The sequence below is a fragment of the Podarcis melisellensis genome, assembly GCF_964234715.1.
Source record: "Podarcis melisellensis genome assembly, chromosome: 4".
Taxonomy (NCBI): Eukaryota; Metazoa; Chordata; class Lepidosauria; order Squamata; family Lacertidae; genus Podarcis; species Podarcis melisellensis.
Genome location: NC_138531.1, coordinates 76485234 through 77061949, shown reverse-complemented (window position 1 = coordinate 77061949; position 576716 = coordinate 76485234). Strand labels below are relative to the sequence as shown.

General features: G+C 40.8%; 2 protein-coding genes and 3 long non-coding RNA genes across 8 annotated transcripts; 1 reads left to right on the top strand and 4 right to left on the bottom strand.

Annotated features, from left to right (window-relative positions):
• Positions 1-158759: 158759 nt before the first annotated feature.
• LOC309369007 lies at positions 158760-161215 on the bottom strand. The gene is made up of 3 exons (XR_014168003.1): positions 161047-161215; positions 160098-160238; positions 158760-159574 (listed from the first exon to the last, which is right to left on the bottom strand). It is a non-coding gene; the product is annotated as an uncharacterized lncRNA (long non-coding RNA).
• Positions 161216-194724: 33509 nt separating this feature from the next.
• On the top strand, positions 194725-536418 carry NBEA (neurobeachin). 3 transcript variants are annotated; one of them, XM_081909292.1, is made up of 58 exons: positions 194725-195939; positions 221727-221958; positions 223841-223941; positions 224164-224259; positions 224771-224892; positions 230456-230582; positions 232374-232493; positions 234359-234505; positions 237778-237975; positions 239468-239601; positions 254639-254747; positions 255968-256120; positions 257365-257533; positions 258820-258899; positions 259024-259086; positions 259184-259281; positions 260110-260202; positions 261022-261130; positions 261225-261306; positions 262365-262488; positions 262830-263022; positions 264169-265185; positions 271255-271472; positions 272291-272444; positions 279976-280156; positions 281604-281734; positions 282421-282528; positions 283926-284094; positions 286943-287038; positions 298332-298770; positions 302969-303123; positions 304817-304943; positions 312064-312191; positions 319590-319651; positions 330191-330255; positions 335563-335671; positions 340146-340312; positions 363064-363188; positions 378683-378826; positions 397225-397361; positions 448056-448173; positions 450195-450297; positions 453244-453359; positions 460195-460307; positions 471993-472133; positions 477978-478097; positions 484611-484763; positions 490673-490840; positions 512713-512775; positions 513098-513187; positions 515013-515205; positions 517469-517540; positions 519654-519809; positions 519896-520066; positions 529900-530001; positions 531586-531782; positions 532301-532452; positions 534611-536418. In XM_081909292.1, exons 1-58 carry the CDS (start codon positions 195577-195579, stop codon positions 534699-534701), a joined length of 8964 nt encoding a protein of 2987 aa, XP_081765418.1. In that variant the 5' UTR covers positions 194725-195576; the 3' UTR covers positions 534702-536418. The 3 variants fall into 3 exon arrangements, with proteins under 3 accessions (XP_081765418.1, XP_081765419.1, XP_081765417.1); XM_081909293.1 differs by lacking the exon at positions 512713-512775 and having other exon boundaries at positions 194728-195939; XM_081909291.1 differs by lacking the exons at positions 194725-195939; positions 221727-221958; positions 223841-223941; ... (20 more) ...; positions 272291-272444; positions 512713-512775 and adding an exon at positions 309626-309679 and having other exon boundaries at positions 279956-280156.
• MAB21L1 (mab-21 like 1) lies at positions 399612-403198 on the bottom strand. The gene has a single exon (XM_081908672.1). It carries the CDS (start codon positions 400900-400902, stop codon positions 399823-399825), a length of 1080 nt encoding a protein of 359 aa, XP_081764798.1. The 5' UTR covers positions 400903-403198; the 3' UTR covers positions 399612-399822.
• LOC309369009 lies at positions 517795-529978 on the bottom strand. The gene is made up of 3 exons (XR_014168005.1): positions 529876-529978; positions 529043-529072; positions 517795-518950 (listed from the first exon to the last, which is right to left on the bottom strand). It is a non-coding gene; the product is annotated as an uncharacterized lncRNA (long non-coding RNA).
• A 34279-nt stretch (positions 536419-570697) lies between the features above and the next one.
• Positions 570698-572177, bottom strand: LOC309368995. Of its 2 annotated transcripts, none has more exons than XR_014167981.1 (2): positions 571755-572177; positions 570698-571009 (listed from the first exon to the last, which is right to left on the bottom strand). It is a non-coding gene; the product is annotated as an uncharacterized lncRNA (long non-coding RNA). The 2 variants fall into 2 exon arrangements; XR_014167982.1 differs by having other exon boundaries at positions 572003-572177.
• Positions 572178-576716: the final 4539 nt, after the last annotated feature.

The following is a 576716-nucleotide window of genomic DNA, read 5'->3' as shown; positions in this document are numbered from 1 at the left end:
GGAAGTGAGAGCTGGACCACAAAGGCTGATCGCTGAAGAATTGATGCTTTTGAATTATGGTGCTGGAGGAGACTCCTGAGAGTCCCATGGACTGCAAGAAGATCAAACCTATCCATTCTTAAGGAAATCAGCCCTGAGTGCTCACTGGAAGGACAGATCCTGAAGCTGAGGCTCCAATACTTTGGTCACCTCATGAGAAGAGAAGACTCCCTGGAAAAGACCCTGATGTTGGGAAAGATGGAGGGCACAAGGAGAAGGGGACAACAAAGGACGAGATGGTTGGACAATGTTCTCGAAGCTACCAGCATGAGTTTGACCAAACTGCGGGAGGCAGTGGAAGACAGGAATGCCTGGCATGCTCTGGTCCATGGGGTCACGAAGAGTCGGACACGACTAAACGACTAAACAACAACAACAACAAGAACACCTTAGGTGTTCCCGTAAAACGGTAGCGTATAAAGTGGCTCAAATCAGCTTTATGAATAACTGGACCATCATAATGTAAAATCAAAGGCAACATAAAAATTCAAACTGGGGAGAAAACAAGAAGAAATCGTTGAAATATTAGGAAATGCTTTACAGAAATAAGGAATAGAGCCTGTTATATATGGGAAATTCTCTCTCTCTCCCTCTCTGTCACACATCCTAGCAGTAACTTCCATGTCATGCCATGCAAGAACTATGGCACTACATTGCGCCACAACGTCAGTGACAGATGCTGGTGCCATCATGGGTTGGAGTGGACCTTCAGGGCTACCATAACGAACTTAAACTCTCTCAACCAGTCCTCACAGTTGTGGCAACATAGCATCTCTTGAGACCAGGCTTAAAAATCATCCCCCCAACTCAGCTTTGGCCATTAGAAGTCTGATCTCCGTATTACTCCACAGAAAGTCTTTGAGGATGAGAAAACTGGCCTCTCAGGCATTAAAGATCAGGTAGTCCTAAGTGCAAATCCTATGATATTTGGATTCATCTTAAATAGGATGTTTGTGCCATTATGTTTATTGCTGGATAAGCTACCATGGCTTGATGCATTAGTGAGGCAATTCTTAGTAATGTTATGACCTGATGCCATGGAGTAATAGCTCTTTGGAGTTATTTAATTAAAGTGTACTTTAGAAAGCTCCTTTAAAAGGATATTGCATATTTCTACTGTTAACAGAGAGAAAATAAGATGAGTTGGAACGGTCAAAACCTGCCTATAGTGCAAAGATCTGGACAGCTTCCCTCTACTGTTGTGGGAATAAAGACAACAACAACAATAATAATATTTCTACCCCGCCCATCTGGCTGGGTTTCCCCAGCCACTCTGGGTGGTTGGGGCAGGGGTTTGGTGGGACAGAACTGTTGTGTGAATGTTTCCACTGTGACCACCTGCTTGAATTTTATTGCATGCTGCCAATTTTTGTTGCATTCATGTAAGGCTCGCTGACACATCGTGGTAAAAGTTGATGAAAAAGGGGCACATGGCTTCCCTCAAAGAACCATGAGAACTGTTGCTTGTTAAGACTACAGTTAAGACTACAGTGGGACTACAGTTTCCAGGATTCCTTGGGTGAAGCCATGACTATAAAAGGGGTATGGATTTGCTTTAGATGTATGGTGTAGATTTGATCCATCTTTTAACTACAGTGTTACCTCGGGTTACATACGCTTCAGGTTACATACTCTTCAGGTTACAGACGCCGCTAACCCAGAAATAGTACCTCGGGTTAAGAACTTTGCTTCAGGATGAGAACAGAAATTGTGCAGTGGCATCGCAGCAGCAGCAGGAGGCCCCATTAGCTAAAGTGGTGCTTCAGGTTAAGAATAGTTTCAGGTTAAGAACGGACCACCGGAATGAATTAAGTACTTAACCGGAGGTACCACTGTACTGTATTGGCCCAAATATAAGCCGCACCCGAATATAAGCAGCACCTTTAAAATTCAAGAAGAAGAAAAACGACAATACCCGAATATAAGTCACTCTCTTAAAATTCTGCAGGCACTCACACCCCTTCCGTTTTGCTGCATGTCTGTTTCAGCAGCGATGCCGTAAAAGCCAATTTTTGTAAGGTCATGAATTTAAGCTGCACTTTAACTTTTCATGGTAGGAATTTGGAAAAAAAGTGAGGCTTTTATTAAGGCCAATATGGTATTCTCCCTTCCGCTGCATCAGGGTGGCCAGACAGAGAAGAGGACTGAGCTTTTGCACCTTCAATGGTGGTATAGTACAGTGGTACCTCAGGTTAAGTACTTAATTCGTTCCGGAGGTCCGTACTTAACCTGAAACTGTTCTTAACCTGAAGCACCACTTTAGCTAATGGGGCCTCCCGCTGCTGCCGCACTGCAGGAGCCCGATTTCTGTTCTCATCCTGAAGCAAAGTTCTTAACCTGAGGTAATATTTCTGGGTTAGCGGAGTCTGTAACCTGAAGCGTCTGTAACCTGAAGTGTATGTAACCTGAGGTACCACTGTAAATGAAATCTTAGCAGGTGTAGCTTGTCAAGCCACAATTAAAGGTGCAGGAGCTCTCCTCACATGCAGCCACTCTACATAAAAAAATATCTTCTCCACTCTTCCGATTGGTATCTCATTGGCAAATTACACATTTGCTCTCTTGGTTTTCTGTTGCACATCCTGCTGAAATAAATGAGGCTTGTGGTAGCAGAGATCTTTGGCTTCACCACCAAGGGCTTTATAACGTTCTCTTTGTAATCTTTTCCAATGTTCTTTAGATTAGTAAGGCCTTATCTTGTTCCTTCTGTTCCCTTGGGCTCCCATTAATGCTGCAGCTGTAATTGGTGCTCCAAGGTCATATTTCATTGTTTTAAAGAAGGGAGGAAATAACTAAGCCACTCATATTTCCTTGTGCTTAATCCAGAGTGACAGCTACAGCTGGCCACAGAGCAATATGGTTGTACTTGAGTGCCTCTGGGTTCATAGAGGAGGCACCAGACTTCCCTTTCCAGCTTCTCCTCCTCTTCTCCTCAGGATGAATATCTCTTTTCTGTTTGGTTGAAAGCGATGTGATGAAGGCATCACATGGTGCCACTGTCCTTCTGACCCATTATCACCTATGCTGAAATAAATTTTCCAAACCTCTTTACTAGAGGGCCAAACCACATGGGATGGGAAGTGCTAGAATTTCCTCCCTGCCCCTGTGAAAAACAAAATGGGGTGGGCTGATATCGGGAGTAAAGAATTGGAGGGGGGTTGTATAAACCTTTCCCCTTCCGCTGTTTGTCCTCTTAAAATCCTTCCTAGTTTCTCTCCCACCCACTGAGGACAAGATACAAAGACTTAATGGGGAGTCGAAAGCAGCTTCAGGGACTAGGTGGGCAAGGCGCAACCTGATCTAGATGGGGGATCATGCTCAACCTGATGGAGCAAGTTGTACTTTGGAGGTACTCTTGGGTCCATCAATGTTTCTGGAGGCACAAGTAAATTCCATGGCACAGAGTGCCTTCTACTAGCTGGCTGCCAGCTGTGATTCCATCTGAACTGGGATGCAGTTGGTTGTTGTTGTTGTTGTTGTTGTTTAGTTGTGTCCGACTCTTTGTGACCCCATGGACCAGAGCACGCCAGGCGCTTCTGTCTTCCACTGCCTCCCGCAGTTTGGTCAAACTCATGCTGGTAGCTTTGAGAACATTGTCCAACCATCTCGTCCTTTGTCGTCCCCTTCTCCTTGTGCCCTCCATCTTTCCCAACATCAGGGTCTTTTCCAGGGAGTCTTCTCTTCTCATGAGGAGACCAAACTATTGGAGCCTCAGCTTCACAATCTGTCCTTCCAGTGAGCACTCAGGGCTGATTTCCTCAAGAATGGATAGGTTTGATCTTCTTGCAGTCCATGGGACTCTCAGGAGTCTCCTCCAGCACCATAATTCAAAAGTGGGTGGGGCTGTGGTCTAAACCACTGAGCCTCTTGGGCTTGCCGATCAGAAGGTCGGCAGTTTGAATCACTGCGATGGGGTGAGCTCCCACTGCTCTGTTCCAGCTCCTGCCAACCTAGCAGTTCAAAACACACCAGTGCAAATAGATAAATAAGTACTGCTGTGGCGGGAAGGTAAACAGTGTTTCTGTGCACTCTGGTTTCCATCACGGCGTTCTGTTGCACCAGAAGTGGTTTAGACATGTTGGTCCCATGACCTGGAAAGCTGTCTGTGGACAAACACCGCCTCCCTTGGCCTGAAAAACGAGATGAGTGCTGCACCCCATGGCCGCCTTTGACTGGACTTAACTGTCCAGGGGTCCTTTATTTTTACCTTTACCCATCTGAACTGGGATAGACTAGCATCTGTTGTCTATGCTCTGGTAAGCTCTAAGGTCACAGCCACACCAAACATTTAAAGCCCTCTTGTGCCACTTTAAAATGCCTTCCCTCCTGAGAACTTTAGTTTCTTAAATGTGCTGATATCACAGGCATTCAGTTCACATCACCTTTTACAGTTCCCAGGGAGTGTTACAGCAGCATAAGAGTGCTTTAAATGCAGTGTGTGTTTAGAGCCGACGTTAGATTGCTATTAGGTTACGTCTGAAGATGACGTGGAAGCTGCAAAGAGCACAGGATGAGATAGTCATACAGTCATACTGGGATTAGGCAGTCTGAATAGAGATTTTCAGTTCTGGATTGCTCGCAGTGGCTACAAACTTGTTTACAAGCCCAATTAAAATGCTGGTTTTGGCTAATAAAGCCTTTCATGCTTTAGCACCCTGGTAGTTCCAAGAACCACCAATTTTCTATCCAGAACAGGAACAAATACCAGAAGTACCACCAAAATCGGGCCACTAGTGTCAGGGCCATCTTAAGCATATTGGTGCCGTGGTTCAAAGATCCCTCCAGTGCCCCCCCCATTTCCCAGAGTTGCTCTCTTCCCGTGGAGGCTTGGGAAGGAAGCTGCACACCCTGTCAGACTTGCGTTCGACCAAACGACTCCTCCGGTTGGGCCTTCCAACGTGATTAACGACCTGAGCCTTTGATAAGGCTCCAGGCACATTATGCAGAGTATCCAGCAGCATGCGGAAGGACGAGATAGTATGAGCTACATCGCAGAGAGTTTTATTCCTAACTACGCAGACAGAAAAGAAATAAACATGCTCTCTCTGTGAAAGCAGAGAGCAACTGAAAAACAAAGGAACAGGAAACCAGTAACATCACATCCGTCTCCTGTCTTCCATGAGACTTCCAACAGCCTGGAATGTCTCTGGAATGTAAACAGAGTCTTGTGACTCCAAGAGCACTGCACAGTGGCAACACAAATAAACCAACACACACACACGTCCGCCATATGGTGACGGGGCGCAGCTGGCAGGCGTGCAGGAGGGAAAGGGGAGGCCGCCGGCAAAGGCGCGCAGCTCCCCCACTCACTGGGGCACCCCTGAGAGGCCAGCGCCCTGGCGCAATGTGCCAGTAAGCCCAATAGGAAAGACAGCTCTGACTAGTGTTGTCCAAATGCCCACGAAAATAATTTCATCTTTGCCTGGTACAAAAAACATAACAGTGTCGGGTCAGCACTCAATATTCAGGGAGCAGCACACTGCCTTGCTGCTATCCTACAAACATTTGGAGCACACAGAAAACCTTAGGGTCCAGATGTAGCAGGACTCCTGAACCTTTAGTAATAAATTAGATAACTTACAATTTACTGCCCTTTCATGACACCCAGCTGCCTGAAGTGGCTGCCTCACTCTGCCTAACAGTAAGGATAGACCTGAGGAGGACACTGTAAATCCACTGCAAACTAATATGTTAAAAGAAAAAGGACTTCAAGCCACTCACCAGATATCCATGCCTCTGCCACAATCACTGCCTAGACGTTAAGAACTTAGATGGTGTTTAAATGTTTGAAATAAAAACAAAAAACCCCAGAAATGTGAGGGGCCAGTCTGAGGTGGAAGAAAGTGGTACTTTCTCTCACATTTGGTATTTTATTTATGCATTTTCAGATTATATTTTACATACATTCATCATTTTATCATAATCTTATATAGACTTCCAAACCTATCCTTCCCTAACATCCTATTTCATACTCTTTATTTTGCTACATCTCCTTTATTTTACCAGAAAGGGGTACTTCCTCATTTATCATTTCATGTGTTCCAGGTCTAGCATGGAAATCAGATTCCAGGGAATTAAAGAAAGACGTGATGTTTGCATTGCATTTGCTATGTAGAAATGTGTGTGTCTAGATGTGTCGCTCTATATTATATTGCCATGATTTTAGGCCATTGTAAATGGCCCTGAAATCTGGCAGGAAGAAGGGTGGCACATAAACATTTCTAATAAAGAAATAAGTTAATGGTATTTGCAATAGTAGTAATTAACCACCAAGCTCACTAGGTGCTGTACAGAGTATATTTAAAAATTAGAAAAAACTGGAACTTGGAAAATCCATTTTAAAAAGTTCAACATGCCTCAAAAGGAACCAATTCCAGTACACGGTTGTCCTTTTGCAAAGCAAACTAGTTTGGTTCATGTGCAGTTCACAGTTCAATTCAAGTTCATCCAAATGAGCCTTAGCTATTTTTATTCAGCATTCAGCATGTTACAAGCTGCTGTGTTGAAGTATAAAATATACATAAGAAGACCAAGAAAACATCAAAACACAGAGACAGTGGAATGTGAATTGTTTATGATATTTAAGTGTAAAGGCTTAAGCGTAAACATGTGGTCCAGAGAATCATGTGGTACATTCCTTGCTTGACCCCATGCCACTATAAAAAATTGTCAAGACAAATTCATAGAGACAAATTCAAGACAAATTCTTGTAGTAAGGTTAAAGCTTACTCGGAAATGATATATAATGAATTGAAAAGGATGTTTAAAATTATGTTTGTGGGGAAAAAACCAGGAAGCTTTTCTTTTGGCAATTATAGGGACAGAACTACCTAAACTGTATAGAAACTTATTCATGGATGCTACTACAGTGCCAAGAATGTCACTTGCCCCAAAATGGAAAAAAGCAGAAGTCCCAGCAAAGGAATAATGGATACAAAAACATACAGAATATGCAGAAATGGTGAAATGTACCAGAAGAATAAGAAATCAAGATAACAAACTTTTTAAATAAAAGAATGGAAATAGTTTTTTGAATATTTACAGATAAATTGTAAATAGATGAGAACATTGGCAGGATTATTGTAATAACCTGCAGTTTTATAAGAGTATATATTTAAAGTAGATGAATTAAGTTAATTTGGATATGCAGAAGATATTAAAAATAAAATTAAGGAACTGCAGAAAGAGGGGGAAGGAAGTCACGTTTCGAAATGTTAAAATGATTGTAAAATTAGTGAAATGTAGAAACCTGAAGAGCATATTTTTTTAAAAAAAATATATATATATTAAAAAAGACAAATTGATGGAGGGCAAGGCTATAAATGGCTATTAGTCATATTCTTGCTCTGCTGTCAGAGGCAGCATGCCTTGGAATTCCAGTTTCTGGCAATCACAAATAGGGAAAGTGCTATTGTGTTCAGGTCCTGCTTGTGGGTTTATATGGGCATGATGCAGACCAGGTGGGGCCTGATCCTTATGTTCTTAGACTGCCAATGAGGGTGGAGTCATGCTTTAAGAATGCACAGCTCGTCCAGCATCCTGTTCTCACACTGGCCACCCAGATGCCCATGGAAGCCCGCAAGCATTGGACCTGAGCACAAGAGCACTCTTGCACCTTCAGGTTCTAGCAACTGGTACCCATAAGCATTCTGCTTTGGACTGTGAAGACAGACCACAGCCATCAAGGTTAGTAGTCACTGACAGCTTTGAATCTGTCCTCCATGAATTTGTCTAATCCTCTTCTAAAGCCATCTACGTTGGTGTCCACCACTGCCTCTTAGGGGAGTGAATCCCATAGTTCAGCTGTTCTCCCATATTCATGAAACCTCCCTCTGCAGTAGGTTGCCCAGTGTCAGGGACTGGGCAGAGGAGGAATGGTGGAGATCGCCTCCCCAGCCTGACCCTTCCAGGAAGGAGGAAGAGGAAGGCAGTTTAGATTACAACAGGGGTTTGCAGGAGGTCACAGCTCAGAGGCAGATGTGTGGGACCCTGGCAGAGACACATGCCCAACTGGCATGTTCCCTCCCTCCTGGTTGGTTGTTCGGGAACTGCAAAAGCTTTCTCCAGCCCGAACATCACAGCGACTGATGGCAAAAGGCATTAGCACGCTTAGGGATTCTGCAGAGCATTTGCAGTTTGCTTAACAGTACTCAGTAGCACAGCATTTTGGCTAATCTACACTTGGAGCATTTTTGCCTCAGTTCCTTTCTCTTTCTCATCAGACAGCAAAGAGAAAAAACAAAGGACAATAGTTCCACTTCACGGAACACAGTAACATAAACATCCTGTCTCTGTCACTTCCCACACTGTGGAATGAAAGCATACACTATCATGTGATAGACAACAATCTCATGACTGCAAACACGGAGCAAGAATCCTAACATCCCCCCCCCCGATTCATGAACCGTGTTGTAGTCATCAGTGTAACAGCAACAACCATACAGATGTCATACACATAGTATACCCCTGTATCACCCGTTCCACCCTTGGAACTACCTGCAACTGGATTGGCCTTGGGCCTTAGCATCTTGCACTTCTGACTAGTCTTGGCATCATAGCTCTCCTGGCTATCAAGAGGTTTCACACCTCGCTTTGTTGGGACTCGAACCCTAGCCTCGTTCCTCTCTGAGGAATCAGTGTTGGCACACACGGCCTTTGGACATGGTTTAGCTTCCTTCTCCAAGAAAACAGTATCTACCCTTACAGCCTTTGGGCGTGGTTTTCCGTCCTTTGAGGACAAACCCTGTACCCCTTTCAAGACTTTGGGTTCCAAGACCTGTTTTGAGCCACTAGCCACAGCTAAATCTGCAACAGCTGTGTTAGCAAACTCCTGAGCATACCTGGTGGTAGCTGCCTCAGATCTGCACATCAGGTGCATGTCCTTCACTGTATCACTGGAACTCACCTCACTTTCAGCAACAGCAGTAGACTCAATGGGACTGCAAACACAGAGCAAGAATCCTAACGGGGGAAAGTTGGGAAATAATGGGAGAGGAGGAGGAGGAGGAGGAGGAGGAGGAAGCAGCGGGGGGGGGGCAACAGCTGATGGACACAGTGTCTTTAGAAAGCATTCCAGATCCCTTCTCTCTAAGAACCAGCGAGCCTTGAAAGTAGGAGAGTAAAGAGCTCAAAGACAGAGGGCACGTAGCAGCACCCGTAGAAGTGATGAATGAGGAAGTGGGAGAGATGGGGTTTGTGTGTGGAGATTCACTCAGAACAACACCATTATCCAAGAGGCTGGATACTATAACCTCTCTCTGTAAATACTGAATAATAAGAGGAGGGTAAGAAACATTCCTTTGTCTTTGTACATTCCTGGGCAACCAACCGGGAGACATTGACAGCTTCCTGACACCCAGATGGAAAAGAGCACAGAACTCCTTTATGTTAAATAGTTGTGTGGCTTGTCATGCAAGCTGTACCTGCTGAACTTTCTTCTTCTACACAACTGTTAAAAGTCCAGCAGCCCTGTCCTATCTTTCCTCTGTCCAGTTTCCTCTATGTGCAAAGCTATTTTCTTTGTGCTTGCCAAACGTGAACATTTCATCAGGGAGAAGGATTCTAGACCAGCCTGTGATTTCACACGGTACCATTCCTAAGAAGATAATTACGCGCCAAATGATGCTGGCGAGGAGAACGACCTGAAGAAAAGCCTGGTTAAAAATTAAGCAGGGTAGAATTGGACCTGCCCACCCTTTTCATAGAGATTAAATGTTTCTCAGAGCTGGGGAAATGTTTCTCACATTCTTTCAAGGATTACTGAAACAAAAGTTGAACCACATCTTACCACTGAAAAAAATGCACTTAATGCCCAACAACACTAGAGCAGGAGCTTACAGAATGAGATATGGGTCTCTTGCTAGCTGAAAATATTATATATTGGCCTGAGGATGGTTTGTCAGGTCTTTAGCACTGGAATATACCAGTTGAAACCAGTTGTGTTTTTCATACATGTCTCTTCCGAATTTTAATTTTAATTTTAAATTAAATGACTTTGCTTGTTGTTTGGATGGGGGTTGTCTGCTCTCTCTCTCTCTCTCTCTCTCTCTCTCTCTCTCTCTCTCTCTCTCTCTCCCTCCCTCTCTCTCTCTCTCTCTCTCTCTCTCTCTCTCTCTCTCTCTCTCTCTCTCTCTCTCTGTGTGTTTCCTGTGTTTTATTTACTGATGTATGTATGTTTGTTTTGCCTGGCTCTTTTAGGTGTGGCAGGGAGGTTGAGCTTCACCAGTTTTACCTCTGTGGAATGCATGCAACAGTTTCTTAGATTTTCGTTTTTATAAAACAAGGAACACAAAAACATTTTGTTCATGCCTCTTGAGTCTACCCACACTGGCATTGGCCAGAACCCTGCTAGGTACCAGAATAGTTTACAATTCATGAGCTGGTATGAAGTTTCATTTGACCTTCATAAAAGAGTTGCTGTTACAGCGTGATCTATTTATTTTTTATTTAATGAGGGTAGAGTGTTTTGTCTTAACGTGTTTTGTCTCCGTTTGCACCTATCAGGTAACCTAGAAGGAAGGGAGAGAGAACTGATAGAACATGAATGTCCTAAATTTACTGTTGAGAAGGAGCAAATCTCCTTCGTCTCAGCTGAGCCACTGTCTTTAAAGAACTATTGAGAGGCTAGCCATATGGATGGTTATTTTATTTTGCCCCATAGAGTGCTTTGTATTCTTGTCATTTATCAGAGAAACAGTTCATCATTGCATTTCAGTGGAAGTTGGTGGCTTTTTTTTTTGCCATAAAATCTGGAGCTTTTATCACACATATTATCAGCTAGTCTCATTCTTGGCATTTTGGTGGTGTGGTTGAGTAATGCTTAGGTGATAAATGCCTCTCCATATTCAACTTTGAAGCAAACTGATGAATTTCAAGCCAACACAATGTTTTCTAGGGGGGGGGGGAGAAAGAAAATTCTGGGGGCTGTGAATTACACAGACATCTGTTGGATAGACACAGCCAAATGTGTCATCCACCAGGGCTGTGATCCTCAAGCCACTTACTCCAGAGCAACCCCACTGCAATCTGCAGTTTACTCCAGATGAAGTGCTCTGAGGAGCAAAGCTCAAGTGCCTGGTAACAGAGAAAGCAACCTAATAATCGAGAATACAAAGAACAAAATCACACTGCAATGCAACGAATGACAAGATGGGAATAATAATGAGGTTTAGTACCAATAAACACAGATTACTGAAATTTATTAGAGCCACTGAAGCTTGGAGGATTTTTCTCAGATACAACTATAAAGTCTTCAGCGTGGAAAATGTATTGCGGGAGGGGCAGGGGGAGAAAAACTCCCAACTAATGCATCTTCACAGCCACAACATATAATAACCTTCAGGCCATTGTGTAGGATTTAGTTCAGGCATTTGTTTAAATGGGTGATTTTCAGAGAAGATATTAACCTATTTTGTCATGCCACATAATGCCTAAGAAGACAAGTTCATAATCTTGCAATGGAAGATATATCAATCTTCCAATTCCCATATTAAAATAAGTCAATGAGGATCATTAACCACATTTCCAGACAGCAAAGCTTAGATAACACCATAAGAAGAGCCTGCTGGATCCGGCCAATGGCCCATCATGTCCAGCATCCTGTTCCCACAGTGGCCACCAAGATGCCTGCAGGAAACCCTAAAGCAGGAAACCCTGAAGCAGGCATCCCCAAACTTGGCCCTCCAGCTGTTTTGGGACTACAACTCTCATCATCCCTAGCTAACAAGACCAGTGGTCAGGGATGATGGGAATTGTAGTCCCCAAACAGCTGGAGGGCTGAGTTTGGGGGTGCCTGCCCTGAAGCAAGACCCAGGCACAAGATGCCCTCCCTCCAGCAGTGGGTATTCAGAAGCATTACTGCCTCCCACCATGGAAAAGTGTTCCAAAAAGTCATTGATTAATGTTACATTACACAAAATTTCACTGCTCTTTTGCTCATGCAGTACAATTATACTCATGCAGTACAATTTGCTCATGCAGTACAATTATACATAGAATCATATAACAGAAAAGTTGGGAGGGATTCCAGGGGTCGTCTGGTCCAACCCTCTACAATGCAGGAATCACAACTAAAGAATCCCTGACAGATGGCCATCCAAATCTCAAATTTAATATATTTCTCCATCCCTATATAATTTCCTTGTAATCCCTCATTCCTTCAGGGTGTCTTCATTGAATCAAACAGCTTAATTTATTTATCACGTTTGCAGCATTTCTCTGAATGCCCTTTCAGCATTTGTAGAACCCAGCTCTAAAACACTCTATGCTCCAAGTGAATCCAATGTAGTGCCTTCTGGATGTTTTAGACTATAATTCCCATCAGCCCCATCCTATTGCAAATGATGTGTCACTGGTACCAAACAGAGGGTTATAATTAACAGTCTTGAAATTTGAAAGGTAGTTCAGTGATGTCATCAAAAAGGGGATGAGTGTTATATTTTTACAATTTGGTTAACTTATTTTCACAAGGTTACCCAGTATAAAAAGTGTTTCCCCCCCAGGAATGCAACTGTTCTCTAACAGAAGTATTTCAAGGCAATAAAGGTAAAGGTAAAGGAACCCCTGACCATTAGGTCCAGTTGCAGACATCTTGCTTTATTGGCCGAGGGAGCCGGCGCACAGCTTCCGGGTCATGTGGCCAGCATGACTAAGCCGCTTCTGGCAAACCAGAGCAGCGCACGGAAACGCCGTTTACCTTCCTGCTGGAGCGGTGCCTGTTTATCTATTTGCACTTTGACGTGCTTTCAAACTGCTAGGTTGGCAGGAGCTGGGACTGAACAACGGGAGCTCACCTGGTCGCAGGGATTCGAACCACCAACCTTCTGATCGGCAAGCCCTAGGCTCAGTAATAACTGAGTCTGATTCTCTTTGTCTGGGATTGAACAGAGACAGCTAAACAACAACTTTACTTTACATACTTTGCATACATTTCAGCATAATTCAAACTGTTGCAGACTACTTTTTTTTTGCATTTTGCGGTTATTTAGCTGCCACTGTTTGCATCCCCCTGCCAAGCATATTGTGCGTATATTGTGCTTCGGGTTTAGACAAACCACGGCTTATGCCACAGCAGTACAGTAGCAGCTGGACTAGAGAAAGTTCAAAATCTTCTTACTAAGGATCACAGCAGGTAACCACCTTGGTTTGTGGGAAATATGCTGTTGTTTTTACAGAGTCTACAGGCAAATAAGCACAGGCTTCTCTACCACCAAAGCAGTTTGCTTCCAATCTAAATTGTGATGGTAGGAAAGACGACAGAGTGCAGAGCAAGGAAGGAGAGTAACAGGAGTAGGAGGATAATAAATATGAGCGAACCAAGTTCCAGGTACTTGGGCTTGCTTCTATGACACCCTTTCTAAATATTTTTGGCTGCTTCTACGAAGCTTGGCATTCATAATAGGAGGGAAGCTCAGGGAGCATTTACTTTGCAAGTGATCTGCAAAGTATCTGTGAGATAGAAGCGAAAAGCAGCTAAAGGGAAAGGAACCCGCTTATGCATTCTGCCTGATTCCTTTCCGCTGCCAGACCCAGCATCGTGCCAAGACAAACACAATGTGCTCTGCTTGGCAGCACAATGCTGGATTTGACGAGGGAGAAAAGGGGATATAGATTTCCTTTGTTGTTTTAAGTATTAGATTCAGTTCCCAAAAGCAGGAATGCTGGGTCTTGAGCCTTGCTGAACCTCATAGGCCTGCTGGCCTTTCCCATAAAGGCATAGCCGCGATAACTTTGCGGTGAAGTAATGAGATCCACAAAGCTGCACATTTGATATTTCACTATGCGTAAAACCAAGAACATGGTTCCCTAAGGGCAGGGAACCTTTGGCCCACCAGATGTTCTGGGCTGCAATTTCCATGATCCCTAGCTGTGGCTAACAGGGGTTGCAGTCAAACAGTATCTGGACTGCCAAAAGTTGTCCACTCTTGTTGTATACCTACCACCACCAACCCAACGAACAACACTTTGATCTTGCCTGGATTAAATTTCACTCAGGATATTAAATCTACACTCTCTTGATCCATTAATGCTTGGTGACAGAGTCTTTGGAGAAGGAAGAAAGCCTGTATGCATTTAATTTTAGAACAGATGGTTCGTACCAGTTTTTAAGCACAAGGAGAGGGTAGAATGATGCTATTAATACACACTATATTGTTCAAGTGGATGAAGTCAGTGACCCTAATCACACTTGCCAGGAAATAGGCTTGACTGAAATCAATAGGGCTTGCTATGTGTTTTTGGAATTGAAGAGCTAATAATGCAACTATTGAAGTAAACTAAAGCGGCAAAGAATGAAATTCTTCGCTTGCTAAATTCTGTTATTAATTACCTCTTGCATAGCTCTTTCAGCCATGCTCTCAATCCCTAGCACCTAGCTTTGTTTCCAACCCAGCACCTAAAAAGTCTAAGTGAAACATACAGATTTGCCTTGTACAGTGGTAAGTACTTAACTAGTTCCGGAGGTCTGTTCTTAACCTGAAACTGTTCTTAACCTGAAGACCACTTTAGCTAATGGGGCCTCCTGCTGATGCCGTGCCGCCGGAGCACGATTTCTGTTCTCATCCTGAAGCAAAGTTCTTAACCCGAGGTACTATTTCTGGGTTAGCGGAGTCTGTAACCTGAAGTGTATGTAACCTGAAGCATAGGTACCACTGTACTGAATGGACCCATTGGTCTGTCTAACAGATGTTTTCCAGGATCTTTCCTTATTTCTCATCACTTAGTGTCAGGGGTGCCAACTTGTGGGGGCCCAGGTAAGCTCCACCCCACATAATCGATCACATGACACAGTGCCCACACACCAATTGAATGGGAATGCCCATCAACTTTGTGGGGGCATGGCCTCCTCAAATATTTTATTGTTGGGTCTGAAGCCCCCACGGCCCCTCGGAGTTGGTTCCTATGCCTGGTGTGCTGCTCTTTAACTGGATATCCCAGGGTCCCCAGTCTGTTTGATTTACCAAAAACAAGAGTGGTTTCCTGCTTTTCACAGTACAATACTTTAAAAAGCTATATCTTGAGCCACCAACTCATTTTTAGCAGGGGCAAATTGAGAAAGGGCTGGAGGTCAGCTCTGCCTACTGAGCCACAAGAAGCCGTCTTAAACCAGGACAGACTACTTTGCTGATCTAGGCTCACTTTGCCTCTTGTCTACTTTGACTGACGGTGTCTCTGCAAGGTGTTGGACAGAGGTCTTTTCTCTCTTTTTTTTAAAAAAATATTTTTTATTAGTTTTCACAAACATAACAAAACACACAAGACAAAAACAACCAAACAAGACAAACTAACACATAATGTGACTTCCCCGAACCTCCCCTTCACTGCATCCTTAGTTTTAAAATATCATTTTTTAACAATCCTTCATTCAAATTCAAAACTATTTTTCCTTAAATTTTCTCATATTTCAAATTTAGCAGCTATAATTCTGTATTTCATACCCTTTGACATTTTAACATTCCAAAATTTTACAATTGTTCTTAAGATATATTTTAAACTTTCTCCAGTCCTCTTCCACCGTCTCTCTCCTCTGGTCACGGATTCTGCCGGTCATCTCTGCCAGTCCCATAAATTCTGTCACCTTGGTTTGCCATTCTTCCAGAGTAGGTAATTCTTGAGTCTTCCAATACTTTGCCAGTAGAATTCTTGCCGCCGTGGTTGCATACATGAAGAATGTTCTATCTTCCCTTAGTATCGTTTGGCCGACCATGCCCAAGAGAAAAGCCTCCGGTTTCTTAACAAATGTCCGCTTAAGAATTTTCTTAATTTCATTATAGATCATCTCCCAGTAGGCCTTAATCTTCGGGCAGGTCCACCAAAGGTGATAAAAAGTTCCTTCACATTCATTGCATTTCCAGCAATTATTATTGGGCAAATGATATATCCTTGCTAGTCTGGTTGGGGTCATGTACCACCTATAGATCATTTTCATTATGTTCTCCTTTAAGGCACTACATGCCGTAAATTTAATACCTGTGGTCCATAACCATTCCCAGTCTGCAAACATGATATCATGACCAATGTCTTGTGCCCATTTAATCATTGCTGATTTTACTGTTTCATCCTGTGTATTCCATTTCAGCAGCAAACTATACATTCTAGACAAATTCTTAGTATTGGGCTCCAATAATTCTGTTTCTAACTTTGACCTCTCCTTCTGAAATCCTACTTTCCTGTCTTGCTTAAACGTCTCATTGATCTGCTGGTAATGTAACCAATCTCGAACTTTGGGTTTTAATTTCTCCATACTCTGTAATTTAATCTTTTCACCATCGTATTCTAAAATTTCACCATATTTTGGCCAATCTGAATCCATATTAAGTTTTTTTACCGCCTTGGCTTCCAGGGGTGACAACCACCTGGGGGTTTTATTCTCCAGCAAGTCTTTATAGCGGTTCCATACGTTGAACAGTGCTTTCCTAACAATGTGGTTTTTAAAACCTCTATGCACCTTTACCTTGTCATACCATAAATATGCATGCCAGCCGAAGCTGTTATCATACCCTTCTAAATCTAAGATGTCTGTATTCTCAAGAAGTAGCCACTGTTTCAGCCAGCAAAAAGCTGCTGCCTCATAGTAAAGTCTTAAGTCCGGCAGGGCAAAGCCCCCTCTTTCCTTTGCATCAGTTAAAATTTTAAACTTGATTCTGGGCTTTTTGCCCTGCCAGACGAAATTAGATATGTCTTTCTGCCACTTCTTGAAACAGTCCATCTTATCCAAAATTTGCAGTGTCTGGAACAAAAACAACAGTCTCGGCAACACATTCATCTTAATAACAGCAATTCGGCCTAACAAGGAAAGTCTCAACCTAGTCCATATGTCAAGATCTTTCTTCACTTCCAACCAACATTTCTCATAGTTATCTTTAAATAAATTCACATTTTTAGATGTTAAATTCACCCCCAGGTAGTTAACTTTTTTTGTTATTTCCAAACCAGTTTCCCTTTGAAAGTTCTCTTTTTCCCCCAACGTCAGATTTTTCCCCAGCACCTTTGTTTTTTGCTTATTCAGTTTAAAACCTGCCACTTGACCAAATTCTTCAATAAGTTCTAAAACTCTTTTTGTACTGGCTTCAGGTTTTTGCAAAGTCAGGACTAAATCGTCTGCAAATGCCCTCAGCTTATAATGCTTAGTTCCCAATCGTATTCCTTCTACCTGCTGGTCCCTTCTTACCATGTTCAACAGTACTTCCAGGGCTGATATAAACAATAGAGGGGACATTGGGCATCCCTGTCGTGTCCCTTTTTCTATTGGAATTTCGTCCATAACCATACCGTTCACAATTAATTTAGCTCTTTGTTCAGAATATATAGCACCTATACCGTTTTCAAAGTTTTGGCCTACCCCCATCCCTTGGAGATTCCTCTTCATAAAACTCCAACAAATATTGTCAAAGGCTTTCTCCGCGTCCACAAAAATCAAAACTGCTTTTCTGTTTATGTCAGTCTCCAACAATTCCAAAATGTCTATAATGTTCCTCACGTTGTCTGACATATGTCTCCCTGGGAGAAAGCCTGTTTGATCTCTGTGAATCTCCTCTTGCAACACTTTTTTGAATCTTTTTGCTAGGATATCTGCAAAAATTTTATAATCCACATTTAAAAGTGATATAGGGCGGTAGTTCTTAACTTGATGTTTCTCAATTTCTGTCTTCGGTATAAGTGAGATGAATGCTTCTTTCCACGATTCGGGAGCCTTTTTCCCCTCCAAGATTTGGTTGCAGACTTCTTTCAATGGTTGTATCAGCCATTCCTTCAATGCTTTATAATATCTTGCAGTCAGCCCATCTGGTCCTGGTGATTTCCCCAATTGCATGTTTTGAATGGCACCCTCTATTTCTTGGTCTGTAATTTTCTCATTTAAGATCCTCCTGTTCTTTTCCGAGATCTTTGATAGACCATATTTTTTGATAAAATCTTCAATTTCTTGTTCCTTCTTTGGCCCTTGAGCATATAACTTCTTGAAAAAACTTTGAAAACAATTACTACGGTAATCTCATTTGGCTTATTTATGAATTTACCTTCTACTTCAAGTGATGTCACTGTGTTCAGCTTTTGTCTCTTTTTCAATTGCCATGACAGGAGCTTCCCACATTTATCTGCTGATTCAAAAGTTTTTTGCCTCATTTGTTTTATTTTCCATTCTATCTCCTCATTCACCAATTCCATATATTGAGTCTGGTAATACTTTATTTCCCTTAAAATCTCTTGGGATTTAGGTTTAGACCTCAGTTTCTTTTCTCCTTCCTTTATTTGTTTCCAAATTTTCTCTTTCTTCGCATTCTGTTGTTTCCTCTTTATGGAGTTTTGCTGAATCAGGAAACCTCGCATCACGGCCTTGCTTGCGTCCCATATTGTTCTTCTTTCAACATCTGATCTTAAATTTATCTCGAAATAGTCTTTCAATGTCTTTTGGGCCTTTTTATAAATTATTTCATCTTTAAACAGGGTGTCATTCATTCTCCATCTGAAGGTTCCAGCAGTTGTCAGTTTCATTTCCATCTTTACTGCATTGTGGTCTGAACAGGTTTTCGGGCAAATTTCTATTTTCTTAACCCTTGGTGCCAGATTGCTAGAGATCCATATTTGGTCAATCCTAGTCCATGTCATATTTGCTTCAGAGAAGAAGGTCCCCTCTCTTTCCAGAGGGTTCCTTGTTCTCCAGATATCAATCAAGTCCATGGTGTCGGTCAGTTCAAAAAAGGTCTTCGGCAGTCTCCCATTGTTTGATATTATTTGCCTTTGTGCTTTATCCATATTTGTGGAGACTACTCCATTCAAGTCGCCCATCAATATTATTTTTAAGTCCATGAAGTCCATTAAAGTCTCATGCAACTTCTTAAAAAACTCGGCCTTCCCCTCATTAGGTGCATAAACTCCTACAATCAAAATTCTTTCTCCATACATTTGAATTTCCACTGCCAGGAATCTTCCTTGTTCATCTTTGAAAATCAATTTAGGTTCCAATTTTTCTTTAGCATAAATCACCACACCTCTTTTCTTAACTTTGTCTGAAGAAATGAATTCCGATCCTAATCTTTTATTTATCAAAAGTTTCCTATTTATCCTGGCGATGTGGGTTTCTTGCAAACATATTATATCCAAATTTTCTTTTTTTAAAATATGAAACACCTGTCTCCTTTTTCGAGGGTGGTTCAGACCATTACAGTTCCAGCTCACAAGTTGCAGAGACATTTTTGTTATTGGGCTGCTTTCCCACCGACTGCTCCAAGTTCTTTTTCCTCGTCTGTAGGTACTGGGGGTAATCCAAATGGAAGATTTGCTACATCCGTTATTTCTCTCTCACTTGCAGTTCCTTTTTCAAAGTCCTCAAAATTTCTCTCCAAAAACTGATCTTTATCTTGGGTTGTTTTGATCTTGATTTTCTTCCCTTTGAAGTTGAAAGACAGTCCTTGAGGGTATTCCCACCTAAATGGGATATCATGTTTTTTCAGCAAATCCGTTAGAGTCTTAAATTGGGACCTCACCTCTAGAAAGTACTTAGGAATATCCTTGAAGATCTGTATCTGGGAATTCTTTACAATCAGAGCCTTCTGGTAATGTAGATTCAATATTTTATCCCTTTCTTCCTTGGATCTTAAACTGATTAAACAATCCCTTGGTTTCTTGCCTTGTTTTCTGCCAATCCTGAAGGCCGAAGTAATTACAAATTCATCTTCTTCCCCTTCTAATTCATCAGTCCAAAATTCTTGAAACTTGTCTGTAAGAAATTCTCCCAGGTTGCCTTCTTCCTCCTCTGGTACAGATCTCAGTTTCAGATTTTTATTTTTCCTCTCTAGTTCCATAAAGGCCAAAGCTGCGTCATGTTCATGGACTTTCTTTGCAATGGGTACAAATTTTCCCTTAGTGTCCTCAGCCGTGCACCTTGCGCTCTCGGCTATTTTCCTCGTTTCTGTGCTTTCTTGCACAAGGCGATTTATAGAATCTGTGTTACTTGCTATTGCTGTTGTGTTCAGGTCTAGTCTTGTTGTTAACTCTGTCAACTTCTTAGAGTTATCTGTCAATTTCTTGGAATTCTCTGTAGACTGCTTAGTTAATGCTTCTAAAGATTTGTTTATTCTGAGCAGTGCTTGTGTCATAGAATCCATTGATGCTGTTGTTCCTTTTTCCTGTGCAGCTGCAGCTCCTGATGTGGAGCCTCTTCTTTGAGTCTGCTTTTGAGCCTGTTTTGTTTTGCTTCTTGTTGCTATTTCCTCCAGTGGAGTACTCATAACTCAAGGTCGTTCACACAGGAAAATTACAAGTGGAAAATCCCACTTCTCTGTTTCTGGCACAATGCAACTGTCTCTCTCTTTTAGTCCTCTAGAGGGTGAAATTGTATCCAAACATTGGCAACAGCAGTAACCATCCAAAAAACAGGGAAAAAGTAACCAATGCAAAGTTCCATAAATCAAAGTCCAGCCAAAGCCCTGTTTGTTACAATCCAAAATACTGTAAATTCCACCCACTTTGGTCCGTTAAATTATATCCGTTAAGTTTAACCTTTGTATCCAGCAACTTTTCTGACAGTTCGCTTCCAGGCGCTAGTCTCTCCGGCAGCCTGAGCAGAGGTTTCAGCAGCGGAGAGCTTCAATTCTAGTCCCTTTCCCTCTGGCAGATTGAGTTATTTTTCTTTCCTCTTTCCCCCCCCTTTTCCTGCCTATGGGGGGGGGAGAAATCTTCAATGTCAAAAGTTCGATTAAGTTTTAAAATAGATATTTCCTTTAAGAATAGCTTGGTTTTTTCCTTTGCTTAAACGATCATGCAGTTCCGGAGGGCTGACTTCCTTAATTTTGCCTCTCCGTTTTCAGCCGAATTTTCTTAAAAAAACTTTAAAAGTCCCGTTCACTTTACTTTGTAGATCTTACTCACGGGTATTGTTGCCAATCAGTTGTTTCAGGAAGGAATCGGCGCTCTCCGTCAATGGCGACGCGGCTTCACTCCGTAAGCTGGGTTGCGATCCTCAGCACCGCGCTCACACCCGGTGCCGTTCCGAAGCCTTTAAAAAGGCTCCTTCGCGATACCGGGGGGCGCAAAGGTGCCCACCGAATCTCCTTGTTCACAGGCTTCAGCGCCTGTGATTTTAGGGGTCCCCCGCTCGCCGTAGCGGGTCAGACCCAAGCTTACGGAGCAGTCCTGCCTCGGAGCTCGAAGCAAGGACCGCCATTAGACGCTGGCGCCGACCGGAAGTCCCTCCAGAGGTCTTTTTTCTCATCAACTGCTACCATGATCCTTTTAACTGGACATGCCTGAGAATGTCCATGGGGCCTTCCATGTGTAGGGACAGGGGAAGTAATTAAATTAAAATTGCTTTTAAAAGCAAACCTACCTAGTTTGCACTTTCTGAAACAATGCAAGAACCAAAGTATAGCCATCTTTGGAAATTCACACTTCTCTGAATTTTGCAGTGAAGTTTTCTTCCCAAGTAGTGTGTACAAAAATGCATCTATTAGAGTAAATGTGCATATAAATGCATATATTAGTCAAAATAACTTCCAAAAGTGCACTGTATTTGGGTAAACTGCATTGTAAATATGCATCATATTAGGAAAGATTGCACAGAAACAAAATTATATCAGGAGAAATTTGCACTAAAATGCTGATGAGGACTTGCAAACTGCTATGGAAATCTGGAGAACTTAATTGAGAAAATGAGAAACCAAGAGAAGCTGAAACTGATAGATTCACCCATACAATGCAATGTGCCATGGCATCATTTCCAAGGTATTCCAGGGGGGTGTGGTTGGTGTGAATCTGTAGAAGGAGCCTTATATCACTCTGAACAACAGTAGGCTTATTATTATTATTATTATTATTATTATTATTATTATTATTATTATATAAAAGGGGTGGGGAAGGAAACTCTTTTAAGGTTAAGTCTACTATGGGTAAGGCTTAGTTGAATACCACCCTATGGAATTTTGTCCCTATCCACCCAACAAAAGATTGAAAGAGAATATATATTTTTTAATGCTTTGGCTGTGCTCTAATCTAAACTGGCCTTCTGGTAATGATCATCATCTAACACACAAATCTTAATACATAACCCAAACATAGCCATTTCTAGACTGAAAGGACTATTTCGGACTATTTCTTTCTAATTGAAACTAATCCAGGTTGAAAATTGTCTGTTTGACTAGCAGTGTTGCAAATTACTGTGTCACATGGTTCAGTTGGGCTGCCAGGATTTGGATTTAACAGATGTGATCCCATGGTACACTAATGCATCCCCTGCTCCCTTAAGCCTTGATTAAAGTTTTGCATTCCGGCTGGAAGAAGAAGAAAAAAAACCCTTAATTCACACAGCAAATGAAGACATTCTCTTCTGTGTGCCATTTTGTTGCAGAGAACAAGAAAGGAGTCTTCCAAAAGAGGCAAAACCCATAGCCAAACAGTAGAAATCTTACTGATGAAATGTAATACAGTAAGCCTGCAATTTACATAGGAGTTAAGTTCCGGGTTCACGCCTAAAGCCCATATTACATATAGTCAAAATCCATTGGGTTCAATGGTGGGTGGGATGGCCAAAGTCATTTCCGCCTAGAACCCTGCTCCCTTGCCAACACTTTGATTTTTAAAAAGTATTTTTTGTCCCATGCATAGAGCTGAATGTGCACAAGTTAAGTGCATGTAAGTTGCAGGCTTACTGTAGTTAACTGGGTGTACGCATAGGGGTTTAATGTTCAGGATCCTGTTCAAACCAATAAGATCCTTGAATTTATTCTGCATTATGTCAAATAATTTCCTGAACCTCTAGAATGAGAGGGCAAACCCTAATGCTGTTCACGCTGTCTGCCAACAATATTGTAAACAAACCTCCTTGTTTACTAAGATGCTTGTTGAAGGCCCTTCTGGTATTCCAACCATCTCAAAGGTGGTTGGCTGATACCACAGATCAGGCCTTTGTGTTTGTGACACCCCGACTGCAGAATAAAATACCTAGAGAGAGCCAGTGTGGTTAAGAGCGGTGGACTTGTAATCTGGTGAACCAGGTTTGCATCTCCGCTCCTCCACATGGAGCTGCTGGGTGACCTTGGGCTAGTCACACTTCTCTGAAGTCTCTCAGCCCCACTCACCTCACAGAGTGTTTGTTGTGGGTGAGGACGGGAAAGGAGATTGTTAGCCGCTTTGAGACTCCTTCGGGTAGTGATAAAGTGGGATATCAAATCCAAACTCTTCTTCTTCACCTGGCAGAGCCAGGTTGGGATCTAGTAGGCTACGTGTGAAGCATGCCAGAATCTGGTGCCTCAGAGATGAGGAACTAGCAGAATCTGGAATCCACTGAATGTGAGCTGGCCACTGGACAAAACATGGTTTTACTGGGTGGTTGAGAATTTTGTTTCACAAATGTGCAATAATTATGTCTGCATGGATTTGTATTGTGATGTTCTTACACCTAGGGCAAAACTGCCGCACCCAATGCAGTGAGAGCTCAATGAAGCTTTTTTTAAAGAGGAATTCTCTGCCAATCCTTTCCATTGCGCATCCTGAAAAACTCATGAGAGTCAGCTGCACTGAATACATTTTGTGAAGCTTTCCTAAGAAGGAAAAAGAGATTGTCTTGTGCTGCAAGTTTATCCACCATACATTTGCAATGGGTTTCCCTCAGCCCCACAAGCTAGTACACAAATGTGATGTGTACTCTAGCATTCTGAAGTCAGGCAATTCATGCTAAAATCAGATATTCAGCTTTCAGTGATAATCTTTCTTTCAATGGGTTGATAGATACATAAGTGTATTGAGAATGAGATGCTACATTTTGAGCCTTTATGGCCATAGGGGATGCTGGAAATGGAAAATATGGCCTCAGGGCATTGCATTAAAACCTTCAAATACATCCATTTGATTATTACAATGGGATGGAGTGTTAAGTCACTCTCAGTTCATGTTGCCTGATGCATAAATTCTTTGACCGATTTGAGCATGGCAACATAGTAGAACCGCAGCCACGCCTGTTCCTGGACTGCTGCAGGCAGCAATTCAGAGATAGGGAAGAAGAAAGCTGTCATGCACATAAGTCTAGGCTAGAAGTTCATGACCTTTACCACCTTCTCCTCTCTCATGATAAGCAATACAAAGGAATAGTGTGTGGTAAAATATCCTGTAAGGAAAAGCTGTGGAATATCAGTGCCATCTCCACAGAACCCTCACCAGTAACAAAAGGTGCTTCCATTTGGCTCAGATGACTATGCAGGAACAGGTATCTCTAAATTTCTAAAATGAGAGATGTCTATCCAGAGACTATGCCATCTTTCCTGAAATACAACAGGCTGTGGTTACAGTCCTTTGCGATGAAAAGCACTCTGCATATATTTAGGGGCACTTTCTTATTATTTCATTTATTCCACAGCAAACCCTTGGTATTAGAACACTTTGGAGAAGTGTCACAAGTAGGGCTGGGTGATATCTGGTTTTCAACATCACGATATGTCACCAGCTAAATATCACAATATCATGATATATCATGATATAGATCTGCTGTGAGGGCAGAGGGTCCCCTAATACCTCCCTGCAGTGGTGGAGGGTGAGCTGTGCTTCCCTGAAGCAGCTGAGGGCCTTGCTGGGTCTCCCCGCAACTGAGCTACCCCCTGGGAAGTCTCCATTTTTGTTCACTGGTATCTTGCCTTGTTGAAACAATTATCACAATGCTATTTCAACGATATGGCGATTTACTGCCCAGCCCTAGTCACAAGTGAAGCCTGGTGTGTTTCCACACCTGCTGATCCAGAAGAGGACCCACGACTCAATGACTCCTAAGTTTGCTCAGGAGCCTTTGTTGATGGACTTTGTTAAAAGTCCCAGTAAACAATGTCTATTGGATCACATCTATCTACATGCCTGTTGAAACTCTTGAAGAACTCTGAAAAATTGGTGAGACAGAAGACAGGACTTAACTTTGCAGAAGCCATGCTGGTTCTTCATTAAGAAGTCTTAGTCTTCTACATGCATGGTAATTTTATATTTACTAATGCTTTCCACCAAGTTACATTGGGACCTGCCTTGGGCTGGAATGGCTGCTAAATTAATGGGGAGTTTTAAGAGTTGGGGGTAAGGCATGCTGTGTAGTCACCCCTCTGTTAAAAGTACTCCCTTGCATGAGCATGGTGATAGAGAGTACTGCCAGCTGCTGTCCCCATTTCCTCTGCAGATGGTGATGGCATTGCTCCTATGCACTGCTTCTCTCCACATGCACACATTAGAGAACACTTTTAACATGTGAATTACTTCCCCCTAATTTTTTTGTTACCTGTTTTGCCCCACCTGTTGGGGGGGGGAAGCTGAACATATGGAAGGATTTGGGCTGCGGCCCCAACATCCTATGGCCCCAATATCCTTGCATTGACTCAGCAGGCTGAACAGAGCTTCCATGCTTACACTTAGGGTGGGATAAATCCATCAGTTTTGGTTTTTCAGCCCCTCAGTTTTTCCAGGCTTAAATCCAGTTCTTCCCATTTCTACTTCAGTTCTGATTTATTTGAAGTCCTGAAAAATTTCTCAACATTTTGGTGTGAACTTCATCTAACATTTTGTATGTAATTTTGCCTAATGTAGTGGGTTTTTTTTTTGCATGCTATTTTCTCAAATATATTCATGTGGTGAACATTTCCTCTTAATATATGCATTTTTATACATATTAGTTTATTGGAAAACTGTGCTGCAAAATTCAGCTTGAATTTCAAGGCTAGCCGCATTTCAGTTCATCTGGGAACTGCAAATCAGGTAGGTTTGTGTTAAAATGTGAACCAAATCAAATTCCTGCTGCCCCACCCCCATCCCTACTTCCTTGTGGGCTCTGTTCAGACCTTTGAATTAATATACGGAGGCTGGTGCCTCTGCATGCAGTCATTTTACTCACATTCTGTGAACAGGGCTTACGTGTATAATAAATAAATAAATAAATAAATAAATAAATAAATAAATAAATAAGGACTTTCAACTTTTATAAATACAATTTTTGGAAGTGTCACATTTCCTGTACTTCTTGCTCAATATTGTGACTAGAAACGTGTTAAAACGTCTACAGGTAGAAAGCAGAAAAGGGAAATATTATACTCAACAGATCTAATTCATTCCAATTGTAAATCAACCCATCTCTTACAACAAAACTTTTCAGCTCCTAATAGGGAAATCTATAGCCCACAGCTGTCAATTAAGATGCTTGTTTATGGCCGATAAGCACAGAGATGCCTCCCGGCTGAGAATGATCTCCAAAGGGTAAGTGCCATTATACCACCATATTTTTTATAAGGCTCATTTTATGAGCAATGTCTAGTGACTCCATTGAAAAACTTCATTAACATCATGACATTCATTTCAGTTCTTTAATGTTCATTCAATCATTCACAGGGATCATACTCGTTTTGCAAAACAGCTCTTTTTTGAAGGTCCCATACAGATTTGCTTATAATTATATTTATGAATAGTATAACACATTTACCCACATAGTGGCCAAATGTAATGCAATACACTAAAATCAGCAATAAAACAAGAACACCCACATTTAATGATTCTGGAGCTATTAGTGATAACTTCCTCTTGAAGTTAATGTTCATACTGGTTCAGAAAACAATTACATGTATGAAGTCAACCAATGGCCTTCCCCAGGGGTGAAGAAACTGTGCCCCCCACATATGGTGTTGGATTACAATGCCTACCACCACGACTTTTGGCCACACTCAGTGGAGCTGATAAGAGTTGCAGTCCGACATATGGAGGACCACAGGTTCCCCACCCCTGGCCTACCTAAAATGAAGTATCTTTTCCTGAACATCTACAGTGTTGGATTAAGTCAAGCCACTCTTAGGAAGAAGTTCAATTGTTTAGGGGGCATTGTGGAAAAACTCTGGCTCCAAAGCTTCTACTCCAAAGCTACATAGAATGAGAAGTTCTGACAAGAAGTGTCCCCAAGAGAGAACCTCCCATACCCCACAAATGAGTTCGAATATCCAGAGTCCCCCCCCTTTTCAGTGTTTTACTTTCCCCTCTGAACTCCCTCATCCCGGGGGAAAATCCTGCCCATATTTATAGATATTGTGTGTATGAGGTTTGTGCCTGTTCAGAGTACCTAGTCCAGAAGTAGAACTCCATTTGTATAGTGGCATTTTAACAGGTGTGAAAGTTCTGTGATGGCACCACCCCTTTTTGACTTTTCTGTGCTGGTCTTAGTTTCAGCCCCATCTACCATGAAGATGCTTGATGCTTTTCAATGGAGAGGGGTTTGAGAGATTAATGGACACTTTCAACTACTTTAAACTATATCAGCTGCAAGAACCAGAACAGCGCTGCTCTGTGTCATTAACAAATTTGATTATATTTTTTCAGGGTTTGAACATGTATTGCACATGATGCTCTCACTGTGAACCATCAGGGGCCACCCATTTGGATACATCCTATTATGACATGATTAATTTCCCAGCAATTAGGGAGTGCAGTTTTTTTTACTCCTTTACCTTTAATGCTTATCCTCTAAACCTTACTCATCCTCCATCTATCACCTCTTCAACTCACAGAATATCTCTGGTGTACCAGGATCATGCCTATTAAAAACTCATGCAACAAATAATAACAAATTTCATTATGACGCCACTACACTTTTTCAATGCCACACTTTTTCTGCTGACAATGTGTTGTGGGAAACACTGGAAAATCAACTTTTTAATAAAGCCATTCTATGGATATCTATAATACTAATAAGAAATAAGCCTCACTGAGTTAAAGGAGCTAACGCCCAAGTAAGTCTGTATTGGATTTTTGCCTAAACATTCCTTGATTGTGTTCTGAGTCTCCTCTCTCTCAGCCGTGCTGTTAGCTTGTCTTTAAGTATTTCTCCCCTGACTTTGCCATGCATGATACCCAAAGGTAACATCTCTGGGCCAGCTGATCATGATGTTCTTGCTCTGTCTGTTTCAGCTGATATGATTATCATGCTTGGTGGATTATTTGCTGTTCCCTTTCAAGTCCTGATAAATGGCTGGAGGTTGTCACAAGGTTTCATTTGCATCACCTTGATGTTTCCACATTGACTCTCAGACCAATGCACCCAGGCTTTAAATCAATGATGTCTTTCCCCACCTCTGGCAGTTTATATTGCTGCTGTCACGAAGGATGATAAGCAAGCAGAGTTCTTCAAACTCATTCCTCCTTGTCCATTCAGTTCTGCACTTCACACCTGCACAAGGCTCTATCGTGGTACGTTTCCTGCTTCTACAGGATCACGTAGTCTGATTCTGCCAAGGTCAATCCAAAAATGCCTGACTTAAATACAAGATAACTACAGCCGGCTCCTGAGCTTTGAGCTAAGCAATATAAGTGAGCTGGATTTCTGGATGTTTGTTCACAATACAGCAGTTCCCAAACCCTGAAGAACAACACAAATAACCCATTTTCCAAATCAGAATCATGATTTGGAAGCTTAGATAACCTTCTTGGGGCCCTAATTAGCCTCTTACCTTCTGACTGACAGAAAGTCTGATATAAATTTCCTGGGTCAGGCCAGTCTCATTCACCTCCACCTCCAGTTGGCCTGTAATCTGTCCGCTTCTCAGTCAAGACTCTGTTGACCGGATACCTAACCTCCTTGATCTTTCCATTTCTGCCTCCATTTACTCTCTTGCCCTTGCCTGTGCTCTTTTGCTGCTCTCTAGGCTGTGTCTCTGATGATTGCTTATCTCTCGTTCGCTTGCTGAGCACAGCGATGCTCCTTAAAACTGATAAATGGAAGTCAACGAGAAGCCATCGTCTCTGATCATTTCCAGCTTCCTTCCTTTGAACTAACTAAAGCCATGGGATGCTTTGGTGTGTCTCGGTGCCATTTTCAATGCCCTTCACAACCAAATTCTTTCCTTCCTGGATGTAGCTATCCTAACATGTTGGTATGTTGCTGCTATATTGGCCCAAGTGAAAATGCTTCTGTGTAACCAGATTCAATGTGTGTCCCTCATTCTCTCTCTCTCTCTCTCTCTCTCTCTCTCTCTCTCTCTCTCTCTCTCTTTCTAGTACATTGTTTGGTTTTGAGTCAGACCATAAAAGATTCAGGTTTATGTTAATGAAATCAAGGGAAGAATGTCAAATCCTTTAGGGAAAGGATTCCATTACTTGCATCTACTCAGGAATTACATTATTACTAAATTGGGCATTTTTCTGGTTTTCTTTGAGATTCACTACTGTGCTGAACCCATATTAATTAAAGGAATATTAACTGCCTGCAAACACCAGGTGACGATATGCCTAGAACCACAATAAGCCAAGATTCTGGCGTATATGCTTACTATATGTTTGCACAGATGTTTGTCATCTCTTCAGACTTTATGAATGTGTGGTGGGTATGGTTCAAAGACTTATTTTCAGAAGACTTCTTCAGGTGTTAAAGTGAACATGTGGAACATGACAGTCTGAAGTGAGGAGGATTTGGTATTCAAAGGCACACCACACATTTTACAACCCCAGTTATTCATGATGCGGGAAGTAGGGATGGGAAGGGGGGGGGGATTCAATTCAGTTTGCATTTAAAGGCAGACTGACCTAATCCACACTTTCTGAAACAATATGCAAATAGAAAGCCAGCTATCTTTCATAATTTGCACTTCTCTGAATTTTGCAATGCAATTCTCCAGATAATGCATACAAAAATACAAATGCTGGGGTAAAATCTGCATCTAAATGCTTACATTATTGGAAATAGCATGCAAAGATAGGAAATTGCTTTGCAAAAATGTGTATGCATTAGACAAAGCTGCATAGAAAAGTGGGCGTATTCTTGAGAAATTTGCACCAAAATGCTGATGGGTTTCCACGAGGGCTTCATTTAAAAAACAACAACAACAAACCAGCATGGAAATGCAGAGAACTGAACTTAAAGGAAAATGAAAAACCCAGAGAAACCAAAATTGAAATATTAGATCATCCCTAATGGAAAGCCATAGAAATGGTGATGGAAAGGGAGGAATTAGAGTACTTGTTCCCACTGTCCTCATGTGCTTATTTTAATGCCCAAGGAGGGCTTTCCTGTGTGCATCATGATCACACAGGATCACAGGCAAGGACCTTAAGGTCAAATAAAATGTGGTGTGGGATTTATGGGATTGTGTCTCCTGAGTTTTAAAATTTAAAGCAGATATGAAGATGGAGTATGGATGGAAGCACGGGGGGGGGGGCTTCTCATTTTACCACAATGCAGCTTTCCTGCACCCAAAAGCTCTATTCGCCCTTTTGGGGAGAAATACAGCCACAGTACAAGTAGCTGCATTATTTTTCAGCAGGAAGCTGAATATGGCAGCTCCAGAGTAGATTTAGATAAGGAATATGGAATGGGGAAAATGGTTAAATATCCCCTCCTCCAGCTATGAATACTTGAAGAATATGAGCTACGGTTCCCAGAGGGACTGATTGTTAAACCACTCAGAAAACTAGCTCTGTGAGTACTCTCCTAACAACTCTCAGCACCCTTAAGATACAACAGTTCCCAGGATTTTTGGGGGGTGGGGAGGAGCTACGATGGGTTTGTGACATGATACTGCTTCAAATGTATAGTGCAGATGGGACCTAGATTTGTTATCTACAACAGCCTGGTGCTGGTGTGGGTAATATCCTCCTGTTGGTTTCAAGGAGGGGAGGGGTTAAAATGAACAAGAACTTCTGAGGCAGAAAGAAAGGACCCCAGTGACCCCACCCCAAATCTCCCTCTGGGGCCAGGGCAACCTGGGGGGGGGGCTTTGGGAGTGGTGGATTGTTTGCCCCTTCACTCCCTCTGCCACTCAGGATAGCTTTGCCCATTCTTTCACAAAATCCCTTCAGCAAATAAATGTGCCTCAAAAATAGTTACCATTCAATTCACCCTCACACTTTGAAGACAGTTACTCGAGAGAGAGAAAGAATGCCTAATGACATAGCAAAATGAACATGACAAAGAAGCAGGAGAACATCTCACTCAATTATGGATGATGCATATGTTTCATCTCCCAAAATCTGGAAAACAAATTAAATTCCATAGCAGATAAAAACATCTGAGCTTAAAATACGGAGAGAACAAATTACACAGAACAAAAAATACTAGTCTGGATCTCTTTTGACTACATTTTGGAGTTCTCACATTGGCAAGTTCCATGAGCTTAACAGAATAGATGTACCTTGGCTTTGATGGAAGTAGAGAAGGAATGGTTCTTCAGGCTGCATCCTAAGGGCTGCAAGAAGCAAGAGTAGTGGCACAACTTCATGGCTCAATTCCTTAGCAGTAAAGAAGAATGGTGTTATGAGCTGCAGGGGGGATGCTGGGGTGGCTGGGAGGAAGTAGGCTGTATGTGAAATCCTTCTAACCCCTAGATCCAGCAAGTGTTATAATATAAGCCAGACTAGCTTCCTGTGTTGAGGTGATAGCCTGGGTGATGGGCCATTACGAGAACAAAGGAAAGGGGGCTCTTGGCAAGATAAAAAATGGGTGGGGCGCCTCCCTTAACTCAGAGATTGTGAGAAGGACAAAGTCTGAATTTAGAGTTGAAAGTGGCAGTGGTATGACCTAGAAGGAAAGAAACAAGCTGGAGAGAGAGTCAGGGCAATGTTTGATTTCTGTTGGAATCCAAGGATGCGTCTGTGGGAGAAACAAGACCCATTTGGGGTGCTGATGCTGTGAACCCCTCCATCATAGGCTTAGGTTGTATATAAGTGCAAATAAACCATTTGTCATAAAGACACCACAGTCTCTGCTGTGCCTCATTGCAAGAGGAAACGCGAACCCTGCGTAAGCATCTGGAACCCCTGGAATCTCACCCTGCTAGATAAATTGGGGTGGCAGCAATACGTTGGAAGCAAGTTGCTTTTCTCCTACATGCCAATTTAGCTGCCCTGGCACAAACTGCTGGCCATGACAGACTTTAGTCATGGAAGCTCTGGTACATTCATGAAACAGACAAAAATCTATCACATACATTTTTGTATTCACTGTAGCTATACTTGCTGGCGTTACTGTTATGTAGAAAGTTCAAATGTGTCCTATTGTCCTCTGATGGAACTCCAGCAGATTTTGTAATATATATATTTACAACTGTAAACATCAGTTGACCCCAAAGGCCTGCTTAGCTCCAAAGTCAGGAGAACCTTCTCAATAAATCAGGCTTCAAGTCCTGATCTTCCTCTGGGTAAAAATAGCAAAATAAAAGAAGCCTGTCTCACCACATCAACTTTTTTTGATTAAAAGAAAAAGCTCTGATGAAGATTTGTAATAATCTAAAAGGAATTTCATACATCACTGAAGACAAGGCAAAGTGAAAATAAAATAGATTAGGGTTATATATCTTTTTAATAATGTCAGTCAAAAGTGTTCCAGTCTGTAGTCTGATCACATCATGGATGAGGCCAGATTTAACACTTCACTTCACTGAATAGCAATTTCCAAGCTAAAAGAAATCCTCGTAAAAGCAGATACTGAATCTTAAAGCTTTCTGTCAACAATAAAAGCACAACAGACAAATAACACATCTTGATAAAAGCCAGTGCTGAGTTCATGACTTTTTTTTTACCCCCTTTTCAATGATTTTTCAAAAGCCAAAACTACTTGCAAGGGGCTGGGTGTGGGAGGAGAGGGGGACGCATCTAATCTGATGCTTCTTCACGCAATACAGTCACACATGATTAACTAGCTGCGGCAGACTGTGGATGAGGATTCACATTCACACGGGCATCTGAATGCAGCTCCTACTGAAAGTCATGCAGTGCACCTGGACAAATAGCTATATGCATTGAGACATCCATCCAAGCACAGACCTATCCATGTTGCATTACTTCAATAAGACATGCATTCCGACGTGCATCACATTCTGTCCCAAATAGGCATGCCTAACTATGCAAGATAAGAGCTGGGTCAGGGCAAAAGCCTTGCCATGTGACATTGACAGACAATGATTCATATTACCATATGGTTACCAGACGTCCCCATTTCCCAGGGACAGTCTCCGAATTTACGAATCTGTCCCGACTGCCTAGTGGTGCTCCGGGGCCAGGAAAACCCCGGAGCCGATGCAGGGAGAAGGAGGAGAGGAGAAGGAGAAGGAAGAGAGAGAAAGAGGAAGGAGAAAAAAGAGGGGAGCCCCGACTGCCGTAGCTGAGGAAGAGAGATAGGAAAGCACCAGGAGGGCAAGGACATGTGGCTGAGCCCAGGCTCGACCTGAGCCTACCAGTGGTGTAGTGTGGGGGGTGCAGGGGGGGCGGACCGCACCGGGCGCAACATCTGGGGGGGGCGCGCTCGCACTCACAGCTCTCTGCCCCTACTAATATCCACGGGTTAGGGGGCGCAAATTACTTGCCTTGCCCCGGGTGCTGACAACCCACGCTACGCCACTGGAGCCTACTCCACGGTGGCTAGTGCTCCAAGAGAACAGGCCGGGGCCCAGAGGAAGGCCGCACAACCACAGAAGAGAAGATATTACTTCTTAATTATTATTTTTAAATAACTTTTTTAAATAACTTTTTTTTTAAAAAAAAGTGTCCCTGGATTCTTTGGAAAAAAATCTGGTAACCTTATATTATCATAGTATTGTAGAGTTGGAAGGGACCCCGAGGGTCACTGAGTCCGACCCCCTGCAATGCAGGAACCTCAGCTACAGCATCCAGGACAGCTGGCCATCCAACCTCTGCTTAGAAACCTCCAAGGAAGGAGACTCTGCAGCCTCCCAAGGGAGACTGTTCCACTGATGAACAGCTCTTACTCTCAGAAAGTTTTTCCGTATGTTTATGTTCATGCAGAAAGATGGGGGTATCTGTTCAGTGCTTCCACATTACTACTCTTTCCCCATTCAGATTGAAGGTCATGAGAGGGTTTTGTCTGCCATCTATGGTAGAATGCCATAGGAAAATCCAATTGCCTACATAGAATCATAACGTCAGTGTTTAATTACATGATCCCAGATTGGCAGGATGCATGTCGTGAAAGGAACCCTTTTTAATTTAAAAGGGGGGAAATGCTGAAGCTGCTTCATTTTGGGGTGGATGAGCTATGGGCAGGCATGAAAAGAAAATATGGGAAAGAGTGGAAGGTAAGGTGGTTTGGTGAACATTCTCCCCTGCAGGTAACTTTCACAGTGAAAATCAAGCCTCATTAAATTCAGCGCAGCACAAGATAAAGCAGCTGCATGGTTCTTGATAGCAGGATATCATGAAAAGAGAAATATTTTAAAGGAAAGTTAAAGGAGCTTTTAGTAGACTGAAGTCCTTAGATGGAGTGGTGTTCATTGCTCATGTATTGAGGGAAGAAAAGCCCGTGAAATGCTAGATGAGGTGTGAAGGGCTGTCAAATGGAAGAAAAAGTCAAGGCGTTCATAAAATGGGAAATAATTCCATCAAAGATCAAGAGCTCTGTGTGCACGACTAGCAGCTCCTCGTTTACTTCACTGGAGGAAGCAGCTCCTCTGCATGCACATCCCATCTGTATGTTGAGCTCGATCTCCTCTACAAATTGAAAGTGGAATCACTAGATCAGAGCAAACTTCTAAAATAACGATCCATTTCCAATCTGTTTGTACACTTTGAAGGCCTCCCACATCACAGTATATGTCCTGTTGTACTGTATAGCTTGAGCAACAGCAACAAAGGTAATCAATCAGTTAAAAATAGACTCCCTTCAAAAGTCACTTCTCCATGCATTTATTGGTGTGTGGGTGGGGGAGCAGCAACACAAGGCATGGTGTCCCCAATGCCCCAGTCTCCATCAGCTCCACCCCAGAGTGAAAAGTCTGTGTACAGAGTGAAAACCTACATACATAGGTTTGGCCGTGGGATCGGAAGCAATGATTGCACAGGGTTTCTGATCAGCCCGTGAAATGCTAGGTGATGTGTGAAGGGCAGTCAAATGGAAGATATAATCCTATGGGGGAAATATGGTATTTTCCCATGCATAAGATGATATTTTTTCCTTATAAATAATAGGCAAAAATTGTGGGTCGTCTTATACATGGATAGCAGAGGGGGGACGGGCGATTGGTGGCAGCAGACAGCAGGAGATTGGCAGCGGCAATTTGGCGTGTGATTGGTTGCTGCGGCAAAGCCTGCTGATGATTGGCTGTGGCTGTGGCTGTAGCAATTGGGTAGTGAATTTAAGGCAGTGGTGTGCAATTTGCAGTGGCAGGCTGTAGAGTGATTGGCGGCAGTGCTTCCCCAAAAGCTGAACAGCTCTGAGCAATCTCCCCCCAAAACAGCTCAACAACTCTGGGCAATTCCCCCCCCATTCTTTTGCTGCAGTCCCAAAAAATAGGGGTTGTCTTATACATGGGGGCATGTTATACACGGAAAAATACAGTAGATCCAATGCACTCAACATTATCAAAGCTTTCATTTGCAGTGGCCAAAATGTCTGCAGGTTGTTAAAGCTTTCCGTGGTTTAATTCAGAGGTCAGCAACCTAAGGCCCATGGGCCACAAGCGGCCCATGGGGGTCGTTTAAGCGGCCCATGGACCCCCGCCACCCTCTTGGGGACCACCGCCGCCCACTTGGTCGGCTCCCATGCGCCGTGCTAAACGGGCGAGGAGCAGAACGGGGACCGCCTTCCGCAACGCTGGCTGGCTTCCCATTGGCTGCAGCAAGCTCCTGCAGCCAATTGGAAATTGCACATGTTTCCTCTGTGCCAGAAGACGCACCGGAAATAGCGTTTGTGCACGCACACACACACTCCAGCCCACCGTGGCATCTGCAGGACCGTGAGCCGGCCCAAGCCACAAAAACTTTGACGACCCCTGGTTTAATTTCTGCATCTGGCTAAGCGTTTTCCAACAAACCAATTCTAACCCATTGCATTTTGGAGACTCTTCCTGTCTGCACACTTTGGCTAGAATCCTCAGGCCTCTGTGCTCTGAGGAGCTCTGTTTGCTGCAGTAAGATTACTCACATGGAACGCATTAAAGAATTGCAGTTGGAGTCCAATTACCCCATCTATATTAATTGTTCCTGGCTGGAGAGAGAGAATTGCAAAGGGAAACAAATAAGAGTTTCAGATGCTAAATGCTAAACAGACAAGGACTGAATTAGGTATAAAAATAGCAGCCGCACTTGGTTTCTCATGTGTCTCACCTGTTCCCATGTGGTGGGGAGGCCAATTTTTAACATCATAGAATAGAATTGTGGAGTCGGAAGGGACCTCAGGAGTCACCTAGTCCAACCCCCTGCAATGCAGGGATCTCAACCAGATCGTAAATGACAGATGGCATTCCCCATGGGCTGGAGGAATCATTCTTCTAACCTGGCTGATGTCCAGCACCTGAACCAGGCAATGGACCATAGCCAGGTAATGCAGGGGTCTCAAAGGGGGCGGGAAAGATTTATATACCCTTGTCCTCTTTCCTTTTCATGCTCAGGTAAACACATGCACTGCTTTATAGGTGAAAAGGATCAGTGGGGCTTTACCTGTCACCGCATGCCACATGCCACGTGACCCAGATATTAGGGGTGCGCATTGGCTCAGTGTGTTGGTTGAATAATGAAGCAATGCCACCCCCCTCCTGGGTTAAAGTTTGATGTTAATAACTCCCAAGTCAGATCAGGGCCCCCACAATTTTTTGCATTGCTCTGTCACACAGTTAATGCATTTTTCTGTACCATATAATTCTCTCCCTCTTTCTCTTTTCTCCCCACTATGTGTGTGTCCAAAATGTTATCCAAGGTTGTCCAAAAGGCTGCCTGAGATGCATAGGACAATTCAGACCCAGGAAGAGGGACTGATTGCTAAACCACTCTGTGCTTTAACAGAAAAATATATTCAGAAGCATGGGACAATTCTGATTGTTGTTGTTGTTGTTAAAGCATAGTGTGTTTTAGCAATCAGGCCCTCTCCCTGGGGAATTTTGTGAGGGGAATGGAATCCCCCTAACAACTCCCAACACCTTTAACAAATTACAGCTCCCAGAATGCTCTGGGGGAAGCCATGATGATTCAAAATGGTATCGTAGCACTTTAAATGTATGGTGTGGATGTGACCTGTTAGCTATGTCCATTCACTTCCATGAGTGAATACTCTGAACAGGACTAGCATTGGGTGCTACAAATGTTGAGAGATGCTAGCTCATAGCTCATAGCTCATAGCTCATGTGTGTGTGTTGGGGGTGTGGAGGTTAAGCCATGGATCAAAAGCAATGAAGATGGTTTGGAGTTTCTAAGCAGTACAGAACATCCCTCCCCCCTCCCTCAAATATTCAACATGCTGCAATATTTCTTCACCCTCAGTCCTTGCTCCTCGCTGTTCTCCCTTAATGGTTAGGCTACTATGCGCCTTCAGCATCTGAGCGCACATGAGGTCCCCAACTGAGCATACAAATTAGGTCCCCAAATGCATGGAGGCAATTTAGGGGCGCAGAACCCTTTTGAGACTAAAATAAGTTACCTTTTTAAAAGGCAATGTTTCAGAAAACAACAGGTTTTTTATACAGTGGAACCTTGGGTCACCAACACATCGGCTTACAAACACTTTGGGTTACAGACTCCACTAACCTGGAAGTAGTACCTCGGGTTAAGAACTTTACCTCAGGATGAGAACAGAAATTGTGCGGTGGCAGCAGGGGAAGCGGGAGGCCCCATTAGCTAAAGTGGTACCTCAGGTTAAGAACGGTTTCAGGTTTAGAATGGACCTCCAGAACGAATTAAGTTCGTAACCAGAGGTACCACTGTACAGCCACAGCTATGAATTGCTTATTGTAGAAGGAAAAACAACACATGTTTCTAGTGAATGCTTAAGAAAGCAACTCCAGAAAGTAGCCCACAGCCTGTGACTCCAAATGAGTCCACCCCCCCACCCCGCCCGCTGTTTCTGCTGCTTGCAGCTGGCCAAAGGCACCAATAGCAATACAGGGATGCAATTCTTTTTCCCTAGAACGTCATTACAAAGCGTCCCCATTGCCCATCAGTCTCCAATTCTTTAAGCGTCTATTGGACATGAAAGGTAACAGACAAATGACAACACACCTGGGGAAAGAAGGAGCTTGGAGGATGGTATGCTCTTTTAGAAGAATAAAACATGAATTAGACAGCACCATCAGGATTGCTGCAGGCCCACTGGGGTCTGGCCGATAACTGTGGTGTTTGTGAATTTTAACAATACATTGAATTTCAATGTTTACCTTTTGCTGGAGGTGTCTAACAAAGCCAAATACAGCTAAAGGGAAAGAGGGGGAGAGGAGAAGGATTCCCCCCCCCCCTCACTATTGCCGCAAATCTAACAAACTGCTTCTTCAGAGCATCGCACTGCCCTGCTAGAGGCGCGTTATCTATTATGCAAGAGCTCGCAGCTGTTTAAAGCCCATCGGTGCATCAGTAACTTGCTTGACTTTTTATACTGAAGTCACGTTGGTGAGGGAGAGAAGAAAGTTTCAAAATCTCAGCATTTCAAAGGAACCATCCCAAACTGTAACACATCTCTCGAGATTTCTTTGGGATCCTGACTGGAGGGCTTAAAACTGATTATGCCCCAATCTAATTTCAGATTTACGATAACTGTATATTTATTTGCATTTATTTCTTTAATAAACCCACACCTTTCAGAGCAAGGCAGCTTACAATGATTTTTTTAAAAAAACTAAATAAATTATTTCAATACTTAAAAGAAAAGATGAACGGACATACAGTGGTACCTCGGGTTACATATGCTTCAGGTTACATACGCTTCAGGTTACAGACTCCGCTAACCCAGAAATATTACCTCAGGTTAAGAACTTTGCTTCAGGATGAGAACAGAAATCGTGCTCCGGCGGCGCGGCGGCAGCGGGAGGCCCCATTAGCTAAAGTGGTGCTTCAGGTTAAGAACAGTTTCAGGTTAAGAACGGACCTGTGGAACGAATAAAGTACTTAACCTGAGGTACCACTGTACAGTGTCATCTGCATGCATGATAACATAAGTAAAAATGATAGACCACTGCCTCCATGGAATTTACAATAAATTTTTCAGCAATGTGAGGAGACCACAGCCATGGAAATAGGGAGGCAAAGAGACAGTGGGGAGGAGTGCAGAATGCTAAAGCAAATGTGATCAGGTAAATCAGGTGTAAGGAACCTCTGGCCTGTGGGCAATTCTTGGCCTAGCAGGGGGTCCAAGTTGAAATTCAAGGCCATTTCCCCCCCAAACCACACCCACCTGTCAATCAGCTGACATCACTCATGACATCACCTGGTGTGCAGGAGGATGGGGTTGAACCCTGCATGTTCCTGTTCCCTGCTCAGTACAGCATGGTTCCATGCAGGAATGGGTTTGTATTGGAATCTCCTACTAAACGAAGGAACCCCCGTTTTGTTTTAGCACTGCCTTGCAAGGTGCTTTGAAGGCCCGAGCTTGCTACTAACATCATTGTGGCATCACAGTGATACGGATCTGGTCTTGTGGAGCCAAACAGATTCCTTCCCCCGAATGAAATGGTTGCTGAGGGACAGCAGAACTTCATGTGTCATCATTGTCTGTGAGCATTGTCTGTGAGCACAGGAGAATCTGAAGAAAAATGATAGCAGTGAAGAGAGTGGGGAACGAGTCAGAGCCCATTAAGAATATAAACATGACAGCAGCAAGACTGGATGTCTGAAATATTAATAATAATACTAGCCGTGAACTAATATTGGCTAACAAAGCAAATGGCTGGACTGGGGAACCTTGAGGTGCTACCCTAGCACACCCAACCCCTTAAATCAGAACAATCTAGTCATTCCCTTAGAATAACTTAGTCAAATTGGATCATCTTAAAGGATGGTCCTGGTTGCGGGTGGGCCCACAACACAGTCCCCCCCCTCCCTGGCATGGGGAGAGTGATGCCCTTTATGCCAGGGTGGCACCACGATCACCCCAGGCCTCAATCGCGATTGAGTGGGGTGATTGTGGGGTTATATTAGTGGCAGCACGACGTGTGCTGAGCACCTGCTTTGCGCTGCTGAACACCCGCCCACCCTCCCTTTTGTTTTAGGTGCCCTCTGGCCTTGCTTTGGACTTTGGTTGGTCGCCTGTCTTGGGCCGGGTAGGAATTTTTCCATTTGGCAGACTGGCACTGGCCACTTGGTTTTCACTTACCTCTTAGCAATCGTCACAACTTTGTAAGGTTTGGCTGTTAGGCATTGACTTATTGAAGTCAGCCATTGCCTGCCCCTCCATGTTCAAGGGTATTCCATTAAAGGAATCCAGGGCCTGGATCCTGTCTGAAGTCGTCTTGAGGGGCGAGGGCCATGCCAGGCCTCTGGGAACACCGAGGAGAGCTGCAGGTGGGTTCCCCCAATGCAGCTCTCTCATTGGTGGTTTACCCTTTCTGACTCCCTGCAAGGTGGGCAGGAGTCAGTTAGAGTTTATTGCCAATGCCTAAGCCAATACCGCTCACATTTGCTGTAATCAAGAAAGTTGTGGCCTAAATTTTGCCCATTAACCTTGAACCAAAATCTGTGTCTGTGTGAATTTATTTCTTCTAGGGGGCTGGCTTGGGGCCCTTGAAACGCAACAGACTATTCTGTAATGTCTCTGTACCCATCAATCTTTCAGCTGGGGATTCCCAAACTGTTGCCCATGCACCATCAATAGTCAGTGGGCATTATTCAGGTGGTCCATTGCATGTTCACATTAGATATTCATTTTGGTTTTTAATTGCATTTTCATTGTAGTACCATTCAAATCCTATGGCATTCAAATCAGAGTACAATAAAATAGACTATATAAGAAATAAAAGAAGCAATTAAAAATACAATTAAAAATCATATAGTATCTAGCACAGCACATTACAACTGCTACAAGTAGAAATTTCATTAAGTGGTCTGCCAAGATCCTCAGCAATTTTCAAACGGGGTGGGGTGGGGGCAAGTTTGGAAACATCTGCTTTAGACCAGTTGTGAAAATCAAAGTCATCTGTATAATATGGTTGATTTTGTTTTGTTTTTTCACAATAAAAAACCCTAATATTTCTCCTTCAACATGAATTTCTAAGTGTACTGGATGAGATCTGGCGGTCCAGAGATAACTAGCACATAATGGTTTTAAAAGGCTCCGGCAGTGGGTTGTCCTGAGAGAAGTGTGAAGAATGCGAAGATGGGATTTGTCAGTGAGGAATATTTGGAAATGTTTCTGTAGTGGATGAAATCCAAGATGGCCCTTGTGGTCTCTTCTAACTCTATGATTCTATGATTCTATGATTCCTTCACAAACCTGCCACTGTCTGGGTGGCATCAGGCCTGGTTGACAACCCTTAGGCCGATCAGAAGTTGCCTTATACAGATTCACAACATTTGTCCATCTGATTCAATTTTGTCTTCACTGACTGGCTCTCCAGGATTTCATTCAGGAGCCTCTTGCAGCCCCACCTTCCTCTGCCCATGAATGTGATTCGGCATCCAAGCTTGAACATATTCCACTGATCTTGTCCCAATTGCACTGGCTGCCAGTGAGTTTCCAGGCCCAATTTAAAGTCCTTGTTTTGACCTATAAAGCCTTAAATGGCTCAGGACCATAATACCTCAAGGACTGCCTCTGCCCATATGAACTTACCTGGACCCTGAGATCATCCTCTGAGGCCCTTCTTTGTGTGTCACCTCCATCCACGAGAGGTTTGAGGGTGACAATGGCACAAAAACGTGGTTACAAAGCACAGATCCTCATGGATCCTCGGGATTTTTGCATTGGGTCACCCCAAATTCACCATCAGATCACATGTTTGTGGCCACAGCATGAACCACAAAAATCATACATCTACTGTTTCGTTCAGAATATTTTCCCCCCTTGTTTTCCTCCTCTAAAAACTAGGTGCATCCTATGGAGCAAAAAATACGCTATCTTTAGGTGCCAGGCAAAAACATTCCTCTTCAACCAGGCCTATAAACTTTTAAATGTGTTTGTAGGAGCAGGTGGGGGGAAGAGGGTTATTGGTTTGTTCTTGTTTTGATTGTTTATTTTGTGGGGTTTTATCTTGCATTTTATGTTGTGAACCACCCTGAGATCTACGGATGAAGGCTGGTGTTCAAATTTAATAATAAATAAATACCTAGAGTGTGCCAGGGATTGAACCTGGATCCTTCTGCACACAGAGCATGCGCTATATACCACTGAGCTATGGTCATTCTCCTAATCTTTTGAGTTTCTCAAATGCATATTGAGGATCGCTTTCCCATTTGGTGGTGAGCTCTGGCTCACACCTTGTATCAAAACCTGTGTAAGATCTGACCAGACAGGAGGCACGGTATTAACTTCCTCCGTGAGAGGGCTTGACTGCAGCTGACAACAGTTCTACACCCGTGAAGGTGGGACAGCTTGCCTGCTTCGTGAATCCACCTCCTGCTGTTTGCATACGATTTTGCACTCTGCTGAAGGTGGCAATGCAGATAATATCTAATACATGAATAGGAAAGAATAAATGGCAGTTTCAGACACTCCGGCAAAGTGTCAACAACATTTACATAAAATATAGGAGTCTGGCTATACATGGGCAATTCAGGGTGTCACCAAAAATCAACATCTACTGACAGCAAGACCCTTTAGATGGCCACCTGCTGACAACGACTGCTGACATTTTTCTGCAATGCACCCTTGTTTTGTATCCCAGACCTGCATGATTTGGAAGGAATGCAAAGCAACCGTTATAAGAACAGTGCTAACTTGTGTTAGAAGCACTCTAGTTTTTCGGAACCACCCCGTTAGGAGATTAAAGGAGAGAGGTACAAAACCCCTCCATTTAGTCACTGACTTACGCAGAACACAACTCCCCATGTTTCTGACCTCTGACAATGCCAGATGGGGCTGATGGGAACTATAGTCCAAAACCTCTGAAGGGCACCAACTTGGGAAACGCCTGATGTAAGCTCTCTTGCTTAACAGCAGGGGCTGCAAAATCTTGCAAGGAGCAAAAACTTGTCACATCTGCAGCCATACCGTATTTTTCCATGTATAAGACTAGGTCCTCCCCCCCCCAAAAAATGTCAAAAATCAGTGGGCATCTTATACACTGTTAGTGCTGAGGGTGGACTGGCGATTGGTTGTTGCCCAAAAAATAGAGGGTGTTTTATAGACAGAAAAATACGGTGTGTGTGTGTGTGTGTGTATTCTACCTGTAGGAAATAGAGGCACATTCTGGTGCTACAGTGGCATGTGTGGTTCTGGAGAGCTTTCACGCTGCAGCAGAAGCCTTGGCAACGCTGGCATGGGAACTCTCCGCACCAGGCATTGCTATGGTATTCTGGCCAATGCGACAGCTACAATGCTGCAATATGGGGCATCCATTGCCAGTGTTCTCCAAATGATGCTCATTCTGTTCTGTACCTCCTAAACACCTGCTCCCTCTTTAAAAACAACACTCTCTGCTGGCCAAGGCAGTGATCTATAGCACACATGCTTGGGGTTGCCATAACCACGAGTGCCAGAACCACTAGATGTAATTGCAATGCACTTTAGGGATATAGGTGAATTTTTTTATATTGTTGCTCACCCTTTTCTCGGAAGCTGAACCCTGCCCCATTACTCTTGGTCTTTTCCCTCCTGGCCTTGTCCAAGTTATTTTCAGCATCAAGTTCTACAGCAGCTGAGCCATTTAGGATTTTCATTTTCCATTAAGGAACTATTTTTCAATCTATCTACTGTGATAGAAAATGAAATTTCTAAGTGACCAGCCACCAGAGAAGTAGAATAGAAGAAGCAATATCTGGGATGAAAGACTTTTTAAAAGACCGTTCTTCTGGGATTTTTCTTTTCTTTTCCTCTTCAGCATTTCTTTTTTAAGCCTGGCTGCTTTTAGTCTCCAGCTCAGTTTTCTCTCTCTTCCTTTTTAGTAACCAAGTCGTCGTGATCTTTCCATTTCTGCATGAAAGAGCCGTTTGGAACATATTAAATTACCTTGATAGATGACTGCTAATAATGAAAATGAAGGTTTCTGAATTACTTGAAAAGGTGACAAATTCACATAAGGTTAGTGAAATGAGCTTTGGATCTCACAAAAACAGAGCAAATTTTAAAAAATGACCAGAAGTTACCTATCCATCACTTTTAAGGGGTTTTAACTTGCAGAGCCCTGGAGATCATAAAAAATTAACATAGCAGCAACAGATATAAGGAGCTGCCTTATAGCTAGTGACTGGCCCATGGCCCCGTGTGATCTGTTCTCCTGACTAAGTAGTTTTACTCACTCTGCTTCCTGCAAGACACTTTAAGAGAGAAGCAGGAAACATTTGGATTCAAACTCCCATCAGCTTGAACAAGCATTGCCAGTGGTCCGGGGAGATGTGAACTGTAGTCTAGCAACATTGAGAAAGCTGCAGCCTCCAAGGCCTGCTTTTAGAAGAGATCTCAGAGATTGAATCTGGTTGGCTTTCACACCATGAATCATATAGATGACAGCAGAGATTCAGGAGGTGCACTCTGCTCCAAACCTGAAATGCCTGCTGAATACTTTGTTGTGCTCATGTGGGCAATTAAGAAAACATATTTCCATAATAGTTAATTGATTGGCTTCTGATTCTGTTTTTTTTTAATTATTACCTATAGAAATTGTTGTGTTCCACTTTATATGGCTGTACATAAACCATAGAATTGAAGTTCGAAGGGGCCACGAGGATCATCTAGCCTAATAAATAATAATAATAATAATAATAATAATAATAATAATAATAATAATAATAAATTTATTATTTATATCCCGCCTATCTGGCCGGGCTTCCCAGCCACTCTGAGTGGCTTCCAACAGGATATTAAAAACACAATAAAACATCAAACATTAAAAACTTCCCTAAACAGGGCTGCCTTCAGATGTCTTCTAAAAGTTAGATAGTTGTTTATTTCCTTGACATCTGAAGGGAGGGCGTTCTACAGGGCAGGCGTCACTACCGAGAAGGCCCTCTGCCTTGTTCTCTGTAACTTCACTTCTTGCAGTGAGGGAACTGCCAGAAGGCCCTCGGCACTGGATCTCAGTGTCCGGGCAGAATGATGGGGTTGGTGGCACTTCTTCAGGTATACTGGGCCGAGGCTGTTTAGGGTTTTAAAGGTCAGCAGCAACACTTTGAATTTTGCTGGGAGCCAATGTAGGTCTTTCAGGATCGGTGTTATATGGTCCCAGCGGCCACTCCCAGTCACCAGTCTAGCTGATGCATTCTGGATTAATTGCAGTTTCCAGGTCACCTTCAAAGGTAGCCCCACCTAGAATGCATTGCCGTGGTCCAAGTGGGAGATAACTAGAGCATACACCACTCTGGCGAGACAGTCTGTGGGCAGGTAGGGTCTTTTGCCTGATGTGGGACTAGAACTCAAGACCCTGAGATTAAGGGTCTTGTGCTCTACCAAGCGATATTTGTATCAATCAGTCAATTTAGCTAAATTCTGGGTAGGGTGGCCACTTAGACATCACCCCAAAAGAGAGAATTAAAATGGATCACAGGATTGCATTAAATGTGTATGTTCTAATTTAGATGTGTTGGTGCACATTTAGGGAGGAAAATGGCTATAATTTAAATGGACCTACATCTCACTATAGGGGGGATACCCTGCTGTCCAGCTGCTAGCTGTTGATGGACACCTTCAAGTCTCCTCGCTCTCTAGACATGGACTGGCCAGCCCTTCCAGTAGAGGACTCCTTCAAATTAGCCTTTGATAGCCCTTCAAACAGAGGACACTTTTTTAAAAGAGAGGACCAGTAGGACACATGGTCATGCAGGCTATGAGCTGCACCACAATAGCCTCCTTTCCCCAGAACTGGAGGCTAACTCCCATATAGCACAGTAGTGTTCACAATTGATGGGGCTTTCCAGAACAGCTTCACTTAAGAAAATAGTATTTTGAAGATTTTACTCTGCCTTTCAATCAAATGACCCTAAGTCAAATCAGTAAGGTCTCCCCACCACCTTTTGCAGCCTACAGTTCGAACTCACAGTGCGCTGGATTCATTTTCCTGTTAACATATTGCCAACAAATTTGTTTACTAGCAGTACTATCCACCAGGAACACCTCCTGCATGAGATACACATCAATACATTAATCTGTGCAATGGAAAATTGATCTCTGGTGCATTTCAGTGGGTCTTGCGTAGAAATCTTTGGTGAGTTGTACACTGAGTCATAGTAAGTTTCCTGAATAGAAAAAAAGGAATAGAAAATAGAAAAAAGGAAACCAGCATGCATATATATATATATATATATATATTTCAAAAGGAGAAAACATGCTTTTAGTATTGTTTTTTTAGAAATTATGTTTTAGTGCATTATAATGGGAACGGTTCTGCTGCTGATTTACATCTATGTCTTTTTTTTCAGGAGGTGTGTATTTATAATCACACACCTTTACAATCCCTGTAATGATAATTATGTTTATTTTTCCCCAGGCTTTTGCAATCAACATCTGATTAGGGCAAAGTGTCGAGCCATACTTCCCGTGCTGTCTGCCTACTGTTACCCAAGTATTAAAACACAGTTACAAAACAAAAACTTGTGAAAAATAAATGCCAACATTAAAATTGTCTTATATGTCTGCAGGATTTGCAAGTTTGTTTTAATATTGCTGGGTTGCCTGCAAAAATTGGCTAAATTGAGAGAGCCTAATGACTGTAATAGGGACGCGGGTGGCACTGTGGGTAAAACCTCAGCGCCTAGAACTTGCCGATCGTCAGGTCGGCGGTTCGAATCCCTGTGGTGGGGTGCGCTCCCGTTGCTCGGTCCCAGCGCCTGCCAACCTAGCAGTTCAAAAGCACCCCCGGGTGCAAGTAGATAAATAGGGACCGCTTACTAGCGGGAAGGTAAACGGTGTCTCTGTGCGCTGCGCTGGCTCGCCAGATGCAGCTTGTCATGCTGGCCACGTGACCCGGAAGTGTCTGCGGACAGTGCTGACCCCCAGCCTCTTAAGCGAGATGGGCGCACAACCCCAGAGTCGGACATGACTGGCCCGTACGGGCAGGGGTACCTTTACCTTTGAATGACTGTAATGCGATGGTTGTGCTTTCACTCCCACTTCTTTTGGGCAAAGTAAACACAATTAAATGAAACAGAAAAAAATGTTTAATATTAATGGAACTCCTTTAAATACCCCACTCCTAAGGGTGAAGCAATATAGATATCTACTCAAGAGGTACAGCATTTATTTTCAAGAGACAGTCCTTATTTTAAGGACACATATGAATGGACATAGAATCAGAGGACAGAACGTTACCTTCCTCTCTTTTCCCCTGGAGCCCCTCATGTGCCCTCAAAAATCTGCCCTGGAGGGCTGGAAGATCCTCTGGAGCAGATTTTGAAGCACTATGGTGGGGGGATACAGGGTTAAGTATAATTAGTTTAATCTACACTGAAATGGTGAATGGCTAACTGTGTATTAGTGAAAGGGTTTAACTGGAAGATTCCTTTGAAAAGCAAGAAGACCTCTCTCTGAGTTTTCGTTGGTTGATAATTAACTGATTGCTGTTTCCTGCTAGCTAACACATGAGGGATTAACTTTAGATCATATGCCAAAGGTATTGAGCTACAAAATCGACATCTTGGAAGGGTGCTGGCTGGAGTCTTTTGTTCTTTCACACTCTATGGAGTAAAGATTCCCCTGAAGAGAGATAAAAGAGCTGCAGGGGAAATGGAGGCTGTAGGAAGAAAGGGACCTTTGCTTATAGGTCTGTTTGGATTTGTCTTTGTGCTCAGACTCCATGGAAGGAGGATGTTAATGAAGCTCCCCAGGTAAATAGCTCCAAGCTAAAGGGGCTGGAATACAGGCAGTGAAGCCTGTGTGTGCATATGAGCTATGTTTGTCAGCTCTGATTGTAAGTTAGTTACATTAGTGGCCAAAATTGTGCAAACCTTTTGGAAAAAGTATTTCTGAGGTTTGATGGCTCATAACACCACTTTACTTGGAGTAATGCAATAATAATAATAATAATAATAATAATAATAATAATAATAATAATAATAATAATTTATTATTATTTATACCCCACCCATCTGGCCGGACCTCCCCAGCCACTCTGGGTGGCTTCCAACAAAATATTAAAATACAGTAATGCATCAAACATTAAAAGCTTCCCTAAACAGGGCTGCCTTTAGATGTCTTCTAAAAATCTGGTAGTTGTTGTTCTCTTTGACATCTGGTGGGAGGGCATTCCACAGGGTGGGTGCCACTACCAAGAAGGCCCGCTGCCTGGTTCCCTGTAACTTGGCTTTTTAGCACTGAGGGAACCGCCAGAAGGCCCTTGGCGCTGGACCTCAGTGTCCGGGTAGAACGGTGGGGGTGGATACGCTCCTTCAGATATACTGGACCGAGGTCTATATATCAATGGAAAGATAATTTAGTGAAGAATGTAATGCAACAATGTTTGTTAAATTATCTGTATTATATCAAAAGTTATAGCCAAATAACCAGAAAAAGGAATCATAACTTGCTTAGGTTGATATGCAGTAACTTTCCTTCATTTGAATGTAGCCAATGAGCATGAGTATTTAGAGAGCCAATCAGGAGTTATGAGCCATCAAACCTCGGAAATACACTTTTTCCAAAAGGTTTCCACAATTTTGGCCAGTAGTGTATTTCTAAGATGCTGAGCCTGTGCTGGACAGCACAAGATATTGCATGGATGTTTTGGATGTATCTTTCATGCTTCTGTTGTGGTTTTGAAGAAAGTTCTGCATGTAAAGTTCTGAATAATATCTAATGGGTCTGGACAATGCTTTATTTCCAAAAGGAGCCAGTTTTCATACATCCAGTCGCTTCAAACTGTGCAATTTTTAATATCTACAATATGAAGGGAGGAAGAGAGAAATATGAAGCCCTGTCATGTGCGCAGAGGTCTGCTCACACAACACTGGATTCCACCCACTGGATCTTGGGTTTCATAAGAACATGACATAAAAACATAAGAAGATGCCTGTGGGAAACTTGCTAGCAGGACCTGAGCACAAGGATACTCTTCCCTCCAGCTGTTTCCAGATACTGGTATTCAGAAGCATGATTGCCTCTGGCCATGGCCATTGATATCCTTCTCTTCCATGAATTTGTCCAGTCTTCTTTAAAACCATCCAAGTTGGTGGCCATGACTGGCACCTGGGGGCGTGAGTTCCATAGTTTAACTATGCACTGGGTGAAGAAGTACCAGCAGTGGTTGGGAGACCCGGGCTTATTTTATTTTATTAATTGTATATACTAGCCCCTTCCTGGATCACTGCCTTGCCATGGCAAAGGGGCTTGAATAACTCAGAGAAGCTACAAGCTATGCCATGCAGGGCCACCCAAGATGGACAGGTCATAGTGGAGAGTTTTGACCAAACATGATCCACCTGGAGCAGGAACCGGCAAGCCACTCCAATATCCCTGCCAAGAAAACTCAATGGACAAAGACAACAGGCATGCCTGGCATGCTCTGGTCCACGGGGTCACGAAGAGTCGGACACGACTAAACGACTAAACAACAACAACATATACCAGCCTTCATCACAAGATCTTGGAGCGGTTCAGAGACTAACCTGACCTTTCATCATTGCCATCACTGTGGCATACCAGGCAGGCGAGGGAGAAGGGTGAGGTGGTAACTTGATTGGTGCAGTGCAAATGCATAACCTCAGGGCAGCCTGGAATAAAAAGTAAGTAAAAAATATATATATGAAAAGCGAGAGACTTAAAAAAGAAAAGATTGCCTGGTGCCAGCAATTCCACTACTTCATCAAAATAAGTTGGAAGCTGGAACTTACATTATATTGCAGCTGGTCAAAACTTGATTCATGCTTTCAATAACTGCGGTAAAATCATTTTATTTTTCTATTTTAAAACGGTTCCAAGGATGTGTACAAAAAGAAACCCTCCTTTTAAAACAATTGCTACTTAAGAAATGTAGTTTTGTACACCCAGCAATAAAACCATGGTCAAAGCAACAGAGACAATAAACAGGAAAAAAATAAAATAACATCCTTTCAAAGCTCAGGAGAAACTACATTTTCACAGCTCTTAAAGATTAGCCATGTACGGCTGTGTACATGTGTAGCCTTTGAAACTCACAGGGGTAGTTTTTCACAGTGTGTTTTCATTCATAGCTGTTCACAACTGTACACACCTTTGCGCCATAGCATCATCGAAAGCAGCAGCTACTGTCCATGTTGCCTGTACGGACAGGTGAGCATCTTTGCAAACTAGTGTGCCGTAGTGTTCTCTCTTCCTCTACCCTCAATTAGTGTTTTCATCCTCAAGTAGTGTTTTCACACTTTTGCTGTTGAAAGAGAGGAGTTGGGAACTGGTGTGGTGGTATGCAGATGTACAGAGGATATATACCGTATTTTTCGCTCTATAAGACGCATCAGACCATAAGACGCACCTAATTTTTGGAGGAGGAAAACAAGAAAAAAAATATTCTGAATCTCAGAAGCCAGAACAACAAGAGGGATCGCTGCTCAGCGAAAGCAGTGATCCCTCTTGCTGTTTTGGCTTCTGGGATAGCTGCGCAGCCTGCATTCGCTCCATAAGACGCACACACATTTCCCCCTACTATTTAGGAGGGAAAAAGTGAGTCTTCTAGAGCAAAAAATACGGTATAATGGCATACTGCGGCAGCTAAGTTACTGCACTGCTTCCTCTATTTTGCCTGTTTAATTCATAGACAGGTTAAACATGGTGAGGGCTGACTCAGCACTGCCATATCCATAGGTATCCTTCTGCTGTGCTGAAAAAGAATTCCACAAACCAGTGGCTATATCCAGAATCACTGTTCACTGTGTCTGTTTGCGGACCACTTTGGCAGCGTTGGACGTCATAAAACAAAGCTTTACAGCTTGTTTTCACTAGATAGGAATCTGACCCATTGCTTCTTTCAGAGACTTTGCATAGTCTACAAAGACTTTCAGAGACTTATAAGACTTATGTTTATTTGGTTCTATGTTTTCAAGAGAATCCATCAAGAGTGCATATTTTGTGACTTTCAGAGATTTATAAGATTTCTGTTTATTTGGTTTTGCAGAGAGTGCATATTTCATATATTTCATACTGTTTAATGTTCTGTATAGATTATATAAAGAGTTTATATAATCGCATTGTTGTACTTGGTCATCGTGTTGCCTTGGATATTACAGATATCCATAGGTATTCCTTGATTGGCAGTGACCTGAGAAAGCGCTCTCTGTGAATGCAGGTGTGAGGCAAGTGCTTGAGAAGGGCATTCTCAGCACAAAACAGATGGTAAACTTGCCAACAGAATGCACTTTAGATTGATGGAGATTGTGGGAGAAGGATGGCATGGGGATGCTGCTGTGTCTCTAGCACCCCAAAAAGGCACCCAAATCCAACACGGAGTGCATATTGTCATGAAGGCGGTACACACAATAAGTCTCATCTATGTGTCATCGGGGAGGAAATTCCCTAGCCAGGGTGCCACCACAGAAAAGGCTCTGATCCAAGTTGCTACACACCTAACTTTTGAAGATAATGGCACCTGCAGGCAGGCTTTGGTACAGGGATCCAACAAATGGTGAACTTCATATAATCATAGAATTGTGGAGTTGGAGGGGACCCTGAGGATCATCTCGTTCAACTCCCTGCAATGCAGGAATCTCAACTAAAGTTTATATGGGAGCAAATTAGAATTGGGCTGAAACCTCTCCTCCAATTTCTTCAAAGCTGTCTTTCCCTGCAAAAGAGGCCTCTGTTTTTTCTGCATTTCTCACAGGGCACCTTAGCATTTCTTCATATATAATTTTTGAGGGGGGGGGGGTTTAAGGTAGCATTAAGTCTTCACTCCTAACCATGTATACTATGAAAGAACTCCCCTTCAGTTCAATGGAACTGACTCACAGTTAAGTGGAATTAAGAATGCAGACGTAATCTGATTCCTGCCAGGAAATTTAAAAACCAGTGGAATGCATTGTTCTTTTCACATAGAAAGAAGTGGTGTCTTTGGCTACCTGTAAACTTGATCTGTGCTCCTCTGTTGAGGTCTGAGCATTTCAAGCTGTCGGTACCAAGTCATGTTTGCTACAAACATGAATCAAAACACAAATTTGCTGAGCGTTGCGTTTCAGCAGATGTACACCTCCTGCCATTTTTGTTATAAAATATACATTGATGAATAAAATATTTTATTAGAATTCCTATAAAAATGTTTAATATACCCACAGTAATTCATATAATCCAGGTTGCAAAGATCAAAATATAAAAAGGGTACTAAACTGTCTTTCCTTGATGCCTGAGCGAAGGAAACAGTATGTGATTAATACTGAACTGTAAAATCAAAATAACGAGCTGAAATCCGAGCCCATCCACCTGGGTGTAAGTCCCATTGAATGCAATGAGACTTACTTCTGAGTAGACATGGTTAGATTGCAGCCATAGATGGCTTTGTGATAGCCTGTTAGCCACTTCATTAACTTTGTCTTTAAGGTGCCACCTAACTCTGTGTTTCGCTGCAACAGACTTACGGGACCAAATTTCCCTCTGAAAATTCATTAACTTTGAAAGGGAACACAAAGGGATGCTAACCGATTAGTAATGACTTGTTGATGGCTGGGATCTGCACGTCTAATGTGCACTACAATGTGCATTCAAATTGTGTACATTTCCACAATAGCAGATGACCAAATGGAAGCAAGGCTCTCCCCTCCAAAAAAATAAACCAATTGCAGTAGAACTACATTTCTTCATGTTTAGAGAAAAGAAAAGTAAGAGGTAACATGATAGAAGTTTGTCAAATTACACAAGTTTTTCTCACTCTGCCATAACATTACAACTTGGGGGTATCCCGTGAAACTGAAGGTTGGAAGATTCAGGACATATGAAAGAAAGTACTTCTTCATGCAGCACATAGTTAAACTATGGAACTTGCTCACACAAAAGGTGGTGAGAGCCACCAGTTTGGATGACTCTAAAAGAGGATTGAATAATTCAATGGGGAGAAGGTTATCAATGACTGCTAGCCATGAGACTGTCTCAAGGCAAATCTAAAAAAAAAAAAAAAGTAGTATAAACACCAACAACTGGGAAACACTGGCCTGAGAGCGCTCCAGTTGGAGAACAGCCTTTAGCAAAGGTGTCATGGGCTTTGAAGACACTTGAACTCAGAACACAAGGGAGAAATGTGCTAAGAGGCACAGGTCAAATCTGTATCCAGGGCAGCTGTTTACCAGCTCCATCTGGTACGTAGGCTGAGACCCTATCTGCCTGCAGACTGTCTCGCCAGAGTGGTACATGCTCTGGTTATCTCCCGCTTGGACTACTGCAATGCACTCTACGTGGGGCTACCTTTGAAGGTGACCCGGAAACTACAACTAATCCAGAATGCGGCAGCTAGACTGGTGACTGGGAGCGGCCGCCGAGACCATATAACACCGGTCTTGAAAGACCTACATTGGCTCCCAGTACGTTTCCGAGCACAATTCAAAGTGTTGGTGCTGACCTTTAAAGCCCTAAACGGCCTCTGTCCAGTATACCTGAAGGAGCGTCTCCTCCCCCATCGTTCTGCCCGGACACTGAGGTCCAGCTCCGAGGGCCTTTTGGCGGTTCCCTCACTGCAAGAGGCCAAGTTACAGGGAACCAGGCAGAGGGCCTTCTCGGTAGTGGCGCCCGCCCTGTGGAACGCCCTCCCATCAGATGTCAAAGCGATAAACATCTACCTGACATTCAGAAGACATTTGAAGGCAGCCCTGTTCAGGGAAGTTTTTAATATGTGACATTTCAGTGTATCTTTTATCTTTGTTGGAAGCTGCCCAAAGTGGCTGGGGAGACCCAGCCAGATGGGCGGGGTACAAATAATAAATTATTATTATTATAAATTATTATAAGAGGAAGGCACGCTTGGCAAATTCACATCATGATCAACTCCTACCCAGAAACGAATGTCCCCACTGTGGAAGGACGTGTGGATCCAGAATTGGCCTCCTCAGTCACTTATGGACTCATTGTTAAAACCGTGTCTATGGAAGACAATCTTATTCGGCTATGAGTGATCACCTAAGAGAAACGAAGAAGAAAGAAGCTCTGCCTCCACAGTTGCTGGAAACCACAGGAAGAGAGAGTGCTCCAGTGCTGGGGTCCTGCTTGCGGTTTTGCCACAGGCACCTGGTTGGTCACTGTGACAACAGGATGCCAAACTAGAGGGGCCGTGATTGGCCCGATTTAGCAGGTTCTTCTTATGTTCTTAATGGAAAATGCTGGAATAAAATGTGAAGGAGTGTTAGAATGGAAGAAGGCATGTTTATACAGCTTTACATCCCACCCTTGATCATTTATTTGCTGTTTTCTCTCACCTTTGATAATTTTCAAATGCCATTTTTAATCTCATTCATGGATGGAGAAAGGGATCGCATAACTAGGGATTTTAAAATAGAAATCTTTAAAATGGGACAACTTGTGGCCCCTGCCGGAGGTGGGAGGGCTTAAATTGCAACGCAATAAAGCTCTTGTATTTGAGTGCTTTAAGTGTTTATCTAACAATCCAGCACTTCTGATAGCTGTATAAATGACAGGGCTGCTCTTTCTAATCACTCTTGTAAACAGAACATTGACTGACCTTTTAATTGGCTGAATTTCCACGTGTCTTGCCATTGCCTTAAACCAGCTGTTTATTTTTAGTATACATGAGGTTATAAAAAGGTGGCAAAACACCCTAATCTACTGCAGGAGCCAACTTTTCTGCTGTGGCAGGAATTAACAAGCTAATTACTGTGGTATTGGTGTGGTACAAATGCCTTGTATGCCAAAATATCTCAGTCTGATTGTAGAGGCCCTGGGAGTGACTACTTGAAAGGCTTTGCAACCAGTAAGTTCCTGCACCTGGGATGGGGAACCTCAGGCCCATGGGCCCAATGGGACATTCTAGGCCTCTCTAACTAGCCCTCAGGAGCCCAGGCAACACTTCCTCCTGAACCACACCATTCGCCAGCCTTCCTTCACTGCTTTCTTTTGTGTTCTTGCCTGGCTGGAATGTGTTATTGAATAATATTTATTGCTTGCCTGGACTGAAGTCAGAATGGGATGTGCCAGAGCATGCAAACCTGCTGTGCAAAGGTAAAATTGCTCTGCTCACTTCTGCAACTGGTCCCCCCCACCCACTCCTGGCATGTGGCCCCCAGAAGGTTGCCCAGAAGAGAATGTGGCCCTCAAGTTGAAAAAGACTCTCCACCCTTGGCCTACATGGACAGCTTCATGACAATATCTGCCTCGTGTGCATGCATGAGCTTTAGTACTATTTGGAGAGACAGGAGTAGAGAGCTGGTGGATTCCTTCCATTACATTTTGTCAGACTGGAAAGTCTCAGCCATCAGTAGAGTCACTCACCTTGCTTGATTAACACCAAGCCAGCCCTAAAGCAAGAAATGTCAAAAATATGACATGGGCATGAGGACCTGCAACACAACATTGTAATTGGAATACTCTTGCCGTCTTCCAGAAGACAATCCATTCCCCTTCTTCTCAGTCTTTTGACCCACCCCCAAATCTCAGCACTCAGAAACTACCAACTATGTTCAGTCCCCATTGGACTGTTTTGAGGTCCATCCCCCACATTAGGGTTTCCTCCTTAATATTTTTTGAAGTTTTGCAAACCCTGGGGTTCCCTCTAGTCCTCTTTTTTGTACCTGATTGGTGTTGTTTTGGAAAGTGGCACTCAGAAAATGAGTTTACTATTAGTAGGCTGGTGTAGCCAATCTGATATTGGACATCAGCTCTCATTGTCTCCACCAGTGGCAATGCTGGGTGAGACTGATGGGAACTGGAGTCCAACATCTGGAGGGGAACCATGTTGAGCAACCCTAGGATGTAGGATACGGAAGCACACACATGTTAGCAGGCCTGTGGACTTCTCCAACAGTACCAGGAGGTTGGACAATGGTCTTAGTGACATACATGTCATGGTTGCTTATAATGAAAGAAAGAAAAATTTGGGGAAGAATTCAGACTATTTCCCAGTGAAAGTGCCACAGGAGGGCTACAGTTCATTCCTCATCTAGTACTTGTTACAGATGGTAGTAAAGAACCTTTTTCCATCATATCAGTGACGAAAGATATTGCCCTCCAACACAATGGGTTTGCATCAGTTTTTATAGTGTAAGATGAGAGTACTACAATGGCATATTTATCCAAGATGTCTTTACATCTCAATTCCAAATAAATCCAGTTTGGAGCAAGATGCACTTAATTCAGCTGAACTTTTTCTGAAGCAAGGGCACATGAGATAATAGAAGATGGCAGCCTAGCATGTCCCATCCTACAAGTATCTGCAGCTGTGATAACACAGAGAGCATCTTGCGCCCTGAGAGGTACCCTAAATCGGACAGTCCATCTTCCTCTGCTCCTGTCAGCTGCAATCCTATTATAGCAGCTTACTTCGTCTTCATCCTGCTACAGCCCCTCTTCTTATTCCTGTGGGCAATACATCTTTGTGGATTTCCATTACCACAAAGATGTTTGTGGCCAGTGCAACAAGATCGACGCACATTGTTTTTCAGGCACATAGGCTTGGATCATCTCATAATATGTGACATTGCACCAGCATGACTTAGACCTCATCCTTTACATGTGCTTGGCCAGTGCAGATTCTAACAGGGCTGGACCACTGAACTCCTAAATTTAGGCATTAGTATTATTTAAGCATCAGTTAGAATTGCAGATCAAAAGGGCATGTAGGCATCTCCTGCGCTAAAAGGTACACAGCAGGTACCCACTCAGATGATACAATAATAGTATCTGTGAACATCCAGTAGTGATAAGCTTGTGCATATTACTCTACCTGATTGCTGTAAAAATGTCTCCAAGAAAATTTAACAAAAATGAATTTGTTTCTCTTTTTGATAAATCTTGGAAGTATATTCTTCGGTTTACTGGCAGAAAGAGCCCAGCATTGCTCAGGAAATCTAGGAAAACCTAGGTGGTGGCTGTTTGTGCATAGGCAAAGGTGAAGATGGATAGCAGAGACCAATTTTCAGATGCAGAGACTAATTTTAAAAATCCAACTCACTTTTCTGTGCTTCTGTCATTGGAACACATCCTTACCAGTTGAAGCATCTCATATTCTTGATGATTGGCATATTACTATATAGCAGAGAACAAGCGAGGCTTCCACTTAAATGGTGACGCTAATCAAACTGAACCCATGAAGGCAGGTTCTTGCTATTACCTTGAAGCAATGCAGTTAATGCTAGGCTACCTGCTGTTGTTCTTGGTCATTATCTGTATATATGTAAATACTCCTTTCGTTCTACAAGCGTCAATGCATCCTTGTTACTGTTGGAAACACCTTCTCCAATCCAAGGCTGGAGCAAGCGTGTGATATGGGAACACCTCCTGCATATAGAGGTGGGGGAAAGGGGCTCACAGTAGGAGTTATTAATGCCTGAGTAATTGTGCTTGGTCACTGAAAACTGATTTGTTGAAGAAAGTAGTTGTCTTCTACTAAAGGTGCTACTCTTTGTAGAATCCACCTTTTAGGATCTGCTTACAGATGGTGACAGGGGTCCTCTGCATACCAGTTGGTGTGGAGCCCTCTGGCATGCCAAGGGAAGCTGCAGCAAAGCAAGGTAGCAGTAACATAAAAGAAGTCTGCTGGATCAAACCTATCTAGTCCAGCATCCTGTTTTCACATCAGACAACCAAATGCCTGAGGGAAACCAGCAAACAGGACCCAGGTGCAAGAGTCCTAAAGGATCTTCACTGGCTCTCAGTGTGTTTCCGAGCATAATAATAATAATAATAATAATAATAATAATAATAATAATAATTTATTATTTGTACCCCGCCCATCTGGCTGGGTTTTCCCAGCCACTCTGGGCGGCTTCCAACAAAGATGAAAAATACACTAAAATGTCACATATTAAAAACTTCCCTGAACAGGGGTGCCTTCAGATGTCTTCTGAATGTCAGGTAGTTGTTTATCGCTTTGACATCTGATGGGAGGGCATTCCACAGGGCGGGCGCTACTACTGAGAAGGCCCTCTGCCTGGTTCCCTGTAACTTGGCCTCTTGCAGTGAGGGAACCGCCAGAAGGCCCTCAGAGCTGGACCTCAGTGTCCGGGCAGAACGATGAGGGAGGAGACATTCCTTCAGATATACTGGACCGAGGCCGTTTAGGGCTTTAAAGGTCAGCACCAACACTTTGAATTGTGCTCGGAAACGTACTGGGAGCCAATGTAGGTCTTTCAAGACCGGTGTTATATGGTCTCGGCGGCCGCTCCCAGTCACCAGTCTAGCTGCCGCACTCTGGATTACTTGTAGTTTCCAGGTCACCTTCAAAGGTAGCCCCATGTAGAGCGCATTGCATTCAAAGTGTTGGTGCTGTCCTTGGCCCAGTGTACCTGAAGGAGTGTCTCCACCCCCATCATTCAGCCCGGACACTGAGGTCCTCCTCTGAGGGTCTTCTGCTGATTCCCCCACTGCAAGAAGCGAAGTTACAGGGAACCAGGCAGAAGGCCTTCTTGGTAGTGGCGCCCACCCTGTGGAATGTCCTCCCTTCAGATGTCAATGAGATAAAGAACTACATAACTTTTAGAAGACATCTGAAGGCAGCCCTGTACTGGGAGGTTTTTAAATTTTCATATTTTACTATGCTTTATATATGCTGTCAGAGGGATGCGGGTGGCGCTGTGGGTTAAACCAAGGAGCCTAGGACTTGCCAATCAGAAGGTCAGCTGTTTGAATCCCTGCGACGGTGTGAGCTCCCGTTGCTGGGTCCCTGCTCCTGCCAACCTAGCAGTTCGAAAGCACGGCAAAGTGCAAGTAGATAAATAGGTACAGCTCTGGCGGGAAGGTAAACGGTGTTTCCGTGCGCTGCTCTGGTTCGCCAGAAGTGGCTTAATCATGCTGGCCACATAACCCGGAAGCTGTATGCCGGCTCCATTGGCCAATAAAGCGAGGTGAGTGCCACAACCCCAGAATCGGCCACGACTGGACCTAATGGTCAGGGGTCCCTTTACATTTATATATGCTGTCAGCGACTGGAATTCATGAACAGAAGCAAGAATGAGCTATTATGGCTAGTAGGTTATCTGAGGAGAATGAGATGGCAGGGAGGTGTGGCTCCATTGCCAAGGGGCCATAGATATTTCCTCCCTCCCTAAGATGTCCAGATGTGTCAGGGATGTGTGATCAAGAATGGAGCTCCTGTTGGGCTTGTTCTCAAGCCCACCCCAGCTATCCTGTTGTAATTCAGGAATAGTCTTCAGAATAGCGTGGGCCCTTTGCCCTTTTGAAAACATGAAGCCATTTTGCAAAAGAAGCAACATGATTTCTTTCCCTGCCCATCTGCAGCATTTGGTAGGCAGCCCAAAGGAGTCACCTTACCTGGAGAATGAGGCACAGGCTTTTAATATTGGCATGATTGCTCTATTTGACTTTCTGTGCTGCTTTGCGCGATCTTGTTAATTGTGTGTACATAAGCTTAATAATGCATTAGCATCGTCACATCTTTACGAGTAACATGATAGATATGTTTACACAAACAATGTAAGTTGCCTTCTGCTCCCTTGACAGCCCCAACCTTAATTAATGCTATTATTGAACTTTATTAACAGTGCCAGCCCTGAGGCAATCCCCCTACCCTCCGTTATGGAATTTGCAACTCAACTGAATACCCAAAATATCATTTTTCTAGCAAGACCGTGGCTCCTTTTGCTGGCCACCTTTTTGCTCTGAGAGTTGTCACTTTGCTCTGTAAATGTTGCATTCAGCTGCAGCAAAAATTCTGATATTTAAAACATTTTTACATAGATGAAGGTTGTTGTCTCCTAGCAGGAAGGCACCTGCTCTGGTATATCTGTAATGACCAAAAGCAAGTTATAAATATTTGTGTTTCAATAAATATTTGTATTTTCTTTTTTAAAAATTACATATAATTCTATGCTATTTTATTTTTTAAATACACATATTTATAACCTGCTTTTGGTCAATACAGATATACCAGAGCAGGGTGCAGAAGATAAAATAAGAGAAACCAAGAATAAAATAAGCATCAGTGCATACTAAAAATGAGCTGTCAGAGAAACAAAGCAGTTTAAAATGACAGAGCAGAACTCAGAGCACCTGCCCTCTCTGCAACAGATGATGGGAGGTTTATAATTCAGCAGGAACCAGTTTGGTGTAGTGGTTAGAGTGTTGGACTGTGACCTGGGAGGCCAGGGTTCAAATCCTGACTTGGTCACAAAACTCTTACTGGGTAACCTTGAAGCCACTCACTGCCTCTCAGCCTGCCCTACCCTACAGGGTTTCTGTGGGAATTAAATGAGGAGGGGGGAGAATCTTGAGCTCCTTGGAGAAAAAGGTGACATATAAATGCTACCAACCAATAAAGAAATACATTACACCTTCACTATATCAGAGAAGTATTCGGGATGCAAGGCAGGTAATCTGGGGTGAGGGAGGGAGAGAGAATGGAAAGGAGGGAGACAAAAATACTCTCTCCCTCCTTGCACTGGAAATCCTCTTTTATTTTCAGATTGGACCTGAAATCCACCAGAAAGCAATGGATTCTGACACTCTTCTAGGAATGCTTCTCTGCACCAGAAGCCATGGCTAGGAACGCCCCAGATTCTGACAAGGGCAATCCTCTGCCAAATGTAGGTCACATACGAATTCCAAAAAAAGAAGTATTATATATATAGAGAGATACTTTGTAATGTTAGAACTGGATTTTATGAAACTCATGTACCCTAGAGGCATCTCTTGAAATATGCACTTTCATCACTCCTGCTATCTGCTTGAGACATAATCGGGAACAGTGAGGTGTGAGGTGCAAAGGGGATTTCAGCACAGATGATCCTGCCTCTGTCAAATGATTTATTTTGTGGGATTGTGTTCTTGGGTGCATTAAGTTCTCCATATGAGGGAAGATATGTGTTTAACAGGACTGAAGCGAACAGCGAGCTCCATTATAGCAGCTATTAGGAAAAGCGTATTCATGTCTCTTCATGTGTTCAGCCCAATTCACACCCTTATTTCAGCATGGAGTCATGATCTAGGTACGACCATGTCAAATTCGAACCTTTTTCCTTCTTATTTTTTTCTAAAAATACATACACTATGTAAAAATTGGGCTGCGTGCTAATGTTGGCTGAAACCAGGGGGAAAAGTGGACCAAGACAGCAGATAAAAATGATAGATGTGCTCTTAGGTGATGAACTCTGGCCTCTCTTAGCAACCTTTTCTCCATTTAATAAAGAAGAATGAGCTGCTGGCATTGTTTGCAAATGCAGTCTGAAGAACTTTGCCTATAATATCTCCCTCTCCTTATCCAATGCATATATTTGTATGGTGCCGCTAAGATATTTATTTCCACTCTCGCCTGTTTAAATGTTTGCGCTTCTGTTTTGATAAGAGTCTTTAATAGTGGGAGAGCTCAACATTTTTCGTGAGTGTTTCTTTTGCTTCATTATGAGGCTTCATTGGATTTCATGTTTTCTTAGTCTGGGCAGTGTGTACTTTTTCTCTCCTTTCATTTGTCTTTAAAGCTCCATGCTCCATTTCAATTATTTCTCCTGCATTAGCGATTCCTAAACTAGGGATAAATTAATACAGCCTGATCATTCTTTTCTTTTTTAAAAAAAGTCAATCCAAACTTCAGTTGTGTCAATGCAATTACTTTATGTCAATAACAATGTGTGTTCTGTTCTCAATTCAGCTACATCTTACATTAAAGGCTGTCTTCATATAGCTGCCTTTCAGGGATTCAGAATTCAGGCTTCTGCAATACAAACAAACAATTATATTTTGTTCCAGATCAGGGCAATGAAGGTTTGGAACACATGGACAAGTGGTTCAATTTGAAATGAATTACATTTTAAATGTCTGTTCATTTATCTAGTTACATCCAGGGCTGTAGCTAGGAGGTGGTGAGGAAAGCCCCTGGTTAGGGGCACAGGTGAGGGAGGGGCCCTCACAAAATCAGCTAAAAATTCTGTCCATAAATATGGAGGGCAAGCCAAGGGCTGGGCTGCCAGTTGTTCTTCCCTGCCTGCCTTGGGGAGGAGGTGGGGCTGCTCCATAGAACAGCATCTGCCAGGACCCCCACAGACCGAAGCTGAGCTTGTGGCTGCCCGGTCATCCCCTGGAAAGCGGGAGCACCAGTTCTATCTAGGCCAAGTTTGGCCACGCTGCCAGGTCTACTGGAGCCTCCCAGTCTACCAGCTTTGGAAGGCGATGGCTCTGCGGTCTGTCTACACAACTGGAGATGCCTGTCCTGCCGCGTGGAGGACCTCCTGCTGCCTGGCGTACTTGCGATGTCCAAGGTGCCCCTGGCCTACCTGCTGGGGGAGGGAAAAGCACCAAGTCTACCTGCCGGAGGGGCTGAACCCGCCACCGGCTGCCGGATCTACTTCGGAGGAAGACCTAATTTGTCCATGGCTAGGGGGCACAATCTGGATGGTTCTGCCAGGGGTGCAAGATACCTAGTTATGGCTCTGGTTACATCATCTCACCCCTTCAGAATTCTTTTAGGTACCCAAACTCTTGAAAAACAAATAATAAAAATGGTTTATTTCAGTGGTAGGGAATCTCCACCCCGTGGGCCAGTCTTGGCCAACCAGGCTCTTTTCCCCAAACCATGCCCACCTGCCCATCATGTGATATCACTGGGGATGTCAGCTGATGGGTGGGAGGGTGTGGTTTAATCCTGCATAGGCTGTGCTGCCCTGTTACCAGCAGGGAACAGGATCACACAGCCTAGGAAGAAAGACTTACTCTCTGCTCATGAGTGGAGATTAAAGCCCCTTACTGTCTCTTTTTAAGCAGGTGAGGGAGGAGTACCACTGCTGCTGCCCACCTGCTTAAAGAAGAAGCAGAACAAAGCACCCTTTGAAACAGCCTCCCTCCTCCTATAGAGGAGGGGAGAGGCTGGTTCAAAGGGAGATATGCTGCTTTAAGTCACCTGCTGTGCTTCCAATGGAAGGTGGGTGTGGAGCAAGACTCCGTGAGGGGTGTTGCATGACCTGAAGAGAATCCCAAGAGCCTAGGCTGGATCTAGACACATCAAAGAGGCGTTTCAGCTCAAAGTGTTGTAAATTTAAACAAGGGAAACAGGTAGAGAAAAACGGGACTCCACATCACCATCTGGTGGCATGGTGTTATTTCACATATACAGCGCATATCAATTGCTTTTTCTTTACCAGTCTAGCTGAGTCCCTAGAGACCTAGAGAGGCACAGTCTGTCCTGGGGCCTGAGATTCACCACCTGTTATGGAGTTTAACAGAGAAATATATCCATTCACACACACCTCCCCTGTACTGCCACATTCCTAGACTCTGATCTATTCTGGAGCCCTCTAGATGTTGTTGTTACTGCAACTCAGCACCAGCCAACATGACCAACGGTCAAGGATGATGGAAGTTGTAGTTCAGCCACATTCAGCCACAGATTAGTCATACCTGCTCTGCTCCTTACTCTCAAACTAGGTGGATGCAATTTTGCACAAACAAAAGGAATTGCAATCTAGGAGTGATTGTCTGCATGTACAGAGTGAAAGGACGATGTTTTTACCTGGACACCTGGCTCTTTAGCAATAGTGTTGCATGCCACCCCAATCTCTGAGCGGTGTGAGATTGCAGGGGTTCCAAGCACTTACCAGGGTTCAGTTTCCTCAGAATGAGAGACAGCGGAATTATATATGGTTTATTTACACACATATATACAGCCTGAGCCTATGATGGAAGGACTTACAGCATTAACACACCAAGAAGCTACTGCTTCTCCCACAGTCATAGCCTTGGATCCCAGCAGAGATAGGCTCTGTCTCTCTACTGCCCAAACTGCTTCCTGCTTCTACCTTCTAGCTCACAAACCTCAACTTTGACCTTCGTCTTTTTAACTACCAGACAGTTGAGAGAGGCTTCTTTCATTACCTTAACGACTCATACTTTGAGCCCATTATGGCCCTTGCCTGGCTAATTCAGCAACTGAATTCCTGCTGGATCCACAAATTGGAAGGTTACTCAGACACACAGCCTTCCCTGCCCCCCAAAACTCACAACAACATCATCTTGGATGATGAGATTATGAAACATCTGGCAAAGGTCATTTTTGTGATTAGCAACTTGTCAGTCGGTTCTGGAAGGAGCGGGGACTGTAAGTTAAGAGTGAAGATAAAAATCTACCATGCAGTTACCTCACATCCTTTGAAAACTGTGAAACTGATGCCAATTTAATTAACTCTAAGGCTCCAGCCTTCACTGCCTAAGACATTTTTGCTATGTTATATAATGGCAGGCACAGAAGTTTGGGAAAGGTATCCAATTATTGTCTTCAGGAGACTAGGTTCTTTAGGTTGGTATGCTGGCTGCATACAGCAAAGGTGTGAAACCTTCAGCCTGCAGGCCAAATTTGGCTTGCCATGGGTCCCAGTATGGTCCATGAGGCTGTTTGTCCCAAACCACAGCCATCTGCCCCACACCTGAAGTCCTATGTGTGAGGTCATAGGTGGCTGGATCAGCAGGGATCTCAGTCACACAGCTGATCCCTGTGGAAAGAACTCACTGCACACAGCTCCTGCGTGGTGTGCATCCAAGTTTCCTGCAGGGAACTTGATTGCTCCGTTGATCCCTGCAGACAGCAGGATTGAATGGGTAGTGAGTTCAGTTCTGCTTTTGGCAGGCAAAGCCTCTTGAGCTCAGCAACCAGCCAGCTGCCAGGAGCCTGGGAAGCACTGTGACATTGACAGGTAGGTGAGCCAACTCACTTGTCAATCATCTGATCCCATAATGACATTGGGCATTTGGCAGGTGTGTGCCATCCCACCTACCTGTCAGAATTGACCCATGGTAGGTGGGGACTAATTGGAATCTGACCTGCTGGGTCAAATAGGTTCCCCCCACTTCTGTTATACCTAAAGTGTTTCCTGTAAATCTAAAGTGGTGCTCTGTGGTCCAGTTGAGCTTGTGTAGTGTTCAGGAACGCAGAGAATTTCCCTGATACAAAAAGACTGGACGCTTTGCAATGAGGAAAATGATGACAAAATGCACTGGGACGTGCCAGATATTGCTTACTTTGGCACAGCATCATCTAACCTCCCTGCAAACAAATCAGAATTATTTTGTTTGTTTCTTTATTGCATTTTTATCCCTTCCTTCCTCCCAAATGCTCACTGCCTAATCTCTCTGCATAGACAAAATCAAGATGAATGCTCCAGAAGCAGGTTACATGGAAGCCCCCTCCCTGCCTGTGTTGGAGATACCCTCTTCCTTTGTTTTATCCTCTTCCACTAATTGAATTTCCTCCAGGACAAAGTCTGTCTTTGCACCGCACATTATGGAAGCATGCTGCGTATATGTTTATTGCAGATTTAAATTTGAGGCATAGCATCCTTCTCTCTTTCTTCTCCCTCTTTACAGCTACCTTGAGCAGAGGCACTGGGGGAAATCTTAAAGAGAAAGAGGCCCTGCTCTTTGATGTAGATGTGCTTCTATTTCCAAAGATGGGGGGAGCGAAGAGTTAATTAATTTGGGCCATCCAGTTATTCAGATTGCTCCCTCATTGCTTTTATATTCACATTTGCATTAGGTGCTGTTGAATGAAGATGTAAATGAATATATTTTCCTAATAAAGCATCGTGGAGGCAGATGTTTGCCCTTAGGAGCTATGCAGAAAGCAGAAGGGAGCAACAAATAAGCAAATAAAATACACTGAATACCATGGAAACCAGAAATAATAATAAAAAACCACCTTTACACTAGCAAGCATTTACTCCCTTCCTCCCCCATCTTTTTCAGGGCATAGAATGGTACATAACAGTTTTCCACGATTGAGATAGAACAGTAACCGAATAGTTAAGGGCAAAACTCATTTGAAAACAAAGCTTTGGGGAAAAACCAAAGAGGGCAGATCAGAAGCCACAGGATGCTGTGAACCTCCCTTTCTGCAGGCAGGCAATGGGATTTGAACCCTGGTCTCCTAGGTCCTCTGACCTCACTGGCTCTCACCACAGCTTCCAGGCAATAAGAAAACAAAAGCCACAGTTCCATTCACTCCATAATGGTTCAGGCAGCACATGCGCAGATGAATTTTGCGAATTCAGTGTGGGGAAGGAAATCATTGGGTGAAGACTTTCCTACCCCCCTGCTCTGTTGTCAACAGCAGTAGAAGAAAGCAACTTGGAAACACAATGGAGGGAGGAATGACCTTACGGAGTTTCAAGCTGTTAACATGAACATGCCCATTGTTCTTTACTATTATGAGCTTAAAGATGGAAATAGAAATGAAGAGCAATTACATTGCTTTTCCATGTTGAGTGTTTTTCTATGTGCATGTGTTGAATATTACATTGCAAATGCTGCTTCTCTTTCTCCATTTTCCTTTTCTTGTGTTTGTTGGGAGCGGGTTTTCTTATGTGAAGGGTATCATTTATGAAAGGGGGGGGGGGAATTAGCTTTTGCGTTTCAAACTATCTCTTCCATGGAAAGGTCTGGGGAAATTGGCAAATATTTATTTAGAAAAATCACCTGAGACTATCAAAGTCTTTAAAGATGTTAATTTATGCACTTCTAAAGCACTCCATTAAGTTCAGGCTCATAATGTTTTCCTACGACAAGAGCAGCTAACCATCTGTTGACATCATCTCTTGCCAGCAGTCCTGGGTTCACAGTCAATTCTGGTGTGATTGAAATTTCTTAAATACTGTATGTTGCTTTTTCTTTTTCTTTTACCCTCTTCCTTCAAAAGTGGGAATTATTTTTTGATCAGTCACTCTGGTTAACTTTGGGGCTGCAATTCCTCAAATTGCCTACATGAGAAGCTAACAGAACAATTCCAGTTGGCTATAGCTTCATCTGAATGTATGGAGCATATGCAGTCAACAATGTGCCCTTCAGATATTGTGGACTAGAACTCACATCACCCCTGACAATTGGTTATATTGGGCAGTGTGGTATAGTGGTTAGAGTGTTGGGAGACCAGAGTTCAAATCCCCACTTTGCCATGAATCTCACAGGGGTGACCTTGGACCAGTTACTGCCTCTCGGGCTAACCTACAGGGCTAACCTACAGGGTTGATGTGGGGATTACATGAGGAGGGGATAGCCCATTTCCTTGGTGAAAGTTTGCATTCTGAAGGCGTAATCCACCAGCTAGTTCTACTGCACAATAAACCATTCAATGTGCAGTTTCCATTCATTTCAGTAAGTTATATGGAGGAGAGCTTTCCAGTGGAATGTTTCACAAGGCTGCAATCCTAAGCATGTTTACTAGGAAGGAAGTCCTACTGACTTCAGAAAGACTTGCTGTGAATGAAAAAGACATTTGGGGATCAGCAAAGTTCATAACCACCCAACGGAAATCCCAAAGCAGAGAGAACAATCAGGAAGGAGGGCTCTGGCAGGGTCCTTGAGTCTCCCTGCCTCCTCCCCAAAGCCAGGCAAGGACCCAACCAGAGCCTCACGCCTCCGTCCCAAAGCCTGGCTTAAGATGATGCTATGAGGGCTGCAGGGAGGGTGTCAAATGGCCTCACACAGGGCAGCATATTACCAAGGACTGCTCCTGATCAGAGGATCACAGTGACAGAGGCAGAGCATAAGGAATCAGATGGCCTTTTTGTTACTCTAGGCCCAAGCTGTTTGGAGCTGTGTGAATTAGCATAAGAACCTTGACACTAGTTTGGTAGTTAGCTGATAACTAGTACAACTCTCTCAGGAGAGAGTAACATGTTGCCAGTAACTGATCAGCCTGGCACTGCATTCTGCACTAGCTGCAGATACCAGGTTAGCTCCACACAAAGCATGATAGATCGATCCATCTATCTCTGTGGGTTTTTTAAAATTTATTTTTGCATTGCACTGATAGAGGTATTTATTAAATGGGGATCTAGATGGAAGAATATTGACCATGTGATGAGCCAGAAAGACAAAAGGATTTCAGCAGCTGGCGAATGCAAAATGTGTTATCCTACATTGCTCCTGCAGCTGCTGGTTGCATCAATGATTCATGGAAATTTGACCAGCTGATGGTTTCTGCCACAATCAGCTCCAATGCTGGACACATGTAAAGTGCGGATATTGGGGGACTCTTCCCTCTGTTTGTTTTCAAACTCTTTGGCTCACTGATTTCTTCATAGAAACCAAGCAGGAAAATATGAAATCCCTTGCACTAAGAATCTAACATGTATCCCGACTCTAGGAATAAAGCAATGGGAACAGGAGAGGCTCTCCTCTCTGCAATTTGATGGTAAATAAACGATGTCACTTTTAAAGTTGTGACAGCTAGAATTGTTTGCACATTAGGAGCAATTTGCAGTTGCATAATTGCACTTCGTAATGCAAATCAACATGCCCAACAATGCAGTGCTAAAGTGATCAGTGGTGCAGTTTGGCAATTTCAGACCCTGTATTTAATGCTCTTATCATCAGAACAATCCCTCTTTAGATGGTAATGTGTGCTCCTACACTTCCTTTGAAATACGGGGGCAGGGAGCTCTGGGCTTCTCTCTCATAATCCTGTCCTGAAAGCACCAAAGTGAAGGTGATAGCCGCTGAAAGTGTTGCGAAAGCAACTGTTAAGAAAATGTTTAGGTGTCTGCACAATTATATCCCTGGGTCTCCATTCGGATAAGGGCATGCAATGATTCCCCTCCCCTTTCGTTTTTTTACTGCATTTGCTGTTATGAAAAACTTATTGGTTCGGTGGTTCATTAAAATCACAGTTGTTCCCATCATTATTTCATTCTTTTTCATTATTCCCATTGATTTCCATTTCCCATCGCTTTCCATGAGAGACTCTAAATTTTTTCTGCTATCTGTAACTTCAGTATTTCCAATGGACATGAAATTTTTAAACATTCTTCTCTTCCTCCAAAGGAGCAGACCTATCAAATTTCAAACAGAAGAGTCTGTAAAAGGCGCAAAGACAGAGATTCATAGAGATCTGACTAATACTAACTAATACCTCTCAGTTATATAATGCAAATGATTATGCCCAAACAAACAGGAATGGTAGGGAAGGACAGTGTGCAATGGATTGAAAACATTTAATTGTAAAAGGAACAATTTAGAGAAACCTAAAAAAAAAAAAAAAGCACAACCCAACAGGAACCTGCAAAGGGATGATCTTCCAAGGAGGAAGAACTCAGTTGGGTAAGGCAGCAGCCTTCATCTCAGTCTTTTATATTTTCATAATTGCCTCCTCCTTCCCATCATGACTGATGGGTTCTGTGTACAGTGGTACCTCAGGTTACAGACGCTTCAGGTTACAGATGCTTCAGGTAACAGACTCCGCTAACCCAGAAATAGTACCTCAGGTTAAGAACTTTGCTTCAGGATGAGAACAGAAATCACGCGGCAACAGTGGGAGGCCCCATTACCTAATGTGGCACCTCAGGTTAAGAACAGTTTCAGGTTAAGAACAGACCGCCAAAATGAATTAAGTTCTTAACCCGAGGTGCCACTGTAGAAAGAAGAAACACCAGAATGCTGGATGCTGTTTGCTAAAATTGGTTTCAGTTGTAGATCTGTTTAGACTACAGTCCTGCACATATTTACAGGGGTGTAAAAGCCCACTGAATTCCATGGGACTTCCTTCTAAGTAGAAAAGCACAGGGTAATTTCCCTTTGCCTTCTCTTCCTCCCCTCTTTAGCTAATCTATTGTGGGTTGGGGGAGGGGATGGAAGCAAAAATGGCACCATGTCAGAACTCTGCCTTCAATTTGTCTCTGATGAAATGGGCCCAACTCATGTTCATTTTCTATTCATACTGTATACTCTGAATAGTCATTGTTATTTCCTCTTTGGCATTGTTATTTTCCCCTTTTGCAATTATCCATGGACCTATCAGAGGAAAGTGATGGAGCACTAGCATGGCAATGCGATAAATAATTCAGACGCGAAGTATGGAGAATGAATTATTCACTCCATTTAATTATATGCCCTTCCAACCATGGACTGCTGCATGTTGAGCAGAATTGGAAGTCCATAAGGTAGGCAGGCTCCAGACAGTTGGCTTGCGCCTTTTCTTTTGTGGTGGAGTGGGAAACCCAGACCTGACTAGTCGCTATCATGATCCCACACTGCTGAAGGCTAGCAATAATGGAATTAATTTAAGGGAAAGGTATTGCTTCACAGATAATGCCATAGAACATTTTCTGCACACACAGAGATTTGATATTCCAACTTCCTCTCAAGATGCTTTCTGTTGATTGCACACTGTGTTATTTCTAAGGTAAAATCTAGAGATTAGATCAAGTTGTGTTTTGCTTATCTAAACAGATTCTCACACACCAGTGAACAAGCCTTATGAGTTGCTGCTCAACTGTAGCTGCTCATATCATCAGCCTAAATGTTTCAGCATCAGCTGTGTTGCTATGTTTCAGAAGTAGCCCTGTCAAGCTTGTACCTAGGGCTGGAAAGATCTGTCAGTTCCGACTCTCTCAGTTTCTCATCTTTCCAATCTTAAATCCAGTTCTCTACCTTTCTGCAGAATTTCTCTCTCTCTCTCTCTCTCTCTCTCTCTCTCTCTCTCTCTCTCTCTCTCTTTTTAATCCTCATGAAAATTCTGCAGCATTTTAGTGTTTCTCCTAATGAACACATTTTGTATGCTGTTTTGACTAATATATGCATTTTTGCAAGCATTTTCCACAATATAATGCATTTTTGAACGTTCCTTTTAGCAACCTGTTCATTTTTATGCATACCTTAGCTTAATATACACCTCTTTTTTTTGTAAACAGTGGTTGGAGAACTACATCACAAAATTCAGATAAGTGTGAATTTTGACAGAAAGGTGTGCCTTGGTTCTCAAATTGTTTCAGAAAGTGCACATTTGATAGATTTTGGCTTTAAATGAGAACTGAATCTAATCCACACACACCCCGACCCTAGCTGGAACTGATGAAGGCTTCTTCTTCTCAAATTTCAGCAACCGGCAAATGCAAATGAGAAGGCATGGTCAGTTGTCAATAACAGGTAGGTTTTCATGTAATCCAAGATCCAGGAATGAAGAAAGTGCTTTCCCCCCTCCCCTTCAGAACAGGGAAGTGGGGAGAAAGAAGGACAGATATATTTATTGGCACTGCATTGAGATTCCTGGAAGGCAGATTTATAGGGCAGGGCCCCCCAAAAAAGAGCCCCAAGAATTCTACATCTCTGTAATATTTGGAGAGCACAATCTCATCTACCCAAAAACACGTTCCATTCACTTCAGTGGTGTTCAGCCCCAAGTTGCAAGATATAGCAGTGCAACCTAAGGAGATACTGACAGTTTTAAATATTGAGTGGGGCACATCTTCCAGGCTCTGCCCTATTTGCAAAATATTGGCTGTAGATTTATCCACTTTGGAATGCCCTGTACTACTTTTTCCATTGCTGCAGTTAAAACGGAGCCTCGGGATTGTGCTGTAACACCCTGTTTATCAGCAAAGCTCATTTAGCAGATCAGGAGGCCCGAAGCTCAAGAAGCAGGGAACGAAAAACTGCAGAGCGTGTTCTGATCCCCAGCTACCCAGAGTTGCATATTTTGCAACAAATGCTACAAGCAAAGAGCATTTCAAGCCATGGAACGCCCTGCTGTCTGGCTTTGTCACTTCTCTTAAAATATTTTAGAGATATTTAAGGCGTATGTTTCTGCATCAAGTAAATTACAAAAGCTATTAAACCAAATTGAATGCGCCTGACTTTTTAATTTTTTTTTTTTAAATACAAATTTACAAAACAGTAATGTGTTTGCCAGGCAGGCAAGGGGATCTGATTTTGCTGCAGTGAGCTGCATCCTAGAAATGTGAGATGAAAGCATTGCAGTAGAAGTCTTGGGGGTGAGATGGGAATGTCTGTGTGACCCATGAACAAGCCTCAACAGGTCAACACAGGGAACAGAATCCTGTCTCTTGGGCCAAACAAAATTAATTCTACAGTCCTGGATTTTCTCAGCAATAGATTGTGAATAATTCTGGTTAGGCAATACATTAAAAGGTAACAGACCCCTGGACGGTTAAGTCCAGTCAAAGGTGACTATGGGGTTGTGGCGCTCATCCTTCTTTCAGGCTGAGGGAGCCGGCATTTGTCCACAGACAGCTTTCTGGGTCATGTGGCCAGCATGACTAAACTGCTTCTGGTGCAATGGAACACCGTGACGGAAGCCTGAGTGCATGGAAACACAGTTTACCTTCCTGCCAGAGTGGTACTTATTTATCTACTTGCACTGGCGTGCTTTTGAACTGCTAGGTTGGCAGGAGCTGAGACAGAGCAACGGGAGCTCACCCTGTGGATTCAAACCGCCAACCTTCTGATCAGCAAGCCCAAGAGGCTCAGTGGCTTAGACCACAGCGCCACCCGCTCCTGCAAGGCAATACATAGTATTGTAGGAACATAGGAAGCTGCTTTTTGCTGAGCCAAACCATTTGGCCATCCAGCTCAGCATTGCCTATTCTCACCAATAGCAACTCCAGGCAGGGGACATTCCCTGCACTACTTTGGAGAAGTTGGGGGTTGTACCTGGGGGATGATCTTCCACTGAGCTACAGCCATTCTGTTTTACTGACTATATTCTCAAAAATGTAAGACAACCAAACCATTATAAAAAGTCCTCTGGGGTTACCTTTAGTTGAATAAACAAATCGTTGAGTATACCTTGAAAACTTCATCAGAGCTATTCTCACTGAGTCTGCCTCAAACACTACAAAAAAAGCAACACCGCAATCGTATCCTATCAGACCAAACCCTGGGGCCTATTATACATTTGCATAACCTGTTCTGGGCCATATTCAAAGCTAACAAGACTCTCCAGTCCAAGCATTCATGTCACTTTATTCCTGGTTACACAGGGACATACCCTCCAAGTGTCCCGATTTCCCAGGGACAGTCCTGGAAATATGAAAGCCATCCCAACTTCAGATTTGATCCCGGAATGTCCCTATTTCCCCTGCCAGTGCTGCTGCCTCCAAGCTCGTGGAGGAAGATGAGCCAGCACTTGTCCCAAGCGGCAGCAAGAGAGCATCCTGTGGCCTCTCTGTGCCCTCTGCTGCTGGTCTCCTCCCTTGGGCAGCTTGTAGCATCTGCTGGGGAGTGAGTGAGGAGGAGGAGAGGCTGCTAGCATTAGGCCCAGCCCCTTGTGATGTGTTGGTTCTGGGGCACAGGCGCCAACTTGGGCCCCACACTGTGGCTGCCCAGTGTGCCCTGCCCCATAATGTCATGGCCGTGTGGCATGATGTCATGACTCAATGTCATGGCAGTACAGTAGCTGGTGAATGCCAAAGGGACGTGCGGGGCAAAGTTCTTCACCCCGCACGTCCCTGGTGGAGATCCCCAGCGCACCTCCTGGAAAGGTGCTCTGACAAACCTCAAAGGGATGTGTGGGGTGAAGACAGCCTCACCGTATGATGAAGCAATGCAAGAGGAAGCAGTAGTTTTGGATCACGTTACTATGCAAAGCACACATGAATGCAAGATCCATTTAAAGGAATACAAGATCCAGTCAAAGTAGATGTGACCTGCTCACAATTAGCAACTGCTGGTGATGAATAAGAATAGTGAGATGAATAGTGTAATCAAAGACTTCAAGAACAATTACCTTCTGTAATGAGCTAGCCACTCCCAGTGTCTACTGGATGAGAGTTTCATAGTGCCAAGTTTGCAAATTATTTCCAACTCAGCTGCTTCATACTGCAGCCTCCCTTTGAAACTTTCTGAAGGCTGGCAGCTCACAGAGGAAGTAGCATTGCAGACCCTCCAAGTGTCCCTATTTTCCAGGGACGTTCCTGATTTAGAGAAGCCGTCCCAGTTTCTGATTTGATCCCAGAATGTCCCAATTTTCCTTAGGATGTCCTTATTTTCATCGGAGAAATGTTAGAAGGTATGGAGTTATCCAGCCCCAAGCTGTCTATAGACCACAGAGCCACCCGCGTCCCACACAGCTGCACTGCTGTACTGACAGAATTCTCACATCAAATTTTGATCACTGCCTAGAAACCCTTATTTTGCCAGTAGTTGTTGACATGGGCTTTAATGAGGCAGAAAAGCCATGATAACTTTTGCACCTCCGCTCAGAAGTTTGCAAACCAATGAAGAATCACTTTCCTCAACACGCCTAAATAATGTACACCAGTACTTTATACGCCTCTTTAAAAACTTGGGAGAGAGTGGTAAACTAAGTGCATTTGTTTTCAGCATACTTAATTTGCTGTACCTGCAGCCATTTTTATCAGATCCGTTTGAAGTTTGCAGATATCAGGTAAATCATGCACACAGCTTTTCAATTTATTAATTCAATGGGTGTCATTTTATAAACAATAGAATTTTAAGGCTTATAAGGTGTGTTTTTTTAGTTCACACCCCACTTTTTATCTTAACATAATAGCCAAAACAGTTTGTATTGTGGGGGGGGGGGGACCACAGCATCAAAAACCACAGTAGTCAAACAATACATCACAATATGTTTACTCCTTTGAGAATGATATCAGGTGTGGGTACTCACCATTCAACTAAGTGTAGGGTGGAATCTAGACACATAAAAATGCTGTGAAAATGCTTTTTTTTAATGTTTAAATATATATATATTGAATTTGCCATAAGCTCACCATTGCCATCTAGTTTCACATTTGTATAATGCACTTAAAACGCACTTAAAATGTTATATTTGCAGCTGCTTAGGTGCAACTTCTAGAACAGAGAACCCCAAACTAAGGCCCATGGGCCGGATAAGGCCTGAGGGACTCATTTATCCAGCCCGCGGCAACCCGCTGCCACCCCCTGCTCTTACTGACGCTGCGCTGCTGCCCACTTCTGGCTCAGAGGAGCACTGGAAATAGCTTATGTGCATGCGCAAGCATTATTTGCGCATGTGCAAGCGTTATTTCCGGTGCACATCCGGGTCGGAGGAGGCCCTTGCACATGCACACAAGCTATTTCTGATGCTCCTCTAATTCGGAAGTCGCCGGAAATAGCGTGTGCACACGCGTATAGGCACACGCTTCCCCTTCCTCTGGCCCGCCGCATGATCAGCACTGGAGACACCGGCCCAAGGAATGGTAAGTTTGCTGACCCCTGTTCTAGAAGGTCAAGCCAGGCATTGTGTCTTAAATGGTGAATGAGACATTTTATGTGTCAGTGGTAAGCAGATCTTAGCTGTGTGGCCAATATGGCAGAGTAGGCTGACCTACACAGGAATGCTACAGAAAGCAACAGAAGGATAAAGTGCAAAGGCAACACATCTTCCTCTTTGGTGGAAATTTTTATACTGTGAAGCATTATGGCAACTTTATCAAAATGTCTAAATGTCGGTGATGAGCAGGGCTTTTTTTCAGCCAGAACTCACCAGAACTCAGTTCTGGAATCTCTCAAATGGGCACCATTGCCATTATAAGAGAACAAGAGAGGTGTTCATGGTGAGTTCTGGCACCTCTTTTCCTAGAAAAATAACACTGGCTGATGAGCTTTACAATAACAACATAAAAATTACTGTCTGTTGCTATGTAACCCATCCAGAAGATTAATTATTAGAGCAGCAATAAAGTTACAAAGGAAAAGGTGTTTCATTAGTGAATCACACGGTCCACATGACATGCCTTCAGATCAGGATATGAGCAAATTCTTGCAGGTTTCAAGGAATTCACTAGATGAAACACTTAGTTTGTGTTTTTATCCGAACTGTTAGGAGGAGAAAGCTGCATTCCAAACCCTGTCCTTTTCAACTTCATGGCAAGGTACCTCTCTGGCTGAGTGACTGATTTTAAATACTGTATTATTTGTTTATGTACTACATTTACATGCTACTTTTCCTCCAAGTAACTCCGGGCAGCATAGATGGTCATTCCCTCAAAGCAACCCTGTAAGGTAGGTGAGGCCTGTTCCATAGTTGCCGCCTGAGGCAAGATGGGAACATGCTGCCCTGCACACACACCACAATGCACCTGCCTGTCCCCTCCTTGCGGCCTCTACCAAAGACTCACTTACTCGTGTCGTATGGGTTCTGGCAAGATCCTGTGAGAGCCCTGCAAAATTACGCAGAGGCTCTCACAAGATCTTGCTAGAATCCGGAAGCTGCTACACCCACTTTTCCTCATTTCTCCGGCAGCTGCAGTGGTGTGTCCATGGAGGCACCCTTTGGATTTTGCCACCTGAGGTAGCTGCCTCAGTCTGCCTCTTTGAGGAGTTGGCACTGCAAAGAGAAAGTGACTGGCCCAAAGTCATCCATTGAGCTTCATGTCTGAGTAGGATATTGAACCCTGGTCATCAAGGTCCAAGTCAGACACTAACCACACAGGCTAATAGGACCCTGGCACACTTTATTAGTGAGATTGTAAGGCTGTAGGCAGGCATTATGAGTCTCGGTGCTTTCTTTTGCCCCCCGCCCCGTCTTTTTTTGTTGGGACTTTGATATAGGACAAGAACTATGGTTTAGCTCCTGAGTTGCCTTTCTCTAAGTGGAAGGTCTCCTTCCATTTGTTAGGAGGCCTTTGATACAGCAGAGGCTCCCACTGGCAGAAGAGGTTGGGAATATTCACCTCTTCCCTCACTCCTCTCTGCCCTCACATCACCCCAAACCAGCAAAGTCCATGGTGGTGGTGATTAAAATTTGTCAGTCACTTTATACAAAAGAAAAAAGGATCAAGATGACTCAACAAGGTGACACTGATTCGGGATCAGAGGAACTATAGTTCAAAACATGAAGGATGTCTGTGTGTGTCTTCCAAGTTTGTTTGTTTATCTCATCCACCTATCAGTTGTGTCTTATGAAGCTTCTCAAAGCAATGCCACAATACCATAAAAAATTATCTAAAGCAACTGCATCTATGAAAGCAGTTTAAAAACACTGTGTATATTTTTAAAAATCCGGTTAAAACCATTACAGATATGATTACAAGAGATTGTCCTACATGGTTCAGAGCTGTCCCCACAACCTTTCTAGGGAAGTGGATGGGGGTTTCAGGGAAGGGGGGCTGGCAAAAAGTGCCCTCTCCCTTCCATCACTGGGCACATCCAATGAATGGTGCTCTGCTCAACAAGCCTTATGAAGAACAGAGTTGGGTAGGTTTAGTTGGGTATGTTTACCTTGGAAAAAGAGGAGACTGAGAGGAGATATGATAGCCATCTTCAAATATCTAAAGGGCTATTACATGGAAGATGGAGCAAGCTTGTTTTCTCCAGAAGAACTTTCTAATGGTAAGAGCTATTATAGACAGTGGAACAGACTCCCTTGGAAGGTTGTGGACTCTTCTTCCTTGGAGGTTTTTAAGCAGAGTTTGGATGGCCATCTGTCATGGATGCTTTAATTGAGATTCCTGCATTGCAGTGCAATGACCCTGGAGGGGGTGCCTTCCAAATCTACAATTTTATTATTATGGGTGTTCTAGGAAACTTCCTTTGCTTTGGGAGATATTGTATGGCCTGGCAGAGTGGCAATAATTATATATGTTAATTATGCCTAATATGTATTTAAAAGCTATTGAACGTTGGCATAAATAACCACCACCGATCAATTGTATCTGACAGCAAGCCTTGATTAGATTAACTATATGTTATTTCTGCCAGTCAGTGCAAACATCCACTTGATATTCCAATCCAGCTAAGGTCTGTGCATTTTAAGCCTTCTATAACCTTGTTTCTTGCTGCAGATAAAAAAGTAATACTTGCATGAGATGTGGAAAAGAAAATCAGAACTGTACAGACAGAGCCCAGTCAAAAGTGGTGGTCGACTCTTTGGAGGGTGGGGTGGGGAGCAGAGGGTTTGGTGCCCTCACTGATCATCTGTTTGGGACTGAACATGTCCTGTATTGGCCACTATATAGTGCAGAGGTGGATACTCTATGGCCCTCCAGACGTTTTGGGACTTTAGCTCCCTTAGGCCCAACCAAGATGCTTTGGTAGAGCCAATCTTGTGACTTCATTGTCAGCTTTCCCCCACTGCCCTACTAAGTGGAAGCAGCTTTGTTTTCTGGGGGGGGGGGAGGCCAACATCCGCCCCTCTATGCCATCCACTCTTGCATTGATGGGGAGAGGGCCACAAATTAGAACCACATAGAATGGGGGGCTCAGCATTTTGCTGCATCAGTGCCCAACACAGCACAGTGGTACCTCTGGTTCCGGAGGCCCATTCACAACCTGAAAAGAACGCAACCCGCGTCTGTGCACGCGCGGGTCGCGATTCGCCGCTTCTGCGCATGACATCATTTTGCGCATCTGCACATGCACGAGTGGCGAAACCCAGAAGTAACCTGTTCCGGCACTTCCGGGTCGCCGCAGGACGCCACCTGAAAACGCAACATGATGTATGAGTGTATACATGTGTATAACAGGCCTGGGGCTTTTATCACCTTTGAACTTTTAGTTACACAGTGCTACTTCTGTCATGATATGCTCTCCAGGCTCCCCCAGATGCTTTGAACTTTCAACTCCTGTCATCCATTGGTGGCTGCCTGTGGCTGATGGAGGTCACCAAGTTTGCAAATGCTGGTAAGAAAAAGTTTACTTCATCAAAATCTTGCCAGAGATCCGGAAACTTTTCATTCCTTTTATTTTCTCTGACAACACTAGAGGAGTTTTGGCATTATTCATGCTTTCACAGGAGCACCTTTGTTCTTTACAAATCATCTGTTGCACAAAAGTGGAGGCTGTTTGTTTTCAATTATTCATCACAGCATACATGCTTTACGTTTCACTGTTAAATAGAACTAACAAAGCTGCACTAATTCTACTGCAAAAGAAACTTGAGAGGCAATGCCTTTCAGGTGTCTCTCATTGTGGGGGGCATCTTGCATTGCTTTTTGTTTCACAAAGTCTTCTCTCAATGCCTGGAAATGCCCATTTCATTGTAACTTTCAACCACCTGAGATTTCAATGCCGAACTGATATCTCTTTACAGAAGGGTAGCTCCACACTTCACATGACAAACACAATTGCTGTGCTGGTTGTTTCCACAGCAGAATCACAAAGTTCTCTCCGAGTGTTGTGAATTTGTATGTGTGGTGGATGTGAGACACCATGTGATCTGGCCCAGATCTGAGCAGGAAGGTCTGAAGAGGGATTGTGAGAACAACCAGTAGATTGTGCCTCCAATTATCCCTCTGATGGGGAACACGGCTCACGTCTGTACTGCACATTTATAGCAGTATCATACCACTTCAGGAGGTAAGACAGGGGGGGGAAACCCTGGACTTCCTTGTAAGTAGGGGTCCTGGAACTGAATTTTGACTAATTCCTAGCAGGTCCACTCCAGGTGTTATCCAGGACTAAGATATGGTGTAGTGGTTAAGAGCGGTAGTCTCGTAATCTGGGGAACCGGGTTCGTGTCTCTGCTCCTCCACCTGCAGCTGCTGGGTGACCTTGGGCCAGTCACACTTCTTTGAAGTCTCTCAGCCCCACTCACCTCACAGAGTGTTTGTTGTGAGGGAGGAAGGGAAAGGAGAATGTTAGCCGCTTTGAGACTCCTTAAAGGGAGTGAAAGGCGGGATATCAAATCCAAACTCTTCTTCTTCTTCTTCTAAGACGACAGAGTATATCCCAGAAGATGAAATCAGACATGGTTTGGCCTGGTCATATGCATTCATGGAAAAACTGGTGCTTATTCTCCCTGTATAAAAGGATGCTTTTCATTAGGTGGTCATCCATTGACTCAGATGTCACAGGAACCATTGTGAAGTCGCTCTGCGACCTGGGTCATTGGAATGCACATCACCTCGTTTTCTTTAAGTGCATCCCAAGCGACTGTTTGTTATGAATCAGTGCTAAAATCACTCAGCTTATCCAGCCCTTTGGAACTGAAGTTATTCTAAGAGATAAGTGATAACATGTTAGATAGAAAGCTTCCACATAGTCTGTATCTCCAGATCAAACAGTATTATGAAAGCAGGATATTAAGTCGTTCTGTCTAGATCTTTAACTTCGTTCACAGGAGTAAGTGTGAACAGATCATTTATCCTCTAAAACGTACACAGTATTGACACTAAAAGATAATAACTACTGCACAGTCGAAGAAAAAATGGGACAAGTATCTGATGTGGATGAATGTGTTTATGTGCAAAGAGGGTGTATTTCTCCTCTACTGGTGTTCTCACTAGCAAAAATGATATTTAATTTAGGGAGCTAAGAAATCTCTCTGATGAAAGGGCAGGGAAAAAGATAAACAGTCGTACACTTCTGTTGACTCTGCTGAGTAATTAAAACAGAGAGAATATTGTCCTCATGATCAGCCTTGAGATAATGGGAAATACTAACATTTAAGTTAATCAATCTATTATACCAACAATACCAAAACTTCAGACACATACTCACAGATAAATAATGGCTATTTCAACATTGTGAATAATGGCATTTATTTTTATTAAGCCTATTTCTCCCTGAGAAATACACATCTTTAAAGTGCATGTGGGGGCTCACAGTTTGCTATGACTCTTACATTTATAAACATTGCTCCATATAGAAAGGAGAAGCCAAGAACAGACCGGGTCAAAGGTCCATCTAATATACCATCTTAATTCCCACAGTGGCTGGGTAGATGCTTCCAGCTAGAACTCTTCTCCCTGACATCTAGTTTCCGGGGTGGATGATACTTTTTTTGTATTTGAGAAGCCCTACAAAATCTTGTGAAGCCCACAAGCAAAGCGGAATGTGAAGATCAGACAGGAGGTTTACCATCTAGACCTTCCTTGCAGAAAATATGTGGTTGCAACTCAGCTCAAAAAGCATTATTCAAGAGCTTCAATTGTGTACCTGAAACCCATTGTATTCAGTGGAACTTATAAGCATCTACATTTCTCTAAATTGCCTTGGAATTAACTCAGAGTCGTTAACAATCACTTGTACAGTTATTCACATATCACATCCAATTCGTACTGCCTGTGTACCTGTGTGTGCAATATGTGAACTGTACAAGTCGACAAGTGTATAATCTTTCATACACGCACTTAGGCAGGAAGAACCAGCTGCACAAATATAAGATGGGTAACACCTGGCTTGCCAGTAGTACATGTAAAACGGATCTAGTGGGTCTTAGTAGACCACAAGCTTAGCATGAGTCAACAGTGAGATGAAGCAGCAAAAAAGCTAATGCTATTCTAGGCTGCATCAACAGAAGTATAGTGTCCCGATCAAGGGAAATAATGGTACTGCTCTATTCCGGCTTGGTTAGAACACACTTAGAATACTGTGTCCAGTTCTGGGTGCCATAATTTAAGAAGAATATTGACAAGCTGGACTGTGTGCAGAGGAGGATGACCAAGAAGATGAAGGGTCTGGAAACCAAAACTTATGATGAATGGTTGAAGGAATTGGGTATGTTTAGCCTGGATAAGAGGAGTGGAGATAGGATAGCCTTCTAAAGGTCTGTCATGTAAAGGATGGAGCAAGCTTGTTTTCTCCTGTTCTGGAGGCTAGGACCCAATCCAATAGACCCAAACCATGTTACAAGAAAGGAGATGCTGGCTAAACTTCAGGAAGAACTTTCTGACACTAAGAGCTGTTTGACAATGGAACAGGTTCCTATGAAAGGTGGCAGACTCTCCTTTCTGGGAGGATTTTAAGCAGAGGTTGAATGGCCACCTGCCAAGTATGATCTAGTTGAGATTCCTGCATGGAAGGGTTGGACTAGATGACCCTCAGAACCCTTCCAACTCTACCATTCTATGATTCCCACAAGCCCTGAGGATACATCAAACCTCCCTGCACTTTGTCCCCCTTAGATACTTCCTGACACACTGTTTATCAACGCGATAAAGAGACTATAAACTGATTTCAGGTAGTGTGCCTGGCATTTCCGTGGTGTCTGAATTTGGCCCTTATCAGCCGTGCTCCTGAAAGCTCATTTCTTTCTTTCTTTCTGAGCTACAAACCAAGAGCTAGCTAATCTCTTTAACAACAATACCATCTCTAAACCCCTGATAATGAAATAGAAGCGGTTAACTTCGACAGGTTTTACAGCCTATTCCATTTCTTTTCCAGAGAAACTTTTAAAAGAAGAAACTGCAAGAAAGCAGGGCTGTAATATTGCTATTCTCCTTGTTTTGAGGAACATCTTTATATGCGCAATAAAAACTGGCATCAACCTCTAGGGAATTGTTCAGCTAAAAGCTTCCTACCCCTTCTACCTTATTATAAAGTAATAACGTCCGTCCCCCCCCCCCCCCGGCCAAGAATGAAAAAGAAGTTTTCATAATCCGCTGCAAACTAGTTCCCTTCAAATCCTTTCTGTTCATTCTGGGACGGCATTATGTGATGGGTACTGTATATTGTTCTTTCTGAAATTTCCTTACTCAGCAAAGGGTATTACCATTGCTAGATTAGCTTAATTTCTTAATTACTTTGTGTCTTAAGCTCTGTTTCTGTGAGGGCAATCTTATTGCTTTTGTTCATGCGAGATAAAGCTTTCAAGCCCCCCTTGCTTTTAGCTAAGTGTATGATTTCATAGGGCTTCCCCCCCCCTCTTTTTTTTTTTTTGTTTAAACAGAAGCTCAAAAACAGAGCTAAATTCTAAGGTTTCAATATAATCATGCAAATTCTGACTTCAGGAAAGCTGATTTTCTGTGTTTGATCTGAGCATTTCACTTCCTGCCACTGAATACCCACTGAGCACAGCAACTTCTCTCTGGTGGCACCCAGATTACAGAACTCCCTCTTCTCTGAGACCCAACCGGCCCTCTCATTAATTGAATTTGAAGGATTGTTGCTTCTTCTTCTGCTCTTTCAGGCAGTTCCCTGTCCCCCTTATTTTTATGTCCCAACCCTATTTGGTGAAGTTTTGATTCTGTTTCTTCTTTTATGTTGTTGTGGTGTTGGTGGAGGTGATTGTATTGTAGGCTGCTTTAGCTCATGCTGGATTGGCCTTGATGTTCATGATGTCGGTCTGTGGTCCATATGCAACCCTAAAGATGAGATAAAAATATTCTAAGTTCCATGTAATGGTTGACGCACATTCCCCAGTGTCAGCAGGGCCTGATGGGAGTTGTAGTCCAAAAATATCTGAAGGGTACAAGACTGGAGAAGGGTGCCCTGGGGTGATCTCCACCTGGGAAGTGCTGTGGACATGCTGGGAGGACTAGTACCCTGTGCATAAAACTTTCTCGTTTTCTTTTCTTCCCCAAATGGCAACCTCTATGTCCTAAGAAATTTTTACATAGCAGTCTTTGCTACTTAAGTGCAAGAGCGCTTAGCTAATGCTTACAAAAGACATCTTGTAAAAACACTGGAACATACATTTTACATTTGGTCCCTCTGGGCTTTTATTTCTCTCTGACTTTTAGAAAGGCCCGGTGTGTCTCTGCGAAGGGCATAGCCAGTATTTTCTAGAACAAAGGAGAGGAATCATTTTGCTCTCACCAAACTATAAGGCGCTCAGGCAGCAAATTACAAATGTCTGAGCCGGCACTGTTATTTAGATGTACATACTGGATGTTCTATTCATCCATCATTGCTAACTCATGGCAGGGAGTTATATATAACATACTTTCTCTATCACCTCCCACCTTCTGCTCGGAATTGCCAAAGTGAAAAGCCTTGATAGCTCTTTTCTCTCCCCCGTACTCTAACTAGATAACAATGTGAACGCCATTGATTTTTCTTCTTCTAGGGTTCTTATTGATTTTTTTTTCTGGCTAGGAAAGGTTACAGGTGGGTTAGTTTTTAGAAAATGCATAAGTTGGAAAGTGACGCAGCGATCCATTTTGGAGTGACTCCATTAGGTAGCCCCTAGCACTTGACTAGCGATTGCATAATGCACACACTCCAGGTAGCCCATGTTCACTAACAGCAGATTGGGGGGTAAACTCGTGTCTAGACTGCACCACTTCAGACTGCAGATGGGGATGAATGAATACTCCATACCAAAAAAAAAGCATAGCAAAATAGATGTCAGGAAGAAGGGTTCTATCATTAGAGTTGTATGAGATTAAAAGGAACAGTACTCAAACCTTCCACTTCTCCTCTGCAAGGTCATCCCTTCTGAAAGTGCTTTGCAATAGAAAATGGTCTCTTGGACTCTCATTGCAATCAGCTTTAGGTTAATGTGTAGTTTGGCGCTCTATGCAATGATAAATGCTCCGAATATGCAGTGTCGCCTTTTGATGAGGTGGAAATACCCTCAGAAATGCCAGAGACAAGGGGGAAGGGGGTGTTTAGTTTGTCTTTTTTTTCAATACGTAACTGAAAATGCTGTTTTGTGCAGTTATAAAACTATTTTTTAAAAGAACCTTAATAAATATATTTTAAAAGAAAAAAAGAAGTGATAAAGACAGCAGAGGTAGCTTTTCCCAAATGTGTTCCTTTTTGCACCTTTCCTTCTATTCTTCCAGCTGTTTCCTCTCCTCACCCTTTGTCCCCACCCCTGCACCAACTGTCCTTGAAGCTTTGCAGTCGTTAAGAGTCGTCAACAGGCTCATCACAGCTATCTGCCAATCACCCATTCCCACCACCCTTCTGAGTAATACCCCTCCCCACCTTCTCACTATATAGAAGGGTCTGGAAACTTCTGTTTCAGTGTATCTGAAGAAGTGTGCATGCACACGAAAGCTCATACCAAGAACTGACTTAGTTGGTCTTTAAGGTGCTACTGGAAGGAATTTTGTTTTGTTTTGACTATGGCAGACCAACACGGCTACCTATCTGTATCTGTCCTTGAAGCTGACATTTAAAGCTAGTTTCCAGCTCCACCCCTTATCTACCTTGATTGGCACTACCTAGGCTTCCTTCACCCACATAACGGGTGTCTGTGAACTCATGGCTCTCTAATGTGGCAGTGAAGTAGATATCAGCATATTTTCAGATGTCTGCATACAACCATCTAGGAGTTGAATTCAACTAGGCTTGTCACACCATCACACCTGAGATGATTGAGGTGGTAGGTTAGTCAGCAAGCCTCAATTCTTGAGCTAATTATCTCACCAAGTTTATATGGAAGAAGGTGATTCTTGAGGTCTGCTTAGTCCTCATTGTCATTTGAACCAAGGCCTATTTATATGGCCAACACAAGCACTTGGACCTCTCAGGTCCCAGAATTTTCCCCACGTCTCCTCTGAATGTGCCCCAGACAGCTGGTAACCAATATTATAACTTCCCACAAGCTCCACAATTTAGAATCATTGCAGGGCATTGTGGGAAATTTAAGTGGCACCTCAGCTGAATCCAAATGCTGCTGCTGGCACCACCGTCAAGAAAACCTGTCATATCCTACTGAAGTAGAAGGGTGCCACAAGAAGCACTTTGCTGGACACCCCTCAGGCTGCAGCTAAGGTGGTTATGTGTTCTACTTCAAAGACAACTGTCCTGTATTTGAAGGGCTGTCCAGTCCATGTCTGCTTTAAAGATAATGAACCTCAAGAAAGGACAGCAGGAAGGGCACTGAAGCTGCGCATTAACAATTGGCAACTGGACTGTAGGCTGAGCAGGAACACAGCCTCACCGGTCTTAGTCTCCCTGGCTATTTATTTATTTAACTTGCATTCCATTTTTTATTCCAACAGAAATCTCTAACAGATTTCCATATCCCCAAAGAGCTGTGGTGAGTTGTATTTCTATAGAATTTTAAAAGTATGGTTCAGTGGTCATCTGCTGGTATACTGTTATTTTAACTGTATTTGATATTTATTATAATTTTCTTGTCTCCTTTTCCAAATACTGCTCTTGTTGTTATCTTGTAATGAATATTGTAGAGCATTACGTGAACCACTTAAGAGATCACTTTTGATGAAGTGGTATATAAATCTTGTGAATTAATTAATGGTGTCTATTTTAGACTGGGGGAGGGGAGGTATCCTGCACACCACTCTGATATTTTATAATGGGAACAGTTTGTAAATATTTTAAAAGAAATAAATGAATGTCGAAATAACAATAACTTCCACATTTGCATTTATACCTAATAATTAACATATGCAAATAGTATGCATATATGTATATTTTGCTCCCTTTTTGGGTGATGTGTCTTTTCCAGCAATGATGATGTGGCTATCTTGCCTGGAGCTGAACCTGCCTAGGTATCTGTGACTGAATTGCTTCAAATTAACCTGTTCTTGTCATTGCCTCTCCCTTTCATATATCCCCTTCCTTGTCATAATGGCATTCGCAATTACTTCTCCTCCTCCTTCCAAATCACCATGTGGAGTTAGAACACTATTTCAATAAAACCATGCATAGCAATAATAATAGCAAAAATGGGTTGCTTTAGCAAAGTACCAGGCAGGGCTCTTTTAAAAGCAGAGTAGGAGTTTTCAGAGTAGCAGAGCTTTGCATTCTCACCAACACCACTGCTAGGAGGACTATTAAAAAAAAAATCAATGCTAGAGAACAAGAGTGAAATGGGGGCAGTCTTCAAAGAGCCCTTAATTACTGAGAACATGTGCAGCTCTGACATGTTGCATGACCCACGGAAAGTACTGGCTGGGAACTGTTGCTGTTCACAGTTGTCTTTAAAATGTGTATCAAAGAGCCCTTGGTTGCTTTATTTGCATGCACAAGGCAGCTGGGTTAAATTATTTCATATAGCTGCCTAGGTAACCAATCCAGTTATGCCCAGCATTAAGCAAAGGCATCACAGCAAGATGAATAATCTGCCTGTGAAGATTGCCTCAGAGTAGATTCTAGCCGTTCAACTATGCGCACCATGGAGACTGCCCTCCTCTCGGTCGAAACCCGGACCTGGTTAAGAACATTCAACTATTGGCTTTGCTTAAATTTAAACCCATCCGGACTACTACCTCTAGCAGCACGAGATGCTCATAGAAGTCGGTGGTCCAGAGTAGTGCATCAAAAACTACTTACATGTGGCCTCCAAGCACAGCATCTCCTGAAAATGGGTCTCCCCAAGGCAAAAATCTTTATTGAATAATCTGGCCTATATTAAGAAATTTAGTGCTTGGTACGCTTATCTGCCCCCCTTCCACTTTGATTTTCGGGCACCTTATTTGTCTACCTTAACCATTCCAAAACTCAGGTGGGCCTTTACTGGCCAGACTAAATATGTTACCCTCAGCTGTTCTTGAAGGTAGATATCAAAAAATAGCATTCGAGAACCGGCTCTGCCCCTGTGGAGCTGGCTACGTAGAGACTGTGTCACACGTTCTCTTGTCTTGCTCTCTATATAAAGATCTCAGGGACGAGACCATCACGCCGCTCCTATCTGCCATCCCGGGCCGCTCTTGTGAAGCCAAATTGTTCTCACTCCTAGCTGACCAGAACAGCTCGACAACAGAGAAGGTTGCCAAATTTATCGAGAGAGCAATGAGACTGAGAGCTGCTATCTGAATGACATCAGTGTCGTCACCCAGATTCCTCGCCTAGGATCTTATTATTATTATTATTACGTTTTATTATTATTATTTTATTACCTCTGCCATGTTTTATTTTTGTCGGTGTTTGTCCTTTGATGCTATGGCCTGTCGGCTATGCAAATAAAGTCTATTCATTCATTGCCTCAGAGTTCAAAGCAACAGTTGGGCTGAAGTCTTAAGCATGTTTTCTAAGTTCCAGTGAACCAAGTGGGATTTATCTTGGTTCTGAGTAAACAAAGTATACATTATTAGGTACATTTCATAGAATCATAGAATTGTAGAGTCAGAAGGGACCATGAGGGTCATCTAGTCCAACCCCCTGCAATGCAGGAATCTTTTGCCCAACGTGGGGCTGGAACCCACAACCCTGAGATTAAGACTCTCATGTGTCACCAACAGAGTTAGATCACAAGTAGATCAAGGGGACTTAAGTTGGTCATCATGACTAACCTAAACATTATTTCTTTTAGTTTGATGTTTAAATGGGGCACAAATCCCAACATTTTATTTATTTATAAACATTTCTAGTCCACTTTGGAGGGCATATCCCATACAAAGTGGCTTACATATTGCAGAAGCAAAATTCAACTAAACAATTTAAATGACAGCAATAAGAAATTACTGAAAAAACACAGACCAGTTAAAAAGAAACAAAGCAAAAGAATGGACTCCGGCAGCTAAAAAAGCTATACATTCCAAAATAGCTGTCTAATTTAATCCCCAAGAACTGGAAAAAAATAGTTTTCTAGTATCGCTGGGGAGAATAATTCCTGGTATGATGTGTAATTTCTTTCCTAGCTCTGTATATTTTGCACAAAGATTTAGCCTTGGAAACTTTCAGCTTAATCTACTTTCCATTTAGTTACTGTGAAAATATTATAGACACCCAGGAGATAACTTTAGGCATGGATGTGTCTGTATAAGTTTTCTATTGAGCCTCAGATGTGCTGATCTCCAATCACCCAAATGAAAGTCTGGGTGAACTGTAGAGCCAGGACAAGTGAGAAATAATAGCCTGCATGGAAGAACATTGTAAAAAACAAACCCGCATAGTATGAAGGACAGGGGTGGGAGGAAGAGATACTATTTCATACACTTGCAGCAATTCTATTAGCACTTACAGTAATGCAGCACAGAAAGTTCTTGTGTGGACATGCCCCATGGAATCCTGATTCAGTCTGAGAGACTTTCATAGAATCTTAGAATTGTATCCCAGATGGGATCCCGATAGTAATCTAGTCCAACCTCTTGCAATGCAGGAATCTCAACTAGATAATGCATAACAGATGGCCACCCAACCTCTGCTTTAAAACTTCCAAGGAAGGAGAGTCCACCACCTTCCAAGGGAGCCCATTCCACTGTCAAACAGCTCCAGAGCAGGAGAAAACCAGCTTGCTCCATCTTCCATGTGACAGCCTTTTTGATATTGAAGATGGCTATCATATCTCCCTCTCAGCCTCCTCTTATCCAGGTGAAACACACCCAACTCCCTCAACCAATGAGAACAGCAACAATGTACATGAAGTATGGTCAATATGGTTTAGTTTGTGCTGGTGGTGGTCTTATCCCACCTTTCTATAGCTCTGCTTTTACAGCATTTTACAGCTCCTCAGCCATGCCTTGCATGGGTCCCAAATCTCTAACCATTGCTTGGTGTACTGAGCCCTGTAGATTTTGCAAATGAAAAAGTTAACCAAAAAGGGCACAACATGTGATTCAAAGGATGGTTGAATCCAGACTATTAGTTGAACTTTGTTCCTGCTGAAATCACTGGGATTTCACTTGCTCATTACTAACTTGTCCCATTAATTTCAATGGGTTCAACTAACCATGTCTACTCAGATATAAGTTCTATTGAATACAGTGGGGCTTACTTCCAGGTAAGTGAGGTTAGGCCTCAGTCAGGATCCAAGCCCATGCTTCTATTTGTTACTAGCAGCCTTGTAACCTGGCATTCTAAGACACCCCCCCAAAAGAAAAAAACCAGTGCACTTTTGAAAGGTCTAGTCCGCCATCTTGACTCTCAATACCATCCAGTTGTACCTAAACACAGACAACAACCTGCTTCTTGATTTCAGGAACCATGATGGTCATGGTTTCTTAAAAGCACAGCGAACCCGCAAGCAGCTTTCCTGAATATATAGGACTTTTATCCTCTGTGTCTGTTCTGCTGTTATTTGGAACAAATTAATCTACCTGCATTTATTTGAATTTCCCTGACCTCACATGAGTGGCCATTTATTACGTGAGGAAATATCTCGGAACTGTGATGTCATATAATTTGTTTGTATATGACATGTTGCTGGAAACGGGAATTGTGGGGGTGCTCAGGGCTGTTATTTTGGTCTCCTGAGTTATAAGCTCCTGCCTGTGCCCATTACAGGTGATCCTAAAGTCTAACACCCTAAAAGGCAGGTGGGATTGGGTGTGTGAGTAATGTAAAGTAAAGTAAAAAAAACTACAAAAGTTTATATTTGCAGGATACTGGTGAGAAGTTTTACCCCGATGAAGAATTTTAAATTTTCAGAATGAATTAAGCACAGGACAACATTTTGGCACTTTGAGAACATTATCCTCAAGCCTGATGGCGATGGCAAAACAAAGTTTGCCTGGCATTGAAATTCAGCTTAGCTCGGGCTTCCTTCCGAGCTGATCTAATCACTGCTGGCCAAGCTCCTTTCTTCCACTGGCTGTTCGGTGGTAGGTCGTGACAGGCAGTTGAACTGCCTGTGGTCATTGTCACTGCTTTCTTTATTTTGCAATTTACTCCCCGACTCTTTAATTTATTTTGTCCCAATTATAATCAAAAGTTTCCTTCTCTATGACAGAGGGATGGCTTGCCAGACAACACAAAAACAGCCCACTAACAAAGTCAACTCCTCTTTCCTCATTAGTCCCTAATTTGCCATGCCACAGTTAGTTGGCAGCCATCACTTTGCCCTCTCAAACTGCTAGGGCTCACATAGTTGGCAGTAACTGGAAGGCAAAAGATCTCACAGCAACCCTTGTCAGGGGAAATTAATGGTGAAGTACAGGCTGGGTAATCCCAGATGTATTCTCGATATTCTGACCTGTCACTATCTTTTGCCTATTAACTCGCTGTGTTGTACATTATTGAGCCGCTTTTTAAAACCTGTTAAGCAGCAGGTCTGTACCTTTGTCAACACTGCTAAACAACTCTGCACAAAGTGCCTGGGCTCCTCTTTTTGATAGAATCATAGAACTGGAAGGATACCCAAGGGTCATCTAATCCAACCCCCGGTAATGCAGGGATCTCAGCTAGATCACACATGACCAATGGCCATCCAACCTCTGCTTAAAAACCTCCCAAAAAAGGGACATCCCACCACCTCTGTTCCACTGTCGAACAGCTGTCAGAGGTGCATATGGAGCCAAAATGGAACTAGCCAGGTACAGCAGGCTTTGAGCAATTCCAAGTTTTCAGAAGTAAAACAAATCTTTAGAAGAATAAATCCTAAGAGGGGGTCTGAAAAACAACCTAACGATGACTAAAGCCTGCCATGGAATACTGATGACTGCTGGGTGCAGCGAGGAAAACTAAGTAAATGGAATGGAGTATTCTGCAATAGAGCATGGCAAAGTGAGTGGAACAGTGAACCAGAGCACTCCTGTATGTTTTGTTAGAACCTGGGATGGAAATATGAATACAGTGGTACCTCGCAAGACGAATGCCTGGCAAGACGAAAAACGCACAAGACGAAAGGGTTTTTCGTTTTTTGCGTTGCTTCGCAAGACGATTTTCCCTATGGGCTTGCTTCGCAAGACGGAAACGTCTTGCGAGTTTGCTTCCTTTTTCTTAAAGCCGTTAATACCCAGTGAATCCGCGCTCTGCAAGACGAAAAAATCGCAAGACGACACAACTCGCGGAACGAATTAATTTCGTCTTGCGAGGCACTACTGTATAGAAATGTGGAGAGTTCAACACACTAAAGAAAAATTAGAAGGAACACTAAAGGTAAAGGTAAAGGTACCCCTGCCCGTACGGGCCAGTCGTGTCCGACTCTAGGGTTGTGCGCCCATCTCACTTAAGAGGCCGGGGGCCAGCGCTGTCCGAAGACACTTCCGGGTCACGTGGCCAGCGTGATGAAGCTGCTCTGGCGAGCCAGCACCAGCGAAGCACACGGAAACGCCATTACCTTCCCGCTATAAAGCGGTACCTATTTATCTACTTGCAGTTAGGGGTGCTTTTGAACTGCTAGGTGGGAGGTGCTGGAACTCAGAACTACCAGCAAGTAAGTTGGCTGCCTTTTATGGACAGGTAGTTTCATGACAGGTAGAATTCAGTGGTGGGAAATGCTGCTGAATATTGCCCCTCCTTAATGGAGAGAAGAAACCTTTCCCTTTCCATTTATTTGTTCAGCTCTTACCAAACAGCAAATGAAGTGTGTGTCCATTTCATAAATACTTTCCTCTCACAGTTTCCATACATACCACGAAGCACATTCAACTCCTTTGGGTGGCTTCCCCTCCAATCTTCGAGAAATGGTGAAAATGGATTCTTGTTCTTCTGTTAATGCATCACCTAATTTATTGCTAGTGGGAAAAAGCAGAAGGTTGGCAGGTCTGCATTCTGCTCTGAGAGCTAAAAGCAAACTACTGTCTGCAAGATAAATGCCAAGAGATGAGGTGAGCATCAAGTGATCCACTTGAAATTCAACACTCACAGTTACTTGTGTTTTTGTTCTCCAAAAATGCCTTTTGTTTGTGGAAGACACACTCTAAGTGCCCTGAGCTCTAAACATTTCCCTGGTCTCAAAATCCGCCCCCCTCACTTTTCTATAAGAATAATGTCACACAACAGACAAGATTCTGCTTCATTTGAGTATTAGTTCATTGACTTCCTGTCTCGTAAACATATTTATTACGTACCACAAGTCTCTCAAGCAACTCAAACTGCAGTTATTTTATTTATTTACAGCATTTATTTCCTGCCCTTTTACATAAATTGTCTAATTCTCTTTAAAAGCCATCTATGTCATCCCTGCCTCCTGTGGAAGTGAGTCACATAGAAGTCACACACATAACTATGTACTGCATGAAGAAGCACATTCTTATATCTGTCCTGAATCTGCAAACATTCAGTTTCATTGGATGTCCATGACTTCAAATGTTTTTAGAGAGGGAGAAATCACCTTTCTCTACCCACTTTCTCCACAACATGCAGACTTTTATGCACTTCTCTTGTGTTGCTTCTTATTTGCCCCAAATGTTGTAACCCTTCCTCACGGGAGTTCCCCCATCCCCTTGATTGTTTTGGATGCCCTTTTCTGAACCTTTCCAAACTCTACAATATCCCTTGGGATACTGGTGCCAACTCTGGGGGCCCTGGGACCACTCTGCAGTGCCTTGGACGTGACTTCTGGGTGCCTTGGAAGTAGCGTCTTAGGCCTCACAGGGCCTCCAACGCCACTTCTGGTTCCTCGTGAGACCCCATCTGAGACGCCCCATGGGGCCTTGGAAGTAGCGTCCTAGGCCCCATGAGGTCTTGGACACAGAGTCCTAGGCCTTGCAGGGCCTTGAAAGCCATGGTGTCCTAGGCCTCACAGGGTCTCCAATGCCACTTCCGATTTCTTGCAAGGAACCGGAAGTGATGTTACAGGTTCCTCACAAAGTCCTCGAGACCCCGTCTGAGGCCTCACGGGGCCTTGGAATCGGCGTCCTAGGCCTCGCAGGACCTTTGACACCACTTCTGGAGGCCACGTAATGTGACATCATGACGTGACAATATGTCGGTGCCGCTGGGCACCCATGATCTGGGGCCCAAGTTGGCACCCCTGCCTTTGGAGGTGAGGCAACTAGAATTATGCAGTGTTCCAAATGCAGTCACAGCACAGATTTGTATAATGGTATAATGTACAAGAACATTATTGTGTAGCTGCATTATTTTATAATGGCATTCAATAGATGAGGTAGGGGATTCAGAATCAGAAGGGAAATTGCCCTTAGGACCAGACTCAGTAGCACTTCCACAAGTTGAAGCTATGGTGCCCCTTCAACCTGAGGAGACACTTTTTGGTGAAGGTGGGACTTGCAAGTGGGACCGACCCTCCACACTATATAGGGCTCAGGCTACTGTTGACTGCTGCTGAAGCAACGCCACAGCTCTCCTTTCACATACAAGTCTTGCCTGCCTTACCATGTTTGCAGTAGGACCTGCAGGTCCTTAAAGAACAAATCCACTTTCAATTGTGGAAGATCAGCTAAAAGCTATCTGAGAAGCAAAGCTGGGTCTGTCCTGTCTGCTAGAAATATGGAGCTATTAACTTTTGATTAAAAAAAGAAAATTGCAAGTTGCTCTTTTGCAATTTCCTAATTGCTCACACATAGAGCCAGTTTCTTTTAAATAATAATCTTCAGCTGAGCATCTCACTTTTTGTGGAGATTAGCTCCAAGAAGACGTAAAGGAATATAGTTGCACCCACGATGCTTCACTACATGATGCTGATTATTTTGAATGCCCACTTATTTATATTAAAACCTCTCAAGGAATAAGTAGCAGAAACGAGTATGAGGAGCTGCTGAAAGTAGGGCACAGTGAGAAGGAGGAAAATGGAAACTAAAGCCATATGAACAAGTTAGAGAACATGTTTATGACTGGTTGCATTACTTTCAGGTTAATGAAATGTTTTTTAAAAGACATTAAAGAAAGGGGTTATGTAGAAAAAGATTCAAAGTTCCAGACAGAAGTGATAAATAATGATTGTAAAATTTTGTCAAAAATGTACAAAATATTGTTGGAATGGAATACGAAAGATGAGGAAGTTAAATCGGTAATGGTACAATGGGCCAAAGATTTTGGTTACAATATACAGTTTGAGGATTGGGAAAAACTGTGGAAGGAGAACTTAAGATTCACTGCTTGTATGGCACTAAAAGAAAATGTTATGAAAATGTTTTACATCGGGTTAGCCCCAGATCATTCCCATGTCAAATTGGGCCCTCTCCAAAGCTAGATCAGGCTAGATTTGGATAAGGGAGTGTGCACAGCCCAATTTCAGACTCCCACAATCCCTGGCTATTGATCATGCCAGCTGAAGCTGATAGGAGTTGTAGTCCACCACATCTGGAGGTCATTGTGTTGTTTATCCTGAGCTGAACCATCTTCATGTAGTGAGGGAAGGAGTCAGTGCCTTTAACAAAGCATATGACTTTGATCTGACTGTGCAAAATGGCGTTGTGCCAGTTTGCTTGTCTCCTTCCACAGCTAAGAGCAGAGTCAGTGCCTTATAATTAAAACTATTGATCAGTATGTTCACATTGTATATAGCGCCTATTATTGCTTAACTGTTTTACCCATTTTATTCACATTTCACTGCCACGTTTTCATCGCCTGCTTAAATTTCGGCACAGAGCTCTGTTCTGTTGCCACATTAGCCCAAGAAAATGAGAAAAGCCATAAGTACATAGGCCTGGAGATGCAGCAGGAGCAATATTTATAGCCATTGCATTTTAAAGCACTAGAAGGAACCATGAGTATTGATTTACATTTTCCTCATGCATATTAGATATATATGTGGTGGGATCTCTGTTCAAATGCCCAGATGGCTTCTGCTTCTTTTCTGAAGGCAGGTAATGAGGGTGAGTTAGGAAAAAATATTAGGGTTAATGACTGACCTTTAGGAAAAAAATGTCAAATGCTTGCGATGGAAATGTTCTTGAGAATGAAAATGATTTCTCTTAGGGATATGGTGACCTTTTGGTAAACTGGGTTATTTTAAAAAGTTTCATTCTGTAAATTCATCTATCACTTACTCTTGCAGAAATATATTTCTAAATGTTGCAGGGTTTTCTAAGGACCTTTAGTCTTACAGTTCCATAACCTTTAACCTCCTAGAATTGTTCTAAGGAGGTTCTCCATTTTCTTCAGGAGAGCCTGCAGACATGGGCAACTGCAATCGCACCCGCAACCACCTTCATCTGCATGGCTTCTCTGACTGCTTTTTTCACAAAACTAGCCTCACACGCTCTGAGCTTTTGGTCCCTGTCATCAAGGCTGTGGACATCTTTGGAACGCCCAAGAACAAAGGTTTTCCAGATTAAAAGGTGGAACTCTCTAGCTGAGGAACCCATTTGGCTCTGTGGTCAGATCCTTATCAAGAGCTGCCTTGTGATCCAAATTTACCAGATGTACAGATCCACCCATCTGTTAGTCACCTGACATCACAAATGACCTCAGGTGATGTGGTGCCTTGAAGTCCCAAAACTGGGATTTCAAAGCGTGTAGCAGGCAGCAAGGCAAGTTGCCCTGGCTTCGTTTCAGCAGCTGTTCCACTACAAACCCCAGCAATAAGAAAGCATGCTTGTTTTCCTGCAGTAAGGTTTATTTTCTGTAAAGTTATGATGATGATGTGTCGAGCAAGATTGAGTGCTTGTTGTTAAAGGATGAAATAAAGAGATAAAGAGATCTTGGGAGGGGGATCTCCCCCACGTTACCCTTTACTCTTTTAAACCACCGACTAGGCCCACAATATACCGGCTATTTTTCTCCTTTTTCTTGAGTATTTGATGGCAACAGATGCAAACAGCCTCATGGGACCAGAACACTGCTGTGCACACTGCACTTAGCTGGCTGCTCCCTAGGCTGTAACTCAGGCCTAATTTCTGATCTTCCCAATGTGCGCAGCACAGCGTGAGGCCTATTCAGGGTTTCTGGGAAGGAAAATCAACCCAGCAACCAGTAAAAAAAGAAAAGCCAAGTGCTTTCCACAATTAGTTTCCAATCATTTAGTTAGCCCCTTATATAGCAACCAGTTAAAATGTTTTCCCGTGATTGTCCATCAGGAAGGAAAATCTAAAGGCCAGGAACAAGACTAGATTTAATTTTGGGGAAAACAAGCTCCACGCTAGCATACCCTCCAACATTCCTCCGATGAAAATAGGAACGTCTCATTCCATAATGATAATTTTACTATTTATACACCACGCAACTTACTGGGTTGCCCCAGTCATTCTGGGCAGCTTCCAACATATATAATAACATAATGAAACATTTAACATTAAAAAAACCCTTCCCTATACAGGAATGCCTTCAGACGGCTCGGGGGGGTCAGATAACTCCATACCCTCCAAAATTTCTCCAATGAAAATAGGGACATCCTAAGGGAAAGTGGGACATTCCAGGATCAAATCAGAAACCGGGATGGCTTCTCTAAATCAGGGACATCCCTGGAAAATAGGGACACTTGGAGGGTCTGCACTAGTTTTTAATTTTTTTGTTATAGCATAATCTGTTTTGTTTGTTTATACCTTTTGATGTGTGAGTGGGGGCTATGAATAAAGCTCGGAGAATTCATGGGATTCATTTCTTATGGGCAAAGGGGTAGATACAAAAATAGTATTAAGAAGGATAACTAGTTAACTCTCACGGTGCTCTGATTTGCTTAACACCACACATGCTCACAAATGTATGACCATCCCAACTCACAGGACATGGGGCTGGTACAAAGGATGCTCAATTTGGGTATCAGCTAAGGTTTAGAAACTTGGCTGGATGAACCTGGTAATTATGAACTTTGGTGCCATCCTGAGAGTTCGATTTCTTGGAATAATGAATTCTGGCACCATTGTGCAATGGGACGGTATACAAAGCCAACTGGGAGATACAGCTTCCTCTCTGCATATCTGGCCACTCCAGGGAAGGCCCAAGACATTTTGGCGCCTGAGGTAGACCCCAAAATATTATTTATACATACATACATACATACATACATACCCCTCCCATCTGTCTGGGTTTCCCAAGCACTCTGGGTGGCTTCCAACAAAAGATTAAAAATACATTAAAACATCAGTCATTAAAAACTTCCCTAAACAGATGTCTTCTAATGGCACCCCCCTCCCCACCAGAGAAGATCTACATCAGGATTAAGGGGAAAGAGATCCTGCCACCTGAGGTGGTCACCTTACTTTGCTTCCTCACTGGGCTGACCCTGGTCCAATCCAACCCAGCTATACGTCTGCCACATTATTATTTTTTAAAAAAATGTTCTGCCTTATTTTGATTGATTTGACATTGTACAAAAGAATAAAAGGCATTACCCTTTAATTAGCTGGGATTATGTTATTCACAGTGGGAAAATCCTACCATGTTTTACATTTCTAAGACTGTCTAAATTGGGGACTTGTCAACTGACATATTATCCAGATGAATGGCAGGGATAGCATACATTATACATTTCATGGAACCGTTCTATGTTAACAGATAAGACAAAAGCTTTTGATCTTCACAGAGCTCTTCATACCAAAGAAATATATCTGCCTGTGTGTTTTGCCCAGTAGATCTTGCTGCATGGAGATAAAAAATTATTCCTACTTTCTAAGCAATTTGCAGTTCAACTTCAACCCTCTTCAGCTTGTACTGCTGTAAATTGCAAATGTTCTGCATATTTTTCCAGGACATCGTTCTTAAAAAGAAGCTGAAACGTCTGCTGTGGCAATCATTTGTCCTCAGTAGCCATCTGAATTGCTTTGCTGTCCCCATATGAGAACCTGAAAGCAGAACACAATGAAATGCATTGAGTATAAAATACAATATACACAAGGCCTATTAAATTCTACAACGCTTTGTCACGTGCTAGGAAGCCTTTGGTACCCTCATTTTTTTGGGGGGGCAGCTAAAAGAATCAGCCACAGGTTCAATGGTATCAAAAATACAGGTAGAGAAATAACCAGCCAAGGAATTATTCCCTTTGTGTGTGACATTCAAACAGCTGCAGAGACTATGTTAATTGGAATTCCGTCATTATCGCACACAGCACGTTTCTTCCTACTAATGCTTTTATAATGTACAGTCACATTTCTGGGTCTTTCCAGAGCAATTGCAAGGTCAGCTCCAGCGCCATAAATATCCCACATCAGTACTCCCATGCGTAAGACCAGGAGACTTTCTGAGAATGCCATGTAAACAATGGTAATCCAAAATGGGGGGGGGGGGGAGGCAGACGCTTCGTACAGCTGGTACTCTCTGTGTCCAGAGTCAAGGAGCAAGAGGTTCAAAGTGTGTTTCAGCTGCATCAATTTTCACACCATTCTCAGAAAATGAATACCATGTGACAACACATTCAAGAGCCCTCCCCGCCGCAGAACTGCAGAGCTCTTAATGCATATTCTCTGAAAGCAGAACTGGAAATTATGCAAGACATGGAACTGCTGTTTGACCCGTGTCTCTTTCTTCCTCTGCCCACTAATGTCTAGTGTAACACAACATAAGAAGTGATATATTGCTACTCTGCAGAGAGTAATTTAGACCAGGGATGGCCAGTTTCTGTATTCTGCCAGCATAGTAGCCAACTCCTAGGGGCCGAGTCAGTATTTGCCCCCCCCTAAAATATTGGAGGGGGCTGGGGGGGGGCAAAGTTGATGGGCATTGCCATTCAAATACAGTGTCTCTGCACCACATCATGTGATCAATTATGCTGGGTAGGGCTTACTTGGGTCCTCCCAATATTTTATTCAGGTTGGCACCCCTGTCTGACGTGACACTAAATGTATCCCTGAATTACTGATCCAGGGGCCAGTAATGCATTTTCTTACACAACTCTTACTGCTTAAGTATCTTATATGCTGTATAATAGGGGTATCCATGTATTTCCAAATAAATGACGCATTTGACATGAAAAGGCCCATTCTGCTCAAGTTTCATTTGTTCCAAAATGAGTACAGAGAGGACCAAATACGTACAAGTGACACTGCTATATGGGACTCACATTCATGCCTGCTCATGCCATTCTGGGCCAGCAGCAAAGCTAGGTTCTCTAGCCATTCATGGATAGTCTCTTGTTTATTTACCTAGCCACTCATATTTGGAAAGAGGAAATGAACTTCTTCACACAGTTCATAGTTAAACTATGGAACTCTCTCCCACAGGGGGCAGTGATGACCCCTAACCTAAGGTAAAGGTAAAGGGACCCCTGACCATTAGGTCCAGTCGTGGCCGACTCTTGCCTTGCGGAGCTCATCTCGCTTTACTAGCTGAGGGAGCCAGCGTACAGCTTCCGGGTCATGTGGCCAGCATGACTAAGCTGCTTCTGGCGAACCAGAGCAGCGCACGGAAACTTACCTTACCGCCAGAGCGGTACCTATTTATCTACTTGCACCTGACATGCTTTCGAACTGCTAGGTGGGCAGGAGCAGGGACTGAGCAACGGGAGCTCACCCCGTCGCGGGGATTCAAACCGCCAACCTTCTGATCGGCAAGTCCTAGGCTCTGTGGTTTAACCCACATTACCACCCGCATGGTTTTAAAAGATGATTAGATAAATTCCTGGAGGAGAGAGCTATTGGTGGCTTTAGCCACTATAGTTGTGCTCTGCCCCCCCCCCCCCCAGTTAGAGGCAGTAATGCTTCCGACTACCAGTTGCTGCAAACCACAGAGAGGAGAGTGGCCTTGTGCTGGAATCCTGCTTGGTGATTTCCCATATGCATCTGGTTGGCCCCTGCGAGAACAGGATGCTGGACTAGATGGGTCGTTGGCCTGATCCAGCAGGCCAAGGAGGAAATGAACTACTCCAAAGAGGTCAAAGTTTTGCATAAAAATTTGCATATGCTGATGTATATTTGTAGATGCACTTTTAGAAAGAATTACTGTTATTTAAATAGAAATACAACACATCACACTTTAGTGGGAAAGACTTGTGACCTGTGCGCCTTCTCGGTTTGAGATAGTAACCGGTGTTGTCACTCCTTTGTCTGCTTGACTTGAAATGGGACAGCCTTCAAACAGAGGAACTGTCCTCTGTGTTCTTGCCACCCTAGACATACAGAGTTCCTGAGACATGTTTCTAAGCTAGGTGTGTCAGAATGACTGTTCCATCATATTTAAAAAATGTGGGTCTTTCACCATTTCCAAGAGAGAAAGAGAGAGAGAGAGAGCACATTTGAAGTCTACATGTGCTCTTTCAGATCTGTTATTTCCCAACTCTGAGCTCTTGACTTTGAAATTTAAGTAGCAATTTTAATTTATATTTTCCAGTTGTAATTACATACAGAAGCTTAACCAAAGTCACATGAAATCATTGCTTTCAGTTCTACCAGTGCTGAATTTGGCTCCAGGACTCTTTGAATAATAATGTCAATGCATAATGCAGACTTATTTTCTCTGTTTTTCTTCCTCAATTTTCTGTGGCTCTGATATATTTGTCTGCCAGCTTCATTGTGCACAGTTGAATACCTAATCGTGGCTAATATGCTTTTAATCGCTATCCTCTATCAGAGATGTTCTTTTAAACCAAAGTATATGAAATGTAAAATTATACATTAAGCAATTTTTAATATTGTTTAAAATTGGGGGGGAGAGATTAATCACTTTCAGGCATGCAATAGAGCTATTTTCTTACTATGTTTTTTAAAGGAACACATTGTCTTCTTAATTCTCACTAGGTAAACCAAATTTAGTGTTTGCCTTCACCAGAGAAGGGAATGTGCATCTGTTTCCACCTATGATTGTGATAATCCAGAACTTGTGGGATAAATCAGCCTCATATAACCGACATGTTTCACACTAATTAATGCATGGATGGGACCATAGGGTAAGCTGTAGTGCCAGGCTTAAGCTAAGCCACTCTCCCTCACCTTGGAAGGACTACCACTCTTTGTTCTCCGACTTTCTACCCCACTTCCATCATGTGAACCTGACCAGTAAGGATGTCAAAGCTGGATGCTCCAAGCTTAGACCACATGGCTTTAGCAAGCCATATTGTGTTTATATAGAAATAATTTAGAAACTCTTATCATTTTTGAAACTAGGTTGTACTACCTGTCTTGTCTTGCTGCTATATGGAAAAAACACATAAATCTGACCTCTGAAGAGTTTGTAAGTAAACCATTTATAACTGACCAAACATATGGTCTCTGTCTATGCGAAATGGGTAACTTTGGATGCAACTTAGAAGGGGCTGTTTTAAAGGTCGGCAGCCTATATTTCCATGCTTTACTGCTGCATGTTTTGTGATTTTAAATCTCTGCTGAGGTTCTCTCACCAAAGTGTACTTGCCCCAAACCTGGATCCAAGCATTCAGGGAATTCTTCTTTTATTCTACCATATCAGAATTGTCCTCTTTAAAACCCAATATCTATACTATTAAAACCAACAGAACTTTGTATCAGAAAGCAGCAGTTCCTGAGCAGCCAGAATATCAGGAGCTGCTCTTCAGGATTATTTTGCTTATCTGCATCTATTTTCTCATCACTACAACAGCAGTGCCTCCCTTATCCAAACAGGGCTTTGAGTGAGTGCACGGTGTCAGGTAGCTTGTATGCGTGGGACGATGTCTGCTTGAGAGATACTGGCTCTCTCCCGTGTGGTATATGGGAATAAGTGATATATCATTATCCCCTGTGGCCTATTTTCATATCTCTCCCCTCTTTTGGTAGGTGATGGGCTGAGCCCTAGTGAGAACAAACAAGGGCAGGAGATGTGCTTATTAATCTCATGCAAGAAAGGAGGGGCAGATTGTCTTATTAGTTCCCCCTGGTGAGTTCAGGGCAGAGATGGGAATGTGATGGCACATTGATGTGGAGTTTCTGCTTGTGAATCGGATGTTTAAGTCATAAATTGTCTTTTGATATGTGTGGGTAGTGTCTTATCACTAGGTGGCACTGAACTTATGTCTGGGTGAAGCCTGAAGTTTCCTCTTACTGTTTTGTTTTTGTCTAAGGGAGACAATAAGATTCTGCTCTAGCTTCCTGACTGGCATGTTCTTCTCCATTCCCCCAGTCCAGCCAGACTTTCCCTTGAAGCTCTAAGAAAACTGTCGCTTCAGGAGTGAAGCTTCTCAAACTGGGTGTTTCTGTGAGAGCTATTCCAGGCTCATGGCCAGATCCTGATCCAGAATCCCTGCAGCGACTTCCTGGCTTGCCATCTCCTCTGCTCCTGTAGCACTTGGGGTGATACTTGTTGGTTTCTGCTTTCTTCTCTGTGCAGCGAAGTGCTTGTCACGAGACAGGTTGTTTACATTCCACAGTAAATGCACTGTTGGGTTTCTCACGGGAAAGGAGACTGGATGTGACGTACACTGGTTTCCTGTTTTTCACTGTTCTTTGCAGTTTCAGTTTGTGTTTCTCTCCGTGCTTTAGAGGAGAGAGGATGCCTTTCTCTGCTCCGGCAGAAGCAAGATGTTTTTCTGTAATATATCAGCTTTGAAATGTAAATAAAGCAATATAGAGCATGTTGGCACGTACTTTTCATCATTCCGCTGTGCACTGGACACTGCTTATCTCCAACATTTGGTTACGGGCCCAGAGAAACGCAGTGTTTTGAGAATGGACTCCAGAAGTCGGGCTCCTGGCAAAGAAACGGGAGTGCCGGCAGAGGATCGGAACAGCGGCAGAGGGACGGATCGCACGGTATCTGCTCTGCGCGTCAAAATGATTGATGTGAGGTATGTGCTACTGCTCCGGGCAGCCTGCCAGATTCTAATTAATGGCTTTATGGCTGGACTTTGAACTTTTATAGCCAGTTTTGCCGAGGCACAGGCAAATGGCTAAAAGCAACACTTTCCTATGCTGGGGGAAATCGAAAGTAACTTTTAGAAATGCTATTGGAGTAAAGCAGCTGCAGAGAGTAGTGACGCAGCGGAATTAAGGCAGCATAGACAAAGCACTTGAGAACTTTCGCTTATGAACTTGCCTTTGGAATGAGGTTTCAAGCAGCTGCAGATAAGCAAGTGGCTCAGGCTCACAAGCAGAGGCTGTTTTGAATTTGCCTTTGGATTAAAGCAGCTTGATTTACAGCAGCAGAGATGATGCAGGAGGCTAATGCCAGAGTCATGATGGCTAGCTGCAGAAGGCTGGATGAGGCAGGTGGGGAATTTGATACCACTGATCAGCCAAATGCTCAACTCACAGTAGCCTGTGATACTGCCATGATTCAGAATGAAGCAGATCGCCGGGGTGCTGGCTGCATGGGCAAGTGGGAGACTTCACAGACGTCATCCCATAGTGCAGTGGAACCACCAGATGGCGCCAAAGCTTTGAAGGCAGTGAAATGCTACTCGTGTGGACGTCTAGGCCATATGAAGAGGGAATGCAAATATCCCAAGGCCAAGACAGAGCAGCGCAGCGAAAGCTCATCGTGTGGAAAAGGCCGAGGCAAAGGCAAAGGTCCGGTGTCCAGGACAACGCAGCACAAGGCAATGGTCTCACGCTTCACTCCAAAGGTTGCAGAGGTCCAGAAGACGTCTAGATCTTTCTTCGTTGTTGATTCAGCGGCAACGCATCACATGTGCAACGATAAGCGACTGTTCGTGTCTTTTACACCGCAGGAAGGTGCGATTCACCAGGCGGATGACCACACAATTCCCAGTAAAGGCTACGGAACTGTTGTTCTTCACAGTTTGGACTTATCGATACAGAATGTGCTTTATGTGCCGGACGCCAAACATAATCTGCTCAGTGTTGGACAGCTGAATGAGCGGAACATTGACGTTTCCTTCAAGAACAAAAGGTGCATCATCACAAAGAAAAATGATTATGTATTGTATGCTAAATATGTTGATCGTTTGTATGTTTTGTATTATGATGATGTTGTGCAGGATGACACTTGTTGCATTGCAGGTACTAACAAAAGTTTGCATGCAGAATGTATTCACGATTTTCATCGAAAATTTGGTCATTTGCATTTTGAGGCAGTATCAAAAATGCCTGCCTTGGTTGAAGGTATGACTATTAAACCCTGCAGGTACCACATGAAGTGCAAGGCATGCGCAGCAAACAAGGTGAAAATGGCTGCGAAAGGTAAGGTGTCTAGTAGGCAAGCTACAGAACCATACCAAGTTATGCATGCTGATTTGGTTGGACCACTAGCGCCCTCTTTGGGTGGAAATAGGTACTTCATGGTTCTCCTTGATGCATTTTCCAGGTATATTTTTGTGTACAATCTCAAGCAGAAATCAGAGGCTTTTCCTAGGTTCAAGGAATTCTGTGCTTGGTTGGAAAATGTGCATGGTAAGAAGATAAAGATTCTTTTCACTGACCGGGGGGGAGAATTCACTTCTCGGCAGTTTGAAGCTTTTCTGGCTGAGAAAGGAATTCAACACGATTTGTCTAGTCCTCGCTCGCCATGGCAGAATGGACTTGCGGAACGGGCAAATCAGACATTGCTTCAAGGGTTAAAAACCTTGCTGCATGATGCCAACCTTCCAGAGAGTTATTGGGCTGAATCTCTCTCGTGTTTTGTTTACAGTTACAATCGCAGGTTATCTTCAGCGATTGGTTGTACCCCCTATGAGAAGATGTTTGGCAAGAAGCCATACATCAAACACATGAAAATTTTTGGTTCTGACATGTGGGTTCACTCACCACAAAACTCCAAGTTAGACAAGCGTGGATTGCATGGTATCTTTCTAGGTTATCAGAAAGGGTCTTACAGAATAATGATGACTGACTCTAAGACAATTAAGCTCACAAGAAGTGTTGAGTACAATGCCAAGTGGGGGGAGAATGTGGGAATTTTCCAATGTTATCCTGATGACAGTGATGAGACTGAGGATAGTCAACAGCAAAAGCAGCTGCAACAACCCATACCCACTGATGAAGGTTCTGATTCTGAGTCTGAAACTGAATCGGGTGATTCAGAGGATTTCAAGAGTGCGAAAGCCTCTATGCGACCCTCTGAAAGCTCTGATCAAGAATTGGAGGAACCATTGTTCACAATAGGTCACTTTTCTCCTAAGAAGGAAGAGGAAAGTGTTGAAGACTTAAGGCTAATTCGCAGGTCACAGAGAGCCACAAAAGGCAGACCTCCAAAGAGATTTGCTGATGAGTTTGCTAAGATAGCAGTAACAGCTGTTAAAAGCTCCAAGAAGGTATTTGAACCTTCAAGTTTCCAAGAAATCCAGGATTTGGATTCAAAGGAAGCTGAGCCATGGTTAAATGCCATGAAGGCTGAGCTTGATTCCTTGGAAAGGAACAAAACATGGGAGCTAGTTCCAGTAGTTCCAGGAATGAAACTGCTTGGAAGCAAATGGGTCTTCAAAGCGAAGACTGATCAAAATGGCAAGATAGTCAGACACAAAGCCAGAATGGTAGCCAGAGGTTTTGCAGAGGTACCAGGTGAAGACTATCACGAGACCTACTCACCCACAGTGAGGTATGAGAGCATTAGGCTTATGCTCAAGCTAGCTGCAGAAGAAAATCTACACATTAGTCACCATGATGTGAATACAGCTTTTCTGTACGGATCTCTAAATGAATCACTTTATATGCTTCCACCTGATGGCGTACAGGTAAAACAGGGATTTGTTTGTGCTCTGAAAAAGTCCCTTTATGGTCTCAAACAAAGTGCACGGTGTTGGCACACAAAACTCACTGAAGTATTGTTTTCTCTAGGTTTTCAGCAAGGGAAAGCTGATCCATGTGTATTTGTCAAAGAGGAGGGGCAAAAGAAACTGTATTGTTTGTTTTATGTTGATGATCTTTTATTCTTTTGGAAAGATGTCACAATGTACAATAACGCCCTAGCTCAACTGAAAGAGCACTTTGACATGAAAGATCTTGGTGAGGTAAACAACTACCTATCTCTGGAAATAGAGAGAGATCAAGATGGTAACATTCTAGTACACCAGTCACGGAAAATTGCTGATGTGTTAAGCAAACTAAACCTGATGGATGCTAACCCTGTGGACACACCGATGATAACAGGTTATCAGGTAGATGACACTGAAGAAGCATTTTCTGACACTACACTGTACAGAAGTGTGCTAGGCAAGCTAAACTTCATTGCCAGATGTTCAAGACCAGACATTGCCGTTAGCTGTAATTTGCTAAGCAGACAAGTCAACAATCCTACTGTTAAGGATTGGAAAGCTCTGAAATGCATAGCGCGGTACTTGAAAGGCACTATGCATTACAGACTGAGATTTAACAATCAGAAGTCTGGTGGTCTTGAGATATTTGCAGATGCAAGTTTTGGAAGTGTCACTACAGACAGGAAAAGTACGTCTGGAGTTTGCTACATGTACAATCAGGGTCTATTTGATTGGTCATGCAAGAAGCAAACAACAGTTAGCTTAAGTACTTGTGAAGCTGAACTGAATGCACTGTCTTATTCACTTAAAGATTGTGAATGGTTGTTACAATTGTGCAAAGACATGAAAATTCCTGTCAAATGTCCAATCCAGGTTTACCAGGACAACAAAGCATGTTTGGCTTTGCTGAATTCTGAAGGTTGTAAGCAAAGCACAAAGCACTTGCAATTGAAGTTGCAACATGCTAGGGAACGTATTCAGAAGGGACTCGTAACGGTGTCCTATATGCCAGGTAATGAAATTCCTGCTGATGTATTGTCCAAGATTGTATCAAGGGATCAACACTGTACCTATGTGCAGAAGTTGGGTTTGTACTGATATTGTACGAACATGCTGCCCAGAGATGTTCACAGAAAGGGGGAGGATGTTGGTTTCTGCTTTCTTCTCTGTGCAGCGAAGTGCTTGTCACGAGACAGGTTGTTTACATTCCACAGTAAATGCACTGTTGGGTTTCTCACGGGAAAGGAGACTGGATGTGACGTACACTGGTTTCCTGTTTTTCACTGTTCTTTGCAGTTTCAGTTTGTGTTTCTCTCCGTGCTTTAGAGGAGAGAGGATGCCTTTCTCTGCTCCGGCAGAAGCAAGATGTTTTTCTGTAATATATCAGCTTTGAAATGTAAATAAAGCAATATAGAGCATGTTGGCACGTACTTTTCATCATTCCGCTGTGCACTGGACACTGCTTATCTCCAACAATACTAACTGAAAGTTTTAATCTGTGGGGTGAAAACTACAGCACTGGGGGAAGGCCTCTAGGGCTTTAAACCATATGCTTTTGGGGCTGGGAAGAAGAGGTCTTGAACTCTGGGCAAAGCCTTTAGATGTTTTTATTTCATTTATGTAGACATTTCTATCCTGCTTTTCTAGTATCTCTGTGTTACTACTCCAAACTTGATGTGCACTGGCCATAAGCCGGCAAGACGTTCTGCTAAGCATCTTAGGAAGAACTAATATGAGAGGACCGATATGTGGTATGGGGAAGTCAGAGACAACAGTGCAGCAGTTCATGCAAACATAAACCCGGGTTTTAACAAAGGAGATGGAGGAGAATGGGTAGACTTTTGCAACACTCTGCAGAGAAAAGGAATACGACAGCAACTGATTGAATACAGGGAGGAGCAAAGGAGAAGAAGGCATTAAAGACCAAATTGAGAGTGAGAGCCCAGTCAACTGATGTTGCCCGTGGAAAGATAGGTAGCCCAATCTTGGACACACAAGCTCTTTTTTATGCTTCATAATTCTACAGGATATTGTAATTATTAATTATTATTATTATTATTATTATTATTATTATTATTATTATTATTATTTATTTGTACCCCGCCCATCTGGCTGGGCTTCCCCAGCCACTCTGGGCGGCTTCCAACAAAGTTTAAAATGTACTATAGTGTAAAGCGTTGCCAGAACACAATGCAGCTGCATCTGAATCCTGGGTAGAGTAGACTCGGAAAAGTACAGACCTAGGCATTCATGTAACAATCAAAGAAAAAATACTAATAAGGAAAAATGTGCATTGCTCATCAAGTTCTTAAGAAGCGCTTACTGCAAAGAAATCCATAATGAAAAATATAAGCTAATACCATGCGTGAGTGCTGTTAGGAAGATATTCTCATTTGTAAAATGGCACGTAGGCACATACGGTGTTACAGCATGCTATAAATTAAGATGTTTTGAATAGAAACTCTGGACTGCCTGAGCTTTGGTTCCCCGTCTTCCAATTTAAGGCCATTAGCAATGACTGTACTAAAGGGCTATTGAATGACTACCTTTTGTCTGCTTGATTACTTGCTAATGGCCAAGGATTATTGTTTGATATTTTCTTACTGGAAGCTGGTAGCAGGAGACGTTTCCTTAGTGATCAATCTACCTCTGGCGCAGGGTCTGCGTTCTCTGTGTACGAGATAAAGAGACAGATGGAGAGCAGCAGTCTGTGTGAAATTTGAATTTTCCTGATCTCTGGATAATGCAATCAGGGAGAAAAATCCATCTGAATAGTATTGTTGCCCAACTTTGGGCATACTGAAGTGCATTGTTTTGTGGACATGTTTTTGTTTTATTTTGTTTTGTTGAGTTTTGTTTTGTTTTTACGCACGTGGTGATGTTTAGCTGGATGCCATCTATCACCACTCCAACTTCTGTGCATGAGGGGCAGGTGGGGCCTGGCACAACACAGACATATTGATTTTATTTTTTTTAACCTGCTGTTTTGTGCCAGTGTGGTATACTGAAAAACTTATATTTCAAAAATGGGGTGGGAATTGGCCATTTGCACAGGTAAACAAATACCTGTGTGCATTCCATGCAATGGATCTCAGGTTTCCAGAACTCAGGGAGGGTGGACAACACATGCATGTTTTAAAACAACAACAACAACAACCCACTCCCCACTATTTTGTGCACGTCTGGTATCCCAACTTGTATCTCAAAAATAAATTAAAATTGGTTATGTACACAGGCAGACAAACAGCTGCACACATGCCTACAATGGACGTCCGATTTCCAGAACTCAGGGTGGGGAGGGGCTAATTTGAGGAGAGGGGGCAGCAACACACCACAGAGATACATCCCATCAAGCATCTCTCACTAGTATGAATGGGCAGCACTGAGGGTAGCTTCAGCTGAAAGTGCCCATGTGTAGACCAATGTGCACAAAAGAAGACATGGAAGAATTGGATCTGTGCCACCCATGTGTGATTTAACACTCTTGTGTGTACACAGATGCTGTTTGAATCCGGGCACAGAAGGACTCGAAGAACTGGGAGTCCTAGCTGGAGTTAGAGAAAACTTGGATACAGTCTGGGTTCTGATTGTTGCTTTAGGGGGGATCTAATGAAGGGTTAGTGGTATTTCTTACTGCTTTAGAAGTCTCATTGCTTCCCATATACCCAGCTTTATGAAGACATCCAGCCTGGTAGTTTCAGTGTTTCTCAAACTTGGGTCCCCAGATGTTGTTGGACTACAACTCCCATCATCCCTGACCATTGGTCCTGCTAGCTAGGGATGATGGGAGTTGTAATAAAAAAATAGCTGGGGACCCAAGTTTGAGAAGCATAAATAACCTGTGACAACAACAAAAGCCAGTTCCTCCTGAAGGCTATATAAGGCTTGCAAGCATACAAGTGAGGGCAAAGGCGATATGGCTGTGATGAAAGTTGAGAAGAATTCAGTGGTGCAAAGCTTTTGCTAATTACTTCTCTCATACTTATTTTAAATGCTAGAGATGATTTTTGCAGTGGTAGGAGTGAGTACAAAGGCAGAACTCACACACCCTAGCAATATGTTATTCAGTTTAGCTGAAAGCGGGGTGGGGGGGTGACTCATGGGTGTTTTAATAGATTTTTAAAAATCACAAGTCACCAAGGCAGTCTGTTGTCATATGCTGGCAGATTTGATTTGGTACATAAAAGCAGTACGCTTTTTATAATGAATACTGGAGGTGGTGGTGGGGGATATATATACTTGCAGTGCTCACAAGTATCAGAAATGAATACAATATGAAAGGAAAGTGCTAAACGGATTCTCAAGTACGCATTCTGAAAATGAACATAGACATTTTTATATAGTTTGTGCGTAGCCTCTCTTTCTTTCATATAAGGAAGGTGCTGCTTCATTCAAATGTCTCTTTAAAAGCAGACCACCGTGTCCATTTCTATATCTCAGGGCTAACATAAAAATCCTAACTGTAGATGTAGAAATCCAGTGTAAATTACTCCAGCGTAAGTTATCCTTGTTCAAAACTCTGTTCAGGAGGAACTGGAGGAATGTTACTTATGCCAGCCATGTTCCATAGATTATTAGGTCACATGACTAGGCTGAAATAGGTTTGGAATAGGCATAAATCTCTCCTTGCCATCCCACCCACCCATTTTTGAGGTACTTAGGCTGGTGTAAACCACACTGGTTTAAGTTACACTGCCTGAGCCCCACCAGAGCTGGATGAGGGCCTTATGTTGCCATATCTCCAGCTCAGGCAGGGTAAGGGCCTTATCCTGATTTAGTTGTGACTGAACCCTGGTTGATCTGGAACAGCGTAAGATCTACCAAACCTAGACTCTCTGATCCTGGCAGATCTTTGATTTCTATTGTGCTGTGAATTGTTCACCCAGAACCCTCCTGCAATCTGTCCACATAATTCAGAGCACAGCATGCCACAGAGAGCAGGTGGGTTGCAGGTGTTTGTGGAGCAAGGGGTTGGTTCCAGTTCTGTCCTGCTACCTGCCTAGACTTGGATGGTTGCATCACAAGCACTCAGATTATATTGTGCTTGCGGCAGTGAATTCTCCAGTACTGATTGGCTGAGCTGATGTAGTGTCATGGTATGTTCACAAACCTTACAGTGCTCAGGGAAAAGAGTTTTCAGAATATTTGCAATCCAACTTTTGTTGGGAAAAGGGAAGGTGTCATTTTTTCCTGCTAAAAACAAACATTTCAAAGGGCAGATCCTTCTCTGTGTATGCAAGATCAGCTCTCCAAGGCGTGCAGCTGCTAATCAACAGCTGATAATAGAAGAACAATTAGATATTTTACTGTTTGCTTTGACAAGTCATTTACTAACATTCCAAACTGAATGCGAACAGCAGTTTGGAATGGAAATTTCCCCCCTCCCAAGTCATTTCCAATTGTGATCCTATAAAGGTCTGACGAGTAGGTGTACATTGGTATTACCTTCTAATTTCATGGTGCTTGGTTGAACATAAGGCTATAATTCAATAGTGGGTTTCCCCCTGATGTTCTAAGGAGCAGGAGCAAAGCTCATTTACATTCGTAGTATTCAAAAACAGTCACGTAATATTTATAAGAAAAAGGATTTTGCAGACACCTACTCATTAGGTTATTTAAAGTCTGTCACGCTGTAGGAGAAGAGTTAATCCATGAGATGTAGGAAGAAAGGGATTACTGTGCCTGAGATCTCAAAGGGCAAAGATTACCAAGGACAAACATGCTCACAGCCAGCTCCCTTGCAAGGAGCAATCAATTGTATATAATATTGAACAGCATGTCTGTCTATTTCATACACACCCTCCCACCTATCTCTATATATAGCTAGACCCAGTGCTTTTAAAAATGAAAATAATTGTACATGTGTACATACACAAAAAGGAAGGTACGCTAAACAGTGTGAAACCAATTATACAAACATTTGCCAACAACCTATGGCTCATCAGCTCAAACATTTAAATAATTACGTTGCAACTTGATTGCATCTTAATCTATTTTCCTTATAACAGTATTTAGAACAAAGAAAACTCCAGTGTTTCCTTGTACTCTGCCAGTGTGTTGTACCCGCCAAAGGCCACATTTACACCATGCAGTGAAAGAACTATGATGCCACTTTAAACAGAGTTTAAGAGTTCCTTGGGAAGAGGGATTGATTGTTAAACCACTCTGGAAATAGCAGTTCTGGGAAGGGAACAGAGGTCCCCCAACAAATCCCAGGCAGTGCAATCACCATGCTCCCCTACCAACGATCTGTTTGATGATTTGTACACCTTCATGTAAAGAGGGGATCCGGCCAAAGACCCCTTGTGGTGATCACACAGGGTCCCCGGACGTTTAACGGTCTATTGATCCCTGTGCCACCACGGTGCTCTCTTCCCCCACTGCCACCAACCAGTTACTCTCTGGTAAAAGTCCAGACAGTTGTTAAAAGTGAACAAAAAAACCCACAGATTTATTTTACAGACATTAACAAGTTTATGGTTTCTCCAATAATATTCCTATCAGTATCTTAACTTTAGTTTCTTTACCAGCATATACCTTCCTAATACCTTCTGAATGATTATCTCAACTGTTTGACTGACTCCTCTTAACAAATTCTCTCACTTTCTCACACCAGACTAGCCCAACCCACAGACCTATCTGTCTCTTCTAACTCCAAACTGTCTTCTCCACCCTAACTCTAACTCCCCCCAAAAAACCTCTGTGCTTAAACCTTATCATGGTTAACTCCGCCCCCTTGGTTCCCATTGGTTAGTCCTTTTACAATTAGTTAACCCTTTCCCTATGAACCCAGTATGATGTCACACACCTAGGAGGGCAAATGCCACACCCCTCAAAAAGGACAGGAAGTTGGAAAGGCAAGTGCATACCCTCCAACATTTCGCTGATGAAAATAGGGATGTCCTATTCCATAATAATATTTTTTCTATCTATACTCTGCCCATCTGACAGGGTTGCCCCAGTCATTCTGGGCGGCTTCCGAAATATATAAAACACAATAAAACATTAAACATTTTTTTAAAAAACCTTCCCTATACAGGGCTGCCTTCAGATGGCTTGGGGTTGGATAACTCCACCAGGCATAGGCAAACTCGGCCCTCCAGATGTTTTGGGACTACAACTCCCATCATCCCTAGCTAAGGGATGATGGGAGTTGTATGCCTGCTCCATACCCTTCAACATTTCTCTGTTGAAAATAGGGAAACCTAAGGAAAAGTGAGACTTTCCAGGATCAAATCAGAAACCAGGACAGCTTCTGTAATTAAATTTAATATATTTTCAACTAATTTATGAGTAGTTTAAGTGATTTACTAGTTTCAGCTGCTTCCCCACTCAGAGATCTAAGTGGAATTTGTGCATGCATAAGCCCCACTGAGTTCAACTAAACCCCATACCTGCCAGTACCCATTTCCCACCCCAACTTTCACAAACAATGATATAAAAATAATTGTGAAGGGAGGAAAAACAGTGGTCACCTCTGTCCCACCAGCCCAGCAGTTCAAGTTAAAGGTAGTTCATTTGGGGCTAGAATCAACTCTACTTCCTATTAAAGGTAAAGGGACTCCTGACCATTAGGTCCAGTCGTGACCGATTCTGGGGTTGCGGCGCTCATCTCGCTTTATTGGCCGAGGGAGCCGGCGTACAGCTTCTGGGTCACATGGCCAGCCTGACTAAGCCGCTTCTGGTGAACCAGAGCAGCGCATGGAAACGCCGTTTACCTTCCCGCCGGAGCGGTACCTATTTATCTACTTGCACTTTGACATGCTTTCAAACTGCTAGGTTGGCAGGAGCAGGGACCAAGTGATGGGAGCTCACCCCATCGCGGGGATTCGAACCGCTGACCTTCCGATCGGCAAGTCTTAGGCTCTGTGGTTTAACCCACAGTGCCACCTGTGTCCCCCCTACTTCCTATTATCCCTGTGCAAAATGTTGGTCTGGGCAACAAGATAGGGGCCTGCTTGGGCTGCTTGTAACCCACCCTCCTTCCAGTTGCTTTATCTTGTGAAAGGGATGGGAACAATTCAGTGGTTGTTGACACCTTTTTAAAGAATTCATTAAAAAAAACCAAGGGTATGAAATTAATAAAACAGATGTCCCAAACACAGGCCACAACCATTTTTAAGATGCTTATCAATCACTATCCTTTATTTTGTCAAATGTCAAAATAATTTCCATTTTTAACTGGTGCAAAAAAAAAAAAACAACCCATGAATTTTCGCTTGCACAGATCAAGACATTTGTCAGTGCCTGAAAACTTTGAGGACTTTAAAAATCAATAATGCCATTACGTTATGGGTACGCTTATTATATGGCAGTAGCAATTCATCAGAACTACAGGATGGGTTTTTTTACGGGAAGGATGTGCTTTCCCCATTCTAGACCTTTATACAAACATATCGCAGCAACCAAGAAAGAAATTGAATCAATAAACATTTATGTTTTGGGTGCAATCTCTAGATGTGCGTTCCAGCTTTATTGTTTCTCGATGTTATTTTTTTTTGAAGGAAAGGAAGTACTGCAGACAGTATTCTAAAACAGCAGAAGATATCAAGCTGAATAAAATAAAGTGCAAAACAGTTCTTTTCTTTGTCACGCTGTAATAATTATCACTTCCAAAGGGTTGGCAGTTGATAGTCCCACACATTTGTAAGGAAGGAAGAGTGAAAGCCGGCTGGCTCCTAGCTGCAGGCTGCATCTTACAGCCGGCTAGCATGATAAGCAGGCCTTGAGAGGACATAGATGTATTATCATCTCATAGTCCCTGGCAAGAGTTGCCAGGCATTGTTTTTACATTTCTTTTCAATTTTACAAATGGAGTTTACAGCCACGGCAAAACTGTTCCTTACTATTGCCAACACTCCACTGTTTTGATGTTAAACGTTTTCCCCCTCCCTTTGTGCTTGATACAGGAATTTCAGGAAAGCTCAAAAAACTGAGGGGGGAAAACCACCTTCAGGAAAGCAGCATGGCAGCACAAACACCACACTATGTGCAAACTAGGATATTGTTTTGTGCCACCGCAATCTCCAACTGGTGCGAGATTCCAGGTTCTTACCCAGGGTTCGTGTTACCCAGAGACTGTGCTGTATTTATGACATATGGTTTATTTACACAAATGCCTGAGCCTACGATGGAGGGCTTCACAGCATTAACCATAGCCGCAGCCTTGGTTTCAAACAGAAATCAAACATTGCTCTAGCTCTCTCTGTTCCCAGCTTGCTGCATTGCCTCTAGCTCACATCGCTCCATTTTCCACTTTGGCCTTTTGTCTTTCTAACCACCCACATGTTGAGGGAGGGGGCCCCAACCCATTTGCCATCTCACACAGAACCCTTTTCTTTCTTCCCCTTAATGGCCCATCACCCAGGCTATCACCTCACCAGGAAGCTAGGTTGGCTAATCCAAGAATTAGAAGCAGGACCAAGCATTCAGCCTTAACGCCCCTCAACGCATAACAATATTTTCTTTGCTCTTAATAAATAGCAAGCCACAGGTTGGGTTTGGACGAACACTTACTGGGCTGCAAATCCTCTATGCCATCAAGATCTGTGGGTTTTTCATGTGGGAAGTGCACATCTGATGCCAGCTTGAAGCCTTATTTATTTTTAGTCTATTGAATTGCTTGTGGCTATTGTTGAATAGATTTTTTTTTTTTGTATTTAAAAAAAGACTACTGAGAAAATATTAAATAATGCTACAAAGAAGCCCCCCAAAAGCGTTGAAAGAAAATGAGATGCCATCTACTTGACAGACTGCCTTGCTATGACATTATTAAATGGAAAATAGTTATGAAACCTTACTCGTTTCCTTTGCTTTCTTCTTTTGAATGCCTTTCTCTTCTGAGTCAGTTACTGACATAGAGATAATTACAAGGTTCAGGCGGGGGGTAGAGTTTTTTAAAAGTTGGTTACATAACTTTTAAGATTTTAAATCCCCTTTTGTTGCTTTGAATGGCTTTCACATTTTGTTGTATATTAGGCCAAGATCTAGGTGTTCTTCTGGAAAACTGTTTCCCCCCCCCCACCCCTCACTGTACTTCTGACTCAGAATGCTCTGGAGATTCAGAACAGATAAAAGAAAGTACTTCTTCATGCAGTGCATCACTGAACTATGGAACTCACTTCCTCAGGAGAGCCACCAACCCAAACAGCTTCAAAAGAGGATTAGGGAAATTCATGGAAGAGAGGGTCTACTGATGGCTAGTAGCCATGGTAGCCATGCCCTGCCTCCATAGTCAGGGGCAGTAATGCTTGTGAATACCTGTTGCTTGAAACCACAGGAGGGGAGAGTGCTCTTGTGTTTGGGTCCTGTTTATGAGTTTCCCACAGGTATCTGGGTGGCCACTGGGAGAATAGGACGCTGGACTAGAAGGGCCGTTGGACTGATCTAGCAGGTTCTTCATATTTTCTGAGGTTCATGCAAGGTTTGCATCCAAACATTCCCTTGTTCAGCAGGAAGAGTCTTTTCTTGTCCAGAGGATGCTTCAGTCCTTTGTTTCTCCCATCTGAAATCTTGGAAAGCTGTCCATAGTCAGTGTAGCCCAGCCTTCCCCGAACTGGTGTCCTCTAGAGGTTGTTGGACCAGAGTTCCCGTCAGGGGTGATGGGAGTTGTAGTCCGAAGTATCTGGAGGGTAACAGCTTCAGGAAGGGTAGTATTGGCAATACAGAGATAGATGGATCAATTGTTGTATTATAAGACAACTTCCTCTGCTCTGTCTTAATACAGCACCATCATTTGCTTATAGAAGAGCAAAAGAAAAGAAAATTCCTGTCTCACAGAAATGTTGATCTAAGTTACTGGTTTCACTCAATCACTATGTTCTATCCAACATTCAGGTGAAAGTCTCAAGGTAAACAATGAGGCTAAGCAGTTTTCACCGTATAAGCATCCTAGATTGATAGAGTTGTTAACTAGCCAGGAAATAAACTGGTCCAACTGCTTTCTTCATCTTTGTCAGGCAAGTTGCCATGATTTTGTGTGTGTATAAGCCAGCAATGTGGACTCTTCTCTGAATTTTGTTGAGTACTGTTTGGTTTAACATTATGGACATAATTTTTACTCAGGGCCAGCCCTGCCAAATAGGCAAACTGAGATGGCTGCCTCTGGCATCCGAGGCAGGGCAGCCCTCTTGCCTATTCATCCTAACCCTCCTGACCATTGTCATCATCCTGAGCTGACCCCCCTTTAGCAGTGATGTAACACTTGCTGCTGACATAGGTTGGCTGAACGCCACACCTAGTGACTTTCTCCCAATACGTCACAGGGAAGTTGGAAAGGCTCTTGACTGGCTAGCGGGTGGATCCCTGACCACACACTCCAGCAGGCATTGTGCTTTTGTTCATGCATTGCTCTGTTCAACTGGCACATCCTGGCGCAGCCATTGTGTTGCAGGATTTGCCCGAGTGGGCTGTGGAGCTGAGAGCAAGCAGTGGTGAGCTGCTGAGGACAAAGGCTTATGTGTCACATAGCCTGGCCTGTACCTTCTAAACTAGCCAGCTGCCTTTGGGTATGGTGGAAAACACGTGCCCCATCACTACTGTTGGAGTAAAAAGCACGTCAGAGTGCAAGTAGATAAATAGGTACTGCTCCAGCGGGAAGGTAAACGGCGTTTCCCTGCGCTGCTCTGGTTCACCAGAAGCGGTTTAGTCATGCTGGCCGCATGACCCGGAAGCTGTACGCCGGCTCCCTCGGTCAATAAAGCAAGATGAGCACCGCAACCCCAGAGTCAGCCACGACTGGACCTAATGGTCAGGGGCCCCTTTACCCTTTACCTTACAGGACTATGCAAGCGCTCACCACTTCCCACAGAGTTCTGTAGAGCAGAAGAAGGCAGACTGAATGCTAGTAGGGAAAGATGATGATATGGGGGTTTGCTATAGTTCAGTTGATAGAGCACATGCCCTGCGTGCAGAAGGTCCCAGATTCAGTCTCTGGCATCTCCAGCCAACAAGCCCAGGTGACACCTGCCAGTGTCCTGACTCCGTAGAAGACAGCTTTGCGTATGTCCTTTGGGAATTGCTCATAGCCCACTTCTGTCCTTATATTTTAATAGGATTGTTTTTATGTGCATTTTAGTTATGGATATTTAATGTTTCTGCAACTGGTTTTTATGCTTTGCAAACTGCTTAGAAGCCAGTTTAATTAATTAATAGTAGTCAGGGTGAGCCACAGAAGCAAACAGAAACCTGCTGCTGTTAGCCCTGCTCCTGCTGAGGTTCATAAGATCCCACCCATTTGCACGTCCCAAGCCCCACTCTCTGTCCTGCCCAGACCCCAGAAACTCTTGAGTCACTGATCAGCTGTGGACCATATGTAAGCTATGTGGAAGTCCTTCACTGGGGAGCAGCATAAAATAGAAAACAAACAATGACTGGCTGATACAGAGTTAACAGAGTTGTATACCTGGAGATGTACCAGATGGATGTTCTCTCAACCTCAAAGGAAACAGCCAGAGATGAGTAGATGGCAGAACAAGAAGCTTCAATTAAAGATTGTGGATTCTGGCCATATGGTGCTCACCTGGAGAATCATATGTACTTTGTGAACCCTGTGGGTGAATTTAGCCATATCTCTGGGGAAGAACCATGTGCTTAACCTCCACAATGATCTTCACACTGAGAATGAAATCATGAAGGCCCTGGGATAGATAGGAGGAATGTGTGAAAAAAGGCATAGAAAGAGGGAGGCTAGCTTCTGAATGCAATAATGGGAATCAAAGCAGATACTGGTGTTAGTTTGTTAATTATTTGGTTAGTTGAATGCACTGCCTCTGCCCCATCAGCCTGCTCTCACACTTCTTTGGAGAGAGCCCTGCTACCATCTGAGGTGTGCTAGATGGGCAGGACCTTCTTTATAGGGACATCATTGTGATAGAACTCCTTGCCATGAGAGATCAAGTGAGTCCTCTCAGAACTCAAGTAAGTGCCTTTCAGTACTCTTTGCTGCCTCCAGAAGCCATTTTCTACCCAGTAGGCATGTATTTTTGAAAGAAAAGGTAGGGTTGATTTGATTCTACTTATCATCAACACAAGTCTCAAAACATGTACAGTCCATAAAAATATGAATGAGGAACAATTCTGTGACTTACTTGCATCTTTCAGTCCTTTCGAGTGCACACTCCTTTCAAATGTACTGCTCATTGCATAGAACTGAGGTTAAAGGTCTTTAAAAAGTCTCAAAACAAAGACGATATAATCCATTGTCTCCTGACTTACTAGGCTTCCAGATGTGTGTTGCCTCACAGGTCTCTGGTAGGATGTAACAAGAGGTCTATGAATCAGCAGCCCAAAGCTAATGTTCAATGAGGAGCTTGTGTGCTATGTAATGGTTGCAGAATCCTGCCATGCCACTGAAACTCCATCCATGTGTTGGGAACAGCTGCAAGGCTTTGATCTGTATCTGATAATGGAAACAAATGAGGGCATTTTCAAAAAATGAGATCCAGCCTTTCCCTTTACCTGTGCATTCTAAAGCCACATTCACTCCATACATTTAAAGCGCTATGAAGAGTCGTGGCTTCCCCCAAAGAATCCTGCACTTTGTTAAGGATGCTGAGAGTTTTTAGGAGGCCCTTATTCCCCTCACAAGGGACGCGGGTGGCCCTGTGGTCTAAACCACAGAGCCTAGGGCTTGCCAATCAGAAGGTCAGTGGTTTGAATCCCCGCGACGGGGTGAGCTCCTGTTGCTCTGTCCCAGCTAATGCCCATCTAACAGTTTGAAAGCACGTCAAGTGCAAGTAGATAAATAGGTACCGCTCCGGCGGGAAGGTAAATGCCGTTTCTGTGCGCTGCTCTGGTTCGCCAGAAGCAGCTTAGTCATGCTGGCTACATGACCCGGAAGCTGTATGCCAGCTCCCTCGGCCAATAAAGCAAGATGAGAGCCGCAACCCCAGAGTCGGTCACAATGGGACCTAATGGTCAGGGGTCCCTTTACCTATTCCCCTCACAGCGCTGCAATTTCCAGAGTGGTTTACCAGTCAATCCCTCTTCACAGGGAACTCTGGGAATTGCAACTCTGGGAGGAGAATAGGGGTTGTCTAACAATTCCCAGCACCCTTACCAAACCACAGCTCCCAGAATCCTTTGGGGGAGTATAGCACTGTAAATGCACACTGAGATTGTGGCCTAAAATGGAATAGTCTCTTATGCACCATATATGTATAGCTGCTGCCTCTATTCAGCTTTCAAGAAATCCAGTGTTTTTCCTCCTGCCACAACTGCTAGCCACTAAAGCCAAGTCATTATGCTCCAAGTAGCCACTTCATTAAGCAATATTGAAAACAGTTTCAGCAGGAGCTTAATAAATCTCTCCCCAAGCTGCAATACTGCAAGGAGAGAAGAAAGCACTTAATGGTATCGGTAGTTCATCCTGGCTATATAAATAAGCATGCTTCCAGTGTTAGCTAATGTCCAGTTTATAAAGGAAGGATTGGACCTCACCCAAAGGAGATTCCGTCTGTAAGCCATGGGGGGAAATGGCTTGGCAAGAAGGCTAAATTCAAGACAGAAAAGCAATCTGAGCTTATGGTGCTCTGGAGAGTTTGCCTGCTAACAAAAGGGCTGTACGTCTGAATTACTTTGAGCCCGAAAAGCAGAGCACTTAAAAATATATATAATTCATGGAAGACCCTAAAAACTGCAGAACGCCATATTTTTATTAATCCTGCCGCTCAGTATTTATATCAAAGTGGAATAGTTATAGAAAAATATTAATGCAGGAGGGCACCCTATAAAATCGATATTTACATTCTTATTGCTCTTCAGTATGTCATAACAGGGAAATGATGTCAGGAAACTACATAATAAGAAAGTGATCTGAAAGTACACAATAAAAAAAAAATCTTATTATACACTTTGGGGAATGGAAATAGCTCTGCAAATGAAACTGTCAAGTCTTTGGATATGGGTGGGAAAACTGTGGCAGCACAAAGGCAGCAAAATATGCCAGTGAGTTCAATAATCTAGCGGAGATTTGCATTCCCAGGATCAGAAGCCCCTGACTGTGAAACAGTTCTGTGACTTGTAATACGCCCAACTTACGGGACTATTTGAATGTACACTGGTCATGATAAGAAGACAGGGGAAAATCTAAGTTGTGCTGGAGAGAAAAATAATAAACTACTGTGGTGTAGTGGTTGGGATGTCAGACTAGGAACTGGGAGACCAGGGTTCAAATCCCCATTTGGCCCTAAAGTTCCAAGAGTGATTTTGGGCCAGTCACTGACTCTTAGCCTAACCTGCCTCATAGGGTTGCTGTGGGGATTAAATGAGGAAGGAGGAATCATGTATACCTTTTTGAACTCCTTGGAGAAAAGGGTGCAAAGCAAAACACAGGCATCCTTTTAAATTTGCACCTTTCTGAATTTTGCAATGCCATTCACCAGTCAAGTAACGTGTACAAAATGCATATACTGGTGTAACGTGTGCATATACATGCATTATATAAGGGAAATGGCTTGCAAAAATGTGCATGTTGCTCAAAACTGCATACAAAATGTGTTCCTTGGGAGAAATTCTCAATAATGTGTTTATGAATATTCGGGAAGATTGTTTTCACTAAAATTTGCTAATTGTCACAGAAATGTGGAAAACTGAATTGAAGGTTGGAAAAAGGAGAAAGGGAGAAAACTGAAATTGACACGATGTTCACTAAGTTGCAATTGGCTGATCTCCACAACTTGGCATGGAAACCACCATTCTAGATAAACTCGTGCAATTCAAATCTGCTCCAAGCCAGAAGAAAAGCCATTTTAATATGTGTAAACAAATTATACTTCAAAACTAAAATTAGGGTTGCCCAGCAACAGTTCTAATTGCCAAACTCAGTATAAAGCCTTAATAATCAGGCTTTTATTTAGGGAATAAAAAGGAATTCCTTTGCAAGTGAAAGCCCTCAAAGAATCTGTCAAGCATTAACAGGATATAAAACGGCTTTCTGGATTTGTTACTGTTGCTAACCCCTTCACACCAGCATTCATTAAGGGAGGAAACACTGGCATATAGAGTATTATTTTGAATTTATATTTTATGGTTTAGTATTATTTTTATTTTGAACTACATAAGTAGGGGGACACCGTAGTCTTTTCAGCGCTTTGGGCCTCTAAATGTCTTAATCTGGCCCTGGGCAAGAGGGCATACCTAGTTGATTGGCCGAAGGTCTTCACAAAAGCACTCCATTCACAACGTTGTGTGGCAGCTCTCATGTCAATGAACCTAAACTATATTAGGTCTGTTTAATTTATTGACTTCTTGGTTAGCTCGGTTTCCCCTCACTACTGATGCTGTACATCAGTACTAAGAACACAGACAGTGAGAAGGTTTGCTGAGGGCAGGAAGAGTCCTTAGGCCTGGTCCTGATGAAAAGAAACGATTGATGTGCAGACATTTGATTTTGCTATCATTAATACTTCACATGTATTGGAGGCCCGGAAGCAAGGGAGAAACTGCATCTTTGCCTGGCTTTCCCTAGTCTTGATAAATGAGGGTCTGGATTTTCCTTTCTTTCCCGGGGCCTCTTGATCTCCTCTTGTGTTATTCCAGTCCTTAAAAGTTGGGCAGAGATGGAAGTGGAATTCATGCAGGCCTGATCTTTCTGCCTCCAATGCATAGCTGTCAACTTTTCCCTTTTCTTGCGAGGAATCCTATTCGGAATAAGGGAATTTCCCTTTAAAAAAGGGAAACGTTGACAGCTATGCTCCAATAACAATTCAGCTGGGTTCCACTCAGGCATTGTCTTTCTGGTGCTCTCCCTGCAGAGCTACTACTGGCCTCTCTCCCTTCTCTTGCTGATTGAGGCCATTACTTCTTTATGGCCACATGCTGGAAGAGAGGTCATCTCACACATCAGTATTAAATGAAATTAATTATCTGCCTTGCTGGGTCTGTAAGCTCGCTGCCGTTATGTCCCTCGCAATAACAACCTGGCGGATTCTGTAGCAGGGCAAGGATGGAGGTCATCATGCCATTGCAGCCCCCTCTGCTGCACTTCCCGCTTTGTTGTGTAATGACCTGATGCGAGAAAAAGCAGTGACCTTTGGGGATGCATCGCATAACACAAGTTCATGTTATCATCTGTCGTTATCATCAAAATAATGTACTGTGTGAAGTTGTCCTAGGATGTTATATACACAGTTATATGGACAGAGTGGATCTTACACACTGTGGAAACTATTGCTGAACAAAGGTCGTCATTTACCACTTATCACAGTGGCCATACAGATGTGCAACATCCAATAAGTCCCCACAGATCTCTTAAGCAGGGACTTGAAAAGCAGGACATGGTGCTGTAAGCCAAGGGTAGGGTATCTATGGCCCTCTGGTCATTGTTTGATTACATCTCACATCATCCTTCATTCTTGGCCATGCTGGTTGAAGCTGGTGGGCATCCAACAACATCTGGAGGTTCTGCAGCTCTGCCTTACACTCTACACCAGTTTCCCTCAACCTGGTACCCTCCAGATGTTGTAGACCACAACTCCCACCATTACCAAACATTGGCCATGCTGTCTGGTGTTGATGTGAGCTTTCATATAAAATATTTGAGGGCTCAAGTTTGGGGAAGGCTGCTGAACACTACTATGTTGTACTACAGGCTTGCTCTGCAGATAACCAAGAAGTTACAAAGGGATCAGGTGACACAAGCAGCCAATGGGGCTCCATCAGACACTATGAATCTGCAGTCTCTGACATAGGTTTCCTCAGTTTTAGGTGGCCAAATTTGATGCAGCCACCAAAATCTGATGCATACCACCCCTCCAGCACTTGATTTGAAATCTAGTGTAGTAGAGTAATGATAACGTCTACCTCTCCTAGGGGATGTGTTGAACTGTAAGCTGTAAACTTTGTCCTGTACATCAGGTGTTAACTTAATTAAGTTAATTTAAGCTCTTCAAATACTTCTAGTCAAATAGTACATAACCACCTTGAGTTTCTCCTGGCACTTCTGTCTACACACCCATTTCGACTGATCTCTTGATTCATGTAGAATCTCCAGGCATTCTTATTAGTGGTTCGATCCTGTACAGAAGGTGATATCTATAGGATTTTGAATTTATTATCTCAAGCTGCACAAAAAAGACTTCAATAATTGTGGGTTAAGATACCGAACTTTGCAAAACATACAAGGAGGAGAGAAAGCAAAATAAACAGGTAACATTACTACTTTAAGGATGGAAAGCAAAAGTGGGAAACCTTTGGTCCTCCAGATGTTATTTATTTACTTATTTGTTTATTTTATATTTCTCTCCCCCCCCCCCCAGTGCAGGACCCAATGAGGCTTGCAGAATGAATTAAAACAGAAACAACTAAAAACACACAATAAATATAAATATTAAAACATAACCCTATTGAAAGCACTGAAAGAAAAGTACAGCACCCACCCTCAGGAGATCCAGCCACAACAGCTAGTCAGTAGCCAAAGGCCTGTACAACAAAAAAGTCATTGCTTGCTGGTAAAAGGAAAGCAGAAGGGGGGGGGGTCAGACTAGCTTCCTCTATTCAGCCCTAGCAGGCATGGCCAGTGGCCAGGGATGATGGGTGTTGTAGTCCAGCAACATCTTAAGGGCCAAAGGTCCCCATCACCTGGTTCATAAGGTATTTACACAGTCTTGACACTAAGCCTAATACTAGTCACTGTAACCAAGACAGCATAACAAAATATGACTCATCATGCCCCCAGACTGGATGTACTGACTTACAGCAGTTTGCTGTACACCTGACAGTGGATGAACCACAGGTCAGAGTTTAGCTCTTTAATTTTTTTTAGAAGGCTACAGGCATAAATTGGCTAAAATCTCTGGCATCTCCAGTTGGGGAGAAAAGTCCCCTCTGAAACACGGAAGAATAAGACAGCTTCCTGTGTTCCAAGCCACCTTCTCACCTCCATAACAAACAATGCACCCCTCCCTTAATAAACAATCATCCATCACTGAATCCATTCAGTTTTGTTAGCTGTGTGGGAAAACAGGGCGCAAAAACTGATTGAAGTTATCAGGCAGCATCCTGGTGAACTTGAAGATCCTGGCTGTCGATTCAACATTTCTATGACTCCAAACATTGATGCAGCCCCTGCTTTTCCTGCCCCACCCCTGCCTTGGTCCTTTCAGATATATCCCTTTCACCTACTGAAACAAGCCGGATTGTAATTTTGCGCTCCCTCCAGTAGGTATGGGAGTTGTAGGACTAGATGGTACAATCGAGTCCATTACACCCATAAGCATATAATCTCAGGAAATAAAGAATATATGTATTCAATTTTGCATTTAGCAGAATCAATGCAGGTTTTCTTCAAGAGTATCATTTGGCGACACATTTCAAGCTCCAGAGAAAGATAATACTTTAAAAACAGCCTCTCATTCTCGAGTCAATGAAAACCTTGCAGCAATTTAGATTTAAGGACAAGGTTAACTCATCCATTGAAATGGGATTTAAAAGTGCTTATCTTTGGCTGCACCACACTCTTAGTGAACGGTTAGGAAAAAAATACTATTCCTGGGGATAGATATTATCAGATTTCCCAAATGTTTGTTGTAAATCCTATAACACGCCATAAGCGCCTGATGTTTATGTAGTCTAATTTATTGTCATTAATTTTCAAAGGAAGGCAGTGGTGCTTCCCACTCATTTACAGAAATGGCTTCATTTGAGGAGCTATTATTTTATGCCCCTTTTCCATTACTGTTGTAGCTGCTGCTGTTGTTGCTGCTTTGCTTTCTATCCCCTGATAACAGCCTGTTTCTGTAAGATGACCAAAATCCATCTTCTTTCGTTAACTAGTCTTGCCTAGTTATTCATTTTTTTAGGAATCTTGGCAGAATGGGAATAAATCTTCTGACAGCCAGCTGCTCCAGATAAACCAGGAAGGGGAGAGCATTCTTTCCAAAAGCCCTGTATCTTGCAACTTGGGTATCTTAAGGTATGCAAAGCACTCACAGCCATAAAGTGTCCCTGTTTCTATCTTCCCCTTCAACATGGGGAAATAGATCTTGGCTCAACAACATGCTTTACCCCTTGTGTGGGATAATGGGATATGTATAATGGGATATGTATGGAAGTTGCAGGAAGGAGTCCACACATGCACAACTGTAACAACAAAACTGTTATGTTACTACCATCCAAACACATAACTCACTTACTGGTGATTATTTTCAAACATGAAGCACAACTAATAGTAACTGGCGACACACAGGTCATGTCATGTAATGAGAGCAAGACAAGCAGGACTCTCCATCACCCATAGGCACTGGCTCCTAGGGGCTGAAGCACTTTCACCCCCATGTTTTTTTTTTTTTAGGGGCTGGGGCCCCTCAATATTCAGAGTGCATTTGGCTCTGCCCCCTGGCTCTTTGCAACGTCATGTGTGCATCATCGGGACATTGTGTGGCATCAGGACATTGTGTTGCGCCCCCTCAATCATCCTGAGAAGCTGGTACTTCTGCCATCACCCATCCAACCAGGGCTGAAAGCTTGCAGTTTGCCTATGCCTTTGTCACTGGAACACCAGGTGGTGTTGTAGGGTGGAAATGCTTATCTGACCCCCGGCAGGTGAGCTGCTGCTACACACTGTGAGGTGGAGAGGTAAGGTGGCAGGGAGTGCAAGTGTGCCAAGAGGAGGGCAAGATTGGCTCCCCTGGTGCATTTGCATCACACCAACCTGGCTGCCACCTCATCCCTCCCCCTAAGCAGCAGCAACTCACTTCCCAGGAGGTCAGCTTAAGTGCCTCCACCCTGCCACACTCTCCACTACAGTCGTACCTTGGTTCTCAAATGCCTTGCGACTCAAACACTTTGGCTCCCAAATGCCACAAATCCAGAAGTGAGTGTTCTGGTTTGAAAACCATCTTTCGAACCCGAACATCCGACACGACTTCTGATTGAGTGCAGGAAGCTCCAGCCGTCAATCGGAAGCCGCACCTTGGTTTTTGAACGTTTTCGGAAGTCGAACGAACTTCCAGAATGGATTCTGTTTGAGAACCAAGGTACAACTGTACTGCTGGACATCAATAAGTGTGATAGAGCAGTGTCTCAATATCCTCCTTGATCTCTCCTTGCCCTCCCCCTCTCTCACTCATGAGCACACACGCACTGCTGGTAGGATACATTAAACAGTGGTCCTGGATGAAGTGGGCTGGCAGGTGGTAAATTAATGCGAGGAACACAGTTACCAAATGGACAGACTCTTTATGCAGGTAGCTGCATGGGATAAAGGGGGCTGGACAAAATGACAGAGTAATCTATAGTCTCATTATGGTGAAGTAATTTATGCTTTGGTAACCTCAAGACTGGACTACTGCAACATGAGTTATGTGAAGATGCCTTTGGGAATTGTTTGGAATCTTTCATCACTGCAGAATAGTGTTGACAGGATCAAGGAGAATAGATTCTTACCACACCAATTCTGTTACAGCTACACTGACTGACTGCCTACTTCCAAGCACAATTCAAAGTGCTGGTTTTGAACTGTAAATCTCTTTATAGTTCAGGACCCCAGTACCCCCTGGAATGCCCTTCCTGAAATGAATCTACCTAGATCTCAGATTTCCACCTGATGTCCTTCTCCGGGTCCTTGTTTTGAGGGAGGCTCAGAGGATGATGACAAACGAAAGGACCAACAGTTTTCATGAATTAGGACGGCAATGCTTTTTCTGTTATTGTCCTGCCGCTGCTGCCTACTGCTGTTATGAGAAGCGGAGAGTATATATTTTTATGAATTGCACGTGTTTCTGTATGAATGTGTTGTTAGGATATTTCCGTTCCACCTTAAAAAGGGGACAGGCTGTTGTGAGTCACAGCCTACGTATTTCCTGCTCACAGGAAGTTTCTGTTTGTCTATTGCTTTCGTTTCTCTCTGTGTGCCTGAGACATCAACACAGGCAGTCATGTTTTCTTTGTTCTGACCAACGCTGAATAAAGTTGTAAATAATGCTCTCCTGCGTGCATCTTTCACTGTGCGAATTCTGCTGATAGAGCGTGCATCAGCTCTGGAATGTGGCAAGCTATTTCTGGAGCTCGTGTCGCTAACTGGATGATACTGCGTGTCTACGGGAGATCGATGGATCGTCCGGAATCGACGTAGGGTCATGATGGCCTTTGTCTCCCTGGCAGTATCCCAACATGTGTCAGTATGATAATGCATTTGTGCTTATGTTTTAAATATGCTGTAAGTTGCTTGGAGGCCTCTGTGTAACAAATGACTAACAAGTCTAATAAACCACCATTGTCATACTGATGAGGCAGGCAGCAGAAAGCACAGCTCATGTACCAAGAGCCACAGTTGGAACGACACTCATCAATGTGGCCCTCCAAACATCTGTATCGGACTCTCAGGGATCTTCCCCTCCCCCACCCCAGTCTCCTCAGGCCATGCTCTTCAATGACCCTTCTCTTCACCATTGCAAGAGTTTTTCCCTGGCTAGCATATGTTCTTTGGCTCAGATAATGCCTTTCGCTTGCCTGGGTGAAAGATACAGAGGTGTGTGTCTGCATGTGTGTAGAAAACTAGCTGTACAAAGATAAAATGGGGCTGCAGAATTCTTATGTTTTATTCTTTGTTGAGGGGAATGCATAGGATTGGCAATTACATACATTACACAGGCAACAGCCTTTGTGTAACAGCCACCAGAATCACAGGGCCCTAGAATTCCTCTGTCCAACTGCAGTCCTAAGCACACTTCCTAGCGAGTGATTCCTGTTGATCTCCATGGAGCATACTTCTGAATAAACACACTTAGGAGCGCACTGTGACGCTTCAAAAGTGCTGCTACATTTTTGATAGCCAAGAGATGCTACAAGTTCTCACAGAAAAGTGTGGAATTAAATTCCTGCTGTGGTGGATGTCTTTGTTAAAGATTGATTTCTGTTTCATTCTGTTATGCTTAATTTAAGGCAGAGAAGCCGCTTCAGAGTAAACGAACAGAAGGTATTTTATTTAAGCACAGTAATATCCGTGCAATCAGGAAACCACCAGTAGTTGGGACTTTTGTTCTGATTAAGATGCGTCCTTGATTAAAGGGCTCAGTCCGACTCCTACTGAAATCAATGGGAGACTTTTCATTGATTGAAATGAGTGTTGGATTAGTCTCTCAGAGAGGTTACCCTTTCCTACAGAAAATGGCTCTTCACTTGCTTTATACTTCTCTCACAGACAGCCTGTGTGTTTGCCTTCAAAGCAGTTTCCTAGGGGCATATCCTTGCTATCTTGCAAGGGGTTGCAGACATAGGATTTGTGAGAATGTTGGGCATTTGTTCTGAACACCTGCAATGCACATTTTAAAGTATTAAAGGAAACAGTCCAAATTTATATCTGGATATAAGTTACAATCAGAAAATAAATAAACATTTTGTCCCCAACACTAAAATACATGTATACCTGTTTAATTCACTTAGACTAAACACTTACCTGGGCATGGCTCACTGAATTCAATGAGATTTACTTCTCCAAGTTAGAATGCATGGTGCTATTGGTTAATTGTATTGCCTTGGCCAACACAATTAACAATACAGTATGCAAATTTTCAGTGGGTTGGATCCAGGCTAAGTTAATTGGGCTGCAGTCCTGTTGTGAAAAGTTAGCCATGACTAAGTCCCATTGATTTCAGCTAACTTAGTCTGAATCCAACCAAAAGAAAGAGAAAACTTCATAAAAAGAGGCAGATGTTTTTCAAAACTGGAGCCATAAATTTAAACAGGTTACTTTATATTGCCACAATAATTTTTTATTTGCTCTTTGTGATGTTATGCCACGTGCTCATTTTTGTTCAGGTTTTTTCCTTAGTTTTGTTTATTTATTCATTGTGTATATAGTGCCATCCTTGCACTTTTTCCTGTACTTTTAAATTGTTTGGTGGTTTTACTGATTTTTTTTAAAATGTATCATTGTTTCTTCCTGTCTTGTGTATGATTTATGGGCAGCGGGGATACAAGTACTTTGAAAATAAAGGAACAAATAAATAATTCAGAATGACATGATTATGTATTATAATTTCTGAGGACTGTATTCAGTTCTTAGATTATGGCTCCTGAATCTGCCCAACACTGACTGTGTTACAAGTTCAGCAAGATGCAATTGTGCCAGAGAAGGATAATGGCACTAGATTTCCAAGAAATTGCTTGATTCAACCAATTGGAAAGGAGCAATCTTGAAGAGCCTTTGAAAAGACCTTAATAGGCATATTAAGCCAGCATCTCTGTTCAGAGGTAGCAAAGGCAACCATTTTCTTCCTAGGAGGAAAAAAAAAAAAAGCACCAGCGGCTTTGAAGGGGTTTTGTGAGTGCCACTTGCAGGTGGTCTAATTAGTCAGGATTGTCCACTCAATTAAGCTCTTGTAGAATATCGCTGGGGCATTCGACTTAAATCCCTTCTCTAGAAAGCACACCAGTCAAGCAGGATTCCTAGTTATGGGCATGCTGAGTAAAGCTTTAACTCACAATCTCAAAGTACTTTGCTGGCACCAGTACTGCCTGCTCACTTGCTTTCAGATGGCAGAGTTCTAGGACAAGGGAAATGTGCTAAGTACATTAAGGGAACACAGGAAGGAAGAAGAACCGACAGGATCAGGCCAATGGCCCATCTAATCCAGCATCCTGTTGTCACAATGGTTGACCAGAGGTCTGTCAGAACCTGTGACTCTCCCCTCCTGTTGTTTCCAGCAACCGGTATTCTGAAATATACTGCCTCCAGCCCTGGAGACAGCCATTACGACTAGTAGCCATTGATCACTTTGTCCTCCATGAATATGTCTAATCATTCTCTTTCAAAGTCATCCAAGTTGGTACCTTTCACTGCCTATCACTGAATTCCACAGTTGAAGTATGTGTTGTGTGAAGAACTACTTCTTCTTTTCTGTCCCAAACCCTCCACCATCCCACGTGTCACGAGAGAGGGACAAATATTTTTCTCTATGTACTTTCTCCACGCAAGACAGAATTTTAGTGGCTGGAGCTTATCATGTGGATGAGAACAGCAAAAACTAAAAAATGCAGTAGCCTCGGATTTATTTTATGCTCTGACTTTCTCCATGCCGTGCATAATTCTATACACTTCTATCAAGTTGCCACTTACTTGCCTTTGCTCTAAAATGAAAAGCCTCCAACTTTTCTGCATAAGGGAGGTTATGAAAGGAGTCCAATATAACCAGGAGTGAGGGGAAGGCAGTAATAATGTTGTATCCCTCCTATTTCTAGCTTCCCCTCATCTGAGCTGGAAGACTAAGGACAGCGCTGGCACAAGACATTTCACTGCCTGAAATGAAGCAGCAAATGGCATGTACACACGCCAAGGCTAGGACCCAAAGCTAGCCAAGTCCTACCTCTATCCTGACAGTAAAAATATAATAACAATAAACAAAACAACTGACCAGTTCCTGCCCTTTTATGAAACCCAAAATTAGTTACCTGAGGTAGACGCCTCCCTTTGCCTAATAGTTGGGCTGGCCCTGAGCACTGGTAATTGGGGAAAAGATGCGTGACTGGGAGATTCTCTGGATTCTGCTGTCAATTTACCTATTTTCTACATATGCTAACTATATTCTTTCAGAAGGTGAGGAAATCATAAATACTTTTATAGAGGATAACCGCCACTGATCTCAGTAGGACTCACTTCTGAGTAAATATATAGGAGTGCATTATGTGAAGTAAATAATAATAATAATAATAATAATAATAATAATATGCCCCCCACCTGACTGGGTTGCCCCAGCCACTCTGCTTCCAGCAAAGGGGCTTCTTCTTCTCTTATTGCCATTACAACTTTGTCAGGTGATGAAGAGGAAGAAGGTTGAGATGAATAAGCTCTGTCAGGGACAAGGTGGAGCTACACAGGGAATGAATGTTAAATATACCAGCATTTCATTTCAGCACAGTTCCTGAGGTACATCATTTAAACAAACAACACTTCCCAGCTTCCAGCCTAAAATGGGTTCCAGAGAATTTAATCAGCCATGGGGGAAAATCCATTGACTTCTGTCAACTCTGTCTCTCAGGGGTTTCAATTTTTTCCTAATATGCATTGTTTGAAACTTGGTGGATGGCTGTGCCAGTGTTTATTTCCACTCTGATACACATCAGGAAGCTGTGAGGAATTGTTTGTTTTTTCCCCAATATGTAAAAAAATAAATACAGAGTGGGGGGGAGCTGTGTACACACCTTATATTTCAAGCACATGGCCTCCCCCTGCAAGAATCTTGGGAACTGTAGTTTGTTAAGTAGTAGACTACAGTTCCCAGGATTCTCTGGGGGAAGCCATGTGTTTTAAATGAATGGTGTGTGCACAGCCTGGAATAAACATTTTCACATTATAAAAAGCACACAGAACTGGCACACTTGCATATACAAAAATGTAATATGGAAATCAGAAAATGTATACGGATAATGTAACTTTCAAGCATTAATGACAGTTAAAACCTCAGTTCCACTTGCAGAGCATATATTCTCTAATCTGCAGTGAATGAACGAAAGGCTGATACAGAATCCAGTCTAAACTGACAGCATTTGCCTCTTGACTTTTTCATCTGCAGAGAACCTACAGTTTTCATTGTCAGGTAAGACTCTCTCCAATGAGGGTGTTTAGGGCAGTAGCAATGTTTTCCTAAATGAATATTCAAGTTTGAATATTCAAGTATGCTGGAAAGACCTAAGTAGCAGGGGACTGGGGAAGTGAAATCACTCATGTTTTTTTTTCTTTTTGTGATAACCCAAGGCCACTATTGCTGGTTGCCTTTTATAGTGCCAGATCTAGAATGCACTAATTTCAAAGCTGAACATGAAGACTGCTGTCCTATCACACAGGAGTGTTCTGGTTATATTTGGTCTTTTCTCTCCCCCCCCCCCCCGGCCTAATATGCATCATATGCATTATCAACCCTAATTTTCCCCAGGAATTTATTTACTGTTCTCACCATCTCCTGCTGTCTCTTTTTATTTTCCATCTGTGACATCCATCTGGCCATGGCTAATAAAACCAAGACATATGGGAGGCTACAAAAAGGTGGCACCACTAAATAACCCTGAGACTTTCAGTGAATTTCAGAATACTTTTCAACAGCAATCTTCACAGGCCTTGTTCACGCATTGCCTCTGTAGCTGTAAAACCCAGTTTTGTCTAACTCAGCCCCAATTTACTTATGGTTGCCAACAGGCCAGAGGAAAATAGCATGGTCCTCTTTTCTTCTTTTAACACTAGCGTGAGGTGTAGAAATCAACAGATGAAGCTTCTCATATCCTGGAGAGAGGCACTGTCCCTTATATCCCCACCATCTTTGTGGGAATAACAGTTAATAGTCCCCCATTGCTTGCATGCACAGCTCATGCTCACCACGAGCTATGTGTTTACACCCAGGTTTATGCAACTCCCTTCCAGTTGAGGTCCAACAATAGGGATGCAAACCCAAATTATTGGGCTTTTAAACTTTTGGGTGATCTTAAACTTTTGGAGCTGTTTCTGCTGCTTTATCCATCGTGTTGGCATACATCCACGTTTTCCCTGACATTTTGCCAGGTTGGCAAAAGTCCCCCCGACGTCATTTTTACACCAGAAAGCCAGGACATGTCAGGAATTTTCCTGACATATGGCAGGGCTATCCAACAGGCCCTGTTCCCTGCTGAACTTCTGGTACCTACTGAAAACTTTAAAAACAACCCAGTGGTATATAAATTGTATAGCTGATAGATAGCTGATAGATAGATAGATAGATAGATAGATAGATAGATAGATGATAGATAGATAGATAGATAGATAGATAGATAGATAGATAGATAGCTGATAGATAGATAGCTGATAGATGATAGATAGATAGATATAGATAGATAGATGATAGATAGATAGATAGATAGATGATAGATGATAGATAGATAGATAGATGATAGATAGATAGATATAGATGATAGATATAGATAGATAGATAGATGATAGATAGATAGATATAGATAGATAGATAGATGATAGATAGATATAGATAGATAGATAGATAGATAGATAGATAGATAGATGATAGATAGATAGATAGATAGATAGATAGATAGATAGATAGATAGATAGATGATAGATAGATGATAGATAGATTAGATAGATGATAGATAGATAATAGATGATAGATAGATAGATAGATAGATAGATAGATAGATAGATGATAGATAGATAGATAGATAGATAGATAGATGATAGATAGATGATAGATAGAGATAGATGATAGATAGATAGATATAGATAGATGATAGATAGATAGATAGATAGATGATAGATAGATAGATAGATATAGATATAGATAGATAGATAGATAGATAGATAGATGATAGATAGATAGATAGATAGATAGATAGATAGATGATAGATGATAGATAGATGATAGATAGATGATAGATGATAGATAGATGATAGATGATAGATAGATAGATAGATAGATAGATAGATAGATAGATAGATAGATAGATATAGATAGATAGATAGATAGATAGATAGATAGATAGATAGATGATAGATAGATGATAGATTGATAGATGATAGATAGATAGATAGATGATATAGATAGATAGATAGATAGATAGATAGATAGATAGATAGATAGATGATAGATGATGATAGATAGATAGAAAGAATAACGCATCTGGGCCTTGATGTATCAAGGAAAGAAAAAAACTTACCTCAGCAACTGACTTCAGTCCCACTGGGCCCTTCTGGACCTCGTGGGTCCCAATATTTTCCCAACCATGGTGGGTGCTGATGCCAAGCCTGCCAAGGTGGTGCACAAAAGGGAAGTCAGAAGGTCCTGCTGAATTACCTTGGCACCATCTAGACACCCTGCTATATGAGATTGTTTTGTGGCAATCTTTTGTAGGCTGCTTTGAGAGAAGTGTGAGACTATAAAGTGGGTCATAAATATTCTAAACAAAAAAATGTCGTTATGAGCATGTATCTCAAGGGACTTTTAAAAAAAGAAACATAACACATGAATGTGACAAATGAAGTGTTGGACACACATGTCATGGACACACATGTTGTCGTGAAAGTACATTCATTAAAAAAAAATTGGGACTGACACCAGCTTCCTCCTGAGTGTGCTCTCCACGGCAAATGTGGATTGAATTTTTTGCTGCATAATATGTGAAATGAACCTTTAGAAGGAAGAAAAATGAAATTCAGTTTCCTCCAGTGCTGTTGTTTGGTTCTTAGCAACCAGCTAAGAATTTCCGTATTGAAGATGGACAGGCAGATGCAGAGGGTGGTCCATAAACATGATCTGGTAATGTTACTTGTCATATAGTGCTCGTGTTCATGCTCAACCACAGCCAAGAGGTTCCTATAAAATCAAAGAATTGTAGAATCAGAAGGGATCCTGAGGGTCATCTAGTCCAACCCCCTGAAATGCAGGAATCTTTTCCCCAATGTAGGGCTTGAAGTTTCATGCTCTGCTAACTGAGCTATCCCAGTTATTGACACCAAGCTGAAGCTACAAAATGCAAAGCTCCATCATGGCAATTAAATGCAGGCATCTTCCTAAGACTCACATGTGCAATATTAAAATGATCCAATTACCACTAAGTGGCTTAAAAACTCATAGTATGTGAATGGTATGAAGGGAATTGTTATCTGAATATTCACAACTTCCATTTCTAGCTCCATTCATTTTTAATGTGCTTTAAAGCATCTAATTGCCTCTTCATAGAAAAAAACACTTTTATTGCCATTTACTCTGTGGTAGCCATTTGCCATAATGGTGGGCATCAGTTTATGCTTTTACTAAATAGGATAGTTGCTGGTTCATTTATTTTATTTATTACATTTGTATTCCATCCTCCTTCCAAGGAGCTTAGAGCCGTGCAAGGCGTGGCATACATTAAAGTTTAACCAAGAGAGCATGGTCCTCCCCAGCGAATGAGCAAGCTTCATGGCTGAGCAGGACTTTGACCTGGTGCTCTCCACACACAAGAAAAACATGCTTACCATCAACTGCTTTGATGAGACAAGAGTTAGCAATTTGACTCCCATTTTCCCATGCTAGCTGGGCCCATCCTCTCATGCCTTCCAACATTTTTCCGATGAAAATAGGCATGCCCTAAGGGAAAAAACAGGACATTCTGGGATCAAATCAGATACCAGAACAGCTTTTTAAAGTCGAGTTCTGTCCCTGGAACATAGGGACACATGGAGGGTCTGTCCCCTGGGATTTGATTAGGCTCCTCTTTTTATTATGTTCATTTTGATGGTGCTCAGTTTGTTTGACTTATACCTGCCAGCTAAGGTTTAACTTCACACCTCTGATGAAATGGGCTAGAGTTCAGAAAAGCTTATGCCATAATACACTTAGAAGTCTTTGAGGAAGGGATTTAGCATTGTACTCTTCTAATCTTTCCATCGGCTCAAGCATTTCTGCTAGCCAGTTGGAACAATCCCCTCTCTCTTCCTCCCCACCCTGCACATTTCTGGGGTTTCTCCTGACCCTTCAGAGGAGATAAGGGGGAAGCATGACAGGCGCACACAGGTTAGGAGAGAGGGAGAAGCTGTTGCGCTAGCACTGGCTTCCACTAGCTCACTGGGTTGGCTGCATCTGGGCCTAAAGCTGCTCAAGGCTCTTGGGTTGTTTTGACTAAATGTTGCAGTGGCGGTCCTTGTGGCAGGTCCTGTTGATCCAAGATTGATTTCTTCAGTCGCCAAGGCAAATGTAATCCAGGTCACCTAAAGGCACTTGGCTTGCCACTTTATTTCATGAAGATGAATGGTTGCCAACTATATGTACATGTTAATATAAGTGGTACATAAACTGTCCAAACAAAAATGTTGGCGATGACTAAGGATTGCCAAATACCAAAGCGAAGCCGTGCCAGAAAAAGCATGGGAAGAAAACAGAAGGTGGGGAAAAAACACGCCCGTTCAAACACAGGAAAGTACCAATTCCAGTGAGCCTTTTAAACAAAATATTTGGGAACACTGTGTGCTCAGTCTTCACACACCGCAAAATAACTTGATTTTTTAATATTTAAAAAATTGATTTTCCTGTTACAAATACACAGTGTAATACTTGCAGAAAAAATGTTTACATGGTTCACTCTCTGTAGAATTTCCTTCAAATAAAAGGGGAATAACCCCTCTACTTCCCCAAGTATAAAGTAACGTATTCCATACTTTACTTCTTGTACTTTATAAAGGTGCTGAATTACAATATTTATTCTGACTTCCCTTCTGTAGATTGTCTCTGTAGGTCAGTCCATTAACTGTCCATGTGTCGACACCATCAGCACCCTTTGTATATTAAATAAACTAACACCAAGCATTGACAAATTTGCCAGAGTCTGTTTTTTGAGTCGTTTTAAACACCAAGTACATTTTTGCAATAATGCTGTATACCAGACCCTTTTCAGTTTTACAGAGCTGTACAATAGTTTACCATGCTGTTGCCAAGTAGAAAGGTGGGTAAGTCTTTGTGTTTCATCTAGGAAAAGTGGGAACAAAGCAGGCTTGGGATCACATTCCATGTTTTCATAGAACTGTAGAGCTGGAAAGGACTAGCAGAGTCATCTAGTCCAACGCCTTGCAATGCAGGAATCTTTTTGCCCAACATGAGACTCGAACCCACAACCCTGAGATTAAGACTCTCATGCTGTATTGACTGAGCTATCATGTTATCATCCCTATTTCTTTAAAAACCTGAAAACAACTTGATTTTAACAGATTTTAGGAGACTGAGAAGACTGTGCGATAAACACCAGAAAGGAGGAGGGGGAAAGACAGGAATGTAACAGATTATATGTACACAAAGGAAATGTTCCAGTTGCTAGCAGGACTGCTGATGACTCTGGAATTCTTCCAAAGCTTTGGTACTCCTGTGAGTCATTTCTGATTTGTCTACCTAATGTCCCTATTAAAGCGGGTGTATAATTGGAGCTTGGTTAGACTAGGAACTACTCTCTTTGGGCTATTATTTCAATGAATTTCTTTCCCCCAAAAGGAAATAATTCATGCTGAACAGATAACTCAAAGACACTGATGGCAGCAAAGATAGTGAAAAGTGTGTGTGTTTCTCATGAAAAAGAACAGAGATGGAAAATGTAGCTCGCCATTCTTCCAAGACCTAAAAGCTGAGCTGGGAGGGAGCTTCTCCAATGTGATTAAAGGTGGCACTGGCATTCTGCAAAAGAGATGAGAAGGCAGCATGATGGACAGCAGCCAACAACAGCACGTGAACCTCCTAACTAGACACACCAGTAGCACGGTTTTCATAAAGAAGGATTTCAAGCCTGATATTTTGGAGCCACTTTCTCCTGAACAGGGCAGCAAAGGTGATGGCAACATGATGCACAGATTATAGCCCTGTGTGCAAAGGGATGGATTTACAAGGCTTCTCCCCACCCCACCCTGGCTCTTTTACTAGGCAGCAGATTCTTTTGTTGTTTCTATATGGTCTGGGTTAATCTCTGTCTCTCTCACACAATTTATTTTGTGGAAAGGGAATGTGCTGGATGGAGACCGGAGGGATAAGAGAGATTTATAAAGGAGCTATTTTCTTTGAGTTGCTGGCTTTTAACATTCCTGCTCCTGTGTGTTTAATAGTAGCCTCTCACAATTCGCAGGGGAGATTTTCTTCCTCACTTACCTCCCATGTCGGGGCAGGAAGAACCCAAAAGCACAAAGCAAAAATATAGCTGGGAAATTAGGTCTGTGCTGCCAGGTTTAACTCCGAGAGGGTGAGGAAGGCTGCTGTTTTCCATAACATATGCAGAGGGTGCATTTCTTCCCTTACTATGTCATTAGCAAGTCTGTAAGGCATTAGGACGCTCAAGGTCTATTCAGCCTGATTTTGCTGAAGTCACTATCAGTAATTTGCGATGGAAGAGCTTAAGGTTATGAATGGTTTTTGTTGGCCTTAGTCCCCACCCCCACCCCTTCCCATTAGAGAGCCAGGAATGGAATAACATTGGCTTTAGAACAATAGAAGTGGGAAAGCTATTTGGCCTCTAGCATATCACTCTCAAACACATGGCACAAGCCACTGTCATGCTCGTCTACAAATCCATGGCAGCTTATCAACATCTTTTGCAATTGGGTTATATTACCATAAAACAAGTCATTACTGGCATTCAAAACCTTTGTGGATACCTCGGTTCCTGGTCTCGGGTTCAAGATCTGGGGCCAACACAAATAGGGGAATTTGCACTCAGAGCTTCTTTTCTTTTTTTTTGTCTTTGCAACAGTACTTGCCAGTCTGCATGTAGCAACACCTCTTTTCTTGGCAGCCCATGGCAGCCATTTTGTGCAGGTACCCTCAACACTTCTATCAATATATGAACATTGCCACCTCTTTCTTTTTCCAAAGTAAGAGAGAAAGAAGAAGGGGGTGGGGGAGGGAAACAGCAGCAGCACTGATTGCACTGAACTCGTTCTCGGACTAAACTTGACAAGGTGCAAAATGGAAGAAAAAACCAATACAAAAATTGGTAAAAGTACATAAACTGGCACCATATTATTTATAGCACCTTCCTCCTTCTTTTGGAAAAAAGAGAAATCCTTTAAAAAAAATCACTGTTGTGATTTTAAATTGCTGGACTAGTTCATGTACTGTTGGCAGACTCATGTATTTGTCAATCATATTGTTTGCCCTCTTACCCATCCTTTACCAAGAACAGCATCACTTCATAATTGTAATATTAAACTTTTGCCAGGATCTTTTCTTGAAACCATGTTATTACCCGCCAGCTGTGGGGAGTACCAATGCTAAGGTGCCTTTCAGCCCTTCCCACCCGACACTAATCTAGCTGTAGGCCCTCATTACCACATGCTGAATCCAACTTTTGGCATGCCACCGTATAACCTACATCCAGGGCAGTTTGCCTCTGTGTGCCAAATGTTGGATTTATTTAGCACATGGAGCAGCTGAACTTGACTTCAGCTGAGAGCTGATGCAAGTGAGGCTATTGCTGCAGCTATGCACAGAAGCACCATATCCAATAGAAACAGTGGCGTAGCGTGGGGGGTGCAGGGGGGCCGGCCGCACCAGGCACAACATCTGGGGAGGGGCGCGCTTGCACTTGCAGCTCTCTGCCCCTACTAAAATCCACGGGTTAGGGGGCGCAAATTACTTGCCTTGCCCCGGGTGCTGACAACCCACGCTACGTCACTGAATAGAAACCCAAGTCTGGGAACTGAACAGATTAAAAGCAGCAGTGGGGAGGTGCAGTTCGACCTGCTTTGCCACTGGGCAGGAGGGGAGGTTTTGGAAAGGATCTCCCCCCCCCCCCGCGCCTAGTAGTGTGCTAGGGCTTAGCACCAGCTTTTTCTGAAGGGGGGAACCCTTGTGCAGTCTGCCCAGAGGCCCGTTCTTAACTCGAAATTAATTTGTTCCAGAGGTCCGTTCTTAACCCGAAATTGTTCTTAACCCGAAGCACGCTTTCACTAATGGGGCCTCCCACTGCCACCGCGCCACCGGCACACAATTTCCGTTCTCATCCTGGGACACAGTTCACAACCCAAAGTACTACTTCCAGGTTAGCAGAATTTGTAACCCGAAGTGTCTGTAACCTGAAGTGTTTGTAACCCGAGATACCACTGTATTTATATTCTTAACTTCTCAGTGCACAAACACAATATACACTTGCCTGCCTGGGCAAGCCTTCACTGTGGGAAGACCAGAATAAGATGTGAGCTTGGCAGGGCATCAGGATTTCTGACACATTTTCTCTCTCTTCCTAGTAAGGTGACTTGTAAAAGGGAAGGAGCATGGTTGCCTCAGAAGCTGAAGAAATACTTGTGATTTGAAGTGTTTTGGAGTTAACCACAAACCTTAATTTGGCTTTGAGTCAAAAAGTTTCTAACAGGCAACAGAGTCTAAGGAAAGCAACAAAGATGGCTGTGTCAAAATAAAATGTGGACTTCTATAATACACAGCTTGGGCCATGCAACAAAAAGTCATGTTGGGGGTGATGGGGGGATTCTGTCCTTTGCAAAGACAAAATGAATTGACCTACTCCTTACTTCTTGAACCAGTGAGACGGTCAGAAAGCACAACAACCCACTGGATTTCACACTTACCCAACTATCACAACACTTCCAACAGTTTAATCACAACAAATGATGTGTTTGCCTTTTCATTTTGAAACAACACATGTTTAAAAATACATGTTTTGAGAGGAAAAAATATGTTGAAAATAATACTCAAACCCATATTTCTTAAAGTATTTAAATGTGACTTTTGTGTCGGTTTCTCTTTTAAAGATAATTCACAGGCTGGTGCAAAAATGAGATGAGGTGACTTATGGGTGAACAATCGCAAAGGTGACACAGACTAGAAATAGACTGATTCATCCATCTGTGTGCCGTGGTGGGAGGGGGGAAGCATAGCAAGAGAACTGGGGGCGGGCACACCCACCCCACCAAAGTCCTGATGCATTTCTGTTCAATCAATCAATTCAATTTACAATGGTACCTCGGGTTAAGTACTTAATTCATTCTGGAGGTCTGTTCTTAACCTGAAACTGTTCTTAACCTGAAGCACCACTTTAGCTAATGGGGCCTCCTGCTGCCACTGCACCGCTGCCGCACAATTTCTGCTCTCATCCTGAAGCAAAGTTCTTAACCTGAGGTACTATTTCTGGGTTAGCTGAGTCTGTAACCTGAAGCGTATGTGTCAGAGCTGCCTCTAGGTCCCAGCTCACAGAGGACCAACGCCAGCCGGTGGTAAAGTGCAAAAGTCTTTATTGAAGTTCAGTTTCCATTTACAAGCCGCAGCGTGCAGCTCTACGTCTAGAACCTAGACCGGCGAAGCTCCGTCTGAGTCTCCGCCCCCTGTACACCAGTTTAAGACTCTAGCCTTACTCCACCTCTTCCGTTGTTCTTTCCTCCTCTGGGTCCTTCTGCCCCCCGGGGTCTCCTCCTTTCTGGACTCTTCTGACGCTGCCCCCCCTGACTCCTGTCCCTCCTTTCGGCGGGCTTTAGGACCTGGTTCCCTATCCGGGCTACCTGCTGTGCCGCTGGCCTGTACATTTGAACTTGGCGCGCGCGCCCAGCCTCCAACCTTCCTCTCGACCGTTTCCGTGCTCTCCGATGGAGGCGTGGTCAATCCTGACTCATCTCCTCTCGCTGGTGGTGAGCAGCCTGATCCCAATACCCGGGACTCCTCCCCCCCCCCACTGCGCTCTGGTGGGGAAGCTGGTCCTGATTTCCAACTGCTGCTCTCTGAGTCCCCTCTGGCCCCTTCTTCCTGGGGTGTCCCCCTAGGCACCCCCCTTGCCCTGGCCATAGGCGCCCCCTTCTGTGAATCTTCTGATTCGCTGGAGAGACTCAGGGAATCCCTCGGACCACTGTCATCGCCTACGCTCCCCTCGGATTCCTCCCCCTCGTTCTCCATTTCCTCCCTCTCCTGTGCCTCTGCTCCTGAGCCCCTGACAGTATGCAACCCGAAGTACCACTGTATTGTCTATAGCCAAAAGCTTTCACAATGCATTGCAGACCTTCCAAGGCAATGTGTGCAAACCATCCACATATCTGACAGTTTATGGTTTTCAGAGGCAGGAGTTCCTCCATTCTTCTAGTGCACCTAGGATTCTTTTTGGGGCACCTCCTCATACCCTCACCTAGGAGACATACAGTCTGCATGCATAATATCCACTTTGCTATTATAGGGATTGACGTTAACAAAGGAGAAATCCCAAAGCAATTTGTCTTACATTTCTTTCTTTTATGGTTCTACTGAGAACAGAAAGTATGAAAACAATTTCTGCCACCAAAGATCCAGGATTTATTCACTCAATATCTTGGGTTTTATAGGTTATATTCATCCTAAAAGCTATGTGACTTTGCTCCATTTCTAGCCATAGATTCATGTGGGACAGACATTTAAATAACAGACCCCACTGGAACATATTCTATGTTGCCATGTTTTGGATATAGGGCTGCTTTAGTACCAGCTTCCTATATTTTATTTGTTGCAATTTATTTTACTATTTATTGGTTCCATTTTTAAATCATCCTTTACCAGCTAAGATGAAGGTTTGCTTGTTTACCTGTTATACATTAAAACTACAATGTTACAATATATATATACAAAACGCTACATAAGACAACTAAAGACAACAGCAGAGATCTTCATTATCTTGAACCTTGACAAAATAATCACTTTCCCTCAAGAGTCCAGTTGTACCTCCAAGAAGAGAGAATTCCATAAGCAGGGTGCCACTGCAGAGAAGGCCCCGTACCATGACACTAGCCTGTGGGGTTGCAACAAATCCCAGTCCTGCTGATTTTAGGACCCAGACCTGCTGACAGTCTGAGAGCCACTCCTGAAAATATCTGGGTCCCATATTTTGACAGCAGCTCCTTGAACTGGGTCAGGCAACTTATGTAAAGGCAGCATAGCTCCTTCAGAATTGTTTTATGACTTTGCAAAGATGAACCAGTCGAAACTCCAGGGGCCACATTCTGTACTAGTTGGGGTCTCCAGATCTTTGAGGGTAGTCCTATGTAGTGTCCATTGCAATGTGTGATTCTGTGGCAAGGCTATATTGAACCAGGAACAGGTGTAGCTGCAGAACCAGCTGGAAGTAGAGAGTCCACACCCCCTCATGAGACCTTGGCATCAAGTGACAGAGCAGGATCTAAGACCTCCCTTGAATTTCAGGAGGAGCATGACTCCATTGAGAGCAGGCCATTCCCTCGAGTCCCAGGCTTGAGAATCACCCACCAACAGCATCTCTATCTTGTCAGGACTCCCTTTCAGTTTATTGACCTCCATCCTGCCCATTACTATCCCCAGGCACTGATTCAGCACCTTCACAGCCTCACCTTATTCAGATAGTAGAAGCATATTTTGCCTGTTGAACTTCCCCATTCCGGATTATAAGGATCAGGGTATGTTCTTGGCTACAGCTTATATTTAGTGACGGAAGTGCTTAACCACATGTCCTGGTTTGGATAACACGCCAAGTTAAACCTTCGTGCAGCACAACAAAGCATTAAAGAGGGCTGGGGGGTGGGGATCAGGGTTGCTGCAAGCTGCTGCCTGGCAGCCTGCGTGTTTGTGAGGTATTGTATGGGCTTACTGTGTTGTTTGAACCAGCTGCTTCTGTGTCTTTTGCACTGCAGTGTGATGATCCTGGGAAGTTAGAAACTTTGCAGCAGGGCCAGATTTAGGTTTGATGAGGCCCTAAGCTACAGAAGGTAATGGGCCCTTTATATGTCCAGCTGTCCTTTGTCAGCAACAAATTGTCGCTGTTTTCTGTGTTGAATATATGCTATTTGGTAATTTGTGGACCTAAAGGTAAAGTTAAAGGACCCCTGACAGACGCAAACGACTCTGGGGTTGCGGCACTCATCTCGCTTTACTGGCCGAGGGAGCCGGCATTTGTCCGCAGACAGTTTTTCCGGGTTGTGTGGCCAGCATGACTAAGCCACTTCTGGCAAAACCAGAGCAGCGCACGGAAACACCGTTTACCTTCCCGCCAGAGCGGTACCTATTTATCTACTTGCACTTTTTGGCTTGCTTTCAAACTGCTAGGTTGGCAGGAGCAGGGGCCGAGCAAGGGGAGCGCCCCCTGTCGTGGGGATTTCAACCGCCGACCTAATTTATGGACCTAATAGGCCATGCAACCAGCCCATGCAGAATGTAGGCACCCTATATATAGAAATGAGCAAACCAGTGATATTTTAGGGAGCAGGCTAGCAAGTGGGGCCTATTACTTACAACACAAAACACTGTTGCTGTATGTAGGTTTTATTTTATTTCTTTTTTATCTTATATTTTGGAAATGTACATCCATTTTTTTTCCTTTAAGTTTTTTTGGGGGACCCCAAGAGAGTGGGGCCTTAAGCTGTAGCTTCTTTAGCTTATCAGTAAATCCAGCACTGAGTGGTGGACAGTGGGGTGGGGTGCTGCCACTCAGTCCTCCAGTCAGTTGTGTCATTGCTGCTTACTGGTAGGTCGAGAGGAGGTAGCAGCAAGTTTGGGGGGACTGATGCACAAGGAGAGCCAACCCAGCACCCCTGCTGATGCATTTGCACCATGCCAAAATTTCCCCTTCTTATCTACCTCCCCATAAACAGCAACACAACTAGCTGAAGGTCAGGTGGAGCAACAGCACACCACTGGGAGCATGAAAGGTTATGCATGTGTGAAACTATCTAGACCAGGGGTTGTCAACCTGGTCCCTACCGCCCACTAGTGGGCGTTTTAGGATTCTAGGTGGGCAGTAGAGGGTTCTATGGCACAAGCTGAATCCTCCTTCCATCGAGCACTGGTGAGCGCTAAGGAAATGTTACCATCAAGAAAGATGCATTAGTGGGCGGTAGGTATAAAAAGGTTGACTACCCCTGGTCTAGACTCTGACATGAGTTTCAGAGGACCTGCTTGTAGCTCCAGCCTTCAGACGCTTCAGACTGGCAGGAACAGGACATTCTCAGTAGTGGCCCATATTTGTGAAAGTCCCCCCAATGGATCTATAGCTGGCACCACCCATTATGGCTTTTAATGGGTCTTGAAACTCCATTTGTGTCAAGTTCCTCTTAGCCAAGATGCAAAGACAGAAACACAGAATTATAGAGTTGGAAGGGGCCACAAGGGTCATCTAGTCCAACCCCCTGCAATGCAGGAATATTTTGCCTAACTTGGGGCTCAAACCCACAACCCTGAGATAAAGCATCTCCTGCTTTACTGACTGAGCTATGCTGGGCTGAATTTCTCACTATTGTATGGTTATATCACTGCCTGTTTCAAAATACTTTTCAGTTTTATGTGAATGGGCTGGACTGGGACCTATTTTTGACCTCAGCTTTGTTGAGAAGGAATATTGTAGTTTTATGTTCATATAAGCCATCCTTGAGAGGGCTTTGCCCAGAAAGGCAGCCTTTACATTAAACAAACAAACAACTATATTATTTCTGCCCAATATCTCTAATACATTATTGAAGATTCACCTGCCCTACAATATCTATTACCTGGGATACATTAACAGCTCTTCCCCACAAACAGAATTTGTATGCTTGTTGACATCTGTTATACGGCAACATATAAAAACACTGTACAAATGCTATGACATTTCATCTATTAAATTACAGTTTAAATAAACATTTGTCATAGCTCAGGTGTTTGTTTTTAAATTTATAGACTTCACTTTGGAGCTGCCACATAAAAATCTGCATGCATGGAAAGCTCGGGGTGGAGCCTTCATTCATAACATTTCTTTGCCTCCCACCAGGAGTTCTCTTTCTTTCCACTGCCTCCCATGAATGCCTGGAATTGGGATGGAGCTCACAACACAGTCCTGGGTGTGAACAGGTGTCAGCCATGTCAGTGGCTCTTTTGCTCCCTTCAGATCATTTTATTCAAGAATGAGGAAGTTGAGCTCTTACCCTTTTGTAAGCCAAGTGTAATATTTATTCTTCTCAAATCTGCTGGCTATAATTGCCACCATATTTGGGAGCTCTGAATGGAGTCTTCACTCGGTTCAGTGATGTCTAAGGTAGAAATAAGTAACAAGAATTGGAAATCGTGAAAACTGAAGGTTTTCATTGTTTCAGCAAAATAACAATACCAACAACAATCAATAAATAGTGTGAAAGTTTTAATGGCTGTGGTCCTGAGAACACAGGCCTTCCAGAGTCAGTGGGTTTTCAAATTGTGATTTCTGTGCCTTAAACAGTTCCAGTTTGTTAGCAGAAGGGAAACAGTTTCATTTAATTCTTGTTTGCATATTTGTTTAATGTTACATGTGCAAGGGAGAGAGAAAATTAATCCCCAGATCTGCCTCCTCCTCTTGGCAATTTTCCTAAGAATATAGGCAAGTTAGTATGAAGAATGGCAGCATAAGGTATTCAAAAGTCTTTATGTGTGTACATAGTTACTCCATTTATGTCTGAAAAGGTTGTAATCCTCAAACATTTGCAGGATATTATTATCAGGTTGATCCAAATTATCTAATAATGACGCCCATGTTTTGTGTCTTTTGGTACCTGCCTTCATCATTTATCATCATTTACAGGTGGGGAACCTGTACTTCCAACAGCCAGCTTGGCCAATGTCAGGGACTGTGCTGAGGAGGGCTGCACTGAGGAAGAATGGTGAGAGCCACCCCCTTCCCCTGATCCTGATCATGATCCTGAATCTTCACAGGAGGAGGAGGACAGAATAGATTTGGAACAGTGGTTTGCAGAGGGGCATACTGTAGTTCAGAAGGCAGAAGCTGGGAAATACTGGATGGGGAACAGCTAGCAGAAGAAACTCTAGAAGAGTTTAACAGATTCACAGTCACTGGATAGCATTCACCCCACTTCTCCAAAGTCACCAAGAGCTCAAAAAGTGTCAGAATAGAAAGCACAGAGGGTACGAGCTCAGATTACATGATGTAGATTAATAGGGATGGAGGGGGAAGTGTCCCTTAATTGGGACCACTGCCATTTCTAAGAGATGTGTTCTTTGTTCTCACGCTGTGGTTATTAAAGGTTCTAACTGGTAAGATGTTCCTTTCATTTGATCTTCTTATCTACTGCCACTGGGGGGGGAGCCGATTCCATAGCTGTCAAGTTTTCCCTTTTTTAAAGGGAAATTCCCTTATTCTGAATAGGATTCCTCACAAGAAAAGGGAAAAGTTGGCAGCTATGCAATTCCCCGAAGCCTGACAGACAGGAATGATGAGACGCCCCAACAACTTCTGGAGGGCCACAAGTCCTGACTGCACCCCCCCCCCACCCATTCTAACCACTTCACCTCATTGGCTGTGTGTGAGTGACAACTGTTTGACTCATGCTTGTATTCCAGACAGTAGACTCTGTAAGGTCAGGCAAAGTGATCAAGGGGACGATAGCCAATGAAAAAAGAAAACATCTCACAACATTTTCATGAATGTAAAACCTATAACGGCCAATTTGATTTAGAAGATCGTAAGTCACCCTTGCAACATGTGAGAGGTGTGCAGATGGAGTGACAAGGACACGACAGAAAGGGTGATGCTAAGAAGGGTGACCCGACAATGCTTCCCTGCACAATTTAATTGGATGAGGGGGATCGCTAAGTAGAATTGGCTCATTTTTCATACATAATCAAGCAGTGTATGGTCTTGTGTGAATCAGTCCAAGAGAACAAGGAAGATGTTGTATGATGGATACTGTAGTCTTCTGCATGCAATCTACAACTTACTGTTGACCTTGTTATCCCAACTGAAAACAAAAGTCCATCTTGAAGAAGGAAAGAATAATATGCCAAAGTATGGGGGAAAGCATTTTTCCATGATTAAAAAGGCACTTCTTTGATATATCAGGAAATAAAATGTCACAAGCTCTTGTAGAATAGCCCTCCTGTGAAGTTTGGATGTTCATATGGAAAATTAGCTTAGGTATGACTGAGTTGTCAGCATTTCAAAATCCCATGCTGAACATGTTCAGTGAATTTATGACCATGATGATACTGAATGTTATGAATGTTCATAACTGGCCTGATCCCAAAGCTTATTGAGGATGGAAAGAATCTGGTCTGCTGCAATGGATTTTACTCAGCCCAGTACAAACATCGAATGAAAGGTATCTTGTGCATAAATGTATGTAAAGCAGTCCAATGGAAGCGCTGGATTTGGGCTACATCTGCTGGTGAGGCAATGGATGTGCTGGACTATTGTCTTGACTCAGTAATGGACTGGATGAGAGCCCGTAAACTGAAGCCCAATCCAGATAAGACTGAGGCATTATTAGTGGGCAGTTCCCTAGACCGGATGGATGGGAGGTTGCTGCTCTTGGTGGGGTTACACTCCCTGTGAAGGAGTAGGTGCATAGCTTGGGGATACTCCTCGATCCTCTGTTGTCACTTGATGCTCAGATGGTCTCAGCTGGTCAGAGTGCCTTCCATCAGCTTCAGCTGGCGTCCAAGCTGCACCCCTATCTGGACAGGGTAAGCCTAACTACTGTTGTCTATACTCTGGTAACCTATAGGTTAGATTATTGCAACACATTATACATAAGGCTGCTTCTGAAAACGGTTCAGAAACTTCAGCTAGGGGCAAGACAGTTTGAGCATATTACATGGATCCTGGCCCGACTGCACTGACTGCTATTTAGTTTCTGGGCCTAATTCAAATGGCTCAGGACCGCAATGCTGCAAGGACCACCTCTCTTCATATGAACCTACCCGGAGCCTGAGATCATCCTCTGATTCCCTTCTTCGTGTGACTCCTCCACAAGAGGTCTGGAGGATGGCAACACCAGAAGGGCCTTTTCTGCAGTGGCTCCCTGTTTGTGGAACACTCTCCCCAGGAAAGTTCAGCTCATTATACACCATTAGGCACCAGGCAAAAAATGTTCCTCTTCATCCAGGCCTTTGACGTCCAAAGCACCTTTAAATGTGTTGTGGGAGGGGGAATTATTGCTTTCCTTTAGTTCTTATTTTTATTATGTATTTCGTGTTTTGTTGTGTTGTAGTTTTATGTTGTGAACTGCCCTGAGATTTACAAATGAAGGGCAGTATACAAATTTAATAAATAAGTCTGTTGCACAACCAGAACAGCAGTGCTGTGTAAAACCCAAGGTCCACAGCTCAGCGGCAGAACAGCTGTTTTGCATGTTGAAGATCCCAGATGACATTTACAGGTAGAGCTGCCTGAAAACTTGGGAAACTACTATCAGATGGTGTACCGAGAGAGATGGATTGATTATCTGACTTGATATGAGGCAGCTTCCTATGTTCCTAAATGCACTCTGCATATAGCAGAGGAACTCCGCGGATAATAATATGTGTTCCACATATTTCAGGACTAAGTCTCAACACTAAAAGTAGGTTTCTTGGCTGTGTCTCTCGGTCCTGGGGCTTATCCCGGTCTTTAATTAAGACCTGCTATTGAGACTATATTGCAATGGTTCACTCACTGCAGATCTTAAAAAGCAAAAAAAGCACAACACATGAGAATGAGGCACAAAATAATTCCCTCAGCTGGCAGCAAGTTAGTGAGTCATTACACAATCATCTCCATTTCATGCAAGCCAGGTTTATACCTGTATTCCTAACCCTCCTGATTTCATCACCAGAGGTTTTACCGTATTACTCATAAGGTTATCAAAATATGTGTGAATTGGCTCTTGGTGTGCATTTTAGTATCTCCCTTAGCAGCTGCAATCCATGTTCTCGTAGTCAGCTGAAGGTTTTAGAAATCAGAAAGCAATAATAAATATGATTGCTCAATAGGCCAGTATTTGAGCTTCTGTTTCATGATTTTCAGAAAATGTCGATGTGCACACTTTCTCATAGGGAAGGATATGGAAGTGGCACTTTATTCACCCATGCAAGGAGACAGCTGGAGCACCAGCATGCAAGGCAAAGGCAGCAAGTTCAATAAATGGCAAAACTGGAAGCACTGAAAGACAAACTATTAAGGCACTGTAATATCTTTGTATTGGCTGGAAAACCTGAAAAGATAAGGCTATCAAAGGTCACTAGGTTTATGACTATACATTTCCTCCAGTATCATACGTAGCAGAGACAGGTTTAGGAGACTGTCTTGCCTGTACTGGGCGCTGAGCCAAGAGTGTGCCACAAGGGGTGCTGCAACAATGACTAAAAACGGAAAGTGACAAGTGAGGGGTCACAGAAATTAGGCATCACAGAGGGCACCACTGAAATGTCAAAGTCCAAAGTCCTCCACTACACGTAGCATGGCACTGAATACCACTTGCCAGGAGGAAACAGCAGTAGAGGGCTTTTTTGCTAGTGACCTGCATGTGGGCTTCCCCTAGGTTGGTCACTATGGGAAACAGGATGCAGGTCTAGATAAGGCCTAGATCCAGCAGAGCTCTTCTTATGGGCAGGTGGCTGTGGAAGAAAGGAAGCAGACTTATACAAGATCATTTATTGCATTTATAGCCCAACGTTTCCTCCAAGGTGCTCTAGGAGGAATACATAGTTCTTTCTCCCCATCCTCATTTAATCCCCACAACAAGCCGGTGAGGTAGGTGAGGCTGAGAGGCAGTTACGCACTGAGCTTCATGGCCTAGTGGGGATTTGAACCCTGGTCTCTCAGGTCCTAATTCAACACTCTAACCACTTCACCACACTGGCCTAGTATTGTCTTCCCAATAGCCCTTCTAAGAAGTTACCATGCACACCAAGATGTGTATGGGGAATGTCCCCCACTGGCTGTGGGGGAAATTTAGCCCATGCTGAATTTCAGCTCTACCACACCCAGCCATAGGCATGCGCAGGATTTAGTTTCTAGCCTGCCACTCACCCACCTGTAGAGTAGTTTGTGGTAGAATCCCTGCCAAAGGCCACATCCTGTACCTGCTGATGGACACAGATATTGAACTGCTTATAAGGAACATAGGAAGCTGCCTTATAATGAGTCGGGCCATTGGTCCATCTGGCTCAGTACTGAAGGAAACATCTCTTCAGGGCTTCAGGCAGAGAATCTTCCCCAGCCCTACCTGGAGATGCTGGGGATTGAACCTGGGACCTTCTGCATGCAAGGCAGATGCTCTACCACTGAGCTACAGCCCTTCCCAGAGTTCCCAGAGTTCCCTTTTCTATAAAGATACTTGGCCTTTCTGAAAAATTAGGACAGCCTTCGCCAGAATGATGTTCACTGTGACACAGCATAGGGATCCTAAACTATTCAGGAATTTTTAAATATGGAGACTTCATTTGAGCAAAAGGGAATATGTTATTTATGAATTAAATAAGAGCAAAGGAAATAGAATCCAGAAAACGATAATGCAACTCCCACTGTGCCGTCTGCTTGTCAATTTTGCATGAGGGAGTGCGGAATTGCCAGTCAAAAATGACTGAGCGAGGAGATCATTCAACATTAGCAAGAAAATGACCTGTTTGTCTCTTTCTATCGCTATGTATTCTAGAGAATCCTCCCACAGGCATCTGTCTGTTTGAAACTCCACCCACATGCTGATAGATGTCCCATGGAATTGGCAAGTCTCCTTGAAGGCAAAGTAATTTAAAAATAAATAAATAATAATGTTACACCCACAAGAAACTCTGCCTGGAATATAAAGATGAATGAGGGCCTCGGCAGTTCATGAAAAAGGCAAAAGGAAATCAGTGTGTTTAATAAAAACAATGCCCCTTTGCAGGTGAAATATTCTTTTTTTGAAAGCAGGGGTTGGAGACACAAAGTTTCTCTGAGCAGTTTACATCGTGAAATCGTGTCCTCCCTAAAAGAGGGCACGTGTTGCGGTGAGACCTGGAGACCAATCCCCTGTGTTGTGGGTGGGTAAGATTGGTCAGCCACAACACTCGATTGGTAGGTCCCTCGCTGTTGGGTTCAATCTGGCCAATGGGGCACAGTCCAAACGGATCGAGGGACCTATATATACCCATGCACGTGACCCAGAGCTTCCTCTTTCGGCTCGTGCATTCGGAACACCCGCCCACTTCTCCCTATTTTTAGTGAATTGTGCTTTGACCTTGCTATGCCGTCGTGTGTCATCTGTCGTTGGGACAGGGGCACGGCAGGAATTTTCCCCACTTGGCTGATTGGCTGTTGCCATTTGGGTTTCGCCTGCCGCGTAGCAAATCGTCACAACTTGTAAGGTTGCAGATAGGCTCTGGTTCAGGTGATAGGGATGAGGGAACGCTCTCGCCATCCCTATGTTAAGGGTATTCCATTAAAGAAATCCAGGGACTCAAATGGTTTGGTCAACCCCTGAGAGGGCCTTGTGCCCATGCCTGAGTCCAGGGGTAGCGGACATAGTCTGTTCCCGGCTTTCGACTTATCCAGGAGTTCACCCTTGGCTGACCTATGCTGGTGCCCTGGGTCAGTGCTGCCTGCAAGAGTGCAGGGAGCTAGTTGAACCAGAGCCTATGCAACCACTCACTTTCTGTAATCAATAAAGTTGTGGCCTAAATTCTGCCAAAAACCAAACTAAAATTTGAGTCAAGTGTGAACAACGAAAACAGTCTAAAAAGTTTCACTTCCTTGAGATTGGTAGGCCTCATCAGGGAGATTGTATCAGCAGCTCCTGGCTGAATAGAAGTGGCTGAGCTGTTGTTGAGAGCAGTGGGAAGAGATTAGTAGACCAAAGTCCTCCTCTCCCTAGTCTTGCTGCTGCTGCTGCTGCTGCTGCTGCTCTCTCCGGCGAAGCTGGAAGTTGAAGATTCAGGACAGATAAAACAAAAGACTTCTTCATGCAGCACATAGTTAAATTTATGGCACTTGCTCCCACAGGAAGCAGTAATGGCCACCAACCTAGATGGCTTTAAAAGAGGATTGGATAATTTCATGGAGGAGAGAGCAATTAGACATGATGACTATGCTCTGCCTCCAGTTGGAGGCAACAATGCTTCTGAATACCAGCTGCTGGAAAAGCCAGAGGAGAGGAGAGTTTTCTTGTGGTCAAATTCTGCTTGCTGGTTTCCCACAGGCATCTGAGTGGCCACTGTGAGAACAGGGTGCTGGACGAGATGGGACATTGGCCTGATCCAGCAGGTTCTTCGTGTGTGCGTGTGTGTGTGTGTGTCTCCCCTCATCCCACCTGCCGCACATCCCACCCAGGAAGCATGTTACTGTATGCACACCAGGCTCACAAAACTCAAAGTGTCCAAGAGGGGACTGGACTTATTTTTGCCCAGGAAGATGAGGCAGTTGATGAACATAAACACCATGTTTAAAACCCATTCCTTCCCTATGGAATCCTGGGACGTACGTTTACCCAGAGGTCTACCTTGAGAAATATGACGATGAACACAGACAGAAGCTAGCATTATAAGGTGGAGCACTCACTTTACAAGCACGGAGTTCCCCTTTCCTCTGCTCCCGAAGAAGAGGAACTGGCTGGAGAGCTTCCAGGATAAATGTGCCATAAAATGTGAGGTTGTCTGTCTGGTGCTACTGCCTAATATTGCCTAACATCTTGCCTTTAGAACATGTTATATCTGTGGTCCTGCTGGTGCATTTGAACCAGTACGATTTCCATTTGTTTGTTTGTTTGTTTAATTTATTTATAGCTCATCTCATCAAGGTGCTTTTCAAAAGGCAGATATATGGAGGAAGGTTAGAAACTCTGTAGCCTTCAAGTGCTACCAATCATCCTACTCCCATTTAGCTGTGAGCGTTGGCTCTCACCAAATTTCTGCTAGTATGTTTTAAGTTCTAGGGACATCAGTGGGGCCATAGCTCCATAGCCTATGCCTTGATGGCCAAAATCGGAGCTTCATGGCTGATGCTTCTGGTTGTGTGCCATGATTGGCTGCAGAGCTATTAAGAACCCTATTCTCCATTACAGCTGTGGGACAGAGACAGAGGAGGTGAGGCCAGTTGCCTGCAGCTGTTATGTGTGGAAGTGTGTTAACTTAATGTTTGCATCTTACACTGAGGATATTGTAGCAACAAAAGGATACAGCTACAGCGGCGTTTCTTTTTATTCTAACATGACACTTTTCCATAATAAAGGGATTTTAGAAAAGATCCTTTCTTGCCCAGCAAGTACAGGATCACGGTTAAGTTTTGTCCATGGGAAAATATCTCTGTTAGCCAAATAATGTGGTTGTCATTTGAGATCTGTAGCTAAGTAACGTTCCATTTCTTCACAATGAAGTGGAGAGGTTAAGAAAAAGCAGCTTGTGAAAATCGCCAGCTTGCCCTTGCGAAATGAGCCCACATTACATTATGGCAGCTATTCACATATGTTCCCTGCAGCAGTCAGTGAAGTTTTGTGTCATGCTGTGAACATGATGGTTTCTGTAACTGGACCACCCAGCATCCTGTTCACTGAACTGACCCCTTTCCAAGTCTCATTTAACTCAAAGGGATTTAGCTCTTTTCGTTACACAATAGAGGAAGCTGCTGGTCCTGGCACACTTTCAAAGCGGAAATCTGAATAAAAGTGAAGATCTGCTATTTGAATGGCAGGTTTTGAATGATTCTTTGGAAAGCTGATTGTTCAAATGTCGGATTTTGGAAGTTTCAGGGTGGGTGAGAACATCTATTCTCTCATTCAGATCATCATAGCTGAGTCCAAAGTTGTTTTTCATGGAACAACTAAGAATGAATATCCCAGTCAGCTACACCTTCTAGTTAATGCTAAGAAGATTTCCATTGTTTTACACCTGCTGATGAGTTTTTTGCACTGTGTCCACAGTTTGCAGGTGCTAGAACGAAGAACTGATGAAATGACCTTGAAAAGCATAGGAGAGTAGCAGCAGGAGAAACCGACAAGCAGAAACAGACCTAGACGGTTTGGAAAGGAGCCAGCTCTGAATTTCAGTGCCTCCAAAGTCCACTAAAGCCTGAGTATCCAGATGGATTTAGCAACCCAAAAACAGATCCAATTTAAAAAAGAAAGAAAGAAAAGACAGATGGCCAAGATATGCTTTGAAGAGTAACCTTGTTTTCAGAGCATTTTAAGCTGCCCTGCCAAATTATTTACACACAGAGAGACACACCAAGTACTCAAAGGCATCTCTTTGAAACTTCCCCTCTAAATGCTTTGTTCAAGGTCACCTAATTTGGTTGTTTTAACCGATGCCCGGTCCCAGCTTCAGCTTTCCCAAGAATCCATTTGTGCATCCGTAATTGTTCATGTTATCTCTGGCAGACTAACAGGACTTCAGTTAAAAGCAAACATAGCATCGGCAGGTGTGCTGCTTAGAATTGCAGCCACTTCAGAATGTTATCAATAGGAGGGCAAAACTGGATGATCATGTGCTTTCGGAAACAGAAAAGGGAAAAGCCGCAAAAAATAAAAAGTCTCTGCCTGTCAATGGAAACGAGGGTGTACAGTGGAAGCATATCTTGTCTTCTTTTTTTCTAATTCAAAGCAAATATAATGACATTCGAAACAGATTCAGCCAGCTGGATTTAAATCAGCTTAATTAATGCCCCTAAAAGCCTGTTATCAAATATTGTTTCCCCCTAGGAGGATGCAGACTGGTGTGCATGTGTGTATCTATTTATACATATGTGTATGCATATGTATTAATACATTGCAATACAATACAATACAATAAGGGATGCAGGTGGCACTGTGGTCTAAACCACAGAGCCTAGGGCTTGCCGATCAGAAGGTTGGTGGTTCAAATCCCCGCAACGGGATGAGCTCCCGTTGCTCGGTCCCTGCTCCTGCCAACCTAGCAGTTCAAAGCACATCAAAGTGCAAGTAGATAAATAGGTACCGCTCTGGCAGGAAGGTAAACGGCATTTCCATGTGCTGCTCTGGTTCCCAGAAGCGGCTTAGTCATGCTGGCCACATGACCGGCTCCCTCAGGCAATAAAGCAAGATAAGCGCCGCAACCCCAGAGTCATCCGTGACTGGACCTAATGGTCAGGGGTCCCTTTACCTACAATACAATATATGAATGAATGAATAAATGAATGGAAGAGAGGGCTATTGATGGATACTAGACTATGCTTTACTTCCACAGTTGAAGGAAGCAGTGCTTCTGAATACCACTTCACAGGAGAGGAGAGTGATTTTGTGCTTGAAACCTGCTTGCAGGTTTCTCTCAGGCATCTGGCTGGCCACTGTGAGAAAAAGATGCTGAACTAGATGAGCTATTGGCCTGATCCAGCAGGCTCTTCCTATGTTCTAACTTAAGGCGTAATTCTTTTATTTCAATGTGTCTACTCTAAACATGACTCATTCTGGATCCAACCCTCTGTGTTCATGTCCTCCTGTTCCAACCATCCCACTCTGCTCCACACTCCCACCCAGTTGGCAATCTCTCTCTCCCTCTCCCCCCCTCTCCCTCCCTCTCTCTCTCTCTCTCTCTCTCTCTCTCTCTCTCTCTCTCTCTCTCACACACACACACACACACACACACAGACACACACACAAACATTCCATGAAATTCATTTATTATTATAGAACAGTTTGGGTTCTTTTCTGCCCCTTCATGGTTTTCTTTTTGCAGTTTTTGTTTTTTTGCATCCTGAAAACCTCAAGGTTATGCTGAGTCAGCTGGCAACTCTTTATTGTGTCTGGCTCCAGCTCTGGGAGCATGGGAAGACTTAGATTGGTCTTAAAATATATTATGATGGCCCCTAGATTTAGGATATAATCTTGTACACCAGGGGCAGTCAATGTTACATACTCCAGATATTACTGACCAGTGCTTTTTTTCCTAAACAAATGCTCATTTTGACTCAAGAAAATCACCAGGAAAGGGACTGAAACCGCCATTGGAGGTGGTAACAACGAAACTGACCAATCACCACGCTAGATTCCGACTCCTACTTCACTCATTAAACGCTTGCTTCCTTCTGAGACTCAGGAAACGTGACAGGAAATGAGGCCGCCATTGGGGGTAGCAATGGAACTGACAGTTCACCATGCTAAAGAAGAAACTTTTTTTTGAAAAAAGGTTTCTTCTCCCATTAGATTCACAAAATGTTTAGGGGTATGCGTACCCCTGCATCCCCCCAGAAAAAAGCACTGCTGCTAACTAAGATTCCCATCAACCCTAGCATTAGAGTCGGGTGCCAGGGTCAGGTCAGTAATAAAACTCACAAGGCGCCAGCGAAGTTAACTCTTTATTCCATGAAACAAAACAGCTCAGGCCTAAGGAGCCCAGTAACTCTTGCCAGTACATCTTGTCCCAATGAGGCAGTTGCGAGGATGGAACCCCACCTTCCCACAACTATATTCCTTCTCCCTCAAGTCCTTCCCAAGCAACCTGAGGCTCCTGCGTTTTGTCTCTCTTTGCTCTGCCCTCTTCATTCCTCTTTGTGTTCTGGGAGACCAAAGGGGAGGGGAGCTGGTGACAGCAGGAGGGGGAGACCTCCTGGCTTCTTCAGCAACCTGCCTGATCTCTGCCTCTTGGCCCCACTCCTCTCCAGCCTCCACTTTTCCTCTGCCTCTGGACTGCTCTCTGCCACAGCCTCTCCTTGCTCACTAAACCCTGTTACATCTTCAGCTTCTGACACCTCGTCCTCCCAGTTTGCTCCCTCTCCTCCCACTGACCACTCATCATCATCCCACCACCAATCCCCTGGGTCTGAGCGTTCTTCCCCTCAGGGTTCCCTTGGGGGTTCCCCAGCTGGTGCCTCCTTTGTACCCAGCCAGTCCATGAAACCTAGGGATGATTGGAATAGAATTTCATAATATATGGAGGGCACTACATTGGCTACCCCTGCTATGCATATGCATAGTTATTTGGGAATAAGCTCCATTTAACCAGTGGGTCTTCTGAGTGGGTGTTAGATCTTTTCCCTACACTAACAGAAATATAATCTGCATCTTAATCTCATTGAATGTTGGCACTCTTATTAACTTTTTGCAAAGATCGCTGGCAGACCAATAACTAATTTTATTTTAAAATGCATGGATTAGTCCATTTAATCATTCACGTATTTTAATGAAAAAAGCACGTTTGACTCCCTCTATGACACGAATGATAAGAATTAAAATAATTTCAATTACTTTATTGTCAAAGGCCCGCAGTTAAATGAGCTCTACTCTAGTGTGCACATACGCCCAAATCCTCTGCATTTTCTTTCTTTCTTTTTTTATATTTCTATTAATTTTTTTATTTGCAAATTTAACAAAGGGGTAAGAAAAAGGGGAAGGGGATTAAAAATGAACAGGAAAGAAAATGAATGGAAGAAAAAGAAAGAATAATAATAACACCACCATCGGCTCACATTAAGGATGCAATAACAATCAGTGCATCCATCTTGGGTTAAACATAAAGGTTAATAAAAGCCCTCCAGGTGTCCTAATAGAAACCCACATGAAGTGGATTTCTGGAAGAAATATGTTCAAATGTATCCAAGGCATTGAGTTCCTCAGGCCATTGTGTGATAGATGACAGGTGTTTATCATTCCAGGCTGAAAGTATAAGTCTCTTAGTGGCCATAGGGGCTTGCAAAATCCACCTTTTTAGCCTGGCATTAAACCCCATACTGTGGGAATATAGTTTAAAAGATGATGAGTGTCTGCAAATATCAAGGATTTCACCAATGCAAATTTCTTAAGGACAGCCACTTCAGACCAAAAAGAATGCAGTATATCACTGGACTAGCCCTCATCATGTAGCTCCATTAGGCATATTCAGCATTACACCTGCCAAGTAAAAACTAGGACACCCCAAAAGTTTTTCAATTGACCACACATAAGGTAAAAGTTAAAAGGTAAAGGATCCCTTTACCATCAAGTCCAGTCAAAGGCAACTATGGGGTTGTGGTGCTCATCTTGCTTTCAGACCAAGCGTTTGTCCACAGACAGCTTTCTGGGTCATGTGGCCAGCATGTCTAAACTGCTTCTGGTTCACGGAGGACCATGACAAGAGCCAGAGCACACGGAAACGACATTTAAAAGGTAAAGGTAAAGGGACCCCTGACCGTTAGATCCAGTCGCAGACAACCCTGGGGTTGCGGCGCTCATCTCGCTTTACTGGCCGAGGAACCAGCGTACACCTTCTGGGTCATGTGGTCAGCATGACTAAGCCGCTTCTGGCGAACCAGAGCAGCGCACAGAAACGCTGTTTACCTTCCCGCCAGAGCAGTACCTATTTATCTACTTGCACGGCATGCTTTTGAACTGCTAGTTTGGCAGGAGCAGGGACCGAGCAACAGGAGCTCACGCCATCACAGGGATTCGAACCACCGACCTTTTGATCGGCAAGCCCTAGGCTCTGTGGTTTACCCCACAGTGCCACCCGCGTCCCTTAAATGACATTTACCTTCCCACTATTTATCTTCTTGCACTGATATGCTTTTGAACTGCTAGATTGGCAGGAACTGGGGCAGAGCAATGGGAGCTCAACCCATAGTGGGGATTTGAACCACTGACCTGATCGGCAGACCCAAGAGGCTCAGTGGTTTAGACCACAGCGCCACCCACTTCCCGGACTTATGGCAGCCCTAATGTCCAGAATCTATCTGCAATGGACAGTGCCTTTCTATACAGATCTTGTGGAGTCCACTATACCCATGATATTAATTTCTGCTGGATCAGTCCCAATTTCAATCCTAAAGATAAAGATTCTAAGGCAAATTTTGTTTAGGCTGTGTAATACTTCTAATTCCCTATTCAACAACTCTCTAAGTTCCTCAAAGGTCCATTAAGCATTTATATACAACAGTTATGGGTTTGACTTTCTGTAAGGATACAATAATTTCCTCCGACAATATAGGAGATGCTGAAGCACTCAAAGCAGATGGTCCATAAATAAACACCAACAAATGTTGTAACTGAAGATATTGCCGTTCGGCACGTGGACTCTCCTTCCTTGGAGGTTTTTAAACAGTGACTGCGTGGCCATCTGTCCTGTATGGTGTAGTTGAGATTCCTGCATTGCAGGAGGTCGGACTAGATGATCCTCGGGTTCCCCTCCAACTCTACAATTCTATGTGCCATGAGAATTAGGAATGGGGGGGAAAACGAAAGCATCTTTTGCAAGGGAAGAAAGCTTTGTGAAATTGGAGGACAGATCTCAGCATAACACTAGCCAAGAGATATTTCTGGGGTGGGAATACATAAACTGGTTAGCTGGATGAGGGGGTTTTTTGATGGAGAAATAGCTGAAACCCTGATATCTGCCCATATCTTAAAACATGTGCCTTGGATAGTATGTCACTATTTATCATTCCAGACTGGAAACAGTAAGACTGAGTATAGCCAGAGATAATAGACTTCTTGCATGTGCTGAAAAGTCTCCCCACCCCCAATGTCTTCCTTTGTGCCTTCTGAAAAAGGTCCTAGAGGTTGCTCGCTCTTTTTGTTGCATTGTGCAAAACAAGCATTGTGCTTCCACCTACTTCTCTCCTCATAGTTGTTTTAGTCATGAAAGTGGGATTCTATATCTAGTCAGTCTCCATGGCAACTTTATTTCTTATTAAATGGGAAAGGAAATGACATAATTAACTTACATGACCTCTTTACTTTGCAGAGGAGTTCAGTTGAATCTTTGGTAGTTGTGTTGCATGCTCAAAGATGCGCTTCTCTATTGATAGATATGTTTTCCCCCCATTATCGGAGGCTCTTTAGGTGAAAAAAATGGTAGCGGCCCTCTGGAAGCAGGGAAAAGGTGTATTGAATGAGAATGCCAGGCATTCATCTGCCCTTTTCAATGATCTCTTTGGAGCATTTCTCAACAGTCTCTCTCACACACATATATAAACTACTTTACCTTGGCTCTGCGGGAATGCCCATTATATTCATCGTGTTTGGTTTATAGAGGTCTAAATGGTAGGCTTCCAGCAATGATATGTGATGTGAAACAGTTGTGCTCCTTGAATGTGTAGAGAATTAGGGGACTGATTGCACTCAACCGATAAACTAAGGCACAAATCTCTGTGTCTTTGAAAAACATAGGACACGGTTTTCCTGCCCAAGTCAGACTCAAAGAAATTGCAACAGTAAAAGCCAATTTAAAAACAGCCCTATATGAATCCATCAGTATGTGCAATATTCCCCCACTGCATCTCCCCTGATTTTAGAGATTATAGGAGTGACGAATTATTGAGCATGTGCCTATAGGGATCTGTATGAATATGCAACGTTTTGGCATTACGTCAAATGTGATCCTCCTTCCCTTCCATGCACTGAAGTGACTCATTCAGTTTTCCACTCTCTGTGACTACAAAATAGAAGCAGGGAAGCATATGGAGGAGAGAGGGTCACAGAGGTGGTGCCACAGTTAGCCTAAATATGAAATCTCACTGCAGGTGACTCTCTCCCTCTCTCTCTCTCTCTCTCTCTCTCTCTCTCTCTCTCTCTCTCTCTCTCTCCACACACACACACACCTCCTCTTCTACAGCTCTTCCTTTAAACCTCCTTCAGCCATTTATCAAAGACACAACCTTCTCCAGAACCTACCTGCCTCTGACACATATTCCCCTTCATTCCTTCTGATGCCCCTTCTTGCTCCTCTGTAGCACTGCAAATGCCCCTTTAACCCAACCACTTCCACCTGTCTCCTCCTGAGTTCCTCCACCTCTCCAGATTTCTTCCTCCTCCAGCACTGGCAGACTACAATTGTCACACACCTACCTCTGTCCCCCCCCCAATATTCCCTCTCAGTCCTCCAAATGTCCCCTTTACTCCCAGACAGTTCCATCTGCCTCCTCCCCAAATCCTCCTCTTTCCCTCCCGTCAGTCACCTGTTTTCTGAGAGCCACCTCCCTCCGCCGCTGCCTTTGCAACATTGGAAAGAGGCCAATGAAAACAGACTGATGATTGGCTGGTTAAAAGTAAATTCACATTTCAAAGGACAATGTTTTTAAGCCATGTTTAATAGAAGGCAGGTATGATTCCTGCCAAACCTCTACAGTCTTGTGCTGTTGTGGGTGGGATTCCTACAGAGAATCTCATGCTCCACCCTGTAAAATGATTGTATTTCCTTCCTGATCCTTGCTATCCCAGTATGGATAGTGTAAACTACATGGCTATTGTGTAAAGGTCATCTAAGTCCTGAATTTGCGAGTGGTGGGAAGAATGCAAGGAGGCTTCAGATCAGGTCCCATTCAAAGCAGGGCAGGGCCAGAGATCAATAGTGTTTGAGGTCATGGGATAGGTGCCCCACGATGTAACACAGCCTCTGCCATGAACAGGATTAAGCTTTTGCAACACAGCAAATACCATTTTTAAAAAAGGGGGGGGAGAGTTTGCAGTGGGTTATGAAAAGCTTAACCTTGCATATGCCAGCTCAGCCGCACACAATGAGCTGACACATTCAGGAATTTGGTGTGATTACCATGAGCCTGGCAGTCATGTGACTTGGCCCTGACGAGGCTCAGTAACGTAGACTGAGATGCAAAATGTGCTTGCAGTCAAGCACTTATGTAATAACCCCCAGCATCAGTGCCACTCAGCCTGGGAACGTTTAGCTCACATTATCTTCAAACCAATCTAGATATGGGAACTAGTGCTGTAATCCTGTGCATGCTGACATTGTGTGTATGGCGGGGGAGGGACCATTGAACAAAATGGGACGTAACCTCTGAATAAACTCATATAAGATCAGGCCACAAAAGTATCCTTTACAGAAAGATCATCTATTTGTTCTGAAGGTAGAGACAACTACCAATTTTATGTCTTTTTTTTGAGATACTAATAAGTGGGGGAAATGTTCTAACTCATTCTTCTATTAAATGCTAGAGATACTAGCAAACCTATACTTCTGGGGTTCAGATACAAATCTAGGGGCTTATAATGAGGGGGGTATAGGATTAAATAAAAGTTTCCATCCAAACAGGTTCCCACCCAGTCTCCCAATTCCCAAGCTCCCCCCTTCACAGTTGAGCCATAATAACATCTAATAAATAGATCCTTTCCTAGCATCTATTCACATCCCAACATGAAAGACCCCACTGTTCTGCCTCATGGGAAATACAGGCTATGAATTCTTGACTCCAAGACACACACAGACACACACACACACACACACACACACACAGTGGTCTCACTCAGTAATTGACAGGAGCATCAACTGACCTAGTTTCCAGATGTGAGGTTGGATTTTATTATGATGATTTTCCCTTAGGACTTCAGTCAATTAGTTCCCAAATCAGCCTGGTGTGTCATTCTTGAACGTGTTACTGGAATCAGTCAGAAACAAATGCTTGAAAGGTACATATGTGTGAGAGCGCCATGCATTAAAAAAAGAATTTTTTTAAAAATGGTGATTGACATGGCAGCATTAGACAAGTGACTCACAGTTGTCTACTCCTATGGATCCTTATTCACTTTCTAAATGGCACTTATCCTTAGGTAAGTGCATTTGGGATTGCAGTTTGAGTACTTAATGTACATGCCGGCATTACATAATTATTTCTAATCTGCTTGAAGTTTTTCTTCCACACAGCAGAAGTATCCATCCACATTTTGGATCCCATCCTTCCTCCAAGGGTGTCAGGAATCCATAATGGTGTTATCGATCCCATTTTAGGTAAGTTAGGTAAGAGATAATGGCAATCCAAGGCCATCTGCTTACCTTCATTCCTTGTTGAACCCAGACCGTCTTATTTATTTATTATTTATTAGATTCCTGTACTGGCCATCATCCATTTCTATACTGGCTTTCATCCAAGGATCACAGGGAAGTTTACATATAAAAACACAAATATATATACAATAGTAGCAAATAATAATGCCCCACATATCATTATTAGTTACTAAATTTTAGGTTTGGCACTCTCCATAACATCCCATTGACTCCAAACTGCAGGCTTCCAAGCAATTTCTCTGACGATGAAGTTATGACACCTTTATGCTTCTCACATTTTTTGTTTATACCAGTTATAAATTTAGAGACACACATCTCAGCATATTTTGCTTGGAAGAAAATATTTCCTTTATGTGTGTGTTTTTAAATCCCATCCTAATGACTTCTCTCGCTCCTGAATCCTTGCTGGTTGTTAAATGGGATAAACCAGCTTGAGCTGTATAGTAATAGTGGCACAATGCTTTATGATGCTGTACATGAATAATTAGCAGTCAATGAAGGGGGAAAGATTCCCGGTGCCAGAACAATGACTCAGCAGGTTGAGGAACACGCAGTTTCAGAATTTGACACCTGTGTGATATCTAGTTAGGCTGTACACTGTAATTACACCAATGGCAAGTTCCTCCATAAGGAGATCAAGCATGCAAGACCAAAATAGCTTCGCTTTCTCTCGGGAATAACCCAAAACAAGAGAGCTCTTCCAAGTAAATCTAGTCTAAAGCAAGGGCCAGCATGGGACACCAAAGAGTATTTCTAGCTGGGAAACACCAAAAACAGAGTGATCAAAGCCAACTCTCCAGTGCTTTATTTTATTTATGTATGTTAGAAGATGGATGTCATACTTCGAGGCAGATGCTTAGAACTGCTGTAGCTTAAAGTTTAAGATCAAGAAATGCCTGGGTCAAATGTTTCCTCTGCCAGGTGGCCTTAGGCAAGCCACTCACTCTCACCCTGCCATCTGCAACATTTTAGCAGTGTTGGGAAAGGGTACATAAGATGCTGCCTTATATTAGTCCATCTAGCTCAGCCTTGTCTACTCTAACCAGCAACTGCTCTCAATCGCCTACCTAGAGATACCAGAGATTGAAGCTTGAATGCCTTCTATGCAAAGCAATTTGTTTTTTTGCTATTTCATTGTATTTTATTATATTGGTATTATTGTTGACTGTCCTGAGCACCATTTGACAGCAAGGCGGGATACAACTCTAGCTAATGATAATAATATATAATAAACCTATACTCAAAACACTGTGTTAACAATCCGATTGCAATTTTGGTCACTTTCTTGTATTGCATAGTACATATCAGTATTAATCTAAGAATTCTGGGAACTTCTGCTTCGCTGCAATTTTAAAGTTAACATTGTGATAACTGAGTTGCTTCAGTTTGCATTTTGGTTATTGACGTTGAAACTGTTCATGCCTTAACCTGCCACATTAAAAATGAAGGTCTGGGGCCATTGAACATATCATTAATCTACTGTGCTTTATGAGGAATGATAGAAAAATTCAGTGGACAAACTGTGGCAGAAGCTGAATTCATTTAGCATACAAGTAGATCTATCTTTGTGCAGGTAACAGTTGTGCTTATTTTGTTTTGATCAATACTATATATGTATAAAGCAGCTGTGTGTGTGTGTGTGTGTGTGTGTGTGTGTGTGTGTGTGTTCTTAAATGGACCTTTTTTGCCCTGGTGAACCAGGAGAGGAACATTTAAGGATTAAATAAGCTTTAATGTTGTCTTTACTCAGGAGCTGAATAGTTGCTGATTAGCCCTGACTAAATTCTACCTTATTTACAGTCCTATATAATATCTTTGTTACTAAGGAACCATTACTATATTATTTGGAATATGGAAAGTTCTGCAGTGCACATTTCTCTTATAAAAGCAGCCTTTTGCTTGGCTTAAGCTTCCTTAAGATACAAGTACTTAAACTACCTGGGGGAAATATCAAATAAATAACTCCAGGGACAACCCAGCCCTGCCCTGTGTGTGCAGAGACCACAGGACCAAAGCCTGTAGACTACCAAATAGGCATCCAAGGACATCTGCAGAGCATGCAAGGTGTTCACTGCCACCATCCAACAATTGTGCCAATCTGTGCCCAGCCAGACATCCAGCAACCCAAGCCCTTGTACGGCTACTTCTAGAAGTTTACTGTGTAGAAGGGAAGAGGCACTACCTTACTGATGGCTTGCAACTGATAAAACGTTTTTATTATGTATTTTGTGTTTCTAGCTTGTGTTTTTATGCTGTGGACCACCCTGAGACATTTGGATGAAGGGCAGTATCCAAATTTAATAAATTCATATGTACTGGATGAATGATGAAAGGGTTAGGGAAGTGGCCCAATGTGTGATATCTCCAGTATCCACCACAGCCAGAAACCAATAGCATTGGTTGTTGGGTCTTTCATGGACTGACTCATCAGTCACCTGCAGTATCTTGAATGGTTAATGGCTCTGTCTTGCTCTTCCTGTGTTGCCCATTAGCAATGAGGGTCTAGCAGTTGTCTCTCCACACCCCATCCCAGCCACTGCAAGGGCAGCTCCACACCCTGCTTTGCATGAATCAGTAGGACTGTGACCATGGAAGTGTACTGGTGCCCATGCTCAAAATACAGGACGATCTGAGGTATCCTGATCCTCTAACTTCTTTCCTAGCTGCTTTGAGGAGGCTATGGCAGGGTGGGTGGGTGTGGACTGGGGAAATCTGGTGTACATGTGTCAGAAGGTGGTACTTCATTAAGGTAAAGGTAAAGGTACCCCTGCCCGTACGGGCCAGTCTTGACAGACTCTGGGGTTGTGCGCCCATCTCACTTAAGAGGCCAGGGGCCAGCGCTGTCCGGAGACACTTCCGGGTCACATGGCCAGTGTGACATTGCTGCTCTGGCGAGCCAGAGCTGCACACGGAAACGCCGTTTACCTTCCCGCTGCTAAGCGGTCCCTATTTATCTACTTGCACCCGGAGGTGCTTTCGAACTGCTAGGTTGGCAGGCGCTGGGACCGAGCAGCGGGAGCGCACCCCGCAGCAGGGATTCGAACCGCCGACCTTTCGATCAGCAAGTCCTAGGTGCTGAGGCTTTAACCCACAGCGCCACCTGTGTCCCAAGGTACTTCATTAATTACTGTATAAATAATATAAAGTGTGCTTTACTCCTACAAACACATAATCTGAGATGTGAAACCTGTGGCCCTCCAAATGTTTCATCATCCTCCCTGAGCATTGGCTGTGCCAGTTGGCGCTGATGGGAGCTGGAGAGATCCAGCTTCCCCATTCCTGATTTAAAGAATGCCTTAAAGACAAGACAAATGGAAGGGGCCACCAGGGGGCGCATTGGAAGATGGCCAACAATAACATCTCTCTGACCCACACGAGGTAATTAAGAAGCTGTTATGGGAGTATGCAGCCTCCAAGGGAATGGGGGCGACTGCCTTGCCAGCTGTGTCCATAATTCACCCCCGAATCGAAAGAAGGGGGTGAGGACACTTGGCACGAAGCCCTCAGGTGATGTCGGCTCTCCCTGACGCTGTCTCTAATCGCGCACTGGTTCGCATTAGCATGAAATATACAATTGGAAATATATAATTGGAAAGAAGCTAATGCACATACATCAAGTGAAGATCGGGAGTAAAGACTGCTGATTAATGGGATCTCTGCGAGCGGAGCGACGGGCTGGACAAATAAATCAAGTGAAGAATCATCATTAAAAGACTGGTATATTGGAGTGAAACGGAAAGGGGGGAGGAAAAAACTTTTCTTATTTTGTCTTATGTGAGTACCAATAACCCTCCCCTCCAGAGAGAAGAATCGTTGCTAATTACTAATCACAAGCAGGAGCCAAGAACTGTGTGGAAATGAATTACTGATCAAAGAGAGGACTGGTGGAAACATCAGGGAATGGAAAGAAAGTTTTATGACGCAGTTAAAAATGGACTTTCATTAAGACAGGCTTGCCCATAGGAGGATGAGGGGGAGGAGGACCAGGGTCATCGGAATGTGAATGTATGGTTATCGGAATGTGATCTTGACCTGGCAGGTCCCCTTGAGATATAGATTGGCAAGCCTGTGGATCAACGGACAGACTGTGGGAATGTTTTTTATGGAGGTGTGGAAATGGCGTCTGTCCTTTATGGGATATGACTATTGGAGAGTGTAAAACCCACACAGAATATGTTTGTTTGCAACCCACTTGTGAAGAGAGATCACAAAGAAAGGAATATATGATAACAACAAGAAGATGAGGAAAATAACAAAGAGACTATCTGGATAGAACTGATAGAACTGTTTAATTAAAGCAGCAGCAGCAAGAGTGAAGTTTGGATCCCTTTCTGAGCTTGAAGTATGGGTACCCCCAACAAAAATTTTAAAAAATTTGGCTGTATAATTTGGAACTAATGTGATTTGGAATTAATGTTATTTGATTGGCCTGTTAATAAAAAATATATTTAAAAAAAGACAAGACAAATGACTTACTCTAAAAAAACAAAACAATTCCCTATTCAGCGACTTCCATGCCAAAGCAACAGGCCTTCCTCCTCCCTGCAATGAGCCTTGTTGATGTGGGAAAATGTTCTCAGCTAGTGTCTGGTTCAGTAAATCTTAAGCAATTGTGTACACATACATCAAGGCAATGTCTTTTTGGTAAATACTGAAAATTTAGATTTGGATTAAGCAGTGAGCTGCTATGAGTATTACAACCTAATATTTGCTTGCTGCTGCTCTTTTTTTGAAATGCAGGTACCTGAGTGGAAAGCCAAGTACCTACTATTATCGGCATGGACCTGAAAAGAGCTCTCTTCTCTGCTTATTAGACAAAAATGTCACACTTGTATCTCAACCACAAGAAAGGATCACTGTTAATGAAAGTGTGGCAGGGACTTGGCAGCAGGTTAGTTGTTTTCCCTGAGGTTTTGAGCTACACATCCCATGTCAGGTGTCTTGCACTGACATTTACAACATAAGCTCTTCTAGACAGGTGAAGACTCGTGATTTCAAACCCACTGGGGCCAATTCATATTGCCATTTTGTGACAGACATTTTTCAAACCAGGGTCTGAAATCTGGGCAGGGATTTCAGTGATGTTTTCAAGAGTGTCATCCTAGAGATCACACACTGTTAGTTATAGCAATAAATAAACAGCAAGGAAGGATACAAATGCCGCACCTCCTACTGCTGCTTACCTTCTGAGGCCCCATCACTCATCCTATTTCTGTTTCTGCTCTTTGCCTGTGTTTCAATATGCTCTGAACTGCAATGGTTCAGTGATATACTGGTGGCTGGATGGTCTTTCCCTTTAAATGGGGAAAAATGAACTGATGGGTTTCCTGGTCCCTTCTATTGACTGAGAACGTTGACCTCACCTGGAAAAAGGTAATTCACATTCATGTTCTGGGGCTTGTGATGGGAAATGGTGAGAGCCAATCTCATATATAATCCTATTGTTCATTGATTGGCATTGTTTAAAACAAGTATCACACAATTAGTTCCCATCTGTTGTTGTGAAATAACAGTTATTAAGGAATAACAGGTTTCATTGAGGTGAGGCTTTATGCATGACATACATGCAAAACTGGTCTATCTAGAAGATTAGTGTAATTCATATATTCAAGATCTGAGAGATACTAAGCAGTCTGCTGTATAGTCAAAGGCTTCAGTTCCATACCCACTTAGGAACTTATAAACCCCATTGAATAAAACAGGATTTGTTCACATGTAACTGATGGCAGGGGGACACAGGTGGCGCTGTGGGTTAAAGCCTCAGCGCCTAGGACTTGCTGATCGAAAGGTCGGCGGTTCGAATCCCTGCGGCGGGGTGCGCTCCCGCTGCTCGGTCCCAGCGCCTGCCAACCTAGCAGTTCGAAAGCACCTCTGGGTGCAAGTAGATAAATAGGGACCGCTTACCAGCGGGAAGGTAAACGGCGTTTCCGTGTGCAGCTCTGGCTCGCCAGAGCAGCGATGTCACACTGGCCATGTGACCCGGAAGTGTCTCCGGACAGCGCTGGCCCCTGGCCTCTTAAGTGAGATGGGCGCACAACCCCAGAGTCTGTCAAGACTGGCCCGTACGGGCAGGGGTACCTTTACCTTTACCTTTAACTGATGGCAGGACTGCATCTAAAGTAAAACAAATGGACTTTGTTAAAGCCAGTCTATAGACATTCAAGCTTACCCAAGACTTACTTTTGAGCACGTAGATGTTGAAACAGGGGCTCTAATTCTGGATTTCTTCTTTTAAGCAAAAGTTTGGACTAGTTGGCCTATGAGCCCCTTCCAAATGTATGACTCTGCCATTGTGCTGTAATTTATCTTATTTCAGTCTATAGTCAAAATATATATTCTGCCATTACAGAATACCAAAATAAAACAAGTAAGGAATCTGCTGGTGCACTAGTACTGACTGCAGATACTTGAGCAAAATTAAGGAATTGTTCACTTTTCAAATGTTCATGGCACACAAAAATCAGAATATGATTATCACACACAAAAATCAGAATATGTTTATCGCACTAACGAACATACCTTCTCTTCTCTAATTTCAAGTTATTTTCCTCCATATTAAAGTAAAGGATGTACCATTGGAATATTAAACAAACAACAGCAGGAACTCTACAGAGCCTTTCCCTTGTATTTTAAAAAAAGAGTTTACGAGGTATCATTTTAATAGTGTAACCCATTCTTTACATAGAGTTGCCAGGTTTGGACCCAGAAGCCTTGGGGATGGATTTAAAACAAGCATATGCAAACTCGGCCCTCCAGATGTTTTGAGACTACAATTCCCAACATCCCTGACCACTGGTCCTGTTAGCTAGGGATGATGGGAGTTGTAGTCCCACAACATCAGGAGGGCCAAGTTTGCCTATGCCCGATTTAAAAGCTCTGCAGCAATGAGGCAACAGTGGTACGTCCTGTCTCAATAGTTTTACTCAACAGTTCAGCAGCTTTCCCACAAACTAGTCTTGCTTTCTACAGCTGGAAATAGACAAAGATTGGAGAGAGCTGTTCATTGACTGATTTTCAGTGGGAGACACTGAATATCGATTTTGCCATCTCAGACCCCTTTGAGCTACAAGGAGCACTTTGGGGTCTTGATCTGGCAACTCTATTATCACATCAGAGGGAAAGAGACCAAAGTCAAGCTGAGGTTTTGACTGGCAGCAAGCAGGTTGTGCGACTTTAATCAGAAGCAAAGGCGTTCTCCACCAAAACTTGTTATCATCACTGGATATCATGAAACTTGTGAAGTAATAATAAGGGAGTGCCTTGGACCAGCCGCACTATATGTTTTCCTAATCACTGAGCAACTACACTTGTCCCTTAGAAATTTGGGGTTAGAAGGAAGGTCTTTGGAGTATGTGGCTGTCAAACAAGGTTTTTTAAAAAGCCCATACCTCTCCTTTCAGAAAGTAGGTTGTCTCTCTGAACATGGGTAAAAGGCAACTTGCAAACAGTGTCTGTTAAGAAAGGAGAAGGGAGCAAATTAGTGGTGATAGCTCCTGAGTGGCATCTCTAATACAGCCTTTAATGAGGAAAAATAAAGGGGAGAGGTAAAGGCCATAAGAGATTAATACAGATCTCCTAAATCTTTGCTTAAATGAAAGCAAAGGAGCCAACTCCTAGGGGCCGAGGTCCCTTCGCCCCCCTAAAATATTTGAGGGGGCTGCTCCCCCAGGTTTGATGGGTATTGCCATTCAAATGGTGTGTGCACACTGTGTCATGCCCCCCCCCCAACATTTTATTCAAGTTAGCAGCCCTGACCAAAAGATTGTTTTCACAGATGCTATTTGAATTTTCTATGGCAATCCCGGGTTCTTGTGGCTCTTGTGACTGTGTAACACAGGGGTAGGTAACCTAAGGCCTGTAGGCTGGATGCGGCCCAATCGTCTTCTCAATCTGGCCCACGGACGGTCCGGGAATCAGTGTGTTTTTACATGAGTAGAATGTGTCCTTTTATTTAAAATGCATCTCAGGGTTATTTGTGGGGCATAGGAATTCATTCTTTTTCCCCCTTCAAAATATAGTCCAGCCCACCACATGGTCAGAGGGACGGTTAGACCGGCCCATGGCTTAAAAAAATTTGCTGACCCCTGGTCTAATACTTGCTTCTTAAACAGGAGGTTGAAATATAGAAATTTAGCAGGTAGATATTCTGTTGCCATGCGGCTGCATTGTTGAGGAAAGAATATCTGTTTGATTTCTTTATGTCAGCTTGCTGTTTAAGGCATAAGAGCAGGCCCATTAAAAATGCTAGCAAAATGTAGTGATCCCACATCAAAAGAAGGCAGCTCAGGACACAATTGTGCTACAGGTTTAAGGTAGCTTCAAACCAGTTGAACTGTCATGACTTTCCCAAAGTATTGTGTAGAAACATAGCTCTGTGGTGTTGCTGAAAGTTCATTATTAGAGGTCATTGCTCCCACTGTGGAACTGTGGGCTCTTTGGCTCTTTGGGTTAGCCTGGCTTGAAAGCAAAAGTATGGTATATTCAATTCCTTGAATATCAAACTTAGATTTTGCTTCAACTCCAGTTATGGATGATGCATTTGTTTTGCATTTCAGTGCTTACCTACCTAATTTACACTTCCTGAAGGAAACCAAAGACTAACATTTCAAAACTCACACTTTTTCTCATTTTGTGATAAAAGTCTTCAAACAAAAATGTGTATAATTTTTTTAAAAAAATGAGGAAAGTGCACCCCACATGTATGTTTTAGTGAAAATGACCTACTAAGAAATGCAAATTAGGGGATTTTTTATTAGGAGAAATTGTGTAATAAACTGCATATATAATAAATTTTCACACGTCGTTTTTAAAACAAATATCACAAACTGATGCAAAATGAACTTAACTCAAAGTTGGATATATGAGAAACTAAGAGAAATTAATACTGACAGATTTGTCTTTTATGACTCCCAAACCATAAATTAACACATTCTAAAATGAGAGAATGCTGAAGTGAGAACTTTCCAACCAATGGTCTGCCCCTTTCAGGAAGTCAACTGCGAAGAACTGTCTTCATTGTGAATCCCTATCTCTCTATCTTGCTCTCTCTTTGATGCACCTCCTCCAATATCATTTGAAATAACTGTATTCCATAGCTTCACCATATATTAGTTTACACAGTAATCTTGTTGCTTCAAACAGATTTGATCATTCCTTCCTGCCTCTCACCCTCTTTGATGCTCTCTCATACAGTGAGCCCGGATTATAGGCTGATGCCAAATGAATTTGGTATGCATTAGGAATCTCAGTGAAGGACCCTTAGAATTAATTAATTAATTAATTAATTCCGGCCACCCTGTCTCTCGCTCTCCATTTGTTTCTTGCCAGTTTTATGTTACCTCGCTTTAACTCAGGCATAGGAAAACTCCAGATGTTTTGGGACTACAACTCCCATCATCCCTAGCTAACAGGACCAGTGGTCAGGGATGATGGGAATTGTAGTCTCAAAACATCAGGAGGGCCGAGTTTGCCTATGCCTGCTTTAACTCCTTTCCTCGCTGCCCCCTTTCTAGCTTTCTGACTGTACCTCACTGTAGACCAGCTTCCCTGGGAAATTAGCAGATTTGTGTACAAAACAGGGCAGCTTTCTTATCTGGAATAATGCTTTAAAAATAAACTGTAAAGTCCAACTGGATGTTGATAGAGAGCTGTAGCTCACATGCTAAACTGTTCGCTGAAAATCACAATTAATCCTCGATGATGGATGCTTGTCAGGATAAGGCATTGTCTGAGTTGTGCTCACGCCATAAAAAATGATTGACTCCAGTCTTTCTGAGTTGTCTATGTGACACATTTAATGAGAATGCTGGCATTTTTACAGAGGTTCCCCCCCAAGAGAAATATAGATATTATCTTGGAAGTAAATGGTAGTTTATCAAGCAAACCAATAAACAAATGAAAAGGCCAATACTGCATGAGGTTGTTGTTTTTTTAAAAAAAACAACCCAATAAAGCATAAAAAACCCCAACAACCAATAAAACATTAAAACAAAAATTAATGGTGTTAGTTGCTTTGGAAATTCCTAGTCCAGACTCAGCCATGACTTAAATAGTGGTATAAATCTACCCATAGAATATAGCATATCGTTGCAGGAAACTGATTATGCATAGCTGAGAAGTCACATTATACTCCTTGCACACAGTGGGAACTTCTATCCAGTCTTTATCTAACCCTAGGATACCTGACTCCTGCCACACTGTTCTTTTTCAAGCTTGTCATAATTCAACTTAACCAAGACAATCCATTGTAAATACTTCTGCTTGTATTGCACTTCCAATCATGTCTTCTGGCGGGATGGGGGAGTCAAGCCAACAACAACAACAACGTTGATAACACACCCATCTGGCTGAGTTTCCCCAGCTACCCTGGGTGGCTTACAGCATACAGTGGTACCTGGGGTTAAGTACTTAATTCATTCCGGAGGTCCGTTCTTAACCTGAAGCACCACTTTAGCTAATGGGGCCTCCTGCTGCCACCGCGCCACCGGAGCATGATTTCTGTTCTCATACTGAAGCAAAGTTCTTAACCTGAGGTACTATTTCTGGGTTAGTGGAGTCTGTAACCTGAAGCGTCTGTAACCTGAGGTACCACTGTATATAAAACACAATAAAACATCAAACATAAAAAATCCTATTCCTTGATTTTTCCACAGCCCATTCCATCAAGCACAAGTGACTTGTTCTGGTATTCAAAAGGGTTTCCCTTGCCCAACTGTTTTCTTGAAGTGGACACCCACTTTTTCTAGATTTCTTTTGCAATCCTCACATCAAATACTTAGATCATGGTTCAAACGTAATGGATTTCACAGATTTCTGCAATGCGAAATGAAATATCAGTACTTGTAAAAGAAAATTAATGTCCCAGTTAGGCTGGGATTGCTTTTTAAAATATGTATAGTGGTACCTAGGGTTAAGTACTTAATTCGTTCCAGAGGTCTGTACTTAACCTGAAACTGTTCTTAACCTGAAGCACCACTTTAGCTAATGGGGCCTCCTGCTGCTGCCGTGCCACCGGAGCAGGATTTCTGTTCTCATCCTGAAGCAAAGTTCTTAACCCGAGGTAATATTTCTGGGTTAGCAGAATCTGTAACCTGAAGCGTATGTAACCTGAAGCGTATGTAACCCAAGGTACCACTGTATAGTGATTTTTTTTTTTAAGCTGTAGTCAAAAGCTTGTCCATCTAAGCAAACAAGCCCTTTCTGATTACTCTACCCTTGGTTGAAGAGGCTACCATGAAGGGGAAAATGCTCGGCAAGTCATGTTTATATATCTCCTACTTTAAAGGGTCCATTTACTGTGACATCTTCCCACATCATGTGCTACAAGGCTAAGTGGCTCAAGCCTTTGCATTTGTTTTTGGTCCAACTTGTATCTTTGGTTCTAATTTTAGACTGGAAATTCCTCTGCAAAACAGGCTACATTCTGGTGAAAAGACACAAAGGACTAGACACAAAGGAAGACAAGGTCCCTGTTTGTTGTAATAGTTGCATGGCATGGTTACACATGTAGCAGCAGAAAAGAGGAGCTTGGAAGAATTGGGTCACTAGAGATTGTAAAGGGGAGATTATATTGAGTGTGTTTGTTTTTTAATGCTCCCTTGAGGGGGTTTTTCTTTAAAAGACGAATCTCTTGCAAAGGAGGAAACTAGCACAGCAAGGGACATCTTTCACCTGATATACAAGTTTTCTTACTTGCAAGTAGTGGGTTTTTTAAATGCATAGGAGCATTAAAAATAGCATCCACCACCTGAAGTCAAGGAGCCCACTATATGACCTCAGAATTATGCCAACCCATTTTGTTGCTAGTGGAGACCAGGTCACAAGCTTGCAAGACGCAGTAAGTGCACCTGCTGGAATTTCCTCTTCAGCTCAAATCTTAGGCATTGGAGCTGTGCCATTGTATCTGATCACCCTTGTGGCAAGCCTACAGCAGTTTTCTATGATCACTTTTCTAGTCTAGCTTCCTAGCAATAAATACAGGCATATATTGGAACATAGACATGTGACCAATATTAGAACTGCCAGCATTTTGCTGGCCTGGCACCTGTGTCTTTGACATCTGGAAATTGGGCAAATATTTTTAGTCACTTTATTTTCACACCAAGAAAAGTATTGCCTTTTAAATGACTACATACCCAAGTGCCGGTAATGGCACAGGAGAAGAGCTTGGGGAGGGGGACTTGGTGACCCTGGAATAGATTGTGAGCCAGTAACTTAACATCTTAATTTAGGAATGTGATTTAGCTGCCATCTAGTCAACAAAATGGTTAAGGCTAGTTGCCTAGCCAAAATGTTAAATTGCTTTATTAAAGTGTGAAAATATGTATTTATTATCTTCTTCCAAGTCTAAGATACTTTGTTGTTGTTTAGTTGTTTAGTCGTGTCTGACTCTTCGTGACCCCATGGACCAGAGCACACCAGGCACTCCTTTCTTCCACCGCCTCCCACAGTTTGGTCAGGCTCATGTTTGTAGTTTCGAGAAAACTGTCCAGCCATCTTGTCCTCTGTCGTCCCCTTCTCCTTGTGCCCACAATCTTTCCCAACATCAGGGTCTTTTCCAGGGAGTCTTCTCTTCTCATGAGGTGGCCAAAGTATTGGAGCCTCAACTTCACAATCTGTCCTTCCAGTGAGCACTCAGGGCTGATTTCCTTAAGAATGGATGTTATGGTTCAGAATTTATCTGGTTAAATTCCCCTGGTGTGTGTCACCTGCTAACATCAGCTTACAGCTGGGCGGAGACAGAAGCTGGGCGGGACAATCCCTGTATTGTTCAGTTCCCCTGTGATCCTGAGGGGAGAAAGACGTTCTCTCTGTGTATCTGAGAGAGAGTAATGGCGGCCAAGAGTGATGGACTTTAATGCTGTAATGTTTGAATAAAGAGCTGTAAATAGACGGAGCTGTCTATGTGTGCTTACAAGAAGCAAGACTGCTTTACACGCTGTGTTCAACTCTGCTAAGCCGTGACCTGAAGGGAGCAACAGTGGCGCAGCTGTGAAGAAGTGTGCCGGACCCGTTATAAACCGCTGTAGGTGATTGATGCGGATCGTAAAGCTGTCCCCGGTCGCGGCCCCATCGATCAAGGGAAGATCGATATCTCCGAACAGGTTATGGGGTCAGAAAACGCTCGTAAAGCAGTCGGTGTGAGCCTCAGGAATGCTTTGAAGTCAGCGGTCTGCGGCTGAGGAGCGGAACGGGAGCTGACTGGGTGCCGGAGAGCAGATGATTCATTGCCTGCTTCCGAGAGGCAGTAAGAGCTTCTGATACACAAAGAGCTAAAAAGCAGCTAAGAGCTGAAGGCTGAGACGCAGCTGAAATATCGTTTCTCCACGAAAGGGAAGGCCGGAGGAAGCTGGTACGGAGTAAGTACAGCTTGGGGCACCTTGGGAGAACGGGAGAAGATGGCTGAAAGCATCACTGAGGCCTCATTTGGAGGGCGTAACGACAGCGTGGGCTGCCTGGAATTTGCTGAAGGGCTTGTGTGAGGCGTCAGCGAAAGGCCAGAGTCCTGAGGAAAGCCCTGGAAAGGCTGAAGGATGCCCAGAAAGCCCAATGGGGGCTGAGACAGTGTTGGGGAGCTGTTGTAATGCTTCTACACGTCTGTGTGATGGACTGAGTCCTGGAGAGCCTGGACTGGCAGGCCCTGTTCCCGATGTCTTAGCCTCTAGGAGCGCTAGTGAGCAGATCGGGGGGGGCGAAGAGTTCCAAAGGCGAGTTTAAAAGGCTTTCCCTTTGTGCTGAAGCAGAGAGGAGCTTCAGGGGGGGCCAAGCTGGTGGAAGGCACGGTTCCAGAAGGAGGAAGGCCAGGCCAGCTGGGAGGAGCCCCGGGCAGTGTTTTTCCACTGGAGTTCAACGTCGGCGTGGCAGTTGCCCCCACCGGAGCAGAGAGCCAAGGCAGGATGTTTGCAAAGATTTTTCCCATGGGAATCAGGCAGGTTTCCATGGCAACAGGCCTGGGAAGACAGGCAGGCGTGGAACTGAGCCAGGTGGTCGTGGTAAACAACAGGAAGAGTCTTATCAGGTTTCTGCAAATATGGCAGTGTTTGAAGACGGCGGAGTGGAAAATTTCCAGCTCAGCCTTGTAATAGACTCTGCAGCTAACCGCAACATGGTTCCAGAGACCCCTGCAGTCGAGAGGTGGAATTGCACAGCAGTTCCGAAAGGACAAACTATTAAGTTCGCGAATGGACAGAAAACTAGAGTTCACAAATGTGCTAATGTCTATCTTTCTGTTTTACAGGAGACGGTGGATTTTTGTATTGTTCCAGAGATTCATCACTGTTTGCTATCTGTGCCTTATTTGTTGAATAAGGGGTTCAAAGTTTGCTTTGAAAATGATGTCTGCACAATCTCCAGAGAGGGGAGGTTACTGGCCAAAGTGCGGAAGGGACAGAATGATCTTTTCATTCTTAAAACGTCTCTTGGAGGTGAGGGGATGGTTGAGAAAGCACAAGCGTTGCGTGCTACAGTTCCCAACCAACGTGCTACAATTCCCGCTCATCATGTTACATGTGCATGCGTATGGCATCAGAGAACAATTCATGGGTCGGTAGAGGACTTGCAGACTCTGCCCGAGGTTGCCACGGGGTGTAGGATTCAAAATTGTGGAAGTGCCATTGATTGTGACACTTGCAAGCAGGCAAAGGTGAGAGGGTGCAGTTACCCAAAGGTGGAACGTGTGGCCACAAAACCTTTTGAGTTGGTACACATAGATTTGGCCGGTCCTGTCAAGGAACCAAGTCTGGGGGGGGCCAGATTTCTCCTAACTTTTTTGGATAATTTCTCGCAGAGTTCCTGGGCTCACGGTCTCAAATCCAGGGAGGATGCAGCACAGCTGATCAAGAGCTGGATTGAGGGGGTGGAACAGAGGTTCTCCACCAGGGTTCAAGCGATCATCAGTGACAGAAATGCTGAGTACACTGGTTCTGCGTTGCAGAAGTTCTTGGAGAAGAGAGGGATACGCCACACAGTTAATTCACCCCAGCAAGGGGGGGGCAGAGCTGAGGAGTGGAGCTCTGGTTAAGGCTGCACAGGTGATGCTGAAAGAAGCCAGGTTGCCTCCTGAGTTTTGGGTGGAGGCTACTAGGGCTGTGTCATTCACCTGGAATCGTGTCTACAACTCACTGGTAGGTGACACACCGTTTTCTTTGTTAAATGGCCGCAAACCCCAGGTTCACTTTCTGCGGACTTTTGGGACTCCTGCGCTTGTCGCTTTGCCTAAGGCTTTGCAAGGGCCAGATGGAGCCAAAGTCCAGAAAATGATCTTCTGTGGGTATGAGCCAGATGCCCGTGCATGGCGTTTTGCTTACCCATCAGGTGATCAGAGTAAGGTGCTGATCAGTAAACACGCTGAGTTCTTAGAGGAGGGTGTAAAGTCAAAGACTCCTGTCAGGCGTGATGTTCTCTCAGAATGTCTCTCTGACCCAGAAGACAGTTCTGATGAGGCAGAGGAAGAAGGGGCTGAGGCTGCTGATGACGACCAGGTCACTGACCAGGGTCAAGAGCAGGATGTGGCATCTCCACAAGTTGTTATGAGACTGCCCAAGAGTGCGCCTAGTTCTCCTGTGAGTGTAATGGAGAGGATTCGAAGACGCTTTAAGTCAGAGAGTGAATCCCATGATGCAGAGGATACACCTGCTGATCAAAGTGAGTCAGGGGGAACACCTGAGTTTGTGCCTAGGAGGTCCAGTCGCACAACGAAAGGTATCCCACCAGAGAGGTATCAGGCCACAGGTGCGTGGGTAAGTTTCGCACAGTGCGATTCTGAGAGCTGTGAGGTGGTTCCACAAATGCCAAACAGGTTTGCCAAGGGAGGGCACAAGGCATTGGGGAAGGGATCGATCTCACAAGGTGTTACTGAAGATGTTGCACAGGTATCACGCAGGGACACAAGGGGGGGTGTTATGGTTCAGAATTTATCTGGTTAAATTCCCCTGGTGTGTGTCACCTGCTAACGTCAGCTTACAGCTGGGCGGAGACAGAAGCTGGGCGGGACAATCCCTGTATTGTTCAGTTCCCCTGTGATCCTGAGGGGAGAAAGACGTTCTCTCTGTGTATCTGAGAGAGAGTAATGGCGGCCAAGAGTGATGGACTTTAATGCTGTAATGTTTGAATAAAGAGCTGTAAATAGACGGAGCTGTCTATGTGTGCTTACAAGAAGCAAGACTGCTTTACACGCTGTGTTCAACTCTGCTAAGCCGTGACCTGAAGGGAGCAACAGTGGCGCAGCTGTGAAGAAGTGTGCCGGACCCGTTATAAACCGCTGTAGGTGATTGATGCGGATCGTAAAGCTGTCCCCGGTCGCGGCCCCATCGATCAAGGGAAGATCGACATCTCCGAACAATGGATACGTTTGATCTTCTTGCAGTCCATGGGACTCTCAAGGGTCTCCTCCAGCACCATAATTCAAAAGCATCAATTCTTTGGCGATCAGCCTTCTTGATGGTCCAGCTCTCACTTCCATACATCACTACTGGGAAAACCATGGCTTTAACTATACGGACCTTTGTTGGCAAGGTGATGTCTCTGCTTTTTAAGATGCTGTCTAGGTTTGCCATCGCCTTTCTCCCAAGGAGCAGGCGTCTTTTAATTTTGTGACTGCTGTCACCATCTGCAGTGATCATGGAGCCCAAGAAAGTAAAATCTCTTACTGCCTCCATTTCTTCCCCTTCTATTTGCCAGGAGGTGATGGGACCAGTGGCCATGATCTTTGTTTTTTTGATTTTGAGCTTCAGACCATATTTTGCGCTTTCCTCTTTCACCCTCATTAAAAGGTTCTTTAATTCCTCCTCACTAAGATACTTAAAGATGAAGAAATCATTTTTGCACACTTTTATATGCATTGTTTTTTTCACTGTTCCTCCATGTGGTGTGTGTGCAAGATATTCCCAATGGATTGTGCCCTTTGTCAGTCAACATCTCTGTGCCAGAGAACATCATAATCTTTCACCATCTTCCTTTTCTGCTTCCCCTTTGCAGTCTGTACTTCTTTCCACCCCCTTAACAAACTGTTCTAATTCAGTTTACAAACAGAACGTTGGCAGCCTACCAACAAAAATAATTCCCAAGCATTATTAAACAGAGACATCCTCTAGTTAGCAAACACAACAGGTAATTTGTGACATTGCTTTTTTCTTCATGTTCAGATGCACAGTTTCAAGCAAGCTCTCCCTCACCATTCTTAATCTTCTGTTTTGGAGGTGTTTCCACTGAAGTCAAAATTGTTAAGCATACATCTTGGGATAAGTGTTTTTAAAAAACACGTAACATTCCATACCAATGGAAAGCTGACAGCATCACTTAATAGCTTGCTGGGGAAGGAGGAGAGCGCTTCCATCTTGCCAAAGTGGTTACAAAAATATGCATTAAGTGGTATAGTACAGCAGAGAAAGAGAGAGAGAGAGAGAGAGAGAGAGAGAGAGAGAGAGAGAAGGTGACAGGCAAAACCTATAATGAAACAACCTTATTTGCACTTTTTCAAACAACATATGAACCAAAACACAGCTGTCTTTAAAAATTTGTGTTTCTTTGAATTTTGTAATGCAGTTCTCCAACCAAATAATGTGTACAAAAATATCTAAATCAGATCAGACGACGTTTGTAGGTTTGCAAGAAGTTTTGTGAGGAGTATTATTGGAATTATTGCAAAAATGGATAAGGGGGAGGATGATTAATTAAGATATTTAAAAGTAATATAAATTTAAGAAATGCATAAGAAGTGGTTAAAAGGGTGGATCATCAGAGGTGCTGATGGAAGTCCAAAATGACTGTATAAGTGACAAAGTTTTGTGGTACGTATTATAACTTATATGTTAAAATTAATAAAAAAAATTTAAAAACCAAAATATCTAAATCATGGAGAAGTTTGTGCATAAAATTCACACAATGGTGAAAATCTCATATAAAAAGCACTATATCAGGGGAAATTGCTTGGGGGGGGATGTGCATATCAGGCAAAATTACATTTTAAAAATGTGCATATTAAGAGAAATCTGTTCTAAGAAGCTGACAAATTTCCATGAGGATTTGAAAAATGGCAAATCGTTGCCAAAGTGTGAAAACTGTAGAATGGGGGGGGGGGGGAGAGAAATGAGAATCCAAAAATTGACAGAATTTTCCATCCCTGATTGCAGGTGACATAAGGAGGAAGGTTGTTGTTTCCACATATAGTTCACTTGTCCAGAAGCAAATAATTTTTGGCAGAAGTTTAAGGAGGTAATTGAAAAGATAACTGAGAAAAGGCTTCTACTAGGTCCATTAATAATCCTATCTGTCGGGGCTGAGCTACAGACAGCTGTCCAAGATGAGCTGGGAGCCAAGAACCAGGAATTGAGCTAGGGCTGAGGAACAAGCCAGAGGAAGAAGACATGGAGAAAAACAAGAGCCAGCACCATACAGCAAGAGATATGGGCAAATGCAAAGATAAAAACCAAAGAACAATATCAGAAGTTGGGCATGAAAAGCAAGGAACACACCAGACCCTGGAAGATCTTGCATCTCAGGCAAGGTTCCAGTCCAGACAGGAAATCATTCATCACCCTTCCTGTTAGAAGTGTCCACTCACCAACCTGAGTGGGCAGGGCCACACCAGAGCCTGACCATTCTTCATTGCCAACATAATGCTCTAAGCAGGATAGCTACATATAAAACCTAAGGTTTCTAGTTCTAGCCAAAGTAGCTCCTGATTTTATCTCATACTAAAACTGTATCTGTTAAATATTGTGAACTAATTCTGCATGCAAATGGGAAAATAAATTTTCTATGTCTTCATGCCAAAAATAATATTAGAATAAAAAAATGAAAGCAACAATGCAACAACTTCGTTTAGAATTGCGCAGCATTTATTCAATGCAGCTTACAAATCCTTTGTGTGCTTATTGGAAAAAATACCATAAAAATATTAGATAAAATATTATAGCCATTGTTATCTGGTGTAATTATTATTGAAATATATATCACCAAATAATCATCAAAGGTACATTTTTTAAAAAGAGAGAGAGAGAGAGAGAGAAAACAATAGGCATGGCAAAAGCAGAAAGAAATTATTGCACAGCTTCTTCTTAAAATGACAGAACTCAACCTAGGGTAAGGGTTCATAAAAAACAACAACCCAGTAGGAAGAACAAAGTTAGGCAAGGCGAGGTGAACTGACTGGCAGGGATTTGGGTGGGGGGGATGTGATATTCAGTTTGTTTTGATGACCTACTCTTGGATATATTCAAGACAATACCATAAAACAATGATGAAGATGAAGATGATGTAGAAGAAGACATAACAGCCAAATGAAGCTTTGGAAGCACACTAATAACAAACAAAAGCACCTAAGTCTATCAAAAGCCTGAGGAAAAAAGAGAAGTCTGGAGCCTAAAAGATGTCAATGAAGGCACCAGATGAACCTCACTGGGGAGTGCATTCCACATTTGGGAGCCACAACTGAAAAGCCCCTCTGAGTTTTCAAGCTTTACTGCAGGTGAAAACAGTCTTAAATACTTAAATGTTACTAAATAACAAATATATATACTGTACAAAAAAAAACAACTTGCAGTGGCTCAGTTCCATAAAGTACTTCTCCCTCTGGTCTCAGAGAGAACCTAAGCAACTTTAACGGCTTTTACTGCTAAAATCAAAAAAGTGTCTCTCGCCTTCCTCTGCATGCTGGCAGCTTGTGTCTGAGTGTTGCACACAGTCTCATTTACACACACACACACACACACACAGAGAGAGAGAGAGAGAGAGAGAGAGAGAGAGAGAGAGAGAGAGAGAGAGAGGGAGGTGCAGGTACTCAGATTTCAGATCTCCTGTTGAGTCACAAGATCTAAAGCTTATGATGCAATCACAAGACCGCCTACCACAGCAAGTAAAATAAACCCAGTTCTGTCCCGATATTTAAAAAACCCCATAATGCACTTAAACACAGCATTTTATGTTCATCAAATGTATAACATACACCCTATCAACTGCCTCCCTTAATAAAAACAAAATAAAAACCAGGCAACCACATCAGCCACCACTGTGCTCTTTGAGGGTGCATGTTCAATGTAGGACAGACTGAGCCATTGCAAGCACAAATTAAAGAAGAGCAAACTGTCTCTCATGTACTGTGGATTTTTTTTAGGGGGTGTGTGGATATTTACTGAGACCTTTCATGGGCCCCATAGAAGGTTATGGTTGGCACACCGATGCCCATGGGTGCCACAATGGTGACTCTTCTGAACTTCCAAAAGCCACTTATATTGTAACATTGGAAAGAGACCAGCTAAAGCCCCACATCTACTTCTGCATTCTGTGGATTTCATGAAGGGTTTTAACTTTTCTCTGGCTTCTTTCTCATTTCCCCAGGTGATCATCTGCAGTAGAAACCTCAAAAAAATCTCCTGACGTGCACACACAGGCCACAGTTTTATAATGTAAATATGCATGCACTATCAGAGTACCTTTCAGGATGAGGCTCCTTAATTTGTGCAAAGTCATTCAGATCACCATCTTCAGTACTCATATCCAAGCACAGTTTCTTGCTATCTGATGGCCTCTGAAAAGCAAAATCAAGATACCGCAGCTAATTTCAAAACTGTTTTGTGCCTAGAAACTCTGTCTTGCTGTTTGCAATCTGAAAGATAGGTCCTGAAGGAATAGCAGTTTGGAAACCTGGTTTGGTTTAATTTTTCTAATGCTGTTGTCAAAAGTAGGTTCAGCTAGGCCAGGCATGCAGTCCAGGGACATACAATGTGGAAATTAGAGTGTGGGTTGAAATGCATTGTTAGTCTTACTAAAGCACCCATATTAAAGAAAACTTTACGTGTGTTTAATATGTCCATCCTCAAATTAGATGCTGTTTAATTATGATTGATTTAACAGACATGTTATTTAGCCAATATTGATATGGTATGGAATCCAATCCTGTGGTTCACTACGGGAGATGGATGGCTACCAAGGGCAGAGTTAGGTCCACGACCTTTCTCCTTAATGGACTAGATAGGGTCAGCTACAGGGGTTGAATTATAATGATCTGAATTAGCAACTCTTGCATTTGCACATAAAATGTGTTGGGCAAAAGAGTTCTACAATGCACAGGGTAGGACTAGATGATCCTTGTGGGTCCTTCCAACTCTGCAATTCTATGAGAGTATGCTTCTAGGCAATTTATAATCACAGTCCTGCAGTTTCTCAAAAACAAGGAAGTCCTAAAAAGAATGTAAGAATAGCACTACTGGAACAAAATGGTGGTCCATCTAGTCCACTGCTCTGTTCTCACTGTGACCAACCAGATGCTTATGGGGAGCCTGCAAGAAGGACCTGAGCACAACAGCATCCTCCCATTTCCAACAACTGGTAGTCAAAAGCATATTGCCTTCAACAGTGGAGGACGAACCTATCCATCAGGGTTGGTAGCCATTGATAGCTTGATTCTCCATGAATTGGTCTAATCCTCTTTTAAAGCCATCTAGGTTAGTGGCCAGGGATGCGGGTGGCGCTGTGGGTTAAACCACAGAGCTTAGGGCTTGCTGATCAGAAGGTCGGCAGTTCGAATCCCCGTCACGGGGTGAACTCCTGTTGCTCAGTCTCTGCTCCTGCCAACCTAGCAGTTCGAAAGCACATCAAAGTTCAAGTAGATAAATAGATACTGCTCCGGTGGGAAGGTAAATGGTGTTTCCGTGCACTGCTCTGGTTTGCCAGAAGCGGCTTAGTCATGCTGGCCACATGACCTGGAAGCTGTACACTGGCTCCCTCGGCTAGTAAAGCGAGATGAGCGCTGCAACCCCAGTCGGCTACGACTGGACCTAATGGTCAGGGGTCCCTTTACCTTTTAGGTTAGTGGCCAATAGTTGTTGGTGGCCAAGTTTCTGTTAATACAAACTACACACTATATGATGTTTCAATGTAGTTATAATTTTATAGTAATTATTGGGGGAAGGGGATGGCTAAAGCAAGCACACGACTTTATTTTGCATTGTCTCCTGCTTCCTGTTTCTGTAGCTAAATTTAAACAATGCACTTGCTTATAAAGAAGGCTAGTTTGATTATTTTAAGAAGCTGAAGTTTTTTTCATAGCAATTGTAACTTTATTTTCCAAAATACTGGGATAATGTTGGAGAGAATGTTTCAGAATTCTGTATATTATATTATTCAGTATATGTATTACATTTGCAACCCATTATTTCTATACTGACTTACTGATATGTTACTATAAACATGACTCAATTTACCTTTGAGCAGAGATTGATTCAGTCCAGACGTACCTCAGTTTATTAAGAAAAGATATTTATGAGCTCCATGCCTACTCCTTTCCTCTCCCTTATTGGTGTGCCATGACTAAAGACTTCTGGGTTTCATTAACCATTGTTTCCTGTTAACCAGGAAACTATGGTTATTAGGTTCAGAACAAACCAGGATTGTTTCAAATTCACTAACCATTATTCCTCAGTTCACACAAAATGGGGAACTATGCTTAATTAACCCAGGAAGTATTCAGCGGTGAAGCACTGAGAAATGAGGAGGGTTGGAGTAGTGAACAGGGGCATATGGTTTATGCATATCTCATTTGAATAATCCAATACAGATAACATCAACACAGGCCTCTGTATCAGTTTTTTTTGTTTAGCTCACAGTGCTAAACAAATGTGTGACAATAGTAGTTGCAGTTGAAGACTGTAATTGCCTTATGACAGTTGGAGGTGAATCATTGTTCGATTTTAATTAAGTTGTATGAAACTTACCACCACGTTGAGTGGGATGAGGCTGCTTCATCTAAGACCTGAATAAGGAACCTGTGGCTCTCCAGATGTTGCTGAGAGAGGTCACATCCACACCACACATTTGACACACATTTATACCACTTTAGCAGTCATGAAGAATCCTGGGAATGGACGTTTCTTAAGGGTGCTGGGAATTGTAGCTCTGTGAGGTCAGCACCCTTAATGAATTCAGTTTCCAGGATACTCTGTGACTATAAAAATGGTGCTTTAAATGTATGATGTGACTGTGACTAGCAAGGACTATAGCCTAGGAAAAGGTCTGTGAAGGCTGCTGAGGCACCACTGCAGATTCTGCTTCAACTCTAAGCAGAAGATCCTTATTAGCAGTTTGGCAGCAAACTGGTGGTGTTGTAAAATCCCTAGAAGAGAAGGGCCTGATATATTAGAGAACATGTCCAGGCCTACTGTTGAACTGGCAGCCACAGAAGCCTGCTGTATCCTGACTTGTAATTTAAACCCACTTCTTATGCATAACCACCTCGGGGGCTACAAGCTTCCGTGCTGCTCCCATTAAACCAGCTGTTGTTGTTAGCATTTGTCAGGGTGATTGCTGGAACCCACCAGAGTTAGTAGAGTGGTTGCTAACACCGGTGCCTTCAGCATTTGCTTCCAATCCTAATTGCACAGGCACGCTACTGATTCATACATCATTACACAAGGAACAATGGAATACGTGTCCTGTGGAACTTCACCCAAGAGACCCATGTGCAACCAACGCTGAATATTTAGAAGGAATGCAGATTTTTTTCTCAACAGAAAACCATTTTATGTATCTGTTGCCCTGTGGTTCTGTTTGAAGGGTGGGTAGCTTTGATTCTGAATTGTGGCTTTTCAGCTTATTTTCAAATGGTAACCGCAATAAATTGTGGGTTGCAGTGTATGTGCTATTTCAAGCCCCATTGAGCTACAGTTTGTCTTAGTAAATGTAAATAAATAAATTGGACCCTTCCTGGAATGCAAGCAAGCTTCTCTAAGCATAAGCACATTTCCTGATTGTTTGACCATGTTTTCCTTTGCTAAGAAAATTGTATTTGTATATATGCCCAGTTCTTGACTTGTCCCCATGAACTTAAACTAATGCTGTGTAAAAACCTCTCCTCCAGTTTCACAAAAGACTTCTTCTCCATTAAATTGGCTTCATTTTTATCCTTCATTCCCAGGGAACTTTCACATTTCTACAGAGTTTTGGTGGATGTAGGGTTGAGTTTTGCTTTATCTTTGTGAAATAGCAGTGGGTGGTGTGTGTAGCACACTGCAGCCTCCCTGGCTGCACTGTGCTTCATGATCTGAAAAAGCCCCATAAGGTGTTACCTCAAGACATCCTTCCTGGAGCTTTAGTTGAAGCTCAGAAAGCTGGGGATGCTGGCTACTGAGCACCTGAGATTGATGTACTCACTGTTATTGTTTGTAAAGAAAGTTGTTCCTTTTAACTTTTTGCACTGCTTTCTTTAAAAAGGAAAAGACTTCTATTTTTTTTTAAGGAACAGCTGTCAGGTGCACAGTATGTTTCCTAGTTTCCTATGCTTATGATAAATGTTACCTGAGGAATTTTACACACACACTTACTTTATTTGTATGCCTCCTTTACATAGTTAAAACCATGCTGGGGCAACCCAGTCAGATTGGTGGCATATCAATAATAAAATTGTTGTTGTTATGCTCAAGGCAGTTTACAACATGAAAAAATACATAATTACAAATACAGTCAGCTCACAAGTTACAAGCTTGTGCACATGGAGCTTCACATGCTTGGCAAAAAAAATAAAAAGGGGAACAGAAAGGGGGCAGGCATCCATTGAAAAAAATACTTTGCCAATCCCACCCATCGTTGAACCCCATGTGTTTGCAGTTTTGGCTCTAGGAGCAATCCTCACAACATAACCCCTGCATAAACTCTGGGCATAAACTGTGCATAAACTGTATAACAAAAGTAGTCATAAACAATAAATAAAACACATCAATAGGTACACAACCAAATTGAAACAATTTCCATATAAATCACAGTAAGATCTAAATATAAATATACAAAAATTACTATCAATAACAATACCAACAAACTCCTAATAATACCCCAATCCACTTTTCCAGGAAATGTGAGCTCCCAGGAAGGCTGCAAGAGTGGATTTGCAGAATTCAAACATTGGCCAGCTTGATATAAGGTTAATGCAACAAAACCCGGCATCCCACCCATGCTTTTTTTTCTCTCCCAAAATGTTCTCTCCCTTATATACTTTTAAAATGCAATTCCATTTCTCATCGATTGATGGAGAACGGTAGAAAAAAACGAGGGGGAAATTTTCAGCACAGCACTAACTTGAACATTTCTGTGGGATATGCACAGTTTGCACTTGCCTTTATCCTGTTGCCATAGAGCTGCCTTTATCCTGTTGCCTTGCTGCCTACCAACTAAAAACTATTTTACCAGTAGAACTACTGGTTGGTATCAGTTGATCATCCGTGCCCATGCTTTTATCTGTTCTTGATTTAGGACCAGTAGCTGTAGGATGAACTACCAAATCAAACACTAGTCTGGGTGATATGCTAGAGGCCAAAATGTGACACAATCGGCTATAAATCTGACTGTGGAAGGCTATTACATACTGTGAGTGAAGATGGAACAAGAGGGGCCAAAACAGCGTAATATTGTTGTTATTACTGTAGCTTGTCTCTCTCCCCCGGTTCTTTGTGCTGAACATTCAAAGAGGAACAGAATGTCCATTTTGCCTCATTGAGACAGCAAAGCATTGTTGTTTACTTTCAAGTATATGCATCCATCAGTTGTAACAATCTTTTATGAACAGAACCTAGCAAAAACCCGACTAAACAAGAATAATGTTCTATTTTATTAATGAAAAATAATTTGTGGTTGCTGCAATTTATTCTTCACCCACCACAGCAATACTCAGGATATTAAAGACACTGTATAAGTGTTCACAGCAGCAGGATATCATTTTGGTTCAGGCAGTCCTTATAATTCAGTTTTTGTCATCACTTTCACTAAATTACTGATATAATAAAATAAAAGCATAGGAAATTATTCATTCAAAACATTTCACCATCACCTACAGATATATATTTTTTTACTACACAGACAGGGGACAAAAGAAAATGGTAAAAGTAAGGGAAGCAACATAATTTGTTCTTTTGGATTCTGTCTAATAATGGTGTTGCCAAGTTGGAGTCTTAAAAAAAAGAATTTCTGCACATTGTGAGACTTTTTGATTACAGATAATAACTACTCTAGTAGTTATGTTCTTACTTGCCTTAAACGCTTTTGCTGCAGTGCATTATGTTGGTGATATAACGTTGCATATCTCAGAAATGATAGTGGATTTCTACCAAGGCTGAAAAAGCCTATAATCTCACTTAAAAGTTTGAAGCCTTTGAAATTACCTCAGCTATGCAGAAAATATTTGATGAGCACAACAAGCTCCAATGAGGAAGTGGTAGTCTTGGGACTAACTGAGAATTGCTTTCCCCTCAGGACTAGGAAAACCATTGAATCAAAGAGACCACTAAAAAAAGCCCACCTTAAAAACAAAACAAAACCTGTTGTCTGGTTTTTGTGTCAGCAACAGAAAGAATGCTAGCAATTAACCCAGAAGCTCCACACAGACTCAGCTCCTATGAGGATCACTTTTTTCTCTTTTTTTTTTAGAAATCAGAAGGTAAAAGCAAATGTATGCCTCTCCAAAAAATGTGGGATAAAAGGAAGCACACTGCTTTTTTCAATGAGTGCCTAGGCAAAGTTTACTGATGACCAAGTTGTGGGCTATGTATAGATATGTTCACTTCAGTTGGTTAACCCAAAGCAGGGCCGTCACTGCAAATGTTTCAAAGCTGAAAAATTGCTTCCTTAGAGAGGTTTGGAACTTGTGGAGAGCATAACAAGAACTGGATCAGATCAAAGGCCTATCCTGTTCTCACAGTAGCCAACCAGATGACTTTGGAAATCCTGCAAGCAGCACACAAGGACAATAGTACTCTTCCCATTTGGGAGTCCTAGCAAGTGGTATTCAGAGGCTTATGGCCTCTGTGGAAGCGGAACATGACCATCATAACCATTTATAGCCTTATACTCTATGGATTTGTCCAAACCACTTTTAAAGTTGGGGGAACCTTACTATATCTCACAACAGTGAATTCCACAGCTTAATTATGCAATGTGTAAAGAGAGTTGTTAGGAGACCCTTAACAAACTACAGTCCCCAGGACTCTTGGGGGTGGGCATGACTATTAAATTGGAATAAGGGTACTTTTTCTCGAAGCTACCAGCATGAGTTTGACCAAACTGCGGAAGGCAGTGGAAGACAGAAGTGCCTGGCGTGCTCTGGTCCATGGGGGTCACAAAGAGTCGGACACGACTAAATGACGAAACAACAACAAGGGTACTTTAAATGCATGGTGTGGATGTGACCCTAGTCTATCCTGAATCTTGCAACATTCAGGTTCATTGGAAGGGATACAACACTTATCTGTTTTGAGAGGTTTTTGATTGCTGTTATTCCTTTAGTTTTCTGCTCTTTTTGATTAATTATTTGGTGTTTTATAGGTTATTTAACTTATATGCAGAATTCATCATGCGAAAGGCTGAACTGGATGAATCCCAAACCGAAATTAAGATTGCCGGAAGAAATATCAACAACCTCAGATATGCAGATAACACAACCTTGATGGCAGAAAGTGAGGAGGAGTTAAAGAACCTTTTAATGAAGGTGAAAGAGGAGAGCACAAAATATGGTCTGAAGCTCAACATAAAAAAAATAAACTAAGATCATGGCCACTGGTCCCATCACCTCCTGGCAAATAGAAGGGGAAGAAATGGAGGGAGTGAGAGATTTTACTTTCTTGGGCTCCATGATCACTGCAGATGGTGACAGCAGTCACAAAATTAAAAGACACCTGCTTCTTGGGAGAAAAGCAATGACAAACATTGACAGCATCTTAAAAAGCAGAGACATCACCTTGCCGACAAAGGTCCATATAGTTAAAGCTATAGTTTTCCCAGTGAGAGCTGGACCATAAAGAAGGCTGGTCGCTGAAGAATTGATGCTTTTGAATTATGGTGCTGGAGGAGACTCTTGAGAATCCCACGGACTGCAAGAAGATCAAACCTATCCATTCTTAAGGAAATCAGCCATGAGTGCTCATTGGAAGGACAGATCATGGCCACATCATGAGAAAAGAAGACTCCCTGGAAAAGACCCTGATGCTGGGAAAGATTGAGGGCACAAGGAGAAGGGGATGACAGAGGACCAGATGGTTGGACAGTTTTCTCGAAGCTACCAACATGAGTTTGACCAAACTGTGGGAGGCAGTGGAAGATAGGAGTGCCTGGTGTGCTCTGGTCCATGGGGTCACAAAGAGTCAGACACGACTAAACGATGAAACAACAACAACACATTAAACACACCACTTTGAACTGCTCCAGGAAACATACAGGAAGCCAGTTTCAACATCCAAGAAATTCATTTAGGAAGGAAGATCCCTGTTAATAATCTGGCTGCTGTCTCCTGATGCAGTTGAACTTTTCTAATCACTTTTTATAGGCATTCCCACATATAATGCATCTAACCTTGATTTGTCCAGTACATGGACAACTGTGACAAGATTGTATTTATTTAGGAGGGGTGTACAAGGTATAAGGTGCTCCAAGCTTCATGTGCCCATAGGCACCCACAAGCAAGGATAACTCTAAAGCATTTCCAAGCTACAAATCCTTAAGGAGAAGTGAAGCCCTATTCAGAACAGGTAGACTACCAAGTCCATGGTCAGCTGCACTGCTTACCATCAGCATCTTTGGAGTTTATTAGCCCATACACTCCAGACAGGTGTAAAATAGCATGCGAGGTAAGAGAAATGGCACAAGGCAGAGAAGATGTACCCTTAGAACCACATTCTGTAGTAGCCCTACCAGATAGGGCTGGAACTATCAGAGTACAGCGCCCTCCACTAGGCAATGATTAATCCAAAAAAATCATAGTTTTCTGTAAATATTGACACAAATTGGATCTAAATTGTTTAAACGTAAACTGGAGCTAGTTCTGCAAAAATAGCAAGGTCTTTGATTTGATTTTAAAAGACACAAGAGATTATGTTCTTAAGCATAAAACAAAGAAGATATGTTACACTATGGCATGTGCTCCCACAAGAGGTAATAAACTCAAGTGGCTTTAAAAGTCAGTGACCACCCAAGTCGGATGGGTGTTAAAAGAGGATTAGATAAATTCATGGAGGACAAGGCTGTCAATGGGTACTGCCCATGATGGCTAAGTTCTATCTCCACTGTTGGGGGACATCTTTGAATACCAGTTGCTGGAAGTGCGCTGGGGAGTTGGGGAGTGCGCTGTTGAGCTCAGGTTTGGCTTGCAGGCTTCCCCTGAGCATCTGGTTGGCCAACGTGAGAAAGGGAGTCTAGACTAAGGTTACCAGATTTTTTTCAATGAATCTGGGGACACTTTTCAACTTCAGTAGGAATGATAGGATTTTGTTAGGGGACTGATTTGTAAATCCGGGGACTGTCCCTGGGAAATGGGGACGTCTGGTAACTTTATTCTAGACCAGATGGGCCTTTAGCCTAATTCAGCAGGTTCTTCTGGTGTTCTTTTACTGGTTTAATTCTATCTGTTATTTATTCCATAGTAATAGTAAGATTAGCAAACCTGCACAAACATTATTAACTTACACTTTTCCATTGCTCTGGTTGCTACATCTCAGAAGGGTAGTATAGAGCTGGAAAATAATCAGAATTCTGGAACATCTTCACTATGAAGTACAATGACAACATTTTGTGCCAATAGATACATCAAAGATAAACTTTTCCCAACCCTTTTAATGCAGGCAAGGATTTCCAATATTGGAAAAGCATGACCTCTCAGTCTCTGTCCTACAAGCAAGTTGGAGCCATATGAATCCAAATGACTGCATGTTTACAATACATAGGCTGTCAATTTGGAAATGAGTTCTGTACTTGAAGCACATTTAGTAGGAAGCAAGTTCCAATAAACTCAGTGTTAACCAATTTAGCATAGTTTCTGAGTTAACAGGTATAGAATAGTGTACATGCCAGTTAGCATGACTTATCGTGGAGAAAAGAGATTGAAAAAATGTGAACAAGTCATTATTTAGGTTTGTTGTATGTGTCTGGAAATCTGCCTTTACCCTGCCTCTTTGGACTTATTTGCAGGCTTGGCAGAATCAATGTCAATGAAGCTCTGGGCAGCTCATTTGCAGGCTGAGCAGCAGAATGTTCATTCTTGAAGCAAGAATAGGAACTTATACAGAAAATGGAGGTGTGGTTATTTTTGACATGTTATGAATTTGACACACTGCTGCGTTGAAGGGGTCCCTAAGATGGTAAGTAAAAGCTGCTGATGGTCTGGCCACTAGCCTAGAATGTCTGGGCACATTTATGCTTTTTTTTATATTTACAACCTTCTCATTTCATTCACAGTCCTGCTTCTCCTTTGCTTATATGCCTCAAAAGTAGGTAACTCCAAAGTATGCAATTATCCAAGAGCTTTCCTAAAGCCCTTTAGGTTAAATGAATTGACTACATTTATATGGCTATAGTGGAGAGGGTGGGGGTACATTACCACCAAAGCTAATTTATTTCAAGGCTATTCAGTGTTGTTCTGATGCCTTTTGTCATCCACTAGCCATTCTTTATTCATTTATTTAATGTTTGATGTTCTATTATGCTTTTATATGTGTTGGAAGCCACCCAGAATAACTGAGGCAACCCAATCAGATGAGCAGGGTATAATTATAATAATAATTAATCTGTAAAGCTAAAGCCCCCCCCCCCCCCATTAACCTTTCATTGAAGGTAAGGTGAGCCAGTCTTGTAGTAGTTGCATCTTTTTTCTTTACCTCTACAGGATTTGTTGCAGACATAAAAATAATACCCTTATGATTTGAGTATGAGTTTGTATGCAATAAATGTGCACCTAAAAAAACCATCCCTCATTGCACACACTATTGAAATGTGCTGCGCATGCCTATGCTGTCCCTGCACAATGTAACACCTGGAAATAGATGCAAATTGTGTTTTGATAGTGGATTTGGGGTGGACTTTAGACTATAACCTACAAATATCTGTATTTCTATGACCCAGAAATGAAGATGTGGGGAACAATTGGCCCTCTGGATGTTACTGAACCATAACTCTCATTAGCCTCAGCAAGCAAGACCAATGGCCAGGGCTGATGGGAGTTGTAGTTCAGCAACATCCAGAGTTCCCAATGTTCCCCACACCTGCAGCACGAGAAAACACTAGTTTGTTTTGTGTGGGTTTTTATTAATGCTGGAGCCAATAGAGACGAATGACAACACTACCATACAGTATTGAGAATCCACCAGGATCCATGCCTCAGTTGCATATGGCAGTGCCACAATGGATACGTGACTTTTACGCGGCTGCCCACAAGAGTCAATTGATATGTGGGGAATCCTATGCTTAAAAAAATGTAGAATAATGGCTCGGACCTTGGCGGCACCATGGATTGGGAGGACCGTGGTTTTGGAGGGAAGCCGTGCCAGCCAAAACCCACGACGATGTTTTACAGTACAGTCCTCACAGACAGGGATGAGAGCTGTCATTCGATGGTAGGTTTGGGGAGCCTCTACGTAAAACCAAACGCATCCTTCTCCACAAACGCTTTTTTTCGCGGCTGCAGCAGAAGCCCGCGCTTTTTGGCAGGCGGTGGGTTCCCAGAGGCAGCAGGCGCCGGCGCGCGCGGTGTGCGGAGAGGCGCGAACGACACCTGCCCATCCACCCGGCCCGCGGTCCTTGCGAGGGACCCGCCGCGGACTCCTTGTGCCCGCGGGTCTCGTCGCCTTTTGCTGTGTGCATTGCGGGGAGAAGAAGACTAGGACTGGGTGTCTGTGGCGGGCGGAGGAAGCAAAAAAACAAAACAAAACCCCGCGCGCTGTGCAATCAAATCCCCTCACAGTCGCAACAACAGCCCCGGTCTTGCCGCTGCCGCCGCCCTCTCCTTCTCCTCCCAAGACCCAGAAGGTGGACGGCCGCGACTGAGAGAAGTCTGGGCCAAGCTCCGCGCCTCCTCTCCCGGCGTCTCCCGGGCGAGAGTGAGCGAAGGAGGAGCGGGGCGAGCGAGCAGGGGCTGCTGCTGCTGCTGAGGGAGCTCGGCCACTCCCCCCACGGGCTCCGCAGCGCAGGCGCCCTGGCGGCTACCGCAGGCAGGGGGCGGCAACATGGCGGAGTGAGCGGCGGCGGCGACGGCGTTTTCCGGCTCCACAACAACAGCGGGGGCTGCGGGGCGAGCTTCCCGCTCTCCTCCGCGCTGTCCCCCCTCCTCCAGCCCACCGCCGCCGCCCCGAAGCCTCTCCCGGCGGCCCACAGCGCGCAAGCCCCCGGTCTCGGCCGCTTTTGTGGCGCCGTGAGGGGAGAAGCGGCGGAGGAGCGGCTTCGGCTAACGGGGCAGCGGCGCCCATAATAATCCCTCATTATAGAGGCGGGAGCGGCTCCTGGGACGGCCCTTCGGCGGCGGCGGCGGCGGCTCCGGTCCGCTCCCTGCGGCCCCGCCGGGCGCTGCTGCTGCTGTTGCTGCGGTTGTGCCGCTGCGGTGGATGCGCAGCTTCTCGGCCAGGGCGGCGGCGGCGGCAGGTAGTGTTGGCAGCGGCCGGGGCTAGATGGCGAGCGAGAAGCCGGGGTCGGGGCCGGAGCCGCAGCCGGCGGGGCTCATCCCTGTCGGGGCCAGCAGCAGCGGCGGAGGAGTTGGAGGCGCCGCGGGAGCAGTAGCAGCAGCAGCACCGCCACCAGCACCGACGACGACGACGACGACGGGAGGAGGAGGTGGCGGAGGTGGCTCGGCGGCTGCGGCCGTGATGGGGGAGCTGCGGGCGTCGGGCTCCGGCTCCGTGGTGCTTCCCGCCGGCATGATCAACCCGTCCGTGCCCATCCGCAACATCCGCATGAAATTCGCCGTCTTGATCGGACTCATCCAAGTCGGCGAGGTCAGCAACCGGGACATCGTGGAGACCGTGCTGAACCTGGTAAGGGGTGCGGGGGTCCCTGCCGCAGCTCCTGTGTAGGAAGAGCTCTGGGGACGGGGCTGCCTCTCTTGTCTCCCTCCGCCCCCCAAAAAAACAGAGAAAGCGGATCCCTCAGGCGCCCCCTCCCCCCCACAACATGCAGGATCCTAACTACTCTGGTGTCCTCTAAGTGCTCCTTCGTGCTCTGTCCCACTCCCTCCCCCTCCTTTTTTTTTGGGTCCAGGTGCCTGTTCTCTTCCTGATCTGCCTTCCCTCTCCATCCTCTTCCCCAACATGGAAACTGAAGGGAGGGGCTTTCTTCATGAGCTACTTTGTCATTTAATCTGGGAGGTCTCCCTTTATCTTTCGCTGGTCCTTGGAGAGCTAGCTCCCTTTAGCCATATGCTTCTACTCTGCCCTCCTTAACAAGCTCCTGCCCACTTTCCTACTCTTGGCATCCCTGGTGCCTCCTCCTGACAGGTTTCTCATATCCACCTATTGACACTTCCCAAGGCCTGAGGCAGATAAATCCCACACCTCCGGAAGTAATACCTTTTCTTTACTGTTAATTAGTGATGACTTCTCTTCCAACACAGATCTTTTTTTGGGGGGTAGCAACGGAGACTTCCTTCCTCCTGCCAGCTTTTGTACCATGCTCCCTTCAAATTACATTTCCACCTTGTGCTTATGACCTGTACTCACTCTCTGTCCAACTCCTGGCCCTTTTTAGTTCACTTTCTTGTTTTGTTGTTGAGTAGGAGAGTGTATGGAATACTGCTCTGTCACATAGGCCCATACAGTTCTAACCCGTGCTTCTTCAAATGCTTGATCTGAAAAAGTGGATTTAATTGTATTAATTATTCTCAACTTTAGGTGCTCTCAGATAGTCTTGTGACTTCAGTCTGTTGCCAAGCAGAGGGATTTGATAGTACATCTATTTTTAATTGTATAAGATTAAAGAATAGCCCCAGATGGCGTCTTTCCTCTGTTGCTGAAATGTGTGAATGATTTAACCCTATTACCTTGCAGCCCATTGGGTTTGACATGTTGAAGAGAGGTTTTGTCTCTTACAATCTGTTGATTGGGTGAGCCTCTACTACTTTGTTACACCAGGTAGCTTCATTGTCACCTTTATTGTTTGAAATAGCTTTCTTGCCTGCTGTCTGTCTAAATGGTGCTGATCTCCACACACAAACACACATACCACCCCTGTGCTGCTCCCAATACATGGAAAAAACATTTCATGTTAGTTAAATTAGCTCATAGTCACTTTGTAGTGCAAGCATTAATTGCAGAGTTGTATGGCAAGGTTTTAGCTCTACCTATGTTAGAGGTTTAGAAATCTACACAAGAGAGAGCGAGGAAACTGGGTATAGAAATGAATCACTTTAATTATGAGAGATTTGACGCCTCTCCTGAATGCAAGATTTGCTGCAGCAAAGCTCATGGAACAGTTGAATGGAAACATCCTGTTCTGGATATAAAATGAGGAGGAGAGCTGCTACATGGCAGATACCTTAAAATGCTTTTGTAACAAAGTTTTAACCATCCTATGCTAACCTGTAGGCAAAAGCAGGACCTGTGATATAGTTACATTGGTCACTTTGAAGTATTATGTCATTTTTTTGGTCTAATAAATATTTACCACTGGCCCAGCCTAACAGAATAGTAGAACCTCTGCAAATGTTTAGAGATTGGCTGTTACAACATTTGAGCAATAAATGCACAAGAGTTACAGCTCTGTTCGAGATATGAGGGGGCTAAGTAAATAATGATAAACATGAATGGTTCCTCAGAATTCATATCCATTTCTCAGCTTTCAAAGCTATCCTTTTTAATAAAACACCTGTTTTTTTTCAGTTGCTGTAACTTGGTATTTTTAAAGTAATTGTTAATTTATTTCCACGTAGCAATGGAATAAGGTAATACAGAAAAATAGTTCATTGAGCAGTTTCAAGGAGATCTTGCCCTGAAGGCAAGGTGCTTAATCCTTTTCTTTTGTTGTTTTCATCCTTTGTTTTGGCAATTAAACCCCTGAGAACCTGTTGATGTGTCAAGAAATGCTTTATATGTTCATAACCCAGTTACTAGTTTTTTTGGGAGAGTGTCTTCTGTCACTGCTTATAAATATGTAGCAATCAGAGGATGCATTTCGAGTAAAGGGGAAAGTTCAGAAGTTGTTTTGATAGCAGTGCATTTTATACTAGAATTACTTCCTGCAAATGTCAAGATGGGACAGGAAAGAAAATTGAGACAACATTGTGTAGTTTCCCTTTTGGTACAGTCAATACCTGTGAAGAACACAGCTTCAGGTGTGATATAAAGAATCATAAATTATTTGCAAGGAAATACGTTCTGGTTTGAAAACTAGAAAACAGAATTATAATGGTCTATTTCCAGCAGCAGGAAAAGGTTATTGCTGGTGTGTTATTAATTCAGTTTTCATGCAGTTAACATAAAACTAATTTCTTTAATATTTACTTAGAGGAAGCAGGCAAGATAGGCAGAAGCTTGAGAATGGGAAAGACTGGTGGTCAGGCTAAGTGGGTTTTCTGTAGTTGTAATGTGAATGACTGAATCATTATCTTATGTGACTGCTTTCTGAGTGATTAAAAGATACTCCTCTGTGTTTGTTTATCTGACAATTGCATATTCATTTATTTTATTGGTTGCATAGTGGTAATTCTGAAGTACTCTGTCTGAAGAGTTATTCCTTCCAGTAGCACCTTAAAGACCAACTAAGTTAGTTCTTGGTATGAGCTTTCGTGTGCATGCACACTTCTTCAGATACGAAGAAGTGTGCATGCACACGAAAGCTCATACCAAGAACTAACTTAGTTGGTCTTTAAGGTGCTACTGGAAGGAATTGTTTTTGTTTTGACTATGGCAGACCAACACGGCTACCTATCTGTAACTGAAGAGTTATTGTTGGAATTGATAATGGACTTCCAAAAAAAATTGTATCACATTAATACCTGATAAATAGTTCTCACAATTCATTTTATATGAAAAAATGACTACCTAATTATGTGCTGGAAACAATGTAATGGAATTTGAGAGCAATGTTTATGAACTGTCTGATTGTAATGACAGAGGATATGAAAGTTAAAAGACTCAAATTAACACCTTCATACCAAACACTTCCAAGTTTCACTGAAGTCAGTACAAGTGTGCTTTCAGTAATAACCTAAACTGTAGCTGCCATATGAGTTTAAAGCTGCCCCCAAAGCTTTAAATTTGTATTGCATTGCATTTTCTGCTAAGTGCCTGAACTATATTTGAGGATTTATGTAAAAGATGCATCTTATGTGTGATAGCGAAGAGCTGAAAAGAGTGCAATAGTAGAGATTAATATTTAAATATGAAAATGTGTCCTGCATTGTTTAACATTAAACCTAGGCGTGTGTGTGTGTATGTATATATACACACATAATAACATAATAACATTTTTGTTATTTTGTGTTCAGTTATACTAAATTATGAATACAGTGGTACCTCTAGTTACCAACTTAATTCGTTTTGGAGGTCTGTTCTTAACCTGAAACTGTTCTTAACTAGAGGTGTGCTTTCGCTAATGGGGCCTCTTGCTCCCGCTGCGCCGCCAGCACACGATTTCCGTTCTCATCCTGGGACAAAGTTCTCAGCTCAAGGTAACTCTTCCAGGTTAGCAGAGTTGGTAACCTGAAGCGTTTGTAACCTGAGGCGTTTGTAACTCGAAGTACCACTATACTGTACTTGTATTGTAAATTAGTGGTTTTTTTGCAAAGGGTTTGATCCTGTCCCGCTCACTGCTTCCTTTAATGTAGGAAAACCATTTAAATGTGTGTGTACTTGATGGTGCTATAAGTGTATTGGGCCATTGAAAGTAGGCGTTTCTTCCTGTTACTAATGAAATTAGTACTCACATTTAAAAGTGCGAATAAGCAATTAGATATTTGTGTAGAATTATGTAATTGAGGTTCTTGCGCTAAAGAAGTGCTGTGCTCATAGGTTTCTACAGGATTGGGTAATGTTTGTAGAATTTGGTTAGATTTTGGTCAAGTGCAGAACATCACAGATCAAGCTTCATCTTCCCATTACCAAGAAACTTCCAGTGTTAATGTTTGTGCATGCAGAGCTGATTTAAATAATGCTGTCCACAGCCACAGCAGCATCAGACCCGTGTTATCTGTGGAAATCACTTAGGAAAAGTAAAATCTTAATTTTTGATCAAATATTGAACTTTATTATTTTTATTTCATGAGGTTTATACTTGTTTGCCAAAATACTGATTTGGCATTATTGATTTATTGTTTACGTTTTTAATCTTATTGTATTATATTGCATTGATTTATTTAAAAGAATTTATAAAGGGTTTTAGTGGAAAATCCCTAAGTGGTGTACAGAGAGCAATATAAAACAATTACTGCATTGATTTTCAAATAAAATCAGAAAATTTTAATGCAGATATACACAATTTGTTTACTTGTCAGGATAGTCTTGCTGAAACAAAAGTTGTAGCAGTCATCTAAAACAGGTGGTTTCTGTTCTATTGTAATGCTTTTCTGGAAAAGTTTCTTTCAAGGGAGGTGTTTAAATAACAACAGGGCTTATCCTTTTTCTTTGCCCATGTCATGCCCAGGTTTGAAGGAAATGGGACAGAAACTTCTAATTGTTACTGTAAACTTTCGGTTATGTTTGGCTTTAAAGCAAAGGTTTATCATGAACCCAACAACTGGCTTCGAAATCAGAACACTCAGTGGTGTCCAGGTTGAAGTGAATATTATTGCCTGGTCTTATGGTTATATCAATTAAAGGTAAAGGGGAGGGATCAGATTTCTATGGGCCTAAGAATGTTAAGGTGAAATTCCAGTCTGAGCGTGAGGAAAATATAGAAGTTAGTTAAACCATTGACCTTCAGAACTAACAACCAAAATGATAAACAGCTGTCTAAGTAGGACTGATAGTGAGAGAGTGGTGCGGCATTTTACCTACTCACATGAATCCAGTCTCATGTGAAAAACAGATGCACTAAATCTAGAAAAAGGTTACATCATAGTTGGAATCCTAGAACAGTGGTTTATGTTTAGTTGCAACTAACCAGATTTGCACCAAATGACCAAGTTCCTCTTTCTTACTCTCTCCATGCTGTTACACTAATATTCGGAGAAAGCAGCACCCTCCACCCTTCCTGCAAGAAGCTAGAATAGCTACTAGAAAAACATGTCCACGTGTATCTTCCAGATCTCAAAACCTTTCCATCACTTCCTGGAAGAAGATTCATGTGAGAAGGGTAAACAACAAGCGTGAGAGAGGATTACAGATAAATGAAGTAGTAGCAGAAGGGACACCTACATAGCAGATAATTATTTTGGGAGGGGAACTTTGATAAATGTTATTTATCCCTTCTTCCAAGTGCTCAGCATGGTGAGAGACTTCCTCCCTTAAGTTCTCTGTGCATTGCATATGTCAACATGTTTGGAACCTAGATATCAGACCAGCTCTTCATGAAACTGATCACACAATTCAGCAGGAAAGTCCTGCCACATGTCCCACCACCCTGAGTTGCAGAGGGTGATGAAGTACCAGTGAATAGGTTATAGAATGCACTGTTCCCATGAGACCCAGCAAACAACTTCCCTTGTATACAATCATGTAACAACTTCCCTGTATACAATCATGTAACAGCTTTCTGTATACAATCATGTAACAGCTTTCTGGTACTGTGTCTGGCTGTTGATGTTTTTGTTGCTGCTATTTCGTTTTTAAATGGTTGATTGTGAACCTCTCTGTGGACCCTATTTAGGATAGAACTGAAGGTGTGCATCCCATAATAAGCTGGGTTCACTCCCCAGTGATACAGAGTCCTGCATCCAAAATGAATATGGGCTGGAAGCAGTTCCATGTTGTCTCATAGAGGAGACTACTTGGAGGTGTGCGTGTCTAATTAGGGGTGTCTCAAAGCTTATTGTAGGGTGCCCAGCTTAGTTTCTCCTTAATTTCCCTTTATGTTGGTCATTATTGCCATGGGGATGCAATGCTTGATGGTGTCTTGTGCATATCACTTCCTGTTTGGTTGCAGGATGGCCTCTCTGCTTCTTAGAACCTAGAGATAAGGCCTTGGAAACCACAGGGGTCTCCTGAAGAATCCACATGGACTATGACTACAAATACTGTAGCACACCCAGAAAATCATTTTTGTCAATAGATAATTTATTGTTAGTGAGGGGCTGTCAGGTTTTTTCCAGCATGGATAGCACTCTTTTTTCAGAGTAACATATGATTTCTCTTCATATTATTGACACCTTTTTTCTAGTTTGATCAAAGAAAGTTGCTGCTCTGTGCCCCAAAAGATTCAGAATACTTCACATCATATAAACTTCTAAATAATCAAAACTTACATGTATTCTTAGTAGTATGTTTTAAAAATATGACCTTTTTATTTAATAAGTATTTAATAAGTATTTAATGAGTATTCAGTGACTTCAGTTTTGTACTATATATTAAGATTTCATTTTTTAAGTACCTCTTCCACAAACAGCCACTTTCTATGCTGTATTTGACCGAGAACTGAACTATAGAGCATGAATAAGAAGTGACAAAGCCTGTATAACTTACTGAGGACGTATGAACAAGACATGAATTCCATTTGACAGTCTCTTCAAAAGTAGCTTGAAATGTTCAGTTTCTTCTAAAAATGAAACCAAAGTAGTTTTCAAAACTGACAATTCATAGTAAAGATAGATTAAGATGTGTTTAAAAGTCAACAAAACATATTTGAGGCAATGCAGAAAATATGTTCACAATGGAGAAAGCTTGTTAATGCACTTGTAGGAGCAGGAACACTTGTACACATCAGCATGTGCAGTTAAATGTCCTGTTTTAAAAATAAAAAATGATTTTGGGATGGTTTGTGATCCATTGGTAGTAAATTACTTCTGTGTAATGGATTAGTTTCTACTGGATAGCATTTCACATGTTTATGCTTCACAGTTATGAAGTAACATATCCTGTTAAGTAACAGGCTACGGCTTTATTTAAATAGGAGAGTGGTGAAACAAGGACAGAGAGTGTTTGAAATTTCAAATTAGGTTTTTCATAGATTTTCTTGGATATGATGGAGTTTATAAATTTGGAGACTAAAGATCATCTGTATAGTCTCCCTTCCAAAAAAGTTAAGAACTGCTTAAATTGTCTAATTATTGTTATTATTTTAGTAATATTTAGTAGGGGAGCTTGTGTAGTATAATTAGAATGTTGGGCTAGAACTGGGAAAATCTAGTTAAAATCTTCATCTAGCCATGAAGCACATTGAGGAACAATGTATACCACCTTGAGCTCTTAGGACAGGGAAGTGGAACCTCTTGTCTATAGGTCAGTCGTGACCTGCCAGTAGGTCCAATTTGGCCTGTGAGGCCATTTCCCCCAAACCATCAACTGATATCACCCATGATGCAACCAAATGATTGGAGTTAAATGCTGCATTTGCTTTGTATGCCTATTCCCAGTATGGAACTGGTGCATGCAGCCAAAGCAACATGATTTAACCCCTTACTCATCAGCTGATGAGCCAGGGTTTTAAAATAGAAATGACAGGTGATTTACAAGCGGGCAGCCCTATATAATAATTATGCCAGATAGTGAACAGATGGTTTAAGGGTTATGCTGGAAAACTATATTGTCAACAGCTGGCTTGTAAACAATGCATTTGGAGCTTGCTCCTCTAGTAATGAGTGCAACACATCTTACTTCCAAGTAAGTGTGCATTGAATTGCAGCATTAATTTTTAAGCAGCCAGAAATTGTGCTGTGTGTGTGTTGTTTTAAGTGTGTTGCGTTTTAATGCCAGGGAGCCTTATGTGATAGAAATGGATACCTGTCTAAGAGTTCATGAATAAAAAAAAGTTAATTCTCTTATCTTTGATGAAGTGTGCATTAACCTGGAAGCAGATAAACACTCCTTATTTCTTGAAGTTAGAATCATAGAACTGTAAAGTTGGAAGAGGAAACCCAAGGGTCATCTAGTCCAAAACCCCCTGCAATGCAGGAAGCACAGCTAAAGAAACCCTAACAGACGACCATCCAACCTCTATTTAAAAACCTCCAAAGAAGGTGAATCAATCACCTGTAGTAGTCCATTCTACTGTTGGAACAGCTCTTACCATCAGAAAGGTCTTCCTAATGTTTAGTCGGAATCTCCTTTCTTGTAAATTGCACCCATTTTTCTTGTAATTTGAATCTATTGGTTTGGGATCCTGAGTTTTTTAATATATATATACTATGCAGGCATTTATTACTCCATTCCTCAACACAAAGTTTTGTAATGTCTTCCACTACAAAAGTATAGAACAGTAAGTTAAAGTTCAAAACAATGTTTTTAAATAAAAGGTTGCAAATGCCAAGTTGGAATATAATTTCTTTCAGCAGGAATATCATCAAAGGCTTTTATTGAAACATTTTCCCATAGGCCCTTAGATTAGTGCTATTTGCTTTATAATTACTGGTGTTTGTTACAAAAATAACACATAAAAATAGATTGGTAGATAACAGAGTTTAGTTGAGAGAATTTTGGAGCCTGTTAGTACTTTGACAAAAGTCCACAGCTGGAAAATCAGAAGAAAGAAAGGTGTCTAGAGCAAGTCTCACATCTGCCTGTCTTTGTTAAACTTATACAGGGGAATAACTGTTTCCCCTTATTTACAGTGTCCTAATGAAGAGTTAAGCGGACTCCCTTGGCCTTGACACTTGAACAAAATACATAGTCAGATATTATATAATTATGTTAGAATCAGATATCCTTGATTAAATGATATATTTATGGTTGTTTTAATATATGTGAAGATCATTAATATTTTCTGTTAGGCTGTAACCTTATTCGTTTAATTGTATCTTTGCTGCTGGTTTCTCCTCTGATTTTAACTTCTTCATTGTAGTTGTATTGTTTTGATTTAAGTTTAAATATTGTCTCAAATGTTTCTACATTGTTAACAGCATTAAGTAGTTTTTATAAAGGCATTTTACCCTTGGCTTCCTAGAAATGCTAAAAGTCATTCCTCAAATCTGTCTCTCTCCCTTTTCAGGATAACTCCCCAACCTTTAACATACATGTACTCTACATTTTATCCATCCATTCACAAGCCAGTGCACACATCCCTCTCATGATGCTACCTGTTCTTCAGGGACACCCTACCTTCCTTCCAATCTCCTCTATTTATATAGAAACATATACACAGAGGCAGAGCTCCCTCACCTATCTCTCTTGCTTCCAAGCAATCCAAAGACCTGCCATCCAGTTGGAAGGGAGGTGGGTGTGGGGGTGTGCATGCAGTATTGGTCTAGCAAGCAACATGAGTACATGGAGGAGCAGTGCAGGCAGACAATTTAAATCCTTTTTCTGAGGGGAGGGAGAGAAATAGCTTGTTGGGCACTAGAGGTTGTTAATATGGTTTCACATCTCCAGGTGTTCAATCTGTGCTGAATTTTGTTCCTGCTATGTTTTTGGTTTAATGTGCTGAGTTTTGTTTTAATGGTCTTTTTATGCTCAGTTTTTATTGCACATGTTTTAATTTTAAAACCTTGAGGATGTTTTTAGGACTGAAAGGCTGGGTTCATAGGAACATGGGGGCTGCCTTATACATAAGACAATTGCTCTAAGTCAGTATTGTTCATACTGAGTGACAGCAGCTCTCCAGGATTTCAGAGTTCTTGCCCATTGTTGAGAAGCTGGAACCTAGGACCTTCTGCATTCAAATCAGATGCTCTAATCCTAATCTACAGCATTTCTCTTAAAATGTATAAATGTTTTAAATATAGTAAATAAAAATGTAAGATGTTTGTGAAGCATTGCAGAATAGGGGTGCTGTTCAAACAAAAACCTTAAAGCTCCACTGGCAAGGGCAGACCTTACAAAACATTGTATTGTTTCTAGCATGTTTTTTTTTAAATCCAGATTTGTAGGCAGATAAATTCTTGAATGAATATAGTTTTGCTATATCAGTTGGCACTCTTAATATTCTGACAGATGGGCATGAATGTTTCATCCAGAGAACCATGCCATCAGATAGAGTGAGGGCATGATCTCCAACTAAAAACTAAAACAGCTGTCTGACCAAACCTTCTGATTATATAGTTAAAGAATTGTGCCATGGTTAATCCATCTTTGAGCTGGATTAAATTCTGAAATAAATAAAAAAATCTACAAGAATATTTGTGATTTTTAACAATGCACTTAGTACATTTCCTGTAAAAGCCAGTGGGAAAGGTTTCATTGATTTTAAGGGCTCCAGTTGAGACCCCATTTCTTTAGTCTTTCCCACTGTGGTCATATAACTATCCTGTTGTTGCAGGAGAGGGAAATAAAGTGAACCAGCTGGAGAAGATTTTATCTGTGGCATATTTTGGGTAGAGCTGTAAGGCAGTAGAGGAAAGGAGTGCTGGAGGAAGAAGTATGAGAGAAACACTTCAAGGAAGCAAGAACAGAAAATAAAAACTGCTTTTGTTTGTTTTTCAGTGTGCAAAATGAAAATAGTTAGAAATTTAAGCGAAATAATAGAGAAGGGGAAGGGTTATTTATAATATGTTCTTTGGCATGTTGGCTACCATTGATTTTAAGCATTAACAAAAATGTGGTAGTTGTTACTTTAAATTGTAAAAATTTTGGCCAGAACCCTGCTGAAACTTACCGCTTTGTCAAGTGTAACTTAGGTTGAGAAAATAAAAACCTTTCGTTTGCTTACTACAACATTTATGGATTCAAGTTGGAACTTCTGTTTTATCCTTTTTCTTGGAGTGCCACAACTTGCAGCTACATATCTAACACTGGATAGGTTTTGTAACTTTAAATGTATTTTCATTATTTCATAGATAGAGAAAAATTACAAGATTTCAGAATGTGACCATAAGAAGCAAAATACATTCATAAATATAGAACTTAAAGAGATTAGTAATAATTATTATGATACAAAACAGTAAAGAAAAAATATTAATGACTGGATTGGATGCAGAGATTGTTAGATTGCTATTACCTGACTGATTTTGGCATATAGAAATATGGGACATAGAAGTGAATATGTAAGAGGCAAGGTCTTCAAAGGTAGAAAAAAAGAGACATGCAGTTGTACATTGACATGAAATCTGTTATTGCAGAAATTTCTCAATAAATTTATATCTAGTGTGCTCCATAGTTTAAATCATACTAGATCTGAGAAGTTTCCCTTAAAGTCATATTTTTCTGCTATATGAATTTATCTGCTTGATTCCAGTCTTTAAAAAAAGTTAGTCTTACAGCAGGATAATATAGTTTGGTAAAAACTGTTTGAATACAGCTGAGGCATTAATACTTTTCAGTTTCACAGTGCTCCTCAGTACAAATGGTTTGGGATAAGAGTACTTGCATTTTCACATATAAATCTGCTTGTCTCATATATTAGGTCAGGCTATTTGTCTGTCTAGCCTAGTACTGTCTGTTCAGACTAGTAACAGCTCTCCATGTTCTTAGGTAAAGGTTTTTCCCATCACTTGATACCTACTACTTTTAACTGGAGATACTGCATTTAAAAACTTAATGAATTAATTGGATATTTCATACAAATAAATGAGAAGGATAAAATATTTTTCCTGAATAAAATTGCATTTTTATATGTGCTCAGTCTGTAGTCCTGTACATACTTGGCTATAAGTTCCATTGAACTCTATGCAATTTTGTTCTGAGTAAATTTCATACATAATATGCTTCATATTCTTAAAGTAGCAAAACAAATTTAGGCTAGGTGCAAAAATATTTTTTTACCTATTTCAGTTATTCTCAAAAGCATTTTCTTCCTGGGGAAAAATTGTTTTCATTGTTGCTTCAAAATTCAGGCAAAGCTTACATCTGTAGGTTGGATTGTGTTGCTGAAGGCCCCATTGAGAACTCTAAACTGGAACTCTTGAGTCCATTTTTATGTTTAGAACTCTAGAGTAGTGGTTCTCAAACCTTTTCTGCCATGGACCATTTGAAAATTGCGGGGGATCTCAGTGGAACACTTAATGATTTCCCTGCCCATTGTAGCAGTGGCAATGTGCTGTGCTAGATGCTGTATGAATGTTAATTTTATTTTTCTGCATTTAATTCATATACATTGTATTTTTTGTATTACCGTTTGAATTCCATATTCCAACTGTAATACAATAAAATACAACATAAGAAGCAATAAAAATGCAATAAAAACAAAATTATGGGAGGTCAAATGCTTATGAGTAACTAGCCCACAAACAGGATGTGCATGCAATAGCATTCTGCTGTTCATAATCTACAGTAGGTGGTATTCAGAGGCATACTGTCTGTGATTTAATTTATTTAATAATATTTCTAACCTACTCATAATAATGAATCTCAGAATGCTGGAGGTAATGGAGCCATTATGACTAGTAGCCGTTCATATCCTCTATGAATTTATCCTTCATGAATTTGTCTAATCTCCTTTTGAAGCCATCCAAATCTTTTGATAGCAAGTATGCTGTGTATTTTTTTTTTCATTTGTCTTTCCTGAATCTTGCAACGTTCAGTTTCCTTGGATGTTTCATTAGATGACCATTGGTTCTAATAGTACAAGGAGAGAAAAACTTCCCTCAGTCTCTCCAGCTCCTTTACAGTATGCATAATATAACACAGCTTTATCATATCTCCCCTCACCCACTTTTTATTGTAAACTAAAAAGCTCTAAATGTTGGCAAATTTCCTCCCAGCACTTTTGGACACTTTTTCTAGCTCCTCAATATCCTTATTAGAAACCAACAAGTGAGTGTGTAATGCAAATGACACCTATGCCAGTACAGATATGATTTTTCAATCAACTAAAAATTTTCAGTTTTTAATAACCTCCCTCTCCCACTATAAAGTTTTTCCGTAGTTTTGCAATAGAGTAGCGGTGATCCCAACTAGAAATAATATGGTTCAGTTTTTTCAAACTTTCTTGCAGCGTTGCTAGTTATGATTTTTTGTGTACTAGACATTCTACTGTAATCTGAATAACATGCTTACTTATGTGTTGCAAGCTTCCAGAGAACTTGCACTTAACCTTCATTGACTGCAGAAAGGAATAAACTGTAAAAAAAGTGGATAAACGATTTACCATTATAGGATGTTTGAAGAAGCAGTAATCATCACTTGTAACTCTTTGTTCACATGTAATACTAAATTATGGTTTAGCTCTACCTGCATGAGCTAGAATAATACCCTGTTCCCAGCTTACCAGAGGTGGTTTTTGCAGCATGACATGGCTGACAGGGCAGAAGTAGTTGGGTTCAAGATCCTTTGGTATATAGCTTGGAGCATTTTGTGTGACAACGACAGAGACTGCCTGGGGAGCTGGGAGCCACTCAGTTTCATCGTGGGGCTCCCAGACATCGTGGGGCTCTGGAGGTGGACTGGAGTGAAGACTCCTGACGTCTGGTCCACCCTGGAGCATAAAAGGCAGGCTCATCCAGCCTCCCTATGTCAGTCTAGTTCTTATTCAATATTGTTGTGTTTTCATACTATTTGAATGCCTAAATCGAGTGCATAGCTATTGACAACAGCCAGTCACTAGAATTAGGGCTGGGGATGAATTTCATCCATAAGAGGATGATTGTGGGGTTTTGCCTACCTCATAGCAAGTGTCACAATTTTTCTATGACATCTAAGATATTGGGATTAATCTTTAGTATAGAGGAACAGGGTAAGGGTACGCTGCTTTATTCAAGCAGGGATACCCATAAGGGATCTTGGAGAGCAGTGCTTTCTCCCCAGAAGCCCAGTTGGGGGCTGATGGGCCCATGATGCCCTCTACCAGTGACTGGATGAGGTCTCCTGGAAGCAGTTGGTGCCATGGGGGACTTCAACAGTGGTCACCCCCAACTGTTGAATGACAGCTCATCTACCATCAGGTGGTTTGGTTTGATCGTGTGGATACATACCAAATTCCTATGCTAAACCTGTTGCCTTGTAATCAGTAAAGTTGTGTGACCTAATTTAATCCAACACCAGTTTGTGTTAGTCCTTATTTACTGCCTGCTTCCCTACTCCACTGGCACTTGGAATTGTTGTCGTTTAGTCGTGTCCAACTCTTCGTGACCCCATGGACCAGAGCACGCCAGCCACTCCTGTCTTCCACTGCCTCCTGCAGTTTGGTCAGACTCATGTTAGTAGCTTCAAGAGGCACTTGGATACACAAGTCCTATTTGTTCCACATGCTTTCTTCCTCCGCTGCTACTCCCACATAGCTAGAAGAAAGATGTCTGTGACATTTAGTGCCACTTTCAGAGAATCCTAGCTTGCTCTGCACAAACCAGAGGTGGTTTACAACAAACTTTGGTTAGATAAATTAGTCAGCTTCATAACTTGTGGTTTGAGGTGGACTGGTTTTGAAACAGGCCAGAGATTGTTTTAAACTACATTCACTGTTTCTTAAAGGTAAAGGTAAAGGTACCCCTGCCCATACGGGCCAGTCTTGCCAGACTCTAGGGTTGTGCGCTCATCTCACTCTATAGGTCGGGAGCCAGCGCTGTTTGCAGACACTTCCGGGTCACGTGGCCAGCGTGACAAGCTGCATCTGGCGAGCCAGCGCAGTACACGGAACGCCGTTTACCTTCCCGCTGGTAAGCAGTCCCTATTTATCTACTTGCACCCGGGGGTGCTTTCAAACTGCTAGGTTGGGAGGCACTGGGACCGAACAACGGGAGCGCACCCCGCCGCGGGGATTCGAACCGCCGACCATGCGATCGGCAAGTCCTAGGCGCTGAGGTTTTACCCACAGCGCCACCCGTGTCCCTCACTGTTTCTTACTTATTTATAAATCAGGATTCTGTGAAAGCAAAACAAAAGCTGTGAAAGTCCCTATTATTGACTGCATGGGGCAGGGGTCTTTACTTTGGCTTCTTCCTGCTTGTGTCTGCACTAAGAGGCTGTAATTTAGTCAGTGATACATGAGAGGCATGCCAGTGTATTCCTTTACTGAGGTGACTGATAAGTTAGTACATTTATACTAAAAGTTAAAAATATAAATATTTGAACTATATTAGTTTTGTGGTGCTATTTTCAAATCTGCATATTAGAAAATTCCCCAAACTGTTTTAAACTATAAATATGCAAAACTAATGAGTACCATGATGTAGTTTTAATTTTTTTTTTTTACTTTGTTGAGAGACCTTATTTACATATTACATGCAACTTGGTGAAAAGAGAGCAAAAACAAAATGGCAGAATATTGAAAAAAATTACCTCTAGTTTATATTAAATGAAGAATAATTCAAATCTCTAGTTTGCCAAATTTTGGTGGTAATTTATGTCTTATATTACATATGTGTAATATGTATTGTCTTTTACTTTTTTAAAGCGATTGTGCTAATTAAACCTCAGGGTATTTTGAGCATCATTAATGGTTGCATGGGTGTCCTTGATAAATTCCCATTTGGATAATTATATTGTCTACATAAACTCCTCCTCTAGTTTTTAGCTGATGTAGGAATCTTCCTTTATTCTCTTTAATGAAGTGTGGACTGCATATTGTTTAAAGTAGTTGTTGAATTCCTGTTGCAATTGTGGAGTGTATTTAGTCAGTCTAGATTAGATTTGGGCTATCAACTTTGTCAGTCCACAGTGAACAAAAACTTAAGCAACACAAGGTATTATTGTTAACCTTTGCATTCTGAGCTTGATCATGTGATTTAAGCACATAAGTAGGATCAGAGATAGTCTAGCCACATAAAATCCTGATTGTGATGTTTAAAAACTTGAAGTATTTTGTTAATATTATATATTATATTAGTATTTTCATTTTATTTTTGAGGTCTGGAAACATGCACTTGGTCTTTAATATGGTTAGTGTATTTTTGAAGCATTTAGGATTCATAATACAGTGAACTGACAAAACAGCTTCTGTTCATGAGCTTCAGTTTGTTACATATGAAAGTTTTTGAGACCACATTCCTAAGCATGCATTAACTTAATGTTAAAACAGAAGAAATCCATGTGATAATGTCATGTTAATACTATTTAGTAAGGACTACATCTGATTAGCAGCCTCTGGTGCTTTTCAGACTCTCTTGTAAACCATAGCTAAAGTTACCTGAGCAGCAGAAGTTGATGAGCATTTGTATCAAGATTTCCTGATTTAATCAGAAATAAGAGTAGTATTAAGCAGTAAATCACTGTTAGATTTCTATTATATTTCTTCAGTTTGACCTGAGTTCCAAGGAAGGTATTGATATAAAATTGATACAGTAAAAAAATTAAACAGATTTTTATCGTTTAAAAAAAAATTGTGTGTTTCCTTTGAAAAATCTGATTTAAAATAAAACATGAATTGAATGTAAACATGTAACTGTCTATATGTGGTTATATGATGAGTGTAGATTTCTTTAAAGGACTTATAACAGTTTCAGTGACAGTCATGCAGGCCAGTGCAGGGTGGGGGCAGCTAGGTGCACTTGCCCCAGGCCTCAGAGGGCTAAGCTGGCTGGGGGGCCCTGCCAGGGACCAGCTGGTTTGAGTTTATGACAGTTATAAACTGTTTGAGTTCATAACTTTATTCTAACAAGACTCCTGCACCGAGCCTTAGACATGCTCTGCACATGCCTGCAGTGATGTATGCATTATTGTGGGTGTCCATATACATATAATATGTCTCACTTTGTTCAAGAGGACTTTTCCAAATAAGTGCGCAGAGGATTCTGCAGCCTTAGTTTTTAAGTAAGTGATCTTGGAAATGTACAGACAAAGGATTTTACTATTGCAGAATATAGGCAGTATGCTTCCAGCATTTCCCCTGTGCCCCTAAATCTGCTTTAGAGGGTCCTCCAACCCTCTAGTGCAGAAGTTCTCAACCTGTGGGTCCCCAGATGTTGGACTACAACTCCCATCATCCCTGAGCTCTGGCCTTGCTCACTTGGGGTGATGGGAGTTGTAGTTCAACAAGATCTGGGGACCCACAGGTTGAGAAAGGCTGCCCTAGTGGGTGGATGCAGAGTGGGTAAGAATCATGGAAATGGTTTCTCTTCTTTTGCTGTCAGAAGCCTTGCCATCTGCTGAGCAACACCATTGGATATAACTCAAACAGAAAGGTAATCTTTCAATAAAACTAAATAAATTAAAATAATAAATTATTAAAAATCATTATGTTTATGTCTTCTCCCGTCTTCCAAAAACCTTGGGGTGGCATTACATAGTTTTCTTGTCACCCACTGTGTTCTCACAGTGGTTTAGGAATGTGAACTTGGGTCTCCCCAGTAGGGCATTTTGGTCACTGCAGCACACCAGCTCTAGTTAAACTCTTCTTTTTTTCTAATTAAATTCTTTAGAGTTGTTTAAAATAATAATCTCAGTTAGTCAGGTGTTCTTCCTATATATTGTAACATACCGTTTAACATTGTAGCACTGTTGATAGCCTGGTTCTGAGGGTTTGATTCTAAAAGTAAGACCAAACATAAATACCTCATCCCAGTCAGCCAGTTCTGAAGGAGATGTGGAGAAGTAACCCTACTTTCTTTCACGCTCACCACCACCACCACCATCAAGGCTTTAGGACTGCTGGTTTGATGGAAATGTACACTCCTAGTGCATGATTTCTAGTAACCTTATGCTTTTCTTCTATGGTAATTTGCCTTGTCACTTGATTATCCACAGCTCTTATACTGCAAACATTTCTAGCTGCACTTTGCAGACCAAATTATTTCCAGTATTCAGACCCCTGGAACATTAGTGCCTTTATGGCTAAGGTTACAGTAAAGAGCAGCCAAAGAAACCACAGGGTGACTGATCATTTTAAACTGAACCACTTATGGTGAGTTAGTTAATCTGGAGACTATGGTAGTTGGGGAAACCACTGTTTTAATGAACAGCAGGGTTAAAAACTTGAATCTCAACTCTTCATAATTCAACTTTCTAAACTAACTTTTGTTAATCTGTTATTCATGAACCCAATGTAAGAAATACTACTTTCAGCCATTTATCTGAATTCAACAGAGGGAAGAGGATAATAAAATATGATGGGTTGTATGAAATTCATTTATTTATTTGTAATCCCCTTAATATCCCACCCTTCTCAAAGGAGCCCAGGATGACAAACACAACATAAAGATTGCACCCCCCTCAAAACAATATCATTATCTCAGACAATGATTTTGCAGTTTGCAGGAACATTATCTTTCAGACAGTAAATGCTGGAGTAAACAGGAATGTTTTTAATTCTTGATGAAAGTCAATAATGATGATTTGAGGGTGATTTGTTATTCTTCTTCCACCCTTCCACCCCCGCATCTTATCCAAAGCATTGGCAAACACTTTAGAACAGCATGAAGGTCTGTAGGAAAAAGAGGAATTTGTTCATTGATGGAAGGCTCCATTGGATCAAAGAGTGTTCCATCAGTTGAGGGGCAGTAATTGAATACACCGCTATATTTTTATAAAAGAAGGTGTAAATAGATATTGACAATGGATGTTTGTCCTTAGCTGGAATGTTTATCATAGATCTTCTCTGTCATTCCCCACAACTGAAAATTGGGCAGCTGAACATTACACAGGGTACAGAGATAGCCATGGAGATGATCCAAAAAGTGGAAGGCCCATAGCAGCACAAAATGAAGAAATGGTGGCTAATGTGGAGTTCATTGTCATGAAAGATTGCTGAGTTTCTGTTTGAAAATTTGTCATGGATTGGTGGTTTCATTAAAACTTGATCAGCTGCACACAGAGATAGAGAGATCATATATCTGTCCCAAGCAGGTTTTGTTTCATCAAACAAATTGGTTTGGGACAGAAAACTACTTTGAGCTTCTTCTACCATCAAGTGGTATAGAAATTTTATGAAATAAATTATGAAATAAAAATAATTCAAAATCTGCCTTAAAAACAAAGTACTTATGAGGGTAGTTCCTTCCTTCCACTTTTAAAATGGTGTAAGCTGCTTAGAGTGGTTACCTCACCTGCCATGAGGAAAAAAGACATTTTACCTTTTAAAATGCTTCCAGGAATTGAATGCATATCATAACATTCAGTCCCTTTCTTGAGAATTATACGGAAAAAAAGATGGCTACCCATCTTATATTTTCTTTTCCGTATCATGTCCTTGTACAGTGCAGCCACATGGTCACTTCAGTCCATTGATTATGCTTAAACTGCAAATCAGTCTGCTATGTATGGTTCTAGAGGAGCAAAATGAGAAGATTTGCTCCAAAATGTAGAGCAAGCAAGAATCCTTCCCAACTCTAGCTGCGTATTGGGCCCTCCATTCTCTTATAATAGATATTGCATCGTAATGAAAGAATTACTGTTTGGAATTTTTCTATTCCATTTTTCTTTTTATTTCAGAAACATGCCACATGTTTGAAATTCTAAATGTATGAACTTTACACTTTTACTCCAGTGCAGTAAGGATTGCCTTTAGACTAGAAAGCTAATATAAATGGATTTGTGTAAATGTATAATTATTGGTTTATTGATAACTGGATTTGCCTTACATATAATACGCAATCCTAAAATCCTCCTATTACTTGTAGTAATAGTTCCTGTTAGTTCCTTAATATCATCTGATCTCAGACATCTCAGGAGAGTTGCATCAGCATGCCGAGGGATTTCAAACATTATTTGTTTAAACAAAAGAGTAAACCCAGACAGGTTTTCATGTTTCCATATTTCTATTTATATAGTTGAATATCATTTACACTGAACTTTTGCTTGCCTTATTCTGCAAGGGACTACAGAGGAAAAAAGTCTTAAGCTTTGTCTGTTCAACCGTGCTGCTACAAAAATAGGCTTGATGTGCACCGGGTAATGTTTATCCACTATTCTGTGGTAATTTTGATAATTGATATCAACATTACAAAAGCAGAAATTCCCCTGTGTAGGTACTGCCTGCAATACCATAAGTAAGACTTCCATATTCGTAGTGATTTGTATTCTTGAGTTCTGACTTAAATCTGCTTGGTGTTTATAGGTCAAATAATATACACTGAACTTTAAAAATTAAATTATCCATCTTACGTCTGTTTTAAGAGTTTATTTTTTAAAATGCATTTTCTGTTCTTCTATAGACAGTTGAAATATTAATAGCCAGGAATTTAGTAGTGTTCATAAGTAACATTTACTTAGACTGTACAGACTCCAAAGTTAATTCTTTATCTGTCCAGAAGGCAACTATACTAAAGAAATTGTGTAATAGGTTCTTTTTAAAACCCAAATTCTACTTTATTTAAAAAGATTTATATTCTCTGACATCTAGGTTAGTGAGCAATTGATCAATATCAAGAGTTTAAACAATGTATCAAACACCAGCAACATAGTTAAAACAGCAGAAGACTGAAACCAAACAGATTTTATAAAGGTCCAGAAAATTAAGTAGTGATTGTCTGAGACTGTGGTGGCATAAGAAGAGGCTCCAAGTGAGGTTTCTGAGGTAGAGCATTCTGATGGTGTGCCACAACTCCGAAGGCCCTTTCACCTGTGACCAGGTAGTAGGTATCTAACATTGGAGTGCAGCAGCACTAGGGTCTCTGATGAAGACCTTGATGCATAGGATTTTGAATCGTTTTTAATAGTAAGCACTTAAGTTATGTTTCAAGCAGCAGCTGGTGACGGTGCTTCAGAGATAGCATTCTACAGGGTTGGCTCCTGTTTGCCACATAGCTTCTGTGTTCTGATCTAGCGTACATTTTTGAGAGGCAGACCTGTATATAACACACACGTGACTTTATATGGGATTGTGCTGTTGCCTTTTCTTCATTCAACCTTTCCTTGGTTAAAATTGTGCAAAGTCTTCCCTTTGTGTTAGGCCCTTTTCACATGTTTTATGCCCCTATGCTGTCACATATGCTCTTGTATTCTTGAAGTTCAAAAAGTGAGTCGCCTGAGACGTGGCAGATCTGTTCCCTGCTATATAAATGATGTTATGTGACCCTTGTGCAGCTAACAACCCATTAAACAATTAAAACACAGTTGAACAAAAACAACACAATACAGTATAGCTCAGCAAACACTTCTCAGGAACTGCAAAGATAACTAACTACATAATCACATTCAAAACTGACCTTCCCTTTGATAAGAGTCATATCTTTGCTGCCTGGTAGATTAAACTGGATTCAGTTTGTTCACTCCCATCTAGTCCATCACGGCCTACAAATACTGCTTCTGAGCATTTGTAGTCTCCCTAGGAGCAAATAAAAACGAGAAAGTGGGATGCAGCACAGACTGTCTTTAGCATTCATGTGACTATTCAGCCCAAATCACCTCCAATGGCTTTATGTAGATGTTGATGGCATTCAAAACAGGAAGGAAAATAGTGGAATTTCATAGGCTAAATGTGGTGGAGTAGGATAGCTGTCTCCCAGCAGGACCTTCTGGGCCTTACTTTCCAAGAATGACCAGAGCCTTCAAAGCTTGGCATTTTCCAGTCCTGTTCCAGCAAAGTATCCCAAGAGACAAAGCTGATACGTTTCTGGCTAGAAGGGAGAAGTTTACTAACTAAGTTCTAAGTTCATTAAGAGTTATGCATTTTGTAGAAAGTCCATGACTGGTAAAAAGAGAAGTATTTTCCAAATTATGCAGAGGTCCAATTAGCCTGACTGCTCTATTTATTTCCACACCTGCCCCTTCTCCATTCAGTACTTACCTTTATCAATCATCCCCTTTCTCCAGTTAAGCTCAGGATGCAGATATGAAACCCATAAATATTATGTGTTCTGAGTACTCCACTCTGGCAGGTAGAGAGATTACCTGTTTTGAATGGGTTGATCTTCTCTAGAAGGAACAGTTTCATAGTTGGCCGTGCTCATAGATCCAGGATTATCACTGGAAGCTTAGGCAGCCATGGTGGTCAGGAGTGCTGCATTCTCTATATTAGACTGTTGAAACCTGCTCCAAATGGATGTGCCCTGAAAGCCTCATCTGGTCCAAAATGCAGTGGTCAGGTTACTGGTTCAGATTCAGTTTAGAACTCATATTACCCATGGTTTAAAACAGTTGCAGTAGTACCCTCACAACACCCCTATGAGGTAAAGTCAGACTGAGATAATGGCTAAGTCAAATATGTTAAAGGCACGCAGCTAATTAAGTAAAGATCTTGTTAGTACTAATTATTACTCTTGTAAGTTTTGGCATTTAACATGAATGGTCTTGCTAAATTATGAAGGTCTGTCAAATTTCCATGTGCAGTGGTTTCAGTATATTAAATATGTGGTGCATACAGTCAAAAATAAATTGTCTGGGTAATATGAAAAATACATTTTGTTCCTCTATAGTTTAAGAAAGAGAAGGCTATTAGGAACTGTTGTTGAATATTGAAACATGACTGCTTATGAGGGTGCTAGAGATCCTTTAGTTTGGGCTTCATATGTGTAATATTAAAGCTTCTGTTGACAATCCTAGTTACAGGTAGTGAACAAATTTGAGAGCTTTTATATACTAACACAAACCATGTCACCATATTTTAGTAAATATTTGGCATCCATCTGTCTTGAGAGTGAAGTGTGCCCACAGGGGTGAAGTCAGACCACAACATTTGCAGCACTTAAGTGACCTACCTGGAGGGCAAGCCTGGGCAGTGTATGGAGGTTCTGGACTGCCCCTATGACATGACCCCCCTCTTGGCCTTACCGATGTGGTCCAAAAAAAGAAAAAGAAAAGCAATACGTTTGGCAGCAGCTTGGCTGCAGGAGTTTTCAGAAGGAGGCATACAAGGTGTCATAGAACCGTCTTAGCAATTCCACTCTAGATTTGTGTAGGGCAGGCATGGCCAAACTTGGCCCTCCAGCTGTTTTGGGACTACAATTCTCATCATGCCTGACCACTGGTCCTGTTAGCTAGGGATGGTGGCAGTTGTAGTCCCAAAACAACTGGAGGGCCAAGCTTGGCCATGCCTGGTGTAGGGTATACTCATTAGCCTTTTCTTCTCCCAAAGCTATCCCACAAGGCAGCAGAGGTTTAGGACCAGAGTTTTCCTTTCCTAGATGGGCTCCTTTCCCAGGTTGACAAGCCCCATCTACCCCTCACTTCCCTATACAGCAGGTGGAGAAACCGCCTTCTTGACTGTTGGACCCACTACTCATCTCATCCCCTAAATCTGCTGGAGTCTGTCAGAGAGTTGAATGCAGGGTGGGGTACCAAAGGTGTACAAACTACCCCAGGATGACGTTCCTCCACCAGTGGTATTACCACTCCCCCCAGCACCCTGTACACCCCAGATGTTTGAATAGTCCTGTAAATAATAAAATAAGATGGAGTTAATTCTGCTTAAGAGCAGAGCATACATGCAATGAGAAGTCAAAACAAGATTAGCAAGTGATGCCTTTCACTTAAAGTTTTGATTCTTTTAAAGGTCAGTAACATGGTGTGATGCCTTTATTTTGGAGCAGGAAGCTTTCTCCAAGAATCAACCACTTACTGAGATTGTGCCATGAATTACCTCAGACGTAAATTTCTCAACTCAGAATCCACAATTCATTTATCCCAGAGCAGTTTTGAAGGACACCTCTAAAGGAGTTTAATGCCTGCTGAGAAATAAACAATTTGTAAATTGATTATGCTTTCTGACATTGTTCTGTCTGTTAGAGGTAGAATGCTGGGTTTGATGGATTACCAATCTAAAGCAGTAAAAAAAAATATTTTTAAATTTGTGTTATACAGTTGAAAATAGCCTTTAATGAACTAAAATGGGCTACTTCTACATTATATGTACACATGGGTTTGTTTTTATGTTAGCAATGTGTCGGCCAGAGATTTACCTTATCAAAATATGTTGTATACATTATTAGACATACTTTTAAAATTTATTTCATACAGCCATTGGGTATGTTAATGAAAACTATATTTTGCATATTTATTTTTCCATGAGAATGCAGTTTCAATGAACCCTTGTTCTTTTGAACACACACTTTTGCTTATTGGTTTCTTGCCTGGAATCTCTACATCAGAGCTTTCCAAATTGGTGACACACTTTTTAGACATGCATCATTTCGCAATACAGTAATTCAGTTTTACTGGGAAACTGAAGGTTAAACTAACCCCTTTCCAGCCCCGGGAGGAGTGCGGGGAGCGTTCATAAGACACACCTACATACTTCAGCTGACACATTAATGTGTCATGACACGCAGTTTGGAAAACTCTTCTCTACGTGTTTGTGTTATTGTGTGTTTTCCCATGAATTTTGAACCCTAAAGCTGTTGGCTTGGGAACCTCTACCTCTACAGGTTGACTCAAACATTACTACAGGCTTTACATAAATTTAGTATTTAGCATTTCATGGAGGTTGGGGTATATGTTCACTTGCAAGATTCGGGTCTCTGGGTTGTATCCAATGCTAGTCCTACTCAGAGTAGAATCATAGATGTTAACGAACATGACTAACTTAGGTCCATGAATTTCAATGGGTTTACCCTTTCAACTATAGCCATGTATACCTACCTAAGAGATTGTCAGTGTTTGTATTTATGAATACATATGTGTGAGCCATCCTGAAGAATTAGCAAGTTGCAGAATAATTAATTGTACTTAGTAATTATTTTTTACTTATGATGTAAAGCAAGTTGGAGTTTCCATAGATCAAGTTGGGTCTGATTTCAAACTAGAAATTGTTTGATCATTATATTCTCTAATTAAAGAACTGTTGAACAAAATTATATGACTTTATAAGGTTACTGATTCAGAAGACTTAATAGTTACCAGAAATGTTTATAAATCAGACACTTCATGTTTCATCAACAATAAAAATAAAATAGTAAGATTTAAAGCAGAAGATGAATTTATTACACTAGATAGAGAAGAACAATTTTTTTATTGTGTTTGAGCTGTTATAGAAACTGCTAATGCTTATAATTTACTGTCTGCTAATAGATATTTGAATTACTACAGTTATCTAAGCTCAATGTTTACAGATAATTTTGTTGTCTTCCCTCCCTCACTGTTTATAATAGCTCTATTAGAGTGACATATATAAGGAAACAATTCCTTTTTTCTGATATGACAGATTTAATGCTTAGTAAAACTGAATTATTTTGTTTGGTGTGGTAGATTTTATGAGTGTCTTGGACTATTTTTTCTATAATTCTGGAAAATCTATGTGTGGCATTAATTTTTTTAACACCAATATAATGTTTTGCTAGATGGTGCCTGATATGCCACTTATTTCCTTAAGTTTGGTTTTCATATTTCTGGATTAATAACTGTGTAAAATTGTATGTTTGTTGACTTCCATTGACCAAAACTCTTTACTGTTATTCACACTGTATTTTAGAATGCTTCTTTGAATGTTTCCAATTACTGTGAGGGGCTTGTCCAAGGATGATCCAAGTGATGCATTAAACAATACTGTCGGATGCAATAATTCTCTTCCTTCAGGAGAAGGAGTCTTCCTCCATTGAATGAACCTTTCCTGTGATGGCGGAAACTCCTTCCGTAAAAGAAATGGAAATACTGGATATGAATGACAGTTTTTTGCCATTTAATAGCATAAAAAATTCTGCCATCTGACAGAGCTGCCACAGCTCAGTTTCCTGATAGGGATGGCCCTAAGTATGTCTGATTCTCATCAGAATACTAAATGTTTATGGAAGACAATCTTACTTGGCTACGAGTGATCGCCAAAGAAGAAGACTAACACAACAAAGTGAAAACTGTCATCATGTTCTGGCTGCTTCTCCGCTTGCCTTTTCAGAATGCCAGCAGAAAAAGGAAACACGATAGCCCTAGCAAAGTAGACCAATTTGTATAGGTCACAAAGTGTTTAGTAAGCATTAAGAGTGATTTTGGTAGTGTGCCTGAATCTTCTTGAAAACTGCTTAGTAAGTAAATAAACATTTTCTCTTTTTCTGTGTGTTTGTTTTCAGCTGGTTGGTGGAGAATTCGATCTAGAGATGAACTTTATAATCCAAGATGCAGAAAGTATAACATGCATGTCAGAACTTTTAGAACACTGTGATGTAACATGTCAAGCAGAAATTTGGAGTATGTTCACCGCCATCCTCCGTAAAAGTGTCCGCAATTTACAGACCAGCACAGAAGTTGGTTTAATTGAGCAAGTGCTACTGAAGATGAGTACTGTGGATGACATGATCGCAGGTATAAACCACCAAATTGATGAGTAGAATTGAAATATTTCTGAACACTGTGGATGTAGTGCTGAATCTCAGATATCATCTGAATTCGTGGGGGGGGGGGGAGTATAGTAATTTTGTAACAAAGGCACATATTACCCTAGTTAGTCAGTGAGCAAACTACCATGAAAGTGGGACCCTACTCAACTCAATTGCAGCTTTTTGTACCTTTTACCAGGAAATTAGTGAAGAATTCATATTTCTTAATTGAAGTAATGCAGATTTGACCGGGGCTGGGATATTGAATTGGGACTTGTGTCTGTCACTAATGAATATAACAAAATCCTAATAAACCATTTTATTTCTCTATCTGCACTTCCTCTGGTTAATGGAGGCAATAAAAAAGTGACCTGGTTTACAAATCACATTAAACCACAGTTTAAAACACACTGCAATGCTGGAGTACACTGCTCTAAAGTTCCTGTACCTATTTCCCCTCCCTCACCTGTGCTGGTACCACACTCGGAACACAATAAGATGAAGTCTGACTTGTCATGTCATTTGAACCTGGGATAGTTCTTTGTGTCTGCAAACAAACCATGAGCAGTAACCAAGGTTTGTTCCTGCAGTGTGCAGTTGAATGGCCAGCACGGTGGTACCTTGGTTTAAGAACAGCCCTGTTTATGAACTAACTATATGAACTCTGCAAAACTGGAAGTAGTGTTCCCATTAGCAAACTTTACCTCCGTCTACAATTGGAAGCCGAACGGTAACAGGGCACTGGCGGCGGGAGGCCTGATTAGGGAAAGCGCGCCTTGGTTTAAGCACAGCTTTGGCTTAAGAACAGGCTTCTGGAACGGATTAAGTTCGTAAACTGAGGTACCACTGTAGTATCTTTTGTGGCTAATAAAAAATAGCAACTACATGTTGAATTTTCCCTTTCCCACACAATTATGTGAAGTAGACTAAATTGTGGTATGATGGTTCATGTTCCCTACAAACCCTGGGTCATGTGGCCAGCATGACTAAACCGCTTCTGGCGCAATGGAACACCCTGAAGGAAACCAGAGTGCACGGAAACGCCATTTGCTTTCCCGCAGCAGCGGTACCTATTTATGTACTTGCACTGGCATGCTTTTGAACTGCTAGGTTGGCAGGAGCTGGGACAGAGCAATGGGAGCTCACCCTGTTGCGGGGATCCAAACAGCTGACCTTCTGATTGGCAAGCCCAAAAGGCTCAGTGGTTTAGACCACAGTGCAACCCACATCTCTTGAAATATAGACTTGGAGGATCTGTATTGGAGGGTCTATATTAGTAGTCACAGGAAAGGAAGGATAAATAATCTTCCAGCTTGATATACAGTGGAAACTCGGGTTACAGACGTTTCAGGTTATGCGTTTTCAGGCTGTGCACTGCGCTGAACCAGGAAGTACTGGAGCGGGTTACTTCCAGGTTTCACTTCTCGCGCATGCACAAAAGCACTGAATCGTGACCCGCGTGTGCGCAGACGTGGGCTGCATGTTGCGAACACTGCAGGTTGTGAACGTGCCTCCTGCACGGATCACATTCGCAACCCGAGGTTCCACTGTATCTTCTGTTTCTTAGGGGGCAATAGGAATAAAGTTTTATAAACAAATAGCTTTTTGACCTGAGATGCCCCCAAATAGTGAACAACATATTGAAATAGAAACCAGATAAGAGAACATTCTAACAAATGTGTTGGTTTGTTACTTTTAGTCATTTAAAAGCAGGATCATTTTATTAATAGCATGTAATGGTAGTAGGAGTTTTATAGCTGGAGGCAGTATTAAGGGTTGGGGAAGCTAGCATTCAGAAAGTTTAATTTTAAAATCCAGCTTGAACAACATTTGAACAAATTCTAGTGTACTTTTATTTTTCTTTGAAGATCTTCTCGTAGACATGTTGGGGGTACTTGCCAGCTACAGCATCACTGTCAAGGAGTTGAAACTTTTGTTCAGCATGCTTCGTGGTGAAAATGGAATATGGGTAAGCTGTATCTGGTGCAATGATGTTTATGATTTATTTTATTTGTCCATAGATTTGTGTGAAATTAAAAGTTTGTCTCTGTTTTAAATATTGTTTTTGCTAACTGCTTGCAGAATTATTTTCTAGTCTTGTTAGGAAACTTGCAAATAGCGAATGCATTGCAAAGATAATTGTTATCAGGTGGTTGTATTTTACAGTTCCACAATTGTGTTTTTTTGACAGCCTAGACATGCAGTCAAGCTCTTGTCAGTCCTTAATCAGATGCCACAAAGACATGGTCCTGACACTTTTTTCAACTTCCCAGGCTGCAGTGCTGCAGTAAGTTTTAAACAATATCTATCTTTCCTAAATGAAAATTAAAAGTTTAAAATTCATAAGAAATAAGAAATGAAATCCTTATCTATTGGGTGAATGTATTTTGCAGTCTTTGAGGAAATATAGTTGGTAAATATTCTACATATAATAGTGCTATTTTTCTGTACTATAACACTTGGAATAAAGATTCCTTTTAATATACTTTACCCAGTAAAATAGTTTGCATTAGGAACTACTGTGGGCTCCACTCCTCTATTACGCCATGCCATTGTTTGGTATGTTCTTAGTATATTTTTTTTTAAAAAGAGGTGAAGAAGAGTAAACCCTGACTACAATTGTTGACCAATTGGTTTTTAAGTCCTGTTGTCGCCTCTAACTCATTATTCTAGTATTAAGGTATGTGATGGTGTGATATGCAGATTTGCTCGTAGTGAGATTAGAAATAGTTTTATTGCCTAAAAATGTAATTTAGCATTCTGGCACAATACATGTTATTGTTTTACTTTTTTTATAGGCAATTGCATTGCCTCCTATTGCCAAGTGGCCTTATCAAAATGGGTTTACGCTTAACACTTGGTTTCGCATGGATCCATTGAACAATATTAATGTAGATAAGGATAAACCGTATCTCTATTGGTAAGTAAAATCTATGTATTCTGATCCTATTTTTGAAATGAAAAAATTATTGAGTTCATTTTTAATATTTATTGAAGTGATTTGTTACTTAGATCAGCAATAGCCAATAGGCAGAATGGAGGCTGGACCTTGGTTGCACATAATTTTATATGATTTTTATTGAATTTGCAGCATTTTCATTAAGCTAATATAAATTGTTGTCCCGTGCTGCATTCATAATGAAAATAAACATGTTATCAAAAGTTGAGAGATGTAGATATTTTGATACTTCATTCCTGTTCCAGGCCTGTGATACCCTTCATACTTTTCACCTCTGCAGGAATCAAATTCTGTATCAAAATACATTTATGGCTTCTAGATTTCTGTCTTGAATTAGCATTCAGTACATTAGCATCTATTTGTATGGTGAAGTATAGGTTTTAAGAGTGTCATGTACTTGAAAGAAAAACCTGAATGATTAATGAGACTAAAATTTTGTCCATCTGAATTTCTACCTGAACTTTTTAAAGGCCCATTTTGCAAGATTTTATAAAATAACAATCTTAGATTACAAAAAAGTAAATGTGTTGTTGAAAAACACTTTATTGAATATGTGTATATGCTGCATAGATTTGCATGCCAGGAATTGGATCTTAGAAGTAGCCTCTGGCTCCCTGAGAAATGTGCATGCAACTCATAGTTTTTACAGTTTAATATGTGAAGTAGCCTTGGCAAAGAGCAATTTGGTGCCAGTTATTTTAAGGATCAGAAGTCTTCTTTTTCTAAAAAAATATATGTGGCTGTTGTCACCTATAGGATTTCCAAACTGTGATTCAGTCAAGTGCCTTGCAAGACTCTGAGGACAAAGTTGTTGGACTTCATAGTGTCTTATATACAGTACCACTATCACAGCAAATCTAGTAGAGGTGTCCATTGCTGCATTTGGTCCAATGTTATGAGATAATTTCATTTAAACTATCCTGTCTGATCATGTGGATAGGATACTAGGATACTTGATCCAACCACATGCCCTCTGGGCTACTTCCCTTCCTGACTGATGTAAGCTAGCTGGAGTGGTGTGGTTGAGTAGGTCCAGGGTGTTGTGAATACATTATTCTGTGATGTGGGGGTAGCAGCCACCCTTAAAGAGGCAGTGGTGTGGCTGCTACTTAAAAAGCCCACATTGGACCCATTGGTATGAAATAACTACCAAGCATTTTCCAATATTGTGTTTGCGGGAGGAGGTTGTAGAAAGAGTGGTAGCAGAAAAAACTGCAGGTGTTCCTGATAGATAATGATTAGCTGGATCCCCTTCAGTCTAGGTTTAGGCCTAGTTTTAAGATTGGCATTGGTTGCCCTGATGGATGACTTGTATCAGGAGATAGACAGGGGGAATTGCTACAGTGACCTTGCTACTCTTACCATTGACCACAGTATTCTTCATAATTGACTGAGCGTGATGATCATTGTACTATAGTGCTTCCTTTCCTATCTGCATACTCAAGTCCACACAGTAACATTGGAGGAGCATTCTTTGAGCTCCTGGCGCTTATTCTGTGGGGTTGCTCAGGGCACCTTTATGTCCCAAGAGTTATTTAACATCTATATGAAGCCATTTGGAGTGATCATTAGGAGTTTTGCAGCATGGTGCCATAGGTATACTGATGAAACACAGTTCTGTTTCTCCATAACATTTGAATCAGGTGTGGCTGTGAAATTCCTGGACTGGTGCCTTAATGCAGTGGTGGACCGGATGAAGCCCAATATACTGAGTTTGAACTTTTGGAGGATGGTGGCTCTGTTACAGTGTATGTGTCTGAACCCACTCGTGTGTCCAGCACTTATGTGAATTCATACACATACTACCAAGAAGTTTTTGATGTTTTGCTAGAGTTACGAAGTGCCTGTGTTATGAATATGTGTTTACCTGATGCCCACAATAAGTTTTCACACAAAAGCAATTTTAAAAATTGGTTTATTACATGAAATGTGAGTGATAGAATATATAAATGCTGCTTCAGATAGCAAAATTATTATTTAAGCAGGCAGCAAATCCTACAGTACTTACACACCTTGATCTAAAGAGTGACAGCATCCCTAACCATTCTCAAAATCTGTGTCCTGAAGTGGAGCATAGTGTCAGGCTGGTCCTCGGGAGCACTATTGATGCTGAGGGGATTTACCAATTTTAAGGCAAGACAGTTCAATCCAGAAATCTGGGTTAGTTAGTACATGGCATTTTTCCTACATGGGTGTAATGGGGGGGGCATAAACCCGTGCACACATTTTCAAAAATTACTCTAGCTTTCCAGTATAAAATACACATAATTTTCATGTGGCTTTATACATGGAAAATGTTGTATATGAAGAAATCCTTGGGATAAGCTTGGTGCATTTTGCTTCATTTTTGGTGCTGCTTATTTTGACATGTAGGAATTCTTCACAAGTTGACAATTGATTTAATTAGAGATTTTGCTGCATATCCTGGAGTGAGATTGTTCAAATCTCTGGAAATAAATCAAAGCAGAATGTCAAGTTTTCTGCAGCATATTTCGAGGTGAACGGAGGACATGTTTCTGCTCCCATTCAAATGAGCAAAATCTAACATGAAGGAATATTCCTCCAAACCTCAATTTGTATGTGATCAGAGGTGGCAGAACTTGATATTTAAATGGTTAGTTGGAGCTGCAACTGATATAAACTTAGTGATTTTTTAAAATGTTACATTCTTTTATCATTAATTACTTAATGTGATGACTATGACCCAGCCAACTTTAGTTCCTGGCCACCTGGAGAAGGAGACCTGGCCACAACAGTTTACCCCTCTCTTGTATTTTCCCATTCCCTCATTGAAGTACTTGCTACTACCAGATTATTTACAGGTAGTCCCTTATCGAAAAGCCTCCAAGGGGTCTCTGAAGGCTCCTTAGGTAGGAAATTAAAGCTCCAAATGCTAGAAGGTTTAGAACCTGAGACTATAGGAACATAAGATTTGCCCTGCAGAATCAGGCCAGTGACCCAGTTAGTACAGCATCCTATTCTCACACTGGCCAACCAGATGCCTCTGGGAATCTGTCAAGCAGGATCTAAGCACATGAGCATTCCCATAAGCAAATGGTGTTTGGAAGCATTGCTGTCTCCAGCTGTGGAGGTTTAAACAATGAGTTTACTAAGATGAAGAAATACAGAGTTTTAAAAGAGAGGAATCAGTTATAGAAAACTGGTATTTTGGGGTTTGGAGAAAAATTGTCAAAACAAGGTAGATTAAAACACATTCACTTTCCTTGGATTAAATCTCATATAGGTATATAAATTCAATAAACAACAACAACAACAGTCCCTAAAAACAACCCTTCTTTCTCATCATGCTGACTCCTGCATTTATCTACTTGCCTTCTGTCTGTTTGTCTTTTTTAGACCTCCCTTTTCAGTCACATGCTTCTCCCTGCAAGCAAGTTTAGAGCTTTTAAGTTTCCTGACCCCAGAGAGAGATGCTTTATGAGCATTAGGGAATACACTGGAACTCCAAGTTAACTCTATACACCCTAAATAAGCACGAAGAAATATGGATTCCCAATTTATACAGGTGTCCCACCACATATGTGGGGTTGTGTTCTGGGATTGAAAACACATAAATTGGGGAGCATGCCACTTTAATAGTGAGGGCGCGCAGGGAGGAGAAGGGGGAGAGAGACGTCCATCACCAGGATTGTTGCCCCTCCACTTGGGGCTGCTGCCTCTAGCATTCCCTTCAGTCACTTCTAGGTAGTGGCCCTGAGTAACTTCTGAGTAGCAGTAGTTCACTTTCTTTCTTTCCTTCTCCCCTTCCCATTTTGACCCAGCTGCTCCTGTTGCCCTCGGCCTCCCCTATCGGCTCAGCTACTCACACTTTCCCACCACCCCCTTTCTCCTCCATCCTCTGGCCCTGCCTGGTTTGGAGACGGATTTGTTCCTCTCCCACTGGCTTGGGCTGACATGGCTAGTTGGGTAGTCAGTCACTCATTCACTCATTCTCTAGGGTGCCCCTGAGGGGTGCTTCGGGGCACAGTGGGCAGGTGCTGATCCCATGTGCTCTGGTCTCCTCCCCCTGCCTGCATATCTCTTTTGCCTGAGGTTGAGTGGCCTGGCAGTGGTGGTGGTGGCTCAGGACTTGCACAGTGCATGGGCGATCGCACATGGGTGGTGGCGGCTCTGACTGCTTTCACCTATTGTTTGGTGCCACAGCTGGGTGTGCACCGACACGTGCCCCAAAGTGCCCCAATGAGTGGGGATCTGAGCCACAGGTAGGAGTGGCCAATCTATTTCCCAGCGCTGCACATATACGTGGTTGCATATGGGTCAAACACAAGTAAGTGAGGGGATGCCTGTATACAAGCGGTAAAGTGCAACTCTTTCGCAATTTGCTACAAATTAACAGTTTAAGCTTATGAAGACCGTGAAGTTTTGAAGATGTTTGGAAATCGTCAGAGGATCTGTCAGTTCCCCTGAACAGATTTTGGTGGTGCATAGGATGCTGCTGGTGGGAAGTAAGAGCCATTCCGTCACGGCAGACCCTGTGGTCATAGAGTCATAGAATTCTAGAACTGGAAGGCACCCCAAAGCTCATCCAGTTTAACCTCATGTAATCCAGGAATCTCAATTAAAGCACCCGTGGTAACTGTTTAGTAAAGCTCTCTTGTATATATTTCTTTATTATACTGCGCTAAATGTTTAATGTAAATGACAAGAGCAACAAAAAGCACCACATAGAAACAAGAGGATTATCTTTTAGTGATTATAAACAAGAAAAGTAGGCAGATGAGCTCTTGCTTTTCTACTTCTGGTGCCTTTGATTATGGAAAGGTAGAAATAATAGCCAATGTTAAATTTGATAATCTGAATTAACACCATTCAATAGAACAGCTGTTTAGAATTTTAACTGAATGGTAATGGTAACAGACACAACAAAGTAAGGTTGAAAAGGCTTTAAACAAATTTGTCCACACAGACTTGAAAAAAAATATTTGTAACAAAGCAAATATTATGGATTCAGAACACACAGAGTAACAAATCTACCCTCTTTTGTGAAGGACCTGACTACTTCTTGTTTTGCCAAATTATCAAATTGTTGGAACAAGGTCATGCACGTTCAAATCCCTCCTCTGCCATGAACTGATGAGATAGTAGCAAAAAAGTCCTTAAAACTTAGCTTCGCTTCCTGATCTGTAAAAGGGGATGTCAGTGATGTATGTCAGAGCTGGTGCAAAGACAAGCATAGCAAAGTGTTTAAAATGTTTATTAAGTTAGAAGATGCCCGAAGCATTTGAAAAGATGTCATACCGCATTGTGCAGATAGTGGCAGAAGGCCAGTCAACTATTTTCCATTATTCTAGATTCCAGGATTTGATCATTGTAAATAACTAAAGCAACAATCAACCATTTGAAAGACTTTTCTGTGTTTCTGTGGAGTGGAGTGCGTGCTTATTATAATGCATGAATGGTCAGTTATAACTCTTAACCTTTTATCTAAATTAAGCATGTTGTGGTTTTGCTAGATCAAGGTAATTTTCTCATATTTTCTTTAAAAAACATGCTCTTATTTCAGTTTTCGCACTAGCAAAGGCGTTGGGTATTCTGCTCATTTTGTTGGCAACTGCTTAATAGTCACATCATTGAAGTCAAAAGGCAAAGGTTTTCAACACTGTGTGAAGTATGATTTTCAGCCACGAAAGGTAAGCACAAAATGCTTATATAATGAATGGCAAGGAATAGTCAGATACCCCTGCAATCAGTTTAATTTCATATAATTGTGGTTAAACTCATAAAAGTAACCTCAAGAACAGCTAATTTGTTCTAATTATTAATTTTATTTTGAACTAATCTGGAAATGAAGCACTTCAGCAAATCAGTTGCACAATGTATGTAACAGGTTGTCAAAACAGACATTCCACATAATAAAATTTCTATGCATTTGTTTTGGTCCTTTTTATAAGAGTTTCCTCTGCTTTCAATGTAAAAAGAAAATGGATTGGAGCAGACTATTTTCAATAAAATAAAAAGCAAAGTCTGTAAATCCTATCTCATTCGGTTTAAGAAAGCTTGCTACAATCACAAATGTAGTGTGAATTGATAGTCAGGTTACCTGGTTACCATTGTTTGCAAGCATAAGGACTTGCCATAACATCCTTCAACAAATGCTGCTGCTGCTTTAATTTCTGGAAGGCCTTCATTTCAAGGTGTTTTTCACCTTGACCTTCAGCACAGCTGGGAAGACATTTAACCTTAATTCTAGCTGTTCTACAAGTAGGGAACTATAGATACTAGTATTCCTTCCTTCCAACTTGAATGCATAATAGTGGTCTGGGTGTCTGTTGTATGCCTATATTTGCTGTTCAGTGACATTTCCAGTCTTCAAAAGAATGCAGGTAAAAAGTATTTAAAGGTGACATGTAACAGGATTACCGGCGTTCCATTGCTATTAGGATTATATTCTAATCTACTTGAAAATGCCAAAAATAAATAGAATATAAAGCATATCATGAGGTTTAAATGAAATGCAGTATTTATTTTTCCCCAATAAAAAGATCTAAATTCCAAACAAATTAGCTTCCCTTTATAAACCCAGTAATTCAGCCACCATTCAGTGTACCTCTTATAGAACTGCCTCTTATGGAAGAAAACAGTATGGCAATGCTTAACTTAAAATAGCAACTTATTGATTACAAAACATGTTCTTAAATAAACTAAGAGCTAAAGAGTTTTTGTGAACATGGAATGTGCATTGCCAGGCCCCACAATATTTGACTGACCTTTATTATGGGTTGTTGGGGTCCAGCCCCTTTTCTTACTGTTTTGACTTAAAATAAATAAGATCTGCATGCAAAGTAAATGCTTATAAGGCTCCAAGCACAACCAGTATTTTTACATATATTGTTATGAGTCCTACTGATTTAAGTAGATTGGGGATGCCTTACTCCCAAGTATTGGGAAATTGGAAAAGAAAATCACCAGTGGTTAGGAGCATATATAAAGCTTATAATGCAAAAATACATACACATGAGGAAAGTTTTTCATATATGAGGCCAATTGTTACAGTAGCTAGGGTTCAAGTTTCTCTTTAAACAGACCAATTTAGGTGATTTAGTAGTAGTAGTCATAAATTAGCAGTCAGGTAGTTCATATAAAAAACAATTTTTGGAACTGCTGAACTGTTTGCCTTTTCTCATGGGGAACCTCTAACTAAACGTGTAGTCTAGAACCTGAAGTCTGTGAATTCTCAGTTTAGATTGTGTTTGTAGGTCGTTTGTGTTTATATATTTATTAATTTTTAATTTCTATGATAACTATAACTATAGCTAAAGATTTCAGTGTAACTGGAAACTTGTTTATTACAGGACAATTGCAGTTCTCTTGTTTTTTTTAAAGAAAGCACTAATCTAATGTATTAGAATTAAAAGTGTGATATTTAAAAAATTGCAAGATTGTTGATTCATGTTAATGGTGTGTTTTCCATTTCTTTCTAGTGGTACATGATTAGCATTGTACACATCTACAATCGCTGGAGAAACAGTGAAATTCGCTGTTATGTTAATGGTCAGCTTGTATCCTATGGTGACATGGCTTGGCATGTGAACACAAATGATGTATGTTTCTTCCCTTTATACTATACCTGAATATATGCACAATACAATTCATAAATATATTTCTTTCCAGAAACTGCTATGAGAGGAATAAGAGACAATGATTATTCCTCAGTCCAGGGTTCTCTCATTCTTCAAACAACTTACTTCAATTGAGTAAAGCCTTTTGGAGGCTCAGATTTCAATAGAATAGCAACACTGGAGAGAGGAAATTAAATGCTTTGTCTGGCACCATTTTTGCAGCCTAATTGCTATTTGCCACCCTTGTGTAAATGTACAAGGATCTGCATCTTTTTTCAACAGTGCAAAGGAAAATATTTGATTGTTCCCTTGGTGGAAAATGTCGCAGGGACAGAAGGATTAAATACCCTTTCCTCACAATTATGGGTAGGGGCTGCAGCTGCTGCTGCTGCTGCTGCTGCTGAGATTTAGATGCCCCTCTGTAGAAGTGAAAGACCTGTTAGAATAGACTGCTATCACAGGCTGATGGATCCAATTGGTTTGCAGATAACTCTGGAGACTTTTCCAGCTAGCAAGTCTGGATACTTTGTCAAAACCCTAATCAATCTGTGAAACATGAAAATGACTTGGGAAGTTGGCACAGATGCCCTCTGAACACCTTCTCCGACTGTGCCTTGCCCAAGCCTTAATGTGGCCATACACCGGAGATGCAATGAAACAAGTTGGAAGATAGCTGAAATGCAAATGGAGGAAGACGCCAGACACATACAGTCGAACACAAGTGTGTGTGCACATTGCTAAACTTACTTCGTGGCAGTGAAGAACAGTTACTCTCTGCCACCATTGGAACCTTAGTGTCTTGTCCAGCAAAGCTTATGAGTCCTTTTATTTTCTTGTCCTAAGAAGGTGGCGAAACCCTCACTACCCTACTGTAATTTATTTGCAAGACATTTTGAGGACAATCCTGCTTATTATCCACAGGATCTTAGACTCTGCTATTGTAACAGGTGATGCTGGTTTTCAGAGCACTGTCAGGTCAGGTGTTAATGGACAAGTTCCAGTTGATAAAACTAGAGGACATGGACAAGGTGCTTGAATGGGTGTTGGTGAACACTTGCATTATTGACCTTTGCCGCTCATGGCTGATAATGTCTAGCTGGGACAGGACTGTTGGCTGAGCCCTGAAGGTAATTAATACTTTTCTGAGAGAGGTGCAGTGGTCCTAGACTGTCTGAAAAGTATCAGTGAGGCCACTCCTTAAGAAACTCTTCTTGAACTCAGAATACTTGAATGAACAGCTATTGGCTGGTTGAAATTGCCCCTTCCTTTGCAAAGTACTTGAATGGGTGGGCAATGACCAACTCCAGGCACTCTGGAATAAGACTAATTGTCTAGATCCATTTCAGTGAGGGGTCACACCCAGTATTGACACGTGATACCACTTTGGTTTCCATGTATGATGACTGATGTCTGGAGAGGCATAGTGGGATTGTGTTGTTCTTGATCTCTTGGTAGCTTTTTATACCACTGAACATGATATTCTAAGCAGAGGATTCAAATTGGATGCACTGTTTGCAGTGCTTTTGCTCCACTTGGATGGCCATCTCCATAAAGTGATGCTTGGGAAATGAAGTTTTGCCCCACAGAGCCTCTAATGTGGGGCTCTTTGTTCTTATCCCCCATGCTCATGGAAATGCTGAGTGAGGTTATCTGGAGTCTGGGATATGTTATCAATATGCAGTGAGGATTGATTCATTGTTTGTTGAAAAAATAATACAATGCATATATGTGGGGGAACGAAAAGCTTTTACATGGCTGATTCTTAAAACATTGTATCATTTTGGCTTTGCCTGTCTTAAACTGCATTTTATTGTTCATTTTTCTAAATATTTACATTTTTAATACAGAGCTATGATAAATGTTTTCTGGGATCATCTGAAACTGCTGATGCAAATAGAGTGTTTTGTGGTCAACTTGGAGCAGTCTATGTATTCACCGAAGCTCTCAACCCAGCACAGATATTTGCAATACATCAGTTAGGACCAGGATATAAGGTAGTAGTTGTCATAATTTCAATTTAGAAAACAACTGCTAAAGTAAATGTACAATGCAATTGTATAGCTGCCTTAATGTTGTTTGAAATCCTTTTAATTCTCTTAAATTATAACTATGGCTTTATGTAAATGTTTGTGTGTGTGTGTGCACATTGATATCCAATCAATGCACCAAGCTAAATCAAATAGATATAAAGCAGAGCAGCAGAATAATGATAAAAAATATTGGGAGGTTAAGTGAAATTATATATACATCTGTATTGGTTTATTATGGTTCTAATCCTGCGTCTCCATTTGCCTGCTCAGGGTGGGTAAAAAAAATCATGAATGAACAAAACAATTATAAGCACATCAATACCCACAAACACAAGAATCAGCAAATGGACATTAGCACAAATAATGTAGTAATTGGCTATTCTGAAATGGGTAAGATTACTAATGGCTTTAGGTAACATTGTATCAGGCTTTTAATGTATCTTGAATACTTTTGCCAAATGTTTTGTCTTTGGCTGTCAAATGATTGCAAAAAATAATAACTGCAGCGTGTGATACTAACAAAGTTGGTAGTTGACTGCAGGAGAGAAATATTTTGTATATTGCACTGTCAAGTGACCAGAAAATGAAGTTCTGAATCAGCATACGTCTTACTGTAATAACTTTTGATCTTCAAAGTCTCGAATCCCTTGAATAGTTCAACTTGTTTTACACACTCAGATGAGCTTTGGATTTGTTCTTTTCTAGCAATCCTCCTTGCTTCCTGGCAAACTGTTTTGGAACCTGAAAGGGGTTTCAAAAATAGTTTGTCAAATGGCATGGAGTGTTAGCTATTCAAAGATTAAAAAGTAATAAATCACACTGGGCACCTGCAAGGCATTGGTCAGCTTAAAATAATCTCTAGATCCCAGCCAAATACATATATATTTAAAGTATAGCGCCTCCAGCTCTTTCAGAACTTTGCACAGTTTTTAGCAAATAGAGCTTGCTGTGTGTTCCATTTTGCTTAAATAGAAAATAAATGTATCAATCAAAAGATACTGGCAGAATCTTCAATTTAGGATGGTATTAAATTCCCCAAGTATAAAAAAAACAAGTTCATGTATTTTAATTTAACTTTCTAATACTTTATGTGCATGGTTGTTGTTTTTCTTTTAAGTGTGTGCTATATTTCTTGGGCTAAGCAATCCAGTTATGCTATGGAGGCGTGTGAAATATACAATTGACATCATAGCCTAAAGACGAGGGGTGGGAAACCCGAGTCCTCCGAAAGTTGTTGGCCCCCAGTTCCTATCAACCCCAGCCAGCATGGCTAATGGTGAGGTTTTATGGAAGTTGTACTCCAGCAACTTCTGTGGGCCACAGTTCCCTATCCCTGATTATACACATTCAGTCCAGAAGTAGAGAAGGAAATTCCAGGGAACCTCTGCATACATGTTCCTTGGAGTATTATGCATCTGCAAATTTTATTACAGTACTTGTGCAATTCTTCTAAATTAGAATGGGTTTAATAACAATTACATTTAAAACAACAACAATGAGTAAACTGCAAAGTTAAATCGTGCATTTAAATGGGTTCTTTCAGTACTGTGGTTAAATATTGTTTAAGGAGGAAACAAGTTCAGGAAGCAATTAATTCAGTGGCTGGTGATGTGATTCTGAGAGCCAGAAGCTGTTTGGCTTTCCTTTTTTTAAATAAAACAACAAGTAAGATATTAACAAAAATTAAAGGCAAAATTCTGAAATCAGCTGCCCATGTTCCTGGGAGTAAGCCAGTGGAATTTACATTGGAGTGGACATGTTTAGAATTGACTTGGGGTGTGCAGGCGGAGGAGAGGAGAGGCACAGGTTGAAATCCTTGTGTTGACTGGGTGGTTACTTAACACTGCATTGAATAAAAGCTTAGCTTTAAAAGAACCAAACCAAATCCACCAGTAAATTTAAAATATTTTGACTGTGCTACAAAGAGAATAATTTAGTTCTTTATAAAGGAAAATTACAAACTTGGTGGATTAGGAAAATGCTGTGGACATAGTGTATCTTGATTTCAGTAAGGCTTTTTCTATCTCGTGATATTCTCATGAGAAAGCTGGTAAAATGTGGGTTGAACGAGGTAACTTTTAAGTGGATTTGTAGCTGGTTGATTGACCCAAAGAGTTCTCATTAATGGTTCCTCGTAATTGTGGAAAAAAGTGACAAGTGGGGTGCCGCAGGGTTCTGTCCTGGGCCTGTTATTGTTCAATGTCCTTATAAATGACTTGGATGAAGGAATTGAGGGGATGCCCATCAAATTTGCAGATGACACCAAACTGGGAGGGGTAGCTAATGCTGCAGAAGACAGAATCAGAATTCAAAATGACCTTAACAGTTTGGAGAACCGGATGCACTAATATAGGATGGGGAACACCTAGCTTACTAGCAGTACATGTGAAAAGGATCTAGAGGTCTTGGTGGACCGCAAGCTTAACATGAGTCAACAGTGTGATGCAGCAGCAAAAAAATAATAATTAAAAAAAATGCTAATGCTATTCTAGGTTGTATCAACAGAAGTATAGTGTCCAGAGCAAGGGAAGTAATAGTATCACTCTGATCTGCCTTAGTAAGACCACACTTGGATTACTGTGTCCAGTTCTGGCCACCACAATTTAAGAAGGTTGTTGACAAGCTGGAACGGTGTAGAGGAGGGCAGCCAAGATCATCAAGGGTCTGGAAACTAAGACTTAAGAGGAGCGCTTGAAGGAGCTGAGTATGTTTAGCCTGGAAAAGAGGAGACTGAAAGGAGATATGATAGTCATATTCAAATATCTCAAGGGCTGTCACATGGAAGACGAAGCATGCTTGTTTTCTCCTGCTCTGGAGAGTAGGACTCAAATCAAAGGCTTCAAGTTGCAATAAAGGAGATTCTGACTGAACTTTTGGAAAAAACTTTCTGACAGTAAGAGCTGTTCAGCAGTGGAACAGATTCCCGCTAGAGGTGGTGGAATCTCCTTCCTTTGAGGTTTTTAAACAGAGGTTGGATGCCCTTCTGTTATGGATACTTTAGCTGAGATTCCTGCGTTGCAGGGGGTTGGACTAGATGACCCTTGGTGTTCCTTCCAACTCTAAGATTCTATTATTCTATGTAATAAATATTGAACTGGAATATGTATGATTTATTCTGATTTAGTGATTGAAACATGATGACTGAGAATATCATTACTGCTTTTTCTCCCACATTATGCAAGAACTGTAATTATGACAATAATTTTCTATTTTAAAATTAATCCTTTCATCCCCAGAGTACTTTCAAATTTAAATCTGAGAGTGATATCCATCTTGCTGAGCACCACAAGCAGGTTCTATATGATGGGAAACTTGCAAGCAGTATTGCCTTCACTTACAACGCTAAGGCTACTGATGCTCAGTTATGCCTTGAATCCTCACCAAAGGAAAATCCTTCCATTTTTGTACACTCCCCACATGCTCTTATGCTTCAGGTTTGTGTAAATCGATTGTTTCCATGTTTAATTAATACCCCATTAACTGGTAAAGACTGCCAAGTTTTAAGTAAACATTTTCTGTGAACTGTTTGTACAGTTTGGTTTCTCTTTCGGTTTAACCCTCATAACCTCTGAATAGATTGTCCTAGATTTTGCAGTCATATCCTGAACACAGTATGGTAGAGGCAAGGGGGCCATATTTCAGTGGCAGAGCATGATTGAAATAATATTTTAAATAAAAAGTGTCAGCTCTGCATATATGTTTCAGTATAAAGCTTTTGCTGTTATATTCTAGTGAAGTAACACACAATGTGATACTTCATTGGTGTGAAACCATGTAATCTTGCATTACCGTATTTACTCGAGTCTAATGCGCCATCAAATCTAATGTAAACCTCAATTTTCAGAACCTTGAAACCAAAAAAAGTATTTGCTGGTGAATGTAAATGTGCCATCAAATCTAATGCACACCTTAATTTTCACAACGTAATTTGGCCAAAAAAAGGTGAGCACTGGATTCAAGTAAATACAGTATATAACCAGACAAAACCATGTATCTCAAATACTTTAGTGACCATGTGTTAGGTTCTCAAATAGCAAGGATCAGATCACCACCAACCTCCTTTGTGTCATTTCAAGTTTGTATGAAGAGGTATGAGGTATATAACTTTTATAAAATAAATAAATAAAATGTTATGAAATAAACGGCTTTCAGTGTAGCCTTAATGTGGTGCAGATCCTGGTTTCCATTAAGCATTTGCTGTTAGACAATTTCTTGTTTTTAAATTAGTAAATATTACTAATGTTACTATGATTGGATTACATACATGTTTTATTAAATCTGAATAATTATTCATTGAATATATTTTTTGCTATTAACTAATGTTGTAATGTTGTTCATAAAATGATAATCTTAATTATGTATTTTGAATGAAATATATACCGGTATATATGTGTGTGTGTGTGTCTCAAAGGACACAGTAAACATAATATATGATTAAATCTCTCCCCTTTAAATACAGTCATACCTTGGGTTGCAAACGCTGCGGGTTGCACGTTTTTGTGTTGCAGACCGCACCAAACCCGGAAGTACCGGAACAGGTTACTTCCGGGTTTTGGTGCTTGTGTATGTGTATGACATCACGCACATGTGCAGAAGTGCTGAATCACGTCACGTGCGTGCGCAGACGCAGCGCTGCAGGTTGTGAATGCTGCGGGTTGCAAACGTGTCTCCCGCACTGATCACGTTTCCAACCCGAGGTATGACTGTAAATTGAACATAAGTTTCTTCCAGGCAGCCTCTTTACTGAGTATTCATCCTGATTTGTTTGTGAATAGGTTAGATGCCAATCATACAAATGTTATTTGTGGGGAGGAGGTAATGTGTGAATCAACATATTATCATATATAAAAATAGTGGTATTAGTGCTATAGTGACATGAAGATTAGTTTCAAATGTGACTGAGTTTTCTTTCCTTTTTTAATGTAGGATGTGAAAGCAATTGTGACGCATTCGATCCACAGTGCAATTCATTCAATAGGAGGAATCCAAGTTCTTTTCCCCCTCTTTGCTCAGTTAGACAATCGGCAGTTACATGATAGTCAAGTGGAAACAACAGTCTGGTAAGTTTAATTTGTTATCAACAAAGCCTATAATCTCAAAATGAGGTAATTTTTGCATTATATCTAATGAATGTGCTGGAATCTCTCTTCCCACTCTACCATGTTTCTTCCAACTCTGTTTCCCCATATAATTTATACTGTGATCTGTGAGGAGCAATTTGTCACCATAAAATCTAAAGAAAGGGTTGGAGTGAGGGGAAGAGCGTGAAGTTTAAAGAAATTTTTATCAACCTATATGTATATGGGCTATATTTTTTTTAAATCTGTACAAATCCTTCTGATATCTCCAGAATTGTGAATAATTTAATCTTCAGACATTGCCTATTTTGCTCTGTAAATGCCAACATCTGTCACTAAATGGTGGATAGAAGATTTGTTCTTGCCAGGGCATAGCGTGGTTTTTAAGAACTACTGGTGAATGCAAAAATGGAGTACTTGTTTTGTGCATTTGTCATATTGGCTACTAAATATTTTCTCAAGAATTGTGAATAAAATTTGTTGATCTCATAAGTAGCACTCAGCTGACTTGTTAATTAGTGTTTAATGTAGTAACACCAACATTTGCTAAGTTTGATATTTTACCACAGTATTAACACCAGCAAGTTTATTGCTCAGTACTCCTCAGAATAGTTAAATAGAATTCCAGCTGAGCCTTGGTGTGCATAAAGATTCTCAAAGTCAAACAAATGGGTATTGATAGTAGTAGAATTGCCTCCCTTTGTAGTATTTTGGATTGTAAAAATGGTGTCCATCATTTTTAAAAGCCAAAGGAAGTTTAGCGAGGTTTGCTAAATGTTCCATTTCTGTTGTCTAGTTTGAACTTGCAGGAAGTAAATACTCACATGTACTTGGATGATGATAAAAAAGTACAAAAGGATAGAGGAAAATGCCACTCTAGTCCAATAGTTCACTTGAGCATCTACTACCAATAATCTTTCCCAGAAAATGAAAGAGCGGAGATCTGGTTTAAAGTCTGAAGCCTCCAGCTCTTTCTTCCATTTCATTATAGCTTTGATTTATTGGGAAGAAGAGATTCTGGTTGATTCTGTTTTGTCTCCCATTAGTCGAACATGGATCGGCTTGAAGGAAGGTGGCTGCTAAGCCACCCACTTCCATGCCTGACAGATCATTACAACTGTTCCTTTCATCTCTTCATATTTATTGACGTTGGAGAGAGAGAACCAATACTGGCAAATCTCTCCATTCAGTTATGAAGTACCTAATGCTGATACTTTCACAGAATGAGATACCGTCAAAGTTGGTATCTCTCTTCCCTCAAGAGAACAGTGTGAAAAGAGAAGGTGTCTTATTCAGTCTGCTGCTACTGCTTCAGTGAGCTGAGTAAAAGCATTGCCAAGGTGTGAAGCAAAAAGCATAGAAACCTGAACCTTTAGGAGAAAAGACTAAATATATGGAGCAATTGACTCTGCTTTCCTTTCTCCGGGGTGATTTGCTTTAAAAAGTTTGCTTTGCAATAGTCAGGCATTTGAAAGTATTCACAAAATGTATGGATATTTTCGAGATCAACTTAACCTTACGTTATCTGCACTCAGGGCACCAACGCTTTTGACTGTATATGTAAATGGATGATATGGATACCTGTTTGAGAGATTTCTACACCAAATACATTCATTTAATTAGGAGTGCTTTTGAAATGCTCCATAACAAAAGTGCTTTTAGGAGATTGTGTGCTATAACCATAGAACTGAAGAAACAGATTATCCTTTGAAATAGTAAAAGAAGTTAGAGATGTGAATTTTTCCTTCCAAAATTATTGAAAATATATTAATAAGAGAAGTGGGAGACAGAATGGTGCAGAACTGCTAAGGAAACTATTAGTATTTATGTTATAAATAGTAAATAGGATTTATGTTATAAACTAGAGTATTTATGTTATAAATAGTACAATCCTGAGAACATTTATTCAAAAGTTCTACCATGTTCAGTGGGGTGTACTCATTAGTAAGTATGAAAGCATTCAGACTTTTATATAGACAAGATCTTTAGCTACTGCAAAAAATTAGTTCAGTGGACCCTGACATGGTGTGCTATCTCATGATCCTGCATCCCCTATTTTTTTTTCAATCTCTTTATGGTCCTCTGAATTCTTGATTGTGCTCACTCTTTCCTGTTTGAGGCATTCCTTGATAACTTTGGCAGATCTGTTAAGACAGTTGAAATCTTCTTCCCTTTACAGTAATTTCCACCCATGGGTTCTAGCCGTACCCTCTGGAACAAGAGAGAACAACTCTGTTCCATCTTTTGTGTGACAGCTCTTCAGATATTTGCAGACTTCTGTACCTTTAATATTCTGCTGTCCTGGTGAAACATACCCAACTCCTTAAACCATTGGTTTCTAGACCTCTCATTGTTGGTGTAATTTAGAAAAATGGGTGAAATTGCACTAAGTGCTCTGGCCATGTCTTGAGGAGCTCATCTCTTACGTCTGGCTTCCGTTTAGAGAAAGCTGCGTTTGGTGGTTAGAAACAGTCCAAAGCTCATTTTTATTTTCACAGCCTTTCCTAGCATGATTACTTTGCTCAGATTCCAAATCACTGAGGTATTTTTAATTGTGATTTGGATGCTGTGCTCCTGTCAATGCAGCCTTAGTTTGCATTCATTTTTAAGCATCTGCTTCATATTCCTGACTTGTGACAATTATGATCAACTAGGACACCTAGATACTTCCACATTCACTGATGCCAAACTTGATCTTCCCCACTACCTTTTACCTTTACCTCCCCATCATACATTTGTGCCTTTGATTCTTGATATCAAAATGCAGGACTTTACATTTTTCTTTGTTGAATTTCACCTTACGTGTCCACCTTATATGTCCATACCCTCTTGATTCTTTCTTTTATGGTGTTTGTATCATTTGTAGCTTTGTATCATTTGCAGATTTGATAAGGTTCCCATTGGCTTCTTTGTAGAAATAATTTTTAAAGATGTTGAACAGCACAGGGCCTAAGGCAGATTATTGTGGCACTCCACTTGATATTTCCATCTAGGATGATGCTGAACTATTAATACACAGTTGTTGTATACAGCTGTTCAACTAGTTGACTGTTCACCCAGCAGTAGTAGTATCTCGCTTGGGTTTACCAGTTTGTCAGCAAGGGACATGGGAACGTTTGTCAAATTCTTTGCGGACATAGTGATATACTATGTTTGTGATGTTCCCATGATCTAGAAATTCTATTTTAAAAATAAATGGTTGGTTTGATGTCATGTGAAAATTCCATATTATTTTTGAAGCTATTCATAGGCCAATTGCTCAGTAATTTGGAATTAATAGAAAAACATTAGATTTTGATAAAGGTAGTATCTCAAGGTTTTAGGTTGATACTGATTTTTTAAGTTCATTTCAGTCTGTTTGGTGGCCGGGTTTTAAACTATGCTAGATTTGAAATATTTACGCTTTGAATGGCACTATTTTTCTATTGGTTCTAAGGGATGCAGGTGGCACTGTGGACTAAACCACTGAGCCTCTTGGGCTTGCCGATCAGAAGGTCAGTGGTTTGCGTCCCCGCGACGGGGTGAGCTCTGTCCCAGCTTCTGCCAACTTAGCAGTTCGAAAGCACGTCAAAGTGCAAGTAGATAAATAAGTACCGCTCTGGCGGGAAGGTAGACGGTGTTTCTGTTTGCTGCTCTGGTTCGCCAGAAGCGGCTTAAAAAGTACACCTATGCAAGTAGCTAAATAGGTACCACTGTGGCAGGAAGGTAAACGGCGTTTCCGTGCATTCTGGGTTCTGTCACGGTGTTCCGTTGCGCCAGAAGCGGTTTAGTCATGCTGGCCACATGACCCGGAAATCTGTCTGTGGACAAATGCCAGCTCCCTCGGCCTGAAGCGAGATGAGTGCCGCAACCCCATAGTCAACTTTGACTGGACTTAACTATTCAGGGGTCCTTTACCTTTTTACCTTTACTTATTGGTTCTTCTGAATCTGTCAGTGGTTTTTGATTCAATAACTAGTAGTATCATTCTCCACTGTCTGTCTGGGATTTGGGGGCACTGTTATGGTGGACTAAACATACTTCAAATATAGGTTCCAAAAACTGCTGCTTGACATCAAGATCTCTGGCTTTATGGCATGACACAGGGTTTCTTTGGGAGATAGATATTTTTAAAATATCTGCATGAAACTTCTCAAGTAGATTATCTGGACATTTGGAGTCTGATGTGATCAGTATGCTGATATTACCCAACTGTTTCTTTCCTTTCCATCTCAGACTAGAGAAGCCATGAAAGCTATGAACTGGTGTTTGAAATCGTTGATATACTGGCCACTTCCTGTCACATAAGCCTGTGTACTCTCATTGATCATTTAGAGATCATCTGCCGTTTCATTGGCAGCCGCAAATGATAGGGGCCTCTTATTTGCTGCTTCTAGTCTTTGGAATTATTTGTTCAAGGAGATCCACTAGGCCACTGACCTAGGGGTTTCTAATTGTTTGATTAATCTCAGAGCTAAAAGGGTTAGGCAGCATTTGCAGTTTATAGGAGAGGATTAGCAAATTAGCTGATGATTAGGTTGTTTTCCAAGTATGGGTAAACAGCTTTAACTAAAATAAATCCTAGTTTCCTAGCCTTCAAATATGTATCACTTCAGAGAAGGCAGCTAAGGGGGGGTGGGGCTTGGAACATTTTAAAATTCAAATTCTGAGAGGAAATGGGGGGGGGTCATTAAATTGCTTTTCCAAATGATCCATTTTTGATTAATAATAGATTACCAGTGTTGGAATCTTTACTAGGCGACATACAGTGTTTTGACATTTGCTATTTATGTATGAGTCTGAGATATCAAATATATCTAATACCAACTTAGTATTAATTTATTTGGAATGTTGCTGTAGTTTTTCAGGTCTTGAATAATTGTTATTTTACTTCTCTGAGTGCTGGTGGGATGATGATTTACTAATTTATATACCACTTAATACCAAAAAAGAGTTCCAGCTAAGGTTATAATCCTAATCCCATTTACTTCAGAGTAAGGCCATCATATTAAATAAGGTTTACTTCTGAGTGTATTGCATTATTAGTCATGCTGAAATCAGTCATGCTGATTTTAATGGGTTTATACTGACTATGAGTAATGTTGTGTATCACCCCAAAAGGGACGCGGGTGGCGCTGTGGGTTAAACCACAGAATTTAGGGCTTGCCGATCAGAAGGTCGGCGGTTCGAATCCCCGTGACGGGGTGAGCTCCCATTGCTCAGTCCCTGCTCCTGCCAACCTAGCAGTTTGAAAGCATGTGAAAGTGCAAGTAGATAAATAGGTACCACTCCGGCGGGAAGGTAAATGGTGTTTCCGTGCACTGCTGCCCACATGACCCGGAAGCTGTACGCCGGCTCCGTCGGCCAGTAAAGCGAGATGAGTGCTGCAACCCCAGAGTCGGTCACGACTGGACCTAATGCTCAGGGGTCCCTTTACCTTTACCTAATGTTGTATATCACCCCAAATTTGTAGGGGAAAAATAAGAACAAAAGATGCCCTCAATGTATTATTATCATGGTCAAGTTGCAAGGAGCACCACATTGCAAAAGCAGATAGATGCCAGTTTGTGCTACATTGGAACTCAGTGTTTATCACTAATGTTTTGTAACGGAATCATTGCTGTATACTAGAATCATAACTACTGTATAATCAGTCTATTGGTCTTAACAAAGTGCATCAGAAGAACTGCTGATTAAAATCCAGAATTTCTTCAACTAGATATTTTATTCATACTATTTGGCGTATTTTCCAATATGTTGTTTACATGTAGTATAGACTGCGATCAGATTTCAAAATCACTTTCTTACCATAGAGTTGGATTTATGTAACAGAAATGTAATGTCAAAGGTTGTCTCCCTAAACTATTATTATTTTGTTGTCCTAATTAACTAGGAGTCTATTGCAGTCAGGGACAGCTCCATAGGTAGAACATGGCAGTAGATTTAGGACTTCATTAAAGAGTAAGTAGTTAGTTAGTTAGTTGTTATGGTTACTGTGACATTTGCAAGTTCTGCCTCAGGTACCAAAAGATCCTTGTTAAGCCCTGGGCAGAACTGTTCCTAGTTCTGAATTTTTGTTTTTGTAATGAGCTAGCAAATTAGTAAGGACCACTTTATGCTGCTTTTTTAAAAAAACAATGTAACATTGGTGAGTGCTGTAAGAATTCATCTTGAACTGTGTCCAAATTGTTATTTTCCCCAATAACTGTTCCTGCCAAAGAAGGTTAAATATACTTTTTGTTGACAACTAAACAGTATAATTTGTAACAACACTTGTTGTGAGTCGAGGACTCTTCCAGGAAGCAGAATGAGGCGTGGAGGCTGTCGTGGCCGCTTGAATGTGGCTAAACCCTGCCCCCAGGCCAAGCCTATTGGCTGGCCCGCTGCAGGGCGGGGTGGCAGCCGGGGAGATGATGCAGGGGGCCGAACATGCCCCCCCCTGCCAACGCGGGAATGGTTCCCACTCACAACGCCTCCCCTCTGGGAAGAGGAGAGGCTTTCTTACCCAAGGAAAAATGTGAACATACTCTTCTTCTTCTCTTTTTTGACAATCACTCGTAGCCGAGTAAGATTGTCTTCCATAAACACGGTTTTAACAATGAGTCCATAAGTGACTGTGGAGACCAATTCTGGATCCACACGTCCTTCCACAGTGGGGACATTGGTTTCCGGGCGGGAGTTGATCACAGTGTGGATTTGCCAAGCGTGCCTTCCTCTTAGCACGTTTCTCCCTTGCATCCTGAGTTCTAGTGTCTTCAAAGTCCGTGACACCTTTGGTAAAGGCAGTTATCCAACTGGAGCGCTCGCAGGCCAGTGTTTCTCAGTTGTCAGTGTTTATACTACATTTATGGCTACGCTCACAAGGGCCAACTCACCATGACAAGGTGATGATCCAGTAAGTGGGTGTGAACATACCTCTTTGAAACACATACCTCTTTGAAAATATGGAGGATTTTGCAAATCGATATGCTTGTAGACATTCTGTCCTATATTTCATACTGACTTAGCAGACTGATAGTGATTTTAGTAAAACTCCAATCTTGCAATGGCAGTCCATTTTGGAATCAGCAGTTGTGTGTTAGTTGCCTAGATAAAATCATTGATGGAATGTGCCTCTAAAATTGAGTATTCCATTCCAGCCCCTCTTCTGTCATTCTTGCAACATCCCTACCCACTCAAAGCCCCTCCTATGTTCTCCATTTCATCTCTACTACCCTACCAGCAATTATAGAGACAGTATACATCTGAATAACAGCTGCTGGGAAGAAGCAGCACTTGATCACTCTTGTCAGCATGCACTGCTTGTAAACTTTCAGGAGGCATTTGCTGGGCAACATTGAAAGGAGAATGTTGAACTGATGGAGACTAGGGACTTGCCCAGTGACTTAACTAAGTACAAGGTAAATATGATACTTGAAACACTGTCACACTATGTCACTGTTGACAAGTGAGCCTTCTTTGCTAGTCCCTTGCTTTCCAAGCAAAATTACCTTTACAGAGAACATAAGAACTTATGGCAGAGACTAACAAGTGATAGAGGTCTCCTCCTTTCAGGCATAGATAGTCCTAGACAAACTCAGGAGCATCAATGTTTAAGTGAGTCCTCCAAGACTTCTCCTGTTGTCAGTAGGGATGGGTGAATCTATCCATTTTGGTTTATCTCAGTTTCTCATTTTTCCAAGCTTAAGTTCAGTTCTTCTCATTCCCACACCAGTTTGCGATTTTAAAAAGAAGAAAAAACCTCATGAAAAATAACCAGCTTTACAGTGCAAATCTCTCCTAATATACACATTTTTCTGTGCAATTTTGCAAATACTCCAATTTTTCCAAACAAATTTATCCTAATATTTTCACTTAATATATCTATTTTTATGCACACTTCACCTTTGCAAATACCTTTTTGTACACATTCCTTGACTGAAGAACTGTATCACAGAATTGAGACGCAGGCGAATTTTGAAGGATGGCTGTGTTTTGGTTCCTGTACTTATTGTTTTGGAAAGTGCAAATTGGGTAGGTTCTCCTTGAAATGTGAACTGAATGGAATTTCTTCCCATTCCCTAGTTATCAGTAGTCCTTCCTGTTGCCTGTCTTTGCCACGGCAGAAGGTCAAGTTTGCTTTGTAGGGCACTGAAAGGGAGAATTTCAATTTTTCTTCAAATTGTGCAAGTACTTGGACAATCCAACTAATTACTGGACAAACTGTGGGGTGGGCTGTGGTGATGGTTTGCCTATCATAATTATTGATAAATTTGTATATCGACCATTGTTTTGCTCATATACAGATATACTATTGTGTTCTAGATAGGACATGGTATAGAGGAGATATAGGATTGGGCTGAAGTATCCTTTATATTTGCCTTTGTATCTAGGGGAATTGGAAATAGGAAACAATGGAGAGAAATTTTGTATGGCAGTGCACAGAATTTTGCAAGTTTAATGTGAACCCTGCAGCAGTCCGATGCAGTTTAGTTTCTGGTAAGTTAAATTCTGTTTGGAAAAAAAATATGTTCATCTTGGAAGATGACTTTCTTACAAATGTTCCTCCTCTGTTCAATATTTCAAAAGCTATTCATGGAATAAATTAGGTATTGAAATCATGAAAGCTATTTTGCTTGGAATGGCCAACATAGTAAGTATTAAGTTGTGCTGGGAGCCATTTTAGGATTCAAGAGCGGAGTATAAATACTTGTAAGAAAATTAGTAGGATTTTATATAGTGCAATTTGTTTTGATGCATGGCTCTCCTAGAACACTAGTCAGACCCTACTTTACTAGTGTTTTGCAGAAAGTTTCACTTACTAGTAAGTACTAGGATACCTTTAGTGTCACTCAGGAGAAACCATTTTCTTCAAGCATTATAAAGTACATATATCCAGGAACAAGTCCTAGACAGAGGGCCAACCTCAGTTGTAAAGCACCTGCTATGTGAAGGAGCTTGGGTCCAACCCCAGTATTTCCAGGCAGGGCTTGGAAACACTTATTTCTGAAATCCCGGAAAGCTGCTGGCAGCCTAGAGTAGTCATTATTAAACTAGATGGACCAGTGCGCCATTCACTTCCACTCAGCCTAACCTACCTCACAGGGTTGCTGTGGGGATTACTTGAGGAAGGTAAGAGCCATATACACCACCTTGAGCTCTTTAGAGGAAAAGGTGGGCTATCAGTGCAACAAATAAATAAATATAATGTAAATAAACATAAAGACACCTGTTTTCAGGGGGGCGGAGGCCATGTAACTTGAAGACATATTGGACAATTATTAATAGCCACTTAGGATTTATGATGAAGCCTTTGAGGTGTTTTGTTGTTTTTTGTAAAAAGCTGTAATAGGCAATTAGGATTCATAATAAATGCTTTGCTTAAAAAAAACAAACTCAGAAACTTTTCCACAATAAAACAGGCAGTTGTCTGAATGGAACCAATGATTATAAGGCAGCTTATAGGAGCAGTTTACCCAACAGAATGGAGGCATGAGAGCAGCCTCCCAGTCCTGCTTCTGCTTTTTGGGTTAAAGTGGAGGCAAAGTCAGGTCTGTGCTTCCACTGGTGTTTCTGAAGAGTTGTGGCCTCATTGTTGGATTATCATCCTTAGATGGTTTCAGGTGTTACTTGCTTTTGCTTTTCATTTCTTTGTAGAACTCCTCCCCTTCCCCCCAGTTCTCATCTATTGTTTTTTATAAACAGATCTTTACTCTGTTCAGCGCTAAATGGTAATGAATCTGAACTAAAGTTGAATATGAATTGATATTATTTTATTAGGGGTCCTTGGAGATGGAAAAATAATACTATATGCTTCATTTTGACATATTTCAGATAAATCAATTAGGTCTGAAGGGCACTTCACTTTTATTTTGGTATATCAAGATGTTAAGGTTTTCCAGGTTTTTAAAAAATGACAGTTTAATATAAACTGTACAAATATAAGGAGAGAAATATGAAGAAAAAATTAATTTGATAACAATTACTAAAAGAAAAATAAATAAAAGAGAAGAGAAGCAATCTTTAGCTTTAAACCAGAGAAAAAAGTGAACATGTCATTCCTGAGAGAGAGAGAGAGATGGAGATGGATATAGATATATATGCCAATTCTTTACAAACTTATTCTCAAACATTATATTTTCTCCAGTGTGGGTATAATTTTATTTATAACAGTAGTATTCCAAACTCTAACAAAAATCAGTAAGGAAGAAGAACCATTTCTCCCCAATAATAATAATAATAATAATAATAATAATAATAATAATAATTTATTATTTATACCCCGCCCATCTGGCTGGGCCTCCCCAGCCACTCTGGGCGGCTTCCATAAAAACCAAAAATACAGTAAAATCACACGCTAAAAACTTCCCTGAACAGGGCTGCCTTAAGATGTCTTCTGAATGTCAGGTAGTTGTTTATCGCTTTGACATCTGCTGGAAGGGCGTTCCACAGGGTGGGTGCCACTACCGAGAAGGCCCTCTGCCTGGTTCCCTGTAGCTTTGCTTCTCGCAATACTTGGCTTTTGACATTTTTGCTGGGATCAAAAGAATAGAAACCATTTCAAGGTCCACATTTTCATCACCTCCCTTCAAGTAATATAAAAGTATATTTACTGGATCCATTGGTAACACATAACCTGTTATTTGTTTGCTGTATCTCAATATTTGAATATTATGACATTTCGATAGAATATGGAGGTAGATTGCATGTGCCATCTCCCAATCTTCAGCAAAGTTGTTTCTGATTTTGACGGTGTAGGAGAAAATCTCTATGTGATGTAAAGCTATAAAATTATTAATACATATGTACATAAATATTTCCTCTGTTTTATAACAGCTTTTGATATTTCGTGCAATGCATAAATAACTTATGAAATTCACTCTGACTTTTTTTAAAAAGATGAGTCATTGATGTTAGATTCTTCAATCAGCCACTATTAGTTCTGACAAAAAAAACAGTATATTTGGAGTACCCTATGCGGGAGATGAATAGGGTATGCTCTGTACCAGAATGGGCAGGACTAGAATGCACCTTAGTCAGATCCATCAAGACAATTCTCTGCCTTCACTTTAATTTGTGTTTCTCAGCCTTAAATGTTTGTTTTACAGGACTGCTTATTGATTAAGGAAATTTTAATTGATTCTGTTGAGTTAGTCCATTAGTTTGATTTACAAGTTTTCATGAACTTGTATACGTGAATGTTATTAAGCGGTGCTGCACCTGTACACAGAGGTTTTATTGTTGACCGTTGTAGCTTTTAAAGAACATATAAACTGGCTCACAACAGAGTTACACTTGATTTAGCATCCCAACAATAGAAAGCCAGATACATCCGAGATTATTCCTTCTCTGTCCATCCTCAAGGCACCATGTTCAAAGAGTTGCATGCCCTTGTCGGGTTTCTCTCCTTCTATTCCATGAAACTGAGGGTTCCCTTCTTCACCAGCATCTGCAAAGAGTTCGTTCAATGCTGGGTGCCCATCCTGCTTTTGCTGCCTTGCACATCTCCTTTAGCCATCAACAATGCAGACTGAGCTGGCATAAGGTGCCAGTGACCTGACTGTAAATTAGTCTGCTGATGAGATTGCCAGTTAGACACTTCTGCTGTGTCTAGAAGTGATACTGATTGGGCTGGTACGAAACACCTCTGACCACTTTGCTTCTGATGGCTGTTTCAGGCTTTTCACATTGCAAAAAGGCAGGTGCCACAAATGTGCCTACATGTGCATATGTATTTAACACTGACTCATGGGTTGATAAAAGTGTACCGTAATTCCTGATTAATTGAGTACAAAATTCAGTCAATCAGATTGATCAATTAGCATTGCAGTCTTATTAGCTACTAATACTTGTTCTTATGGATTATGTTTCTGTACACAGTTTGGGATTCCACATTTATGGTAGAGAATGCAGTAAACAAATTAATGCTCTTATGACGACAAAAAATTACATAGCCAATTCGTGTCTTGTTTTTAAATCTTGTGTAGATAATGAAATAGGTTGGTGCAGTTTTATGTGTAGCAGAGATGTATTGATTAAGGTGATTTTGAGAATGTCATAGCAACAAATATGATTATGATATAAAGGATTGACATAGTTGGGAATGTATTATTAGTTTGCACAATTAAATGTGTTGTAAACTGCCTGGAGACCACAGTTAGATAAGTGGTATAAAAGTATAACAATTGAGTAAAATATTAGGGGCTCCCCTTCTCCTTGCCCCACTCACCAAGCCTTCTGCCATTTCCTCATATTAAGCCCTTGGAGCTTACTCTTCCCACCACATAAACTACTAAGCCTGTTTTTCACCCCACCCCATTTCTGAAGCCTCTTTTCTCTTCTAATCTGCAGCACCACTTTGCACTCCTATTTTCACTTTTACTCCTTGTCCACGGTGACCTTCATCTCCCTACTCTCATGAATCATAATGACTAATCACCCTTTTCACCCTCACTTCCTTCCCCCCTTCCACTCTCCTCCATAGTTTTCTCAATTCTTCTTTGCACACAGATCACCCCCCCGCATTTCCATGCTCCCCCCTTTTCTCCTGTTCTGCAGCACAACCCCATGCTGATATATGTTAGAAGAATCTTATGAGCAAGGCTGTCAATTAACTTCTTCAGTTAGAGAAAGTTCAGTTCAGTTTATGGATATGGTACATATATGGGCATTTGCTTGTTAATAAAGTATTTCTTCTAAATTACTGTTGAATCTGGGACTTCATGTTGAAGAAAACACATGGTACCAAGAATGAAATACGTTGGGGCAAGGTACAATGGAACATCTGAGAGTTCCACATACTTTCTCTCTCTCACATGAAGCAGCTGAAGAATGGAAGAGGGATATTTTTTCAGTGCCCCTCAGTTTGAGTAAAGTGGGGGTGGATTGACATTGAATTGAAAATGGTGGTTTTTAAAATGGCAGAGGTTTGAGCAAAGCAGGGCTGTGGGACAGTGAGGGGTTGATTTTAAAAAAGAAAGAAAAAGAAAACCTGTTTTAACAATGAGAAATAGCAGAGAATGGGACAATGCAGGTGCTAATGCATATCACCTTTCCCAATTCCTATCTCTCTGCGCTCAGGTGTTTTAAACTGCCACTTCCCCCTGCTCCTTCTACACAAACCTCTGCCATTCATTTTTCAACCAGAAACCACTGGATTTGTTTAATTTCCTCAGACGTTTCCATTTTTACTCACGGAGCAGGGCTTTGTAGCCCACAGTGCTCTCTCAAAAGCTGATGTTGATGGTCAGTGGAGCCCATTTGCAATAGTGGAGCATGTGGTGCAGAGGGAGAGTTGACAGAAATCCCATACACACCACTCTGTGACGAAAGTGCACTTCTGCTTGTGCAAGGGAAAGATAATTTGTTATAATAATATGATTAACCTTTAAAACACGGCATTTCTTCAGAATATTCATAAAAGTAACCTTGTCTTTAGTCCAAATGTACTAGCATCGCACAAAGAATGGGAAAATAGGAATTGAAACTATCCATCAATTTTATTTATTTGTTTGCTGTATGGTGATTGGGATTTGCATTGGTCAGTTAAGAGCTTGTATCTCATTGTTGCTTTAGCAAACACCTGAATGAGATGAGATCTGGTGCACTATTGACTCATGCTTGATTTTTTGCTTTACCTAGTCAGCCTTTGAATTACTGAGTATATTTATGCTGGTGTGGCTCTTGTGTAACAACTATGTGGCATTACTTCTGTCAGTAGCTTTTGTATCATTATAAATGAGGTGTAGGTCAGTATAATTGGGTTGTGTTTTAATTGTCTGCTGTTGCAACTACTCAATATTTGGTTTTGAGAATTGAGGAAAGTATCTTAAACATAGAATTATAGAGTTGGAAGGGACCCTTAGGATCATCTAGTCCAACCCCCCACAATGCAGGAATATTCAGCCTTCCCTTACAGGGATCAAACCTGCAACCTTGGTCTTATTAGCACCATGGTCTAACCAACTGAGCTATCCAGCTCACATAGCATGCTCGATTTAGATAATTAAAGAAGTATTATTGGGTAATATCAAACTAAATCATATTTGCAGTAGACCTATTTGAATCAATAGACTTTAAGTGTTTTCTGAGTATGACTAACATTGGATATACCTGTTGTTTCCTGTAGCAAACTGATCATTTTATCATATTAGTATTTATTCATTTATTAAGAAATTTGCTAAATACATGCTCATTTAAAGGGAGTCTTAATTTTATTAAAATATCTTGCCTTTCTGTGAATAAAATCCCTCAGTGTAGCTTACCACATTCATTAAAACAATGAAATGTCACATTTATTTTAAAATAACAGTTGACTTTGTCATTACGTGAACTATCTAGATCTAGAACATGATTTGCCCAAACTGTATTTTGCCTTCAAACCAGAACTGAAATCTCACTTCAAAGTGTGGTTTCCAATTTGAGTTTTGGAAAATTTGGATATGACCGTAAACTATGGTCTACCTCAACCAGAAATTGGAGCAGATGAGGGAGGAGAATGCAAATCATTGCATGTAAACATAGCCAGAGAGTACTTGGAAGCTGACAGATTTTCCTTCATCTTTATGACAGGCCTTCAGTTTCTCCTTTCCTACCTATAAGGATGGTACTGATTTTTATTTGACATCATTTGAGTTGTCAAGCCTTGATTATCATTAGAATGTGTCAGTACTAGTCGTGATATTGCACAGTGTTGTCTTACACTCATAAGTAGGACTCTTCCATATCCAAAAGAAAAGCATTTAGACAATCACATTTTGTTTGTTTGAATGTCCTGCAAGATGATGCACTTGAGCAGAGTCCTGTCAACTCAAGTCCTATCAAGGCTTCCTTCTGATTATCTATAATTTGTTAATCATGTAAACCTCAGATGGTCCTTGACAAATAAGGGATTGACCCAGATGAGCTCTGTGTTTTGAGCATGATTGTAATGTGTCAGTATTTAAAAATATTCAGAAGAATGTAATTTGCAAGTGGTTTTTTCTGCTTATAGGACTTAACAACACTAAAAACTAAATCTGGAACACTTTCAGTCTAATTTGTACCTGTACTTTATATGCAGTGCTACCCTCTTGGCTTTCTTGGTGGAACTTCTTAAGAGTTCAGTTGCCATGCAAGAACAAATGCTGGGTGGAAAAGGATTCCTAGTTATTGGCTATCTCCTTGAAAAGGTAAGTTGTATTAATATTATTTTAATAATATTTTACGCAGAACAGATTGAAATTAAATAAATGTGCCACAAAGTCCACCATAAATGTTGTATGCAAATGATTTCATATTGGACTGGTAAATATTGAGCACATTTAGTCACTTGGCCATCAGCTTACTGAAGACTTGAACTCCAAGTTGGCGTCTTGTTACATGTGGTTTAGATCTCTTTATGCTGATGGTATTTTGTGTCTTGTGAGAATATTGCTGCTAAAAAACCCCTCAAATTCATCTGTGAGGAACTAACATGGTTTTGTTTAAAATCTCAGTGTAAACACATCCTCAGTTGCACAAACTCAGATAACTCTCATTTTTTTAAAATCTGCTTTTAGGGAAGACTCTATTTTACTCTCTTTACTAAACTTGAAATGATGTGCTGGTTGTGCTAAGTGCTACCAGACTTTTTTTTTCTGTTGTTGCTAGGTACTTTTTTAAAAAAAAATCCATCCCATTGGTCTCAAAATAAGGGCAGCTCTAGGGCTGGCATACATTTTTGCCTCTTCTGAGGATGTTTCAGGGGAGATGGGGAACTGCAGATACAAGACCTCCCCTGATCCATCCCTACATATCTGTTTTACATCAATCAGCTGCCTCTGAGGCAGTGAAAGTGGAGCAGTGATAGTGGTGAAATTTTATATTGCTGCATTGAAGAAACCCTTAGTGGCAGACCTCCTTCTCCGCCTTTGAGAGGGAGGTCTACGAGCGGAAAAGGAAGGCATCGTCCAATGGCCTCTCATCTGTCCTCAGGTGCCAGGGATTGCTATTTCATCCATTTCTTATGAATTGCTGGTCTAGAGGCACTGCATATTCAGAGAAATACTTTTGGGTCTACTTGGTGCCAGCATTCTGAGTGGTTTAGTTGGTATTTGGTTGGTTTTATTTTGCTATGTTTTGTGCTTAAATATTGTTGAATGATGAGTTACTGGTTTTAATTTCAGTAGTTTGCATATATTTGTCTAGCTGATGTGTTTCAGTGTAGGTAACATATGAAGCTCTCAGTATCTTTCAGCACAGATACAGAAGTGAATATGAACTGAAAACCTGAATTATATCATAGCTGTCAACTTTTCCCTTTCCTTGTGAGGAATCCTATTCGGAATAAGGGGATTTCCCTAAAAAAAGGGCAACGTTGACAGCTATGAATTATATTAATTACATTATTTAATTATTGTAATTTCTTCAGTCATCCAGAGTTCATATAACAAGAGCTGTACTGGAACAGTTTTTATCTTTTGCAAAATATTTGGATGGCCTCTCACATGGAGCACCTTTATTAAAGCAATTATGTGATCATATCCTTTTCAACCCTGCTATTTGGATACATACTCCTGCAAAGGTCAGTGAATAATGTGTTGTATAAAGTCCTTATTTACACTGTTGATTCATCAGTATAAGCATCACCAGTGTTAAAATAATCAAATGGGCTTCCACTGTGGCTCAATCTACGTAGAAAAAACAACAACAAAACTTATGTTTTGCAAAGTGTAATCCACCCTGATAATTTTATCAAAATGTGAAATATAAATTCATTAACAAACACACACTCCCTATATGAGAGAGATTATTCTATAATATGTAGTATAAAATCAGTAGCATATTAGTAACTTGGACTTGTCTTTTTCTCATATAGAAATTTCAAAATTTCAAGACTACTTCTGAATAGTATAGGAAAATGAAAATCTATAAATTCATTGCCCAAGATACCCTGAAGACTAAAATCCTTTTATTGTCTGAGCTTGTTTAGAGAGGGGCAGAGCTGCACATGACTACCCTACCCCTCGTATCCCCGTGTGTGTCAACTCCACCACTAATCTTTTCCACATTGAAGGTAACATCTGAAGCAGGATTCTTCATGTGTTTGGCTGAGAACACTTAAATTCCTCTTCACAATTAGGAACCCTGACACAGGACTCTTATTTGCTTGGAGGATTATAAGCATGCTCAGCCAGGCTTGCAAAATATCTCCCATCAAGCCTTTCCACTCAGTACAGCTCTCTCATTGGACAACAAGCCAAAGTACACCTCTGATGCAGTGTAGTGTGTCAAACTTTCACATTTCTCACTTAGAAATTCTCAAAATAAGGAAGGAAAGAGCTGCTGTTTGAGCCAGATTTCTTAAGTTTAAAAATGTGAAAAGTAGCATGTAAAATAAATAAATACAGATGAGGGCTCTGAGGTTTTTTTTTAAATTGTCAGCATAATTATACATAAGTTAGCAGAATTTTGGCTGGATTTATTAGTGATTTAGGTTTTTTTTAATGAAAGCAAGATCTGTGATACTTGCTAGGAAGAATATATATATAAAAACAACCAACCTCTTTCCCTTCCCATTCTGTATTTGTTTTATCTTGTGAATTGCTACCATGCTTGTGTACTCATTACTTTAGGTTGAGCTACAATCTGCAAAAGGTAACTTTTATAATCAATTATTTTATATATTACACTTCTGAATTTCCCTAATGACTTATGGCCATATAAATAGAAAAATGAAATGAATTGATACATGATTTATTTACAGTGTAATTAAAATTAGAAAATAAATTTATTTATTCCGTGTGTCCTTTTTATAATATTCTTCAGGTTCAGCTCTCGCTGTATACATACTTGTCTGCTGAATTCATTGGCACTGCTACAATCTACACTACGATACGTAGAGTAGGAACAGTATTACAGTTAATGCACACACTGAAATACTACTACTGGGTGGTTAATCCTGCGGATAGCAGTGGCATTACTCCTAAAGGTTTGGGTAAGCATAATGAACTTAGAAACGGTAGGGGTCTGTAAATAATTGTGTCAATATGCTCATTTACACTGCTAAAATAGTTTTCTTATGAGTTGAACTCTGTAACTTCGTAGTAAGAAGCCTATTTTAAACTGATGTTCTCTTTTTGATTGATTGCGTAGGAAGCTTTTAATTAGCAGCACAAGTACAATTTGAATAAAGGGAGGTTTGGACATTTGTAATATGTGAAGTATTGTTTTGTGACATATGGTTTCTAAAGCTAATTTGGAGTGCATTAAATTATGAGAAGAAACTAAAACAGCAGGAACAGATTTAAGATGCAGATTTTAAATACCAGTACAGTATTATGGTGAATTGGTTGCTAGCAAGTTAAAACATTTAAAGGAATCCCCCTTGTTTAAGGAATATTAACACCACACATTTTAGATATGCTGTAGTATTATTTTGAAATGTTAATTTCATGCACAGTACAATGTTAAATTTGTTGAAGATTCCTAAATAGTTCTCCTGTGGTCTCTACTCAGTTCTTATCTTTCTTGAACTGTTATCCCCTTCAGTACAGCTTATTATTCTATCTTTCTTGTCTCCCCCTATGACCATAGGTCTCTGTTCTGCTGTCCTTGGCTGGCTCTCTAATTACTCTTCCATTATTTCCATTGGGGAAAAGTTTTTCTTATCTCCAGTTGTATCCCTCAGAGATCTTTCCACACTATCCCATAGTTTTGATTATGTGGTGACTTCCCTTAAATCCTTACTTATACACTTCGGGTTTGTCTTCTTATCCTTAGCTTCAGAGCCTTGGTGGGGACACCCCTATTAATTATTTGCTTTTATATCCTGATGCATAATAGAATCATAGTTTGAAGGAACCATGCCAACCTTTCCAACAAAGGAGGGACAACCAGCTCTCGAAGTGATCTGTTTCCACTTTTGAGCAGTTCTTGCCACTAGGGCATTTCTTCTAATGTTTAGCTAAAATTTGATGTCCTACAATTTAAAGCCATTGGTTTCAATCCTGCCATTTAGAGCAACAGAGAGAAACTAAGAGAGAGAAACTAAGTGTATGCATTTCTGAAGTGGATTTTCCAGGTAACCCACGCTCACATCACTCTCCTCTCTCTGTTGTCTCCTTTAGGTCAAATTGTAGATTGTAATCCCTTTAGGGCTGCAATGTGTCCTAATGCATGAAGTTTTAAAAAGTGCAAATCAATGGCAGTACATAAAAAATGCTGAGGTCACTTAAAATTGTTGTGTATGTTGCATTTGAGCTGCTCTTTCATGTTTTTCAGAAGGTCCTCGGCCATCACAGAAGGAAATCATATCACTGCGTGCATTCATGCTTTTATTTTTGAAACAGCTGATTTTGAAGGTAACATTTTAAAGTATTATTGGGCATAGCAAATGACAATAAACATCTGGTGTTAAAACTTCATTGATGCTGAAATCTTAAATTGGTCAAATTGTAACAAAGATCAATTAAATCATTTCTGTAGGATCGAGGTGTCAAAGAAGATGAACTACAAAGTATATTAAATTATTTGCTAACAATGCATGAGGTAAGCTTGTAATAGTTAAAAATACAGATCTCTTAACTTGTGTTTTGTGTTAACTTCACAGAAATAGTATTTCTCTAATAACTTATGTGTTATTTAGGATGAAAACATACATGATGTACTTCAGCTGCTAGTGGCATTAATGTCGGAACATCCGGCATCTATGATACCTGCCTTTGATCAACGAAATGGGATACGGTAAAATTAAAAACAATAATATTCTCTCATTTTCCTTAGAAATGAAATTTGTAATATTCTATGTCTTCAAATAGATTTAATGCATCATAGCAATTGATTAGTATGCATGACATATAATTCAGAATTTACCAATGTATAATAGTTCAAAATGAAACAATATAATATATTTTCTATTTAAAAGTTTATGTCTGATATGCTGTACAGGTGGTTCATTCAGTTTTTACAGGTAGAAATTACAGTAGTCAGTGATATCCCTGCAGTAAAAAATATATAACAAACACCAAGTGAAAGAAGTGTGCATGGCATACTTTATTGTAGAAACGTGTGCAAATAAAAGATGCTTATGTAAAAATGTATGGCATGCCAAAGGTTTTCATAGTAAACTGAACCACTGTGATTGATTTGCATGAGGTTAAGGTGTCCTGCTTGCCAGTGCTGACCCAGTACCAGTACCCCATAATTGAGGAATGCCCACATGCAGCTGGATGAAAGCTGCTGCCTACAGTACCCCTGTTGGCAATAGCCAGTAGAAAATTTGTCAGTTGGGCTATCAAGGGGGTAAGGTAGGGCTGTGCAAGCAATGAGTCTGGTTCATACCTCTTTGCTGTACCAGCTTGGGATCTTGGATGGCAAATAAATATTTTCTTTTTGCTCTAGCCACCCATTTCAACACAAGCAGCAGGGTTTGGTGACTTCACTCTGATCCGTTAAGCTCTACCAGTGCTGGCCAGGGGCTTAGATTGCCTTCGTAGTCTTGATTTACTTGTACCTCCCCCAAAAAGGAATTGTTTTTCTGAGTGACTGCTTTTGTCTGATTTTATCTTGCAGAGTGATTTATAAATTATTGGCCTCAAAAAGCGAGAGCATCTGGGTGCAGGCACTGAAGGTGCTAGGATATTTTCTCAAACACCTGGGTCATAAGTAAGTGCACTGATTCAATTACAAATATGTTCTTCAGGATGTGAGGGCGATCTGGCTGCGACATCTGTCACCCCATTGATCGCCAGGGTTGATTCGGCTGATCTGGCTGGCTAGGCGGGTGTCCCCTTCCTCCCTCACCGCTCCATGTGCGTCCCTCCCGAAGCTGAGCGCTCGGTGGAAGAGGACGACCATCCCAGATAGAAGGAGTGTACCGTTCTTCGGTCAAGGGTATACGATAGCTGCGCTCCCCTGCTAGAACCTCCAAACAAGCACAAATATGTTCTTCAGACAACTAAACAAAAGAGTCTGAGATACAAAATTTTCCATTCAAAACTGACATTTTTTTACCCTTAAAAAGTATTGTATTAAAAAGTTTTGTCATTTATTTTTTCTTTAGCTCTTTTTATTTAATTTATGTATTTTATTCATCTTCCTCACTCTTCCAGAGTGTAGAAGTTGTGGCATACTTTGATAGCAATCTATTTTATCCTGTCAAAAGCCATGTGAGGTAGTAAAATGTGAGAATTTCAAATCCAGAGAACCTACACAGTGCGCAACTAGTTTGTCAAACTGAGACTTGCTGAATTCATTTTTGTTTTGGAACAAAAGTATATTTTATATTACAATAGATGCAATGGAAATTTCTTTAAACCAATCTCAAATGAAAACCTCTTGTTCGTTTTTGAACAAATTTTGATGGGCACAAATCTTTCTTTCAACAAATTTTTAAAATTTAAATACAATAATTTGTTATCTCTATTAAACAGATCAACAACCAATTTTTCTCTTGGTAAATTCCATATTTATGTCTTTCTCTAGGCGAAAAGTTGAAATCATGCATACTCACAGTCTGTTCACACTTCTTGGAGAGAGATTGATGTTGCATACGAATACTGTGACCATTACAACTTACAACACCCTTTATGAGGTACACATTACTCTAGTGCTATCAAATTCATTTGTAAATGATTTGGTGTAAAACTGCTGGTCAGAGAAGGAAATGTAACAATCTTGTATTGTAGATTTTGACAGAACAAGTGTGTACACAAGTCGTTCATAAACCACACCCGGAGCCTGATTCTACAGTGAAAATTCAGAATCCAAGTAAGAATATTTTGATATTGAGACATTGTTGTATTTTTTTTAAGTCAATCATATCTTAACATAGGAACATTTTCATTAAGTCCTTTGGATGAATGCTTGATTATAGGCAATTGACAGCCTACAGGTTGTTATCAAACTACTTGAGGAATGCTGTTTCAGAGTTTCCTCTGTCCAGAGTGTATGAATAATGTAAGGATTACTCCTCTGTTGTGTTCTACTCTTTCTTTACTCCTTTAATTCTCATGTTACTATTTTTTGAACTCCCCCTGCCTTCCAATTTTTTGTCCTCCACAATCACAAGCCGAACATTGATAGGAAAGAAAACTGTGATAAGCTTGGGGAAAGAAGTTTCCTGATGTGATCCATCCTTTCCATCCCCTCCTTTTGAAAAGGGGATGGTGTTCATAATATATTGGGCTCTTGGCAGAAGCAACTGCTGGTTATGACTTTAAAGAAGCTCAGGTTTTTAGTATTTTTGAATTAAGTATAGTATGCTAGTTAGAATTTATTTTGGAAGAGGTAGCTAAAATGGTAAATGCTCCCTTTCTGTCTATTTCAATATATCAGTCTATAAGGTTATATATTTTAGGATGCGGGTGGCGCTGTGGTCTAAACCACAGAGCCTAGGGTTTGCCGATCAGAAGGTCGGCGGTTAGAATCCCCACGACGGGGCGAGCTCCCGTTGCTCGGTCCCTGCTCCTGCCAACCTAGCAGTTTGAAAGCTCATCAAAGTGCAAGTAGATAAATAGGTACCACTCTGGCGGAAGGGTAAACAGTGTTTCTGTGCGCTGCTCTGGTTCACCAGAAGGTGCTTAGTCATGCTGGCCACATGACCCGGAAGCTGTACGCCGGCTCCCTCGGCCAATAAAGCGAGATGAGTGCTGCAACCCCAGAGTTGTCCGCGACTGGACCTAACAGTCGGGGGTCCATTTACCTTTATATTTTAGGAAACAACCACATTTGCACAGTTTTATAGAAGCTAAAACAATTTAGTCTCATTCATTGACTTTGTTTCTTAATTATTCAAAAATATAATTCATGCATTTTCTCTTTTAAAGTGATTCTCAAGGTTGTGGCAACTTTATTAAAGAATTCAACTCCAAGTGCAGAACTAATGGAAGTTCGTCGTTTGTTTTTATCAGATATGATAAAACTTTTCAGTAACAGCCGTGAAAATAGGAGGTATGCCAGTAATATTTATTCTCTTTTGTTTGTGAAGCTCATCAAGGTTATTTTCATCTGGGTGGAGGGGTGTTCAGCTATAGTTGTGTAAATTCAGCTTTATGTAACCTCTTAAAAAAATCCAGAAAGAATAATTACAAATCTCAGCATATTTTCCATGGATGTGTAATGTGATGCTGAGAGGCAAACAAAACTTAATTAAAAGAAATACAAGTTGTAATATTTTAGAATGGAATGCTTTGAATGACTATTTCAAATGAAATATTCAGGCTTTCCTTTCATCTGTAACAAATGGAAAAGTTCAAATGCCATGTGATCATATTGTAACTATTTTATTTTAGATGTTTACTTCAGTGTTCGGTGTGGCAGGACTGGATGTTCTCTCTGGGATATATCAACCCAAAGAACTCTGAAGAACAGAAAATTACTGAAATGGTGTACAACATCTTCCGCATTCTTTTGTACCATGCAATAAAGTATGAGTGGGGAGGATGGAGGGTCTGGGTTGATACTCTTTCCATAGCCCATTCCAAGGTAAGAGTCAGTTTCGGAAGTTCAGTTTAGCTGCTTTCATAGTAGCCAACATGCCATAGATAGAATTTAGTGCCATCTTGTGGATAGTATGAAATATGACCAGTTACCACTGCCTTAGATTATTTTCACTATAGCTCTTCCATCAGCTGCATCTGTGCAATTAAAAATAGCAATATACAATTATAGACTTTAACATATCACATAGATCTGCTTGCTATAATTTGGTACCTTAACTCAAAATTCAATATCTTAACACAGTGTATATGAACACTCACAGAAATGTTGGTAAATAATATTATTATATTACTAGCTAAATAAAGGAGAAATAATGATAATTGAGTATAATACAAAAATCCTCTAAATTGTGGAAATTTGAAATTTTCTTTGCGTTATTCAATAAAATATTGAATAAAAATATATGTTTAAGATACCTTGCTGTTGTTTCCCTTCCTTAGTTCTTATGCAGTGAACCAATTTTGCAAGTAATGTAGATTCCTAGATTTTATCAATCTTTTCATTGATAGTTGGTATAATCAGTGCATCATGGCTGCATCCAATGCTGTCATTCCACTCGTGGATCAGGCTTGTGGATCAGTTGTTCAGTATAACTCCCCCTTCCTCTTTCTTCCCCTGTAGCTCCCCATGGACCCTCAAAATCTGTCCAGATGGTTGAGGGACCCCTAGGAGGAGATTTGGGGAGTTCAGGGGAAGGTGATAGGAAGGGGAAGTCCCATTGTGCAAGTAGAGCTCAGAGCATAATGTTGGATACAGGCCATTACTTTTACAGATAGGAAAAGTTTTTCCCACTGAGATATAAAACTTATGTAAGTAATGTAGTCTACTTATAATTGTTTTCATAAAGATTATTCATATTATATGTCAATTTTATTTAAATGCTAAGTATCTTATCACTTTTTTCCTCCACTTACATTTAAATTTTTACTTTATCTGTTTTTCTGAGTTCTTGGTGACATTTGCCCCTAATAGTTCCATTTCCCCCCTTTGTTAATAACCTGCTAAGGGCCCATACTCTGTTCTGTTTCACTCAAGGAACACAGTGGCTTGATAGTGTTCCAACAGTTTTAATGTTAGTTAAACGTATAAGTATTGACTTTTCTCCTAAAATTGTAATTTGTTTGTATTAAGGTCACCTATGAAGCTCACAAAGAGTACCTAGCAAAAATGTACGAGGAATATCAAAGACAAGAAGAGGAGAATATAAAGAAGGGGAAAAAGGGGAATGTTAGCACTATCTCAGGCCTTTCAGCTCAGACAACAGGAGCAAAAGGTGGAATAGAAATTCGTGAAATTGAAGATCTTTCACAAAGCCAAAGCCCAGAAAGTGAAACGGACTACCCTGTTGGTACAGATACTAGGGATTTACTTATTGCAACAAAAGTATCTGATGATGTGCTTGGAAGCGCAGATAGACCAGGGGGTGGTGTGCATGTAGAGGTTCACGATCTATTAGTTGATATAAAAGCAGAAAAGGTAGAAGCCACAGAAGTAAAGCTGGACGATATGGATTTATCACCAGAGACTTTGGTAACCAGAGAGAATGGTGCCCTTGTGGAAGTAGAATCCTTATTGGACAATGTATATAGTGCTGCAGTTGAAAAACTTCAGAACAATGTTCACGGAAGTGTAGGCATAATTAAGAAAAGTGAAGAGAAGGACAATGGTCCCTTGATAACACTCGCTGATGAGAAAGATGAACCTTCTAACAATACCTCATTTCTTTTTGATAAAATACCCAGCCAAGAGGAGAAATTGCTCCCTGAACTGTCCAGCAATCACATTACTATTGCAAATATGCAAGAGACTCAGATGCACCTTGGTGTGAATGATGACCTTGGACTCCTCGCTCACATGACTGGTAGTGCTGACATAGCATGTAGCTCGAGCATAATAGAAGATAAAGAATTCAAGATTCATACCTCTGTGGATGCAATGGGCACAATTTCTGAGAGAGACCTGGCTTCATCATCCAAAGGATTAGAATATGCAGAAATGGTTGCTACAACTCTTGAGACTGAGTCTTCTAGTGGTAAAACTGTACCAAATGTAGATGCAGGGAGTATTATATCAGATACGGAAAGATCTGATGATGGGAAAGAAGTGGGGAAGGAAATAAGAAAAATCCAAACCACCACTACAACCCAAGTAAGTTTTTTGGTACAATGACAATGTTACTATATTATTAAATTTATTAATCAAGTGTGTCTCTATATTTTAGGTATATCAATTATAAAAGAGAAGTAAATGCCTAGATAACCTCACTCAGCAGTTTCATGTAGATACGAATTGGTGTAGAGCATGACTGTTCATCTCCGAGTCTTGGGTTTGAGTCCTATATTGGGCGAAAGTTTCCTGCCTTGCAGGGGGTTGGACTAAATGACCTTCATGGTTCTTTCTAACTACAATTCTAGGAAATAAACGAGTCAAGGACAGAGGATACTAGAATGAAATGAGATGGAAACATGCAGACCTCCATAGTGCAAATGCCATGGAGAGGAGCAAACCTTCTGGAACTGGCATTGCAAATAGCAGTGAAACTACTGTAACACTCTGCCATGACTCCCAAGCAATCAACTAGAGTGTGCTTTCTCTTAAACGTTATATTCCCAGAATTTTACAACTGAAGAAGACTTTATTGACTTTGTTTCACTCTCACTCTTTGGCATTTATTTAAAATAATAAATAAAGCTGTCGCCATGTAGCATTCGAGAAACATTTTTATCTAGACATTACTCAGTACTGTTTCAGTAAGAAATATACCAAGCATGCTTCCACAGAGAATAGCAAATTTTCTAACTGTGAAGGATCTAAGTCTAGATCAGAATAACAGTAAACAGTACCCAGGAATAAACCATAAAGTTTATTCTTTAAGCAGAGGCTTGACAACCATATGTCAGGAGTGCTCTGATGGTGTTTCCTGCTTGGCAGGGGGTTGGACTCGATGACCCTTGTGGTCTCTTCCAACTCTATGATTCTAAGTGAGCACTGTGCAGATAATCACAGAAATTCATTCTGAATCCCTTTGGGAATTAGACTGAAAGGAAGGAGGAACATGGGGGTTTAAGATAGTTAAAGGTAAAGGTAAAGGTACCCCTGCCCGTACGGGCCAGTCGTGTCCGACTCTAGGGTTGTGTGCCCATCTCACTTAAGAGGCCGGGGGCCAGCGCTGTCCGGAGACACTTCCAGGTCACGTGGCCAGCGTGATGAAGCTGCTCTGGCGAGCCAGCACCAGCACAGCACACGGAAACACCGTTTACCTTCCCGCTATAAAGTGGTACCTATTTATCTACTTGCACATAGGGGTGCTTTCGAACTGCTAGGTGGGCAGGAGCTGGGACCGAAAGACGGGAGCTCACCCCACCGCGGGGATTTGAACCGCCGACCATGCGATCGGCAAGTCCTAGGCACTGAGGTTTTACTCACAGCGCCACCCGCGTCCTTTAGGATAGTTACCCAGTCATAAAAAAAGACACTATGCACAATTCCAGAAGATGTTCTGGCTAGGTCAGTATAATGATCAATGTACTGCAGATGTGGGGCTGAGGGAAAGTAGTTTGCTGCAGACCTCTTGGTGATTTCATGATAGAAAGTCACATTGGGTCCACCTATTAAAAACAAAACATTGTAGTAGCTGGGTCTCTTAGGCACTACAATGCCTTTTTGCAGACTAGAGAATGGTATGCTGATTCTTCTCACCCTGCCTAATGATTCTCTAAATGACACCAATTTTGATGATAGCCAGTCCGAAATTCAAGATATGCCACCTGGGCACAAATACATTGCACCATCGCTTGCAATGGGATGCTGTTAGGAAGAGCAACACCACTCCTTTCCAACTGAAAATAGTTCAAGTGCACTCTCCACATGCAGTGCTTTTACCCATGACTCCCAGGATTTTTTCCCTTCTGTCTGACAAGTGAGAACCTCACACATGGAGAATAAATAAGAGTCTCTTCATTACAATTCTTTCTCCTATTTGAGATTCGAGATGCTTTGAGATGGACTTGAATAAAACTTTACAGAATGGATGCATACGCCTCTGCTAAGGCAGCCTTTTGGAGGCAGGTGCTCCAGAATGTGCTTTCAGGGTTGCAGATAGCCATGATATACCCTTTCTGGGCCCAGCATTTGCATGTCCCACCTGAGAGCTTATTCACAGCCCTTGGGCTTACCTGTAAAAAGTATATTTCTTTGAGTAGAAAGGTGGTCTCGGGCCTCACTTCTCTCTTTGAATGCCTAGTCTAAGTGGCTCTGTTTCCAAGTTGCCTTCAGCATCCAAAGAAGTCCTGTTGGTGCTATCTGTTGCTGGTGTGTGTTTTTTATCGTGCTTGTGTTGAGTGTGAGTGTTTGCAGCTTAGACAGTTGTGCTGGTTGGGAATAAAATGTTCTAAACACATTCTGGAGCACATGCCTCCTCAAGGCCACCTCAGCAAAGGCGTATGTGTCCATCATGTAAAGTTTTGTTCAAATCGGACAGAGCAGATTTTCATTCAAAGAAAAATATCTTTCACAGATTAAGCCTGTGTTTCTTTTCAGTGCAAAGGTATGTAGAAACCTTGACCCTGCCAGCTGTGTTATAGAGGATAAAAGGCTGCTCTTTTGTAATTGCCCTCTTTCATTTTTCCTTGATAGTCTTTCTTCCAGCAAATGTGGGGAGATTTTAGCCCTCCAGACATTTTTGGACTTCAACTCCCAGCATCTCCAACATGGCTAATGTTCAGAGATGGTGGGAATTGTAGGCTAGCCACATCAGTCGGGCCACAGATTCTCTACGCCTGAATTACATGTATATTGCAAGGAATAGTCAGTAGATCTTATTACAGTTTTATTACAGAGGTGTGTATGGCTTAGAGAGATTTGTATGGATATTTGCATGGCGTGGAGAAAGTGAATAAGGATCCCCCCCCCCCCCGTTTCTCATAATAAGAGAACTTGGGGCCATCCAGTGAAGCTCAAAGTTGGAAGATTCAGGGCAGTCAAATGAAATTGCTTCTTCACGCAGCACATTGTTAAGCTACGGAGTTCACTCCGACTGGATGTAGTGATGCCTGCCAACTTAGATGACTTTAAAAGGGGAGTAAACAAATTCATGGAGGATACTACTACCAGCCACAATGGCTGTATTCTATCTCCACTGCCCGAGAGAGCATTCCTCTGTATATCAGTTGCTGGCAGCTGCAATTTGAGGAGAATTCTCTTGCACTCAGGTTCTGCGTACAGGCTTCCCATTGGCATCTGTTTGGTCATAGGATGCTGGACTAGAGAGGCATTTGGTTCGATCATGGCAGGCTCTTATATTCTTATGAGAAGTTAAAGGAGTTATACTAGGAGTAATATTGTGAGCAATGGTTTCCATTTATTTTGCACATCAAAATCATTTCTTCTTGTAGAAGAAACAACTGTCCTTACATTACAAAGGCAAATACTTTTCATGAGAAGTTAATCCCATTTTAAAACAGTACTGAGGAGCTGGACTTTGGTTAATTATAACTGAATGTTCTTAAATGCAAACTAATTAATTTATTTGTTGCATTTAGACTGTATACATGTAAAACTTCATATATCCTTATGCTGATCCAGTATCTTATTCAGTCACTTTGGAGGTCGTGATCAGAAGTGTTTTCAGTAGTCTAGCACTAGAAAGTAATTCTGCTAATTAGTTTTTGCTGGCCGTTGAATATTTGCCTAGTAATTATCCTTGACACTTCATTTTCTTCCTTTCTTTACCAAGCAAACTGAACTATGACCTTGAGAATAAAACATTATACAGTGAAGGCTGATATATAATCCAGAAATCTACGTTAGCAATATTGAATCAATCAACATCAACAAAATAGCTATTTGAATACCTACAGAATGTGGTTCAAAACCACATAGTTGGAACTATGCTTATTGACTACAAAACACTGATTTGTCAAGGAACAAAAGTGATTCCTGTTTGTTAATGATCAAGCAAAATGCTGTGGCAGCTTTTTGGCCATCTCCCAAATTAGGTCTAATCCATCAAAAACAATTTAAAGTATGCGGCTTCATGTGTTCCATTTTAATTGTTTTAATAGGGTATTATTTGTTATGAAATAAAGACTTTAAAAATGGAAGTCATCTCATAGTAAATGGCACTCAGAGCTTTACAGAGTTCTGCCAATCCTGTGTTTATCTGCTTGCAGTTCAAGGAGTTATTTCAGAAAGAGAATGTTGACATCTATCTCTACAGCAGCACGATTCCCTGTCAGTGAATGAAACCTGGGCCATTGCCTTGAGACCTGGAAACAACCCTAGATCACACAATAGATTTGTTTTACATGCAAGCTGTCTTGACCTTCTTTGCAATGCTACAACTTGCAACCACTCTTATTAAAAAAACATATTTGTGATTGCCCTGTTCACATTTGTCTACATCAGTGCACACTTAGAGACAATTGGGACTGCTCATGAATAGAATAAAATTCAGTATGTTGTAATCCCAAGTAAAATTCTACATTAGAAAAGAAACTATGTAGGGCATAGGCTTGGTTTTCTCTTATGTCAGGTGTATGTCTTTCTTTTCCTGCATTCAAGCAGCTATACTTTGTGTACCATTCTATTTTATTTATTAAATTTCCAACCCACCCTTCATCCCAAAAAAGCTCAGCATGGCAGTCCCCAAAGTGGTAAGACAATAAAATAAAAATATACTTACAGTATCTAAAAACCGTGTAAAATTGTCACTAGTCAACACCAGCTGGAAACTACCTAGCAATGGCACCACCAGCATGGTCTCCCCTGCTGATTGTAGGGCCCAAGATGGTGGTTATTAGGGAAGGTGCTTTTTTAAGTACTACCCAAGTCATATAAGACTTTGTATGCTACTACTAACAGTTTGAGTTGGGCACATCAGCTCCTAGCCAGTGCAGCGCTTTCAGGAGCAGTGACACATAGTCACATCAGGCTACCCCACTTCCCAACCTAGTGGCCACATTCTGCACTATCTGCAGCCTCTGGGCCGTCCTCAAGGGTGACCTTGCATTACAGTAGACAAGGCAGTTGAACATTTGTGGTGTTCAAGTAGTAAGTACCATTGTTTACATAGTCAAAAGTGCAGCATGCATCCACAAGAGGGGAGGTTCAGTAGATTCAGGGTAAACCCCCAAGTTTGCAGAAGTATCAAATAACTTTAGAAGTAACATTGCTGATGGGTGCATATCTGGACGACTTTGTCAAGTTATGGATGTCCCATTTTAAGGAAGCTGTCGACAAACTAGAGGGCAACAGGATAATGAGGGCATTGGAAACCAAGTTGCACAGAAGTGGTTGAAAGATGTTAAGTCCGGATAATAGTAAATGAAGAGGACACATGATACATGTTTTCAAGTAGCTGAAGGGTTGTCATGTAGAAGATGGTGCAAACATCTGCTAGGAGCACTTTAGCTACAAGATTCCTGCGTTGAGCAGGGCTTGGACTAGATGCCTTCCAACTCTAGCATTCTTTGATTCCAAAGCAGTGCTGTGGGGCTGGGTGGAATTCACATACATATTTTCTTAACACAGACAGGATGAAAATAGCTACTGGGTTGGATTTAGATCAAGAAAAAGATCATAGCAGGGAAGAGTCAAACACATTTTCTCTAGCACCACTAGAGGATCCTCCTGGCTGCTTTTAAACCAACCAACCAAACGGCACATAATCAGCTTTTGAATAGCTTTCTAGCAAGCTCACATGATACAACCTGTGTGTTTTGTATCACTTCCTGTCAGGATAATGGTCTTCCACTTAAAGAGTGAGAAAACTTAACTAATGTTTTGTTTACTGCAAAATGTAATTATAATATTTAATAAAGTCAAACTTAGTGCTGATATTTACTTACCTACTTACTTAAAGCATTTTAATGCTGCTCTTCAACTAAAAAAGGCTCCTAGAGCAGCTTAGAAATTTCATGGATAAGAAGGTCAGGCCTCACAAAATACAAAGAATGTGGCAGGAAGGAGAGAGTAAGCAAACTGGCTCTAGTTCTTAGAGACAAAATGCATGCTTTTACCTACAAAGGGCTTCATAGGCGGTATTAAAACAGGACAAAACTGTTTAAGTAAGGATGGCTAGAGACTCATTTATACTGCTTTCATTGTTTTATTTAATTATTAAGAAAGATCACATTAAATACGTGTGTTTTAGTTCCCATGTGTGACCAGTGCCAGAATTTGCATTGAATATTTTAAATATATTTACTGCTTCTTTAGGCTGTGCAAGGTCGATCTATTACACAACAGGATAGAGACTTGCGTGTTGATTTGGGATTTCGGGGAATGCCCATGACAGAAGAACAGAGGCGACAATTCAGTCCCGGTCCACGAACAACAATGTTTCGTATTCCAGAATTTAAATGGTCCCCAATGCACCAGAGGCTACTTACTGATTTGCTTTTTGCTTTAGAAACTGATGTGCATGTTTGGAGAAGGTAAGGGGCCACGGATTATTTTGTATCATTATTTCACTAGTATAATAATAAAACTATTGTTGCCTGTTAATTACACTAGGCAGTTAAGCTTACTGCTGTGGAAGTTGTTAATGTATTCCTTTACCTAGCTACTTGAATGAGTAGCATGCTTCCTGCTCTTCATAAAGTAAATTTTCTGTTTGACATTTACAACACACATTCAGCATGGTTAGTAATATAGCTTCAAGAATGTTGGGGCTCAAGGTGACATTCCTGGTTCTCCTGCTCCTGTGAGGAAGGTTGGCTGAGAGAAAGAGAGCGATTAGCCCAAGTGCATTGTAAGGTCAAGTGGAGATTTGAGCCATTGTCTCCAAGGTCTTAATCCACTTAATATCCTTCCACCTTACCCCACATTCTTGAAAAGAAGATGTAGAAAATAACTAACTGGGATACAGAGGAGAGAAATACTCTTTTCCCTTAGGCCTTGAAGCGTATTAGGTTTCTTGTTAATAGTCCTGTGTAGCAGCTTATAGAATAGCCAATTTAAGCTACATACACTCTTATATCGGGGTCAGGGAATAAGCTGCATGGAACTTTGTGGGGCTTCCATAAGCTGGAAGAAAGTTTGGTTCATTTTGTTTCCATTGGTAGGTGTGTCATTAATGTATCATATGTGTTGGCAGACAGCTTATTAAAAAGAAAGTTGGATGGTAGCATTTCAAAACTTATTTGCAAAGCTACCTTTTAAAAATAGCTTTCATTGTGATTTCTTGCTGTTATGTTGGTTTTGATCTTTGCATTAGAAATCTAACACATTTTTCCTCAATTATTTTTTGTAGCCATTCCACAAAGTCTGTCATGGATTTTGTCAATAGCAATGAGAATATTATTTTTGTACATAACACTATCCACCTCATTTCCCAAATGGTAGACAATATTATCATTGCTTGTGGAGGAATTCTACCATTGTTGTCTGCAGCAACATCCCCAACTGTAAGTACAATATTTCCATCTAGTGGGTATGTTGAAAATTGCATGCCAAGAACAATGTGTCAGATGCTTTGTTTTTGGAAGTTTCCCTTAAAAGAAGAAAATGTGCATTAAAAAAAAAGTTTAGAAAGTGAATTCTAATCAAACATGTTCTTAACCAATTTATATAGGTGATGCTGTATTAAAGGAATGATTTATTTTTGAAACAGTACAGTTTTCAAATGCTCTGGGAAAACTAAAAGCCACAATTGCTAGAAAGTTATACCAATAGCTAAACTACTTTTCACCTAGCTTATCCCATTTAGAATCTTTATAGAATGATTTTCTAAAATATCTCAATGGAGGTACTAAACATTTTCAAGAGAAATATGTCTTTAATTTGGGAGCATATTCCATTTAGGAGAGACAAAGTATGCACACCCTTTTGTTGCAGGTGGTATATGTGGAATTCTTTTGTTGGAGACAGTACAAACAAGCACAGTCCAAATTCCTTGACCACTTCTTCCTTGTGGCACTAACACTGTAAAATACCTTCTTTAGAATTATTGCTGGAATCTTACATCAGTTTTACAAAGATAAGTTCCAAAGAGGCCTATTAGATGTGTACAATGGCTTGCACACATCCAATGGTACTTCTCGTCTTCCCTTCATTTTATCTCCAAAACATCACAATATATTTTAAAGAGTGTCTGAAACTGCCCCATGTTTCAAGGATACTTTTGAGAGCAGGAAAGAGAACTCAAAGGAGAGACTTCTGAAGGAGGCCCACTGCACACATGGAGCCAAGCACTTAACTCTGGATCTCAGTCACAGCTTTACTTATATTATGCATAAAATGCTTACTTATTTAATAAAATGTACACACAACTGAATTGTAATGAAACCTCTAAGCTGTTTACAATTATTAAATATAAATATGAATAAATAAAACAGGTCACCCTTCTATAAGCAACACATTGTGATACAGAATTAAGTTTTGATCGGTGTTTTTTCTCTTGATCTTCCCCTAACTTCCCACTTAGCCCAGTGTTCAACACCGGGTCCCTAGATGTTGTTGGACTACAACTCCCATCAGCCCTGACAGATGACTAAGCTGGCCGTGTTTGATGGGTGCTGTAGTCCAGCAACATCTGAGCACCCAAGGTTGAAGAACAGGGAAGTGGGAAGGGGACTGTAGAGTTCTGGGGTTATAGAATGGGAGGTGGCGCTCACATTTTCTGTATTAACCTCCTACTTGAAAAATTCCCAGGAGAATGAGGAGCAGGCTGGATTAGAACCTTGATGCATTTGATGATGATAATTAACCTGCAGGAAATTGCTTAAATGAATGAATATTAAAAAGAGAGAGAAAAGATACCTCACTAGCAGCCTGGGGTGATGTAGTCCACTATTCCACATGTCTTACTAGCCTCTTGGCATTTCATGTGCACAGGTATCACTTATGGATGCGCTCAGTTCTTGGAACACTTCATAAAAAGAATCTGGTGTTTCCAATAAAGTGCAGATTCTTTCCTGGTCAGTAGAAGAGAGAAATCCTCTGGATCTTTAAGCTGCCCTGGCTTTTTTTTTTTTTGCAGTAAGAATGCAAAGTTTGGTGTAAGATAGATTTCCTAGTTAAAAAACAATGAGACCACAACAGTCATGAATAGACTGTACAAATTGGCAAACAGGAGGAGTTTGTTTGAGGTCATACATGAAACATTTACAGCATAAATTACAGCACAAATACAGTGTACTGCCTTTAGGTTTTGATAGGAATGTGAGAATAGAACAGGTTTCTCTTTGGAAACAGCAACTTAGATTCAAAGTACTACTTTGGGCACCCCCAGTGGGATCTGAGACTTTCGTTTGAACAGCATATGTCTTTTACCTATTCCAAGCTGTAAGCTGCTTTTGAAAAACTTTTCTGAGTTTCAAAAGTGGTTTTCCAAATATAAGTCTAGAGCTCCATTTAGCACACAAAACTGCTATTTGGATCGGGGCTCTTGAAATTTAATTTAAAATGTAGAAATGTTTTAATATGTACACAGCCGCTATTTTGGTAATGCATGTTAGATAACCATGTTGCTTTCTCAGCCAAATGACTGACAAGGCACACTTCACAGTACTGCAGCTGATCTGTGAATACTCTTTGGAAAATGATTGATGGCATGGAGCCATTCAGCAGTTGCTTAGAACTATTTTGCAGCTGAGAATGGTGAATGTAAATATAAAACCATAAAAAATACCAGCAGATCACAAGATCCTTGCATCTGGCAAATCTTTGGGTTTCAAAATGTCTTAGAGGCACCAAGCGCTTCATTTTACTTTGATGGAGGGGTTGCCTTTGAAGGTAGGGAGTGGGTGGTGCTGTGGTCTAAACTACTGAGCCTCTTTGGATTACTTATCAGAACATTGGCGGTTCGAATCCCCACAACGGAGTGAGCTCCCATTGTTCTGTCCCAGCTGCTGCCAACCTAGCAGTTCGAAAGCACGCCAGTACAAGTAGGTAAATAGGTACCGGTGCGGCGGGAAGGTACACGGCGTTTCTGTGTGCTTTGGCTTCCGTCACAGTGTTCTGTTGTGCCAGAAGTGGTTTAGTCATGCTGGCCACATGACCCAGAAGGCTGTCTGTGGACAAACACCAGCTTCCTCAGCCTGAAAGCAAGATGAATGCCACAACCCCGTAGTTGCCTTTGACTGGACTTAACTGTCATGGGGTCTTTGTCTTTACCTTCGCCTTTACCTGTCTTTAAAGAATTAAAAGTTTACAAATAGAAAGCCAGGCTCCCCCCCCCCTCAATTTTGGTAATTCTGACTTCTAGCTTTTACTAAGAAAAACGTATTTATTCTTTGTATATTTATTGTTTTTCATCTATTTGTGTATATTGAACTGCATAAGTCAAATGATATCTAATTTTAAGTTTGAACTTCAGAGTTTGTTTTCAAGAGGTTGCTTTTAAAAATTAAAACATTCAAATTGTAAAGTAAAATACATGATTTTAGAGTATTAGTTTCTATTTTGCATTGTATTTTTTAATTTGACTGTAACATTTCTTTTTCTTTTTGTTGTGATCTGTTGTCTGCTTTGTCTGTTGCATGTCAAGGGTTCTAAGGTTAGTATTACTGCTACAAGTTTCAGTTCATAGCTTTTACAATTTATTTTATTTCTTATGCATTTTTCAGTTATCCAGCCTTTGATAGAATGAAGTAAATAATATCTGCATTATGAAATTGTTCATAACACTGTAAATATATTGATCTTCAGTCGGAAATGCCATCTTCACAACATATCACAGGGCACCACATGAAATACTTTGATTCAGATGCATCAAAATGTGGGAGGACATACCATCCACTTTGTATTATTGTGCTTTCACCTACATGATCTGTGTTTAGTGGGTGTGTAGTGGATCAAGGGACTTACCGGTAATAAATATGCTGTTGTTACAGGAAAATACTCATTCAAGATAATTTTTACTGCAGGCCTAATTTTTATTGGATAAATATCAATGAAAAACCTAAACAAATTGGTTATTTTTTAACTGTTATTTATGCTTGGATTGTTAGCACTTACATAGTAAAAGATTTGTTTTGAGTATTTACATTGTTTTATGAAATAGGCAATGTTAGCATAGAGTAGACCTTAAAAGAGGGGATGACAAAGTGTTATCTCCTCCCCAAATTATCTATTTTTGCAGGAAAGAGTTTGGACGGTACAAAATTTTGTGCTGGGTAGAAGGAAGATATTATCATCACAAACATGGCCAGTCCAAAGCTCTGTATCCACAGTCCAGCTCTATTTGTGAATTTGGTCTCATATAAATAAATAGAATTCATTCGCACAGGCCATATTTTTATGTATTGTGGTGGTTGTTTAGTGTACCGTAGATTCCGGTGTATAAGATGACTTTTTAACCCCAGAAAAGAGGTTTAAAAGTTGGGGGTAGTCTTATACACCGGGTATGGGCGGCGGGCTCTGCGCCTGGAGAAAGCTGCCTGGCGTGGAACCTGCCCACTGCTTCTTCAGAAGCAGCAGCAGCCGGTGGCAGGCTCCGCTCTGCGCTGGGCGGCTTTCTCCCGGCATGGAGCTGCCCAGCGTATTAGGCGACTGGGCTTATAAGACGAACTCCCAAATTGCAGCTGCCAACTTGGGGGGTCGTCTAATATGGCCAGTCGCCTAATACGCCAGAATCTACGGTATTTATATTCCGGCTTTCTCCCAAGTTGGATCTCCCTTGTTGTTGGATTACAACATTTTAAAACAACTTTATAAAATACAAAGTACAGTCAAACCTCGGTTCTCGAACGGCTCCATTGCTGAACATTTCGGCTCTCGAATGCCAAAACCTAGAAGTAAGCGTTCTGGTTTTCGAATATTTTTCAGAACTCGAAACGACTTTCGATGTGCGTTTCTCTTTTTCCCCCATTGAAATTGCTGACAGCCCTTTGATTTTCGGTTTTCGAACATTTCGGAAGTTGAAGGATCATCCGGAATGGATTACGTTCAAAAACCGAATATTTATAAAAATAAGCTTGTTAAAAGCAACGGAGGCTGTGGGGCAAGCAGACGAAGAATAGAAACTATGGCTGGGTGCTTGATCTGGCACCTGGATCAAGTTTATATGTTAAATATCATGAGGGACAAGATGGAGATCTGAGGGACCCCGCATGTCAGTGACTATGGGGTTGAACCCAGCATCACTTTCTGAACTTGTCCCTCCAAGAGCGATCAGAGCCACTGTAAAGCAGTGGCCCGAGGTCTCATCTCACAGGCGGTGCAGAAGGATACCACAAATCCTAAGCCTTGCAGGACTACCAAAAAATAGAAGAAACCCATAAGTGAAGGGGGAAGCCTAAAACAATCTATTCAGAGCTGAGGATGCCCAGTGAACATTAAATGCTGACTGATTGATAGGGGCGGAGAAGTGGAAATCTCAGGAGGAAGTGGCTTCAAATCTGGACAGGCTCACCATTACAACATTTTGTTGCCCCACTGGTGCACTAACAAAAGTGCATCCTGTTGGAAGTTTTGTAATGTAAGTGAACAATATCTGCATCCAGATGTGCATTTAGGATTCTCTGTATTTTACTGTCCCTTCTTTACAATAGAATGCTGTATGGCCTTCTTGTAAGACAATGCAGTCATCACAAGAACTGAAGTGTTTTCCCACCAATTTACACTAAATATAAAGCATTTGCTTTATTTTTCGCTCAGTAGTGGTGCCACATCGTTAATTATGATGGTTTGTGTTGTGCCACAACATTGTCATGTTCTCTTTGCGACCCCTGATTGGCTGGGATGCACTCATGCAGTTTAGGGGAGGGGTGAAAACAAGAGCTGTGAAAAGGAATGAAAAAGGTACAGTTAGGCAGGTGTTTGAAGGGATTTCACATTCCTAAATTTTAAAGAGAAAAATAATTCTAGTTTGCATGTGAAATCTGTTTGGTGAAATAATTACTTAACCAGACAATAAGGGGAGCACGTCCTAAAATCGTTGACTTCTCTCTCCTAACTTTTAATGAGAGCAAAATCATATGCCAACATATTTGTCAGATTCTCTGTGAAAATGGACCTTCCTATTGAGTTTACATTCTTAAAAACTAACTGCAATTTGTAATTGTGGAACACAATGAGTTTAAATATAAATCAGAGCAAATTTCTTTGGACTTGTTTATAATAGCCTTGGTGTTCTATAGTCCTCCACATATGACTGGGTATAATCTTCAAAATAACTGCTTTGGGTGTAGAATAGCACTATTAATTATGCTTTTCTGGGATATTTCCAACATAACAGTTGACACTTATACCACTTTTGGAAGTGATCCTGTGATATTGTGGACATGGAAAAGGATGGATTTTCCAGTTACAGTCTTGTAAACAGGATTTAGTCGCAAGATTGCCCTTGGATTGCTAAATAATTTAATTGTAACTTTTGCGTATACATGCACTCATAGGAACAATCTGACAAGTCATTGCATGAAATAAATGTGTGTGTATGTGTGTGTGATTTATTTCATTGCATGAAATAAATGTGTGTGTATGTGTGACTTCATGTGTGTGTGCGGGGATTGATTTCACCCCCAGAGGCGCACTCCGTTTTCTCTCGAGACAGACGGATGCCAACAACAACATATATTTAATTTTGTAGGGCTAACAAATAGGACACCCTGCAGTAAATCCCACTTAGTAAAAAATAATAATCACCCTAGTGTAAAATTCCAATATGTATTGGAATAGTTTTTATTTTTTTTTATCACTTGTTTGCTGCCGTGTGTTCATTTGGAAGGAAGGGATATAAATTTAATAAACAAACAAAATATTAGATTGTATAATCAGTTGTGACTTTACTCACCTCATGACAGTGTCTTGGCAATCGTATTTGTTTCTCCTCGTACTCCAAGAATAAATTAAATTATGCTTTATGTCCACTTTTCAAAGAATGCTTTCCCAAGTGTACCTCAAAGATAGAACAAGATTATATTTTGCGTGGGCTATGCATCTTCTCTTAATTCCCCAACGATGCAGGAAAGATATAGCACAGTGTTTCCCAAACGTTTTTGGGCAACGGCACACCTGTTTACTGAAAAAAAATCTCGCGGCACACCACCATTAAAGCCCCGCCCCGTGACGTCAGCGCGCAGCGTCACGCCGGGAGGGACGCACAAAAGTGAAAGTTTTTTCCCTCCCCCTTGCTGGGGAACCTCCAAGCTTTGGGGGTGGGAGGAGGCAGCAGAGCGAGGGACTGAGGGACGGCGGCAACTGAGGCGGCGGCGGCTGAGGCAGAGCTGGGAAGGGGGTTTCCAGGGGACACGGCAGCTCCTCGAAAGGCTTCTCTCAGCTGCGCTCAATCCGCCTCGGAGAGGATTTCCCCTCCGGTCCCATGCGTTCGTTTGGGGCATCGCTCCGGCTGCTCCCTCTCCCGCCGCGCAGGAGCGATGCCTCTCTCTGGCTCTCCCTCCGCGCAGGCTGAGGGAGGGAGGGAGGGGCGCGTGTGACCCGTCTCTGCTGGGAGACCAAACCCAGCGAGGCAGAGTCACGCGGAGGCGCCCAGGCAGCGCTGCCGGCTGCGAGGAGGAGCGCCAGGCAGCAGCAGGAGGCGCGGCCTCTCCTCGCCGCCGCCGCCCCGCCTCTCGCCGCCCGACTCGCCCGCCTCCCTCCAGGCATCTCGCGGCACACGAGGCAACGTCTCACGGCACACTCGTGTGCCGCGGAACACCGGTTGGGAAACACTGATATAGCAGCTCTACGAGTCCTCCTTGTCCTGTGCTTCTGTTTCTTAATATGGACAATTTACAGATAGACAAGATTGAGAACTCTTTCTGCATTGTCTCACACACTCATAGTGCTTTGGCTCATATGAGTAGCATTAGTTTACTTACCAGTATAGGAACTTTGTATTACCTAATATGGCATGCAAATGTGAATCCATCTCTTCTCATGCCCATTTCTATACTGTTTGTGTTCAGTTTAATCGGAGATTGTTTTGGTATATTTCATGCGTTCAAATGTGTGATAGATTTAGGAGTCTAATGTAATGATTTTCTTTTAAAGACTGAATTGGAGAACATTGAAGTAACTCAGGGTATGTCAGCAGAGACAGCAGTGACTTTCCTCAGCCGCCTGATGGCTATGGTTGATGTACTAGTATTTGCCAGCTCGCTAAATTTTAGTGAAATTGAAGCTGAAAAAAACATGTCTTCTGGAGGCTTAATGCGACAGTGCCTAAGGCTTGGTAAGTTTGCATGGAACAGCTCAGTGCATTAAATAATTACTTACAGATCAACGAAATGAGGCTGCAGTAAAAAAGAAAAAAAGAAAAAGAAAAAAGCCAAAGCTGACCTGCTTTTGATACTTTGGGTTCCAAAGATCTAGAAGTCTGTGCAGTTGAGAATATCTGCTTATTCTCTTCAACACCACCATTAGTTTTTATTATGCCAATTAGCAAAATTTTTGAACATATGTTCATTTGCTCTGTAGAACTGTTCGTAGCTTCTGCCTTTAAAAAATTTCTGTATTTTGTTGTGTTTGAAGAAAATTTCATCCAGCCCAGGTTAAGATAACAAGTATTTCTCTACGTAGCAGAACTGTTCAAACTATAGCAAGAGCGCTTTATGTTATTATACATAGTATTCTTAAAAGTTGTACATTTTCCACATATACTAAAAAAGCCAACATGATTGCTGCAAAAGGAAGATAATGTGCTACATGCTGTGAGACATAAAAAGCGGAACTTGTTAGTTTGAAGGAGCCTTGGTTATGGTGCATGACAAGCATACTGGCATGCTAATGGATTCCTCATTCTATTCCTCTGTTGATGACTATATTTAGCTCACCATTCTCCTTAAAATGTTTTATTTGGACTCCTTCCCATATACACAATCAAGATTAAAATTACAATCCTCTTCTGACTATCTCTTCTGTCAGTTTCATGCATGCTTATATGAAACTGCCTAATATTGTTAGGTCATCAGTAACCCTAGGCAACGTTGTGTACTCTAGCTGTGGGCCTCTCCAAATCAGAGATGATTTCAAGCCCTGTAACTTCTCTCATTTTCACTAATAATTGCGGCAACTTCAGACCTTCTGCATGCATTGTATATGCTTCAGCACTAAACCGTGTCCTCTCATCTATAGCCAATCACTTGATGGTCTTCTATCATTTTACCTCTGTGCTTTCTGTCATCCATTCCTTATGCCTCAAATGGCATAGTTCTCTATTTGCCGGGCATCCTCCTTCTTCAGAATCGCCTTATCAGGACTACTCTAGCTTCACTTTGTATGCTGCTCCTCTTTCATCTGACCCTCCTCAATCAATTCAGATACTAGTCCTCAACCACTTTCCCATCTCCATCAATTACAAATTGCAAAAGCATAAGGAGGGTTCATTTAAATGTGTTCCCTACTATGCTGTGTATATTGTTGCTGCTCGTTTAGTGTTCAACAGTCGTATCTTATCTGAATAATATTAAATACACATGATTAAGAGATTAGTATATTTAACTCTGCCTCAGTTTTAGCATTAGTGCATAGAGATGCTGTTGTAAAATCCAGCGTTTATGTCATGAAAGGGTAACATATTATGGCAGATCTCAGGCACTAGGATACAATATTTTTTTCATTGTTGCTTTAAGAATTTCATTAAGATTGGTATTCCAATGCTATTTCTTAAACCTTTTTAGTTTGCTGTGTTGCTGTGCGAAACTGTTTGGAATGTCGACAGAGACAGAGAGAAAGGGTAAATAAATCTTCACTAATCAGCAGTAAAACTCAGGAGACTCTTCAGGGTATAAGTGCAACTACTACCGCTAAGGTAAACTATTAAAATAATATATACCATTGCATAAAATGAATGAATTGGAAATAATTACAATGTGTCATATAATATTTTAAATTGGTTATGATGATTTGTCACTTTGGTAAAACAGAAGTTACTCCCTTCTATAAATCCAGAGGGGGCAGTCTTTACAACAGAAAAGCACTTCTTCCTGGTCAGGAGACAAGAACAGTCTTCTGATTTTCCCAGGGGAAAGTTCTGCTTAGCCTTATTACCATGGCTGTTCTGAACTATTATATGGGCCTAGTTTTTTCTCCCTTGGAGTCTGTAAGCAGGGTATTAGTGGAGATGATAAAGTGGTAGAGAAAGTTAAAGATCTTATATGAAGTTTTCTTTTTAAGTTAAAATCTTCACTGTTCTTTGTAGTCTCTACTTGTATTGGTGTGTTTGTTTAAGCAGATTTCATTTGAGTAACCTTATACAAAGCAGGTGAATCACTTATACAGTGGAGCTTTGAGAAGTGTACCTGGAATGTGAGAAACTTTAAAGGTTTTTTGACATTAAAGGTCCCTTTCTGTGTTTTAGAGAACTTCATAAAGCTTACAATACCATATTTTATCTATGAAACAAGATGATACATACAAAGACATACACACATGTAGGAACAGCTGAGTATTTTGAGCTTGAACCTTTCTGAAACTATATAACTATTGTGTGTTTAGACTCCCCTGGAAAATGTTCCTGGTAACCTATCACCTATTAAAGATCCTGATAGACTTCTTCAGGATGTAGATATTAATCGTCTGCGAGCAGTTGTATTTCGTGATGTGGTGAGTACTATCATTGGCAGCTTTTCTTAAAGGATTTCTTGCCTCTGTAATGTCCATGGGAGAGAAAGAAGGGTATTTGTAAATCTACGCTATACATCCTTTTTTCTTAAAATAGTAATTATGCATGTATATGTGGAACATCTTTCTTTAATAAATTATTTTTATACTGGGAGCTCTTATCTAATCCCCTAAGTAAAGATGACTTCATCCTCTTTTTGAAATTTAACATCCTTGGTGACTTGATCAGATTTAGCAAGATCAAGAACCTTGCATGGACAGGTTATTTTTGGAATTGTAAGAGACTCTTTTATCTTAAAAAAGTACTTTATTCAGTAAAAGGTATTCCCTTGAATTGTTAAACTATACCATGGAGCTGATTTAAAGTTTAAAACTTAAGCTGAGCTAAAAGTTGTACCTTGAAAATTTTGGGCTTAAAATTACGTATTGAGGATGAGGAAAGGTTCAGGGGAAAATAGTTGGGAAAGGGTTTTTTTGCAGGCAGGGGCTCACTGCTTTGAAGCAGTTCCACTCTCTCTTTAATTTGCTGCTCCAAGCACTGGCGGAGCTCCTCTTGGTGGCCACCATGATGTAGTGTTGTTCTGAGGGAATATTGTTGAAGGGAAAAAAATGGTGGCAAGCAGCTTCCAAGATGGGCTCAGCTTCCAAGATGCCTAAACCTTCACTGGTAACGTGATAAGCCAGTGAATTGCCCGCTCCCGGTTTCCAAAACAGCTCTTCCAAATTCGCAGCTTGTGAATTGGGGTCATTTTTAATCAGGCCTAAAACAAAACCTCCATTAGAAACTACTGTAGAAACCACATTTATGTATACACGCTTCCTGCTGAGATGTGTATGTCTCTTTATTTCTTTATTATGAATGCCTGTTGGTATATATCTTTATATCTCTGTATATCTAGTCACAAATTCCCAGTGAGATGAAAATGTGAAATCGTCCTTAGGCAATTATAGTTCTTTGTGGGGGCAACAGCTCACGGGGGCTGAGCACTTTTGTCCCCCCCTATTTTTTTGAGAGAGGGTCACCCCCCACATGTCCTCCAAAATAGGGTGGAGTAGAGCAAGTGTGGAACCAAGCGCGGTGCTGCTTCAATGGACTCCTCCTCCTCCTCCTGCCACGGAGGGGAAGGAGATTCGAAGCAGCCTCATGGCAGTGGCAGGAGAAGTAAGAGCCGCCGACCACTGAAGCCACATTGCCACTGAATTCGGTTCTGCCCCTGGCACCTCCCAACTTCCTGACATCGCGTCAGACCCCCAATTTCCCTTGCAAGCTAGTGCCTCTGGTTCTTTGGCAATACAGTTTTCAGTCTAGAAACATTGGTTAAGTGTGACAGGACATGTTGAGTATTTTTATCATGTATTTTAATTGTATTTTTCTACAGGATGATAGCAAGCAGGCTCAGTTTTTAGCTTTGGCTGTTGTTTACTTCATTTCTGTGTTGATGGTCTCCAAGTATCGGGACATACTCGAACCTCAACGAGAAACTGCAAGGTCTGGAATCCAGGCAGGTAGAAATATCAGGCAGGAAATAAATTCACCAACAAGTACAGGTACCACTGTTTTTCTGTTTATGCTGCATAATTTTTTAGACAATGGATACTTGACAATAGAAAAAAAAGTTCAAATGATATCTATTAACCTTATTCAGTTTCTGACTGTTCTTGTTTTCTTAACTTAAAGAATATTTTGGGAATATTTTTGCTTTCTCGGTCTGGTTTGTCATTCCTAGCATTGGTTGGCCATTGTCTTAGACTATAGGAGACAGGCTGTCAAAAGTTCTGTTATCTTCCGATATGGTACCTCTCTGTAGTATACATTTCATCAATTGCTCCTTTGCAATGGAGCTAGAGACAAATATTTTTTTAAAATGTTAATTTAATTTATATTTAACTTGTCATGTGGTTTTAATTAAGCTCACGAGTGATGTGATTTTTCTCAGTTCCCTCCTCACTTTGTGCCACATTAGTGGCTGGGTATTTTTGTATGAAAGGCACCATAGCTAAGCAGTGCAGAAGATCAATTCCCGGCTCACCACTTAAAAAAAGGAAAAAAAAGGATAGTGTAGCAGGCTATGGGAAGTACCCCTGCCTAAAACCAGGAGAGTTTCTGCCTGTTCGGCTAGACAATACTGGACTGGGTGGACAGATAATCCCACCTGATTTAAGGCATTTTATGTGCACTGATGATTAATGTGAGACTTACCCATCCCTTTTTACCAGTGATGGAAAATTGGAGTGCATCAGTGCATTTATGTTGAATGGATTTTGAAAGGAAGACCAACATTTGATGGCAGCGGTGTCCAACTTTGTGTAGCAAAGTCCTTAGTTTTAATTCAGTACTAGCTCAAAAAAGCTTTTAAAGAAGTGAAGTATCTTCATGGTCCTCTGTCTTTCTTTGGTAGTCTGTGCCCTATAAGATGAGATTGGGTCAAACTATCCTAGGAGTGACTTTCAGTTTTTTGGAGGAGAAACAGTGTCTATGTATCTATATCTACATAGCTATCTACAGTTTCTACCATCTATCTATCTCTATCTATCTATCTATCTATCTATCTATCTATCTATCTATCATCTATTAACTACATATAAGGTTTACTTTAACTTTGTTTACTTTTGTGCATTCATTTTTTCAGTTTTGCATTACTTCCAAAGAGAATCCTCTTCAGAGTGCATGTCTTGTAAAATATTCAATATACCGAAAACAGCTTCTATATGTCATAAAATGGTTTTTTTTTTAATTAATCTTTTTAAAGTAAGGCCAATACAGGTGCATACTTAGTTTCTCTATGGTCTAAAATGCTTCTTAAAAGTTATTTATTGCTTTGGCCAATCTGGGGAATCCTGCTTTTTATGATTGAGTAGACAAGCCTATGAAATCTCATGTCTAATAATTAGCTTTTATTCCTGTTTAGCTCCTTAGGTATTTGCAGTTCCTCATTTTAACACATTTATTTTGCACAGACAAAATTAGTAGTTAACATGGTTATCATTTTGCCAAGTTAAACTAATACTTCGGCTGGATTTTTATCAGTTGAAGAAGCTGTCAGGAGTTTTCATTTATCAGTTGAAGAAGCTGTCATTGAGATTGCTTCTGCATCGCATACCATATTAATCTGAGAATCATGAGCCATATTCAGTTACTCAGTTCCATAAGCAGAATCCAGAGCCTCCACTAGTTCAGCAGAGCCTTCTTTCCTTTACTACTCCCCGCATGCCCTCTGTGCCTCCCCCAAATTTGCTTTGCGGTGTTGGGAGAACCCCCAGCAGAACACACAGTGAAATTGTTCCATAGGGCAAGCAGAAATGCTTGTGCTGATGGAGTGATCTCCTTAACACTACATTGAATCCCACTCCATGTTTTTTAAGTTCCACTGCATTGGTTCATGGTTGTGCCATATGTATCCATATGCTTTCTTCTTCCAAATGAAAGTTGTTTAGAACTCAGTATTACACACATGCACACACGCACGCACACCCACCCATCCACCCACACAAACCTGTTCCTATATATTTATTTTCAGGTGTATTTTTTGGCTTACTAATCTTTGATACTGTTTACATCATGAAGACCTTGTATCTTAAAGTAAAATTAGTAAAATATTCATATAAAACCAAATTTGATGCTGTTATCTTTATTCAAAGCAAACCCATGTTATTAACTGTTATAGGTTAGTTTACTGGGTACTCTAAAATATTCCTGCATTATAGCATTTTGCTATAAACATGTTCTTAAGTGTACACCCTAATTTTTAGGGTTCTTCCCTGTTTCTAGAAGTATTCTGATAGTTCGAGTAAATTTCTTTGATTAAATCTGCACAAATTTATTTCTTAATAAAAGATTATTGGGGAGGGGCATGGTTCACTTGTGTTAGATGACACACATATGTTGTAGGAGACACCATTCTAGAAAGTACATTCCCTCATGTGTGAGGAAGAAGAAAGAATGCCTAAAATGGTGCCATGCCATCTGCAGTATTTGTATTTGAAACTTGTATTTTGAAAAATCCAAACACTTTAATTTATTATGATATTTTAATTGATAGATCTGACCAATTAATCAACTAAATAATGTAGCCATGCTGATTTTGTGTTTATATTTTGTATGTTTCCCCATTTGTGTATTATGCCGTGATGCTGGAGTAGGAAACTGCTGGTTTCACTATTCTGGCCATGCCTGTCTTGTCTATGTATACCTGTCTTTTCTATAAATGTTGTTTTTATGATGCGTTATTTAAAGGTATGTTCTTTTCCTATCTCTTGATTTCTCTCTGAGAAACACGTCGTTAGTGCCATGTTTGCATGTTTCAGTGAGATAGGACTTGTGTCATGGATCCACAGTGGACCAAGCCACAGGCGATAAGCAGCTGGCTCACAATTGACTCCATGATTTTCTCCACAGTTGTGGTCATACCATCTATCCCACACCCAAGTTTGAACCATGGATTCCTTGCCAAGTTAATTCCTGAGCAGAGCTTTACCCACTCATTTTACAAAGGTAATATTAACACAACCTCCTAACTTGTTTGGGTGTACTTGTTTCATTTCATGTAATTCAAAATCTAACTATAACATAGCTGTTTGGTAAATAAGAATACGCTTTGGGTTACACACAGATAAAATTTCCTGCAAGGATACAATGAAAATCCTCTGCCCAGCTATGTCTAGATTTTGAGGTACCTTGTTAATGGAGGGAGTTGCTGTAGATTATAAAAGTATAATTCTGCACAATGATATATACAAGGCACAAGGTATTTTCATTAAATTCCTTTTCTTCTTATTTAGCAATATGTTTTAAACCTTTGAAAAATAATACTAAAAAAGATAATGAAGATATCTAACACCATATTCTTGAAGTACTATGTTTTAATATTGTTTAGCTGTGCATTTATTTCAGTCTTTAATATAGACATTTTTATTTTGGATTATAGCATCTAGTTGTTTTAATCCCAATGAGGAGGACTATGCGACCGGAGATAGCAGTAAGAGCTAAACTTCTGATATCACCAGGGGGAGCAGTCACACACTAACTAACTAACTAACTAACTAACTAACTGCACACACAACCATCTTGCTCTCTTACAGCAGGAAATGACATTACTCACAACTTGTTTCTTCTGTATATCACACTATATTTAGCTTCCACCACCTGATTAGGCAGCATGGTGCACCTATGTAACAGCACAGTTCTCCCCTTTGAACATGTACAATACTTAGTGCATTTTAGTTGTTGTTGATGATGATGATGATTATTATTAAATGTGTATATCACTCTTCATCCAAAGATCACGGGGCGGTTCACAACAAAAAATGAGAACACAAAATAATGCTAAAACAAAAACAAACCTTAAGCTCTGCAATATACCAGGGAGCCAAACGGACTCCAGGAAGTGGGAGAGGGCACTCAGGGGCAATTGTTTCAACAGCCTTAGCCATTCTGATATTCCAGAGTTTGGCTAGGGCTTTGACAAGAGAACCAGTTCTGTCAGCCGGAAAGTCCCCCAGAGCTGTCTGGAAACTCACTGGATCCATTAGCCTCTGAGGGTGGAGCATTTTAATAGGTTCCCTGCCGCTGCAGAGGGGGGAAAGGTGCTGAAAGCCTAAATCTCAACAGGAAGTGATCTGACCATGACAAGAGAAAAGGCCTGCAAGACAGAGAGCAGGTACTCCAAGACTCACAGCAAAGATGGTTTACTTTTTTAATTTAAGAGACTCTCTGCTGTCAACTGAAAAGCCCCAGTTTAAACCTTTCTAGAAGCTAAACTCAAAAAATAAACAGTGAGAAAGAGATGACAAATTAATACAAGAAATTATTACTCCTGCAAAGGCTTATATTGACTCTGTATCTGACATCATAACAGAAAAGGTCAAAGACTAAGATGAGATGAAGTTGACCCACAAGCTAGGAAGCAGCAGCAGCTCTCTGCACCTATGCAAGAGATAGAAATACTCATTTATAGAGGGAAATCAGGCTGCAATACATATCTAGTAGCAAGGGGCAAAGGAAAGGGAGAGGTGTTTGGGTAAGAACTTTTGTGTGATAGAGTCTTCTAGACATGAGCTTTACTGACAAAGGTGTTTAGCATGGGAATGCTTTAACACAGTTGTTGCAGACCATCTAGACTGCCAGTAGCTCTGATCAGTCTGTTTAAGAGATCCTTCAACCAACTAAAGACCCAGTCTCACTTAAAATCAGAGAGGATATTGTTCAAGGGAAAGTGTTCCTGTCTTCAAGGTTCAGCATTCTATCTAGAAAGTTCTGGAGGTCCTGCAAGTAGACCAAGTCCAGTCACAGGAAGTACTGTGCACTTTTTAAAAATTGGATACCATTTCAGGAACTTCCAGAACCTTGTGTTTTTATTTTAAAAAAATTGGCCAGTAGGTTACATTTCAGGTCATTAATTCATTTCGGTAGACAAGCTTATGGATAGTCTACAATTATTAAGATGATAGTGTTTCAATTAGATCCCAACAGGCAAATATTGCCATAGATATGTGAGGCACTCTAGATTGCGAGCATGCTACCCTGAGAACTATGTCAAATTGCAGTGCCTGAGAAATGGTGTAGTTCGGTGCTGAATCAAATATTTTACATGCAGAAGGACATAGCTTCAATCCCTTAATCCCTTTATCCTTTCAGATAAAAGGAGCTCAGGTAGCTGGGAAAGACATAAGTCAGAGACATTAGAGAGTGGTTGATGGACAGAATACGAAGATGTTGGCAGACCAGTATGATCTGCTGTAAAGCAGGTCCTTATTTTAATAAATTTGTTTCCCTTCCCTATAATCACTTTTGGATATTGACAAATAAGGTTTTCCAGCAAAAAGTCTACAAGTGGGGTATGTGAAGTACCCTAATCTGGTGGGATCACAATTAAAACATTTGCAAATCACCATTTTGTATATGATTTAGAGATCTAGATAGAAAGTATTTTCCTTTTTCCATAGCAGTGTGTGCAGAAAATTTCGTGTGTGTGGTTCGGAAAAAAAGATAGTGAAAAATAACTGTTCCAAGAGGCCATTCAATAGAATGTCTGCTGGTCTTTCAAATATTTGGGGCTGTAAGCACTGAAGTGAGCACCTTGAATTGGGTTCAGAAACATGCAAGCAACTGTTTTAGAACAAGAGTTATATATATATGAGTTCTAAAGGCAACTCCAGCCAGTTGCCTTTGAACCAGTTCTGAGTCATTTTCAAGAATAGCCCCACATAGAGCACATTGCAATAATCCAATCTGGAAGTTACCAGAGCATGGAGTACTGTGGCCAAATCATCTCTGCCCAAAGGGTGGCGTACCTGACAATAGTCTGAAGTGCCTCTGTAATGCTTTCCTCCTACCTCTGCAGGTAAGAATGATCCCACTAAATGAAAACTTCAGAAGTGAAGGTATGATCATTCTGACCAAGAAGACCATAGCAGTTGTTGGAAATGAACTATATTTAGTTAAACAGCCACGGCACTGGAGATTATTTCTCTGTTCCTGAATACGCTTCAATAATTATTGAAGAAATAAAAAAAATAGGACTTGCAAAAAGCTCTGTACAGCGCTTCCCAAGCTTATCACAATCGCCTGGTTGTTGAGTGTTTCAGAAACACTGCACAAAGGACTTTGCAATCACTATTAGTCAGCAAAGCACTGCCCCATATGTAATGTGAAATGTAGGCCAAGTGAGTGTGACTTGCCTGAAACAGGTCTATGGGCGAAATGGAGGTCCAGATTTGCCCTGGGACCAGAGGTCAAATAACAATCTGATGGATTTACCTACCTTTCTAGGATACAAAAACAAGAACATTAACAGAAGGAATGTTTCCAAATTGATACCATCTATTTACAATATTCCAAGTTTAGTAAGAGATTATTTGGAGACCAGCATTGCAGTACTTCATCCGTATGAAACAATAAAGTTTTGGATCTAAATTAGCTAATGCAGTGTTTCACAAAGTTGGGTGCCTGCATTATTAAAAATGGTGGGACTTGGTAGACCACTTAAGTTTTTGCTTTGCTTTGCTCTCTGTTGTAGAACAAATACTTGGTTCACTTTTGGATTAGATATGAAGAAAAATACAATAACATGTGCCTGCATCCTCATCAAAACCAGTGCCATATTATCAAAATCACAGGCCCTAGACTGAGGGCTGAGTTGAGATAATCTTGACAGTTCCACATTCTATCCATGTACTTATGAATAGAGCATACAGACAGCTAGCGGCCCATGTAGAACAGTTTGAGGACATCTGACCTAATGGATTACTACTAAGTGTAAGCAGCTACATTAGATAATGAATTAAGTAGTGTGTAGAATCTTAGATTAGATGGCTGATCATGGATAATCAAAGTCAGTAAAGGCTGGTCTTGCTGCTTTTGGGAATTGTTCGTTCTTAAATGAGGGCAGCTTTCCATTACCCTTAATGGAGACAGCAGTTAGATCCCTTTTAGAAGCATTTGTATCAATAAATATCCCAGGTAGTGAACAAAAACCCAAGAGTAAAACATGTCAAACCACCAAATATATTCCAAAATTAAGGATAAATCTCAGGCATTAAACAGCAGCAAAATCATTTATACCATTGATTTGCAGCAGATTTGCTACATATCCAGCTGCACATATTGGCATTATTTTATCTCCCATGCTGTGATTTTATGATGTGGTTACTGTATAAGTGCAGCTATTCTTGGATGACTCATCATTTTTCAGCAGTGCCAGTCTGACTTCTTTGCTACTTTGGGGACAGAAATTACTTTAGCAGCCTTGCTGGACATTGCATGCCTAGGAATTAATTTAGAAGATTTGACCCCATTGATCTTCATGGACTTCTTAGTGGCTTTCCACACGGTAGCCTGCCAACTTCTGCTACTTCTGCTGCAGTATTTGGTAGGAATATGAAGGACAGCACTTGTTAAAATCTTTTTTGATAGACCCTTACAAGAGTTGTTAGTTTCATTGGCAGAAAAATGCTTTGGGTCTGGATTTCCTAATTATCAGTCATTGGCTACCACTGGATTAACCATTATTCTTGCATGGGTAAAAGCTAAGCAAAGCTAAGTCAATAAGGTTTATTGTTGCTAAATTAGGAATTTGCACTGGTTCCAGAATGAGTTTCTGTGCTATTTAATTTCATTTTAACCTAGTTGACTGTAACTTTAATAATAGCCAATGCTGCACCTGCTGCTACAACTTTTTTGCTACTACTACTAATTTTATTTACCTGAAAGTTACTCCAATTGGACACACTGGAACTTTCTTCCAGAAAAAAATATGTTTAGGATTGGCCTGCCGGAGTGCCAACAGTGGTCCTTCTGTGATGGTATGACCTTAACAGCAGAAGTGTGAGTCAGGCTAATTCCCTGTTCTAGTTATAAGGCTAATAGTAATGTACTATCAAAACCCTCATTAAATGTTTGCCATTATCATTCTTCTATTGTTGTATTGTCATTGTGAATGTTCTGGTGAATTTGATGTTAATTTCACTTAGAATTTGTTTTTGTGTGTGATGATTGAAATAAACTCATCCTTGTAATCTTGCACTCCCATCCTTTGGTCAATGCTCATAACTCCTTAATAAGACGTATAAATTTTACAGAAGATTCTAAGGAAAGCTTTAATTGAAAATGTATTTTAAGTGACTAAACTATAAAAGTTTGCAATTGCTATTGCAACTTTACTATTTTTGCGTGGTAAGGAATAGGGATGCATATCTTACTACTCACCCCCAAAACAGTGATGCCTTGCATGCATTCCGGTTGAGGCTTGGAAAGCCTTAAACTTTATTTATTTGATTTGAGTTCTCAGAGCAATTTTGGAGTGAGCTCACAAAGGAACATTCACTGTTGCTTCTGCCTTTTCGTGCCCAAGGCCTAAATACTTGCTTTGGGGCAGAGGAAGGAGGAAGGCACTTTTGTGTCCTACAAGTGCATATTTTCCTACCAGACTGAACTACCTCTACTAGAAACATGCTACAAATATCATTTCCACCAGGGATAAAACTCTTGGATGGACTTTTTGTTCAGTAGGCTTGAGAAGAACCCTTCCAGGATTCTCTCCTTAACAGTAATTCCAGCAGGAAAAGACATTCTTGTTGGGACCTAGAGGATGCTTACCACCTCCTGCCAATGATTAAGATAATTCCTGGTCATTGGGATAAAGAAAATGGGAGGCAGCTCATAGGATCAAGGTGAACATGGCCCTGCTTGAAGCAGTCTGGGAGTAGGGCTGTTCTTATCTTAATTCGGGCTGCAAGCATTCAAGCTGGGCTATGACCCTGTCTTCTGCTGGCATAGATTTTCTGGGGAGGCCAGATTGATGCTGGGGCACTTATTGATATAACAGGGGTCACATCCTGAAGAGCAGGGACAAGGCAAGGTGGTAGTTTAGTCAAGTCTTCTGTTGCAGTCCTACCCAATAGTCCAATAATCAAGTTGAATCCAGTGGTCAATGCTGCCAGATCTCAACTAGAGTGGCAGGGTGGATGACAGCTTGTCATTAGAAAGCTCACAGAAGCCAGTGCTCTCTAGGACTTGAGAAGAGTTGTCTTTTGAGGGGCCATTGCCCTATTCTGTAATTGCTGGCTCCTATAGAAATGATGGATGGAGGCTCATAACATTATACAGGAGGCAGCAACGAAAACCATCCCAATGAAAAGGAAATGCAAGAAAGCTAAGTGGCTGTCCAACGAGGCCTTACAAATAGCGGGGGAGAGAAGGCAAGCAAAATGCGAGGGAGATAGTGAAAGATATAGGAAATTGAATGCAGATTTCCAAAAAATAGCAAGGAGAGACAAGAAGGCCTTCGTAAACGAGCAATGCAAAGAAATAGAGGAAAACAATAGAATGGGAAAAACCAGAGATCTGTTCAAGAAAATTGGAGATATGAAAGGAACATTTCGTACAAAGATTACCATAATAAAAGACAAAAGTGGTAAGGACCTAACAGAAGCAGAAGACATCAAGAAGAGGTGGCAAGAATACACAGAGGAATTATACCAGAAAGATATGGATGTCTTGTACACCCCAGGTAGTGTGGTTGCTGACCTTGAGCCAGACATCCTTCAGAGTGAAGTCAAATGGGCCTTAGAAAGCACTGCTAATAACAAGGCCAGTGGAAAGTGATGATATTCCAGCTGAACTATTTAAAATTTCAAAAGATGATGCTGTTAAGGTGCTACACTCAATATGCCAGCAAGTTTGGAAAACTCAGCAGTGGCCAGAGGATTGGAGAAGATCAGTCTACATCCCAATCCCAAAGAAGGGCAGTGCCAAAGAATGCTCCAACTACCTCACAATTGCACTCATTTCACACGCTAGCAAGGTTATGCTTAAAATTCTACAAGGCAGGCTCAAGCAGTATGTGGACCGAGAACTCCCAGAAGTGCAAGCTGGATTTCGAAGGGGCAGAGGAACCAGAGACCAAATTGCAAACATGTGCTGGATTATGGAGAAAGCTAGAGAGTTCCACAAAGACATCTACTTCTGCTTCATTGACTATGCAAAAGCCTTTGACTGTGTCGACCACAGCAAACTATGGCATGTTCTTAAAGAAATGGGAGTGCCTGATCACCTCATCTGTCTCCTGAGAAATCTCTATGTGGGACAAGAAGCTACAGTTAGAACTGGATATGGAACAACTGATTGGTTCAAAATTGGGAAAGGAGTCCGACAAGGGTGTATACTGTCTCCCTGCTTATTTAATTTATATGCAGAATTCATCATGCGAAAGGCTGGGCTGGATGAATCCCAAGCCGGAATTAAGATTGCTGGAAGAAATATCAACAACCTCAGATATGCAGATGACACAACCTTGATGGCAGAAAGTGAGGAGGAATTAAGGAACCTTTTAATGAGGGTGAAAGAGGAGAGCGCAAAATATGGTCTGAAGCTCAACATCAAAAAAACGAAGATCATGGCCACTGGGCCCATCACCTCCTGGCAAATAGAAGGGGAAGAAATTGAGGCAGTGAGAGATTTTACTTTCTTGGGTTCCATGATCTCCGCAGATAGTGATAACAGTCACGAAATTAAAAGACGCCTACTTCTTGGGAAGAAAGCAATGACAAACCTAGACAGCATCTTAAAAAGCAGAGACATCACCTACCAACAAAGGTCCGTATAGTTAAAGCTATGGTTTTCCCAGTAGTGATGTATGGAAGTGAGAGCTGGACCATAAAGAAGGCTGATCGCCAAAAGATTGTTGCTTTTGAATTATGGTGTTGGAGGAGACTCTTGAGAGTCCCATGGACTGCAAGAAGATCAAACGTATCCATTCTGAAGGAAATCAATCCTGAGTGCTCACTGGAAGGACAGATCGTGAAGCTGAGGCTCCAATACTTTGGCCACCTCATGAGAAGAGAAGACTCCCTGGAAAAGATCCTGATGTTGGGAAAGATTGAGGGCACAAGGAGAAGGGGACGACAGAGGACAAGATGGTTGGATAGTGTTCTCGAAGCTACCAGCATGAGTTTGACCAAACTGCGGGAGGCAGTGGAAGACAGAAGTGCCTGGCGTGCTCTGGTCCATGGGGTCACAAAGAGTCGGACACGACTAAACAGCTAAACAACAACAATAGCAATGATGTGGTGAGCAATGAATTGGACAGGCGTTATATGAGCTTGAGGAGTCCAATAAGGCCACATTCTTTGGCCTGCGTGGTCCGGGACTAGGGGAAATGGCTTTCCAGACGATAACTCTACCTCATCCGAGTCTACTGCTGAGCCAGACAAAGGATTGAAGCCTGTTTTTATTTTCTTTCATAGAGAAGGTTAGCTTCCAGCTTGGGATAAAATACTTACCGTATGTGTTGAATAAATCATTGAAATGATAGCTTCGTATCAACTCTTTTGAATTTATTCTTGTAGGCAAAAATAGATAAGCATGTTTCAAAAATCTCAGCAAATCAAGGCATGCTAAGGAAAGTACATAGGGAGCTATCTCATACTGAATCAGAACCTTAGTCCATCGATCCCAATAATGCCCACACTGACTGGCAGGGTGTCTCCAGGGTTTCAAGCAGGCATCCCCAACCCTACCTGCAGATGCCAGGTATTGAAACTTGTGTTCTCTGCATGCAAAGCAGATGCTCTAGCACTGAGCCACAGCCCTTCCCCAAAAGGATGAGGTCATCTCAGAAACCAATTTACATAACTAACGCATTATTTTTTTGCTTTGGTGTAATAAATGAACTCTGCAATTACAGTGAAAAATGGTAGGAAAGAGGCATCTGGCACCCAACTGTTTTCTTCCAGACAAGGTTAAAATTACCAGGTTTAGCATTTCTCCTTCCTTTGTCTGCTGCTATGTCTTAATGCTACAGTAAACTGATGAGGATCGTTGAAAGCTTTGACAGCAGGTTTATAAATTATAACCTAAACACATGTAATTGGTTATCATTTTTGCTGCTGCCCCTCTTTAGTTTTCCTTCTACCTAAGTAGGTGTAAAAAGTGATAAAACTCAAAGATCAGAGGCACACAGTTTTATGAAATAGAGAAAATTGGTGTTTAATGATGAAATCTTAACAGAAAGGGGGGGGAATGTTATTTCTGAAATACAAAATATGGTTGCTCTGGCATCCTGAGAAAGGTGAGAGGAGTGCCTGTGTGTGGCATGAGTACCTCTTCCATTATGTGATTGTTTAGTCTGCTCAGGTGTTGCCTGTTAGCACTCATGCAGAGGTTCCAGTCTCTGTGGCAGCATACACCATTGCTTCACTACAATAGGATAAAGACTTGGGAAGATGGAGTTGCTATGTTCCATATCCTTTGACTTTTGAAGAAGATCAGAATTGGCCAGGGGAATGGGGGGGGGGATGAGTGAATTTAAAAGGGTCAAAACATAGTAGCAAGTCCCTCTCTCCCTTTCCACAGCTGTTTTAGGCTACTTGAAAAGTACCCAGGTGAAATATCTCATGCAATTACCCTACCTATACTCTGTTGCCAGAGATCTCCCCTTAAAATCATTTTGAGAGTACTCTATTGCAGTGTTTCCCAACCTTGGGCCTCCAGCTGTTTTTGGACTACAACTCCCATTATCCCTAGCTAGCAAGACCAGTGGTCAGGGATGATGGGAATTGTAGTTCAAAAACAGCTGGAGGCCCAAGGTTGGGAAACACTGCTCTATTGGAGTTATGAAGGTTAGTTGTTTAATTGGTTGCACTTTGTTTGCTCCAATTTGCTTAATTTGAGTTCTCTCTCCCTTTCTTCTTCAGACTTTTTAATGTAAATATTTATTTATAGGCCTTTGCAACAATGTAGTGTTATGATAGAGCAACTTTTCATAACTTTTTCCTAAGCTTGACTGGGGATTTCTGATATTTTGAAAAATTGTCGACATAAAACAATTGTTCTTAGTAGGATCAAATGCGACGTAGTACAGTGGTTAAAGAGTGTGATGTGAAACCCTTAATGTAAATTTCACTTCGGCAATGCACCTTCTAGTTGGCCATCAGCAAGCGGCTTTTCTCTTGAGTGCAGTCTCCTGTCTACAGCATGAAGATGATAATATTGGCCTACCCGGACACGACTAAACAACAACAACAGCAGGCCTGTTGCAAGGATTACTAAAATAATATATGTGCAGCTCTTTAATCTCACAGAGAAAGTACTATATCTATGATGCTCCTGTTAATAAATATGTATAGAGACAGCCTTTCACAAAATTGTCATAAATAAAATGGCCAGCAGTTTAGAAAGTAAATTATGATAATAGTTATTATTAATTTAAAAATGTACATTGAAGTTGTTTACATATTACAATAATGGGCTGTATAGCACTGAAGAGTGGAAAAACCATTCATTCAGCCACAAATGTTACTGCTTGACTTTGATCCAGTTAAAATATCTTAGCCTCACAGGGTTGTTGTGAGGATGAGGAGAAACACCATGTATGCCACACTGAGCTCTTTGGAGGGAGGGAGGATAGAAATTCAGTGAATTAAGCTGAAATGTTAGGTACTGAAGATGTTTGTCACTTTCAGGAAATAGGGCACTTTGATTATGTTTGATTTTAAGCATTCTTAAAACTAAATGTCACTGAAATCAAATAAGTAATATTTACATTTGTGATATTTAGCTCTTAGTTTACATATAATCTACTTAGCAAACTATTTGGCTCATAATTTAGGCTGTCCTCAGTTATGGAGCGTCCTCATATCTTTGATTTCCTTGTGCAGCTGTGGGTAGGATGGTAGGAAGCCATTTGGAATGTTTGGTATTCTTGAATCAGGAGAGAATCTATATTTTTCACATAATTATGTAAAAAAATAGTTTGTCTTTTACCATATGCTCAAAAAATGAAAATATAACAGTAGAGAATAATATCCCTAAGATCTGGAATTCCTGTTTCTGGAATGCTATAGATCATTTGAATTGGGAAATTGTTCAGTGGCTTCTTTTTGAAAGAGGAAGCAAGTACGCAGATTGTAGCTACCTGGACTCATTTATTCAGAGGTCAGAACTGTGTGTGCCAGGTAGGTGGCCTATCTTAAAACCCCATAACTACCTTGTTGCTCTCAAGTGTGGTGGAGGACAGTAACCTGTTACTAGTGTAAAACGAAGATTTAACTCTCATTCCAGTCAGCTTCTCTATGTAGGAATGTGACACACCATCCTGTCTTTTACCTGAGGTACCAAAATGTCTTAGGCTGGCTCTGGAGTTCAGTTTCATAACATGTTCATCACGGTGTGCCTCTTAGGTGTGCCTCTACCAGCACACCTAGAGTTTTGTCCTCTATTGATAAAAGATTATTGATACAGGAATGCTAATTTTCAAGCTTAGTTTTTTAAAAATAATTTTGTTTTGCAGAGACTCCTGCTGTATTTCCAGATAATATAAAAGAAAAAGAAACTCCGACGCCAGTTGAAGATATTCAGCTGGAAAGCTCCATTCCTCATACCGATTCTGGAATTGGAGAGGAGCAAATGCCCAGTATCTTGAACGGGACAGACTTAGAAACAAGCACAGGTCCTGATGCCATGAGTGAACTATTGTCTACTTTGTCTTCTGAGGTGAAGAAATCTCAGGAAAGTTTAACAGAAAGCCCCAGTGAAATTCTGAAACCTGCATCCTCAATATCAAGTATCAGCCAAAGCAAGGGCATCAATGTCAAGGAAATATTAAAAAGTCTGGTGGCAGCCCCTGTTGAAATTGCAGAATGTGGGCCTGATCCTATTCCGTACCCTGATCCTGCACTAAAGAGAGAAGCTCAGCCTATTCTCCCAATGCAGTATCACTCCTTTGACAGGTATATGGCATGATTGATTCACTTACTATGGTATATTCATATTGGCACTTGAACGTATATATTGTCTGTAATATGCTGATAAAGACTGTGCAGTGAAAATACAGCTGGTTTACATCTATGTGCACTGCCTTACTATAAACAGCCCTATTGTTTATGGGAAAGGTATCTGGATTGAATTGTGTCTTTTAACAGCTAAGTCTAATTAGTAGTCAATGAACATATCTACTTTATAAAGCCATAACTTTCCTCAACATAAAACAAAGCTTTTCATCCTGAAATACAAAAGTGAAAGAAAAGAGCCCAAAAATACCAAGTCTTCACAGTGTCAGCCGCTTAATTTTTTCATAGTTGACTTTGAGACCATTTGCATCAGGCAGTCTTTCAATCAGAACCTTATTCACTGGACCCTTACCACTTCACATGCGTCTGTTTTTTGTAACGAGAAGGGGAGAAGGTGTAATTAAAACATGCATCTCCCAGAGTGGCTGGGGAAACACAGTCATTTGGGTGGGGTACAAATAATAAAATGAGTAATATTATTATCATTTATAAACTTAAGGAAGTATACAGGAAACACTTGTTAAAATAGTCATAATGCACTTGGAGAGAATTCATTATGCATGTTGATCTGTATTTGCAAATCATGTGTTTTCTTTTTAAAGTTCATTGCTGTAGTTCCTACTATGTATGGTATTGCCCAGTTCACACATCATGCTAAACCATAGTGGGTAACCTCTAATGTGTTCCACCATCCCCTGTTCAACAAACCAGGACTGAGCACATAGTTTCATAAACTTGTTTGACTCAGTTAACTAGAAACAGAACAAACTAGAGTGTCCCTAATTTGGTCATAATGGTAAACTGCAGTTTCCTCAAAACTGAAAGTGGAAGCTTTCAGTCTCCACATGTGTGATAGAGGAAATGAAGTTTGCTCACTATAGTTCCTACAATGCTAAAAAAGGGGGGTTGACATGACCATCTGTGTTGGTTTAATAAGAAATATGCTAAACTTATTTTTCCAAAACTACGCATGCAGCTACTGGCCACGGGCTTATTCAAGCCCCTTTGATATCACTAGAGAGTCTTAACAATCTCATTATTAGCATTCTAAACCTCTATCTCTGCAGGATATTCAAATCATCGCAGGGATTTTTTTTTAGTGCATTAAAGTATCTAAATGCCAGGTGTTTTTCCCTCCAGTTGCTTAGTTTAATAATAAAGTGTAAAAAATAATAATGTTTAAATCTCCAAAATCGCACAGAAATTAAGTGCTCATAATCATACAGAAGTTACAACGAAAGGAATATGTTGAAGAAAGAGAAGTGGTAGAATCTTAACAGTGCTGTCCTATGAAACATTATGAACATTATAATTCATTTTAAAGTACACAGAATTGGAAATGTAGAAGCAGAGAAACATGTTTCAGCGTATATTACGGAATAGGTCTTCTGTGTAGTTAATGTATTCAGCAGTTCAAGTACTATCGAATGTAAATGATGAGGTGATATTGATGAAAGGAGGGATTGAGGTCTCGGGGGGCGCTGATGACGGATTGAACAGAAGCGCCCTTGCACTGCACGTAACTCAAGTCTGTCGTCTTCACTACTCAAAGCCATAATGGAAGGTGGCAGTCTGAAATGAGTTGCCACGGCAAAGAGTATTATTTTTGAAATGCTTTCACACAAATCACTAGGCCCTGCATACAACTTAGTTTCATGCTTTAATGTCATCAGGAGGCACAAATTGGTGTGTCTAATTGTTTGCCACCTGCCAGCAAAATGAGCTGCCAGCTAGCCAGACGGGTTTGATTGTCCGTCAGCCATTCAATAGATTGAGAGTGACAACATCAAAAATTTCACTTCAAACTCTGAAGCTTTGAGCAGCTTTTCAGAGACCTCTTCCCCACAAGTGCTTCTGGACAACTGCATTTTTCAATCAGTTTCAATATATTGTTGCCTTCTGCCTCATCTGTCTTAAGGTAGCTGTAATTACATTATGAGCTATATAAACAGATTTCTCTGGCCCTGGAGTCTGGACTCATCTTAAAATCACATCAAAATAATGTGTGGACCATATTTGTAGAAGCACAGGTTGCTCTAGACTGTTCTAGAGTAAACATAACGAATTCTCTTTTTATATTTTTCTCTACATTATTAACAAATATGCATATCCTACATATTGTCACAGTTACTATTTTTTTTAAAACTTAGTGAGTTTACATACTTTTGTAAACCAAGAAATCTTTAATAAATAATACATTTAAAAAATCTTTTTTTTAGTCTTCCACAGAGAAGAGGTCTGGTATATTACTCAGCATTGGCTATGTCTCGCTTGAAAGCATTCTGTTGTTAAAGTAACCTTTATAAAAATAATACAGAGATTGCAGATGTAAAAATATACTTGTAGATCATGATTTAAAAGTATGTACACCAGTGTGTTGTTGTTTCTTCCATAAACCCAGCACCAACAATTTTTAAACTACAGCGAATTTAAGAAGCAGATTGCCTAAAAGAGAACATAGCAACATGGAGCATGTGTTATTTGGAAGCAGCTTCCCTTCCACCCATTTTTCCACTAAACCTCCAAAGTGTTGTTTAAAACTACAGGGATTTATTAACAGGAGAAGCAGGGGGAGAAACTGTTCATGGTGTGCATCTTAGTCTCTAACTTCTATAACGGCTTTTTTTTGGGGGGGGGAGATGTTCATTCACAATTTAACTGGGAACTTCATGTAACTTTCACACATCTAATGTAAAAGCCAACTGCATTCAGAGTACTTTAAAAATGCATTAATTCTGAAAATATTTGTGTTTTATTCAAGGTTTTCATTGCTCAAAATACTAAATCTTTTGTTCTACATATATTCGTGACCACATATGTAATGAGTAAGCATATGAACTGTTTGCCTTGGCCATTTAGCAATAGCATTTTAAACTCTAAAGAATTCACTAGCCTGCCTGAACATCTAAATAGGGTCTTTGGATTGTGGCCTTTGTGTGTTCAGGCTCTTGAAAGTATCATTTGCTCTAAAAGTGTGCTTTTTGTTATATCTAAAAAAATTAAACGGCTCAGTTTAAATACTACTTCTAATCTTAAATTTCTCTTTGCTGTATTTTGATTGTTATTTTATACTTTGAAACTGAAACATGCACAGTAGGATGTTCTGCCTGTTGCACAAATTCTTGTATATTTTTTTAGCTTTATGTTATACTGCACAGTTATCCTGAAACCTTTTATTTTGTCACTGATTTATAGTTAATCTAGTTCTCTTATTAACTAGTGAAAATGAATCATCACTTGTGTGTGTATGTGTTGTGTGATATTGAATATATTAAGATAAATGATGTGTCCTCACAGGAAAAGGGGTTGAACCTGGAGTCAGAAATTGTAGCGACTTTACCAGGGAGTGGCGACCTTTGGCCCAGGGTCCGAATGCAGCCCTCCAGAGTCCTCTATCTAGTCCTTGGACTTTCCCTAGGTTACATCCTCTTCATGGGCCACATGCCTCATGATCCATGGCTGCCTCAAATGCTTTTTCCTGGCTGGAAGAATCCTTTGAAATTTGATGTCTCTTATTTGCCTAGTTGGTGGATAGATAGCTATGGATTTGGGTGGTTTCTGGCATATGTGTGCCTGGAATGTAACCTACTGTACACATCCATTGCTCTGGCTACTTTTGCTCCCAGAAAGTTGCCACAAGAGAATATATCCCTTAGGCTGAAAAGCATCCCCCACCCTTGCTCTATAACAGGGCAGTCCAACTTTCCATACCAAGTGGCCTGCGAGAGTACTTTGACACAGAACCTCCTGGCCACACACTTCATTGTGGGGTGAGGAGCACAGCAAAAATTTGGAAAACCCCTCCAGCCTTCACACAGCTTTCCCAAAGCTGGGGAAGCTCTAACTTGACTTTGGGAAGGAGGCCGGAGAAGTCTAGGACCCTATCAGGGGACCTCAAAAGCCCAGTTCCTTGCTTACCAAGCTTTGTAAAATGGGTGTGAGGACTGGAGGGGGCACCAAATATTGTTGAGGGCCGCCAAAAAAGGCCTTGGGGACCAAAAAAGGCCTTGGGCCGTGTGTTTGACTACTCTGTTCTAGAACATAAACATTAATTGGCCCTTTTCCATAAAGGGGGTTGAGGGGGATACAGTTGTCACAGTAACCTTTTCTGATTTTGTGTTTATTTCTTCCTCCACAGGAGTGTTGTAGTGCCAGTGAAAAAACCTCCTCCTGGAAGCCTAGCTGTGACCACAGTTGGAACTGCCACAGCTGGAGGTGGACTCCCACCCAGTAGTACACCTAATATATTTGCTGCTACAGGAGCTACACCAAAAAGTATGATTAATACAACAGGTATTGCCCTTAGATATTTTTGTGAATCTTGTATTTTTCTTTCTGCTCGTTTTTGTTGGTATAATTTTGGTATCTTTTTTGTGTTTGAAGTATTTCTGTAGTAAGTGCCTCTAAGCATTCTCACTCTCTAACCCTGCTCTGGCACAAGATTATCTCCAGCTGAACCATTTTGATAAGCAAACATACTGCATTTTACATTGGATCCATCTGATCTCCCAAAATTTTCTGTGCAATTTGGTCAATTGTAGAAAAAGGACAAAAATATTGTGGCTCACTGGAAACATTTAATTGTATTATAGTGTGTCAGTTGCCTGCAAATTTCTCTAAGAAGCCTCAGAGTCCTTGACTTTTTATTGATTTAGTGTAAGTTGTCTTGTGCTTGAATCTACCTGAGTAGGCATTCATTAAAAAAATATGGGGGAGTTAATTGCTACCATTTCTCTCATTTCCCATTTGAAATATTTACTGGAATAACTATTCTGAAAATGTTGTTGTATGGGGTTTTCAGATGTTTAATAACATAATTGTTAATCAAGGGCCCTGTACACGTATTTCAGTATAACTGTGGATGATTGCTTGCTCTATGCTAGCTGCATTTGGGTAAATTATATCCTTTTCCTTCATGTCTTTTCATTTACCCTGTATGTATTATATGTCAGTTGCAAACATATGCCAACAATAATGTCCATAGTAATTTTAGCCTGTTCTAGGCAGCTTTTCTCAGTACATCCAGATGCTGCCCAGCTTATAATATTTCCTAGGGGGGTTTCTTTCAACCAGCACATAGCACTGAACAATTTACTGCAGAGTGAAGATTTCACTTTAGTCATTTAGGATGCAGTTCAAGTCACACTTTCCTGGTAGCAAGTCGTGTTGCTGTTGATTACAGCAGAATTTAAATTGCGTTAACATGCAAAGGATTGTACTGTTTGAGACATTTTCTGTCCCCCAATTCCCCTCTTCTGCTTAAAGTAGTTTTGTATGATACTGAAAATGTTTTGTAGGTTGTTTTTTTTTAAATGAGAAATCAGATTGTATTGCTGAGTTAGAGTAGTGAATTGTCATATGGGGATGACAATAGTTTAGACCTGGATTTTTAATTTTAGTATTTAAATCATGATGAATGTTTAAACAACAGGAATCGGTTTGGAAAATAGTATTTGAAGGTGAATATTTTTGAGCCATGTATGTAACCCTTTCCTGTCATTTGAATTGTAGACTCTTGTAGATTAAGTTATCCTTACTAGCTCCTCCTCAGTACAATAATTTGATATTGAGTCACCCTTCCCCCATGGCAGTCATTACATTGTTATGGGAGGAATTTGAAATAGTTTAAATATATATAGCAGGATGTTAACCTCAGGATGTGAAAGGGAATAGATTTAATCATAAGAAACTTTTTTGAGTACTTTCTGGTTGAGTACATTCAGATGGATCCAGATTTTAATCCCACTGAAATTTTGACTAGTTTAAGAGCCATTGATTTCAGTGTGACTAAATCACGATTAATGTAGGTTAGTTCCCAGCACCTTACATTGGGGGAAGCTTTTCTGCTTAATTTTTGTCTCATGAGCTATTTGCAAAAGAATAATAAGTCAATCGTTCCTGAGTTACGATGTTCCGAAAATATGTTTATTTACTGTGAAGTTGATGCATTGTTTTTCAGACTGAATGTACTCTATTTTGGGGATAGGTGCAGTGGATTCTGGATCGTCATCATCATCGTCGTCCTCTAGTTTTGTGAATGGTGCTACCAGTAAGAACCTACCTGCTGTTCAGACAGTTGCACCAATGCCAGAGGATTCAGCTGAAAACATGAGGTATAGTTTATAAATTATTCTAGGAGGTGGACCGGTTGGCAGTTTCTAGTGGACCACCTAGAACCTTCTCGTTACAGGGATTCTTGAACAGAGTTCTGGGCTAGGTAGATCTTTGTTTCATCCAGCTAAATGTCCTATATGCCCTTAAGCAGAAATATAGACTCACAATCAAGATAGAATAGCTATACATTTACCAGTCGAGAACCTTTGATTTGCATTTTTTAAATTTGGCATTTTAAAGGATATTGAACTCTTAACATTATAAAATAACAAGTTAGACCATGCATAACGGAAACCAGCCTACTCCTTTTTCTCAGACAACTAGATTTGCCTTCATATATTTTCATGGAAAACTGGTATATAAATTTAGAAATAAATAAGGTAAAAATGAAGCGTATAAAATATTCTGTGGAAATTGGGAGTTTATGTTTGTGCTTATCAGTGCAAAGGAGGTGACTAGCAGATTCCAGTTTGGCCAAATCTGCTCCATATTGTCTTGGAGACAAAAAATAGGTGGAAATAAAGTAGGTTAATATTATCTTCAAATGTAAGCTGGTTGTCATAAATATCGGTTGTTATTGAGAGCAGGACAAGAGGCAATGGACTTAGGTCACAGGAGGGTTAAATATTTATGATGATCTTCCTGACAATTTAAAATGGATCGTGTTGCCTAGAAAAAAATATAGATGGGTAATTGTAATCAGAGAGTACAATTTCTCAATTGTACATTTCTCAATATAGAGAATCCTGCCTTGGTGTACAGAGGGCTGGACTACATGACCCTTTCTTAGGAGCTCTGTAACTGTATCATAGATTGCACTGTATCATAGAAAAGAATGTATTTCCCCCCCTTTCCCAATAAATCCTAACTGGCTGATTTCAGAGGGGATTTAATGCAAATGGTACAAAGTGATTGATATATTTTGCATCTTTTTTTAGGTTTACTGAATGTGAGAAAAGGGTTACTGCAGGGCAGATGGCCAGCTTCCATTGAAATATAATACAGTGTGTAAAACTATGTTTGTTACAAGCTGCTCTTCTGTGTCTTGATAGCCAATCAAATTTTATAAAGCCTATCCATCTTAGTCAAATAACTGTAAAAAAATATATGAAAGGATTATGTGCCTAATTTTCTCCCTGCTCACTGATCAATCTAGAAAAAAGCCATTTATTAGCAAGTCAAAGATTGTGTTACAGGCTTTTTGATAGTCCATTTGGAATGTCGTCTTCTGGCTGGCTCGCTTGGATATTAAAATAGCTATATTGCTTAGGGAATAGTCTATTGATTCCCACTTTGTGATTGTTGAACTGTATTTATTTAAGCATTAATTTCAGAAGTGTGTTTCCTCTGTGATTAAAAATGCTAATAAGTAGAAGTTTCCCCATGTCCTTACATTTTCTTCTATTTCACCATTCAAAATGTCATTGGATTTTACATAAAACATGGTTTTCCATAAGTATATATTAAGACAACCTTATTTTTTTAAAGATTTCCCTCTTCCTATGGCCTTTAAACTGCACAGTTGCATTTAGTTTAAATAGCAAAATAATCAATTTCTAATTCTCAATTGCTAAACCCCTTTTCTATGTCTCCAGAGATATGTGTTGTATGGGCTAAAAACCTTCTTCCCTACGTGATAAGTTGTATGTAATTCTCATATTTTTTATTTTTGTTAATGCCATTTTTAGATTGAGAACAGCACACACAAACCAAGAAAAAAACCAATCAGCAATCAGCATAATTCTTTATCTTTCCCCTTCTGCATTGTTTTGTGACACTTCTGGTAAAAATGACATTGCTTTTGTGAGCAAGTTACAATGAAAAATAAAATGCTTCTTCGGGAAGATAAAATTCCAGTAATGGCCAGTTTTATATATATGCTTTAAATTTGTTCCCAAGGAAAAATTCCAATAATCACAAAGAATACAAGCTTTATATCTCTTTACTCAGTTGGATATCCCATGAAGGGCCGGCTTAGGACATTTTGCCACTTGAAGCAAAACAGAAAATGGGGCTGCCCCCACCTCATCCTCCACCACCATCCCCTCTGCCTCCTCTGCTGCTGAGGTAGCGAGCAGTCTGCTCCTGGGGGCAGATCTGTCTCCAGCCTACGCCATGAGGCAACTGCCTCTCCGAGGCTAATTGGTGGGGTGGCCCTGATTCCATGTATATCTTTCCATGTGTTTTTATAACAACTGAGTGAGCATTATTGGGTGGGTGGGGGGCAACTTTAGGGTAGGTTTTGATAGCTGTATCAGAATAAATGCTCAGTGGAACTATGTTGGAGAAAATATACTCTTGGTCCAAGGTGGTTAGGGGGCCCTAGTTTACTTCCCAAAATAGGGCCCCTGCTCCCCCCAAAATGAATGCTTGAAATAAAGTACCACAAAATAAGTCTTGTGACTACCAAAAATGCTCCATGTGTGTGTAGTTTTGCAACTCAGCAAAACTCCTGCAAAACATTTATCAACCTTGATAAACAAAAATAAAATACTCTGAGCACCTGCAGTTCCACATTTTAAATTCACCTTTTTCATCCTTGTTTTGCTCATTTCCTGCCTTGACCCAGTCACTAACTCTCAGCCTACTCTTCTCCACCTGATTGTTGTTAAGAGACAGAAGGAGGTCTAAAATGGATGTGAAAGGGAACTCACATCAAATGTTTGTTTCTTTAACCAGAGTAATATGTCTTTGTACTAGAAAGCAAAATATTTTTCTCTGGGACCTCACCCCTTCAGATTAGTATAACTCCAAGGCTTCAATCTGGCTTAAATATTGTGTGTAAACCCCACTTGTGTCCAGTTGAGCTTATTCCCAGGTTGGATTGATTCCTAAGAGGAGTTAGTTTAGGCCTGTAGCCACTGGAGCTGGGCCTCCATTTAACTTTTTTTTTTTTAGTTTTACAGGTTTACCTTTACAGGCAAAATGTTTAGGAAAAACATGCATTCTGTGTTTTCCCTAATTGCACAGTAAAAAATAAATAAAACCTGCTTCCATTTTCCTAATGGCAAAACCATTGTGAATAGCTAACAGGATTTAAAAATGTAATAGAATAAATTTAATTCTGTTAAATAATAATTTAATTGTGTTAAAAGTATGATTTGATTTTAAACCCCTCCTTTATAAATTGACTTTGAACATAGTAAGCTGCTTATAAGTTATGTTTTATTTGCAGCAGTACTGACCCCTTCACTATGAACCTTTCGACCCTAACCTCACAAAAAAGCCAAGGCTGAAATCTTGTACCCACCTCGCTTGGAGTAAGCACCATTGAATACAAAGAGATTTGCTTCTCAATAGATGTGTATGCCATTTTATTGTAAGTTCACTATACACTGAATTCTTCATGAGAGCCTGGATGTAAGCGCCTGCATAGCGTCTTTGCAAAGTTTTCACATTATGAAGTTACAAAATGTAGGTCTTTAGAACTGTGGAGATCCCAAGGCCTTGAAAATGAGGCAGAAACAGGAAAGAAAAGTACAGGGAAGGGGAGGGGAAAACAGCAGGTCTTAGGATCCCATGGATTCCAATAACCTGGTGCCAAAACTACTCCCATGTTAATCACAGCCCTGACTTCACTGATTTACTAAAAGGTCTGAAAGGCAGAAGCAGTGGGGCTGGCTTATCTCTCAGATAATTTCTGAGAATTGTTTTTGCACAATTTGCTTCATAATGCTCTTTTCTAGGAGGGCTATAAAACAGAGTTGCAGGCATGAGCATGCAGGCATTTCTCCATTATAATCCAGCAATGCCTTAGCCGTTTTAAAGATTTTTCTTGTAAGGATGACTATTGCTAAGCAGTGGAATAACTGAGTCCTGTAGGATGATAAAAAGATAGATAATGCTTATATTTAAGAGACTGTTCTCATATTAATATGCTCTTTCTGATATGGCATTGCAGTACAGTCATACCTCTGGATGAGAACGGAATGCGTTCCAGAGCCCTGTTCGCATCCTGAAGCGAATGTAACACGCGCCTGCGCGCCTGCGCGGGTCGCGTTTTGCTGCTTCTGCGCATGCACGCGACTTCATTTTGAGCGTCTGCGCATGTGCAAGTGGCGAAACCCAGAAGTAACACGTTCCGTTACTTCCAGTAACACTGATTGCAACCCGAAAACGCTCAACTTGAAGCGTATTCATCCCAAGGTATCCCGAGGTAGTGGAAGAGAGATGGCTTGAGCCTGTCTCTTGCTATAGGTAGAACTGCCTTGAGATCTATGGGTATAGGGAATAATAATAATAATAATAATAATAATAATAATAATAATAATATAGATAGCCTATGGTGTGGATTGGTCTTCTCATTTGAATTCTCAACTGCACTGGGACCTGGCTCAGTACTGAGTTTAGTCCTATGTTCTACTAATAGAACTGCCTACTAACAGAGACTAAGTAACTATAGGATATACAAGTTCTGGGCTTATTTTTACAAGGCCTCAAACCTGGAGAGACTGCAGTTACATGGCTCACCACATGGGGTAATGGTCAGAAGTTCCTGATAACATCTTGATAGCTTTGCGTCCCAAACCAGTCTTCCTGAACCATCTACTGTGGTTGCCACATGGATTACACCCCCCCCCCTCGGGTGGAATGCAGTCTGGCCTTTGGTAGATACAATGCTCTCACATCTATTTCTGATTCTTAAATATGCAATAGTTGTTTTATTTTGTTTTTATGTTAGGGTTTCACAAATGCACCAAAAACTATCCAGTTGTGATGAGCTCCTATATTCAAGGTAAAAATAAATTTCCAGTCCCAAAAAAAAGCATGTGAAATCTTGGCCACTGGGGATCCAGGACAGTTCAGATATTAACAGAACAACATTATATAGTTTTTGAACTGTCTAGGCCAGTCCTGGGTGGTTTTGCAAACTTGTGGTTCTGCAAAGATGACCAGAGAGCCTGTCAGCTCCAACTACAAATGTGCATCATCTGTAGTTCTGCTTTAGCTGTCTTAAGCATACATAATTTCTGTGACCTGCTACATCATAAAAACAAGTCAAATGGCTTTGCATTTATAGTAGATAGCTTATGGGAAGTGGTGCAACTAGTTAACTTTAGACTCTCAACTTAACAGTGTTATTGGGACCCCTTTAGATGCTCATGTTGACACTTGGTCTGTTTGCCATCATTGTCTCCTCATCTGTTGCTCTCTAGCCAGGCATTTGGAGCCTCACCTTCAGCCACAAAATTCAGCCCTCTCTGCACCACTGTTAATAGGTAGTGGTAATTTAAAGTTGCTTCCCTTTTTATTGGGTTAAAAGCATACAGGATGTACCTAGCAGTGGCTATTTTGCCATTATTAATAAATTATTTCCATTTAATAGTTATTTAAACAGACAATATAATGAAAAGAAGCCCAAATATATCCGTCTCCAAGTTGGTTAACATTATCTATTTAAAGAAGCAGTTCATGCCATGTTTTATTAACCTTATGAATGATTGTATTCATTTTGTTATACTATATATATTTGTAATCTGCCTAGAACACATGGAAAAGAGGAAATAAACTTTAAAATTAATGAAATGGTGTTTTCCTTAACTACTCTTTGCTTCTCCCTCTTTAGTGTTTGGTAATATTTGTACAATTCATAGCAATCGAGTGGGTAGAGACAATACAGTATGGGGAAGGCCTGTAGCTCAGAAGAAGAGCATGTCCTTTGTATGCAGGTGTTCCCAGGGTCAAACCCTGGTATATCCATATAAGGCTGGAAATGACCCCTGCCTGAAATCCCAGAGAGCTACTGCCTTTCAGTGTAGACAAAACTGAGCTAGATGGACTGATTTGGTATAAGGCACTTTCTACATTCCTTCCTAAGGAATGTAGCCAGTGTGGTGTAGTGGTTAAGAGCGGTGGACTCGTAATCTGGGGAACCGGGTTCAATTCCCCGCTCCTGCACATGCAGCTGCTGGGTGTCCTTGGGCTAGTCACACTTTTCTGAAGTCTCTCAGCCCCACTCACCTCACAAAGTGTTTGTTGTGGGGGAGGAAGGGAAAGGAGAAAGTTAGCTGCTTTGAGACTCCTTAGGGTAGTGATAAAGCGGGATATCAAATCCAAACTCTTCTTCTTCTAAGTTCATATGTCTTACAAAAATAAAGTACTTTTTGGCTGTGATTTGCAAGGACATCAGACTAGAAAATGAGACTAGGAACTGGACATACAATGTATACACTGCATAAATAAAGCAATAATTGATGACCCAATGTTTGAAAGGTTATTTGAATGGGACAGGTGTAATAGCTTTGTCATGTCACTTGTAAAGAATGCAAAATTAAGTTAATTTGTACATTAGAAACTCTGGGATTTTAACATTTGAACAAGTTAATAAACCATCGCAAACTCTTCTTTAAAAATAGCACTGCCTGAGGTGGTGGTGTTGATGTTTAAAAAGAAACCTGATTGACAAGTTGAAATGGTCAATGTCTGATATGTTTGTGTCTGGCACAAGATGCAAAATGCTGGCCATGGCTAGGTTTTTGGGTCTATTGACGTAAAACAAAAATACCTCTGATGGGGATGGTCTACATGCACTTTCCCAATCTGGTACTGTACTGCTTTACTTTAGCATAAATAACCAACTTAACTGCACACTCCTGAGCACATGCTAAAGAAAAGCCCAGCATTTAGTCAAGTGGCCTAAGAAAATCAAGGCTGCAATCCTGAGTATAACTTAACATGAAATGGGTGCAACTGAACTTGGGAGGACTAATTTCAAAGAAATCATGACTAAGGTTTTTCCAAATAAAGTTTAGCACTCACACACAAAATGGATTAAACTTTAAATTGCTTATATGGTATAAATGCATCAGTATGAAGGGCAGACATATCCATATATTATCTCTTTTGAGGAAAACAAAAAATGATAAATTCTGATTTATTTAGTATATATAACATATTATGATGCAGGAGGTTTTGTCACTTTGGTGATACCTGTGTTGCTGTATTAGCTTAAACTATTTTAATTACTGTGGGTGATATCTAGCTAAGTAATACTTAGTGTAGACCCATTGATTTTAACTGTGGATATGTACATCCCTCAAATTCTGGGAAGCATCAATAAGTTGTGTGATATCTTGCGTTGCTTGTATTTCTAGACACAATGTACTTTGTTTTCAACAGCATCACTGCAAAGCTTGAGAGAGCTTTGGAAAAAGTGGCCCCACTCCTTCGGGAAATCTTTGTGGATTTTGCCCCTTTCCTGTCTCGTACTCTGCTGGGCAGTCACGGACAAGAGCTTCTAATAGAAGGTAATACTTTATCATTATTGTTAATTCTTTTAAAGAAGTAGAGCTTGCAATTATGACATCTTGACCAATTTTTCAGTTCCAACATAATTCATATATGCTATCTGGTGTTGATGCATTGGCCATCTTCACATGTAACACTGAGCCAAACTGTGGCTTAGTGCAAACTTGTTGGCTTCCAAAGAGGAGATTGCAGCTGCTTTGTTCTACTCTGTCCTTGGAAGCTAGACCAAGGTTCAGCTTTGTGTGTTGTCCCAACTAGGATCGTGGTTAAACGCTCCTCTCACTAACCACTACCTGTAGCCACCATTCCTCTGTACCCAAATGGGCCATGACAGTCAATCACACCAGTTCAGAGCCTATGCTTGTATATGTGAAATTTTTATTCCTCCCCCATCCATCACTTTACACATTTTACCACCCATTCTCTCATTTTTCACAGGGACTGGAAAAAAGTTAGCCAGTTACACTTGAGAATTCATTGCCACCAGGCAGTTAATGAAGTAACTGAGTATCTGCTCATCTTTGCTAATTATCTCAGTTAACTTTTATACAGAGATATATTGAAATAGGCCTTCTCGAGCACTTGCAGCAGAAGCTGATAATGTAAAAGAAATCCATAAATTAATTTTTATTATAAATTTCACAGCAGGGATATATTTTTTCAATTGCATACAGTACTAGTTCTGTCATAAGCAGAAACAACGTGGATTCTGCTTACTGTGTGCATTCTCTATAGCTCAATGGAATTTGATGCATATGCTCTGCAGGGCTTTTCATTGTGTTACTTGATGCTGACATAAGAGATGTGTGCTGAAATGGCATACCTGAATGTGGCTTTTCAGCCTCTGTACTCTCTAGAATACTGAATGCTTCCTATACAAAAAATCTTGTTTAGTTAAATATACCTGAAGAGGTGCCGCATTACATAAGTATGCCTGCAGTCAGGTTCAGGGAATGATTGAATGTGAATGATGAAAGGTTAAAGAGATGCTCACAATAGACATTAACATGCTTGCCTTCCAGTGGAGGCAGTGCTCAGGGTCTTGACAATTTCCATGCTATTTGGCAGAAGATACTGTTTGACAAGAGAGATTGGGGCGGGAGAAAGAAGCGCTACACAGGAGGAACTAAGCAGCAGCTGTTACCACAGGATTTGGAGGGGTCATTTTGGTCGCAGCACAATCTGCTTCAAGCATTGTCCCATGTCCAGTTAGAGACAGAAAAATCTTTATCTGCAGTGCATAGTAGCAGATCTCAACAATCCATTGTAGTGCAGTTGCATCTGATACTTGAATAAACAGATATATCTAAAATTTGAAAGATAATGTGTCTTTTTATTTATGTCTTATAATTTGTATCTTTTTATTTTAAATCAGCAGGTTATTCTGAACTTCAATATCTTGTTTGTAAGGTAGTGTCCATCATAGCAAGAAATTGTGGTCTCAGACTAATACAGTGGTACCTCGGGTTACAGACGCTTCAGGTTACAGACTCCGCTAACCCGGAAGTAGTACCTCGGGTTAAGAACTTTACTTCAGGATGAGAACAGAAATCGTGCTCCAGCAGCGCGGCAGCAGCAGGAGGTCCCATTAGCTAAAGTGGTACCTCAAGTTAAGAACAGTTTCAGGTTAAGAACAGAGCTCCGGAACGAATTAACCTCTTAACCAGAGGTACCACTGTACGAGGAAACTTATAAGGTCAGACATTTTTTGGGGGGGGATCACCAGAATAACCCCCTTACTGGTGATTAATTGGAACACATTCTGTTCTCTCTACAGTAGGGTGGCTGGTACCCATTGGGGCAGGTAGGGCAGAAGGCATAGAGCCCAACAGTATGTGGAGCTAGGTTCAATAACAGGCAGAGCCACTTATTCTAGTTTACTCCCTATCTTGACTCCAAGCCATTATGATTTAAAAGGTCACATCCCATAAACAAAAGCCTGATATATTTCTAAAACAAGATTACCTCAAGGAGGAACATAACGCTTGTATCTCCTCAGTGTTCTTGACTAACATGGAGGAGAGGCAGGAGAGTGGAGCATAAGAGGCAATGATGTAAACTAGCTGAGATTGGAGCAGTTGGCCCTGAAAGTGCCAAGGAGGTCAAGCAGTGACCTGGATTTCTAGGTGACTCAGTATAGTGGGCTGTACTACATGGTATATTAAGAACAAGCAAATAAGACTTGCTTCCTGAAGAGATGGTTTACCTGGGGCTAGGGAAAGGAAAGGATATTTTAAAGAAAAAAGGTAGTATGTTAAGCACTTAGAGGTAAGAGAATGATCAGGCAATATGAGATTCAGGAGCTAATAAAGGCAAGGTTCCCTCAATCTATTCCACATTTGGACTTGAGTGCCAAGCACAACATGGGTGGGTACAGGGGTGCCAACTTGAATAAAATATTGGGGAGGCCCAGGCAAGTCCCGCCCAAAAACTACCAGTCATGGTACACACATACCATTTGAATGGCAGTGTCCATCAACGGGGGGGAGGGCTGGCCCTCTCACATATTTTATTGAGGGGGGCAAGGGACCTCAGCCCCAGGAGTTGACTCCTGTGGTTGGATACCTGTAGAGTTTCTTGTGCTGCAAAGGTGGAGGATCTTCAAATAGCTGTTGATAAGGTTACCTTTGGGACACTCCCAACTGGAAAGGACACATGTATCTTGCCAGGGTAATTAATGACCAGATAGAAGTGTATGCTCATGTTGGCAGTTGGCAAATAGATCAGGTATAGTTAGACATTACCATATATCTGTTAGTATTTCACGCCTCCAATGCTGCAGAAGAGATTGGTGTAAATCACATGCCTGTCTGGGAAGAGTGTGGGAACGGAAGACAGTTATCTCTTCTGCTTTATTAGCTATTGTACTGTACTTTTGCTTTTACTTCTGTCTGTTCTTCTCTCGGAGCTGGAAAGGATGCCATGAATCCTTTGTTTGTACATAGTGTGTAAATCAATACGTAGATTAGCTCTACGATGTCTCATGCTTCTTGCCGTGTTATGCTAAAAGATTAGTGTGCATATATCATTAGATATATGTCACTGAAGCTCACTGGAGAAGAAGGGAAATGCCTTGTCCAGAACTAAGCACACTCAGAGTTCGAGGGCTGCAGGGGCAACCCAGGGTGTTTTTCAACAATATCCAGCACTCTGGGCTCCTCTGAGTCAATAGTGAATTTATCTCATGTTAGGGAGGGTAGCCAATCTGTGTCAAGGTTTGCTTCCTTCGTGCTTTTGCAAAGGCCAGAGCTGGTAGGGCAAAACTTCTGGAGTCAAGGGGCTGAGCACTTTGGTAACAGAAAGCTCTTCAGATGCCACATTGCATAAAAAAAGCAGCATTGGAGAGCAGCATTCCCCCCTCCCCAGTTCAGAGTTAATACAGGTCATTCTTCCATTAGCAGGCAATTTTATTTATGTATTACAGTGGTACCTCAGCTTAAGAACTTAATTCGTTCTGGAGGTCCGTCCTTAACTTGAAACTGTTCTTAACCTGAGGTACCACTTTAGCTAATGGGGCCTCCCGCTGCTGCAGCGCAATTTCTGTTCTCATCCTGAAGCAAAGTTTTTAACCCGAGGTACTATTTCTGGGTTAGCAAAGTCTGTAACCTGAAGCGTATGTAACCTGAAGCGTCTGAAACCCGAGGTACCACTGTACTGTTAGTTTGTATCTCATTTTTGAGGATACAGATCCTTCCCAAGTGATCTATAATGAACATTTAAATGACCTATTTTTAAATAAAAAAATATATTAAAATATTTAATAGTAATCAAGGCAAGGTCCTTCCCATAACTAGGCAGCTGGTGGGTATAGTTCGGACTTTTCTCTTCCTTGCTTTGGCAGAAACTAAACGGGCAGAAGTGAGAAGAGTTCAGACTGGAATAGGAAGCACCATACACACGAAAGCTTCTACCCAGAACAAACTTAGTTGGTCTCTAAGGTGCTACAGGACAATTTTTTAATTTTTTAATTTATTTCGTCTGCGTCAGACCAACACGGCTACCTACCTGAATCTGGGCCTTGCAGTGTAGTAGATCATGCTAATTGTGGGTGCTTTGACTGTAATGCCTTCTGCTTAGCTCTTTTTGTCAGATGTCTAATAGTTGATGTGGTTTGCAGGTGATAAGTGTCCCATTAATCTTTTTGATCCTCCAGCTCTTGAGCATGAGAAAAGCTGATCAATTACAGCAATTGTCTCTTTAAATGAGATTTTTACATCTACTTCTTATTTTATTAATTAACTGTCTGCTTGTAAATCTGATAGAGTAGAATGCTAGCAGCTTCCTACAGCTTGTCCTGTCTTGCTGTACAATAAGATGGGGTTGTTAGCAAAATGGGCACAAAAGCACATTTATCCATTACCTGCAATAAATATACGTATTATTTTGTAGAAACAGTTTTATCTTCAGTGGCTTTTCATTCACGCCTTTTTAAATCAGTTTCCTTCTTCACCATACCTATTGAACCTAGAGCTAAAAGCAATGATTTTTACTAAAGGAACATAATTCATTTTCAAAAAAATACACGTTTGTCATCCTATCATTGTTAGTTTAGCTTTTAAGCTCATTCATATAGGGCTTGTATGAAGCAAAGTGAACATTACTTTCCACCCAGCCTTTTCCTATAAGGAGACCTATAGCACTTCTATTTGAAAGGGTTTTTTAAGCTCTGGTTTATTAGATATTCATTCATATATATATATATATATATATATATATATATATATATATATATACACACACACACACACACACACACACACACACACACACTCCTGTACACTATTTAGAAAATTTAAAAATATTAAGCATTTTATAAATACATTTAAATAAAAAAGATGAATTTAGAGCTTTTGCGTAACTGCCTTGGCACACATTTAGACATGAGCTTTAGGGACTTGTAACGTTCTCAAAAGCAGAGACATCACCTTGCCAACAAAGGTCAGTATAGTTAAAGCTATGGTTTTCCCAGTAGTGAAGTATGGAAGTGAGAGCTGGACCATAAAGAAGGCTGATCGCCGAAGAATTGATGCTTTTGAATTATGGTGCTCTTGAGAGTCCCATGGACTGCAAGATGATCAAACGTATCCATTCTTAAGGAAATTAGCCCTGAGTGCTCACTGGAAGGACAGATCGTGAAGCTGAGGCTCCAATACTTTGGCCACCTCATGAGGAGAGAGGACTCCCTGGAAAAGACCCTGATGTTGGGAAAGATGGAGGGCACAAGGAGAAGGGGACGACTGAGGACGAGATGGCTGGACAGTGTTCTCGAAGCTACAAACATGAGTCTGACCAAACTGTGGGAGGCAGTGAAAGACAGAAGTGCCTGGCGTGCTCTAGTCCATGGGGTCACGAAGAGTCGGACACGACTAAACGACTAAACAACAACAACAACCTCATCAGAAAAGAGGCAATCAGTGCAAACACCCCACAGTTCTTCTTCTGGCATAATTGCCCCATCCTACCATCCCGGTACTCAACCAGCCTTCAAGCCCTAGAATTACACCTTTGCACAGTTAGGAGAAACCCCATAGGGAACCTAAACCAAAAACATTGGGATTAGTCAAGGACTGGAAAGGCCTCCAAAATCCTTGGCTAATTTTGACAGCTACAGCTGTTGAAATTGCTTGCGGGTAGGAGTTTGCCACCCACCAAGGACCATCTTTCCCCAAGAGTCCTCTAGCAGGGTGGATGCTTTCCCCCATCACCAGCAGTTTTCATCTGTGCGGACTATTTATGTCAAATGCTTTGTGTGGCTGTCATAAGATAGCCAGGACTCTGGGAGGCTTTCAAGCGATCCCTGACTTTCAAATAAGAGGGAAGGTCAAATTTGTATTGACTCATAAATGAACCGAGCCATTTCCTGATTTTCTTTTTCGGGGCATGGCTCAGCTTATTTCCAAGCCAATCTGATGCAGGCTAGTTACATTAAGAAATAGATCTTCATTCTCTCTGACTACTTGAAATATATCATGCGGCCTTCTGTTTACTATAAATACGGATTTTTTAATTTATTTATGGATGGAGAATGTAGAATGTAATGATGGGAACATATCCTAACCAGTGTATGTTAATTTCTGTCATCTATTAAAAGGGCTCGACATGTTACAATTAACAAACTCATATTTTTTTTGTTCACATAATGAAATTTTGGAGATACTGCACATGGCTAAGAACTTGAAATGTTTAAGATGTCTAATCCAGGAAATTCTATGGCACTGTACGTTTTTCCTACAAAGCAGGACTCATTAGCTAGAATGCTGAAATTTGGAGCCTCTGCTTACTAAAACAGTCCAAAAATTGTACATTTTAAAAACAAACGTTGGACTGCATCATTTATCTCTTACTAGAGGCCAACACGTCAGCACAAAGTCAGCGATGTATTGGGGTGAAATAGTAAGTGTTAGCAAAAATGGGTGGAGCAACTGATAAGCCTCTCCCCTTAGTATAGTATGCTACATTTTAGCCACCCCAAAGCATCCCACACTCCTACATCTGCATTCAAGCAAGTGAGAGGCACTACCACAGTTCAAGAATATATCAGCCAGGCAAAAGCATTCAAGGAGGACTGTGAAGGGCATGGCATAGGCATGGCCTGGATATCCTCTTTCAACGTATGGGTCAGAAGAGCCCCATCCCTGTTATATACCAATCCACATACACTAATCCCATGTGAGTTAGAAAGCTGAAACTTGCTAGACGTGGCAAGATACTCTGATTACTCAGTAAGAGTTAAAATGAGATATTTATCTCTACTGCAAGGGGGCATGGGCCCAATATCTTGCCACCAAAGAAGCTTCCATTTGGGAGCTTTTAGATAGACCAACACAACTGATCATTAGAAATAACTTGAAGTGTGACACTACAAGCAAAATGAGAGTGGGATGAGAATGTTGGTCTGTGGGAGTTCAGTTGCTTCCTGTAACCCCGGATCAGCATTGGGTGGGGGGTTGGAGGCTCCTGCAGCACCCAGGAATATTCATTCATTCTCTCTCTCTCTCTCTCTCTCTCTCTCTCTCTCTCTCTCTCTCTCTCTCTCTCATATGCCACATAAGACTATTTCTAGTGTGTTTTTATCTAGACAACAAAAATGTAATTAAAATGCATTGCACTGCAAAACAGGGTACATACTCATAACAATAAACTGTTTTTAGTCTTCTGGATATGTGGGAGATAATAGAGGTCTGTAATCCTATGCATACTTCCTTAGGAGTAAGCACATTTGAACTTAATAGCACTTACTTCTGAGTAAGCATTAATATGATTGGGTCACAAATGAATACTGATTTAGATTGTTGCTACAAATTATTTACTAGATTGCTCCATATTGAAGGGGGTGGGGAAACAAGTTTTATTATTTATATTTATAGACTGAACCTTTGTTTTCACCTTTGTTACAGGCCTCGTTTGCATGAAGTCTAGCACCTCAGTGGTTGAGCTTGTTATGCTTCTTTGTTCACAGGTAAGATTATTCATGGCTTTAGCAATATAATACTTGTTCTGTTGACAGCGCCATCATACCAAAATGCAGTGTAATGTTTATCATCGTAACATTTTTGAAGAGGAAGACCCTTATTTTTCTTGCATCAGTACCCATACAAGCATTCACACTCCCGCTGAAGCACACAGCTTTAAAAATACATTCTAATATTTCATTATAAAGCTTAATTAAAATTGCATTAGTAACTGGATAAATGGATTGGCCGGTAACTCCAATCTTAAATACTAATGGATGGTTCAGCATTAAATAAAAATCTTGCAAATGGACAGCTTATTTTGCTTGTTCTAGTATATTTCTCTTTGGAAGTATTGCTTGTGCAGTCTACTTTGCAAGCCATTTAGTGTTTGGTGCTATATTTGAAATGCCATTGATAAAATAATATGAGATACAGTAGGCTACTGAATCCTGGATGCAGGGAAATATAACTGGGTATCTTTTAAATGGACTAGAATCCAGGAACCATAGGGTGGGGAAGGGGTTAGCACACTTCAAGGCATATTTCTGAGGCCGGGTAAAAAAGGAAATTCAAAAAAGACATTGGGATGTGAGATTTTGTTTTTAGTTCTAATTGGACAATAAATACGGATTTTAACATTAAAGTACTGGAAGATAAACTGTCCTTTTATCTCCTACTAATTCAATAAGCATATTCATTTCTCCCCCATATATTACTTAAATCTCTCTCTTTCTATGATCAGTACATGTATTCCAAAGTACAAAATTCACGTATAAAGTTATTTTTGTGAATATAATCAATTGACATTAATTGTATACTTCCTTCTGATTTTTTAGATAGTCTTAGCTCTGTCTCCTTTTACATCAGTTCTGTGCCTATGAATGATTCAAATGTTTTAGCAATATTCAGAGTTGAAAGTTAATGCCAATTACGCCTAGTTTTAGGTATTTCACCCTCTTACCTGCTCTTTGCTTGTTGATTGGTAGCACTTTCCTTTGGGTTCTATCAGGAAACAACTGAGCCTTTTGTTGTTGTTGTTGTTGTGAGCAGAGTGGATTTGTGGTAAAGAAAAGACATCCGTAGCAGGACTTCTCACCAATGGTTGAGCTTCAAAACGTCTCCTTCAGAGAACTTGGAAAATTTGTTACCTAAAGTTTAAGTCCTTAATTCATGGGAAATAGCAAAATATTCTTTTAGTCCCCCGAGTTCTCTAATAAGCAGTTCATAGGCAGATTCTTGAGCGAGAGAATAACTCCCAGTGCCTTCTTACGTTCTCTTTGTTTTAACTGCATTTCACAAGGATAAAGTGGAATGCAGCATTAGGGTCTAGTGTGTTTTGATGGCCTCATCATCTAATCATAGGTTTAACATTACTCATTTGCTGGCTCCAGGAATTCCTGCCATTAAGGACTCTAGAGATGTAACTTGCCTCAAATATTGATTGAGGGGAAGAGTGAGAAATTTAAGCTCCTTTGTTATTTTTGTCTTTTAAGCATTGTAGTGGAGCTATGCAACAAACAAAGCTACACTGTGTTTTTTATTTTATGGTTTGAAAGGCAATGTTAGGTGGATGGGTACCTAATTCCCTTTTCACTTCTCCCAGTCCTCAGCCCCAAGTATCAAAGTATATATTTTATTCAAAATTTCACAAAAATAGGAATGAAATACAGGTACACAGAATTTAAGAAAACTGTTTTGATTGTGGAGTTGGTACTTGGTACCCTATACTCCATATTTTTCTGAAGAGCAGGGCTGACCATGATATTAGGTAAAGTGAGGCAGCTGCCTCAGCAAGAGATGCTGGTGTAGGAGCCACCTTGATGTTGCTTTGAAGTTCCCTGGCCATTATCCTTTACTGAAGGACTTGACATCGCCCCCCTAAACATGCTTCAGATGTGGAGGAGAACACTGCTCCATTAGCAGTGTTGAATTAAGGTTCATCTGTCAGTCTAATCAGTTTATGTATGTGAAATACGAAGAGGCACCATCTTTTCCTGCACCTCAGGGAGCAAAATGTCTTAGACAAGCACTGTAGAAGATCCTTCACCATCCCAACAGCCATTGGGAGGGGTGCTATATTTTATGGCTGGTGGAAGATCATACTAATCACTTTCAACGGTGCCATGGTTTTTTTATTTTATTTATTTGGCATCATTAGTGATCATGGAAATTAACAGATTATAAGAGGTTCCTGCTCCAAGGAGCTTGCAATCTGAAAAATAGCCTTCCTGATACTTGTTTTTATTACCACTGTTATTTTATTTGAATTTCACCCTATCCTGAACCAAAGTTCCGCAATAAAGTCAAAATCCAAGTGTTATACAGCTGTGCAACAGTGATAAAATACTATAATGATGAAAGTAAAATAAAATTAAAAACTCAACAGAGAGATTTCACAAAGTTCTCAGTCCTTCAAAACCAATAGCTTTACCAGCTTTTAGAAAAGTGATGACCCATAGAGCAGCTATTTTTTATTATGATTATGATTAAGCATAACTCATGATTCAGGTTCTTCCGGTTGTGATAAGGTTGTTCTGGAAACAACAACCTAGTTCATACTGTCCAAAGAAGAACTGGAATTTGGAAGGTGGGTTGGTACTGAATTCCAGCTATTGGAGGAACGACTGCTCATATGAAAGACACTTCCATATTAGAGACTAATTTACTAATCTACTACAACATAGATGCTTAATCAACTTCTATGCATTCCAACAACATTTGGAGGGCCACAGGTTTCTCATCTTTGTTCTAAGTAAACAGTTCTAAAAAATCTGGGGATCTTCCTATATGCACTTGCCTGGCAACAAATCCCACTGAACTCAGTGTGGTTTCTTTCAGAGTAGACCGGTGCTGGATTGCACTGCTAACTAATTAAAATATTGTGATAATCAGTCAGCCTGCAAACTTAGTTGAGATGTGGAGAGAAAACTAGTTGCAAAGTGCATTACTTTATTGTTAACATTTGTATTTCACCTTTCCTCCAAGGACATCATAGTTCTTCCTTCCTCCTTTTTTCCTCACAAGAACCCTGTGAGGATGGTTAGGCTGAGTGGGGATTCAAAGCTTGGTCTCACAGCTCATTGTCCAACATTCTAGTCATACAAAATGATGAATCAAATGAAGATGGGTATTTTCTTGGAAACATAGCTGATATTTCTCTAAAATGGAAATACTGTTTACTACCTTCCCTACTGCATTAAAACCTTCATTTCCAATTGATATTTGTAGTCTCCCTGTGTTAAGTTCCCCATTTTGTGATACAGGTACCGTTAGACAGTGCTTGAGAACAAGAGTAGTTTTGATTTTATGTTCTAAATTAATTACATTTTGCAGTCTGATGTAAGAGTTTGAAGTATCTATCTTCAAAAAGATAGATGACCGAGAAGGCTTTTGAAAATATTTTGTTTGCATAAACTAGGGTAACAGTAGACTCTGAAAAAGGAAAGGGAAATGCAAAGTTTGTTTTCTTTCATTTGCTACAGCAAATTAGATGCTTTTATGCTCTTTATGTTGGAAATTCCATGTTAACGACTACAGATTAGCAAGGATGTCAGAATTTTTTTCTTATCTGAGCTCCTGAATAAACTTAACATTGCCAGCGGCTCATGTCCAAGGTATGGTCTAAATTTACATGAAATATCACATTACAAACGTCTGAAGGTACATGTCATGGATAATTCAGTTCATATGGGCAGGTTTTTAGACTCCGAAGGATATGCAATCAAGTCTGTTTCCCCAGAGGAATTTAGTCTTTGTGAAAAATTCGCTTTAAGGTTTATGGAAACTCCTAAAGGGATACTGCGTTATTTGGCACTGAGAAATGGCTGTTGTTTCTTTGCATTTTGGTTGCTATTGTCCCTTTTTAATAGCTTCCCTTCATTTGTGTTAACACACTGCATTTCACACATATGAACGTGAGGTTAAAATTAGATTGATTTTGGTTATTGCAGCTACAGTGGTCCTCTGGAAAATTCATAATATGTAATGACATGTTCAATGCATTTGAATTAAGTTAATTTTCAGGGGTGGGTGGGATTAAGATGTTGTTTTTGACAAGATCTGCCCTTTATTAGCTGGTCTTTGTTCCCTATAGCCTAGTTTTATTTATCACATCTGTGATACTGTTTTGTGGCAGATTTCTCAAATAAACCATGAAGTTTCTCTTAAATTTCTTTTCTTCTCTTTTTTAGTATAGCTCCTTCTTTGATACAGAGAAGATTTGGTTTTCAGTAATGGTTCCTTTTCCCTTTAAGAACGACAATAGCATCTAACTATTTCCAGATTGTTATGCAACTCCCCTCTTCAGAATACTGGTGTACTCACTGCATTAGGCTAGATCTTGTGAGTCTTCATCTTTCTACAAAACTGTACTGTACTGTATCTGCCAGTAGTTTTTGTTTTCTTAACTAGAAAATAAAGGTCTCATTCTTTAATACAGATTGTTCACTTATATTTTTCAATGTAGTGACTAATCAGGGAACAGAGTGAAACTGTTTTGGGACCTGAAACTCTAAAACACATTTAGCTTAAATATGCATAACGTTTTCCCAAGAACATTTGACTTTTCTGATTAACCAAAAGGGACTTTTATGTTCTGGTGATGTAACTTTCACGAAGCCCATAATCTTGAGATCTTGACTGAAGGCTTTTAAATGAAGGACCAGCACAGGGGGCGGGGCAGGGGAGATACTGTTATCGTTTTCCTTAGGAACATGTTTACTTTCAGATATTATACATTGAATACATGATCACCCTAGAGGCACTACTTGAGGATTGATGAAGAGGGATTTGACTTGTAACAAGCAAAAATGATTTCTTTATAGTTAACAGATGAGAGTCCCTATGAGACCCTCATAGGGAGGAGAACATAACAGAACTTTAGCCCAAGAGCTAAGTTACTGTTTTGAAACTATGTCTTTACAAAAAGCTGTGGTCAATAGGTACTTAAAATAACTGCATAAGTAAAGAATAAGTGCTTAGAACAGTGGCTTTAAAACATTGATCTTTAAATAGTATCACCTTTATCTCCATTAACTACGACAAATGAAAAGGAAAAATTGCATTGTGGAAAATATATTTAGAAATGGACCTGATATTTAATGGAAAAAACACAAAAGATCGTTGTTACCAAAAATAAACAGTAACTGATCTAAAGCATCTAAACTCAATGCAGCTTGTCTTATCTTGTATACAGTGATTTTGGATCCAGTGCTATATCTGGATGCTCAGGTAGTGATCGCGCTTAAGAGAACATTTTACCTGCTTAGATTGATATGCCAGCTGCAGTCTTTCCTGGATTGCCAGCCATCATAATGAGAGGCATCCAGAGTAGAGTACTTTAAGATTACTGTGAGGCAGCCTAGGGGAGTCAATTGAAAGTTCTGCTGGGTCGGAAGGTGGCTGATGTGTTCAGAAGCAGCACTGGGAACAAAATCACACACAAATGAGTTTAGATGCCCATGTCTGTTGACATCACCCAAGAATTGAATGTGAGGACCTCAACTATTCAGTTACTGTTTATTTGTGGTAACAATAATCTTGTATTTTTACTCCTGATTTTTTTTTAAACTGCTAAGGCATTTGGGCCTCCAACAATAGCAATGTAGACTGTACACCTGCTCCTTTGGAGGGAGTGCAACCATATCTTGAACAGGCAACTAACTAGCTGCCTTTTTTTTACCTTTAAAGACATAAATTGTCTAGTTTCAAGATACTTCAGATACATCATTTTCTCATATAAACTTAGCTGTTCTTTAAGATCTTCTTCATAGGCCCTGTTCCAGGTATCTCTGCTGACTGGAATGTAGTGAATGGCTATTCCTTGTGGCAGTAGCACCAGAAGTGTCTAACTCGCTCCCTGAGTTCCTTCCCTTCATTCTTATTAACTGTTAAGTTAAAGTAGTCCCCCCCCCCATAATGAGACTTTGGGGCTCTCTGATTTGCTGTTTTTAAAAGGAATGGGGAACCTGTGGTCCCCCAGATATTGCTGGACTACACCCCCACAATCTCTGACCACTGGCTATGTTGACTGGCGATGCTGAGAGTTGGAAGCCCAATAACATATAGAATGAAAACTGGGCATATTGGTGTGATTGTGAGAGAAGGCATTCTTTCATGTATCCACAAGACTTTCAAAGTGTCACATAATTGACAGGGAGCCAATGGACTTGTTTAAATAGTGAGATATCCCCATGACTGGTTCCAGTCAGTAGCCTAGTGGCTGTATTTTGACAACATATTACAATAGTCTATATTCTCTAGAGTGATCAGAACGTGAATAGCCATAGCAGTCTTGGCTAGTGAGAGATACTCCTCTTAGCACAGATGCTACACACCCACACACACAAACTCTCCCTGAACAGGTGAAGTATCCATCAATAGTGCCTCTGTACTATTGGGATTAAGCTCCCAGTGATCAAACCTCAACTATTCCATTACTGATCTCAGACACTGATTTGACACCTATCTAGAAGGATGCTGTGGTTGATGGTATTGAAATATGTCCATGAGATTAGCAGGACTGCAGTCCTGTGTCCTTCCCATGGCACAGATCATTCATCAAGCAAGGCAGTTTCGGTACTGGCACTAGGTGTGAAAGCAGATTGAATGGGTTAGAAATGGTTTAACGAATAAAATTAAAATAAGGTTTTGCCACATATTTAGCTCCAGCTAGTTAAAGACACTTGGATAATGCAAGCAGGAGTACTTTGGAATGATGTAAAGGTCATGCACAATTAATCATCCCAATGCATATAATCTAAGCTTGGTAGAGCTAAGTGGCAGGAGATTTATATGGTTTACAAGTACTTCTGAAACCCAAAGGCAAATCTCAAGTATTTTATTAAGCCTTTATTCGTGGAGAAACAAAGAACACATAAAATTTACACCCTCAAAATAACAAGATTTGTGATATTGTCAAATCAAAAGGTGATGTTGCTTCAAGAGGTGAAAGTGTTCCATTAGTCAGGGTGTGTATTTGCTCCTAGTAGTTATGATTTATCAAGCCAGCGGTAGGGATGGGGGAGAAATTTGACTTGGTTTGAATTTTAAAGAGAATCTGTCAATTTTTCACTTTTCAAAACAATTATGAGAATGGAAGCAACCATCTTTCAAAATTCACACTTATCTGAATTTTGTGATGCAACTATTCAACCAAAAAATTGATAAGTCCTTCCATCTCTAGTCAGCAGGTCATGATATTATGATATCCATATATTTACTGACTGGGTAGGTGTCAACCTAATTAGCTGTTAAAAACCCTGCCAACTAGAATGCCTGAGATGCAGCTATCTTGGTGGGGGGAGGATTGATGCCACCAAAATATGATCTCCCTCGGTCAGTCCCCCCAAATGCTCTTGAATGATGCTGCATCTCAGGCATCATTGGGTGAGAAGATAGCCACTGAGTAATTTTTCAGTTTGACTTCACAGAGGAAAGAGAATGAAAGGGAAATGGTAATAATTAATAATACTGTTATAAATTGGATTCAGATATTTTTTTTAAGGAAGCAGTGAGAGGAATCCCTTTTAGACATGATTCAGCAGGTCAATAATTTCTTTCTAGAAAAATTTCTAGAAAACTCTTAGTGCTGGTATGGCATTTCCCCAAAATGTCTTTCTATTCTGATATCTAAGAGTCCAAAATTGGGACATGTAATGACTTCCTGGGGATGCAGGTGGCACTGTGAGTTAAACCACAGAGCCTAGGACTTGTTGATCAGAAGGTCGGTGGTTCGAATCCCCGCAATGGGGTGAGCTCCCGTTGCTCAGTCCCTGCTCCTGCCAACCTAGCAGTGCGAAAGCATGTCAAAGTGCAAGTAGATAAATAGGTACCGCTCCGGCGGGAAGGTAAACGGCGTTTCCATGCGTGCTCTGGTTCTAAGTGGCTTAGTCACTAAGCGGCTTAGTCATGCTGGCCACATGACCCGGAAGCTGTACACTGGCTCCCTCGGCTAATAAAGCGAGATGAGCGCCTCAACCCCAGAGTTGGCCATGACTGGACCTAATGGTCAGGGATGCCTTGACCTTTAATGACTTGCTGATCTTTATAAGTTTATGACAATATGGATACTTGTGCCACCTTTCACATTGTGTGTGTGTATGTGTATGTGTGTGTATTCATTTATTTAAATTTATATCCCATCTAATTTTCAAAAGACATTCAGGGCAGCTAACAAAATCATAAAAATAAGATATAAAATAGTTCCTTCCCCGCCAGCTCTTTTCTCCACTCTTTTATCCTCTCATGCTAGTAAAACTGAATTACTGAGTCATGAAATGAAAAAGTGTCACCAATATGAAAAGTTTGGAAAGCTCTTCTCCTCTGTGCATTGGAGGCATTCAAACGATTAGGAAACCCAAGTTACTTACAAATGAAATCATTTTTACTTCAGTGTTGTTATATATAATATCTGTTTAATGCTAACTATGAATAAGTCACTGTACATAATGTTGAAGCGGCGCAGTCTCTGCCTAGAGGGCTTGAACTTTGTAACAAATGGACAATGCTCATTAGGGCGAGATGTCAGAGGCTGTCAAATGGGAATTAGGTGTTGAAATAACAAATTCTGGTATTTCAGAAAGGAACATTGTTGTTTTTCATTACGCAAATACAAATTGATTAAATATTATTATTATTATTGTATTAGTATTAGTATTATTATTTTTGCTTTGTTCCTGATGGATCAGGAAATTGTCACTTTATTACAACTTTACTAGCACCTGATTCACACTGCTTGGAGAAAGTTTATCACGTGTGCTGTGGTTACTGGATAGTTCTGCATGTTTAAGAAAACACTTGTTACATCACTAAAATGTGGGAGGGGTATGCTAAGAACATCACAAAATGGTAGTGTTTGCAGAAGATTGATCGGCAGTGTAATGGAAGGTTAGAGAGGTGTAAATAGGTCTGAATACCTGGGTTTGAAAATCTTGGATAAAGGGGGAGATTGTATAGTGTTGGCATACAGAGATGAGCAGTCATCACGGCTACTGCATAGACACATGACTTAGTGATAGGAAGGACTTTGGGAACAAAGTACATATTCTTCCATGATTTGGCCAAACAGTTAAAAACCCTTTATGTTCAGCATATGATCAGATGGAGCTGCCCTTCCCATTGCTAGTGCTTTCCTGGAAAGGGCTGGGATAGAATGGGAGCAACACCAGGGCAGCACATGTGTACCAGGGAGACTGTTGTCTTGCCCTGCCCCAGTCCTTCCTAGGTAAACAGCAACAATGCTGGCCAGAGATTAGCACTAACTCATCACATGTAGCTCTACTGCTTTCATTGTTATATGAAATCGTATTATGTCAAATAATTCTGTGTACATTGCGGCAGCCTTTGGCTATGTGCAATAAAACTGACTGAGACTGAGAACGTATATTTTTATTTTATTATTTTATTCTTAATTTTAACTGATTTTAACATTTGTATCTCTTTTGTGACTTCATTTAACGCCCCTTAGAAACTATGGGGTTCAACAATATATCAGTCGTTTAAATAAACTGAATTGCAGTACAGTGGTACCTCTACTTACGTTCATGTCCGGTTACGTATCCTTCGGGATACGTACGCAGCAAACACAGAAGTATTTTCCCGGGATTCACTGCACGCGCATGTGCAGAAGCAGTCCGTCCGGTTGCGGAAACCTCGGGATCCGACTGGAGCTCCCGTCCGCAACCGGAGGTACCACTGTTTGTTTTAAGTAATTTTTACCATGGAACGCTTCCTAAGTGTGTTGATGTCAAAATGTATTAATTTCCAGAGAGGGAGTTAATTTTTTATATTAAATGAGAAGAAAATTGTAGCAATTTTGGACTAATAGGGTAGAATAGCTCTTCAAAAAAGGATACTGTCCTGCCCATTCAGCCTGGTCTGGTTTGGGCAGGAGCAGCAGAACCACCTCTCCAGAGATGGGCTACATGAGGGAGCAGAACCATCTAGTCCATTTATGCTTGTTCCACCCCTAACTTCCTCTTTGTCTGGCTGTTTCAGCACTTTTCCTCCATCAATGGAGCACATTTTTAAAATAGGGCAATCCTGGTTGCAATGGTAGGGCTGTGTGAGGAACTAGAAAAGCCAGTGCTGAACATTGATGAGTACTCAAAGGTAGCAGTATGGTGAAGGGGGATTCCCTTGATGGTTCTTCTAGGATCTGGAGGATGGTACCCTTACTCTTGCAAAATGTTCCAAAATATATTTTATATTCTCTTTTATGACTTTGGAATTCTGAACTGCTCATCAGTTAAATGCCTCTTTCTTTTAAACAATAGTTAGTCACAACATTTACATGATGCATCTTAAATTAGTAGATTGCTTTCATATTTTGCTTAAACATCTGATGCATTTTTACAATAAATATAAATTTCCAGTATGTACTGTTACAATGCAGTGGAAGAATGGAGACCTTGTGAAGAGTGAGCATATGGTAACCAGAGAAATCCTTGTAAAACACGGATGAAATAATCTTTATACATCAAAATTAAATACTTTCAAAATTAATTGCTGCTTTTTTTAAAAGGTGGTTTATTCTTCCCCTTTAGGAATGGCAGAATTCTATACAGAAGAATGCAGGACTTGCTTTTATTGAGCTCATCAATGAAGGAAGGTAATTAATTTTAAAGCTTTTGGACAAGTAGTCATTTTGTATCTAATTCCTTTGGGTGATAATACTTTCACCATCTGCTCCAGGAAGACCAGAGGACAAACTATTTTAATTAAACAGTTTAACAGCAGGGAAGCTTTGCTTAGAAAATACTTCTCTAGTTAATACATAAAATACTGAACTCAAATGTTTATTTATCTAAGAACACCTATGCAATAGTTTAAAGTTGCTTTGAGATTTGAACCACCATCTTTAAGCAGCAAAGTCCACCCCACTCCAGATAGAATCTAAGAAACCCAATCTGCAAATCCATCTGCCGCTCCATCTGCTTTGGAGTACCCTGCACATCATATAGTAAAGTGTATTTGTGCAGTTAATGACAGAGCACTATTTTTTATCATAATTCCCTATGTTAGTTTGAGGTACTAGATTATAAAATAGATACTTTATGCATGCCAGTTCGTTGTGATGACAGTTAGAACTTTGGGTGCAATCCAGATTAATTATGTTTTAATTTGAATTATGTGGAATGTGACTTGCACTCTCAACTAAGTGATTTTAATGTTGATGCTACTGAATACTATGTTTTAACCCCCCCCCCTCTTTTTTGAGGCACCTTTTTAGTTAAGCTGCCAAGAGGACTATTTAAATTTGAGTTTGCCATATCTATGTATATTTTTGTTGACCTATTGGAGTAGTATGTGTAATCTAATCATATGGCTATATACGGAAATGAAGAAAGTATCCCTTCTAAAAAATTGTTTTTAAAGTCTATTTTTTTCTGAGGGTATAAGATTAACATGGGTGAAATGTAAGATCTCAAATTAATAAAACTTAATTTACAATCACTTGTGTGATACGTTTGAATAATACAGTAAGTGTAGTCAGAATGAAATATGCCACTTTTTGTAAATGTTTATAAGCTTTCTGAGCAAAAAAAAAAATCCTCACATTTTGTGTGTAGAAACAGAATAACCTGCACTGATAAATCACTTCTATCCACATGGATTTACTGTAATCTTTGTGCCAGAGGTCAAAGACTGCACTAGAGTTTTATCGCCATTAGAAGTCTTTGGATGCAAGATCAGAACATACATTAGCTAAGCAAACAAATGAAGAAAACTATCTCCCCTTTATGTCCTGGAATATACTAGGGGCTTCTAACATTTGTTAGTGGCATGATTCCTTTGCATGGTTTTGTCACATGAGACAATCAGATCTGTTGGTATATTTGATTCTATACTATAAGCACTAAACGAATCAAAATTTATTTATTGTGTGATTTTTTTAATGTATGGCTACATAAATAAAATATTTTCATTTTCTTAGTTTCTGATCATTAGCTTTTTAGGGGGAAAGTTGCTGCTTTTGCTGATGTGAGCATAAATGAATGAAAACAAAATCTCTGTAGTCACATTTTTCTAACCCATAGTTTTAACCAGAATACCTGTCAGATCATATGCATATAATTATTGCTAAAAGACTACTTTTTCTGTCCTGAGCTTTTGATATTGCCCTCTTGGTGGCAAAGAGGAAATTGTTATAAATATTTATTCTTCTTAATAGCTAAAGTTTGAATGCAATTCATCAATCATAGCTAGAGAATGCAATTGTGCAGTTGTCAACAATTAACAGGACATAAACAGTTGATGAATGTGCAGTAGAATTAAAGTGCTCCCTTGAACAGCCTGAAATTATAAACTGGATCATTTAAAGGAATCCAACAAAAGAGCTTTATAATTAAAACAAAGCAAGGTTAATGGAATGTAAAATTGCATATAATTACTATGCATTTATGATTGAATTTTAAATTATGAATTGAAGAACACTGCAAAAGAATTTGTGAATTGGATTTGGAATCCCTTTCCAGTTGTTATTTTAATTTCAGTAAGGTTATATAATCAAGCAAATCTTAGAAAAACCTGGCATCTTGCTTTAAACATTTTTGATTGCAAATTAGGCTAAACATAGAAAATTAGGGTTGGGTTTTTTATTTTAAAAAAATCCCAGTGTCAAGTATAAAATCAGTACAATGATCAGAGAGTATTCCCACAGCTTTCAGCATGCCCAGTGGATTTGTGTTTTGTTTCATTACTTCTATGAGCAAGTCATTTTTCAAACTGCCTGGGAAACCCCACAGAGTTTCTATGTTTCTATGGATCAAGATCTAGATAAAGTTATAGGCGGCACTCTTATTTTAGGATATGGGCCAGGATCCAAAGAACTACTTATTCATCAGGCAGTGTTACGCATGAAGCGAGCTCCAAGTCTGAATGATACAAGATGATGCAAAAATGGAATATGATGTATCTTCACCTGCACAAATGGGACCAACCTGTAGCCAAGTCTGTGTCTCTTATTCAGATCCAAATACATAAACCTTGTGTCAAACATTTCTAACTTTTCTTCTTTAAGAGCATTCTTTATCATTTTGATGAGCGCTGTAAAAAGTACATTTGTTTAGATCTTTACGGTACAAATCCTGTACTAAGATGCAAGTCCTATTGAGTTCAGTGGGCTTATTTCCTAATAGGTGGGTCTAGGAGTTATTTTGAAGTTAGAAGTTTACCACTAGCCTAAAATAAATAAATAAATGTGCTAAGCATTGTTTGGGTGCACATTCTGTTTAATGTTGGCGATTTGGCCAGTGTGAAGCTCTCGGGGGCATGTGCCATGCATAGAGCTGCCCATAAAATTGAATGGAAACAGCTTTGATCATCCGGAACTTGTGTGTTCATTGATACCCGCCCCTGCACCAGAGCTTCAGGATTAGGTTTTATGTGTGTATTGCAGTTAGTGTGGTCCAGTAGAGGCATGTGCAATGGTGTAGTTTGCTCCAATGTCACATTTTTAGAGAAGCATAGGCAGGTGACATGTAAAAAGAAGAAGGAGCTAGTTTTCCACAGACAACCAGTATGTTTCCTTAAAGGTAAAGGTAAAGGGACCCCTGACCATTAGGTCCAGTCGTGGCCGACTATGGGGTTGCGGCGCTCATCTCGCTTTATTGGCCGAGGGAGCCGGCGTACAGCTTCCGGGTCATGTGGCCAGCATGACTAAGCCGCTTCTGGTGAACCAGAGCAGTGCACAGAAACACCATTTACCTTCCCGGTACCTATTTATCTGCCTGCACTTTGGCGTGCTTTCGAACTGCTAGGTTGGCAGGAGCAGGGACCGAGCAACTGGAGCTCACCCCATCACAGGGATATTGTTGTTAGCCGCCCTGAGCCCGGCTTTGGCTGGGGAGGGCGGGATATAAATAAAATTTATTATTATTATTATTCGAACCGCCGACCTTCTGATCGGCAAGCCCTAGGCTCTGTGGCTTAACCCACAGCGCCACCCGCATCCCTTATGTTTCCTTTGGTCGGCAATATTCCTAAGAGCACCTGCCAAACACTGTAGAACAGGGCTAGGCAATGGGTGCCCCTACAGGTGTTGTTAGAACTGCAACTCCTGCCATTGTTGTTCATGACCAGTGCCGGATTTACGTATAAGCTAAACAAGCTATAGCTTAGAGCCCCACTCTCTTGGGAGCCCCCAAAAAATGTAAAGGAAAGAAAAAACTGGATATACCTTTCCAAAATATAAGATGAAAAACAAATAAAATAAAACCTATATACAGCAACAGTGTTTTGTGTTGTGTAGGCTACTATGATGTAAGTAATGGGCCCCGCCTGCCAGCCTGCTCCCTAAAATATCCCAGGTTTGCTCATTTCTATATATAGGGTGCCTACATTCTGCATGGACTGGTTGCATGGCAACATGTGCAAATGGCTTTAGATACCTATTAGGTGTATAAATTACCATATAGCATATATTCAACACAAAAACCAGCAACAATTTGTTGTTGACAAAGGACAGCTGGACATATAAAGGGCCCCATTACCTTCAGTAGCTTAGGGCCTCATCAAACCTAAATCCGGTCCTGTTCATGGCTGTGTGGACTGGAGATGTTGGAAGTCAGCATTGTTTTTTTTCTGGCAGTATGCTGTGCCGATACCCTTTTTTCTAGAAAATAGCACTGGAAGCTGGCATCCAGCAACATCTAATTGGCCACAGCTTGCCCAGCCCTGCTGTAGGATCCCAGAGTTGAATGCCTGCATTCTTTGCAATATGTTAAGAGATTGTGGCATAAACTTTGCAAACAGTGCAGGGCAGTGACTTTGAATGGCGCTGTATCTGAGGCCGTACTTGAAGATAGGGCAGAAGATTGAATGGGCAGTAGTTTAAATTTGCATTTTTCGTGACAGCCAATTTTAGGCCATCATGTCTCATTATGGCACCAAAGTGCACTTTATAAAGAAGGAAGCTTCTAGTAGAGAACATTACTTTTTCTGCAGCTTAGATTTTTTTTCTGAAACGTCTTCCTTTGAAGAACAGATACACAAAGGCAGGATTTTCAAAGCACTCATCACTGGCTTAAATCTGCTTCTGCTGAAGTCTGCGATAACACATTTATTGTGTTCTGTTGGATCAGACTTTTAAGCCAGTATTAAGCACTTGCATTTCATCCAGAGAATAGAGTTGGTTTCTGTTTCGTTTAAGGGGAACTGAAAAGGGAGAAGAAGAGATGATTTCAGTCATCCATGATTTTGTATAGTGGAATTTTTAAAAGTTTGTTTTGTTCAAATTGTCATTGGCAATGAACAAAAACATATGCAATTATAAAAGTTGATATGGCATTAATTAATTAATTAATAAAATTGTTATCTATCCTTTGGTAAATGCTTCCAGGATGGAAATACATAACAGCTAAAACACTGTACAAAAGAATCAAAACCAAAATCAAATATGCATAGAACTGTGAAAATCATCATTACAATACAGTAAAATAACATGTTGAAATGAGGTAAGGATCATTACAGCTGACTGAATGGTATGGAAAAAAGTACCGTATTTTTCGCTCTATAACACGCACCCGACCATAACACGCACGTAGTTTTTAGAGGAGGAAAATCCTCAGGCATGCCACCCGTAGGCATTCCCTCCATAACACGCACAGACATTTCCCCTTACTTTCTAGGAGGAAAAAAGTGAGTGTTATGGTGCAAAAAATACGATATTTGGTTGCTTTCTCCAGACATACATAATCCAAATAAAACAGTTGTTTATAACAACTACTAATTAATTATGGTAATTATGGCAATTTATGTTGGTAGATTTTGTCTGATTTTGTAGATTTATTACCAAATTATTGTTTCTTCGTGCTAATGTAAACAAATGCAGTTTCATGTATATTTACATTTTATGTATGAAATGTTTTTAATGAAGATACATTAAGACTGATTTCAGTTAACTTTTTCTCTCCAGACTATTGTGCCATGCAATGAAGGACCATATTGTACGTGTTGCAAATGAGGCGGAGTTTATCTTGAACAGGCAGAGAGCTGAAGATGTACACAAGCATGCAGAATTTGAGGTAAGTCCGGCAGCTGATAAAACTCTGGTTTTTCTGTTTTCATTCAGCTAGCATTTACACTGTAGCCTTTCCTTTCCTCACTTCCCACTTCGAGGTCCTCGTAGCTCCCCAAATCTGATCCAGAGGGCCACACCACATGCTTACAGAATGAGACTTCCTCATCCTTTCTTGCCCTCTATAACTCCCTACACACTCCTCAAATCCAATCCAAACAGTTTCCAAACTCTTCAGAGCAGATTTTGGGAGCACATGGGGCTGCTGGGGAGAACAGAGGAAGGGGAAGCCCACTCACATGTTGTGGGATACCACCCTGCGACATTACATTCTACTTGAATAACTGATAATTTAGTCATATAATTCCAATGATTGCATTTGCACCTTCCTCTTTTCAAAAAACACTAGTTTTTTATTTTGAAAAATGCTGTGAAAAGTCATTTATTTAGACTTTTGGTGCACTGTGATACTCTGAAGGCGGTCCCACTGAATTCAGTGAGGCTTCCTCTCAGGCAAGTAGTTTTAACTGGGATTATCAATGCAATGGTCATTGGTGCACGTGTGCCCACCAGTGCCTTTCCTTGTGCACACAGCAGCCCTTCCTCACCCCACCCTTTCCTACATTGCAGTTAGACCTTGAAAGGAGCCTTGTATTGTAGCCAACAAAATACATTGTCAATCCTATGCGATGTGGGTGTTCGAAGGGGTCACAGCCGAGGAGCTATGATGTCCCCAGCTATGATTCACACAAACCCCACAAATACCCCTGTGCCGCAATTAGACTTGAAATAATTTTTTTATTTGCTACATCACCCCTCCCTCTCTGTAATTAGGCTCGCATATTGGTTCCAATAAAATATTTTGGTTACAGAATCATAGAACTGTAGAGTGGGAAGGGATCATGTGGAATGCAGGAATCTTTTGCCCAGCTCATTGTCCCAAGAAGGTTGGAGCTCCTTGGTTAAAGGTTTGCAACCTTAGGCTGCAATTCTAAGCACACTTACTAGGTAGTAGGACCTGTTAAATACAGTATAATTTATTCCTAAACCAGGCTTCCTTAACCTCAGCCTTCCAGATGCTTTTGGCCTACAACTCCCATGATCCCTAGCTAGCAGGACCAGTGGTCAGGGATGATGGGAATTGTAGTTTTAAAACATCTAGAGGGCCGAGGTAGAGGAAGCCTGTCCTAAACTGATGTACTGTCACTATTGAGGCACTATTGGGTCACACTAACTTTCAACCACTGGAGGAATAGCAATAATCTATCATGAAATGTCACATAAGATCAAGGATGGGGGGGGGGGTTGTGTGTGAGATGAGGTTTATTGGCAACATTTGGCCAGCTCTCTTCACTGCATCTTTCTTATATGGTTTTGTTCTTTTCTGCATAGATTGAAAACAGAACTTTCCCTGATATTTTCTTTTTCAGTATATATAACCTTTACTTTATTCTGTCATCTGAGACAGCAGTCACTTGTCATATGGGATTGCAACAAATTTATTACGAAGCATATTCTGGATATTTTGAGTTTAGGTATTAAAAAAAAAATCACATTTGCAATTAAGTGTATGTCAGAGTGAGGTTTCATATTGCTTCAACAGTAAATAACATTTGATATTTATCAGAGCATCATGCAGTAAACCAAGATGACAGTAGAAGATTGAGTTATCTGCCCTTTGAAGAATTTGTTGCGGTATAAGATCTGTCAGAACCGTAGACAAAATGAGAATATTCAATTAGCTTCCAGCTTCAGTTAGCAAATACAATTTAGAATATTAACCAAATTCCCTTAAGGGAAAAACCTAAGTCAATTTTCTAGTAAGCAAACCAAGATCTTTCTCAAATATGAGATTCTTCAAATTTTTCTGTTATCTTGCTATTTCAAAAATACGATACTTTGGACAGGCAGTATAAACCTGTTATTTGAATTAATATTAAGAGAAGTATTTAAATAACCATAGTTAGAGATGGACTTCTAGGCATACTTCTGAGTTACAGACTTGTGTCCCCAGAAAACCTGTTCCAGAAAATTAGGAGTAGCTGCACAGAGAAGGAGAAATCTGGAATTATCTTGATGCACTCTTAGTAGCCCTTGGACGCACATGCATATAATTCTTTGAGTCCCTGCCTAAAAGGGCAAGGCATGTGATTAAGACATTTCTAAAGTACAGTACAGCCACATTTCAGATGCTTTTGATCTTTATATTTGTTTCTGTTGCTACATTTGTGCATGCATTTTTTAAATGAAACATCTGCTAGATACATAAGACTCAATTTCATATTTATTACTTATTTTGCTTCTGTTTTTGTTAACAATTACTCACCGCGTGAAAATCTTTTAAACCAAGTAATAGTTAAATGTATCCTTTTCACTAACCTTCCTTTTCAATGTTGTAAAGGTACAAAATCTGTGTGGTTTGACATAACTCTAGCTGTAGAAACTCTCATTTCGTAAATGTTATTGAGAAAGTCCAATTACTGTATTCTAGAACCACAATTTCCACAGTTAACATTCATTCATTCTGTTAGCTTCTGTAATTGCTCAGAATGAAAAATGAACATTTGATTTAACTGTCCAATGAGCTGATGAAATATTAACCTCATTACAGAAGAAGATCATTGTACTAATTGGTGCTTCTTGGTACAAGAAGATAAATTGAAAAAATAATTAACCCCATAATGTCTGTGCTCTCAAAATAAATTTAGCTAAACTTTTAGCATTACATAATGGGTAGAATATGCAGGATGCACAAATATATTTGCATGCATGCACACATATACAAAAGCACACACACTGCTTAGTATATAGATATAGTTTACTGATTAATCAGTAGGAAGTAAACTTGGTTCTATTCTCCAGTGTTCTGCCAATGGCCATTTACTGGTGCAATGCTGGGGAGAGGTGGTTTGTGGTGTGGGCACAGCCTGGCAGGGACCATCTTTCCTGCCTTGCACAGCCATTAGAAATGCGCATGCCTCCCTCCATGGCCTCATGAAACACTGGGAACTGGCTGTTTAATATGGCCAATGAGAGATGGGCTGGGTAGCTTGGCTGCAATGCCAGACCTGGTGGATGCAATTCTCAGTCAAGCCCACCTATATTTCATATAAGGAAATTGTGCTGGAGCCTCCAAGCTCAGTTCATTATGGGAATTCTCACTCTTCCACCCTTCATTGTTTGGTCTTGCCTGAAGGTGAGCAGGATTGGAATACTTGTTCGCCATATTCAACACCAGGGAAGGAACCCTGAGGATCATCTAGTCTGGTGGTTTTCATATCTAGTTTGGTCACATCTTTTTGGCTGATAAGGCACTGATTTGGATCCTTAGCCCATTGGGTACCCTGTTAAAGGGGTCCAGGAGGTGGTGTCTCTGTTCAGGAGACACTGGACACAGGGCCCGATGGAACATAGGAGCCTCCCAAATTGGCAGTCCTAGTGGGATTGCTCTGGTTTGATATACATTATAGGATGACCCTTAACTCAGGGTCGACCCAGCCAAAATAATCAGCAGGTGGGCTGGTTGATCCTACTTACGCAGTGCCTCTGCCACAGCCTACTGACATTTATAATCAATAAAGTTTTGGCCTATTTTCAGCCAACACCAATGTCCTGTGTCTTTATTTCCTGGCTCTCTCCTCATACTTGTCATGTGCATACTGCACTTGGGTCCACAATGAGTGCTTAACCTTACTTTTATTAAATTGTAATCTTGTGTGGGTGTTAAACTGGTGCTCAGCTCAGATTGGGCATTCATATACAAGCTGGAGCCTCTACTCTTCATGGCTCTCAGCTAGCTTACTTGCACATCCTCTTGAGTAACCTCATCATCTCCTCTGCTCCTGTTGGGGGAGGTATGTGGTGACCAAGAGCCAGCCAGGAGACCAGGCAGCTGCTGTGGGGATCTATCCTGGGACAAGAGTATCCAGATTAACTGGCTTTGAGAGATCATTAGCAGGGTGGTGATCTGTTGAAGGGTTCTGTGCCCCTTGCTCTTCTGGGGAGACATCAGCTTTGAAGTTTGAACAAGAGTAAATTATGATTTACCAAATGTTGATACTACAAGACACCATGGGTTCCCGCTATGTGAATATACTGGAGCAAACCTCAGGTTTGTGCCAGAGCTGCCCCATCCCCCATGATACAAGGTGAGGCAATCACCTTGGGTGGCAGAATCCACATGGACAACTTCTGAGGGCCAGGGACCAAGAGGGACTGCATGTGATGTGCAACTGGCTGCAGCTGGATGGTCAAATGAGCATATATCACAGACCCCTCTTGGGTTAGAAGAGGTATCTCACTGCTTGCACTCTTTTTGGATCCATTCTATTTAGCGCAAAGCAGGTTTATTAAGCAAATGTCACTGTACTTCATTTATGTATATATTATAGTGAATGCTTTTTAAAAAATAGCAATTGTGGAACATTCAGCCACTTTCCAAAACTGCCTACTGAAAAAAGAAACATGCTTTCCTTTTCTAGTCACAGTGTGCCCAATATGCTGCTGACAGAAGGGAAGAGGAGAAGATGTGTGACCATCTTATCAGTGCTGCCAAGCATCGAGATCATGTTACTGCGAATCAACTGAAACAGAAAATACTGAATATCCTAACAAATAAGCATGGTGCTTGGGGAGCTGTCTCACATAGGTATGTTGTTAATCATCGTAACATAATTATATGCTTCTGAACTGGTATTTTAAATGGATGTGTCATGTCTTTATAGTGAGCAGTCGAGACTGTAATGTAATTCACCAGAATCCGTTCCTGATCATACAGCTCAGCCTGTGTTATAGGCATATTCTGGTACTGAATGGAATCTTATATTTAGGTTGTCTGCTATCAGATGAGGAGTCTGCTGTCAGTTGCTGGGTTTTGCACTCAGAAACTCTGCTGCCATCACTTATTTTATTTATAAAATGAATGGTCCAGTCATCATGGCAGTGTCTCAGAACCAAAAGTGGCCTTTCAGTGTCTTACAAAATTCATTGTCCCTGCTTCCATGGCAAATATCTCCTGGTAGTTCCTTTGTTGGGTCACCCCAGGTCACCCCAAATAATTCATTTTTTGAAACATGAATCATGGAAGCAGAAAGAATTATGAAAAATAGTATGTGTGCATGCAAACACATAAACAGTTTATTGTTTATTATAATCACACAATTTAAGAGCCAAGAAGAAGAAAAAAATCTGTGGTGTGTTGGTATATAGTTGGCCTTATAGCATAGTTTTACTATTTTATTTTTCCCTTTGTGAACTAAGTGTTTTTATCAGGGTTTTTTTGCAGCAGTTTCACCTTTGTTCTCCTCCTCTCTTTTCTTATTGGGTCATAGTTATACTTTGAGAATGAGATTATTTGGTTTTGATTTTTTGTCCAGCACTTGTGGCATAAGCTTTTATAAACCTCACTTGACTTCACTAGATGAATGAAGTGTTATCCTGAGTTGGCAGTACAAATATACATGGGGTAATGATTTCATTTCTTTCCTGTTTTTTATTTCCTTTTCTGCATTTTATTTACTTCCGACTTTTGTCTGTCTGTCTATCAGTCTATAGATAGATGTATGGATGAACAACCTTGGAACTCAAGATAACACTTCGTTCATCTGGTGAACTGTAGTTCACAAATGCTTATGCCATAATGTATTTTTAAAAAATCCTTTAAGATGCCACAAGATTCCTTGCTATAGTTACAATGGACTTAATAGAATACTGGTGCAGTGAAGAGAACCAGTGGGTTAGGGTTATCTCTGAATATAAACTTTATAAAATGGACAGACGATGTGTATTAGGGATTGTATCAAAAAAGAGCATAAGAAACTTAATGGGGACATACTTTTAAAAGGGTAACAAAGAGTCTTGTTAAATTGAAAGAGGGAAAGAGGGCTAAATATCTTCAAAATGCTTGGAGATTAAGGGAAAACAGTTTCCTCTGAAAATGAAAGTATTGCCCAAACAATAACAAAAAGGGGAAACTCTGGCAAAAGAAATGTAAGCTGGAGAAAAGTGAAGGAAGAATTTGAAGACTATAAATTGTATCATTTTTTTAAAAAAATAGTACCAGTAGGAGGAGTCATTTCCTGATAACAGTGAAACCTCTATCTCTGCCAAAATCCAAAGTTTTATGGAAGTTCATGTTCTCTAGTTAGGATGGTAGCCTTTTATTGATATGGGCTGGTAATATGAATCTGCATTTGTGGAGTGAAAAGATAATGTTTAAACAATGATTAAAAGGAAATGATTAGAGACAACACAGCTGTAAAGAAAGGAAGTATAGATCATGAAAATCCTAAACAAACAGCCATCAGAATGACACAAATAAATAAAACAGTAGGCAAAGCTATCCTAAGCAGGACATGATGTTGAATGGAGAAAAAGCTGTCAAATAAAATGTCAGCTGAAATGCATGGTGCCAGATAAAAAGAGAAAATAAAAACTGAAGCAACAGGAGTGATTCTAGCTCAAATGATAAGGTTAAGTAAACACCAACTAAAAGTGAAACTGGATATTGAATGGTAGACATGAGAAATAATAATATAGAAAGGAAAGACTTTAGAAGGGAGAGGGGAAATGGGGGTGGGGAATGATAAAAGAGCTATACGATAATGAAATGAACAAACCTTTGAAACAAAGAGATTGAGACAGGACTTGCAGCAATTCAAACCAGAGGAGAAAGTATTCCTAGAAAATACATATTTCAACATCAAGGACATGAAAAGTGATTATCAAGTCATGGTAATTAAGTACGGTATGGGGATATTTAGATTAATGAAGCAAGAAAGCACATGAAATGATTGGAACAATCTACAAGTGTACTTCTTTCAAAAGGTTTGTTGTTATCTGCTAACACATCAATTTAACTCCTTGTAGTACATTTTAAATGATTCGCAGAATGCGTCTGCTAAACATTAAAACAATGATCCTAGCAAGTTATTTCAACTGAAAAGCACACAGTTCAAAGATTATACTGAAACTCAACATTATTGATTTCAGAAGGAGTTTTGATTCCCTTTCTCATTTCCAAAACAGGTATTTTATTTAAGACAAACGAAACACAGGTACAACTTCACCTCCTAAAACAAAAAGTGATTTCAGGTAATATCGAGGGAGAAATTGCATAACATCATTGAGTTGAAAGGGAGTTTGAAAGTCATCTGGTTCTTCCACTTCCATGTAAAATGCAACTACACTATGAAATTCCTTCAGTGAGGGGGGACCCACCACTTCCTGAGACAGTTTGTCCCACTTTCTAATAGTTCAGAGCTAGGAAGTTTCCTCAAACATTTAGTTGAATGCTGCTTCCTGCAGTATCTGCCTATTGGTTCTTATCCCACTCTCTGCCGCATCAGAGTACAGATCTCCATCTTCTGCCCGACAAACATGTATGTATGTAAATACCATTGCCCATGTCTTCCTTTCTCGAAACTAAGCTTGATTTCCTGGTTCCTCACCCTCCTGGCCACCCTCCTCTGGACATACTCCACTTTTCCATTGTTCTTCTTAAAATATGGCACCCAGAACTGGATGCAGTACTCCACATGCAACCTGAATCGCACAGAACAGAGTGAAACTATGACATCTCATGATGTCATAGCCCTAGGCTTCTCTTATGCAGCCTAAGATTGCATTAGCTTTTTCAGTGGCTGCACCACACTGCTTGCTCATGTTCCGAGTCACTAAAACTTCTAGATCCTTTTCACACCTACTGCTTTGAAGTCAGGTCTTCATTATTCTGTACTCATGCCTTTGATTTATCTTCATTTTCCTTAAATACAGGACTTTGCATTTATCTCAATTGATGTTCAGTGTGTTTATTTTGCCCAGTCTTTCAGCTTCTCAATATCATTTGGATCTAATGCTGTAAGCTTTCCTGGCCCTCACTCAAACTCAGGTTTCTGTTTCTTCCAGAAATTTAAATATGTAAATCTAAGCGTTACAATGGTTAAAGTGACGGTAGGTGAATTGCATGGTTAAGCACACACTGAGATGTTGATCCAACGAGTGACAAACCCTCTGTCTCTTCCTTTGAAGAACAGGGTGGGCATAAGCTTTCATACAGCGAACAATAGGTTGGTCTGGGCAAGCAAACAGATGCTTCCCAGAGTGTGCTGGAGCTGTGAGACTTGTTCGTGCCAGTGCTGGCATCTCTATGTATCCAAATTACTCTCAGGCATCTCCTCAGGAGAAAGCTCCTCACCGACAGGAATGACAGGAGGAGCTGGCAGCATGGGCAGCAGCTATCCCTTTAGGGTACTAAAAGTGTTTGAAAACACAGGAGTGGGACACCTGTCTGGCAACCCACTTGAACCTTCTCCAGGATCCATCTCCTGATTCTCTCAATCACCAGCCCCTCCTCCAGCTGAGACATTTCTTGAGGGCCCAATTTCACCCCTCCCCTTGGTTGTCTAGCTCCAGCTCCTTGATATCCTCCCCTTCCTATTCAGGATCCTTCCATGACATCTCCACAGAGCTCATGGCATAAACTATCCCTCCCAGCTCCATGTTATCTGCAGATATTGATAAGCACTCCCTATGCACCCTCATCCAGGTCATTTATAGAAATGTTGAACAGCACATGGCCTAGACAAAGCTCTGTGGCACTCCACTTGGGATGTCACTCCAGGTTGACAGAGAGACATTAATGAGCACTTACTGGGTATAGTAATTTAACCAGCTGTGAATCCTATTAACCATAACATCGTTCAGCCCACATTTTACCATCTTCTCAGCAAGAATTCTCAGTGTATAATTTTACTATATAATAAAGAAATTAGAAAATCAGGAAATGGGTGCTTAGTTTCTGTATCAATTTGCATTTAGGATTAATTGCATGATTAGCTTTAATTGTACTCAATATTAAGGAGATGAAGAGAGGATGTGGTAGTTGAGGTGAGGTGAGGTGAGGTAGGTGGTGGGCAGCAGTGCATCTTCTCCTATGTATTATTCCCTCTGCATACTCATTCCCCTTATTATTTTAAGGTGCTGAGTTAAACACTTTGCTGTTTAAACAGAATTGGATAGTACTTTTAACCGATTGACCAATTCATTTCACTGCTCTTTAATTTTGTTGCTGGCGATTCAGCCTCTTTCATCTTAGAAGTCACTCATCCTTTATATCTTCTTTTAAAATACATTGTATATTGCTTCCAAAATTCTGCTTATTAGGCATGACATCAATACAGTGGTACCTTGGGTTACAGACTCTGCTAACCCAGACATATTGCTTCAGGTTAAGAACTTTGCTTCAGGATGAGAACAGAAATCGTGCTCCAGCGGTGCGGCAGCAGCGGGAGGCCCACTAGCTAAAGTGGTGTTTCAGGTTAAGAACAGTTTCAGGTTAAGTACAGACCTCCTGAACGAATTAAGTACTTAACCCGAGGTACCACTGTACTTTAAATACAGTAGTTTTTTTATGTAAAGAAGCTTCTTAAGCACATCCAAAATCCAATTTCTAGGCCCAGTTCAAAGTTCTGGGTTTAACCTATAAAGCCTCATGTGGCTCAGGACCACAATACCTCAAGGACCACCTCTCCCACATATGAAGTGACCCAGACACTGCACTCAGCTTCATGTACCGCCTCCCTGAGAGGTCCGGAGGGTGGCAACAGGAGAAAGGGAAGTTCTCCTGCACTGGCAGATGCTCAAATTCTAGCTGCCATTTGTTTAAGTACCATGTGATTGTAGCTTGGACACTAAACATTTTTAATCTCCGCACTTCATGGAAAAAAACTTTGCTTTTAGTGAAAAACTGGGGGTTCAATGTATGTGAAAGAGACTTCTGTTGGATGGAAGTGGTGGGATTTGTTGCAAGAAGCTCAACAGCATCTCAAAAGACCTTGTGAGCAGTTCCATATTGAACTACCGCATCATAAATCTATCAGACTAAATTGACTGAACCCAGTCAGAAAAGAACAGCCAGGAACATGGTGTGTGTCAGTCAAGAGCAAAATTAAATCTGCTTCTTTACAGATTTAGCTCAAGATGACTCTCATTGGAATGGATGAGAACAACAATGGTGGTTCTGTAAAACTGAATGTATAACAGAACTTACTGTGGAAGACTTTTGCTTATATCAGTGGTAGGCAACCTGGAGGCCACAAGCAGCCCACGGGGGTCATTTAACCGGCCCACGGGCCACCCCCAAACCAAGCCACCCGCTCGGCGAGTCCCCACGCGCTGCGCTAAACCGTCACAGCATGGTGTGGAGACTCGCTTCCGTGGTGCCGGAAATTACGTCTGCACATGCTGAGACACCGGATTTCATGTCTGCGCAGACGCCGGAAATTGCGGCTGCATGCGCTCTCTCTCTCTCTCTCACACACACACACGCAATCTGGCCCACAGAGCAATCTTCACTGTAGTGAACTGGCTCAGGCTTATATGTTTGTTTGCTTTAAAAATGTATATGCTACTTTTCACATAAAATATCAAAGTGGTTCACAATATACACAGATCAGTAAAATAAATAAATAATAAAAGCACCCAGATGAATAATCAGTGCATAGTACAGAAACTACAGTAGCCAGAACCAGGAAATTTATAATAACAGCAGTCAGGAAATACTAGAGAAAATAGGTAAGTCTTCAACTCTTTGTTTAAGTACCTCACATTGGTAATCTCCTGATTTCCATGGAGAACTCATTCCACATAGCAGGTGCCATGATAGAGAAGGCCAACCTCTGCATTCTGACCAACCATTCCTCAGTAGGCTGCAGTGCAGTCATCCGTAGTCCACAGTGACCTGGGTAGATTATGTGGAAATAACTGAGCTCATAGATAGTCTAATTCCAAGGGGCTCAGGAATTTATGAGGTTATCATTGCATGGTAATAGGAGATAAGCTATCTCTGTTCAGCAATGGTCATAGCAGCATAGGAGCTTAAGCTGCCAACTTCTGCTCCTCGCAACTGAGATACAGCTACAGAGATGGATCCAGGATCACCCCAAAACAATACACCTGCCCTATCAGAGGGAGTGCGGTTATATCTAGGTGAAAAAAATCATTTCTCACACCATTGCTTTTGAAACTCTAGTCGCACACAAGTGTCTAATTCATTGCCAACTTGCACATTTTTGGTGTCGTCCATGAGCTTGGTTGAGATATAACCTATTCACACATTTGAATCTCCAGCTGAAGCCCTGTTCTGGATTCTGTTGAATTGTAAATGATCATGCAGAAGTATCTTCTTAAATGTAGCAGCCAAGTTTTTTAAATTCCTTCCCGCTTAGGCTTTCAACTATTGTAAGAAAGGGTTTATTGTTCAGCAGACTTTCATGGAGTGGTTTGTTGAGTTCTGGGTCTTGGCCTAATCACTGAAGTGCACATTTGGTGACTGACTGACTAGTGGGAATACTAGTGTACGTACACAAAGCTGACTGAGTACACACAAAGCTGATTTTCACTAGGAATGAGGTAGGAACAGAAATTCCCCTTCTCCTTTAATTAATTGAGCGTTAAAAGTCACTGCAACCCTCATTCGTTGCAACTGTAGAAATTCATTGAACATTTACATAAATTAAATAATATTTTATTAGTATTCTTTATTAAATTTCTATACAGCCCTTCATCTGAGGATCACAGAGCAGTTTACAATTTTGCAATAGTTTAAACTCTTTAAGAAAAGCAATAGGCAAAAAAGAATTTACCCCCCCCCCCCCCAAAAAAAAATGATGCATTATTTCCATGACCTAAGTGCTGTGTGGCAGCAGCTGAGCTGTACACTGTTTTTAATGCTACATTAACTTTTCCATTAATGCTGCTGCTGTAAAATATTAAGCCCTTAAGCAATATAAATCTGCTGTCTGATTTTTGTTGCTTGATACATTTGCTATAGTTGCTTCTTAAAATCATCACTGTTGTGCTTTCTATGAGGAGGTGGCTTTCCTTTTTGTTGTGATGTTAGGTTGGCTGGTACCTGGAGCAAAGGAGTCTTATTAACATCTCCAGAATAAATTCCGTATCAGTTGATTAAGGATCATATAATCAAAGGAACCTGCCCCATAAGCACATACAGTGGCCACTGCTAAATTATTCTTATTTGGAAAGTCAAGTGTCTTCTCATGCTAATCTTACATTACAGTGCACATCATGGGCTCTGGAAATATGCAGCCACATGAAACCATTATCACTGAAACACATGACACATTTTCTTATATTTCCCAACGAAGGATGGCCAACAGCCTTTTATATAATAATTATCAACTACATTTTTTTACTTCACCCCTGGAGGCGCACTTCTCTTGGGACAGGTGGATGCCCACAACATTTTTATCCCACTTTTCAGACCATTATTGTCTTCCAAAGCGGTTAATACAAGAAGAGAGACAGGCCCTGCCAGCAAGCTTACAAATGAAAATTGCAATACACACAATTGAAGGAGATGTAGGGCAAAGGTAGAATGTTGAACTGCAAAGAATTGCCAGTTTGGGCCAGAGTGACCTTTTCTTGTTGATGTTCTTGCTTCAGTCACAGTTGGTGGCTCTTCTTCCTTTGGCCGATGGATGGGACCAAAGTGTCCTTTCTCCTTGTTTCTGCAGCCTTGGGAAACTGTCAGTTAGAGTTGAGCATCTTTTCTGTCAGGGAGTGGAGAAGAAACATCATGCTCTTTCTTTGACATCAGAACATAAGAAGAGCCTGCTGGCTAATAAACTATTTTCTTCCACTCTGTCATAGAATTGTAGAGTTAGAAGGTGAACCCAAGGGATATCTAGTCCAACCCCCTCAGATGCAGAAATCACAGCTTATTTATAGCTATTTATACCTTTATATCTATTGATTTGTGGAAATGTGATTTGTACATGAAAATTTGATTTCTATATGTGCTGTGTCTCTGTACATTTTATGCCATTTGGCCATGAGTTGAAGTTACGTAGCCATAGATGATGCTCTAGGGCAGCCTTTCTCAACCTGTGGGTCCCCAGATGTTGTTGAACTACAACTCCCATCACCCCTAGCTAGCAAGGCCAGAGCTCAGGGATGATGGGAGTTGTAGTGCAACAACATCTGGGGACCCACAGGTTGAGAACCGCTGCTTTAGGGTAACATTTCCCAGACATCCATAGTTCACATGGAACCAGACTAAAATATAAAAAAATGCATTTAAAACAGCAAGTCAGCAGCTGATTAGGTTAGCACATTTTGACATCTAGAGAAGCCTGGGTAAATAACTGAGTTTTAAGAGATATTTTACACACCCAACAGATGAAGTTGCCTGAACCTCCCAAGAGTTGGTGCTATAACAGAAAGGGCCAGTTTTGAGAGGCTTCCAATGGCAATTTGTTGGCTGCAGTCTCCTCTTATTATTCTAAAGGTTGATTTGGCCTATAGTAGTAGAGGTGGTCTGCTAGTTATACTGTACCCATATTGTTCAGCACATTATATGTCAATAATGAAACTGTGAGCTTGGCTCGGTAACCAATAGACAGCTAGTGCACATCCTTCAGCACCAGTGTAATATGTGTGTGTCTAGATGTATCCAGTGATTTTTTTCTTAAAAAAATTGTTTAGGGGTACAGTGCTACCTCAGGTTACATACGCTTCAGGTTACATACACTTCAGATTACAGACTCCGCTAACCCAGAAATAGTGCTTCAGGTTAAGAACAGTTTTGTTAAGAACAGATCTCCGGAACGAATTAAGTACTTAACTCGAGGTACCACTGTACTCTCATTTTGACTCAAGAAAATCACCCTTTTATAGTTCCAATCAGGAAAAATAAACACAGTAAATCGACAAAAGTACAAAGATTCACAAAATGTTTAGGGGTATGTGTACCCCTGCGTCCCCCCCAGAAAAGAGCATTAGATGTACCACTCAATATTCTAGCTGCAGCATTCTGTGCTAGCCATGGCTTCTGAACCAAGTGCACGGGCAGCCAAACACAGAGCATGGCACACTAATTTAACACTAATTTCTTGCTTTTTATAAGACACTAACAGGTATGGTGCAGAATCTGATCACAGCTGAGACAGTGACACCTAGGAATAGGAGTTAATCCTCCCTCCACCTGCACAATGGTCCCAGTGAAGATCACGCTTCTTACACTCCTAGAAAGAGGCAGCCAGTTTTAATTCCTCCAAGAGGGAAAAAAAACTGAATTTGGGGGTATAATTGGGATTGAGGCATAGGAATCACGGGGATCAACTGCCTTCCTATCTGCCTCGGCCATGATTATGATTGTGCACCTGCTATTTCTTTTATTTTATTTAAAGGCACACAAAATGCAATTGCCAGTTTATTTTATTGACCCTGAGATTCTGAAGAAAGACAGTGGTGAGCAGGGGTTCCTAATTGGTGGGATATGGTAGGCATGGCTATGAAAGCATAACAAGAGCTGAAAAGGCAGAAACCCCAGGATGCAGTGTTGTGGAAGAAGGGAGATGAATATTATTTTGCTGGGTGCATAAGACCTGGCTGTGTGTTTCTTCTTTGGAAAGAAATCGCTGTCTGTGTTGGGAAGTTGCTGTCTGCTTTTTGTCCTGAGCATGACTTCTTTTTCAGAGAGTGAACCATATCATTTTGAAGGATAGCCCATATATTGATACTATGTAGAAGAACACTTATAATGTATTTCTAATCAGAATGATTTAGAATTCTATAATCTGTTAAATACTAGCTGCCTTGCACCTGGTGTTGCTCGGGAATTTTTGAATTCAGTGGGTAAAACCACTGCAGTTTTGAAAGGTTCTGCCTGCCATCTTGATTCAGAATGGCATCCAGTTGTATACAACATAGACAAAAACCTGCTCCTTGATCTCAGGAACGGCCATGCAAATTTGATTACAGTATCTTAAGAGATTTCCAAATGCATAGCGGACAGGCAAACAAACAACTTTCCAAAATATAGCTAACTTCAGTACTAAGTTGCAAACTTCAGTGATGGGCATTGCAGTTGTGGTGCATTATATTGTTCATATTCTATCTTCTGTGTACAAATCTCCCAAGTTGGAGTGGTGGGAAACAATATGGATGTGGTTAGGGGGAATAGAGAGAAATATCGCCCTTTGCCTTATGATAGATCTCTTGCAACTGCAGTGTTTTGGAGATTCTCACTTGTTGGGAGCACTTTTCATCTTCATATTGACAGGGAAATGTGAATAGACAAAATGTTACATTTTTATGGTAGTTAATAAGAATTTAGTTTACATCTTCAGTCTTTTGGCACTATGCTAAAGCTGAGAAGCCTTTATTTTATAATGAAACAAGTCTATTAGATCTTTATGAATCCTGAGGAAAACATCAGTATCTGTATTCAAAATTTAAAGTGAACCAGATCTATCTGTTAAGAACTCTTTTGGCAGCGATTATTTTCACTGTCATCTAAACTGTATTTCACTAGACCTTTCAGTACCTTTTGTTGATGAAACAAAGTTTATGAAATAAATTTCAAGATTATTTTCAGTAAAGCTGATGATATATGTTCTTTTACTGAGGTTATATCAGAAAATCAATATTTGTAAAATTGAAACAGTATAGGTTTGTATTGATCTATGTGGCTAAATCAAAACTAAAGGCTTTGTAACAGCTTTCTTAGACAGCCAGCTACCTACTAGTGGCAAACTATCAATTTTAGCTTTCTACTGATAAATCAGCTTGAAAATTGGATGTCAAATTTTTTTCAGTGAAGTAGTGATTTTTTTATGCCCTTTAACCTTCCCTTATATATTAGATAGGTTTATAAGGCTAAGCTTACCTTCCATAGCCAGTTGTAAAAAGAAGAGGAGACATTTAGATGGTATAGTTTGTATTTTTTCAGAGTTCTTGAAACCTAATATTATTTCCTCCTTTGTGTTTTCTCATGAGCTTGGAGAATAAATATTTTGAGATTTTAAAAAAATCATCTGTGATATTTCAGATGGATCTGTCTTTGACTCTATTTCAAGCAATTGGGATCAATCTTAAGATTTCAGGAATCATTTGCTTCCTAAAGGGGGAGCCTTGATATTTTGCATTAAATGATTGATTTCTTGCTCTGGTGTTAAGATTTTTAACAACTGTTCTAACTGCCAATTACAACTGTGAAATAAGGTGTTAGTTTGTAAGATTGCATGCGTGTTTTTTCTCCTTTCCCATTTTTATAACAGAGCAGATGGCAAGCGTCGTCTTAGAATGTACCTCAGTATGTTATATGGTCTAAAGTAGGCTATAAACCCTTTGACTATAAGGAATACGGACTTCTTCTGAGTGTAATGGTATAGTCCTTGATGACATTTGACAGTACTATACCTTTATGCCTCTAGTCGAGACCATAAGTTAACTTAGGAAAGGGTATTGATTGCGAAGTTTTCTGCTGGATAATTACTTCTTGCTGGAGAAAAATGTGGTGTGTATTGATCTGGATGGAAGCATTTCAGTTGCAGTTTCCCTTGGTTAACAGTGAGTGTCATCTTTCAGCCATGATAAATGGTAACTTTGTGGCTCAGTATAATTACTTTGTGGTGAAATGAACCACTCAAACTCTTCTCCTAACCCCCTTTCCCCTTATCAAGGGGCTACCACAATCTTACGTTGCAGGCCATGATTTACTGAACTAATCATTTTCGTAATGGAACAAAGTCTTCTCCAGTACGTTTTGGAGTAAATATTATTATTATTTGAAGCAAATTGCTTTATTTTGAGTCTGTAACTGTGTTTCTCCCCTAGCTCTTGTCAGTTTATCTTGACCAGAAAAGGACCTTTCCCTTAAGGCCATCTTTTGACTTCAGTGATTGGATTCAGAGAACAATTTGAATGTGCAGTATTGTATCATGATTTCATCAGTGCAGAAATAATACTGTAACAGTCATTTTATTCAGTAGTCCCAGAGTCAATGAGGATAGGAGGGACTAAAATCTAAATAAATATAAAAATGTAAACCACAATGTCAATTTACAGCCACAGTATTTTGATGCAAACAATGCTATAATACATGTTGCATTTTGAAAACTAATGACTCTGGTTTCATGCCTTATATTTTACAGGACTACTTACTGTGTTACAACTACTACTGTCTCATTAAGCATACTGAAGAATAGGCTTATTATTGCCTTGGATTTGTTTCCAAAAGCCAATTTTAGTGTCTAATTCTAGGTCAATGACTCTGCTCACATACAAGTCCAGATTACATACCAGGGGCAGGATCTATTCTACTGCCAATTGGCCCCACAGTTAATTCTTCCTAATGTCTAACTTTAACTTAGCTTGAGGCTATATAGTTCTTTCCCAGTGATTAGCTGACTGAATAATTCAGTTCATTTATATTGTTGCTAAGATATTTATAGACTATACTGTGACCCTATGTCTTGCTGCTTATAGTCTGTCTAAATTTAGCAGATTTAGTCATTTTCATAAATCACCATTTTATGTAGGCCGTTGGTTGCCATTGGCAAATTCTCCATATTCTTGATGTTAGGCTGTTTGACACAGTGTTGTAAGGAGCCCATCAAGTTCATAGCTTGAATTTTAAAATGTAATTTCATGTACACATTAAACTATGTGGAATTTTGTGGTTTGGAGCAAGGAGGTTATGTTACATTTCAACTGTGCTGCCTCACACCAAAAAAATCAGTTTCACTCCTACATAAAACAACTAAACTAAACTAATTTCTGCTAGAGTTAACAAAGGTTTTGTGAGGACTGGTGGCAGTGGCATTTGTTCAATTGGTGGTGCAGTGTTGTTAGTTCTGCTACTCAGATGTCTACACCTAAGACATGGGAAGTGGATAGGCATCGGGATGGGACCAGCAGTGTGGCCACATTGTCCCTCTCTGTGGGTGGACTCATTTCACAAGTAATATTTGTTATTTTTGGTGCAACAAACATTATGGACGTTCTCAAAGCATTGCATACAATATGGATTGAAACAACCTAAGGAGAGTGTAGAAAATAAAGATTCTGCTCATGTGAATGAAATGCCTGCATAAAATGAAAGTTTATTTCTGAAGTGTGCCTCCTCTTCTTTTCACTGTTATTTTATCTATTAATATTTTATCTATTAGTTCCTGCCTTCCTTTAAAGCCCATATAAGGCAAAATTGCTTTTTCCTTCAGAAGGTATTGCGCTGTAGGTATTTGAAGTTACAATAAACTTGTGCTGATTTTAAACCATAAACCCATATAACTTCATTTCAATTTAATTGTTAAGTTATAGAACAAAACAAAATTAGTTGAAAGAAAACAAAATAGGAAGCGCATATTTAGAAGCAGCTGATCAATTTGTAAAGAGAACCACTTTATCTGTTCTCTTTTCCTTTACAAAATCCAATAAACTGCTATTATATTCCTTTTAAATGGTTCCATTACTAGGATTCTATAACAGACTAATCTCTTCATAATTATAATAAATGCCTATAATCAAAGCAGGAACCATTTAAAATAGGAAGAAAGACTGTTTTCCATCAAACACTTTGTTGTTCTCTGACCTTTGGAGCATTAAGCTACAATATAACACTACCTATAGATACAACATAGCTTTTTCAACTTAGCTTGCTCAGATAAAAATAAGTGGTTGAGATCAATGAAAATGTGGATTGACATATTAATAGTTTTTTTTTTTCCTTTTCAACCTTTCTACAAAGTAGGAAGAATTAAATGGATAATGACACTAGCATCTAACTGGGTATAAAATCTATGGAATTTAGATTGCAACCTTTGTAATTTAGTTAGAATGTAAAGATTCCTTTGAAAAGAAGAGAGATATTAGAAAACTCAATCAAAGTGAGCTGCACATACCACTGTTGCGCTTTATGAAAGTATTGTTTTCCTTAACACAAAAACTGGTATTGTATTCAGATGAACAAACAATCATTTCCAGAGATCATTTAAGTAACTGAAGGCTGATAAGATTACGGGAAATGACTATATGTGATCAGAATGGCTTTCATCTGCATTTTGTTAGACCAAGCATTGATTTCACTTTTCAGCTGTGAACAGCAAGAGGCCAGCTGTGGCCAAAGGAGCAAGCAAGCAGTGAACTAGGGTCACAACAGAGAAAATGCAACACTTTTAACGATTACAGCTTAGCAAAAAATCTTCATGTTACAACCGTTTGAAAATTATGTATCCACTGGATCCGCAGACTTGTCAAAAAGAGTGGTTTTAAGTTCTGAGGAATTAAACCTTTGAACTGTAGTTAAATAAGTAAACATAATTATAAGGCAAAAACAAACAAAGTGGGTCAAATACATCTTCAAGGCAGAAACAACTACATTTAACTTAGTATTCCCAGATGTGTTGAAGGGAAATTTACAAAAGTATTTTGAAAAACAAATTCCCATTTAAAAGCGTTTTAGATTCAGTGAAACTAACCTTTCTTCAAACCCTTCACAGATGTCCTAAAATGTTCTAAAACTACTGTCAGGTATATTTTTAAATAGCTAGTGTTACTTAACAAACAGCCATTACTCAAAGAGCATATTAACGTACTTCCAGTCCATTGTGACTGGCGTAATACAAAGTGTCTACTGAAATACTGATAGTACACTAAGTGTAGTTTTAAATGGACACAAATAACAACCTAGTGTATAAAGTACCAATAAGCTGTAATTTCTGGCAGCATATTTATTATTATTTGTATTTCCACATATGAGTGTTTTAACATTTATTTTAATTTAAAACACCGTCCCTTTTTCTCCTATGCTTTCTGATAGCTTAAAATCTAATTCCTATGCTTTGTGATAAGCTTAAAATGATCAAAGACACTTAAAATGCAATGAATGGAACAATAGCCATACAAATATTAAGTCACAATCTCTACCTGTAAATTTGAATTTGACAAGAGGCAGGAAAGGAAAGTGTTCATACAGGAGGAGTTGCTTTACCAGATGCTTACATCCCAGAGTATCAAAAACAGCACCTTGAAATGGGCCTGGAAATCCCAAACCAGCCAGTGAAATTGTCTCATTTAGTACAGGTTGATTGTGTTCCTGCCTTCCGGACCTAATAAGACGGCAAGCTGTAGCATTCAGGTCCACTGCCTGCCGTTTCCATATCATCTTCAAGGGTAACCAGACACAAGCACATAACAGCAGTTGATTGGCCATCCACTGTCCTGTGGGAAGGATCCCAAGAGAAGCAAGCAGCACTTCAGAGTCTGCACTGGATAGACCAGGCATAGGCAAACTCAGCCCTCCAGATGTTTTGGGACTACAACTCCATCAACCCATCTAACAGGACCAGTGGTTAGGGATGATGGGAGTTGTAGTCCCAAAACATCTGCAGGGCCAAGTTTGCCTATGCCTGGGCTAGACAATCCCTGCAGGGCTCTTCTACCATCAGCTGCCCTGATTACTTTTATATGTTGATATTGTTTCTTTGCTGTTGTTTTGAAATGTATTTCTTTTGAAGGACCTCTGAAGGACCTGTATCCTAAAAGTCAGGATCTCTTGTAAGAATTGTAAGAAAGAAAATCACTTAATTTGCATCATTAAATTTAGTCAAGTGAAAAGTGCTAAGAAAAAACAATGTATTGTTTCCCCATAGTAGTGAGCCTTTTTATCTGGAAGTGTGTGTGTGTGTGTATGTGCACGCACATGTACACACAAACGTATCAATTGAAATAAATTCAAAATTTCCTTTTGCTGCCTTCCACCTTTTTGCAGGGTGGGGTGGGGGGAATGTTGCTGCCATAACAGTTCAGTCCTCAGATCCTGGATTTATTCATTTTAGTATAAGCAGCTCTCATTTCTAGTCTGGGGGAAAGGGTCAAAAAAGGAACAAGAAGTTGGGCAGGCTGTGTGAATCTAGCAATTAAGTCTATGAAGCCAGTTGGACCATTAAAGGTTGAAAGGGTCAGTATAATCCTAAGACATTTGCATTGTATAGCATAGCAGTTGAATGGTAGAGAAGAAGGAAGGGCTCCTCTGTGCACCTCAAACAGCACTACAAGCTTCTAGCTTAAGGCTGTGCTCTTCAGTTAGGGGCCAGGGATAAATTGCAACATTTTATTGTGAGACTCTACTTGTATTTTTCTCTTGTTAAACTTCTTTTTGATATCTTAATCAGTTGGCTTAGAAGCCAGCAGTTCATCCTGGCCATTAGTAAGAAATATCCTGTATCAAATCTGGACAAATTGTCTTAGCAAGTGGTGAAGCTCAATGTGGAACAAATATCTATTCTTAAATTTTAAAAAAACCCCAAATAACGTTGTGGAGGTTTACAAATACAATGGATCTTGAGCTCAATGTAGGTGAAAGCTTCCCTTTAAAAAATCTATTGGGTGGCAATTATAAATTGGCTGTGTCACATTGGGTTGTTTTGTACAAACTAAATTATAGAGAATCTCTTTATTATAGGACAGTGCAGCAAAACACAGCAATGGATTTTGTACTGTGTGCAGTAGCTTAATCAATTCCATTGCTCTCTATGCGAAAGAATGAGCTCTCTCTATCTCTACCGATGACAGAGGGAAATGGATAGAAAAATCAAAGGTTCAAAGTTTCTTGATTCAGAATGCAGCCATTTGACCCTTCATATAAATAATGAGCATTAAAAGTTGCATACTTAGTGGCAAATATTTTCATATAAGTACAATGTACCTTAAATAGCACACTGAGTTTAAGGAAGTTGATCAACAAGTTGAATTGCTAGGTTGAAAACCAATACATGAAAAGTTAAGTGGTGTATGTAATAATGAGTCAAATTGTATACCCTAATCTTAATTTTATGTAGAGAGATTGTATTTGCTTTTTGAATTGGCCTATATGGTCAATATATGCATGCTGCTAATACACTTCTTACGATTTTGGTGTCATATTTTTTACACTTTACAACTTTAGTCTGTTGTCCAGTAACGTGCAAAAGTTACCCACCCATATTTTGACTTTGTAATTTTAAAGAAGTTCCATTTGCAGCATAATTAGCTTTTAAGTGTATCATCTATTTAGAAAAAATAATGGACAAATAGTTGCATCCAATGTTGTCACATATCTGACAGAAGATTATTTAATCCACCCATTCAGTTTTCCCCACACCACTTTCTACTCTGCTCCAAAGGGTACCTCCACTTTCTGGAGTAAATGGGGAAGAGGACACAGGGAATTGGCAAAGATCACATCTTGCCTTCTGTTGGCAGAATCCTTTACTGGGTCAAAGTGCCCTCCATCAGTGAAGGAGCACAGTTGGATACAACCCAAATGCGTTTTAACATTTTGAAACTCTTAAAGAAAACATTTGTTTCCTTCCACTGCCATCTCTTTTGCTATCTCCACTGGAGTATGTGAAGCTGATAAATTTAATAGTGAGGGCTGTAGAATTACAATTCTAAAGAGGATTCTTCTTGTGATGTTTCTGGAGATGGAAAAATGTGTAAAGTTTCAGTGGAATTGTATATAGGTACAGGCCATCAAAACCTACATCCATCTCCAGTACTTAGAAAAGGCTGTCCTCAACCAACCAAAAGATCTTTAACACCATGAATTCCCTGTACATCTGTTAGTAATATTCTTCTTTCCAATATGTCCCACCCATAATTTAAGAGAAGATTTATCTGTGTTCAGGTCTCTTTTTGGTGGCAAAGTTCAGTGTTCATCTTTTGAACAGTGGCAGTTTGAGCAGTCCTGCCTCTTTAAATTTCCATAATGTTTACACTCCAGGTAACTTTAACAGCTTTCAGTAGTTACTTTACTTTTGAAGATAAATTGTTAAAAAAGATTACCTCACAAAGGCATTTGCTATTTTTACCAATACTTTAGTTGTTGAAAAGTAAATACTTTTCTGTCTCACTAGGAGTGTGTATTTAACTTAATGAATGCTAATTTCACCAGAATATTTTAATGTTTTATAATTCATTAACTTCTGTGTTTTAGAAAAAACTTAAATTCCCATAACCCCCCATCTCTCCTCCCCCGTATCATTAGTCTGTGGCTTTTTCTCATCACTTTTCCTCACAGTGTGTTATAAAGCAGCAGTATTTTTAAAAAATTAAACCAGCTAACCTAAACAAACAGTTCATCTTAGAGTATATTTTACCCCGTATGCTTTTGTATGTGTGTGAGAGACTAATCCTTAGTTATTTCTTGAAAGTGTGCCTTTATTTAGTCAGAACAATATAACAGAAGCGCACACATGTGTTATGGAATATGGATTTGTGTGAAAAGTGATTGAAATAGCTGGAATACGTTCAAACAGAATAGGAGAAAATTGATGGCTTCCTGATCCAAGTTCTACTGAAACTAATTAACCTCTGTGTTTTGTTGACTTCAGTGTGATTTTGATAGTTTCTTGAAAGTGCTGTGCCTTAATCCATGTGATCATACTTACAAGTGTTAACTGAAGTAAAGGTTGATCAATCATCCATCATGATATCAGATTTTTACCAAAGGTATATGGATATTAATTTTAGTTGTAATAACATCAGAGAAGAAATATGTTTTAAAGTACAGCTGTTTTTCATTCTGTTCTTTAAACTGTAGAGGTAAACTACATTAGAACTAATATAAAGGTCTTCTCCTCCAACAACTACAGTGAATAGCTAGCCAAATGTGGTCTAACAATAGATTTTTGCAAATAAGCAATGGTGCTTGGATACACATAAGTACCACACTTTGGAGTGATTATATGCTGTGATCCTATACATGTATAACTGGATGTCATTCCCATTGGGCTCAATATACCTGTGCAGAGGATTGCAATTCGTGTATCATACTAATATAAAGGACTTCAGAAGGATCTGATCAAGTGACAGAATACGTAGCTGGTTATCTTTTCTGACAAGTATTACAAAATACGATATAACATTTCAACCATTTTGGATGTAGACACTTGGGCAACAGGCGACTGTAAGCACAAAAATGATAGAAAATGTCCATGTAAACAATATATCTATAGGATTAGTATGCTCCCAGCTATATAGTGATATAGGCCGCTAAATGGACTTTTCTACTTGCTGTGCAACAGTAAAGAAAAAGCAAACAGTGTTGGGCAAAGTGTTTGAAGAGTGGACTTCACTGGTATTCTTTCACCAGTACTGTTTGGGTCATGTTCTACACAAGCTGAAATTTCTAAGTGGGGGCAAAACATTATTACAGACCCATAGAATCTGCACCCTGAGATTATCCAGCTACTGTCGCATATAAAATAACTGTCCTCATATGTAATGATTGTTGTGAATGAAGAAAATAAATATAAAAGGAAGGCATCAAATTTAAAGATTTTCAATATACGTACCGGTAATTAACCCGTTGAGTCTATCTCAGCATATCATTGAAATAAAGAGAATGGTAAGAGTTAAAGTTTTGTATCAATGAGATTTGCCTTGATAAGACTGGATATTTTTAATGAAAAAATATTAAACCCTCATGCTTCAGTGCATAAGACAACTGCTAACTGATGGAGGTTAAGTGCAGCCTATCTCTGGCGTGACATTTATTCCATAAATGTCAACTACAAAGTTTCTTGCACCTTCCTTGAAAACATCTGTGTTTTGCCTGTTTTCAGACTGACTTAGTTGAACCAGTTGTCCAGTTAAATGTCTTACTTGCTTTCGGGTATAGTTCCTTTGTGAGATACCAGTTCTATATATCTATCTAAATACGTTTTTATCGGCAACAGATTTAGCTTTTTCCAATGTAAGTTTCTAAAAAATGAGATGCCATAATTCATTTTCTCAAGGCAAATGATCGGAATAGGCGTTTTCTTAGTGGGACTTCCCATTTTCCCACTTGCATGTCAACACCAGTAAAGTTTCTGCCAACAACAGGTTTCTTGATCTGATTGCTTACAGGTAACTATATACACTAATGTAATAAGCAATGAAGGACCAAGGCATGTTTCAAATTACTAATTTGGTTCTCTTTAAAAGGAAACTATTAGGCTTGTTAGATCTTTGTTTCAGGTTTAAAAAAAACATACAGAATTGTGAAAAGATTTTGACTTGCTCTTTGCATTTCATTAACAGTTTCTTAGTGTCTTTCATATTGAAGGGTAAAGGTAAAGGTAAAGGTACCCCTGCCCGTATGGCAGACTCTAGGGTTGCCAGACTCTAGGGTTGTGCACTCATCTCACTCTATAGGCCGGGAGCCAGCGCTGTCCGCAGACACTTCCGGGTCACGTGGCCAGCGTGACGAAGCTGCATCTGGTGAGCCAGCGCAGCACACGGAACGCCGTTTACCTTCCCACTATAAAGCGGTACCTATTTATCTACTTGCACTTAGGGGTGCTTTCGAACTGCTAGGTTGGCAGGCGCTGGGACCGAACGACGGGAGCGCACCCCGCCACGGGGATTCGAACCGCCGACCATGCGATCGGCAAGTCCTAGGCACTGAGGTTTTACCCACAGCGCCATCCGCGTCCCTTATATTGAAGTGACCTTCTTGCAAATAGATACTGTAGCTTTCAATGGTTAACTCTTTACTTGCACCGGCCAATGGCAGTAATATTTTCATCCCTACTGGGGATCAAATTATATTGGTTATCACTTTTAAAAAATGCAGTTCCCAAAGTGTGCATACCAGTGCACGAAAGAAGGTGAACACAGCCCTGCAGAGGAAGGATGGAAAGGTTTTGGAATTTATTGCATATGTATAAAGTTAAAAATTTAGTAAGAGTTGTGTCTCCGGTATCCTCTGTGTTAATAACAAAGCTGTTAAGCTGGATCTGGATCTTGTCTATACAGGCAACCCCCAATTTGCATGGGGGTTGTGTTCCAGGTCACCACCCACAACAACAGAGCGCACATAAGCCCACTCTACCCTGTTACTCCCCCTCCCCTGTTGTGTCCCCTTTTCTGGCCACTTCAAGGTCACCGCAATGTGCTTGTGCATGGTTGCACGTCAGTTGGACACATGTAAGACTTTTGCTGCCTGTATAGGGGGCCCACAGGAATAGCCATAGGAATAATTTGCTGTCTTCCATTGTACATATCACATTTAATATGGACTTATGTCCCCACTTCTAGTTGCCTGTGCAATCTGTCCAGTAGGAAAAATAGATGTTGATAGATCAGGTGATCCCAACCTACCCATAGCCCACAGTGGCGTTCATGGGTGCCAGTTCACTTTCAAGTTTATATATGTGGGGAGAGCAAGGTGTGTGAGAATGTGAGGCTGGCTTCTATGCCCACTGAGTGTATAACCTACTTGTAGGGTATCTGTCTGTCTGTCTGTCTGTCTGTCTCACTCTCTCTCAAATCTATGGGCACAGGAGGGGTTAAGCACCCATCCACTCTCATGCTAACGATCCCTTGCAACTGCCTCCCCACCCCACATTCCCACTTTCCCAACATTTTTTTTGGTCATTATAAAGTCTAATTCTGAGAGAAGCAGGTGTGATTTAAAGATGGATAACTACTGAAACTTATTCTGCATGAACCATCATGGTGGCTCTCCAGTCTTCCTGCCCCTCTCTTTTACATTGTATTTATTTTGTGTAAAGACTTGCATTTGTGAAGGCATAAAACAGCCAAGATAAAGGTGCATTCTAGTGCCATTCATACCCTACTATATCAGTAAATATATAATGTACAATACTAGTTTTGTTTCCACCCCCCTGGTTTGCTGATGTAATAAGACAGAGGTTTAAGCACTGTCTTGTTCTGATCACCCATCATATTGACATGGACCCTGTAGATAAAATAATAACAGTTAGCATTTTGTCAGTGCCATATTGCAAATTTTGAGATTCTTGACTGTTTCCTTATTTAGTAACTAAATTTAATACAAATGAATGCATGTATTTGCACGTTTGGTAGGATATGGGTTAACAATGGTTTCTGAATCATTCTGTGAAACTTTAATATTGGTTCTGAATGCAAAACAGGCAGTGTAAAATGATGATGGCTATGGTTGTTAATGACTTGTTTTAGCTGGGAGCTATAAAATCATCCAAGGACTCTGTTGGTGTTGGAATAATAATTTACCTAGACAATTACCACATGGTGGAATTTTTTGCAGCTCTAATTCAGAGTTATTAATAATGAATAAAATTGCAATTTTCTCAGGTTGCTGGGGGCAATGGGGAATTATTTCAATGAATATTTCAGCACATTATTTTAATCATAGTTCCACAAAAATTCAAGTGGGCAATATTTTATACTTTTAAGTTTAGTCTGCTAAGAGACCATAATCATTAAATTGCAAAATATTTGCTCTTAGGTCCAATCTATGATTTACAATCTTTTTTTTAAAGAAACACTGTAGAAGAAAGCAAGCTGTGTCATTAATACTTGTAATTTGATGCTGCATTTGTTAATGGGCTTGCTCTGATTAATGTTTTTTTGCAGTAAGCAGAGCGGTTTGAGAAAGTTGAATCCTTAAATGCTTCAATGAAAGTAACGAAGTACTCAAATACTGCACTTTAATAATATATGTTGTAACATTTTCCTTGTATTGCCTGAAAAAGTAAGGAAATGTTTTATTGAGCTGCTGCTCCTTCTCTGTATCCCAGTGTAGTAGACACTAATCTTTTATTATTGTTGTTATTATTTTCTTAGCCAACTGCATGATTTCTGGCGCTTAGATTATTGGGAAGATGATCTGCGTCGACGGAGGCGGTTTGTTCGCAACGCCTTTGGCTCCACCCATTCTGATGCATTGCTCAAAGCTGCTGTGGAATATGGTCAGTACTCATTGTAACATACCCACTCTCTTAAAAAGCTTTATTTTTATTTGTAAGATGTTTCTGAGAACCATCCACTTTACTCCCTTTTTCCTTTTAGTACCTTTTTGGCCTTGCATGAAAGATGCACATAGCTACAAGCTTTGTCGGGTACTCAGTGTTTAGAGCTCCTACTTTCCAAGGCCCTTCTTATCCCTCTGATGGAGCTGACATGTTATTCAAATAGGAACATGGCTGTAAACATGACCCCTATTGTGTTCAGGTAAAGGAGAGGTTCTGGGTGCAGTGATTTTACTCAGTTATGGTTAAGGTTGCTAGCACTTTACTGGATACAGCAATCTGAGGTTACTATAAAGAGGAGTGTCCTGTTGGACAGGAGTAGTAAGGGAAAATATATGAGAAAGTGGAACAACATCACATTGTAGAGTGGGAAAGGGGGGGGGGATTGTCAACAGTATGTTCCAATGCAGCATATTTATTAGCATGTCTCATTGGTGAAGGAGTTGCTCGGAGCTACAGCAGTGTCACAGGCTAGTAGTGGGCAGCAGATATGAAGATGCAAGATGATGCAAAAAATAATAATTTTGTAAGTTGTGTGTCTTTGTTTCTCAGTTTGATCCTTTTATTCTGGCTTGTTTTATTTGATGCTTCAGTGTGCTCTAAACCGCTTTGAGAATTTTTCCGAAAAATATAAAGCAGTATAGAAATGAATTGAATAATAATAAGACCATTGTCTAGAAAGAACAATGTAGCAGAGAGAGGTAAGCCAGCCAGTTAGTTGCTATGTCAGCCAAGAAGGTGCTATCTATAGGCCAAATTTGGTCTGTGGGGATCAGTTATCTACCTCAAATAAATAAATGAATGTTCTTCATGAACTCTAATCAATCTTTGCTATGGTTTAATATTTCCAAGTTTGCAAAGTGCTCATTTTCAGAAACGTTTTGCGATTCCACACTGTAATTAGTTCTGATTAAAATTTCCAGGGGCTTGCCCCCATAATATACAAATATTTAAAACTCACAAGGTGAGCAACCAAACAGTGATATGAAGTAGGACCTTAGGAAACATTTTATACATGTGCCTCATGACCACAGAAATATCTCCCAATCCATTAGGTTGCGCTTCTCTATAATCACAAACATTAGAAATTTGCTTCGGGAGTTTATTTTGTTTTTAAGATGTACTAAGATTCTAAAGGTTTTGCTGAAGCTGCTGTATTCCACTTCAAAATTATATTTCACACTCCATGCTATTATTTGTTCTGTGTAGATATTTCAGAGCCCGTTGATACAAGTGTGTGTGTGTGTGTGTGTGTGTGTGTGTGTGTTCGTTCACGTTCATGAAGTATACACAGAACCTGTGAATCACTATTTTTAATCCTGGTTTGAATTAGTAAAATAATGCTATCTTGAGGACTTTGTATACTACACTCTTAAGCAGTGCTATTTTTCTAGAAAAATAGGTGTCAGAGCTCACCATGAACTTCTCTCTTGTTCTCTTAGAATGACAATGGCTTCTATCTGAAAGGTGCCGGAACTGAGCTCCAGCTGGAAAACAAAAAGCCCAGCTCTTAAGTATTATATAGTTATTTATTGGAATATAGGAAGCTTCCTTCTACTTCTTTAGACCAGGGGTCATCTGAGTCATTATTGGCTACACCAGAGACAGCCAGTGTTACCACATTGTTACCACAATGTTACCACCCTTCAGAAGATGCAAAGTATAGCTCCCATTATCCCTAACCATTGTCCATGCTGATGGGAGCTGATGGGAGCTGTAGTCCTCAACATCTGGAGGGCACCAGTCTTCACAGACTTGCAGTGACTCTCCAGAGGTTTCTGACAGTCCTTCCAGTACTACCTTGAGGTATCAGGGATTGCAATTGGAAGTTACATTCATAACATAGCACTATTCTGCTTAAATCGTCACAGAGAATCCTGGGCACTGTTCCTTGTTAAAGGGTGCTGACCTCACAGAGCTACAGTTTGACAAACTACCATTCCAAGGATTCTCAGTGACTGTCAAATACAGTGGTACCTCAGGTTACAAACACCTCGGGTTACAAATGCCTCGGGTTCCAGAAAGTGTTGAAGAGAGCACTTTCCCCTCTAGTTCCATTTAATGGCTCCCAAAGATGCTCCTACAGTTCTGAATGTAGTGGACCCCCAAACAGGAGCTATCCTATTCATCTACCTTGTTGCGGGCCAAGGCTGGAATGAAGCAAACAGTAGGCCATTTGCAACACCTGCCCTCCCTAAAAAGTTTTGCTGGGAGCAGATTTTCATTTTCCTGTGTCCACTGAATCTTCTGGATAGAGTGAATTTATAAGTCTGAGGTTATACATGCGGTTGGAGACCTGAGGTGTATCATGGGATCAACGGCATTGTCTATTCTTCAGTGCAATGGGACCCTCTGCTCATACAGTGGTACCTAGGTTTACATATGCTTCAGGTTACATACGCTTCAGGTTACAGACTCCGCTAACCCAGAAGTAGTACCTCGGGTTAAGAATTTACCTCAGGATGAGAACAGAAATCGTGTGACAGCGGCATGGCGGTAGCAGGAGGCCCCATTAGCTAAAGTGGTACCTCAGGTTAAGAACAGTTTCAGGTTAAGAACGGACCTCCAGAACGAATTAAGTTCATAACCAGAGGTACCACCCGTACTGTAGTGCTTTAAATGCAACATCTGTGTGTACAGCTTTTTGTTCTGCCACTGAGCTATATAGCCCTACCTCAAAGCTGGCTTGTGTCACACTGGGCATTTTATTTTATTTGTGTTTTATAGAGAAGAGTAAAGACAGTAAAGTGGAAAGATAGTGGGCATAATGAGACAAAACCAAATAAGAGGGTGAAAGAAGCAGGGAGGAATGAAAAGAAGCAGTAATGTATTTGGGCTAAAATTAGGTCCTGATCTGTACAGGGTGTAGACTATTGATCACAACTGTGGAGCTGTATAAGATATACATTGACATAGCTGTAGTGTCAGATTGAATCCTGTACCTAGAAGCAAGCAGTCTAAAACTGAGGGGTGCGTGTGAAGCAGGGGCAGCAAGATTTTCAGCCAAGCGTGTTTAGGGCCAAGCACCCAGCAAACGAGTATACAAGGAAATGGGATTAAGAGGTATAGCAAACTACCCCCCCCCCCAAAAAAATAGGCCCTTGTCGAGTAAAATTAAGAGAACCTCATATTGTTTTCCCAATATTGTATTCAGATAAAGAAGGAATAAAACTGACACATATGTGGAGAAATGTTGGCTGTGTCACTATTGGTTATATTTCAGATCACAACAGAAGGAAGTCGCCACTTACGCGGTACTAACATAAATGTTTCTGAAGCTTTCAGTTTCAAAATTAACAACAGCCTTCTAGAGGAATTTAAAACAGCTTGCTGTGAGATTAAATCCCATAGATTTTACCTTGATGGACTTTTTGAGGCTTGTGCTTATGGATTTTAATATTAAAACTTTTAGTTGACCTTACACTATAAGAAAACATCCTTAACACTGATGTTATTTTTATGCCTCTTGGTGATACTAATGAGTTGAATAATTTATGAGGTTGTCATGTGAAAAGGATTTGGTGCAGTTTGATGTATTTTCAGCCTCTGGTGCTGGAATGTGATTAATAAAGCGCTAGAAGCACAGATTTTTTTTTCCATGGGGCTTAACTTTCATTAGGGATTTTTCATCAGTGTTATTTTGATAATTTTTATAGCTGTCTGGTATAGTAGCAAAATTACTCTTAGTTTTAAGAATGAAAATCACATTAGACAAATAAAATGTTTTTTTGTTTTTGTTTTAAAGGGAGGTACTTTACTCGCCTCGGATATCTTCTTAGTGGAAAATGACAGAGAGAGTAATGAGTCGCATAACGCATTTTTGTGGGGGTTGTTGTTTGTTAAATCTTGCCTCTAAATGTAGTACCATGAATGCTGCTTTGAGTATCCATATAATAGTGGGAAACATCTTAGTAGTTTTTCGTTATCTACATTGACTGTCAGTTATCATTTAGGGGGGTTGTGCATAAATATTGCAGCAAAGGAATGTTTAGTCAAAGCCTAAGTCAGCAAGCTCCTCTGTGTCTACGATCAAAGGCATCAGCTTAAATAGGTCTGATCAGGCATTGCAGACGAGGGCAGGCAGCTTCAGCCGAGCAAAAAACACAGAGCAAAGATGACAAAATTAATCAGTCATTTCTCTGGCAATAAATAACAAGATATGCTGAGGTCTGCAGATGAGAGAATTTCTAGGTTCCTTGGAGATGTGCCTGCTTAATACCCGATTTATCTAAGCTTGCACAGCCATCAAGATATGACCTTGATGAATAAAAGAGCACTCTCTAACTAATCTCGACTTAAATCGGTATTGATAGTGAATGCTTGGATACAGTAACAATATGATAGTCACAGTCACCAAAGAACAGGGAAGTATTGAGAACGGCAAAAATTGTCTGTGACTTTTTGCACCTGTTCAGGGGGGAGAATGTCAGCTGTTAACTAGTGAGCGAAAACACACAAAAATGTGGTGAAGATTACTTAGATGACTTGAGTTTCTATATATTCTATATATTCCATTAAAAAAATAAGAATCTTTGATTCTTTGTAAAATGCATCCAATTAATCTTTTGTTGGAAGAAAACTTGATATTCAGTTTGAGGAGGGTCTCATGTAGCCCGTTCCCACTGATGTAGGCACAGCCACAGAAGGAAGCCAGAGGTTGAAAGGATTAGCATTGGGCAGCTTAGACCTTCCCCTTTCCAACCCACCTGCTTCCAGTTCCTTCCTCTCTACCCACCTGCCAGCCCCAAAGACCTGCCCACTCACCAGGCCAGATCACACTCTCTCCCCTTAAAGCTCAGCCAAACCATGCCTCTGACACACCACTGGACAGGGCAGCTCCCCAGCAACCATCCTGCTCTGCTTCTGTTTTCCTCCTCCTTGGTCTCCAATGCTGCTGCATCCAAAATGGCCGTGTTGTGAGGCACGCGGCGGCAGTGTGGTTGCTGGGGAACTTGCCCAGATTTCTGACTGCTCCTTTGTGGCTTGCCTAGGACACCCACCACCTGTGCTGCTTTCCTGGGACACCCATTCCCTGGGCTGTCTGCCTACCTGAAGCAGTCAATGGCAGTTCTTATGACAATTCTTAGAGTTATATGCAAAGATAAAATTATATTTTAAATTTTTCCAAATCAAATTTCGTTTTCTTTTGTTTCCTTTCATTGTGTGTGTGTGTGTGTGTGTGTGTGTGTGAGAGAGAGAGAGAGAGAGAGAGAGAGAGAGAGAGAGTGAGAATGTTTCAAATTACGACACAGTCCCCAGAGTACAGTGGTTTGTTAACAGTACAACTGTTAGTGTTCTAAGCCAGTGTTTCCCAACCTTCAGTCTCCAGCTGTTTTCAGACTACAATTCCTATCATCCCTGACCATTGGTCTTGCTAGCTAGGGATGATGGGAGTTGTAGTCCAAAAACAGCTGGAGACCCAAGGTTGGGAAACATTGTTCTAAGCAGTTTATGCAATCTAGCAAGGTCAAAATGACCGTGAACTGTGCAGAGAGCTGCTTGTATAATTTCCTTGCCAATAGGGATTATGTGAGAGTTCAGCTGAGCTTGACTTGGACCTGAGTCCAAACTGGATTTGAGCCTTCCAATCTGTAAGCTTCCTTTTCGGAGCCTTCCAGATACTAGCACTTAGCAAAGGAACCCGCCGTGTTAATTTCTTCTGTTCCAATGCAATTAATTCAGTGTGAAGCAGCACTGGGATTGTGTGTGAGAGGAGAAATACTGCAGGGAGAGAGACCTGACTCCCTTGATCCTCAGTGGGGCTATCCACAGACATCTGGCTTTTGGTCTCCAGCCCTAGATTTGCTCCACAACACACACACACACACACACCAATCCCCTTAGGAACTAAATACAAATACCCCTTGGGTAAGTAAGGAGGTTCCTGACAATGGCCCTCAGATTGGCTCAATACAATTACTTGAGCATGTATCATTTGGGGCAGCAAAATTCCATGTTCATACAAGAAGACCTTCTGAAAGCTCACTAATTTCTACTTGCCACGTGGATATAAGTGCTCGTGATTCTGTGTATTCTCTCAGATGGTTGTGTTGTAAATTGTGGATATATGAAGGTCTCATGTATGTACTTTGGCATAGGAGTTTCATAAACTCTGGATCAGCTTCCAATAACATATCTTTACTTGGTATGTGGATGGTGTATAATCAAGAAAGCACTATTGAGTTGTCTCAACAGTGGTGATGAAAATAAAGGTGGCCCCTAATATATGTATGACTGAAGCCATTTATACTATGATGTCACAGCAGCAAAAGTTCTACTCCTCATAATTTCCAAAGGTGGTGGCAGACCAGGGCTTTCCCCAAAGATCTGGAAGGGTGGGGAAAATCGTATGTAGGGGAGCAGATAGTCACTGGGAAATAGAAATGGTTGATATGCAGGCTTGAAGCAAAGAATAGGGCATGGCACTGTCTTGATCTGTTGTATGGATCTGTTTGGGGTGGGGGGATAACAATGACCAGCTTCAAGCTGAATCTATGCCATTTAGCTATAGAATTTAGTGCCTAGTTTAAAGGAGCATAAATCTATACCACCCAGCATCCTATGCATGTGTTCCTATTTGTGAAGAGAAATTGGTTGTGCACACATGGATTTCCATTGCAAACAGAATGTCGCAATCTCTCTTTGATTTCAACTTATCATTTGCTCATGCCTTTTTAGTCTTGTGACTTACAATTTGAATTAGGAATGTTCATAAAAGAATGCTACAAGATAAAGTGGGGGGAAATAACTGCTTTGATAATCATTCCTTCTAAAATGGCTAAGCATTCCCATCTGTGCATGTGTACTACAGTTTCTTACTAGTGAATCATGCATTTTTTTCCCCTACCAGGGGGGAAAGCTACTTTCATTTTCGGTGTCTTTTGAAAATAATATTTTCAAATGTAACGCTGCACAAAGCATAGCACGTAGCATAACATTCTTTGTTCATTTTTATGCTGAGCTTTTACTTCTATATAAGTACAAGATGAGAATATATTTCTGGAACTTTTATGGAGTGGCATCCACTTCATGCACAGAGATTATGTAGATACTAATCTAGATATTACAGTGACGAGCTCTTTTAAAATGTGTATTCAGTGGTAAAGGGCTTCCAGATGTCATCAAATAACTCTTCTCTGTTCTTCAGTCTAAATGTGATGATCTCAGAGGAAGCAATGTAAGACAGGCATGTAAACCATTCCGTTTTACTTAAAGAGCATTGTCTTCCCCAGATTTTCTTCCTTTTCTTTCTTTCTTTCTTTTTTTGCTGCTTTTGGTTCATTTATCAATCAACTTTTCCATTTTCACCCTGCATTTTTGCTATCCAAAATTTATTTCATTGCATTGATGCATGTTCATCTTTTTTAGTACAGTACAGATTTGTTAATAATTTCCCATGCACAGTGTGTCTTGTTTTGAGGTTGCTGTTCTCTTGTGAGAATATTGCACTTTCCAAGCACAGTCCTGTGAATGTGGGGAAATGCCCCCAAATGTTCATTAATTGACTGCTATGATTTTTATGAGGACTGCTGCTGTTCAGGTGTGATAGGTACCTGTTGGGTTTTTCTTTTGACAAGATAGCTATGTGCACCACAGTGTCCCATTCTGCCACCATTTTGTGAGGATTTTTTTTTTAATTGCTTTGGAGACTTTTGCTTTGTTATGTGTGGTGAATGACCTCGTGAGGTATAGAATATTTTGTCTACTCTTAGAATTTCCCCTCTAAAGATAAAATGATTTATACTCATTTATACTCTTGTGACTGCCAATTTAAATACAGAATCAAAATTTACATGTGGAGCTTTTCAGAGGTTTCATCTCCAGTCCTGTGAATGAATTCCTTTACTTCCCTGGACTTAGCAGCAACCTTTCAGATTCATTCTATAATTTCATTTTTTTTTCAATGAAGGAAACCCAAGTTGTATTTAATTCTCAAGTGGCAAGAAGCATTGATGGGGGGCATTTTAATTATCAGGTTTGGAACCTTAGTTAGTTAGTTTTGTTTAACTTTTGCTTGTTAAATTTAACCCTACTAGAAGATTCTATACTTATCATTTATGTGTAACCTCTAAGGCAAGTTTTATTATATTCTATTTCAAAATAATTATCTACCTTCTCTTAAGAGTATTCTTACATTATCTTGCACTTCCATAGTATACAATCACATTACAAGTGTTCATGTCATATTGCAAATTCAAGAACACATTTTAGCTTTTTTAATTGCATTTTTTCTCTTGGTCTATTTTATAAATAACTTTCCTATCAATAAAAGCTATCTTTTATATAAATATAAAATATGTCTTCTTTTAAAAATATATTTTTGAACTACTATTAGAAGGTAGGTAGGGTGTATTTGGAAAAGCAAATTGTGAAAAACGCATTGCTTGGCTTTTGAAAGTCAGTACACTCTATTAGCAAATCTGTCAATATAAAAAGTGCATTCCATTTCCACCTCTTGCTCTAATAACCTTTTCTATGTTACTCACAGGCAGTTCACATAATCAGAGTGTATTGTCAGCTTACTGGAGTTGGGGAAGCATGAAATGAAAATCACGTTAATATTGATCCAATTCTTTCTTGCAAGTGTCCTTGATGTCCTTTGCTACTGAGCAGTAGCTATTTGTTATATTTGGGAAAATAACTCAGTTATGACTATTCTTTGTAAACTGTATTCAAGCATAATTATTATTAATGTAGTTTTTGCTACTTGTCATTATTTTCTCATTTTCAATATTTTGTAATATAAGATCATTAAATCACAAGTAATCACCTCCTTATTTGCTAGCCTTTGCTATATAATGAATGTCTGCAACTTAAGACATTATGTTAACTAATGAAAGGTATGTACAATATGGGTTAAATTATGTGGACATATCCCTTATGAGATTTTCATTGACAAATGCTGCTTACAAGGTCAGATGTCATTGCTCTGTTCCAGCATTACAGTACTGAATTTTCTTAAGTACAACACCTCTCAAAATGAAAATAACCACCAGTGTTTGGCATGTTTATTGGAAAGCAGGGCAAAAAATGAATTCTCCTCACAATTAGTAGAATCAAATATTTCCTATTAGAATTGTTGGTTGTGCTCTAAATCTATCTGTTTTTAACTTTAGATTGTACCTATATCATCTCTGTAGTTTATTTTTTATACAGAGCTTAGAAATTTATTTATTTCAAATATAGGTCACCTGCTATTTCTCCTCTTAATCCTTTTCTCCCTAGTTTTTGGGATTTTTTAGAATTCTTTTTCAACTCTGGAAAATTATGGAACTCTTAACAATTCATTAAGAGATGAGATTCTGTTGAGGGATCTTATGCTTATGGGCATAATTCCTGTATGAATTATAACTACTACTATTATACTTTCTTTTGTTATTGCTTCCTATCTTTTGTTATTGCTTCCTATCTTGACATAATTTCACAATAAATTAAAAGTATATTTAAAACAGTTACATATATGCAAACAATTAAAAAAACCCTGTATAAAAACAATTAATTTTATATATATAATTTGAATTTCAAATCCAATGCAGTTAGCAACTGATAATGGTAGCAATATCCCACTGCAGTGAATAGTCAAACCACTACGTTTTGCACCAACTGCAAGGGCAGTCTCACTCAGAGCACATTATGGTAATCTAATTTGGAGGTTACCAGCAAATGGATGGCATTCGTCAGGCTATCCTAGCCCAAAAATGGCTGTGGCTGTCCTACCAGCCAAAGGTGGTAAAAGGCACTCCTAGCCACTGAAGTCTCTAGTGCTAGTGATTGATCTAGGAGACTATGAACCTGTTCCAGTAGTTCAGTAAACATTCAGGTAAGACTTTCAGCAAGACAAAATGGTAGGGAAGATTCAAGTAGGCCTCTGGTGAGGTGAGGCAAAGCTGATATTCAAGCAACAAAACATTAGTTTTGGGGAGTCTGTACAGCTACTACACTAGCTGAGAGCCAGTGTGGTATAGTGGTTAAGAGTGGTGGACTCATAATCTGGTGAACCGGGTTTGCTTCCCTGCTCCTCCACATGCAATTGCTGGGTGACCTTGGGCCAGTCACACTTCTCTGAAGTCTCTCAGCCTCACTCACCTCACAGAGTGTTTGTTGTGGGGGAGGAAGGGAAAAGGAGATTGTTAGCCGCTTTGAGACTCTTTAGGGTAGTGATAAAGCGGGATATCAAATCCAAACTCCTCCTCCTCCTCCTCCTCCTCCTCCTCCTCCTCCTCCTCCTCCTCCTCTTCTTCTTCTTCTTCCTCTTCTTCTTCTTCTTCTTCTTCTTCTTCTTCTTCTTCTTCTTCTTCTTCTCCTTCTCCTTCTCCTTCTCCTTCTCCTTCTCCTTCTCCTTCTTCTTCTTCTTCTTCGTTGCTCAGACTGGAAGCCAAACCAAACCAGGATTCTCAACTGGGCTTACACACTGCAGTACACCTTCTGGCCATTATTAGGGAGGTGCTATACAGCAATAACCAGTCCAGCAGTTTCTTGGTGTGTGACCTGCCCTGATTCTTCCAAAACGTTGCCCTGAGCCCTGCTGCTAGATCTGCAAGTTGGTGCCTGCCGGAACTTTGCATTCTCATGATTGCATCTTTTAAATTGTTTACTGCCTGACACAGTTTTACTTTTACAATATTAAAGAAGGGAGACATGCCAAATGTGTACGTTTTCTTGCTCTCATTTCATACCTAAGGTAATGAAGTCCAATGCGCTACCCATTGCGCCACAGAGCCGCAAATACCTGAGGTAATGAAATGTGTTATCTCTTAAGAGTTAATTCATTAGTACCCTTGACTATAAACTGAAACAGGGACGTTATGCTAAAAAGCAACACAGGCTAAGATGCTTTAATAAGAAATAAGAAACGTCGTATAAGTGTCCAAGAGAGTAGAACTTCACAAAAACATCTTTATTCTGTAAAAGATTTTTTAAATTAAATGCAGCATTTTATTGTGAAGCAGACAGACTTTAGTTATGTCAAAACACTCTTTTAGGAGCCACATAAAGCTGTAAAAGACGGTATATGAAAAGGCATTCTTTAAGAAAAGAAATCACCATCCCATGAAGCTGATTTCCAGATGTTTGGAAACATTAGAATTTCCTGTCAGTACATTTAGGTAACACTAAAATGAGTTAACTTTCCATTCTGCCAGCCCTCTTCAAAGATGAAAGAGAACTCTCTGCATAAATTGCCTTATCTATAATTCACTGAAGTAAGCTGTGGAATGAACTCTGAAAGATGCAGGACTCTCCCTTGGCTTGTATCATGGCCTCTAAGCAAACTTTACTTTTATTTCCACTCTCTTTTTAAAATGAAATTAGTGACCTTAAAAGTTGAATGGATGTTAATGAGTGATGATGTTGAGTGGTTTGTTTGAACTGAGTTATGTGCTTGGTTTGAATTTTGTATTTGTATTTTTTTTGCTTCTGCCTCTCAGAAAGTCTACCCATGTCTGAAATCAGCCACGTTATGAGTCTACATTTATTCAAGTAGCCTTGAACTGACTTCTTGTAAGCATGGACACAGCAGGTTATCTTTGAAGCTTAGCTTGCATACCTAGTACCAGCTGTGACCTGAAGAATCCAAATGAGAATTTACAAGTTTAAATGAAATTTGAGAGGAAAATATGGATGTTATCAAAATAAATGTTGACATGCCAAATACCGTTTTCAAAAGGCTCTCTGTCATTATATTTCATGCTTCTTGCTGTTTCATTGTACTTTAAAGAGAGAAAATATTCTTTATAATGAGTGCACTCCTTATTCCACTGAATCAGAGGCCCCATTCCCTTTGATTTGATGGAATCTGGATTAATGCAGGTCTGTACCTTGGTCTATCTGCTCATAATATATACTGGTTTCAGGTGATTCCTTGAGTAGAATTTGTGTTTCAGTGAGAAGTATTAAACTTTTAAACTCTTAACTGCAATTTCATACACCCTTTAAAAAGAAAAGAGTAGTGCTCACATTTCCCTTGCTAAACACAAAGGAGGCACCTATATGTTATTTACTAGATGGTATCTCCCACCGAGCAGACTGAGCCATTTACATTAGAGTTGTTCAAATTTGCCTTGATAGGACTGTGGTCAGGTTTGAACGTATCTCTATACATAGTATAGTCCAAAAATGCCCCAAACTATTAAAATTCTGAAGGGAGATTCTGGCTCATATCAAAAGTGATATACCATTCTTTTTGATCCATGGATAGGGCTCGTCAGTGTCTTTGTTTCAGAGATAATTAATTGACTCAGTTACCCAGTTACTTACTGCAGCTAAATTTCAGGCAGCAAAGGCATAGAAATGTATCAGTACCTCCAAAATTAGAAACTGGTATGAAGAACTGTGGGATCTACTTGTCACAGGTAAAATTTAGTCTCGGATCAAGAGTGTGGCTGACCTAGTTAATAAAAACCTTTTGGGGGGAATATTATCTCAGTCATGTTTTGCAGAAGACTAATGATACTGAACCCTGTTTAATATATCCTAGAAAAAATAGTATGTTTAAGTCTAACATGGTTTGCAGCACTCCTTGTATATTTGTCCTTTATTTTTCTCATTTCCTCAGACATTACCGTATATTCTGAGTTATAGTCTAGAATGATATTTCCCATATTTCTTTTATTCAAGATTTCAACATTTGTTTCTTCTGTGGTTATTTACTTAGTGGTTTTCCGCAAATAAAATGTTAGTAAAACAAGAGACTAGTAAATTCCAATTCCTTTATCATGCCATAGAACTTTTAGCTAGATTCTACTCAGAGTAGACCTAGCTTAGTGATGTTCATTCATTTCAGTACATCTAGTTTGAGTAAAACTTAACTGAATACCATCCTTCATTTTTAATTGTGGCTTTGGTAGCATCACAAGTGCTCTGTCAGATGTAAGCATCTTAGGAAAACATTTATTATTTCAGCCATTTAAATTATGCACTTACAACCAAAAAACAAAGCCAGAGCTGCTTTATTCTGCACTAGGCCCATATACTTACTTGTCAATATACTAGAGAAAGTGATTTGTAGATTTTTATCCAGTTCAGGTTTCAAACAGGAAACCAGTGTCCTTACGTAAGGTCCTAAATACAGGTACACAGGTCAAAGTTTTAAGGCTAGAATAAACTGCAAGGAACCTGGCATCTGTAATCATTTAGGTGAACCAAACAGAGAGTAAAAATCAGTATGAGGGACCTGCTTTTCTCCTCTTTTGCATATTCCTTGCAGTGCAAATTTAACCATGCCAATTCAGGAGTAAGTCCTGTTGCATGCAGTGGGGCATACCCTTAAGTAAGGAAATGGGGGGGACCCTAGTTTGTGCATTGTCACTTATGTGTCCAAAAGATACCTTGTTAGCTTGTAGCCCATGGTCTGGATCCAAAGACCCACACAACTCGGTCTACAGGTCTAAGGGACCTTATTGTCCCTCAAACAATAACTCCTGTTTCTCATAGCAGCTTTTGAAACAAAGGATACTCGCAAAAGCACTTTGTGATATAACCTAGAGACTGGATTCTCATACTATCAACAGGGTTGCATTCTGGATCGTCACCTTGTCTTACGAATCATAGTGAAAGGACAAAAAAAATCCAGGATAATCAAGAAAAACATTCCTAGCCATTTTTCTGGATCTTTTCTCGTAGCTTCCTTATCTTCAGATACTATCTTTGTCGAAGCTGGCAGCTTGTAAAAGCTACAAGGAAGAGATTTTTAAATTGCTTTCATATTTTTACCTCTAATGAAACATGTTAAATAAGCATACTTAAGTTGTTGTCCTGACCCCACGATGGTAATGTCTTTAGAATGAGTTTAGGATAGTACGTAGGCCCCTCTTCACTAGCAGGGCAGGACTCTGCCATGGCAGAAGAACCAAGCAATGCCCTAGCAGACAGAAAGCTACTGACACTTCTTCTCCCACTGCTGATAAAAGACCCCACTGCTGAAGACCTCAAATGTGGCATGTCAGGGCGGAATGGCAGAGCCTTTGTGTGTATGAGATCCAAAGCTCCACAAATCTCCTGAGGACCCCAGATGGTGCAGCAAAAAAGGAAAGATTCCCTCTCTCACTCACACACCTCTTCTGCCTTGGCTGGCTGCAGCTGACTGGGCTTTGGAATCTGCCACTCTGCAGCTCCCCGGTCCTTGATAGATTGCACTGTCTAGATGTTTCCCTAGTATTTGTATTATTTTAGAATAAATAAAATTATTTTTATTATATTTTAGAAATGCTAACAATACTAAGTACAGTTTGATTCCAAATGCATATTTGCAACCTTGTCAGTGCACTTCTATAGAGAAATTAGAAATAATCAGCTTGTATCTTTTCTTTTGAGATCCTTTAAGGAAACAAAAAACCTTCAGGAGTATGCAATTAGAACATCTGTGACAGATCTGTTTTTAACATATTTCGTACTTCAGAATCCAAGGAGGTCTGGTGGTCTGTGGAACTTGCTTGTTAATTTCTTGATGAATGGGCACTGAGGCCAAGAAGTGCACTCAGTACGGCATGTCTTCCGAAGATAGATTATCTCAAATAAATTCTATTCCCAATCAATTTTTGATTTGTTAGGTGTTAAACCACTTCTTTGTAAGGGCGGTGTTTATAAGCCTTGTAATGAGACAGCCTTCTGAGACATTACCTCTTCTTTCTGTAATTTTGATAAATGGAACTCTAATTCATAAAGGATACAGTGATTGAAGGGCAACTTTCGGTCTCCTACACTTTCATTTAGATAAATGCCTGGTATATTGTGGCAAACTGAGGTATACTCAACTGAGTGATAAATTTAAAGAACAGCCAAGCCAACAAGCTTCTATCAAATCAAAGCAGGCTAGTTTTATATGTCTTTCAGATAAATGTATGTTTAATACTGTAAAACAAAACTGATTTCAGAAAGATTTGTCTACATCATTAATCAGCACATTTGCCACATTCACCTGCGCGTCTAGTACGGTACCTTTCTGCTACAATGCATTGTCAGATTGATGTGAGAGGATTACTGCCAGCAATGACAAGCTAGTTAAAAACAAGTTGGAGCCCAGCCTTCTGTTTTGAAGTTTACTACCATGCCTTTGTTCTCTAAGAGCACACATCCCCATGCATTAAAAGTTCTTGAAAGGCTGTTTTGAAGTGTATTTTTGATAATTGATATTTGTATCAGTGTATAGATTCCATCTGTTTAGGGTTGCCATATTTCAAAAAGTAAAATCCCTGACACTCAAAGTTGTTGTTTAGCTTTTTTTAGGAAGACCCCAAAATTGTTGAGCTTTTGGGGGGAACCTTTTGGAGCTGTTTTCACTGCTTTTTCTATCACATTGCCATACATCCAAAAACCAGGGCATGTCAGGAATTTTCCTGACATATGACAAGCCTAATTTGCTTTGTATTGGAAAACAGGTTGTTGAGACTAATCTAAAGACCTAACAGAATTCTAAAATTTTGTAACCATTTTTATAGGCACTGAGGAAGACGTCGTGAAATCAAAGAAAACCTTCCGAAGCCAAGCTGTTGTCAATCAGAATGCTGAAACTGAGCTCATGCTGGAAGGAGATGATGATGCTGTCAGCTTGCTCCAAGAGAAGGAGATTGACAATCTTGCAGGTAAAAATCTTTTTTAAAAAAAGTTTGATGTAAATAAATCATATATAATTGAGCTGGTTTTCTAAACTTTGCCAACTGTGTCTGGTATTGGCATTTGTGTGAGATAGTGAGCCTTGTTGTTTTGGAAATGCTTGGTACATATTGCAGAAGTTCCCCACTGTTTTCATCTAATTTATCCTCACAACTTTATAAAATACTGGTTAGTCAAAGATCTGATTAACCTGAGTGACTCATGTCCAAATCAATCACGCCATCTGTCATAATACACTGATAAAAAAAATTGATCTATGTTTTAGAAAGTATATTTTGAGTGCAGTAAATTAGATGTATTAAAGGATTTTTATTGTGAAAATGTAACAAAAGGGAAAATAAGATGTATCAGCCTGACCAGTTATGTTTAGAAGTATTCCCACCCATGTGAACTTTTTATTCAGGCAGTGGGGGGTGATTTTCAAAACTTTCCCCATTTGGATTACAAGATTAGAAAACAAACCCCATGCCTGGGTTTGAATGACAGGGCAAGCCAGATCATGGCTTGTTTCCTGACAGCATAGCAGGACCAGGACAAGCATATAACGCCTATGATTTCACTGGCATGCACCATCACACTGTTTGTTTGCCTTAAATCATACTTTATTTTAACTATGGTTTAATATGAGATGCAGACCAGGTCACTGCCAGTGAAGAGAGTTACAGGCTCATAGCAATCTGCTGTATATATAGATCAGACAACATTTTCCAGGGCTTCAGACTAAGCATGTTTTGGTAAATAATAAGTATCATTTCTTCACAAATGCAGTTGTAACCAGAGTCCAGCACAGCAATTGGTCCTAACATAAATAAAATGATAAAATAAATGTCATTAAGATCCTCTTAACATAAAAGCAGTTAATTCTGGGGCGTTAATAGTAGCTTCAACACTTGAAATTAGAAGTGGTGGAGAATCTCTTCCTGGAGAAAAGTATGGTTTAACAGATACCCCATACTTCTCTGTCATCTGTCTTGCATTCAGTGTAATTACTCCTTTCCATTTCCCCATACCAGTTAATCTAGACAAGTTTTAGGTTAACTCACATTTTCTCCTAAAGTTCAATAGGCTGAAGGAAGCAGAAGGTGCTTGGCAGTTGTTAGAGATCAAAAGGAAACTTTCAGCTAGGCTTCAGATTCAAAGGGAAAACCTTTGTACCTATGTTTTACAGCAGACAGGTTTTAGTCTTGTGAATTCTGGTGGGTGTGCTGCAGGGGCGAGGGGGAAACTGCACATTCTGTGAAGTAAGTGTGAAAAATGACTTCACATTTTCAGGGTTGTTCTGACAGTTTAATATGATATGGAATAACAAAGTAGCTTATTGTAGCACAGATGGAAACAATATTAGATAACTGAACTGCTAAGTATTTATTCCATAATTAATTTGTATAACTATAGGCATAATACCTTAGACCAGTGCTTCCCCAACTTGGGTCTCCAGCTGTTTTTGGACTACAACTCCCATCATCCCTAGCTCGCAGGACCAGTGATCGGGGATGATGGGAATTGTAGGCCAAAAACAGCTGGAGTCCCAAGTTTGGGAAACCCTGCCTTAGACTACAGTACAAGATTTACCACTTTATGAAGATACACTTTCAAAATCTGACCCAAAACAAACAAATGATGCACAATTGTTCGTGCAAAATTTCATTATTCTTTTGTTAAGAAATGCCCACTTGTTGTTCTGAAGAAAACCGATGAGACTACACAAAATAGCATTCCTAACTAATGCAAAATCTACATACATTGGTTACATTTAATTAAACTGAAGTCTCGGTCCTATTTCAATGAATACAGCAGTAGCATGACGTTATGTAAAAGAGAGAGCCAAAGTTTCCAAAAACCTTCATTTGGGTAAATGCCACAAAACACCCAGCCGGTACTTCTAATCAATTTCTCATCTATCTCTCCTGCTTATCTTACCAGCGTTTCCTCCACATCTGTGCTGCTTTGGTTCTCATTCCTACCTACTATTTTCGCAGACCTTGCTACTGTCCTTTCTCCCTGCACAGCCATTGCAGCTACCTCTTTTTCCTTCCTGCCCAACAATTACTGATCACATGTAGATAACTTTTACCCATACCTATGGTGAATCCTTACAGTTTGTGCTGTAGTTGCCTAACTCAGAGGCTCTCATGTTGCTACTCTGCATTTGGCACAGGAAAAGAGAAGGGCCATACCTTTAAAGCACATGTACACTGAGCTTTCTGGTTATTTTCAAATTTCACAGCTTGACTACTTTTTGTGTAAACTAAAGTACATAGGGATGCTTTCAGTTTCTTTAATGTTAGAATCATGCGTGGCTGAAATCTTATTACAGTTAAATAGTGTTTAAAATCTGATAAATGTTATTAAGGTTTTAAGAACAATAATAATGTAGCCACCTAATGAACTGCAGTCAACTTTATAAAAAAAATTTTTTGTATTTCATCACCTTATTTCATAATAATAAATATTTCATAATTTTCTGTTTCAATTTTAGCTCCTAAATTTCTTCCCAGACTGTTCATTTCAAGAGGCAAGTCGCTTATTGATAAATCACTTGAGAAAAATCAATAACTAGTAGTACTTTTTTCGTGTCTAAAACTATGAATCAGCAGCATCTCAGTTTGCACAATTGTAGCAAATTGATTATTATTAACTTGTCTATCTGATCTATTTATTTTCTATGTCATAAATGTTTAAAATATGATTTTCATTAATTTTCTGAATAACAATTCTACTAACTTGTAGTTTAGAAGTATGCTCCTAGCATTCAATGGTCATTTACTGACAGATAGTGTAAAGATAATAAGAGTTGGTTTGAACATTGGGCTGAATATTGAATAATCAGTAACTTCTATAACAAGTGTGATCTGTAAAGCACTTCTACCGCAACTTTTATTTTTGAACCCCAGAGATCTGGGTCGGCCCCAACCCTTGATGGTGATTCAGAAATAGTAAACAAGGCCATCCACTAAATTTACAGGGGTATATGAAGCTGTCTTACACTGTATTAGACCACTGGCCTTTTTAGCTTACACCCATCTATGAAAATGGGTTCTGCTTCTCCCAAGTCTTAGGCAGAGGTGGTTCTTCTGCCACCTGAAATCCTTTTCATTGGAGGCAGTAGGGATTGAAGCTGGGACCTTCAGCATGCAGAGCATAGGCTCTGCACAGGAGTTCCTGGTATCTCTTAAAAAGCAGGAGTGTTACAAGTCCCACTCTGCTGAGCCAGGCCTACTACTTTTCCTCTTGGTTCCATCTGTGGCTCCCAACCCTGCTCTCTCATGAAAGTATCTCCTATCAACTATGATATGTGAGCAAGCCTACATGTTCTGAGGCAGTATTCCTGATTCTGGAGACAAGCCACAGGGGAATACTGTTGGCTTGTGTCTTCTTTGCAAGATCCCCGGGGGACATCTGACTGGCCACTGTTGGAAAGAGAGTGCTGGACAAAAGATGGAGACAATTCTCAAGACCACACACCAAATACAAATCAGAGGTGAGGTCTGAGCCCCAAACAGCCCCTCCCCAAACTATTTCCCCTTCTAAAAATGACTCCTCTTGACTGATTTGCTGCAATGCCATTGTCCCATGTTCTGAATTGCTCCCCCTCATCCAACTTCTCATGTTTAAAAAAGGCCAGATTCAGGCAGCCTCACACAGCAGTATCGCACACATTATTTCTTCACCCTGGAAAAAATTCTTTTTCCTTTTTAGAATATGCTGCTGCAGATGTTATGACTGCTAGCTTAGAAGGCTTTTAAAAATGATAAGATCAATTTGTGGAAGATTAGTTATGAACAACTATTGTCTGTGACAGCTAAATGGAAAGTTCATGTTCAGGGGGCAGTGTACCTCTGAATATCAGGTGCTAGAGGAAAATGGGGGAAAGCTATCGTCTTTGAATTTCCAGGGAAATCTGGCTGGCCCATGTACTCCCCAAGTGTCTCCAATAATTCATGCCCCCAGATGCCCCCAGTTAACGCTTCCCTCTTCAGCCCATCCCCCAAAAGTAAACTTCCCATTTTTCTGAACCACAAGCTCTGTCTTCGCAAGTCTTTTCTGCCTGGTCTTTTCCTGTTCTGTTCAGAATAAGTTGGCAGGAGGATCTCTTCCCATCAGTCTTCTCCTGTCGTAACAATTCTGTTTTCTCCTCCAGATGGGAGAATGAAGGTGTGACATTTTAAAATGCTCTGCTGCTGTCCAATAAGCAAGTCTGCACCACTGCCCAGGTAGCAAACCTGCCCTTTTCACTCATCCCCCTTCCCAGCACAAGCACCCATGCAATACTTTGGACTAATTTATAGGAGCCAGCAGAGAGTAAATTCATTTTGTACCTCTGTGTTGGCATACTGGTGCCAGAGGGTACACCCACTCTGAGCTTTAAAAGCAAAACCCTAAGTTTAGAATTGTGTCAGTTGCACACATGTGCATAGATCTTTTAAGGATTCCCCCCTCTTTTACAAAATGGTAGGTGACAGTGTGCTATGCAGACTGAATGAGAAACTCTGCACCTGCACTAAGATGCAGAATCCCAAGTGATTCTGGGTTCTGTAACATTCTTTTGGTTTTTTTAATCCATAAATTGACTGCAAACTCTTCTTCGGCTAGGGAAAGGTCTAATGGTTGATTTACTGGGAAATACCGTAATAAAGAAAGAAAAACATTTAGTAACTATTCAGGTGTATGATACTTGCTGTAGAAAGCTGCAACATTGTAATTACCCTATGCAAATTGCTTTCTTGGTTCTCTGGCACCTTGCATGTTGGCCCTTCTCCAAGCTTGTTTGTAGCACTCATTAAGATGTGGCACAAACACCTCCCATCTTGCAGTGGCATTGCGTCCCTGCCTTTGTCTATTCCACCCCAGGCTCATCACAGGTGTCTGCCACTTACTAGCTCCCTTGCCCCTTGTGGGCACATAGGTATTGCCACCACAAAAGGTAAGTGTCTCATTAGTCATTCACTTAGCTTTTCCCATCCTCCTCTTTGGGTGCTGGGTGTCATTTTATTCAGAGCGCTCATCTTTCCCACTCTGTTGCCTGCTATCCAGGTAGCTGACAGTTTTGAGAGGTGGCAAGCAAAGCAGTGCTCTGTGTCTTCTGCATCCATGTCTAGCTCTTACCTCTAGCCTCAACAGAGCTTCTGTTCTAAGGAAACTATAGCTCACTGCTGTGCAGCCAAAGAGAAAGTGGGACAGTAGTGTGATGTGCCAGGTTATATCTGAGGTTTCTGTCTCGTTTCTTAGCAGAGGGAGAGGAGTGAGGGATGGATGTCATCCATCTCTATCTGATTCCAGCTCCCTCCTGTCTTTCTGGCTTCCAGCTTGAAGGCAGGACAGAACTGCAGGAACAGCTGGCTTAGCACACTGCTGTGGGGACTGTCCATCCTGAAGGCAGATGGAGGAATTGGGGAAGGCAAGCAGAGCAGGAAATAGGTGATTCCTCCTTAGATAATTACTTAAATGGCTACGCATATTTACATGATTAAAATATTTGTCTGGTTTTTTTGTTTGAAGATTTGTGAATTAATTTTTTTCCCCTCTGGACAAGCATCAGCAATTTTTAGCAACACAGATTTAGATGTAGAGATGTGGCCTATGTACCCACTAGGGCTTTCCTGGCACTTTCCTGCTTCAGCCCTTGCACTTCTTAAAAGTCAATCCTGAAGACTGGAGAGGCCTCTAGTTCAGTGTAGGGCAGGGATCAGCAAGGTTTATCTTGCCTGGGCCGGATCGGTCCCACAGAGATCCCTCTGTGAGCCGGATCATGAGCGTGTGTGAGTGCTCACGATTTACAGTGTCTGTGCATGCGCAGACAATATTTTTGGCACCGCGGAAGCGAGCCCCCGCTCTGTGCTGTGCTGGTTCGGGGACAGCTTGTGGGCTGGTCAAACGACCTCTGCAGGCCACTTCCGGCCTATGGGATTTAGGTTGCTGGCCCCTGAGTAGGGCTATTTGAAAATGCAGTGTTTGAAACAATTCGGAAAACATCAACTAAGCTATCATTCCAGCCTCTCCTTCCCCCTACCATCACAACTCCATTCGTTGGAAATGAGCCCAAATTAAAAACATCTGGAAGTTCGCCATTTCCCCCAAGCCTAGGGCAGTATTCAACTAAACAGTTTCACTAGCTCATTGAAATTTAGTTCCCTGTTCTGAGGGATCACTCACCTTCAGAGCAGATTTAGGGTGTGTACGGGGAGAAGAGAGGGTGAGGAAGTTCGGTTGGGCCACTGAAAGTCTTTGTGCTGGCAGAACTGTTCAGTTGTGGCAACCACTGAAAATACTTTTATATGTGACTTTGTGCTGACTGGGTGGAAGCATAACATAGGATGCAAGAGTGAAGTCTTGGCTGCTTATGGACAGTGACTGAATGAGGTGGAGGCTAGTGCAGAATCACTTCAATCTGTCTCGTTATTTGGGGTACACACAGAGCCAATGGACATCCCTACATCCATGAGCCCTTCTTATATGAGATGATGCATCAATTTCGGACTCTGATACTAACATCCATATTAAAATATATTGAAATGTTCCTTATAGGCAAAAATGGCAGAAATTAAATAATAAAGGCAGTCTTACCAAGAGGTTCTGTGAAAAGATAGTATAAAGAATAGAAAGACAGGTGCTTTTGTCCAGCAGTTTGATTTTTTCCCCATGTTCTATTTCAGGATGTTTTATAATGAAAACATATATATATACACACACACACACACACACACACACACACACACACAGATACTATGTGTTCATCATGTTTCTTCAGTCACTATTTTATGTGACTAAGACTGAACTAACTATAGTTCATGGCCATGTATAACTGGTATATTCGTTTTAAAATTTAGAAGTGTTCATGATTTAGAAGATGGTGGCTAACTAATTCACCACCATCACTTTAATGGTAAAAATCTAAAATTTCTGTCACTTTCAGATATGATATTCTGATTGGAGGTAAGGGGTCTTAACTTAAGAGTACAATCCTATACATTTCTACACAGAAGTAAGTCTCACAGAGTTCGCTGGGGTTTATCCCCACAAGATCGCAGCCTTAGTACCATACAGCAGATGTGGAATGACCTTTCAAATGCACCACTTCATTTAGGGCTGCTTCAAGTGATAGTAGTACCTTAATCATCTGCAACCCCATAGGCAGCCATGGAGTGTAAGTTCTAAAGCACAAGACAGAAATTTGATTGGCAGGCAAGCTGCATTTTTTCTGGCCCAGCCTTAGCTCATCTATCATCACTTATCAAAAACGTTATTAGTATATTTTTCATTCATGTTCCTGTGAAACGTTGAGAGGACAAAAGAACAAATCTAGAATCTTATAGGAAACTCTTTATCCAAAATGGTCACAGTTTCTGTGCCAGATGCAGATGATTAAAAGTAGTTCTTGGCCATTGCTGATACATGATCACCTGGCATCAGATGAGAGGGGCTTTTAACTTTGTCCACAGCCGTGTTAAATCCATGTGAACTGTTAGTTTCTAGCACAGTTCAAAAGCATTGTTTCAACTTTATCTGCACTAGAAAGGAAGAACCAACATTTTTCACAGTGTCATGGGGCAAAACTATAGTGTATGTTGGCTCTGCAGTACGATTTAAGTTGTTTTAATGAGCAAATAACTATATGAGCTTGCTGTAGGGGAGAAAAATACCCAGAGTTTACTAAAATAAGCACAACTCAGTAGATGCCTTCAAGTATATTTAGCAAAAGTATGTCCCAATGTCTGCAGCAATATAAATATATCGAAAGGAAATGCTTTCTCTGTAAACGTACACAATATGTGTAAGTGTGAAGAAATAACAGGCTCCTGAATTTATATGCAAGTTACCCTTGAAATCTAGACTATGCATACACCATATGGTAGATTTTCCCCTTTAATGCTAAATAGTCTTCTTCTTTTTTTGCACTTTTGCACAGTTAATTTTATTGTGTACAGTACTGATAAATTCATTTTTGAAGCTGTTTATTCGCCAGTTTGTCAGGAACAGAGTTGCTGGAAATCTTTAGTTTTTGCTTTTGATACAGATGGGTGGAAATAAGTTCTTGAAAACTTAAATTTCACCAGTTATGCAGCCAAAAGTCAAATTCCACTTGATCTTAGTATTAAAGAACAAAAATAGTGAAATTGTGGTGTGTTACATATTCTTAGAATTTCTGCATGAGCTTAGAGTTCATTGTTTTCTATAACCGTTACTTTACAGACTACATGTTAGTGAATATTACTTATTTTATTTGTTGACTATTTTTCTTTAAATAATACTGTGCACACAGCAAGGGAATTCTCCAGCATCTAACTGGTTTGTTTCCATAGCTTTACAAACCATACTGAGGATCAATTAATTTCATTTGATACAAATAAAACATAGTTCCAAGAAATTCTCCCAAGTAAGTACATAATAGTAGCAAAAATAAAAACAAAGTGCAGGATCCAGACCATGGACGCTATGTCTTCACACAGAGTATTCCCAAAGGCTCGGTAGAGCCCTGTCTCCATTCTCACTCTCTCCCTCACGTACTGGGACAATGCAAATATGGAATTAATGGTCTGTGCACACCTCCCTTATCCCATCCAACCATTCCTTTTGCCCCAATACATGTTTCTCATGCTGAGTAACATTGACAGAAAACAAAGTGCCAGATGGGGATATAGGAGGCAGACATGCGCCTTTGATTCCCCTTACTATCCCATTTGTGCATTTGTGTTCACACCTGTATTTCTGTAGACGAGGGGAGAAATACGGTTCTGAGCCTATGGCAGTCTTCTCTATGTGAACACTACATGTGCAGTGGACAGATTGTTCCCTGTGTGTCTACATCTTGTAGAAGAATATGCTATTAGGCTTTTATACAAGTTCATTGACACTGTCTTTACATTCTCCCACCCTTCTAATTCTTGCCACTTTACAGTATAGTAAGCCTAGAATCTTGCTGGTTATATATATAGATTTTCAAAATGACTTACAGCATAATCCTAAACCATGCCGTGCACAGGAGTGAAATCTTACTCAGTGGGGCTTACTCCCAGTTAAGTGTGGTTACAACTGGAGCCCTAAAAAGTTTATTCTAAACTAAATAGCACCTTGATCTTAAAGTTACTTACAGTATTTAGAACCAAATCCTATTGCTTCTAGTTAAGAGTGCTTGATGTGGTTTGGCAGACCACCAGTAGGTATCCCATCTGAAAATGGACCATAAATTCTATACCTTGTCATTTTGGGGGAAACATCTTCACATCTGGGTTGTTTCTGAAAATTATTTTGTTCTTCAGCTGTCTTCTTTTTAGTCTTGAACAATTTTTAAATGCCAATTTTAATATAGTAATCTGGGGAAATTGACTATTTCAGGTTGACTTATTTTTTAGAGAGACAAAAATTGATCTTACATCTTAAGTTCATTAATACTTTGGAAATTTATTGTTCTTCTGAAAACATGTCTTTTCAGGGTCAACTTATTTTTGTTTTTTGTTTTAGTTAAAAGAAGCATTAGATTCTAAAGTGCCTAAATTATTTTAACTTTATAAAAAATCCTTATTACCTATTTATTAAATGATTTGATACTACACTGGAACATAACAGCTTGTTAAAACTTTCTTTTTTAAACAAACCCTGCAAAACCATGCTGGTGGATTAATATGTGTAAAGCCATCTGCAGAATTTAATTGCAATAGCACCAAGAGGTCCGGTACTATTTAGTTGCTTTATTAGCTATTTTATGCTTTTAATGCCTTCACTGAAATTAGAAACACTATTCTGGCAGCTACATAAAATTGGGGCTAATGATTAACAGGAAAAGGGAGTGATCCAATAAGCGCTACTTCTGTGCAACCTGCGTTTCCATTTATTCGCGGCAGGACTTGAGCAGCAGCACTCCCAAGGCACATCCTGTTGAGCACTGTAGAGAAAGTGCTCCCGTCTTTAGCAGAACAAATCCTGTCTTTGTTTTCCCGGAAGTAATTCCCAATGAGTTCGGTGGGTCTTGTGCCCCGAACTGCTGCCTTAGGCTACAATCCATACCTGGCAATGCGCACCAGGAATTCAGTGGGGCTCATGTCGAAGAACTCCCTCGTGGCTTCTGCTCTTTAAGCTGTGTGAGCTTGTACAATTTAGTTTGCATCGACCAACCTTCATTAGGAGTCTTCCAACAAGCCAGACGAAAATCAGAAGGTGTTGCCTCCTGAATCTATACCCGACTCTTTCTTCCCTGTGACTCTTGCGTGTGTTTTGTTTAAAAGATGTCTAAAGGTCAATCTCGCCGTTTCTTTCCGGAGACGCGCCGCGCGTGTTCCCCAGGCGTCACTCGCCCCGGGGCCCTTTGGCTGCGCGCTGCGGGCTCTGTGCGCCCTGGCGCCTCTCCGCCGCTCGGCCGGCCGCTTCTTCGGCTGGGCTGCTGGGGACGCCCAAGCGGGGATCCTCCGTCCAAGCCCCGGCGCGGCGGCTCGCCTCGGCCTGCCGCCCTTTGTTCTTCCGTCCGCCGAGGGACAACAAAGCGGACGGGCCTCCCTGGACCAGTCGCGGCCGCCGGGGCCGGGCGGGCGCAGGTGGGAGCATCTGCAGCTCCGCGGCGCGATTTGGCACGGTCCCGGTGGACATGGAAAGAGGCTCCTGGCTCCGCAGGGACAGCGCTCAAGCTTGTGCCGATAAGTGGGTGGGGGTGGCGGGGTCTCACTTCTTTCCCCTGCTGTTTTGGACTTGGGAGTGTGGCGCTTCCCCCCTCCCCAAAGGGGTGGAATTGCTTGGATCGGCAGCGCCTGGCGCGCTCTCCATCCCGCCCATGCCCGGTGCGCCGCGTTATTGTTTTGGGGAGCCGTTTGGGAAGCGGAGCCAATGCCGCGCTGCTATCTCGGGGCCATATGGAGAAGCTGCACTATTTTGATTACGCCTGGTGTAAACATTTTAATGTCGGATCCTTAAAATCCAGAGCCTCTCCCAAAGGGGATTAGAACATAATCCTCTCGCTCTATAGCTGGAGTGGATTAATTTCGTATTCTCTCAGTGGCGGGTTTGCTCCCTGAAGGCTCGAACAAAAAGACTCCGCGCTCCTTAAATGTGCCGTGGTATTGGGACTTGTAATTGGAGATTTCCAAAGGACAAGTGTAAAAATGACACACTATTAAGAAGGAGCGTTTCATTCGGTGCCTTTTCAGCGGGCGGGCGGGAGGGGGGCGCTTCAGAGGCTCCGAGTGAAATATGTGAAATGTTACACTCAGGTTATGATGTGGGGGAGGGGCGCCAAGTGCTTTTGGATCCCTGTCCTTCTGCTAAGCTCACCCAGAAGGCCCAATCCATCCCGCTGTAATGCCAAGGGGCAACTGGGAAGGGGGCATCTGCCACCTCCTTGCTTGCGCTGTCCCTCCGCGTGTCCGGCGGAGATCGTCCTCCCCTGCGCGCAGGTAGAGGCTGCTTGACCTTTGAGCAGTCGCCCCTGCCTTTGCCTGGCAGCTTGTACGGTGGACGCGTTCCCGGATCCTATGATCTCCTCCTGCAGGCCCTGGGCGAGAAGCCCCTTTTCGAAGCGGCTGGAGGAGCAGCCACCGTTCCAACGCCAATCCTACAAGCTGGACCCTGGCAACACGCCCTCTGCCTTATTACAGTCTGCCTAAGTTGGGAGAGAGTGCGCTACGCCACGGGTGGGGCATATTTGCGAAGCAGTAGCGGAAACTCCTAGCCAAGCCTAAGCCTGACCTCTCCTCTTCCTGTGTGCTAAAGCCAGCAGGATACCTCAAGTGGTGGCAGCGAGGCGGAATTCGACCAAGGAGTGCTTTTTAAAATACACTCCAATGAAGCAGTCGAATTACGTAAAGTTTATTCAAGACAGTTATAAAAGCAAATTAAGAGGGAGGTCATCAGTTGGTGTGATAAAGACAACAAAACAGTTTCTGGCTAATCAGTCTAGTGCAGTCTAGTTTAGCCATGTCATTTGCATCGTCTCTCCTTGCTCATCCTGAGAAAAGTGAAGTCTTCTTGGATATCTATTGACTATGCCGTTAACCCTTTCGTTTCAGTAGAGGGGGCTGAGTTCTCCTATAGGAATAGCCACTGAGACCAGTGCACCTCTGCACATAAAGGCAAAGGTTGCAATTTTCACAGTTTTAACTCCAGAGATGAGACTCACATAATCAGGTGCAGTATTGTTTGAGGGAATAGGCTATCAGCACTGGGAATACCCTAGAAAGGTGAAAATTAAGAAGGATGCAGATTGTGGATTTAAGAAATCTTGGAAGGACATAATCTGATAAATCTCTTGATATGCCTTATAGTTATTCCAGCCAAATAGATACAGGGTTCTTCAAAGTGTGCAGGTCTGTAGAAAACATTGGTTATAAATCTAGTATAGTCAACCTGGTACCCTTCAGATGTTGCTGCACTTCAACTCCCATCAGCCCCAGCCACAAGTCCAGTGGCCAGGAATCATGGGAGCTGTAGTCTAACCATATCTTGAACTTACCTCTAAGCGATAAGCAAATGTTCATTTGCTCTTACTGCTGAGTATATTGTTCATCGTTGTACTTTTTTCAAGCACTGAATTTAAAGCCTGATTTTTTAAAAAATGTTTAATTGTATTGTTTTGTGGGCTCACTATTAGATGCCACTATCTGGACAAATCCAGAGGTGTCTAGAGCACCATCTGCTCCAGTTTACTTGGATGAGTTTAAATTGTTGCAGCCTGATGTTGACAAACTGCTTGGAAGAGGGTCTGACTGATCACTTGTCCTTTCAACTTTTGCCCATTGTGATGTACGAGAGTGAACCTGAGGGGTTTTAACAGCATAGGTCCAGGGAGTTGTGAATGCCATGTTGCAGGATGGGGTACCATTGGCTTTTAAAGATACAGTGTTGTGTCCTCTCCTTCAGAGGACCTTCCTGGACATAGAACTGTTGAATAACTATTGCCCAATTGCTAACAATCCCTTTTAGGCACGATGCTCAAGATTTTTGTGTCAGTTCAACTTACAGGTGTGCTTGGAAGAAGTGGATTACAGTCTGGGTTCAGGCCCAGTTATGGCACCAAAGCTGCCATGGTCGTCCTAGTGCTACCTTGTAGGCATTTGATACTGCACACCATAGCTTGGAGCAGTTTCATGGGTTGGAAATGGAGCCCCCTCTGCACCAGACTGCTGTTGTTTCACTCCTACCTTCATGCTTCCAGAGACTTATCAATGTTGAACTATAACTTGACATCATAGAAGTTTGGTGACCCGCAGGGATCACTCTTGGCTCTCATGTTATTCAACATATGCGAAGCTGTTGGAGGATGTCATCAGGGGAGTTGGAGTGAGGTATCAGCTGATGACCTTGAACTCTATGTCGCTTTACCACCTGAATCAGAAAATGCAGTTCAGGTGCTTGATGCGGCCCAATAAATTTAAATTTGATTCCAGACAAAATGGAGATGTTGTGTGTTACAGGCTCTCACCTGTGGGAAGTGAGTAAACAACCTGTTCAGTTTAGAGTGGCACTGCCGTAGAAATAACAGGTTTGAAGCTTAAAAATGCTCCTAGACCAAACGCTGCCACTGGAAGCTGGCTTTAGTAACTAGGAATACTTATTTTTGGACAGAGATGGTCTGGCTCTAGTGCTGCATGCTCTGGTAACCTCAGGGCTGGACTACAGTACTGCATTATACATGAAGCCTGCATTATACATGAACCCTTGAAGACTGTTCCAAAGCTACAGCAGTTGCAAAATGCAGCGGCCAGGGGGCTGGTAAGAATTCCTAGCTAGACACAAATTACAGGAGTTCAGAGCATGGTTTCCCTAGTCGTTTTGTGTATTGTGGAATGAATCCCATCTGTAAACTGGGATAGTATGACTGAGAAGTTGGTGTTCCATGTCATTTTTCCAGAATATCATTTACAGCCCTGAAGAGGTATTAGAACTTGTTTTCTGAGCAGGTTTTGTGGCTTAATGCATGAAACCCATCTAGCTATGTGTGACTGGTGGATATGGATAATTAGGCGAGCTCAGAAGTTAACATTCCAGAGCATTTACTCTGTTTATGACCCAGAGCAGGTAGTTCTGTGGAATATTTTTGTGGTTTATATTATATATGTGACTTGTGAATGTGATAGATCTGTTGTTGTTTAGTCGTTTAGTCGTGTCCGACTCTTCGTGACCCCATGGACCAGAGCACGCCAGGCACTCCTGTCTTCCACTGCCTCCCACAGTTTGGTCAGGCTCATGTTTGTAGCTTTGAGAACACTGTCCAACCATCTCATCCTCTGTCATCCCCTTCTCCTTGTGCCCTCCATCTTTCCCAACATCAGGGTCTTTTCCAGGGAGTCTTCTCTTCTCATGAGGTGGCCAAAGTATTGGAGCCTCAACTTCACTATCTGGCCTTCCAGTGAGCACTCAGGGCTGATTTCCTTAAGAATGGATAGGTTTGATCTTCTTGCAGTCCATGGGACTCTCAAGAGTCTCCTCCAGCACCATAATTCAAAAGCATCAATTCTTCGGCGATCAGCCTTCTTGATGGTCCAGCTCTCACTTCCATACATCACTAGTGATAGATCTAGTTAGCTCTGAAGTTGTTGTGCCCTGGCCATTTCTCTCCTACAGATGGGTTCTGGTTGTGAAGGGGTTAATACATAATATTTGAAGGGTTTCCATTCTAAAATATTATGTCTAATGCAACTTCCCGGTTTGGGCATTCCACCATGTTCCATAGGAAAGGGACCATAAACCAACAGTAAGGAAAGTATCGCTTGGTAGAGCATGAGACTCTTAATGTCAGGGTTGTGGGTTTGAGTCCCATGTTGGGCAAAGTATTCCTGCATCCCAGGGGATTAGCCTAGATGACTCTGTGGTCCCTTCCATCTTTACAATTACATGATTCTATGTGGATTTCCCTTACTGGACTCTTCCCTACCACCCCACCCAGCAAGAGAGGGCCAAGCAAGCAAGTGGAGTGGTGGTTGCTCTTGCCACCTCTCCCTGGGTGGCCCTCCAGGGCCCAGTCCCCACTCTCCAGCAGACCAGGGCGGGGGGTAAATGAGAGAGGTACAGATGTTCTTGCAAAGGGCAGCCACCATCTTTCATTACACTTTCTTCAGGTGCCGCCACTGGGCCAAATGTCTTTCCCCTGCATGAGCCAGATAAGAGATGGTCAGTGATCAAAGCAAGGAAGTAGCTCCTTGCAGCCACCGCTCAGTCACCCACTTTTTGTTGGGGAGCAGGAAGCAGCTGCCTTCTGGTTCGGGGAGGATAGCAGAAGCAATGGGCTGGCGAAGCCCAAAGCAAGGGGTGGTGGCTGGGTAAAAGGACCAGTACTTAACACACCACCCCCAGACACAAGGGCCCTGAGTGCTGACTCTGCTTTCCATCTCTGATACCTCCTCGCTGGGATAATATCAAGGCTTGCTTACTTACATGGGTTTTGATAATGAACTAATCAGGAATATTCATGCTGCTAAGTAACACCCCCCCCCCCACCGCTTTCTTCCCTTTCGCGGGGAAAAAAAAGTTAATGGAAACATCTTGTGATCCTTCGAAACGCCGCTGGTTTGAGTGGTAGCTGTTTTTGCCTAGTTCAGGCTCGTATAGGATTTCACAAGGTCGTTTGTTCAGAGCGCTTGGAAGTGTGAGGGGTTCCTCGCAGGCCTTTTGCTCGGAAATCTCCGCGATGCACTTATTTCCAGCAGCCATTCTGAAAATTAAACCCGGTTCGCCACTGTCATTCTCCCTTGCGCACCCACGCCCCGCACACAAAAGATTTAGGCATTCTCTCTCTCGATGAAGAAAAAGATTTCTTGTTATAGTCTCTGGCCTCCTGACCGCGAACTACCAGCCACTTCCTTTTTATTTTGCCCATATAACAAGCGGGGAGCCGGGAGGTAATTGGGTTAACTACCTGATCTTCCTTCTGGGAGCGCGCAAGGCCCACTAAACGCCTTCTTATCATGATCGACTATCACGCAGCTCCCCAACTGCATCATCTTTAAGGGACTTTTTAAAAATTTTCTCGCCGAGGCCTGTAAAGCCCCGGCGCTCGGGTGTCGAGGAAGGGTTAAAGGCAGACGGGGGCGGGGAGAGGAGAGGGGCCGGGGTGGCGATCGCAGAGGGGCGGAGAGAAGCAGCAGCAGCAGCAGGGCCCGGGAGCTGCTGCTGCTGCTGCCTGGAGAGCTCGGCCTGCCATTACGCACAAAGGCGAGGGGCCTGGGGAATCGAAACCCAAATCCACTTGTAATCGCACGAGAGAATCGCGCGTAATTACTCGAGCGACCGAGATTAAGATTGATGAGCCTTTAAAGCGCCGTTTCGGATCGATCCGCTGCCCTAAGCAGGAGCCCCGCCGGCCAGGAGGGCGGCCCGCTTGCCCGCCTGCTTGCTCGCCGGCTCGCCGAGCGCCACTGGCGCTGTCCGGCCGGAGGGGGAGGCGGCAGGGAGGACGGAGCAAGGGCGATGCCCAAGCCCCGCGCGTATGGTCCGCATCAGCTGACCGGGGTGAAGAGGCCAGGCTGGCCTATTAGGCGTGGGGAAAACAAGAAAATGAACGAAAATAGAGTTTGTCTCCATATTATCCAGCCCCTGGTGGGCTGGCTTGAGAGCTGTCAGAGGCGGGAAGCCGAGCGTTGCCTAGGGCTGGGTGGAGAGCAGGGAAGGAGGCGATGCTTGGAAGGGAGGGAAGTTAGCGCTGAAATGAGGCCTGCCACGCTCTCCGTCAGGCCGAGAGACGGGCTGAGGCCGGGCTAAGTGGCGGGTAGGAAGGGGATCCGTAGAGGCAGGAGACTGGGCCCTGGAGGAGGGCAGAGCTTGGCAGCTCAAACGGTGGTCGGACCGAGCGCCAGCCAGCCAGCCCCTACCTCAGCTGCCTTCCCCACAGAAAAGAAGCCGGGGAAAGGCTGCTGGAGAGACACCAGAAACCAAATCCGACCGAGCACAACATTTCACACACACACGGAATCAACAGTCTCAGCACCTAAAGGAAAAAACAACAATAATACCAGCAGCCAGATAATACTATGCCTTATTATTTCCCAGTTTCTAAAATGTGGCATCAGTGTATTGCATTTCATGTTATTTGAATAGATGTCTCGGTTTATTTATCCATATTGGCTCAATATCCCATTATTCCATGCATTTATTTTTATGCGATCTGCATAGATCTCGAGGTGGATTTTCCAGTAAGTTCGTTTAGGATCCGGATGGGAAGTCTCCTTAGAGTCAATGTAATAAAGGTCCGCAAACAGCAAAGAGCCTTATGGCACCTTAAATGTTAACACATTTATTATGGCATACGCTTGTCAGACCATCAGATGCCTGGTTCCTATTACTGGTCCTCCTGCTCTGAGGAGCCCCACGGCGCTTGGCTCTAAGGTTGCCGTCGCCAGGACCCTAACTAGGCAGCCTGACTCGCCGAATACAGCCGGATCCGCCTCCCGAGGAAACCCGCAGAGGATTGCGTTGCACAGTACTAGAAATGCCCAAATAATTTCGGGGTTTTCTTGCAGGTTTGAGCTACGATTCTGTGCACATTTACTTGGGACTAAATCCCGATGAATTCTGTAGAATATACATGCGTGTAAGCAAGTTAGAATAACTGACTATTTTTGTTTTGGAGTAATTATGCTCTCAGCATTAACATTTCAATAAATTTCAGAGGGAGAGAGATTGTTTCTGGCGTCTTTGCGGAGACAAATCGTTTTCTTTATAACAACTGTTTGTTTCACAATAAAGGCTGCACTTTATTTTACACACACATACACATTTTCTTCACACAGAGAGCCCTCGTCTGGCATCTGATGTCTCGCAAATAGTTTTATGATGTAGAAAACACTGCATTGCCTAACGTCCAGAATAATAAAAAAAGAAGTAAAACATATTCGATATGTGTGGTGCATAATTTGTATTGTAATTTTATGACTAGACACAGGAAGCGTAAATCTAAATATATTTTATTGGAAGCCCCTCTGATTTTTATTCCGTGACACTACTTTTCTAAATATTCGCTGCCCGTCTTAGGCTGCTCTTCATACGCACGTGCAAACCGGTGAATTTACTGAATTGAGTGGGACCTGCACTCGACCTTTGGGATCGGGCTTCGAGATAGGAAGAGAGGGGCTATTTTCATCAGCGGGTGATCCCCCCACCCGAAACCCGCTAGTATTCTCAAATCAATCTTCCTAAACACAACCTAGTTCTTGGGTGTTGTTTAGTTTGGAAGACCTATAAAGTGGCCTGCTTTTCCGATGGTCCGTCGACCATCCTTTGAGGTTCAGGCATACACAGCGTCCCGCTTCCTGAAGCCTAGGTGTCCCGGCAGCGCTCCGTAGGCATCCTTCGCCTGAGTCCGACGGCTTCCTCGGTCCGCTCTGCCGTCGTCGGGCAAAGCAGCCGGCCTCTCTTTCGCAGCCTCCTCACGCCGCTCCGTCTTGTCTTGCAGGCCCCGTGGTCCTCAGCACGCCGGCCCAGCTCATCGCGCCGGTGGTAGTGGCCAAGGGCACCCTCTCCATCACCACCACCGAGATCTACTTCGAGGTAGACGAGGAAGACACGGCCTTCAAGAAGATCGACCCTAAAGTGAGTACAGGACCCAAGTTGGGGGGGGGTTGGGGGGAGGAGGGGGAGGTTTCCCATAACCATGAATGCTCCCAAGTGCCTGGAAGCGCCCCCCTTCGTCTGACTCCGTGGCTGTTTTATTTAAGAGCGCGGCGCGTTAATGATGTAAAATCCGCTCTTACTCCCGCGCTCGCTTTTTAACAAATCTCTCTCCCCCCCCCCGCACTTCCCCCCGAAGGCCTTTGTATGAACGTGGGCAGATTTAGCAGTTAAGCCAATTGCTCGGAAATCCCTCGAGGTAATGGCGGGCCCGCACTCCAGCCTCTTTCCTCGGGCACCCGCGGCAGACAAGGAGACGCGCTTCCCTCTCCGTCTGCCTTCGACGCAGTCCCCAGGGACTGGAGCTTCCGCTTCTGCGCGGGTGCGCGTTGCAGGGGCGCGCGGAGCAGCAATTGCACTGTAGGAACTAGCAAGGTTGGGGTGCGCAAAGACAGAATCTCTTCCGAAGACCCCTGGAGCAAGGAGATAGAGCGGAGATTTGCCTTGTTACAGAATTCAAAAGTTCACGTCCATGTCGTTTTCCTTCTCTCCGGATCTATAGTGATATTGTTATTTTAATTTCACTTTCGTAGCCTTGTGTAAATGCACACTATTGTGGCCTCAGTGTCGAGGCCATTCCGTCTGTTGCCCGCCTGCCAACCTTGACAGGAAGAATTAAAAGTGTCTTCCGGATTTTAAAACACACACGCAAGCAAAACAAAACAAAACAAAACAAAACAAAACAAAACATGGAGTTGGGTAACATGGCGAGTCTAACGGTTTTGCTGCAGCGCATCCAAGCGCGGGCAGAGCGCCCTGAAGTTTGAAACAGTATCACCTGGGCAGATCTTGAGCACATTGTTGCACCCCCTCAATGCTTGCCGGGATATTTGCCCTTTGGCTGAATCACGGTTTGCATCCGGAAGGAACTGCCTGCTGCGCTCTCTGCAAGGGCAGGACGGGGCTTCTGGCGGAGGCGGCTCCTTTGCTCCGGCGGGGCCTCCGGAGAGGCCGGCGCTCGCTTTCCCCAAACACAACTGGCGGCGGCTTTATGGCCAGGCTGGTGATGTTTAGGGCAAAGGTAGCAACATTCTTTACCTGCCGATTGTTGGCTTGACCCCCGCAAATCTCTGAACGTTGTAGTTTCCCCCTCCCTTCTCTCCAAGTGCTGTTAATTTTGTTACAAACTAGGCTCACTTGGGTAATGCGTGCCTTCAGCTTGGTTCAAAACCGGACAGCCGCGTTAGCCTGGCCCACTAAATCTTTTGGGAAGTAGATTTATTTCCTGAGGGTTGTAAAAATGTTACTCGCTTAATTGCCACACACCAGAGTGTGACCGATGTCGATGGCCTTCAGGACCCCATTTTTTAAGGGTAGGCTACACCGATTTTTATCTTCATTTTAAATTATGCTACTTTTAACAGGCCGTCAAGGGCTTCAGACCCATTTTACACCGCCCCTCCCCGCCCCCCAAAAAGAGAGAATGTAGCAGACTGAGGGCTTGCACAAACCCAGATGGAATCCAGCACTGAAACTCTTAAGCATATTTATTTTACTTTTATTTATTAGCTTGTAATTAAATAAAATCAGCAACAGAAATTTAAATCACAAAAAGTAATTATCCAGTGTATTTCAAGTGCATTTTTCCAATATATAATTCCAATATTCACAATTATATAAGCAAAATCCAAATTTCTTCTGAATATATTTAAATAACATTTCAAGTATATTTATGGAATGGTAGAAATAGAACAAGCAATATATTTGAAACAAAAAAAATGTAAACTTTTTTTTAGCTTAGACACTTCAAAAGACAAGTAACAAAAGTACCATGATAAAATCTACCTTTTTTTTTAAGCGGTATCTTCTTGAGCAGAAAATGTCCTGAAGTATCCAAAATGGCAATTTAACTTCTTTTCACCAAATCACAAAACACTAACACCCACAATTTCAAAGACAATGTGAGATCACAATATTCCATACAATTTTTTTTTAAAAAATGTACAGGGGAAGAGTTGGGACAGTTGTGGTTTGTTTTGTTTCTTTTCCTATCTAACGGTTGTGGTTATTTGGGTGGCATCTTCAGATTTCTCTCTTAGTCGCACAAAAATCCCGGCCTCGTTATAATCCATTGGTCTGGTTTCTAGGCGGAGTGGTCACAATCAGGCTAAAAACGGCAGCCAATATTGCATTTCCCCTGGTGATAATCATACACGGTTTCGTTTCGTTTCGTTTTCCGGGCAGGCTTTTAAAACCGGGATACCGGCAAGAGTCATAATACTTGCAGTTGGCTTGGTGTGCGCAGGCGGGCAGCCTCTTCCCCGAACGCAGGGCGACGTTTGCCCTGTAAAACCCAGCAGAATCCTCCGAAGAGAAAGGCAGTTTTTTCTTTTCTTTTCGCGGGGGAGAGAAGAATAGCGTCAGGCCGCCGCTGGCTGGCCCTCTAAAGTTTCTCCAAACTTTTGGGGTTGGTGAGGATCTCCCTGGCCAGCCGCCACGTTTGTTTGGCCGCGTTTTCGAGGGCCGAGTGCGGCTTGCCCTGGAAGAGGTCTAAGTTGGGCAAGAAGTAGTGCGGGCAGCGCCTGCACTGCAGGCACGAGATGAGCTGCAGCAAGATGCCGTTGAGCCGGTCGCCCAGGCACGACTCGTCCCAGTCCGACTCGCGGGGATGCTTCTCGCACTCGTACGACACCAGAGTCTTCATGTGGTAGTTGTTGAGCGGCTGGCCGGGCAGCTCGAGGTGGCGATCGCGCAGCGTCTTGAGGATGGAGAGGCATTTCTTGCGGCAGCCGCCCATCTGCAGCCGGTTCTCGGCCTCGGCGAACTGCAGCACCCAGGCGTCGCTCTCGGCCGAGCTCTGCTTGCCGGCCAGCGAGTGGCACTCCTTGGAGAGCAGGTTGAAGCCCTCGGCCTTCACCTCGGCCACGCGGTTGGGCCCCGGCCAGGGGATGTGCGGCAGCGGCCAGTGCGCCGCGCTGCGCGGCCAGATGCCCGTGCACTTGAAGGCGGGCGTGATCTGCACCACGTAGCGGTCGCGGATGCGCAGCTTGACCTCGCTGGTGTCCGCCACCATCTTCACCACGTCGCGGTAGCTGCACTTGTCCACGGCCTGCGCCACCAGCGTCTGGAAGCGCGAGCGGATCTTGCGCGCCGACAGGTAGCCCGAGGCCGTGATGAACTCCACCCAGAGCGACATGCTCCGCTTGCGCCCGTCGCTCAGCTTGAGCACGGCGCAGCCGGGCAGCGAGCCGTCGTCGACGAAGTTGAAGACGCCCATCTGGTTGAGGTAGAGCACCACCTCGAACTCGGTGGGCGAGATGACCTCCAGGCCCTCGTAGCGGTTGTCCATCTCGTTGAGGGAGCTGATGAAGCGCGGCTCCTGCACCTCCACCTCCTTCAGCACGTCCGACACCACCTTGCACACCTCGCGGATGGTCTTGGCGATGGCCGCCTTGCGCGCCTGGCACTTCTCGTTGTAGTATTTGTTGAGGTGGTACACCAGCTTGGCCTGCGCCGCGATCATGTTGGGACAGAGATCCGGGTTGTAGACCGGAGTCTCGCAGTAGGCGCTGGGATCCAATGCGGCTGCTAAGGCGGGAGCCAACTTCAGACGGGAATCCGGACGCCCGGCGCGGGGAAGCGGAGCCCCAGGCCGCCCAAAGGCGCTGCTCTCGCCGCCGCCGCTGCTCTTTCTGCTGCTCGGCTCCTCCTCAGCTCCGAGGCTCGCTCGCAGGCTGTCTTTCTCTCTCCTTGCAGGCTGGAGGTGGACACTTCTGCCCGGGACAGATCTCCGAGTCTTTCCCAAAACGCACAGGCACACAAACCCCTGGGTTTTTTGTTGGAAAGGATCCTTCAGGAAGCAGAGGAAAGCATGGAAGAGCTGCAGTTAAAAAAAGGGAAGCAAAGTTTGCGCCCAGTTGCAGCCAGGCTCCCACCAGTCAAAATAATAACACATCGGAGCAGGCATTTATTTTTCTCCTGGAGTCACCACGGGGTGTGAGTGTGTGTGTGTCTGCGCGCAATGTTGGTAGTCAGATGGGGGGGGGGGCGGATTTCTGGGTGTTTCTCTCTCTCTCTCCCCCTCTGTGTGTGTGTGTCTCCCTGTCTCTGAGTGTGTGTATATGTCAGGAGAAGCTGGCTGTTGGTTTGTATAAGAGCCCAGATGCACTCGCGTGGAAATTATAAAGGCAGGGCCAGGCAGGCGGGCGGCCAATCGCCACTGGGCTCGTCACGGCAGCCTCTTCCAGCTCCAGCCTGGTTAATTAATCCCTCTCGGGGAGACAGAGAAACGCACAAACTCAAGGTAGGCGGCTGGTGGCAGAAAGGGACCAGCCAGGCCAGCGACCCATTGGGCAGGCGAGGAGGCGGAAGGCGGCTACGGCTGTTGGGGAAAGGACTGCTTGCCACTCTTCTCGCCAGGCGTCCTCCGGAGCCTGCTCGTGGCGCAAAGGGGACCGCAGGTGCCAGGAACCCGGCACCCTTCTCCCGGCGAACTGGAGAGGCGCTTCGCTCCGGGGAAAAGGAAGCGGAGACATCACATGCGAAAACTTGGCTTCAACTGGCGCTGCCTGATAGACGTTGGAAACAGCTGGGAAGTTCTCCGCTTGTCAACCGGGCTAGCCTAGTGTTAGAAAGTCACCGGTTGTACGATAGAGGGGAAATATGTACCAGGAGCAGCAGCCTCCTCCTCTTTCTTCTTCCTCCCCAATTAAATAGCACAAAAGGCGAGCTGACGGGTCTCAATCGATTGGATGCAAATGGAGGCGCGTTTTTTACCTGGCTCTTTAGATTGGTAGCAGCTGAAGGAAGCGACCAGTCGCTGGCGGGCTTGACAGTTTTCCGGATTGAGTTTCCGAAGACGCGCAGCCCTGGCGAGCAATGAGTTAGTTGCCTCGTTGCCGCCTTTGTGTACCGCACGTGTCGCAAAGGTGCCCAGCCGCCTGCGCTGTCATTAGCAGCAACATTGTGGCAAAGTAAATGGCAACTCTTAATGGTCTGAAGTGGGCAGGTTTCTGCACCCCACCTCACCCCCGTGTGGACTGTATTTGCAGTCTGGGTGGATTGTAATAGGAACGCGGGACTGAGGAGGAGCGGGAGAAATCGCGGTCAAGCTGGCAGGCAGCTTTTCTGTCCCATTTGGACAGTCCAGGTTTAGGGTAGCTCTAGTTTTGAGCCACTATCCCCTCCAGCACCTCCAAGTAGGGCTGTTGGTTGCGCATAGCCGGCCAAACCTTCTGGTTTGCCGCCTGCTCTCTTGTTCCAAGAAGCAACACAGTTCGGAACTGGGAGGGGAGCCCTGGAGCAGCTCCACCTTCCCCTCTCCCTTGAACGGCTTCCAAAAGCATCTATGAGCATCTTAATGTTAAAATTAATTGGGTGCTGTCTAGGGAAAGTTAAGCGCGCTTTAGTTAATTCGAAATCAATGGGATTTAAGCCTGCATCCTAAAGATGTTGCTCAGAAATATCCATTAAAATCAATTAATAAGCGTAAAACTAGACTGATGGGTGTTTAAAAAAATATTTGCTGCTCAAGCCTATATACGTCTACTCCTAATTAAGCCCCACTGAGTTCAATGGGACATACTCTCAAGTAAATGAATATAGAATTTTAGAGCCTTAGGCTGGTGCCTAAACCCCATGGATTTCAGTAGAAATCAGGCGCGCTTGATTTGCCCTGAATTTAAGCCCCTTTGTTTATCAGTTGCTCCCTTAAATCTAATGCATGTCTACTTAGAAGTAAGGCCAACTGAGTTCAGTTGGGTTTACTGCCAAGGAACGGAATAGGATTGCAACCTTACCCTCCTGCACTCTTGCAGAATTCGTTCCTCGGGTGTCAATATTATTATTATTATTATTATTATTATTATTATTATTATTATTATTATTATTATTATTATTATTATTATTTCGTTGCATTGATTAGACCTACTTCCTTATCGCCCGACCCTAAAGGCATTTCCTTCCAAGCAAGTCCATCGACAAGTCGCGTGTTGGGCATTGCAGCAACCTGGTCCCTTTAGGATCCTATTGTGGCTGCTTGGCCCTTCAGATCACCTTTGCGTCTAGCGATCTGTTTGGGTTGCCTTCACTGTGCACTTCTCCGGGCGTGTTAGGTCGTTGAATTAGATAGAGGCGAAAGGAGGAGAAACTGGAGCCGCCGCCCAGGGCGCGGGGAGGCAGCGGTAGCGCATCCTCCTGTGGACAAGGATGAGGATCTGGCGGGGCGCGCATTTTCTGCGCGGCCGTTTTCTGTCTGGGCAGGGATTGCAAACGGCGTCGAGACGCTTCCAGACAGCAGCTCACCAGCGTGGCCTTGCCTGAGCTTAGCTTCAGAAATGTGCGTGGGGCAGGGAAGGACCGTGGGCGAGCGGATAGGTTGGGGTGGATCAGCCCAACAACAGGTGGAGGGGCGCCAGGAGAGACGCTGCGCAAGCAAATCTCTTTCCCGCAGAGAAGAGACCCGTCTGCATCCCGTCCTGCTTTTTCCCTTCGCCCTCTCGCCTCTAAGAGGCTAAGGCTTGAGCTTGCGAAGGGGGAAGGCACTAGCGTGGCGCTCTCACATTTTATCTCCTTCATCCCGAGGGTGTTTGGGGTCGGTGGGAGAAGGGACCAGAGTCCTGCGCAAGGAGAGTCTGGCAAGCATCTCGACTTTGCTCCTCTGAACCGGGAGCCCGGCCCCGGAGCACAGTCCCTGCACTTCTTTTTAACAGTACTGTATTAGTAGCGAACAGGCTGTGTTGTCCAAATACAGAAATTTAGCTGGAACTGTGCAGTGATCTACTGAACCGCTTAGTACAGGGGAAAACACATAGTAATAAATTGAAATTCGGTTCTCAGTGGAGGTGCAACAAAACTCCTCTGTGATAACTGAAAATCTTCACAACAAAGCACTCTCCTGAAGTGGTTCCTCTATGCTCTTCTAGCTGCTGAGATGACACACACAGTGAAGTCTTTAGACTTATATTTAGCTTGTTTCCATAATGATAAGGTGAAGGTTAGAATCAACTCCCTTTCAAATTCCTTACATTGGTTAGGATTGAGCTATAAATGGGTTGAATTATCTGTTACACCACAAAGTTGTTAATGTTTCTTGCAGAATATTGTCATTAAATATAAAATAATTACAGCAATTTATAAGCCTGCGTTAGCAAAATGTTGCTACACCTCATATTGTGATCTGTGCATGTCTGCTTTGTATGTAAAATACAGTGGAACTTACTACTTGGTAACTATGTATGGAATTGGAGACTAAAACTGCAAGCTTGTGTACTTGGGAGAGTAGGTTCTGTTGTAGGCAATGATTGAACTCCAGTTTCACTAGAATAAATATTCCTTTATAAATTTATAGATCAAGCTGCTTTTCACATAGTGTTAAAAGTTTTGATTCTTTAAAATTAATTCAGTAACTGATGCAGTTGGTCCAGATATTTTGATTTATTTGGACTGTACTGTAAACTTAATCTAATAAATATAGAAGGATAACATTTAGGGGTTCTATTATTATTATTATATTAAAAATATTGAATTTGTTGTTGCATACAAAAAACACGTAGGCACTGAGAAAAGTTGTGTAACATAACAATGGTGTTATAGAATTTAGCATACTAGATTAAAATTAATTCCAATTTTCAAACATTTTGTAAGGCATTTTTTTTAAAGCTGTTTGGAAGTTTTTCACATCCACTTGTAGTAAGGGTGTTTAAAACTAGCCTAGATACAAAATTCAATGTGAACTTTAATTTTATTTTAAAAATTTAGTCCTTCCAGGATTTATGCCAATTTTAATTGCACTGAATCCAAATGCAACTAAACTGAATGAATCCCTGTGCTTCTCTTTGTGATGAATTGGACTGGATGTTAACAAAGACTTTTACACTTCATAGTCATACAGAAGTCTCACTTTAGATGAACAAATATAAATTAAGATGCTTGTTTGAAGGTGGTTAGCACACTTTACATATGCTCCTATATTTAAAATAGTCAGTTTTCTGTTTCACTACATCCACCTATCAACTGAATCAAGTTTGGTCTTAGCGATAAGGACTTCTGTCAGCACAGCAAGATGAAAATAACCAAGTGGAAATTAGGATTGATAATTGTGCAAGGAATTAAAGGTGTAGGAAAGTCTGAGGAGTGCCTTTCTTCAAATTCTGCTGTTGTTGTTCCTGTTGCACAGTCTTGCTCACTTTTACAGACTCTGCTGGGAACTCCCGCTCCCATACCTTCACATAAAATATTTTGTGCAATATTGTTGCAGTATTATTCAAAAAGTCTATCTCAGTTGGAAAAGAAGTGTGCCTAGACTGATTTTGTGTTCAGCAAACATAATTTATTAATTAGCAACTTCATTTTTAATTTTACGAATATTGGCTTTCCAGCTAGAGAAAACATGTTGGTTGCTTTGAATGCACAAGCTCTTCTATTTATGCCACATTGAATTCTCTTTGTGTAGTTGTGATTCTTCACACCACTGTTCATAAGTTTAAAGTCTTGTTTTTTAATATCTGTGTATTGCACTAGGGAAACAGAATATGAAGTGGGTTTTATTGAATTATTTATCCCTGTTGTTGGAGTGGGTTTGAAGGCTCATTTAATGTATCTGATATTCTAACAGTTCTCCACCCCCACCCATTTCATTACACATCATCCTGCAAGCCAAAATAAATTTCTTTTTTCCACTAGAGAAATGAAGCATACATCTTTGTAGCAGATTCACTTTTATTGTCATTGGGAAAAAAATAAAGGTGTATTTTCTTCCAGTTTAATTTATGGTGACTTTGAGTTTTTGTATTTCTTTTGTTATGACTCTTTCAAACTAAGAGTGGGGAAACATACTATTAAAAGGGTAATCAGAGTAATGACCATAATGCTTTTTTCATGTTTATAATTATTAAATACTTTATCTGCAGATAGAATGCATTATTATATTACAAAGGACTTGTGCATAAGTTTATTTACAGTTGCTTAGAGAGAAATTTCACAGGGTACGACTCATGCAAAAATTAAGACTGTGGCCATACCATTAGTACTTGACACAGTTACAGTCCCAGAGCTTTTTTACACATATATTCTCTGTTCCAGATTTTGCTGAACTACAGCTCCCATCATTCCATTGGCCATGTTGGCTGAGGCTGATGGGAGTGTTCCACGGCTGGTCTAGAAAGAATTATGTTCTCTGCTCTTTTCCCTCCCCCCATTACTTCCTTTCTCCAAAACATTGCAAATGTATTACAAATATTTCAGCAGTGTCATTCGGCTTTTGGGAAAAAAGCTGAACATGGTTATTTCCACAGTGACTCTGTTTGCGGTTAAGTTGATACAGTTTTCTAATTCTCTGCCTGCCTCCTTTGCATTCTGACTGAGAAGTGCCCCCACAAATTGGACCCCAAACCCAGTATTGTAATGAAGTTTAGGGATGGTTGTTGTCTGTTTTCCTGTTTCCCATGTCCCAGATAATCCATCACAGCATGTAGGAATTTTATAATCTGTGTTTTGATAGCTGCCATGGGCTGCTCAAGCCTCTTCTCCTGTCTCTTTGAAATGCAGTTTTTTCATTCCCCCTCCTCTACCAAAGCACTATCCTAACTGCTTTTCCCATATATATAATTTAGTGCGATGATTCTTGGGAAGCAAGAATTAAAACAGTACAAGCAAAAATCGCATATGAGTACTGTGTATCACACAGAGTCTTATGTCACTTACAGAGCTCAGGCATAGTGGGTAATATCCAAATAATGTTTCTCACAGATTAGTTATGGCGCTGTGCCAAAAATAAGCCAAAGTATCTCCGTAAATTTCCAAAATGGTATTTATACTACATTCTGTTCTTCTGGACACTTGAGAACAACCACTAAGATCTCTCTTTTATGTTTTAAATAAACCATTCAGTGTTGTTAGAAGAATGTTTAAGACAAACACACTTTCTTCTTTGCAACAACAGGTTGTATAGTGCTGGCAAGTAAATAGCAGGCAGAATAATATGGGGAAATGCACTGCCGTGTTTGGTTTATTTATTTATCAACTGCATCAAAAGCAGACATTCTCAGCATGCCAGATTTCAGTTAAAGCAATCCAACAGTGACGTTTTAAGAATCCTACTTTGGGAATGCTCTTTTTTTCCTGAACCCAGAATGGTCTATGGAATCAGAGGGGATTAGCTCCCTTTAATCTACTGCATCTGCAGTGGGTCATCCAACAGAACTTTCATTACTGTTTCATGTTGTATGTGATTAAGTGACTAAAATATTCAATACTGACCTTGAAAATGAAGCAGCATGTGTTGGATAAACAGCTTTGAAAGCTTAAAGTAATCTTTCCTATAAACAAGATTTCTAAAATGTATTGTTTAACAGAGTGAACAGGATGACCAGAAAGGCATCGTTTGTAAGAGGGAACTGAATTTCTAGAAGCAGACATAAGTAAAAATGTACAAAAGATTAAAACACATTCATATACTATCAGATGTTATTCGGATGGTTAGCACGATGCACACAAGCTGCCTTAATTATTGTGAAGTACTCGTGTTTAAATGGATTTTTACCTCACCTTAAGGACATTTACTCAGAAGCGTCCTACTGATTTTAGTTTAATTCGCCTCCCAAGTAAGGGCTGTTTTGAGATCTATTTTTCACATCTAAGGCCACTATTATGCATGATACTAGGTAGAAACCAGTGTGAGAAAAAGACATAGCTTTTCTTTTAGTCACATGGAATCTGCCACAAGTATTCGGAGGCAGAAGTTGTAAATGAATCATTGTAGGTATGAAGCTGAGCATGAGTTTTAATAGGCCACTGTTAGGCATGCATTACACTGGGCTGAAACCAGTGTTTCTGGAAGTAGTGCCTAGAGTCACACAGCATCTGTGTTTCTGGAGTTAAAAGTCTGCAGTTAGAACCGGATTTTGCAACACAGTATTTTCAAACTTTTATGCTGTGATTTTGAACTTTAAAAAATACATTGATTTAAGCTGTGAAATTCCTAGGTACTGAGAATCTGCAAGGCAACAAATTGCTGTCCACCTGATTTTTAGAAGTGTCATGAATTTAGTGGATAGTTCAAGGCAAATTCAAAAGCACTCCACCACCACTCACCTCCATACTATACTCCTACTCCTTATAGCCATTAACAAGAAGCCACTTATCCTGAGAAACCAAAGAAATATCTGGATTCAATTAAGCCAAGGTCCAGAGGCTGGTAGAAAATCCTTGTTACTGCTGCAACTGATGAAGATGCATCAACCATATATGCTCAGCCATTGTTAGGCTGTGGCACTAGTTTTTTTTCAAATTGGGCATTGTTGCATCTTTTCTCAGTAGTTGCAACAGCACAGGCCATTGTATGACTTATGGGCATTATGGTATTTGATATGTTTGTAGATGGAGAGATTTTGGTTGAACTGGCATTAGAAATGTCATGGTAACATAGCTGTGTATGGACCATACTGCATAGTGGAACCATAGAGTTGGCAGGAATGAATAGTAACACACTCTTATGCCAAAAAAAGGCCAATAACAATAGTAACACAGCAGCTTTATTTTAGTGACTTCTATATACCATGATCTAATAATTCTTTAGTTGAAATTTGGAAACTATTTTGCAAATCAATTTTTCAGATTTGAAGCCTAATGGTAGACTAACAAATGTATTTTAAAAATCATTTGTGTCATTTGTCCATTTGAAGTAGCTTAGAATAATATTAAAGCAACACAATATAGAAACCAACAATGGCAGATCTGAACAAAAAAGTCCAGTTAAAATAAGTAGCAAGCACCAGTCTTAACTGGGGTTTGTGGGGTGTTAGGGGAGGGGTAGTACCCTTGGTGATCCGTCTAGTATAGTTTGTCCATCTTTGGTCCCCATGCTGCACTCAGCTCTCACCTATGGCTCCTAGAAGCTCTCAGCATGTGACAGCAGCCACACCCCAGGAGTGACTTCCAACTGGCTGGTTAAACTAGGTGAGGGTAGCCAAGGGGTCTCAAACCCTTGGTGAGTTAGGGACTTTCCCTGCATGTGAAGACAGGCTCCAGCAGACTGAACAGATGAGACCAGTAGTGGGTCCAATAAGGCAGTTTATGCACATTCTGTTGAGGGAAGTGAGGTCCAGATAGGGCTTGTCCACCTTGGAAGATAGCCCATCTAAGAGAAGGAAAACTCTAGTTCTAAACCTGTACTGCTTTGGGGGATATATTCAGGAGAAGAAAGGGCTAAGGAGTAAACCCTACACAAATCTAGAGTGGGGTACTCGTACCTAAGATAGTTGGATGGTGCTTTGTGTGCCTCCTTCCAGCAATTCCTGCAGCTAAGCTGGTGCAAAAGGTATTGCTCTGCTTTCCTTTGGACCACATCAGCAAGGCCTAGAGGGGTGTTTTGTTGTCTGGGCAGCCCAGGACCTCCATGCACACTGCCCAGGTTTGCTCCCCAGGGAGGTCACTTCGGTGCTGCTAACACAGCGGTTTGACTTCACTCCTGGAGGTGCACTCCGTTGACTCTTGAGACAGATGGATGCCAACAGCAACAATATAAACTGCAGCCCCATAGTAAATCTCTCTCTCTCTGTCTAATATGCAAAGTCTCAGTATTGGACTATCTACTCTTTGTGGGAGGCGGGAGCACTTAAAGCAGAATTTCCACTGTCCTATGGTTCTCCAAAATAAATGATCTTCTACATCTTTACTTGGAAATGAGTCTTGCTGAGCTTCAATGGTTATAACTCTCTAACTGTGATACAGTGGTACCTCGGGTTACATACGTTTCGGGTTACAGACTCTGCTAACCCAGAAATAGTGCTTCAGGTTAAGAACTTTGCTTCAGGATGAGAACAGAAATCGTGCTCCGGCGGCGTGGCAGCTAACATTAGCTAACATGGTGCTTCAGGTTAAGAACAGTTTCAGGTTAAGTACGGACCTCCGGAACGAATTAAGTACTTAACTCGAGGTACCACTGTATAATTTTACATGCATTTACTCAGAAGTAATCCCCATGAGTTCAGTGAGACATACTCCCAGATAAATGAGTATGCAATAGCAACCCTAATGGCTGTTTTAAAATATACAGGGCAGCAGTGCTTTCAGTAATGCTTCCTTTGCCAGTGGGAGGAATGTCTCTAAATGTCCCCATTAATGACTGCTGGAGAAATTATTTTGATGAGTGATATGAAATGCATCTCCTCTGGAACACATTCTTTAAATATTCTAATTCCGGATGAAGCCATGACAGATTATCCAAAAAGTCAACACTCATGCAAGTTTTTCCCCAAACTACACTTTAAAGCAGATTAAGCTGTGATTAAAAATGTGGAATTCAGGGTGGCCCAAGTCACTGAGCTGCCTGAGACAAAGCACAAGATGGTGCTCCCTCAACCTGTGTTCCACATTTTGCAGCTGCACTGACAACTGAAGCTTAACCTCAACATTGTCCATCTGCCAATGTCTTCCACTGCATCCCAAGGCAGTTCAGAAAATGTCTGAACCACACCTTTATTCAGAAGTCTATCAGGCGGTGAACATAAAAGCAACACAGTATTAAGACCAACAACTAATAAAATCAAAACAACATGAAATTTGAGGAAAATCTGCTTAGGGGTTGCAGGACAGGCAAAGCTCTGTCAGCCAACACCTTGCTACATCTGTCCCCAACCCCCTCCATGGCACCCACACTTTTCTGCCTAGTGGTAGGGTTAGTCCTGATGGAATGTCATTTTCCTGCCTTTCTTCTTTTACTGACTGGATGAAGCAACTGCCCACATTGTACTTCAGTGTGTCAAGAGGACTGGAGGCAACTGCTTACCTGGGCATCATAAAATAAAAATCTGAAATATTGGCTTAGGGTAGAAGGTAAATAACTGCTGTTGGCTTGCAAAAAGCTGAAGCTAGCACCTAGGATTTGCTGCTGCTTCCTTTTTGAGCCGTGCTCTTCAACGGTCTATAAAATATGGTATCCATTCCTAAATGTCATTGCTATATAACTGGTGGATAGCCATGCATCCTGTCTCCATTTGCAGTTCTTTCTTTGCTGCTTTCTGCTGCTTGCTTTGTGCTGGTAAAACTCACTCTCAGTGTGTCTGTGGTCTGTAACTTTCAGCAGTAGCTGTGTTGCCCTATTGCAGCAAAACAACAGAGTGTCCCCAGGCACCTTGAAGACTAACAGGTTTATTGTGGGATACATTTTCATAGGCCTCACCGCCCGCTTTCACTTTTCATTTTCAATCACATACAGCTTATTTCATGATCTTCCTTATAGTTCTTCTTTGTGCCTTTTTCTTTCTCTCCAAATATTTAAGTGTAGATAAATCTTAAAAATTTACTACGGAAGATGTCAAAGGGAAACCCCTTGCTGCATCTTTTATTCTAGTAGTACATCAGAAGAACCACGTCAAATAGAGGTTGCACTTAAAGCTAACTAACAAAATTAAAAGCTGAATAACATTTACCCATACATTCTCGAAAAAACTTGGATGTGAAATACCTGAACTTACATGTGTATGCAAAACTGGCTTCTCATTAAAAGATTTGAAAGTGGTCAAGATATTTTATTTTATTTTATTTTAAAAACAAGAAAACTACAGACTTATACGCCTAACCCCTTTTCCAGGCAAGCACAGAATGCATTATGAAAGCTAGAATGGTACATATAACCAATCTTGTTGAGGAACGGTCAATGTGGCTTGTTACAAAGGGAGGTTTGTCTCACTGACGTTTTAAGTTCTTCTACACCAGCTGCTTTTCTGGAGAGATATAGTGAAAACAGCTTGTGCAGTCTGTACCTCATCACTGTACTAGCCTTAATTAGGATTGATTTTGGAGGGAGGGGGTTAGTGGGTACTTTTTAAAGGAAGCACTCATTTTATCTGTATGTTGTCTCAGGATGCCTGTCAAACAGCAGGCTGGAGTACATGTACACACAACCACGCACACACACCAGCAGCAGCGAAAGGTTTTTCCAGCTTTTCTACTTAATGCAGTTCTCCCCCACTGTTCTTCTCTATAGGGTGAAGTCCATCTTCACATGCATCTCCATGCCTCATCTGTTGGTAGGAAAGATATGCAGTTCGTTTCTTTATGCTGTGCCATGAAAACTAATAGCACAGGACTTTATCAGGGCAAAGAGAGACAAATGTGAGAGACCCTACTTGTCCCAGAAATAAACAATTTGGTGCAGACACATAACCTTAAAAGGGATTTTTTCTTTTTTCTTTTAGGGGTAAGAGTAGCTGCTCATTTACACAGAACACATCCAGTAGACGTGATCTTCTTGGGTTGTCAAATAGGCTTTTGCCAAAGCCCCCCTGATTGATATAGTGCTTTTTTACCCTCTAGTTTTAAAAGTATAAAGCTGAGATGCTGACGAAACCACTTGAAATCATCAGAGAGGATGAGGAATCTTCCTCATCCAAGAAAAATGCTAAAATTTTAGCTTTTTTAGGTTTTATATAAAAATGCAACTGAAGGGAATGTGATTGAGGAATATTTGTACATGTGTGTGTGTATCTTTAAGAGGACATCACTGGACTTTGAGACTTTGAAGTGTTAGACAACTACCACCTGGTCAGAAAGGCCTTCTTTTTTGGATAGGTCGTTTCCAGTCCACTTCAGGTGTCCCTGGAGGAAATTGTTTTGAGGCTTATTTCCATATGGTTTCAGGCCTTGTTTTGGCATTGACAGAGCCTTGGTCACCCGCATAGATTACTTTTATTGCTCTCACAGCAGATTTTGATGCCATTGGCTGTGGCAGTCTTCTGTATCAGTGCTAGGGATTGACATTTGAGGCCACTCTGTTACAGTGGTTTTGTTCCTAAATGCAGGATCAATACCACAAAGTAGCATTGGGTGATTTCTGCTTGGCTCTTTGACAGTTATGTTGTGGGCCCCACAAGGTTCAGTCCCTGATGAAGGTTATGTGTGTTATCATCAGTGTGTGGATGACACCACTCTGTGTCTCCGTTCCATCTGAATCAGGAGAGACTGTTCACGTGCTGGACTGGTGGTTGAGGATGTGTTGTGTAGTGGTTAAGAGCGGTAGTCTCGTAATCTGGGGAACCGGGTTCGCTTCCCCACTCCTCCACATGCAGCTGCTGGGTGACCTTGGGCTGGTCACACTTCTTTGAAGTCTCTCAGCCCCCCTCACCTCACAGAGTGTTTGTTGTGGAGGAGGAAGGGAAAGGAGAATGTTAGCCGCTTTGAGACTCCTTAAAGGGAGTGAAAGGCGGGATATCAAATCCAAACTCCTCCTCCTCCTCCTCCTCTTCTTCTTCTTCGAAAGACTCCTGACAAGATTTGGGCATGGATTGTGGGTAGTTCTAAAGTCCACTAATTGAATAGGTGACCTGTCTTGAATGGAACTGCACTCCTCCTGAAAAGAGTAAGTTTATAGGCCCAAATAGCCTTGATGACAGGGAGTGTCTTTCTCCAGCACACAACTCCTCTCCTCTTTGCATGGAATTACTCAGTTTTGGACCACATTCTTTAGAGTTACAACCTTCTCAGTTGTATTGAGAGGCACAGGAACATGTAGCAAAATTTAAACAAGATTTAGAGCAATGATATTTCTCTGAAAGGAAGGGGGGGATGAGACAATAACCTGCCATCTATGCATAATCTCCCATTGGTGTTTGAAAAAGTACAAAATGGAGATTTCATCCTATATTGTTTGGGAAATTGTTTTATTGTCCACATATACTGTAACGTTTGGAGAGTTGTATTATTATTCACATACACAGAAGATTTATTTGTGAACAAAGAGGGAGTAGAAAAAGGAGAACCAGATCTACAAAGACAGGAATCTTTGATGTTGTATCTCATCTGGAAGTAAATTCATACTGCATATTAAAACAAGAAAAAAGATAAATATGTTTCAAATTCAGGAATCAAACTTCATTTTAAGTATTATATCGATACACTCCTCTTGAATGCATTTCCAGTCTGCCTAGTAGCAATCTCTTGTTTTCAACAAGAGAGAAATTCTCAGCACATGCAAGACGAAAAGCTTGTGTAGAATGTAGATAATATTCCTTCCACTGAAAAGAAAAGGAGTCCTAAAGCAAAATTTGAAGTGAGTCTAGGAGTTATTTCTATGGCAGAACATCAGATGAATCTCAAGGGAAGCCATACGTGTTCTGATAAAACCATCAAATTTTCAGAGGGCACTTTTCCACATCCCCAGTTAGAAAGCCCTGTGTGCACGGGGCTCATGGTTGCATTCAGTACATTGAAGAGAGGAATGCGATTTCCAAAAGGGTTTGATGTTTGAAATATAAAACAAGCCATTTACATTTTTATGAGTAACATGAATGTGTTTGAACAGTGTTACAAACTCTGTAGCTATAAAAGTGAAATCTGATTCAGACAATGTGATACAATCAAGTGATAGATTCCATTAAAAAGTCCTTCTTCCAAATGGATATCTTTGCTCATTTCTTAACCATTTTTCATCCCCTTTGTTTGTTCTTCCCTGTAAAATGTATGATAGTGCTTCCAATTTAACTCTGGAAACAGCTTATTCATGGTCACCTCTATAAAGAAATGTATACCCGTTTCAACCAATGGCAAACATTTTTTTAACAGAATCATTATGTTCTGAGTAATACTTTTTGCCGTTGGTTGGAATGGTTGTATATTTCTTTTCCAGATGTAGTTTATAAAGTTAGAGTAGAAATACTCTGGTATTTTAAGAATATTGCATGGTGTCACTAAATTATTTTGAAGCAATTTTGCTTGGTAATGTGCTCTAGAAATTCATTTAAAAATTCAGCACAGTACGAAACAGTAAACTGGATATGTGATTTATTTTAGACGTTCGGTTATAATTGAAAGAGTAATTTCAAGTCAACTTTGTGCATGTTTACAGGCCTATTAGCAGAAAAGTTATTGCTAGAAAAATAATACTGAACAATTTCCAGTAAATATTCTGCCATACTCACATTCTCTCTCTCCCTCCTATAAATCATTTCTCAAGTATATCAAAGGCTAACTTAGACCCTACATGTTTTTTTAATAACCCTGTAAAACGAAACAGTTAATAAATAAAGACTTCTCATTGGCAGTAGGAAGTATATGTAAGTAATATCACATTTGCTAGGTTGTGCCTTAATGTTTGCAATTTTCATCTGCACCTTGAGAGATTGCCTCTTACCAAGGTAAAATAACAGCACACGCTTAGGACACAGTTGCCTCATTGTACTCATTAAACATGTTCATTATTTGTGCTATTAGCATTTAGCAGTCAGAATAAAACTGTGTAGGAAATTTACTTTGCCAACACACTTCCATCTCCACTGCCACTGGTATCTCTGTCTCAGCCTTTTGAATTTTTGTTGCACAAGATTTCTTAAATTTCTCCTGATGGAATAAGCAGTAGAATATTTATTGTACAAAAATTATTATTGACCTAATTTGCACTTTATAAGCAAATGGCATATCTCAATGGGGGGAAAGACTCCCTCCCACCACCAAATTCAGTTCTTCATTTGTTTTGCTCACCATGCCGCATTACCACAGTTTTCCCCTGTGTCCATCTGCCAGTGTACAATTTAGCCATGGGCATCTGCAGACCTTGCGGTGATCAGTATTGCAGGCAAAAGCCATATGTGTTTAAATAATAAAAAAGAAACTCTTTATTTCATTTGCTGTTTTAACTGGATGGATAACTTTTGTGCCTTAAGTCAGACGGAGAGAAAATACAGAAATAATTAATTGCCTCTATTCTTTAGGCAGTTTCATTTTCCTTTTCCAATATGGAATGCTTGTCAGCTTTCCTGATAAATGACTGCATGTATTTGCATAGATTTTACATTAGCAGAAAAATTAGTTTATTTGTGAAAAGTAGTTTACATAATAATGCAAAGTGTAGTATGAATTATGTTTATTAACCTAGGGGAAGAAACTGTAGAAGCCTGTGCATAATAAAATCTTGTCAAGGGTTTGAGATACACACACACACACACACACACAAAATTCAAGCCCCACAAACCTTTATTTTTATGCCTCTTTAAAAAAAAGAAAAAGTCTTTGAAAGATTTTTAGTCAACTGACTCCAGATTTTCCTAGGGAAAGCCTTTTTTGGAATCTCTTGGGCATTCTCTCCCCCCCCCCCAACACATTTAAACCCATTTGAAAAAAATGTATGCTAAATTTGATCTGTTTTGAAGTTTATTTCCAAGTTTGAATCGAAGACTGCAAGTCAGTTCATTGTTTGCAAAGTACACATTAAGAACACATTTTAGGTTTCTAATAACACCACTGATGTGATGTTATCTGTAGCTTTTCTTTAAAAGCTTTCAGTTGCTGCATTATCATTTAGTAGGATCATGAAAATAAATTTGAGTTTCTTGCTTCACAGCTTATTACATGTCCTCTAACATGTGATCATTATTGGGTTCAAACTGCATTTAAAAACCGGAATTTAATAGTTTAAAGAAAAATCATGACCAAAGTGTTCTTCATACAAGCCATTTTTTTTTTCCTGGGGAAAGTATTGGTTGTTCGGCTTGGAGCTAGTAGCCTTAAGGCAAATAATACTATTTATGCAGCATCAGGGTGTTTTTATGCCATATAAAATGCAAATGTATTCAGGGCTGTTGTCTCATGCTGTATTGCAAAATATCTTGTTGCTTATGAAACATGCTACACCTAATGGCAAGTTAAAAGAAGAGAGTGCCTTTGCCACTTCTTGAATCTGGGACACCCTGGGTACCAGCTGTCACAGTTCAGCTAATGATGACAAATACTCCTCTCTATGCAGATTGCTGGGTTTGCAGGCTGCTGTGAGAGGCAGCCAGATTACCTTTCCTCAGATAGTAATTTAACCTTTTAAACTCAAGTGTCAGAAGGAAATTATTAGCTGGGTTATTTTCAATAACTATTGCTTTCCCCCCTTTTTAAGCTAATACAGTAATAAATTCACAAATAGTTCTTGTACCTGTTGTGCTACAAGAACAGGAAATCAACATGATAGTACCTATAAGCAGTAAAGGCACTTTGCCAGCATGAATTCTTAAACTGACCTTGGCTAGAGACGATCTGTACTATCTGGAAGAAACCTGGAAGGCTATATTTATGCTTCCACCAGTAGCAGGCAGTGTCATACCCCCAGTCCCACCGTCACCACTTGTATTCACAGATATAACTAGGGCAATGTTTTTAAAATTATATTTTTGTTTTCTTGGATGTTCATACTGTGATTCTGTGTGGGAGCTTCCAGTAGTCTCATCCAGATTCCATTTATTCCAAGTTCAATGCCTCAGTTTAACAAGGTCTTTGATTCCCCCCCCTAGTGTTATATGTCTGCATTTTACTCAGGGGGCTTGTATGAGTAAAAAGGTTAGGATTATATTTTCTGGTGTAATCATTTTGTCAATGTTCATCATAGAAGCTTTCAAATGAGAAAAGTTTGTCAAACTTGTTTTGCATATTTTGAAGTGATTTTTTAAATAATGGGCATATTTTGCGACAAGATCCCATAATCTTAGAGTGAATTCATTCTCTTGACTATGGATCTTCACACATTCAAAAGGGCATCCCTGCAGACAAGTCAGGGAAATACCAGGGTTTTATAGAGAAGTTTGAAAGATCTTTAGGGCAGGGTGGGGGCACCTAATAAAAACTGAAAAATGGTCCACAGAATGTGCTGACGGATAGTTGAGCAGGAGGCAGAAAGGCAATTTGTACACCAGAAGCGGCTTAGTCATGCTGGCCACATGACCCGGAAGCTGTACACCGGCTCCCTCAGCCAATAAAGCAGGATGAGCGCCGCAACCCCAGAGTCGGCACGACTAGACCTTTACCTATGTTTTTTGTAGAGAAAGTGTCTTATATGTCTTACCTGGTTTACCACCCTCCCCCGCCTTTTCCTAGGAAGCCCATAATTGCCTCAAACCACAGTGGAGCCTCCAAAGATTTTGACATCCTTCCAGTAAATACTTTGCAGATTGATGGTCTGCCTAGAAGTGGTTCTGCCAGGCTGAGCATTCTAGGAGTGCACCTGGCCCTAGAGGGATCACAGCCAGGGAGCAACAGACAGAGAGGTCTTTCTATCAGCTATGGCCAATGCCAGAAGGATGGAATTGCAAGAGCTTGTCTTGCAGGCTTTCTCCACACTTTGCAAAAACCTTGCAGTTGGCTACACCTTCACTATTGGTGACAGATCACTGTAAAACTGAGAAAGAGGAAATAATAAATTCCTCCTACTTCACAGGAATTACTGTGTTTGGGCCTTGGTTGATCTTGCTTAGGGGTGGCAAACTAACTGGTGGACCAAATAATCCTTAAATGGAAGCCATAATAGATTTGTGATATGTGCTTGGTTTTAAGAGCTCTGAACCATGTCTAGACTTGGTGGAATTAGGCTCAGTATGTAAATGGTGAGGAAACAAAAAGCCATAATTATGTGATCTGGGAAACCCATGTGTTGGATGTGTGCAGTGAGAGAAACAAGGGTGTAGTCATAGGCCAAAGGTATATTAATGCCACAAAATATACCAGTGAATTAGAGAATGGAAGTATCTTGAAATCTGCTACAAAATTATTATGATTATTTCCATTTTTTGTGAAATTCTCAGCTCTTTCTTTGACATAGTTTTATTCTGCTCTTATTTAGCTTTTATTATTTGTATATATTGGAATTTATAGTGACCCCTCCGATTATATTGTACATAAACTGCTTTTTAAAAAAGAGATTTTTAAATAAAAAAGAGATTTTTAAATATTAAACAGTATACAGTGGTACCTCGGGTTACATACGCTTCAGGTTACATACGCTTCAGGTTACACACTCCGCTAACCCAGAAATAGTGCTTCAGGTTAAGAACTTTGCTTCAGGATGAGAACTGAAATCGGGCTCCGGCGGCAGCAGGAGGCCCCATTAGCTAAAGTGGTGCTTCAGGTTAAGAACAGTTTCAGGTTAAGAATGGACCTCCGGAACGAATTAAGTATTTAACCCGAGGTACCACTGCATACATTTTATAAATAAACAATAGTAATGTTATTAGTTGCCAGAGGATAGCTAGGAATACACTATGAAGTGGGTGGTTTAATGACTAGGCTGCATCATGTAGCAAAGAGGAAACTAACTTATAAGAGGTATCCTCCCATTTTGTTTAGTTTGCCAGGTTGACCCTGGAGGAATATAGGAATTCCTAGCCAATAAGGGAGAAAACAGCAATAGCTGCTTAGAACAGAACATGTCAGCCTTGTGATTAAAACATTGCAATTCCATAGTTTGACCAGAGTAACTCTGTGGAAACACTTGTAATGTGGCCTCATCCACAGAACAGAGCTCAGTTAGAATCTTACTATTTTATTCAGGCATACGTTTTACTGACCTGCGATCTTCATCCTTGACAAATATGGAACTGCGGTAGACTCTGAAGATCTGTTGGCAGGAGAGATTTTTATTTTTAAAAACGGGAAAGGTCAAATCAGCAGCAAGCTTACGTGCATATGTACGAATGTTACTGTTTTTACAAGCTTCATGTGTTCTAATCTGCTCCCTTTTTGTAGCCCATTTTTAGAACAGAATTTCCAGCATTTATTTTTGTTGTTGTTTAAAGCTCTTGCAAGCCGCAGGTGTGTTATGATATATTATTTTATGCAACAGTTACACTGTCTGGGGTGTAAAAAGAGCAAAGATTGTGGTGCTTTGTCCACAGCTTTCCGCAGTTTGTTGCTTGAATAGAGATCAATGCCGAAACAAAAGAAGCATTTTCATGTTTGGATTTGCCCCATCTGTGTGATCTGGTGGTTTATGCAGGAGGAGGTGTTATCACATGAATCCAAATGCATAAAGTCAGTTGCTTTATGGACTCCTTTCTGTGCGTGAAGGAGTTTATAAGTTGGCTGCTCTATTGTGTGTCACTTCCAGCTGACATGTGCGCATTGTGCTGAGCATATTTGGGGTGTAATTACAACTAATGGAGCCTGGAACACAGCTTGTTCACTGAGTAATTTATTCGTCTCTTGTCTGATTCTTGAAAGTTGCTGCAAGACTGTTACATGATGCACAATATTTTGGACATGCCGAAGGGTGTCTGGCACCATCCCACTTCCATAGGCTCAAGAAGTCAGCTTAAATCTTAGAACCCGGGTAATTAATTACGAGACTCAAATTTGCTGGGGTGGCAATTTTGTAAAAGAATACAGAGAGGATGAGGTGGAATATCAACTTTACTATGCAACATAGAATCTTCTGGTTTAGGATAAAATAATACGTGTGTGAGAGAGCTTAATTTAGAGGGAAGTTCTTGTGCATGTTATTAAACTATAAATGAGAAGGGTAAATAAATAATAGAGGTGAGGTATTGTAACCTCTGAATCAGGAGGCAGAAATCCCACATAAACTATAATTTGAGACTAGCAACAGTCTATAGCAGCATAAATAATTTGAGTGTGGTAGCATTGGTGACTGACAAAAGTTAGTGTATTACCTACAGAAGCTTATGGCACAATAAATCAGGTCATCTGAGAGGGGACTGAAAGCAAATTATCATGTTAAGCAGGGAATCAGTGGCGTTTTCCATGAATTACTTTTTGAAATGTTATGTTTTAAAGGGTTCCTGGGCTTTAAAAATTTCATACTTGAGGCACAGTACACAGAATAATAGTAATTAAAATGAATGAAATATTTTATGTCATTATCCTTTATTCACACTGTTATAAAGCTTTGCTTTCTGATATCGTACTCAGAATTAGAATTCTTCTTGTGCTTCGTTTGAACTCAGAAATAATTTTCGTTCACATTGCCCAAGCAATATGGCGGACAAGTTACTTTCTTAAACAGGTGCCTCGGACAGGAAAATCTTAAAAAGATGAACTAGGTTGTATTGCAATGTGATTGCCTAAATCTGTATTATATGAAATCACTGAATATTCATTATATTAAGCACTAAATATTTAACCATTGCATTCTACAGATTAAATAATAGTTTATAATATTTTGTGCAACTAAAGAGATATTTAACATTTGTGTTATTCTCTATTTAAAAGTAGATCATTTTATAGTCCCATGAGAAGGACTATACAATAATTTAACTCTGATGGAATCTTTACTTTTATCATATTTTAAGCATATCCCCCCCCAATGTTAAACAGAATTACATAAGAACAACAGCAAATAAAAATATATTAAAGTACTGTGATTGCTTTCTTTAAGAGTGGGCCAATTCAGACAATCATGTCTTATCTTAATAATAACCCCAAACAGTTGCAGGGGGAAAGTCAGTCTGGCTAAAGCTCTGAATGAGCTCAGGCTTACAAGAGAGGTTAAAAATAATATAAAAAGGTTTCTTCGGTAATGTCCGAAGTAAGAAGAACAAGAAGCAAGTGGTAGGTCCTTTGTGTGGGGAACACGGAGAAATGCTGTTGGGTTACAGAGAGAAGGTGGAACTGCTCAACACCTACTTTTGCTTCTGTCTTCAACCAAAAGGAAAGCAGTGCCTAACCTGGTGATAACATAAATGATGTAAGGAGGTAGCAGCAGCCCAAGATAGGAAAAGAGGTAGTAAGGGAACACCTAGTTACTTTAAATGAATTCAAATATTCAGAGCCTGATGAGCGCAAGCGTACTAAAGCAGATGTAATCTCAGAGCCTCTATAATGTTCAAAAATTATTGGAGAACAGGCAAGTTGTCCCATCTTCAAAATGGGAGGAAAAGAAGACCCAGGTAACTACAGACCAGTGAGCTTGACATTGATACCAGGAAAGGTCCTGAAAAAGATAATTAAACCATTGGTCTGTGAGCACTTAGAATGGTTTTTTTTTTTTTCAAAAACGAGTCATGCCAGACAAATCTCATTTCTTTCTTTTTTCATTAGAGTTACAAATTTGGTGGATCAGGGAACTGTTGTGGACAAAGTGCATCTTTATTTCAGTAAGGCTTTTGACAAAGTCCCCCATGATATTCTTGTGGAGAAGTTGGAAAAAAATGGGCCAGACAATATATGTTTGTCCTGGAAAAGAGGAGACAGAGAGGAGATATGATAGCCATCTTCAAATATCTCAAGGGCTGTCACATGGAAGACAAAGCAAGCTCTGGAGAGTAGGACTCAAACCAATGTTACAAGAAAGGAGATTCCAACTAAACATCAGGCGGAAAAAACTTTCTGGTGGTAAGAGCTGTTCGATAGTGGAATGGACTCCCTTAGAAGGTAGTAGACTCTCCTCGTAGGCTTTTAAGCAGAGGTTGGATGGCCACCTGTCACAGATGCTTTAGTTAAGTGTTAGACTTGATAGCCGTTGGGGTTCATTCCAATTCTATGATTCCCTGATTTTGGGATGAAATCCAGAAAGCCATCAGAACCATTCTGTACATCCGTAGCAGAGTGTGGTGGGACAGTGGCACTCACAGCTTCCAATAGGTTGCCTCACTGCTGTTTACTAGGTGGTAGAAGAGGTGGGGGATGGTAGCAACAAGCTTGGTGCAGTGCAGACGCACAGGTGGGAGCACCAGATGGCTTTTGTTGGTGCATTTGCACCTGACCTATCACCTTGCAGCCACTTCCTCCACCCACTGGTAGGCAACAGTGATGCAACTGCCCAGAGGACATTTTAGTGCCAACACCCCAAACTTGCCAGCTGCTTCTGCTCATACAGGGTGAGTCCTTTAAAAGAGGCCCTGTAGATACAGAGTACACATGTTTCATGGGGCCTCTTTTAAAAGACTCACCCTGTATAACAGGGATGTCTTGTGTCCTCCTTTCCACTATAGCTTCTTGTTTCCTTTCCAAAAAAACCTCCAGAACAGCATTGAAATATGGTGCAAGTGACTGTACTGGGGGAAACAAACAATCCACAGAATTAGAACACGCTCCCTTGCACAAAGATAAATTGCCTCCCATTCGTGCAGGGAGTTCTCTGGATGCTGGCCATTATGTGTTTTATAAAGCTGTAGTCATATTTACAATATTGTTACCACATCAGCTGGAAGGAAATGATGGGTTAGATACTGGATCTGATAAAGCAACAATTAAACACATCCTCATTTATTGTCTGATCATGGATATACCAGCTATACGTAACATACATAGGCTTTCCCCCACCCATTGAATGTATAAAATTGCTCAGTACAGATATATTGAACAGTTGACTTACTATTCTTGATGTTGGATCTTGTCCATTAAATTATATTAATTAGAAGCCTGTCAGTATGGCATCTAAGAGACCTGCACTGAGAAAAATAGGCTTGCTGTAGTCTCAAGTCAGAGTCCTGTAGCTTTATTTCAAATAAGATGAAATGGATGTAGTGCTTACACTCTGCTCCCTCCTCCCTTGGAAAGCCTAGTATTTACCTGGTTGAAATTCAAATTGTTTTATTATGGTGTCAATTCTTTGGTTTTGGCAGCACTTCTAAAGTGCCTATACACAAAAGGAGTACCACAAGGAATGAATGCAAGTGTTGACACCACCTAACAAGCAGGGATTATATGTTTACAGAAGAAGTAATATGATAGGTCAAGTATAAGAGGCACTTCTCAAGAGCACTTCACCACATAATGAGTGACTGACTAGAAAGTGCGGAGCTGCCACTCTTTGGCTTCGTTTCGGTGTTGATGCCTGCCTCTCTCTTCCAAAGCCCTCTTGATCATGTTCAGCTGCTCTGTTCTCATGTGGGGAATAATAGTAGAGTAAAGCTGCTTTTCTGTCTCATTTTTCTTGCTAATTTACACATTCAAGCCATTTTTTGTTTGCTATCCTTATTTGCTATTCCCTTTTGTCAAGGCACTGTTCTCTTTTTTGCCTCAGGCCCAGGAACTAATTTGAGCTTCTATAATTACTTCATGTTTTACACCTGTCTGCATATCATGCACTCCTTGTCTCTGTACTTAAGCTGTATATTTCCTTGCAAATAAAAAAAAGGGGGCTAGTTTTCACACAGAGGATGAATCCTCAAGTTTTTGCCCCCCTCCCTTTCTCTTCCTTCAGAAGAAACACAATTAAACTGCTGAGTTGTTTTCAGCAATGCAGCTGACCTTTGGGGTTCATGAAGGACGAATGAATGCTGCCTGTTCAGACAGTTTGTGTTAAGACATTGTTGGGCAAAGAGCTCTAAGCTTTTTGCCTCTTGAATGAAGCAGTGGTTGTAATCATTTTAAAATAATTAAGACGCCGAACACACTAGTATCATTCCACAAGGTTTGCTGTACAGCTGCTCTTCTGCTTTAAGAACGGCTTATTAAATTTGGGTCAAACACACTCCAAAGGGTTGCACAAAGAAGAAGCTGTTCAAAAAGTTACCTTTCTTCTTCTTCTTCTTTTAAAAAAAGCAGTCGATTAGATTTTTAACTTAAGTGACAGCTGCAGTTCATTGCTTGTTCTTTGGTGTCCCACAGCCAAAGTGGACGCCTTTTGTAAATTGGTCTTCCTTGGGCAAAAGCATTCTTAAATAATCCAGGGTTGCTTTCCACTCGGAGCCTGCCTCAATCCAATTAGGAGTTTAACAAGGGTCAAATTAAGGAGACTTTGCACTTCATGTTTGCATCATTAGCCATAAGACTGTTTTCTGTGTGTGCATGACTGTCAAGGGGCTGGGGGAAGGGAAGGCTGCAAGACGGGATAGACACAAAGCTGTCATCCACCATGTGGTGCATCCTTTAACTGAATGGAGGCACAGCAGGCTAGGAACAACATTTCCAGTTGTCTTTTGGGCCTGTTGTCTTGTAGGTTTCAGCTGGTACATAGTTGTTTAGGGGTTACAGGTGCAAGCCAGAGCCGAAGTAGTGTGTGCACTATGCCTACTCATTTCTCTCCTGGTAGCCTATTGTTATTGGACAAATGACTGGGAAGACATAAAGTTAGAAGTCTCTTGAGAATTCATTATTTTTGACGAGATGACAGCTACCCAGCTTCCTTCTTCTCGTTGCTCATGCTGTTTTCTGGCTATATATATATAAATAACACACCATTTTTCTGCACATTAGGGGTATCATACAATTGAAACTTTTAAAATAACAGTGGTATGAGATCTTGGGGAGATGTAGGATATACAGACTAGTTCAGATTATACATATAATTGGGCCAACTGTGTTGGTAGGATGAGGAAGACAGAACAGCCACCTTATACTTTCATCGGGTTGCATTTTTGTCTCCCATTAAGCAGTTCCATTGCCTTGGCTTTCTCATGTTTTGCCCAAGAGTGTAAGTGAAACTCCTAAAATTGTCATGGCGGGAGGGGGAAAGGGTGGAATGGGTAAGACCCCGTTTTCACAGAAGATTATTCTTAACGACAACAAAAAGACTCCTGCTAATCAGTGTTCAGATGTGTGGGATATTGCCAGAGAACTGTTGCCGTATCTCCTTAGCAAATGCTTTGTGCTGCTACATACAAAGTAACGATTTATCTAAAAATAACACTTTCATTGTTCCTCCTCCCCCCTTCTAAACCCATTAATAGGTACTTTAGTATCATGCGAGTTTTCATAGTTTAATCCCTTTTCAAAAAGCTTTTCAGAATAAAAGCTCTAAATGGTCCTCAGTATTAATTTGATGTGACTTCTGTACAATATGGTTTGAAATTCTCAGCAGCACTTTTTTTTTTTTTGGCAGCTTACTCTTTTCCACTAGAGCTGAGTGTAGACAACACCAGCTAAATGCTTCGTTGAGGCTCTGCTGCAAACTTTTATTCACAGCTGTTCATTTTTATATAATTTACTTGTGAGTTAATTACAAATATGTGCTGTTCACTAAATTCGAGACTTATACACTGATACTTGGACCTCTGCTTTAAGTTTGATATGAGTTTAGCACCCATGTGTTTAAAAAAGAAATATATGAACAATCATTGAGGGCATGAGGATCTGTAAGGTGATGATAGCTGAGAATATGTTTAAGTAAGATCAGTTTATTCATTTGGCTGCCTTATGATCTGAAATGTTATATGGAATTTTAAACTTTGCCTCTCCCCCAAAGTAGTTCCTCCCCACCATCACTTGGTTGTTGTTGTTTAAAAAATGTTTTCTTGAGAGTTGATTTCAGAAAGGTTGCCATTGGCACTTCATTATGCCATCTACAAGAGAATAAGCATTTCCTGATTAAATGTGGCTCAACACTAAGAATTCTTAGAATCATAAGGTTGGAAGGGATCACAGGGGTCCCTTGGAATGCCGGGAACTTTTATCTAACATGGGGCTCAAACCCATGACCCTGAGATGAAGAGTCTTATGCTCTACCAGCTAAGCTATCTCTTTCTTCTAGCCCAGCTAGTTAGCGAGCTTAGAAAATATGGTATTTAGTTGTCAGCTTCAGAAGACAATCCATAAGATGGGAAATCATTCAACGTTACTATTTCAATATGTAATTTTAATTTCATAATTTTCCTATTGAAATGCTCAGTATGGCTGTGGATAGTTTTATACTACTGCTGGTCTGTGATTCCAGTGGATATGCAGTACCTGTTAGAGTCATAACAGGGAAGGTGGCAATACATTGAAAACAATAAACAGTACATACTTCAATACTATCATTACCATATTTGTAGCAAACATTATCTAGTGAAAACTAAGGGGTTTTTTAGCTATGAGTGTATTGCAGTTAATTCCTTTTTACTCATTCTGTACTTTTCTCCTCAATATTTTCATATAAAGAAGAAAGAAAGATATTTAAAAATTAAACCTGTAGTCACATACTATAGTAGTATGTATTATTTACTTTTATTACAGTGACAGGACTTTGCCATTAGTTTGAGGAAAGTGGCCTATAAGTACTTTCATTGTAGAAATGTTTATTTAAAAAATTGATTACCTGGTTATATATGATAGCCTCCCCCAGGCTATCTGCATTTTTGTGTGTGTGGATGTGTGAGAAAAGAATTTAGATCTGGATTGACAGCCCTGAAAACTAAAGGGGCTTTTATTTATGCATGAGTACTAGCAAGGCAGGCTTTCTCACCCCTGTCCTGTTGATATGCCTCACCCTTCATTGACCTGGAGGACCCCATAGTCTACTCCAGGGATGAAAGCCTAGTAGACGATCATGCACATTTAAGCTGCAATCCTGAACCCAATTACGTATTTTTCCGTGTATAAGACTAGGGTTTTTTACTTTAAAATTATGTGGAAAAACTGTGGGTCGTCTTATACACGGGACAATCTCCCCCCTATTTTCTTAAATTGGAGTCCCTAAAAATAGGTGGCATCTTATACACTGAAAAATACAGTGTACAAGCTTTACTGTAGTTTGCAGCATTTAAGGGTACATCCACACCAGCAAGACTTATCCTACTTCATTTAACTTTTACTATTGCCTCTCACTCTCTTAAATATGTCTTCTTTCCTATATGTATATCTGTGTGTGCTTCCTTCACCTTGAATTGTGAAACCAGAATTTTAATCTCCACAAACACATGTATGCTAACTTTGTCCAATTGTATCCATAGTTACCCTGACAAATTTGATACAGTTGACCAAAAGGGAAGGGTGAGATAGTTTTGAGATAGGATATGTTTTAGTGCTTGCAGCTAAACAACCACCACCCTCTCAAGCACCTTGCCCTGGAAAAGGGAGTACAGTGGAACCTTGGTTCTCGAACAGCCTAGTTGACGAACAAATCAGCTCCCAAGCAGTGAAAACCCGGAAGTAAATGTTCCAGTTTCTGAATGTTTTTCGGAAGCCGAACGTCCAATGCAGTTGTTTCTTAGGTGCCGGCGCCAATTGGAAGCCACGTCTTTGTTTTTGAATGTTTCGGAAGTCGAACGGACTTCTGGAACAGATTATATTTGAGAACCAAGGTACCACTGTATTAGTGACTGGGCAGAAGTTGTCAAGAATCTCGGAGTGCAGGCAGCTTTTTTCCGTGAGTGGATGCACCACTGCTTTCTTCAAAGTGATAAGAAACATCACCTCATGCAAGCATGCATTAACTACCACTGGGATCAATTCAGTCACACAAACAACACCACACACACACACACACACACACACAAACAAGCCAGAAAGGGCAAGGGCCAAGAGGGCAAGTGAGAATCACCTCCTGCATGTTCTCATTTCCCTGACCCCACAGAGTTCAAATAAACTGTCCTGTCCACCTCACCAGAGACCATATTTATTAACATCAGCCTCAAGATCAGTGTGAAGTTCCAGCACCTATTAACTTTTTTTTTACTACCTGAAAGAGCTCTGCTTGGCTGAGAATGCATTGAGGCAACAGATGCTGTAACAAGTATATATGGGAAACAATGGCTCAATATGTTCAATAGAATCAATGTGTTAGAGTACTACTATTCTACCTTGCCATGAAATTTTCTATGCAAAACAAGAATGCCCTGTACCATTTTGTTTGTTCTGTCTCATTTGGCAGCATTTTCCATCATTAGACTTGGATCAATAACTGTCATATTGTGCAGCTGGCTGCACATAAATCCCATTATTGTAAGTGATGTGTTCACCATAGGAAGTGGCCTTCTACCTGGTGCATATATTTGTTTATCTAGCTTAGTACTGTCTACTCTGACTGGCATCAGATCTCCAGGCTCAAAGGGAGAGACATTTTACATCACCAGGTATCTGATTGTTTTTATCTGGAGTTTCACAGGTTAGCCATTGCCGGTGTGATTTCTCCTAGTTCTGCGCAACTCATAGACCAATTCTTGCTGGCTTGTGGCCCTCAATTCAGATGTTGTTGGTATAGGATTCAATAGCTCACATAATGACCCTGTATGCTGTGGGCAAGTAGTTGAGACTTGAGGTTAGAAGCCATCTAATCAAGTTGCACTTTTCTTTTTCAGAAGGAAAGAGCGCCGTTTCTCCACTATTATTAGGTTTCATTACCTGTTATTATGATCTTCCTTTCTTTTAGCCCTGCACCTTCCCACATATTTCTCCAGGGGTAAGATAGAAGGAGGAAGAGACACGTTTGTCCTCTCTCCTATCCCTTGAGAAATATGGGAGGTAAAGATAATCTTCCCATTCTGTGTCCTTCCCCTCTCCTACCACAATGATTAATGGGTCCCCATTAGAATAAACGCTTGCTTGCATGCTTTTATGCAGGACTTACTAAGGCAGAGAATAAATAAGGTGAATGCAAAAAAAGTGGAACAACCAATTCTGAAGTGTAGCATTTGTTTATTTCCCCATTGTGAAGCTAGATGGCACATATCCTGGAATATCAAGGCAATTAATGATTTCCACCAATGCTTACAAATGTACACTGTATAATTTTTACTCGGGTTACAGATTAGGTTTAAGAGTTAAATATCTTACTATTATTTTTTAAAGGTTTTTATTCTAATATTCCTGACACACTTTTTGTATTTGTGTATAGAGCAGGGGGGAGTTAAGTGAGCAGGGGGGAGGGAAATCACAAAAGAGCATTAAATTTCATATGCCTTTGACAGCAGAAAAGCAAAACAAAACTTATGAGGAGGAAACAAGCAGGTTGTGTTTTGCTCATATTAAGCTGATGATTGTGTTGCCCTCATAAATATAATATTATCTCATTTTCTGTCATGAACTTGTGAGGTAAAAAGCGAAGTGCAGCTCACTAGCCATATATGGTGGATTTTCAGGTGCCTCTCCATTTCCCAGGACAGCCACCCAGGCAGGTAGCAAAACCAGGACACCTTGGGGCTGATACTCACGGCTGGTGAGTTGCATTCTCTTTGCGGCTCTCCAGTTGTGCAGGCCAGCTCTGACATCTGGCAATCACAACATGAGTGTCTGTATGTTTCAGCACACGTTTCCTAACATGGACAGCTTTGCTATTTCTGACCACTTGCTTGGGGCGAAATATAGACAATGATTTCACCTCCCATACAGGTGATACACACTGCCAGATCTCTCTGTGCCACCCATCTGTTTTGGGGGTGTACACATGTGCATATTCATGCAGAGTATCCTTTCATCAGATCACTAATTAGGCACGCACCGTGTCTTTTTCAAACAAAGCAAGAAGCAGGACAGTGGAGGTGGCACCCAGTAATTTACAGTTAAACACAGCAGGGAAACCGGGAAGGTGCAACATCCTAGGCCTCTGATAGCTATATATGGTGTATGAGAAATAAACAAATGAAAACAGCACAGGGAGGTAAATACAATCTCATAAGTATTATTGAGACTTGGTACGATAAGACTTGTGAATGTCATATATTGGTGAACAGACCCAGCGGAAAAGAAGAGCAAGTAACATTCTGTGTAAAGGATATATACAGCTGAATGGAAATCCATGAAAGTGGAAGTCCTCTTGAAAGCATCTGGGTGAGAATACTTTTTTTTAGTGAGAGAGGGATGGGACACTTCCTTCAAATATCTGAAAACGAAGCAGACTTGTTTTCTGTTCCTTCAGAGGGCAGGAGTAGAACCAGTAGATGGAAATTGCAGGGAAGCCAATATTGGCTAAACATCAGGAAACGTATTGTAATGGTAAGAGTTTGACAATGTAGCAGACGGCCTCTGAAGGTGGTGGGCTCTTCTTTGCTAGAGGTAGTTATGCAGATGCTAGACAACCATATGCCAGGGATTCTGTAGCTGCACCTAAACTGCAGATCATGCACTGAGCAAGGGATGTAACAGATAACCATAGACAATCCAACTCTATGATTCTATGACCTTATAACCAAACATATAAAATGTGACAAAATACATTGCTCGCTCACTCTGTGTATGTGTGTGTCAAGTAAGTTTGAAAACTAGTACTGTACAATTATTTTGTGACTGGAAGATGGTTAGCACTGTGGTGATATTAAATTGCATTTATCTTTTAAAATATTATTTTATCATTTATTGTTACCTTTCTGGACCTTTTAGAGAAGGGTTTGGTTAAATATCTAAATAAATCAATAAATACATTGGATGCTGCCATTTATTGCATAATGCTGTCCAGATTATTATGAACTGCCAACTATTTACAAAGAGTTCACCTCTAGGAAAGAAAGAAAAAAAGAAAATTGCAGCCATAAATAATAATTTCCAAAACTGTATAAGCAACTAAACAGAGTGACATAGATGGAAAAGCCATTTCCTTGTTATGAATATATATATCTATAGGTAATAGATCCATTTTGTGTAATAAAAAAAAAATTATGTAAAGGAAAGATTTATAAACTATGTCTCACAGATATGTCGTCTAGTAATTTGTCTCTCCATATATTTAACACCCTCCACTATTCCTTTAACTTGACAAATAAACATCTAGAAAGCAATTTCTCCCTCTGCTTTTGGTAGTATTTTTCAGACCCGCAAAAAGCAGATTTTAATTTTATATCAAAGAAACCCTTGAGGTGGAAAGCTAAGGGAGGATACATGAGTTTGTAGCAGACAAAATGTCGCTTACATTTTGCTGCTCAGTAGTTTGATATACTCATTTGCTGATGTGAAATGACGAGGGCTTAGAAGGCAAGGTTTTGTTTTTTAGCTGTCTGTAGACCTAGTGGGGCCTTACAGAACCCAGTCAGCAGGTCATTAACTCTGGAGAAAACAGCTTGCATTAATATGCTCTAATCCAGTATAATTAGTCAAATTACTGCACGCCGACCGGCTTGTCATGTGTTGTCAGATTTGGCATGCATGCTGGATAGCCTTGGTCCCTCTGGAATGCCACCCTGGATCAAGGCGAACTGCTCGCTTGTAGTATTCCTGATTCTCTTGATGAGGAAAGCAAACTGAATCAGCAATCAGAAAGAGGTTTGGAAGCCGTTTAAAATTTTTTTAAAAATCCCACACTTACTTTGGTGGAAAAAACCAGAAACAGCATAGCAAGAATCATTTCAGTGATTGTTTTAGCTGCAAGGAATAAGACATGGTTCTTCTCACTACTTCTCCATATTGAATAGAACTAGCAATCTGCTGTAACTCTATGAGATTAGCATTCATAAAAAGATTTGCAATAAATAATTACAAGAGGATCATCTACAAATTACTTACCACACTATGACATAGATTATCAAACTAACAGTGTGTATGTGTGTGTGTATGTGTGTGAGTAAGAGGGAAAGAGAAAGTGCATGCATGCATTAATACTTTTTTCCAGTAAGGGAGGAGGTTATTAAAGTATAAAAGGGCCATATTAGCATAAATTCACAAGAGCTCTTGTTCTGGCGGCATGATAAAAACCTGTGTTACCTTTGCATTAACACTGAATTGCTTGTTGTGCTTTTGGCAATGACAGATAAGTCAGTGTAATTCCCCATCGCAACGGAAATGATGCTCCAGATTCCAAACGCATCCTCAAGATGTCAGTGACAATAATCTTCAAAGAACGGCCAGTGAAAGTGGGCTGTATGTTTGCAGGATGATATACTGCAAATGACAGGAAGAATTATGTGAGTGAAGACGAATCTGTAACATATTATTAAGCAATTTCACGAGAATAACAGGGATAAAAGGATAATGGATGAGGGTGTCATTATTACCTTCATGTAGAGGGAAAGCAAAAGCAAAGGTAGAAAGACAAGATTAATTGAGGAAGGGTGAAGCATTCATTGCTCATCAGCTCTTTTGTACTCTGTGCTCCTGAAATTCCAGACAAAAAAAAAATTGCCCAGAGCCGCATTTTAATGCAGCTGGCAAGAGGGAGCCGAAAACTGACAGGGCACTTTTTAGACACTACTCAGTTTCCATAAAGTACTCCTGCAGCACCATCATAAAGCTATTTGTAGGTCTTTTCTTTGTTGCAATCTCTTCTCTTAAATAGGCTTTCATATGAAGCACTTCTCTATGTGGTATGTTGAAGGGGTTTGGGAATTGTGCTTTTCCTTACCCTTGTAAATGTAGCTCCAAGGTCTGTGCCAGTTACTCTTGAATGAGCCACTTCTGACTTAAAGGGTAGCCTAAGCTCCATAATATTAATGCTAATAACAGTTGAAAGGCAAGAATCGAAGCACAATAAGAATGATTTTCACTCTTAAGAATGATTCAGTAATATGATGCAGCCATTGAAAAATTATAAGGAGTATAGTTACTCTCAAAATCAGTATCACTAGTTAGTCATAATGCAATTCATCCAAAAGCTCAAAGCTTGGAAGTTACTAAGTCTATGAATCTGACTAAACCTGATGGTGAATCAGTTTACAGGGTTCTCCCCTGGAGTTAAAAAGGTAAAGGGACCCTTGACTATTAGGTCCAGTCGTGGACGACTCTGGGGTTGCGGCGCACATCTCGCTTTATTGGCCGAGGGAGCCGGCGTACAACTTTCGGGTCATGTGGCCAGCATGACTAAGCCGCTTCTGGCGAACCAGAGCAGCGCACGGAAATGCCGTTTACCTTCCCGCTGGAGTGGTACCTATTTATCTACTTGCAGTTTGATGTGCTTTTGAACTGCTAGGTTGGCAGGAGCAGTGACCGAGCAATGGGAGCTCACCCCGTCGCGGGGATTCGAACCACTGACCTTCTGATCGGCAAGCCCTAGGTTCTGTGGTTTAACCCACAGTGCCACCCTCTCTGAGTGCCCTAGAGTTAGTTGAATGTAAAATCTCTCATAGATTTGGACAGGACCATGAGGGCTATCTAGTCCGGCCTCCTACAATGCAAGAATCTTTACTCAACTTTACTTTGCTCAAACCCACGACTCTGAGATTAAGAGTCTCATGCTCTACCAATTGTGCTCTCTATTGCCTTAAACCTTAACTGGAACTGAATTACACACACACACACGCATGCCATTTCAAGGCAGGTGACTCATTAATCAAGTATTCAAGTACTTATTTGGGGGTGATTGGCAAAGGCCTTTCTATATCTGTCTTGTGAGGCAGAGGCACTGTACTTCTTAGGAAGCCTGCAGACAAGAAAACATGGAGGCACAAGAAAGAGCTCTGGGACTTGTAGTTCTCCTGCCTCCTGCATGTACTTTGACCCAGATACATTATTGTTATTCACAGATGAGAAAAAGCAAAAATTAATCTAGTCCATTATGAAGTTGTCTACAATTCTAATAAACAAAAATTTGTGGGCCAATCTGAAATTTCTGACACGTTATATTCCAATGAAGAATTGTACTGATTGAATTTCTGTCAGAAAAAACAGTCAATACAATTAGTTCTAGTGATGGGAATTCAAAGAAACACTTCTTCATAGCTAAGGCCACAAAACATTAATCCCTTCATGGATCCTTTAATTAATGAGCCTCATCTCAATAAAAGTGGGGAAAAACCTTAACTGTGATCAGGCCGGGGAGGGGGCTGGGATGAGATCTGAACTATTTAAATTATGGTTTAATCCTAGGTTGCAATCCTGGTTTATCAGGTTGTTTTCCCCAAACCCTTTGCCAATTCAGATTTTTTAAAATAAATTTTATTTCTGCATTTCCTATTTTACATAAACAAACGAATTAAATATATAAACATATAATCCCTTTTGACTTCCCTCCCTACCCCCATTGTGGAAATTAATATAATGATTTCCCCCTCTGCATCTCTTTCATAATTCTATTCTTATGAATCCTTCGCCAATACATAGCCCAAATTTCAACTACAGGTTTTCTCTCAATCCTACCAATGCTTGTAATCCTGCCAATTCAGATATGGTTTGCTGCAAACAAGGAAGTCACTAACTACACTTGAGTTCATGAGTCAGAGAGGCTTCTTCTAGACTTGTCACTGCAGCATTAAACCTTGGTTTGACACTATGTTTAAACCAAATCTCTGTGTCACTTCAGTGCTTAATTATGACTGATAATAACAGGTGGAGTATACAGACCCTTATGTGAACACCTAAGAAATTCCTTGAAATATCAGGGCTTCTGTTATTTCTTCTTACAACTGCAGTTCCTCATGACACATCCTATGCTACTCTGATGAGTCCCCTGGCTTTTAGGAACAGCTCAGAAAAGTCCAGGGGTCCTTTACCTTACCTTGAAGGAATTCAGGGAGTTGGAGCAGCTACAGTGTTCATGGAACTTGGATTGCAGCAAGCATATTTTTAAAAATAAATTATCTTTTTTCAAGTTAGCCACATATTTATACTGCAAGCAGAAGAGTTTGACATCAGAAGTAGTTATGTACTTTTTTTTAAAAAAAGAAGTCAATGTTTGAAGAACAAGATTGAGTTAGGAATACAGTATAATTTGGCATAGTAATACAGACACAGTTTTTGTTGCCATTTCTGCCCTTTTGCTATAGAGTGATTTCAATCCCATTACTATCTTGGGAGAGTTTTGCTCTGGGGGGGAAATAAAAAAGACATTATGTTGCCTCCCACCCGTAACCTCCAACCTGGACCACATTTTCATGATAAAAAGTGGTAGTGACTGAAGGTGGGGAAATGGCCTCTGTATTCCTGCCTCAAAACAACTGCTTTGTGGCCTTGTGGAACCATTTGTTTTGGAATAAATTTATATTTCATCAACAGATTTTGTTCTCCATGTGTCATGTTTCCTCCCTTTTAAGCAGAACTGTATCCCCTACCCAGCTGATTGTTTTACCTTGCAAAATGTTAAAAAGCAATTAAATTTAAAAGTATAGCTTTGCACTTAGAGTGTCATTGTGTGCTTGAAGATTGCAAGGGTATACCTACTTGTATTCTTTTTGGCAGTACTGAATAAAATGAAGGTAACATTCTCACCAGATTATAAAGTAGAGATTAATGTTAAATTTGTATAGTGGAAACCTGATTGCTTACTATAATGGGGAAAAGCTTAATATTTTAAAGCAAGGCTAAAGGTTGACAGGAGAAAAATTGAATTTGTTTGCAAAAAGAAATTTGTTTCTTTAAGTGAAAATTGGGGTCAGGAGGTCAGAGCTTTCTTTGCTTCTGGATGAAGGAAATGAATTGAATAATGCCACTGTAAGGCAGCAATATGTAAGCTAATGACAAACAATACATTAGAAGTTTGAATACAGATACTGTGTGCAACAAAATTATATGCTTATATATAAACAATATTTTAACTGGTTATTCCATATATGTGATTCATCTCACAAAGAAAAGATAAAAGAAATTTTCCATTCATTTGTGGTTACTAATATTCCTTTGTTTCTATTTTTTCCCCTCCTAATGGGTTTTATTATCCATTTGGTGAAAAGAACCCCATTGAGGCCATTTCCAATGGTCAAATCCATCACAACTCAGATAAAGTGGGAATCATGCAATCCCTGCGATCCAAAAGCAAGATAGGCATCAAGCTAACAAATAAAGGTCACAATCCAACAGTGAGCTAAGCATGCATAAGATAATTGGTTTTGGTTGATTTAAACATGCTTAGCTGTTTTAGGTTATGGCCAACGAGGGAACCATGGTCATTTTCAATCAACACAGTGATATCAACAGACAGGCTCTGAAATACCATGGAGCAACTTTCTAAATATGTTAATGGCCTGCAATAGAAATACTCTCATGTGTGGAATCCCTTTCGGAAATGTTTGAACACAACTAAAAACGTGCATTTTATTCCCTTATCTAGCCTTGCTTTCACTCTGGACAGTATGCACAGGGTTCTAAGGAAGTTTCCCAGCTGAGTACTGACCACACGTGAGACCTTCTTAGTCTCAGCAAGGTTGCTACATCATGTGTCAGTCTGTACAATACAAGCTCATGCAAAATTCATTTTGCTGTTATTACCTCCTCTTGGTTACATACTGCTATTATCTTCCAAGATTGGCCGAGCAGGGATTGGTGCATGCATAGCCTTCCTAGTTCATGTACCCTTAGTGAAGTACCGTCACATACTGTATGTACAAATATATTCATATCCCTACGGAGATAGTGGGCAAGATACAATGTTTAACCAGTAGATGTGGTGGAATTACTTCTACTCTCTCCCCTGCATCCCCCTTTATCCTCCATCTGTTCTGGAGGGTTTCCCAATTCTGCAAAGATGGCAGACTGCAAGGGGAGGATGAGAAGGGAAGGTTCCACTTCCACAAGTAGAAGTTTATTTCACAAGCACAACACCACAACTGAATATTATCACCCATTATTTTTGTTGCTGCTGGAAAAATGTTACATTCAACATAATGCCAGATAGTAATAATTATAGTGACTAGAGTGATCATCTTTTGTAAATTGCCAATCTGTCATCCGTCATAATCATAAACACTGATTTTATTTCAATCATCAATAAGTAACATGGAAGGTTTTGTACCATATTCTTTGCCATTCTAAGAGTTCAAAAGTCCTCCAAATGTCCTGTCTATTTTTGCAGACAATTTTTTAGGGTACCCAAAGTAGGCAATAAAATAAGTTCTTTAAGACTACAGTACTGGGATCTGTGCTGCTTATGCATGAAAGGTTTTTGCAGTGTCCACATAATGTCAATGGCATCAAAATAGTAGCCTGTATTTTTTGTAATTTTATTCAGCTCTACCCTTCCAGAAAGCAATCATAAAAGTTTTAAAAGACCCCCTTTGAAGTCCATATCTAGTTCTCACTCAGTTTTTCTTCTTATTCAAGCTAAGTAAGACAGACTTCTGATAATTTTTGTTAGTCTGCTTTCTTCCAGTTTATCTATATCTGTCTTGGACTTCAGTAACCAGAATGGAACACATTACTGCCGCAACAGCTTTATCAATGCAGAGTAGAGTTGGAATAATTGTAATACCCTTAGATTGCAATCCCGTACACCTGGGAGTAAGCCCTATTGAATACAAAGGACCTTAATTTTAAGTAAACATGCATAAGATTGAAAAACTAGTAATGTAAGTCATTATTGTGGTGCCTTATTTGCAGTGGGAGTGCATTGCTTACTCATGCTCAGTTTATTATCAACTGTATCACTGGGCAGTGGCGTAGCGTGGGTTGTCAGCACCCGGGGCAAGGCAAGTAATTTGCGCCCCCTAACCCGTGGATTTGCGCCCCCTAACCCTAACCCCCAGATGTTGCGCCCGGTGCAGCCAGGCCCCCCTGCACCCCCAATGCTACGCCACTGTCACTGGGTTGTTTTCCACACTTGTTACTATAGGTTATTGGGGGTGGAGAGTTAAACAGATACTTCACTTGTATCAGACTTAGCTGAACTTAGTTTTCATTGAAATCAATGAGAAGTGATTACTAATGTCTCCATGAATTCAATGAAACCTAAATTCAACTATCTTAACCCACTGTGAGTTTGGTGAAATTAGATCTATTTTGGCAGATCAACAAGTGCAGCTAGACTTCCAAAACAGGTTCAAAAAGGCCTTAGAATCATAGTTGGGAGTCATCTAGTCTAACCCCTGCAATGCAGGAATCTCAAAGCATCCATTGCAGATGGCCATTGAACATCTGCTTCAAAACCTCCCATGAAGGGGCGTCCACCACCTTCTGAGGGCATCTGTTTCAAGCAGCTCTTAGTCAGCCTTATCCAACAATCTGCTACCATGATAAAATGAACTCATTGCTTTGTAACCGAATCTGGAGACGACAGAGTATTGGAGCCTTCACAACAAGTCATATGAGAAAGTGTAGAAAGCCTTCCTATAGAAAGTATTTACTGTTTATTCATTATCAAGAGATACAGTAAAAGAGAAAGAAAGCTTGTTTGATACATTTTCTGCAAATCCATGCTGGGGCAGGAGTGGTGCCAGTTGAACCTAAAACTTCTAACTCTGCTGTTTCAGTTCTAGCTCTGCTAAGGAATGTATCCAAAGCTGAATGGGATTTGCCACTCCAAGTTAAGAAGCTAGCATCTATTTCTAACCAATTCTACTCTCTCGATACTGAGTTTATGATCTTATTAAAGATCCCAAATGTGGACTCTTCAGTTTTCACTTTAGTCTCTAGGAACTTACTTTCCCCAGGATGAGTACTCCCAGCTGACAGACGCTAAAGAACGCCCCTTGGACTTTGCCATTCACAGAGCCAATGAAGCAGCCTCCTTATCTGTCAGAGGTTCTCCAACCTCCACTTACATCAGCCAGCCTGGAAAAGCTTTTGGCTCTTGTGCATGATCGTAAGATGCTTCTACAAGAAACTGGAAGTTTCCACCATCCTTTTCCTTTCTCCAGGAAGCCTCAGCAGAGGCCTTCACCCAAATGCCCTCAAATGGCAAGTGGCGGCTCTCTCCTCCATCCTGTCACAACAGTCCCCTGCATTCCTCCTCTCCCATCCCCCAAGCAGGACCTGAGCACAATAGCACTTGCTCCCCTACTTTTGATTATGCACTACTTCCTGATACGTGTTCCTAAAATATTGGAGGACTTGTAATTTTCTCATTGCATGAGTGCTAAGTTTGCTCAACAGCCTTGAGTGAAGACTTTATCTGAAGGTTTTTGAAAGTCCAACTATATAATGTCTATCAGATCAACCCTATCCACATGCTTGTTGACATTCTCAAACAGCTGCTAAAGGTTGGTGAGGTGGGACTTCACTTTATTTTAGTTATTTTTATTTTATTTGAACTGCTTGTTGAGCGAGGTCCAAGCTCAACCAAGTGCTGAAGGTTGGCAGGGCAATAATTAGATGCAAGCTGCTCTTCCTATGAGGAAAATCTGGCAGAATTACAAACTTCTAAAATATCAGAATGTGCATACCTTACAGTTTGCTTACACTTGTTCTGAAAAGTTTCTATTCCTAGCAGAATACCTTCATCTGTCATTAGGCACACAGGCCTACACAATAATAAAACTATACTGTATTCTCAGTGTGACTTGGCAGTAGAAAAAGAAGTTAGGTTTACTTCCAGACATACAAGACTGCTCAAGGTGATCTAGAAAGGGTATTAGAAAATAGAGAGGGAACGGGCTGGCAAGTGAAAGTGTGTGTGTGTGTGTGTGTGTGTGTGTGTGTGTGTGAATCAGACAATGACCAGTACAGCATGTTTTCCTTGTGAATCCAAAAGGGAATTTAGGATTCTTTAATCTGTGTATCCCTTTGCTGACCACCAATAGTTATGAAAGCCGCTGATAAAGCACATATCACAGTTGCCACCCCCTTTTAGTAACTGGATCTTGGAGGATAATTGCATACAGTGAATGATGTAAAGTTCCTGTGAGAAAATTGGTTTTGATTGAATGCGACATGTATAATTTATTCATGCTGATATTTTAGGGTGTGAAACTATGTGAGATATTTAACAAAATAGCTTTTGTTCATTGAATTGGAAGTTATCACTTACTGTGGAAAGGAATAGCCATTTCTAAATCTTAATTTTTCATTTCTACTGGGGGGGGGCAGGCAGGTACCAATATCTTACCTGTATTTCTCCACACGAGGAGTATATAGGGTATTAGGGGTGGGGTGGTACCTCTGGTGGGGGTCACATCATGCTCCTTGTGGGGTAATTCATCCTTCTTAGGTTCCCACCCTGCACTCCGCTCTCACCTGTGGTTCCTAGAAGCTGTCAGCATGTGACAGCAGCCACACCTCAGGAATGGTTTTGACTGGCTGGCTAAACCAGGTGAGGGCAGCTGATGGGTCTTAAATCCTTGGTGAGTTGGGGACTTCCCCTGCATACAAAGTCATGCTCTGGCATATTGAATGGATGAGACCAATAGTGGGTCCAACGGTCAAGAAAGTGGTTTCTGCATGTGCTATAGAGGGGACAGATGGGGCTTATCAACCTGCTTTCCTTTGGAACACATCTGTGAGGCTGAGATGGGGTCATTGTCTGGGCAGCCCAGGATCTCCATACACAGTGTCCAGGCTTGCTTCCTGGGGAAGTCACTTAGGTATTGCTAACGCAGAGGTTTGACTTCACCGTTGGAGGTGCACTCCATTGGCGCTCAAGACAAGACGGATACCAACAGATTTTTTCCACCCAGCCCTGCAGAGAGAAGAGCTATTTCAGTTGGGGAAATGGTATAAAGGGAAGGGTTAAACATTCTCTCTTCAAGCACCTCTGCTGCATTCAGAATCTGAACCCCCTCTTTCCATAGCTGCTTTAAAGGGGGGGAAAGTTAGGAGAGCTGATCACCCAATGCATCTCTTTGGGCTGTGATAAAATCAGTTGAAGCTTATATATCTTTAGCACGGTGATTGTTATTCTTGTAACATTTAGTATTTGACTATTGGATAGGATAGGCCCCAAATTCCTGAAACATACTTTCTTAACTACATTAGAAGTGTTTGTAAAGCCACTACTTGATAGCAGCTTTTTCTGGCGCAGAACAATTATATGCCATTATGACTTTTGTCCTAGGAAGCTTTTTTAAAAAACAAAACCAGAACATGTTTTAGTGTCCTATTGTGTTGCACTACTTCAAAATAAGAAGGTTACTGATTTTTGCATACATAGCCTTGCACATTTTAGGATTGTTAATGACCTCCGAGAAACAGATTGTTTTTCTTTCTTCCCAAGCCAACACTTTCACTTGCCCTAGGGAAGCTTCCCTAAAGTAGGGTGGAGGTGTTCTGCTTCAGTGTAATGAATAAATCTGTAGGTGCCAAGCACTCAAAAAGCAACCATGTAAAAACAGTGTGGGACATCACAATAAATTATAACAGTACTTATTTTTTTTTCTTCAAGAGAGCTAATTTTAAAATACAATGGAAAATGCTGGGCTTCCATTTTCATTAGCTTAGAATCCATAGACAAGATGTAGCAGTATGATAAATATGGTCTGTTATTGGTCAGCCTCTGTGGCCATCTCAAGGCTCTGTTAATATTAATTAGCATGAATGCATTTGCTGATAAGTTCTTTTAAAATTTCTGTCTGGAGAACAATATGCAATTGAAGCAAATGGCATTGTTTCAGTCTTCCCCCACCCACCCTTTTCTTGAGCCCATCTTTTCAGACTGAAAGCATGAAAAGTTATTTTCTGGTGGTGTGATTAGATTGGGGCTGAACTCTCCAGCTGGCAGGCCTGTCTATGACTGGCGGCGGCCTGTCCCCAGTGCTTGTCATTTCCTGACATGCCTGACAGGATGGGGACAGCAGCCCCAGACAGGTTCATTAGATGGTGTTTTCTACAGCTGGGCTTAAAATAAAATAAAATAAATAAAATAGGCCATGCTTTGTCAAGGCTCAAGCTGTAGGGGCCTTTCTTGTTGGTTTAAACCTAGTCCTTGTTTTGACAAATTTTGATCTGTGCACTTTTTAGATTTTCTGACACATTTTTGCTTCCCTCCCCTTTGGCCTGCACTTTGTGCTCTCTGCCTTGTTGCTGCTTCAAAATCCTAACACAGTCTCCCCCAAGAGAGCACGGAGCATGCTTACCCAGGGCTTTAAAGAAAAATAGAGCCATACAGTAAACTAACAGTAATTGTTCATTTCCATGGTGATCAGCACAATGACAAGGGGAAGAAAACCTTGGGACTCTGAGTAAGCCAATTACAAGAAAAGTCGTGAGTTTTTATGGTGCCAGAAACATGCCATTTACATGAGAACATGATATCATTACTTGCAATCTATGCTGTCAAATGTATTGCTCTGCATGGCTGCCAGAAATATAAGCTGTCTTCATAACAGTATTTTGCTTTTTTGAAAAGTGCCAGAACAGGGATTTTATAAAAAGTCGACAATCTTTGAAGCAATATAATAACATTAAACAAGATTTTAAATTAAAAGCTATTTAGGTCTGATCAAATACCCATTTAGATGGGTTATTTTAAAATGTTTTATATTTACATTGTACATCATGAAAATTGTGTTGAATAACATGCTTATCTGACTTGAGTCTGTGGAATAGCTCAGGATATAATATCATATAAAATAAGCCTCTGTTTTCTCAGTGGACATCTTACTAATAAAATGATACAAAGAAGTCTAATCTCTGTTTATATTTCAATTTTCATGGAGTTGCATGAAGGTGCTCCCCATTTTACATATTCACATGGAAACAAAGTTTTCTGTTTTTATTAAATAACAGAATAATCCCTTACTGTGCCTAGTAATTACTCCAATTATGTTAAACTGGTAATTAGAAAGTAATTATTAACTTCTTCAATTTACTGACTGCTGGCTATTGTCTATATTCCACCTTCAGTACTGATCCTTAGAGAGAGTCTATTAATTTTGGATATTTTAAGTAGTGGAAGAATAGCCACATACAAAATGCTTGTCTAATTACAGGGTTGCTATCTAGGCACAAATGAAATTCTTTACTTGAATCGTTTACTTTGCTTCTCTCTGCCAAGCTGCTTGGCATATTACAGCCTTTTATGTTAGCTGCATTTAACGGCTTGTGGTATATCCAGTGCAGCTGAAAGCCAACCCCTTCATTCATAGAAATCCGAGCACTTACCTTTCCTTTGTATTGTTAGTTACTGCTGCTTTAGTTTGTGGTCTCTATGACAACTGTTTAAATTGGGATGGGCAACTGTCATCTGCAGTATTACCGAAAGAAAAGTGTTAGTGAGCACACAGTCCCATAGACAGAGCATTTCAATATAATCCAATTTTAATTGAGCTCCAGAGACTTTGATGTGCTGCAGAAGGTTGGGAGAAAGCTATTCCAGAGAGAAATTAAAGCAGCCCAGCAAGGCTTCACTACTCCAGACTGTCACCATTTTAAATAAGCATTAGCATCAGACTTAACCTTCCCCTATGGAACATCTCTTTCAGCCTTTTCCTGCTTTTTTGCCATATGTTACAAAGGCAAAGACACTTTCATCTTTCCATATACATTTTTACACCCTCTTGATTAGGTTTGAAAGGCATGTACTGGACTTGAGATGCATCAGAGGCTGTCTCTTGGACCTTGCTTTTGCAGTTCATAAAAAGAAATCGAAAGCAGGAAAGGGATTAGTTTGCAATTGTCATCTGGCGTGTGTTGGATTTTCTCTAGAAGGCTGCTGTGAAAGCAACCTAGCCTGATGCTAAAAAGTTAAAGATTAGACATTACAATTATTTTTAGCTTGGGACTTGCACATCCCCCTCCCCCACCCTGTGGGTATGTGGATACTAGCTTATTTGAGGATATGTGTGTCAGATAAGAGAGCCATCTTTAGCCATATGCACACAATACCCTTATGTTTGCCAACAGGGTACGGCCAGAAAATAGCCACGGGGGAATGGCAATCAGCAATGAGACGGATGCTGGCTAATAATAGGCGGAGAGGAGGGAATGCAAGCTCTTTAACAGATCACAAACATTGGAAGGATTCACTTATAGTTCTAGAAACAGTTTTTATTTCATTGCCTTGGGCGAAATGATTCCATTACTAGTATTAATTATGGCAGTGAGAGAAGACCCAAAGGACGCCGAATGTGGCTGCTTCAATTCTTGGATCTTAACTTTCTAACCACTTCTAGCATGCTCAGTCGTAAGCTCAAGTTATGGAGAGCATACAAGTATGTCAGAAGCCACAGTAGAGGAAAATGGGAAACAAGGCACTCGGGCTAGGATGGCACTCTGTTTTTTCTGTGTCTGTGTGGTGGGATACTCAAATGCAAGTACAAATGAAAAAAGACCTACCATACCACTTATTCACATTGCTGGGTCACCTTAGCCCTCGAAAGATTTAGAATGGCAAACAAGGGCAATATGTTATTTAAGAACGGTGTTGTGTTGTTTAATGTTAAAAGGTAAAGGTACCCCTGACCGTTAGGTCCAATCACGGACGATTCTGGGGTTGCGTGCTCATCTCGCTCTATAGGCCAAGGGAGCTGGCGTTTGACTGCAGACAGCTTCCTGTTCATGTGGCCAGCATGATTAAGCCACTTCTGGTGAACCAGCGCATGGAAATGCTGTTTACTTTCCCACCAGGGTGATACCTATTTATCTACTTGCACTTTGACATGCTTTCAAACTGCTAGGCAGGAGCTGGGACCGAACAATGGGAGCTCACCCTATCGTGGGGATTCAAACCACCGAAGACTTTCCACTGTATTTCCCCTATCCCGTGATTTTCAGTTTCTCCCCACCCAACCTTTCAGCATTCTCAATCCTCCTGTGCCGCATCTTGGGAGGAGCTGATAGTCCATTAGATTTTTTTCCCTTCTTCTGCAAACTTTGGAGCTTCCCCAAGCATGCTGATACCTCCATCACGTTTTCTGTCACCTTCTTTTGGCTACAGAACTGTTATAGCTTAGCACCTGGATTGGGATGTCTGTGTGCATGAAGACAAGCGCATGCACATAAAATATGTAAATTAGTATAAGGTTATAATTCATTGAGGGATGTTTTTGGCTCTTCCTTCAGTTACTGAGTTTTGAAGTTTGCTTTGCCCTCTTGTGGCAGCATTCTGGAGAATAAAATTATATTCCAACAGCAATAGCAGTACAATAAAAATTACCACTAAAATGAAGGTGCTATTTGCACTCAAATTAAGCAGCAGCCTTCTCCATGGGTTTCAGCCTGGGCATGACTGGGCATTTTCCAGCCTTGGCTGGAAAAAGACACTTCTTGCCACTGAGGCTAGTTGGGCATCCAGTGGCATGGTTGAATCAAGGAATACTCCCAGATTACTTACTTGATCATTGCACCAGTAGGAGTGTCTTCTTGGGAGTCTTCCGCAGAGACTGCATGAGACTATCCATTTTAGGGTAGGCTTAACGGGGGGAGCCCAATGAGGAAAGGTTAAAGGAACTGGGTGTGTTTAGCCTGGAGAAGACCAAGGACTGGAGGAATATAATAGCAGTCTTCAAAGATGTGAAGGTTTCTTAAGTGGAAGAAGTCTTGTCCTATGCTGCCCCAGAGGAGTAGATGTAATGAACTTACAGGAGAGTAGATTTTGATTCAGCATTAGAGAAAATTTCAGAGCAGTAAGATGAGTTTAACTATGCAATTAATTAGCACGGGGAGAAATAGGCTCTCCTTTGTCATTCAACCAAAGGCTGGATTTTTTGCATCAAGCAGAAATTTGAACTTGGTGACCTACAATATCTTCTCCAAATATGACCATGTGAAGAAAACAGTCCATGGGCTGAATACTGCCATAGCATGCTGGAGAGAGCAGAAAACAAAAGCAAGAGTAAATAAATATAAATCTGACCTATGGGGAATTTCATCCAGATCCCAAGTAAGACAATCAGATCCTGAGCTGCTATGTAATGTATGATTTTACCTCCAAGCTAAACCTTTTCCCTTGCATAAAGAAACATAAATATATATTGTTTCCCTGACTTAAAGAAATGTGTATGGTTTGCCCATGTATATTTATGCATACTGTCACATTCTACCTACTTGTTTTCCTTTCATGTGAATGTTTCCCTTTATGACAGAAAAATAGGTATTTCACACAGTTTCATAGAGAGAGAGAGAGAATATATGTCCCTCTTTGTTTTCTCAGGATTTTTCATTGTTTGTATTCTAAGGTTTCTTTATTATTAATATTTCTAGTTTATTTCTCCACAGATTTTAAATACGTTTCATTAACTTGTGTGAACAACATTACATGTTAAGAAAGGTCCAATTCTAGCATAACTCCACATTTTGGTATCTGGCTGCAGCTTCTGTGACATACAGAACATCACATGATCCTAGATATACATTTTTAGCATCTTAAATCCACTGATGTCTCTAATTTCTTCTAGGACATTGAATGCTTAGCATTAACAAAAAAATACCCTATACAGAAACTGGTATAAATCAAGGAGTTATTGTTTTAGATTACCTCACATTTTGCATAAAGGTTTATGGTATTTAGTATCATATATCAAAGGAAACTAAATGTCTATCAAGGTATATTGTAAGGTGACTTGATACGTGTGTAATTATGTACACAGAAGAAGACATTTGATGCTAAAAATCTCCTTAATCTGATAGACAAAGGCCTTGCATGATCTACTGATTCGATGTTTAGCTGGTAAAGTTTGTTCTGGGGTAAGCTGCATTGATCAAATAGTGAATATAATTAATCATTAGAATACACCTAGCAAATTCTTAATTACTTGGAGTCTTTAGTACAAGGCATGTTCTACAACATGATTCACGGATAGCTATCGTATATGAGCAATAACTGATGGGATTGTACCTATGCACCAACTCAAATAAGGTGTCCTTGTAGTCCCACTGTTCTTTAAACCTAAGCTGTGCACCTTTTTTCTTTGCTTTTTAGCCAACTAGAATTATTACTGTAATTCATTCCATGTCAGAGAACCATAAATAAATAAATAAATCATGGAAGTTTGCTTTCTAAAACAGACTTTAGACTATAAATAAGAATGTAACTCTATCCAAATATTCATAAGATGTGGACAGCCATACATTTAATCCAAATGTGAAGTATATTTACTCCGAAGTAAGTTCCACAGAGGTCATTGACATTCACTTCCTAGGTGATATACCGTACTTAGAATTGCAGCCTTAGAAATCAAATCAGGTCATTAATCAGTTCCCAAAAGTGGAAGGCTAAAAAAGAAGCTTAAAAGGTGATGATAATACTATTGTCAAGTCTTTCGGTAGTAACAAAAAATTTTGCTTTCAGGTATCTGCTTCTAGCTTGTGGTCACCTTAAAAACCAGCATGTTGCTATGATAAAAATTTCCTGCTATTGCTATTGTCATTGTCAAACTGCAGAACCGAAATATTTGTCCACATGTTGCATTTTTGTATTTTCCTCTTGTCTGGTTTCTCATTAATAGAGGTATGATACCTGTTGGAGGACTGTAACCCAGTAAAAAAATTCTGGTTGATTACTTCACTGACAAATAACTTGAGTCAGTTTTGCTTTCTCTGAACTTCCCTTCGCTTTCATTTGACCAACATTTCCTTCAGTAACAGGATTTTCTCAGGGGTTTTCTTTCATCTCAGTTCCCTTAGAATAGGTGGCTGATGATTCATAGGGTCGCAGATTTGGCAGGAGGTGATCTTTTTAAAGTGTGACATTGCCCAGCAAACAGGGGGGAATGGCATCATATCACATAAAAAGAATTCTTCAAGATACAGGAAAAGAATAATACTTAAGCATAAGTCGGTTTTTATTAGTAGCACCAAAATCACAAGTCAAAAATTGTTCTTTTTCTTTTGTAGGTTCTTGCTTATACAGAAGGCCTTCATGGAAAATGGATGTTCAGCGAAATTCGAGCTGTTTTCTCAAGACGTTACCTTCTTCAGAATACAGCCTTGGAGGTGTTCATGGCAAACAGAAGTATGTTCACTGCATATTTTGAATAAAGTATTTGTACATCTGTTTAAAAGCTAACAGATCTGAAAATGTGCACCCAGAAGTGATATTTAGTTTCTCACTTTTTGCTTCCAGGCAGAAGTAATGATCCATACATGCCAATGCATGGGACAGTGGGAAAGAGGAGGCTTCACTGAGCCCCAGCTGCTGTAGTGGGATGGCTCATATTCTGAATTTTACTCAGTTTTTAGATCAAATATTTGGTGCACTTCATGAACAAAATATTAACAACAAATGCGATTGACTTCAGGTTATCAAAGTAATTTTGTTTTTATTTGTTAGCAATGTTGGCTATGGGAAGGAGCTTTTCCATCCATAGAAGGTGAAATTTGGATCCTACCTGATATATCTCTGATAGGCCACATGATATGCTTTATCAACAGCTATGAGTAGAACAATGGCTATGTTCTACTCTGCTGTCAGAGGCAGTATGCCCCTGAATACCAGATACTGAGACTTGCTAGTGGGGAGAGTGCTGTACCTCTCAGGTAATGGCTTTTGGGTTTCCCACTGTGAGAACAGGGTGCTAGACTAGATGGTCCACTGGCCTGATCCAGCAGGCCCTTCTTATGTCCTCACACTATAATATTTAAACAACAACGTAATGCTTTAAAATTATTAGACTTCAAAATATAATGAATCTTAAGCAGCTGAGAGTGTAACTTTGCCATCTGATGAATTTGTTGATAGCATAAAATCTGTGTATTGCAAAAAAAGTAAACATAACAATTAACCATTCATTTGAGCACAGTGAATTCTCCAGGAAATGACCTGCAAACATCACTGAAATTACTGGAATGTTCTTGTGTAAAACAAAGCTGATATTGTGTTCCCCCACAACTGAGTCCAAAATATGGAGACTATTAGTTATAAATCGGAGGAGAAAATTGTCTGTCCATTGTGTTATAGAATGGGTGGTGTATATGTATACCAGGAAATAACACTTCAGGAATTAACTTTTACGCCCAAATTAGCAATTATGTAAAACAAGTGTCACTTTTCAAAGGATCCAAGTATGTATTTTAGATGTAAAAAGCAGTGTTAATCACCACAATATTAAAGCAATGTAATTGGTATGAACAAACAGCAGTTCTGGTGAATTTTTAAAGTAACCAATGAGCATTCTGTTCAATGTGCTACAGACTGATCAGGTGAATGTGCACCTTTCTTCCGGAGTATGGTTTTCTGCAAGTTAGGACCTTGATCCACAGTATAGATCTGCCTACCTTTCTATGTAGGAATCTGAGAAGGGTCCTTTAAAGTGCCTTGGTTTCATAGAAGGATAAAGTTACAGCCAATGACCTTTTCTCACCTCCCTTCTTTGGTAACTATATATCAATATGGAGATGAAAGAGATGGCTTCATGGCTGTGGAGTCCCAGCTGCATAGCACTCTCCCCTCAGAAATTCAGCTGACACCATCAGTGGTCTTCTTTTGTCACCAAGTTAAGAGCTGCCTGTTTATGCAGGACTTTGGGTCATGCAAACTGTAGTTGATATTGGGCCTCCCAGTTTGATGAGATTTGCTGATTGGTTGTGATCTTACGTATAGCAGTGTAACTGTTATTTTATACTATGTGTAAAATATTACTTGCACCCTGAGATTTTTAGCTGGGCTAAAAATAGTTTAATAAATAAATATACATTATCATATAGATTTATTAAAATATTTGTTTGTTTGTTTGTTTGAATAACACCAGGCTCTTTAATCTTTAGACGTCTCTTGAAGACTCTGTATGCCAACAGACCTATTCAGTTGCTTATGATTATGATTATGAGCAAGTCATTCTTGTGACTATTTTGCATCATTTTATTATATTTTATTTATTGCGGCACCTTGATATTGTATGTGAGTGGGCTGTATAGTAATACTTTTACTTATAAATAAATGTAATTTTTTTGTGAGATATCATGAGGTGTTGTACACAGAAACATCTGTTTGCACATTAGTCAGTTCCTAACATCTCAATTCTGCTTGTCCAACAGCTTCCGTAATGTTCAATTTTCCTGACCAAGCAACAGTCAAAAAGGTTGTGTACAGCTTACCTCGTGTTGGAGTAGGAACCAGCTATGGCTTGCCACAAGCTAGGTATCATGATATATCTTATGTCCTGTTTTCTTTTGTGGTAACTTCAGAGTAGATTCACACAAGATTGTCATGTGATGATAATGCATGAAAGCTCGATTATGTGGAGCATCTATCATGCGTCAGTGATCATAGTCACGGAAACATTGCATTACTTTCAAGTAAAATCATTTGTGGGTGTCATGTCCATTCACTCTCAGATCGCTTCCTGTTCAGACAGGAATCATAATCGTTAAACAGGTTACTGCCAGGTGTTCTGGAATCGTCATCAAGATGGAATTAACAGATTAGTTTTTAACAGTGCAATTCTATAAATGTTTATTCCGTCCCACCGACTTCATTGGCGACTCACAGGAAAGTATGCTTACAATTGCAGCCTAAATTACTTATAATATACATTCTTTTTAAAGTATAATTAGAAAAATCCACCATCACCATCACTGTATTTTAGTCTGTTCCACTTACAGGAAAATTATTGTTTAAATAGTGTGTGGATCTTTCACTGTTTTGATTTTTTAAAAATGTTGCCTACTCTACTGTTACAAGTCAGAGACTCTCTATCCCTTTGTGTAGAAATTAGATTTTTACGAAGGGATGCCTGTTCACTGGCGTTTAATGCTAACAGCACAGAAAATGTATGTAAGGATTTTACTTATGTTTAAAATGTCATAAACATGATAAAGATGCTCACGATGGCAGGGATACTGGTTATTTAGAAGATTTTGTTAACCCCCAGCCTCATAGGACACAGTTCACCAACCAACGCTCTCCCATCTCCTACCGAAATGCTTGCTAGTCATTCTGACACACAAGTGCTTAGGGAATATTGCTTCCTGGGTGTTGAGATGTTGCTGTTTTCCAATAAACAAAAGTAACATTTCCATATACACATTTGCGGTAGTATATCCAAAAGGTAATGTGACTTGATCAAAGCTGGGCAGATTTAGAAAACACCACAGTAGTGTGTCCTTCCTACCTTATTTGAAACATAAGGGCATGGAACCAATTTACTGTGCATAATTTATTTAACTCTGCCACAGTAATTCACACTCCATGAATTTCTTCAGCTATCTTACCAGTAGGAAGCTATCAGAAGAGATTTGTTTTGCATCATATTCTGTCAAATCAGAAGGTAGCATCCAAAAATAAAAGCCCTTAAAGGATCCAAGTAATGCCTAAAAATAAGTAGATTGTACTAATACTGTGAGTGAAATAAAATATTCCAACATTTCCAAAATGTGAGTGGAACAAATTGCTCTACTCCGCCATTCTGTATCATACAAAGTTAATTATATTGCACATATGATTTCTGCGGGTATAGTTCTTTTACACCAAATATATAACAGTCCTTGTAATAATAAGTCTATAAAGTTAGTTAATATGATCCCCATCCAGCAGATGAGACCAATAAAGCTGAAAGAGAGGGGCTTGCTTAAGACCACTGAGTGAATTCATGGTACAAGTGAGATTTTAAACAGGAACTACTATGACTATTTATTTAAATTTGTATACCACTCTTCATCCGAAGATCACAATATAAAAATAGAAAATGAGAACACAAAATACACAATAAAAACAAGAACAATAAAAACCAGTAACCTCCCCCCCCCCAAAAAAAAACAATTTTAAGGCCATACAGCCAAAGGCCTGGTCAAAGAGAAATGTTTTCTCCTGGCGCCTAAATATATGAATGTGCCAGGCAAGCTTCCCTGCAGAGAGCATTCCACAAGTAGGAAGTTCTCACAGAAAAGACCCATTCTCGTGTTGTCACAATCCAGACCTCTCTTAAAGGAGGCACACCAAGAAAGGCCTCAGACGATGATCCAAGTAGGTTCATATGGAGAAAGGTGTTTTTTGAAGTATTGTGATCCTGAGGCATTTAATACCAGCCCTTTGAATTGTGTGGAGTAACCAATGGGCAGCCAATGCAGTTGCGCCAGGATCAGTGAAATATGCTCAAACCATCTTGCCCCGTGAGCTACCTGGCTGCAACAACTCAAGTTTCTGAACCATCTTGACAGGCAACCCAACATATAGGTAAAGGTAAAGGGACTCCTGACCATTAGGTCCAGTCGTGGCCGACTCTGGGGTTGCGGTGCTCATCTCGCTTTATTGGCCGAGGGAGCCGGCGTACAGCTTCCGGGTCATGTGGCCAGCATGACTAAGCCGCTCCTGACGAACCAGAGCAGTGCATGGAAACGCCGTTTACCTTCCCGCCGGAGCGGTACCTATTTATCTACTTGCACTTTGAGGTGCTTTCGAGCTGCTAGGTTGGCAGGAGCAGGGACCGAGCAATGGGAGCTCACCCCATTGTGGGGATTCGAACGGCCGACCTTCTGATCAGCAAGTCCTAGGCTCTGTGGTTTAACCCACAGCGCCACCCGCGTCCCTATAGCATTTTGCAATAATCTAGCCTAGAATTACCAGAGCACAGACGGCACAGGCTAATCTGGTCCAGATAGGGGTGCAGCTGATGGAAGGCATTCTATACCACTGAGGCTACCTGAGCCCCAAGTGACAGCAATGGATCCAGAAGTATCCCCCAAACCACATACCCACCCCTTCAAATAGAGTATAACCCCATCAATAGCAGTTAAACTAGTGTAGGGAACCACCCACTAGCAGTGCCTCAGTTTTACCTGGATTGAGCTTCAGTTTGTTGGCTCTCATCCAGTCCATTGTCTGATTGCAGTTCTGCACAGCTACTCTCATACAAGTTCAATTAAATTTTAAAAGATTCATGAAAGTACTACTATAATTATATTGGATTGTAAACGCAGTGTTTACATCTAGTGTTCTGGTTAGCATGTATTCTATATGTTCTAATAACAACTAAGTCTTTTTCAACAACGGTGTGAAAAAGAATACATAATTCTGAGTTATAAAATGCTAATAAGTTTGCAATATAGAAACAACTATTAGAATGTGTTCTTTAAATTTAATTCCTAGACGAATTTCTCTGGCCACTCCCCGTCAACTGTATAAATCTTCCAATATGACTCAGCGTTGGCAACGAAGGGAGATTTCAAACTTTGAGTATTTGATGTTTCTCAATACTATAGCAGGTAAGTCTTTTGTCTCTTTAATCCTTCATAATATGCTTATGTTTGTCAACTTCTTGAGCACCGTGACTTGATAGAATACACTTATCTATCTGGAATTTAGCTGTGGCTGTATGATAGATTCTGAAAAACTCACATTAAATTTTATCGAAAAATGCACAACCTATCACCCAGACTTCAAATTTATTTATTGTGGTGGTGGTTGTTCTTTGCTCTCCTTCTGCCATTTCCTCTGCTGACAGCTTTGTCTGAAGCTTTATTAGAGTCAACAAACCATTGCCAGTGTGTGTCTGGAAATAATAATGGGAAAATGTAATTTCGCTACTTCGTCATTCTTAGCAACAGCAACTAGACAGCAAAATAACAGTAGTATCCTGCCTAGTACAGATGTCACCTAGGTGGTGTTATGATTAAATTGCGGCATCTTCCCTTTTTTAGCACCTTGAACTGGAATGCATGAGAACTGATCTTTAAAATTAGGCCCACGATTCAAAACCTTTCTACATGACTTAATGAGAGGTGGGTCTCACTAGCACTTGAAACTAATTAATGCATGCTGGCTTGAAATATAAAATGATATACAAGGATTTACTGTTAACATACAACAGCATGGTTGTTGTACCATTAATATATCAATATCACAGCATCCAAAAATAATACAAATCTTGCCACAGGTAAATTTTCTCAGGTGGAATGAAATTCAGCTGAATGTCCATTGAGCCTTAGGTAGGAGCTGAAGGAATGCACACACACACAAAAAATGTGCAAACATGTTGGTATTTATTTTGTATCATATTCTATAAATATATGATTAGTAAGTCATGCTTAGGCCTGGGCCAGGCAAAACCATGCAGACCAGATACATTTCACTTTGAAAATGACTCAGTATGATTAATTTGTTAGTCTGTAGCATGGGATTTATTACAGTAATAATTCAGTACTATGTAGAGCCATAAATCCCATTTAATGAATTTTAGATGTTAGAATAACCTACCATAATAGTGGATCATTATGCAATGACATTAACTTTCTTAAGCTAGTATGCTATAAATACTTTAATGATAATATCTAGCATTTATATAGCACTTAGAGTGCTCAAAAAAATTCACATAAATTAGCTCAAGAATCCTGATAGCAATCCCATTTGGTAGCCTAGTATTATTGTAGATTTCCCTTTATCAATATTTTTCTATATTTTTTGTCTCCTTTCCACCTGCTTTGAGATATAAGAACTCACTTAGGAGCAACCAAAACAAAAAAAAATCCTTCCAGTAGCACCTTAAAGACCAACTAATTTAGTTCTTGGTATGACCTTCGTGTGCATGCACACTTCTTCAGGAGCAACCATTTCATTTTCGAGTTTTCCCTTGCCTAAATAAATGAACAGAGACATCTTGGGTCATCTTTCATTGAACCCACTGCGTTGCCTTAGCCATACAGGCGTAAGAGCCCAGTTGGAGTAGACCAGAGGCCCATCTCATCCAGCATTCTGTTCCCAGAGTGACCAACCATGTTTCTGTTGGAAGCGCATAGCTGAAGGGCTTAAGACAATAGCCCTCTCCCATAGTTGCTTCCAAGCAACTGGCATTCAGAGGCATAGTAACTCCAGCCCTGGAGGCAGTATATGGCTATAGTTGCTAGTAGCCATTGAAGACTTTATCCTCCATGAATTTGTCCAGTACCCCTTTAAAACCATCTAAGTTGATGGCCATTGCCATAGCAAATTTAATACATTTATTAAGTTCTGTGTTAAGAAGTACTTACTTTTTCTGTCCAGAATCGCCCATTGGATGACCCTATCAATTATCTCTCTATTCGCTTTCTGCACATCATGCATAATTTTTACTCCTTTCTTGTCTGGTTCACCCCCCCACAAACTAAAAAGGCCCAGCAGTTTCTGTATAAAGGAGTTGCTTCATTCCTCTCATCAGAATTGGTTGCCATTTTCAGTTCTGTAATATCCTTTCTGAGATCTGGCAAACAAAATTGTTCACAGTATTCCAAATATGTTGCATTAAATATTTTTATACAGATATTGTGATATTAGCAAGTTTTCAATCCCTTTCTTAATTCGTCCCTATTATGGAATTTGCCATTTCCACAGTTGTCATACACAGTGTTTTCATTGAGCTGTTCATAATCTTTTCCTGACCAATCACCATCAGCTCAGAATCCATCAGTGTATATGTGAAATTAGGATTTTTTGCACCATTGTGCATCAATTTACACTTACACTGAATTGCCCTCTTGCTCATCCTAGCTCTAGGACAGGGGTTGTGTCCTGGTGTCCAACAGTCCCCTTCCCCTGCTGAAAATAACCTTGAAAGATGCATTATTTTGTAGGCGATATAATAGGTTGTGGTGGCCACAATAATTTATCTGGTTTTCAAATGGGCCCATGGGCCCAAAAAGGTTGACACCCCCTCCTCTACGCCACTTACAAACAAGTTAAAAACGCTGGTCCTTGGGGACCACACTTCTTCCTACATCCCATCACTGTGAGAAGTGTCCATTGCGTCTTAAATCTTTGCTTACTGTTCTTTAAACAATTACTGATGTCGAAGAAGACCTGCCCTTTTATCCCATGACTGCTACGTTTACTTAAGTGCCTCGGAGAGGGACTTTGTTGAAAGCTTTTTGAAAATCCAAGTAAACATTAGGGATGGAGGATAATTTTGCTTGGTTTGTATATTTAAGTGAACTAACCTAATTTGCACCTCTTAGAATTATATACAGATCAGAATGTAATTCTTCAGATTTTATACCTCTAAATTTAATGATACAGTTTTTGAATGAAGACACCAACATCAATTTAAAAGTATGTACGGTATTTTAGGATCAAATACATTTGGAAACGAGTGCATTGAGACAAAATATGTATGTATATATGAATTTTCATACAGCTATTTAATTTTTAAAAATCCACAGATTAATGCAGAAATTGGACTGAACAAATTTATGAATAAACACATGAAATAGGCTAAACCATCCATCTCTAGTATACACTCCTATCCACATGCTTAACATTCTCAAAGAACAGAAAGAAATGGGACTTGTATATGCAGAAACCATGTTCTTTCATCTTATGCAAGACTTGTTTTTCTATATGATTGATATTTTCCTTCATTCATGCTTTCCACCAGTTTACCCATACACATTAAGCTAACTAGCTTGACATGGATTCTGGATTTTCTGTGGATACCTATAAAAACAAAAATGTGTTATATTTACTGCTAGCTAGTCGTTCTTCCTTCCTTTTGCCTATCCATTTGTTTGAGGGATATAAGCACCTTGCTTGATGCAGTTACAGTCCTCATCAAATAAAGTTTTGATGATAAAGGAGAAGTAACATAGCTGTCATGCATGGTAATAATGGTTAGGGACCAGATCTAAATCTGTATTCAGTGAGCTCAATAGAAGTTATTGATGCATAAATGAGATTCACTACATGAGTCTTTCTTAATCTGTTCACAAAGCAGAATAGGAATATAATAATACATTTACAGATTAGAGCTTTAGGAGATTTACAGTGTAATCCTGTATATGTCTACTCAGAAGTAAGTGCCACTGAGTTTAGAGGGACTTAGGCTGCAATCCTATACATATTTAACTGGGAGTAAGCCCCATTGTGGGCTTGCTTCTGCATAAATAAGAATAGGATTGCACTCTAGTTAATCTTAATGGATTTGCAGACGTTCCTCATATACTAATCTCATCCATTTTAAAATAATGCTCTAAATCAATCAAAGAACTGCAAAATCTATTCACTAATAAAATAATAATAATAACAAACCAGCAAGGAAGTTGCTAAAAGTAAGGCGAACATCTCATCGCTTCCATAACTGTATTTGTAGTTTGCAGTCAGAATGGTTGTCTGGAGTCTGAGAGCTCTTCTTTTGACAAACATACCCAGTTGCTTTCTCTCTACTTCGTTCTGCTCCCAAGGTCTTCACCTCTTCTCTGCCCCTCTTGTCACTGGACATATTTCATCATGTTTACAGCGCTGTGTGGTTTCTTTTTCTTTTTCCAAAGGTAAACATGGCACTCTGCTGCTTATCAGTCAGTGTAAGTTTTATACTCTGCCTGCCCCTGGCTTTTGTCTTTATTTTGTAGACGTAGGACTTCCTGACTGGGAATTCTTGGAGAATTGAGCAGAGTCAGAATTATTTATAAAATTCTGACTCTGCACAATTCTCAGGAATCCCCTGATTTATAGAGAGGAGAAGGAGAAACCACTACTTTTACTGATTCAGCACCACTTTTCTCACTAGAAAATGAAAGATGCTATATGTAATAAGCAATTAAAAATAACAGAACTGCAAGCACTACACTTTCACTTTAATTACTATAATATTAATAAAAGATCCTTCCACTGGAAAAGATGGAAGAGTCAGATGGTTCAGTCTAGCAGCCAGAATTATGTCTCACTGCAATACTTGCGTCTGTTTTTAGGTGGCAGATTAATCATGCTTCAGATATAGATATAGATATAGATGATATAGATTTAGATATAGATAAAATAAAAAATAATATACCTCATATGTCAAAACAGAAAATAGTGAATAAGAAAGAAGAGCATGCAGACTTGGTTGTAAATGATATTCTATAAGAAGTGGAAAGTATTTTTTAACTAATATAAAATGTTAAAGCTCTAATTAGTAAAAATGAATATTCACACATATAGTTAGCTGAAAACCATACACTACAAAGGGTGAGCAATATTCTCTTTATTTCAGATGGAAAGTATTTTTAACATGTTAGTAGAAAATTGACATATTCAGGTAACGAATTCAGCCCTACTTCTTCCCTCTCCATTTAGCATTTTCCACTTTTTTACTCTGTGATGTACAAGCCCTCACTGGTTAATTATGTATATATTTAGCTACTGCATGTGTTGGGCTTATTATTGTCATCTAATTAGATGTAACTTGAACTGCTTGCATCTAGAAAAACCATTAAAAATTCTTTCCTAATGACCTAGAGATGACAAAATGTCTGTAAAGTGTGAAGAAGTAGACAAGCACAGGAACATCGCTTTTAAAGAGTGTTAATCCAGATGCTGCAATCATCTAATTAAACAATATTTTGCTGTCATTAACATTTTCACCAAGGAATTGCAGTTATAATTTCTTTGTCAGCTGTCTCTACATCACTTTACCTTCAAGACTGAAGTGCCATATAAAAACATTAAATTGGATGGTTTAATTAAAAAGTTATTTTTAATGAAGAAACATATTCCAGTATTTCTGAGATCTCATTTTCTGTGCCTCAGTTTTTATTGTTCAAGTAGATTAGTGTCATAGGCTTGCAATATTTAATATTCAGCCTTTAACATTAATCTCTATAAGCCTAGTTGAAGGAAAATCTGCTCCTTCAGTAAAGGTAAAACATACACCAATAGAGGCTTGCATTTCTGCAATTCATTATTTGGATAAGGAATAAATCTATGAAAAGTCTTATGTACAAACAACTAAGGACTGCATGGGGAAAAACAAATTCCTTTTTAAGCCTCTCCTGGTTGGCTTAGTGCTGTGCAGCAGGCAACTGCAATGCCTGATGTCTCACAGAGTAAGGGAAGCAAGTTCCTTTTCCCCAACACATGCACACACAGAGTAAGCTGTGCAGATTCCGTTGTCTGTGTGCTGGTCCTGAATATGGGCTCTCCAACTCTTTCTTCTGATAGCAGAGTTTATTGCAGGTTGATACAGCCGGCACATTTGAACTACATCATATCAAGAGTGCTAAAACATTTGCATTGCCTAAATGTGTGAGGTGTTGCTAAAGAATGCAAGGTTGTATAACCTGCAATTCGTTAAGCTTACCTTGCAAAGAAAAGGTCTGATTTTATGCCTCCCTAGGATTGAGAAAAGGGTGTGCGTGTGTCTAATATACATGACAGGCTGCAAAACAGGGGTTGTGAGCTTCCTTAAGCTTGGAGATGCTCACACGTCTTAGGGTGTTGTATCTGAGATTTGCATTCAAGTCCTTTGCAAGTGACCAAACAGGGTAGAGTGAATGGCTGTTGAGGGAGTGGCCTCATTCTGATCTCCACGTGTCCATTGGATCTTTTGCACAGAGCTTACATGTATATATAGTGGACACTTGGGTTGCGAACGTGATCCATGCAGGATGCACGTTCGCACCCCACGTCTGTGCACGCGTGGGTTGCAATTAGGCGCTTCTGCACATGCACAAAGTGCGATTTAGCGCTTCTGCGTATACGCGACCGCCGACACCCGGAAGTAACCCATTCCGGTACTTCCAGGTTTTGGTGGTCCACAACCCGAAAAAACACAAGCTGAAGCAGCTGTAACCCGAGGTATTATTGTAATTTGTTTGTGTGTAGGTTCTTTCTTTGCACAACCAGGTACCCCAGGGTCAGGATTCCTGATTGAGGAGAGAAAGTTTACACATGTATACTGTGTGTGCCGCTGTGATTCTACATCCCCCAATGCATGTTCATTCTACATGAAAAGAACTTGGGTGCAAATAAAATACATGTAAATGGTAGCCTGCTTATGCTATAATTTTCATAGAATCATGGAATTGTAGAGTTGGAAGGGTCTCTGAGGGTCATCTAGTCCAACCCCCTGCAATGGAGGAATCCTGTCCACAGCTGTCCCTGGGTGGGCTTGGACCACCAACCTTCTGGTTAGCAGCCAGACACACCCATTGTTTTGTGTAGCTATTTTTCTCAAAATAGGTGAAATTCAGAATGTGATATTACACGGATGTGAAGAAAAATCTTTGATTGGTGTATTCTGTTTTTTATCAGTTGTTCAGTTGTCCTGTTTAATAACCATTCCATATCTTCCACGTTTCCCTCCACCATTTTCAGGACGTACATATAATGATCTAAACCAATATCCTGTATTTCCATGGGTATTAACAAATTATGAATCGGAGGAGTTGGATCTAACCTTGCCAGGAAACTTCAGAGATCTTTCAAAGGTATGTTTTAACTACTTGTTTGTCGGAATTATTTTTATGAAAGGAAAAAGCACCCTTCTTGGAGGAAAAGTAACATTACTTGTTACTATGTAAGGGGACGTACCTCTCCTGTATCGGTCTCCACAGCCACAGCGTACACTGTAATTTTCCAACAGTTTGACTTCGCTCCCCAAGGCACACTCCTCCATGGTCTCCCAAGACAAATGGATGGCAACCTAAAAGGATCTGTGGCAGGATCTCGTATTATTTAGGTCCACAATGAAAGCAACACATCATTTCAAGCAGCATGTATGTTTTTAAAGAAGATGGTGCCCCAAAACCCAGTACACCTGTTTGTAATTGCTTAGGGAGGCCTATGCAAGATTCCCAAAGACAAGGCAAGGAAATTGGTGTTAAGTGGTGGATTTCAGTTTGTAGAGCAAGATTTTCAGCAAGTTTTAATGGCTTGCACTTGAGTTTAATCAACTGTTTTAAAACATTGGGCTGAGGGGAACCAAAAAGTAGATCTTGAGAATGCATATTCTTTTTGTACCTTTTAAATGACGACAACAGTGTCATCAACACAAGACACACTATCATTAAGCAAAATTGCTCATAGCAGTAATCAGTGTGAATATTCCAAGAATCATAGACTTGAAGAGTTGGATGGGATCATGAAGTCATCTAGGCCAATCCCTACAACACAGGAATCTTTCTCCCAATGTAGGGCTTCAACCTATGACCCTGAGATTTCTATCAAGTGAACTATCACAGTTGCATTAAGTTCAATGTGAAAAAGTTATAAAGGATCCATAAGGAATTTTTTCATTAGACCCAACTGTGTAGAGAAGCACACTTTTCATGTGCTTTCCTAGACCACACAAAAACAAATAGAAATTAATTAATAACCTATTAGGGATAGAGGGAAATAAAATCATTCTTATAAAAACAGATAAATTAATTTGGTTCCCTAACTGTATTTCTGATTATGGTTTCATAAGTTTTCATAAGCTAATGAGACTTGCCAAACCTGAAAATTGGATGGAAACCAAGTAAAAGTGGATAGGTGTAAGAGGAAATAGAAAGTTTGGTAATGTATGAGTCAGCTTTGACTCACTGAATTGGCATGTGTGCAGGTGTCCAAGAATACTTAGTGTAATGTGCTGTTCCTTTGGAGGAATGTGGTCCACCAGAACATTTAACTCCCTGTATTTCCTAAATAGTTATTGCTGTTTGTAAGAACCTGAGTTCACTGAAAGGTCCCAAACAGTTCTGCATTTTGGTAGTTGCTTCTTATACATGTAAAGCATTGATTTGCTTAAATTAATATCCTTTATGAAAATATAACTTAAGATATGTTGTAAATGAAGTTATGGTTGCTACATCTGCAACACATCTACTGTACCAAATAGTTTATCATACAGAAGGCAGATAAAGTTTCCTCTTGTTTTAATAATTTTTGAATGAAGTTTAATATATAATTTCGTTATGGTGTTAAAAATCACCATCTGCTATGGGATTGTAGTGTACCAGGAACAGGGCTTTTTGAGGATCACTCTGTGCTACAGTATTCTCTCACCAGCAAGATCCAACAAGCCTGCTCAATTTATGCTTTTAAAAAGTTTCAGAAAATATTTATTTTCTGAAATATTTATAGGATTGTACTATTCATTGTATTATCCTTCTATACGATATATGATATCTTTATATCGTATATAAGGATAATACAATGAATAGTATTTGTATTGTTTTATTTGCACTGTGATCTTAGGTTAGAATTTAATTTCCCATCTTGTTAGCTTATGGCAGAAAGAAAGAGAGAGAGAGAGTGTGTATATGTGTGTTTGTGTGTATCACACAAACAAAAAAGCCCCACACCCATATACATTTACATTAAATCTGGGGACTGTCCCCAGGAAACGGGGACATCTGGTAACCTTAATTTACATGCATACGTATATCTCTATCAAGATAAACTCCTCTCACTGCAATAGAACAGGCTGATTCTTTTAAAATATCTCAAGTGTGATACTATGTCATGATACTAGTACTGATGACATCAGCTTCAGCCAATTTTAAAGGTACCCAGCTGCTGCTGCTAAAGTCCTGTCTAGCAAACTGCTGGCTGGAAGAAACTGTCGCAAATATGCACCTATCAGAGATGTGTAAATGCCATTACATGGCACGGAGCACATGCAAGGAGAAACACGTGTAAAAGTGCCAAGAGATGTAGTTGTCATTGCTGTTTAGAACTATGAATGTTTCTGTTCTAGTGATAACCATTCTTAAAATACTGCAAACATAATCAAAGTCCATTTATGCTCATGAATTTAAATAGGATTAAAGCATGTCGAAATGCATTGCAACTCTTACATGGCGTTTAAAATGGAGCTGGTGAAAGTGTATGGCTACAAATATGAGTTGTGCACCAGAAAATCCCCAATTCAAACCTCATTTTAGCCATGTGCTCATTTGCTTTAGTCCTCAATCCCCATATGCGTATAATGATTTTGGCCTAGTTTACGATGTGATGCTATGTGTTGTTAAACAATTAAACAATACTATACGAATGCAGAAGTTATTATCATATTATTGGTCATCTTCCAGAAAATTACTTGTGGCTGGGTGCACCATTGGAATTTTACTTACCACACCACACCCAATCTCAAGGTCAAGTTGGATCCAAAATAGATGTATGCATAGCAGTGTTTAGGGAGCCAGATGCTCACTGCAAGAATGGAAAAGGCTTCAGTCCCCCACCAAAATTGGAATGGAAATCCCTCCTACTCCTACAGGGCCAAGGGCCTTGGGCGCGGGGGGAGGGGATCCCTGTTGGTGACAGAGTTGGAGCAACCGGCGTGCGTCCAAGGGGGCATGGCGTGCATCCCAGGGGGCGTGGTGCGCCGTCCACAGGGGGTGTGGCATGCACCCCGGGAGGTGCTGCCGATCGGGGGTCAGCATTTTGTCACCCCTCCTTTGGAATGGCACCCGGGGCGGACCACCCCTCCCCCGCCTCAGAACGTTTCAGTTGGTGACAATGTAGCATGGAGGTCTGGAAGTTTAAAGTACCCTTGGGATCCAGTTCTTTGGATCTAGACTAATAACTTCAATAGACTATTGCTAGTACTGAATTAATTGGCAATTATTTGTTAAATGGCTGCAGCTTAATTTAAATCATATTTTAAAACAGACACTTCAAAACAGGCTGCAATCCTATATACACTTATCTGGGAGTAAAGCTCCATTGAACTGAACAGAGATGTTTAGTTATGTTCTCTTAAGTGTAAGGGATTCTAGTTTTGTATAAAGAGGAATTTGCATTTTTACTACTCTGTTTGGGCTAAAAGCACAGGAGTGAATAAGGCGACTGCTAAATGCTTTCACAGTTCTTGGCAATTTTTGAAGTTTAGTTTGAAGGAGTAATTCATTAAAATCCAACAAATATCCAGTCATCTGCCTTGTCAGTTTAAGATTGGACTTGTTATTACTGAATTCCTCTTTTTATCTGTTTTTATAACACTGTTTTACTGGGTTTTATTTATTGTATTTCTGTACGATGCTAGAATTTTTATCTATTAAGTGGTTTAGAAATGCTTAAAAGAAAAGGTTTAGAATGCACAGACATGCGCACACATATTCTTTTTTGTGCACTTTTGCCCTAAAATAAGGAATTTCCTTCCCTCTTTTTTTTCTAGGAAGTGACCTATAAATGTACTTTCAAAGTAGGTAATTATTTCTATAATTAGTCAAAACAGCCCCGGGAATAGTGCTTTGGAACATTAAGGACCTAGAAATCAGGACAATGTACAAGGCATTTCACTGTTGCTGTAAAGAAAAGCCCAAAATTGACAGCTATAAAATGTGGCTTCTGTTTTTTGTTCAATATATCCAATTGCCCACTTTAACCAAAGTGTTTTAGCGAACAATTACTGCACTGTATTTTCTTTACAATGCAGCATTTGTCATAGTTCCTTCCTTCATATTTAATTATGTATTTTAATTGAAAGTTAAAAAAGTTAGCCAAAATATTGATCAAGGTGTTCTACAAGTGAGATATTTCAGACTTCTCAAGCTTTATTCAAGACATACACGAGGTCAAAGGTTGCATTTATTGTTTGACAAGTTGAAAAGCTAATGAAAGAGACTGTCATAGATACATATATTATCTCTGCACTAACAAACCATCAGGTGATCTGCTTCTTTTCACCTTGATTGGACCTTCCTGTACAAAATGCCACTAGGCATTCATACAAGGAGTATTTTTGCAACCTTTATGGTATGCTAGATTTCCTTTAAGAGTGGTACTTTAATGTGGTTTTCCTGTGCAAAATTGTATAATGCTGATTCCTAAAGTGCAATGAGTACATGACTTTGACATGCTGCATTGTCGCTACTCATTAAAGTGTAAATGGGTTTTTTCCCCCTTTTACTTCCAGTCATGCACCCTGCTAAATAAAGTAGCTCCATCACCTACTGGGGAGGACTACTAATATTGACATATGTGAAGTACATCACACACGCCCATCTGCCGAAGGGAAAAATTATATTTTGTTAATGCACAAAGTGCTTGACTGGCAGAAGATAAGCATAACCACTTTCTTAAATTACTGTGCTGCTTTAAAGAGAAGGAAGTGATACCGCCTTAAGGTTTATAAATGTAATAACACAGCTGAATGCATGGAAGTGTGAGTTTTTCCAAGCAAGCAGCTCTTAATATAAGCAAATGTTTTTGATCAGGCAACAGACTGGCTGCAGCGATGCTGAAGCCTTTTATTTTAAATGAGCTTTTGTTCTTAATTGGGAACTAAGCAGAAATTCTGTCTAAGCTCCACACACACACACACACTGGTACCTCGGGTTAAATACTTAATTCGTTCTGGAGGTCCGTTCTTAACCTGAAACTGTTCTTAACCTGAAGCACCACTTTAGCTAATGGGGCCTTCTCCTGCTGCCGCGCCGCCGGAGCATGATTTCTGTTCTCATCCTGAAGCAAAGTTCTTAACTCGAGGTACTATTTCTGGGTTAGCAGAGTCTGTAACCTGAAGCGTATGTAACCTGAAGCATATGTAACCTGAAGCGTATGTAACCCGAGGTACCACTGTATCTATCTATCATCTATCTATCTATCTATCTATCTATCTATCTATCTATCATCTATCTATCATCTATCTATCATCTATCTATCTAATGGTGATTGCTTTGGACAGTATTTCAGTGACAAAAGATATGAGCTAGATGTGAAAATGTTAAATTGCTGATTCTAAAGTGAGGAAATCTCCTGCTACCCTGTTTGCATGAGATTCCATTCTGAAAGTAATCAAGCAAGTGGCAGTCCCCAAACAAAGATGCTAACTGACCTCTACGAAAGGAAATTACAGGTGTACAGCAGCAGTATTTCTCTAAATATAAGATGCTGGGAACATTCAACAGCAGAATGTTGCAGGGGATTGGACTAGATGACCCTTAGGTTCCTTCCAACTCTATAAGATTCTATGAAGGCCTTGCCTTCCCAATGAGTGCCTTTAGGCATCCACTTGCCCCTGTTGGTAGCAGAATGCTGAATTTGAGGAACCACGCAGTGGGATCAACCGATCCTACAATAAATTGGCCAGCGAAATGGTAAACGAGTACATCTATGCAGTGTTTTCTGTATTTCTCTGCAGAAGACTAAAGAGTCTGGGCAAATGGAATTTCAGGAAGTAAATAACAGTAATCGTCTGGTGTCATATCAGTAGGAAGATCTTTTGGTTGGGGGGGGAGCAGCTGACAGCTCTAGTTTCAGCAATCATTGTTAATTGCAGTATGGTACATAAATTACAAAATGACTCTGCAATGCCTGGAACCTATAATTTGTAAGAAGTAACACTCTCTTAGTCTAATAGCATTATGTTTTAGAAACACTTTGCCTACGGTGAATAATCAGGTCCTGAATGAATATTTCCAGGGACATTTTTAGGGGGCGGAAGGAAACACTACATTTTCAGTGGACAGTGTCTTTAAACCTTGTGGAGGAGACTTACAAAGCCAGCGGCAGGGGTTCCCCTCTCCCCTTCTCGTTCCCTCAGCTTATAAAGCATATTTTAAAACAGATTTGGCACTTCCTGGGTTCTCTAGAGGCATGCAAACCCATAGTGCCACTGCAGAAGCATATTATGTCATGGTGTTACATTCTTCTGGGAACATTGTGGGGAGGGGAAGCATGAACTTCTCCAGTGTTAGCAGCCATTTTTAATTGGCCGAGTGTATGCAGTTTCCTGATTCTTAGGATGCCTATTCATGGATGTCCAGAGGGCAGGGCCAATGCCAGGTGGGGCTAGCAAGACAGTCACACTGTCCCGTTATCCATGCATAGCTTCTAGACATGGAGAACATCTGAACGGTCTCACCATTATATTGTTATCACAATAAGTAATAGCAAATCACAGTTCTAGATTAATAATAATAATAATAATAATAATAATAATAATAATAATAATAATAATTGAACCTCTCCTTAATGAAGAAGAGTCATAAGAATTGCTTCTATAGAATAAATAAATCATACTGTGGTCCTCTTTAGACATTGCTCAGGGGTAAGCCTCTTTGTGCATTCTCTACTATGCCTGTCACTAAGGGGAAATGTGAGCAACTAAATTGGGAGATCCTACGCTTATTTGAATACCTTTGAATGACCCCATAAGATTACTTAACAAGCTCGTCCTTTGTTTCCCATTCTAGTAGAAAATAATACATTTTAGGCAAAGGTTTATCCTTATTTTGTAAGAGTTCTTTTTCAGATTGTGAGCTTTGGTCCAGAAATCCATTCTTTCTATCTAATATGTTGTGTAACTGGTGATATTGCAAACAGTCAGTAACTTGACTTCTTAAGCTTTCCATTGATTTCAGAATGCCCCCCCCCCCGTAAAATTCAGCAATTCCCTGTAAGTCACCCATTGTCTGTCCATATTATCTCTCTTAATTGTAATTGTTTCAATGGGAGATAGCTATAAAGGTGTTTTTATTTTCAGCAAATTTTTATATATTTCTCCCAAATTCTCTTCAAATTCTTCCTAATAATGTGGTTCATACAACTCTTATAGATTTTCGCCTTCCCATACCAGAGATATGCATGCCAACCAAATTTAAAGTCATGACCCTCTAAGATTTCTACATTGTCCAATACAATCCATTCTTTTAACCAACACAAACAGGCTGTCTCACAATACATTTGCAAATCTGGCAGAGCAAAGCTCCTCTTTCTTTTGTAGCTATCATAATTTTATATTTATTTCTTGGCTTTCCTCCCTGCCAGATAAATTTAGAAATATATATTTCCATTCTTTGAAGCAGCTTAAATCGTTTACAGTTGGAATTGATTGAAATAAAAACAGTATTCTAGGCAGTAAATTCATTTTAATGGCTGAGATTCTGCCTAACAGGGAGAGTTTCATTCTCCCCCATATCTCCAACTCTTTCTTAACCTCTTTCCACAATTTAATATAATTATTTTCAAAAAGGTTAAGATTTCTTACTGTCAGTCAACTTCCCAAATACTTAACTTTTTTGCCTATTTTTAAACCAGACATCCTTTCTAAAAAATATTTCCGCTGCTCATCCATGTTTTTAACCAACATTTTGGTTTAATGTGAATGTATTTTGAAACCCGCCACTTCTCCAAACCTTTTAATTTCTTCTAAGGCTTTTGGGAACGCTCTCCAAAGGTTGTTCTAATATCAAGAGCACATCAGCAGCAAATGCCCTTAATTTATAGACGCTATGTCCCGCCCCAATACCTTTGATTTCCCTGTTTCTCATATTCTGAAGCAATATTTCCAATGTCATAATAAACAACAGTGAGGACAAGGGACAACCACTCTATTCCTATTCCAGTTAGTTAGTTAGTTAGTTAGTTAGTTAGTTAGTTAGTTAGTTAGTGTTGTAATGTGCCCTGGCACCTGCTGGTGAAGGGCAGGTAATAAATTTAATAATGATAATAATTAATAATAAATAGCAATCCACAGTAGTTATAAATCTAACATCCATCTTTGAAGTACTTTAGTGAGGGTATTGGGCCTCATTCCCTACATTTCTGACTTGACATTAGATTTCACAATACTTGTCTATAAGTACTTTATTTGTTCATTTTAATTTTATTTATTTAGAACATGCCTCTTCCGTTTTCTAGTCAAAATGTATCTCAGGGCAATTTCCCAGTACAATAAAACCAACCAAAGCAGGGTTCCCAGACTGTGGTCTGTGGACCACCAGTGGTCCACAAGCTTCATTTAGGTGGTCTGTAGATTAGAGGCTGAAGTTGGGGAGCGGCACATCCATCGCATTGAATAGTCATAATGATTTTTTAAAATTGTATTTTTATTGCTTCCTTTATTTCTCACATTATATTTCATTGTATTACGTTGTGAATTCTATGGAATGCAACAGAACACAATATAAAATAAATACAAGAAGCCAAATGAAATAGAATAAAATTATACAGCATCTAGCATAGCACATTACAATTGCTACAGTATGCAGAAGAAGTGGCCTGCCAAGATCCTTGGCAATTTTCAAGTGGTCCATGGGGGAAGTACTTTGGGAAACACTGGACTAAGGCCTATCACAATAAAAGGCAGCAGTTAAAAGCAGCAGTGAAAACAAGTTCATACCCAGAACTTGTATCTTTTTTGTAGAGGTCATGAAACAGAGGGAAACATGCTAGTATTTTTTGTGTGCGCAAGGCTACGTGCCATCAAAGCCAGGAGTGAACCTCTCCTCTCATGATTCCGATCCCTGCTGTGATCACTAGACAGCATTCCTTTCCTGTTAAGGCTAATCACAAACATATTTAAATAAAATGTTAGTTTGTTCTTTCAAGCCATATTATTCCAAATTCAGCAGCTGTTCTGGCAGCTATAGCGAAAACTGCAAAATCTTATCACACCATTTCATACCTATCTTGCACCTTGTCATATCAATAGGACGGCCAATTTATTATTTCTACACTAAATAATTATTTAAGCAAATATTTTCATTGAAGGCATCTTGTGCAAACAACCCAAATAATTCTGGCCTGCCTTTATCGTACCCCATACTGAACTATAAAAGACCGAAAAGGTTGAGTAGCCTATGAAACCTGAGTAAAATAAAAAATGTAAATATTTATTTTATTGTTGTTCCAGTAGTTGGGAAGATGCCTGGAAAAGATTAAGAAATGGGTCATGCTTTCCTTTCATGAATGTTTTGTGAGGTCTTGCAGTGCAATCTGCATCAGATAAGCTAGATCCTGAGGGATTACTAAAATATTTTACACACATGAGAAAGCTGTTAGCATACCCTTGACAAAGCAAAGTATTAAACAATCAAAATGTTTAGCGACGCCAAAATCTTGGTACAACATTGACTTAAGCTATAATTATCCACAAGGTAGAACCCCTATAAAATGGTAGGCAATTCTGTTCTTTTTAATTTTTTTATTTATTTAACAGATACCTACCTCGAAAGAATCTGGAATTAAAGGAATAAACATTTGATTCATTCTCTATTGTCAATATGTTTTATTTCTCCATTTTTGTAGTATCCACCTTGATTTAGGTTGGGGGATATACAGACATTGCTACTATGAACTTAACGCATGAATATGTCACCATGCAGCCCAACATGGAGTTTGCACTATAAAACACATTTATGGTTCTGAGCTAAACATAGTAAGCTTAAGAAGAGGTACACATATTTAAAATATGAGAAAGCAATTATATTGTAAAAATGATAAAAGGAAATATATATATATATATACCAAAGTATAATGGCTATTTTATATTTTGATTATAAAATGCTACTGCTGGGCTGGGAATTGGGTTTCGACTGAGTGGAGGAACCTCTCAGCTTGTTTCTGTCAGTTGAGCCTCGCAAGTGATTCAGACCTTCTCCTTCAGTGCTTTTGTGGTATCCCTGCCGGCAGAGCACAGCAGCAGATCCCCCAAATGGGACCTCACGAGGATAGGATGGGATGGAGCTGGCCTAGAATCTGCTGGATCCCAAACTGCTCTCCCAGCCAGCTGGCATCAGGCCTGATCCAAGTCCAGTGGCTATGGCAGTGATTGTTCAGGGTGCATCCACATCAGCAGCTCTGGCACATAGAGGCGCACGACGCCTGGGTTTGCAATTTGTAACGCTCTGGAAGTGTGCACTTGAAGTGTAAGGTAAAGGAAAAGGGACCCCTGACCATTAGGTCCAGTCGTGGCCGACTCTGGGGTTGCGGTGCTCATCTCGCTTTATTGGCCGAGGGAGCCGGCGTACAGTTTCCGGGTCATGTGGCCAGCATGACCAAGCCACTTCTGGTGAACCAGAGCAGCGCACTGAAATGCCGTTTACCTTCTCGCCAGAGCGGTACCTATTTATCTACTTGCACTTTGACGTGCTTTCGAAGTGCTAGGTTGGCAGGAGCAGGGACCGAGCAATGGGAGCTTACCCTGTCGTGGGGATTTGAACCACCGACCTTCTGATCAGCAAACGCTAAGCTCAGTGGTTTAACCCACAGTGCCACCCGCGTCCCCACTTGTAGTGTACCTGAGATGTATTATGGGCCCTTTGAAATATATTTTTTATTCGTATTCATTTGACTTCTAAGTTAGGGAGGAATCCTAAGTTCCGGGTAAAGCCAACTGAGGGACCACTGGATCCTAGGGATCTCCTTGTCTGAGAGCAAAGAGGTAGGTCCATGTGCAGAAAAGGAAATGAGCAGCTGGTGGGACTCTGAATGTGCCGGGGGCAGGTTAGATCCATCACTTCCCACTTAATTTCTTAGCTTTTTATTAAGAGCCTCCTCCTATGACACTCAAACTGCCAAAGTGGTAAGATGACTCTAGCAAAGGAAAAGCATGTGAGTAGAGTTGCGTACTTGGTTGTTCCCTTTGGGAGAAAACGTGAAGGATTTGCGAGAGAAGCGAAAAGAAAAGAAAAGTTTGGTAACTTGAATTGAGCTTCTTGGGATGGAGGGAATCTTCCACTGTTTGCCTTATATAGTATATCACTGCAGCAATAGCTATAGGAAGAATTAGAATTGGGCCTTTCCTGTTTAGCACAAATAGGCAAGTAAAGGGGGGGTGTCTACTGCCCCCTTTCCCTCTTGAGAACGTTTCTTTATGTGAAAACTGGCCGTCTTTGGAAGTGGCTGCTGCCTTTTCATACTGTGTACATATTCAAGAATTTCTGCTTAAGATCACCAAACACCACAAGGCCTTCTGTGTAAAATCTTTTCATCATGAAATGCGCATTACAAAGTACCCTGCCTGAACAGAAGTCACATTTCATTAGCTGTGTCATTACGGTGAATGACAAGAGTAACGTTACTTTGGTTTGAAAGCATCTGAAATGTAGGTTTAGATGTATATTTCCAGAATATATTGTTAAATTCACTGGGAAACTACCCGCCCCCCACCCCCACCCCATTTGAAATGGTCTTGAACTTTTGCAGACTTATGCCATATACTTTTTTTTTTTTTTGGTTTTTAAAGCAGTCATGTGTTTAGTAACTCAAGCCTCTGAAATAAAATTCCCACTCCTCCTCAAGCAGTCTGAACAAATTGCAATATGAATTATCAACATTCGGGCTGCTGAATGTCATATATGGTGAACCCTTGTTAAAGGATGCAAACTAAAAGTGTGATATAGATCTCCAAAGCATTCTCCAGCTGTTCATATAGTGATGTATATGTATTCTCTTTGCAGCCCATCGGTGCTTTGAATCCAAAGAGAGCAGTCTTTTATGCAGAGCGCTATGAGACATGGGAAGATGACCAGACTCCACCTTATCATTATAACACTCATTATTCAACATCTACTTGTACCTTATGCTGGCTCGTTCGCATTGTAAGTATTTTTGTCGCCTCCTATTCATTCAGTATTTTCACCTGTAAAGCCAAATTCATTTTTTACTTTCATAAAACGTGGAATTACAGAATCCTCATCCATGTTATGTTTGCTGCTGTAACCACTTAGATGGCTCCCTGCTTCTGGGTAACCATGATAGAAGTGAAATTGCAGTGGAGCAAATAGATCAAGTCACCAAATCAACAAGGCTTTCCCTGATCCATAAGATTGGACCCTGATTTATGTGTGTGGATTCCTGGTTTATTAACTTTGATATCTTTTTTATTGGCTTTAGGGTGTATTTAGGGTGGGGCTGTGGTCTAAACCACTGAGCCTCTTGGACTGGCCAATCAGAAGGCTGGCAGTTCAAATCTGCATGATGGGCTGAGCTCCCGTTGCTCTGGCCAGGCTTCTGCCAACCTAGCAGTTCAGAAGCATACCAGTGCAAGTAGATAAATAGGTACCGCTGCAGCGGGAAGATAAACAGCATTTCTGTGGGCTCTGGCACTCATCACAGTCCTCCATGCACTAGCAGTGGTTTATGGCCACATGAACCCAGAAAGCTGTCTGTGGACAAATGCCGGCGCCCTCGGCCTCAAACAAGATGAGCGCCGCACCCCATAGTCGCCTTTGACTGGACTTAACCATCCAGGGTCCTTTACCTTTACCTTTTTGTTTTAATGGATAATGTACACAGGGATTTTAAAAAATATTAAGTGGCTGAGAAATGCAAATAAATAAACAACCCATTCTGAAGAACAGCCAGGTGAATCCCAGTGCTCTACTGCATGTTGGGTGTATCCACTGTGAACAGTCAAGGAAGGGGAAAAAGCAAGAAAAATACACCTCCATTGATAGGGAGGAAATCAATCACGCACTACTTCATCAGACTATGCACGATTACCACATTTGAGTTGGACAGACAAAACGGTTAATATGAAGCATATTGCAACTGCGATTTTCTGTCATTGTGTCACCCACAAAAATGTTTTTCTGTTGTTGTATCTGCTTGTTCTCTTGGTAGCAGGGTAGCAGGCCCTTGTATCTGCAGTGTGGTGTAGTGGTTAAGAGCGGTAGTCTTGTAATCTGGGGAACTGGGTTCGAGTCTCCGCTCCTCCACATGCAGCTGCTGGGTGACCTTGGGCTAGTCACACTTCTTTGAAGTCTCTCAGCCCCACTTACCTCACAGAGTGTTTGTTGTGGGGGAGGAAGGGAAAGGAGAATGTTAGCCGCTTTGAGACTCCTGAAGGGGAGTGAAAGGCGGGATATCAAATCCAAACTCTTTTTGTTCTTGTTCTTGTTCTCTTGGTAGTGGTAGCAGGCCCTACCAGTTCCTAGGCTGCCTTTCTTGATGGGTGGGCCATTGGCCTGATACAGCAGGCTCTTCTTATGTTTTCATATTCCAGGCAAGATGGTTAGACCCCTTAGACCCCTAGACTTAAGCCAGGGTTTCATCAACTCTAGAGCTGGGTCTAATAGGAAGTAATAGGCAGTTTCCAAATGACCAGTTCCCCTATTGCAAGCACTTTTTTGCTGTGGATTGGAACTTGCCTCTCCTTTTGTACCCCCATGCACCCCTTAAATATGTTCAGGGGTTTCCCCAAACACTCTAAAGCAGATTTGGGGGACAAACTGGGGACTCGGGGGGGAAAGGAGAGGGAAGGGAAGTTCTGTTGCTGAGCCAAAAGTGCTTGTGGTAGCATAACTGTTCAGTGCAGCCTTTGTCTTTTGGGATGTTCACGCCATCCTGAGTTGTCCAGCTTCCTAAAAATATAGGCATTTAAACCATAATGTCCACTATATTTGAAGGGGGGAAATCACTATTGGCACAATTTATTCATGCGGATACCACCTCGAAAATGCAATAAAATGCAGCCCAATTATAATTATGAAGTCTGATTCCGACTTTGAAGCACCCCATTTTGTAATCAAGCAGGGTGGAACAGCGAGCTAGAGCTGGGTGTCATCTGCATATTGGTGACACACACCTGATGACAGCTCCCAGCAGCTTTATGTGGATGTTAAATAGCCTGGAGGACAAGGTTCTTGACGTACCACTCCTGCTCTATTTAGGGGAGACAAATCACAAGCCTGGGTTCACATGTAATGCTAAGCCAAGCCACAACTTAGCTCCTGGAAGCGCAACAACAGGATTGGGGGAAGAGCAAGGCAGGCGTGATTTTCTCTTAAAGCCATGGTTTTCTTTTAATCTCTTTCAAATTTAGCCATCTTTGCCTGAACGTAATTACAATTAAATGAGAAAATTTAAGAGGAAATATAGTGTGTGTTGATAGGAAATTATTTTTGAAGGTAAGAACTAATGCCGAGGTTATATGATAAATGTAGAAGAGCCTATGCGTTGAGGCTAAGGATTAAAAATCCAAAAGATAGACACCATATGTTGGTCTAATGGGGCACCCCGTAGTGTTCAACTATGAAAGGCTTAATCCTTGACTATGAATTTCCTTGCTTTTGTGTTTGTCTCAGACTCTTAAATAATGTTGTCATGGAATTTAGGATTATACTGTAACATAATTGACTATAATTACCTTTTTCCTACTGCTTTTTCCTAATCCCTAGTTGCTTCTGATTTTAGAATCTCAGCTTTCCCCAATAAGCACCTTCAAAACAATCTTCAAATTAGAGTAAAGGTGCACAGAGTTTTAAAAGTACAACATAAATTTCAAGTGTTCAGATTAATGGTTTTTTTTAACACTAATGGGATATAAATTTTACTCTTATTGAATAGATTAACTGTTCTTTTAAAGCTTGCCATTTGTGGCATATACAAAATATTTTCTTATTTATTCAAAGGAGATATAATTAAAAACATGAACCATCACCAAGTTGCATATTTGGTAGTGCGGTCTTAGCTATTGCTTTGTTTAGCCACTTGCCAGGCAATGACAGTCTTTCTCATATTGGAGTAGGTGATTCCTCTCCATCACCATATCACCTCCATAATCTAACCTTCATTAAGGGATGTAGGATTAAGCATCTGATATATTCCACTGTAAGGTTTAAACAGGAACTAGCCCATCACTAGCCAAAGCCGGCAGTATTCAACACGAATCCTACTCAGCATATACCCGTTGAAGTTAATGCCTGGCTAGAACCATGAACAAGAACTCTCCATTATACAACAGGTCCCAGTAGCTATTGTTTATTCAAATGTCTACCCCACCTTTCCATGTGCGTGGTTTTACATGAATAGGTCCAACATTAAAACAGATGAGGTGTCAATAATATTTGGGGTGATCTCTTATTCTTGAGTCACCCCTGTTGGCATATGAGTCAAGATCAATGAACCCTGCTGAACATGCTGTGATCTCTAGAGTTCAAGAGCTAGAGTTCTGAGAGAGCTTGGAAGCTCTTTATTCAAGAACAGTTATTCTAGTATAGCAATAGACACAGTAAATTGGATTGCTTTTTGCAAACTCAGGAGACAATCAGTAAAGGCTGTTGTTCCCACTATCAGCAGACCCTAATGTCTGCTTTGCTTGGTCAAACAAACTTTTGGAGCAGATGCAGGGTAAAAGAAGGTAGTGTGGGTTTTCTCCCTCCAATCAAAATTGATTCCAACCAACTAAGATTAAATATGTGATGGGGTATTAAGTAGATGGGAGATGTGGACACATCTCCCATATTCCCATCCAGTGCCTCCTTTCTGCCCAATCCATGCTATTCATGCTCTGAGCAGATGTTGCATAGGGCCCAGGGGAATTTGGAGGGAATAACCTGCCCTTCACTTTTTCTCCTCTGAATTACGTAAGTTTCACAAGGCATTGCTTATATGCTAAATAAGTCTGTGAGCAAATAGTGCTCCTTAAAATATTCAGTGAACATTTCTGAACACCCTCATAACCTTAGCCATTAACTGCACTTGGCTGACACGTTATTTACAACTCATAGTTGAAAATGCCTCACAATAAATTCTTACATTTGAACAAATTAGTGTGGGTAGTGTGTGCCTAAATTACTTGCGCTTAGAATGAAGTCCTCTACTTAGACTCACACTGCTCAAACACAGTCATGTTCTCCATGTTACTTCCTGCTTGGCGTTGTATTTCATGTTCGTTATGAATCCAACCTTCCAGACTATACATTTTTTTGACTGGAGCTGCCTAATGTTCAGGGGATACTTTTCATTAGTTAATGACCATAGCTGTTATTAACAGAACTTAATAGTTGCCATGGTAATTAATGCAGTGATACTAAAATTGTAATTATTCAATTTTTCTCAATAATGAATTTTTCATATAAGAAATGCTTTGGAGTATATCACTGTGAATTAATTCACATAACTATATAAAAGAAATGCTATTAGGGCTCTGCTAAGTCATTCTAAAACATTTCATTCTGAGATTAAGGATAATCCTATGTATGTTTATTAAGTCCCTGTGTGTTCAACGGTGTTCATTCCTTAGTGGGCGTGCTTAGGATTGCAACCTTGGATTTAAGGTGAATTCTATGGCTTATGCAAGCAGTGAAAACATAGTCCGCTGCAGTGGTGAGGACTACAACTCCCAGCATTCCTGATTATTGACCAGGCTGGCAAGGTCTGATGGGAGTTTGCGTTCAACATCAGCAGAACCATAGGCTCCATATCCCTGGTCTACTGGGACCATCAGAATTGATAGAATATGGGTAAAATTGTTTATTGTAGACATGGATACATGCCATCATTGAAGTCAGTAGTGCATGGTGGAGTGGGGTGGCAGAACTCACCTGATCTCTTGACAGCTGTTGCTTACAGAGAAGAAGAAAGATTGATGTGGTGCTAACACGCTGTTGGAACCAATCCCATGCTCCTGCCAGTGTGTTTGCACCACATTGACCCCCCCTCCCTTGCCCTCCTTCCAGGTAAGCAACAGTGACTTGGTTGCCAGGAAGTCAGGTGAGCACCACAATGTTGTCGTTCCCTGATTTCAAGTCTGAAACTAACACATCAACAGTTCTTCTTCTTACTGGGAACAAATTACATTCAGCATTATTGCTGCATTTCATATCAGAATTGAGATATCTACTTCCTTTTAGAGTGTGGGCAAAAACATTGCTGCTTTAATTTCTGATGGCCAGATTCTTGCATGTGGCTTAAATATAAGTTCTAGTCTTTATCATCTGATTCTACACAATGAGCTAAGGGCATCATAATCTAGTAACGCTTTGTATCTTCCCCGCCAATTTTTGTGTGTGTTACTCATTGCGTAGGAGTGTTTTGCCGGCTAACTCCTCTTTCCATATGTAGCCCTGATAGGCAAAAGTCAACACTTGTGAGAGCTAGCTTTCCTTTTTTTTCCATTTTTCCTTCGTTAGGGAGTTGAGTGGATGCTTAGATCTCTCATCCTGAAAACAATGGAACTTTAACATGTTTCATTTTTATGAATCATTTCTTTGTTGAAGGCTTGGTATAATTTACTCTTCATCATATAATATCACACATAAAATAAAGCATATGGGAAGTTCTCTAAAGAGCAGTGGAGTTTAGTCAGTGAAATAGAGATATTACTGAAGTATTTTGGAAGACTGGTGTGTGTGAAATAAACTGTAATACTCCAGTCTCTTGATGACAGTATTCTAATATAGAGCCAGCACATCATTTGTTGTAATCCTTCCATTCTAGGATTCAGATGCTTTTGGGTTATTAGTAGCAATAGTTGCATCAAGAGATTAAGCATAAGCAATGTATTAGTGTGAAGTGCTGATTAATTCTTTATTAATTCTTCCCTTAATTAATTTTAAATATTAAGCCTAGAAGGCACTCAAATTATGAAGTTGTTTTGGATTCCTTTGCTTATTACACTTGTATTCATTTTTTTATTTTTTATTTTAATTTTGTGGTAGGAACCCTTTACAACATTCTTCCTCAATGCAAATGATGGAAAATTTGATCACCCAGATCGAACCTTTTCTTCAGTGGCAAGATCTTGGAGAACTAGCCAAAGAGACACTTCAGATGTGAAGGTAGGATTATTATTTTGCTACATATGCATGCAAAATAATTGAGTAACTGTTATTGTTATTACATGCTACAAATAAACAATCGACTCGTGCATTCCTGAAGTTCTGTTTCACTTAAGAGCAAAAAGAATGGCTGCTTTAAACTTCACTGCTCTAAAATGCCATTTTTATATACAATGAGAAATAAAGACTCTTCCGATATTTGAGTGCTCAAAAGATCTTTTGTTCTTGCAAAAAACCCCACAACCATTCTAATTTAAATCAAATAATCACAAGATAGAGAAAAGCCCAATAAATTTTCTTTCCTGCTGTTAACTCAATATTTGGCCCATTCCATAAACAGAGCAAGATTGCATTTGACCTTAAAGTGTCATATTGTTATAGCTTGCTGAGCTCTGGCTTTGCATTGCCTGGGGCAATTAATAAAGCATTAATGACAAGACACATTTAAAATGTATGCTTTTCTGTAAGCCTTAGCTTTTACTTGACGATGCCTGGGGATATTATGCAACAGTACACATTAGATTAAACCAATATCTACACAATAGGTAGAAACAGCCAGCGAGCAGGGTAATTTCACAATTGTGATTATACCTCCATTGTTCTATAGAAAGGTTTTTTATGTTTGAATACTGAATCCTACATTCTTGCTTTATTTTAAGAAGTGTCCTCTCCTGATTACCAGTTAATATGATAGATTCCAAACTACATGAAAAGTGCTAGTGGCCCATTGTTTGATTTTAGATATTTTCTGATTGTGTCTTGCTATTAAATATTTACAAAAGAAATCAAATTTATATCATCATAAGGCACTCACTCTTATTTGAAACAAGAATAGAAACTTGGTTACTATTTCTTTTTTAAAAAGCATATTGCTGGAGTCTTTGAAAAGGCACTTACGATCTCAAAATCCATTTATACTGATGTTACTAAGAGTTACATTATTTATGTATTGAATTTCTGCTTTGACTTAGGAGAGAGAAATAATTGGTTGAACAAAAAACCTCTGGTAAACTCATAAACTCTTACCAGGTACTTGCCATGATTTTGATTCCATTGGAAACCAATGTCATTTGGTATGTCATCAGCATTGTAAAGAAAACAATGCTTTTTGATCAGGATCAGCTGACACATTAAATAATTCACTTATGCATATTTCTTTGGGCTAAAAGCCCTAAGTTTTGTTGGTTTTCAAAATGTGCAGTTTTGCTGAGACTGAAACGCATCGTTCTTTCATCAGAACTTTTTGTTTCCCTTACTATTGTTTTAGTTGAAATGTCTCTGAATCTATAAACATCCGTAGTATCTGCCAGACCACTTTGCCAGGCCATTTTGATGCACTTACATTGTGCTATTTTGTTTTGAAATGTATAAATATATGTTTGAAGTACTCAAAGGCAACTTTGGGATCTATGTATTATAGATCTTTAGTATAATGGGATACTGACCCAATATGTGATTGGCATACTGGACAAGATTGCAAAAAATCAAATAAATAAGATAATTGAAGACTAGATTATTATTTTTGTTCTTTCTCATATATATATATATATATATATATATATATATTTGCTTTCGTAGATTTTCACGGGTACAGGAATGCAGGTTTTGGTGTCCTCGGGTGTCTTCCCGTGTAAAAGTTGGGGTGTCTAGGCGACGTTTCGACGAGGTCTCACTCGTCATCTTCAGGCTGGTGCTTTCGGCTTCTTGTTACTGGAACAGAGCAGGATCTCAGTGTTTGAGTTCCTATAAATACTGTTGAGGGGGTGTGGTGTATAGCCTCCAATGTTCTGGGCAGAGAGGAAGTTCCCAGGCTAGTGTGCCTTTTCTTCTTTTGTTCCTTAATTACTTGAGGGATATCTTGAGTGATTTCTTGAGTGATATCCTGAGTACCACTTAGGTGGGTCATTAGGTGTGGATTAGTTGCTAAAGTCTTTGTGTCTTGACCTCTTGAACTTTGTGAAGAGTTTTTCACACAAGTGCCCATTAATGAAGCCTTGACAGCCATTCAAAACAAATACAATCCCCCCGAATACATCTTGGACCTGACCAACCACTGCCTAACCAACACGTACTTCATCCACAATGGACAAAGATACAAACAGATAGAAGGAGCACCTATGGGATCACCCCTCTCACCGGTCATCGCAAACCTGTACATGGAACACTTTGAAACCAATGCTTTAGACAAGTCAGAACACAAACCCAAACTTTGGCTCAGATATGTTGACGACACCTTTGTAATTTGGCCACACGGGAAGGAAAAACTGGATAGCTTCCTCACACATCTCAACAGCCTACACCCCAAAATACAATTCACTATGGAAATAGAAGCCAACAACCAACTTCCCTTCCTTGACGTCCTAATCTACAAAAAACCTGATGGCTCCCTAGGACACACTATCTACCGGAAAAAAACACACACCAACCGCTACTTACATGCACAATCACACCACCACCCTGCACAAATAAACTCCGTAGCCAAGACTCTCATCTCCAGAACCAAACGCCTGGCTGACAAAGACCACTTGACAACTGAGTTACAGAATCTCTCAAATGTGTTAATTGCCAATGGATACCAGCAAAACAGGGTTACGAAGCTAATCCAAAAAGAAACACCCCCCAAAAACCAAGACACAGAAGAAAACAATGGCATGGCCCTCCTTCCTTATATCAAGGGCAATACAGATAAAATTAGCAAAATCCTCCATAAACACAATATCAAAACAGCCTTTTGCACCAACCAAAAAATAGCCAATATCCTCAGAAACCCCAAGGATAAAATCCAGTTGGAAAACCAAGGGGTCTATGAAATACCCTGCAAAGTCTGCCCAGCCACGTACATTGGACAAACAAACAGACGAATAAATGCACGTATCGCAGAACACAAGAATGCCGTCAAAAAAGAAGAAAAAACTTCCTCTCTTTTCCAACACATGAAAGAAACAGGACACGAAATTAATTTTGCAGATTCCAAATTACTCTTTAACATGGAACATCACCACAAGAGAATAATCATGGAAGCCATCGAGATAGAGAAACACCCTCACAACATGAACAAGCGTGACGACACATCCCGCTTGCCAGACATCTGGAAATTAGCCCTCCCCACAAAAACTGACACCAGATCCAGAGGCACACAGAACGCCATCACCAATCAACCACACCAGACCCAAACCCAGACCCTCTCCACAGATAAATTACAGACACCATCCAGTAGCCAAACCATGGTGGCACCTCCGGATGCTGCACCCCCCTGCAATCCCTACACAGATCTGGCTGACACAGGCCACAAAACCACAGCTCGCCCCTATACACGAAGCCAAGCCAGAGCACAACTAAGTGCAGTACAGCCATCTTCTCAGAAAAACTCTTCACAAAGTTCAAGAGGTCAAGACACAAAGACTTTAGCAACTAATCCACACCTAATGACCCACCTAAGTGGTACTCAGGATATCACTCAAGAAATCACTCAAGATATCCCTCAAGTAATTAAGGAACAAAAGAAGAAAAGGCACACTAGCCTGGGAACTTCCTCTCTGCCCAGAACATTGGAGGCTATACACCACACCCCCTCAACAGTATTTATAGGAACTCAAACACTGAGATCCTGCTCTGTTCCAGTAACAAGAAGCCGAAAGCACCAGCCTGAAGATGACGAGTGAGACCTCGTCGAAACGTCGCCTAGACACCCCAACTTTTACACGGGAAGACACCCGAGGACACCAAAACCTGCATTCCTGTACCCGTGAAAATCTACGAAAGCATATATATATATATATATATATATAGGCTTTCTTAATTTCCAAAGTTGTTGTCAACCTTCATCTTATCTACATTCCAAGGACACAAAAGCCTGTTGAATATCTACCCTGAAAGGCATCCAGACTGTAAGGCTAGACTGGATGCTTGTAGATATATGATAGTTGTTGTGGCTTTTGCAAACACCAGACATCTTGTTCCACTGGTACAGAATGTAAAGTGACAATAGATGCCAAATTTTGTAGTTTTTCCTAGTGTTTGGAAGGCATGTTGACCCTGTGGTTAGGCACTATCTTCAGGTAGGAAAAGATCTTATTCCTCCATCCCACCCCCTTTTATTCATGAGAGGTGAATTTCCATGGTTAAAATTAAACAGTGAAAGCTTACTATCCCAATCTAGATATTAAAAACAAAAGTAATGGTTTGCTGTCTGTCATGAGAAGAAGTACGCCCGCACCTCAGTCTTATACCTTCTCTCCTCCCTTCCAAACCAGGGGGAGAAAATAAGAAGCTTTTCATTATGCTTTACAACAAATATCAGTTGCAGTTTTGTCAAAAGCCATGGTTAGTTCTCAAAACAGAAAGCTCGCTTAAGAACTATAATGCACTGAAACTACTGTTCTGCCACATGTGAACAAAATGGCAAACTACTGTTTGTTGCAAACCACTTCTAATCTACTCCCTTTGTGTGGGAGGGGAGGAAGGATCCTGAGGCAAACACATGGTTGTTCTTATAAAAACAAACCGTTACATCTGAACTGGGTCAGTGTGTTTGCACTGCGTAATTTTCAAATACAGGTATTAAAAGTTGCCATGTTTGACAAATTTGTGTAACAGCACAGAAAGGAAAATGCTGCCAAAAAGGGTTTATTTTTGCCTTTCTTGAAACATTGACCTTTCCCTGTAGTAATCAGTACAAAGCAAAAAATGAATACCAGTGGAATGATCCTTTAGCAAACACTCCACTTGAAAATGACCCTAACTTGACCATTTCATTTTTCACATTTGCTAGCACCTCCCCCCCTTTCAATTTGTATAATTTTGGCATCCAAAGAATAGAGTGCTCAAGAACTAATCTTCTCTAATGCTTCTCAAACATGTTACATTGCACTTGGACAAGAGTATGTTGATGTCAGAAAAGGTAGCTATGACAAAATGTCATTAAGGTGACAGATTGTAAATTAATATAGTTAATGGAGGTTCTTATAACTGAATGACCACCCTTCCTCCCCCAATATAAGGTGATTGTTGAATTAATGGATACCCAGGGATCAGCTTTTTAGGGAAAAAGAAGGAAACTGGCAGAGGTGGGGGTGGTGAAGGAAACAGCTTTAAAACCCTGCAGTGAATTACATTAGAAAACTGAAAACGTCTGTATTGGATTTTATTTCAGAGGGAGGCCATAAAATGGTGTACTCCTGGCAAAACATATTAAACTGAAATGTCATCTTTGAGGCTTATAGTATCCTATTATGTTAGTGTTAATAGTGGCCTTCTATAACACCAAGTTTTAAAGTTTAATTTTTCAGCAGCTTGAATTTATCCGAAGCTTGTAAATTAGAAAATGTAGTTTGGCATTTTTTACCTCATACAAAGACATAACACATGTAATACTATTAACAATACCTTTGGGTTTTAGCATAGCTATTAAAATAAACTAGAGATCATATTTAAAGACATAAAATGTCTGGTATAATATTCATTTTTGTCCTTTTAAAAGTTCCTGGTAGCTTTATTGTATTGTTCTTTATTTCAGAAGAAATATAGAAGGCTAAGCTACTAAGACCACAGGAAAAGTAGCTGCTTATTAAGTAACAGAAATCTTAGTTATTTGAGCGGATATGAGAATTCAAGGGGGACAGGAAAGGTTCCATCTTGTGAAAAGTCACATAGAATTATCGGGTTGTTGTCCAGGAACTTTTAGTGTTCTGTAAACATTTCAGCTTCTGGAGTATGTACTTTAACAATAAGTAGGACATATCACATGGAAACTGAAATTATAGTTTGGCAACATTCATTGAAATTTAGGCACTTTAAAGTCCCAGCTGTTTTTCTAGAAAACTTGAGCTAAAATCCCTCATGTGCTTACATCTCTCACATTCAAATAAACCCAAGTTTAATAGTATACACACTGCATAGTCCCTAGTCTTACATATTTTAGGAACCTTGTAAGGTTGTAGAATGTGATATCTTTATTGAAAAGTTTTATTGTTGGCTAATTCTTTATACACCCTTATTATTGTACATTAGGGATGGGGAATCTGTGCTAGCCAGATGTTGATGGACAACAGATCCCACTATTTCTGGCCCTTGGCTGGTTCCCATGGGAGCTGGAGCCAAACAGGCTCTGGAGTACCACAGGTCCCCCATTCCTTCACACTTTGAAGTCTGGGAGTCCACAGGCAATCATGCTATTACCTATGGAAATCTGTTGTTGTACACAATGAAAGGAAAGTTAGATCAAGCAGCAGCCTGGGTCAGGGTAAGGCAGCATCATATTCTGATATGCCTCTGCACACAGCAATATTTCTGATTATATTAGTTTATTTTAATGAAGGTTATCTAAGCAATGGCTTCTGTAGCAGAATGGAACTGAGACGGTTGCTGCATCTATTATTGAGTAATTAAATGCTTTGTATTAAAAATCAACTTAAAGGTATAATAGCATTGAAAATTAAGCATAAGGACAAGGTTGCAAAAGTTCTTGAATAAATTCTGTCTACAGAAACAGTGTGTTTGTTTCTTCCACTACAGGAGTTAATTCCAGAGTTCTACTACCTACCAGAAATGTTTGTCAACAGTAACGGATATAACCTTGGAGTGAGAGAAGATGAAGTTGTTGTGAATGATGTTGAGCTTCCCCCTTGGGCAAAGAAGCCCGAAGACTTTGTGCGCATCAATAGGATGGTAAGAAGGCTTTTAGTTAAGCTTGAGTAACAAGTTCCATGATTTAACAAGCTGGCACATCACTAGCTTTTCACCTCCGCAGGGCAGAAGTTGAAAATGGGAGGAAGAAAAAAGCAAATGGAAGAAGTGGTTGATTGTATCCACCCTATATTTGACAGCATATACATTTTATGCAGTAGATTTTATATACTTCCCCTTCAACAGGGATTCATAATGAAACTATGATCACTGCCTGGATGCCCCTTGTATGCCACTCTGAACTTTCTAAATAAAGAACGGGAGATTAGTGTAATAAATAAAATAAAATCTGTTCTTTGCTCCCTAACGGAAGACTTTTAAGAACCACCAAAATGCTAAATTTCCTGAAAAGCCAAAGGTATATAGGAACACTGAAAGAGAGACGTTAGTGCCTTGCAAAACTGGTTCCTTTGAAATGAATTAACTGATTACACTGGGATCAAGCATACTTTCCTACCTGCTATCTTACACCATCTGAAACGATACACCATTAGCATGTTTATTGAATTTTATTTGTTTCAGATTAATGACTATATTTTTAACTCAAATATCTAAACACTGAGTAGAAAGTACAATAGAATAGATACTGCAGCAATAAAAAAGTAACTGATGCATTTAAAATCAGCTCAGTATCACCCTGCTTAGATTGAAAACTTGTATGATTAGTAGCATTTTATTTATATATTCGTTATTTTAAAGAAACCTTAATTTGAACTTGTGGGCATTAGTGTTTTAATAAGAATATTTAGAGACACTCATTAAGGTGCATTTCCACAACCTAGAGCTGCCCTCGCTCTGCAAAAATCTACACATATGAGAGGCTCTTCACAATTTATCCATCAGTCTACTTTGCACAGACGTGAATGTACAAGTGCAGTGAGTGTAGGAGCTGTTTGTGTAGTGTGTATGTTCATGCACACATGGCTGTGCTTTGGATATGACCACCACTGGCAGGTGATCCTTGTGGGCTGGGCATCTGAGCATTAATACAGCCATTGGGCTTAAAAACGTCATCCACCTTCTGTTCTGCACTGGGTTTGCACTGCAAGACATACCTAATATTCCCCTGGATACTGTTCATTTTGTTAATACCTATTTCCCCCCACCCAATATAAAATAATTGCACTATTGAGGCAAGCCTAGTTTCACAGTGCAATGATTAGCATCTATGAATCGCTTCCCATTAAACATCCCATAGCATTTTAACAATAAAAACGAAAGAAAGAAAAGCAATTTCAATTCCAGCACAGGTACAGACAGGGATTTTTAAAAATCACATATAAAAAGATCTTCTTGTTCTTTTCTTTCCCTTGGATGTCCTGGGTTTTCATACTACAGAAGTTCATATTTCAACTGACTTGAAATGCTCTAAATGCAAAAAAAGCATTCACATCCCCCTGCTAACAACGGTTGTTGTTCCAAATAATAATAGCAACTGTTGTTGTCAGATACAATCTATCCGTGGTGCTTTGTATGCTTGACCTAACAATAATGCAATAAAAGTCACATTAAATCCATTTTAAAGAGGGGGAAGGTACAAATGGAATGAATTTTACTTATTATAAATTTCATTGCTTTTCTGTTAAGAGCTGAAATGTTGATAACAGACCTAGGGAAAAATAGGTATAATTTAAGTACCATTGCTAAATACAGAACATAAAAAGGTATAGTGCACACAATCCAATGTTTCCCAAGCTATTTGAAATATTCATTTGGGACCTTTGTGATTTTGCAGACCATTGCATGTAAAATATAGCACATGTTGATGATTATTGACTCAGTACTCCATTCATAAATTAATCAGTCTGTAAATCTTTATCTGCAACCTGTTTATACATTCATAGAAGTTTTATATAATAGAAACACTGTAGTCACTAGATGATAAATTACACCCATCTAATTCAGGCTTAAACAGGTATCTGGCATTTTACTGGCAAGGAAGTGGGAGGATATTCTGTGTTTTATAAATATATGCTCTGAGAGAGAAATAGCCTTTCATTGAAAGAAATTCCTGTGAAAATTGGTCTCATTAGAAAGACTGGGGAAGTGATTAAGTCTGGTAACTTTTAGGAGATGTTTCAGTAGATTTTAAGAGCATTCAATTTATACATCAGTGATTGTTGGCCCAGTTTAATTTATCCATAGCAAGCTAGACTGATTACTACTGACATACCCATGAAACATTAATAAAGCATTGTGTTCAATGCTAACATGATTATGGTCTGACCTCAGTGATGTCACAGAGGACAGAAGCCGTAAGTGTCCCTGCTAACATTACCCTAATGCTAGGTTCATCAATCATAATCTACCAGTTTACAAAAACAGGGAAAAAAGCTTTCCACAGATGTGACTTCGTAGTCTTGCTGAGCTTTTTGATCCCAGCAGACTTGTGGTGGTCCTGAGAGCCAAAAATAGAACACATTCAGCCAACAAGCCAAGCATGTTAAATTGAGGCAGAAAACTGTAGCATGGAAAAATAGAGCACAGCCTGTATAATAAGCATTCTGTAATTTGAAGAGGCGATCTGCCACAATCCAAGATTAACTATAATAATATTTTGATTATTAAGCACAAAACATTGTAGTGCATTACAAATTATAACACTGAGTGAAACATATAACACAAATTATACTTTTAGATTAAAAAAAACCCCTGTTTACTTGGTTTCTATGTTGCTTGGGGGAACAGGGATACAGCTTTCACACATTTGCAGATATATTACACCAGCACAAAAGCTGGTGTCCACATTTCAGCAAATTACCTTCCCCCCAATTTGCCCCAAACAGCTATTTGTTTATTTATGTATTATATTCTTATCCCGCCTTTCCTCAGGGCAGCATTCAGCCCCCACTACTTTGTCTTCACAAAGCTGTAGGTCAGACTGAGAGATGGTAAGCCAGCAAGCTTTGTGGCTGAGTGGAGGTTTGAACCCTGTCTCTGTGATCTTAGTATGGCACTGTAACCAATATACCACACTGGCTCCCCATAGACCATGAAATCCATGGGTGTACTTGGAGGAGGCAATGGGAACCATGTCCCTTCCTTAATCCTATGTTAATTTAATTTTGGCTGCACAGCTGGGTCTATGCAAGTTAGACGGTCCCTTCCCCAGTATTTTTCTGTTAGCAATAATGTACCTGTATTGCATGGTTTAACTAAAATTGCCACAAATTGAAAGGATTGCACAGCATAAAATCCCCATCCAAAGGCATCCAGAAAAAATGTATAGTGGTACCTTGGGTTAAACACTTAATTCATTCTGGAGGTCCGTTCTTAACCTGAAACTGTTCTTAACCTGAAGCACCACTTTAGCTACTGGGGCCTCCTGCTGTTGCTGCGATGCCACTGCACAATTTCTGTTCTCATCCTGAAGCAAAGTTCTTAACCCAAGGTACTATTTCTGGGTTAGCGGAGTCTGTAACCTGAAGCATCTGTAACCTGAAGCGTTTGTAACCCGAGGTACCACTGTAATTAGATGGCATTGTATTATCAGGTAAATGCGGTGGTGTACATAAATACTAAAGCATCTTGCAGATGAACAATTCACAATTCAACAAGGTGGTAAAAAGAGTAGTTCTCCAACTTCAGAGTTCTCTGTCTTGAGTTACGCTTGCTATAGAACGGTAAATATCCACAGTGCAGCTAATGAGGCTCTTTTACAATAAGAAAGCATAAAAATATTAATATGCAAATCTGTGGATATGACCAGAATCCCAAGTGTAACACTAACACATTCTTGCAATATGGATATAATACCCCATTCACATATGTCCCATTTAGAGTGCCCAGCTCCTGGACCAAGTGTTCATCAGTAGAGGCATCATAGTTGACTATAACACCTTGCTTGACCTTATGATGTGACTGCAACATCACAGTCATCTACAAAACTCCCATTTTCTTTTCTTTTCTTTTCTTTTCTTTTCTTTTCTTTTCTTTTCTTTTCTTTTCTTTTCTTTTCTTTTCTTGGCAGCCTATGGGTGCCTCCACTGCTCACTCAAATCCAGGATGTTTAGCTCATTTTCTGCTTAGTTGATAAATTGCCACAAGGCTTATATCAGTCCACCTTGGGAAAGGCAGAGTGTTGGCTCACTGTACCCCACAGCAAGGACATGAGAGGGAGCAATCTGTGTTTCTCTGGCTGTAGTATGGCTAACCATCCCTAGTATAGGACTGCAGCCTTTCAGAAGTCTATACATGTTCATTTAATGTGCATCCCACTACACCTTGGACTTCACTTATGTACACCAGGAATGGGGAACCCTCCAGTTGTTGCTACAAATCCCATCAGCCCCAGTCAAGAAGGGCCAAAAGTCAGGGATGATGGGAATTTTAGTTAAGCAACATCTGGAGGGCTTAATGTTTCCCACGCACTTACCTGGCAGTAAATTTACTTGAACTCAGTGAAGATGTGGAGGATAGCACTGTTAATGTTTTAAGAGCTTTCTGTAAGTTTTTGGCCTGTGGGAGCTACTTTAAGAATACAATTGTTTACTTTAAGAATACAATTGAATACAATGGTTTTCTCTTTAGTTGGTACCATTATTTTCAAAAGGTATTGGAAGATAAATTCACCCCGCTTTGAATTTAAATAGAACAATGGAAGTTATATTTCCACTGATAAGCTGGACCTAAGGCAATTTTATTGAAGTGTTCTAAATAATTTCCATTTGAAGCCTCAGTAAGTTCATGTTCTATGTATAGAATAGTTAATAAAATGTTTCAAATATTGGGAAAAAATGGCTGAGGCAGGAATAAAACATAAGAATTCAAAATCTTGCTGTTCACTGCGCACCTAAGTTCTCTGTTGTGATATTCATAACTGGATAATATTGGTACTGTTTAAAATTCTATATAAAAGTTTAAAGATTGACCGTATAATAAAGCAGTGCTTGGTTTACATACACAATCCCTGTCTTTAAGAGCAGAAAGACTGCATGTTGCCAGTTTGGAGCAACACAAATGGAAAATTTTAATCTGCTACTGGAACAAAAGAGCCACAATCTTACAGCTTGATCTACAACCTAGTTAATCTGACATAGTAGGTTTTAAGCTGATTTAGACCCATTGATTCAGTTGGCTGGTTTTGACAAATATTCTAATATGTTAATGCAAATTAAATGGATGACTTAGGACATGGTGTTTGCTTCTTTTGTGGGATTTTATGGAAAAGTAAGAAACCACATCCCTAAATGATATGATAAGCATACAATTGCTGCCTTTTTAATTTTAAAAATAGACAGGTTAGAAATCCATTAAATAACAAATAGGCATGGAAAATAGTTTATTTTTTCTATATACAGAGGTATTTAATAAATGCATAAAACAAACTTCCTGTAGAAACCCTTTAACAGTACCAACGGAATGTATCATACCAATAATATTCTGTTTTGCGTGTATGTTTTTATTATGCTGCTTCTATAGTTTGGTTTTACTCTTTGTTGCCTTAAAACACTCTCAGAAATGGGGGGGTATATAAATCTTAAAAGAAAACAAAAGTGTGTTCCAACATTACTTATTTTTTTACTTATTTTACTTATTTCCTTGTTGTCATGGCTTCTCACCAAGATCTCAACAGCAGCAATACAAAAGATACCAGAAACGCAATAAGAGTACTCCATAAAAACAAATAAACATGCAAATAGCCTAAATGTAATTAAACAATTTTAAAAGCCCAAGAGAACAGGACGGTCTTCCCCTGTAGTATAAATAATAATAACAACAGCACCAGGTGAACCTTTGTTGGGAGAAAGTTGCATGATTTGGGGGCCACCATGGAGAAGACCATCATAATATTCCATTTCCTTTTTTTGAATAAAATGATGAAATGCCGAATGAATGAATATAAAAGCTGAGAAACAAAATTTCTTTCATCCTCTCAATTTCATTACCAGGCTTTGGAAAGTGAATTTGTATCCTGCCAGCTTCATCAGTGGATTGATCTGATATTTGGCTACAAGCAACGAGGGCCAGAAGCAGTACGAGCGCTTAATGTTTTCCACTACCTGACATATGAAGGTTCTGTAAACCTTGACAGTATCACTGATCCTGTGCTCAGGGAGGTAGGTAATTCTGGCTCCCTGTTACGTGCTACTAAGTTTCATTGCAAAATGCCTCCATATATTGCATTCTTCATTTGGAGCATAGGATATTTTTTATTCTTCCGAAGAACAGGCCAACCGTATCAAATTCTGTAAACACTAATCAGAAATAAATGGAATAGATTAATGATCAAGGTACAAAGAATCATGGAAATAATTTTGGATGTTCCTTGGACTGTATCTATCTTACAAAATCCCTTGTTTCATTGCATACATTTCCAAAATGTTTATGATATGGAACAGAGGCTTGCATTGTATGTACCTTAGGGCCTTTGAATATGCCTAAACTGACTTCTAGTAGCTAAGCTGGGTGATGGGTTAGTTACGGGAGAGTTGACTTTGAGATGAACAGGGGAAACTGGGAATCTGTCTCCATCCTGAATTAGATGGGTGTGGGAATAGCTTAGAAACCTGAGTCCGCTTTGAGGCAGTCTTTTAAAAAATCTCCCCCAAATCATTTCAAAGCCAGCTCTGAATGAACTCTGCAGGCAGTCTAAGTACTTCTTTGGATTTTGGTCAGTGCATTTAATTAATGAACAAGTTAAACTGACAGCACCATCCTATGCAGTAAGCTTACAGGGTCTTACATCTAGATAATTGTGTATAGGATTGCAACCTAAACTATACAGAACAATTCACTAAAATTATATATGATGTATATTTACTGACTATATGAACATATGGGTATCTAATGAGTTACCGAGTAAAAGAGCTAAACTCCTTATCCATTCATAAATATGCCTATAATATTCATAATATCAAATGAGATTATTTTATTGGTTAACAAATGAAATGTTTAAAGAACAAAACAATACCCCCAAAGTAGCAAGAGGATTTCATTTTCTTTCTTTTGTGTTAGTTACTTGAGTGTTTGCCTCATACGGATTTTTTAAAAAGGTATTTGTTTAATACAGGGCACACCTTATTCTTCCACGTTTTGTTTCCAGTCTTGTCAGCCCATCATAATAAAATAATTATTAAAAGATTACAGCTATGAGTATTAAAGTGTTCTCTGAAAGATTCAATTTGGTTGAAAAGTGTGAAGATGCAACAGCTGCAAGATGAGTGTTGCTGTGGTGAAGCTGCATACACAAGCTTGCTTGCCCCATGATATCTGCCATCTGTTGTATGCAAAACAAGTAATAATTTATACATTGCCAAGCAATAGAATACTTGTGGCATTTTTTGATTGAATTTTAAAAACTGAAAACTTATATCTTGCTTAATTGCAACCTTTGCAAATATATTCCTTACATTATAAATGCTTTTAGGATATCTGTAAAGTTTATATGTGGTTTGATACATCATTTGATATTAGAAACCCCCTTCATAGTAATATGAGCTGATTTTATTCCATTTAGAGAAATGTAGGCAGACTTCTTTCTCTTTCTCTTTCATTTGTATTTAAAGCTTTTGTTCCATTCACAATATAACATCATTAATAATCTGGGTACTAATATAATCCAAGAAATTGTAATAATAGTAAACGGTTGCACGGGAACTGGCGCCCTGCATATGTACACTTGACCATACTTACTCTGGCTGATAGGAGTTGTAGTTTAAAGCATGTGGAGATAATTCAGTGGCCAAGTTGCTCTCTGGGGCAAGACAGTTTGAGCATATAACACGAACCCTGGCTGAAGTGCACAGGCTGCCAATTAATTTCTGGGCCCAATTCAAAGCATTGGTTTTGACCTATCAAGCCTTAAATGGCTCAGGACTGCAATATCTCAAGGGCCGCCCTCTCCCCATATGAACAGACCCAGACCCTGAGCCTGAGATCATCATCTCTTCTTTGTCTGCCTCCTCTGTGAGAGGTTGGGAGGGCGGCAACACAGGAACGGGCATTTTCAGCAGTGGCTCCTCGCTTGCGGAATGCTCTCCCAGGGAGACTCACCTGGCGCCTTTGTTACATATCTTTAGGCACCAGGCAAAAACAGTCCTCTTCTCCCAGGCCTTTGACTATATATACAGTCTATGGCCTTTTAAACTGGAGGGTTACTATTTCATTTGTTATTTATTTCTGTGCTTTTATAATGTATACTGCCCTCTGATTCTTGGATGAAGGATAAAATTTTAAGAAATAAATAAATACAATAGTAATTATAAGAATAATAGGAAATCCTTTTTTAAAAAAAATGCATGTAGTTCACAACATTTAATAATACCCACAACAGCACTGTGATGTTGGCCACTATTATCTCATTCACATTCTCTTATCACAAACACATCTTTGCATGTGCAAGCGAAAGTGCATAGGTCTGTTTGATCTTTAAGGATTCCTTGATATAATAATAATAATAATAATAATAATAATAATAATAATAATAATAATAATAATTTATTTATACCCTGACCATCTGGCTGGGTTTCCCAGCCACTCTGGGTGGCTTCCAGCAGAATTGTAAAATACAATAATTCATCACATATTAAAAACTTCCCTAAACAGGGCTGACTTCAGATGTCTTTTAAAAATAAGATAGCTGCTTATTTCCTTGACATCTGATGGGAGGACGTTCCACAGGGCAGGCGCCACTACCAAGAAGGCCCTCTGCCTGGTTCCCTGTAACTTCGCTTCTTGCAGTGAGGGAACCACCAGAAGGCCCTTGGCGCTGGACCTCAGTTTCCGGGCAGAATGATGGGGGTGAAGACCCTCCTTCAAGTATACTGGGCCATTTTGAAAATGGACACCCAACATGGAATTGTAGATATATTCTTGTAAGCCGTTTGTTATTCCATTTGCAGCTACAGTCGTACCTCAGCTCCCGAACGCCTTGGGAGTCAAACGTTCCACCTCCGGAACGATAAAAAACCAGAAGTGAGAGTTCTGGTTTTCTAATGTTCTTTTGGACACCAAATGTCCAATGGGACTTCTGCAGCTTCCGCTTGACTGCAGGAGCTTCCGGCAGCCAATCAGAAGCCGCGCTTTGGTTTTCGAATGTTTCAGAAGTCGAACGGACTTCCGGAACAGATTCTGCTTGACTTCCGAGGTACGACTGTTTATGCAATTTACTAAGGTTTGGTGAAAACATATTAAGATGCAATAGCTGTACATGTGTTGCATTGCTTTTGGGACAGGTAATAACTATAAAACCTTGTGCTTGTGTCCAAGTCCCGTATTATTTGGTTGAGGGAAAGCTACAAAGAAGTGAAAGCAATTCAGACACATCTACAAGAATATTGTGCTTATGCTTGTGTTTGAATACTTTACTAGTTTTAATAGGGTTTTAAATATATAGCCATACCTCGGGTTACAGACGCTTCAGGTTGCGGACTGCCAAAACCCGGAAGAACCAGAACGGGTTACTTCCGGGTTTCGGCAGTTGCGCATGCGCAGAAGCGCCGAATCACAACCCGTGTGGGCGCAGACGCAGGTTGCGAACGCTGTGGGTTGTGAAGTTGCATCCCGCACGGATCATGTTCACAACCCGAGCGTCCACTGTATATGTAGCACTGTATTAGAAGAAACAATGGGTCAAATTTCTTAGCTACACCAGTGTCCATTCTGTTAGCTACACCACTGCCCCATTCAAGTAATTGTTCTGGGAGGGAGAGCTCTGAAGCACAGTGTCCTTCCTAGAATGGCTGCCCTTTGATTTCAAGACAGTGTGCATTCCTCTATGGATTTTTTAAAAAATAATTTCCCCTTTAAAATCCACACAGAAATGGGATGGGACACAACTTTGTTCCTCATACAGAGCTGGAAAGAAGCTTTCATGGGTATGCCCATCCCTATTATACATGCACAGATCTCTGATAGGCCAGATTAATGTTTATCCTTTTCATTAGGACTTGCACCATATTTAAAATGCAGAACTCAGTCCAAACAAAGTAACTTCTTCTAGTGTCAAACCTTTATTCAAAAAGTAGTGAGATTTTATTTTATTTGGGGGTGGGCAGGGAACAATTGGTAGTGTGAAAAGAAATGGAAAATGTTGCAAGGTGTAGTTTCGGTATATCACATTTTCAGGCATGCCTATCAAGGGTTTCTTTTCTTTCCACCCTCAAAAACGGAGAAATTTAGTAAAGCAAAATCTAGAAATTTAATGAACAGCTCAAGGATATTGATTCATTCTCCCTTGACAGGTGAAATCATGGTTGCAGCACTAACCACAGCAATTATTGCATTAAAATGTCAAGAAATTAGAGGTCAGAATAAGAGATAATTTTCTTCCTTGTGTCAGATTAAAAATTGACATTCTTTGACAGCACAGGATCTCTAGCTGAGAAAATTATGACAGCTTAACTCATCTTGCACTTGTAAAGCAGTAATTGATAATGAACTTTACCATGACAGCCTTCTCCTGTGGAGAAACATGACAGAACATCCCTGGTACAAAGCCTGTATCTCTTTTTAATATGTAAACAGCAGTTATATTGGACTCTAGATGTTATTTGGAATTGTCTTTACTGTTTGGTGTACATCATAATCCAAACCTATTATTCCAGACTTTTTTTAACTGTCTTCCAAGACTTGTGTTAAGGGTACTCATTCATGGAACAAAGGCATTTAAAACTTATTATCCCTCCAAAACCCATTTCTATATGTTTTTCCTATTATTTCATTTGATTATCAATACCTTACAGCTTAAAAAAAGATAATTTTTGTCATGTGCTTTTCACCCTCTCACATATAGAAATGTGACCCTCTGCAGCTATAAAGGTTGATTGTTTATTTGTGTTCAGATGATTTCGGGTGTCCTGTTGAATATAAAATAGCATGAGGCACGCTGAATATTTGCTTATATTTGCTGTTTTCCTGTGTACCTGTTCTTTAAAAATCAATTTTTACAAACTGGGCTTTAAGAAATTGGGTCACTTTTGCAAACGTTATGCCTGTTCCTACAATACCGTTCCTACAAATTGTGGTATGTGTTTTTCTAGAAAAACCAGACATGACGTTTGTTTACACAAAACTAATTTAACACAGTGATGTGAATACATAAGTAATGGTTTATTACTTCTGCACAAGTTAAAATTAGAGAGGCTAATTGGCACTAGTTGGTTTGATCTCCCAAATGTAATTAAATTTGTCAGATGCAACATTGAAAACAGACTTTTTGTGTACACTTACAAGAAGTCAGTATTTCAAGTACATTGTTTATTTTATTTACTTATTCTTATTTCAAATATTTGCCAACCCCTCATCTATGTTTGTTAGATGCAGTCTGTTTATCCTTAGTAATGTTTTTAAAAGCTAGTGAAGGATTATATTGGACAATTGCTCTTTGTATTATACCTCTGGGCCGTCTTATTCATATTCAATTCTACATATTACAAGCCTGTGCTGTACAATTTCAAAACATGGTATGGTGCAGATTCAGTCAAAATAGCTATCTGGAGCCAAAAGTGTAAGTTTGCACAAAACCAGGCACTGATAAGTTCATGACACAACTGACCAGGCAGTTCTTCTGCACAAGCCCACAATGAAATGAGCATGCCTTTGCACAGCTTCCATATCTTTAAATGGGCCTTTGCAGAAGAACTTCCTAGTGACATATGTGTCATATTTCAAGCAGTTGCCTGTCAAAAGACCTCATCTTACTGACAAAACATATGGCCAATTGGAAAAAAAAATCAGTAAATGAATAGCATTTGACAGTTGGTTTCTATGACCAATTCCTAAACCTTAAAAACTAGTTCTCCTGTCAGCTAGCAGAGCATATGGCCTATGCAACATTTATTTCTTTTGAAAGTGTTTGATATCCAGCATATTTAAATTATTTTAAGTGGCATCATAATGTTTTGGTCTTGACGTTTTTGCCGTCGCCCTCATTTCTGGGTTCAAGTTTTTAGATGTTATTTTCTTCTCTTATCTCTTCCTTTGATCTGACAGGAATAACAAATCATCCCTCAGGATCGGCAATAGTGAAATATGCCCACTGGAAGCATAGTTTTTACTTTTTCTTCCCCTTGCTGAAAAACTCTATGCTGCTACAGGGGGTTGACATGATAGGGCTGTCAAGACCCAACAAGACAGATATATCTTTAACAAAATAGACGGAATGCTAGCCTTACATAGTGACTAGTAAGGCCTAGAAACATATATGTGGAAAATAACAACACTCATTCATAAAAAGACAATGTGATATTTAACAGGCAGGAGATCTCTGTTGTATTAATTGTTAAGAAAGCTATTCACATTTTGAATTCACATATTTGATCCTCCCAACTTACAATCACTTTTCTTAATCTGACAGGAATATCAAAATTCATCCCTCTAGATCTCCTTTGATCTAATTGTATCTACAGAACTGATCTTAAATGTTAGTTCCCCATGTCTCAATATACAGAGACTAGCTTTCTCCCACATAATAGTGGTACTACGAAGAATTTATGGATAATTGTTAAGAATTTACAAGATCAGAAGTTCTCTCCTTAAGTGGAGGACAGTTAACAATGGTGAAAAGTCCCCTCTTCCAGGCCCAGGCAAGCAGTCTCCTCATTACCTGAGGAGGTGGGCCCACCCAGCTCAAACCCCACGCAACTTTCAGTCTATATAGTAGGCAGGCAAACTCCAGCAAAGATCCTACATCAGAAGATCCCAGCACAGATAAAGCAACTAGCAGCCTTAGCCATGAGAGTCAACTCTTCCGGTTTTAGAACTGTGCAGAGAAAGACTTGTCTTAGCATACAAGTTTGGAAACCGGCAGGGAAGAGAAATAGCTCCTCATGGTACCATCCTTTCCCCACCCAACCAACTGGTGGGCAGTTCATCCTATCCCTACTGCCACACAAGCACCATCACAGAAACACAGTGGCTGACTGAGCACTCGTGCTGCTCTCACAGCAGAATTTATTGTATTCATGGTCACTAGCACACCTTAGATTGAGGTGGTGAACCTCTGACCCACAAGCCTAATGCCAAGACTCCCCATTTGGTCTGCACAGCCATGCTGGCCAAATCACGGCCACCTACCTTACACCTGTCATCAGACATGGCATTCAGTGTGAGGCAAAAGTGAGGTCTGGCCAAATGGGGCTTGGCAGCTGCTGCCAGTTGTGCAGCACTTCCCAAACGTCAAGCGCATTGGAAGCACTGTCCAAATGACATTTAGCAAGCTCTGTGCTCAGCACTTCTCTCACTGATGCTATGGCAGTGGTTTCCTGCATCAAAAGGGGGGTGGACTAGATAGCTGTTGAGATTCCTTCAGGCTCTGTGATTCTGTGACCCATTATTTCGTGACCATCACTTCATCTTGTGGCCGCAAATTCCACAAGTCAGTTATGAGCAATGGAAAGTCCTCTCTTTTGTGGGCCCTGATCCTCTTGCCTATCAATTTCGTTAGGTACCTACACTCCAGTATATTGTATAAACACCTGCCATGTCCCTATAGATATTTATCTATTCAAATATGACTCCACGTTTTAATTTTTTATGTATTCACCTAGGACCACTAAAGAGTATTGTTTTAAATTGTTTTTTGTAGACAATAAGGCCTGTACATACTCCAGTGCTGTTGTGTTTTCCCCATCTGCAATTTGAAAAGTAGGAGGAATGCCATTTGTGAAAGCTGCTTCTTTCTTTTATTTGCCAGTACATTCTGTTTACAGGTAGTAATTTTTGCACTTCAGAAATTAGTAGCAAACATTTTAGCATTGATTTTAAAGTAGTATTTTACTGTAGGGAAGAAGAATGAAAATTACTTGACTGCTGTTTATAGCAGAAATAGCTGGGAGCCTTTTTACTCTATTAGCACAGATTTCAGCTATATTGCAGTCATTACCTTAGAATAAATTACCTATTATTCTACAATGTTTTGCATTCTTCAACTTTTTGCAGTAAAGACTGCTGAACAATTTAGATAGTTCTCTTAGAAAATAGCAGAGCTGATCATCTTAACAATATTCGACATATTGATAATGTGCCTCTTTAATTGTCTTTTAAAGACAGCACGAACAATAGATTCAAGTTTTTTGCTGTAATATACAGCAGAGTGTTCCATTATCTGAATTCCCTGAAATAATTTTGGATTTATTTTTAGGATACAAAATAGCTGAATTCAACAGCTCCTTTGACTGAAATGACCTTGGCAAGGTTGGCTGCTTCTTGTTCTTGGAACTTCAACAATGGCCTGAAGAATCTCTGTAGTGCAGTGTACCGGTAGTTGTAACACTCCAAATTTCAATTTGCAAACTGGGAGCCAGTTTCAGGAACCTGCACTCCCACTCTCACGAGGAGTAAATGCCCGCATGACAAATTTAGGGGAAATCCTTCTTACCCATAACTGCAGCTAACTGCTGATAAACGCTTTTACTGCACTTCCATGCCTGGCTTCCAATTTGTTAATCTCAGTTAGCGTGAAGTCAGCATTTGTCTGCACTGTACAATAGTGCAGGCAGAAAAAAAGGCAAACGGAAGCAAAGGTTTAGGAATCCTGAGAAAGGGAGAAACAATGACTCTAACAGGTAACAGAGGATTCAGAATTGTGTGGGCAACAACCTCTATCTCTTCTTCGCCTACAATACAGTCATACCTCATGTTACGGACACTTCAGGTTACGTCTTTTCAGGTTGCATCCCCCGGCGACCCGGAAGTACCAGAAAGGGTTACTTCTGGGTTTCGCCATTTGCGCATGCACAGAAGTGCTAAATCATGCCACGGCGCTTCAGGTTGCGCTCTTTTCAGGTTGCGAATGGGCCTCCAGAACGGATCCCATTCGCAACCAGAGGTACCACTGTATATATATATAGATGATTACATAACATGCCATATCATACTAGTGATATTAATAAGAGATTTTGAGGTTCAACCCAGAGTTGACAATTGTTCTAGACAAATGTATGTATAATATCAGACCCAGAACCCAGCAGTTAAAGATCTGATCAACACAGGTAAACAAGCAGGGCCAGTCCTGCTATTAGGAAAAGTGAGATAGCTGCCTCAGACAGCAGGTGCCAGAGGGCAGCTGCAGTCACCCACTATTTTCCCTGAATCTTCTATGCTAGTCTGCCAAGTGCCTCCTAAACAGGCCTACTGCACTCAGTATGGTGTAGAATGTTGTCCTATCACCAGTGTTTAAATAATATCCAGCTGCTAGTCCAATCGGATTTCTGTCCATGGAATGGGAGCACTATTTTGTCCTTCGCCTCAGGTAGCAAAATGTCTTGAGCCAGCATCTAGATACAATCTAGATAATCAGCAGAAGTGACTCAAACACAAGACCTGAATCCAAGGCTTCACAAAGTTGGTGGCTCCTTCAAGGAAAGGTGGAGCAAGAAGTAGTTTTTTACCTCAGCCAACAAATATGAATTGAGGTTGTACAGAACATGTATTCCTAGGCTGAGTAGCTACTGAGCCTTGTTCAGAGTAACTGATGGTGTGGCCATCTGCTTTTGTTTTTTCCATAAAGTTATTGGCAAAGTACCAAAGTGCAGTTATGTGGTGGCTGGATTGTGAAGCGCTGGGTTCCTGTGATTGTGTGATGCACACAGCTGGGGAAATAGGTACAAGGCTCCAATGAGTGGGGTTTCTGACACTTTCCCCCCTCTTTTAGCATAGATACCAGAGCAATATAGCAAATAATAAATATAATTAATGAATTGGAATTGGATATTTCACTCTGTTCTGTTATTGCTGTGAGGGTATTTGTGTGCAATTTTAATGAGTCTTAATTGCTTACATTTTATATATTTGTAAGTTGCCTTGGGACCGCACATGAAAGGACAGTTTTAAACAAGCTAATAAACAAATAGTGTGCTTCACCTATACAAATACTTATACCTTCAAATTAATAAAAAAAATGGAATAAAGCTGCATTTTTTTAAAAAAAAAAATGCACCAAGTCCAGGCTGGTAAAGTACAGTGGTACCTCGGGTTACAGACGCTTCAGGTTACAGACTCCACTAACTCAGAAATAGTACCTCGGGTTAAGAACTTTGCTTCAGGATGAGAACAGAAATCGTGCTCCGGGGGTGCGGCGGCTGCGGGAGGCCCCATTAGCTGAAGTGGTGCTTCAGGTTAAGAACAGTTTCAGGTTAAGAACAGACCCCCAGAACAAATTAAGTTCTGTATAGCAATATATAGAGTGGCTTCATTTCTGTGTAATCAGAACTGATAAGATATTTAGCAGGCAAATGTGCAATGAATTTGTAGAATACAAAATTTTATTTTACTATGTTGTTGTTGTTTAGTCGTTTAGTCGTGTCTGACTCTTCATGACCCCATGGATCAGAGCACGCCAGGCACTCCTGTCTTCCACTGCCTCCCACTATATGAAATGCTTTCTCCTAGATGGTCAAATGTTTTTCTAGCTTGGTCTGTGAACTAACTGAACATAAAATCACATTTAAATTTTTAATACAGCTTTGTGTATATAACCTAAGAAAAATATGGCTATTACATACTTGGATTTACTGAGTGTGTCTGTTTCCATATCCTAGGCATTAAAAATAATGCTTTAGATGATCGTGCTTTATTTCTACAATAAGCTACCACCACAACAAACAATACCACTAAAAGCCATTCCTTCAACATCAGGTTTTCTCCAGAGTTTGCTTGGTTATTTTCTTCTGTCTGCCTCCCCAGGTTTCCTCTGTGTCATGTCTCACAAAAACTATTCTTTGCTATTAAGCAAATGGAACAAAACATCACATTTGGTTTCTGATATAAAACATTTATAAATATGTAGGTTGAATTAATTTGTACAGGAAAAGAAAATTAGAACATACGCTATTAATTTATTTCTGCTTTGTGAGGTATTTCTTTTGTTAGTGACAACTGTCTGCTTTTCTCCTGTTCGTAGTTATTGATACATAAGAAGATTGCCCAGGTTCTTCGACTTCTGGTGGAAGTCGGAGGAATGTAACATGGCTTTTGCATCTAATGGCTAGCATTTTTATTTTCAATTAATTTCTAAATGAATTGAATTGAATTAATTTTATCCTTGTAGGCCAGGATCCAGTGAAATATGCAACTAGTGCATCTACTCAAGACCCCTGGCTATTGGCTGTAGTATCTTTCCCCTCCAAAATAATCACTGTGGGTGATTCTCATACTCACCCGCCACATTTGGTTAGCACAAACATTTCCACTTCCACAGTGGGACTCCCCCCTCCCCCCTCCGGTGTGCAGCTCACACCCTCCCCAGATCTGCCACAGAGGCTTGGAAGAACAAATTTGGGAGGGGTGCAGGGAGGAGGAGAGGGCGAGAATGTTGTGTTGTGCAAGTAGAAGTCCTTTTGCTGATGGAGCGTTAACAGAATGCTGTGCTGGATACAGCCCTGTATAATGCACTTTCAATGCATTCTGAGAAATATATTATTTATGTAAGGTTTGCTTTTGAACTGCTAGGTTGGCAGAAGCTGGGCCAGAGCAATGGGAGCTCACCCTGTTGCACGGATTCGAACCGCCGACCTTCCATTCAGCAAGCCCAAGAGACTCAGTGGTTTAGACCACAATGCCCTGATATTTATGTAAGGGAGTCATCTCATCACCAAAAAAGAAGTCAAAAGAAGACATTGGTTTGCATGAAATTCACAAATGTTAATTTATATAGGGTTGCAAAGGTAGAAATAATGCTTTGCATGGTCATGTTGTATTTAATAAGCCAAAACAACAAAAAGGCGCTATTAAAAATAAAACAGTTTGACTATAAATGAAATACATTTCACCATAGTCGAGCAGATTGTAACCAGATAACATGTGTACCTGTGCAGTCTGCTTTTCAGGTCTTGTTGACAGGCAGATTCAAGGAACCTGCTCTGCAATTTTCACAGTTCTTTATCGTCAAACTAGATTTGGACTGGATAGCTCTTCAAATAGAGGACCACGTGTTGTAAAGTTGGAAATGGCTACCACACGTTTCCTGATAAGGATGTGACCAGAAATCCTCCCATGCCAAACTAGACAGGGCATGGCAATCTCAGGAGCCAGGCCTAAAAATCAGACTAGAGCAGCATGCATTTACAATCAGTTGCCTCCCAGTTGCTTTCCAACCTGTTGGGGAAAAGATATAGTGAATTCTATCGCTGCGTTTCAGGGTTGTTTAAAACAGCAACATTCACACACCTGGCCTTTCTGGTCTAGTTTACTTCTTGGGTATGATCATTTCAAAGAATGGATTTTCTTTCTCCGTTTTCTTTAGGATTAGGTAGTGAAGTCAGGAAAAAAATGTATGCCTGGGAACTATAATCTCCACTTCTGAACGTTTTATTTACTTGCAGTTCAGTTGTTAGGAGGCTTGCCTGATAATCTGACAGTTGGGATGACTCCCAAAGACTCTCCAAATGCTTAAGAACCTGGTTAGTTGGTTTCTATGAAGCAACAATGGTAAGAACTGCTATCGTAAGTTTATAGTTGTGGGAACCAGCACAGGACTGTGAAAATATTCTATAGCTGAACTGGCTACAGCCTTTATCATCAGCTCTACTCGAGGGCTCCCTTCTGTGTTTTATAAGGAAGTTAGATGAGAGGCTTTCATGCAGCCTCTCTGGGGATCAGGTTGCTGAAGTGTAGAGATTTAGATTTCTCCAAGCCAATAGTTCTTCCCAAGAGATGGGCTTCGAGAGTGGCAAGTTTAACACTATGTTAATATAAATAGCTCTAGCAATAGCTCTATGAACCCACCCAAAGCAAAAATTAAACTAGAACAGTTTCCAGTTTCTTTAGATTTAAAAAATATGTATATTTCAAGAAAGAAGATACCCCCCCCCAAAGTACAACCCCTCCAAGGATTCCTCAGTAAGCAGGGCTTTTCCCTCAGTTCTGCCACCTCTCAGGTGGGCGCCATTGCCATTCTAAGAGAACAAGGGAGGTGTTCATGGTGAGTTCTGGCACCTCTTTTTCTAGAAAAATAGCACTGCCAGTAAGAATAGTTAAATAAGTATCATAATCAACCATTCAAATATTGTTCCCCCAGGAAACAATACAAAATAAAACAGTAGGATGGCATTGCATGTAGCAGTCTAGATTAGTACAAGTAAAATTACAGCCACAACACGATTTTGCAAACCTAGTATGAGAAAGAGGCTTTTCCTATTTCACAGTTCCTTCCAGCATTCTTCTTTGTTTGCTCTAGGCCTTAGCTATTTTAATCATTTGTTTCATTATATTTTTGTTTAAATCATTGTTTGTATTATAATGTCGCTGTTACACATTTTGGAATTTTATTCAGATTGAAAGGCAGGATCTAAATATTCTAGATAGAAATATTGGGTTGAGTGTTTCAGACACACTTCAGTTGGACTGTATTATAGTAAATCATTATCTCTCAAAGAAAATTGTGGAAGAGCATGAGTTTTAGGTGTTTGCAAATAAAGACTATAAATTATCTATGGCTGCTGTTGCCCAGTTCACAGTTGTAAGTAGTTAAGTGCCGCTGAAACCAAAGGGCTTCAGTTTCTGTTGAATAGTATCCCATAAAAGAATATTTGAAAGACCTTGAATCTCATTATACTGAAATTACAAACAAGGCTGTAGACTGGTAAGGCTGGTAGTTTGTAGGTTTATTGTTTACCATTAATATACATGTATTTCATGAGTAAGCAATCACCAGGAGCTGTGGGGTTATGCATGGCTATATAAATGTGATATTGTAATATAATCTTTATTCTAACTGAAATTCTATATTGCATGCTTTTCTCTGCTATATTTTATCAGATATTTCAGGAAAAATATTCTTACAAAAGCCATTATGGACTATATTAGAGCCAGTGAAGTTTTTAATGTCTGATTTTTATTGTATTTTTAATATTTTGTTGGAAGCCACCCAGAGTGACTAGGGAAACCCAGCCAGATGCGTGGGGTATAAATAAATTGTTGTTGTTGTTGTTGTTGTTGTTATCCAAAGCTGTGCCCACTACTTGACAAAATGTGAGGTGCAGCAGAATTGATGATAAGAGGTGTAAAGATCTCCCAAGTGTAAGGAAAACCAAACAGAACATCCACCCAAACATTGATGGAAAGTATGCCTGAAAAGTGAAATCCTCACAAGTAAACATGGCATGCATCAAGCCTGTTTTAGGCTGATAATTTTTTAAAGCCCACTGTTGAGCTCTTTAAATAAAAACTGAACTAGGCAGCTGTAAGCAATTGCTGTTAAATTTCATGAGCACCAAAAAGCATTTTTATCAGGAGACAGGGGGCAGTTTCAAATTCACAGTAAAGCTTTCTCCTTTCAAGTTATTCAGAATCTTAGCATTTAATTTAGATGAGGATGAAATTCTTTTCAGCCAATGGCTTCTAGGCTCCTTAAAAATATAATTAAACCCAGTGCTTTTTCTTATACAAATAAAAAAGTGAGGCTTTCTGAGCTCATGGTGGGTGGTCAGGCGGAAATATATGAGACCCATTCATGAGAAGCAGTTCCATTAGTAACTCCTGCAAAGCATGATGGAAAATACGTGAGACTTGCCTGAAGACATTTGCATTATTATGGCTTTTATTATTTACTTGTAAACCACAGAGAGAATATTGGTTAGTGGGCAGTATCTAAATATTAAAAATAAAGAAATACTAACAGAGCAATCCAAACCCCCAATCCACTGTGCTGCAGAGGGTTTGGATGAAGAGGAAATCCTTCCACCAGCCTCCATGTGTCAGGGGGCTCCCAACCCTGCCAGCAAGTACTCAAATGCACTTGCCCAAATGATGGGCTGAAGCTCCCACTAGCAGCATCTCTGCCTTTTCAAAACGGATGCCTTTCTTAGTTCACCAGTACCGCGTTGGTACCTGCTCGTTTGTTTCTAGGTGCACCAATGGCAATTTTATCCCTAATGTCTTCCTCCTTGCCATTTCATTCCAGTTGTACCCTAGTAGTTTGAGACCATGCAATCTTGGCTTCCCCAAAAATATTTTCTAATGCCTTGTGCTCTCCTAAATTATTTTACCATTCCTGATCTCTTTTTAAGAGCACTTCCATTAGAAGGTTACATGATCTTTGCTGGGTGGGCTGGCCAGTTACTTTTTAATGAAGTGGTGAAGTATATGATTAGTATGTGTGCTATCATATTCAGCCTATCCAGTAATGGGTCACAGGCAGCTGGAGGCTGAGACCATAGCTAGGAAGGAAATCCATCGCCAGTTAAGGTTGAAATCACTTTGTTAGATGGAGCATTAGGCTGGATACACACTGCTTCCTAAACTTGCAGGTGTCAACAGTTACCATTTCGGATTGCAGAAAGCCACCAGCCCCTTCAGAAGAGTCAGTGCTACAGAAGTTAAAGATGAGAAGTTGAAGGTGAACTGTAGGAACTGAGGGTGCTTGACTAATGTTGCTTTTAGGTTGTGACTCTTGAAAAGTACTAATGTAATCATAGATTGTCATTTGAAGACAATAGAATTTCAGTAGTGCCCCAGAACTATGTAATAACTAGGCTTATGTGGTTCAATGATTATATCTCCTTTATACCTGGAGGGGAAAAAATAAATTGAGAAGACCTGCAATGGGGTAATATACATATACATATACATAGTATATATATTCTTCCATACAGATGTACCACTTAAATCACTGCCATTATATACATTACACTGAAAATACATTTTAAGTATTTGATTTTGTTAGGACTTATGAAGCAGGATTTTTAGCTTCTACACCATTTTCATTTTGGTCTTCATCTCCCAGCAGTGCCAGCTGAAGACTCATTTTTGCTTTTCAGTGAAACTCTTCCATGCTTTTAAAGATGCCAAAGCCAAACTGAAATCAATATTCTTCACCTAGCTTGTCACAAGTACTGAATATTTTGATGCTGTTTTAACAGCTGTAAGCACAAATAAAGAAGCAGGATCTCATATCATTAGTATGAAACAATAAAATCTTCAAACTGCATATGATTTCTACCCAGAGGGCTGTCAGTCTTGCCTGTCTAAAGAACAGAGTGCTTATGGGCTATTAATCATGCTGGCTTTGTAGAAATAGCATTAAAAGGAGAAATAGCATTAAAATTAATAGTTTTACTTATTGAGCACAAGAGACAAAACATGAAAATAATTTCAATTCATTATCATATGTGCTTAAGGAAATAGCTCTTCCATCTCCTACAATATTTTTTATTTTTCTGCTTTAATGCAAGATTATGTTTTGGTTTTCTACTAGGATGGCCAAGTGAGAAAGACTCCTACACTATGCACTTTTAATAGCTACAGACCCTCCAAGTGTCCCTATTTTCCTGATTTAAAGAAGCTGTCCCACTTTCTGATTTGACCCCAGAATTTCTCACTTTTCCTTAGGATGTCCCTATTTTCATTGGAGAAATGTTGGAGGGTATGGAGTTATCCAACCCCCAAGCCATCTGAAGGCAATCCTGTACAGTGGTACCTCGGGTTAAGAACTTAATTCATTCTGGAGGTCCGTACTTAACCTGAAACTATTCTTAACCTGAAGCACCACTTTAGCTAATGGGGCCCCCCGCTGCTGCTGCGCCGCCGGAGCACGATTTCTGTTCTCATCCTGAAGCAAAGTTCTTAACCCGAGGTACTATTTCTGGGTTAGCGGAGTCTATAGCCTGAAGCATCTGTAACCTGAAGCTTCTGTAACCCGAGGTGCCACTGTATAGGGGAGGTTTTTTAATGTTTAATGTTTTATTGTGTTTAAATATATGTTGGAAACCGCCCAGAGTGCCTGGGGAAACAAGATATTTGAGGCATACATAGTGACATTATCATTATGGAACGGGATGTCCCTATTTTCATCAGAGAAATGTTGGAGGGTATGATATCTGCATTTTCATACATAGACTTATAGTCAGAAATCCTCAAGTCCAGTTCATTGTTCAAATTCTAGCATCTTCAGCATACCCAGTGATGGCCACTAGCCTCTGCTTAGTGCTTATCATTCCCAGGAAAGAGAGCCCACCGCCTTCCAAGGCAATGATAAATGAGCTCTTATCTTTAGGATGTTTTACTTATATTTTTTCTAAAATGTAGAAATTCACAAAAGATTGCAAGGAGTGTCAGCATTCATCTACAAATGTTTCCAGCATTCATGGTCACAAAGCAGCAGGAACAAGCCATTAAGCACTTCTTCTATGTAAGCCCCCATTCAGATTAGATGACACACATACTCTTCAGTGGATTGTAGTCAGTGTTGGATTTATGGTTTATGCAGTCCTTTTGAGGAGCTCTTTTGCTTCACCTATGTATGACTAAAAGTATGACAGAGCTAAATGCATAAGAACCAGTTAATTAATAACACGGGCTGCCTTTTTACTCTTATATTATCAAACAGCATTTTTTTCGTAACACATAAATAACAGGTGAAATAAACCACAGCCAGATTTCTCACTTGCTTTAATACCCCTAGTTACTACTGGATTTTCTAGACACTTCTTAAGATAACCATGAACAGGAGAAAGTTCTGGCAAGTTCTAGTAAAGAACATGTCTGTGTTCTACAGCAACTATATTTTAATCAGGAAGTAGGAAAAATGAAGAGTGGAAACCACAGCAGATTAGAATCCAGCAATGACATGGCAATTGTTTGTAGTGACATTTCAAGGGTGTCCTCTCAGTTAATGATGTATACTGAGATCTTGAGTGCCCCCAGCCATACGGGTTCCTACTGCTGTTCATACCTATAAATCCACTACTGATTGTAGTCAGCTGGTTTTGTTTTTCTTGAGGTGCAACTCACACTTAATTCTTGAAAACAGTTTCTTTTTGTAGCTACAGGGTGAATAAAATGAGGTTTTTTTACATTGTGATCAGACTTTTCAAAAGGGCCAGATGGAGATCACATGAAATACTGTGGGAGAAATAAAAAAGATGTTGCTATGGTTCTCACTAGTGCCACGAGGATTTTGTGAGCCTGGCATTATCTTTCTATTGCTACCTGGATGTGAATATGATATAGGGAAGGTGTTCCATAATTTTTAAGAGGCTACAGAGGTGTTGTATCCATTTCGGAAATATCATTGTCAGAATGAGCCATCAGATAGCGTAGGGAGAAAAATGAAAAGCAGGATGAGGGAAGGACAGCAGGCCGTTAGGAGGGGAGGAGGACTGACAAATGCAGAGGATAAGAAAGATAGATGAACCTTCCTTCCCCCCTTTTTTTCTTGAGGTAAAACAGAATGTTCCCTGAAGTGCTTGAAGTGCAGATGTTGTCTTAGGTGTGGTATAACCACAAAGCATCTGGAGCTCTGTTTGCCAGATAGATTTCCTGCTATTCCTTATTGAATAACACCAAAGCTGCATTTTATATTCAGTGGTACCTCGGGTTACATATGCTTCAGGTTACAGACTCCACTAACCCAGAAATATTACCTCGGGTTAAGAACTTTACTTCAGGATGAGAACAGAAATTGTGCTCCGGTGGCACAGCAGCAGCAGGAGGCCCCATTAGCTAAAGTGGTGCTTCAGGTTAAGAACAGACCTCCGGAACGAATTAAGTACTTAACCCGAGGTACCACTGTATGGGGTTTTGATATAATGTCAGTGCTGAATGGACACCCATATGACTGCCAACTTCTGTTGTTGTTTTTTTATAATTAGCGTTTGTTAAGTTGGACTTTGCCCTGATAATACACTTGGAAAGTGGATACAAGTGGAATACAAGTGGAAAAAGAAAGGAGAAAGAAACCCGCCCCCAAATGACATGTATAAATGACGAACGCCCATATTTGTAAGACATACCAGTGGAGCAGAGTGGAATCCCATCAGCCTCTACCAACATGGCTGATGGTCAAGAATTATGGCAGTTGCAGTTCATTCTTATTGTAGATTAATTTATATGCATACCAAAAGACATGCTAAAGTATGTCTAAATGAGCCAGACTAAAATGCTTGTACACGCCACACATTTAGAGAACATGACTTCCCCCAAAGAACCCTGGGAACTGCTAGGAATTATATCTCTGCAGAAGGTAAATACTGTTCCCATGATTCTTTGGGGGAAGCCATGTGCTTTAAATGTGTGGCGTGTATGCAGCCTTCATTTCCATTTAAGGCAATGGGACTTAAGTAGCACCTAACTTGGTCATTGATTTCCGTGAAACTTAAAGGAGCAATTAACTTAGTCAGGACCCAACCCAAAATGTGTTAGCATAGCATATGTTTTCCATTTCATGTATCATGTGGGTTCAAAACTGATTGCATCTATGATGTTTCCTTTAGCCAATTCTATGAAATAATGGACAATAAAAAGGCTTTTGAATCATTATCAGTTATCATGTGTCAAAGATGATTACAATTGCTGTATTTTAGGTGTCAAAGATGTGGTCTCACAGTGTTAACAGCAATCAGACATGTAACAAAACCAGTTTAAGCATGTGAAAAAACTCTTGATTGTGACTTGAAATGTCAACGATAACTGTACTAAAGATGTAGGTTAGTTTACTTTTAAGATCACAAAGCTATGGGAATATCTGGTCTTTAAATAATTAGTGTAACTTTAGAGGACAATTTCCTTCTGAATTACAAATATCTTCTCTGTATCCAGTCCATGTAGGAATTGGAAGAAATTTGTATTTGTCTAGTTTGACAGGTATATGTAAACATGAGATCACCTCTCTCTGGCATTTTCCCTTCCTTGAGAATGTTAATTCAAAAGTATTTTGAGACTTGTGATAGATAACAATAGTTAGACCAACATAAACAGTAATATCTGGTGCTATCTTTATATTAACATATAATAGCTTGGCAAGTAGAAGCTGATAGCTATGCCTGATTTGCAGCCTATATGGGTATTGAAAATTAAGAGGGTTATCATTGACTCCTCTGTATAGAAAATCAGGTGGTAAAAAGCCACTGAGTACATACTAAATAAGATGTATTTAGCTGTAAAATAATGGTTGCCTTTGACAGAATAAATTTAAGTGCCCATCTCTTATAATCTAAACAACCCATCTTATTTAGAAGTTACTGCTGTTTTCAACCTCCCTCTTTGTTAACATAAATCTGTTTGAAGAAGGAGGCAAAATCAATAGCATTGGTGTAAACTGAAGTTGTAGCTGTATAATCAGAATTTGCCAAAGACTGGTCAACTTGAAAGCAAATGTGTAAATTAAAGCCCGGCAGCACTTTGCAAGATTTAATTCATTTCTCTGCTGCATCTGCAAAAGAAAAGAAACATTATTTAAGCCATTACTATATAAAGTGGCAGATGAATGTCCATGATTAATATAGATACTCAATATAACATTTTTATTTCAAAATGATGCTTTAAAAGCACAAGAAAATTGCCTTAATGTTGTCAGACTACTGAAAATAAGGGTTATTTGCTTGAATTGTTTATCAAAAGAGCTTTTTCTGGAAACCTTTGCATCCTCAACAGACATTGTTTGGCATTAAACATTTGTATTATTCCTCACACACTCTTATGATTAAATATTTAACACAGAGAGGGGGGAGCAGTCTGGTTCCACAGGAATGTGCATGATAAAATGCTGATGTCTAAAAAAGAAGTTTCTGAAAAATATTTTTTTTTAATAATTTAAGTTATTTAAGTTCTGGAGAATATATTGTTGTATCAGTGTTTGACTTCCCCAATAGATGTCATGAGGGGTGGTAAAAGGCCAAATCCAATGCTCACACAACACACACAGTGCAGAAGGAATGGATCCTACTACACAAAGAGCACATCTAGTTTTCTATGTTCAATATATGCAGGTTGTTAATTGGAACCATTGGTGTTAAAAAACAACCAATGACTTGAAGGAGAAGGAGAGCCCAGCATCAGCAACTGGCATTTAGGCAAATGTGGGGTTCCACTGATCCTGAATTTAACATTATTTTAAGAGTTCCCCCTCCCTAGTGTTTCTTGGCCCTGCACTTGACGTGGCAACAGCCATGGAGAAGCCTTTTCCTTGCCCATTGACAGTGCCACCAGCAAGGCCTCCCCCACTGATCTCATAGTAAGTCTTGCAAGAGGGGCAGCTCCAGCCCCTAGCCATTCAGGGCTTTGTGCTTTAGTACCAAAGCCTTGAATTTAGCCCAATAGCTGACCAGCAGCCACTACAATGCTTTAAGAAGTGGTGGCACTGTCCTGTATTTTGCACCAGCTGCATCTCCTGGACCATTGTCAAGGCTAGCCCCACATAGAGCACTTATTGGAGTCCATTAGGGAGGTTATTAGAGCATAAGTCTGAAGCCAGGTCCGGCTGTAGGTGGAGAACCAGGTGTAGCTTGCCACTGAAGCTACCTGAGCCTCAAATACCAGCTTAGAATCAAGGAAGTAGTACCCCTAAGCCGCATACCTGATCCTTTGGGGCAAATGCAACCCCACCCAAAACAGGTCATTTCCCTAATCCACATAAAGGAATCACTCACCCACAGCACCTCTGTATTTTCAGGCTCAATTTATTGGCCTTCATCCAGTCCATAACAGCCTCCAGGCACCAGTGTAGCACCTGCACAGCCTCTTCCGATTCATGTGAAATGGAGAGAGAGAGAGAGAGAGAAAGCTGAGTGTCATCAGCATATTGATGGCATCACACTTCAAATCCCTGGCTGTTTTGGTACTAAATCCAAGTCTGAAGCCAAATGGGAATGGCAACTATAAAAAATGATTTAAGATCAGTTTTCTGGGTTTTGTTCTAGAATAAATATATTTTTTTGAAATTTTTTGAAAGTTCTACTTCTGCTTTAAATTGCTCCTTTTAATTTCTAAAATAAATTTTATAACAATGTGGACCAAATCATGGGCAGAGCTAAATATTCTTAGTTAGAAAAGCATGCACTTAGTGAGAACAAAGCACATCAAAATTACTCACATAAGCATGTCACGTTAAATAGTTTTCGTAGCATACTTGATCTTCCACACTTATGCCTTGTTGTTGATATATGAATCATTTGTAATTGTTAGTTTTGTTGTAAATTGTTGTATTATTTTTTTTAGATTTGTGTTTTCCCCAAAAAATTATTTCACATCTTCTTTTTCTTTTTTTTCATTTAAGATTCCAGAAGCTTATTTTATTAGGGATCCTCATACTTTCCTCCTTACAAAGGACTTTATTAAGGTATACATGCTGTATTTAGTGCAGAGAAATCTCACAAGACCTTAACTGCATGTCCTCACAGGTTAACATTTTCACATGCATTTCCAGCTACTTGAAATAGGAATGGTTAGTTGGTTAACTGAAGCATGCTTGAAAGGAGAAGCAAAGCTTGTCTACAAAATACTAACACTTGGATGAGTCTGCAGCCTGGGAGAAGAGCACCCGGTGAATTTTCTGGACTTTTTTCATGGCTGACTTGGGATATGCTTGCATTGTCAAGGAGTGTGTTGACCTATCTCTTTGATGCATATTGATTATGACAATCACTCTCCTTTCCCTGCAGGCCATGGAGGCACAGATACAGAACTTTGGACAGACGCCATCTCAGTTGCTTATTGAGCCACATCCGCCTCGGAGCTCTGCCATGCACCTGGTGAGATATAACTGCTTGTTGGGAATTTATTTCCTCTGAATCGGAGGATCCTTTATAGGTCATAAAATACCAATTTAAGTAACACTTTCTCTTTATGTGCCCTGAGTTCCCCACAAACACTGTATGTTTTACTCTGTGCAGATAAATTGCATGATTATAGTATAATGGTAAATTTGTGGCTTGACAGTCACAGATTTTGTTTTCCCCAATTCCTTGGTTTTCTTTTAACAAGTCCCTATCATCATGAATATGTATTTGATGAATACTATTGTGCAAAATAAAAAAGCCCAGAAGATTTTCTTATGGTGGGGATCATATTGCAAGAAGAGAATGCAGCATTAGGAAATGATTTATGTGATTTATGAACACTGGCTACTTGTCAGAAGTGAGGAATTGTAGTTCAAATCATGTGGGAAACCTCCAGCCCACTCTCTGGAGAGGACACAGTGTGCACTTTTAACTTCAGTTTGAACTCCCAAATCATTCCTATCCATTCTTTTGTGTATTTATTCCAGAAGAAGAAGAAATCCATTATTCACCTAAAACTGGAAACAATGAGATCTGTTTTTATTTTTGCTCTTTGTTTGGAACATCATAACGATCAGGATTTTTAAAATAAAGTTTCAGTAAATTCCAAAGTATAGTGTTTTTGACAGTTTTTTTAAAAAAAACTTAGAGGAAACATAGTATAAGTAATAATTTTGGCAGCACTGAACTTTCCCCATTTTAAATAATAATAATAATAATAATAATAATAATAATAATAATAATAATAATAATAATAAATTATTTATATCCCGTCCTCCCCGGCCAAAGCTGGGCTCAGAGCGGCTAACATCATACAAGTAAGACAATGCATAAAACAAGCGATCAATAAATTAAGATATATCCCACAATTAATTCAAACAAATTAAAATTAAAACTGGACAAGTGGCAATCTTCAGGTTGAAATTGAAGGTGGTTAAAAACAGTCATCAAGGCTGTCTGAAATCTTTTATTTAATATAAAAAGCAGTTTACATTGTTAGATTAAGGACAAGATTGTTAAAAATCCTATATGTCCTATATGCTTCTGAAAACAAATTTCATTAGCAGTGTTCTCATCACTCTTAGTTTTCAAACATTTTATTTATTTGTTACTCAAAGACAAAAATAGCTGTTTATATACTTATCCATACATGTGCCTCCAACCTCAAGAACGTAAGTGATGTCCATGGGTTTCCATGGGCTTGGGGAGCCACACTAGAATTTTTTAAAATATATATATATTTTTGAAACAGTAGTCACACATGCATGCATACTTCCTACATAATGCACATGGGGCTGCCATTTTCAACAGAGTCCAGTATTTCTTCTTAAAATGTGTAGGTTTTTTTGTGCTGTGGGTGCCATTAAAATCAGTGTTGCCATTGGCTTCTATGAAACTGTTAACTGGTTGTTTTTCAGCCGCTGCATTATATATAATGTAAACCTTATGAAAGATGTAAGTGGTGCTTCTGTTTGATTGACACTGTCACTATATGAAGTGCTGTAACTATTGAGATATTCTTTCTGTTAATGCTGACTTTATCATTTCACACCCTGTAATGATAACCCAATGGACCTTAACCATACCTCTTCTCTATTTCCCCCTGTGTAATGCTCCACCAATAGCTTTGCTAGTTTTGGTGTCCTGTTCTTGTAGCTTAGATGTGCATATAACATTGTTCCCCCTGTATGTGCAAATGCTTCCTGATTCGCTTAACCTTATTTTCCCCTCAGACCTCTTCACTAATTGTGTTATCCCTTCTGTTTTCTTCTGCTCTCTTCTCCTTTCTACTCAACAGTGTTTCCTTCCACAGAGTCCACTTATGTTTAAAGATCAGATGCAGCAGGATGTTATAATGGTTCTCAAATTTCCATCAAATTCTCCTGTCACACATGTGGCAGCCAACACGCTTCCGCATCTTACTATTCCTGCCGTGGTAACTGTGACTTGCAGCCGACTTTTTGCAGTGAATAGATGGCACAACACAGTAGGTATGTCTCCCTAAAGAGAGTTTGTCTTGAACTTTCCACAAAGAATTCTTTTAGTTGCAAATAGATGTTATTTGGACTATTGCTATACTTCAGTTGTTGTTGTTGTTGTTGTTGTTGTTTACTTACTACAAAACCTCTCTAAGCAACATAGAATTGTAGAGTTGGAAGGGACCCTGAGGATTATCTATATCTAGTCCACAGTTTAGAGCCAAAAACCTAGCATAAAATCAGAAACAATACATTCAAGTAAATTCTTTATTATTATTATTTATTGACTTTTTATTTATTGAATAAAACCACAACAGCAACCCATACACAGACACACCAGAAAAGCAGAAACGTCAGCAGCAGAAAACATTTCATCAATAAACATCAGAACATTTATTGTGATGCGTCAAATGCCTAGGAGAAAAGGCACTGAAAGGATGCTAATGTTGGCACCAAGCAGACCTTACTTGGGAGAGCATTCCACAAGCAGGGAGCTACAACTGAAAAGACCTTCCAGTGGTCTCCACCCTCTGAGAATGCACCCAGAGGAGGGCCACACATAACAACCAAAGGTTCATATTTGGAGAGGCGCATTGAATGAGGCTTGGAAATGTACAGGCAACCAGTGCAGCTGCGCCAAAAGCAATGTTACATGATCAATTAACCCTGAGCTTGTAGGCAGTATAGCCTGTCTGCGCTAGCTGTAACTTCTTCAAAGCCACTCCCGCATAAATCACATGCAGTAATCCAATCTTAAGGTTACCAGAGCATTGATTACTGCAGCCGGGTTATGCCTGTCCAGACAGGGTTGTGGTTGAGCCCCCAGCCTAGGCTAGTTTAAGACACTCCTCACCACCAAGGCCACCTGTGCCTCAAGCAACAGCAGTTGCTTCAGAAGGACCCCCAAACTACAGACAAGCTTTTTGAGTGGTTGTGTGCTCCTTTAGAGCAGGCTGCACACCCCTCTAGCACTATCTCAGTCTTCTGTGGATTAAGCCTGAGTTTGTTGGCTGTTGTCCAGTCCACTATCACAATCAGACAGTTTCAGCACATTCACTGCCTCATCAGAAGTACATATCACCAGCAGCACTGATAGCAATGCACTCCACTGGCCTAAAAATAGATATTTGGATACAGCGTAGTTTTCTTCAGGAATGGTCTTTCCACTCTCTCAGGTTGACTGGAACCACTCCATCCTGTAACAAAATATTATTGTATCCTTGGCCCAACCATCCCCTTCTTGCCTGATTTTCTAAGCCATTTTGTCCAGAACACCTTTGCTGTAGGCCAAGGGTAGAGACCCTCAGGCTTGGGAGACCCTCCTTGAGAACACTTCCAGGCTGCCTATTCTCCCACAGGCCAATCCTTCTGAGTACTTTTGCCTGACTAAATGTCTCTTCGAATAGTGATGGTCCTTCTTACTACCTAGAACGAGGATGGAGAGATCAGTGGTATGTGAGTGAGGCAACCTCTGACTTTTGCCCAGCTGCAATTTAGTCTACTAGGAGTCACTTTTGTCTCTGGAGGATTGTCCACTGGGGAATGTGGCCCTTAGGCTGAAAAGGATTCCCTGCCTCTGCTTTAAGCAGCACTTCCATGGGAAAGGGAGCTCAGAGCACTGTTTTTCAGTGGCCTGGTAGCAAATGGCCACCCTCTTCTCTCAAAGCCTAGGGGGTAATGTTTACAGAGTGGCATCCTACCAATTTGCTGTAATAGTCTGCTGTCTCAACTTCAGTTTATATCAGCACTCCCATACCCTTCAGCACTTTTCCGATGAAAATGGGGACATCCCATTTCATAATGATAATTTTAATATTTATACCCCACATGTTTTACTGGGTTGCCCCAGACACTCTGGGCAGCTTCCAATACATATAAAATAATAATAATAAAGCATTAAACATTAGGAAAAAACCTTCCCTATATAGGATTGCCTTCAGACGGCTTGAGGGTCGGATATCTCCATACCTCCCAACATTTCTCCAATGAAAATAGGGATGTCCTAAAGAAAAGTGGAACATTCCAGGAACAAGTAAGAAACCAGGAGGCCATAGTGTGCTCAGGGCCAGAAGGTAGAAATGCTGTCCATTTTTCTACTTTGAAATATTTGTGCATCTTCCCTTGATTTCTTGCTGTTCAAAGTAGGACAACATCTTTTTAACCCGAAGAGGTAAAAAATAGGAACATGATCAGCCTGCAGTGCAGACCCATTAAAGCGAAGTGAAATAATACTTGTACAGTACTCACTGGCTTTTTTCTCACCTTTACTATGTAGGCCTCAGGGGAGCCCCAGGATACTCTTTGGATCAAGCTCATCATCTTCCCATTGAAATGGACCCACTGATTGGTATGTCAGAGAATATAAAGTATCTGTTTATTAGAACGTGATGTGTTCAAAACATATTGAATGTGCTTCATAATGAATTAGAAGACTTCAGGGAAGGACCATATAGCATCTGCCTTGCATGCAGAAGGTCCCTAGTTCAATTCTTCCTTTCTCTAGGAAAAGCTACTGCTTGGAACCCTGGGGATCTGCTGCCAGTCGGAGCAGGCAATACTGTGCTAGATGGACCAGTGGTTTGCCTCAGTATAAGGACACTGCAGTTTTTAATATCAAAGAAATAACAGCTATCCCTGCTTCCTTGCCTCTAGCAACTGGTGTCAGAAGTCTATATTCAAGTTCCATATACCTGTCCCTTTAGTGGTCAGTGATAGTCCTATCATCCATGAATCTCTTAAATTCCCTGTTTAAATCTATCAAATGTAGTAGCCATCACTGCATTATGTGCTCTGCAAATTAATTATGCATTGTGTGAAGAAGTCTGCCCTAAATCTGTGGCCCATCTGTTTTGCTGCATACTGAAATGACATTTTCATTGAGCTGCCATAAGCCCAAGAACTCTTTTCTGGTTGGCAAAGCCATTTTAGATCTCAACTATGTGCGCTTGAAGTTAGAATTTATTTCCTGTTTGTTTGTTCCGGTATGCATCAAATCTCATTTGTTGGTTATGCACCCTGTTTGAGAAAACAGTACAGTTTGCTGGGATTTTATCATCCTGAATAATTTGGTGTAATCCACAAAGCTGCCTAATTTTGTTAGAAGATGAACAATTTCACATTTCTGAAATTGGCAAAATATTTATAGGATGGGGCACAATAATTGATTATTGAAATTAATAATTGCATCAATTTACGTTAAAGGTGTTACACTAGCCTAGTGAATTGATGGTGGTTTTAGATTGGCACAGCAGCGGGTGTTAATTGTTATGCAGATGAAAGTCACTCTGGCCATAAGTAGTGACAATCAAACTACTTTTTATTTGAAGTGTGCATAATAGCAGTGAGGCAGGAAGCAACTTTTTCATGCCACATTCTGATTGCTAGTATTTAATCTTATTAAAAAGGCAAGATATGCAGCTAATATGAGGGGGGAGGGGCAGTGGATCATATAAACAAACCAAATCTAAAATATAAACTGCTTGAGTTGGTTCCCCATCGTATAGGTATGTAGGTGTAAGAAAACAAAGGCAGGTGTCAGTGAAGAAACCTCTCCAGTCAGCATGATACAATGTGCAACAGATCAATGAAGCAATCTTTCTCAATCATCAGCCTACTCCCTCAGCTTATGAACCAGGTTGCACAGATCTGACCCAACAATAAAGACTTACATGTTTGCTTGGTGTATTTTCTTTTACTTTAGGATAATTCACTAGAGGGGTTGATGGGGTGGGGTGGGGAAACTGTATTGCAGTATGAGCTGGAAATGGAAAAAAAATGTTTGCATTCTATAAAGCCTGTTGGATGCCATCTACATTGGACAAATTAAGGCTTCTTCTCCACATCCCACTTCATCTGGAAATCAAAACCTACCACATTTGGGGTGGAATCACACAACTGTTTACCCCATAGTGGATACATTAAAAGTGCTCATGTTCTGGTTCTCCCCTATGGCCATACAGTGAGCCAGTCATTATGATGCCCTCAGCTTCCATATTTACCACTTGGCCAAGGACTACAAATGGACAAACCTTCATATGGTTAGAATTGCCTGCAGAATGCTTTAAATTAGCCACTATAAACTTAGCTGTCATATGATTCCAGCCCTGGAGAAAAGAGGTTCGGGTAGCTCAGAGGGGAATTTTCGAAATAAACTAAGGGTGGGTTTTGAGATAAGGAAGCAATTTCCTCTGAGACAGATTGATCAGTAGCCCTAGAAGTCTTTTTGCCTTCCTTGGAGCCTGAGACATGCATCATCAGGAACTATTTGGTCTGAAGGCATGTTAATCTTTTCTGGGTAGTGAGGTTGGTTGTGAGTCTATGGCCATTTTGTCTTCCCAGTTTTATGATGTTTCTTTCTACTTCTATTAGTTTTAGATATCTAAAACCTTGGGACAACCATGTTACCATTAAGTCCATCTTCCCAAAATAAAATGGTGAAAATGCTTTTTCTTTTTCGGCAGCTAATAATTCTGGTGTGAACAAACGACAAATCACAGATCTTGTGGATCAAAGCATTCAGATCAATGCTCATTGTTTTGTGGTCACAGCCGATAATCGCTACATTCTTATCTGTGGTTTCTGGGACAAGAGTTTTCGAGTTTATTCCACAGAAACAGGTAGACCTTGCATTACAGTTATTTGCATTTCTATTTGTAATGCTCTAAAACAAAAACATCAGTAACACAGCATTTCTTTGTTGTAGGCAAGCTAACTCAGATTGTGTTTGGCCACTGGGATGTAGTCACTTGCCTTGCAAGATCAGAATCTTATATCGGCGGAGACTGCTACATAGTCTCTGGCTCTCGTGATGCTACATTACTGCTGTGGTACTGGAGTGGCCGACATCATATCATTGGTGACAATCCAAATAGCAGTAAGTTCATAAATTTCTGTAGTTTATGTATGCATGTATGTAGTGTTTGCCTTTAATCATCATTTTTTTACATTTAGAATGACAGTAAAACTTTGTATGCATTCTGTAAACACTGTTTTTTAGTAATCATAAATTGTGGGCTACATGTTTGTTAAAAAGTTAAAAATCAAATAGGAAAAGTAATATGCATAATACCAGATAGCTTGCCACTTTGGGAAGAACAGAGCAAGCAGTTATAGAGCCTAAATAACATTTTAAGTAGCTTTTTCAAATTTTCCCCCAGTATAAGTCATATAGCTTTGTATTTTGCAGAATTTCTTATAACCTTTTATATATATATATATATATATATATATATATATATATATATATATATACATATAAATAATTCACACACATATATGTAAAATTAAATATTTGAGTCATCCAATTGACTTTACAGGCAAAATCCAACAATGAATGTTACTTATTTGCAGAGGTTTGTTGAAAATGCATGGACTGTTCATCTTCTTCCTGTTGTGGCTTTGTTCTATTCCCACCCCACCCCCTCTGTTTACTACCTCAGCCATCATGATCTCTCCAGCAGTGCCAAATTAAACCCTGTGGAGGCCCCTAGGCAGTCAAAATCTTGGGGTCCCCCTCATGCGCACACTCTAGTGGGATCACATTGATTGTAATTTTCTTTCAAGATCAAATCAATATATTTTAACCTTCGTCGCAGGGCCCCTAAAAGGTATGCAGCCCATAGTCCGGTACTACTCTGCGTATTTGGTAACCCAGCACTTTTCTCTAGAGCTGGCATAGCCAACTGGTGCTCTCCAGATATTGTTGGACTACACCTCCCATGATCCCTGATCAGTGGCCATGCTGGCTGCAGTGGATGGGAGTTGTAGTCCAAAACATCTGGCCACGAGTGCAGGAACAATATATATGGCCCTCTTCATTTGCCATGCCACAGAACCAGCAAGGTGATCTGTTGATATTTCCTGAAGGTTGTAGTGCTACCCAACTAATTCCATCATACTTCCTTGATACTGTCATTGTTGACGTATGACTGTAAATTCACTGGGTTTCCCCATTTATTTTACTAGTGGCTGTATCCACCACTTGTGATGGCAGTATGGTCAGCCCCAGATCTTATATTTAAACTGGGCAACACAGTGTTAAGTCAACAGAGCAGTTATATTAAGAAATATTTCTTTGTAACATTTACAGTTCCTGTACATTTACTGCCAGGAGATTAGGGCTTATCTTGTAAGAAAAATGAAAGTGAGATGTACAGTGTAGGTTAAATCCAATTAGTTAACATCTTTAAAATGAATCTCTAGGAAGATGCAGATGATATTTTCAGAAAAGGATTAGTTTCTCAAAAGCTGTCATCTGGAGACACAGATAAGATATTTTATATCACAGAGCATAAGGAGGTAAGGAATTCAAAAGAAAAATGTCAGGTTACAGTAATTATGTGGGCTAGGTGCTTGACTTTTTAATGATCCTTTAAGCTGAAAGACAGTTAATTATCAATTTCAGCTTCAGTGCATCCAATTACTAAAAGGAACTTCAGTTGTTTCAGAAAATCATATAAAGGAGGGTCTCTCCTTTCCTTATTTTGGTAAATCAGCACTTGTAAACCTGTATTTTGAAATTTCACATACATGTGCATGTACACATGACTCATGCTTCACCTCCACATTTTTGGTTATGATCATTTCTAAAAGAGAAACTAAATTAGTTGCATATACATTGTTAAGATGCCCCATTGCTGGTTCTTCTGCTATTCATGAGACTGTGGATGCAATCCTATGCACAATACTTACCTGCGACTGGGAACAAGTCCCACTGAACCCTTCCGAAGAGACATATATGGAATTGCACTGTGAGGGGTATTAGCACGTGCCAGTTAATGTGCGCAACAACCAGCAACAACAACAAGCCAGCGGCTTCATGGCTGGCAGCTTCTCCTCCTCCTCCTCTTGGCACCACCACCAGCAGAAGGCTGTTTCAAACCTGCGGTGGGCCACAGCAGAAGGAGGAGGGGAAGGAGCAGCCCACTGGAGTTGTGTTGCGATCAGCTCCATGCTTCACCTCCACAGTTTGTGGACATTGTGGGGCTGGCTCCTACCCAAAAATATGGGGGGGGGGGGAGAGCTTGGCTTCCTGGAGCTGGAACCCCTGAAAGCTTCTTACATTTGAAAATTTCCAGCAGAAAAGAGTTTACATTTTTTAAAGTAACAAATTTGATGCTCTGGACTGTGTAGCACAAGGAGGGAGTTGGGCTGCAAGCTATTTAGGACTAGCAATCTGTATTGGCTTTTGCCACAACAGGACTGGTAAATCTGTTACAGCACTGAACTATTGTAATATGCTGCTCTGTATAGATTATCAGCATCTTCCATGCCCCAGCCCCATTCATTTTTGCCCTTGTGTGCAGATTGCAGTTTGAGGTTTCATGATAGGAGGGTACAGTATTTGGAGTAGGGTCCACTGCCTGTAAGGGACCTGGGTGGCACTGTGGGTTAAACCACAGAGCCTAGGACTTGCCAATCAGAAGGTCGGTGGTTCGAATCTCCGCAACGGGGTGACCTCCAGTTGCTCGGTCCCAGCTCCTGCCAACCTAGCAGTTTGAAAGCACATCAAGTGCAAGTAGATAAATAGGTACCGCTCCGGAAGGAACGTAAACGGCGTTTCCGTGCGCTGCTCTGGTTTGCCAGAAGCGGCTTAGTCATGCTGGCCACATGACCTGGAAGCTGTATGCCTGCTCCCTCACCCAATAAAGCGAGATGAGCGCCGCAACCCCAGAGTCAGTCACGACTGGACCTAATGGTCAGGGGTCCCTTTACCTTTACCACTGCCTGTAAAAGTTGGGGCATGTGAAGTGCTGATATCCTGGATCACTGTGCCAAATACTGTTTTGGATCAGGCTATGCAAAGTAATAGTTAGATAAAACAGGTGTTGATTATACCATTTACTAAACTGTTCCACCTAAACCATTTCCATAACTTGGTGAATCTAATTCTGACTATGAATGTGCATCATTTCATTTGCATCTCTAGCCTGCACTAAATAGATGACTTGCTGTATCATACACACACACAAACATTTAAAACAAAAAACAAAGGTTGAGGGAAAAATCTGGATCTTTGAGCAAATACCCAAATAGCTGAAATTGCAACAACGAAAGTGAAGGACAGATGTTTTCTTCTGAAACCGACACAAATTCAGAAACTAATTTGGAAGTGATAAAAATTAATTTGCACACTTTAATTGGAACCTTCTCCTTGCATGAAAAGAAGGAGAATGGAGCCAGCAGCTTGTGCTAAGAGCTGATTGAATTTTTTGTCATGTAGGTATGCTGGACTTGGCCGCTTATCCTCTTGAGCCTATCTGTGCAATATATTGCGTTCAGCCTTTGACTGGTTTCTTTAAAAGGATCAATGCTATTCCTGTTGTGTCCCCAGAGTCTGAAACTTCATTGATCTTGGGACTTGACATTTCTCATTACATACCAGATAGTCACCAGAGGTGTTAGTTAACGTTGCTTTCCCTGGCCGTGTTTGCATTGAGCACTATGAGCGTGTTGTGTCAACCAGCCCAAAGCTCAGTTTGTGGACCAATTATAGGAAATATCCCTTAAAGACACTGAAGTGCATTTTGTATCACTTGACACATTTTACATATGCTTAAAGGGAAAGTTCAGTACTTCAATAAATGACTGTAGTAAACAGCCCCGTGCATTGGAAATACTAAATGTGTCTATAAAGAATTCCAGGGAGAGAGCAACATTGATTTTTTTGAATAACACTTTTCAAGGTATTTTAAGTCACTTGTAAGTAAATATTTCAAATCTAAAAGACTCTCTAAATAAATTGGAAGGAGAGGATCATTAGACTTAAAACATCCCCTGCATCTGTACATTTTATTTCTTCTGACATTATGTTATTTGAGAGGTGGCTAGTACAGCAGGCTTTGTTTGCACACTCAGATCTGTTGTTTGCAGTGTAGTTTCTTCAAAATCACATTGAAACTGTGTTAGGCCAACTCAGGGGTAAAATGACTTTTGATTGCTTAATGAAAAGGGTCACACAGTTATAGACTCACATATCTGTGTTTTCAGTCAGACTTGCACACATGCTTATGCCCCTTGTATTTCACCGTTTCTTCCCACAAAAATATAGCCATGTGAATTTTGTATGCCTTATTTCCTGTCCATTGAGGGACAGATGCAACCCCAGGTTTGGTGTGACCTTTCAGCTGCTTATCAAGAGCAGGGACAGAGAAATTAACTCCCCAGGGCCTAAGGGAGCTTCCTATCAGAGCCCAAGAAATAGTCATAGGGCAGGTGTGAACCCACTTCAGGCCATGGCTTGTAACAAGGCACAAGATGGCATTCCCAGCGTTCATTGTTGGATTTCTTGTCAGAATAGCTTCTCTTCCAGCCCATCACTCACAATGAAAATAGGAGATTCCTGGAGGAGAGGTCGTGGCGGTGGCAAATCCTGCTGTGACCTCCCTCTCCTCCCAAAAAACAGCACAGGGAATCAGAATGGGTATGTGCCCATTCTGCAGGTGTGGGAAGTAAGGGAGCAGAAGAAACATGGGGAATGGAGGGAGCCAGGAACACACACCTATTTGCTATATGCTGCATTTTTAAAGTGCTTTCATGTGTCCGAGCCTTCACTTTCCTGGACTAGAATAGGAATAGCAATGTCAGGTCTGCTGGTTATCTAGGCTGCTTACCCACAGGTAGGTCGTTGTAGAGAAAAGTAAGGAACAGTGCTTCTTCCCTGGGATTTGATCCTCGGGATCTTTTGTTGCCTCTACCTGGTCTATATGTGATTGTATAAATGCTTAGTTTTCAGTGCTCTTGGTTTCCTTCAGATAAGAAAACTGTTCTGCCAAGGATGAGATGCTTTGATGGCTCCTGCTTTTTAAAACAACTGTTCCCATTGTACTTTCGGCAGTGTGCTGCTGTGCTTTCTAAAACTGGGGTGCGGCAGGAGAGAGGGAGGTTTCCATTGCACCTGAAATATTAGATTGCAAGGAAACAAGCACATCTCAGAATAATAATAAAAAGATTAATAATATTTATCTGTTTAAAATTGGAAGACGTTCGGTCTTCCACAGAAATCAAATCACATATTATGTCCATTGCGGAGAACAAAAGCAAGCGTCTTATTTTAAACTACATTGAGGGAACTGTTTTGGTAGCTTGGTCTCGTATATTTTATCATTTTGCCCTGAAGTGATTCTACTGCAGATACAGAGGTGCCACGTTGGGGAAATTACTGTGAGTTCAAAGTGATGCTGTTTCAATTCACAGTGGTCAAGTTTCACCTGCAGCTCCCCTGGTGCCACAGCCTTTAACCTCTCGCTGCATCTATCAGTGGTGATGTGCTGGTGACAGAATATTTTACTGGATTGTGAATGATTGCTAAGGTCCATGACATTCTGCCTTTTGCAGTGAAATGTAATGTGGGGTGAGATTTCCTCCCCCACACAGTGGCTTTGTTGGAAGAATATATCTCTGATTAAAACTGTATTTTCTTTCATTTGTCCCTAAAGGGTGAAATGATACTCACTGTTATTGCAAAGCTATGATTGATTCTAAAGGCTTTGGAAAGCATAGTATAGCTAGGATTTCTTTAAAAAATTGTTTTCAAGGACCATATTGGTCCTCGTGGGCTCTTGCCTTGGCAAATGAAGTGGATCACAGTACAGATCCAATTTAATTATAGATAACCTGCAGCTTCAGTGAGAACTGTGTGTTTGGTATTCCAGAATCATGCATAATAGAGATAATAGGCTGGTTTGCCTTTCTTTGCTTTCCTTTCAACTGTCAAAAAAACTCTCAAGGTTTTTCAAGGGCCAACTCAAGTAATTCACATTTGAGAATAACAATTTCAAAATAAGAATATTGTAGAATAAGTTCAAGCCCTCTGCCAGCTGTAGTTTAGCATCTCTCTGAAATATGCAATTGAGCCGAGACTCTTTGTCTCCTGATGTGTTTCCTATATGACTCTTTGTGCTGAACAAGTTGCCCATCTCTAATCAAATGCTTCACGTAGCATATGCACAAATGCCACTAGACTTTTAAAAATTGCAGTCATTCATTGTAGTCGTTCCCTGTAATGGGCTGTTGTGTCAGGAAAGGTGAAAGGATGCAAACATCTTTCAGAGGATTGCCTCATTCCTTTACATAATTTCTATTTTTCACCTCCATCTCCCTTATGCTAGCAATACAGAGTCAACAAAACATGCAGTAAACCACAGAAACGGCCCCTTCCTATCAAAACCTTGCACATCCTGCCCAGAGACACAGAACAGATGTATTGCAGAGTCTTTCCTAGCTTCCTTCTCGTTTTTACTGTCACGCACACGCACACACACAATCCTTTCAGATAATGCTGGTGCCAGTCCTGCATCCTCTTTCACAACAGGGAAACTACTCTCACTTTTCCTTATCGTCTCCCTGTACACCCCAAATTCTGTAATAACCTTGTTCTTCTCTGGCTCTTTTCTACGCGCATATGGGTCTTTGTTCTCCATGGCAAATATGTATCTGTTTATTTTGAAACGGAGATTTGGACTGAGTTTAATTTATTGCAAGTGGTGGATAATCTGAGACATACAACAAAACATGTTTCTAAACAACTCTTTTTTTGCTTGAAAAGTGATACATTAAGACTTAAGAAATTCCAAATGTATGCTTCCGCTTGCAAACTTAATCCTGTTGTGCAAGTGATGTCAGCTATGGGTGCATTTATTACACATGTGGAGAAATCTTATGTTTTTTTCAACCTTTTACTCAGAGTAGACCTATTGTTATTAATGGCCGTAACTTAGCCATGTCCATTAATTTTAATGGGTTTATTCTGAGTAAAACTTAGTTGAATACCACCCAGAATGTACATTTAAATCAACTCTAAAGCATGGATCAAACAGCAAACTAGATACCACATGACATTGTGCATGTGCAATTAACATGCACAGTTGTTGTTGAAACAAAATAAAAAAAAAATCCTTCCAGTAGCACCTTAGAGACCAACTAAGTTTGTTATTGGTATGAGCTTTTGTGTGCTAAGGTGCTACTGGAAGGAATTTTTTTTATTTTGTTTCGACTACGGCAGACTAACATGGCTACCTACCTGTAACTAGAACAGTTGTTGTTGTTGTTCTTTAAGTAACAGCTGTGGGGATGTCTGAACAACCTTAGGATTATGAAGAGGTGGGCAGAGAAGGTTTAACTCTTTCTCTTCTGCATGGTTTTACAAAAAAGGGCTTCTCTGAAGTTCCTATTTACATTTCAAGAGAAGGTCTTTTGATCTCAGTGGAAGCTTCCACTGAAATGCAAATAGCAGCTTCAAAAATGGGAGACTTGTCAAGGGGGTGGGGAAAGAGAGAGAGAGAGAGAGAGAGAGAGAGAGAGAGAGAGAGAGAGAGAGAGAGAGAGAGGGGTAGTTTCTCCCTTCTATCCCCATGGCCCTGGGCTGTTCAAGCTTCCTTGAGTCTGCTATTTACATAACCAAATAGAGCATGCTAATTGCAGTCATGACCCAAATAACAAATTCAAAATGTACAAAGCTGAAGTTCTCTGGTATCAAAAGAAATGGGAGGACAGTGGGAGACCTGATCAAACTGTAGCATGTGGATGTGCTTGGTTCACAGAAGAGCTGACCTTTCACCTGAGTGCATAACTTTAATGTTATACTGCTCATGCAGGTGGAGTACTAACATGAGGAGTCCCTCCCAAGTCACCTATTGACCTAATGTCAAAACTGACCCATTCTGAAAGGTCCTGCCTTTTGGCTATTCTAACTCACTTCATTGAAGCAAGATCTTCCATATTCCAAAGCCTTGAAAGATCAGTCCACACCCTATGGGATCTTTGAACAGGAGGCTAGACTGAGCCAAGAAACCCACACATGACAAAGTTTAATAGAAAGCAGGAAAACCCAACACAGTTATTCCCGTTTGGGAACATTTGACAGAGCCTGACCCACATCTTGGCCAAAAGCTTTCATGGTTTTCATAGTAATTTGACCATAATATTACTGCCAACATATTCCTGTAGAGCTTAAGTAAGAAAGAATGTGAAACACACACACACAAATGTGAACAGAATTTCCTTTCTATTTGCATTACTGAACTCTGAATATTCTGGCTTATGTTTTATTGTTATTTTAAAAAATGGTTTTATTTTGCAAATTGCCTTGTTTTCACAGTGAAAGGCAGTCTATAAGTGACTAAATAGGACTAAATAAGCACCAGCCATGGTGCTGTGAAACCAAGGTAGGCACCATCCATAATTAGGCAGCCTGGCTAGACAGCACATGTGACACAAGTGGTCACACCAATATATTGAGCAAAGTAACAGGTGTGCCCTGTTGCAAGAGATTTTAGATTTGCACCCCCATCCTCTGGGAAATTGCAGTTGCTTGGAGCGGCAAAGTCTTGCAGACTAATCCTGCCTGCATCATAAATATAAGTGTGTTGACTGTGCCGCTTAAAATAATTCTTTTCAGTCTATTCTTTTTCTTTTTGATACAAATTATAGTACCTAGCATTTTATTGTGTTTGTTTGTTTGTTGTTATTTAAAAAAGGTGTTTCCCTAAAACCTCTGGTCCTAGTGTCATATGAATGTACATTGCAATCCAATATTTATTTTAAAAGCTTATTTTCAAACCATGCTTACATTTCTAAATCTCATGGCTGGACTTTAAAATTTAAGAACACACCACATGTCTTATAAGTGATTATAGTAAGTTAGTTAGTTAGTTAGTTAGTTTTGTGCTTCATGAAGAAGCATAGTATAAGAACAAAAGAAATATAGTTACTAACCAGTATCAAAATTCAAAACCTCTCTTCCAGCTTCTAAGAATATAGCAGCTGGCCACTGCTGGCCATTACCCAAGGAACTCTCTCATTGTTTCCTCACTGCAAGTGAGTTCTCATGGAGAAGACCATAATAACTCACCTTGGCAGGGATCGTAATGTCTAATCCAATCTTAGGAAGGAAAACAAGAAGGAAATGTTAGTCTTGCCCAGAGATGTAGGAGAAATTCAGTTCAGTTTGCACTTGAACGTGAATCTACCACTTCCTGAAACAATACAGAAACTGAAACACAGCTATACTTCAAATTTCACATTTCTCTGAATTTTGCACTTCAGTTCTCCAGCCAAGGAATGTCTATGAAAATGCATGTAAAGTGTGCATTAAAAAGCATAGATTGGGGGAATGTAGATGAAGGAATTGCTTTGCAAAAGTCTGTATGTTAGGCAAAATTATATGCAAAGATGCATAAAATGGCTCAGTTGGTAGAACACAAGATTCATAATCTCAGGGTCATAGGTTCTAACTCCATGCAGGGCAAAAGATTCATGGACTAGATAACCCTTGTGGTCCCTTCCAACTCTACAATTCTATGATTGTGTGAGTCTATGAAATTCTATTAAAAAATGTTTTGCAAATTGATGTGGAAATGTGAGGAACTGAACTCAGGACCGGGAAAAGAAACTGAAATGGACAAATCTGGCCATCTCTAGTTTTGCCCCAAATATTTTATTATTCTTGACTATACAGAAGGTTAATACCAGAGAGATCCTTCCCCCAGAAGGTATTACAAAGCCTACTGTTTTTATGTTGCTTCTGAGAATATAGAAAAGGACATTATGAACTCTTAGCTCAAGCCCAACAAAGAGTGAGCCAGTCGGTGGAGAAACAGGGGTTCAACGAAAGATAAAAAATTACAAAGCCAGTTTGAATCTGATTTGTTGCTGATGGATTATATTTTACGTGAGATGTCTTACCTTTTTGTGTGGCATCTGTTTTAGGTGATTATCCTGCTCCCAGAGCCGTTCTGACTGGGCACGACCACGAAGTTGTCTGCGTATCAGTGTGTGCCGAACTGGGACTTGTCATAAGTGGTGCTAAAGGTCAGTTGTCAATTTTAGTCTTACAAATTTGAAACTTCCACATCAGTAAGATTTGCCTCAGGAGCTTCATCTGCCACCAGCCGGCCTGCTTGTAAACTTCCGCCACTGCCCTCAGCTGCCATGGGCTGCTATGAGCCCATGCAGGTTTGCAAGCATCCTAGCTGCTGAATTGGAAATTCAATAATTAATTTTTTGTGAATAGTTTCAGCTGGTCTGGTGAAAGTGGAAGGTTTTATTCTTAAAAACTCCTAGGGATGGGAATAGTTTTTGAGATGTGGAAAATTGAGTATCAGTGATGCTTATGAGTGAAGGAAGGACCAGAGGCAGGAAGGCAGTAAATGGGTTTGCCCACGTGCTGCAAACTGTGTGTACAAATTTAATGGATGCATCTAAGAAAATGCCTCAGTCATTCTGTGTATTGAATTTGTATGCATGATTCCAGAAGAGCTGCTGTGCTTTTCTATTGATGCCAAAGGGACAAAAAAGTCCTGTGGCACCTTAAAATCCAACTAATTTATCACCACATGACCATTTGTCTTAAAAAAGCTAGTCTGCTGCACAGTATACTTAAAAGCATGACAAAACTGTGTTATAGTTTACTTCCTTGATAATTTTCATACAATGATATCCAAGATGGGGCTGAAAGGATGTATTGTTCATTGAATATCTTGGGTTTTGTATCAGAATGACAAATCTCTTGCCACAGTAGGGTACGAAAAGGAGTATGTCATCCTCTTACATTCAGAGTCACAAACACAACTATTTAAGATAGCACCAAACTTCAGCTAAAAATTGTCCCTGCTGTACAGATACGAAATGTTTGATAAATATGGACAGGGTGCAATGACTTAGACCGCTGACTTGCTTCAGAAAAATATTTTGAACATTCATACCACAGTTGTAAGTGAGGTAGGAAAATGAAGTGGTGGGTGATCCACCACTTTCAAAGACCTCCTGGCTTGCATGAGGCACCAGGGTAAGGGAAACAATGTGTCTCTCCACCCCCATTTTTTAAAAATCAATTAATTTGTAACCAGTGGGAAAACTGCCTAGACCAGCTCCAGACTTGCATGGCTAATGAGCCAAGTCCTGGAGCCTCTTGGGGAAATGAAATATATCCCAAACCACATCTGCTTCATCCTTAGAGCATTGGGGGGCAGCTATAGTAGCATCTATTGCCTGCAGAAACACCACTGGTGGATGTTTCTGTGGGTGTATTGGAAGCCTCTGTGCTAGATGTAACCTCCCCAGCAGCATTTCTCCTGTTTGTTGGCTGGAAGGAACCGCCACCTGATTCCTAACCTCTTCCAGCCAGCAGATTTATGGGCTGGGATTGTTCTGCTCAGCAATGGAAATGTGAAAATACACACACACATGTGCACACTACTTGAAAGCGATTCACTGATTAAATGTATATTTCACTTTGCTGAAGCACCACTTTAGATCAGAGACATTGTTTCCCCTGCACATTCTTTCACTGTTTATATACCACTATGTGCCATCTCTGTATGCATTTGGCATAATTTAACTAAATTATGTGCTTCTCTGTTTTATATATATACTGTATTATTTGTCAATATACAGAAGGACCTTGCCTGGTGCACACAATTACTGGAGATTTGCTGAGAGCACTTGAAGGAACAGAAAACTGCTTGTATCCTCGCTTAATTTCAGTATCTAGTGAAGGCCACTGTATCATCTACTATGAACGAGGCAGGTTCAGCAATTTTAGCATTAATGGAAAACTCTTGGCACAGATGGAGATCAACGACTCAACCAGGGTAAGTATTTCCTCTCAGAATTTATTATGATGTACAACAACAGTAATGCTTGAAGAAGTCTCATGAGAAATTAGTGATCACTGGAAAATCAGGGATCACATTTACTGGAAAAACGTCTCGGCTCTAATTCAATCTAGAAGTGAACTCTCTGTTTTTAAAACTGAGCACTTGATGATTCCTGTATATCTGCTTTAGACATACAGATTTTAAAGTGTCTGTGCTTTAAAAGTTTACATGGCTTGACATCTGTCCTCCCTTGACTAGGAGCCAAGACATGAATACAGGGCCCTGAGGAGTCCAATCCATCACTGACACCTCGGAGAGAGTAAAGGGAGTTCTTGAGGTGTTACTGATGGCACCTTTGTTGCAGGGCAAAGTCAGAAATGATCCCTGGTGACTTCCAGCAAAGCCTTCTTTGCTCCTGTCCTAGGCTGGACAAGGAAATATCCTCTCACAGAAGCTGTTTGTGTTAGTCTACACAGCATTTAATGTCACTACTCATTTTGGCTCACCTGTAGGCTATCCTCCTGAGCAGCGATGGGCAGAACCTGGTTACGGGTGGCGATAATGGAGTCGTGGAAGTATGGCAGGCTTGTGACTTCAAGCAGCTGTACATCTACCCTGGCTGTGATGCTGGCATTAGGGCAATGGACCTGTCTCATGATCAGAGGTAAGTTGCAACCTAAGAGAAGCAGGGAGCCTCTTCAAACTTGTACATTTTAATTGTTCCCCCCCAGTAATTCAGCCTCTCTTTGAAACACACAATATAATTCACCTCTCCATGATTTCTGGATTAAGCAGTACAGCTTCTAATTTTCTTATTTCATTCTGCTGCATTAGGGGAAACTCCTCATGCTGCATTTTCGACTGGGCTCCTACTTCCTTACATTTTAAAGACGGAGATAATTGTTATTATTTATTAAATTTATATACCGCCCTTCATTGCAAGATCTCAGGGCGGTTCACAGAATAAAATAGAAGATAAAAACACATGTAAATAATTAAAAACAATACCCTGCCCTTCCCACAGACACATTTAAAAGGCTGTAGAATAGTAATCAGTCAAAGGCCTGGTTGAAGAGGGACGTTTTCGCCTGGTGCCTAAAAATCTATAATGAAGGCACCAGGCGAACCTCCCTGGGGTGATTCTACCTATGCATGCTCTCTCCACTACTGAATCTGTATGCATTTGTTTCTTTCCCTACACCCAAACACAAAATGGAGTGTGAAGAGCCAACTTACCCACTTGTGAAACATCGGTTTAATGCTATAAAGCTGTGACCCCCATGGTCAGGATTGTAGATAGTAATGTGGGTACCAGATAGATTCTCACTCTTGGCCCCCTTGGGATGTTCCGAGTTCAAACCCCTCCTCAGCTATGATGCATGTTAGAAGAGCCAAGCATTAATTTCATGAGCAGCTGATGCCATGGAGCCACTCGGTATCGCTGCTGCTTACCTGGATGGCGTGGCAGCAGGATGGCGGTGAAATCATGGATGTGCAGGCAAACACTGACAGAGCCAATCCAGTATTTCTGCTAGTGAACTTGCACAGCTTTGACCTCACATCTGCCCTGCTCCACCTCTACACCTTTCAGGTAAGCAGCAGCAGTACCAGGTTTTTTTGTGCGTCAGCAACTCATTATTTCTACCTTCCTTCCCCGGCAGGGCCAGCCCACCCATTAGGCAAGGTGAGGCAACCACCTCAGGTGGCAGGATCCACAGGGGTAGATCCGGCCTCCGAGGAATGCATTGCCTGCCACTTCTGCAGTAGCACTGATGGCTGTGGCATGTTCCTTGGAGGCCGGATCTGCTGCCTCCTCAGTAGCCCCCACAATGCTGCCTCTATAGCAGTCTCTTGGCAAATGAGAGGATCTGCTGGTCTCCTCCCACCCTAGGGGAGGAATGATGAGTGCTGCACTCTGGGGTCTCCTGAGCTCTGCACCCGCCCAGCATGATTCTGAGTAGGCCCCTTTCCCCCTCCAACAGCTTTTTATTCCTAGTTCAACCACTGGGTAAGGTTGATTTGATTCCAAGCCCCCTTGTTCCTGATGTAGATCTTCACCCACCCCTTCTTCTCTGGGAGGGGGAGATTTGGTGGTTCACCTCAGATGCCTAAATGTCTTGAGCCAGCCTTGTTCCCAGTGTTGTTGTGAAGATGGTCATGGGACTATCCCACTGTACTTCCTTTGGAGAAGGGCAGGATCTACATGTGTAATTTTAATTTAAAAAAAAGAAAAATCTGGCTAGCATTCACCATGTTTCATTGTTGGCATGGTTTCAGATTTCATTGACCAAGACTTCTCATTAGCAGCACACCGGAGGGGAGATGGAGGCAGTCATGGCTCAATGAAAATCCCTAATTTCACTCACTTGCCTACCCAGAAACACATCTGTGTTATGCAGCATGTTAGATGCAGTAGCAGAATATCACATTTCCATTATTGTTCTTGTACAGTGGTACCTCGGGTTAAGTACTTAATTCATTCCAGAGGTCTGTTCTTAACCTGAAACTGTTCTTAACCTGAAGCACCACTTTAGCTAATGGGGCTTCCTGCTGCCGCCGCGCCGCCGAAGCACAATTTCTGTTCTCATCCTGAGGTAAATTCTTAACCCGAGGTACTATTTCTGGGTTAGCGAAGTCTGTAACCTGAAGCGTATGTAACCTGAAGCGTATGTAACCCGAGGTACCACTGTATGTCTAATATGATTCTATAATCTTTGGAATCAGCATAAGTATAGTTTGAGGATGGAAAAACCTGACTGCTGTGAACATTTTTTAAAGAAATAACTCAGTATGTACAGTTTGTGTCTCTGTCTCTCTTTCAGGACTCTAATTACTGGCATGGCTTCTGGTAGCATTGTAGCTTTTAATATAGATTTTAATCGGTGGCATTATGAGCATCAGAATAGATATTGAACCGGAGTGAAGAACTGAAAGCAAAGGCGAAATTGAGAGCACAAGTGCTACTGAAAGGCATAATCTCTGGTGGAAAAACAAGTCTGCATCGACCTCCGTTGTACATTCCATTACACCCAGCAATAGCTGTCCATTGTAGTCAGCAACCATTTTACTTTGTGTGTTTTTTCACAACCGAACACCAGCTGCTGCAGAAATGAGCTTGTATCATGTAAATTATAATGACTTAGGAGATGTTTTGGTAATTATTTCATATACCTTTGTTTACTGAGAAAAGCTAGTGGAGAACACGTCACAAGAGACTTTTGAATATTCTGAGGAAACTTGTGTCCGGTTGTTACATTGTTTGGGGCCATGAACCTAGCATACATTTCCCATTTCCAGCCTCTTTTCAAGCTGAAAATAATAATAATTAAAAGGATTAAAATAAACTACGTTTGATACTTTGTACATCAGATGCACATCTTAACTTTAAAGGGATACTTTTGTAAAAGTAAAACCTTGTATAAAGAACAAAAAAAAAATTGTTTCTTAACTTTATTGTGGAGTTACAACTTGCATGTACTTTAAACCTGAATGTCTTGATGAAATGGCGACATTCACAGGTTGAAGTGAACTGCCTAAGGGCCCAGCTTGCATTTAAGGGTTGAAATGGGGCACAAGCCGCAGTTTTGTCATTGCCACTGAAATATGGTTTGCTCTTTTCAATCTCAACCCCCCCCCCTTCTAAGTGGAGTTTTTGCTTATGACATGAAGCGTTTGGATATGAAGCCATTGTTTGCCATATTTATGCGTTGTAAGAGGAAGAGAAAATCCTTCCTTTATTAATTTAGTACCGCGATAGAAAGGCAGGAGCACGGAAGAGAGATGAGAGGATGCTCGCGTGCTTAATGACTCCCACCAAAGCAAGAGTGCTAGACTTCTAGATTCATCACATTTGGCATACTGTACATTGCAGGGAGAGAGCAATTAAGATTTTCTCTTCATTTCCTTGGAAATAAAGCTTGGTTAAAAAGGACCTTAGCTTCATTGGGGTTGTTCTTTTACATTCTTCTGAAAGTCACGCCACATTCTCTGTTGACGGCACTTCATGTCTGACAATACTGTAACGATGACTATCAGGATAATTTGCCGCACATTCTACGGATCAAGTAACACACCCAGGGGTATATACACTTTACTTCATGTTTCTTCTTTGTATATTTGGTGACTGTATTGTCATAGATGTACATATTGTGTCGGTAGGGCTATGAGGCATGTAACAGGAATGTAATTTTCTCAGACTTTACACTCACTTGCAGTCATTTATTTAAAAAAGATAAAAACAAGGTAACGGATTCTTTGTACTGGCACCAGAAACATATCATTATTTATTGATGTGATTCTTATTTGTTCTCCACCTTGTATTAGTAAGTTTTAGCACTAAATACCTTCTTCATTGTTGTTTGTATTTATAAAATTCTGAAATCATGGGGAATCAATGTAATGATTAAGTTATTCATCATTGGTCTGTAAGCAATATCTTGAGTTTGTAGCTTAGAATTGGGAGAATATTGAACATCTGGAAGATAAGTTCATTTCATCTCAAGATCATGGTGAAATATTTTGGATATATAAATTCCTTAAGCTATTGTAACCATGTTTTATTGCAAAGATGTAAAATATGCCAGATGTGTGTGAGTTGGAAATCAAAATGAAAAATAAAATATGCAAAGAATTCATGGATTGCTTCTCTTTTTATTGAACATTTGACCCAAATGTCATGTTGCTGGTGGAAAAGGAAATTCTAATTTTTAGTCAGATGCATTGCCTGCAAAATTAAATCAGAAAGATGCAATCCATCCATAAGCTCAGGAGTGGTTGGTCCATGGAGAAGGACCTGGCTAAGAACTCCCAGAGCGACTGCCAGACTCCAGACCCCCACACCCCCACAAGTGTTTCCATGGAACATTTCAACCTCCCCCAAGTGGAAACAGTGAAATAAAATAATAAAAATATATAGGAAAAAAGTAACTAAAACATTGCAGAATTCATAAAACAAGCCCAATAAATAATTAACAGATTAACAACTCTTAATTATAAAGCAAACTAAACTGCAATGCGAACGATCTGAATTTCCTTATAACTAAATTGGGGAAAAAACAACAGACGAGATAAAGGCAAATCGCTGTGCTCCTAACTTCAGAGGCACAATGCTAATTTAGCAAGAATGAAAACCCTGTCTTTCCGCTGCTAAGATTCCTATAGAAACTCATTAACACTACACAAGTCTTTCTGTTTCATTGGGTACAAGCAAACTATACTTCATCCCTTTGACAAGTTAGCCTGAAAAACATTGCTATAACAATGAAGGTTATATTACTTTGTATTATGCAGCTAAAAGGTACCTGAAACAGTAATGAAACATATTCTGAATATACTCACTGCTGTTCCACCAACACCAAGGGGAAGATGCGTGAACCTTTATTCTATCTATCTATATCTATCTAACTATGTTTAGCAAATTTCTAATTTTGAAATGCAGGTGACCTAGTCCTTTCTACTGTTCACCCCCTTTGCACAGCCCTCCCCCTGTTCCTTCCTCCCTAAGGCACCCTCCACCCACAAGAAAAGGGGGGGGGGGAGAGAGAGACTCTTAGTGTAGGGGAGAAGGTCTAATTAGAGACCCAGAAGCGGAAGCATCCTAATGCTGGCAAGGAATCTTGCAGGCTGCACGTGTAAAGCTACAAGCGCTGCCTGTGAACAGTTGTTATGGAGGAGGCTTGTTATAATACAGTGTATCAGCCCTGCTGACAGGGAAGCAGAGTGTTTGAAGCAAGCCCTTATGTGGCAGGGATAACAGCATCTGTAACAGACTTCCTGAGATAAAGGGGAGTTTTGATAACTTCAAGAGACATTCTTCCCCCTGCAAAAACACACACACAAAAAAAAAACCCACCAACGCACTATGGTTGCATATAAATACTTAACTTACTCCCACCCTTACATATAAAAAAAGAACATCTTTTAAATGTAGAGCTTGGTATGCAGCATATAGCTACATTTTCCAATGTGTTTTGTTGTGAAGCAGAAGCTGATACATACCGCTTTTATGTGTCTGGAATTGTGATTCAGCCCAAGTATTTTAACTCCTGTTTTTCAGGAGGTGTGTAAGTCTCTTCCAGTGCAATAAATGAGAGTTACTAAATGTGATTTATTTTGGCCCACTTGTGTCTATGCTTCCACACATACCAAAGCTGCAACATTGGACACAGAGCGATGCGAAAAGTCATGCAAGGAATAGCAAAATAACTGGCAGGGTGGGGTATTAGTGGTTCGCACAGGGCTTGGTTTACCCTCCTCCCAACATCTACCAGTCTATCAAATACGATATTCCCCCCCCCCCCTCATTTCTGAAAGCTTAAGTTGTCTTTCCATTTCTTATCAACTGATTTTGCAATCTCTGCTTTTAAATTATCTAAGCAATTTAAACTGCAAGTTACCTGGAAAGTCCAATATGGTCATATTTAATTTCATAGGAGAAAATGCCAGAAAGATACAAAGTCCAGGTCCAGCATGGAACTGAGATGCTCTCCCTTAAAAAGTGGACATGCTTGGAATATGAGAAAAATATATACTGTAGGAGCAAAGAGTCCAGCAAAACACATGTATTGCTGGCAATAAGGCAAGAGATAGGCAAGAGTGCAAATGCTACAATGTTTGCAATGGAAAACAAACATGTTTTTCAATACAACAAGGTGGTAGGTTCTTTGGACAATAAACATGTTCAAAGGTGAGTTACTGAAGCAGAAGAGGGAGACCGCAGAGAAGCAAGATGTGCTTTGAGGGCACTTGAGGGCATCACCTGGTTGAAGCTGAGCATGTCTGGCTCTGGCCAGTGCTGGATGGGTGACTTCCTGGGAAGCACATGCATGGTGCCATGGCTTTCATAGAAACATAAGTAACGAAAGTTAAACCCTGAATGAATTCTTTGTATGTCTCTTCCCTGCAGGAGCACACAACTAAACCACAGAAGTGTTAAGAGGTGGGTTCAAGGGTTAAATGACAAATTCAAAATTAATGAGTCACAAAGTTCAGACAAAAATTCAAATGTAAAATTGTTGATCTTAGAAACAAAATTAAGACAAATCGCCACTAAAACGGACTTCTTTAGCTGAGAACCTTTTGTGCCACTTTTCTGATGTTTTCTGATCACTTCCAGGTTTGGCACAATGCACGCATATATGGTTGCACACATATCTGATGCACCTAAAATGGTTGCTGCCTGTAATATAAAGGAAAGCCCTTTCTGATTTTTAAAAAAAGGTGACTGGGGGGTGGGTGGGACTTGATAGAGGCTGATTTGTAATAGATTTGGGACAAACAAAAGTACTTATTCAGAGTGCATGATTCTGAATATCAACTGCTAGCAGGGTGAGGCGGCGGTAGATGGCTGTTGCTGGCATGCCCTTCTCATAAGCTGCCCAGAAGCAACTGCCTGGCCTCATTTGGCCAAAGAATGCAGCAGTAGATAGCACTTTGTTCTAAATCAGTAAGGTAGCTTTTGTGTTCCTACTTTCTCATATCCCCAAAAGCAGGAAATTATGTTCCTACTTTTTCATATCCCCAAGAACAGTGAATTAAAATGTGATTTACCATCATTCCTCTATCCCGTATAGACCAATTCAGCATGGTAGCAATTTACGCTGTCAGAACTCACTGCAAATAAAACATGGCTTTTGTGCAAAATAAATAAATAAAAATAGAGAAACTAAACAGGAATGTTCAGTGACGCGGGCCTAATTAGTGCTTGGAGCAATGAACCAACTACACAAATTTTCTAATCAACACTCATCATAGTCTCAGCGCTAGCTGTTGTGTTCCTGAACAGTGTGTGTTATATTTATGAAGTGATCTGACCATTAATCCTTAACAACGGGCCCATAGAATTCCTCATTCTGTGGAAAAATACGCACTGGAAATGCAAAAACCTGTGCTATACACCATTTATTATGTTTAGACAAAAAGGAATGCTCTTTTATATTGACCACAACAGCCATGCAGTTGTGGATGGTGGATAATAAATATTTGGATGATTGATAGACCACTGCGTATCACATGGCATGTCTCACTTTCAGCTTAATAGAAGAAAGCATTCTCGGCCAAAAAACATAATTAGCGTGGGGCAACCACCATATGACTTATTTTTCTATTTTAATGCTTCCAAAATGCAGAAGTGGTTAGTTTGTAGCTGCTGCTTTTTCCACTGAGTGTTAGATGATAAATTCCCTATAGTCTAGGAGACATTCTTCCTTTCATAACGCAGCATGTGTGAGGCGGTAGATACCAGAGGTCACCATTCTCCTTCCTCAAATCTCAATAATTCTGTGTGTGTGTGTGTGTGTGTGTGTGTGTGTGAGAGAGAGAGAGAGAGAGAGAGAGAGAGAGAGAGAGAGGGGGAGGGAGGGAGGGAGGGAGGGAGGGAGGGAAGGAAGGAAGGAAGGAAGGAAGGAAGGAAGGAAGGAAGGAAGGAAGGAAGGAAGGAAATGGAGAGTCACAAAGAGAGAGTTGATTTGTTAAGGCAACCATATATAAACTGACCTGGGTATCTATAGGTAGCCATCTGAAGGCAGTTCTGCTTCACAAAGCTTTTAATGTTATCTCTGTTTTTGTCTTTTCCCCCTCTGTATTTTGTTGGAAGTGGCCCAGAGTGGCTGGGGTACCCCAGTCAAATGGGCAGTGTAAACAACTACTACTACTATATTATTAATTTATTATTATTATTATTATTATTATTATTATTATTATTATTATTATTATTTTGAGTCAACAGAAACCAATGAGCACAAAGCAACATCAGAGGGTGGGATAAATTGGAGCTCATTATGAGCTTATTTAGGCAGCTGGTCAGCCTATTTATCCAACTCAGGCTGGCAGTACCTCTCCTCAGTTGAAGGCACAAGCCTTGCAAATTGTGTACTGATTGTTTTAACTGAAGATGAACCTGGGGCTTTCTGTATACTATCAGCCCTTACCTCAAGTATAATGGTATTTTTAGAAGTGTGAAATTATTTCCAGGAGACACTGCTCTTCTGCCTGTGAGCCACCCACCATTTTGATAATCCCCAAGTGGACTCACATGATGCTGATCCAGAGCACTGTGGGAATATAAAAATGGCGGCTTCCCACCCACCCACCCACCCCTTCTGCTCTGCAAGCCTGAGCCAGAGGACATGGCAGGATGGCCCAGTCCAGGGAAGGTGTCAGTGCTGTGGTCTCTCCCAGAGCACAAGAGCCCCAGCCAGTGCCTGAGGAGGCTGGCTGTTGGCATTGACCTTGCACATGTCATACCACACCATAACGTTTGATCATCTTGCCTGGAATGACAAGGCACAACACTCTTCAAATTCTCACACTAAGTTCTTGGGCTGTAAATTAGACGGTCCTTTCCAAATCCCCTCAACTTATAAAAACATTCTGTTAAAATATTTACGTTAAAAACCAGATACACTCTTCAGGCTTTAGCATTCAGTGTGTGGGAAAATATGTTCATTAACACTATTCATCGATTTAATTGAGCGCATTCATAAAGGCTTTGACAAGCAAGCATTTTGCTTGCTAATTGTAGGGTTGGCTATGATTATAAATGGGCTTAATGTGCAATCTTTCAATAAAGAACTTAGGGAAGGGGAAGCAGAAGAACCATAGTCTCTCACAAACTGCTTGGCAAATATGGAATTCATCTCTTTCATGGGTAGGCAGGCTGCTCAGAAACTTAAAACAAAATTCTGCATAAGAAATCTATTTAAAGGATTGGTCTGAAAGGAGATAGCTTGGGATGAAACACTGAAAGTATGAAACGGTCTTATCAATGTGAACCAGAGATGTATACTACAATAGCTGCTTTGGGGCTTAATAAAAATCCTCCCAAAGTTGCAATCATATGGTCCCTGGTCTTTTATTTTCATAAAATTATACACTGCATGATTTGTAAAAATTCTCAAGGTGGTTTACTAAAGAACAAAACAAGAACATTCATGGTAAAAACAGTATAAAACTATTAAAAGCCTTTTAAAAATAAAAACCAGTGATAAACAAAAACAGATCAAAACACACGTCAACATTCTAGATAGCTGGGTAGGCCTGCTAAGCAAAAATGATTTTAGCAAGTGCCAGACAGAGTACAGTGAAGGTGCCTGCTTGAAATCAAAAGGCAGGGAGTTCCAAAGTGTAAGGTGCTGCTGCACTAAAATATTGCTTTCTTTCTCCACACATTGAAGCAGTTGGATATGCATATATGGAGTAAGTGTCCTAAGGGACATAGGACTGACTGAATCTCCCTCCTCAGAACTCCAACACTGGGGAGGGAAGATCCAACATCAGATCATGGGAAGGATAATTATTACTGTATTATTATTATTATTATTATTATTATTATTATTATTATTATATTAATAAGAAACAGATAGAGGTGTCAAGGTTTGTCCCCCCGTTCTCCCTCCTACCCTGCTGACTTAAGGCAGTAGACCTGCCATTGGTCTACCCACTTCTCCTCATCTTAAGACTGGAGCCTAAATCAGAAATCTCAATGCCTTGGCAGGCTCATCTATAGAAATATAGCCCTTCAGATGGCATGGACTCAAATTGTATGGGGATTCGTAGGTCATAATCAGAACTTTGAGCTTTACCTGTAAATGGAGCATTTTCCAATGGAACTGTTGCAACATGGAATGTCAGCAGTCTGGCAGCAGCATCTTGGATCTACTGAAGTTACCATACACTTTTCAAAGTCAGTCCTACATACAGTGTGTTACAGTAATCCAGGCATGTCCAAAGTCCACCTGTTTTTCCCTGCCCCTGTGGCAGCTTATTTACTGGGGTAAAATCATAAAAAACGCTCAACAACTTTGGTGGGCCCTTATGCATGTTCACTTCATCAAATCTGGCCCTCTTTGAAAAACGTTTGGGCACCCCTGCTAATCTAAATGGGAGGTAATGGGGTTTGAGTTTTCAGGTGGGCCCTTCTCTTGGTCCTGCCGCCACCCTCACAGGCTGGGGACATGGGAGAAAGCCTTCTTGGTGGCTACTCCCAGACTTTGACTCTCTCTCCCAAGAAAAGCTACATAGACTCCCTCCTTGTTATTCTTCCAGTGGCAGATGAGCCAGTGTGGTGTAGTGGTTAAGAGCGGTAGTCTCCTAATCTGGGGAACCGGGTTCGTGTCTCTGCTCCTCCACATGCAGCTGCTGGGTGACCTTGGGCCAGTCACACTTCTGTGAAGTCTCTCAGCCCCACTCACCTCACAGAGTGTTTGTTGTGGGGAAGAAGGGAAAGGAGAATATTAGCCGCTTTGAGACTCCTGAAGGGGAGTGAAAGGCGGGATATCAAATCCAAACTCTTCTTCTTCTTCTTCTTCTTCTTCTTCTTCTTCTTCTTCTTCATCATCATCATCTTCATCTTCATCTTCTTGTTCCAACAGACCTTTAGGAACTGACTGATTTTAATGAAAGGACTGGTGCTGTGCTGTTTTTGTTGTTATTACTGATATGTTTAAACAGATTTTATATATGTGCCTAGTTTTATTTATATCAATGCTTAATTGTATTTTGGGGTTCATTTTCCTAAGTTTTTAGCAGTTCTTGTTTTTATCTGCAAGCCACCTTGAGTCCAATCAGGGGCAAAAGTGGGGCATAAATAAATATACAACTACAACAACAACATAACTAATCCAACCACATTTGGAGGGTCATGGGTTTCCCACCCATACCTTATATCAAAAGTTGCATGGGATCCAACACAGAGGCAATGACAACAGAAGGGACTGAAGAGCAATTTCATATTGTAGCAGTGCCTAAAGGTATGAGAGAAAATGGCAAAAAATATTGGAGGGAGGCCCTGGGCTTTTCTGTTCATTGATCTTGAAGTAAAAAACAGGTGAGAAAAGAGATGCTGGCTATTTTAAAGTTCTTTTTCTCACTCTGTGAACACAAATTCAAGGCAGCAATGAGTCAATCTGTTGTTACCTCAAAACAGGCAACCACATAAACAGATCAGAAATGTCTGTATCATCATTGTAATAATGGCTGTCACATAGTTAGCTCTGACAGATTATAATTTCATGGAAATATTACAACAGCAACACTCTCATCAATCTCACATACTTGTCTTCCACTCTTGAGGCCACTTACCCTCTGCTAATGCAACTAAATTCACTGAATCTAATCCAGGGTAGGATTGTGGTCTTAATATGTCATCAACAAAGGATAATTCATCAACATTACCGAATATGGTCACAGTCACACACAACAACTTACAATTTATTAAATGAACCCAGCTGGTAAATGCTTGGTAGACAAGAAGCCAGGATGAGGTCCTTTTATTAGCTATCGCTCAGGAGGAACAATTTGGCTCTTCCATCTGAGAATTACCTCAGGCACTCACTAAAGGAAATTCTATAGCAAAGCCACATAATGCAGTCGACATCTAACTCCAAGTTTATATGAGCACAGGTCACAACACCAGTCACCAGAGGGGCTCATAAAGCTTCTTTCCTAGCATAACAAACCATCAATATTTGCCCAGCCATGAATGCCTCAGCTGAAGTCACATTCCCTCTGGCTTTAGGTAACCCCATGCCAGCCTCTTTAGATTTTTCTGAAAAGAGAGTGGCAATAGATACTGGGGTCAGATTTCAGAGGCAATTTTACTTCGTTGATATATAACGTAATAAAAAGACTTTCATTCAGCATTTTTGACTAAAAGGTAAATCTCCCCTCAGCTTTCCCCTCTCGCCCAGAATCATAGAATTGTAGACCCGATCCTTCTTATATTTATAGAATTCTGGAGCCCCCCTCTCCATAATTAGAGAAATGAAAGGCGTTTTATATTGTTATGCACAAAGACCCCACTTTCAAGCAGTGAGAAGTTTCAGGGGATGCTCTAAAACCTGGACTTTATACAGGAAACCTGAAATCCGTATATAGTCATATATGTCATTCATATATATATATGTGTGTGTGTGTGTGTGTGTGTGCGTGCGTGTGCGTGTGACACTAGATACAGATTTCAGGTTTCCTATACCAAAGTTTTGGCCATCAAAGAGAAAAATTTGGATGAATACTTGGAGCTAAATAGAACAACTATTAAGGGATCGTAAAAGAGGTGGAAGAAGCCAAGGCTCATTCAGATTTATGAGCTGGTGGAAGTTATTCAGACATATAGAAGAAACTTTGATTATCTAGTCAAGATCAAAGTATTTGCCTTAGCAAAAGTGCAGGGATGTCTTTAACCACAACGATTCCCAAGTTATTCATCTGCCTTGTTCACCAAGCTTTTGGGACCTAGGTACTAAGACAATTGCACACACAAAAGTCATCTTTAGAGTATGGAGTATTTTATCTACAAATGGAAAGGTCCTGAAAGAAGCACAATATGCTTCTGAGTGGCAAACTGCTTTATAGAACAGTGCCACACACATGGCTACTGGGTACCCTCAATTGTGTGAACCTGCCATCACGTATCACTTGAAAAATGCCTCCTAGATAAGAGAGAGATCTTTTTCTGGAGGAAATGAACCAGGTGCTGCCCTGAATGCACCTGAAGAAAGTGTGTAAAGCTCACAAATTTAGATCCAGACCAGACTAAAGCAACATTTTTACTACAAGAAATGGGAATGGTGCAAGGTAGCATCAATTATTAGCATCCTGGCCCATTCATAACTCTAAACTAAAGAGATAAGAGGTCCCTACTGCTATAGGGAATAACAAGTAGCAGAAATTACATATTCTAGGTGCAAGTGTGTGGACAGGAATACAGCTCTGGTGTGCAGGACCTTTAAGTGAAAACCAGGAAGGAAACTCTTTGCCTCAAGGTTTGCACCTTCCCAAAGTCCTGCTCTCCTGCACTGCATTGTGTGAGAGCATACAGACATTTTGGAGCTCAGATTTCTGTCTTTGTACCTCACTCATGTTCTTAAATACACTTTTCTCCTCTCAATATGGAGATCTGAGAAGCAGAGGTTTTCAGGTGACATAACAAACGGCTATCTGTTTACTGCTGACACTTTGGTGAAAATATGGGTTCTGTTTTCTTAAACAATGGGATGTTCTGCCAAGCCTATGGGGAAATTGCCAAGGAGGCAAGATAAGAATCTTGTATTGTACTTGTCAGGGAACTGCCATCAGTACTGGAGGGGGAGAGCGAAAGCCAGAGGGATTCCAGAGAGCGTCCAGGGATCGGAAGGAGCAGCACATCTTCTGGGAAAGAGAATCAGCGTAGCACCAGTGGAGAAGGGGGGCAGCTGGGGGAAGTGGCAAGGCGGTCTCATGACTCCTTGCCTGGGACCAGCGGGGAGAGTAGGGGTCCTCCGTTGCCCACGTCCTCCCTGCACAGAAGGCTTCTGCGCAGAGAGAGTAGGCGGAGACTAGGCGTCAAAGAGCTTCTTTGCTGGAAGAAGTTTAAGAAACACCCACTCACAGATTCTGCCAGCGATTGAGTCAGCCACGGGTGAGTGGCTGTCCGGACAGAAAAGGTTCACTTTGGCAACCCAGCCAGGTATTTGCACCCAGCTGGGGAGATAGGCACCTGCTTACGCACGAGCAACCCCTAGAACCATTACAGTAATCAATAGTACATCACTCAGTAACTCCAACATCCAAGAGTCTCATGCTCTAACAACTGAGCTGTTCCAGGTGCTAATTCTCCAAAATTATGGAAGGGGGGTGAGCGGGGTGGGGCGTACAAATATTAGTCTGGATGTTGTAACTACAGTGTAGCTTATTTCATTTTATTTATTCCATTAAATTTACATAGGAAACCCAGTCAGATGGATGGGGTATAAATAATAAAATTGTTGTTGTTAACCATTTGACTGTTGAAAAAAACTCAAAGTGATTTACAAAAAAGATAAAACAATAACATTATCACTAAAAAATTAACAATAAAATATTTCAGACTATGTTCTATGAAGGAGATTGCAGACTGAATCTAAGGTACTGCTGATATTTGAGATTTCAGGTACACACCTAGGGTTCTGGAATCAATAAGTGGACTCAGTTCTTGAAAACATTAATTATCTGTGTTACCTAGATCTGTCCCATGCCTTATGTGAAACATGCAGATTCCTGGTTAGGGAGACATAGCCGTTTTTATATTATATTATTATTTTGGATGGTGCGCTAGCTGAAAGAATATATTGAAGCCAAATTGTGTTGTCTTATCTGTTATGTAGAATTATCCATCTTCGGATGGTAGTAAATTATCATTCTCTGTTACTGAACTAGGGATGGATGAATCTCTGAAGTAGAGATGGACAGATCAGTCAAAATGGGTTTCACTCGGTTTCTTGCTTTTCCAATCTTAAATTCAATTCAACACACTTCCAAATCAGTTTCTTCCCCACCCCAGCCCTCACAAAAATTCACCAGCAGTTGTGTATGCATTTTTGCCTAATATACACATTTTGCACGGAAGTGGTGCAGCAATAAAAACAACAACTGCCGGCACATTTGCAAAACAAAGCAAGGTCTGGTATAGTTTTAAATTGGATGGGGGACCATGTGTTGAGATTCCTGTATTGCACTAGATGACCCTTGGGTTCCCTTAGAACTCTATGATTCTGTGAATCGATTATATTTCCTGATATAATTCATTTTTAGATATCATTTTAATATATGCATATTTATCCCTAACATACACGTTTTTGGACACATTTCTCTGACCAAAAATGTGTTCAAATAGCATATATTAATATAAGGGATAACAATGCATATAAAAATATAAAGTAGCTGTCCATCAAAAAGGAAAGCACATCACAGCCTAGTACAGTTTGCACAGCCCCAGATTTACTACAGGGAGGATGATTGTTTTGGAACAGAGTTCAGTGTTAGTGTTTCCTACTCACTCACAGGGAATTGGCAGGAAACCAATCTGAAGAACCGGTATTCATGTACTGGAACAGCCAGATCCATGCAACTGGCAAAGCTCCCTGAAACTGATTCACCAACAGCTGCATGTCATCTCCAACATGCCAATATTTTTAAACTTGCCTCTTGTTTTCCTATTGACAACTTCAGGATGTATGTAGGAGAAATGCAAAGCATCTCTGAAATTGTCTCTTCGTTTTGCAGTTTCCAGTTACTTACCATGCTATCCACCAAGTACTTCCAGTACATAAAAGAGCACTAAAATCCTCCCTTCTGTTGCAGAGATGTTCCTCCATTAGCACCGCAACCTCTTGTGCCCAACAAATGTGCGGGAGGGTAATAGGCCTGCTGGTCAGGAAGCCCTGAAATGGAGCATTGGAAGGATGGAGCCAGCCTGGGATTCACTGGATCCTGCCACTGGATCCTGCCAGCAAGGAGTCCAAACTGGCCCCAGTTGTCCTGCGTCCCACCATCTGCCATGGCTACTCTTGAGCAACAGGGTTGCAGTTACTGTTGTAGCCCCACAACTCCACAAAGCCCTGATTATGGTGGTGGGGAAGTTGGGGGTTGTCCCTGAACACACAGTGATTTTGAGCTTCCAAAATTATTTCAATATTTCCTAAATTTATCTAGCACCCTTCATCAGAGGAACAAGAGGATTATGGGCTGATTAGCATATAGTTGTGCAGCATTTCATAATTTGATCATCTGAAGTCTTGAAGCCTCTGTTGCATGCTTCCATTCCATATTCTGTTTAAGGCAATCCGTGAGCTCTTCCTATTGCTGTTTGACCCCTGATAGCTGCTTAATACAGTTGTCATCACTTGATATTTCATACACTTCCAGGTTGTTGAGGAGCATTTAAGCCAAATACTGGAGGACCAGCAATTAGTACACAGCTCGATTCTAGGAAATTTCATTAACACTGAATTAATGTTATGCTTTAAAGCAGAATTTTGTTCTGAAACTATGGAGAACCATAATTAAATTTGCATTGCTTCTTTTGAATCTGCAGCAATAAATGTCACTTTCATGAGACTAGCTCTGCTTAAAATTGTGCACATTTATCCCCTCCTTCAGTTCTGAGCCCCTAGTCAGAAGAATTCTTACAAGCTGTTTGCCATGGTGTGACCTCAAGCAAAATATACATGTATGAGAGGGTACCCCACCAAAATTCCACCTTGCTCAAATCTTGCAGGATAAGGATACCCATACGACCCTGAATGTGGCTAGGTTCCTGGTCGCTGTCCTTACCCAAAAGCGACGCCAAGGAGCACTACAAGCTAATTAAGGCGTAGCATGCCATTCTATTTTATAGTATTTTATTGCTACTGTGGTGTTTTAGCGGCTGTTTTTCCCCCCCACGTGCACAATCTGTTATTTATGTGTTGTTTTTACCTGTATGGGCCTATGGCCGTAATAAAATATTGTTGTTGTTGTTGTCATGTATGAGAATGATTACATGATTATGCATCTATTTAAGAATGCAAAATCCATGGCTCCACGTGGCCATGCCTGAATGTTTGTGCAGAGGGAGCTAAGATGTCTTTCTTGTTTTCAACATGGTGCCAAGGAGAACGTATGAAAGGATATGAAAGAGCACTCCTATAAGAACCTCAACACAAAATAAATTAGTTTTGGGGGGGAGAAGAGCATCCACAGAAAGTCCCACAAGCAACTTTTAAAAGTTAGCAGCTGAGTATTTTGAGCATGGTGATTGATAGGCAAAGCTCTGGCCTGTTATTCAGCTCTTAAAGGAACAGAGGCTCTTTCAGGAAAAGGTTAGCAGCTGAAGAAATCACCCTACATTTAAAAAAATAAATAAAAATAAAATAAAATATGTACATCAGGTGGGAAAAGTCCAGATCCAGGTCACTCTGAACTGAGACATTTACAACATCATGAGATTTAAATTAGCCTATAAAAATTTAAGTTCTAAATTGCTGCACCCGAAATATCATCTGCATTAATCCTTTGGTTTTCATTATGATTATCTCCTCCTACTTGAAAGTAAAGCCAGGTGTGGCTAACAAAGGATTTGCCAGCCAGCTATCCTGGTCTTAGGGGGGCATGTTCAACGATAAAAGTGGAATTCATTTAATCAGTTAATCAGGATTCTAACATTCAAATGCCCTATCTGAAGCTTTTTCAAACTGACATTGTGTTGAATGATAGACTTAATGCCACATGACAGTTTGCCAGAAGCCATTAATTTAATCTCTCAGTTTTGTTTCAGGGCCTGTTAATTTGGCTGTGCCCTTAGAAGGAAGGGGAAGCGTCTCCTCTGCCCACCCACCCCCAAGTAGAAAAAGGTCACTTGTAACTTTCTCCCTGTTCCACCCCACCCATTTCCCCAGCTTACGTGGATTCTTTAAAAACAAGTAGAAATGAAATTAGACCTATGTTTATACAGTCTTTTGCCTGGTCCAGGATTTATTTTTGAAAGTTGGTAAACCCTCCTTCCAATTTAAATTGAATAAGTAGGTGCAGCTGAATAAATGGAGAGGGGGCTGGTCGGCACTCGTATGTTTTCACTTTAAAATTACACAAAGGAGGACATGGAGGAAGCAGAACAGAGATACTGGGAAAGAGGCAGCCATTTATAAAGGCACAAAACTCGCTTTCCGCTCCAATGTTGCCCATCGCGTGGCCAGTGAGTGATGCCCCCTTTCAGCGTCTCCAGAGTGTGAACTTCTATGTCCCAGAGAAATATTTTAAACATTACTACTTTAATGCAGTTAAATGCAAATTGCAAAAGCAGGCCATTAGCAAAAACGGGTGTGGGCAGAGAGTGAGCACTGTGCAGCCACGTAATTTTGTTTAACGAAGGGCTCTTGTGACGATTCAGTTTCTGTTTCAAAAAATACCTCCAGCCCCACGTGCACAAAGCATCTGCAACTCTTCAAGCAAGGGAATTCTGTTTAATTATGCTGGATCCCTGTTGCAAGCACGTAGATAGCCAACCACAAATTCCTTTGTGTGCATGAGGTAATTAAGTTAGTGTATAAAACAAAATTGCTAAAACAAAATTCCAAAAGGCATACACAGAAAAACAAAGCCTAAATATTATACACAGTATCAGCTTAGGATTTTGATATTTTGAAGTAAAGGGGGAAGAGAATAAAAGCCAATGCAGAAGAGAATATCTTAATTTTGCTGTATTTTTTCTCTCCCAGCTGCTGGGAGATTAGCAACAATGATCCATTACAGTCATACCTCGGGTTAAATGTGCTTCAGGTTGAGCGTTTTCAGGTTACATTCCGCGGCAACCCAAAAGTAACGGAGTACATTAATTCCAGGTTTCACCACTCACGCATGTGCAGACGCTCAAAATGACGTCATGCGCATGCACGGAAGTGGCAAATTGCGACCTGCGCATGGGCACAGACACAGGTTGCGTTCGCTTCAGGATGCAAACGGGGCTCCGGAACAGATCCCGTTTGCATCCAGAGGTACCACTGTATTTGTTTGTTACTGCAGAATAAGAAGAAATAATGTAAGTTAAGGCTTACTTTACAATGCATACCCTGACTCTAAACAAATTACAGAAGGTAACACAAGCAAACTTCTGCGCACACAACAGGTGCACACACAATTCCACTTCCCAACTTTACTTCAGAGGTTCCTCCAATCCACTGGAGCAGATTTCGGGTGTGGTAGGTGTTAGCAGACCTTGCACCTTGGATGAATTTGATTAAGGTAATCACTTACAGTTTCTGGAGTTCAAAGGCTGTTTTCATGCAGTAAATATTTATAGATGAGTAGAGATGAGAGAAAGTTGCATAAATATTGTCTGTAGAGAAGTACAAAATTGTTCTGCTTTTAGGGGCGGAGTTAACATAGACAAAGAGGCTTACAAGCATGTGCTGGCTAGATTGCTACACAAACAGTGCCCTCGTGTGGTTTAAACACATGTATTAACAACAAACTCAAAAAAAGGACATGCATTTGCTTTTATCCAAAAATAAGAGAGCTATAGAGGGAGCAGAAATTGATGCCCTGAAAAATGTCTGTTGCATTGTACAGCAGGCACTGTTGGATTCATCCACACTAATGAATTCCACTAAGATTAATAAGATATATGATGACTATTGATGGTCACTTACTAAGTAAATTTACCCAGTGGCAACTTACCATACAGCACATACAAACCATACAGGACACACAAATGCCAGTCATTATCAACATAAGAAAATTGTACAATGCCCTCACTTCCCAAACAGCAATAAGGGGGCTGCTGAATTCTCCTCAGAGTATTAAACAACAACAACAAAAGTAGACAATGAAATATCCGTTGTCAACATGCTAATTAACTTCAGCTCAGTATTCCCACTTCATCTGACCAAGGTACTGCAATTTTTATTTAATTTTAATTATTTCAGATATTTACAACCCACTTGTCATACAAATATATCCCAGAAGCTTTACAGTAAGAAATTACAATAAAATACAATTACATAATTGAAATGCTACAGGGTTGATGTTTTAGTGCCTAGTGTCTAATGAGAAGCAATATTTTCATCTAACATCAGCTGACAACTTACATTTTTCTCTGTTTTAGAAGAAGCTGATCACTATACAGAGGACAAAATGAGGAAATAGTTTTGTTGCATATGCTAATTTTTATATATAGGTGGAAATTTAGAAATAACTGCTATATTTTAAATAGAAATAAGATTTACTCCACCATAAAAGGGAAGGCTGTGATTATAAGAAAAACACTGGGCCCTAATTTGAATAGTAGAGTGCTTGGTATCTGGTGGGCGTGGCTTGTATCTGCTCTGGAATCAGCCCCTCCCTTCTGTGTGTTCCGTTAAGTTTCCGTTAAGAGGAACCAACTGTCTCTCCTTGTTTCTTGCCTCAGACTTGCCTCATATTGTACTTAGTTTCTCTCATTATGTTATTTTATTTTGTTTAGTTGTTTAGTCGTGTCCGACTCTTCGTGACCCCATGGACCAGAGCACGCCAGGCACTCCTGTCTTCCACTGCCTCCTGCAGTTTGGTCAAACTCATGTTCATAGCTTCAAGAACACTGTCCAACCATCTCGTCCTCTGTCGTCCCCTTCTCCTTGTGTCCTCAATCTTTCCCAACATCAGTGTCTTTTCCAGGGAGTCTTCTCTTCTCATGAGGTGGTCAAAGTATTGAATTCCTCAGTGCCACAAAGCGGCTTATGCTAACCTTGCCTCACTTCCCTGAGCAGTGAGAAGTTCCAGGGCCGAGGGAGCTAATGTGGTGCCGCTAAGATTTTGTGGACAACATCTCTCCTCATCCCTAACCATTGGCCAAACCAAAGGGCATTATAGTCCAAAACATCTGGAGGACTCCACATTGGCTATCCATGCTGTGGGGAACCACTACTAAGGTTTGGCTTCTTTTGGAGATTGAACACTGGAGATATTCTAGCTCATATTGGGCGGATCCGGCCCAATCGCCTTCTAAATCCGGCCTGCAGACGGTCCGGGAATCAGTGTATTTTTACATGAGTAGAATGTGTCCTTTTATTTAAAATGCATCTCTGGGTTATTTGTGGGACATAGGAATTCGTTCATTATTTTTTTCAAAATATAGTCCGGCCCCCCACAAGGTCTGAGGGACAGTGGACCGGCCCCCTGCTGAAAAAGTTTGCTGACCCTGTTCTAGCTTTTATTTTTACAATGTTTGTCTCATTTTCAAATATGCAGAATAGAGCATAAGTGGAGGCAAGCCTGACAAATGATCCATTGCCCTGCATCATTGAGCGTGAAAGGGAGACACATCCTCCAATCAAAGATGCATTGCGTCTTCACTTAACTCTCTGCCTCAATGTCTGAAGAAGTGTGCATGCACACGAAAGCTCATACCAATAACAAACTTAGCTGGTCTCTAAGGTGCTACTGGAAGGAATTTTTTTATTTTGTTTCTCTGCCTCAAAAAACTGATCTGCCCATGTCTTTAGATTGGCCTAGGAGGCCCTCCTTGTACACTCAACAATGAGATAAATTAGCCCACAGAGTATAGCAGGGAGGGCTTTTTCAGTGCTGGCCCCATGCCTTAAGACTCTCCTATGGCATTTAAGACTCACCTATTTCCAGTGGCTTCTATGTAAAAAGAAGCTGTGCATCTATTGGGGCTTTAACTGGCTGGCAGCTTCTTTTGTTTTGTTTTAATGAAAGTTTGTTAAGGCTTAGCTGGTTTTTAATGGGATTGTAGAAGCCTGCCAACCTAGCAGTTTGAAAGCACGTCAAAGGTAAGGTAAACGGCATTTCTGTGCCAGAACTAGCTTAGTCATGCTGGCCACATGACCCGGAAGCTGTATGCTGGCTCACTTGGCCAGTAAAGCGACATGACGCCACAACCCCAGAGTTATCCGTGACTAGACTTAATGGTCAGGGGTCTCTTTAGAAGCTTGATACTATACTTTTATTGCCAAGACTGGTTTGTATGTTGATGTGGTATTATTATTTTTGCAAAGCGCTTGTTGATACTGGATTTATAATCTCATTTTAATGTCTGGAAGCAGCCTTGTGAGGGTAGTTACCAAAAAAGAATCAGCGACCTTGTAAATATTTTACGTATGTAAATAAATTAAAATTGTGTGCATTTTCTTCATGCACAGGGGTGGGCAATTGTGTGACCTTCTCCTTACCATTAACTCCCGCTGGAAACATTTACCGGCATTTTGAGCCATTAACCAGACATTTCTTTGACAACAGGTGCAGCAGGAATGGCTGTCCAAATTTCATTGCACTTATATACTATTCACTGCAAGGAGGAATATATGGATTTGATGCTGATCTCAGGCCAAATGCTTCCCTAGGCTGTAACGGATAAAATTGCTAAGATATTAACAATACAGTCGGCTCCAGGGGAATTGTGATATTATTACTTCTTCCTCTTTTCTTTTTTGCACTCCCAGTGAGTGGTCCTTCAATATGATGGCAGTGATGTTTCTGTCAACATTCGCACAGCAAGTTAACACTTGTGGCTACCAAAAAGAGATTAGTGGGAAGGTTGGAGGCCATGGAGGGACTGCGAGATTAGCAATAATACAGTGTTAACAAGGGGGCTGTAACTGACCCTGGTGTGCTGGCACAATGCACAGAAATGGACTTCCAATTCCGACAATTATCCCAGCCCTTCCCAAACAATCTTTGTGTAGCTCGCATGGCTCCTTCCGTCTCCAATGGCATCTAAACAGGTCTTTAGCTTTGATCCAGAGAACATAAAGCCTTTTAAGAAAGTCCATCCATCTTTTATTTCTTGTGACACCAGCACATTAGATCTGCCTGTGTCCAAGAGAACTATATTAAAATGGTTGTCTTCCTGCATTTCTCACTGCCGTTCCCTGTAGAATTGTCACTTGAGGGTCAAATTGGAACTCATTCAACCAGATCTGTGGCAGTGACAGCATCCAGCCTCAGGTCAGCTCTTACTCCAGAGGTTTACAAGGCAGCCACTTAGAGTTCAAGGTACAGGCTTACGAATCTACATGGCTGGTTTGTGCTGTGCAGCGTCGCTTGCAGGATCCTTAATTCAGCTTTGCTCACATCCTTGATGCTTTATATTGTCTGTAGCAACAATAAAGCCACTTTCTTGACATATTCAAGCATTTATTTATTTTTTGATGCTAGATATATTTTTTTCTTTAAAAAAGCAAACACTAAGATTGGATAGAAGGGTTGGAAAAATTTCCAGTCCTTAAGAACTGTATCATTTAAATAACATTCCTGGGGTAGAATTAGCACATCCTTTCTGCCGTTTTCCCCCACCAGCTCTCTAAAGCAAAAATGCATTATCAAGTACAATGTGGGGCAGGCAGTCAAGTTATTTTTTAAGGTAGTACCAGGAGACGAGTAATGTGTTATAGTGTGGGTGATATTTGTTCTTGGCAGTTGGGAATTTGAACATGTTGCTTTAGTTTAACTTCACTTTTGTTTGTTAGTTATGTCCAGACTAGAGACAGAAAAATATTTGCCTTGGCTCTAATGAAGTTCTTTGGGTGTTTGCGGAATTCTTATGGAACAGGGTAATCTTATTGTTAAGTAGTGGGAGAACATATCAGACGACACAGCGATTCTTCAAACAGCTCTTGGTTATTCAGAGGCCAGAACAGAACTGAACTGAAGGGCTCAGTCAGCCTGCTTATATAGAGTTCCAGTACAACGTTACTATAGCAACTTTCTAAAACTATCCAATCACTGAATGTCACTTTCGATCCTTCATTTGCATAACTATCTACAGTATCCCCCTGCTGGCCCAGGGTGAGAACTTCAGTACATAAAACCCCTCCCCACCGAGATAAGGCGTTCGTTACAATCGTAATGGTTTCCTTATATACATTCCCTACACATAATGGTTCAATTAGGCACAAAAAAGCCTGCTGGCCCAGGGTGAGAACTTTAGTACATAACATTTATGATACTTTTTTCTGAATTATAACTGAAAGCACTCATCATTCCTACACATGAAAAAGTTGGTTTTCATAGCGTGAAATATTAAAACTGTCCACACGCAAATGAACATGCCAGTTTAGTTTCTGCATTGTCCTGCTTCCAAGCAGGTGTGCCTAAAGTAATGATTCAGGCAAAGATGGAACAGGTAGTAGTCTCAGGTTGGCAGGGACCTTTGTCTAAGTGCCCTGGTGGACTAGCTCCTATGCCAGTACATTTCCTGGTGGCTTATAGAGCAATGGCACTGGTGCTCCTCTGATTGGCAGCACCAGGGACCTGCCAGTTGAATTTCCCACAATGCCCTTGAACGCAGCATCATATTTAAAGGAGCACAGGGCAGTCATTGGTGATGTTCCCTGCCAGGGTGCTGCGACATTAGCAACTATGCAAAAACGATCTGTGAGAATGCCAAGCTGGGTAATCTCCCCTGAAGATTAGTCATTCTGCTATGTCTCTGCATCAGTAGTGACTGACTGACTGATCCATCACATGTACTGCAAAGATGTAGTGGATTGTCCCATCTCACTGCAAGTGAATTGGAAATAGACAAGGCACAGCAGTGGATCATAAAAACTCTATTCACATGTTACTATCATGTGAGGCATAAGTGTGCAGTACACCCCTCCACCCCTTCCATATATTGTTGGGCTTCAACTTCCATCAACTCAGCAAGCATAGACCATCGACAGAAAACTGCAAGCATTAGCCACAGAAGGCCAAAGTGCAAGGTAAATTGCCCACCTCTTAAATCCTGGGCCCAAGGTTACATTAATGTAACAGGCAATGACAGACGGATGAAGGGAAGAGTCATTGCTGTGCATTTTTTCTTTTCCAAGTTCCCTCACTCCAGACAAGCCACTGAGGTATGCTTTTTTTTTTTTTAACAGAGTTTCAAGGGGAACCCGCAATCCCAAGAGAGTCTTATTGTAGTGATCGCAAGGGAGGTTGATGGCAGTTCTCATGGGGGCTACAGCCAGTTGCTGAATACTGCAAGCATAGTGGAGAGTGGAGAGCGACTTATGCTGCTATGTTAGTTTCCCTCAAAAAGTTTACATGAAATTTGCTGGAAGTGAACTACAGTACAAACTTTTATTGGTATTGATTCCCTTAGCCTGCAACCCTTTGCTCACATACCTGCAAGTAAGCCACACTGATAACTGTGAAACATATTTCTGGGTTGAGATGGACAAGCCCTCTCAGGCTCTCATAAATTTCACTTGGCTTTTTCCAGGTTTCCCAGGGTGTGGGGTGGGGGTGGGGGAAAGTGCCCTACGTTCATAGATAATTTTCGTTCAGGCTTTCAAATGATTGAAAATGCCAAGCTGGAGCAGAGCCTCTCCAGGTATCTCCTTTGATTTCTGGAAGATAGACATCACTTTAGCATGGCTGACATACACTGTACAGGCTCATCAGAATCCCAGGGCTCTTTCACACTTTATTTCCTTCGGGGTCCTCAGATGAATACCATATGCTCCTGGCAATTTACTGCTCTTTACTTTCTCAAGTTAATTCCTCCACAGAGACTTCAGTCTCTCTCTCAGTCTCTCTCTCTCTCTCAAGGCCAGACACTGATTTCTCATAGTGTGTGCCCTTGGAACAAGACTCTCTAGAAACCTCTGCAATGAACATAGATGCAGGAAATAAATTCAACTTATGTACTATTGGAGTGTACTCTTCCACTGATTTCTAATTGCCTGCTGAGCTATCTGAAGGAGACCATCAATTCTCTTATTCACAATGCTTGGAAGTTACCTTGCTCTTATTGATCTTTAAAGCTTTGGGGTTTTGTTCTTCCAAAATGGAATCCTTTAATTTTCTACCAATGCTATACATGTCTACTCAGAAATACGCCCTACTGAGTTTATATTATTGGTTTAAGACACCACTTTAGAGGTTTCATTGTTATATAAATAAAAAAATAAAGGGCTGGCCCAAGGCATTTTGCTGCCTGACGCAAAGGACAAAGTGGCTCTGCCTTCTAGTTTCATGTACAAAAGCCAGCCAGACTGGAGTTAATAATTATTATTATTTTGTATTTTTTTACCTGACCTGCACCTGAAGGTCACATGTGTTTAAAGCATATAAAAACACAATTAAAACAGTAAAAACATCCCCATACATAATAAGCTCAACGCAAGGCATTACATTTAAATCTTACTTCAATGCTGGTGATGGGATGATATTCTCCACCACACCAGAGGTAGCAGGCCAGACCAGAGTACTCCTGGCAGGCGATGGGGCAGCAGAGGGCAATTCGTGGGAGTTGCTCCTGAGCATCTGAGACCATCTTGGCTGTGAGACCAGCAAGGCCTGCTCCTTTCCTTTTCCACCTGGCCTAGGAGGGCAGGGCCCTGATTGACTCCAGCTGCAAAACCTGAGGCTACTGAGCAGACTATTGCTTGGGGTATTGTTTAGAGAGGGTTTTGAAGAACAGAGTTGCTGCTGTTGTAGCTGTTAATTTTTAGTTTCTTTAGTTTGGATTTTAAGATTTATATGAAAATCGTTCCATTTCATTGTGGGCTTTTTGAAGTTTTGCTTATTGTTTATTACTACTTTTGATATGTTTGTATTAATGCATTTTTCAAATATGTTGTAAGCCACCTTGAGCATGGCTGTAGCTTTGGAATAAAATGATTGATCTGTCACCTAGGCAGTTCCTTCCTCTACCTTATGGTAGGACCAGCCCTGCTCTTATACTACCTTTCAGGACAAAGCCCTCCCAAGGTGGTGGCTTTCAAATGATAAGTTCTGTGAGATTTATTCTTGGGTAAGTATCTATTGGGATGCAATCCACATTTCACAAAAAGAAGTTAGCAAAAGAAGTTAAACAACAGAAGTTAAAAAAGAAATTGAAATATTTATAGAATGCAATTTCCACACACACCTGCCATAGAGATGTCTACATCCTCCTACTTCCGCTTTTTCTATTTCTTGTTTTCACAGATCAGCCTGGGATTGCCTACAAATTTTCATTGAATAAAAACAAGTAAAACTTTCTGTGGTGTTTCTCTGAAGAGCCACTTCCCAAATCAGTTTCTTCCATCCTACTAATCATTCATTCATGTATCCATCCAGCTGCCTCTTCAACCTGTGTTCATGTGTTTCCTAATTAGTCAATCAACCTTCCTTAAAATCACCTGCTCACGCTGCTGCCAATATTTGCTTCAAGCTAATGTAGGTAGGATCCGTATGGTGAATATCCCCCTTTGATGAAGAAAAATGGAATAGTCCTGAGAGCTAATCAACATTCTTATAACTGCTCCTAGCCACATCTTTTGCAGCATAAAGAACAGTTGTGGATTTCCCCTGCTGCACCTATTTTAAAAACCTCAGCCAAACTCTTAAGCATTACACAGCAGATTGCTTGACATGGGTATAGTCAATTATGCTACATACATAAATGTAGGTTTAGATAGTGAATCAGACCATGAAAGGTTCTACAGGGACCAGCTTCAGGAAATAAACCAAATGAAGTTAGTTACTCAATGAACAGAAGAAGTCAGGGTTATTCAAACACATCTAACTATCCTGACTCAGCTCTAATTTTTTTAAGCATATGGCACTCCTAGCTTTCTAGTTGTTCATGATTCCTCATCTATCAGTTAGGTTTGGAACAGAGGAGGCTGTTTTTATTGGTCTACCTACCTCGTTATTACCCACATTGAGTGGCAGAGGCTGTCCAGGGTCTCAGTAAGGAGTTTTCCCAACTCTACTTGGAGATGCTGAGGAAACAGGAACCATCTAAATGTGAGGCTAATGCTCTCTCTACCACTGACCTATGGCCTTTCTCTGTGCACCCCAGTCAGAATATCTGCTATAAAACAAGTTTTATCTTTCTGAACATTTCTTTCATTGTGATATCTGGATCAACTGATGATGCTCAAGATATAATTCAAAGATAGATTACCGGTAATCATTTATTTTAAATAGCAAGTCAAGAAGGGCGGGGGGGACCCTGTGATGTTGTTCATCCAAGTTTAGTCTTGTTCAGTATCCCATCTCCATATTCTAGAGGTTGAGAAGGGCAACTGTTGTGATTAAAGGGTTCCTTCAGGAAAGATGAAGAGATTGAGGGTATTTAAGTTTAGGATAAAAGGTAGTTAAGGCGGAGGGAGTAGACACACGATAGAGGTTTATAGAATAATGAATGGCATTGTCCACCCTTGCTCAGAATCCTAGAACTCATGATTACCCAATGAAATAAACAACATTTAGGACAAGAGAGTAATTCCTCACGCAATGTGTAATTAACTTGGATATATTTTGGGGGGAAAGACATTGGAGAAATTTATTGATGACAGTCCTCTCAGTAATCACTTATGAAAGCTATGTAGAACTTTCACGTTCAGGAGAAGTATACAAATGAAAGAAGAAGAAGCGGAAAGTTATTGCTTTCATGGACTATTTTCTAAGCATTAGAGAGGCATTTGGCTAGCCACTGCTAGAAACAGAGTACTGGGGTGGATGAGTCTTTGGTTTGATCCAGTAGGGCTTTTCTTATATATTCATCAAACATCTCAGCATTGGCTGTTTCAGAGAGAAAACCAAGAAAGTTAAGGAATATTATATGCCCACTTTTATTTGCTCCCACTTTTTGGCATTCGGACACCAAGGACGTAAATTCTGAGTAACAGATGGGGACTCAGGGCCAGCTGTCTGCAGCAGCTATTGATGGGCCTGCCCTCCATGTAACAAAACATTTCTCTGAAATTAAATGGCCTAAAAAGTTATAAATAGAAAAGCACCATTCACTGTCAAATGCTTCCTCAGCATCAGCCTAGATAAATACGGAAAAGAGATTAACTTTACAGCAGAACTGAAGTATATTAATTAACTGTCTGACAGGGCAGAACACATCTCTAGGGTGAATATGACCAAGATGCTATTCCTAGATTGATTTTGAGATCACGTCTTGAAATCCAGTGTCTTTTAAATTAAAACACACACGCACAAAAAAAGAATATTTACGTCTACTTCATTTAGGTGAAATAATAATAAAAGAAGAAGAAGCATCAAACACTTCCATGCTGTATATTTCACAAAAATGCATTTTATCATACAAATTGTGCCCAGGAACTATTTCTCTTGTTAATGATACTCATTTTATTCACCATTAGAGGCCACTTTGTCATGCCAAAGTCTCATTCCTTTAATTGAAAAGTGTTCTATTAGGAGGGAGATAGAAAGATGTGGGATAGAATGGTTTAGCAAAAGATGAGATATTTATTGTTTATCCAACTGAGGAGCTATCCAATCACAAAAAGGTTCTCTGGGTGTCATAGGGCAGTATCCTGCGATTCATTTATTTATTACATTTATATACAATCTTTATCTTCCAAGGATCTCAAGGTAGTGTGCATGGTTCTCCTCCTGCCCATTTCATCCTCACAACAACCCTGTGAGGTAGGTTGTGCTAAGAGCTGGTGATTGGCCCAAGGACAGTGAACTTTGTTACTAAGTGGGGATTACTAACCCTGTTCTCCCAGGTCCTAGTCCAACTCTCTAACCATTCCACCACACTGGCTCTAGGCTGTTGCATCAGTACAGGGGTTTCTGTTCGTGCAAAGGAACTTCCCTCCTCTCCCTGTGTGCACCCTCCCCCCAAATCTGTTCCAGAGGGTTAGGGGGAAAGCCTCAGAACATATTTATGGGGGTACACAAGGGGAGCAGAAGCGGAGGGATTTCTATTGCCCAATTGGAAATCCTTGCATTGATGGAATGAGCTAGTTGGAAACTGCCCATAATTTATTTTTTAATCTTCCCCCACCTTTCCACTGCACTGTAAAAAAACAGTGCTAGGATTAAAAAGTTGTTTTCATGAATGAGAAAGTTGCCCGCAAATGAGAATGGGTACGCTATATAGAGAAAGTTAGGCGAGCTCATTGAGCACGAATCTGCTCACTGAGGCTTAAGACATCTCCAAGTTTGTTGGATTGGGTATGCCTCCTGCCTTTCTTTAATGATGGAAGTCAAAGCGGCATTCGTAGGGTAACCCTCAGGTTTATTTCCTATCTGTGGTTCCAGATTCAGTCTCTTCTCATGCACGTTTAGGGAGCAGATTCAGGAGACCCGTGCAAACATGCAGGGAGTAGAGAGGGCAGGGAAGTTACATTGCGCCTCTAAAAGTTGCTGCACAAACACTGTTGCACTCAAAGCTGTTTGCATAATTATTTGTGAAGAATCTGATATATTTTCAATGCAGTATATAAAAGGTGATCCATCTGGGAGGCTTAGTGGGGGTAGAAGGCCAGGCAGAATTGTCAATTTACTTTGTTTATGGTTGAATGTATGTCCTGGGACTGTGGCTTTAAAAACTCTCAGATCCCATTGCTTCCCATTGGCTCTGTGTCTGCAACCTAACCCAGCTGGCAAAGAAGAGGAGATAATTGGAGACACTGGCCAACTGCCACTCATTGGGTGATAGCAAGCTTTTAGCTTGGCATCTTCTTAGCTGACTCACTGAAGAAACGGCAGAAGCAGCCTGTTCAAGCCAAGGGAATTTCTGCAAGATCCACAGTCACTCTTAACTCACTCCAGATTTTACCATTTGCTTACCACATTATTATATGCAAGCCACATTGCGCTGCAGAAGCTTATTTTGGAGAACTGGGCTGCCAAGGCTCTGTTGTCCTGACACACTGAAAAGCTAACAGAATTATGGAAAGAATAAAAGGTAAAGGTAAAGGTACCCCTGACCGTTAGGTCCAGCCGCGGACGACTCTGGGGTTGCGACGCTCATCTCGTTCTATAGGCCGAGGGAGCTGGCTTTTGTCTGCAGACAGCTTCTGGGTCATGTGGTCAGCATGACTAAGCCGCTTCTGGTGAAACAAGAGCAGCGCATGGAAATGCCGTTACCTACCTGCTGGAGTGGTACCTATTTATCTACTTGCACTTTGACATGCTTTCGAACTGCTAGGTGGGCAGGAGCTGGGACCGAACAACGGGAGCTCACCCCGTCGCGGGGATTCAAACTGCTGACCTTCTGATCGGCAAGCCCTGGGCTCAGTGGTTTAGGCCACAGTGCCACCTGCGTCCCAATCATGGAAAGAATAGGAGGATTCTATTAGCTTATTCTTGCAATGTTTTGTCTCCCTAAGACTTTCTTTTGTTGGCGCAATGCTTCCAATATGTGCAGAATAGATCATTAATTTACAAAGAGAGAGAGAGAGAGAGTGTGTAAATCCTTGAGAGTAGTCCTGGGCCTAATTTTTGCAGTGTTCCAGTGATGACTAAGTAGGAAGGACATCCTTTTATAAAATTCTGAAAAGTTTGAACGTTCTGAAGATAAGGATAGAGAGAAATATTCTCTCAAAGCTGGACACATTGGGTTGTCCAGCAAAACTGAATGGTAGGAGATTCAGGGCATCCCCAAAAAAGTATTTCTTCACATGAGGCATCATTAATTTATGTAACTCATCACAAGAAGATGCAGAGATTGAGTTAATGCAAATTGGTGATTGTGCACAGGATGGGATGGACAAGGGAAAAGAATGTGTAAAGGGATTGCAGGAGATGATGTAGAATGAGCCATGCAGAGTGTCAGGGTCAAGCTGTAGGCAGCTGCTAAGCAGAGACCAAGAACAAGCAAGAGAATGCGCTGGAGTCAATTTTATCATTGTAAAAGGCAAAAGCACAGCCTGAGCAGGACAAGTCTGGAAAATCTCTCACAAGTGGTTAGATTGACAGTTCACTACTGCGGCAAGGATGGGGTAACCTATGAGGAGCCAGTGTGGTGTAGTGGTTAAGAGCAGTATACTCGTAATCTGGGGAACCGGGTTCGCATCTCCGCTCCTCCACATGCAGCTGCTGGGTGACCTTGGGCCAGTCACACTTCTTTGAAGTCTCTCAGCCCCACTCACCTCACAGAGTGTTTGTTGTGGGGGAGGAAGGGAAAGGAGATTGTTGGCCGCTTTGAGACTCCTGAAGGGGAGTGAAAGGCGGGATATCAAATCCAAACTACTACTACTACTACTACTACTACTACTACTCTTCTTCTTCTTCTTCTTCTTCTTCTTCTTCTTCTTCTTCTTCTTCTTCTTCTTCTTCTATGTTCTTGGGGTTACAGCTTTCATCAGCCCTGACCATTGGCCATGCTGCACAAAAATAGCATTTAAATAGTATTCATTTCCTCCTAAAGGATGTACTTGGTATGGATTTCCCTTAAAACATACATTTGTGTATTCATTTTCCCTAATATGCATTTAAAAAATCTTTTTTTGCCAAGACTGGATCACAAAAATCATTAAAGTGCTTGGTACTATAACTGTATTCCAACTAAAATGACCAAAACGATGATTCTCTCTGGATTCTTATAATATTTTTGCTCAGGACGTTTTCCTCCAAGCCCACAGGGTGCAGAGTTGACAAGTTGGAGATACTACATCCTTCCCTTTTTTTTCTACATGAAGAACCCCCTTTCACTAGAATATATCATTAAACAGAATGTTCCCAATCTAGATATATGTGTCTTCCATACAAGTGCTAGGAGATGTGTGTACATCATGTACATCAACAAAGTGGTGTGTGTGTCTGTACAGCCGTCTATGTTGCCGTTATTTGGTATGCATCATTAAAGGTCATAAATGCAGAATTATCTGAGCCATGCCTAGCGAGCAGGTTCAAATTGCTTTTCTGATCCGGATGCCAGACTCAAATATTAGTTTCTGCTGCCATATGGCTGAGGGGGACAAAGCAGCTTGGCTGATTCCTGGCTGAGTGGTGTCATTTATAAGATGGAGTGGTCTTTCTCCAAATGACTGTTCATGGAGATTTGGAAAACTGTGTTGTTTTTCCTCCTCACTCTGGGTGGTTTATTTTTAAATTTGCCCAAAGTATTCTCTTTTTTAAAGAAAAGAAAGAAAAGAAAGCAATTATTAGTATTTTCCTGGCAAATTCATTTTAAGCATGGATGGACAAGGTTTTGTTTAAAAACTGCACAGCTCAGCCCCTGCAGCTGTGTACAATGGTCACAGGTCCACATTTTCAAAGTTAGCCATTCAATGTGTACACTGCTTTTAAATTTAATTCCACCAGCATCATTTGGGTATCTTTCTGGAACCACACCTTAGAATGGAAACAGGAACCATGCTCTGGGGGTTCAAGTGCTGCTTGACAAGTCATTTGAGAAACTGCTGCTTTGCTCCATAGTATTTATAATCTGGTGTTCTACAGAGATCTACTTTTTACTTGCTCTTCAAGAACTACTGAAGCCCCTGAGTAAGGTCATTGGGAGGTTTGGGGGTGAAGTGTCAACAATGGGCTGTCAGTACATGTGAGAGAAATTGGGTATTGTGGTAGCAAACACAGTTTCAACCAAGAAAAGCAAAAATGTGCTCCCTATGAAATTCAGAAATGTCAACTGCGGCAAAATGCTACCACTAGGGAGCTGATGTGGAAAGGTGTCAATAACATCCTACACCAGGTGTGGGGAACGTTTGGCTTGCTGGATACTGCTGAACTACAAGTCCCATCAACAGTAGCAAATATAGTCAATGGCAAGTGTTGATGGGAACTGTAGTTAGCAAAAGGTTCCCCACAAATGCTATTTTTACTCACATTTTCCCAAGACCCTCTGTGCTGCCCCCCCCAGTAAAATAAAAATGTCTGTGCGGCACAACACTTTGAATCCTGAAGGAATCAAAGGAAGAATGTGAAATCATGGTGAGTAGGGGAAATGTGCAAGAACACAAACACCGTTCAGTAGGGAAACTGGAACTAATGGCTCCCAGGCCAAAGTACCCAGTCTAAAGAAAGATGTCAGCACAGTATGTTATGGAATATGGTTTTGTTTAAACTTGTAACATACCATGAAATGCAGTGCACATGAGAGCACTGAATGAATCCCCCTGAGATTTTTTTTAACCACTTATTTAGATGTCTTGGGCATAATTAAGTATGATGTTAGTAGATCTTATGGGGTCAAGTTCAGCTTAAATGTGGTCTCCTCTGCAATATTTTGTAAACTTCCAGATGCAAACCACCCAAGCTAATAGCTAATAAAAACAAAACAAAAATGAAATAAAGAAAACAGAAGCATTAAAAAACCCCACACACATAGATTAAAATTTGCCAAGGGCACTGATTGTGGGGGAGGAGAGTAAATTTTGTGCAGGTGCTCCTTGGCCATCTCTGTTGTATAGAATTTCATTTCTGCCAGCTTTCTGGAATAGAGAACAAATGCAAGTCTGAGTAAAAAAAATAAAAAATAGATGTTCCTCATCAGTGGAGCTGTTTGTTAGCAGGGAGAAGAGCTGTAGCTCAATGGCAGCACATCTGCCTTGCACACAGCTGGCACCAGGTTCAATCCCCAGTATCTCCAGCTAGGGCTGGTCATGCCTGCTGTCTGAAACCCTGGAGACCCACTTCTGGTCAGTACAGGCCAGGCTTGGTGAACAAGATCTCACTCCACCCTGGAGCTGTAAGCTCCGCCCCCCCACACTGTGGGCCACTTTGATAGGTAGGTGAGAAAGCCCACCTGCCAACCACCTGATTATTTACCTGAGATAACCCTATTTCAAAGGAAAGAATTGAGAGCCTTTCCTTTATGCCTTTGCAGCCAGGCTGCAATGGCAAACTCAAGCTAGACTGCAAAGGAAGAGCCCTGAGGGATGTGGTGTTTGTAGCCCCCACTGCTCAGTTAATTGGGGCGGGCTGCAAACCCCATATTGGCAGGGATCAGTTCCACGTGGGCGATCCAGTCAGTAACTGGAGTGTAACCAATCCTAGTAGGCAAATCTCTTTTAAAAAGAACTTTCAAAGGCAGATTGTTTGTGGCATCACACCGGGGTGAGCTATCAAAAGACAAAACTCAGAAGGGTAGCTCCATTCATTTTGTTGTACCTAATATAGATATTTGGATCCCTGCCTAAGAGTTTAACTCTATATTTAAATCCCACTTATCTCCAGGGGGTTTAAATGCAACCAGCATTCCCTGGACTGAGGTCAATATATATCCTGCATAAACCTTTCCCAAACTACATTTATAGATGGAGTCCAGTCTGTAGGTCAGTGATAGAGCATCGGCTTTACATGCAGAAGGTCTCTGGTAGGATGGGATGTGACCCCTCCCCCTGAGAGCCTCTGTCATTCATTACAAACAATACTGAGCTAGATGGTCCAATAGCCTGACTCAGTATACAGGAAGGCAGTTTCCAATGTCCTTAATCCATCTGATCATTACTAAATCCCACTGGAGTTAGTGGAAGAGATTAGCAGCAACTAGCTAAAATTCCATTGGTTTCAGTGGGACATAGTCTGCAATCCTTTATACTCTTCCCTGGAAGTAAGCCCCCTTGAACTCAGTGGGGGCTGAGTAGACCCATAAAGGAGAATAAAGTTGGTCACTGAGTTGGATCAGAGCTCCTGAAGTGAAGTGCTGAGAGACATCTCACAGCACGAGAAGCAAACACATAATGTAGCTGATTGTACATAAATAGTGAGGGAGACTTGCTTCTCTTTACCAACTTTTAACCTACTGGCTAAACTTTTTCTGAAAACCAAAACAAGCATATTTACATCTGCAAAGTGACATTAAAACAGAGGATTATGTTAGCAACTGAGATTGTTTGAAAATGCCAAAGCTGATGCCTCAGCATTAAAGCTTGTGAGTCACAGGCTGCTTCTCTCAAGCTAGAACCCATCCTTCCACAGACGCCTAAATTTCACAAACCTCACAGATTCTGCGGCAAGACTGGAATTTCATCTTCAGTTTGTGGGAGTGGGGGGTGGGGATTGCCTCTGCCTTCTGAGGTTCTCAATACTGGCTAGATAAATTCCTTTGATTTGTGAACTGTTTGCAGAAAAGAATTTGCATCACGTGGTTATTTGTGGCTTGGCGCTCTCACTCGTTCTCTAGTTTCAAATACCAATATTCCTCCACTAACTTATAAATTCAAGGGTTTTATTCCCGGCATTTAGATACTGCAACCGGCTCTAGGTGCTCTAAAACAACACAAGGTATTTGACCATCTTGCTGTTGCAGTTTGAATCAGTGTGTAGAGTCAAAGGGTAGGAATATGAGAGGCAGTAAGTGGTCTAGAAGCAGCTAATACAGCAGTGTGATTGAACACAGGAAACTGCCTTAACATACCATTGGTCTATTTAGCTCAGCATTGCCTATACTGATCAGCAGATCTTCAGGGTTTCAGAGATTTTAGGGTTTCCCAGCCCTACCTGAATAAGCTGGAGGTTGAAAATGGCACTTTCTGCAAGCAAGGCAGACTCCCTTCCACTGAGCTACTGCCCTTCCCAAAAGTACAATATACTTTGCAGAATACACAATATACAATGCAGAATAGGAGTTGAGACTAAAGTAGCCATTTGTATGATAGTGACATAACACCTTTGGGGAAGAACTGTATTCTGACAGTCCTGTCACCATGCAGCATCCTAGCTCAACACTGTATTGTTTTTGACACCTGCTAAAAACTGTGCTTGTTTAGGCAAAACTTCTCAGGCATGTAATTTTATTGTGTATCTTTTTATATAAAAAAAACCTGCTGGTTTTTATTTATATTCTCACAAATTTTACTTCAATTTGTTCTTAATGCTTGATTTTTATCAGTATTTTTAAAATGAGCATTTTATATTGTTTTTGGTTCCATATTGCTAATATTGTTTTAGGTAAGCATGGCTGCCTGGCTGGCTGGGGCTAGTACCACTCAGGTGGTGAAGAGAACACTGCAATATTTTGTTGTAGGTCCAGCCTGAGTACGTACACACACACACATCCTTGAAATCTCTCTGTGGATAATATTATTATTTATGAAAATTTCTATACTACCCTTCAACCGAAAATCACAGGGCAGTTGTTTACATTTTGCCATGCTGGATGGAGCTTATGGGAATTGTATTTTGACAATAATTAACAAGCCCCATGTTGGCTCCCCATGCTGTAGGATCAGAGATATCTTCTCTTGCTTGTGGGCTTCCTAAGGGCCTCTGATTGGTCACTGCAGGAAACAGAATACTGCACTAGATAGGCATTCAGTCTGATCCATCGGGGCTCCTTCTATCCTCCTGTGGCACCATGTTCATCAGCTCAGTATCAGAGGTGGCTAATCTGTGGTCCTCCAACTCTCATCAGCCTCAGCTGACAGGCATGGTGGGAGCTGTCAGTCAGTAGCATCAGGCTAGCCAACCCTGCTCTATATTTAGACCCTCAAATCAACACACATAGCTTTGAAAAGGGCTACTTTTCTTTTTCTGCAGGAATCTGAATGAGAACAGGAAATATGAGGAAATATTCCTCTGGCTTATAATGAAAGCAGAATGATGATGCCTAATCTATAGAGACACAAGGTTGGATGCATACAATACAATATTTGGGTATCCCACAGATGTCTGCAGTTGTTTCAATTAAAAAAATATTTTAAACCCCCAGACCACCACATTGCAATAATCTAAAGATAAAAGTGGAAACAACAGAAGATCTTCCTGATACATTTCTTTTTTTGGAAGGAGAGCAACATCCTTGACTTCACAGGAAGCAAGGAAACAGATCATTAACACTGAAAATCCTGTACAGGGGATTTAGGGGAAGCAACTTCTGGAGGAAGGGCAGGATATAAATTTAATAAATAAATAAATAGAACTGCAAGGCTATATGGTTTGGAGCAGGGGAAGAGGAATGTGGTGGAATTCTTTGAGGAACAAAGTAAAAACCCCAAGTTACGGTAGTGAGAGAACTTTCTATGTTTTCTTTTTTAAAAATAATGATTAAATAACAACGATCCCAGGATGTTTCCTCCTGTGTGTTTTTTGTAGTCCATGATACTAGCGAAAAATGTTAGGTTAAATATTAAAAATTGGGGAAGAGGAGGTTGAGGGGTAGGGCATCATCTGTGCAGCATGTAGGTTGAGGCTGAGGATGCAGAAGGGTAGATAGGAACTGGTTTGTATATGTGAGTTTAACATTTGCTATATTGCATGTTGCCAGCTTCCCCACCCCCACCATCTGGGTCCCTTTTCTTCTGGTTACCCACCAGAACCTCCTCATAAGTTAAAAGCATGACTGAGACAGTGGGCCAGCACACATGGTACACATGCCTGCACCCCTGTATATTTGGTGTGGGTGAGTGTACATACACACTGATGCATGAGTGTGGAACTCCATGTGTCCTCAGCTGATCAGAACTTTAATATGGAAATGCTCTATCTATAACTGTTGATACATATTTATGTCGCTTTTCTCTGCTCATCAGAGAAGTGGCTGGTAGGGTGTGTGGTGCTCGGTCTCTTGACTACGACCTCTCTTCGCCTCTGACTGGCAGCAGCCATCCAGGGTCTCAGGCAGAAGTCTATCCCATCTCTTGCAACCTGAGATCCCTTTTCACTGTTAGTACCAAAGACTGATGAGGAACTTTCACATACAAACTGCATGCTCTAACACTGAAGTATGGTTTTCTACCCACAACCATACAAGCATGGAAGGATCTTACCTGCAGTATTTCTTATTTTGAAACCTTTTCCTCATTCACCCTCCTCAAATATCCCTCCCTCCCCGCTTGCCAACCAAGCTTGATCATCAGCAAATAATATGAAGGCCTAGTCTTGAAGGATAATACATTCAAAAATATCTTAGCTGTTTAGGCCTCAGCTTAATATCACATGTTCCATATAAGTACATATTTAATATTCTTAACAAGAAACCAAGACTGTCAAATACATTACTTAATCGGGACAATTTAATAAATTAATAGGCAATTTAAAGAAAATAACAAACCCTCTCAGGTGGCAGATTAATTATGGACTTACATTTCGCTGATCAAGAATAATTGGATTATGAATGTGGGCCAGAAGTAAGAGATCTATTTTCAGGGTCAATGGGTTTATCTTTCCACAAATGAGAATAATGTCTTTTGGTATGCATATCTAAGGCCATGTGGTCCAGAAGTCAAGGGAACAGTTCAGCTGGTTGCTTTGGAAGAATCTTCATAGGGTAACTTTCTCTCCCAACATTCATGTGGACAGTGAGTCTTCTGAAAGAAGCACAAAAATTGTGTTACCAAATCCTAAGAACTGCTAAAAATTTAATAAGCAATGTAACGACTCTTTGTCACAATATTAGACTTCTATCATGTGCCTAATGGCCTCGCCTTCAATGCATATCCAAATATTCAGCTTCCTGTGCCAACAAATTCCCACCAAATGGCATTATGCAACTATATTTCTAGCCTTCCAAAGAAATCAGTGGTTATTATTCATTTGCATACAGTGACCCATTTAAATTTGCACATAGTAAATTTAAATTGCCTATTGGCTAGCACTGAACTCAGCCTAATGATCCTGCTGGGGCCAAAAACAAACAATAACAACCCCAACACCGTCATTTGCAACCCTAAGTTCTAGCAGGGATTCCTAGATTTCAACACGGTCACCATGTTGTCAACAGTTACTCTCTCAATAGCTAAAGAAACAAAGAACCATCATTCTAGCTGTAAAAGTTTTCATTAAACAGTAAAATTAGCTGAAAATGGCTGACACGATTATGACTTGCTATTGACTTGGGTTTTTACTCCCCACACTCTGATTGCTGATATCTCTGGTGTCACTTGTTAAGCCCCTCACTTGTCACTTGTTAAAATCCTGTCAAGCCCTTAATGTGAGCAAACTGAAGTATTTTGGGAAAAAAAAGTTGGAGATTCTGTTACTTCAGCTACTCTGCTACTGAGCTGAACTTCCACTATGTTTTCTCTTGCCTTTTGTGATCAATGTAGGGTACACCTTGACACAGAAGGCCTTAAAGGATGAGAAGGATGAGAAGCCTGCAGCACTTAGTGTTGTGGACGGTGGGGGAGGGGATTAAAAAAAATTAATCCTCCTGTCAGACTGGGAATATCCCCTCAGTCACGCAGTTTAGGATATGCCACCATTCTTCAGCAGAGTTTCTTTTCTTTCAGCAAAGTAAGCAATTCATGTATATGTCAAACAAAGCTTTAATAATAAAGAAAAACTGTAACACAATAACATACACTCTGAGAGAAGCTAAAACAACATCCTGAGGCAAGAATGAGGCAAGAAGCAAGAATGACAGTTGGCCTCTGAACACACGAAGGGAGGGGCCAATTCCAGAGCACAATTCAAAAGCCCCGCCCACCAGGTGCCAGACATTCTACTATTCAAATGGGGCCTCAGTGTTTTTCTAACACTTAGGAGATCTTGGGAGGGGGGCACTGAGTAATTTTCTCTTCCTTCCTATCTTGGGAACCCTGGAGAGCAGAAGGCAAGGGAATGCATCTAGGGATTTGATCTGAGTGAATGGAAGGATAGTCTCTCCTGCTGTACAGTGGGGGGGGGGGGAATCAGTTTCAGCCGAAGTGTCACATTTTCTCGTGGGCATCTTTCTGGAGGGGTTGCATAACAGTGGCCCAGTGCAAAAGTGGGCGGAACAATGGATCTTTGTACAGTAGTTTTTATTCCAGTCTTTATTTATTATTCTACACTTACACGCACAAACATCCATCCTCTTTCCAGATAAGCAGGAGATGTTATCAGAGTCTAAGGACACATACCAGCCAAACAAATGCACTCCAGCATGGTGCTGCCTCTGGGTATGTGTTGGGGAGAGTCCATATAGAGAGGTTCTCTACATCTACTGTACAGGAAAACACCCTAGGCTTGGCAGAGTATATGGGAGTAGAGCAGGGCTGTCTGTGAAACTGTGGGGAGAGGGAGGCGTTGGGTGAATTGAAGCTCCTTGCCCTTGCTGACTCAACCAGAGTGGGTGAGGACAATCCTCAGAAGGTTTGCCTAGTGCTGAAGTTGCCCATCAGCAGACCCACTAAAATATACTCAGAGTCAAGAGTGGATTTCGTGCTCTTTTTTCAGCTCATAGTGGTGAGGAGGAATGGAAGTTCCCCCTGAATATCTGCCTTATATTCTTTAATTACACAATGGCTCCACGTGATTGGCTAATTCCGGATTCTCCTGTAGGCCAATCAGGTTGCGGATTCCCTTCCACCTGGAGCTGAATTGGGTGGCTCCTGTGGACCAATCAGACTGCTGCATTCTGGATCCTATTGTTCTAGGACCAATCAGACTGCTGCCTTTTGGATCCTATTCAACTCAGTACATAACACCCACCTGGTTGCAGTCTTCCCCATTGGGGCAGACTTTGCTCTTTCCAATTTCAGTATTGCCCTGTGCAAGGCCAAAATTTGCACCTGCCTCTTCTTACCTCCCATTCCCCTCAGTTCACTATGTCATCATTGCAATGCTCTGTGGCGCCCCCTAGGCCCGACACACAGTGTGACGGAACCAGTCGCGCTGCTCTAAATCCTCCTCTGTCCCCATTATGGTGAGATGTATTTCTATTTAAATTTTAATAATAATAATAATAATAATAATAATAATAATAATAATAATAATAATTTATTATTTGTACCCCACCCATCTGGCTGGGTTTCCCCAGCCACTCTGGGCGGCTTCCATAGAAACCAGAAAACACTAAAATATCATACATTAAAAACTTCCCTGAACAGGGCTGCCTTAAGATGTCTTCTGAATGTCAAGTAGTTGGGCGTTCCACAGGGCGGGCGCCACTACCGAAAAGGCCCTCTGCCTGGTTCCCTGTAGCTTTGCTTCTCGCAATGAGGGAACCGCAAGAAGGCTCTCGGCACTGGACCTCAGCGTCCGGGCAGAACAATGGGGGTGGAGACGCTCCTTCAGGTATACTGGGCCGAGGCCGTTTAGGGCTTTAAAGGTCAACGCCAACACTTTGAATTGTGCTCGGAAACGTACTGGGAGCCAATGTAGGTCTTTCAAGACCGGTGTTATGTGGTCTCGGCGGCCGCCCCCAGTCACCAGTCTAGCTGCCGCATTCTGGATTAGCTGTAGTTTCCGAGTCACCTTCAAAGGTAGCCCCACGTAGAGCGCATTGCAGTAGTCCAAGCGGGAGATAACTAGAGCCTGCACCACTCTGGCGAGACAGTCCGCGGGCAGGTAGGGTCTCAGCCTGCGTACCAGGTGGAGCTGGTAGACAGCTGCCCTGGATACAGAATTGACCTGCGCCTCCATGGACAGCTGTGAGTCCAAAATGACTCCCAATACGGACTTCTAAATTTGTGCCTATACACCTATAAATTTCATGCTAACCTGTATGCTGTTTTGTTGGCAATCTGTTTCCTTATCTTTTTTCTTTTGCAAATGCATAAATGCTTCATCCCTAAAGATGAAAATACCAAATCTTAATAGTGTCTCAGTTGCCTTGCTAGGACATCACCTCCTGGTGAACCTATGCAAAAAAAGATGACTGCAAAAAAGATTTCCTGTATTAAGGGGGGGCATCTCTCTACCACTAGCACTCATATGTGCTTTGAGATATGCAAAAATCTAATAAAAAAAAACACAGGGAAGCTGCAAGTCAATGGTTAGGGTTGCTGTGGCGAACAAATATGAGGCAGGCTGTGGAGCTACTATGTGCATCCTTGTATTTCAAAGATACTAAGTGACTCTGATTTTAGAAGGGGCTTAGGCCTATGCAAGCAGTTGGGGGCCTGTGGCTCTTTCATTCATTGGAATCTAGGTATTGCTTACTAGGGGCTGGTACAAATGGTGCACTGTTGCAAGGCCATGCGTCCTACTTTATAAAGGGGCAGTACTCTCTTTAAAGAGTTCTGGTGAAAGGATGATCAAACATGTCATTTGGGTTTCAAATCTTTCCACTCTCAAATTCAGTTTGCCACATTTCTGCCACAATTTGCAGTTTTATTTTTTTTTAATCCTCAAAAACCGGTTCAGTACTTAAGTGCAGTTTCCCCCCGGTACTCACATTTTTGTGTGCAGTTTTGGCAAATAGAGACTTTTTGTTTTCGCAAATGATCGTTGCTAACATAGTTCATTTTTGTATCTTATTTTTTTTTCAAATAACGATCATTGCATTTTTATGCACACGTATGAATTTTAGTTCACACTACTTGGTTGGGAAACCGCATTGCAAAATCCAGAGAAGTTTGGATTTCAAAGGGTAGCTGGGTTTCAATTTGCTCGTGCTTAGTTTGAGAGGTGTGAATTATGTCATTTCTTGGTAAAATGCAAACAGAATTGAATTTCTCCCCCCTCCCTGTGAGAGCACAGCCCTCTGTTTGAAGGCATTCTCTGTTTGAATGGTAGTCTAGTCCACGTCTGGTATAAAGATAAGCATCCGTAAGAAGGGAGGACAGGAGTGGCCTTGAAGCTGCCCATCAACCATTAGCCCCTTGATAGCAGACTGAGCAGGCAACCAGGTCTCTCGGTCACAGCCTTCAGAACTTCATAACTTCTTTTTTTATTTTTTAAAAAGCACATTCTCATTGCATCCAACCCCTTCTCCCCATATTAATAAAGTTACATATTAGTACAAGATAATTAGTTGGGGTGGGGAAGTTTAGTGCGCTTGATGTTTTATATATTTCCCCCACTTAGTCATTCCACAAATCCAGTAATTCTCAGTGGATCTGTCAGTGACTCACTGGGGATTTAAACGGGTTTTGACCATAAAAAGACTGCTCAGATTTCTCATGAGAGATCACAAAGACTGTCAAAAGTCACTGGCTTTATTCAGTTTCCACATGCTCATTCAAGTCCACCTCCTGTGCTGGAAAGTTAATACATGAAGTGGGATTTTTTAATATATTTTTTTTAGTATAGTTGCTTTTCAAATCATGTTTGTCAAGGATTCCCTTTGATCTAAAGGTTTTGTGAGCAAACAATGTGGTTTTGTGACTAATTTTTTTCCTTTTCCTTTTTAAATGCTACATAAATAAATCCCTTGCCAATCCATCTGGATGTGAATCCTTAGTATTCCAGGCTGTACATTGAGATACATTTTACTGTGTGATCCTGTGCTTGTGTAGTCTGAAGCAAACCCCTTTGAATCTGATGGTACTCCTTTTAAATGTGCTCCGGGCTCTAGTTATTATTATTAGTATCAGTGCTTTTTTATGGGGGGATGCAGGGATATGCATACCCCTAAACATTTTGTGAATCTAAGTTTGGCCTCATTGAGGGGCAGCATTTCAAAATGAGTGGGAAAATGAGAGTACCCCTAAACAATTTTTTTTTAAAAAAGCACTTATGATGATGATGATTAGGAACCGGGCAGTGGCGTCCACCCTATGGAACACCCTCCCATCGGATGTCAAGGAGATAAGTAACTGGGGGTGGAAAGAGCTGTGAAAATAATAATAATATAATTTATTATTTATACCCCGCCCTTTTGGTTTTTGGAAAGGGGCCATGGTTGGTGGGGTTGGAGAACAATGAGAGCAGGGTCAGCAACCCCTTGTGTTTGTTTGTGTGTGTGTGCTCAAGCACTTTGCAAATGAATTACTATACCATATCAGATTTCCTTTCATATTAACCTCAATTTATGAACATAAACTGGTAGGATTTTTCTAAAATACCATATTGGCCTCACTCCGATATGGATATGGATGCCTATCACTTTGAAAGTTTATTTAATTACTACCTTGAATGTTAGAGATTAACCCTCTGTCATTTAAGCCACATCAATGATATAAGACTGGTGTGAGTTTTTGCTTCTTTTTGCTTAAAGAAAACACTGAATTCATTTTCCCGTACAGAATCAAAACCATTTGGAAGCTTGTTTCAATTCAGTCCCTTCCTCAGAAGACTCTTTAACACGCAGCAGAAAAAAGAGCTATTTAATTTCACACTCAGCTAATCCTTTAATTATTTTCTTCCGCA

What these genes read in the sequence shown, in the direction of transcription:
- NBEA (XM_081909292.1), top strand. Translation starts at nt 195,577, where the DNA reads ATGGCGAGCGAGAAGCCGGGGTCGGGGCCGGAGCCGCAGCCGGCGGGG. An exon ending in GATCAACGAAATGGGATACG is followed by an intron (nt 259,282 to 260,109) that starts GTAAAATTAAAA and finishes TTTATCTTGCAG; the next exon opens with AGTGATTTATAAATTATTGG. An exon ending in GGAGATTGACAATCTTGCAG is followed by an intron (nt 378,827 to 397,224) that starts GTAAAAATCTTT and finishes CTTGTCTTGCAG; the next exon opens with GCCCCGTGGTCCTCAGCACG.
- MAB21L1 (XM_081908672.1), bottom strand. Translation starts at nt 400,902, where the DNA reads ATGATCGCGGCGCAGGCCAAGCTGGTGTACCACCTCAACAAATACTAC.